At 37.6% G+C, this 452,287-nt stretch overlaps 3 protein-coding genes and 2 pseudogenes across 6 annotated transcripts in view; 3 read left to right on the top strand and 2 right to left on the bottom strand.

The window, feature by feature from the left end:
* The first annotated feature begins 41,622 nt into the window (after positions 1 to 41,622).
* On the top strand, positions 41,623 to 309,307 carry LOC131439103 (roundabout homolog 1-like). 2 transcript variants are annotated; one of them, XR_009231063.1, is made up of 14 exons: positions 41,623 to 42,736; positions 123,206 to 123,505; positions 256,217 to 256,510; positions 258,625 to 258,743; positions 258,829 to 259,012; positions 259,550 to 259,819; positions 260,044 to 260,321; positions 264,915 to 265,134; positions 303,293 to 303,408; positions 305,289 to 305,714; positions 306,986 to 308,002; positions 308,074 to 308,236; positions 308,347 to 308,855; positions 308,923 to 309,307. XR_009231063.1 is itself a non-coding variant. In XM_058609716.1 (13 exons), the coding sequence occupies exons 2-13, from the start codon at positions 123,442 to 123,444 to the stop codon at positions 308,520 to 308,522; spliced, it is 3,327 nt and encodes a 1,108-aa protein (XP_058465699.1). In that variant the 5' UTR covers positions 41,623 to 42,736; positions 123,206 to 123,441; the 3' UTR covers positions 308,523 to 309,307. The 2 variants fall into 2 exon arrangements, 1 of the variants encoding a protein (XP_058465699.1); XM_058609716.1 differs by having other exon boundaries at positions 308,347 to 309,307.
* On the bottom strand, positions 103,356 to 105,171 carry LOC131439104 (uncharacterized). Its single transcript, XM_058609717.1, has 2 exons — positions 103,618 to 105,171; positions 103,356 to 103,565 (listed from the first exon to the last, which is right to left on the bottom strand). The coding sequence occupies exons 1-2, from the start codon at positions 104,441 to 104,443 to the stop codon at positions 103,414 to 103,416; spliced, it is 978 nt and encodes a 325-aa protein (XP_058465700.1). The 5' UTR covers positions 104,444 to 105,171; the 3' UTR covers positions 103,356 to 103,413.
* LOC131439719 (U4 spliceosomal RNA) lies at positions 211,361 to 211,475 on the bottom strand (annotated as a pseudogene).
* A 38,611-nt stretch (positions 309,308 to 347,918) lies between the features above and the next one.
* The window catches only part of LOC131438794 (roundabout homolog 2-like), a 513,725-nt gene continuing 409,356 nt past the window's right edge, over positions 347,919 to 452,287 (top strand). For all 3 annotated transcript variants that reach the window (XM_058609072.1, XM_058609073.1, XM_058609074.1), the window contains exon 1: positions 347,919 to 349,476. The gene's annotated coding sequence lies outside the window, so the exon portion shown is untranslated. The remainder of the gene's footprint in view (positions 349,477 to 452,287) is intronic.
* Positions 387,841 to 387,998, top strand: LOC131439697 (U4 spliceosomal RNA; annotated as a pseudogene).

The following is a 452,287-nucleotide window of genomic DNA, read 5'->3' on the forward strand; positions in this document are numbered from 1 at the left end:
GTTCGTTCGTCGGTACATGAAATATGCAAGTTTGGGATAAAAATTCGAAGCATATTTCAAAGCCGGATGAGTAATTGAAACCAAAGCAATTAAAAATAGGGTCGAAATCGAATCCCGATTACTGACTGCATCATTTATTATTCTACCGGAACTGACACAAGCTCAAAATTATAGTTCCTGTTTTCAGATGTACTTGCTTGAAGTTCGCATTACCGAATGGAAGCTCGAATGAATAAGTGGTAAACATTAATTATTTATACTCGAGTAAAATTAATATATGATTGCATAGTAGATAATTACTTACGTACTCGTACGCGTTGTTTGAACATATTTTTAATTAACACATACAAATTGAACTCCACAAATATTTAAAAATGCAAAACAAGTTTTGCTTTGCATTTTCCGATTCCAACAATGAGATGATTGTCATTCGAGTGTCGTTTTGAAATGATTGGTGGATGAATTTACTTGCCAAAGTGAAAACGATTGTGCTATTTATTACACTTTAAATTATTACGAAGCAATAACAAGAAACCGATGGTTTTCGGCATACCGATTTAGCACAATTTTGTAGTTTATTTCTAAACAGTACTTATTTTTCGTACGTCTAACTTTTCAATATTCAGTGACTCACCACTGGGTGGAACAAACCATAGTATAAAAACCGTCAGCACAGTTCGTTAGTCTTTCTGCCTCATGTTTGTTTTAATACATATTTTATTTTAAACGGTCTCATAAATATTCAAGATTTGCTTTAGAACCTACTCCCGCTTTAATCCGAATCGAAACCAGATATCCTCCCCCTTCGCCTCTAAGAAATCGACTTTTGGACTGTTTTACCATCAAACAGCTTTCTTTTTCTTCTAGTAGGAAAGTTTTCTTTCAGTTCGAAAGTTGACAGCCGGTCGGTTTGGAAAAGTGTTTTTGGGAAAAAGGGGCGAACGTGGGAAGCAAAAGCCATCTGATGTGACTATAAATTGGAAATTGCTTCAAACGGGTTGAGAAAGCCATATGTACGCAATTTTGGATGTCCTTTTTGCAGTTCGCCAGCAGCGAATTCTCACCATCTTGATGGACCAAGACCGGGTACGATGAATAGAGAAAGGGATACGAAGCAGTTAGCCATAAAGTATTTCCTGTTGGCTGTGTTTCTTTGATGACCGAATGTAGCGAGGCGTGAAAGTTTTAGAATTATGTTTTAAATTTCATGAAGTCAAAACTGGTTCTGATCGGGATATTATGGTGAGCCATCTATGTTTTCTTCATAGCAAAAGGTATGTTTAGGACATAAATCATTTTAAAACGTCAAGAGATAGTGGAAACTTTAAGAAAAGGTGATTCGTTTAGATTTTGGAGAAGAACATTATTTGTTGTACTGAATTTTTACTAGAATATGTTATTAAAAATACCTTTCGATTTACAGGTAAAATTTTACGAAATTGTTTGCTTCGAGGGTGTAGTAAATAGTTATACATAAGTAATTGTATACTTGAATATCGTTTATCATCGCATCTGATTCTCTGATTCTTCCGATTCCGACTTCTAGGAAAACAATTTGTTACCGCATTATCTATTGGATTCAATCGGCGAAAAATGGAGGGATATTTATCGATTAGGATTTCCCGGGTTGGCAATTCAATACATAGGGCGCTTGTCTTACAAGTCAGTTATCGTATGTTCGAGCCCCGATCAGCCATGCATTGATTCTGTACGATATGAATCGGCTGCGAAGTCTGTTCAAATAGAAAGGCAAAATTCCACAAAACCAATACAATACGAAGTCTATGCTTTTTTTGTAGATTATGGGAAGTTTAAAAAAAATTAAAATATTTATCCGTAAGTGGAATTTTCACAAATTTTTATTGGAGTATAAAGTTGCTTGATCAGCATCATAGCTGCAATTATTAATGACGACAATAATATTCCTTTAAGATCTGTAAACTTGATTCTTTCGTAGAAGCGTGTTTCGTTCGTAGAAGCGGTATTGTGTTTCCTTCTTCTGTACCACCGCAAGTATCAGGTGTACAATTTTGCTTCCACCGTTTTCCGATAGGTGGCTGTACCGGCTGAGGCAGGTCAAAATATATAGATGATAATGCCTTTAAAGTGAGTGTGTACAGTGCCTAACGAATTGTCATCGCCGTTTCTGTGACGGTTGTTCTTGTTTTCGTATTATTCACGCTCGAAATGTGCCCAATTCTCCCATTTGCGGGAAGTTTTACTTTTCTGTTACAATTCGAAAAAAACTGCAGCTAAAGCGCATCGAATGCTCTCAGAAACTTACGGTGATGCTGCTCTGAGTAGAAGAACGTGTCGGCAGTGGTTTCAACGTTTTAAAAGTGGTGATTTCGATGTCGAAGACAAACATGGTGGTGGAAGAGAAGAAACTTTCAAATATGAACAACTAGAAGCATTGCTTGATGAAGATTCGTGCCAAACTCAAGAAGAGCTTGCCGAATCGTTGGGAGTAAGTCAGCAAGCCATTTCAAAACGTCTCAAGGCCCTGGAAACTGGGTGCCGTACGAGTTGAATCCTAGGGACATCTCGGCCTCACGTCTCAAAAGTGGTCAAACAGTACCTGGAAACGCTGAAATGGGAAATCTTGCCACCCGCCGTATTCCCCAGATGTTGCCCCTTCTGACTTCCACATATTCCGTTCGATCCGAAAATTACCGGAAAGATGGGAGAAAGTTGTCGCTAGCGACGGACAATACTTTGAATAATATATCTGTAAGCACTTGTTCCAAATAAAGCTTTTAATTTTGGAAAAAAACGGCGGAAGCGAAGTTGTACACCTGATACATACCGGTGCGTTTTATAAGACGGTTTGAAATTTTTGGCATTTATCACATTGTGATTCCGGAACCAGGAGTCAGATCTGGATGAAATTCAGAAGTTATTTATGGAATCATAAGACCTTTCATTGAAACCTAAGTTTCTAAAATTCGGCCAAATCATTACAGAGAAAAGTGAGTCCGTTTCATTTTAGAGTACGTAACCACTATACCGGGGACTGGTATAGCCGGAATGGATACCGTTTGGCCATCGACTGACAAAACTTATCGATTGGAACTGATTTGAGCCCACAGCAATCCCAATTGCTTGAAATACTCAACAATCTTTATACTGTAATTCCGAAACCGGAGGTCGGATTCAGATGAAATTCAGAAGTTTTGTATAGGACCATACCCAAGTAACAATTCGAATTCCTTATAATTCTGATAATAATTCATGAGTTTTGATTTTTTAGAATCGACACCGGGCTGCGTGGTGTTCGAGTATAGCAAAACATGTTCAGTTCAATTTGTTTGTCTCTTGGGTGTTTAACATGGCAGAATGATTTCCTCGGACAGCAAAAGTACCGGGTTCGGGTATTGATAGAAATCTAAAAAATAATGGATTGAGTTTAAGAATGAGAACTTTTGCCTTTCTCATATAGAAAGGCTATGCAATCACTGTGAAAACCGACTTTTTAAACCGAGGCCCGGAGGGCCGAATGACATATACCATTCGACTCAGCTCGACGAACTGAGCAAATGCCTGTGTGTGTGTGTGTGTAACAAAAAATGTGCACTCGATTTTATCGGAGATGGCTGGACCGATTTTCACAAACTTAGAATCGAATGAAAGGTCGATTGATCCCAAAGGGTGCTTTTGAATTTTACCCGGATCGGACTTACGGTTCAGGAGTAACGGGGTAAAATGTAAAATGGTAGAAAATTTAAGAATAAGTGCACTCGATTTCCTCAGAGACCACTCAACCGATTTAGTTCAACTTGGCTTGGACTTGTAGTCTCATAGGTTTCTATTGAATTTTATCTGGATCCGACTTCCGATTCAGGAGTTATGGGATAAAACGTGCAAAATGAACTAAAAACGTGCAATCGATGTTCTCAGAGACAGCTAATCCGATTTTTATAAACTTAGATTCAAATGAAAGGTCTCACGGTGCCATACGGAATTGATGAATTTCATCCGGATCCGACCTCCGGTTCCGGATTTATAAGGTAAAATGTATTAAATATTGTACTCCGTTCGCTTAACCGGCGAAACAAAAACCGTCAAAATGTTTCTAAACTGGACTCAAAATTGCACAAAACGATAGCCATTATCAGTAGGCAACAGAACCAGTCGATTCCGGATATCCTGGTTCCCGGTTTCCGGTTTCGGAAGCACCGAAAATAGTTGTCATTGCTGAGAAAAGTGAGTGAGATTCACTTTGGAATATATGACCACTATTTCCGCTACTTCCGGAACCGAAGACCGAAAACCAGGATAGTTGTAAACGGTTTTTTTAGTTGCCTACTGATAACGGCTATCGATTTGTGGAGTTTTGAGTTCTATTTAGGAAATTTTTTGCGAATTTGAATCCGACAGAATCCGAAATAACTCTGTATAGCACTGTTGGACCTTCCACTTGAATCTAAGTGTGTTGAAATCAGTCAAATCATCGTTGAGAAAAGTGAGTGAATTCTGTCGGATTCATCCGGATCCGACTTTCCAATCTTAGGGTTAAATGAATGGTTAGGTCTTATGGTCCTACCAAAAATTACTGCATATTTTCGGATTCAACAAAAATTTAAAGTGTCGCTTAGAGTACGATGACAAAATCGTATAGAAACTTCAAAATTTGAATAAAAACTAGTAGAATTTCAATGTCACGTTAGTTGGTGGCCGTAAGAACCGACTTAGATTATGCCGGTTCTCGGGCTCTGGTGCTGGAAATACACACTTCGCTTTCTTAAGGATGACCAACGCGAACAAAGCACTATTTCATTTCTGAAAAGGTTTTACTAGTTAATACACAAATAATCTCTTGGTTTCTTTCAAAAATCGAAGAGAAACATTTTGAAAAGAACACCACAGTATTATATATATGAGAAAGGCATCATTATACCACTAGGTGGATTAAATCGGGTTTTTCAAATAATATAGCTTATGGTATATCAAAACGAAAATTGGCAGATGATTTCAAAGATAATAATAATCCATTAAATATCAAGTCAACGTCAAACCATTTCATTTCGAATAGATTTCAAAAATATAATAAAACTGTTTTTAAAAAGAGCTGAAAAAGTTCAAAGATATGTCGGCAGATGTAATGAATTTCGACGAATTCGAAATATGGGAAATTAACAATAAAATAGGAAAAACCCACAATGACTATAGCGACGCCGAATCAATGAACTAAGACGAAAATAGAGAACCACAACCACCTCCTACTTCGCTGAATTACTCCCACGGAAAAGGTAACAACGAGATACAGTAACAAAAACAAAGAAAGGAAAAAAATCTATAATGTTAAATACCCTTTGATTCAGCTCGACGAGATTGGAAAATGTCTGTTTTTGCATGTGTGTTAGAGATGGTCGGGTATGAAATTTCCGATCCGAGAATGATTTTGTTTCAAACCCGAACCCGATGTCGAGTTTATCTTTCAGGTCGGGTATCGGGTTCGGATATCCGAATTCCGACCAAATTGTTAAACCCGAACCCGATCCGTATCCGTTTAAGAAGAAAAAATCCTAACCCGTACCCGTCCCGAACAAATATTTTTTTAGAGTCCGAACCCGAGCCGTACTCGGCATGTTCGGGTTCGGATCGGGTTTCGGATAAAAATACCCAAAACCTTACCCTATCTCTAATGTATGTGTGTGTACTTTTCAAAGATTTTACTATACGCACAATGTTTTCGGAGATGGCCAAACCTATTTCAACAAGCTTTTAGGTTTATTTAAAGCTTCTATTGCTTTAATGATCAAGTTCGAAGATCAAATGGCCTTCATTCTGATCACTCAGTTTCCTCGGATATGGCTTTCTGCAACTTTATGCTCGTTGGAAAGCTACTATTGGTTCATTGTTCAAAACTAAAGATCAAACGGCAGCCATTTCCAGTTCCAGAAATATAATGGTATAAATGATGTAGTCGACAAAACACACTTTTTTCTATGCTCAATTGTAAAACTGGTTTCAATGAACTGAGACTCGTTTTAAGTTACTATTGAGCTGTGGATCTAGTTTGGTGATCCAATGGTACACTCTTTCTTCTTTTGTAGATTTGGTGGAAAAAAAAAACGAAAACAAGCTACATCGAAAGAAATTATGAATTTTACAGGTGACACTAGCAAGTGAGACTGTATGAATTTACATGCACGATTTACCAGCCAAGCAGATATGTGCTTCTGTGGCTCAGTCGACTAACTGGTGTGTTTTGTGATCTAATGTTTTTCGGTTGAAGTCGCGTTGTTGCTGTCGATCTTTTGATTTTTATTCCATTCGTTTGAAAGCCGTGCAATTTTCAAATCACACAATTTTTCATGTTCTTGAATATAAATTTGTGTAAAATGTGACGCTCCAGTTATGTGCATCTGATAAGATGTGAAATCAAAAGAATTTTTCGAACTGTGTACTTTGAGGACCTTGATCTAGGTCGACTGGATATGAAAACCATATTCGATCTGCGAAATGTAATTTTAAACATATCGTAACCGACTAATTGCAGTTTGTTTTGTCTGACCCTATTCTGAAAAGCTTAGATGCTTTTGGGCACTACTATCAGATTATTTCGCTGTAAACAATTTCACATAGGCCCAATTGATAGTTTTTCTTTGTTTACTTTCTCTCTTGACTATATCTGCGTTATTATACAAATGTTCGTATAATATCTAGTACTGATAGAAAAAGTTCAGTATTAGCTTTCATTCTACATGAATACTTCGTAAACAAACGTAAAAATTGAGAAGTTCTTGACAAAAGAGAACGTAAATAAAGAGAAAAACTCATTGGTTTATGTGACCTTATGACATGTTCACGTCGATTTGATGGGTTCAAAATGCTCATAGCAAATACTTTCATTGTTTCGTTTTATTAGCGACTTTAACCGTTTATGGTCATTTGCCGGCGAATACTTCTTTCCAAAAACAAAACAGTATAAGTGACGTAATCGACAAGTCGCGTTCTGTTTTCTCAGAAAGGGTTCAATGATCGAATTCAAATGTTTTAATCATGAGACTTTTGGTTTCTGCAAAAGCTTCCTAATAGGCGACGTAAGCGTTGCAGTACGCTTTTGAAAATCACATGAACAGTTCTGAATGAATGAATCTACTACGCTACAGAAAACTACAGAAAAAGTCGTATAAATCTACGTTTTCTCAGACCGACATGTTCGGAAATCGAATGCCAATATTATTGGCATGATATCCGTTGCGTTTGTAACTTTAGATGAACTGAATCAGGGCAAAGCGCTCTCTAACCTATTGGTCAATATTGCGTTCAAATATGGATGATGCGAAGATCCGCCGTTTAGAGAAACGCTTCTGGGTTTGGCGGACCACATTAGTATTACTTGTGTTGATCGTAGAGCTGTGGAAGAGGTCTTTGTGCTTTTTGAAACTGGGAGAATCGGATTGATCATAATCTCCCTAAGCAGATAAAATTTAATTCTTATTCATCCATATGGTGCATTGTACGAAAATGAAAATCCATCTTGTGTCAAATAGTCCTTGCAGCTTATAAGAAAGAAGGGAGAAAGAAAACAGAGCCAACGCAAGAAAAACAGCCGCAATGAAATTCACTTGTTTGGAAATAATTGCAGCTCACCGTGTGCTGCTCCATCTCTTCGGATTCCAATGATGCAATCCCATTAAGTTAATTATTTCCATCAACGAGCACACCATTGCAGTCGTTACATCCGGACGCGTTGATGCCCGTCTCCTTTCGGGGTGGCAGCGGAACTGTTCCGGCAGCCTCTCTAATGGCATGTGTCTGATTAACTTCCTTCAATCGATTTTTACCCTACGGAACGAAGTGGCGTCTTGTTCGGTGAAGAATGGGGATTGAGGAAGAGTATTGCAAAGGGTCTAATGGGGCGTAACCCGGAAGTTTTATTTTTCGCATCAGTAAAATTGAGATTGAGCGAGGGAAAAAAATCTAGATCGCGAAAATCGCAATCCTATTAAGGGAAGTTGAACATTTTTCCTTCGAATTGTAAATCGCCTAAAAACGAACAGCTACGAAATCATTGCGAAAGCCTAGACAGTCGACATATTTTTAGATTGCATGTGAAAATTAATGAAACAGAATTCACAGTCGATTTTTTCCAAAGGCATAATTATGATCGATGAGCAGTTGTTAGCCTCTCCTAGCTAGAGTGTACCTCGTTGACGGTCGGCCTCCATTTGTCGGTTCAACTGACAAACGGAGGTCATTGGATTAAATTATCACTCATGTACAGGGCACACATTGAATTCCTGAGTGGGAAAAATGAATTCCACTTTGTGACCAATTTGAGGGATGGAATATCCCCCATGATGTCTGTCTGATAATTTAATCCTGATTCCCAGTGCTCGTTGCTCGGGGTTTCATTGTTGACAGGAGTCAGTCATCAACTAAGCTATCGTTAATTGAAATAACACCGATGGAATGTTTTGAAATTAAATCTTTGTCAGAATGAAACGTGTTTTTCTGGATCGATATGATGCACGGTACATGGAAATATCCTTTTTCCACCTTGTACATTTAGGGTTTTCGTAATACAGTCTTGATCAAAGTCTAAACCCTTCTATTGGAAAATATTGTGTTTTTTTTTCTAGGAACCGATTTCCTCTGAGAAGCTGCACTAATTCTTCATTTGATCAAGTTCTCGAGTGCGCTGGGTGACGTTGGCAGCCGTCTAGGATGCGATAAAAACTCATCATCTTATTCCGAAGTGGCACAAACCGAGAGCAAGTTTTGCTGCAATAGAAACTAATTTAGCATTCATTGTGCACAATGGAAAACTTACCCATTTCCAGGCGGGAGTGGATAAACTTTTTCCCATCCGTTTTGCTTTTGCTTAGTTAATGTACCATCGTTGTCATAGTCTAGCAGATGGCTTGGCGTACTTCCTAGTCGAAAGCAGTGTTTGCGTGAGTTGCTAAGATTCCGCTTGGATTATGAAATCTTTCGTGCTCTCGCTGCTAACTCGAAATGTAAATACCTTTTAGTTTTTAGCTTTGTGCTTTTCTTTGTGTCATCCTTTCTGAGTCTAATGATGCTTTCCTGCCACGAGTTGATTCTCATCGTTCCGTGATCCTGGGCCAAAACAGCACAATCATTCAGTGGCTTGTGGAAGCATCGGAGTGAATACACTGCTCGAAATTCGGGATTTTTTTTCGGTCAGGAAATCTGTCAGAAGAATGGAGCGTTTTTCATGCAAGCTGCTGGCTTAACAGTCAAGCGGAAATGGAAAAAAAGAAAACGGGATTCTGCTTCTGCGAAAAGTTGATGTCGTTCTAGAACAGAAATTATTATGTAAATGTTCGCATGAAATCATTGTTCTTGATATTGTTTCCGTTCAATTCCAATACTGTGAAGACCTGTCGATTTCATAACAAGAGTCTGTAAATAGGTTGGAAGTCCACACCACCTTGAACGTATTCCACGCCCTCCAAACGAACTTAACATCGGAAACTAAAAGGAACTCTTTCATAAATACCCAAGTAACAATTTTGGTTACGGTAGCTTATGTGTAACTAGTTAGCAACAAGTGAGTGATTGTTAAAAACATATCTAACCACTTGTGTGACTCAAAAGGCGTGGTTTTGACTAGTGACTAACGACATATTGCAGATCGGTTAAAAATAGGTAGCTGTAACGTTGCAATGTCATGCTGAAATAACTTATCTTTCCATAACAAGAAAATAAAACTTATTTACCAACGAATTTGTAAACATTGAATTGATCCTGAAACCTTTGCTATCAGCAATAACAAAGCAGCATAGTATTTAAGATGAAAAACTTGATACGATGTAAAAATTTTACAATGAATTTTAATCTGTGTAATGGGATGGAATTTTTAATAACAGGTTTTAGATGCGCCTTCAATCAAAATCTGTTAATAAAGATATGGAAAATAAATTATTATTATTATTATTATTATTATTATTATTATTATTATTATTATTATTATTATTATTATTATTATTATTATTATTATTATTATTATTATTATTATTATTATTATTATTATATCGTTTTTTATACTCCGGATAATAACAAATATACTATACCTTATGATAAAAAAAGAACCGGAATTTTATTAAATAACGCAAAATTTCAATTTTTTAATAAATTTTTTTTATTATCGCCTTCAAAGTACTCTCCTCCTGCGGTAATACATGCATGCCAACGCTTGATCCAATTTTCCATACAAGTTTTATAGGCCACCGAAAGTTATGGTCTCTATGGTCTCAAAACGCGTTCCCCGCAATGGCAATTTGAGTCTGGGGAAGAGTAAAAAGTCACACGGGCCATATCTAGAGAGTACGGTACTTGGTTGATGATATTGGTTGAGTTTTTGGCCAAAAACTGCGACACAACCAACGCTGTGTGAGCCGGCGCATTATCGTGGTGAAAAATCCATGAGTTTTCCTTCCATAAGTTTGGCTTTTTTTGCGAATGGCCTCACGCAAACGACGCATAACGGCCAAATAATATTCCTTATTAACCGTTTGACCGTCCGGAAGGAATTCATAGTGCACCACACCACGAATATCGAAAAAACAGTCAGCAGAACTTTGATTTTGGGCGGCCAGGGATCTCATCATGATCCAAGCTTGTACGACCACCTTTGAAGCGTTTATACCACTGTATGCCTGCGTTTTTCCTAGACACGATTCTCCAAACATTTTCAACGTTTCGGAACACTTAAATCCATTTGCAACACAAAATTTGATGCACGCACGTTGTTCTAAGTTTTCATCCATTATAAAAATCGCCACACGAAAATTTTTCAACTTCTTTGTATAGACGTACGATATGCGTCAAAATTTGACAGAATGTGTATAAAAGTGTTGCCAACGTTGAGAAAAAAAAAGTTTACCGATTGGACAAGCGCGGGAATTTTAAAATAAAAATTTCGGTTCTTTTTTGATCGTAAGGTACATGTCTCATGTAGTCCACTAAAACCCTCAAGTTGTTTGTTTCCGGTATTTTCTTCAAATCATACGGCTTCCAAATTTTGCCGGAGATACTTCGGAGACTTTTTGTGATATTATCAGATACCAATTGTGGTGAATTTATCGATTATCTCTTAATTACTGAGAGAATTACAATATTGGTTTAATTAGTTCTTGCCGAAAATTTCAAAAAGATATGAAAAAGACGGGTGAGTAATGTCAGAGTCATAACTAAAAGCATAGCCTTGGTATTACATTCCTGTAGTGAAATTTGACCTTCTCTTTCAACAGATTTCGCAGCCGATTCAGAGTGTACAGAACCATTGCATAGCTGATGATACGATTCTACTGACACTACGAATCCTTCCAGGTCGGGGCTCGAACAAACGACAACTGGTTTGTAAGGCCAGTGCCCTATGCATTGAACCGCCAACCCGGGAGTCATAACTGGAGGACGTGAATATAAATAAAAAAGACATGCTTCTTTCTCACTACCGAACAACAATAATAGTTCATATTAGTTGATTGATTTCGTGAACTTTGCAAGTTTTGTTGCTTGAAATGGCACCGAATTCAGTAGCAAAATTTAGGATCGGAATCTAGATCAAGAATTCATTGTATGATTTTAGTTTTGGAGCTCTGGAACTGAACTTATTCAAGAAATTTCGGTAGCGAATTTAATTTTAGAACTGAATTCAGTTCTTAAATCTGGTTCCAGAACCTAAGTTCAGATTTCAATTCCAGCAATCAGAATCCAGATCTAGAATTCATATCTTGAATTTTGTTCAAGATATGAATTCTAGAATCGTTTAATCCGCAATGAGAATTCTGAACCTAAATTATAACACTTATTTCAGTTCACCAATCTAGTCAAGAAACCAGTTTCAAAAATCAAATTAAACAATCTAGAATTAGGATTCCGTTCCAGAGTCTTAGTGTCAATCTTTTGCATATGTATTCTTGAAATAAATTCTGAATCCGAGTTCTGAAAGTGAAGTAAAGCTTCACTTCAGATAGAATTGAAACAAAGATAATTGCCTTTATTACAGTTATTTATTATTGAATTCAACATCTTTTTTATACAAATATAGCGTTTTCTAAATACTTTTAAGAAAAAATACGGATAAAATTATTCGTTACGGTTTCGAAGGAATTCTCGAATTTTTCCTGTAACACGGCTCATTAGACGGCGCACACCTTCTTCGTCCATCGTTTTAGCTATCTTATTCCACCAGGTCGTCATCTGATTGATGTCTTTGACAACCTTTCCCTTTGCCTTGAGTCTCCTCTTCATGATAGCGCAGTATTTCTCAATAGGGCGAAACTGGGGGCAGTTGGGTGGGTTAAGGTTTTGCGGAGCAAACTGGACCCTTTTCTCTGCATACCATTTTTGGACGACTTTGCTGTAATGACAGCTTGCCAAATCTGGCCAAAACCATACGGGATGGTCGTGGGATCGAATGAACGGCAAAATTCGTTTTTGGAGACACTCTTTTTGGTATAGTTCCGATGTCGTTGTCTTATTTGTAACGAAAACTTTAGTTTTTTTGCCACAGCTGCAAATGGCTCTGCCAAATTTTCTTGCAAATTTTTCGGCAAAATCAAATTTAAATTTGGCTGGAACATCCCCCGAGTCATTGCCAAGTAAAATTTTTGACCTGGGATTTGCCCGAAGTCAGCCTTGACATAGGTTTCATCGTCCATCAGAAGACACCCGTCGAACTTGGTCAGCACATGGTTATATAGTTTCCGAGCACGAATTTTGACCACACTATTCTGTTTTATGGTCCGATTTGGCTGTTTGCTAGCTCGATACGACTTGATTCCTTCTCGGAATCGAGTTCTTCTCATAGCACTATGGGCAGCACCGAATTGGTTTGAGGCATCCGAATCGTCGTCAATATTTCCTTATACCGTTAAATAATGCGCCATGCGGTATTTCTGGGAAATTTCAGCTGTTTAGCTAGCCTAGATGCAGACCACAATGGATTTTCCAAATAACTGTGCACAATTTTTTCCTTTCTTTCGGCTTCCATGTTGATTGTTTACAAAGTACAGTCGATTTGCGGAATGTTAAGAATCATACGTGAAGCTGACAAAATTCCAGACACGTGGGCGTCAAGAACTTCCAAATCCGTGCACCAGGAGCGCTACAATATGAGCAAAAGTTTGTTCCAATTCTAAATGAAGCAAGCTTCAAGACGTCAAAAGAGCTTAAAAATGCGAAAATTCCATGATTATAATCTATCAGACTGTAAACCTTCACTAAACTAATTATAATTCTAACAGTTTTTTAGATAACGTGTGGAGCCATTAGAAGGGCTGATTTTGCATAATGTTCTCCATCGTTGTCCATATTTCGTTGTATTTCACTCCAATGCAAACGACCAGCAGCAGGATGACGCAATGATCTTCTTTGAAGAAAAAATGGCTCTGCAAACGTCCCGCAATTGATTCAATACTGAACTGAGTTCTTGATACAGGAACTGGAACTGAGCTCTGGTCCTGAACCAACCGGAATGATGCACTTGCTTTACTTCCTTCTCAGTCAACTGCGCAGGCTAGAATGAACGAAATATATCAAGTGTTAACCTTCCATACCTACTCAGGTACGAGAAAGGCCTACTCATGAGTTTCCTTTGATACTCGTTGGTACCAAACATTTCACAACTTTAATTTTGAATTATTTGAGATTATGTTATACAACTGAAAATGTTATCATACATTGATGATCGTGTAGCAAAAATTTTGTTGAAACGTTAGATATGACAAGAGATATTCACGATCAAAAACTTATCAGTTCCTCAGAGGGTACATTTTGAAAAGGTGCCCCATAGTAAGGTAAGTCGTATTCACGCCAAAAAATGTAATTCAACTATTTTCAGCTAGAAACGATCATGCGATTTTTTAACTTTTACTACTGGAATAGATGCCAAAGATCTTCTGGGATTGATTTACTTTAAGTCTATTATAATCCATCGAAATTTTCAGTTTTTTTAAACCAACTTTATTTTGTTCTCAAGGAAGTAACTTGGCGAGTCTGCTGCGAAGCCCTTCCTTAACTTTTCCAGAGCAGATTCTAAAGTCTGGCATCGCTGACTGTGGCCCATTCGTTTCACCTCGCTTGAAACGTCAATAAATCAGATATGAATGGCTGCGCCTCTGCACCTCATTCATGGACGAAACATCTAAAAGAAACGTGTGATGATTCAATAAATCGTAAGTTTATTGATTTTTTTCGTGCCAACAGAAAAAGAAATACACACACCAACCACTGCCGGTCGAAACAGACATCATTAAAAATGTCGTACTATTTTTTGGCGTGGGATTATTTCGCACTTGCACTGACCTTCCTCCTCACCATGGGATGATTCGAAAAGCACCCGTTTTCTTCGTTCCGAAACCCGCCACAGTTCGATTGAGATATGCGATGATTCAAACGACCACGGATGCTTCGAGTTGTGGGTACTTAAAATAATTGCAATTTTTCGGTGAGTCTGGTGTTTTCGCCAACGACAGCATATCAGGCGGTACGAAAAAGTGTGAAGGCGCTAAAAATGTCTTACCACATGTCGTGGCCCTGGTTGTAATCCTGCAGTGTGGCGTTCGATCCATGTGGTTTTATGCAGTGCTTCAAGCGTTACTTTCGCACTATGAGGTTCTTCTCTGTGTAGGTATCGAAGATCTGATCGTATTTTTGGATTCTGCTGGATTCGATATGTTTTTAGGTGGTTCGGCATAAAAATCGAGCTAGCTAATTAGTGGTAACAAAATACCTACGTTCTTCGACTGAATCGTTAAATTTTTCCCACATCAGATTATGAATTACTCCAATACAACAGTTCAGTAGGCACATGAATTCAGTCCTTTGCCTTTAGTTTGTCCGGGAGGGCCCTCCAATGGCAGGAACTCTTACATCACAATGCCATTTCTTATCCTACGTCTGCTTGTTGTAATCCGCTTATATTGAGCATTTGTGATAAAACCGCTGTAATCCTTTATCGTGTGCACGCGCAATAAGCAAGAAATATACGACCGAGAAAAAAGTCGCCTTCGCCTCGGGTTGACACGCGAAAACAATGTGGGCACGATACTACAACATGTGCAGAACGAGAAGCGAGCATTTCGAGGAAAATTGAGTGCCAACAGAAATGTTGATTGTGCATGGAGGTGAGGACGGAAATCCGCGAATGTTTAGAAGCTTTGTAGAAAATCGCTAAAAGATCTTTCGTTTGAAAAGGGGTCTTCAGTTAATAGCGTATGAGGAAATAATTTGATATTTTTGACGTGGAGCTATTTTTGGAGAAATGAGGTCTTATATTTAAATACATATATGCAATGCAGAATTTAAATAACGTTTTCGTTCGGATCAATTTATCAATGCATCGCACACATTTATTTGAATTTGCAGATTTCAATTGATTTCAACACGCTGATTAGAATTTTTCGCTTCATAGATTATTATTCAAAATTTGTGTCTAGTAGATATCTTCTATCCTGAATAAAACAAAAAAAAACTATAATTATGTTAGCGAAATTTACATATCTTGAACTTTTTTCAACCAATCGAGTTTTCCGGCTCTCACTACGATCGGAAATAGTTTGGAGTTTTGTTTGCCTGATGAATGGTGATGCATCGTTCGAACCTTATGAGTAATACTCGATGATCGATGGTTAATTCTAGAATGTTCCGCGCATAGATTCAAAAATGAAATCTGTGTAAGAGCTGTTACAAAAATGAACCTCAAAAAGGTGGTAAAATATCGATCTTAATTTACCACCTTTTCTGATGTTCTGATCTGATTCTGATGTTGCTTTGAATGGGATGAGCTCTTGCACACGATTTGACTATGGAAACCATTTTGACACGGCTCAAACTCCTAAAAGCTAAACAAAGCCGGTTTACTTTATATATTTTAGATATAAATAACATCACTGCAAATTTCGTCGTGCTGGGCAAGGCTTGGGGGACTTTTGGATCAGCTATCGCGCCTTCGTCCATGGATTCGTCGCTGTTGTTGAAATCATCGTTCAAAGTTTTTTTTAATCATTTTCATTTGATGCACGCACGTTGTTCTAAATTTTCATCCATTATAAAAATCGCCACACGAAAATTTTCCAACTTCTTTGTATAGACGCCAAAACAAAAACTAATCGTACGATATGCGTCAAAATTTGACAGAATGTGTATAAAACTGTTGCCAATGTTGAGAGAATAAAAATTTACCGATTGGACAAGCGCGGGAATTTTAAAATGAAAATTTCGGTTCTTTTTTGATCATAGGGTAAATACATAAAACTTTATTGTGATCAAAGTAGAGGGCTCTGTTATTTCTGCCGCTACTTCTACTTCGTATTCGGCAAAGCTCCATTTTTATCGCGTTATTAGTAGACTAGTTCAGCTGCAGTTTCATCAGTAAGGGTTTCGTAATTTCGCTTCCTGAAGGTCAAATATTGCTTTTTCTGAAGTCAACAATAATTTATCTTAGTCGTGCAACCGACAATGCTGGTGCATTTTGTTTTTGCTCATCATACAATTGTCTCTTGTTTTCATAAAATTTGCAGTTTTCGAATAGAGCTACGACTACAACAATGATAACGACAACGACAACGACAACGACAACGACAACGACAACGACAACGACAACGACAACGACAACGACAACGACAACGACAACGACAACGACAACGACAACGACAACGACAACGACAACGACAACGACAACGACAACGACAACGACAACGACAACGACAACGACAACGACAACGACAACGACAACGACAACGACAACGACAACGACAACGACAACGACAACGACAACGACAACGACAACGACAACGACAACGACAACGACAACGACAACGACAACGATCGATTTGAGACCAGTTTACACACTTTACTCTATAATTCCGGAAACGAACGTCGGATCCGAATGAAATTCTGGAATTCAGTATTATTTGACATATTCACATACATACACACACATACACATATAAACTTACGTCTTCTGAGACTGTTATATTCGTGTGTCAAAAATGACATTTATTTATAGTTCATTTGGCACATGATGTCTGTATTCTGCTAAATTTTTAAGTGTTGATTTAATTTAACATGGCTGCGTGAAAGGCTGGATTAGTTTATTACATATATAAGTAATTCTTGGGTAAAAAAAGTTACTTTTTAAAAATTTTAACAGGTACAATTTGTACAGAAGGAACAAGTACAAATCAAAATATGTCGAATTACAAATTTTTTCTATGTACATAATTTTTTAATTCTGTTCACTTACTCGAATGAATTTTATTGAAAAGATTTCCCACGAATTTCGAGTGGGGTATTTCCACATGCGGAATCATTCGAGTAGGGAAAACTCCTCAGTCATAACACGTCTTTTTGTGTACGTCATCTTTTTAAGTTATTGTTTTCTTCTCGGCACTGTAGTCGAACTTTTGCGGCATTACTTTCCAGTTTAACTTCAACAATTATTGACGTGTGTCTAAAGAGTCGAGCGTTGTCATGATGGAGTGTGACACCTTTGTTAGTTACTCGTCCTGGGTGTTTCTCCTTGAATTTTTTTGTCTAATTTAGTAATCGGATGAAAGTATATCTTTGCTGTGAGGGTTTGTTTCATTGATTGTAGCTCAAAATGAATGTTTCTTTCTTATTTCTATCACACCGGCAAGAAATCCGACGTTTGATCACCAGGTAGAGAATCTGATACCGTGAAAATCATACTTCTTTTTGCTGCCTTGTTTCGCGTTTTTCGCTTAGAGTAAGATAGCAAAATATGACGAAAATTCTCAATTCTGCTGCTAATTTTCAGCTTGCCAGCAATGTCACGAATTCAGTTGTCTAATATCGCTTAAATAGCTGCTGATAGTAGCTCAAGCTCATAGCTGTTTAACGTTATCGCCTTCATGGAGTTTTCGCTTTCATTCCATGCCAATAGATTCATTACCAACGAATAATAGAAATCTAACCTGAAGTATAGCTAGCTTTTTAATTTAAAGTATAATCACCGAAAATAAGAATAGTTTTTTTACATACTCTAGAATTTATTGTCGTTCTAAGTTTGGCAGTTTGTTTTTGGTGTTGTTTGTAATAATCGGAAATCAAAAGATAGACAAAACATCATTACAATCGCTAGGTTGTTCAACAAGGGTTTGGGTTCTCGATTGATCTGGGTTTCTACAGGTCAGGCATCTTTATCTCTGATTCTCCTCATGTGCTACAACGGTGTGAATCTTTGCTTGTAAAGTTCACACTTATCTTTATTTGATTATTTCAAGCTATTCCGAAAAGCTATTCAACATGGTTTGTCCTGAGCAGAGTTGATCACGAAAGCATTACATTGACTGTCCTGCACTCTTCAAAGAAATGGCAGTATGCAGAAGAGTACTTCGGAATACACTGAAACCTCCATTTACGAACTAAACGGGGGATCGTAAAAAAAGTTTACGTTATTTGGAATTTGGTTCGCGAAAAAAGTCGCGTTTTGTGTAATTAATGTGCAAACCTCGTATCATATGGTTATTTTCGGAACGGATGTGAAGAGTAAGTGCAAGAAAATAATGTTTGGCCTCGTTTCAAAATCCAAGTTGGCGGCTCCCGGTTTATTGAGATTGCTTAAAACCCCTAACAATATGGGTATCTTCGGAACGGAATTGATGAACAGATGTCGGAAAACGATGTTTGAGGTAGTTTTGAAATTCAAGATGGCGACTTCTTGTTTCTTGATATTCCTTGAAAACCCTTACAATATGGGTATTTTCGGAATGGGATTTATGAGTAGATGTCAAAAAAACTATGTTTGAGGTGGTTCTGAAATCCAATATGGCGACTTCCGGTTTCTTGATATTCCTTGAAAACCCTTACAAAATGGGTATTTTAGAAACGGGATTGATGAGTAGATGTCAGAAAACAATGTTTGAGGTGGTTCTTAAATCCAAGATGGCGACCTCCGGTTTGTTGATATTCCTTGAAGCCCCTTACAATATGGGTACTTTCGGAAAGAGATTGAAAAGTAGACGTCGGATAATGATATTTGAGGTGGTTTTGAAATGCAAAACAGTGACTTCCGGTTCATTAGTATTTTTGAAAGTTTTTGCCATTTTTCTTGAACTTGGTATTCCTTTAAAACATTATACCGGAAGTCACCTCATTGAATTTTGAAACGAGCTCAAACATCGTTTATTGGTATCCAAAATGTTTCGGAAATTTCTTTGTTTTAAGGGTTTATAAGGCATATCGATAAACCGGAGGATGTTATATTGGAATTCGAGACGATACCAAACATAGTTTTGCGGCATCTGTTTATTAAATACTTTCCAAAAATACCCATATTGTAAAGGTTTTCAAAGAATATCGATAAGCCGGAAGTCGCCATATTGTGTTTTAGAACCACCTCAAATATCGTTTTCCGACATCTTGTCAACAATTCCGTTCCGAAAATACCCATATTGTAAGGGTTTTCAAGGAATATCAATCAACCGGAAGTCGCCATCTTGGATTTCAGAACCACCTCAAACATCATTTTCCGATATTTACTCATCAATTCTGTTCCGAAAATACCCATATTGTAAGGGTTTCCGAGGAATATCAATCAACCGGTAGTCGCCATCTTGGATTTCAGAACCACCTCAAACATCATTTTCCGATATATACTCATAGATTCCGTTCCGAAAATAACTATATTGTAGTAGTTTCCATGCAGTCGGAAATCGTTTTCGGTGTATGCCAAAACCTCTTTTTACGAAGTAGGTTTGTAAAAAAGGTTTACGTTATTTGGGATTTGGTTCGTAAAAAAAGTTACGTAAAAAGAGGTAACGTATAAAAAGTGTTCGTAAACGGAGGTTTGGGTGTAATGATTTTTCTCGATAATCTCTAATTCAAAATGGCACTATTATCGGGTCATATCAAACTTTCAATAAAATAACTCTTGGATTCGATTTTCACATTCCTCGTAATAGAATTCAAGTGAATTTTCAAGCATACTTAGAAATAATTGTCAATCACTATCGTCAAAAAGTGAGGTAATTGAGTGCTCACAAGTTCCTATTCAATGTTTCCCCGTTTGTCTATGATGACTTTTAGTCAATAGGACGAATGTAATAATTCATTTGAAGTGTATTTAAATCGCTTCAATGTATTTTGGAATATGCTTTCATTTACCTAGACGTTTTACCTCATATTGAATTTTATTTTGTTAAACGGTTCAAATCCGTGAGTTGAATAACATTATTTCTCGGGTTTTGATTTATTTACAGCATCGATATAGACAAGTAAATGATTTCTATCAATTCGTTTCTCTTTAGCTGATAAAGCAAAAACAATAATCATTTGGGAAGTGAAGCATTCCATTTCCACATAAAACAAACCGGAATATCGATTCATTACGTTTGCTTTGTAGAAACAACATAAAAACAACCAATCCTGATAAATTACAATCATCGACCCTTGACCTCTCGAACGGTTCCAATATCAGGCAAGGAGCTTTGCAGATGAAAAAAAAAATAGATGCCCTTGATCAAACATAAATCACCTTTAGGTAGCTAGAAAACGGTTCACGGTAGGATGGGGACTCAGACTTTCGACACCCATTGCCTCGATTCGGGCTCTTCTATAATTTTTCGTTCGAATGAAAACATGGGAATGGCTCGTTTCCAAGTTTAAATTTTTGCATGCGAAATAAGTCAGTCAATTTGCATTACAATTTCAGACACTTTACCGCACCATTTTTCTCCCCCACTACCACAACAGGTTAGGGTTTTTGGTCGTTGCTGATTTGTTGTTGCCACGTTCAAAGTTGTAGATTGGAAGTGGCACTATTTTTCCAAACCCGAAAAAATAGTTGAGAGTTTTCCCGGGAAGTCAACCGGAAGTCTTAGGGTATGAGAGACATGAAAAAAATAAAAATAAACCGAAACACGACGAGAGCAAAACACATGATTTATTGCTAATGGAAAAAGTTACCATCCGGAAACCCCTTTCGACCGGATGGTGTGTAGGGCGTAATGTTTCCCGGTTTCAATTCGGGGTCCATCATGGTGTTGACTGGCTACACACAGCCAGTCCGGGTTCGTTCATGGGAGAATGTATGCGGAATTGGCTGCTGTCAAGCTGAGGGAAAGAACCAACTTTGTTCGGATGAAACTTTGATGTGATGAGAAATTTTTTGATCGAGGTGATCGCTGATATTCTTTATAGGTAGTAAAACTAATGTTGTCGAATTTGCAGTTGGAGGTCGCCTGTTGTCAGGTTACATTATTTGCCGCAATTCCAAGAAATTTTCACTAATGAATAATAAAAAAGGATTAGATTAGAACTACTTCAAGCAAAATAATGACTTGTAACGAGTATTTGGATAGCCAGCTTAAGTCACTTGAATGAGACGTGTATGTTTTAGAACCTTCGATACGAGTCTGATGTGATTATCCTAAAATAAACCGTATACTGATAGGTACTTTATTTTTGAACTGTATATTTAATTTGGAAGAAAAAATTTTTGCCGATAGAAATATTTTTACAGGTCAACCATACATTGGACACATCACTTGAAAATTCGACTAGTAAAGGTACGATTACATTAGCCAGTTTATCTGCACAAAATTGTGCTGTTTGACTGTATCATAGTGTAATCGGTTCGCAGTTGTCTGCAAGCAGTCAAATTCGGCTTGACTGTCCATCTGTATGCAGTCAAAGTGTGCAGATTATCTGTGACAATGTAATCACAGTGTGATCATAGTCGACAGACAAACAGTTGATGACTGTACAGACAAATTTGACTGTTTCTGAAACTGTTGTGCAGAAGTTGTTTGCCACAGATTCTATGACAACCAAATACTTGTTTATTTCATCCAAACACAAAGCAAAACGTTCCAACACCAGTGTGAGAAGTGAGTACACGTGGTTTTCCCCAAGAGGGTTAGTTTCGTGATCATTTTTTTCTGATGTGTAGAAACCAGATAGTATTACTCATATTACTCATATTCTCACATTCTCATATATGTGGTATTCTTCGAAATAATTTTTATTGCTTCTTGAAAGAAAACAAAACAAAAATCAATTAGCAAAACCAACAACCAACAAAATGAAACAGTTTTGCTATTGCAGGTACTTCTGCAACCGGTGTAAATAAAATCGGTTCGAATGACCAGCTGTTAACATGACTTACAAACTGTATTGATTTTAGTCAATTTTATAAGATTTCATATGATTCGGCCATCGTACTTTAAACGACGGTTTAAATTTTAAATACTTATAATTTTAGAAATGGCAAAAATGAAATTTTAAACACTTGCATCCGCGCAAAGTTCAGAAGTTCAGGAGTTTTGGCCTTTTATTTGAACCTAAATTTGTGAATATCGGTCAAGCGACCTCTACGAAAAGTGAGTGAGTTCCATTTTTGCTTCCAAACACAACACACCAAGTAGCAACGCAACGAACTTCCGTTTGTGAGACCAGATCGATATTTTATCATAATGCGATATTCCGTGAAAAGTTCTCTGTCCCACAAACTTTCTTCCAATGTGATCGCTTTGTGCAGAAAAACTGCAATAAATAGCCCACTCCCTATATTTAAGTCTGTAACCAGTTTTATTTGTCTGATCAATGTAATCACAATACAGACATGATCAAAAAGTCTGTCACAGTCAAACATAACAACTGTCAAAGTATTGACTGTCGACAGTCAAACTTGACTGTTGCAGTCATTGAACTTTGAAATAGTGTGATCACAATGCCAGACCAAATTTAAACTGCCGAAAAATTACTTGTCTGTGGCAGATAAACTGTGACAGATAAACTGGCTAGTCTGATCGTAGCTTAAGGAAGACCAGGGGCTAGTACCAGGCCCGTACCCAGGATTTCGTTTCGGGAGGGGCCCAAAGATAAAAAACATTAAGGTTACTGAAGATTGTTTATGTACCCAATTTTCGGAGTGCCTTTTACGGGTGTTTTTAACAAACACTTTAAACTTTTCCACTGGAACTGTTATTGTATTACATTTCTTTACGTTAACTGTCTTGTTATTTCTGTAACAAATGTTTGAGATCTTCTAAATAATTATATTTCGTTTTTGATTTCGGGAGGGGCCAGGGCCCCTCGGGCCCCCCCTCTGGGTACGTGACTGGCTAGTACGGACACGAGGTCGAACTGACCAGCTTAAAAATTTTATAAACCAGCAATTATATTGATTGGATCCATGGATTGACATTGTAAACACGGTTTCATGTGACAGACGGACATCAGTTAGCTGGATGACGCTGAGTTGATTCAGTTTGACGTCAATCGTGCTCATATCAAAATGCGGACGATGTTCACAGATTTTTTTTTTTGAAATTATCTGTTTTTTTGTGGGTATATTTGATTTTGTGCATCGTAACGACGATCTGGTTAGTGCTTTGAAGAGTGCTTTCAGCATCACAAAACATTTGTTTTGCACGGATGGCGTGGTCATTTCGGCTCACGACTGATTTTAAAAAGGTCGTATGTTTTTTGCATGCACTTTCTATAAATCGTAGTAATTCAGAAACTGTGAGTTCTAATTACCACTAAAATTTTCTTGAATGTTTCAAGAATTACAAAATTACTGAAAAACTAATATTAAAAGAAGTCTCTTTTATATTGTTTTGAAATAAATTTGATTAAAGTGAATTGAAAAATGAAGAAGTTACAACTTTACCCGGGTTGACGGTTCACTGTATAGGGCACTGGTCTTACATACCAGCTGTCGTATGTTTGAGTCCCGACTTGGAAGGGTTCTTAGTATCCGTAGGATCATAGTACCCAGCCATGCAATGATTCTGTACGCTATGAATCGGTTGCGAAGTCTGTAAAAACAGAAAGGCCAAATTCGTCAAAAGGAGTGTAATGCCAGGACTTGGTTTTGCTTTTGAACAGCTGAAACAATTTATAATTATTTGCAGAGCTGCATGTTTTTGATAGAAAATAGTCATTAAAACAGTAGAACATTATTCTGGAAATTGAAAGAAATATATTTACTCATAGCGACCTTTTGCCTAGAAGCAGCCGTTCTCGTTTCAGTTTAGAGTATCCAATTACGAATTACCACGATTTGTGGAAAGTGCATGCAAACATGCATACGGCATTTTTAGAAATCATTCTTGAGTCGAATTGATATCTCAACCGTTTGCCATTATGAAAACATGTGCAAAGTTCTGCTGTTAATTTCTGGTTTTTGCTGTTAATTTCTGGAATTATTCAATAGGAGCTTATTCGACCGTATGATCTTTCTTTTGAAGTTTAAGAAAATCGTTTTAAGCGGTTTAAGGTTCATCCATTTTAGAGTTTTTGACTACGTCAAGTGTCTCACCAAAATATTCATTAGTGTTTAGTATACGTCTGTCTTTCTGAAGTATTAACAGTGCAATCGGTGATTTTTACAATGAGTGAAATTATTCAACAAAGAAGTTCCATTAAATTTTGCGTGCGGAATCAAATTTCTGGTGCCAAAACGATCAGAATATTGCACAAGGCCTTCGGTGATAGTTGAAAGTCGCGAGCAACGCGTTGACGACGAACCACGTCGAGGTGTGGTGCACTCCGAATTCCTTCCGACCGGCCAAACTGTCAACAAGGAATACTATTTGAGTGTTCTACGTCATTTGCGCGAAGCTATTCGTAAAAAGAGGCCGGAAATTATGGAACGACAACTCTTGGTTTTTGCACAACGATAATGCACCGCCGCATACTGCATAGATTCTTCGTGATTTTTTCGCCAAAATCTCAGCCAATATCGTTCCGCAACCACCGTATTAACGTGATTTAGTTCCGTGTGACTTCTGGCTATTCAGCAAACTCAAACTATCGCTCCGGGGAAACCGTTTTGAGTTAATGGAAGACATCCAATGTGAATCGCTACGCGCATTGAAGGCTATTCTGGAAATTGACTTTTACAACTGTTTCGAGGATTGGAAAAAAACGTTGGCATAAGTGTATTCCCGAGCACGATATAGTAACAAACGGGATGCAGAGAAATGTCATATATTGTTACATGAAACAGAATAAGGATTAGTGGCAAATTAAAGATTTTGTTATGAAATACTTTGTTGTTGCTGAGTATCTGTATAAAGCTTCTCATGAAAGATCTCGGGATATGTGGATTTCACGGTAGATCTGTAACTGACAGAGCATATAATAGTTCTTCCGGTCGAACAATAAAGAAAAAGACTTCTGAGTAGAATGGATCAAACGACCGCTGCAAAGAATCAGCCTGATAATGTGGAAGGCGTATGGTATAAGTTTCTACAAACTGCGCCAAAATGTAAAATTTTTAAAATGGAATTTTCATAAATAATATGCATTGAACTATTCCTTCAATGAATGGATTAAAATACAAACATCATATGTAGCTAAAAACGATTACAACTTGAAAAACTCTTTTTCAATTTACCTAGTGATGTAATGATGCCGTTCTCATATTATGTATATTTTCAAAAACATCACTAGAAGATTCTGTCATGATTTTTTTTCAAACTTGAACAAAATCAAAAACTTTCATTGATATAAACTACCACTACCTTTTCAATTTGTAAACAGTTATGTCAAGTTAATATGAATTTAAATGTGACAACTCTGCACGCTATACGAAATTGAACAAAGCACGCTGTGTGATAGGCAGTGTAGTTTTCTTCTTCCATACCAGCACGTAACGTGCGTACCGACTAAGCAGCATTTTGTATGACAGTTTGAAAGTTTTGATACTCATTGCCATATAATTTCGGGACCGGAAATAGGATCTGGATGAAATTGCACACTTTTATTTAGGAAACTTGGAGCTTTAATTTGAACCTGATTTGTGAAAATTGTCGTCGGAAGTCGGAGACTAGTAGTCGCAAAGTAGATTTTTCTATCCACTAACTAACAAGGTCTGCCAACAAGATGAATTTACCAGAAGATTTTATAAAAATTTGCACCTCGTTCCACCATCACTTTTGGAAAAGTTCTCATGAAACTGAAAACTTTTAACTTATCGCGCTGTAATACCGGAACAAAAAGTCAGATCTGGATACACAACTCGATTAACAAATTTCCGAGAAAACTGAGTGCGCATTTTTAATAGATTTGCACATATTGCCTTGTAATTCCGGAACCGGAAGTCGGATGAAGTTAAAAGTCAAAAGCGAGCTATGGGATCATAAGACCTTTCGTTTGAATTTAATTTTGTGAAAATCGGCCGCGCCATCCCTGAGAAAAGGGAGTGATTTTTTTTATTTTTTTGGTGCATATCATCGTGTAATTTCGGAACCGGAAGTTGGATCAGAATAAAATTCAATAGCGATCTATGGGACCATAAGATCTTTTATTTGAATCTGAGTTAGTGAAAATCGATTCAGCCGTCTCTGAGAAAATCCAGTGACATTATTTTTCACATACACACATACATACATACATACACACATACAAACATACATACATACATACATTCATAACACACATACACACAAACATTTAGTCAGCTCGTCGAGCTGGGTCGAATGGTATATGACATTCGACCCTCCGGTTCAAAAGTCGCGAATCTGAAACTGTTCGTTTTTTTGTTACGGACTTGATAAGATTTATTGTTTATGTTATTTTCCTAATAAGATATATTCGATTTCTGTTGCCAACATTGTTATTTAAGCATTAACGGATCCTCAATCATAACAAACTGTATTACTGAAACAAAGTATTGAAACATGTTATTTTCTTGCTACCTCATTTTGCTCGGGTTGGGATTACTTTGAGACGGACAAAATAGATTTGAAGGTATAAATAAATAATTTGGAAATTATGAATAAAGTCTTACTATTTTTTGCCCACATTAGTATCTCCTTATAATTCCGAAACCAGCCGTCGGATTCAGATAAGATTCAATAGCGTTCTATGGAAAAGTAAAACCTTTTAATGCTTGTTTGTTTACAAAAATCGGCTTAGCCATCTTCGAAAAAATGAAGTGCATAGCATTTGCATTTTCACACAAAAACTCACAGACATTTTGCGAACTCGATGAACTGATTCGAATGATATATGAATATCGGTTCTCCAAGCCTCGGTACAAAAGTCGATTTTCACAGTGATTGCACTTCCTTTCTATATGAGAAAGGCAAAAAGTCGCTTAAAAACCGTATTACAAAAAATGTTAAGTGCATTGATTTCCAAATGTTTATTCACATGCCTTTCAATAACAGTTCGGCTGAAAAGTTCGTATCGTTTAATAGAAACACACATTTTTTTGCCAAAATTCGTTTTTATTATTCAACATAATTGCCATCAGAGGCGATACAGCGATTATAGCGATCTTCCAACTTTTCGATACCATTTTTGTAGTACGATTTGTCCTTTGCCTCAAAATAGGCCTCAGTTTCAGCGATTACCTCTTCATTGCTTTTAAATTTTTTACCAGTGAGCGTTCTCTTGAGGTCTGAGAACAGGAAAAAGTCACTGGGGGCCAAATCTGGAGAATACGGTGTATGAGGGAGCAATTCGAAGCCCAATTCGTTCAATTTCAGCATGGTTTTCATCGACTTGTGACACGGTGCATTGTCTTGATGAAACAAAACTTTTTTCTTCTTCAAATGAGACCGTTTTTTTGAAATTTCTTCCTTCAAACGCTCTAATAACGCTATATAATAGTCACTGTTGATGGTTTTTCCCTTTTCAAGGTAGTCGATGAAAATTATACCATGCGAATCCCAAAATACAGACGCCATAACCTTACCGGCCGATTGTTGAGTCTTTCCACGCTTTGGGTTCGGTTCATCGCGTACAGTCCACTCAGCTGACTGTCGATTGGACTCCGGAGTGAAGTGATGGAGCCATGTTTCGTCCATTGTTATATATCGACGAAAAAATCGGTTTTATTTCGATATAATCATCAATTCGTTGTTGTTTTTGATCGATTGTGAGCTCACGCGGCACTCATTTTGCACAAAGCTTTCTCATATCCAAATATTCGTGAATAATATGTCCAACACGTTCCTTTGATATCTTTAGGGTGTCAGCTATCTCGATCAACTTCACTTTACGTTTTTTTTTTCACGTTTTCATCGGTAACAGCCTCTTTTGGACGTCCACTGCGTTCATCGTCTTCGGTGCTCATATGACCAGTACGAAATTTTGCAAACCACTTACGAATTGTTGCTTCGTCCGGTACAGAGTCTGGATAACACTCATCAAGCCATTTTTTGGTATCGGCGGCACTTTTTTTCATCAAAAAGTAGTGTTTCATCAACACACGAAATTCCTTTTTTTCCATTTTTTTCACAATAACAAAAGTAGCTTCACTCAAAATGCAATATCTCACAAACTAATAATCAGACAGCTGTCAAATTTATACACGTATCTTTTGAAGGTTGGTACTAACTGAAAATGGTATGGATTTAATTCTAGTGGCGCCCTCTCATAGAAACGATACGAACTTTTCAGCCGATCTGTTATTATGTTGGTGTTCTGTTAATTTTCCATGCAACCCTAATTTCGAAATAAAATAAACGTATTTTGATTTCACCAACTGTATTTTACGTTATGACTGATTGAGTTTTACATATTTCTGACATAATTGTCACTTACACTGTTAAAAATGTTTTAATCCACCTAGTGGTGTAATGATGCCTTTCTCATATATATAATACTGTGGTATTCTATTCAAAATGTTTCTCTTCGATTTTTGAAAGAAACCAAGTGATTGTTTGTGCATTAACTAGTATATTTAACGTGAAGAATGCAACAGTTATCTGATCGGTTAGGCCATCCATTAGAAAACGAAGTGGGTTTACTATTATATGTACTTCCAGCACCGGAACCTGAGAACCGGTATAATCGAAGTCGGTTCTTACGACCACCAACTAATATGACGTACAAACTCTGTGCTAGTTTTTATTCAAATTTTGAGGATTTTATTTAATTTTGCCATCGCACTCTAAATGACGATTTAATTTTTTTTGTATCCGCAGTAATTTTTGGTAGGACCATAAAACCTTTCATTTGACCCTAAGGAATAACGTCCGTTGAGTCCATTTTACAACATTCCTTACGGTTTTTGTTCCGCCAGTTTAAGTGACGGTGTATAATATTGAACACACTTTACCTTATAACTTCTGAACCGGAAGTTGGATCCAGATAAAATTCAGGAACTCTGTATGGGACCGTGAGACCTTTCATTTGAATCTAAGTTTGTGGAAAACTGTCAAACCATCGCTGAGAAAAGTGAGTGAGATCCATTTTGGTATATATGACCACTATTTCCAGTGCTTCCGGAACCGGATACCGGGAACCAGGATAGCCGGAAGCGGTTTATTTAGTTGCCTACTGATAATGGCTATCGATTTGTGTAGTTTTGAGACCAGTTTAAATAATTTTTTACGTTTTGCCTTTCTCATATAGAAAGGTGCAATCACTGTGAAAACTGACTTTTGAACCGAGGCCTGAAGGGCCGAGTGTCAGTTCGTCAGAGTGTCAGTTCGTCGAGTACGCCAAATGGCTGTGTGTGTGTGTGTGTGTGTGTGTGTGTGTATGTGTGTGTGTATGTGTGTGCACACTAAGATTTAATTCGTTTGTTCGGTAATATATTTGACGAGAAATTTCGGTAATCTATAGAAATGACCGATATTTCGGTACATGAGTTTTATTTTACAATAATTATGCAAATTTTTACCGGACGATCAGTTTTACGTAAATTTTCATCACAGAATTTTGTAAAAAAATATACAATTCATACCGTAAATCTGAAGAGTCACCGAGTACGGTAAAAACCATACTGTCCGTATGGTAAAATTATCTTCCAATAACCGAACTTCTGTGAAAACTGATTGTCATGAAACTAACTGTCAAACAGTTTTTAGTCAGTGTCTTTTTATAACCCAAAGGTTCATCATTCAGTGTCTTTTTATAACCCAAAGAGTTCATCGAATCGATTGAGGGTGCAAAAGTTTTTAAAACAATAGAACCACTAAAAGCTTTTTGTTTACTTATAGGCAGAAAACAATTTTGTATCACTTGTCCACTTGCTGCCTACACAAATCGTTCGAGGGTAATTTCTGGTGGAGTCGACGGATTGTGCAGTGTTTTGGAAGGCGGTAATAATTCCGGTCAGGCGGAACATTTGATTTGATTTTTTGTGGAATAAAACCATAGCCACAACAGGTTGGAATTTCATTGATTCGTTTTTGTGAATTTGTGTTGTTTTTTGAAATCCGAAAATCAAGAATTTTAACCAAAGGAAAACGAACAAATAAAAAATTACCGAGCAATCATAGCTTAGATCCAATTGGTTTACAGTGTACGGTAGTTGTTGGACAGTTCAGCAATTACTGAACGATTGGTAATCAATTTAATTACCGAAAGTTCAGCTTTTGAAAATTCGGTAAAAAAATGCCGAATTCTACGAAATTTTCTAAGTGTGTATGTAACGTATTTTTTCACTAACTTTTCTCGGAGATGGCTGAACCAATTTTCACAACCTTAGATTCAAATGATAGGTCTTGTGGTCCTATACAAAAGTCCTGAATATTATTTCTATCCGATTTCCGGTTCCGGAGTTATGGGGTAAAATGTGCAAAAAATGAAAATATATTTTCTAACTTTTCTCATAGATGGCGCGACTGATTTTCACAAACTTAGGTTGAAATGACAGCTCCTGTGGTCTCATACGTAATTCCTGAATTTCATGTCGCACGTACAATTTTGATATTTATGATGGATGTCTTTTGTTACAGCTGACTCAATGTAATTTTACTGGTTTATTATATTGTGAAGTTTACTGCTTGGCAAGTGAAAATTACTTGAGAATCATTGCATAGAAAATTTATTGGAAAGGAAATTTTGAAATTTTAATGAAATGAAATTTAATGATGAGAAATGATGTCTAATTAGATTTTCGTTTTCACTAATTAAACTTAGAAATGCAACAATAGTTAAAATATTTTCACTGTGCGTGTAAAAGCTTTCTTCTTAATCGATCGAAATACCGAAAGGACATGGTCATCTATTAGTGCTCTAATCCGTAAGCCACTAGCCCATCTGTAGGCAGCGATAAAAAGAGACCGTTTTTTCTATCTCCGGGTGCAAGCGGTACCTTAGATTGCCACCAGGTGCTGGCCGAACAATAAATTTTGTCCCACAAAATATACATTTCTGGAGAAACTATGCGAGCGGTTCTCGCTGTGCCGACTTGGTCCTATTACCATCACAATGAACTCCCGGGTAAGACAGACAAACGGAAACATTCGGTTTTACACCAACAGTGGTCATGAACCGCATCCAGTGGGAGCAGACGTACATGTAACATATGCACCTTTGGAACCAAGCCGCCTGGACTCGAAAGACACTTCAGTTTGTTTATGATTATCGTGAGCAGTAGCAGTTCATTTGAGCAGGCTGCCGTTTGTAACGAACAACCCTTGCCTGGCCTGCCATGTCCGACTAGGCTTCTATCTTCCTTGCCGGTGGCGGCAGCGTTGGCGCGCCTGGATCATGCTAGCATCGATCGACTACAACTAAACTGCCAATGTTCATTTGCATTAGGCTGCGGTGAGCCATGTTTCCACAAATACTCAACGGCTAGAGAAACACAGGTAGCCCTTAATGCGGTCGGAATTTATTGATGATTTTAATGGTCATGACGCCTCTGCAACGGCTGCTATTGCAAGGCATCTTTCCTGGTGTGGGCGTCCGGCTGCCACTCGCGCTGTATTCAATTAGAGTTGGAACAAGTTTCACTCGGAGTTTAATAATGGAGGTTCAAGTTCGAGCTCAACGCCATCCAAACGTCCTTCATTCCAACTCAATTAAGTAATTTCGTTGTCAGGAACTAGTGCTGAATTGCGGAGAAATTGCCTTCCGGACCAAGGAGAAACATTCTTTGAATGCTTTCCGCTGCAATTGCGTGGAAAGTTTTAATTTTAATGGGCGTTTCAAAGCATGTAACTTTCCACCTTCCGCTGCCCCGTGCGCTTGCAACGAAAATTATATTTTTTAATTAACCACGACAATTATTTGACTTGTTTAACTTTTTGACTTGCGAGAGCAATGAGCTCGGAACCGGACGAGGGCGAGCTACGGACGGAACTCAACGATTCGTCGCTCCTCGAGACGAATGGTGACAGTTCGGATGAGTTTACTGAGTAGGAAAATTTCTGAGCAAAGCATAAGTTCTGTGCGGCATTGAACAGATGATAAATTATGACGGCTTGTGCGCAGCATTTTGTAAAATGTGATTGATCACAGTTGATATTTCCTAAAAAAAACATGATATAGGAGATGCTGATTTTGATTATGGTATTATTTGTTGACATTTGGTTATTTGCTTGCAGTTTTTTTCTCCATAAATACGTTTATTTCATAAACAATACACATAAGTTTTTCTTCGCCGAGCATCCACAATACATAGTACTTTAAACCTAATACATTTCGAATGTCATATTAGTATGTTGGTATTCATTAGTTAATCTGAACACTGTTTTTATCAAGCGATTTGCTATTATAAATTACATTAAATAAAATACATTTATTTTGTACATGATCTTATAACTATTCAGGTTTGTTTGTATCAGTTCATCACTTTTTCTCATTTATTATAGCTGGCTATTGGTTGAACTCATGGAAGAGAAAGGGGTCTGACATAAAATAAAATTTAAATTGGAACTCCATTGAACTTAATGAAATGATAAAGAAGTTTCATGTAAGAAAGGTCATGACAAATAAGAATGTCGTGAGCTGGGACATTGGATAGTCTACCTTGAGTGCGCAGAGAATTTGCTAGAAGTTGTTTAGTATTTATTTTACCGACCCAAATAAAACCGACATACATTGCGCATCGATCATGTGAAAAAGAAATCCACCACCTTCATCACCCACGGTGATGGTGTTACAGCTGCAAAACATTCAACGTAAAATAGTTAAATTTATTTGTCAAACTCGAACATGGGCGGCTTCTTTTACACGATATGCTAATATGTGTGGCCGCTCAAACCAATCGCGAGCACCTTCGACGTTCGCTGACGCAGCACAATCCTCTGGGTCTGTTCCCAAACAGGCCGGGCCGTTTTCGGGGTCGAAATAGTTAATCCGCGTAACGAATCCTTTGCGGCAAAGTGTCGCTCGCTACATTGAAAGGTACACCGTCCCATGACCGGACAAGTGCTAATGAGGCGCATAATCCCTGGTCGAATTTGAAATTGCCAATACCCGGAAGCAGCCGATTGCCACTGACGAAAGCACGCAGGCAAAACAAGTGAAAACGTGTGACAAAATTATGGTAAACCAGTTTTGAAGTGTCACTGTCAAAAGTAAAAGTTACACGCCTGGGAGCTAGTGTAATTCGCGATATGTTTTTGACAACTTTTCTGTACATTAGCTTGATTCGTATAACTAATTTACCTGTTTCGGGGCATGTTTGCAATACAATGAGCTGATTTGAACAGGATTTGATTGTTGGGCTAGAGATGGAAATGGAAAAAAGATTATAACGAAAACTTCTTAGTTCATCTGGTAGTGTGATAATCTCCATATAGGCTCGGATAATTAACAAAAGTGGACTTTGTCGCATTTTCGGCAACATTGTAAAGTGAACTAGTATAAACGAAATTGTCATCTTAGTTAGGGGGTGCCATGCTGATGACTCGAAAAATAGGAGAAATTAGACATTGTTTGTTTATAATTAACTTTTCCAAAAATTAGTTTTCTTGTATATAAAATTTTGGAACGAATCAACGTATCTATAAAGAAAACAAAGACGTAGTCCTACGTCAAAAATCTTTTTTTCCTGTGAAGTAAATAGTGTTGCGCAGTTTTGCAGGATGCAAAACATGATAGTCGGACGGGGTGAGGTCAGCAGAGTATGGCACGTGCTATAATATATAGTAAAAAAAATTGTTCAGTATATTTTTTCCCGATTTATTCATTTTAGTTGGTTTGACATACAGTCGCTATAACTAAGTTCAGTTTTTGCTCCGACAAAAATCGATGCAATCTTCAATTGAATCGATTCGCTCTCTGTATTAGTTAGTAAGTTAGTATATAAGTTCATTTTCCCCATTACACAATACAAGTAGGTTTAGAATTTTCCCTACACAAAAATCTCAGAATTGCGGAAGCAAATGATGTCTTCATGGTAATAACCAAATCATATATATATATATATAACAGGGCTGAAAAGTCACCACTTGTGGCTGAACACCCAATTTAAATCTTAATAATTTAATTTTTACCTCATATTCCAATAAATAGTTATTTAAAAAAAAAAAAAAAAAGTTCAGTTTTTGCAATGACTGAGTGTAAACATACATTGAAGAAGCCAAATAAATGAGAAACTCGTGAGAAAAGTTTTTTTTTGAAAGAGATACGTTCAGAGACAGGACTCGAACCTCCGTTGTTATGCATTCCGTGCATACGCGCTACCATTTCGCCACCCTAATTTTTGTGATAGACATAGCTCTAACTCACGACTGGGTATGGGTAAAGTGTACATCGAACATGGTCTAAATCTATCTTCTCTGTTAATCTAACAACAAACACTAGTCTTATCGCTCTATATACTTATAATCACTTACTGCCTTCCTATTGTGCCACTCGCTAGCCGGTTACCAAAAAGAATCTGAAAATGTAACTAAAAATTATAAAACTTTAGCCAAAACAACCGAAATTAGAAAAAGTATACATAAACTTTTCCGCTTAATTTTATTGCTTGCGCATTGCTGTTTCGTATTGAGATGGTGTGAGAAATGCACGGTGAGCACGGTGGCATTATATCGTGAGCAAAAATTACATATCAAATAATGACACCAATATATGCAGTATTGGGTTTTGTGCTGCAATAAGAACGAGTTAAATACAACGCAATTGGGTACTGTGAGAAATCGTTTATTTTCTAAGTAACTGTCATTTATAATACTAGTAATGTCCAAGTCTGTTGAGTTCAATGCATTGGCGTTGCTGAAGCAATAATACACGGCTGTGTAATGTCACGTAATAGGTATTACTTCAGATTGTAACCCTTCGTAGTAGCAAAAATAAAAATTCAGTAGCCTGTCAAACTGAATGAAATGATTATAACCCAAGTATTTTCGTTCATGTAGAACATTTAAATATAATAAATATATAACATATATAAACTTGGTAACAGAACCAGAATTCAAAAATATATATTCATGGAAAATGTATCATTATACTAAATAGAGGATCAGAACATAATTGATTTGGCACATTCTCCATATAACTGTATAAGATAATAAAAAAAACTCGAAAAAACATCGTCAAGCAAAACAAAGTCGTGGTATTACGTTTATTGTGAAATTTGGCCTTTCTGTTTCAACAGACTTCGCAGCCGATTCATAGTATAGCTAGTGCTACGATCCTATTGATACAAAGAAAACTAATAATATAACCACTTCTACTTATTCTAAGATGACAATGAAAGTCAATTAGAATAGAATATATTGGCAGTAATTCATTTTAACAGGGTTTTATTCGATAAAGAAATTCGACCGCGCTCGATCATGCGTGCCAAGTAAATACTTGTACATAAATTTTATCTCATCGGCGTGAAGAATCTGGTGAACTACTGTCAAAGATACCGAAAATATTTGATTGTTTTCTTGTCTTGAATCGTTCTTTTGAAGGAGAATCTATGCTTGCTTCTAAAATCAGGCATATACATAATTATATGTTCATAATTACTAACAATAACGATTGAATTGGGATATATTCAAAGTGTGAAAGATTCAAAAATCCATTACGAATCAATGAGCTATTTCTACAAGCCAACAAAACGAATGGTAAGCGCACTGCGTTCAATAACTGGTAATATTCCTGGTTTCTATGAGTCGGTTTTTCTTGTTATGCTTTGTGCGACGATTCGGTCAACTCAAGCGTTTGAATTTTGCGCGTCTTTTTTGAGACTACATTTCACCTTAAACTGCCATCTCCACCTAGCAGTTCAATTTAAACCGCTAAGAAGACGCAATGTCTACGCTATGTTTGTAACACTTCTAAAATATTGCACCGAGGAGCATTCATATATGCATTCATATATGCCCGTACATATATGAATACACAGAGCTTTTTTTGTCATTTCTCTCTAAAGGGTACGGCAGCGCACAAATTTTTGTAACCCCTCCACTTTGTTTCAAGGAAAAAAATATTGGAGTCCCTTCATTTTTCATTATTTAAAAACATTTAGTAAAAAAATACCTTTTTTTAGTTTCGAATGAGTGAACCTGATAAGAAAATAATCGATGATTGAGTTGATTTGTATGTTGTTGATTATATTCAATATCATTTATGACACAGTAGGTCAAAATGAGAATAGGATGGACATTTTTTTATTTCAAACCTTTCAACCAATTGGTTATTCGGATTCGTGGATAACATTATGATTAGCTCTATTAAACTAAAAAATAATGAACTATTTCACAATCAATTGAGATTCGTTGCATACACGAAAAGTTGACGTCGTAAGTAAGAATATTTAAGGGCCAAGATAGCTACTCTACGAATTTCCTTATGAATAGGATTGCTAAATTCCACTACTAAACGACGATTTCCGAGGTGTGATTGAAGTCATCGAAGGAAGTTCAACCGGAATCCAAGTCTGTTAATTTAAGCTATCGTGATATCGTGGTTAATTATATCAAATGGTGATAAATGATCAGTAAAAGTAACAAACCATTAGTCAGGTAGGGCGTAAACGATAATTCCCCACTTTTAGTAGCGAAAATCATCCAATTGGTAATCATTTGGTAAAACTATTCTCTTTCGAATAGTTTTAGATCTGTTTTTTTTTCTATTTTGCCATTAGGGTGACTAAAGACTGTCCCACAAAGTATAGACGCACTTTGATTTCGCTGTAAATAATTCACAAGTGAAGATATTCAAATTTTATTCGATATACTGATAATATTAGACTACAACAACAGAATATTATTCTCAACATTTGCTACTTAGCCATTGTAGACTAGCTGGCGTACCTTCTTGGGAACGCTCCTCATTATTTCCGTACAGACTTCTTGGCGACAAGTTTTTTTTAATCTTTTTCGAACTGTTGAATGGTTTCGGCTGCCGAGACATGTTTCCTAAGATGTGCCTTCGTTAATGCCCAAAATTCCTCAATTGGTCGAAGTTGTGGGCAATTTGGTGGATTCATGTTTTTTGGTAGTATACCATTCTACCGTTGAACATTCCTTGATGTATATTTCGCTGTTTATTGAAGCAGTGGTGATGAAGGGTCTCGAAATCTAACCGCAGCTACAAATTGCTTGCCAGACCATAGCTTTCTTCGATGTCTCGGACTGGTTTAACACTTGCCCTTCTCGCACCGTATAATATTGTGATCCCGGCAAGGATTTGTAATCGAGTTTCACGTCGGTTTCGTCGTCCATGATTATGCAGTTCAAATTTCCAGCAAAAATCGTATTGTACAGCTTTAGAACCCTCGGCCTGATCGATGCTTCTTGTTTCGGACTACGTTTTGGTTGTTTCTGCTTCTTATAGGTTTGCAGATTCAAACGTTCTTTAGCACGAAGAACATTTGACTTCGAAGTACCCACTTTTTTGGCCACATCCCGAACTGACACCTCTTTCTCTTGCTCGAACGCCTTCAGTATACGTTTATCCAACTGAGGGTTAGCAGGACTTTTTTTCGACCCGTTCTCGGTTTATCCTCAAAGGTGTTATCCTCACCGAACTTCCTGATTGCATTTCGCACGGCTTTTTCACTTACTCCTTCCATTTTTGCTATCTTTCTCAGTGACAGTCCGCGTTCTGTGCACCATTTGTACACAATTTTTCGACGTTGTTCTGCTGAAAGTCCACGCATTTCGAAACAAACTAATGAAAACGAATAAACAACTGCACAAGTGGTTAGAGAGTGTAAACAGCAGGACGCAGCCATAAAATTGACAGATTCTGAACCATTGCGAAATGGCAGCGGTTTTTGGTTGCGTTCATACTTTCTGCGACAGTCTTTATTTTTATGTTAGAGTGGATCAAAACACAGTTTTTTTTTATTTTCTTCAAAACAGACTTTCTATAAAATTAGTAACTGTGATTCGATTTTACTAACTTTATGATTGGTTATCAAGAAATGTATAAAGTTTTTAGGAAAAATATATGAAATGTATGAATATGAAGTTTCGTTTCTGAAAACGTCAATTAAACATCTTTTCAGCGGTTTTCATGGTTTGTAGACAAAGAGCACAATGCGATTTTAAATAATTTCCTGAAAACTGAAATATTTTTACATACCATATCAAGAAATTAGCGATACGTTGTCTGTCGTATTCGAGTTGTAATTTTATTTATCGACCATGTCCATTTGAAAAAGAAACCTTGTTGATCCACCTAGTGGTTTGATAATGCTTTTATCTTGTCATTTAAATAGACTCATTAAAACATTTGTAAGTTTCTATTTTTGGCCATTTGTATTGTGAGTTTATCAAATAACCTAATAGTAGCTTTCAAACGAGTCTTTCGAAATCGATTCTTTCATCCGAGAAATCTTGTTGCATTGAAAACACTGGGATTCATCAGTAACGTCACATATAATCCTATATACAAATTTTACTTAAAAACTACAGGCACATTTTAATAACATATCCAAAAAATAGCAATAACGGCCCTATGGTTCAAATGTTTTTAAATATAAAATAAATCTTTTTTACAGAAAATAATAAAAACGAAATTTCGATCCACCCTAATATGGAAATGGTAGCCTTAATTATAAAATAAAACCACTTCCTTATCTACCTAGTAGTGAGATAATGCCTTTCTCTTGTCATTCCAACAGTCAACATATAACATATTCTTTTCATTATGATAATTCCGGACACGACTGATTTCGATAGATTCGGATTGTTTCGATTAGTTCGGAAAAGCGTATCTTAACGCTTACGTCGTATATTCGACAACATTCTTGAAACCAATAGTATCCGTAATAATACATTGGACTTGACAATTGGTTAATTTCTGAAAAAATGAGCGGATAGAAAAAAGCGCGTTTTGTCTGTTACCTCACTTATATTATTATAACTCCGGAGCCGATTGAGCGAAAAAGAAATAAATGCGTGTCGTTGGGTACGTCACAAATATTTGCAAATATTTCACCGGAACCGGAAGTACCAGCCAATTGTTCTTCGAATTAGTTGATTGATTAGTTTTGCTGCTTCGCTTACAGAATTGTAACGGTGCATCTATAGTAAATTATGACTGGAACTGAATTAAAAAACAAAACTCGGATCCTGGAAATGGCACCGAATTCAGTAGCAAAATTTTGGTTCGGAATGCAGATCAGGAATTCAGTTTATGATATTAGTTTTGAAACTCTGGAGCTGAACTCATTTTCAGAATCCAAGGAATTCCGGTAGCGAATTTAATTTTAGAAATGAATTTAATTCTGTAAAAAAATTTCTGAAACTGAATCCGATCAACACATCGTATCTAAACTATTTCTCTTTTTGATAATTATTAGAAAATTTTGATATTTGAACTATATTTTAAGACCAAAATTATATCAGAACTTGCTACGTAAAAAGCGTTTTGTTATAAACTTGTTAGGGCTTGTTGATCGGGAAGTAAGACCTATTCACGTCACAAGAGTCGAAAAAAATGCGAAAATTTGATACCTCTTTAGAACTCGTTGGTACCAAACATTTCAGAAAACTTTAATTTTGATTTATTTGTGATTATGTTATACAACTTATCAAAAATTGATCATCATATTGTCGACGGCATATAGCAAAAAATATGTTGAAACGTTAGATGTAAAAGATGTAAAGTTAGATGTAAAGTCTTTGCATTACATTCCTTTTGTGGAATTTGGTCTTTCTGTTTCAACAGATTTTGCAAGCGATTTATAGCGTACAGGATCATTAAATGGCTAGGTACTACGATCCTACTGACACTAAGAATCCTTCCAGATTCCTTCGTTATAGGTAACAAGAGATATTCACGATCAAAAACTTATCTCTTCTTCGAAGGGTACATTTTGAAAAGGCGCCCCATGGTAAAGTAAGTCGTATACACAACAAAAATAGTTGACATGTATCTTATTGATATCTATCAATTTTCACCATGTAGATCTACGAAATGAATCGTCTTTAATTTTGTACCTGAGCAATTCCAGGAATGAGTAAACGAAAAAGTAACAAAATCAGAATTGACATTCTCCGATTTGGATGAAACTTTGCACATGGCTTCAGTAGGGCAAACCATAAGTTTTGGACCGATTGAGAGGTCAACCCGACTCACTACTGATTTGTAAAAAGGGCGTATTTATTTGTGCATTTCACAAAAATTGCCTATTTTCAAATCGTTGTAACTCGGAAACAGTTAATTGTACAAAAATGGCGTTCAGAAAGAAGTTGTAGAGAATCGATTGGGCACTCTAAAAATATATACACTAAAAAATTTTTTTATTTTTTTCTCAATAATTACAAAACAATCTGAAAAAGTTAAATAAAAAAAAGCATGGTTTTCATTTTTGTTTGATAATTTTTATTTTAAAGCTGTTATTAAAACCTACAGATTGATGGCTATCCCATTCGTGCCTTTTGAAAAATGAAGAAGTTACAGTTAAAACGGTTTACGGGTCTCGTTGTAATTCGGAAACCGTTCATCGTACAAAAATGGCGTCCAGGAAGAAGTTGTAGGGAATCAATAGGGCACTTCAATTCTCAATAATTTAAAAATGAACCAAAAAAATTAAATTAAAAAAAAATCAGGGTTTCGATTTTTTTTGATTATGTTTATTTTAAAGCTCTTATTGAAACCTACAGATTGATGGCTATCCCACCCGTGCCTATTGAAAAATGAAGAAGTTACAGCTAAAACAATTTATAGATATATTCGAAATTTCAAGTTCTCGTTGAAAGATAATCATTTAAACACTAGAATATTGTTCTACAGGTTAAAGGCAATAAATTTGTTCATCTTATGCTTTCTTCTAAAAGTAGCTGTTCTTGAGCTACTTGGATATTTAATTATAGCACAATTTTTTATATTCCCATGAATTGTTTATTTGCTTGCTATATCTACAATTATTACATGTACATGAATAATTCGGATTTTTTTCAGTGTATATTTTTTCTAGAGTGCCCAATCGATTCCCTACAATTTCTTCCTGAACGCCATTTTTGTACAATGAACGGTTTCCGAGTAACAACGATTTGAAAATAGGCAATTTTTGAGAAATGCAAAAATACATACGCCCTTTTTAAAAATCAGTCGTGAGTCGGATTGACCTCTCTATCGGTTCAAAACTTATGGTTTGCCATACTGAAGCCATGTGCAAAGTTTCATCCAAATCGGAGAAGGTCGAGTCTGATGATCTGCTTAGCATTTCTGGAATTGCTCTGCGACAACTATGGCGTTGCGTGGCTGTGCAACTTAGCTAAAACAAACGCATAAACATGCAACATAAAATGGCATATCACGAAAAGGCCACGTTTCGAGAGAGTTTCGTTAAGTTCTGCGAACGGGAGGCGTCCAACGCTCTGTTTATCATTTTACAGCCTTTCGCACACTCTCTCTCTCTATCTCTTGATAAACTCCAGTAGACTCATCGAATGGAAGACACAACAGAGGTTTCTCTCACCCAGCATCCTCTCGCGGTGAGGAACAGCGACTTCGCTCGTTTGACACGATGCAGCAGGCTCAATCCATTCGACCACGGCCGGTGCGTTACGACGTCGCTCCGCCATTCAGTCAGTCAGTCAGTACCGTGCGTGACGGCGGTCAGCTTGCTTGCTTGTTAGTGGTTGGTGTTCTCGGTCGGTTGAATTTTTCTACGATTTCCGTGGAACGACCGTGCGTCGAGCTACGTCTCTGGGGTTTGTGACGAGGCGGTTGCCGTCTGAAGTGAAGTGCACTACATATTAGCGTGGCAAATCGAAAACAGCTGAGAGGGAGCCCAGTTATTCCAATGATTGCGATTGAGTCAACCGAAGGCGTCACCCACAGGAAGTGCTGTTTTTGATAAATTCGAATGTTCGCCCTGCGGTGCTGGTAGTGGTGGTGATTGTGTACGTTTTCCGGACAGTCGTCTTCCGCAGTGGTGCAAAGGCAACGTGCGCGGAGCGGATGCAGTTTTTCGGAGTGCATTTCAGTGTAGGGCACTCATGTTGGTATCGAGAACAGTGTGGTTAAATGTGCGGTTCTGACCGAAAATAGACGGCGACGACGAGCTGGGTCCAAAACGAAGTTGGGTACATAATTATTAATAGATTTATTGATGATACGCGGTTAATAATTTAATTACCGTGTACTTCTTCAGTGCACAAGCCGGTCGTGCGCAGGAAGGTGAGCTCCGGCCGAAGCGAGCGATTCACCAGTTTCTAGAAGTGCACAGGCAGTGTAAGTACGAATACGAGTACGCGTAAGTGTAAGAGGGAAACATAAAGGCGAAAAGGGAAAACGAAGAAAGCTCAGCATACGCCGTAGTCGGTGAAGATCTCGAACGATCCCAAGAAGCCGATGAATGTGTGAATATGAGTGAGAGGGAATGAAGGTATTTTTAAGTGAATGAAAAATTAGAGCTAATTACGCACCCTCGGTTGCTGCGTCCGAAGTGAAAACGATTGAATTGTCAAAACACAAATCGAGTGGAAGTTAGTTGATATTTTAAAAAAAACTGAAATAAATCTAGGTGCCCGTGAATCCGGCCGTTCGCTTGGTCGGGATAGAGAATCGTTAGGTGCAAAACAACGGGCCTCCTGCTTCGAGCTAGGATTTGTTTGTCTCGTTCGAGTGCTTTATTACTTGAAGGCGCAGGCTGTGCGGTCTTTGATTCGGCAGTCTATCGAAATCGGTGAGTGCTCTAATGATAGCAACTTTCCGATCCGTTATTATCACGTCATTAGTTATAGCGATCGGGCTTTTGGGTGGTGGTTGTAAGTGCGATCTTTCGCTCAAGGCGTTGACCGAAAAATTGTTGTTTTCCGATCAGCTGCTACGACGATTGCATGTTCGAGGCGAAACCTGAACCAACATTAATGGGAAATGTGGATCCGATTTAATATTACTGATGTTTTAAATCACATTCCAAAATATGTATGCGACTTGTGAGACTTGTTTTGATGGGAAGAGGAAATTTTTTTATATGATTGAAATATTTTTTTATAATCACATAGCATAGGTTTCTTATTTCAAGGAGGTGAGTTTTTCGAGTCGTGGAACAATGTCTTTGCTGATTTACCATACGACCAATTAAATAACTTCACATACTCCGATCTAGATGAATCTTTGTACACGTTTCCAGTATGACAAACTATTTATTTTTCGACTCAAAATAGGTTTTTTAAAAGTATTATTGGACCACTTTCCCTCGCATTGTTGTAACTCGAAAACAGTAAATTGTTTGCGAATGATGTTCAAAAGAAGTAGTAGGAATTCAATTAAGTACACTTAAATATATAGGTACACAGTGAAAAATAGTTTAATACTAGTTTAGAATTAGAATACAAACCGTAAGAAACGCATCTTCAAAATATTTTTACATTAAACCTGTTATGAAAAAAAAACATTTGACTTTAATTTATTTTAGAATCTTTTTTGAAATAAACTTAATAAATCTGAAACAACACAATAATCTGGTATTTACAAAGAAAAAACTAGTCAGTTGAATAATAGAATATGTCATCGTTTGAGCACACATTTTTCCACTATTTTGTACGAATGCTCTGATCAGCAGTTTATGTTTAACAGTGAAGTCAACGCTTCACACACCTTGAAAATATCATGAAACCTCTCGTCTTCTGAGACAGACATATTCGAGCATCAGAAATAACTTATTTTTACAGTTGATTTAACACATGTTTAAAACATTTTGACATATTTTCAAATATTCGCTTGAAATGCGGGATGATTTTATCACACATTTAAATCGTTCTGCTAAAACTAAGTCATTTTACGAATTACGTTCTTATGAATTGCGTCATATGTGGATTTGCGTCATTTTCATTTTTTTTTGTAAAATCTAGTTATTTGATGAATTGAGTCGTATGTCGAATTATGTCTCCTGTAAAATCCTGATCCTGATGAGTCGAAGACAAAACTTGAAAGCTAATGAGACTAGAATATGATTTCAAAACTGAAAAGTAAAACAAAATGTTTCCAGTGTCTTTTCGCATAGAAGTATCTGAAGTAATATGTAGAAATGAAATTCTATGAACTGAGGTTTTCTTTAACTTAACAATAAGGTAATAACTGGTTTTAAATCAAGGGGTGGGTAGGGTCCAACACTTTTGAAAACTAATTTATTTTTGCCCTTTTCATATAGAAAGGTTATGTAATCACTGTGAAAATCGACTTTTGAACCGATTTTCATAAACTTAGAGATGAAATCTCTCATGGTCCCATTGGTCACGCACCTTACACAACAAACACAAGTCCACTGTTCGAATTCCAAACTAAACCGGGTACTTCATCTAAGCATAGAGGTGAAAAATATTTTCTTCGCTTTTACAACTAAGATGCTCCCCTCAATAGAAATAATACAATTTTTTGTTTGTAAGGGAAAGTATTATTTTTTTTCTTCAGATCGTTTATTTGATATGGCACATAGCTTTAGCTCAGAGGTGCCAAAGTCTGTATTGTATTTTTTCGTACAATATAATTACAATTATTATTTAACATATATACATACACATACAAGGTTGGTGGGAGAGATAAAGAGTGGGGAATACATTTATGGTTAAACTATAGAAAATTTAAGGTTAGTGTTGAAAAAGGGAGCCGAATTACTGGCGGTTACTCCTGGTTAGTATGGAAAAAACAAATAGTTACATACACACTCAAACAATATACAACAACAAAAAACAGATAATAATAATGTAATAACTTCAAAGTCTTCGTGTAATCTTCGTTTCATTTTGGCTCAAAATTTCCGATGTGTGATTACCAAAAACCAATCAGTACGTCACCATATGGCATTTTGGGGAAAGGTGAACTGTAAAGGATGTAAATAAAGAAAAGCAGTAACTAGATTGATAAACCAATATTTTTCAGAAAGATGTAAATCGAGTACATATAAGTGCAATCGCGACTTGCTAGTACATCTCGCACCGGCACATTTGGTGGCCTACCTCGGGCCCAAAGGGAGTCTCTTAACTGTAATCTTGCGAAACGATTCAGGGCACATGACCACACAATATGCTCGATGTCGTGGTAACCATTGCCACAAGCGCAGATACCATTTTCAGCGAGGCCAATTCGCCAGAGATGCGTACCCAACTCGGAGTGATTAGACATAAGTCGGGACATCACACGAATGAAATCGCGACCCACTTTCATCCCCTCAAACCAAGGCTTCGTCGATACCTTTGGAATTATAGAGTATAGCCAACGTCCTAGGTCTCCATTGCTCCATGAAGCTTGCCAACTTTCGAGTGTCTTCTGACGAGAAATGCTGAAAAATTCGTTGAAGCAGATTGGTCTTTCGTAAATATCACCTTCCAATGCGCCCACTTTAGCCAATGAGTCTGCCTTTTCATTGCCCGGAATAGAGCAATGCGAAGGGACCCAGACTAACGATATTAAATAAGACCGCTCAGATAAAGCTCTTAAATGTTCCCTTATTTTCCCCAGGAAATATGGGGGATACTTTCCTGGTTTCATCGCCCGGAGAGCTTCTATTGAGCTTAGACTGTCCGTGACGATGAAGTAATGGTCTTTGGGCAAGGTTTCAATGATCTCGAGGGTGTACTGAATAGCAGCTAATTCTGCGACGTAAACTGAAGCCGGATCACTGAGTTTGTAAGAAGCGGTGATGTTCTGATTGAAGATTCCAAAGCCAGTGGACCTGTTGATGTTTGATCCGTCAGTGTAAAACATCTTTTCACAGTTGACTGTTCTGAATTTGTTATTAAAAATATTTGGGGCCACTTGAGGGCGTACGTGATCCGGGATTCCACGAATTTCTTCTTTCATGGATGTATCGAAAAACACAGTAGAATTAGAAGTATCCAAGAAATGAGCACGGTTTGGAATATATGAAGAAGGATTGATATTTTGAGCCATGAAATTAAAGTACAAGGACATGAAACGGGTCTGAGAATTGAGCTCGATAAGCCTTTCGAAGTTTTCAATCACCATCGGATTCAAGATGTCGCATCGGATTAGCAATCGATATGAGAGATCCCAGAATCGATTTTTCAACGGTAAGACGCCCGCGAGCACTTCGAGACTCATCGTGTGAGTCGACTGCATGCAACCTAAGGCAATACGCAAACAACGATACTGAATTCTTTCCAGTTTAATGAAATGGGTGTTCGCGGCGGATCGGAAGCAGAAGCATCCATATTCCATTACAGACAGTACCGTTGTTTTGTACAGCCTTATTAAGTCTCCTGGGTGAGCTCCCCACCAAGTTCCAGTTATTGTACGAAGAAAATTTATTCTCTGCTGGCATTTTTGTTTCAGATACCTAATGTGACATCCCCAGGTTCCCTTGGAGTCGAACCAGACCCCGAGATATTTAAATGTGAAGACCTGAGCTATGGTTTCACCCCTTAGTTGAAGCTGTAATTGTGCTGGTTCTCGCTTCCTTGAAAATACAACCAACTCAGTTTTCTCCGTAGAGAACTCGATACCCATCTGAAGAGCCCATGATGACAAGTTGTCGAGAGTATCTTGTAATGGTCCTTGAAGATCGGCAGCTTTGGGTCCTATAATAGACACAACGCTGTCGTCGGCAAGTTGTCTTAGCGTGCAAGATGTATTGATACATTCATCAATGTTGTTCACGTAAAAATTGTATAAAAGGGGGCTTAAGCATGAGCCCTGAGGAAGACCCATGTAACTGAATCGTATTGTCGACAAATCACCATGCGCGAAATACATGTGTTTCTCGGACAATAGATTATACAAAAAGTTATTCAAAACTGGCGAAAGACCATGCTGATGCAACTTCTCAGACAGGATATTTATAGAAACTGAGTCGAAAGCCCCCTTGATATCTAGGAAAACTGATGCCATTTGTTCTTTACGAGTAAATGCCATTTGAATTTCTGTTGAGAGCAACGCAAGACAATCGTTCGTTCCTTTCCCCTTGCGGAAGCCAAATTGTGTATCTGAAAGCAAACCATTAGTCTCGGCCCAATTGTCTAGGCGAAATAGAATCATTTTTTCGAACAATTTTCGGATACAGGAAAGCATAGCAATCGGCCTATACGAATTGTGATCGGAGGCTGGTTTCCCTGGTTTTTGAATGGCGATCACTCTCACTTGTCTCCAGTCGTGTGGTACAATATTACCCTCTATGAACTCGTTGAATAAATTCAGCAAGCGTCTTTTGGCGGTGTCAGGCAGATTCTTCAACAAGTTGAATTTGATTCTGTCTAGCCCCGGTGCTTTATTGTTACATGACAGGAGCGCAAGTGAGAACTCTACCATTGAAAACGATGTGTCGTTCCTGTTTGATGAAGTGACGTGGGTGATCTTCAGCTCCGGAACAGAGTCAGGACATACTTTTTTAGCGAAATCGAATATCCAGCGGTGAGAATATTCCTCATTTTCGTTCGTGGTATTATGGTTGCGCATTCGTCGGGCCGTATTCCAAAGAGTGCTCATTGATGTTTCTCTCGACAATCCCTCTACGAACCGACGCCAATAACCGCGTTTCTTAGCTTTAATTATGCTTTTCATTTTAAAATCTAACGACGCGTATTTTCGATAGTTATCTGGTGTTCCATTTTTTCTAAACGCGATGAAAGCTGAAGTTTTTTCTACTTTCAGCTCTGAGCACTCTTTGTCCCACCACGGGTTGGGAGGATGGATGTAAGTTTTCGCGCCGGGTACACGTTTGGTCTGAGATTGAATCGCGGTATCGAGAATCAAGTCAGCCAGAAATGTGTACTCTTCCTCCGGAGGAAGTTCTTGTGTTGTAGCTAGTTTCTCAGATATCGAATTTGCGTAGTATTTCCAATCAATATTTCGTGTGAGGTCATACGAAACATTGATTGTCTCCAATGATCTCAATCCGCTAGTGATTGAAATTACGATCGGCAAATGATCGCTACCGTGGGGATCAGGGATTACCTTCCACTTGCAATCCAACCTTAGCGATGTCGAACAAATGGAAAGATCCAGTGCACTTGGTCTCGCTGGTGGTGCAGGAATCCGTGTCATTTCTCCCGTATTCAAAATGGTCATATTGAAGTTATCGCAAAGATCATAGATCAAAGTTGATCTGTTATCATCATGAAGACAGCCCCATCCCGTACCATGAGAGTTAAAGTCTCCTAAAACTAACGTTGGTGCAGGAAGGAGAGTTATGAGATCGCAAAACCGTCGGTGCCCAATCGAGGCTCTTGGGGGAATGTAGACGGAAGCAATGCAAAGGTCTTTGCCTTTCATTGTGACTTGACATGCGACAACTTCAATATCTGGTATCGAGGGGAGGTTAATACGATGGAAGGAATAGCACTTTTTGATCCCTAAAAGTACTCCTCCGTACGGGGTTTCTCGATCCCAGCGAATAATGTTAAAATCGTGGAAGTTGAGGGGTATTTCAGAAGTTAACCATGATTCACATAAAGCAAATGCGTCACATTGTAAGTTGTTTATTAAGAATTTAAAAGAATCTATTTTAGGAATGATACTTCTGCAATTCCACTGTAGAACAGTGATCAAATCCTTAATCTCTTTCAATGATTTAGCCATTGAAGGATATGATCGCTGAAAAGAGGGGCCATTTTGCAGTCAACTGCTTCAAAAATGATTCAACTGTGGGTATAATAGCTATCACAAAGCTTTTAAAAGGATCAGGCATGTTGAAAGTAGATAGGATCCACTCCACGATGTCGGAAAATTTTATAAACCCAGCACTGGTCTGATTCTCTGACTGATCTCGTGGAACACTGAGGGGTTTTGATGTTCCAGGAAGTGCTGGATACTCCTTGTCGGATCTAAGATTTCCTAGACCTGGAGCAATTTGCTTTGATTTTTTTGGAGCACTAAGTTTAGATGTTGTATTTGATGGTCCCTGAGAAGATATCTTCGGGCCTTTACAAGGAAGTTTGTTGGACGAAATATTTTTTCGCTTCCTAAAACTTCTAGGCACAGTAGAAGATGTACCTTCTTGGGGATCGTCAGACTCACATTCGTCAGCTGACAAGCAAGTAAAGAGATTAGTATTGGTCGGTGGTGTAGCTTTCTCTAGCATTTCAGCATATGAACGCTTGGAACGCTCTTTAAGAGACTTTTTCAGTTTATCTGCGCGTGATTTATATGTTGGACATGAAGAGATATCATGAGGAGTATTCCCACAGTAGACACATTTTTCAGAATTTCTACTGCACGATTCGTCCTCATGATTTTCTCCACATTTACCACACCTATCTTTATTACCACAGTGAGAAGCGGTGTGACCTAATTGTTTGCATTTTATGCAGTTCATAACACGTGGCACAAATAGACGAACAGGAAGACGAACCCTGTCCAAGAGGACGAAGTTAGGTAAAGCGGACCCGGCGAAAGTTACTCGAAACGACGCTGACGGGAGATAAGACTTGGTTCCGTCTTCAGTGATTGATACTGAGCTCAATTGCTTGCAATCGAGTATCTTCACTTTCTGAAGTAAAGAATCTCTGAAGCCACCAGTTCCATAATTCAACAAATCCTCGCATGTCAGCGTCGAATCCGTAACCACCCCGTCTATTTCCACTTCATGAGCGGGCACGTATACGCGGTACAGTGGAACAAACAGCTCGCATCTAACAATATCGTTTGCCTGTTGTACATTGGAAACAACGACTTTCAATTTATCTGGTCTGATTTTTTCAATTTTGGTCACGGCCGAAAATCGTTTCGTAAGATCTTGTGAAATTTTCAAAATGTTCAATGGTTTTCCTTTGGTCCGGAAATACACCACCCATGGTCCGGTTGATATAGAGGGATAAATTTTAAGTCTAGGTTTTTTGATAGTATCCATCGGTTCCATTGAATCTAAATCCATTATAATGATTTCAGCATGGATTTAGATGGATTCACGTAAAAAAAAAAAATGAAAGTAATTCACGTGAAATTAATAAAATGAAAGTAAAGAACAAATACTAAACTTAAAGATAACACAAAAATAAGGAAACAAAGAATACTTAATTAAAGATACACTAAATTGAATTTGATACGTCTTCCAGTCACGGTGAGTTAGCTTTGTTAACTCTCATCCAAATGATCAGGAACGATAACAGCAATGTTCCGAAGAGGTAACGATCCAATCGAATCCGGAAAAATCAACGCTAGACGTCTCTGCTCTGCTTGCTGCTTCAGCAACACGTCCAAGTTGATACTGTGCCGATATCCAAACACAGGCTGTTCCACGGTTCTTGATTTTTTTTTCTGTCGTGAAATTTCACAGAAAAACTTGACAGAACAATTTTTATCGCGTCCAGTTTTGGCGAGGCCTACTGAGAATGGAAAGTATTATGAAGCGGCCCTACTGGCTAAAACGTCCCTCTTCCTTTTCTAAGCATTCAAGATTTTTCTAAACAAAAATTTCATCACTAACACTATCTATTCGTAGGACCTTTCTGCTATGCAAGTTTGGCAATTGTAGTTTTCTGGAAAATATGAGAAAACTGAAAATTTCGATGAATGATTCAGCACTTACTTACTTACTTATTAATTTTCTCATAACAGTCACTCTACGGACATTATGCTCCACCCATGTTTCAACAGCATGTTATGGTTTAAAATATTGTTTTATAGATTTATAACGATTATTAAAACAAAATCTAGCGTTTTTTTCATAAATACGTTCATTTCGTATGGCAATATACAATAGTTTTTCTTCACCGTAGCATCTACAATAACGTACGTACTTTAACCATAATACATTTCGAATACAGTTGAAACGGTTAGTATTTAATAAAATATATTACTACTAGTTTCCTTAAGTATATTAGTATGTCGGTATTCATTAGTTAATCTAAACACTGTTTTTATCAAGCGATCAAGCGAATTACATAAAAAATCAGCTTTTTTATATTTTGACATGTCATGAGGCATAATGCAGAATACATTTTCATGCATTTCACTGATTATATTGAAGAAAATTCTAGTTTCTGTGAAACGCTCGCACTTTGGACTTGACATTCTTCATTAAATTCTGCACAGTTATTTTTGTGACTTTCCTGGTGGCCGCTGTCCAGTTTTTTTTTAACTCCTGCATGTTTTGGGACTCTGTACCTTCCTTCCGAAAGTGCCGCTTGACAATTGCCCAATACCTTTCAATTGGCCGAAGATCCGGGCAGTTCGGTGGGTTGATGTCCTTTTCCAAGCCAAATCCGGCCAGAAGAGAGGAGGAGCCTTATGCTTTCTGTATAGTGGCAGCATTCTCTTCTTCAAACATTCTTCCTCGTACACCTTGGCGTTAATTGTGCCCTTCGTGAAGAAAATCGACCGCAAACCACAGGTACAAATTGCTTGCCAGACCAACACCTTCTGCCCAATCTTTTCCATCGCCACCGTGGTGTCAGCGTCGTCCAGGTCCTGGTACACCGAGTCGAGAGTCTTCCTTGGCGTAGGTTTCGTCGTCGATCAGGATGCATCCGTCTTTATTCTGTAGAATCCGGTTATACAGTTTTCGCGCTCTTGTTTTGGCCTGAATTTGCTGTACCAGGGACTTTTTCGGCACCTTCTGTTTCTTGTATGTTTTCAGGGAGTTTCGAACTTTAATCCGTTGAAGCATCCCGATGCTGGTGTTGAACTGCTTGGCCAAATCCCGCGTCGACGCCGATGGGTTTTTCCTGATGTACTCAACCACTTTTAAGTCCCGGCCGGGCTGGCTGGGACCCGTTTTCCTATCGGATCGGGGCATGGAAAGGGTCTTACCGAACTTCTCGATAATATTGTTGACACTGGTGTTGTGCACTTTCACCCGTTTTGCATTTTTGTTGTACGTGACACCACTTTCTGAGCACCAAGTGTGCAGAATTTTCTTTCGCGTTTCCGGATCAATTTGATTCATCATTGAAACGATCAACCGTACCGAAACCTGTTATTGACATGTAAACAAACATGTCACCGCAAAACACGCTGCAAAAAATTAAGCCATTTCAGGTTAATAACTGTTTGAATGTTGCTAACTACTTATCGATACACTCCTTATTATACGACTGCTGGAGCATTATCTCTAAGACAAACGTAAAAAAACTGAGAATGAGTTCGTTCTGGAAAATGTGTTTATATCAATCAATTTTCACTTCTACCAGAATCATTGAACATTATGTTTCTCTGCCGTATTGCAATGAAATACCCACACTGTGATAGAAAGTACATCAATACATTTAAAAATATCTCTATGTTTTCTTGAGTGGAGCATATTATAACACTTTACCTTACAGCGAAGTGAGAGCTTCTCAAGCATATCATTTTGTGCAGTTTATAAACTTTCTCGAAACGAATTTCAACATGGATCATCAATTTTTTTCGTCTCTCGCAAGCTATAATGATTCGTCTTTTGATTCTATAGAGAATCACATATTGTGTGATATTCTCCAAAATAATTTGTTTGATTTTTGAAAAACAAAAAGGGTTGTCTATAAACTAGTATAACCTACAGAGTGAATCAGTACTCAGTACTCGGTTAGGCCATCTCTGAGAAAACGAAGTTAGTCCCACTATTTCAGGCAGAGATGTCTATCTCCTCTGTGTGACGAAGAGCAAGCAAAATTTCTCCCCTCGCACTGACAACTTCAACGAGAGCTCTTCTCTTTCACATTTATACACCATTGTTGTGTAAAGTGTACACGCATCATGAGTGCGTTTGTTTATTTCCTTTTACCTCTTCCACTGAATCGCACCAAAGTGCTAGAGCATTAGCTAATAAATTCTCAGAGGTGGATGCAGATACTTTCACAGAGGTGTACACGCCGGTGAGCACTCTGCTGTATGGTTTGCGTAGAAGAAGCGTGGACACGCAAAATCAGCAAAATAAAACAATTTATCGTGAAATTTTCGGTTTTCCTTGCAAATTTTTCATAGCAAGGCCAGCTCTACTCTCTATTAATTGAAGTTCACAGAAGTGTTCGGTCACCATCACGCGCCAGTGGTCACTTGGGTGTATTTAGACGAGAGCGCGTGTGAGCGATTCATGCGAAGAGAATGTGTTTCACTCGCGCCAGCTGCTTTAACCACAAGCACACACTCAAATGCTGTCTATTCGACACTGAGAAGAAGTGCGCTTTCCGCTTTGTGCGGTGCTTCGTTTTTTTCATCCTCGGTGTGGCAAAAATCTGACTTTAGCGTGTATCTCTCTGGTGAAATGCCATCTCTGATTTCAGGTACTTCCGAAACCGGGAACCGGTATAAACGAAGTCGGGCCGAGAAATGGAACTGAGATCCATTTTTGACTCTACGGCTACAATCTTCGGTCGTTAATCGAAAACCAGTAAAGCCGAAATTAAACCTGAGTTTGTGCAAATCGGTCAAGCCATCGCTGAGAAAAGTGAGTGAGATCCATTTTGTTGTATATAACCACTATTTTCGGTGCTTCCGGAATCGGAAACCTGGGACCAGAACAGCCGAAATCGACGTGTTTAGTTGTCTACTGATAATAGCTTCGGATTGGAGTAGTTTAGAGTCCAGATTAGAAATTGTTTTACGTGTCTTGTGTCACCACTTTAAGTGACGGTATCAAATTTTTAACACACTTTGAATTGAATAAAGCAATGTTAACAGCAATATTGGTGTGTTGTTTTCAATTCATTGACATGTCTCTCCAAACATACCGAGTTTTGGTTTGGTACAATTTCGATTTCCACCAATTTGATTGGAATGGGCTTGACTGCCTCCCAATCAGTACGCTTTCAAAGACCAGTTTGAAAAACTATTGTTTTCAAATTCGATCGCATCTGTCGAAATAATATAAATTGGAATTATGGATTGTAACTCAAATCGCGTTTCGCGGAGCCAGGAATTTTTTTTACAAGCTGTCAAGGAACGGCTTTGAAATCATCACTTTTTGGAATTAACATTAATTAGATTTGTTTGTTACTACACATAGTTTCATACTATTTTTGGATTCATGGGAAATGTGTTAGTTATCGTACTTGGTGAAATATTGCAATGGAATTAAAAGCTTTTCTAATTAATAATGGATTGTTTATTATAGTTCAGTTATTCATTTAAAAAAAAATGGTTTTTATGGAACAATCGGTTGTATTTCTTTAAAACAACATTTGACAAATGATGCCCATTACTTCATACGCAATTCACAAATCGGTTTAAGAAATTATTGAACAATTTTTACAACGTATCGGTAATCTTTTTCTGCAATTTTCGTTCGGTATCTCCTTCCCTTGTTTGGTTCCAGTGTAAACGGGAGCAATGTGTGTCAGGTTCATTTTCGTAACCCTGTATTTAAAAATCTCCTAATTCGATGATATTCCCATGCCCATAAATTTTCAAGAAACTTTTGATGTACAATCCATAATATTGCAATCCTCTCGGGCCCGAATTTTCGCTAGACGGCCCTATCCATGGGTATTATGCTAGTGGTGGGGCACCCTCAAGCGAATGGTATGAAAAGCAAGTCTTGCTCGCGAATATGGAAATGCCATAACAACCCCACGAAATCTATACACCTAACTGAACAAACATATAAAAGTACTACGAAATTTTCAACTGAACAGTATGGCAACATGTGAGGTTTATAAAGGTTTTAACCTTAAAGTTATTCGCCTCTGCGGGCCAGAAAAACTTTCTCACCCTATGGCGGTTTGCGCGAAAGGCATCAACTTACCCATCACGCTATACCATTCCCTTCATTCATTCTTGATGATCGAATATGTTGGTCTAAAAAGACGTAAAATCACAAGATTTTTTTTCTAACAGACTGAATACGAAATATTTTCCAATAAAATTCTCGATTAAGTCATTAAACCAAAACTTTAGTTTCATTGGTTTAGTTTTCGATAAAAAGACACTAAAACAAATCAGTTTTAATAAGAACATGTTTTTAGTAGAAAAACTTGTTTATTGAACGTGTCCATCTTTGCCTATTACTCGACATCCAGTCAACGAATTGTGATAAAATTGGATACAATATCTTTGCTTCGGCTCTAAGAAGCAATACCACAGAAGAAATAGTTGATTTGATTGATTATATCGTTTATCTTTTCCCGGTTTTAACCTATTTATGGTCTTCCACCGGGTTAGAAAAAATAGTTCTAAAATCGCGCAATACTGCTATTATAAAGACTGTCCCAGAAAGTATGGACGCACTTTGATTTCGCTGTAAATAATTCACAAGTGTTAGATATTCAAATTTTATTCGATATACTGATAATATTAGACTACAACAACAGAATATTATTCTACCTTATGGCGCACCTTCTTGCGAACGTTCCTCATTAAATTCCGTTCCAATATTTTTCGAGCTGTTGAATGGTTTCGGCTGCCAAGACATGTTTCCTAAGATGTGCCTTCGTTAATGCCCAAAATTCCTCAATTGGTTGAAGTTGTGGGCAATTTGGTGGACTCATGTCTTTTGGGACGAAAGTGACATTTTTGGTAGTATACGATTCTACCGTTGATTTCGAGTAGTGGCAAGAAGCAAGATCTGGCCAGAATACAACAGGATCCTTGTGGCTTCAAACCATGGGCAGAGGTCGTTTTTGTAAACATTCCTTGATGTATATTTGGCTGTTCATTGAAGCAGTGGTGATCAAGGGTTTCGAAATCTTACCGCAGCTACAAATTGCTTGCCAGACCATAGCATTCTTACCAAATTTTTCGACTTCAATCGATGTCTCGGACTGGTTTAACACTTGCTCTTCTCGCACCGTATAATATTGTGGTCCCGGCAAGGATTTGTAATCGAGTTTCACGTAGATTTCGTCGTCCATGATTATGCAATTCAAATTTCCATCAAGAATCGTATTGTACAGCTTTCGAACCCTCGGCCTGATCGATGCTTCTTGTTTCGGACTACGTTTTGGTTGTTTCTGCTTCTTATAGGTTCGAAGATTTAACGTTCTTTAGCACGAAGAACATTTGACTTCGAAGTGTCCACTTTTTTGGCCACATCCCGAACTGAAACCTCCTTCTTTTACTCGAACGCCTTCAGTATACGTTTATCCAACTGAGGGTTAGCAGGACCTTTTTTTCGACCCGTTTTCGGTTTATCCCCAAAGGTGTTATCCTCACCGAAATTCCTGATTGCATTTCACATGGCTTTTTCACTTACTCCTTCCATTTGCTATCTTTCTCAGTGACAGTACGCGTTCTGTGCACCATTTGTACACAATTTTTCGACGTTGTTCTGCTGAAAGTCCACGCATTTCAAAACAAACTAATGAAAACGGATAAACAACTGCACAAGCGGTTACAGAAGAGTGTAAACAACAGGACGCAGCCATAAAATTGACAGATTCTGAACCATTGCAAAATGGCAGCGGTTTTTGGTTGTGTCCATACTTTCTGGGACAGTCTTAAGCGATGTCAAAACTCTATGCGAATGCACCTAATTTCAAAATGCACTTGCTCAAAAATCGTTTTTTTATATTCTATCTGCTACGAAAATACTCTTACGAGGTTTTCAAGGAATTTACCTTTTGTTTATGAATAATTTTCCCCTAAAGTAACGCTTCTCGGATAAGCAATATGTAACAATTGTGGCAAGTGTAGTAATTTTGTTATATGGTACAATATTACTTATTTGAAATAGGTGTAAAACATTTTTTTTGCAAAACTAACGATGGCTAGAACAAATGGCCATTGTTGTATACTTTATTGTACAGAAACGGCAGTATTACTCCGGTTGAGATATCTATACATATGAATATATAAAAAAAATATCTGAATGGCGGACATATTCAGTATCCCCCCGAGGTTGACTGTAGAACAATCGTGTCTTTATTTGAAACTCAATTCTTTACAAAGGCAATTGTATGAATCGGCGAAATGACTGCTTTGATGAAATGACATTCGACTAACCGACTCTGACCGGACTAAAATGTGCAGTGTAATAGTTATTCGATGTTCACTATCAATATCAAACGATAATCGTAGTGTTTCCTAATATTTCCTCAAATGAAAACAAAACACGACTGGTGTGGCAAATCTCCGATCACTAGCCGTCGAAATTCGAACTTCATTTATTAGCTGATGCATCTCATCGAAACTTCAATTAATTTAGAAGCCTGGTATCTTCTTTGTGATATCACTGTCGATCAGCCAGAGAGTATCGGATCTCGACAAATTAAGGAAGGAAAAACTGAACGATCCGAGGTTGCCACGATTAACCGATTTAGATTTGTATCGATCCCCTGGCATGAGATGCCCGATGCAACATGTAGGAACGAAACGAAGAAGGAACGAAGCTTTTGTGTACATTCTTCTTTGGTCTTGGGGTCGGCACCAAGGACTCGATCGTGCCGGAGGAGTAGAGGAAGACGATACCGAAAACAAACTGTTGAACGGGGTGTCAAAAATGGTTGCATTGGATTTGACGCGATAACAGCTGGTAACAGATGGTGCATGTCACACTTGGAAGAATGCCAAGACGCTTAGGCTTGGGTTGAGTTCGATGGAATGTTCGGTCATTTCGATAAACAAAAGTGCCTTTAACCGGGCGAGGCAAAACAACTTTACGCCCGAGAGCGGATACTGTGCTTCAGTACGGGGTATTTTTTGGGGTTTCTGTTAGGGTAATGCTCTGAAATGACATGCAAATTGCTTTCTAATTTGATTGCCGTACTGGCTGCGAAAGCCTTTTCTATTGGATTCTCTAGGTTTCCAGCAGAACTGCGACGCCTTATGCTAGCGAACCGAAAACTCTCCGCTGCACTCCAGGGACTCGTGCTGGTTGCATGTGCGAGTGTGGTATAAAAAATGCATTCAGCCAGCGCGTACCAGTTTCCTCGTGTTTTGAGATAATCGCGTGAGTAAACAGAAAGATAGTTAGGGCTTTGTTGTTTTTTGCTCTCCTTCCAAAGGAAATTGATCGATTTTTATTTTCTGCTTGTTGTTTTTCTCCAGCTCCGCTCTGCGTCGATCGTGCGGCTGTGACTGTTGCCTTCTGCGTCGGGGGAATCTGCGTGAAATTAATATTTTTAAAACGTTTCTTTGATAAACACGACGTGCGTATTTTTTCCTCGTATGTTAGTCCTTATGCAGTGTTTTACACACCCGCCGCGCATCCATGGTGCGGCAAAACTTCCATCGACTAAATAGACCGCAGGGTATTTGATGTGTGCTGTCGAATGTAATCAGCAACGGATGGAAAGAATTGTGTGTACATTTTTTTGTTGCAGAGTGGAGGTGCTTTTGTTGGCATTTTATCTGATCAGAAGTAGGGGTTTTGCTCCATATTCTGCCAACGATGTCACACTTTTTTTGTTCATCATACGACGTACTGTCGACGATGTACTCTCAAACAGTTACGTTGCACAGCATCACTCTAAAAACAAGATTAGCTGTGATAAAAAAATGTTCCTATTTCCAATCTGAGGGAATTATTCATCATACCTTTTATTATACTGTACTGTTAAAAGACATATTGTAACTACACTCTTAGAAAAAATGAAATTTACGCCTGACGTAAATTCAAGCATGCCGTAATTTTTTTCGGTGATCACGCAATACTCGATCTTCTAACATGTAAACATAAATTTTGCGTCTGTATCGATGTAAGCTTCAGTTAAATTAACTGTGAAGTTAATGATGTTACTTATCTTTACATGCTTTCAATTGTGAATGTAAGTGAATCACGACGTTTTTTTTATGTGCATCTATAGAGATGTAAATTTTTCTAAGTGTGTAACTAATGACATAAATCAACAGCAGAGCAATAATATGGACGACAACCCTGTAAAGCAAACTCGTCGTTTCGATGTTGCATGTGAAATAATACAATAACAGCACAGGCGACAACTCCAAAAGGGGGTACCATATGTGTCGGTAAATAATGATTGAATTCAAGGCAAACAAAACGCTTGCACAGGCAGGAATAAAAGATGTCGACAATAAGGATTACAGTAGGGACATATTTTTTTACGTTTCGTCTTCGCTTCGTCAGTGCATAACAGTTCTCGCTAAACTGCTATACTATTTAGCGCCGAACAGCAAATATATATATATATATATATATATATATATATATATATATATATATATATATATATATATATATATATATATATATATATATATATATATATATATATATATATATAAACTTTAATCATGTTCTAATTCCTAAATTTCCGGATTTCACAAGAATGCTCCAATGGAAATGATTTGACGTACCATTTGAAAGAATTTGGCTGATTTCAACTCCAATTTGTACCAAACTAAAGCCTGCCATTTTAAGTTTCAGACACCAAAATAATAGCAGCAAAAGAATACATTAGAAACAGTTGTCAGGGTGTTCATCATAGTTTTGATGAGTTTCCGCTAAACTAAAAACCAGTCCATCTCTATTGTGCGAAATTCTGGGCAACTTGGTGGATTGGCTGTTCTTGGTACGTATTTACGCTGTTCTTGTACCTTATACCATTCCAGGACGGATTTCGCATAGTGACAAGAAGCTAAATTGGGCCAGAAGCTAAATGAGTTGGAGAGTCGTGGCTTCTGATAAATGGTTGTAGCCGTTTCCACTTTTTTTGTCGTAAACATATTTATTTGCAGTGCTGGTAGAAACTAAACTTTTAGATTTTCGATCACAATTACATATGGCCTGTCAAACCAAATACTTCTTCGGGAATTCGAACATCGTTTTGTAAAGAAATTCTCGGCAACGACGTTTCTTAGCATTGCGGTACTCAAGACCTGCAAGCTGTTTACAGTTTTCGATATGATATGTTTTGTTTTTGCAAAAAAATGTATGTAAAACTCCTTGACTTTTTGCATTGAAATTTTGCTTGTCATCACGGTTGGGCTCCGTTTTCACTTTGTGTACGATCACTTTTTGTACCTATTATTTTAATTTCCCAACTTTGTGAACCACATTTCGGACAGAAGGGTTGAAGTTTTTCTCACCCTTCTTCAAGTTTACAAATCCTACTTTTCGATGACATCAGTTTTTACTGGCACTCCTGAAGCGATTAAAATGATTGTATGTATGATCCAATATACCTATGAAACAACTCGAAAAATTACCACCGAACATGGCACAAGCTCTTGTTACTGTTTTTTTTTTATAAAGTTTTTTTTTATTCGGCTCTTTTGCACTTAAGCTTAACGCGGCCGTTTAACAATAAAAATATATTAATTTTTTTTTGCTGGATCTTGTAATTTTTTTCCTTGGAGGAGAGGCGCTTTCGCTGTTATCTAGCGAATGAAGGGGTAGCAGTGGTTCACTATTCAGGCTCCCACCCATTGGTTCGGCATCACTGTTATTGGCGGAACAATCGTTACTTATTTCACAGGCGTTGGGTAAGTTGTTCACTGCAGCGGGTGTACTTTGTTCTATAGGGGATACTGATGGTACCGTTGAGGGGGATTCTTCATTGTTGTTGGTGGCTGTCACAGGTGTACTGGGGTTGCTTGGGGTTGATGTGAAGGAAGCACCGTTTTTCTTTGGCATAGTTGTCTCCTTGTCCAGTTTATCACATAGCTTACCGTAGTGAACAGCTTTATGGCAATATTGACATGTGGCCATCTGATTGTCATAGGTAACAAATGATTTTCACGGGATTCTTGTATCCTGTCCGAATGTCACAAAAGAAGGTATAGCCCTCTTCACGCGCATGCGTAACAAACGTACGCCATTTAGAATACCGGGAGAGAGAATCTCTCCGTATTGGGACATAGTTTTGCGAATATGATGATGGTGGTCCCACCTCATACCCTTACAAAGGTGTGAACAGAACGAGTTATCTAAATGATAATTAATATTTTTGCACATATCTTAGCCAGTAAACAAAAGAAAACGATCTGATTAATCTAGCAGGTATAGATTCTTCTTCAAAAGAACGACTGACTACCAAATAACATTCAAATATTTCGGATTTACTATGCAGGGTTAATCAAGAAAACTTCCAGCCCGGGAAGATTCTTGATCACACCAGGAATCGAACCCGATATCGTTACCAGTATCAGACAGTAATTTACCTGACCCTTCCCGCCGGACCAGTTCATCGCTACACACATCAGCTACGATGGAGTAACGAGACTGCGGACTAGCAGAGCCAAGCCCAATTCCATCAAGAACTGTCGATCCCAATTATTTTACCGAATCTATTCCTTCAATTATTAATCAAACCTTGCGATCAAGGTCAAGAGCAAACTTAACAGACTACAATCTTCGTAATACGAAAAAAAATAAAATTCTTAAAATTTGAACTAACTAACTAAATATTTGCTTACAAAGCGGACTTTATGTGTGAAATACATTACTTTTTGAACTCCACCAATGTCGTCGTGCGTTTGATTTCTCTTGGCATCGAATAGAAAAAACTCGAGAAAAAAAAAGGATCGATGACGCTTGAGTGAAGATCATGCACACGCACTTCTATAGCACTATCTTCCATATATTCTGGAATGTTATACTTAATGTTTTCGTGCTCCACATAGTGCACATTGTTATTGTCTTTTGCGAATTGAAATGCATCCAACTTTTTATTAAATTGGATGTAAACAACAATATTTTTTATATTGCATTGCATACGTTTAATGTCAAGATGCATTTGCTCCTTAAGCAAACCTTCAAGTTCTCGTATAGAAGGTCGAATTTTGCACCACCTGAAGTCAACAATAGTTTAATGCTTTCGTAATCGTAGCGGCGGTAGCTTTTGTTCGTTTGGTTCACTCATTTCGAGGTCGTTCTATTGTTCACTACACAATACTGTACTTGGTTTCTTCCGTCCCGAACGTAAGCGGTTTTGTTTTATCGACTGACTTGGATGAAATGTTTGAAAGCGAACTGACTTGTTTCTGTTCATAGATTTTCAAGCGAGTATTTTTTAGGTGAAGGCTCTGGCGTACTTTTTCTACGATGGTCTTGTTTGCATCATAAATTCAGCGGTTATGTGTTTAAATATGACAAGGCGTCTCATATGAACGTATTTGTGTAAGGGGAGTCGAGCGGGATTTGCTTGATATATCTTCTGGATTGAGGTGCCAGCTATCGAAAAAAATGGAATTTCGTTTTGAAACACCCTCGAACTTTACCATGCACTTTTGTCGGTTTTCTTACACAATTATTTTCTATGACACGATAATCGATATTCGATATTTTCAATCAATTCAATTTTCAATCGTGAGTGAGTTATCTAAATCCACATTAAAAAAAAATAGTATTTCATAGTACTCTCTTTTGCACTTCTATAACGCATTATGGTTTTCGTTTCCGAGCATTATTGTGTTTCCGGAGAGTTGAAAAGATAATTGTATTTGAATTGTTCTAACCGTTACGAATATACGCAATAAATATTTCATTTAAAAAGTGAAAACAATCATTAAGCCGAAATGTCCTCGCTTGACTCTCCCTTTTTCTACGTAGGATCCCTTGGTTTTTGTTTTTTGACTTCAACTAATATTTCAAATGTTATTTCTTTGAATAACAAAAATAGTGAACAGCAAATGCTGAATTTTTATTTATAATTAAAATGTTTTTGATGAACGACGCCAAAAATAACGTGTTCTTTGATCAGTTCTGAGTTCATTACTCCGGATTTATTTTAATATTTGAAAATGCACTCGAAAGAACAGCGTGAAAGAAAGTATGAGTCTAACTTCTTTACCTCATATTACATGCTCAAATTTTGTAAATATATTTGTTATTCGCGGCATGATTTATGAATTTATCCAAATCATCATGTGCAAAATCGTCTTATTTAAACCAAAATGCCTAGATTGATAAAGAAAAATGTTTATTTGGATTAATAAGGAGTGTATCAAAAGTAAGCTATCCACAAATTTGTCTTTCAAATTATGATAAAAAACGATATTTTATTCAAACTAAAAATTGATCCTTTATTGAACGAGGTTAAACTTGAACATAATGAAAACCGGATAAAATTTAAGTAATTCCTTCACGAATTTTCGAACTTTTGATCGAACGCTCTTCATCAAGTTCCGGACAAGTGTTGCATCCATTTTTTTTGGACGCTTGAGCCCAAATTTTTTTGAACTCCTGCATGTTCCCTGCTGCTTTACAAGTCTACTTGAAGACCCTCTTCACGATTGCCCAGTAACGTTCGATGAGTCGAGACTGAGGGCAATTTGGTGGATTGATATTTGCTCAACTAAATTTATACCCTTTTCCTCAAGCCAATTGCGAGTGGTTTTGGCATAGTGAACCGACGCCAAAATCCGACCAAAACAGTGGAGGTGTACTATGCTACTTATATAAAGGCAGCAATCTCTTCTGGAGACACTCAGATCGATAGATTTCTGCATTTACAGTTCCGGTAGTGTAAACAATGGTTGACTTCAAACCACAGGAACATATTGCTTGCCATACAACTACCTCCCCAACTTACGACAGTAAAGTATTGTGGACCTGGAAGAGTTTTTGAGTCCTCCTTTACGTAAGTCTCATCGTCCATCAAAACGCATGCATCCGGACACCGCAAATGACGCGAATACAATTCCCGGGCCCTTGTTGCTGCTCGCTTCTTTTGTTCTACAGGTCTTCAGGTGGTTTCGCCTTTTGATACGCTGGATCATTCCGACACTCGTACCTGATTTTTTGGCCAAATCACGTATTGACATTGATTTGTTCGGGTTGGAAGAACCGGGGTTTCTGCCTCTTCCTGGTAGCGCATCCAAAGAATAGTGTTCCCTAAACTTATTAATGATGGTTTTAACACTGGCATGATGAATTCCAAAGCGCTTCGCCAATTTTCGCATAGTAATACTCTTCTTACTTAGCCATGTGGCCAGAACCTTAATTTTCACTTCCTTTTCAATACGCGACATTTTGAAAACGCAGAATTTCAACCGCACAAACAAGTAAACAAACGAAAGCTGACAGCCAAACGCACAGCATGCTGTGATTTGCGCATAAAAAACCATCACAAATACATGCGTATAACACAAATGTATGTGGATAGCTTATTTTCGATGCACTCCTTACCACCTGCGCTGTCAAAAATATGAACAAAAAATTGAACAAAGTGATCCGTATCTAACGAGGAAAACTGATTGGGAAATGACATGCGAATACAACTATGTAATAAAAAACGGGAGAAAGCTTCCGCATAGACGGGACTCGAACCCGTAGCTAGCTACTATCCGATGAAATCGTTTTGCCAATCAAACTACTCTGCATGTGAAATACACGAAGAAACAGCCCGTGTATTTAAAATGCATGGTAGTTCAATGTGCAAAACAATTTCCCCGGATGGGAAGAAATCAGGAAATCGAGAAAAAAATTTAGTAGTGCTTTTATTCCAATGTCTCCTTTTTGCTTTTCTGTTGATCTATCACACAATGCATCATATAATCCCTTGATATCCGGTAACAAAACTGAAGTTACGAGTTTCAAATGAATTAGTTACTGCTCATGCTTTGGATCATTTTGTTCATAAATTCACGCATAATTGACATGACTACAATCATGATCACGGTAATGGATTTCATTCCGTGTGATATCAAGATGATGGAAATAAATTCATAACGACATATGCTTTAATTAAATTCGTATTCATTAGATCGAATGTAAGATAAGCTGCCTTCCTTTATCAGGTGAAAGTAATCTGAAAGAAAATTGAGTAAAAATTATGCTTCTTGATAAACACAGACACTTTTTGCATCTCAGAGGGCAGTTACAGTCTGAACACACACGGAATATTGTTCAATCGGGTTACCTTCTAAGGTGTGTTTTATCACCATATTTAGAGTAGTTGAATTGGTAGTACTATTTCTTGAATCCCTTTTCAGTCTTATCTTAACGAAACATTTCCAAGCAACACCAGCTATTGCTGCTAGTTACAAATATTTCCGTTAAAAATCAATGACGCGATGATGGTTATCAGGTGTACAACTTTGCTTCCTCCGTTTTCCGATAGGTGGCTGTACCGGCTGAGGCTGGTCTAAATACATACATGGTAATGCCTTTAAAGTGAGTGTGTACAGTGCCTAACGAATTGTCATCGCCGTTTCAGTGAAAGTTGTTCTTGTTTTCGTATTATTCACGCTCTAAAATGTCTGTTTATATGCCCAATTCTCGCCATTTGCGGGAAGTTTTACTTTTCTGTTACAATTTGAAAAAAAAATGCAGCTGAAGCGCATCGAATGCTCTCAGAAACTCACGGTGATGCTGCTCTAAGTATAAAACCCTTCTTAATCCACCTAGTGGTGTGATAATGCCTTTCTCTTCTTTCATAACAGTCTCATGAAAATATATTTCATACTTTTATTATATAATTCCAGATACTAATTTTGACACCAATTGATTCAGATTGATTCGAGTAGTTCACAAAAGCATACTTCAGTGTTTATGTAACACAGTCAGCTTCATTTTTCCAAACTAGTGCTTGACATTTGCGTTGCCTATTTGTATGAGAACAGTGATGCTAATCTAAAAAAAGCCTTCTTAGTCCACTTAGTGGAATTTTCATATATCTTGAAAAATCACCAAATGAAATTTTCGAAATCGAAAAAAAAATTTTGATGCCAAAAGGCTTAGAATTGCATGAAACGTCGAGATTTAGTGTCATCTCGAAAAAAAATTTTTTTTTTAAATCGACTTTTTGGGACTAAGAAAAATTATGAAAAGTCCCAGAAAGTTGATTTTTTCAAAAAATTTTTTTTTTGAGATGACGCTAAATTTCGATGTTTTATGCAGTTTTAAGAGTTTTGGCATCAGAAAAAATGTTCGATTTTGGAAATTTCATGTACTCCCTCTATGGTGCTTTTTCAAGATCGAAAATTGTCAAACCTTTACCACCGGGCAGCACCCCTTACGCATGTCCGAGTTAGCTCAAATTTTGCATGAGGACATTTTTCGATGTGCTTAAACTTTTGAGCACTAGCGCTTTACGAAATTAGAGGTGATCCCAAAATTTTGGCACCCTTATATATATATAAGAGCGGTAAAAATCAACGTGTTTTGTCGGTTACGTCACATATACCATCATATATCTGGAACCAAAAGTCACAGCCATTTGATCTTCGAACTTGATCAATGGCCCGACAGTAGCTTTCAAACGAGCCCAAGTTTGGTAAAATCGGTTCAGCCATCTCTGAGAAAAAATAACGCGTTCAAATACAACGCTTTTTGTCGGTTACGTCACTTATACAATCATATCTCCGGAACCAAAAGTCACAGCCATTTGATCTTCGAACTTGATCAATGGCCTGATAGTAGCTTGCAAACGAGCCCAAGTTTGTTAAAATCGGTTCAGCCATCTCTGAGAAAATTGAGCGCGTTCCAAAAAACAACGCTTTTTGTCGGTTACGTCACTTATACAATCATATCTCCGGAACCAAAAGTCACAGCCATTTGATCTTCGAACTTGATCAATGGCCCGACAGTAGCTTTCAAACGAGCCCAAGTTTGTTAAAATCGGTTCAGCCATCTCTGAGAAAATTGAGCGCGTTCCAAAAAACAACGCTTTTTGTCAGTTACGTCACTTATACAATCATATCTCCGGAACCAAAAGTCACAGCCATTTGATCTTCAAACTTGATCAATGGCCTGACAGTAGCTTTCAAACGAGCCCAAGTTTGTTAAAATCGGTTCAGCCATCTCTGAGAAAATTGAGCGCGTTCCAAAAAACAACGCTTTTTGTCGGTTACGTCACTTATACAATCATATCTCCGGAACCAAAAGTCACAGCCATTTGATCTTCGAACTTGATCAATGGCCCGACAGTAGCTTTCAAACGAGCCCAAGTTTGTTAAAATCGGTTAACACACACACACACACATACACACACAGACATTTTCCGATCTCGTCGAACTGAGTCGAATGGTATATAACACTATGGGTCTCCGAGGCTCCGTTCGAAAGTCGGTTTTTCCAGCAATTTTAATACCTTTTTATAAAGAAAGGCAAAACGTGTCGGGAGTGGTTTCAACGGCTTAAAAATAATGATTTCGATGTAGAAGACAAACATGGTGGTGAAAGAGAAAAAACCTTCAAAGATGAACAACTAGAAGCATTGCTTGATGAAGAATCGTTCCAAACCCAAGAAGAACTTGCCGAATCGTTGGGAGTGAGTCAGCAGGCCATTTCAAAATGACCTGGGCATGATTCAGAAAGAAGGAAACTGGGTGCCGTACGAGTTGAAACTGAGGGACATCGAGCGCCGTCTATTTGTATGTGAGCAACTGCTTCAAAGACAAAATCGTAAGGAGTTTTTAAATCGAATCGTAACCGATGATGAAAAATCATGGGGAAAGCCCGGGCATGCTACTTCGTCAAAGGCAAAACCGAATATTTACGGCGCCAATGTTATGATTTGTATTTGATGGTATCAGCTCGGTGTGATTTACTACGAGCTCTTCAAACCGGGTGAAACCATCACAGGAAATCGCTACCAAACGCAACTGATGCGCTTTAGTCGCGCGCTAAAAGAAAAGCGGCCACAATATTAAGAGCGACATGTCAAAATCATCCTCCAACACGACAATGCTCGGCCTCACGTCGCAAAAGTGGTCAAAAAGTACCTGGAAACGCAGAAATGGGAAGTCTTGCCCCACCCGCCATATTCCCCAGATTTCGCCCCTTCTGACTTCCACCTATTCCGTTCGATAACACACGGCCTGGCAGATTAACATTTTCAATTCTTCGAAGAGTTGGAAAAATGGATTGCTTCATGGATAGCGTCATAGTTGGATGTTCAACCTGATAGTAACCCAGGAGAAGTCGGGCAACTGCAAACGAGGAAAATTGAAATATCGTAACTTTTACTCACGTCGTTCCTAAATGTTAGTTTAATTTTTAAATTCCGCAACCGGAAATCGTATTTAGATAAACTTCGCTTATAAGACTATAATACGTTTGAAGTAATTTAAAGTTTGTGACAATCTGTCGTGCCAACTCCGCAGAAATTAAATCTACGTTTCTTTCTTATACATATACACTCTAAGCCATGTTGCGATATCGACGAACGGATCCGTGTGGTGACACTAGATTTACCGGTTCTCGATTCAATTGTCGGTTTTCAGCGTTACTGCATACCCTTTCTATATGGGAAGGGCAAAAGGCTAAGGTACTAACGATTATGCTGAGTATTTCTCGTTGTTTGCCTAAAATACGCTTCCAGTATGTTTTAAACCAGCAATAACGAACAATTATTCGGGAATAAAAAAAAATCACTTCCTTTTCAATACGCGACATTTTGAAAACGCAGAATTTCAACCGCACAAACAAGTAAACAAACGAAAGCTGACAGCCAAACGCACAGCATGCTGTGATTTGCGCATAAAAAACCATCACAAATACATGCGTATAACACAAATGTATGTGGATAGCTTATTTTCGATGCACTCCTTACCACCTGCGCTGTCAAAAATATGAACAAAAAATTGAACAAAGTGATCCGTATCTAACGAGGAAAACTGATTGGGAAATGACATGCGAATACAACTATGTAATAAAAAACGGGAGAAAGCTTCCGCATAGACGGGACTCGAACCCGTAGCTAGCTACTATCCGATGAAATCGTTTTGCCAATCAAACTACTCTGCATGTGAAATACACGAAGAAACAGCCCGTGTATTTAAAATGCATGGTAGTTCAATGTGCAAAACAATTTCCCCGGATGGGAAGAAATCAGGAAATCGAGAAAAAAATTTAGTAGTGCTTTTATTCCAATGTCTCCTTTTTGCTTTTCTGTTGATCTATCACACAATGCATCATATAATCCCTTGATATCCGGTAACAAAACTGAAGTTACGAGTTTCAAATGAATTAGTTACTGCTCATGCTTTGGATCATTTTGTTCATAAATTCACGCATAATTGACATGACTACAATCATGATCACGGTAATGGATTTCATTCCGTGTGATATCAAGATGATGGAAATAAATTCATAACGACATATGCTTTAATTAAATTCGTATTCATTAGATCGAATGTAAGATAAGCTGCCTTCCTTTATCAGGTGAAAGTAATCTGAAAGAAAATTGAGTAAAAATTATGCTTCTTGATAAACACAGACACTTTTTGCATCTCAGAGGGCAGTTACAGTCTGAACACACACGGAATATTGTTCAATCGGGTTACCTTCTAAGGTGTGTTTTATCACCATATTTAGAGTAGTTGAATTGGTAGTACTATTTCTTGAATCCCTTTTCAGTCTTATCTTAACGAAACATTTCCAAGCAACACCAGCTATTGCTGCTAGTTACAAATATTTCCGTTAAAAATCAATGACGCGATGATGGTTATCAGGTGTACAACTTTGCTTCCTCCGTTTTCCGATAGGTGGCTGTACCGGCTGAGGCTGGTCTAAATACATACATGGTAATGCCTTTAAAGTGAGTGTGTACAGTGCCTAACGAATTGTCATCGCCGTTTCAGTGAAAGTTGTTCTTGTTTTCGTATTATTCACGCTCTAAAATGTCTGTTTATATGCCCAATTCTCGCCATTTGCGGGAAGTTTTACTTTTCTGTTACAATTTGAAAAAAAAATGCAGCTGAAGCGCATCGAATGCTCTCAGAAACTCACGGTGATGCTGCTCTAAGTATAAAACCCTTCTTAATCCACCTAGTGGTGTGATAATGCCTTTCTCTTCTTTCATAACAGTCTCATGAAAATATATTTCATACTTTTATTATATAATTCCAGATACTAATTTTGACACCAATTGATTCAGATTGATTCGAGTAGTTCACAAAAGCATACTTCAGTGTTTATGTAACACAGTCAGCTTCATTTTTCCAAACTAGTGCTTGACATTTGCGTTGCCTATTTGTATGAGAACAGTGATGCTAATCTAAAAAAAGCCTTCTTAGTCCACTTAGTGGAATTTTCATATATCTTGAAAAATCACCAAATGAAATTTTCGAAATCGAAAAAAAAATTTTGATGCCAAAAGGCTTAGAATTGCATGAAACGTCGAGATTTAGTGTCATCTCGAAAAAAAATTTTTTTTTAAATCGACTTTTTGGGACTAAGAAAAATTATGAAAAGTCCCAGAAAGTTGATTTTTTCAAAAAATTTTTTTTTTGAGATGACGCTAAATTTCGATGTTTTATGCAGTTTTAAGAGTTTTGGCATCAGAAAAAATGTTCGATTTTGGAAATTTCATGTACTCCCTCTATGGTGCTTTTTCAAGATCGAAAATTGTCAAACCTTTACCACCGGGCAGCACCCCTTACGCATGTCCGAGTTAGCTCAAATTTTGCATGAGGACATTTTTCGATGTGCTTAAACTTTTGAGCACTAGCGCTTTACGAAATTAGAGGTGATCCCAAAATTTTGGCACCCTTATATATATATAAGAGCGGTAAAAATCAACGTGTTTTGTCGGTTACGTCACATATACCATCATATATCTGGAACCAAAAGTCAACTCTGAGAAAAATTAACGCGTTCAAATACAACGCTTTTTGTCGGTTACGTCACTTATACAATCATATCTCCGGAACCAAAAGTCACAGCCATTTGATCTTCGAACTTGATCAATGGCCTGATAGTAGCTTGCAAACGAGCCCAAGTTTGTTAAAATCGGTTCAGCCATCTCTGAGAAAATTGAGCGCGTTCCAAAAAACAACGCTTTTTGTCGGTTACGTCACTTATACAATCATATCTCCGGAACCAAAAGTCACAGCCATTTGATCTTCGAACTTGATCAATGGCCCGACAGTAGCTTTCAAACGAGCCCAAGTTTGTTAAAATCGGTTCAGCCATCTCTGAGAAAATTGAGCGCGTTCCAAAAAACAACGCTTTTTGTCAGTTACGTCACTTATACAATCATATCTCCGGAACCAAAAGTCACAGCCATTTGATCTTCAAACTTGATCAATGGCCTGACAGTAGCTTTCAAACGAGCCCAAGTTTGTTAAAATCGGTTCAGCCATCTCTGAGAAAATTGAGCGCGTTCCAAAAAACAACGCTTTTTGTCGGTTACGTCACTTATACAATCATATCTCCGGAACCAAAAGTCACAGCCATTTGATCTTCGAACTTGATCAATGGCCCGACAGTAGCTTTCAAACGAGCCCAAGTTTGTTAAAATCGGTTAACACACACACACACACATACACACACAGACATTTTCCGATCTCGTCGAACTGAGTCGAATGGTATATAACACTATGGGTCTCCGAGGCTCCGTTCGAAAGTCGGTTTTTCCAGCAATTTTAATACCTTTTTATAAAGAAAGGCAAAACGTGTCGGGAGTGGTTTCAACGGCTTAAAAATAATGATTTCGATGTAGAAGACAAACATGGTGGTGAAAGAGAAAAAACCTTCAAAGATGAACAACTAGAAGCATTGCTTGATGAAGAATCGTTCCAAACCCAAGAAGAACTTGCCGAATCGTTGGGAGTGAGTCAGCAGGCCATTTCAAAATGACCTGGGCATGATTCAGAAAGAAGGAAACTGGGTGCCGTACGAGTTGAAACTGAGGGACATCGAGCGCCGTCTATTTGTATGTGAGCAACTGCTTCAAAGACAAAATCGTAAGGAGTTTTTAAATCGAATCGTAACCGATGATGAAAAATCATGGGGAAAGCCCGGGCATGCTACTTCGTCAAAGGCAAAACCGAATATTTACGGCGCCAATGTTATGATTTGTATTTGATGGTATCAGCTCGGTGTGATTTACTACGAGCTCTTCAAACCGGGTGAAACCATCACAGGAAATCGCTACCAAACGCAACTGATGCGCTTTAGTCGCGCGCTAAAAGAAAAGCGGCCACAATATTAAGAGCGACATGTCAAAATCATCCTCCAACACGACAATGCTCGGCCTCACGTCGCAAAAGTGGTCAAAAAGTACCTGGAAACGCAGAAATGGGAAGTCTTGCCCCACCCGCCATATTCCCCAGATTTCGCCCCTTCTGACTTCCACCTATTCCGTTCGATAACACACGGCCTGGCAGATTAACATTTTCAATTCTTCGAAGAGTTGGAAAAATGGATTGCTTCATGGATAGCGTCATAGTTGGATGTTCAACCTGATAGTAACCCAGGAGAAGTCGGGCAACTGCAAACGAGGAAAATTGAAATATCGTAAGTTTTACTCACGTCGTTCCTAAATGTTAGTTTAATTTTTAAATTCCGCAACCGGAAATCGTATTTAGATAAACTTCGCTTATAAGACTATAATACGTTTGAAGTAATTTAAAGTTTGTGACAATCTGTCGTGCCAACTCCGCAGAAATTAAATCTACGTTTCTTTCTTATACATATACACTCTAAGCCATGTTGCGATATCGACGAACGGATCCGTGTGGTGACACTAGATTTACCGGTTCTCGATTCAATTGTCGGTTTTCAGCGTTACTGCATACCCTTTCTATATGGGAAGGGCAAAAGGCTAAGGTACTAACGATTATGCTGAGTATTTCTCGTTGTTTGCCTAAAATACGCTTCCAGTATGTTTTAAACCAGCAATAACGAACAATTATTCGGGAATAAAAAAAAATAGTTGGCTATAAGCAATCAAGATTGACGTTAAATGAGGTCGATATCTAATATCTCTAGCAGTAATGCTGTTCTGCTCAGCAATCAGCCATATTTTCCATTCATTGGTTCAAACTGAGGTAAGAGTCAATGGGAGAGCCCATTCTGCAGCACACCGAACAATCCTAATCAAGCTTAAGGGGCCATTTCCAGTTGAAACGAGCGCTCGGGAAATTATTTGCCTGCTAGCAAAGCACTAGATAGAAGGGAAAACTCAATTGAAAAGCAATCAAATCCCGATCGTCGAGCACCCGCCGTTGCCACTAGGTACTCGCAGGATGTGAACGCAGTACACAGGCAAAACAAAATCCGAGCAAATCAGAGCGAACTCTTGCGTGAATATTTCTTCCAACCATTTCTCACGGGTCCTGGTCCGCATAAAAGGATGATTGTTCCTACGTTTCGCCATGCTTCTGTTATCCTGACCCGGCTATCGTCACGTATTAGATATCGGAATCCCGTTCAAGAGGCCAAAGAAAAATTCCCCGATAAAATCGAAATGTCAAATACAATCGGTGAAATTGAGAGGAAGTCCCATCAAAAGAAAATCTTCCCCGGCCAGCACACCCAGCAGTATCAGTAGGATTCTCATGTTCTTTACTGTGGCCACCGTGGGTCTTTGGTATGCCGAACTTAAGTTTTTGTTCATTTTGTCACACGTATAAACACACAAACACAACTGCGATCGCAGAGTCACTAATCGCCGAATCGGGTTGACGATGTGTGCGTGCCGAATGTAAAGTAAATGAAATGACAGAGATTCTGATATGTATGTATATCTATACCTATATATGCTGGCTCCGTTCAAGGAACGGAACATTGTTAGTGAAATCGAAAAGGAAATGGGCAACTCTTTGGACTGATGGGCCTTTTTACCGAAAAATATGTGGAACGGTTTAACCTTTCAAATGGCTTGTGGATTGACGTTTCATTGTTCGGACGATTAGCAGTGGAGTAGATTTGTTCGTTTTTACATAAGGAAAAACCGTACGGTCATTTCGGGACGGGTGGTTCAGGAAGAGATGCCTTAATGGGTCGTTGTTTATTGACTGAAAGCCTCCTGCCTAATGGGATGAAACTGTCCGGAGCTTCCAAAGGCTGTGATTTTATGGGTGTCAGCCTACCAGTCGAAGCTCAGCAGATAAAAAATGCTGTAATAAAAATGAAGAGCTTTTCTATGTTCAGTAAGCTATCGTGGCTATATTCTGAACGAGCTAGGGTGGAACAGAACGGAATTACAATAGTCATATGTTTTCAATTGGCTCCTAGAAATTATTCTCAGATTAACAACGACGTTGCTTGCCAACATTCGGGAATGTTTAATGTGTAATGTGCTGTGAATCATTTCAACGTGTAATGAAAAAAAAAACTATTGAATGAAATTGGATACTTCCCAAAAATCGATTTTGATAAATTTCGATACAAGTATGCATACTAACATACTCTAACAAACAACTAGTAGGAGAATAATGAAAGGTCTTCCGGTCCCATACGGAATTCCTGAATTTCATCCGGATCCGACTTCCGGTTCCGGAATTATAGGGTAAAGTATGTTCAATATTGTACACCGTCATTTAAACCGGCGAAGCAAAAACCGTGAAAATTTTTCTAAACTGGTCTCAAAACTACACAAATCGATAGTCATTATCAGTAGGCAACTAAACGAACCGATTCCGGCTAACCTGGTTCCCAGTATCCGGTTCCGGAACTACCGGAAATAGTGGTCATATATACCAAAATGGATCTCACTCACTTTTCTCAGCGATGGTTTGACCGATTTCCACAAACTTAGATTCAAATGAAAGGTCTCCCGGTCCCATACGGAATTCCTGAATTTCATCCGGATCCGACTTCCGAATCCGGAGTTATAGGGTGCGTACTAGAAGAGTTTGTGTGTCATGTTAGTTGGTGGCCGTACGAACCGACTTCGATTATACCGGTTCTCGGGTTCCGGTGCCGGAAGTGCATATAATAGTGAACCCATTTCGTTCTCTTAAGGATGGCTTACGCAATCAAAGCACTTGGTTTTTTTCATCACTTGGTTTTTTTCAAAAATCGAAGAGAAATTTTATGAATAGAATACCACAATATTATATGTACATGAGAAAGGCATCATTACACCACTAGGTGGATTAAAACAGGTTTTTATAATCAATTTCAGTCCTGTCCATCATCTGTCAATCTTTTTATTATTAATTCGCAATCCCCGAAATCCGATACCGTTTATCATTTGGCCTGTTTTCCGCCAGTTTTTCTTGTCATTCGATGAAAAACCGTCGCTCAAAAATTGATTGATAAGCACCGTCGGACAGACTTGATACGAAAGCGATAGCTTCACCACGGGATATCACTTCCAAAGGAATAGAATTATGCTAATGATGAAGCTTGACGAATAGCTTGAAAGAAAATGGGTCACCACCCGGGGAAGGGGAGAGGAAAACTTCGACAGATAGATTACTAAGAACCGCTCGTACGCGACGAACGCTTTGTAAACGATTGTCACTCCGAGCAAAGTTTTCACCTTGGCTTCTAAGGTTATTATCTAGTTGGCTTCGGCTTTGTGGGTCCAAGAATGATGAAAAGTCACATTCTTCAAGGAAAAAACTTTGGTCCTACCTGGGAAGCCACCCTCCGGGCGTTGCGTTTAACTACGGAGTATGTTTGTGCAGTGCACCGAACAAGGTGAACAAACTTCCCTCCGGCAACGAAGGTATGACGAAAATTAAAATTTCACTTCCTCCTTGTTAGTCGACGGAACACCACAACCCCCTTCTTTGTTAATGTAGATTCCGTGCATACTGGTGATGACATGCGATGAAAAGTTGGTGGTTGTGGTGGTAAAAAAAGAAGATTTTTCCCCATTTTCATCACTAACGATGCGCAAACAATAGACCGGCTGAGCGAATTCGCTTTTTGAAGCTGGCAGGGCGGAAAAGCCCTCGGCTCGGCGGTTCCCGGATCCGACCCTGGCCGGTGCTGCTGCTCTCCGTAAAACCAAACTGCGACAGTTGTGGCACTATGGCACTACAAAGGACCTGGCAAGAAATGGTGCAGTTGTTACCAAGTTGGGGGAGTATGCAAATTGCACCAAAGGAAAAAGTTTGAATAGCCACCATTCTTCGGCTGGTTCGTTCGACGTCGAGACCACACGGTCCAAGGGCTGATGGGGGATGGTCGCCAGGATTTACTATGATCCTTGCAACAGATATACTAAGGATGGCGAAAGGTGTTTAATTCGTTCTCTTGATTCCAGCGGGGGGTGGCTGCGAACAAAGTTTAAAATGAGTTCTGTTCTTAACAAAGGCACTTACTTTCCGTGGAACTTTCCACCTAAAACTTCTAACAAAGTAATGTAACGGGACTGCAATGTGAGTTCAGAAGTATCATCCGTGGCTGTTGAAAGTGGTGAACTTGATCTAATAGAGCGATCACGGTGCGGTCTAGACAAGAATTGCTAGAATTTTGCGGAGGTTGATAACGTCGCAACTACGTCGAAGGGAGGGTCGGATTAATTTGTGTGCTCTTAGAAAGATATGTGCAAAAATTGGTATTGATTGACCATTTCATTTCGCTAACTATGAGTGATTTTATGTTCGATTGTTAGTAAACAGAAAGCCCTTCAGACGCCTTTGAACCGTACTATTTCACAGATAATTTTCATCACTCAGTTTTGAAAATGACCCTGAAAGTGGTAACTCTGACTGGGAAAGCAGCGATGTCAGATCTACGAAAACCTGCTTAGATCTACGGGCTTTAAGGCTGCTGATTGACCTCATTTTGTAATCTCTCGTTTATCCATAGCTCGCCAGCAGAACGCTTCGGGAGCAGCTAGGGCAGATTGAATCTCACTCGGCTTATGACCAGCATCACGCACAAGTTCAGCACTATTTCATTTACTGAGTTCTGGAGCATGTTCTACACATGTATCTGAAGGGCGTAATTGGTAGAGCGTCTCCTCGGTAAGGAGATGCGTGAAGATTCGAGTCGTTCCTCTGTTCCCCTTTCATTTTTCGCTGTTTCATGCATTCTCAACTTTTCTCTTTGTTTGTTACTCATAACATAATATAATATAATATAACTAGCGGACCCCTGCACACTTCGTAGCGCAACAATATTAGATTAGATGCAGTAAATCAAAACTACTTTTCAATTTCAATGACTATTGAAGAAAAAAATCATTATAATGCTCTATGATAGTGACCCCAACCTTTTTATATCGCGGACAACAGGACAAAATATATAAAACCGATGGTTTGTACAGGCAATATACAATTTTCCATCTGAAAAAACTTTGAATTCACGCTACAGACTCATAACGATTATTGACGGTAACGGAAAAGTTAAACAGATGAGAAAATGACGTTCAAATTGAAATGACATACCAATGGGCATCATTGGAATGCGAGGAATGATTGCTGCATCGACAACATTTGCGATTACCTTTTGAACTTTAAACTTTTTTTCTGTACTTGTTCTTCGATTTTCTGTACTTAATTTTGTAGTTTGTGTGCTTGTTTCTGTCATGTATGTGTTTGTTCCTGTACTTTCTGTGCTTGTTTCAAAATTAGTTCCTGTACTTTCTGTACCTGCTCCAGTATTTTCTGTAATTTTTGTACTTATATCTGTACCATCTGCACATTCTGTACACTTTCCTGCACTCTCTGCACTTGTGCCAGTCCTTCTTGTACTTCTTTCTCTCATTTCTGTACTCGGTTTTGTACTTTCTGCACTTATTCCTGTACCTTCTTTTTTTTTCCTGAACTTCTGTACTTGTTCCTTTTATTTCTGTACCTGTGAATTTCTCACAGCTCAAAAATTACCTTTGGATGGAAATTATTTCGAATACTCTTAAATTAGAATAATCGAACGACCCTCATGATTGCTCGAGATTAGTGAAGTAGAATGGTAGAGTGTTCTGTAAAAATGAATCATCTGACAATTGTTTTGGATTCGATCTCAACATTTTTCCCCAATCCAGGTACACGTACACAGCAGTTTTTACCTGCTCTTAAAAGTCCCAAATGATTCAAGCAAAATGCAACCAAAATCAGTTTGACGGTTTATGAGCAAGAGAGTGAATCATTCGAATAGGTAAAACATGTCGATGGGTTCCCAAATCTCGGTTCAATCGATGTAATTTAAAAACAGAAGGCAAACGGGATGGTTCGAGTACATTGGACGAAACTGTTTATAGGTACTCAAATGCAAATAATTTGAAATTTCGAAATACTCTGCGTTGATATAATTCGAATCGCGTTTGGGCCAATTGAAGACGTTTGGGCTCAAATAAATAACCGAACTTGCAATTTGAAGCCATTGACGAAATTTGGAGGTCGTTTCGGGAAAAATTTACACAAAATCCCGTCGAAAAAAACTTTCAAAGGTATAGCACGGGAAATGCTTATGAGAAATTTAAGCCGAAAACAAAACAGAAAACATCCTTCTAATTCGAATGGAATCGTTCCAAAAAGTAGAGAGCCGAACAGTTTTGGTGTTTGAGTTAACGGTCTTGATTTGAAGTGGCAGCTGAGGTGTGCCGATCCTGTTGTCTCAGTGCATTGTGAAAGCAATAATTATATCTATCAAGAAGATACAATTCACATTTCTGGAATTTTAGGAAAACAACGAATCATAAAAAACGTTAATCACTCTCTTTTCTTATAGTCGTTTTATAATTTGACTTCACGGTGGTCCTTATTACCGGTATCACTACACGGTGAAAACTAAGTGAAGTGATTGTGACCCTTATCACTTCACGGTGAAAATCGAGTGAACTGAATTTTGGTCCTTAGTACGGAAGTCGCTTCAAAGACAAAAGTAATTATTTGGATGAACTTGATGTCATTTTGAACATTACGCCACCAACATTTCGTTGAAAAAATGAATTTTTTCCACTACAGTGATCACTTCACTATGCGTGATACTGGTAATAGGGAAAATCAAGTGAAGTGACATGTAAGTGAAATGAATGTGAAAGCTGTTCATTTGGCAACCTTACTTAACTGAACATGTGATTCGAAATAATGAAACACGCGAATCAAAGAGGGTCTGTGACATTTTTTCACAAATCAGCTAGTATTTGCTCTCCATATTTTGCTCTCCAGCGGGCAGCAGCATTGCATAACTCGATACGCGCCAAACAATGACTGGAGCCCGCAAATGCATGGCTGCCAGACGGCTGACTAAACGCTGCCAGCGGTCAAAATATGGCTGGCAGCCATTCTGGTGACCGACTGACTGCCTCACCGCTGCCAGACATACACCTCAAACGATACAACCGTTTCCATCAGGATTTTTCCAAATCGGTTCTAAAGGGGACATGGTTGCCAGCTGTTTGCCATACCGCTGGCAGCCAGAGTGAACAGAACCGCAAGAAACCCGGTAATGATTCTTCTTTGCTTGTTTTGATTGCTTTATTTCTATTTCGGATGCCAATGATAGGAAATGAAAGAAACTTTTCATGTTTATATTCTGGTATAATTTTGAATAAGTATCAAATTAGTGGTAACATGAATTCAAATGTGAACGAATTCACGAAAATTGAGAGTTTCGATGTTGAAAGTTTCGAATCATTTACGAGTCTAGTGGCATCGGTGGTCCAACGATAAAGTACTCCAGCACCGTCATATTACCCTAGAAGAGACGTTGAACAAACATTAAAACCTTAAACTAAAATTCGTGAAGCTTTAGCTTTACCTAACCGGCTCCTGGGCTCGATACATATCTCGAATAAGTGATGACCGCTTCGAGTATCCTTAGCTTCAGAAACATATCGGTTCTGCGATAAACTGATTAGCTTCAATATCTCGTACCAGAGCTTATACATTCACCACCAACTCGTAGCACTCCGTTTCCATCGGATTGCTAGAATTGCTTGCAGCAAAGATGATTTACCAGCTCCCACCGATCCGATGACACGAATAACTATTCCTTTCCGGAAATTGGGAATGAGATTGGCATCATAACCAAAAACTTTGAAACCAATCCAGATTGCTCTTTCAGTGCATCAAATTGATCTGTAACATTTCGCATTGAGATAACAACATTCAGGGGTAGTTGCGTTTCAGATACAACAAGTTTTACCTTCTTCGAACTGTCTCCGCTTAGGCCGGACTCCTCGTGATAGTTATTGTATTATTATTTTGTAACTGTGCCTGCATAATATAACAAATTTTCGTAATACTATGTTCACACTATGAGTTAAAACGAGTTTTAACTCTGATTTCATGTTTTAAGCGAAATAACATGTTTTGCTTTTGCGTTATTTCATATTCAGAAACTTCAAATTAAAACATGTGTTCCCGAAATAACATGATATAATTGTCGGATTCCTGTCACGACGCCATCTTGATAAGATCAAAATCGGAACTTCAAAATCAGCTGATTGCAACGTAAACAAACAAACAGTAATACTTTTGTTTTACGCGTTTACCTTGTTTAGTGCACGAAAATTAGTAAATTTTGGGTCGACTCTCTCACAATAACTGGTCGGTGTACCTAAAATACAGCAGTGTTTTGGGACATCAAGTGGAGATAATTTTCACAATTTGAGAGTCGCGATGAGTATCAAAACATCGCAATGTTTGGGGCTCGAAACGCGAGGGGCTCGACGTAATCGGTATACTTTCAAATGGCTGGTGCTCACATACCGGTGTCAGATGGGTGATAATTGTCAGTAAAGCACAATCCTGCTAGCATTTTCCTTCACTTTTCGACTATGTCAATTGACAAGCTGTTCAACAACGGCAGTTTTCCATCAAAGTAGCCATGTAATCATAATAAAACAAAACTGAAAACTGGTACCAACGTTGCCAGGTATACCGATTTCTCGGTATTTATACAGATTTTTGACCTCTATATCACAATACAGATATGCACTCCCAAAATACCGATAATTCACGGATCACACAGATAAGTACTGATTTTGGTTTTTAGCTTGAATAGACATGAGAAAAGGTTGTCGTGGGAACTTTTTTTTTTGCTGACCTCTTGGTAACATTTTCTACTACTTATGTAGAAGAGATTCTGATACCGATATAATACAGAAAGATTTTTGCGCCGAATACAGATTTTTGGAAAAATGACCTGGCAACAGGCGCGTACCCAGAAAAAAATTTCGGGGGGTGTTTCAGAACATGTTGATCAATTTCCATACAAATGGAACTTTTCATATAATTATTTGAAATTTTTTTATTGTGGAGTCGTTTGTTGAAAATTATTCATTTTATTTTTTACTTATTTGAAAAAAAGAGTTTACATAATATCATACTTTTTTGAGTTTCGGAGGGGGTTTGAACCCCTAAAACACCCCCCTGTATACGCGCCGGCCTGGCAACGAAGATAAGTACAACCATTTTTCTTAGTGTGAACAGTGCGGTCTTAACTTTATATTACTATCGTTAAAACATGTTATTTTCGGCCGGTGTGAACATGGTATAAGTCACATCACTGTGGAAATAATATAGAATATAGTGAAAAATTGTATCGTTTTTTTCTTTTCATTTAACGACATACCTAAAATATTTCAGAAGTATTTCAAGGAAAACTGGTTGCGACAGCTGGGCTACAATGTCATTATAGAAACAATGAATCCTAGAAAACTTTACTCGCACGAGAACGTATGAAAATGGCTTCTCCATCATGTGCAACGAAAAAACGAAAGTGAAAATTCGCGGGTTACTAGACGACGGCCGATTTTTTTGTCATTTTTATTTTGACAGCCTTGACCGAATCGGTCCTGGTAGTCTTTTTTTGCCCGTGGCTACATAGGTAGCCAAAACGCCATGCGGGAGATCTAGCATGCATTGAATGGAAAATTTCCATTTCTAAAACAATCAATTTTCTAGTTTTTCTCTACTTTCCCGAAGGATTTTCCTTATGTACTATAGCCTAAAACCTCCGCATAAACGTAACCTTTCGAACAAAAAAAATCATTTGAAGATCGGCCCACGCATACCAGAGAACATTAGCAAAACACACACTTTTTTCGCTTTTATATATATATATATATATATATATATATATATATATATATATATATATATATATATATATATATATATATATATATATATATATATATATATATATATATATATATATATATATATAATATAATATAATATAATATAATAAAATATGATGAGTATTGAACAGTTTAATATGCTGTAACTTATAAGCCATTTCGCACCCTTTCATTCTGATACTAACGCATAAGGCTCTAGCACCCAGTTGAAGCCGTTTTATTGACCTATTGACCTGGGATCAGAAGCGGCCCTTACCAGTGCTGTAGTTGCGGTTAGTCACAGTTAGTCAATGACTAACCAGTTCATGGAACTGAAACTTCTCAGAAAATGAGACAATTGGTTTTCGGAAATTCAAATAAAGACTGATTCAAGTAAACACGAAAGGTGAAAAAGTAATTTAAAATTAAAAAAAAAAACGTGTTCATGGAAGTAGAATTCAATAGGGCGCTTATATACTTGATTCCAGGGCGCAGAGTGAAAGTATGCCTTAAGAATGATTCCAGGGCACAGAATCATGGCGAGGCCGTGGGACGCAGGGTGGTAGTATTTTTAAATACATTCAATACTCCTACTGAGGGCGCCAATCATTATTTATTTTCAAACTAGATGAATAACTTCATTGTAACGAAAATTTTTAAGGGCGCTTAAAGAATGATTTCAGGGCGCAGGGTGGTAATATTTTTTAATATATTCAATACTCCTACTGAGGGCGCAAATCATTATTTATTTTCAAACTAGATTAAAAAAATTCTTGTAAAGAAAATTTGAAAGGGCGCCTAAAGAACGATTCCAGGGTACAGAATCATGGTGAGGCCGTGTGACGCAGGGTGGTAGTATTTTTAAATACATTCAATATTCCTACTGAGGGCGCAAATCATAATTAATTTTCAAACTAGATGAATAACTTCATTGTAACGAAAATTTTTAAGGGCGCTTAAAGAATGATTTCAGGGCGCAGGGTGGTAATATTTTTTAATACATTCAATACTCCTACTGAGGGCGCAAATCATTATTTATTTTCAAACTAGATTAAAAAAAATCTTGTAAAGAAAATTTGAAAGGGCGCCTAAAGAATGATTCCAGAGCGCAGGGTGGTAATATTTTGAATACATTAAATACTTAAATATTTTGGAATACATTAAATACTGAGGGCGCAAATCATTATTTAATTTCGAACTAGATAAAAAAAATCTTGAAAAGAAAATTTGAAAGGGCGCCTAAAGAATGATTCCAGAATGATGGTGATATTTTTGAATACATTAAATACTGCTACTGAGGGCGCAAATCATTATTTATTTTCAAACTAGATAAAAAAAATCTTGAAAAGAAAATTTGAAAGGGCGCCTTAAGAATGATTCCATGGCGAAGGGTGGTAATATTTTTGAATACATTAAATACTAGTACTGAGGGCGCAAATCATTATTTATTTTCAAACCAGATAACTAACTTCTTGTAAAGAAAATTTTTAAGGACGCCTAAAGAATGATTCCAGGGCACAGAATCATGGTGAGGCCGTAGGACGCAGGGACGCAGGGTGGTAGTATTTTTAAATACCTGCATTCAATATTCCTACTGAGGACGCAAATCATTATTTATTTTCAAATCAGATAACTAACTTCTTGTAAAGAAAATTTTTAAGGGCGCCTAAAGAATGATTCCAGGGCACAGAATCATGGTGAGGCCGTAGGACGCAGGGACGCAGGGTGGTAGTATTTTTAAATACCTACATTCAATATTCCTACTGAGGGCGCAAATCATTATTTATTTTCAAACATATACATTGACGAAGAATACAAAATTAGATCGGGACTGGTATCTGTATTTTAATTATTACACCTTCGTGAAATGGTAATGAGGTGACAGTGGACAGTAGAATTCAATGAAAGAAAGTGAAATTGGTTCTTAATGATAATTCAAAATAGATAAATGTGATGAATGCGCTCAAGCTGATGCATAGCTTTGCGAGCATGTTTCACTAATTTGTTCAGCATGAACTCAGGATGGAATAAAAAAAATAACAGTAAATAATAAGTGCTAGTGCGAGCGCATAAATGTTGTTCGGCACCACAAAGATGTTAAATTCTCACCGTTGACTTAACTGACCAAACCAAAAGTTTGTTTATCCCTTAAATAACAACACTAGAATTTGAACATGTACTATAAAAATGGCACAAAATAAAATATTAATTTCAAAACATTGTTATTAGATTCAAATATATTAGGAGAGCTTACAAGTTAATTATTAATTAACTTATAAAAATTATTAATTATTAATTCGACATATAAAAAAACATATCACTGTTTTTCTGCATATAATTTGATGATTCATATATTAGTCTTTTGGATTCGCTTTATTCGATTAATTAAACAAAGTCCTGAATTTATTCAATAAATGTATTAAATTCATAGTGAAATGCGAATAACTTAGAATCTATGACAGTTTTTCAGTCGAAAGTCGAAAGTCGAAATGCAGTTTAAATTCGAATAAATTCATAATTTCAAAAAACAATTTTGAACCAAATATGAATTTAAGGGGGGAGGAAGTTCTCCGAGACACGATGCCAACCATCTGCATCTCAAATCAAGTTTAACAATTCCAGCTGAGTGCATTTCACTAAACACTGTAATAGAAACGCTTCGTGCAGAAAAATCTAAAAAAATGCAAAATTCGTCAAAGACAAGTTCAAAAAAAATAAATTTAATCTTCAACCAATTGCATTGCGCCCCTGCGCCAAAGAAATTATGGCGCCCCATTAAAGAAGCTAGCGACTAACCAAAGCAAACAGAACAACAACAGCACTGCCTTACACGTGACAATATTATTGTCAATACAAGGAGTATTGACAATACTTTTGATCGTGTAATGGAAACTTCATTGGATTGACGAAAATATTGTCAAAAAATCAAAACTGCTCATCAATCCAACAATACTTTCTCTCCAAAGAGAAACTGTTAAATATATGCAATAATCTCTTCTCTCTATATTTTAATATTCATTTGCAATATTTAAAGTGCCAAACGCTTGAATTTTTTGAAAAACTCGGACTCAAGTTATCAGGCCAATTGGATTGATGGTATTGACAATACTTTGGATTGACAATAATATTGTCACGTGTAAGGGCCGCTAAACAGAAAATATATACTTTTATGTTAAATGATATCATATCTAGTCATCACTCCAAAAAATATGGCATGCTTTGATCATAGTATCTAATGGCGTTTTCGTTTTTAATTTGCACTACACCGGTGCAGTGCTACACTGAGGCATGAATAAACGAACAAAAATGACGAAAACATAAACAGTAACCATTGACTACAATAAACGATTCCATTGCACAGAGCTACACCAAACTTTTGATGAGTGCTACACCAGTGGTATCGGTGCAGAAAAAGTGTAGCACTGGTGTAGTGCAATTGGTAAAAACGAACGGTTTCAGTGCAGCTTTCGCTACACCAGTGTAGTGCAATTTAAAAACGAAAACGACATAAGAGTGCATATGGAAATTTTTATCTTCAGTCAGGTGCGCTTTTGTTTCAGTTTTGAGGACGTTCGTCGCATCGATTCTTCGAATAATTGACAATGTTCCGTTTGGATAAGTTCCTGCAAATAATGTCTAAGCATCGGAGGAATATTTGGACTTCATATCTTCATTATGTTTCGCCTGCTTCATGCATTCATTGCGGAACTAAATCTTTACACCTCATTTAGCACTGAATTGTATTGTACATCCCCTAGCTGTCACTTGTTTCCCTCCTAGGAGAAGAGAATTTATTAGAAATAAATCACGTTACGAATTTTGTAATTGAGATTGAGCACCGTATTCGTAGTTGTAAGAATTTTAGATTTTGACCGCCTCTCTTTTTGTTACCAAAATTAATTTTGACAGCGCTCGTAAACGCTGGAAGGGTTGAATCTCTTCAACTTAATTTTCGGAGGATAAACTTTGGGGGCTCCCTAAGTGACAGAGTCTGGGATACCCTAACTCCCCAGGTCCCCTTTAGTTGCGCCACTGGTGGTTGGGACGTTCGGTATTTTTCGTTCAATTTTATTTTCTATTAGTAAAGATTTCATGATGCAATCGTCAGCAGATGTTATTTGCTCACTCCCGGGATGCAACAGATTGAACAATGGTTGCGTTGTGCCACTCAACCGAACCGTCATTTTTTTCCAAATCAATTCAGATCGAATGAAAACCGATACTTTCTCGGGCCAGCTGAAAGAATCCCTTTCAGATCCAGATCCAAATCCCAACGTAGCATTACCATCTGACACACGCGGTCAGCTCAGTATTCGAGCACTAACCTCAAACTGATATATCAATCCCCGTTCGAAATCATATTCCCGTCTGTCATTAGTCTGCCGACCGGAACTGCGACGAGAGTCAGACTTGGGCAGCCGTGAACTGTGCCAATGTGCTCGAATTCGATTCCAGGAAAGAACATCACAAAGTTCGTTTTCTTCTCGTGTCTGCTCGGAGAGGCCGGCCACGTTGGGAGATGTAAAATCATTGAAAAGGGTTGACAGCGTGCGACCGACGGTTTCCTTCGTTTTCATAATCGCTCAACCCGAAATAGGTAGTAACAGCTGTCCCCGGAAATGGCAGATTCGCACAATTTGGCACAAAAAGGATCCGGTGGGCCATTTTTGCCGCACCCATCTCTAACGGGAGCCCGATTATGGAAATCGGGTTCGTCCGATTCCGGACCGTTCTAGCGATATTGAATTTTTTTCTTGGTTCTGCTGTTAAAAGTCTCTGCGGGGAGGTGACCTTTTTACTAAATTGGCTAAAGACTTTGCCTTTTGCTGCTTTATAAACGTTCTTTACGATCAGTCAATTAACAAATTGGAACTAATTAAACAGTGGGAAAAAAGGTAAGGTCAATAGGCTTACTGTCAATGCGTTAAAATTTTTCATAAAATGCAACAACGCTGCACAATAAAACTGTCGACATGATGTCCAAAGCCGCAGCCCCGATTCGGTGGAAAACGCAAATGATTCGTCGTCGGGAGGGGAATTATGTTCGGTCGTAAAGGGCTTAACGAGTCCGGAAATTAAAAATGATCCGAGATTTGGTTTTGTCATTGTTTTAGGCAGTCTCAAATGGGCGGACAGGTATCATTAAAAATAGAAACAGACCGACATTTCGGTTGGTTGGCCTGACATAAAACGTGGCTATTAATTTACACTTTCGCACAAATACCCGCGGTCGTTGTTTACTTTTGTTTATGATCGTTTATCCGAAAGTGTACCAAAATATCTCCGCGGGTCTGAATTTAATGCTGCTCGTTTCGGAATCCGCTCTTGTACAGATAATAACATTGCGAACAATGGTTGTTCTCTTTCGCCGTATCAGACCGCTAGGAATCAAAGTGTGACAATAAACAAAACAAAATACCATCGGTAGGCGACAGTGGGAATAGAGCTGAGAAATGTATTAAACATAATTTAGTACAATTAATTCGAAATGAGTTGTTTGGACTGGTTGAATGTCTAAGTTTATGAGTGTACTTCAATCCACTTGTGAGAATTCTCAGTGTTTGTGGGTGCCAAATTACAAGAATGGGATTGATAAACAACTATTCTTTAACCAGAACAAATGTTGACTTTAACTATTTTAACTCCCACGATAAACCATTCTGGAAATTTGATTAGTCGAATTTTTTTGAGCGCAAGTTTGTGAGTTTCGCCAATAGCTAGCTGGTCTGGATACAGCACAAGAGCGAATCCTGAAATTTATCCAACTGGTTGAAAGTAGTAAAACAAACCAGTTATCGTAAACCCCGAACTGGAAGGATTCAAGGTGTCAATAGGATCGCAGCACTAGCCATGCAATGGTTTTGTTCCAAGATATTTTTTCTTGTTTTAGGAACAGGTAGTGGTTTTATGTACAGGAGTGTTTCCAGAGCAGCAGTAGAGGTTGTCGCAAATGCCATTAGAACTATCTTTTGGAGATGATCTAGCTTTGATTGAACTGCAATTTTTCCTTGTTGCTACTACAAGGACTCTTTGTGCTGAAATTGGCCTATGAATAGTTTTATACATGGTGTCCCACAAAAAATTTCGAATTTGCAATAATAAGAAAACGGTTTACTAGATTTCAATGATTATACACAGTTCGAAAAAATCTTGTGTGTCGCATTTCATACAAATTTATATTCAAGGACACGTAAAATTGTGTGATTTGAAAATTACATGTCTTGAATTCGAATGAAGTAAAAAACAAAAGATCGATAGCAGCAGCGCGCGACTTGAACCGCGAAACATTAGATCACAAGTTACTCGACTGAACCGCAGAGCCCATATCTGGTCTTTGAATAATTGATAAATATACATCCATACAGCGGCACTTGGTAGCCGAGTGCAAATTACACTCGGAACATGTAAAATTCTGTGCGAGTGGAATATTTCGTCATTTAAAAAATTGTAGTAGTTGTGAATTGTATCGTTTGTAGAATTCTGTCACCTGCAAAAATTCATTATTTTTTTCTGTGTACTTTTATTTGAAAGATTGATCCATGGAATTTATTTATGAGAAATGTTTGGTTTCAACAGGACAGTGCCACACAGCTAACGAAACAATCGATGTTCTGCGAACAATCTTTATGAAAATAGAATAATCAGCAGAAATGGTGATGTGAGTTGCAGGGTGGCATGCGACCGGGAAACCTGGGAAAAAGTCTGTAATTTGGTTTCACCGGGAAAAAGTTAAATTCCTAACTCTGAAAAACCGGGAAAGATATTGCTAGTACAAATATGAGTAACAATTGTTAGTATCATGATTATTTTATTCAACAAGTGAAAAGTAGAAGACAATACTCAATTTTGCGTTTGAGCGAAATCTTTAGTCAAAGTGTTGAAACAACTTATTGTCCCATGTTGGGCCAACATCCTATGTCTTAACGATTTTTAAGGACGATGCTAAAATTAGATCACTTGTAGAAGCATTTCTCGTAGAAGGTAAATTAGTTGGGCTATTGGAAATAAAACTGGCTAAAAACCAGCAAAGAGTTCATTATGAAGAACTCGTACTTTCTGCTTATTTTCACGAGAGATGCCTAGCATTTAGAATCCTATTAGGAAAAAATAGATCGATATCTTGTGCGCTTTTACAGCTATCATTTGATTTATTTGCTTATCAATGCATTGAAATAGTAAGCAAGCTGCATTTCAAAAATGGGATGACATGACGGATGTACCGATGTACTAACAGATACGTTTTGAAAAAATTGGTGTTTATGAAGAGCAATTCGTGGCAGCCGAACGATTTTGCTAAATCTGAGATATATGTAATGATTTTAAATTGAATTTTATTACACACGAATTTAAATTTTTTGCCTGGTATAATTGGTTTTATGCACAGTTCGAAAAATTCTTGTGATCTTACATCTTGTTAGATGCACTTAAATGTAGCGTCATATTTTACACAAATTTATGTTCAAGAAGATGAAAAACTGTGTGATTTGAAAATTACACGGCTTTAAAATGAATGGAATAAAAATCAAAAGATCGACAGCAACAACGCGACCTGAACCGAAAAACATTAGATCACAAAGCACACCAGTTAGTCGACTGAGCCACAGAAGCACATATCTGCTTGGCTGGTAAATCGTGCATATAAATTCATACACTCACTTGCTAGCCGAGTGCCCATTACACTCGGAACCAGTAAATTTCTGTACGAATGGAATATTTGCGTCGTTAAGTAATTATGAATTGTATCGTTTGTAGAGTTATGTTACCTGTAAAATTCATAATTTCTTTCTGTGTGGTTTCCATCACACTCAGAGTATGACAATTCATCTGAGGGTATCGTTCATTAACAGATGTGCTTGCAAGCGAATTACAACAATTTAAGTTTCCTCCTTCACTTCCAGAAGAACATGAAACCATACCTTCTAGGTGACTAGAAAAAGGCTGATTTTCTTATAAGGAGCGTATCGATAAGTAGTTAGCAACAATCAAACAGTTATTACTCTGAAATGGCTTAATTTTTTGCAGCGTGTTTTGCGGTGACATGTTTGTTTCCATGTCAATAACAGCTGCGCAATCGATTGGTTTCGATACGGTTTATCGTTTCAATGATGAGTCGAATTGATCCGGAAACGCGAAAGAAAATTCTGCACACTTGGTACTCAGAAAGTGGTGTCACGTACAACGAAATTGCAAAACGGGTGAAAGTGCACCACACCAGTGTCAAAAATATTATCGAGAAGTTCGGTAAAATTCTTTCCATGAAGGATTTGCCCCGATCCGGTAGAAAAACGGCTCTCAGCCAGCCCGGCCGGGACTTAAAAGTGGTTGAGTAAATCAGGAAAAACCCATCGGCGTCGACGCGGGATTTTTTCCAAGCAGTTCAACACCAGCATCGGGATGATTCAACGGATCAAAGTTCGGAACTCCCTGAAAACGTACAAGAAACAGAAGGTGCCGAAAAAGGCCCTGGTACAGCAAGTTCAGGCCAAAACAAGAGCGCGGAAACTGTATAACCGGATTCTACAGAATAAAAACGGATGAATCCTGATCGACGACGAAACCTACGCCAAGGAAGACTCTCGAGCGCTGCCCGGACCGCAATATTATACGAAATCGGTGTACCAGGACCTGGACGACGCTTACACCACGGTGGCGATGGAAAAGTTTGAGCAGAAGGTGTTGGTCTGGCAAGCAATTTGTACTTGTGGTTTGCGGTCGTCGATTTTCTTCACGAAGGTCACAATTAACGCCAAGGTGTACGAGGAAGAATGTTTGAAAAAGAGAATGCTGCCACTGTACAGAAGGCATAAGGCTCCTCCTCTCGTCTAGCCGGAATTGGCTTCAGCCCACTACGCCAACTCCGTTCTAAAGTGGTTATCAAAACATAATGTACAATTCGTGGAAAAGGACATCAACCCACCGAACTGCCCGGATCTTCGCCAATTGAAAGGTATTGGGCAATTGTCAAGCGGCACTTTCGGAAGGAAGGTACAGTGTCCCAAAACATGCAGGAGCTCAAAAAAAAAAAACTGGACAGCTGCCACCAGGAAAGTTACAAAAGTAACTGTGCAGAATTTAATGAAGAATGTCAAGTCCAAATTGCGAGCGTTTCACAGAAACTAGGATTTTCTACAACATAATCAGTGAAATGCATAAAAATGTAATTTTTCTACAATGTATCAAAAACTGATGTCAAAATATGTTTTTTTTTTTGTTTTTTATTCAATAATCAATGTTGCTAACTACTTTTCAATACACTCCTTATGCACTAGTAATAATCAAAAAAAATTTTAGATTCTTAAAAGAATAACCGAAATCGGTTTGTTTGGCCGTTCCTGATAAAAACTATGGATTGGAGAAGATTTGAGGTCGATTTAGAAAACTTTTTACGGGTTTTCGCCCTTTTCAGTGATGGTATAAAATTTTTAACACACTTTACCCTACATTTTCGGGTCCAGAAGTCGGATCCGGATGGAATTCAAGAATTACGTATGGGATTACAGGATTTGTGAAAATCGATCACGCCATCTATGAAAAAAACGTTACGCGCATACACACACATACACACACAGGCATTTTGCGTACTCGACAAACTGAGTCGAATGGTATATGACACTCGGTCATCCGGGCCTCGGTTCAAAAGTCGGTTTTCACAGTGATGGCATAACTTTTCTATATGAGAAAGGCAAAAACTAACCAGAGGCGATTTGTGCCTATTCCAACAACCTGTAATTTTCATCTCGCAAACCGAGAAAAACCGGGAAATTGAAATCGTCAATTTGCTTGCCACCCTGATTCAATGAAGTGTCCCGCTATGCCCGCCGCAATTTTTTTTATTGCTCTGAACGTTACTTACGTAACGAAGATTTAAGATAAAAATAGTTTTTAGTAGGGCTATTAAACACTTAAGATAGAGCGAATTTTTATACACTATAAATATCTCATTAAAATAGTGAAAACAATCATTTACCCGATTCATTTATCTGCAGATTAGAGATGGTTGGGTAAGAAAAATCTTTAACCCGAAGCCGACCCGTACCCGATCGGAAGTAAAAAACTTGTACCCGTACCCAATCCGAACACGAGAATACATTTTTCTTCTAAACCCGAACCCGACTCGTGCCCGATAAAAAATAAAAATCTCTAACCGTATCCGACCCGGTTCAGATACCCGAAACCCAACAAAATGTTTGAACCCGTCCTCGTTGAAAATGAAAAAAAGCATCACCCGTATCCGATAAACATATTTTTTCTAAACCCGATCCGACACGTCGGGTACGGGTTTGGGCTAGATTTCGGGTACAAATACCTGAAACTCGACCATCTCTACTGCAGATCACAGAGGAAAAATTGAACCACCACTATGAGTTATATTCCAACGTTAATATGTATGTTCCAACGTTTCTGAAGCCAAATCCTTGTTCACACCTTTCGCAGTTTGAAGTTGACCGTCAGTATCAAATGGTAGGAAACTTGTCATCCGCACCAAAACTCGTCGTTCCTTGAGTTGAGTTGGAGCGAATCTGAACAACACCTTCAGAGATAGTGGCACCTGCCGATAAGGTCACCATGCTAATTTACATAACCACACCATGAAAATTAAATGATCGCTCTTACTCTGTCGATAGCCATTTTTGGGTGGCAGCCTAACCGACTCCCCTTGTTTTCAAACACATTCAGCCTTAAAATGGTTCAATCGGGCAACCTCCTCTTTCTATCGATTTTAACCTGCGACGACCGACCCGGTTTTCGGCTGATTGCCGGCTCGAACAAAGGAGTTCGATGCAAATAATCCAATTACCGCAGATACTAACTATGGGTGTTTCGGTTCACCATCCGGAATGTACTCGGCTTTGTCAGTCAGTCAGTCAGTCATTCACCGTTCGAACTGCCAAATAGTGGGCGTGAGCTCCAACCCCGATTAGGAGCCCCCAAACCGTTCGCGAGAGTCTGACACACTAAAGTGAATGATAGGGAATCTAAACGTGCAATTAACGCTTCGAAAGTTTAATTCAAGCTGAAGTTCGGCCAGAGCTGACTCATAGCATCGGCAGAGCAAGAGACAGCTCGCCAAGGCACAGACGTATCACGCGTACAGGAAAACTATGTAGGCTGCCCTGTCAAATGGTTCACGCCCGTCTAATGGGCGCACTCCCAGTCACGGAGGTCTGCTGTCATTTGCTGTGGACTTTGATTATTGAAACAATTAGGTAATACGGTGTGAGCTAGAGCTCGAGTTCAATCTATTTGGGGTGTGCTAAAAGGATTCTGGACTTGGATCCTTGAGGCAAAAGCTAGGCGGCTGGTTTGCCTTTTTTTCTGCCCAGTCGATCGGAATCGATACATATCTCTGTTTATGACACTGTTTGGTGTGAAAATGCATCCAATCTAGCGATCTGCGTGTTTGGACTTTTTTTGCCACGGGCCGATAGCTGACTGATGCAATTTAATAAGAGTACCGTAAAGTGGTGTTGTTATGCTTTCTTGGAACAATCGTACATTCAAACTTCAATGAAATGGCTGGATCGGCTTTCCGAGTTGGGTACGGTTTGAAAAGGGCTTTCAAACACAATCTTGAGATATGTCACTACAGATTACAGTCCTGATGGAACATGCGCAAAAACCCACCGAACTGAGAAAAAAAACATTCGAATTGTGGCCGATTTCGCCGACCGTAGCTATCGGTTTGGTCGATGGATCAATCCGTTGGCAGGCTGCCTGGCGCGTGTTTCTGTTTGCTCTTCGGCCAACGGAAGACCACAAACAGATGTGAACCTCACCGGGTGTGTTTGCGTGGATCGGCCGAGGACACGAAAAAGGGTGGCACGGTGACAAGGTGGGACTTTTAATGGGCCCTATTTAAAACCGCTGTTGGGTTAAAAGTGAAGCATTTATGACGTGACACTTGTCCGATTGCTATCTATTCAATGGAACGTTTTTTTTTCTCTCCAAAAGCCAACGGGTACCATTGTTTTTGGTGAATCAGTAAATCGAGTTCGAAACGGAAAATCAATACCCGGTGTGGTAAGCGGGTCACCCCTTCTATTGCATCAAATCTGCGCGGACCGGAGTTCGGTACCTCTATGAATGTATGGCAAATATGGCAGTTGTGGGTCTGCAATTAACATGTCGTCCGCGGTGCAGTTTCGAAACCGAGGCCAGCCCGGACATCTACGACAGGACATCAATTTAATTTGTTGTGAAGTGGCGCACTTTTGGGGGACGTATACCGCTGTCCGGTCCGCTTGCCTGAAGCGCCGGTTGGCTGGTTCCAAGGTTTCAACGTTTTTGTTTCTACTCGACCGAAGTCGAAGTAAACTGGAGCTCCACTATGCGCTTGGTTGGTTGGTTCAATTCGATACACGAATAAAGAGCGAATAGCATAAAAAACACTTCTTAAGAACCGCTTGCCTACTGCGAAGTGTAAGAATTGGAGGACCATCGACGGCTTTTGTTTAAAGCGAATTGTTTGACATGTGTTTGGTGCGGAAGATTGACTTCTGCAGACTCAGCGGGGAATGTAGTGAGTGTACTTGGTACGTTTTTATACTCAGTAGTATGGGAAGTTACTGCCTTGCTGTTCAGCCTAAAACTAAAATTATCTGTACCTAAAATTTCAAAGTGTTTGAATACCCAGCTTTTCACGGAGTAATGTAAAATTACATGTTTCAACGTGTAAAAACAAAATCAAAATGCATGAATATCACATAAAATGAATTGTAAAAATGTGTCATTTGTTTTATGCTCGAATATATCGGCCTCAGAAGACGTAATTTAGGTGTGTAGCAAACATAATGTCAAATATGTTTGGAAAACACATAAGTGATTGAGTTATTTTTACCTTTCGTCTTCGACTCATCAGTACATTAGTAGTTTACGCTAACGTTATCCAACGACTCAACATATGTAGACCACTAAGAATTAACTATAAGTCTGCTTGGAGGTTTAGGTGTCATAAACAGTTTCATCTAAACTGCTAATGTGCTGATGAGTCGAAGGCGAAAAAAAAATTAAATAAAAAATTGGTTATGTGCACTTAGCAGTAACCGGCACATATGCGGTACTAAAATCCCTCTGTTGGCTAATACCGTAAGTAGCATGATTTCCGTAATTAGCATGATTACAAATAACTATTATGTCCAAAGAGTTTTCGATTGAGTATGTTATTAAAGAAATACGCCATTCATAAATTTTTCGAGATTTTTTGAGGGGCCATAAGTTTTGTAACGGATGACGTCAATCGATCCCACACATTTTCATTTTCATTTTACAGGCTGTTTTGATGATCGATCTAGTGTTTATATGATCAATTGGCCGAATCATACAATTGTCTCAGTCTCGTATTGAAAATGGTTTTTAATGATGAAAGATGAAAGATGTTACTGTTTGTGCTGAAAATCGTCTGAACAGATCATTTTACCGATACTTTTCTGTTAACTGAGTGCAAATGAGAAATTACTGAAACTGAAGCGGCTTCGTTTTTGCTCGTGTGCAGTCCGACTTCGCTGCCGCTAGTTCGGACGTAACTAAGGTAAAGGAACCTAGCTCTAGGTAGATCGGGCAAACGATTGTGCGGGTCGATGACCAACCAAACTAGCGTCGCTTAGGAAACTTTGTATCGTTAAGTCAAAGGTAATAAGGCTGCGCCATATCAATTTTTTATGGAGCCATAAAAATAAACCAACAAATTCGATGCTAAATGCCAGAATTTTAAATATTTATGATATAGTGGATTTGTCTCTAGAGGTCTTTTTGCCTTTCTCATATAGAAAGGCTATGCAATCACTGTGAAAACCGACTTTTTAACTTTTTTTAATGTCATATACCATTCGACTCAGCTCGACGAACTGAGCAAATGTCTGTGTGTGTATATGTGTGTGTGTGTGTGTATGTATGTGTATGTGTATGTGTGTGTATGTGTGTATGTGTGTATGTGTGTATGTGTGTGTATGTGTGTGTGTGTGTGTAAAAAAATATGCACTCACTTTTCTCGGAGATGGCTGAACCGATTTTCACAAACGTAGATTCAAATAAAAGGACTAATAATCCCATAGCCTGCTACTGAATTTTATTTGGATCCGACTTCCGGTTCCGGAGTTACATTGTAATATGTGAAAATTAGTGAAAAAGTGTGCACTCATTTTTCTCTGAAACGGCTCAACCGATTTTTACAAACTAAAATTCAAATGAAAGGTCTTATAGTTTCCTAAAGTTTTCTAGAACATTTCATTCGGATCCGACTTCCGGTTCCGGAACTAAAGCGTGATAAGTGGAAAACTACCAATTTTATTAGTAGTTTTTCACAAACGATGGTCAAAAACAGGTACAAATCCCATAAAAATGTCTGATAAATTCTTCTAGTTTGCAGAGCTTGTTAGTTTGTGGGCATAAAAACTTAATTCGACACTACCAATTTCCCCTTTTCCTGTTCCGGAAGGACCGAAAGTGGTGAAGAAAAACTCCAAAAATAGAACTCATTTCGTTTTCCCTGCGATGCTTGAACCGATTTTCACATATCTTGATTTGAATTAGAGTTCATATTATCTTTAAAAATACAGTGAAATTTCATCCGGATCCGACGTCCAGTTCCGCAGTTACAGGGCGATAAGTGTCAAAGTTTTCAAATCGTCATATAGAAGGACAATGGGCCGTATGAATAAAATGTAGTAAAGTCTGTTGTTTGTAGTATCTTCTCAAAAATAAAGTCCACAGAGTAAAACGCGTTTAATATGAATAAAAAACTACACGGATCAGCCCCATGGGGTTGTTCGAGCCGTTGATGTGGAACAAGGCAACCAAAATTTCTAATGATCTACAATCAAAAAGTTCAATCAATCCGAACCAACACCGAACATCATTTGTCTTGATTTGCATTTTGCTTTATGACCGACGAAATTACACCATTATCTCAAATATATGCAATTATATATTTGTACATACTTGCGATTTCGATAATTAAGCTTCTCTTCGCCAAGCTTGTGTTCAAGTTTTTTATGCAAGCAGTTTTTTAGCGTTAAGTTTCTCTACCATTCTGCGATTTCGGTTGAAGCGATAAACTATTTCTCATTATCAATCGAGTTCATCTAATATAAATTAGAAATTAATCTTAAGCACTCAAAATTTATCCATAGGTAGTTGTCAATTTCTCATGGGGAAACGACATAACATGGAATTCCGAGCTTGCATGACACAAGATCAGAGTATACCAATTAAGGGCTGAGGCCAGTGTGTTTTAGGGCGTTTTAAAGGGCTATTTTCACGCTTCAAATCTGATTTTCTCAGAAACAGTGACGAATATCAAAAAACCCAACAGACAATCTCTTAGAAATTTAATTTAGATTATTCTGTGAAAATTTCAGAATGATTGTTTGACTCTAGCGGTCGGGAAAGTCTTTTTTCTGAAGGAAGAGTTGCATAGCTGAAAACGGCAACTTTCAACTTGTTCATTGAATATCTCGCCTTCAAAAGCATGGATCAAAAATCTATCCTGACAATGTCTAGATAATTTAGTTTAGATGCGATTAGTGCATAAAAACATATATGTTGTCGCGAAAAAAATTAAGTGAATGTTATTTTTTTAATGGTAAGTACGTTTCTATGGCGGCACCATTTCTGCCTGGTAACGTAACGAAACATGAGAGAGAAATAAAATCGGCTCATCAAGGCTGCCAAACAAGCGGTAGCTTTATTGGATTTCATGTGATGTAGTCAAACTTGTAACCGAAAATATCAAAACTTTCTTGGCCACCCGGCCACATCGAGAGTCATTTTACACATTTACGAGAGAGCATGAAGAGAAATGTCATACGCACAGCGAGCGACACGGTTTTACGCTAACAACTGGCATCAGCTCTTAAATCTTCAAATCGTTTTATGGTTCGTTTCTGTCTTGCTGTCTAGCAACAACCAACTTCTAGCATGCTAGGAATAGGACTGAAACGTTAGCTTTAATTTCGCTTCTATTTATAGATTCGCGTGCTTCCAACAGCTTCGCTTTTGCATCGATTGACCAATCAGAGCGATGCTCTCTCTTTGATACATCGCTTACTCCTTCAAAACCGTCGACTATGGCAGGGAAATCCGGTATGCTGGAGATTTTTTGCAGACAAAATAGGACACTGCTAGCTATTAATCAACATTTCAATGATATACAATTCAAAATACATGGCTATGAACATTCAAATCAATACGTAGAAATATTTCCTATCAAATGATGAAATAATATTAATAATTGATACAAAACAGACTGAGCTGTAAGTGTTTAAAACCTGACCACATTTCTACGTGTAGTTTTTCTTGAGTTTCTGATTTGCACCTCTAATAAAGATGTGTTCCACATCAAGAACAAGCTCGAACATGTAGTTAATGCTATCTTCGACGTTTTGATAATTTATTGCATGCCGAATCGACTCGGAGCCGGAAAAGTTAGAATAAGTATGCACAAAGCTAGAAACGTACTTACGGCGGCAAAAATGTCACTTTATTTAATTTTTTTACTTCACTTTTTTAGCAAACACACGAGTAGCAACCTCTGGAGCTACCTACCGAAAAATTGTTGTAATTACCACATGTTCGAAAGTTGTTGTACTATAGTAAATACTAATTTTATTTACTACAATTTTTCGATAGGTAGCTCCAGAGGATGCTACTCGTGTGTTTGCTGATAAAGTGAAGTAGAAAATTTAAACCAAACCAAACGTGTTTTACTCTGTGGACTATGTTTTTGAGAAGATACTACAAACAAGAGACTTTACTACATTTTATTCATACGGCCCAATATGTACATCACCGAAAGAAGAAGAAAACATAACACAAATGATGCGTGCTTTGTTCTATTTCGTACACGCTACGGATTTCTGCTAATGGTTTGTGATATTGGTAAAAGACGGTCGATAAAAGTTTTAGCTATTCTATGATAAGTGCGATTGAAAGAATAAACGAATGTCATTGAATTCAAATTTATTTGAAAAAATTTGCAATTTTCACAGCCAATAATGCAGTAATACCGTGCCGGTGGTGTAATGATGTCAATAATAATAATAATAATAATAATAATAATAATAATAATAATAATAATAATAATTAAAGTAATAATCCTACTACATGTTTTATGCTGCTGATTCATGCTGTTTAGCTTGACTTACATACGCATAAGTAACAGAAACGCAGGTCCGCTTCGTTTGATAGTTTTTGTCTGATTAATTTAATCGAAATAAAGTATGAGATAGTAAGTTTAGATTTAACTAGGTTCAAAACTGTTCTAATTTGTAGGTCATATTTGTTGCTCGGAAACAAACCAACTTCGGCTTCGGTTTTGAAGAATTGAAAATGGTGATTAAAAACTGTAAAAGGGTCTCACTCACTTTCCTTCAAGATGGCCACATCGATTATCACAAACTTATAGGTTCAAAGGAAAAGTCTTCGTTAGATTAAGTCCGAACAAACTTTCCTATTTCAATCCAATGAACAGTTGTTTTTGCGAATTCCACAGTAATATTTATGATGTTACGAGTAATATGAGAAAGGCATCATTACACCACTAGGTGGATTAAAACAGGTTTTAATGAGAGCAGCTGTTTTATATTACCCGACGTTTCAATTAATGGTTTTAGACTTTATCAAGAGAAACGTCTTAATGGGTGGATAGTGAGGCAATTTGAGCTCTCTTTGTGTGAGAACGTTTCACAACGATTTCGGTATTGAATTGCTCCAATCATCCGTAGTAATGCCTACTGTTGATAATTGATTTTTTTGTCTAACACAAAAAGAAGGCTGAAGATTTTCAACAAGCAGAAAAACCTAAAAAGAAGTGAGCGGCATCTGTGCAAACAAGGGCCTGTAATTTCTACGAAAAACTACTGTGCGGGAAATGATGAATCCTAAGTGAAATTTGATTCTAAGACAGTTCAGTTCTACACGGTCCGTGTTAAACAATGTGTTGAGGATTCCGATAAGTCGATTTTCACAGAAAAATTCGATAACAAGGCAATGGTTTGGCAAGCAATTTGTGAGTGTGGAATGCTTTCGAGACCATATGTGACAACAGATACAATGACAGCGGATGTTTACGTTCGCTGCCTACTTTCCATGGTTGGAAAATATTTAATCCAGTAATGCTTTGGTAGGATTTGCCATCAGTGCATTACGCGAAGGGCACGGTATACCAGACTACCGCTAACGGCTGCTGATTGCATTACAGCTTTTGAAAAAGACTGGAAAATGTATCCAAAATCTTTGGCAAACAATCTGTGCTGAAGTCAAATAAATATAGTGTATTATAGAGAACAGCACAATGAAATAAAAATTTGATTATACAGGGTCCGCCGGTCTAACATTTTTTTTGAACTAGTGGTTATTTCGACATTGGTTACCCTAATGTCACTTCTGATTTGACAGAAACTTAGTTTTATCCTTCCGCTGAACGAAAATGGTTGTGTATACGCTTGAGGAACGCGTAAAAATAGTGCAGTTTTACTTTGAAAATCATGGTAATGTTGCGGAATGTGTGCGAAAAATCAAATCAAAAAATCATTTTCTCGGATGAGGCACATTTTCATCTCGGCGGGTATGTTAATAAGCAAAATTGTCGCATCTGGGGGACGGAAAACCCGCACGTTATCATGGAGAAGCCGATGCATCCTCAGAGAGTGATGGTTTGGTGCGGATTTTGGTCTGGCGGCATCATAGGGCCATTTTTCTTCGAAAATGAGGCAGGAGCCGCTGCCACGGTCAATGGCGAGCGCTATCGCGCCATGATTAGCGGTTGGTTCTTTCCGTTACTTGAAGAGGAAGACTTGGACACCATTTGGTTCCAACAAGACGGCGCTCCATGCCACACAGCCAAAGCTACGATCGATCTTCTGCGCACAGTCCTCGAAGATCGAATTATCAGTCGAAATTCGGATGTCGTTTGGCCGCCTAGGAGCTGTGATTTGACGCCGTTAGACTATTATCTTTGGGGGGCTGTCAAAGATAAGTGTTATGTGGACAAGCCAGAGACAATTCAAGGCTTGAAGGACAACATTTGTGCAGCCATAGCTGAAATAAAGCTGCATACAATCGAAAATGTACTAAAAGATTTGACGGACCGTATGGCGTACTGCAAGGCCATCCGAGTTTTAATGCATGTTTAAAAAAAAAGTTACATGGCGGACCCTGTATAAAACACTAAGCTTGTTCATTTAGTTGAGCTAAAACACATGGTTTAATACGGTATTCGTAGAGTTTGATTTGCACATTCAACGTTGCGAAATTCAAAGAAGCATACATTGAAATAATTATTCATCAGGATAGCACATTGTCGCATTGACACAATTTTGAAGAATAAATAAATAACAGTAACTTGTCAATAGACGCCCTTTTCAAAAGTCTGCTTAGGCATTACAACCGATCCAATTGCTTTTCTACTGAACTGCTCCAATTTCATGGTGAGCACATGGAGTGATGAAGTTACGATCCAGATCACTGTCACTGCAGTGAAAAAAAAACAGAGCGACTAACAATCCATATCGCTATCAACTGAATTCTTTGAAACCGACCGCTCTGGCTAGTAGCGTCCATTTCATCGCAAAGCCCGCCAAACGACGACGACGCACTTGACACAATTCGTGGAAACCTATGCTGAATCTGGAGTTCGGTCATCGTCGAGACAAGCAACTTTGACTTAGGTCCGGTATCACATCAGTCAACGGATTAGAGGATCAGATGGCGCAGTGTGGAACAATAAAAATTGGAGCTTGTTTTTTTTTGTTCTGCTTCATTTTCGTTTTTGTTTAATTCGGGAGGGCCGTTAGTCGGCTGTTTAATCGAGGCCATATGTTCACCGACGCAGACCAGTACTTTTTCAATATGGTGAAAGATACCAGTTTACATTTAGGTGCTACAAAACAAAACGGTTAGCCATGTAAGTCTTGTTCATTTTTATCCGACTTTTGAAACGGTCAGTAGCGAAAGATATTAGGCTTTTCAAAAGGTGACGCATTTATTTTTTCAAAATATCAGATGATGAAATTATGGAAACGGTTTGGACGATCTCGTTACTGGAAACTTTGCTGTGCTCTTCGGTAACATTAGTTTGTTTTATTGTTCCCAGATGGGTTGTTAATTGTGTTGTTTCATGGAAGTGTGATAAATGAGAATTGAAGTTCTTTAGACTACACAAAAACATTTGAAACAGGCCCGTGCGCAGTTGGGAGTTTGATTTTAACTGTTTTAAACCCCTCCCTTTGTAGAGTTTTTCAACGTAAGTTCCATAAACAATAGAGTACTTGTAGTTCTCGGAACTGGTTTCACAATGTAAACGCATTGCCGGGTAAAAAGTTAACAATTCACTTGAAGCACTTGATATTTCTAATGAAGACGCGTTTCCAAATGTCTACCAAATGCATCACGTTTTGGCAGTTTTGCCGGTATCAACGACGACAAATGAACGATTTTCTTACGCAAAGAAACCCGCTAATATGTCCGCACCATGGTTTTCAAACTGATCTGGGTTGTTTGGATTTCACGACTATATAAGTAAGAAATGAAATTATATCGTGGATAGCCAATGAGCAAACCCAAATATTTATTTTGGTAATAAATATTCATTCTATGTGAAAATGATGGGGATGGCAGTTTTGCCCCACCTTACCCTTATTTAATTAGGAGAAAAAAGATCCTGCAATTGAAGATAGTTGCTTTCTCAACATTCCTTGCTATTCCGCAAATATCTTAAAATCATAAAATGAAATTTGAGTGCCATATTATTATTAACCAATTATGTTTTATATTTCGATACTATGACTCAAAAACAATAATTTATTTCAACATGTTTAAGACAATCATATTATCTTTATCAACATTAAATTATGTCAAAACTATACAGACAAAGACATTTTCAAAATAAATCTGTTTAAAAGTAGCTATAAACTCTGTACAAAGTGCTGAAACTTTCTTGTATATACGTTGTAATTCTAAATTTTTCTGTTTTCACTTATTAACTTCCAAAATGTAGTCACCATTCAATCACATTTTACACTCGTTACAATTTCAACACTGGAACCCCAAGAAAGCCTTGGTATTACATTCCTGTAGTGGAATTTGACCTTCTGTTTCATTCAACAGACTTCGCAGCCGATTCAGAGTGTTCAGTACCATTGCATGGCTGGTGCTACGATCCTACTGACACTACGAATCCTTCCAGGTCGGGGCTCGAACATACGACAACTGGTTTGTAAGACCAATGCCCTATGTATTGAACCGCCAACCCGGGCAAAATACTGAAACCTTATGTGACTTATATTTGTCACTTAGGACTTAACTACAATAGCAATAACAGATTAAGTCAGTTTAATGCCATTCAGAAGCGTTTTAATTTACACTTGTTTAATCTTAAGTTTGGCTATCGTTTAAAACCAGACGAGAGCTATTAGAATTATCATTTAAGGAAACCATTTTAGACAACCTTCCCGGGTAGATGACAATTACAAATCAATAACAAATTTTATCATTAAAAACAAATATCTCAATGGTAAAACTTGACGTTACTTTGTTTGAAATAAGAGTTAAAATATCAAAAATAATAACTAGTTTTGTTGGAGATAATAACAAAATTATGTCAAGTTTTGTCATTGTAATATCAAACCAAGGAGAGAAAATTTATAAAAGAAGAATGACTCGAATAGTTATTATTTTAATGTTAAGAACAGAGTAACATCATAATCAGTTATCTAAATTCAATGATAGAATAAAGGTAAAATCAGATATTTTAATTAAATAACAAAATACTAGTTTTTTTTGTTTGTTATTTTATTGAATTCACAAAAGTATTTCAGAACGGACTATTTGTCATTCTAGTTTTGTTTACATTTCACGAAATGATCAAATTATAATTGGATCGATATTGTTGCATTTTAATTATAAAAATTCACTGTTTCTTCACATATATAAAACAAATAACATCAATACATTATTCGAATGGTTTACCCAATGGCTTCGGTTCATTGCGCAGTGATGGATTGTTCGCAATAACATTTGCAATGTGTTTATTAATCATCTTCGCCTTCGTCATTGCAATTCCAACGGGATCTTGAAGAATATGTCGCCTTTCGTAAACGCGATCTGCAGAAGTAAAATTATTAAACGAATGCTTTCGATTGATTAGTATATTTACCCTTCATGTATTTTACTTTTTCCGGATCCAACTTATTGATTCGCTGAACGTTGGAATCCTTATTTATCGGTTCCTTTTTACATCCGTGTGGGTTGTTAGAGGGCCTACCAGTAACCGTTGCATTTCCAATTCCTTGCAGGAACAATTGAAGCATAAGCTCTTTTATAAACAAATAATCACTGTCTCCAGAATTTTGAGATACACTTAACAGCCATTCAGTGCTTGGATATCCTGGAATATCAGTAAAGGATCCTTCATTTCCCTTTTGTAATAGAGATTCCTGTAGGAGCATGTTTAACGTACGTAACTTTGAGTTTTCAACATGAAGTGATTTGATTTCAACGGACTGTTTATCAATAGTATCTGGTAGCTCCTCAACCAACTTTTCAGAATCTCTGCTTGGCTTATTCTCACAATATTCTTCTGGTAATGCTTCAACGGAGATGGGAGCAATTATATCACACTGTTTCGAACTTTCTACAACTGTTGCCGAAACATTTGATCCATTGTCAGATGAGAGAACAATGTGAGAATTTTCCGAAAATTGGTCTGCAAAATTGATCGATTTGTTAGAAATAATCGGATCATAGAATTGATGCTGTCCTGAGTTTGCATCAAGATCCCTGTTGTTGGATGGAACGTCAATTGTAGACGGAATATTGCAAACATTCGAACATGATTTAGCATAATTATCTTTGTTCCGCTTTAACGGAAGGATTCTGGGTATCTTATTTTGAACGCCACGTTTCTTTTCAGGAACTGTGGTTTTGTTTGACTGTTCCGAATGTATCTGTAATGAAATTGAGGTTAGAATGGTGAATAACATATCCTTTTCTCGGTATTACCATATTTTGCATATTTTCCATATTTTCAGCATTTGCTTTTCGGAATGAAAGCTTTTGACGTACAGATTTGCCGGGCCGACCCATTTTGTTTAAGAAATTGGAATTTGAACTGGAATCAAACTCAACCACACTTTTTCAGTTACACTAATGAAGCAGAAGTGCCAGATTTCTTTATGAAACATTTGTCAATATCTGCCTTGTACAATGAGAGATATGTTCAAATATTACTCTACTCAGGAACATAGTTATTTATGACCGTTCGATAGGTGTTTTGTGATTCTGATGATGAAATACAGTGAAATATAAAGGATATATCGACGTGAACATTTCAAAAGGGCCTTAAAAAAATTGACAGATTCTCTTTGTTTACTTTCTCTTTCGATTATATCTGCGTTATTACGCAATTGTTCTTTACATGTATGATACTATTACAAAGCTGGAGATATTTTCTTTCATTCTATATGCAAATTTGGTAAGTGAACGTGAAAACTCAGGTGTTATTAACAGAAGAAAAAGTAAACAAAGAGAATCTCTCATTGGTTTATGTGCCCTTATAAAATGTTCACGTCGATATTATCTTTCGAAACCAGTCCTCTTTGTGATTTCTGTACTACTAGTAATGATCTTTTTATAATACAAAACATAACCAAATTCTTAGTTATCCATCTTTCAGATGGATTGCATATCCAGTAAAATTTTAGCACAACTAAATATGTCAAACATTTTGAATATTCAAACGTAAAACATTTCTACTAATCTGTCATCACTGCTACGAACTGTTTTTACGATGGTTGATTCATAAACAAATGTTGTCGTGAGATCATCATACTATTAATAGACTATCAACTGAGTTTAATTTGTAACGGAACATCAGTAACATTTCCTGGTTTAGAGTGAGTATTATTAGTTGAAAAACTGTTATCGATTTTACTGGTTGCTCCGTATACAACGAAACTTTTTAGACGTCGTCAATTTTATAGCTAATACATCACAAGGGATCTGATTCTCGGAGTAAACGCACATTATACGATTCGTGTGATACAAACTTAGACAGTCTTTTTGAACAGGCTATGGCCGTAATAAAAAATTGTTGGCTACATAAATCGATCGAAATTTATTTCGTATGTGGACATACTGCATTTAGATAACTAAACGCTTTCAAACGTTGAAAGCCCCTTCAAAATTCAGTGATGATTTTATAAAACGTATTGTTTTTACATATATGATTTATACAATAATAAAGTTACCATTTTTGCCTTTTCAAAACATATTCCTTTTATATTAATTCGTGTACATTCTAGACAACATACAAGAAACTATAGTCCTAAATGTGGCAAATGCCAAATGGCGCAAATGAAGTTCACGATGTATAAATATATTATGGTGATCACATTTTTTTATATGTATTGTTATTTTTCCTTACAGAACAGGAAGAAAATAAAAACGTAGACATCTGGACCAAATGTCGAATGAATTTCAATTATTGTTCATAAAGCTTAATTGCATTTAAGTCACGTTGAAAACACTCGAACAGTTATAAATAGAACTGCGATTGCGAAAGTTGTACGTTATACCTCAGAAATAAAATTCCCAGCCATGTTTTTTTTCTAATGATTACTTTACATTACCACTATACCGGGTGCCATGATAAATTGCGTGAAAAAATTATGAACTCAATCAGAAGAGTTTTTTGTGGTCACCAGTACATTCTACATCGTGAAATAGTTGCTTTGTACAGCTCTAGTGCAAAGATGCCAGTTTATCGTTATATTCGCAGATTCAACTGAGAAGCGGTGTACATTTTTTCGTCAGAAGACTTTTTGTTCCGTAAATTCGTGTTTTTGCATATATTTGTCAAAATTTACAGACTTTATCACCATGAATTGTTTTTAGCTCACTGCAATTCATCATATCTCATATAGCACTTAAAGCCCGCAGACTTTTTTTAACCGTATCCACAAAATTACGCAAATGTTATCTGGCATCTCTGCTCTAGAGAATGGATTTATTTGAATGAAGTTTTATTTTCTTCTGTTTTGTCTTTCCACTTTTGAAGTTTACGTAATCTTAGTGAATTTTTACCCGTAAAATACCATGAATTCACGGCGACGACGACAATTTTTCTTGTCGTCGAATTACTTTGGTCAGAAATACATCAAAAAGGTAGGCATTTTAACGTATTCGAGCGAGCATCATAATTAACTAAATCCATTTTCAGCCAAAGCGAAAAAGTACAATAACCTCTTGCATATTAACATCAACGAACAGCTATTGTGAGTCCGAAAACGGAGACAAACTCAGTCATGTTGGTTCAGAGTTAAACATAATAGAAACGTCAAATATATCAAACTTTCAAAACATTAACTCTAACGTCGCGAATATACCAGACATCGAGTCCTTGGAGTTCGAGGAACCTGAAATCATCGAATTTAGTCAGGAAACATTGGATGATTCAGCTTGTTTTCTAGAGGTTTGACCATTTGCGATTTATGCGTCGTATTATCATTTTCTTTCTGCAATAACGTATTTTGTTTCAGCCTAACACAGAAAACCCTACTCTTTGTTCAGATACAACAACGGACGATATTCTATTCATGGTTTTGAACTATTACGTACGACATAATCTTACCCAAACTGCAGTGGAGGATATGTTGAAAATGTTGAACACGATTTACGGGATAAAGATATTTCCTGAAAGTTTTTCCGCGTTTATTGCTCGTTTTCAATCGAACCCTTATAACTCTTCCCGAATATTCTACTGCAACAATTGCCAATTTGATTACGGTTCAACTGCACCCGAAACGAATGCTGCTTGTACAATCTGTGAATCTACGGAAAAGGATTTTTTTTATATCTATTCCTGTTGAGCTTCAAATACGAGAACTTGTTATCAAATACAGAACCAATATTGAGGAATACGAGCGTTATATAGAAAAATATAAAATCGCTGATGTGATGCGTGGAAGATATGCTCAGAAAATAACTAAGAAGGGATCTCGAAGATGCCTTACATTAAGCGCTAATACTGATGGAGCTGCCACTTTCAGATGTACGACCCAAAAACCCTTGTATCCAGTATTTGTTACGCTAAATAATATTCCTCCGCATTTACGTTTTTCAAAACGTAATCTGATAGTAGCTGGTATATGGCTGTCCAAAGGCGAGCCAAATACCAATCTATTGTTCAAGTACATGTGCGTTGAGTTACAAAGATTAAAGCAAGATGGACTCACTGTTGGTGCTTCACTATATACTGTTTCTTTACTTCAAGTTAATCTTGATTCAGTGGCAAGATGCAAAGTTCAAAATATGAAACAATACAATGGGTCTTTTGGTTGCACCTATTGTTTGCATCCAGGCGAAATAAAAATTACGAATAATTCAAGGTGTTATCCATGTTTGAAAAATGTTCCGGAAAGGAAAGATACTCAAACTAGAGAGTTAATGGAGGAAGTATCGACGACTGGTGTAGAAAAACTGGGCGTTATGGGGAAAACAGTATTCGCTTATCTTGCTGACTTCGACATCATCACGTGTTTCCCGCCTGACTACATGCATTCAGTTTTATTGGGCGTAATGAGGCAGCTATGGTGTTTATGGACAGAAAGTGAGAATCATAAGCAGCCATTTTATATTGGAAATCGTGGGGATGAAATTGAACGAAGGTTGTTAGCCATTCGTCCACCAACAGCCTTTCCAAGGTACCCACGACAACTCAAAGAGTACAAGAAATTCAAAGCGAATGAGTGGGAACCAATACTTCTCAACTATATATGAATCATGTAATGCTATTATCAACAACAATCTATCAACTGTTAGATCCAACATTGAACGAAAAAATAACTTCTTCTTGTGAAAGGAGCTTGACAATATTTCTACATCAGTTCGAAGAACTATACGGTAAACACACCATGTCGTACAATGTTCATTTGTTAAATCATTTAGTCGAAGCAGTTCGCAATTTTGGAGCACTGTACAATTTCTCGCTGTTTCCGTATGAAGCAGGTAGATTAAAAATATGTTCTCCAAGATTTTTAAAATGACATTTTGTTTTCCAGGAAATGGAATGCTTCAGGACTTTCGTACGGGAAATAAAAAACCTCTTCTACAAATCGAACGTAAATACTACATGCACAAGTTATGTCATCGCCACCATGATGCCACCTCAAATGTCGGAAAGTGGATTCAGTTAATATGGTCGAAACCAAAAATCGTTGTACAATTTGATTCTACCAAGTTATACATATTCCAAGACACCCTGATATTCAACGCTGATGTATCTGAGAGGTTATTCAGTACCCATAGTAAAGCTTATGTTCGAGGTTTAAATCTGTGTACCAAAAAAGCGTGTCAAGATTACCAATATGATGATTCATGGATTCACATGGATGACAATTTTTATAATATTGTTGACATTTTATGTGATCAAAATAATTCTATTTACATTGTTGGTCAACAGTTACGCACCGAGCAATTGTTCATAAATTTTTATTCCTGTGTTACGACTGATCTGTTGAAATTGATGAAAATTAACGACTCTACCCAAGTAACAATTTTTGTTACGCTAGCTTGTTTGTGACTAGTTTGCAACCAGATATTTGAGTGATTGTTACTAACATCTAACAACTTGCATGACTCAAAAAGCGCAGTTTCTACTAGTTGTTAATTCAGCTAAAAATAAGTTGTCGTTACGTTGTAATGCCATACTAGAATAACTTATCTTTTCATAACTTGAAAATAACTTGTTTCCAAGTAAACTAGTTGAAACTTAGTCACCATCGACATTATAAACATTGAATGAATCCAGAATACTTTTCTATCTTCAATAAAAAAGCAGGAGAGTGCTTTAAATCACAAACTTGATACAAGGTACAAATTTCACAACGATTTTAAAACTGTCGAGCGGAATTCAATTTTACTTAACTGTTTTTCATGCGCCTTCAATCAGAATCTGTTTATAAAGATATGAAAAATAAACAACAAAATAACGCTATGTTCAGAATGCTCAAATTAGAGTGATTTCTTATCATTTTAAATTCATATATCATGAGAGTTATAATATTATCACAATCGATGCTCAATCCCTATATTATTTTCTTCGTATTTATGACAGTGCATAGAACAAAAATGATTATTCTGCCTTTCACTATTTTCGGCAAAAAGTAGTTTGGAAAAAAGTAATCTCCTGGTTTTATTTACGTTTCATACACTTCTTGAGACTCCATATTGTATTCGCCATATTCAAGCCAACAAAGGTTGTTTTGTTTGCATTTTCGTTATCATAACGTTGGGAAAACCTACCGATAACTATCTGAATCAATGAAGAATTTTATGTTATAATCTCATAATATCTAAGTTATTACTACATCAATTCACATAGTAACGATTTACATATACGCTTACGTATTTATAATGGTTTCGCAACCTTTTTTCAACTTGTAGCTAAAACTAAAACTGTGATTAAAGATATGTTAGAATCAAGTAACGATAACTTACTAATGATAGCTAGTTCAATGTTTATGTTATAAAGAAACACTGCCGTCACCTTGTTTTAACCATAACATAAAAAAACATGTTCGTGTTCTTGTTGCAACATAGTTGGGCTAAGTGGTATCAGAACTAGTTACGGGTTGCCAATATTGGAGTCTAATAAACTTATTTTCAACTAGTAGCTAGTAATAAAGTTGCGATTAAAGATATGTTTGGATTAAGTTACGATAGCTTATAATTTATTATTAATTCAATATGACAAAAAGATGTGGTGATTTGAAACCTAAATAACTGTTTCGTAACTGGTTAGGTTATGAAGAAACATTGCTGTCACCTTGTTTTAGCCAGTATAACATAAAAAACATATTCGTGCTCTTGTTGCAACATAGTTTGGACTTAGTCGCATCAGAACTAGTTGCGGATTGCTACTTGGGTATTCAACAGTGCATACAAATGTCTATAGAATTACACGATAAAACATTGCATTTTATATCAAAATGTAAAATTCGTACTCAAATTGATTGAGTGCTCCTTCTAACGACAAATAAAACTTTGAAACAATGCAATAGGAGGGCTGAATCACTTGATGCTATGTTTTAATTCATCTTTTATTCGGACTTAGGCAAGACTATTTTCACTAAATAAAAAGGTTTTGCAAAGCCTTGGTATTGCTTTCCATTTGTGGAGTTTGATCTTCCGTTTCAACAGACTTCGCTGCCGATTCCTAGGGTACAGAACCATTGTATGGCTGTTGATACGATCCTATTGACACTCAAATTCAGCCAGATCAGTTCTTTAACATTCAAAAACTGACTTGTAAGACCAGCACCGCCAACCCGGGCAATATGAAACATAATATATTTGATATTTATTATACCAATTTAAAACTAAATGAATGAAATATCAAAAAAACATCAAATATTGATATGACAGTAAATTTTGCTATTGAAATGTTATTGTGTTCTGTTAATGCAATTAAAGCGAAACTTGAAAATATCAAAACGAGATATGATGGTAAAAGATGTTGTTACATTGACCTTTATTTGTTATTCACACCTACCCGGGTTTATTGTGAGCAATATTACCTTCTTGAAACACTGTAAGAAGAGCTACGGCGTAAGAACGCACAATATTGACGAAGTTTCATAGATAGAATCATATGCTTATGCTTATAGGCAAGAAGTATTTTATATTCAGGAAATTTGAATTGGAATGGGATTTTGGTTTTCTTGTGTACTTATTCCAGTGTTGGTGATTGCCGAAAATTTGACGGAAGCTGCTATATTGCTATCTATATTGTATACAACATTTTCAATCCGGTAGAAGATGCTACAAGAACTCGAGTCTCTCAATGCATGAACTGTGAGAGAATTTTTCTACATTTCTTCGCTCCACTTCATACTCTGAGTATTTCACGCCCTTAAAAAAATTTACAGTCTGATAATGATCGTTGCTGTGTGGAATTTCCCAAGAGAGAATCGCGATTATCGCAGATAATCGAATCGATGATTCAACTTGATGATTCTCATACTAGGTTGCAATATTTCAAAACCCTTGTGTGGAGCATTCACAGACATTTTCATAGACACAACTTATACAAAGGTTATATGCACATAGTTAGAATAAGCGGTAATAGTAAAATGATTCTATCGCAATTATCAACTGCCTGTATAGAATCGACCGCTAACTTAGCGGTTTAAGTTGAACTGCTAGGCACGAGATGGCAGTTCAATTTGAACTGCTTTAAGCACTGACGAGCCGAAGGCGAAACGCAAAGAAAGTTGAAACTAAATATGTGCTTTTTTGCACAAAACAAAAAACCCCTAAATGTTCAAACTCTGCGGCGACCAGTAGCCAGTCGTCATTCGTTTACGCCCGAGACGTCAGATAGGATATGGCACCTAGTGTTATATCCTTAAAGGGTCACATAAGTAGTGTGGACTTTGCGTCTGCTTAGCGGTTTAAGTTGAACTGCTAGGCACGAGATGGCAGTTCAATTTGAACTGCTTTAAGCACTGACGAGCCGAAGGCGAAACGCAAAGAAAGTTGAAACTAAATATGTGCTTTTTTGCACAAAACAAAAAACCCCTAAATGTTACTAAATAGCCAATCACAAAGCAAGTTATGCAGTTGATTAAAAATATTACCCAATTTAGCTTGAATATCATACGTAAAAGTAACAGGAGCGCAGGTTATCGCAACGCCAATATAACCGCTGCGTGGAAAAAATATTGATTTTCTCATTGTGCACCCTACGTGCATTTAAAAGATTACAGTAATTATTTCTCTGTTGCAAATTTATTCAACGGAGATAAAAATTAATGAAAATATAATAATTAAATTTTGCACGAATCACTTCAATCAAAGCTCGCCCTACGTGCATTTAAAAGATTACAGTAATTATTTCTCTTTTTCAAATTTATTCAACGGAGATAAAAATTAATGAAAATATAATAATTAAATTTTGCACGAATCACTTCAATCAAAGCTCGCTTGTGAACTTCGAGGCTTAGAGTTTTGTGTATGCTTGTTTCATGAATTAAATTCTCGGAAGTGATTTTCTAAGTTACTGAGTTTTTTTTAGAAAATCTCTTGAACTGATTTTTTTACGAGTGATAATCAGTTGAACTTTTTCTAATCGTGATTTCTCCAACACTGGTAGTCGGTCATCAGGAATCAGGAATTAGAACTAATTGGCTCAAGTTGCATGTTCCTCTAGTTATTTGGAGATTTGTGCTTTGCCGTAGCTTTTCATCAATTTCCTGATGGGAAGGGAGGGATAAAAGAAACATGGAAGGGAATTGTGAAGTGGGTGAGGTGGGAAAACAGCATAAAACGTAAAGAAACAAATCTTTCTGCATCCCCGGAAGGATGCTGAACGATCTGCAGGTGTCAAAATGCACAGGTAATAAAACCTCCAACCCTCGAGAGAATTTAGAGATTTTACATACTGCAGCCTGCCAGATTTTTTGTAAGTTCTCATAGCAAAAGTTGCAAAAAAAAAAATGCAGAGAAAGATATTCAAGTGTAATAAATTTCAAAACTTCACCCGAAATCGGTAGTGATTTTGAACTAAAGTTATTCTTGATGCTAGTAAGATCAATCATTGATTGTTTTGATCTGCTTTTAGCATTATGGTAAAAATCAGTCGTGATTTGACATGATTGCCGAGTGATTCGTTTTTGAGAACATTGATATTATTTTTGAAACGGCGAGGGGTGTTGAAATTAGTAACAACAGACAAGTTATACATCCAACAAGAACCTAATGAATGGTGATAGAGCATGTCAATGTGATCATGATCACAACAAACTGGCTCGAATGGTCTCGTTCCTCACATTGTTCATGTCTCTTATCACTTCCTGGTGGGAAACGACAGGGAAAAGAGTAGCAGTAGGTGAAAATATATGAGATTACAGCACAAACACACTTGGAAACAAATCCATCTCCGTTGTAATGATTGAAAAATCATGGAACCAAACTTTTTTTCGTGACATCATGACTGTTATTCAAGATATTATGCTCGAAACGGTCCAGATCATAAGCAATAACTCTTACCCTGTACAAAGTCATCATGATCGGAATATGCCTGACATACGGACTGCATTCCATTCGAAACTCGTAACTCTAATTTTCTTCTCGGATATTATTTTAAATTTTCTGAATCAAGTGATAAAGTGTGGTTGTATTATAAACCTATGGAAACGCAAAAACTTACATTCGAAAATTTCGTGGAGCTATGAATTTGTTTCATAAAGTGGTGTTTTTTTTACAATCTATTATACTTTTAGGTACAATGTGTGCAGTTCTTCCGTCACTGCTTATCAAATGAAACGCTGCAATTCTAGGAAATTATTTCCATTTTTAATTGTTTTTTCATGTTATGTTTTCGTCTGGCAGTCTGAAAGCATTCTACAAGAAATAAATTCAAGGTAATATGACGTGCCAACGGACTTGTAAATCAATAAGTTTTGAGTATTTATACGTAGGCTACGTTTGTCTATGGCAAGCAAAACGAGTTTTGACTCAAAGTCTTTGTAGTTTCCTATTTTTTTAATTCAACCAACCAACAAAAGCACATTTCGAATTTTTGTTTGTGAGTCGTCATCATGAATATTCAACGAAAGACAGATTCAAAAAAGGTAGAAGACTGAAATTTGTTGCTAGAATATACCTCAGTAGTAGAACTCGAACGTTCAAAGTGTCTCCATCCCGATTAGATTCTTCATATGAACTACTCTACGAGGAAACACATTTTCTTGTCTATTGTTCAAACAGCGTTGGTTTCAAGTATTCAATGAAAATGTTTGAGTTTTGGGGCGGTTGAGAAGAGGGATTGAAACATCAAATGGCGGACTATGTGGTCTCTTTAGTGTATCCACCAGGCGGTACTGTTAACTGCATGCAATGTAATTATGAAATAATGCGGTTACATCGCATTGCTCTTGGTTGTGTGCTGTCCGACCTTGCTGCCACTAATGTAAAGTAAAGAAGTTTACTTGAATCGCTCAAATGAAGCGATAACAAATATTTATTAAAGGAACCGCTACTCACGAAGGCGGATCTATGAAGATCCATAATCTGATTTGCTTTTTCTATAGAAAGGATTTAGAGTATGCGAAAGCTGCACTTCACAGCTGTTTCTTTTCAAAAAAATTCATCGGAAATAGCTGAAAAGATTTCAATAATCTCAATTAACCGTAGGTATAACGGTCTAAATGAGGTAACGGACTAATCACACTAATCACTTTTCTATTGAATTGATCGAGTTCGCAATTAATAAAATTGACATCTCAAGTTACGTAGATATAATGGTATCAATGTCGTAACCAAAAATAACACGATTTTCTTAAAGAAACTCAACAAATTAGGACAAACTTGGACTCGTTCGAAAAACTTGGGCTGCAAGTCTGTTTTGTTCTCTCAGGACAACGTTAGGTCAAACACGCCTATAGTGATTCGTTAGAAATTCGTCCGAACCTTTTTTATTTCGATTATAGAGGTTTTAACCTTATAGTCATTCGTCTATCGGGTCAGCTAAACTTACTAACACTATGTGCGGGGTTGTCAATTTAACACAGGTAGGTTGCGTGAAAAACGATGAACTTATCTCTCACTCTGTGCCCGTCTTCTTAGTTCGGACCAAGTACCAAGAAATTACTATCTTTTTCTCATCGACAATCCCTAATAAGTGAAATGAAGTCTTGAAGTCGCAACCCAATGTAATTAAATATCAGTTGTTTGGTTGTTTGATTATTCATCGTTAAAACTAATGATCGTGTTCCACATCGACATTGTCGCTTTGCATCGTAGTGATGTGAGAACTCTTCTTGCATTTAACGTTGATTACAGCGTATTTCGTAACATCGAACTAATCTTCGTAACATCTGGCTCTACATTCACCGCCGCCGCCGTGACAATTACCAACCGAACATCACTGCAATTAACAAACCGTCCAGTGTTCGAAGAAGCAAAAAATCAATGACCCATTTGACCAAAATGTTATAGCAACGATGAAGTCATGACCAGGAAAGTCACCACACGCGCTCACTGACCTCAACCCGTCACATGTGTGCTCCGGAGCCATAATTTATAGACACCTTTTTTTCACCATCGCAGCACAGTTGATCATCTATCACTAGTTCGAAGTGTAAAAAACAACTTGTCCCGCATTATCTAACAACAAAAGCAAAAGTACACTAATTTTCTTTTATTCACGATTACCTCAATTGGCTCACCAGCGAACATACACACACACAGACAGCAAACGTGAGGAATGGAGTGGCAGCAAGCACTGCCGACAGCTTCGCGGGATCGAGCTGCTTGAAATAAAACATAATTAGAATATGAATAATGAACACGTTAATTTTATATTCACTCAAATCTCGAAGACACCGACAACGGAGTGGAGGGCTTCTCGCAGTACCACAAAAACAGTCACTACTATCAGCACTGGTTGTTGTTGCGTGCCGCGTTTCTCGCCGTTCATGAGTCGGCATGTTTTTGTTGGTCCCTCAGTGGCGTTGCAAGGTGGTAAAACTTCGACCCGAGAGCGAATTTTTGGCACCTATTTAGTGAAGCAGAAATAAAATTTTAGTTTTGAAAATATAGACAGTAGTCTTTTGCCGAAGCTTTTGGGTTGTTTTATTTTTACAAATAATCGATAAGTTGTTCGGTAACATAACAATTAACATCGATTATTTGAGTCTAATCGCATGGCCGAACCAATCAATTAGTTCTAGAAATAATTGGTAGAAAATCCGAAACCTAATAGTAGCGAGAAGCTTAGAGCTTATTATATAATCTACTACAGCTACTAATTTATTGTTTAGAACTGCGTGTTTCTAATATTAACTTATATAAATTTGATAAACAAAAACTATTATCAGAGTCATCGAAAGGAGTCGGTTCGGGCTAAATTACTTAACTGCTCTGCACAATTGATTCACTCTGTAGATGTGGGCGTTGCACGGAACGGATCTTTAGGAAATGTGATTCTAAATTACAATCAACTTGTAAAAATAGCAACATTGATTTGCAACAACTCTTAGTAATGGTTAAATTTACATTTGTATACCTTACGTTAACTATTTTTACAGTGAAAAGTTATGAACAAATTGATAATATGTTGGCTATTTAATTTAGAATAAATCAGATCGAAAAACAAGTTCTTTTTTATTTAATGCCCAAACATCTCGAGAACGGCTATTTCTAGTAGAAAGGTCACTACGAATCAGTTCGGTTTCACATCTCATCCATGTCAGTCGATAAAAAAAACGCTTACGTTCGGGACAGAAGAAACCAAGTACAGTATTGTGTAGTGAACAATAGAACGACCTCGAAATGAGTGAACCAAACGAACAAAAGCTGCCGCCGACACGAAAGAATACAATTGTTGTTAAATTCAGGCAGTGCAAAATTCGACCTTCGATACGAGAGCTTGAAGGTTTGCTTAAGGAGCAAATGCATCTTGACAATAAACGTGTGCATTTACTTCAATGCAATAAGACAAATAATGTTGTTTACATCCAGTTTTGTAAAGAGTTGGATGCAATTCAATTCGTAAAAGACAATAATAATGTGCACTATGTGGAGCATGAAAATATCAAGTGCAACATTCCAGTATATTTTTCCCCGGTATTCTAAATGGCGTACGTTTATTACGCATACACTTGAAGAAGGCTATGCCTTCTTATGTGATTTTCGGTCAAGATACAAGAATTCCGTGCAAATCACTTGTTACCTATGACAATCAGATGGCCACAGGTCAATATTGCCAAAAAGCTGTTCACTACGGTAAGCCATGTGATAAACTGGACAAGGAGACAGCAACACCAAAGGACAACGGTGATTCCTTCACACCAACCCCAAGCAACCCCAGTACACCTGTGACAGTCATCAATAACAGTGAAGCATCCCTTTCAACGAAACCATCCAACGTATCCCCTATAGAACAAAGTACATTAGCTGCTGTTAACAACTTACCATCCAACCAACCAGCAACTGCAAACAATGTACAACAAGGTGCATCTACAACAACTAGCAACGAAAAGAAGACGGAAATATGCAACAATACCATCGATGCGGCAATGGATGACGAGACGAACCACGAACGAAGTGCCCCACAATCCTCGCAGGAGTGAAATGGAAGCTGCTCTCCCCCTAGAAAAAGGGTGACAACGAGATCCAACTTAAAAAAAATATTTAAAAAATCGGCTCAATCGGCCACGTAAAGCTTGTACGCAAATAGGCCTGAATAAAAAAAATATCTTTTAAATATTGCTTCCGAACTGTAGATTCTTTTCAAGTGTTCTAATGACTTTTTCATCAAGTACTTGATATTTTTCATATGGATAGTGTAAGTTCTGAAAATTGCTCCAATATTAAATATCATATGTTGATTTATAATAGAATAGAAGTTAAAAATAAAATTATTGAAAATAAGTTAGGGTTACCAATTTTTCAGTTTAGTTTTCTCAGTTAGTTTTATGTTTCTTGAACAAGAACCGGTCGATTGATTTCATTTCACTTCCTCAAGAACACCTTTTTAGAGCAATGAATGTTTTTGTTTTGTATGACCGATTTGAAGGAAGCGCATGCAAAAACCAGTGCAGTAAAACTTCATTCAATTCAATTGAAACTGAATGTGGAACACATTAACGATCTCTCAACTGCAGTAAACTTCACTCTCTGACACACACAATGTTTGCTGACGGCCCGAACGGGCAGCATTCAGTCATCATTCGTTTCTCTTCAATCGAGGCTTAGTTTAACCACCGTCAGTTGATCTCTTGAAGTAACAAAATATCGCTTTCAATAGTGTGAGAGCGGCCTTTAAATGAGGTTCATGTAAACATTCGAATTGGTTCAAGATAATAGATGAAAGACTAATCAGATAGCTGAAATATCAATCACAGAATACACATAAATTAATTGTTTCCTCCTTGAGTTTTCATTTTTAATACTTTACTCCATTTATAATTCTATTCGTTCGAATCTGCTTACTACCAAGAGCGAAGACAATGAAGCAGCTATACTACTTGGCACTTGAAACTGAGCAAGCAAAACTTCAAATGACTAGGTACGACTATTCAACTGACGATGAAGCTTCACTTGAAAATGGCAGCAAAAGTCAAATGAATTAGAAAGGATATGCTGACGGTCAGTGGCCATAAATTTCATTTTCATCTTATATTATTCGATTGAAAATGAAATTTTACCGCACTGGCAAAAACACATTCATGTGGTCAGGTGTAAGTTTTACAAAATCTACCTTTTTATGGAAGACTAACAATTTTTGGTCCAGTGTTTCTCCGTTTCGATTAAGTGCAATGAACATACACTGATAAAAATGGGTACGATCGATTCAAATAGCACTTCAATTTAATGAGCTTTTTCTTTTGAATCCAAAAGCAAAGCGATTTGTTTTAAGATTTTATGAGCAAGTTCATTAAGATGCAAGTTAGTTTCTTCTTCATTAAACCTAGATGGGTTTTGTTATTGAACCAAACTACATGAGTTGAACACTTCATTTCATAGTAGAGCATGTCCAGCATGAACGTATAAGAAAAACATTGAAACGATCTTAAAAGAAATCTTCATGAATTTCATGTGTTTTACATGTTATGTTAGTAAAAAGGCTTCGCACAAGATGCTAACGTGAAAATTTTTATCAGTGTTTTTATAGTTGTTAGTTGTGAGCTACAACCAAGTAAAAATAAAATAACTGTTTTCGAGAGAATTGATTTTCAAATGTTATTTTCGAAATAATGTAAAAAAACATATAAATACCCTGTTGATGAATGGGATCGCTTTCGTGAGCATAAAAATGTTCCGGCAAGTAGTTTGTAAAAATTCAAAGTGTAGAATAATAGTCCAGATACGCTAACTGAAAAATCCAGTATTTAAACTTTTGAGAAATCTGTTTATGTCTGTGTACACTTACAGAAATCTGCAAAAAGTTTTTGTAATCTAGGGAACACAGATTAAACTGCTCTCTTGGCATCTGTAGAACTAATAATGCAAATTATCGTTTGTGGTCGGAAAAATGCTAATGCAAAATTTTAGTCAAATAAAAAATATCAAAAGATAGACCTTTGAATTCAAATGGAATCGTTCATCTATTACTGAATTGATGATCCAATCTAAATGGATGGAACCACACCGGGACGCACTGAAGTTGATATTTTGGAAGCTCTCGAACCCCCCGCCACAGTCGTGCCACAGCAGCCAGCGTTCTCCAGTCGTCCTGGTCCTGTGCGTGGGTGTGGTGAAAGAGTCTTCCAAATGTCTCATCTCGGCAAGTATTTGCATATTCCGTCCTTTCCAAGTGCTGATCTCTCTCGCACTTATAGATGTCCTCCTCTCGCTTTGAATCGGATACCGGGATGCACAGATGTTCGCACCATGGAAGCCCCTGATACGTTCCCCACAGTCGAGCTATTGCAGCCAGCGGTCATCAGTCGTCCCGGCCCTGTGAGTGGGAACGCGGAAGGGGTCTTCCAAACCATCTCAGACGGCAAGTACAATTCAGTCTCAAACGATTCAGGCGTTGATTCACTTCCCGTCGTTTGCAGTTATCCATCGCACGATCAATCTAGTCAACCGCTGCACTTGTACTACCAGAACGTTGGAGGCATGAACATGCACATCACCGACTATTTGCTGGCTTGTTCGGATGATTGCTTCGACATCATCGCTCTTTCGGAGACCTGGCTCAGTGATTGTACGCTCTCCGTTCAAGGTTTTGGATCCAACTACGAAGTCTTCCGTACCGATCGCAGCCCCTTAAATAACTCAAAAACTATTGGAGGCGGGGTGCTTATCGCAGTGCATCGTCGTTTGAAGGCGCAACTGATCGAAACCGCATCTGGTAAATGCGTGGAGCAGGTTTGGGTGCGTTTGAAACTGGTCAATTTTTCCCTCTACCTTTGTGTGATATATCTTCCTCCGGACCGATGCCGCGATCTACCGCTAATCGATGCACACATACAGTCGTTGCAAGAAATTACTTCCACTCATGTACTACCCGTAGATGAAATCTTGATTGTGGGAGACTTCAACTTTTCCAGCATAAAATGGCAAACAAGTTCCGGTGGTTTCTTCTTTCCTGATCCGGCGCTCTCCACTTTCCACATTGGCATTACAACCATGCTCGACGGCTACAACCTCAACCTTCTTCGACAGTCGAATCCTGTCGTTAATGAAAATAACCGGATGTTGGATCTTTGCTTTTCAAGTAGAGAAGATGTTGCACCAAAGATTAGTGCTTCACCGTTCCCTCTGGTCAATTCCGTTCGTCATCATCCTCCACTACATATTGTGCTCGATTCAAATCGCTTACAGAACGCCTGCATTCCAACGGACATCATCTGCTATAATTTTAGTAGAACCGACTACACCAATATGACCGACTTCTTGACGCAAATCGACTGGGATGAAGTTCTCGACAACGATGATGTCAATGCTGCTGTGCAGACGTTTTCTAATGTTATGAGCTACGCAATCGACTACTATGTACCGAAACGATCGAGACGGCAGACCCGGCATCCACCATGGCTGACTGCGGAAGCGAGACATCTGAAAACGACCAAAAGAGCCGCTCTAAAGAGGTATTCTAAACATGGAGGATTTTCCCTGCGTAATCACTACGTGCAGATAAATCAGTTGTACAAGAAAACCGTTAAGTGCTGCCATGCCAACTACTTGAACAACGTACAACGAAAACTGAAATCAAATCCAAGGTATTTCTGGAAACATGTGAATGAGCAAAGGAAAGAATTTGGGTTGCCCTCGTCAATGAGCTTTGGAGATCGTACTGGTTCGTGCACACAGGAAATCTGCCAGATGTTTGCGGAAAAGTTTTCTAGGGTTTTTTCAAATGAAATCCTGACTCAGCAGCAAATTGCTGCCGCAGCACTTAACGTTCCCCTGTCTAATAACTCATTGAACTGCATCAATATTGACGAAGACTCAATACGGACGGCAATTGTAGGAATGAAAGCCTCAAATTCTCCAGGCCCCGATGGAATACCGGCAGTTATTCTTAAAAAGTGCTCGCGTGGAGTAATCGCTCCCCTCTGCAAACTGTTTCGAATGTCTCTCGCTACAGAAGTTTTCCCCAATTTATGGAAAGCTTCCTTTATGTTCCCAGTCCACAAGAAAGGCGATAAAAAGGATATAAACAACTACCGCGGTATCACTTCCCTTAGCGCTATACCAAAGCTGTTCGAAAAGGTTATACTGACACCAATTTTCAATCACTGCAAGCAATATATCGTCGATACTCAACACGGTTTCATGCCTAACCGCTCAACAACCACAAACTTACTATCGTTTTTGTCTTATGTGTTTGATGCAATGTCTAACGGTTTACAAACGGACGTTATCTACACAGATCTTTCCTCCGCTTTCGATATAATCAACCACGACATCACGGTTGCTAAGTTGGACAGACTTGGATTCAGTTCGAACATTCTTCGTTGGTTGCAGTCGTATCTTAGGAATCGTCGTTTAGCAGTTAAAATTGACGATCATACTTCCGGAGAGTTCCTCGCATCATCCGGAATACCACAGGGTAGTCATCTAGGACCGTTAATATTTTTACTGTACTTCAATGATGTCAATTTTGCCTTGGAAGGTCCTCGCTTATCGTTTGCTGATGATGTCAAGATCTATCACATCATCCGCAACTTAGAAGACGTAGCCTTTCTCCAGCGGCAATTGGTAATCTTCGCAGATTGGTGTAAAGTTAACCGTATGATTGTAAATCCAGACAAATGCTCGGCCATTACGTTCACGAGGAGAAAATTGCCATTGCATGTCGAATACTTTCTGGATGGATCCTCGATTGGAAGATCTACTAGCGTTAAGGATCTTGGCGTCCATCTCGATGAGCAACTTACATTCAAGCATCACATCAGTTACATTGTAGCTAAAGCTTCCCGTAGCTTAGGATTCTTAATGAGAATAACTAAGCACTTCACAGACATACACTGTCTAAAATCGCTTTACTGCTCGCTTGTTCGTTCAACTCTCGAATATTGCTCGGCAGTTTGGAACCCATGCTACCTGAACGGTGCTCATAGAATTGAGGGAATACAGCGTAGATTCGTTCGCTTCGCTCTTCGTCGATTGCCGTGGACCGATCCTCATCAACTACCTAGTTATGAAAGTCGCGGGTTATTAATGGGTCTCGACACATTACAAGTGCGACGAGAATTATCACGCGCTTTGATAATAGCAGATATATTCAACGGTAGGATCGACTGTCCCGTTTTGCTCAACGAAATTAATATTAATGTGCGACCCAGAGCTCTCCGCAACAGTGCTTTTCTTCGACTTCCTATACGACGTACCAACTATGACGCAAACGGTTCTATTATTGGTTTACAGAGATCGTTCAACCGCGTTTCATCTGGGTATGATTTTAATGTGTCACGAAGCAGAATACGTACAAATTTTCTGAATATTATTAGGAATTATCATTAGGACCAAATTGTGTCTGTTGATTGTAAATAAATAAATAAATAAATAAATATTCAATGTCTGTTGACGAACATCTGAAAACGCCACTGCGAAATTCTTGCCTCTTGCTTCGCTGGATGCCCCTGGGCATCTTGTGGACCTGGCCTGAAGAGGAAGGCAAAAAATATACTAATGAAACAGTTTATTGCAGCCACTAATATTAATGTATTCCTTTTCTTCGTTGATTTGACTGTTCCTAACCGGCTATCTTTCTTTTTCATTGACAGAAGTGCTTCCGACACGTTGCAGAATCCGACAACGAGGTTTTGTTCGAAGTTGAAGATCGAAAAACTTTTCTACGAATCGAGCCAATAACGGAAAGAAAAAAAAAGATGGATTGAGTGTTGAATGACCGTTAGGAAAGTAGAGATCGAAAGTGTTTTTACTGTCGTTGAGGTCTGAACCGGTCATTAAAGAACGGTGATTTAGACAATCCTAAATCAGTTTCAAAAAAAGAAAAAAAATGCCTCCAGTGATGCTGTTCTGCTGCCTGGCGTTGGTGATATTCCAGTTCCAGCTGACAAATGGTAAGTTGAATGCGTTTTTTTCCTCTACTTTGAACAGGGATTAGTTGGAATCAGATGAGTAACTACTATCGCATGAAACTGTCATTCGAACAGTATCGCTTCGATGACAAAGATGACCACGATGATAATCTGGACATACGAGCCAACGGCTATTGAAAAACGATAATCTGGGTATGACGTTTTGGTGCTCGTTTCGATGTTGGCTTGATTTCGATTGTGGCATTCTGCCGGCCGGCAGAGTCGTTTTGTTTTGATATTTCACTGTCGGTGTTTATTTTATCTCGTTACGAAGCCGGAGTCAGTTGGTACACAGAAATGAATGCAAAACAAACATGCGGTGCTATCTGTGTTTGTGTGTTAAATGGACAAAGGGTTCACCGATGATGGGATTATTGTTTTTTTACTTTAAAGTATTGTGCCTCACTACAAGATGCTTTCATATTTTTATTTGAGTTGAAAAGCAATAATTATTTAACGAATTTATAGTGAGAACTGTTTATTGCATTTCGGTGGGAAAGTTCACCTACTATTTCAGACAACTGCGCAACAGAGTCAAACAGCAGCAAAGTCATAAAGCAAACATTTCCGAAATTCTCCAGAAATCATAACATTTGAATTTTCATATCCTTAGTTAAAATACCATCATATACACATCGTACGACCCCTTCCTCTGATTCCAGAGCAATTTGGCCAGGCATTGCTGTTCGACTTGTGAATTCCACCTACTAATCGCTGCAGGCTGCTACATTTCTTCTTTCCATATAGTTCACATACGTTTTGCTTCGGCCGGTCCTGTCAGTTGGGTGCATGGAAACGAACTGCAAAACAGCAGCAGACATGCTATAGGCAAGTTCCTCGTTCTCGTCATCTCGGAGCGCATTTGTAATCTGAGTCAGATCTTTCAAGGATTTGCCCGGTTTTGGATCGCCACCCCCCCCCCCCCCCCGTTTTCCACAAGTAATCACTTCATCCAACCAGATCTGCACGTGATTTTTGTTTTCTGACTTTATGCAAGTCCGTGCATGTGATATCATGTTCGACCGTCCCTTTCACTCTGCTGCCGGCTGTCTGTTTGTCTGTCTGTCTGTCAGTAAATATGATACATTTTAGCAGATACAGCTGAAATAGTCTCGGTTCTCATATGAACGATCGGAGCAGCAATAATATAAAAAAGAAACAATGATAGATGTCGAGATAATGTCAGAGTACACCGTCGGATTTGCAAGAAATTGATCATCTCGACATGCTGCAGGCCTGCGACAACGAGCAGCCTCAGTAACGGTGAATCAATTCGGCTGTTTGAAGGTATATCCCACGTCGTCGCTCCCACCACTGCCTGCTTCCTACATGGAATAATTTGTACTATTTGTACCGAAGAGACCCCGATTTATGACCTTTTTATGCAGGTTGAAAAAAAAAATTAAATCACGTATCGACAACGGTGAAATATTTGCCAACCTACATGGGAACGAAATCAGTTTTTCATTTGATTAAAAGCTGTCCCCATTTTAAAACCTCTGCACTCGAATAAGTGTTATTTTTTATCCTGTTTCCTTTGAATTGTGGAAACATGCCGTCATACGTTGTAGGGAAAGTACAACAATGGGAAAATTTTGCACCGCAGCAGGTGCGAGGAATAAGAGAAAAACACTAGCGAAATTAAATTGCGCTGTTTTAATCAAACAAACGGAAATGGTACTAGTCAGCACTGGAAAAATCCCGCAGACAGGATACGGTACTCTAAATTTATAGTACTTCCGCTGGTGCTCATGAGTTTCACTGACTTTACAAAATACGTGGATGGAGTGTTTTCATGGGATGGAGTGGTGCTTCGGATAGTGGTTACTGTTGGATTCGGGTTGTTTTACCAGTGGTGGCACTCGATGAACTAGTTTAGCTGTGAGGTTTCCGCTAGTTCAAAGGGAGTGGTAATTATACAGTTAGTTTAATTTTCGTTTTATTAGGAGTTTTGGCATTATATGAACTTGTTCTGTACCTTGCCAATAGAAGCATAGTACTTAAACAAGAGAATAAAATGGTCAATAAAAGTAAGTTTTGGAAAATTCTAAAGGAATTTTTTGAATATTTATAAGATTTAGAACATTTAAAAAATTTAGAAAATTTAGAAATTAATGGAAAGATCAGGAAGACTCAGACGACATATAATATGTACAATACCTACAAAACTTAGAAGCCCCAGAAGTTTTAGAAGACGTAATAGACCTAGAAGAATTAGCTGACTCAGAAGACTTCACTGACTTAGCAGACTTAGCTGTCTCAGAAGACTTAACTGACTTAGGAGACTTAGAAGACTTAGAAGATTTAAAAGACTTAGAAGACTTAGAAGACTTAGAAGACTTAGAAGACTTAGAAGACTTAGAAGACTTAGAAGACTTAGAAGACTTAGAAGACTTAGAAGACTTAGAAGACTTAGAAGACTTAGAAGACTTAGAAGACTCAGAAGACTTAGAAGACTTAGAAGACTTAGAAGACTTAGAAGACTTAGAAAACTTAGAAGACTTAGAAGACTTAGAAGACTTAGAAGACTTAGAAGACTTAGAAGACTTAGAAGACTTAGAAGACTTAGAAGACTTAGAAGACTTAGAAGACTTAGAAGACTTAGAAGACTTAGAAGACTTAGAAGACTTAGAAGACTTAGAAGACTTAGAAGACTTAGAAGACTTAGAAGACTTAGAAGACTTAGAAGACTTAGAAGACTTAGAAGACTTAGAAGACTTAGAAGACTTAGAAGACTTAGAAGACTTAGAAGACTTAGAAGACTTAGAAGACTTAGAAGACTTAGAAGACTTAGAAGACTTAGAAGACTTAGAAGACTTAGAAGACTTAGAAGACTTAGAAGACTTAGAAGACTTAGAAGACTTAGTAGACTTAGAAAACTTAGAGGACTTAGAAGACTTAGAAGACTTAGAAGACTTAGAAGACTTAGAAGACTTAGAAGACTTAGAAGACTTAGAAGACTTAGAAGACTTAGAAGACTTAGAAGACTTAGAAGACTTAGAAGACTTAGAAGACTTAGAAGACTTAGAAGACTTAGAAGACTTAGAAAACTTAGAAGACTTAGAAGACTTAGAAGACTTAGAAGACTTAGAAGACTTAGGAGACTTAGAAGATTTAGAAGACTTGGAAGATTTAGAAGACTTAGAGGACTTAGAAGATTTGGAAAAAGACCTGGCAGACGTAGAAAACTTGATTATGGCCCATTGCTTCTCGATTGGGTGGAATTATAGTATGTGCACTAAAACCTTAGTTTACGCGAACTTAATTCACGCGATTTTCTATTTAATTCACGTGATGATCGAGTAAAACAAGTTTTTGCATGCTCGGTGAAAGTCGGAACTTGGTTAAAGCCGGGTATAAATAAACTAATATTAATAATTGATAAGTTGGAATTTTTTATTTATACGTATACACGTATACGTTCAACATGCTTCAGTGAATTGACTTTTATGAATTGTACATTACGGAATTGTTTGGTTTCATAGAATCTAGTTAAGATCTGGAGACTTTTGCGAAACTTTCGAAAGCGGTCTGTGATCGTAGTACTATATTCAGCAAATTGACATTCTGTGGTAATGTCTGTGGAAATTCTTGTCCATCCAAAAACTCCTTGGAATATAGGCCTTGAGATCCACCAAATAAGCCAATAACATTAGTGAGTTTCTTTTTTGTGGTGTTACCAGAATTACAAAGTGCATTAAGAATCTTAATCTTTATCTGCCATACTCGCGATTCACTGAAGTCCTTGGATTGGATGATATTTCTGAATAAGCAGCATTTGAAAGTTATACACAAGCTACTGATTGCTCGTGTAGATATTAAGATCTGTTTTCACTGAAGTTCTTGGACGACTGTGAACGTAACTGGATCAGATGAAAATAGACAAATAAGCAGTATGTAACTCAAAGACTATGGAAAGCATTGAAAAGTTTTTTCATAAACTGCTGATTGCTCATGAAGATCTTAAGACCTGTTTTCACTGAAGTTCTTGGACTACTGAGAATATACCTGGAACAACTAACTGATCGGCTGAAAAGTTCGTATCGTTTCTATGAGAGGGCGCCACTAGAATTAAATCCATACCATTTTCAGTTAGTACCAACCTTCAAAAGATACGTGTATAAATTTGACAGCTGTCTGATTATTAGTTTGTGAGATAATGCATTTTGAGTGAAGCTACTTTTGTTATTGTGAAAAAAATGGAAAGAAAAGGAATTTCGTGTGTTAATGAAACACTACTTTTTGATGAAAAAAAAACCATGCTGAAATTGAACGAATTGGGCTTCGAATTGCTCCCTCATCCACCGTATTCTCCAGATTTGGTCCCCAGTGGCTTTTTCCTGTTCTCAGACCTCAAGAGAATGCTCGCTGGTAAAAAATTTAGAAGCAATGAAGAGGTAATCGCTAATACTGAGGTCTATTTTGAGGCAAAGGACAAATCGTACTACAAAAATGGTATCGAAAAGTTAGAAGATCGCTATAATCGCTGTATCGCCTCTGATGGCAATTATGTTGAATAATAAAAACGAATTTTGGCAAAAAAATGTGTGTTTCTATTAAACGATACGAACTTTTCAGCCGAACTGTTATAAATAGACAAGTAAGCAATGTGTAGCTTTAAAAATATGAACAACAAACAAAATATAGATATTGGCTGTTGTAGTTCTTTCCGTGGCAGAGTGTAGTATCTAAGGACAATGTAGTTCTTGGATCTGTAGTTAGAATATACTCAGATGCAGAGATGGCATTTCACCAGAGTGATAAACGCTAGAGTCAGATTTCTGCCACACCGAGGATGAAAAAAACGAAGCACCGCACAAAGAGGAAAGCGCACTTCTTCTCTGTGTCGAATAGACAGCATTTGAGTGTGTGCTTGTGGTTAAAGCAGCTGGCGCGAGTGAAACACATTCTCTTCGCATGAATCGCTCACACGCGCTCTTGTCTAAATACACCCAAGTGACCACTGGCGCGTGATTGTGAGCGAACACTTCTGTGAACTTCAATTAATAGAGAGTAGATCTGGCCTTGCTATGAAAAATTTGCAAGGAAAACCGAAAATTTTACGATAAATTGTTTTATTTTGCTGATTTTGCGTGTCCACGCTTCATCTACGAAAACCATACAGCAGAGTGCTCACCGGCGTGTACACCTCTGTGAAAGTATCTGCATCCACCTCAGAGAATTTATTAGCTAATGCTCTAGCACTTTGGTGCGATTCAGTGGAAGAGGTAAAAGGAAATAAACAAACGCACTCATGATGCGTGCACACTACCGCTGACAGACATGTGATTTCCGTACAATGATTTCTGTACAACGTTGTACGCGTACAACGATGAGGTGACAGACATGTTTTGCGCACAGAATGAATGTAGTGTGAAACGAAAAAACTCAAAATTTAGCTTAATTTCCCAGCTCCGATGATCCATAATATTGAAACCAAAAATTTTTGTGGTTTGAAGATTATTACTAGCAACTAATTTATGACAGATATAATCTTGTCGCTCTGTCTTAGCTATTAAACTATTTGTGTGTAAGTGTTCATTGGATGACAGTATCACTCATATCATTGTTTAAATGTAATTAGTATTAGAGAAAATTAGATGTTCATAATTTTGATGTTCTACCGTAACATTCACTGATAAAAATAAAAAACAAATATAAATATAGAATGGAGGAAATATGAAAGGCTTTTAGAACTAATTTTCGGTACACGAGCACTATTTTTTTGCAACGACGCTGATTTCTACCAAAATGGTGATGAATCACTAAATTTTGTTTGTAAATCTTACCGACTTTTGCCAAATCCGAATGAATTTCAAGGTGTTCAGTAAGGCGCGTATACAGGGGGGTGTTTTAGGGGTTCAAACCCCCTCCGAAACTCAAAAAAGTATGATATTATGTAAACTCTTTTTTTTCAAATAAGTAAAAAATAAAATGAATAATTTTCAACAAACGACTCCACAATAAAAAAATTTCAAATAATTATATAAAAAGTTCCATTTGTATGGAAATTGATCAACATGTTCTGAAACACCCCCCGAATTTTTTTTCTGGGTACGCGCCTGTGTTCAGTCATAATTCCTTTTTCACCCGCATATTCAGGATAAAAATAAGAGCGCATAAACTATTAAGATTGAGTCTCAAAATAGTAAATAAATCTAAGATATTATGTAACCATCAGAAACGGCATGGCACACACATATTTCAGAAAAATTCTGTCAACGTAACAGTTTATTCATCACGAAATTTTCATAAAAAGGATTATGTTCATCATAAAACTGAATTTAAAACCTTCTCGAATTTTAAATCATTCCGAAATAGATTTGACATAGGTTTGATGCTATTATATAACAGCAAAGTGCTACAGAAATCTTATGAAAAACGGTCTACTACACTGGAATATAATCTGATAATGGTTTTATTAGGATTTTGAGAAGTTTAAAGTTGTTATGCTATATTTATGAAGTAACACTGAAAACTATTACAAGTATTTCTTAAATTGAATATGTAACTTGGTATGTTTTCTGCTTCAAATTACTCACACTGAAAAACATGATTCGATGTTCTCTCTATTCATACCCCAAAATAAGACTCTTTCTAAACAATTTAAAAACAAGTTTTCTTTCCATCGAACGGCATTCAACCCGATGACACAAGACGAAGTAATAAGAAGATTTAGAGTTTCCAGAAGTGAATATAGGGGACCAATGTTATAAATGGAATTTCGATAGGTCATCAAGAAACAGGATGATTACACAATTGGTTTATTCATGTATTGGATATTTATCGTTTATTATTACCACATGTGCATTCAACATATGAATCATTATGTTTTTAAGCCCATTTCAACAATAATCTTACTTGTTATTGAATAGAAAACAATTACTCAATAGTGCTGATTTTTTGTACAAATATGAATAAATTGTTTTCTCTATTTGTATTTCAAAACTTCACCTAATTAATGAATATTTCTTGGCTTGACTGATTTTTGAAAATATGCTACAAAGTATATAAGTTTTATGCTGCTTTTTAGCATTTTACCGAGATTTTTATTTTCAAAATATGACGATGATGGTTTATTATTTGATGCTCAGAAGAAGGAAATACTGTTTCATGAGTTCACCATCGCTCGCCAATGGCGCTGGTAGCAGTAAACAGTGATGTGATTTTGCGCTGTACAACGATGAATGACCGTAGTACGGAAATCACCGTTGTATCATGATGCTCGCGTGATACCACCGTGATTCAGGGTGACAGACATGTGATTTCATGGTGTACAGTGATACCGATATCACATGTCTGTCATAAGCATTACACAACAGTGGTGTATAAATGTGAAAGAAAAGAGCTCTCGTTGAAGTTGTCAGTGCGAGGGGAGAAATTTTGCTTGCTCTTCGTCACACAGAGGAGATAGACATCTCTGCTCAGATGGTCCTAGATGCTTTTACGTCTGAACGTAGTTAGTTTTTTTTGTGTTTTTACACTAAAATCGAAAGGAATTGAAAAACATTTTTTTAACGAAAAATCCCGAACCCGTATTCGAATTTTTTCTGAGCCTAAACCAGGTTTGTTTTCTGTGCGGGATTTAGGTTTATTCACTCGAAACCTGACCATATTTAGTTTCAGCATTGTGGTAACTTGTTTCTTGAGTAAGACCAAGCATCCAGTTCTATGTGTGGGGTTTAGAATTTAATTCTGGTATACTTCGTGACAAGTGAAGGCTATACTCATCTTGTTATTCCGCCCATACAATCTCTTTTTCTATGAGAAGACTTGAAATAAGTTTTATGCCTGGAAAGTGAAAGACTGCATTGTTGAGTTTGGAATTGCAAATTCAAATTCACGACGATTTATTTCAATAGAAATTCATGACGATTTATTAAAAATCGTCCAAATATTCGTTCTGACTTATTATAATTTATGATAATTTTCACGCAACCATTAAAACTTAAAACTAGTGACTAGAAATTACATATTTCGTGACATTTGACGTGCATTTTTGCGACATTAGAGAAGTGTCCGGATTCTGAATTTTTGCCGCATTATCCAGTGTCCTTTGTCAGAGGACGATTCAGGAAAAGCTCACATTTTTTTATGCAAGGCGTTCTGTCTGCCGGACAGTGATGCATAAATTAAAGCAAACGTTTCACTCGCACATGCTGAAAATTATTTGCATCGTTCTGCTGATTTACAATTACTTTGTTCCGTTTTGATGGATATGTTCAAAACCAAATGTTTTCTTCGAAAATGTTTTATCCCCGTATTTTTTCTTTGGAATGAAAACAGACATCAATAAAGGAACAAATACTGAATATACCCTAAACCAAAGAGCTAGGAACTTGAACATCCCTCTTTGTCCTTAGCATCACGCCTGTTGGGACGAATAGATTTCGTAACTATTAACTAAATGCTTGTGTTGTCTCACTACAAGCTACAGTATGTACGGTTCAATACATGCCAATAGAGAATTACCATTCGAATAAAATAGAACTATTTAGACGGGTTCAGAAAATGTAAGAAGTTATTTTCTGAATCGACATTTTATAGCACACCATTCCTGACACCTTACTTTTCCTTGGAGGAATCGCAAAAAAAGTTCGTTACCTGAGTTGTTTTGTGATGTAAATTTACTCAAGAAATCTAGAAACACATAACTTATAACCGTTGAGTTTTGAATGTGCCGAAGGGTCGTGTCCCAGTTGAGATGTAGCACCCAGAACCGGAATGCGGAAAGTTTCCAATCGATGCATACCGGATTACGATTCCTAGTCTCATCTCAGTCAACTTTGCCTGCAAGCATGACAGGCAGTGTCAAACCTTCTACCTTCTAGCCCTGGTCCGTTACATCATCGGAGCTATCAAGAGAGGGCAAGGGAAAATGCTAAAGTTAGCCACATTGCCGAACAAGTTTAGTAGCCATTTTCCCAGTTGGATGTTTTCTGCTTTTGCTGCTGCTGCTGCTGCTACTGTCCTGTCTAATGGAAGTTTTCGGTTCCGCCTACAAATTGCGGTCACAGCAAATACGCAGAGTGATTTATATCCCGTGGGAAATTTGCAGAAATTGCAATCTTTCAGAGCAACTAGCTAAGCTCTAGATGCTCTGTGCTGGTGTGATGTTTTTGCCAAGTAGTTGGCCCCGGTTGGGGGGGTTTCGACAATGTGGCGAACGGAAGACAGTTGAATGATAAATACTTTGCAACGAGTTTTCCATGATTGCTCACACTGGAGCGCCGACGATGGTACGGAATTGATTCCAAGCACTATGTCATTGCTCGGAACGATCGGAAAGCTGGAAGCGGGAGAAGAAATGCTGGTTTGTGGTTAAATTAGCTACGGTTGTCGAATTCTAAATTCAATTCACTGCTCTACAATTCGCGACGTCAAGGGGTTCTATGCAGTACAACGTACTTCATTTTCTTATGAATTGTTGAAGTGTAACAGGTGAAGTACTGTTTTAATTTAGTTTGTGTTGTAGTATCAATTTTTCGAGTTTTTTTTGTTTCGATTATAGAGGTTTTAACCTTAAGGTCATTCGTCTCTTCGGGCCAGAAAAACTTTCTGACCCTATGTGCGGGGTTGGGAATCGAACCCAGGCGGGCTGCGTGAAAGGCATCGACTTACCCATCACACTATACCCGTCCCCCAATTTTTCGAGTTCAATAAAACAGTAGAATAATAAAACTGTAAAATAGTGAAACATAAAGACAGTTAAAATAGTAAAAACGGTTTAAGCAGTAAAAACAGTAAAAACAGGAAAAACAGTAAAAACAGTAAAAACAGTAAAAACAGTAAAAACAGTAAAAACAGTAAAAACAGTAAAAACAGTAAAAACAGTAAAAACAGTAAAAACAGTAAAAACAGTAAAAACAGTAAAAACAGTAAAAACAGTAAAAACAGTAAAAACAGTAAAAACAGTAAAAACAGTAAAAACAGTAAAAACAGTAAAAACAGTAAAAACAGTAAAAACAGTAAAAACAGTAAAAACAGTAAAAACAGTAAAAACAGTAAAAACAGTAAAAACAGTAAAAACAGTAAAAACAGTAAAAACAGTAAAAACAGTAAAAACAGTAAAAACAGTAAAAACAGTAAAAACAGTAAAAACAGTAAAAACAGTAAAAACAGTAAAAACAGTAAAAACAGTAAAAACAGTAAAAACAGTAAAAACAGTAAAAACAGTAAAAACAGTAAAAACAGTAAAAACAGTAAAAACAGTAAAAACAGTAAAAACAGTAAAAACAGTAAAAACAGTAAAAACAGTAAAAACAGTAAAAACAGTAAAAACAGTAAAAACAGTAAAAACAGTAAAAACAGTAAAAACAGTAAAAACAGTAAAAACAGTAAAAACAGTAAAAACAGTAAAAACAGTAAAAACAGTAAAAACAGTAAAAACAGTAAAAACAGTAAAAACAGTAAGAACAGTAAAAACAGTAAAAACAGTAAAAACAGTAAAAACAGTAAAAACAGTAAAAACAGTAAAAACAGTAAAAACAGTAAAAACAGTAAAAACAGTAAAATCAGTAAAAACAGTCAAAACAGTCAAAACAGTCAAAACAGTCAAAACATTAAAAACAGTAAAAAACAGTAAAAACAGTATGAAATCAAACTGTAAAAAACCCCTTCTTAATCCACCTAGTGGTGTGATATTGCCTTTCCCTTGCTTCAAAACGGTCTAATGAAAACATTTTTTTTCTAAATAATTCGTGACACTAATTTGGGCCCCTTTTTGTCACCAATTGACTCAGATAGAATCGAGTAGTTTACAAAAGCATTCTTCAGTGGTTATATCACATAGTAGGCAACTCGTTGTTTTTTTATCGCTCTAATGTATAATGAAATATTTTGGGATCACCTTTTATTTCGTAATACGCTATTGTTCGAAAGTTTAAGCACCTCGAAAAAAGTCCTCATGCAAAATTTGAGCTAAATCGGATATGGGTCAGGGTGCTGCCCAGCGGTTAAAGTTTGGAAATTTTCGATCTTGAAAAATCACCACATTACATTAAATTTCCGATAGGGAAAATTTTGTTGATGCCGAAAATCTCAAAATTGCATGAAACGCCGAGATTTAGTGTTATCTCAAAAACTTTTTTTTTCAAATCGACTTTCTGGGACTTGGATTTTTTTCTTAGTCCCAGAAAGTCGATCTTAAAAATTTTTTCTAGATGACACTAAATATCGACGTTTCATGCAATTCTAAAACTTTTGGTATCAAAAATTTTCGGAAATTTCATGTACTTTCCCCTATGGTGCTTTTTCAAGATCGAAAATTTTCAAACTTTAACCGCTGGGCAGCACCCTTATCCATATCCGATTTAGCTCAAATTTTGCATGAGGACTTTTTTCGAGGTGCTTAAACTTTCGAACAATAGCGTTTTACGAAATAAAAGGTGATCCCAAAATATTTCACCCTTATATACATTAGAGCGATAAAAAACAACGTGTTTTGTCGGTTACGTCACTTATACCATTATATCTCCGGAACCAAAAGTCACAGCCACTTGATCTCTGAACCTGATCAATGGCCCGACAGTATCTTTCAAACGAGCATAAGTTTGTTAAAATCGGTTCAGCCATCACTGATAAAATTGAGCGCGTAAAAATATTTGCGAAAAGTGCACATACACACACACACAGATATTTTCCGATCTCGTCGAACTGAGTCGAATGGTATATAACACTATGAGTCTCCGAGGCTCCGTTCAAAAGTCGGTTTTCCAGAAATTCTAATACCTTTCTATAGAGAAAAGCAAAACGGTAAAATATAGACAATAGACAATAGACAATAGACAATAGACAATAGACAATAGACAATAGACAATAGACAATAGACAATAGACAATAGACAATAGACAATAGACAATAGACAATAGACAATAGACAATAGACAATAGACAATAGACAATAGACAATAGACAATAGACAATAGACAATAGACAATAGACAATAGACAATAGACAATAGACAATAGACAATAGACAATAGACAATAGACAATAGTCAATAGACAATAGACAATAGACAATAGACAATAGACAATAGACAATAGACAATAGACAATAGACAATAGACAATAGACAATAGACAATAGACAATAGACAATAGACAATAGACAATAGACAATAGACAATAGACAATAGACAATAGACAATAGACAATAGACAATAGACAATAGACAATAGACAATAGACAATAGACAATAGACAATAGACAATAGACAATAGACAATAGACAATAGACAATAGACAATAGACAATAGACAATAGACAATAGACAATAGACAATAGACAATAGACAATAGACAATAGACAATAGACAATAGACAATAGACAATAGACAATAGACAATAGACAATAGACAATAGACAATAGACAATAGACAATAGACAATAGACAATAGACAATAGACAATAGACAATAGACAATAGACAATAGACAATAGACAATAGACAATAGACAATAGACAATAGACAATAGACAATAGACAATAGACAATAGACAATAGACAATAGACAATAGACAATAGACAATAGACAATAGACAATGGACAATAGACAATAGACAATAGACAATAGACAATAGACAATAGACAATAGACAATAGACAATAGACAATAGACAATAGACAATAGACAATAGACAATAGACAATAGACAATAGACAATTTATTTTTTATTTTTTATTTTTTTTATTTTTTATTTTTTTTATTTTTCTAACGGGGCTTTGACTGGTCTTGGGTTTCATGGCAATTATTGATTGATGGATTCAGTGCATAATATGTTAAATTGAGCTACTAGAGTAACTTAACATTAACCACTATAAGTTTACTGTCGTTTATCAATAACCTGTCAGTGAACACGTTGTTACCACTTTGTTTCGTCCTAGATATGATTCAATATATTTTGTAGGATCAATTGCACGACAGCCATTAGGTGATCATTTTAATAATGTTAAAATTTTCGTTCTTCTAAATACGATTCCCAAGTTCCCAAGCCTTTCAAATACCACTTCAAGCTGTAATAACGAGCCAACCGGTTGGGCTACCGTGAATGAATGAAACCGCACTCAGGAGCAATGAATTTTATATAGTTCTCAACTAAAAGAAATGTTTGTATAAACAAAATAAATTAAATCGCGTGTCAATTGCTAGTGCCAACAATGCACCCGCTCCACCGGTCAGTGGAATGATGGAAATGTAATGGAAAAAATATTTTAATTTTATGGTTAATGTTTTTTTTTTCTCTTTTTAGTTCCCGCTTGGACCTCCCAAACTAACATCTCAAAAGCGCAACAAAGCGAACCCAAAACTACCACTACTACCAATACCACTAGAAACTCGCGGTGTTAAATACAGCGAAGGAAAAAAAACAATGCCATGCGATTTTTTTCGGTGTGTTGTTACTGTGTTTTTTCCGCTGGGACGGTTTATACAGCACCAATAAAAACGGGCAAATAAATAAATATCGAAATAAATGAGACATAAAATTCCGAAACGAATTTTGCCGCGTTGTTTCACGCCAGAGTTGACCGCTCGTCGGGGTAATTGATGACGATCACAGCGAGCAACGCGGGCCCGCACCCACACTTCAGAATGCGAGGCGGGCTGAGCTAGTGGAGGACAGGTCCACGGTCTGCCCCAGTCCAGCCGTATCCCCAGACCGTGATATGAAATCAGCACGGCTTGTTAAACGGAATCGAATCGCATGCCACTGATCTGACGAACCGAAACAATTGATTGCTCCGAGTTTTTTATCCGATGCATCAGAGCTGCAAGCGTGTTTTTATTTTCGGTAAACTCGGAGAAAATCTCCGGCCACCGGAAGGATACTTTCGGTCGGGTTTTTTAATTCCGTAATTAATCACTGAAATTACCTGTAATATGTAGTATGAGTCAGCGATGATCTGAACTCGTTGCTTCAAAATGCTACTTTATGAACATTTGAAAAAAAAAATGCATTTTGTGGAAGTAGAGATTTCAATTTTTCGCCAACAATAAACGTTCGTGTCGTGGGAACACGGAAAAACGGGAGCCGAGGCTGAGTTTTTGCGTGTGAAACAGATACTCTCGTTCAAAACGAGTCAATAAATCTTAATTTTGCAATGGTTTAATTAAACTGGCCAACCGACCAAGTTTGGCTGGGTCGGCCGAGGCGTGAATAATTGACACGGGAAATTATGGGATTCTACGAGGACGGGTGTCCGCTTTCAGTGGCTTAATTATGGAATCATTGTCGATGATTTAATGGGTTCCGTTAATTGGCTTGTTAGTCATATTTCGGTGATTATGATTTGCGCTTCACTTGCTGGCAATTTTACTTGGGAGTTTGAAAAAAGGATGTTAGGTAAAGTCGAGCGATTATTACGTGTAACTAAGACTTTTACGAGGACTAATTAAGTGTTCTTGAAGAAGGATAGGTTGATATGATATTAGAACAGAGAATGTAGTAGTAAGAACTGTATTCGAAAAAGCATTCAACAGACAAAAATGTTAAAAATAAGCAAAACCTTGGTTTTATATTCCTTTTGTGGAATTTGGTCTTCAGTTTTAAGAGATTTCGCAGCCGATTTATAGCGTTCAGAACCATTGCATGGCTAGGGCTACGATCCTATTGACACTAAAAAACCTTTCAAGTCGGGACTCGAACATACGACAACTGGCTAGTTAGACCAGTGCCCTACGCATTGAACCGCCAGTCCAAAGACAAAAATTTTCAAAACTTTCACAATATAATAATTTTTTTTTGTTTCAATTATAGAGGCTTTAACATCTTAGGTCATTCGCCTCTTCGGACCAGAAAATCTTTCTGACCCTATATGCGGGGTTGAGAATCGAACCCAGGCGGGCTGCGTGAAAGGCATCGACTATCCCATCATCCCATCATCCCCATAATAAAATTTATATTCGCTATGTTTTTGCAAAGCTGATTTATTCAATCTCCTCTCCTAGGGTGAATGCCCGCACCTTGGACTTGACACTACCTATCAAATGCGGTACAACACTTGCGCCATATTTTTTACAAATTTCATTTATTTTTTCTTCAAACTTTTGGCGTTTTTTAAGACATTCTTAAGTCGCCCTGAATTCTTATTCTTATTCATTATGACATCTACTATCAGATGGATCATACAGAAACAAATGAACAAATACAGAATTGTCTACTGGGCGAAGTGCTGCCCCTGGAAGACATGAAATTCGGCCCACTTTATTGTCTCTTGGGCGAATCAGACGGAAGAAATATTCAGATTATGGTTTGAAATAATTCCACAAGTTTCTAGCGTTCACGAGGTAACATTTCACCCGTTACCGCCTCGCCGTTGGGTCCTCTGGGTCTCCTTGAACAATTTGATCACACGTGACATGGCCGAATTGTTGATTCCCAACTGTTTCACGATCCACCAGTGGAATTAGCCTGGATTTTCCATGACTGCACCCGACAGCATACGTTTTTGTCGAAACACTTCTTGCTTGGAAGTCATTACGATAACCACTTAACAGATGGTGACGAAATTTTTCAGATTGTAACATTACACTCTAAACTAGTTTTACTTAAAAATTAATAAATTTCTGCCTATGTTGTTGAAACTTGTTGCATTTTTTTTACGAGTACAGTCTATCGAAAAGCGTTTGACTTCGAAGCCTTGTTCTTGCGGAATTAAAGTGTCATATACCATTCGACTCAGTTATTCGAGTACGCAAAATGTGTGTATGTATGTATGTAACATTGTTTTGCACTCACTTTTCTCGGAGATGGCTGAACCGATTTTCATGAACTTAGATTCAAATGAAAGGTCTTGTAACCCCACATAAAGTTCCGGTTCCGGAATTACAGGGTGATATGTGCAAAAAAAATTAAGAAAAGTGCACTTACTTTTCTGAGACGGCTGAACCGATGTTCACAAACTTAGATTGAAATGAAAGGTACAGTTGTCATATACAAAGTTTCTGAATTTTATTTTCACCCGACTTCCGGTTTCGGAGCTACAGGGTGATTAGTGTAAAAATTCTTACTTCAAATTACTTCTTTACTTTGCTCAGAGGTGGCGTAACTGATTTCAACAAACTTAGATTCAAATGGAAGGTCTCATAGTCCCATACAAAACTTCAAAATCTTATCTGGATCCAATTTCCGGTTCCGGAATTATATGGTGAACTGTGTTCAAAATAGATTACTGTTACTTGAAGCGGCGAAACAAAACGCGTAAAATAAATTCTTAACTTACTTCGAAACTATTCCAATCGGTAGCCATTGTCAATAGACAACCAAACAACTCGATTTTGGCTATGCTGGTTCTCGTTTTCTGATTCCGGAAGCACCGGAAATAAAAAGTGAAATAATTTCTAAACTTGTCTCAAGATTATTCCAATCGGTAGTCATTGTCAGTAAACGGCCAAACATTAATTTGGTTTTCCTTGTTCTTAGGTTTATGAGATTGCAGCCATAGACTCCAAAATGGAAGTAACTTTTCTCGAACCAACTTCCGAACTACCGATTCCCAGATTCCGGTTTCCGAAGTACCTCTTTTCGTTTCCTCAAAGATGGCCCAACTGACCTGAGTACTGTTTCACTCTGTAGGTTATACTAGTTTATGGACAAACCTTTTTGTTTTTTAAGAATCAAAGAAAATTATTTTGAAGGATATCACACATTTGTATAGAATATGTGAGATATGAGAAAGGCATCATTACACCACTAGGTGGATTAAAACAGGTTTATATTATCATAATACTTATTTTGGGTGAAATTCTACATTTGAGAAAATATTCCAACTCTGGGTTCCGAACAAGCTTAATTAGAGCCGAAAAGAGGAACGCGAGCGCACTATGGAAGCAAGCTTGGCTATGCTTAGACAGATTCAGTTGGACTTTTGGTGTCGGTCGGTTATACGTTAGAGAACAGAATGGTTACATAATGGAATCACAAGCTTCGAAATTGCCTAGGGAGGCTGAATGTGTCTGGAAGCTTTAGTTTTGTAGGATTATGATGGTGTATTCTTCGAAGTAGACTACCGCGGAGCAATTGAAGCAAACTGTATGTGTATGTATGTGTGAATGCATGTAACAAAAATATGCATTTTCTCGGAAATGGCTCAACCGATTTTCACAAACTTAGATTCAAATGAAGGTATTGTGGTCCCATAGTCTGCTATTGAATTTCATCGCGATCCGACTTCCGGTTCCGGAGATACAGGGTGATATGCACGAACAAAATGGAAACCTATGCACTTACCTTTTTCAGAGATGAGAACTTAGATTCAAAACAAAGGTCTTATGGTCCTATAGCATGCTCTTGAATTCCATATGGAACCGTCTTCCGGTTCAGCAGATACAGGGTAATATGTGAAAATTAGAGAAAAAATGTGCAGTCAATTCTCTCGAAAACGGATTAACCAATAGATTGATAAATTGATAAATTCTCTTGGTTCTAAGAGCTTGTTAGGGGCATATAAACATAATTCGGCACCGAAAATAGTGAAGAAAAACTCCGAAAATAGAACTCACTTCGATTTCTCAGCGATGCTTCAACCGATTTTTACAAATCTAGGTTTAAATTAAAGCTCACATTGTCTTAAAAGCTACAGTTCCGCAGTTGCAGGGCGATGAGTGTCAAAGTTTTCAAACCACCATATAGAATGAAAATATGTACAACACCGGTACGTGCAAAGTGGAAGAAAACAACACAAAACGAACGATGCGTGCTTTGCTCTATTTTGTACACGCTATAAAGAAAACGAAACGGTTACGGAATATAGCATGGGCTAGTAAGTCTAGGCTTAACTAGGTTCAAAACTGTTTCAATTTGTAGGTCATATTTGTTGCTGACAAACGAACCAACTTCGGCTATTTCGGCCATCGGAATCCGGTTTCGGAAATATTGGAAATAGTGATTGAAAACTGCAAAAACGATCTCACTCACTTTGATTCAAGATGGCCGATTCGTTTATCACCAACTTATAGGTTTAAAGAAAAAGTTATTATCGCCCACCGGTTGGGCGATCTTACGACGTTCGACCAAGGTTCTAGTTAGAGATGTCCTGCAGTACAAGCCACCTCTAAGTCTAGATTGAATTCTATAGTTTGTAGCACCTGCGTAACAAATACTACACGCTATAGACTTTGGAATGGGGCCCTTCGTCCAAGGGGTGCAAGGTGGAAAGCAACGAAGAGCTCCGGAGTTTCGGAAACGAATGTTGGCTGAGTGAGGTTTGGATTTTGACTGTGTCTTTATTGATAATTTTTGGGTTTTTATATCTAAATTTCTTAAAGCCAATTATTTACAAATATATATAAGTACATTGAATATTTAAATGATTCATTATGTTCCTACGTTGCGCCGCTTATGTTATTGAATATATATCAATATATCGCGGTGCGACAATGGCATCGACATCGAGAATGTTGACTTAGCATAATTTGTCTGTTTTACGATGTGACCGACCGGACTCAACGCCGAGTGCAGTTGATGTAATTTGATTCTTCCTCGCGGTGTGCAGTAAGTACTAGTTGTATGAATTATTGCGGTCAAAGTTTCTTTAATCGTGAATGAACGAGTGTTACGGCAATAACAGCTGATTTTTGTTTTGGATTTAAGGTTTGCGTCGGCGACAGTTATTGTTTCATATGGAAATCCTAAATTTATTGTGGATACATTTTTCGGTTCCATAACTGCAGGCTAAACAGGATTTGTAGATTTTGTTAGATTAAGTTCGAACAAACTTTCCTATTTCTATTCAATGAACAGTTATTTTTGCGAGGTGTTACGAGTAATATGAGAAAGGCATCATTAAGGAGTGTATCGAAAATAAGGTATCCACAAATTTTTCTTTCAAATTATGATAAAAAACGATATTCTATTCAAACTAAAAATTGATCCTTTATTGTACGAGGTTAAACTTGAGCATAAAGAAAGCCGGATGAAATTTAAGTCATTCCTTCACGAGTTTTCGAACTTCTGATCGAACGCTCTTCATCAAGTTCCGGACAAGTGTTGCATCGCATTTTTTTGACGCTTGGCCCTAATTTTTTTAACTCCTGCATGTTTCCAGCTGCCTTACCAGTCTTCTTGGAGACCTTCTTCACGATTGCCGAGTAATGTTCGATGAGTCGAAGCTGAGGCCAATTTGGTGGATTGATATTTTTCTCAACGAAATTTATACCCTTTTCCGCAAGCCAATTGAGAGTGGTTTTGGCATAGTGAGCCGACGCCAAATCCAGCCAAAACAGTGGAGGTGTACTATGCTTCTTATATAAACGCAGCAATCTGTTCTAAAGACACTCAGAGCGATAGATTTCTGCATTTATAGTTCCGGTAGTGTAAAAAATGGTTGACTTCAAACCACAGGAACATATTGCTTGCCATGCCAGTACCTTTCGACCGAATTTCTCCTCTTGAATCGACCTGTACGCATCGCTCACATCCTCCCCAACGACGACAGTAAAGTATTGTGGATCTGGAAGGGTTTTTGAGTCCTCTTTTACATAAGTCTCATCGTCCATCAAAACGCATACATTCGGACACTGCAAAAGTCGCGAATACAATTTCCGGGCGCTTGTTGCTGCTCGCTTCTTCTGTTCTACACTTTGTATCGAGATTTTCTGCTTCTTGTAGGTCTTCAGGTGATTTCGCCTCTTGATACGCTGGATCATTCCGACACTCGTTCCTCCTTTTTTGGCCAAATCACGTATTGACATTGATTTGTTCTTCATGATTAGAGATACAACTTTCTGGTCTAGTTTCGGGTTGGAAGAACCGGATTTTCTGCCTTTTCCTGGTAACTCATCCTGAGAATAATGTTCTCCAAACTTATTAATTATGTTTTTAACACTGGCATGATGAATTCCAAACCGCTTCGCAAATTTTCGCATAGTAGTACCCTTCCCGCTTAACCATGTATCCAGAACTTTAATTTCCACTTTCTTTTCAATACGCGATATTTTGAAAACGCAAAATTTCAACCGCACAAACAAGTAAAGAATCGAAAGCTGACAGCCAAACGCACAGCATGCTGCGATCTGAGCATAAAAAACCATCACAAATACATGCGTACAACACAAATGTATGTGGATAGCTTATTTTCGATACAATCCCTACACCAGGTTTATAATTTAGTTTCAGACTTCAGTTACAGAATTTAGTTCCATATTGGCCGGTTGGAAATTAAAAACCATGACCCTCGAACTAAATCCTAATTCTGAAACATGTTTCTTGATAAGATTTTAGAACTGAATTTAGTTCCTTAGTTCATGTATGGGAATAGAATTCTGATTTAGGATTTGAACATTAGAATTCACTAGCAAATTCAGGATATGAATTTAAGATCTTAATTCTAGAACTAAATGTTAGATCTGAACTCCGCACCTGAGTTTTAGAATTGAAAAAATTCCGGATTCAATTTCTAAGTTCAATTTATGGATTCATTTCCAGGATTCAGCACCTGTATTTTGGAACTAAATTCGGAACATGGATTCTGGAGCTAGATTTTGGAATTGATTTCAGTTCTTTTTTTCAAGATCTGGATTCAAGTCTAGAATTCACTTCTAAAATTAAATTTGGAACCTGGATTCTGAAGATTAGTACAGTTCCATAATTCTTGAACTAAATGTATGACCTGAATTCTTGGTCTGGATCCCGAGTCTGAATTTTGCAACTGAGTTCTGAACCTCTCCCGGATTTTGAATTTTGTTCTGGAATCCTGTTCCAGAATTCAAAACTTGAATTAGATGATGACAAAAAAGACTAAACAGTTGTAAACATCGAAGAAATTCTGCAAATCGGTTAGTTTTAGAACCATTAAAATATTTCCAAAGGATTATGCGAAATTTACCTCTACGAACTGAGACTACAAAAAAACTATTTGTTTCGTATAAATAACACTCTATGGTAGAATATGTTTGTCGTCAAAAAGTAATTCATTAGTATGAATGTACCGTTACAATTCTGGAAACGAAGCAAAAAAAGTTGCAAAAATCACATAATCTACTAATGCGAACGATATTCTGAAATGCGAAAGAAGCATGTCAATTTTATTCGTATTCACGTCCTTCAGTTACGTCTGTGGCATTACCCACCAGGGGTTATTGTCGTCCCGACAATATTTTCATGAGATAGAATATCACCTTTCACGGAAAAATTCCTTGCCGCCTCCCAGGCGCCAACTGTGACGGAAGCCGAATTGGAAATTGAATCCAGCCGCAACCATTAGATCACCTGCGCCGGCCAGTAGATGCGACTTCTCGTTACGAAATCGAGGCAAACCACTCCTGCGTTCGAAGACACACACAAAAAATCGCTTTACATACAAAAATGATTATCTTAATCGCCATTCATACCCAGCGGTCTTCGAGTCTCTCCTCCGTTGGATTCGGTTTCATCGGTCGGTTCGAGCCGAGCAAATTGACTAAACGACTGACAATATTTCAGTGATATTACCTTTTTTTAATCGAATCACCGAGTCAGACGACGTGATTTTTCCGCCACTTGGTTGCGACCAATTGGTCATAAATTTGGGATTAGAAACTTGTTTTCTAGCACTCCGAATAAGTTTGCACTTTTGAGAGCACCTCGTCGGTTGCGGTCGTGATCCTACGTGTAATCCCGGCACGGAGACTTCACTGAATACGCCAACGCGAACTGGATGAGTAAAGAGATTAGTGCGCTGCGGTCGCATGAAGAATAGTGAAAAATTGCGTCGGCTAATGGTGTTATTTACTGCCGCAACGATAAAGGCTAAAGCTTACCCAAACAAATACCCGCGGCTCATTATTTCGAGGCCGACCAGCGGTTTGAAAATTTTTGAGTTAATTTATTTTTTCCCAGCGTCGGTGTGATTAGCGTGACGGGCGCATCGTCCAATCCTGGCCGCAATGACTGCGGGTGTGATATTTGCTTTCATTGTAGCAGAACTCGGCAGGCATGGCTTGTTGGATTGCTTTGATACGGTGACGCGAGGTGTACCTGAAAGCAACGGTGGCGACGATGATGATGTTTGCTTTTCCCATCGTTTAGTTTGTGTTGAATGAGGCGCTCCCCGAGGGTCCAACATTAAAATGCAACGGATTTCAGTGAGACCATGAAGCCGTTTGAGTATAACGATTAGTGACATAAACAATAAACTGTGACGTTCGAATAAATGTCTCTTTGTGAGGATACACAGCAAATGATGACTTTCGCTTGTGATTTCAACTAATGGGATAATCAATAAATATTCTCTAATTAGCTGAATTAAACGGTGGATCACGACTCTTAGTCGAATGTTCGGTTTCTGATAAGGTTTTATAATCTCTCTATGTGATACAAGAAAAGTTGTTTGGAAAACTTTGCCTTACATCTTTAGTTCTAATAATACAGAAAAACAATTTGTTCTCGAAATTTGTGGAAACTACACGTACAAAACCTGTTCAAATCCACATAGTGGTGGTATGATGCCCTACCCATATCACTCTCATTTTCATATATAAAACTCCAAAACACTTCATCTCCTCAAATCTTGAAAGAAAACAAAAAAAGCGTGTTTGAGCATTGGCTAATATAATCAACACATCCATAGAGCTCTCAGAACGGTTAAGCAATATCTGAAGAAAACGAACTTAGCTCCACCATTTCAACTTACAAATTGAACCAGTTTTGAGCCCTATTCTGAAATTACCTTTTTGAAATTTTTTTCTTCGTCGCTCTGAACGATGGTTTTTAAAATTTAAGCCCCTATCAATCTACAACCGGACTTCGGTTTGGCCATCTCTGAAAAAAGTTTGTGCGGTCCATTTTTAAGTAATCAGCAGTGACATAAATGCTCACCATATCATTTGGGGCAAAAGCAAAGTCCTGGCATTACATTCCTTTTGTGGAATTTGGCCTTTCTGTTTCAACAGACTTCGCAGCCGATTCTTAGTGTACAGAATCATTGCATGGCTAATACTATGGATCCTACTAACACTATGAATCCTTCCAGATCGAGGCTCGAACATACGACAACTGGCTTGTAAGACCAGCGCTCTACGCATTGAACCGTCAACATGGGACCAGAAGGTTTTGGACGTAACTTTCTGCTCTGATAGAATTGCGCATGAGTTGGTGAATTGGCTCGTCTCCGATGAGCTCGAATCTTCGTTGTCTGATCATAAGTACATCTTCTTTGATCATTCAAACGTTAAATTTGATATTATCACATATCGTAGTCCCAAATCTACAAACCTCTATGAAGAGGGCTTGGCGACTAGATTTGAAGGGAACCAACCAACAATTGAAACCTCAATTGATTTGGAAAATGTTGTCGACGAGACAAACTCACTCATCGTTGCAGCATATGAATGCTGAACTTGCTAGACTAAGAAAACTATGCAGAAGAGCTTGAAACCACCGACGCAGAGATGGGTCGGGGGAGTTCGTATCGGCTCGAAGGGCTTACAAAAAAGCTTACAAAAGCCTTTGCACAAATGTCTCTAGTCTCAACGAAACTAGCAGATTCAATAAGTTACTTTCAAAGTCTAAGGACTTCAATGTCAGTTTCTTAAGAACTTCAGATGTTGAACACTTGTCTGATGAAGGTGATGTAGTTCACTATCTTTTTAACACTCACTTTCCAGGATGTATGGATCCATCACCGACAGCTCTTCCCGAGATTTTTTCAGGTAGTTACGATTCTTGGGTATTTGCTCGAAGCGTCGTGATGATTTAATCGGTCAAATGGGCAGTTGAGCGTTTTGCTCCGTACAAATCTCCTGGAAAGGATGGAGTTTTCCCAGTATTACTGCAGAAAGGGTATGAACATTTCAAACATGTTTTGAAGTAAATACTTACTTTTAGTCTTGCGACAGGATATATTCCAAGAGCCTGGCAGGAAATAATTGTCAAATTTATTCCAAAAGGCGGTCGCGACACTTATGAGGAAGCGAAGAGTTTCAGGCCTATCAGTCTTAGCTCATTTCTTCTTAAAACAGTGGAACGCATAGTCGATCACTATATCAGGAATGTTAGTCTGGGCGTGCATCCGCTACATGGAATGCAACATGCTTACCAGCGTGGAAAGTCCACTACAACCCTGTTACATGATGTTGTGTACAACATTGAAAAAGCTTTCTCACAAAAGCAATCTTGCTTGGGAGTTTTCCTAGATATTAAAGGTGCCTTTGATAACGTGTCTTTCAATTCAATTCTGGAAGCAGCCCGTGGTCATGGCATACCTTCAAGTATCACAAATTGGATACACGCAATGCCTAGCAATCGACTTCTTTGCTCATCGCTTCGGCAAGCAGAGATTAGAAAGCTGAGTGTCTGTGGGTGTCCTCAAGGTGCCGGTTGCTGACCGGTATAAGCCTTAGCACTCTCTTTGATTTAATGCAGCAAGCCATGCGATCTGTTGAGAAATGGTGTTGTCAGGTTGGATTATCTGTAAATACGGCCAAACATCAATGGTCCTTTCACTCATCGTAGGATAATCACAGGAGCTCGTCCGTTACAGTTCTTCGGTTCAGAGGTTACTGTGGTCGATCAAGTTGAATACGTTGGGGTTATTCTTGATTCAAAACTGAATTGGTCTGCTCACATTGATTTCAGGATTAAAAGAGCTTGCATGGCTTTCGGCCAATGCAGACGAGTTTTTGGAAAATCATGGGGACTCAAACCCAGATATATTCATTGGATCTACCCAACTATTGTTAGACCAATTTTAGCATATGGATGTCTTGTATGGTGGCAGAAAGGAGAAGTTGCGACAGTTCAGTCAAAGCTAAATTATCTCCAAAGGATGGTCCTAATCAGAGATGTCTATCTCCTCTGTGTGACGAAGAGCAAGCAAAATTTCTCCCCTCGCACTGACAACTTCAACGAGAGCTCTTTTCTTTCACATTTATACACCACTGTTGTGTAAGTGTGCACGCATCATGAGTGCGTTTGTTTATTTCCTTTTACCTCTTCCACTGAATCGCACCAAAGTGCTAGAGCATTAGCTAATAAATTCTCTGAGGTGGATGCAGATACTTTCACAGAGGTGCACACGCCGGTGAGCACTCTGCTGTATGGTTTTCGTAGATGAAGCGTGGACACGCAAAATCAGCAAAATAAAACAATTTATCGTAAAATTTTCGGTTTTCCTTGCAAATTTTTCATAGCAAGGCCAGATCTACTCTCTATTAATTGAAGTTCACAGAAGTGTTCGCTCACAATCACGCGTCAGTGGTCACTTGGGTGTATTTAGACAAGAGCGCGTGTGAGCGATTCATGCGAAGAGAATGTGTTTCACTCGCGCCAGCTGCTTTAACCACAAGCACACACTCAAATGCTGTCTATTCGACACAGAGAAGAAGTGCGCTTTCCTCTTTGTGCGGTGCTTCGTTTTTTTCATCCTCGGTGTGGCAGAAATCTGACTCTAGCGTTTATCACTGTGGTGAAATGCCATCTCTGGTCCTAATAGCGATGACAGGAGCATTCACGACAATTCCTACTGCTGCTCTAGAGGCGCTACTGTGCATTAAACCACTACATGTGTTCCTAAAACAAGAAGCATCGTCTTGTGCATATCGTCTTAAGGTTAACACTTAAAGCAGACCCTTTAGACTGTGCTACTAGCCACACTCACTTGTGGTCTCAAATGTTTACCTGAGATGAGTATTTATTCGCTCCTAGTGACCTCTCACTCTCACATGCAGTTTTCCTTTCACAACATTCAATCTGAACTATCCTCTTCGTGAGGAACGTTGGTTGTTTGGAGCCACAACTTGATGAACACATAGTTTGCTATACGGACGGTTCTCTGTTGAATGGTCGTGCTGGTGTCTACTGTCGTGAAATGAGGCTGGAGCAGTCTCATTCACTTGGTAGATACTGTACTGTGTTCCAAGCAGAAATCTACGTGATTCTGTGTGGAGTACAATCGGCACTTCAGCAGAGGATCTGTGGTAAACGAATTTATTTTTGTTCCGACAGTCAGGCAGCCTTAAAAGCACTCAGTTCGAATGACTCACGGTCGAATCTAGGGATCGCATGTCGAACTCAAATTAAAGACCTCAGCACTTCAAATGCTGTTTACTTCTTATGGGTTCTGGTATTACTGGAAATGAATGGGCTGATGAGTTGGCTAGAGCTGGTGCAACGAATGATTTCGTTGGTCCTGAACCAGCTTTACCACTTTCAACTAGTTGGATAAAGCACAAGATTCGTTCTTGGGCTGCATCCAAACATGCCAGCTACTGGCGCAGCTTGCAAACTTGCGCTCAGACAAAAGTATTTCTACCAGATTTAAATCTGAAAATGTCAAAGTGTCTACTGCATTTTTCCAAGAGTATTATTCGTGTGATTTGTGTGAATGCGATTACGGTACTTCATATCATCTGATATGTAACTGTCCCGCATGGACGCAACTACGTATCCGGGTTTTTGGTTCTCCATACATGATTGAGTCTGTGTATGCGGAGCTAAAATTAAAGGGTATTCTCTCGTTTCTCACCCAATGTGGTAAGGAGCTATAGTCAGAAGGGTTTATGGTTCTTCCTGGAGTGAATGAATCCTTTCTGTATTCACTTAAATAGGGTTTAGCAGATTGTTTGGCATCCTTTGTGGGGTACCGAATTTACTTCTGCTCGTACATACTGCGAATCGTTCTGCATTCTTCCGGGAGTGCAGGATTGTGTCGCTTTTGCAAGATCTCTAAATCCTCTCGGGGTTGGAGGTTTTATTAACAGCAGACTGTTCGGGACCTCTTTGAGGTTCTGAATTTACTTCTGCTTCCACTAAATGTGATCCCCAGCAGATTGTTCAGCATCCCTTAGGGGTGCAGAATTTACTTCGGCTTTTATGTGTTTTTGTGTCGTCAATTTTTCCCATCCTCCTAGTCCAACCCTTACCATTTCCTTTCAATCCTTCCCTCTTATATATCGGGAAAATGATGCTAAAAAAATTGATGGCAAGGCACAAATCTTCAAATATCAAGGGGAACGTGCCATTTGAGCCAATTTGTTCTGATTAACGATTTCTGAACTAACATGATTCCTGAATTAATTTAGTTTTGAGCTCTACTAGTTATAAGTTGAATTCTGATCTATAAACCTGAAGCAGGTCAAATACCAAAATTCATCCATATTACGTAAAAAGTTCCAACGATCCTAATGTATGCAATGAGAATGTCTTCACTGGACCATTTAACCCGTTTTACTCCAACTCTTTTCTTAGTCCATAAAACTTTCTTTCGCACTACCAAAAGTAGGCTGATTGCGGTTAAACAAAATCGATTTAATCAACGTACGAGTAGAAAACGTTAAAAAGTAGATTAAAAACAAATTTAGAATCTCGATCCTTTCTGTTATACTGTTTAATCCCGATACTTTTCAGAAGTCGTATCTTGAGTTAAACTTTTTCCGAACCCAAATTCTGAAATGAATTAGGGTAAAATAGTATAAAATTATTCGTGCGGCCATTGAATCTGTTTGCAACCTTTTTTTGCCTTTCTCATAAAGAAAGGTTATCCAGTAGGTACGGTGGAAACCGCAGCCCGGAGGGCCGAGTGTAATATGACATTCGAATCAGTTCGTCGAGTACGCAAAATGTCTTTGTGTGCATGTGTGTACGCAACGTTTTTTGCACTAACTTTTCTCGGAAACGGCTGAACCGATTTTCACAAACTTAGATTCAAATGAAAGGTCTAGGGGTCTCATACAAAATTATTGAATATTGTTGGGATCCAACTTCCGGTTCCGAAATTAAGGGGTAAAATGTACAAAACATTGTTGAAATAAGTGCACCAACCTTTCTCGGAGATGGCTAGTCCGATTTCCACGAACTAGATTCGAATGAAAATTTTGTTTGGGTCTAATTTCCGATTCCGGAGTTGCAGGGTAAAATGTGCAATAACATAAAAATATGCGTAGTAATTTTTCTCAAAGAGGGCGTGACCGAATATTAAAAACTTGAATTGAAAAAAATGGCCTTATGGTCCTTTAAAAAACATCAGAATTTCATTTTAATACGATTTCCGGCTCCGTAGTTATAGGTTTATAAGTGTAAAATTTCAATTGCAAATACCTTACTCGCTTTTCTAAGAGATGGCGTGATCGATTTTTATAATCTTAGATTTAAACGAATGGTCTTATAGTTTTACACAAAACTTCTGAATTTCATCTGGATCTGACTTCCGGTTCCTGAATAATAGGGTAACGTGCGTTGAAAATTTTATACCATCACTTAAAGGAGCAAAACAAAAAACCTAAATAAGTTTCTAAACTGGTCTCAAAACTATTATGTTCGACAGTAACCACCAGTAGAAGGCCAAATAAACTGATTTCGGCTATCCTGGTTTCCAATTCCGGAGCCACAGGAAATTGTGCTCATAGTTTCCAAATGGATCCCACTTATTGTTGTTAGCGATGGTTTGAGCGGTTTTCACAAAATTGAATTCAAATGAAGGTCCTGTGGTCCCATACGGAATCCCTGAATTTCATTCGATTTCCGGTTCAGGAATTATAGAGTAGAGTGTGTTAAAAATTTCATATCATCACTTAAATGGGGGAAAAAAATGTAAATAAAATTCTAAATCGACATCAAAACTATTCCAATCGATAGCCATTATCAGTAGACTGCCAAGCAAAGCGATTCCAGTTATTCTTTCAAGAATAGAAGAGAATTATTTTGAAGAATACTACAGTATCATATATGCTAGTATGAAAACTATGAGAGAGACATTATTCACCACTAGAAGGATTAAAACAGTTTTTTTTAAAATACTGCCATTTTTCTAGGTTCACCGGTTCTAGACTAGGAGTTTATTCAATTTCAACAATTTCAGAGGAAATTTGACGATAAAGAAATATTTTTGTCGCTTACGTAATTTATACTACTATACACACTTGAAAAACCCTGTGATTTTACATTTTATTAGATGCACATAAATGGAGCGTCGCAGTTCACGCAAATTTACGTCGAAGAATATTTAATATTGTGTCTAAGACTCCATGACATGAATTGAATTAAAAAGTAAAAGAATACTGATAGCAATCGGCGCGACTTGAACCGAGAATCATTGGATCGCAAAGTACGTCTTTTAATCGACTGAGCCACAGGAGCATGCATCTGCTTGGCTGGTAGAAGGTGCATTTAAATTTATACAGTCGCACCAGCTAGCAGAACGCAAGTTACAGTCGAATCCAGTAAAATTCAAGCTCATCTAACATTAAGTCATTACAAATAAAATCTTCAGTTATTTGACAAATTATTTCTTTATGAATTACATCGTATGTGAGATTAAGTCACCCGTAAAATTCAAATTTTTTTGGAGTGTATCTTCGGAACCGGAAGTGACACCCATTTAATCTTCGAAATTGATCAATCCAATTTTAGCTTTCAAACGAGCCTAAGCATGTTGGAATCGGTTCAAGCAACTTTGAGATACTTGAGCGGTAGAAAAACAACGCTCTTTGTCGGTTACGTTACTTATACTATTATATCTGCGGAAACAGAAGGGACAGCTATTTGATCTTCGAACTTGATCAATAACCCGAGAATAGCTTTTAAACGACCCTAAGTTTGTTGAAACCGATTCAGCCATCTGCGAGATAATTGAGCGATGAAAAAATTCGTCGAAAGTGGCACGTACATTCACACACACAGACATTTTGCAATAACGTCGAGTTGAGTCAAATGGTATAAAACACTGTGGGTCTCCGAGACTCTGTTCGAAAGTCAGTTTTTTCAGCAATTTCCTTTCTAAAGAGAAATTTCCTTTCTATGGAAAAAAGTAAAAAGATGAACATTCCTGGCTGGGTTGATAGAATTTCAAGCTAAATATCTTCAACAATTTTAGAAATAACTTTGAGACTGCGCAGGCTTTGGACAGTACTCTACCATTTTCCCTCGTAGACGAACGTAGATTCTTAGTAACGACCAAACCAAATTCGACTGTATCGAACGAGACACAAAGGCGAACTGATGTAAATCAGGGCTTCAAAATATTTTAGTTCATTTTAGGTAATTTGTTTAAAACAATGATTTGAAATAAGGTGGTAGTTAGATGAAAAAAGTACGTCAAAAGATTTGTTTCGCGACCGATTGTTTATCCTCTTGGTTTTTATTTTGACGAATAGGGTAAAGTGTTATAATATGCCCCCCTTAAGAAAACATTGAGATATTTCCAAGTGTATTGATATGTTTTCCTCGAGAATGTAAGTATTTCATTGCAATACGGATGAGCAACATAATTTTCAATGACTCCAATAGAAAAGATGAGAATTGATTGATATAAACACATTTTCCAAAGCGGCCACATTCTTAGTTTTTTTCGCTCGCCTCAGACATAATGCCCCAGCAGCCGTAAAATATATCTCACAACAAATCAGTGGCATGGCACACAACAAAAGACATTTTATCCCACAACAATGATGCATTATGCTTCTTGAAATGTCCATAAAGTTACTGTTTTGAGATAATCAGTATGTCAAAGAAATGGCGGATAAAACATCTATTTAGTCGAAGCAAAACCTTACATCGAAAAGCAGCCAAATGAAATTTTTAGTTTTTTCATACTTTCCTGCAAACGACAACCACCAAACTTGCATAGCAGAAAGATCCTACGAAAAGATAGTGTTAGTGATAAAACTTTGGTTCAGAAAAGTCTTCAAAGCTTAAGAAAGGGAAGGGGGCGTTTTGGCTAGTAGGGGCGCTTTATAAGACTTTCCCCTATATATCGTTGTGAATTATGTCACTTTTAGTGGCCTAATCTTGAATGCAATGCTCTGCCTTCTTGAACCATTTGAAGTGTTGGAAAGCGGTAAGAATTCAGTTTCCTTTCCTCTAGAAGTTTACTATTATGTTTTTATGAATACATGCGCGTGCCTCGTTTACCGCATGGCACTCACTCCATCACGCGTGGCGTTAACTTTGCACTTATGTAGTTTCGGACTATTGAGTAGCTAATTTTAATTCAATTTCCATCTCGATGGTGTGTCTACGATACTGACTTGCACGACTGGCGGGGACTCTTGCACTCTTGCAAACGGTCACTAAAGGGAAGGAAGTTGGTCATTTATTTTCATATCTCCATTCAATGCTGACATTGCTTGCCTAGCTCGGAAACGTTTCTTCATAAATCGATATTCTGACTGGCTGCGATGGACAGCGCGGACGAACCAAAAGTCCCCGGTCAGAAATCAATGAAGACATTAGTTGTTCCGGGCCCGGCGGTGGCTTCGCGTTTCTAAAGTGAATTTAAATAATTGAAAGTGATGCAAGTTGACGCCTAACTCGGGCTGATGGGAAAAGTTTGCTGGGAGCGCTTCCGTTGTTATGAGATTCGCGTTATAATTTCAGACGAGTAATATTGGCTGCGACTTAATTATGTCGAGTGGTTTTTGTCTTTATAGTGGAAACACTGTTTGGCGGTTGGATATTAGAGACTGGAATCAAAACGTTTGAAGAAATTCTTTTTTTCTGCTTTACATTCAAATATGATTCATTTGCTCGATCCACACAAAATTTTCAACCAGTTCCGGAGTGAACCCACAACGAAAATCGCTAAGACAACAGTTTTATCGCCTTTTAGCATGTTTCTAATGAGCCGAACTAACCACGAGTCGGTCTAGTAACAAAGGCAAAAAGTTGACTGAGAAAAGAAAAGTGGCGACAGAAATTTAATTGGCGGAAGTTAGCAAAATTTGACACATACACACTGGAAAGCAACGCTAAAACCGGTGACCAGGCGACCTGGAAAACATAAAAACTGAATGTGCCTTCCAGCTTGGGTACCGGCTGTTAGAAGGTGACGCGGTTTGGTGCTCCGATCCAGCTCTGAAATCGCACTTTTGCGGAAATAGGGTCAGAACACAACTTGCCCAAGTGCCATACTGTCAAAGGTAGGTTCTTGTTGAGGTCACCGATTCGACTGCGACGGTTCCCTCCTTTCCGAGTGTGCGTGCTTGACGGTCCTTGCGGCTTACCACCACATTTCGTGCGAAATTCGAATGAATACCAATTATGAAATAAATTAAATTGGTTGCTAGCAAATGTACCATGAACACTGCACAGCTCAAACGCCCAACTGTTGTCGAAGTGGATGACCGCTAGTAAGCGTAATGCTTTTGATGAATACAGAAATGAGCAAATTTTGGAGAGTCAATCGTTCTAATCAAAGAACAACGGTAACGCCCTATAAAAAATAAATATACTTGAAGTTGGCGCCCGTCAAACCACAAATACTGTAATTTTAGGAACAATACCTTGCAACTAAAAGTCGTTAACTTTACTATCAAAATGCAAATATATTTTTTTCAGGCGAAGTAACATTCGCAGCCATCGGACCGAAATATCTTTTTTAGCGTTTTCCCCACTGCTTCCGACACAACGGCGATCCGGGTCGTAGCGAAATGCCAGGAAGTGCATAGCCCTGAAGCGATTCCGTTCAACAGGATTCCCGGTTAACGAGGGTAGAAAAATATGCATTATGACAAAATAATATCGTGCACCAAACGGGCGATGGTGAAGTCGGAGTCCTTCAGAACGGATGAAATGTGATGAGCGGGAGGATGCTTCAATGCAAACCTACGTAAAAATAAAAATATTTATGTTTCATGTATCAACATGAGGGAGTCGACGCTATTTTTTTATTTTTTGGTTGATGCAAAGCAAATTCCTGATGTCTGGAAAATGGGTGTAATTTTAATTTTCCTGATGCTCGGGTGCTATTTTGAACCTATCATGGCTTTTTTTTCTATTTTAGGCAATGCATTCTTATGACTCACCTAGGGAAGCAATTTTTTGATCGAAAATAATTTCACTTTGTACTGAAAACTAAACATTCAACGGAAGTGGGTTTAAGAAAATTTCAGTTCAAATTAAACAGCTTACCATGCGCAAAACTATGGTATAAATCTCACATATTTTAAACCTAGTTTAACATGTGGATCAATAAGTCCCGGGACTAACTTAGAAAAATTCACTTTTTAGCAATGATCGTAGAAGTGACAACTTTTTTTTATCTATACGCTCATTTTTCTCGGAGATGGCTGAACCGATTTCTACAAGTTTGGAAGCTACTGTTATAATGTTGATCAAATTCGATAATCATATGACTGACTGTTCCGGTTCTGTAGATATAATCGTATAAGTGACGCAACCGAAAAATAGCACTACTTTCTATTTTAACAATTTTGAAGTTCAAATGTATTATTTTCAACACATTTGGTTTGAGAAATATTGCCGAATATGTGACGTAAACGCAGAACTTTCGCTATCTACCCGAATCAGTCTGAATGAATTTTTATCAAAAATGAGACCAAATTCGCGTTAGAATTTATTTTATTAAACAACCAAAAATCTTTTAATGAAGCTGTGTAAATGGCAAGAGAAAGGCATTATCACATCACCAGATGGGTTAAGAGTAGGTTTTTCTTTTCCATTTGGAGTTGTTTCTATCCGATTTCGATTTTCAAATGCATCAATTAGTCAATGTATTGTCCGCTGTTGATAGTCCCATCTATTTCAAGGTAGTTGATTAATTTCATGAGCATCCCAAAAAACTGAGGTCGCAATCTTACCCCATATTAGTGTTTTTGGTTGCTTTGGGTTCTGGAGTGGATCCAGGGTACGTCGAGAACAAATATGACATCCAAATTGGATCAGCTTTGAGCCTAGTTAAATCTAGACTTACTATCTCATGCTCTATTTCGATTAAACCAATTAAACGAAATCTAACGGACGAAGCCAGCCTACGTTTCTGTTTCTTCTGCATATGTAAGTCAAGCTAAACAGCATGAATCAGCAGCTTAAAACATGTAGTCGAATTATGATTATTATTATTGCGATTGACATCACTACACCACCGTCACGGTATTACTGCACTACCAGCTGTGTAAATTGCACATTTAAAAAAAACTTCAGTTTATTGACATTCGTTTATTTTATTTTTCATATCATTAATTTTCCTTCGATTTTACATTCTTTTTATTCTTTCGGTCGCACTTATCATAAAATAGCTAAAAATTTTATCAACCGTGGCTCTGTCTTTTACCAATATCACACACTAACAGCAGACATCCGTAACCTTTCGTTTTCTTTATACCGTGTACGAAATAGAACAAAGCACGCATCGTTCGGATTGTGTCTTCTTCTTCCACCGTACCACCACGTATCGGTGTTATACTTATTTTCATTCTATATGGCGATTGGAAAACTTTGACACTCATCGCCTCATGTAACTACGGAACTGGAAGTCGGATCTTGATGAAATTTCACAGTAGCTTTAAAAATAAATAATTCAAATTGAGATATGTGAAAATCGGTTCAAGCATCGCAGAGAAATCGAAGTGAATTCTATTTTTGGACCTTTTCTTCACCAATTTCGGTGCTTTCGGAAAATAAAACGGGAGGTAGTTGTGTCGAATTAAGTTTTTATGATCACAAACTAACAAGTTCTGCAAACTAGAAGAATTTATCAGACAGTTATATGGGATTTGCACCTGTTTTAGACCATCGTTCGTGAAAAAATACGAATGAAATTGAAAATTTTCCACTTATCACGCTTTAGTTCCGGAAGTCGGATCATAATAAAATGTTGTACAAATTTTTAGAAAACTGAGACCTTTCATTTGAATCTTAGTTTGTGAAAATCGGTTGATCCGATTCAGAGAAAATTGAGTGCACACTATTTTTCTAATTTTCACATTTTTCCATATAACTCCAGAACCGGAAGTCGGATCCAAATGAAATTCAATAGAAAGCTATGGGACCATAAGACCTTTCATTTGAATTTTAGTTTTTGAAAATCGGTTGAGCCATTTCTAAAAAAAGTGAGTGCATCACACACACAGACATTTGCTCAGTTCGTCGATCTTAGTCGAATGGTATATAACATTCGGCCCCCCGGGCCTCGGTTAAAAAGTAGAGCTGTGCGCCGCCGCGCCACGCCGCCGCGCCACGCCGCCGCCGCCGATAATTTCGACACGCCGCCAATTTAAGAAAAAGATGATCAGCGCGCCGGTTATCACATTTCAATCGTGCCGCCGATAATATTACATCAGCCGAAAAAATGATTCTATCAATGTGGAAAATTGTTTACAGTTTTCATGAAAATTCATTGAAAATTACAGTACAGTTACTTTCCTCCGATGTCAACCGAAGCCAATGTCATTTGATTAAAAGTCTATTTTCTGTCTTTATTTAAAAGGTTTTGAGCTATTGGCACATTATCGGTCGCGATATCTGAAAATGAAAAATGGAACCAAGAAAAGGAGGGTTCTTCCGAAAAAAAAAAATAATGTTAGGTTTTTTCCGATTAACATTTTTTTTAGAAACTAGTGTAGTGTTGATTTCGCAGGTACTAGAATGTTTAGTGATCGAGTACCATTTATTTTGGATACTTTATTTGTTATTTCCGGCCATTTGAAAAATAGTATTGAACAAAATTTCATGATCCATTCTAAATAAACGTTAGTTTTCGCACAATAGATTAAGATCAACGTTACCAACTCAAAGTAAAAACATTTTCTTCTACTTCTATTATGACTTTTCAAATGAATTTACCCGTTTTCATAAGAAATCGTTACAAATGTGAAGTAATTAAAATTTGAATTTGTTAATTTGATATTATTTTTGATATCTGAATGAATTTGAGCGCCAAATCGATTTTATGTTAATTACATACGTACGAAAAAGATATACTTATTTTTTGAGTTGATAAAACGATTTTTATACAGGGTGATTTTTTAAGAGCTTGAGAACTTTTTTAAACAATAAAACGCATAAAATTTGCAAAATCTCATCGGTTCTTTATTTTAAACGTTAGATTGGTACATGACATTTACTTTTTGAAGATAATTTCATTTAAATGTTGACCGCGGCTGCGTCTTAGGTTGTCCATTCGGAAAATCCGCTTTTTTATCGACAAATTTTGTTCAGCGATGAGGCTCATTTCTGGTTGAATGGCTACGTAAATAAGCAAAATTGCCGCATTTGGAGTGAAGAGCAACCAGAAGCCGTTCAAGAACTGCCCATGCATCCCGAAAAATGCACTGTTTGGTGTGGTTTGTACGCTGGTGGAATCATTGGACCGTATTTTTTCAAAGATGCTGTTGGACGCAACGTTACAGTGAATGGCGATCGCTATCGTTCGATGCTAACAAACTTTTTGTTGCCAAAAATGGAAGAACTGAACTTGGTTGACATGTGGTTTCAACAAGATGGCGCTACATGCCACACAGCTCGCGATTCTATGGCCATTTTGAGGGAAAACTTCGGAGAACAATTCATCTCAAGAAATGGACCGGTAAGTTGGCCACCAAGATCATGCGATTTGACGCCTTTAGACTATTTTTTGTGGGGCTACGTCAAGTCTAAAGTCTACAGAAATAAGCCAGTAACTATTCCAGCTTTGGAAGACAACATTTCCGAAGAAATTCGGGCTATTCCGGCCGAAATGCTCGAAAAAGTTGCCCAAAATTGGACTTTCCGAATGGACCACCTAAGACGCAGCCGCGGTCAACATTTAAATGAAATTATCTTCAAAAAGTAAATGTCATGTACCAATCTAACGTTTAAAATAAAGAACCGATGAGATTTTGCAAATTTTATGCGTTTTATTGTTTAAAAAAGTTCTCAAGCTCTTAAAAAATCACCCTATACATGATAATTATCAACTATGTAAAAAGCGATTTGGAAAATAGTTCCGAATAAAACTTCATATTGCTTGCTCATAATAAAAAAAAAACCCTTTGTATGTGAATGAAATATTTATTTAAACAATAGTCAACCATCTCCAAATATCGCACTTATATTCATCTCAATTTCTCCTCTCATTCGATACATTCGAAAACATTTACCATCTCCATTCACTACGTTGGCTTTAATGGATCACATAAACATTAGGATCGTTGATTGTAGGTCGACAAACCAATAAGATAGAGAAATTGTCCTGTGTGAATCAATATTAAAATTTTTAATATGTTTATAATTGATTACGCCGAATCGCGCCGCCTCTGCCGCCGATGTTTTCGGGAAATAGCGTCACGCCGATTCGCCGCCGCCGCTGGTCAAAAAGACGTTTCAGCCGCCGATGTTGACAAATTTGATCGGCGCACAGCTCTATTAAAAAGATGTTTTTCACAGTGATTGCATAGGCTTTCTACATATATGAGAAAAACAAAATATTTTGGCAACGGCATTTATGTATCAGTTCCGGGACTCATTGCTCCACGTGTAATGTAGACTTCATGCTTTAATTTACTAGTTCTAAAGTAAGGCGAAGTTTGGAAGCTTAACCATCTGTTTCAACTGACTTCGTTGCGATGCATTCCCATTTAGTTTTACATCGATTATAGTTTTCAATCGAATTTTCCAGTTCCAGTCCGTGTTGCAGATACAACTCTTGAAGCTCTACAATGCATCCCGGTTACCTCTGCGAAAATAGAATATCTTGCCACTTACCACTCGTCTATCAAAACTAGATCACCTCTCAGTAACTTGTGATATTCACATAAATTTGTAAGAAAAATGTTTGAAACTGACAGCTCAAAATAGTTTACATAGCCGCCTCATATAAGATGAGTAAAATGGTAAACATGCTCAAATACTATCGAGAGTTCCTTCGCAACTCTAATTTGCTCGGGAAGATATAGAAAACCCGCATATGCAATATGGATTGAATTTTGAGCTTTCAGTACCCGGATAAATGTAAATAGCAAACAACGGTCAGAGCCATAACACATTTTACCATCACATCTTGTTTTGACGTTTATGTGCTGTCATCGAAATACTCATTCAATCGAAAGAATCAATAAATAGTGCAATATCTGTCTAGAATCTATATTAGATATTATACCTATTTAGTTATTGATGAGGAATTTAAATTTCATTAAATATAATTGATCCAGTAACTGTATTGTCGAACAAAAATCAATTAAATAAACTGCATCAGAATCAGATAATGCTAGAATATAATAACTGAAAAATTCGTCTTCTATAAATATTTTGTTCTTCCTTTGATATTACAATGACATTTTATATTTTGTTGCTATTTTCTCATGTAGGCTTTTATATCATATTTGTTATTTTAACTCTTATTTCAATGAAAATAATGTTGATTTCAATCATTGAGATATTTTATTTTAATAATAAAATTTGCTATTGGTTTACAGATCATTTCTACCCGGGTAGTACAAGATTCTACACAAAAAGTTATAAGTCTACACTTAGTTACTCCTAGAATTAGTCGTTTTCGAGATATTTAAGCATGAATTACAAAGAACTCAAATTTTCAATGAGTTACGCCGATTTATCGAGCTACAAGTAGTTGGATATTGCGTTTCGAATTACCGTTCTTGATTTTTTCGATCAATCTTTAAAATAACAGTTTCCGATGAAAAAAAGTGCAGACAAAACATCGTTCGCCCTTTTCAAAATAAATGGTTTGTCGCTGCTACACAATTATGATATTACTGTATATTTTCGCTGCTACACAATTATGATATTACTCAGTTTCTAAAATGAGATTCGGTTAGGTCGTTCATGGCGAAGATTGTTAATGTCGATAGATTATATTGACAATAAGTCTCTGTTTTAACTCAATTTTCATAACATTCAATTCGCCTTATTGACACGTTGCTTATAAAATGCATTCATTCAGTTCATTAGAGTGCTGTTTCTTGTGCTTTTAGTGACCTAACTTTTGCAAAATTGTAAACGATGGAGAATTAGTGTGTTTATGAAACACAATGATATTTTTTAATGATAATGCCTACATCGAGGCATATGAGGCTGCTTTTCTGAAAATCGCCTCAAAAGTTCGTTTCGGAAAATCGAAGAGTACAGTTGCAAGAGATAACTGACATCGTGAAGATGTCAAAATAAGTACAATTTCACATGAGCACTTGAATATGGAAAAATCGTTTTTAAAGTTTTCTCACAGCTGATCGAAAACGACTTCTATAATTTGAAATTCGAAGTGCTACCGCATCCACCATATTCACCTGATTCAGTCCCTTAGCGATTATTCTTTGTTTCCAGATTTAAATAGAAGTTTGCTGGAAAGAGATTTGCATCGAATGATTCGGTCATTGCTCAAACTGGAGTGTTTTTTTGACGTGATAACGTCTAACTTCACTATGATGTGCCTTTTCAAAATGTACCCTCTGGAAGAGTGATAAGCTTTCAATTGTGAATATCTCTTGTTGTATATCAATAACGTATCAACTTCTGAAATATGATCATCAATTTATGATAAAATTCCCTGTTGCACGACATACTCGCAAATAATTAAAAAATAATGTTTGGTATCATCAAACAGTAAAACTCATGACGGGTGTTTGCCTTTCTCAACGCTGCGACGACGGTTTTGATGTCGTAAGCGACATTCCATTTCAGAGTTACCTACTGGGTAGGTATAAAAGGTAGACACATCATATATTTCGTTCTCTCTAGCCTGCGTAGTTCATTGGAAGGAAGTAAAGCATCTTTATCTTAAGCACTCCATTTCGGTTGGTTCAGGTTCAGAGTTTCATTATCAAGCATTCAGTTCCTATATATAGTTGCAGGTTCAGAATTCAGTTTCAGATACAGAATCAAGCATTCAAATCCAGATTTCAATTTCGAATGGAGAAGTCAAAGTGACTGATATTTTCCTTCTTTTGGTATAAAAAAATCGGTATTTTGCATATTGCCTTTATACTCCGTGCTTTCTCTAATGTGGGAAAAAATTACGGCGAGATTCATTTTGTGCACCGTTCGCAATTTAAGTTTCGCTTCAAGTAAGAACAATTACATCAGCATTTAGCTGCTGGTCGTTTGCATTGGAGCGAAATACAGCGAAAAGGGCACAACGGCGAAGAAAATTTTACAAATCGACTAATTTAAAGGCTGTAAATATTTTATAAGTACTATTCAACTATTGAATTATGCACATCGCAAGTGAAAATATTCATTTTAGTGAGTGCAAACTTCGTACCAAACGAGCTCAAATAAAAGTTTCGTCGTCACTAACACATTCGATGACATGCAACGCTCACACGCCATTCATAAATAAAAGTATGTATGTGAAACACCTTAAAACGGTACCGTATGTAACGCCTATAACTCACAAAAAAGTAACGCATTTAACGTTTCTATAATTTACATAAAAGTTACGCATGTAACGATTCGTAACACTTTGTAAAGCTTACACCTTACGAAAAAGTAACGAATATAACGGTTTGTAACGCTCACAAAAATTTACGCTTATAATTTACAAAAAAGTAACCTTTACCTTAAAAATGTAATACATGTAATACCTATAACTTACTAAAAAGTAACGCATGTAACGTTTCTTAGTTGTGGAGAAGCAGTGCATGTGATGCTTCAAAAAGTAACGCATAAACGTATAAAATTGTAACACGTCAAACGTCTCAACACTTTAATCTTCAAACAGTGACGCCTATAGTTTTCAAAAATGTAATGGACATAACGGTTCGTTATACCTATAACAAAAAAAAAAGTAATGTGGGCGTCGTTCCGAAATTCGAAATGTTTGAAAATGTTTTTATGTGGGACCGGAACAGCAAGGCGAATTATTAAAAATATAATTCTGTATATTTCGAAAATTAAGACTGATGATACCTGGTTCCCTATACAGAGATGAAATTTAACTTCACTAAAGTAAGTTCCATGAAATATTGAGAGGGTACAAAAAAATTATTACTACAGATCATTAAACTTTGCAATCTATAAAACATTTTTATAAAGGGAACGGAGAGGATAGAGCAAATAAAAAGCAACCAAGTAAGCAGTCTACCGATTGTTTTGACACGATCACAAACATTTTCCTTACTATTCTAGTAATAACCGATATTCGAAAGTGGTAAAGTATAGAACACTTCACATTGTAGTAATTTAGTTTAAAAATTTTAGTAACTTCGTTAATAAGTATAAACGATTACGGAGACGAACTACGGGGATAACAGAAAAAAGTGTCATATAATAAGATATTTAGAGCAAATTTTCAAACATTCATTCCAGTAGGCCAAAATATTGGGAGGTCATGTTTACTCAAATATATCTTTTGGAGGGGCAAAAAGTGCTTTGCCCCTCCTGAGTCAAAGTTAGCATGTGTAATCGGTTCACTACAAATGTGACTTTGATCTGTTAGAACCTAAGACAAGACCTGACAACTGGCTTCTTATTCTTCCTTTCGAATCATCCTTCTCGTCATTTTCGCCCTGTGGAATAAATACCAACGTATCGGCTACAGTGTAGCCATATTTACAGATTTTTTTTAATAACTATGCTAGGAAAAAATGTTACATTTAAATTTTTAGACTTTAGGTTTTTGATTTGAAATAAACATAAAACATGTTTTGGTGAATGCATTTCTTTATTATATATTAATGCTTAAAACAATTAATTGAGCTTTGATGACAAAACACGAAATATCTTATGTTGAAAAAAATTGAATCCATTGTTGACGTATTACCGGATCTTTTGCAAACCGGAAAAAATTAGGTTTGAATAGAAATGCTTAATGCGACCACAGTGTGGAACACAACAGTTCATTCTTCTCGTAAAACTAAACGCACTTTCGAGTTTACACTAATTTAACAAATCTTTTTTGGTTACACTTTAATTCACTAAACAGAAAAACGGCTTGATGTCTATTTTAAATACACAGTCTTGCCACTATAAACATTTATTACCAATGAGATTGAAAAAAAGTGAAACATTTTCCGAAAATTCTCATTTTCATTGGTGAGCTAAAATTATTCATTTTAATAAATTTATTTTCTGATTATCTTTATACTTCGCATCATTGCTCGCGTACCCTGCAAAAGTTTTTTCTTTTCACAATGTGCAGGTGGCAACATCAAAATCAGCCAATCAGAAACTGGTCCATTTTGGAACGAAAGCAGCCCCCCAGATGTCAGGTCTTGTCTTAGGTTAGAACCAGATCAATTGTAGACGGGTGTTTCACGGAAGAGAAACAAGTTGGATTACTGGGATGAAGAACTGTGAAGTAACCAGCTGAGAGTTGATTATGAAGTATTTTACCATTACTGTTATTTTGCCTACAATTCCACTGGACATGCTTAGCATTTAAGTCCCGTATTATGAAAAATTTCGGTCGATATCTTGTGAGTTTTTGCAAATCGCCTTTAAAGAAATGTAATTGTTCGCCGGTGCATTGGAATGGCAAATATGCTCCAGCGATGAAATAAATTCCATGAATTCGATTCCCAAGCTTTCAATAACTTTAGTATTGAAAGGAGGTAAAATTCGATGTTTAATTTTCCGTTGGACAAAAATGGCAACTCCACCACCCATTCCAGTAAACCTGTCAAATCGATCGAGCATTCCAATTTAAAATATTCAAATAATTATTTAACATCATTGTTAAATTTTAAATTCATTATAATATTATTTGCAAATTGCCATCCGATTTGAAATGCTTCAAAAAGTGATGAAGTCGAATTCATTCGGATGATCATTTGAAAAAGTTGATCTTGTAGGAAGATCATTTTATTTTCAGTTATATCGCCTAAATCAACTTCATTTAAAGAAGCGAATGGCATTGAAGGAATATTTGTAGGTAGACTGTCATTAGAAGAAGATGATTTGGCCTATCTACCTATTAATAAATTGTTTTCGTTAGAAGATGAACTGCAAGGCAGTCCTGTGTTTTGACTATTTACATTAGAAGAATTAAGTGGTAGATTTCTACCTGTTATACTAGCATAACTGACATTAGAAGAAGATGATGACGAGGTCGATCTACCTGTCAATAAATTGTTTTCATTAGAAGACGAATGGGAAGGCGTACCTGTTTTTCGTTTTAAATTCGAAGAAATAAGTGATTTAGAAGAATTAGGCGTGGCATTTGTGACGGTTTTTTGATTTTCAGGTATGTTCTGTAAATTTTAGGTCGTCGATTTGACTTGTTGTCTAAGTGAACGAGCGTTTAAAAATTTTTCCGTGACAGAACATTTCAAATAATTGGATTTATGATTTCCATCGCAATTTGAACATGAAAATTTATCAGTGGTTTCATTCATTGGACAAACGTCTTTCGAATGCGATTTACAACAATTCAAACACCGTATATCCATATGACAATTTTTGGTTCCATGGCCGAAGCCTTGGCAACGACGACATTGCGTTAAGTTTGCAATACGATTATGCTGTTTATAATGTTCCCAATGAATTTTAATGTGGGAAATGAAACGTACTTTTTCTAAAGTTTTCAAATTGTTTACATCACTTCGATTGAAGTGTATTAGGTAAAGTTCATGGGAAATTCCAGAGCGTGGTTTAGAAGTACCATTCGCTCTTTTTTTCATAAGTATTACTTGGGAAGGCAAAACCAAGCAATTCTTTTAGTTCATTTTTAATTTCATCAGTACTTTGATCATTTGATAAGCCTTTCAAGACAGCCTTGAAGGGTCTGTCTGATTTTATATCATATGAATGAAATTTATGAAGTTTCTCGGACAAATATCGAATAAGACGTTCGTAATCTTCCAATCCATCAACCAAGACTCGACATTCTCCTCTTCGTCCGATTTGAAATGAGACTTCTACTTCCGGGAGAAAAGTAGAAAGCTCAGTACGAAATGCTTTGAAGTCGGAAATCATCACCGTCACTGGTGGCATAGATTGATGTTTCTTCCCAGAACGACAAGCGTCCATTTTGGGAATTTTTGAAGAATTTTCTTCTATGTCGCTACAATCGGATTCAGGAAGATTCTCGTAAATATTGTTAGACGGCATAGAATCAACGGAAGGGAAATCCGTCCGTTGTCTTTTATTTTTACATTCAGATTCTATAAGATCGTGGATGTTATTCGAAAAATGTTGAATAACGGATTGTGATTTATTCCGTATTGAATTATTTTTAGCCTTAGGCTTGTTGCTTTTCCGGTTGGACGCAGGCATTTTTGAAATGAATGAAATTTTAAATTAAATTAACTAGGCTAAATTAGTCTTCGATTAGACTCCTAGTTTGAAAAAGTCTTGATAAAGACTGATTTTGTGGTAGTCCTAATAAAAACTGATTAGTTCGAAGAATAGTTCTTTGAATAGCTAGCCTTGAAAAAGGCTGATTAATTTCTTAGTCACTCTAACATCACTTTTTGTATCACTTAGTCACTCTAATATCACTCTTTTTATAGCCTTGTGAAAGGCTGACTAATTGTTAGTCTTTCAAAAGACTGTTAGCGATTCAGGTAATCTTGAAAAGACTGAAGCCTTGAATCAATGAAACTCTAGGTAGCCAGAAAAAATTTCCAGGAGCCAAGAGCTATATGCGTGCGTTGCGAACGACTGTTCAACACCGACTGATAAAAAAATGTGTTGTTTTCTCTTTCAGACCGGGTACTTTTTGACCGCTGTGTTATTACGGAAACAATTTTTACTAATCGAGACGGTTGTAGTTGAGATGACTGAAATGCTGATTGGTACGGAAGCAGCTCAGACTCAGTTTCAAAAGTGGACTGGAATGGTCTCATTCTAGGAATAAAATATGTCTGTTTTTTCAAACCAGCTGTAAACATTGAGAACTACTACATGCGATCGAATGTTGCGTTGTGTCCTGCTAGCAACGTAGCCAGTGATGACCCGAAATGTTACCTGTGCTATGCATGTCAGGCACGTTCGGAGCCTGATCAACGTTGGAAATAAAATATTCCACGTTCACAATTCCACCATCCAAACCATGGCGCTAAACGCGGACCACCATAGGCGCGACAAAGTAAATCAGAGAATGGGAAGCTTACATGTTGTGTGGCTTCTATTTCGTATGTTTTTTTGGGAAAAAATATAATTTATGAATATTCCAAGCCGGCACATCTCACGCCGCTGGTCGTTCGATCCGGCTGACGCCCGAAGCCTACGGAGTAGCCTTTTTATGATCTAATCAAATGTTCGAATAACTCTCAACTACCCGCTAGCTATTATAGGAAGCACCAAATGTTATCGAAATAGAAAATGAAACTTTCACTTTCGCGGCTTTATAGGTTTTTGATAGCCGGTTGGATCGAAATCGATAAATTTTATAGAGACGAAAAAATTGATGATGTTTGTGATTTTACGAGTCAAAACATCCTAACTTAAGTAGGTTTCTACGACTGCGGGTTGTCAATTGAAAAATTCCCCCGTTCATGTATAACTATAAACGGTACGGCGGGAGACAACTCATTGGACGGTAGTAAAGTCTTCTGTTTATCGCTGGCAATTGAAAATTGTGAACTATAAATTCATAAAATTTGCGATAAACAGAATTATGAATGGGTTGGGATTGTGTTTTGGTTCAGTCGCTGATAGCATCGGTATAATTTCCTTTTTAATAATTTTTCCACCTTGCCTTCAAATTGGCCCTAATGAGGAAACACTTTTAAACTAGTGAAACTTTAAGATGAGATTTATGAGTGTTGCCGTGCTCCCCAATTTCAATAAAATCTATAACATTTTTATTCTCCATTTCTTTTCCTTTTTCAGGTAAGTCCTTTTGCCATTTCATTTCGGTGCATGGTTGTTCCCCATCCGCATGTCAGTTGTAAGTATCCACTCGGATGAAACAAGCCTAATCCCGCGTTGTAATCAATCCTTCGCTTCGAACGATACCAACTCATGGGAAAGGTGTAATATAATCGCTGTGACCCAAAGACGACTGGCCAAAACCAGATCAAACCCAGAGTGATGACAGCGGTGTAATCCGTGACCCTCAAGACCTAGTCAGCACACTCAGACTTGCGGGCTTACATTCGTTTTCTAAACGGTAGAAATGCTGCAGCTTACCGATGTTTATCGCTTTATTCTATGTCGGTCAATTCGGGTCTGAACCCTAAGACGGTCTTATTCCCGGGGTAATGGCGAGCGTTGTCATCTTGGGCAGCAACAGTTGTCGGTTGGAATTGATACCGTGACCGGGGGTGACTTACACTGTTCGTTGTTTAAAGTTTTTTTTTCGTTCGAGAAATCTCGTTTCAATATTGAAGAGATTGTACTAAAAAAAATATAACACAAAAGTTATTACCAAAATTTCATTTCACGTCGGATATTTGTTAATTCTCAAGGGATGAATTACTTCTATACAAATTACAAAAATATATCATAGAACATAGCCTTCTGAAGTGGCATGAATCGTGCTTAACGAATCATGTACAAGTAGTTCGCTTCCAAAACATAATCTCTAAACGAATTATTGTTTTTCATTTTGCATATAAACGACATTTTCTTCATACTCAAAGATCTAAAACTGCTTATATATGCAGACGACACGAAACTCTTCATTGAAATTAAAAATATCAACTACGCTGTTATAGTCCAGAACGAAATCAATCTATTCCACATTTGATGCTGCAAAACTCCAACTCAATGTAAAAAATGTAACTTAATAACTTTCTTTAGGAAAAACGAAACCCATTCTGTAGACATATTTTTAGAAAATCAAATAGCAGAAAAAATTAAAATTGTGCGAGATTTAAGTGTAATCTTGGACTCAAACCTAACATTTGTGGAACGTTACAATACAATAATCAATAAAGCATATAGTATGCTTTATCGAACGCTTCAGACATAATTTTCAAGACCCATATACTATAAAATTGCTATATAGTACATATGTCTGACCCATTTTGGAATATTGCAGCTTAATATGAAATCCATATAATATTATTCACGAAGAACGCGTTGAATCGATACAAAAACAATTGCTTTTATATGCACTTCGTAAATTAAACTGGACAGCATTCCCTCTACCATCATATGGAGCACGCTGCATGCTCATCAATATAGAAACACGTAAAGAACGCCGCGACTTCGTAATGCTTTGTTTTATCAGCTCCATTATTATCGCAATTAAATTTAAATATTCCTAGCCAGTGTTGGTGATTGCCGAAAGTTTGACAGAAGCTGGTATATTGCTATCTATATTGTATACAACATTTTCAATCCGGTAGAACATGCTACAAGAACTCGAGTCTCTCAATGCATGAATCGCGAGAGAATTTTTCTACATTTCTTCGCTCCACTTCATTTTCTGAGTATTTCACGCCCTTAAAAAAAATTACAGTCTGATAATTATCGTTGCTGTGTGAAATTTCCCAAGAGAGAATCGCAAGTTGACAATTATCGCAGAAAATCGAATCGATGATTCAACTTGATGATTCTCGTACTAGGTTGCAATATTTCAAAATTCTTGTGTGGAGCATTCACAGACATTTTCATAGACACAACTTATACAAAGGTTATATGCATATAGTTAGAATAAGCGGCAATAGTAAAATGATTCTATAGCAATTATCAACTGCCTGTATAGAATCGGATCGCGAAACGAGAATAAACGACCGTTTGTTGCTTCAGAGAGGATCCCCACAGCAGCGTGCTAACCATTGATTCTATGAAATGTCATCGAGAGAAATTCGCTCTCGCACTGGTGTCTATTCTATGTTAAATGAGCCATGCCGGGTTTTTGTTGTTGCGATGATATCCGTCTCTCTTATTGATGGTACTGATTCAATTGTGTGAAGAGTTGCTGGTGAGCGTTCTTTGATACGATAAAAGCCATCTTTGTTCCTAGCCGTCAACTACTTTCTAGGAAATTAATTTTAGAAAGACGTACTAGAACAAATTATGCCAAATACAGTCCAGTCAATCGAATAATGCGCCATTATAATCAATACTTAGAACATCTTGATCTTACTATGTCAAAAAATCAAACAAAATCTCAGATTTGTCGTAGAAATAATGCGTAGTATGTGAGAAATAAATAAAAAAATAAATAAATGAAATTCTTACACACCTAGAAATTATGCCAGTGTCAGAAAAGATTAATTTGATCTATTTAATGCATTCTGACATATTTTCAATTGTTAAAATATGTAAGTTTACACACCTGCTCTAAAGACTGTCTATGTTTTACACAGATTTACATCGTGCTTGTAAAATTCAGTCGCTTCACGAAATACGTTCTTTTGAATTGGATAGATTTGAGTCATATGTAAATTTCATACTTTTTTACTGTGAAGGTTAAATCGAACGAAATGAATTAAAACTACCATCATAGCGTACACAACAGACTACAATTGTTGTTGACTATAGGCAGTGCAAATTTGGGCCTTCAATACGATAACTTGACAGTTTGTTTGAGGAGCAAATGCATCTTTATCTTAAACGAGTGCATTTGCTTCAATGCAAAAAGACAAATAATGTTGTTTATAATCCAGTTCTGGAGAGAGGTGGAAGCAATTTTAAAACAATGTTCATTTTGTGAAGGATGAAAACATCACCAATATATATGGAGAATAATGCGATAGAAGTTTGCAGGCGCTCGCGATCAATTTGTTCAAAATGCTATGCCCCAGTACGGAGAGAATCTCTTTATCGAAAAGGAAGTGTGGAAAAACTTTTTCCCCGGTATTCCGAATGGCATACGTTTGTCACATATGCCCTAATGAAAAGCTTTTCCTTCTTATGTGACTTTTGGTTAGGACACAAGGATTCCAAGTAAATCATTTGTTACATACGACAATCAGATGGCTACATGTCAATTTATCCAAAACGCTATTCATTACGGTAAACCTTGTGATAAACAGGACAATGAGACATCTACACCGAAGGATACCGGGCTCTTTTTTGTTCGTGATCTTTCGTTTATTTTGTCCTATATATAACACAGAATGTACTATGATTGATTCACCGATAAAAAAGCTTTTTTTGCATTCAATGATATAGATTTGTTTTTACGTTACGAAAGGTATTCCGATCAACATAATCAAACAAATATCTAAACTATAGCTCTTTTTGTTACTGTTTGACAATTATGTTATTTTAACTGCCTATTAGGTCAGACTTATACTTGGCACTAGTATTTGTTATAAACTTATTTCTGTTGGCTAATCGGAGTAACAATTCCTTAAATATTACGGCGCTTTATTCGTATTACTGTTCTTGAATTTGTTGATTTTAACAACAAAACTTCCAAAATAACTATCAAATTAGTTCAAATTCAGAATTTACTTGCTGCTGAAAAAACTATTGTTTTTAGTAAATGTGTTTAGTTGGTGAATGTCCTGGATACAAACCAGCAGAATTTTAACCAAACACGTCTGTCACCATTACTGCAGAAAGACAGCATAAAAAAAGATAAAATTGGTTTTGCCAAAATCTCATAAGAAGTGTCAAAGCAAAGCAATTTGACAAAAAGTTAAAAAGGATAGTCTGGTTGAAACTGAGGTGCAAATTGTTTTGATGTTTTTCGCATGTGTTATGATGTATGCATATTCAAATTTCTAAACCGATATGTAAAAATGCCGTAAACTCTTAGTGGAAAGTGTTTATATTGAGAATTTGTGCGCATTTGATGCGATTGTGCGTAATAATGTGTATTCATGGAACAGTGAAGTGAGTTTCGAATGTTGCACTCTAAATGTATATGTCAAATGAAATTCGTTGTATCTTACAACCTAAATTTCAGCTGGTTGTACTTTTTGTCAACTGAAGGCTATATCGAAACAAAAAGAAAGATAAGTTTATATTTAATCAAAACATAGTTTTGGATGAAGAAAACAAGATACTTCAAAGTGTGTGTAGAATACTCGTCGGTGCGTATAATATCCTTTTCAGAAAATCCATTCGGCCAACCAACCACGGTATCCCCTATATGTTTCCAGAACTAATAAAATCATTTTCATTAGCTCAAAATTAAAAAGAAATGACGAAAAATAAATGTCACTCCATATCTTGTCAACGACAGAAGCAGAACCGTAATTTTAATTTTGAGTTCTTTCTTCCATTTACCTTTTCAATCATTTTCGGTGCAGTATCTATATTCAACTAAAGTTTCAAGAGTCGATAATGACACAAACGATTGAATTGGATTCTTTCATTGAAAATGGGTGACAATTTTCGGCTCTGCATGTTTCAATTCAATATGTTTAAATCCTTAGTAGTTGAGTATTTTAAATCCATCCCCACCTCACAGAGCTGGTGCAGGTGTTCTAAACTATGACAGAAAAATCTTACATGAGTAAGAGTAAGACTCAGCTGTGACATCATTGTGAAGAGTTTGGCCCTATGACCGTTAGCAGATTAATAGGACTAATAGAACATGTTACTAAATATAATATTTGGTTGATTAATGATAAAAATTCATTCACAAATAACTGACTTATAAACACTAAAATCTAATGCCGCGAGTTTTGAATTTTTAACTGAACAACTCTTCCATATAGTGCAGGGTACTCATACAAACCTTCAGTACATATCATGAGCACTAAACCAAACGTAAATACCGATCTGTTTTTTTATTAGAATTTACAACTTTGCTGTACTACTTTGAGCGCATACTTTTTTTCGTAAACTGAAAATGAGGTTCAGAATCAGTCTTTCAAGGATTGAATCCTTTCCATATCCAATATGGTTATAACACGAGAGCTGTTTGAATTGGTGTCAATTCTTGACTAATATTCGGCTTAAACGCATCAGTTGAAGTTTCTGTTGTCGTTAGAAGTATGCCATCGTTATGAATTTGTTGATGGCTAATCAGGAATACTGTGTAAATATGTGATAAAAAGTGTTGCATCTTTGTCTCCACGTTATGTCGTATTTCATCGTTATTCAAGTCTCTGCTCAAATTCGATTCGCTTTACGGTATCCGGTGGGTGGGACAGGGCTCTTGTTGTTAGCATATGTGACTCTTTTTTTGCCCATTCCGACTGGATCAAGCACGCGGGTCTTCACGTAATCCCCCACATTATCCGCCATTGCTCCGCACCGGGTAACCTGAGCAGTACCGAATGGGGACGGGGAAAATAAGAGCGTTCGAGATGCACATATAGGAGTTCATATAAGTGAGATTAGTACTAATTTATAGCTTCGTCGGTTGGTCCGGGGACTGGACCTTTTTCTTCGTATCTTGGAATAACCGAACCAGTTGTTGCTGCGAGTCGCATCATCGACCGAAAATTTGTGAAAGCGCCAGTTTTCCTTACACTTGCTCCCATAATGCCACATTAACGAGTGATGATCCTACGTCATTAGTGTCGCATGCTGTCTTTTCTTTTTTTTTCGTTTTTTTTCTAAATGCGGATAGTAGCTATGATGAGGTGGGATTTTTTGTTAGGACTTTTGCTAGCATGAGGTTTATTGAATTTTGAAAGCGATTTTGTTTGTAAACAGACCGATTGATTGTCGTACGTGTTCAGCTTAAGCTGTTCGGAATCTGGGACACGCCGACTCATTAGTCAGCATAATTCTTTAAAGATGATCATTTAGATGTTAATAGAATAGTCGAACAAAATGCTAGCTTGATTGACTAGCCGAAACTTGGGAACCCCCACGTAAGCGACTGGCATCGAAACTATCGTTGGTGACTACGAATGGGCCCAAAACGTTCGTGGGCGTGGCGAAGCCAATATCAACATCACTCTCATCACCAATGTTATGACTATTCGTTGCAACAATAGACTTTAATTGAATAATTCCAGTGACAAGCGTTCAGGTCGTCCGATCGTTGTTGTCCGGTTGTCCACCGGTAGGCGGTCAACGGTTTCGGTTTATCAAAATGTATTTATGACGAACCCGAGCTGTGGCCGATTGTGAATATGCGTTGATGAGCTTTATGGATTAATTCGTTCGGGCTGGATTCCTCTTTCTCCCGCCCACAACACAGCTGTCTGTGCCTGGATGATGGAGAAGGTATGTTGGTGGCCGGTAACCGGTAACCGAAGCTGCACCAGCGGTAGAAAACCACTACATTTCCCACCCAAATGAGTCCCGGGCGGATCGTTTCTATGATATATGGCACAGGAGAATACGGCTCGGACGGGGTGTGATTTATTCTATAACTTTAATGGTATATGGGTAAGAATAAACATCTATCATATTTCGTTGTAGGAGAACGTGAACGGTGAACGAAATTATTTTCGCTAAACAGTAAATTGTGAATATATTTGAACAATCATAATAAAAGGTGATTTTTTAAGAAGTATAGGATTTGTTTTTGAAAAAGAACACAAAATTGCGAAAATTAATGAAGACTTTATTGGAATCGATAGAACGATCAATATAATTTAATGTTTGAAGATAACTCCATGCAAATGTTGGCCGCGGATTCGCTTTAGATGGCCAATGCGCAAGGTCCAATTTCGGCACACTCTCTCCAACATATCGGCCGGTATTTCACGAATAATGCCACCGGCCCATAATCCACACCAAACAGTGATTTTTTTTGGGATGCATTGCTACCTCTTGCAATGCTTCTGGCTGGTCTTCACTCCAGATGCGTCAATTTTTTCTTGTTGGCGTACCCATTCAACCAGAAATGAGCTTCGTCGCTGAACACAATTTTTCGATAAAAAAGTTGATTTTCCTCCAACTTTACCAGCGCCCATTGATGATTAAATTATAAACCAAACGACGATCCATGATCAAATTATAGACCAAACTGAGCAAGTTTGAAGATGACACAAGACTCGTTTCGCGCGTAATCTGTCTAAAACAGTGTTGCCAAAAATATACCAGCAGAAAGCAGAAAATATGACGAATTTCGCACCAATTCGAACAAATGTTGGCAGCTCCCTTCGATTTCAATAACTATTTCTGGACATGCTAAATTTATCACAAAATGGAACTAACCATGATTTGTCTTTTTTTCAGATTTTTCCAGATTTAACTAGACTATCTTTTGAAATGGGTCAAACTTTTCAAAGTGATTTCATTAAAATGGTTATAACCGAATAATGATAAATTCTACTACAAAGTATTCTATGGGTGACTTGCGTAGAGATGTATGTGTATGTATGTATGTGTGAAGCCACCATCAGTTCAAGGCATCATCAGTGTATGCGGGTAGACTTACAGTAGATCCGAATTTGATTATCAGATAGCTTTTATATAACTGCTGTTAAGAAGGCCAAACTGGGTTTTGAGGACCCGGCGCCTTCCAACAAGAACTTCCGGCCATATAATAAACAATTTCGCTGTACCAGCTTAAATCCGCCTGATGGTTTGTTTGTTTGAAGGGTGCGTCTTACTCATTTCAGACCTTCAGGGACAAACACAAAGCTTCCCCCGCGTCACTCAGGTTGGTAATCCACTCCATCATCCAGTCATTCACTTGTAAGATACCCTGATGCACTCCCTGCCCCTCTCCCTTGTCGATATACTTGAGCATAATACAATATAATATAATATAATATTATATAATATAATATAATGTAATATAATATAATATAATATAATATAATATAATATAATATAATATAATATAATATAATATAATATAATATAATATAATATAATATAATATAATATAATATAATATAATATAATATAATATATCAGGTGTACAACTTTGCTTTCACCGTTTTCCGATAGGTGGCTGTGCTGGCTGAGGCTGGTCATAATACATAGATGATAATGCCTTTAAAGTGAGTGTGTACAGTGCCTAACGAATTGTCATCGCCGTTTCAGTGATATTTGTTCTTATTTTCGTATTATTCACGCTCGAAAATGTCTGTTTATGTGCCCAATTCTCGCCATTTGCGGGAAGTTTTACTTTTCTGTTACAATTCGAAAAAAATGCAGCTGAAGCGCATCGAATGCTCTCAGAAACTTTCGGTGATGCTGCTCTGAGTAAAAGATCGTGTCGGGAGTGGTTTCAACGTTTTTAAAAATGGTGATTTCGATGTCGAAGACAAACATGGTGGTGGAAGAGAAAAAACCTTCAAAGATGAACAACTAGAAGCATTGCTTGATGAAGATTCGTGCCAAACCCAAGAAGAGCTTGCCGAATCGTTTGGAGTGAGTCAGCAAGCCATTTCAAAACGTCTCAAGGCCCTGGGTATGATTCAGAAAGAAGGAAACTGGGTGCCGTACGAGTTGAAACCGAGGGACATCGAGCGCCGTCTATTTGTATGTGAGCAACTGCTTCAAAGACAAATTCGTAATGGGTTTTTACATCGAATCGTATTGAAAAATGTTATCCGGACTCTTGTCCATCAAAAGCAACGATTTGTCGGTGGTTCGCCGAGTTTAAACGTGGTCGTACCGACACAAAAGACGCGGAACGCTCGGGTAGACCTGTGGAAGCCGTTACACCGGAAAATGTGAGTGAAGTGACAAAAATTATAATGAAAGATCGTAAAGTGAAGCTCCGTGAGATTGCTGAGATGACACAGATATCATATGGAAGTGTATTTACTATTCTTCATGAAAAATTGAGCATGAAAAAGGTTTTTTTTTCAAGTGGGTGCCGCGATTGCTTTCGATGGAACAAAAACAGCAACGAGTCGATGATTTAGAAATTGAACGAATTGGGCTTTGATCTGCTTCCCCACCTCCCATACTCGCCAGATTTAGCCCCCAGTGACTACTGGCTCTTTGCTGATCTTAAAAAAATGCTCCAGGGAAAAAGATTTGGCTCAAATGAGGAGGTCATCGCTGAAACTGAAGCTTATTTTGAAGCGAAAGATAGATTTTTTTGAAAACATGGTATTGAAAAATTGGAAAAACGTTGGAACCATTGTATCACCTTAAAAGGTGTTTATGTTGATGAATAAAAAAAAATTTTGCAAAAAGAATGTTGTTTCCATTGTTAGTCTCGGGACTTATTGATCCATGTGTTATATGGTAAAGGTGGAAATGGTTTTTCACATGTTCAGTTATATCATATCGAGAAGTATATAAAATCAAATGCTCGGTTTTTTTGTTACGGCGAAGAAAAGCTTATGTATATTGCCCATGAAATTAACGTGTACATGGAAAAATGCACCAGGCTTTGTAGTTTCAAAGGTTGCTATTCAATTTCATCTGGATCCGAGTACCGGTTCCGGAGTTATAGGGTAAAGTAAAGTTAAATATTGTACACCGTCACTTAAACCGGTGCAGCAAAATACGCAAAAAAATCTAAACGGTTCTCAAAATTACACAAATCGATAACCATTGCCAGTAATAAGCTAAACAAATCGATTCTGGCTATCCTGGCTCCTGGTTTTCGATTAACCGACTTAGATTATACTGGTTCTCAGGTCCCGGTGCTGAAATTACATATAATAGTGAACCCAGGTCGCTTTCTTAAGGATGACCTTCGCGAACAAAGCACTGTTTCATTCTGTAGGTTATACTACTTACCTTACCTAACAGCTATAGGCCTGGGGTGTGCTTTGCTGTATCAAGCATACGTCTTCACATAACTCCGTCCATGGCTGCTCGTCGCCAGCCGCTCAAGGCACGGATGCTTTTGAGATCACCCTCCACTTGATCGATCCACCTTGCTCGCTGTGCTCCTTTTCTTCTTGTACCAGTCGGATTAGATTCAAGAACCATTTTCACTGGCCTGTCGTCCGACATCCTTATGACATGCCCAGCCCATCGTAGACGTCCGATTTTAGCTGTCCGTACGATAGGTGGTTCTCCTAGCAACTGTTGCAATTCGTGATTCATTCCATCTGCACTCCGCCATAGATGGTCCTCTGTACCTTTCTTTCGAAAACACTGAGGGCGCGGAGGACCAGCATAGTCCAGGTCTCGTGGCTATAGAGAACATCCGGTCTAATGAGCGTTTTGTAGATGATCAATTTCGTGCGGTGCGGAGCACAGTGGTCCTGGTTCAGTCTTTTTGCCGCTGGTTATTTGTGAAGTAGCCCTCTCATTTTTCGCGTGGTGACCGATTTTGTTGTAACTAATTTTATTTCCTAGTTTATGTATCCACAAACAAGTTAGCAAATTATTTCGTCGATAATCGTAATTTTTATAAATTACGTGTAGGGTTTTTATAATATTTTCAATTACATAAGCAATTAGACAACTTTTTATTGTGATGTATCCTGACATAAGAGTTTTTTTTCGAATTGAATAAAACTTTGCAAAAAGGTGAAGAACTGTTTTGTTCAGAAAATCAATCAAAATTTTTGAAGGAATGTAAAATTCTACTAAACCTTTTACCAATATTGTCCGAACAACGGTACGATTCTTGTTGCACTCAGGTAGTAAAATGTTATCAATATTATGAACTTTCATAATCAGCAAAAACAATTTTGAGCAAACAAAGGGTTTAGGAAATATTTCATGTTTTGTGTAGGAGAAAGTATCATGAAGCGCCCCTGGTGGCCAAAGCATCCCCTTCCTTTTTTAAGCGTTCAAGACTTTTCTGAACAAAAGATTTATCACTAACACTATCTCTTCGTAGGATCTCTCTGCTATGCAAGATTGGCAGTTATCGTTTGAATATGAATATGAATATGAAACGAAAACTGAAAATATCACTAGGCAGCTTTTCGATGTAAGGTTTTGCTTATTTTTACTTCTACTGCTTAATCGTTCATCGCATAGCAAGCCGATGGTGGAAATTTAGACTTTTTGCGGAGAAGAATGCTTATCCACAATTGAAGTTAAATCATAAAATACAATAATCAGATTTAAGAAATCGCCATTTCCGGTAATATCACTCTTGAAATAACAAGATCCGCGCAGACAGTTAAGTACGATTTCCTGTTTTGAATATTGAAAACTGAAAATTTTCCAAAGAGCCATTCTCGGTTCCGTACCTCGTAGGTACTGGTAATTTTGCTTCTCACAAATTGAAAGTTAACAACATTGTATAAAACCTCTTGTTTATTTCAACGAGCCTGTTTATTTTAGAAAATAAAATGTCAGTCACGTAGTACCGTTCTAGTACCAGTGTAGGGTGTTTTATTACAACACATAGTATATTGCGATGTTTGAAGATATTCATATCCTCCCGAATGCTCTACTCAAATAGGCTAATATTCCCTGTTCCTAATCTAATCACAAAACTCGTTACAAAATCTGCGTCACTCGTGTTAACGGCATGTCGCAGCATCGCATCCTGTTTCCTTCTGCCAAATTAAATTATTCCACGCCAATAACTCCACGCACAGTTGAGTCCCCGCTCGCGAAATTGAATCCCACGCACTGCAGGCCTCATCTCTTATCGCAACCGAAGCAAGTCTATTACCCGGCACCTATCCGAAGCGACGGGCAACGAGCCAGAAAGAGTTATTTTCACCGTTGCCGAAAAGTATGCTCTATGTTTCCTGCTCACTCAAAGTCAAAGCGTAAATTTTCTATTAGGTAACCGTCATCTGTACTCGCACGCCTGGTACTCGGCCCCACTCCGCCGGAGGAGTTAATTTCAATTTAATTTCTTTTCCACTCCACCTCCGCACCAGCTCCGCGATGTTTGTCATAATCTTACCTCCGAGATGAAGAGATTTTTGGTCCGAAATCATGAAATCCCAATCTAGCGCGGAATGTGCTGTGCACCGATGCGGGTCTTCCTGGTTCTGCCTAGGCTGCGATGCCGGTGACGAACCTAGCGGCGACGGCGGCGGCGGCAGTAGTTCGCAAATAACGCGTCGAAAGTAGTCTTAAAGATTTGAACAGGAAGAAGCAGGAGGGAATCGCCGCCAAGCGAAATCGTTCGACGACGGTACGATGATTGTTTTTCCTCCGACGATTTCAAGCTGCTACATGCGCGTTAATTAAGGCTCAAGTGGAGTTCACAGCGTGGTGGGATGAAATTCTAGGATGAAGTTAGACGAGATGGTTGCTGATGTGGATTCTGCAACAGAGAATTGTTTGGAGAGTAGTAGTCCGGATTACTGTTCAAATTGGTTCAGTTGGGAAATTAAAGTGGGATTTGTAGCAAAAGTTTTACTATGGAGAGCACGGAAAGTTGAACAACTTTCGGAACTTGTTCAGTGGTAATAATGTTTACTATTTCGTATCTGAGTTTCGAATACATCGCAAATGTAGTTTTTGTGTTCTCGTGACTGAATTTTCACTAGTGTCATTGAACAAATTTATTTCTAACCAAAATTCATTAAATCATTCCTTTCTGAACTAAATCAATCTGACATATGACATCTCTTTTCCATCTGGAGTTCCGATTCGGTTTGACAATTTCACGAGTCAGCGATCAGACAGTACACATGTATTCAATTTTCCACTTGCTTCCGCAATTTTTTCACTCCGGTCAGTCTCTCCCGGGACCGGCGGGAATAGTCACTACAAGGATATGTACGGCAACAAAACACGACGATGTTTTCTCCAGCAGCGGCTAAATGCATTCCGGTTCGTTACGGACCAGTCTCACTTACTGCGTTTTGTGATGTTGCACTACGGTGCCATGGAATTTATAAATTCAATTACCCGTTCCTAGAGCCCGCAACCGCTCTTGGCCCCCGGTTCAGATATGAAGTTATGGATGCACTATTCTATTTACCCCCGGTGGCACCCACATCAAAATGTCTCCGTTGGCTGGACGCACGCCTGTGTATTTTATGTTTTTGGTATGGTTATACACATTTTATGGTCGAGCCCCGGTACCGCATCATACTCCTTAGGCTCCGGCAGATTCCAAAGGGAGTTTGTCGATTGCATCCGTTGCTGGCTGCGGTGTTTTGTTCTACATGTGCTCGGTTGTGGGTTTAATAAATCAATTTAATAATTTGTTGAACCAATTACCGGGCTATGCGATAGCAGACTCTACGACCACGCTGACCAAGGTCTATGTCATACGCATCGGAAATGGCAAACCTATTGAATTGGTTTGCGGGATGGACACGAAGAAGACCGAATGTCTATGTCGAGTTTATCGCACCACACACCGAGATGAGATTTTCTTTCGGATTAGAAATTTAGTTGCAATCTACAATGAGTATGAGAATATTTTATCTTTAGTTGGTTAAAATCGGAAAATAAGCAATCTAAATGACATGAGCTGACACATATGTGAAACTTTCAAGTGGAACTTGATTTTCTGCATCGACAGACGTTGCCGTTTATTCGTGGCGTGCGGGGAAATTGAACGGTTAGAGTTTCGATACATCTGAAACTGAGCAATTTCACGCCAAATCGTCCAGAAATGGCAAAATTCTGGCACGACTCCCATGGATATACGTGAGACTTTACATGTGCTATACCGATTGCAAATAAAGTATTTTTCACAGGTCTAGAGATTTTTTTTCACTCAAGACTAATTTTTGAAAAGGCCGTGTTTTTACCCACATTGTTTTCAAACAATTATGACTAGAAACCTATAGGTTTTACAAAAAATATGTCTAAGATTAAGTTGTAGGTAATCAATTGCACTTTCTAAAAAATATATTCACTGAAAACAACTCTTCCGATTTTTCGTGAAATCGAAAATAAAATAAATTTTTCAAAATTCTCAGTTATTTTACCGTACGATTTTTTATATCACAAAAACGTCAAGTTACAAGGAACTAATTAATGTTTTAGAAAGTTGGTGAGATGATAAATAAAAAAGTTTCCCGAGAAAAAACTTTTTAACATTTTTCGAAAAACGATGGTTTTTTATAAGAGTAAATGTATCTGAGCAATGAAATATTATACTTCAAGCTATGTTCAATGAAAAAGTCCATAGGAAGCTACTTCCTAAATGCAGTCATTTGAGAGATATATGAGGAACTATATCGAGAAAATGGATATTTAATGAGAATACGTCCTTTTTTACAATTAGTATGGGTTCTCCATCGCCAAATATATTATATTTCTAATCCTCATGAAACTTTGAATAAATTATTCTTTGTCACGATGCGAGTAGCTGTTTTCGAGATATTTTGAAAACGAAATCGAAAAAAATCGCTGGTTTATAAAAATACAAATTTTTTATAGGGTAACGGCTCCCTATTTCTTCTGAGCACCTATTTCGATCTCATCCCTTTACCTCATTACTTTGAACATGAACAATATTTTACAACGTACCTAAACCAAACTATGAAATGTTTAAAAATGATTATTTAAACTATCGTAACACTTTCCCATTGAAAGAAATGGTTTTAAATTCTTCGGTGATCGTTTTTACCTTTTTTATATATAAATATAGGTATAGAATTCGTTCAAACTTTAGCAAAATTTTCCGAGGCCCGGAAGGGCCGAATGTCATATACCAATCGATTCAGCTCGACGAACTGAGCAAATGTCCGTGTGTGGGTCTGTATGTGTGTTGTCAACAAAGAGTTCGAGATATCAGAGATGACTGGACCGATTTTGATCAAACTAGTCGCAAATGAAAGAACTTCCCGTCACCCTAAACGCTATTGAATATTTTTGAGATCGGATGTTTACTTTTTGAATTATACGAAGTTTTATGTCAAGAAAAATTTTTTTTTTACAATACCTGTCACAATTGACCTTGAAAACAGAACATTATTTTAGACTTAGATTCCGCACGGTAATAGCTATCCAACAAACCATAGATTGTCAAAATCTGTCCATTTTTAACGGAGATATCAATCGAGATATCGATATTATTGTGTAAGTGACTTTTCGCCTTGTTCCAGTAGTAAGAGTTTTGAGCGCTGAATGACGAAGTAATGTTTATGAACAACGTGAAACACGATTTTTTATACAATTGTTTCTAAGTACCAAAAAGACTGTGTACAGCATACTTTTTCATGACCATTTGCCTCGGACCGATTTTAGCACGGTTCGTTTTTGGCAACATAATTGTTCGAATATGACATTTGTAAACCAGATGATGGCAGAATTTTCGAGTTGAAAGCAATTCCATAATTATATTGTTTTTAACTACTTACAGCAATAAATGCTGGAAGAACATAACACCCATATACCATTCGAATCAGTTCGTCGAGATCAGAAAATGCGTGTGTGATAAATAATTTCACTCAATTTTTTTAGGAGATGGCTCAACCGTTTTCTACAAACTCAGATTCATATGAAAAGTCGTATGCTCCCAAACAAAGTTCCTGAATTATGTTTGGTTCCGATCTCTGGTTCTGAAACTACAGGATGATATGTGAAACAAAATTAAAATAATGTTACTCATTTTTCTCTTAGATGGATAAACCGATCTAAGATTCAAATGAAATCTAGGGACCATAAAAGATTAAAATGAAAGGTCATAAGATCCTATAAAACATCTCGCTTTTTAGTCAGATCTAACTCCGGTTTAGGTGATACAGGGTGATTAGTATAAAAATGTCTATTTCACATAAATTTTTCAGGTTTATCGGGTTTGTAGATTTGGATAGTCGATAACCGAATAAACATATTTCAGTTTAGTGGTATTCAGTTTTCGATTCGGAAGGTATTTATAAATTTAATTCGCGCTACGATTTTTTCGAATTCCGGTTCCAGTATCGTATTGTTTCTCAAAGTTTAATCGCTTTATCAAAAAAGGCCAAATCGAATTTTAAAAAGAAAAGTTCAAATTGAAGGACTTATGGTCCCATAAAAAATTAATTAATTTTATCCGCTTCTGGAATTACAGGGTGATGAGTTTTTAAAATTCATGCCGATACGGAAGATAATAATCCAAAAAAGCTTCAAAGTTTGACTCAAAACTATTACAATTTTTTCGTCATATGTGGAACATATGTGGAATTATGCAGAAATATGAAAAAATCATAGTGATTTTGGTGGCTAAATCCGGTTTTTAAGGTAACGTCTTTACAAATTAGATGAAATAGGGAGCCTTTGCAATAAATTAGGTGCGATTTTCCATAAGCAATACCAAGGTGGACTGTACTCAAGTTGCAAAGTACAATATTGAAGCTATAATTTGCGAAAAATAATAAGATAATTGTCGTTTTGCATACCAACTTTATTATTTCCCTTCGGCACCAATACTCATCAGAGATGTCCATCTCCCCTGTGTGACGAAGAGCGAGCAAAATTTCTCGCCTCGCACTGACAACTTCAACGAGAGCTCTTCTCTTTCACATTTATACACCACTGTTGTATAAAGTGTGCACGCATCATGAGTGCGTTTGTTTTTTTTTGTTTCAATTATAGAGGCTTTAACATCTTAGGTCATTCGCCTCTTCGGACCAGAAAATCTTTCTGACCCTATGTGCGGGGTTGGGAATCGAACCCAGGCGGGCTGCGTGAAAGGCATCGACTATCCCATCACGCTACACCCGTCCCCTGTGTGCGTTTGTTTATTTCCGTTTACCTCCTCCACTGAATCGCACCAAAGTGCTAGAGCATTAGCTAATAAATTCTCTGAGGTGGATGCAGATACTTTCACAGAGGTGTACACGCACTCTGGTGTATGGTTTGTGTAGAAGAAGCGCGGGGAACGCAAAATCAGCAAAATAAAACAAATTATCGTTCAATTTTCGGTTTTCATTGCAAAGTTTTCATAGCAAGGCCAGATCTACTCTCTATTAATTGAAGTTCACAGAAGTGTTCGTTCACCATCACGCGCCAGTGATCACTTGGGTGTATTTAGGCGAGAGCACGTGAGAGCGATTCGTGCGAAGAGAATGTTATTCTCTCGCACCAGCTTCTTTCAACACTAGCACGCTCTCAAAGTCTGTCTGTCTGGACACTGAGAAGAAGTACGCTTTCCTCTTTGTGTGGAGCGGAGCATATATATCCGCAGTGTATAATTGAAACCTACGCCCTGACGTATCACTTTAGTGAAATGCCATCTCTGATACTAATTACAGTTTTCATGTTGTGAATATCTTATTAATAATAGACTTTAAATAATCATTAAGCTTTATTTTATTGCAGATTTATATATGATATGATAGCTCATTTCTGGGCCTGTTTAAAATAATTTCGCAGCAACCTTATTTTCTGTTACTGGAATGAAGCAATGATAATTTTGTGTGCCTTGAATCATTTTTGTTTGTTGATAAATATCTTTCCATTCTATAGCACCATCGTCATATTCCTTTTGTAACATATAACAAAACGAGATTGCTGTGAAATTATCTTGATTCCTTTTAGAAGCCCATTCGTATAAAACTATCGCATTTGTTATTGAATTTTAATGTTCTCTTGTTGCCATTCGTTTCAATGTTCCACCGATTACATCACATGGTCCCTTACCGTGCGAGGTTGCGAAGAAATGCCACTCCGAATCAATGTTGTATTTTGTTTTAAATTTACAGAAGCAAATGTTTTTCTATTTTTATATTGGGAAGCTGCCCCGTCCGATTCAAAAATTGCCTTTTCTATATTCATTCGTTGTTTTAGAAACTTTATTAATTTAGAAATGAAAACTTGCACAGCAATTGTGTCATGTTTCAAGCTTCTAATAATATTATAACGAATCTAAAAATTTTAATCGGCTCTGATTCTTTATAATATATCACAATTGGATGAATTGTTCCTTGATCATTGTTCCAATGACGACTTTGAACAGCAGCTTGAAGAAGGAATGAATAATTCTCTGAAAAATCACAAATTACAACTACTTCTCCTTCAGTTAACGAAGATATTGTGTCTTTCAAAAATTAAGATTGTTTTTTTATATAGTCATATTTTGTTATATTGTCATATAGAGTTTTTCTAGTTTTTCTGTTGTATATGCTACGAAATCATCAACTGGTTTTGTTAAGATTTCTAGATTGCATCAAACTAAAAAACTTTCCTCAAGAATTGAAAAGGTGGGACATTTCTTGCATTCGCGTTGATTACAATCCTTTGTTCTTACCTGTGAATTATACAGTCCAAAGACGCTTTATAATCAATTTGAAAGGAGTATTTTTTGAGGCTGTGAAGTATTAAGTCAACATTTTCATGAATTGTACAAACACCTACATTATGACAACGTTTTCTTTGTTAAAATTCTAGTTTTTCGGTAGATTTTCGGATTCTTGAAAAAGTATTCAACTTTTTTCTACTGCATATATTTTCGATTATTATCGATTTCCTTCAAATTCTTCTTGAACACCATTTTTGTACAATTTACATTTCGTCATCGACTTGTGAATCGGTGCATTATCTTTGTGAGTGAGTAATTTTTTCTTCGACATATTTTGCTTTCTCAAGATAGTCGATGGACATCATGTGCATCCCAAAACACTGAAGCTATAACCTTCCCAGCTGACTGTTGTGCCTTTGAACGCTTTGGACGTGGTTCACCGGTTGCAGTTCACTCATATGATGATCGGTTTGATTACGGGGTGAAGTGATGGATCCATTTTTCGTCTATTGTGTTATATCGATGCAGAAAATTTGATTTATTACTTGAAAACATGGTAAAACACTTCTATGAATCATCAACACGTTGCTATTTTCGATTGACTGTGTGCAAACGCGGCACCTACTTTGAAAAGAGCTTTTACATGGTCAAATGTTCGTGTATAATTATAAACACACTGCCTTATGAAATCTTAACGGCCTCAGCTATCTCATGTATTTTTTAATTACCATTAGATATAACCAATTTATGAACTTTTTTATGTTTTCTTGAGTAACTATCTCATTTTACGTCCATCATCATTGGTGTCTGTACGACCACATTTGAATTCAGCAAACAACTGGTTTTTTTCGACGGAGCAGAGTCCGGATAATATTTTTGTAGCCATTGGTGAGCTAGTACAGTATTTTCATCAAGAAGCATTGATAAATTAACATATGAAATTGTTTTGAACCAATTGTTTTGAAAATTACAAAAGTAGCTTAATTTAAGTAGCTTTATTGTACTTGTTGAAAACGTTCGCGCCACCGATATGTTGGGTTTTAGAACATCGACATACAATTATTATTCATATTTTTATTCCCATCATATTTTTATTCCCATGCAATTCGAGGCTTATAAATCGAAATATATTTAGATAGAATTTTCATTGGTGGTCATTATTGGTGTTTCATAGATCAAAGCTAAAACAGTTTACCAAACGCAATGAATAAAAATGCATTTTTTTGAAATGATACGAATATTGTATTCATTGAATCAAATGGCTGCCATTTGCATAGGTTTTTCCAAACACCATTCAAATATTCTCTGGTAGAGAGAAGACACTTTCCAAAAACCTGTTTTAATCCATCTAGTGGTGTAATGATCTCATATATAATATTGTGGTATTCTATTCAAAATTTTTCTCTTCGATTTTTGAAGGAACCAAGAGATTGTTCGTGCATTAACTAGTATAATCTACAGAATGAAACAATGCTTTGCTCGCGTAGGTCATGCTTAAGGAAACGAAGTGTCCACTATTATATGCACTTCCGGCACCGGAACCCGAGAACCGGTATATTCGAAGTTGAATCGTACAACCACCAACTAACATGACGTTCAAACTCTACTAGTTTTTATTCAAATTTTGAAAATTTTATACAATTTTGCCATCGTACTCTAAACGACGATTTAAATTTTTGTTGTATCCAAAAATATGCAGCAATTTTTGGTAGGACCATGAGATCTTTCATTTGACCCTAAGATTGGGAATAACGGTTTTGAGTCCAGTTTACAACATTTTTTACGGTTTTTGTTCCGCCAGTTTAAGTGTGTAATATTGAACACACTTTACCCTATAACTTCTGAAGCGGAAGTCGGATCCAGATGATATTCAGGAATTCCGTATGGGACCGTGAGACCTTTCATTTGAATCTAAGTTTGTCCAAATTACAGACATGACTCAGCTCGATGAACTGAGTCGAAAGGGGCCACTTTTTGCTAGTCGGTTTTCAAGTGATTGCATAAACTTTCTATGAGAAAGGCAAAAACAAAAACAAAGTTTGTTTCGCACAAATAATAGCAAAAATTCGTCAGAGTTCCAGTCGCTCTTCGTGTTAGCACAGGTACAACTATTCCCAATTTTTTAAAAATATTTCTGTGCTTATTGATTTAATATTATTGTCCGGGAAAATGCACGGCAACTTTCAATCGACACTGTATTTGTTTTTCTTTGTTAAATCACTACGAATACGGTAACCGATATGAAATCATTACTTAACTTTGGCTTGTAGTGTGTCACATTTTCATTGTCAAATTTTGTTGCGTTGACCATTTGACGACCAAAAACAGTCAATGCGTAGATGCCGTAATAGTTAAAGCTTGCTTCAGATAGAATTGGAACAAAGACAATTGCCTGTATTTCAGTTATTTATTATTGAATTCAAGATCTTTTTTATACAAATGTAGCGTTTTCTTCATACTTTTAAGAAAAAATACGGATAAAATTATTCGTCACGGTTTCGAAGGAATTCTCGAATTTTTCCTGTAACACGGTTCATTAGGCGGCGCACACCTTCTTCGTCCATCGTTTTAGCTATCTTATTCCACCAGGTCGCCATTTGATTTTCTCAATAGGGCGGAACTGGGAACGGTTGGGTGGGTTAAGGTTTTTCGGAACAAACTGGACCCCTTTCTCTGCATACCATTCTTGAACGACTTTGCTGTAATGACAGCTTACCAAATCTGGCCAAAACATTACGGGATGGTAGTGGGATCGAATGAACGGCAAACTTCGTTTTTGGAGACACTCTTTTTGGTATAGTTCCGATGTCATTGTCTTATTTGTAGCGAAAACTTTCGTTTTTTGCCACAGCTGCAAATGCCCTGCCAAATCATAAATTTTCTTCCAAATTTGTCGGCAAAAACAAATGTAAATTTGACTGGAACATCCCCCCCAGCCGTTGCCAAGTAAAATTTTTGACCTAGGATTTGCCCGAAGTTAGCCTTGACATAGGTTTCATCGTCCATCAGAAGACACCCGTCGTACTTGGTCAGCACCTGGTCATATAGTTTCCGAGCACGAATTTTGAGCACACTATTCTGTTTTATGGTCCCATTTGGCTGTTTGCTAGCTCGATACGACTTGATTCTTTTCCGGATTCGAGTTCTCCCCACAGTACTATGGATTAGGATTCCTCTTAATCGTCTTAAAAATCTTACCACGCAGTTTCCGGTCGACAGTTCCACTCCAATGATTGGCTTGAGGCTTCCGAATCGTCGTCAATGTTTCCTTATAACGTTTAATAATGCGCTACACGGTATTTTTGGACAATGTTTAGTTTAGCTGTTTAACTAGCCTAGATGCAGACCACAATGGATTTTCCAAATAACTGTGCACAATTTTTTCCCTTCTTTCGGCTTCCATGTTGATTGTTTACAAAGTACAGTCGATTTTCGGAATGTCAAAAATCATACGTGAAGCTGACAAAATTCCCGACACGTGGGCGCCAAGAACTTCCAAAGGAGCGCCACAATATGAGCAAAAGTTTGTTCAAATTCTAAATGAAGCAAGCTTTAGGACACCGAAAAATAACGAGTCATAACTTACCCTGGATTGAAACGACTGGCAGGGCGCTCCGAAGGTGAAGTTCATTGCACACACCAAGTTCCCCAAGAAGGTGCTACTGTGGCTGACATCAGCGAGAAAAGGATGTTAAAGCCGCTCTTTTTTCGATCCAGACTTGCCGTGAACCGGGAAATTTAAAGTACGAAATGCCTGCCGGAAGTTGAGTCGTTCATCATGAAATACCATAATTCTGGCCGGACCTGGCGTCGGCCCACTATTTGAAGCGATCGTTGGAGGAGATGGAGTGGCAGAATATCGATGTTATACCCAAGTCGGCGAAATGGCCCAACATCCCTTACCTACGTCTGATCGAGTATTTCGAGCGTAAGATCTACTTCAACAATTTTGACATGAAAACTGTGGAGGAATTGATAAATAAAATGAAGAAAGAACTCAAAACATGCCCACACGCATGTTTTCGTCCGACATGGCGAATGTTTCGGTTGACTGCCAGAAGGCCGCTCGCAAAGGAGTAGATTTTTTTTGCAAGTTATCTTCCATGGGAAATGTATCAAAAGCAATTATTTGTCTAAGCTTTTTTTTCACTATCCGAAAAAAGTTATTTTTTTTAAATGCAAACGTTACACACTAAACATGTATTGGGAGATTGGTATATTTGCAAATGAGTAAAATTTTGTTATTCTAAGAAGTAACTTTTCTAATATAGGTTAGAAAAAGTACGTTTCCGTTTCAAATAAAATGGAGAAAAGTGTTTTTTTTTTCATTTTGTTGCCAGTAATCGATTTGTTCAAATAATCGATTAGTAGACTTGATTAATAGGTGCTAAGAATTTAGTTTCCGAACAATTACTCGAGTACAAGATAATCGATCACTTGAAAAAAAACGTGTTTAATCCACCTAGCAGTGAGATGATACCTATTTTTATCAATCCGCATGTGTTTCTTGCATGAATATTCTTCGGTGTTTAAGTTTTCATGACATTATTTTAATGACCCTCGTTTTAAGCGACAATTTGAGATTTTAATCACACATTACTCTGTAATGTCGAAACTGCAAATCGGATCGAATTTGAATCTAGAAGTGTGATAATCGATTAAACATGCCATGATATGTAAGTTCCACTCTAGAGTTTACGGTAATTTAAGGTACTTCCAGAGCCGGTATTCAGGAACCAGCATAACCCAAACCGATTCGTATGGCCATATGACGAATAAATTACAACAGTTTTGAGTTCAACTTTGAAGCTTTTCGGGATTGTCATCTTCTATATCGGTTTGAATTTTAAAAATTCATCATCATGTAATTCGAGAACCGGAAGTCATAATTGGATAAAATAATTAATTTTTGTATATAAGTTTGTTTTAATTAAAATTTTTGTTTCTGAAATTTGATTAGGCTTTTTTTGAGAAAACGATTGAGCTTTGAGAAACGATTTTATACTGGAACCGGAATTCTAAAAGCGGTATGGCCGAAGTCAGATAAATTCACCTGAGTAGCTGTACACTTTACATTTGTTTCAAAACATTTGAAAATCAGTTAAGACATCTTTGAGAGATCATAGCACGAATTAAATTTTTAGGTGCCTTCTGATCGACAACTGAATACCACTAAAACTGAAAAAAGTTAATTTTTTTATCGACTATCCAAATCTGCTAACCCGATAAACCTGATTAAATTATGTGGAATAGACATTTTTATACAATCCCCGAAACCGGAAGTTGGATCTGACTGAAAAGCAAGATGTTTTATAGAACTTTGAAACTTTTCATTTGAATCTTAGATGATTCTTAGATTTCATTTGCATCTTAGATCGGTTCAGCCATCTTCAAGAAAAATGAGTTACACAATTTTGATTTCGTTTCACATATCATCCTGTAGTTCCGAAACCAGAGGTCGGAACCAAACATAATGCAGGAACTTTGTTTGGGAGCATACGACTTTTCGTATGAATCTGAATTTGTAGAAAAGAAATTTTCCGAGAAAATTAATTGAAGTTATTTGTCACACACGCATTTGCTGATCTCGACGAACTGATTCGAATGGTATATGGATGTTATGTTGTTCCAGCATTTATTGCTGTAAGTAGTTTAAAACAAAATAATTAAAAAAAATTCTGCCATCATCTGGTTTACATATGTCATATTCGAACGATTATGTTGCCAAAAACGAGCCGTGCCAAAATCGGTCCGAGGCTAAATGTCATGAAAAAGAATGCTGTACACAATCCTTTTGGTTCTTAGAAACAATTGTATGTAACAGTATAAAAAATCGTGTTTTCCGTTGCTCCCAAGCATTTCTTTGTCATACAGCGCTCAAAACTCCTACTGCTGGAATAGGGGGAAAAGTCGCTTACAGAAAAATTTCGATATCTCCGTTAAAAATGGACGGATTTTAACAATCTATGGCTTGTTGGATAGGTATTACCGTGCGGAATCTAAGTCTGAAAACATATTCTGTTTTCAAGGTCAATTGTGACAGATACTGTCAAAAAACTGAAAATTTTGACATAAAACTTTGTATAACTCAAAAAGTAAACATCCGATCTCAAAACCATTCAATAGCGTTTTGGGTGACGGGGAGACCTTTCATTTGCGACTAGTTTGATGAAAATCGGTCCAGCCATCTCTGAGATCTCGACCTCTTAGTTGACAACACACATACGGACACACACACACATACACACACACACACACACACACACACACACACACACACACACAGACATTTGCTCAGTTCGTCGAGCTGAATCGATTGGTATATGTCATTCGGCCCTCCGGGCCTCGGAAAAATTTTCGAAAGTTTGAGCGAATTCTATACCTATTTTTTATATATATAAAAATAGGTAAAACAGCTCTTCAAATCTTTCTCAACCTTTGGAAATGCGTATGCATCATCCTTCAACCATATTCCAATCATACACAAAATCCGTAGCCATTTAATTCCTTTGTATATTCGAATCTTGTATGCATAAGCTTTAAGCTTCTGTACAACATTTCACGAATCACCTGCACTGTAGCGTAAATTTTCATCTGATACCGGTTATATTATATTCCGTGCTCCAGTAACCGAGTACAATAATGCGGTGCCACATCAAATATTAAAAGCTCATTTCAATGCGCCCACAACTGTCGCCAAGTTCTATATCATCTCGCAGCCTCGTCCTCCCCCTCCCTCCCTGTCCATGACGGGTTGGTTGGTGAATTCCATCGCGTTTGGCCAAACAATAATGTTCGGCGCACATAACCTCCTACTAACGCTGCCCACTGCTAGCAACAATGCCGTCCAAAAGCTCTGAAATATGAATGGAAATCATATTCAGGCAGCAACAAAGTAATACAACAACCTACATAAACGATGGTTGGGGTGGCAGAGGGAGAAAGCCCAGCTGTCCTAAATAGGAATTGAGTGCCGTTGGAAAGCTGGCTGCTCTCAGACTACAGGCAGAATTGGATCATCTTCTCATTTTTTCATCTTCTTGCTACATCGCACATTTCTATAAACTTTACAATTTTATGGCAGTTACTTTTTGTCGGCCTACCGAGTTTCTGTTGTTTCGTTAATTCTTTTTCCTTTTGTCCACCAGCAGCGATCCAGATTTGAGCGAAAACCAAGAAACTCCGACAAGAATAATGTGCTTTGTGACTGCACCGCGCCTATGCCCGGTTGAAACGGTGGAAAATCTTTTGAGGATGATGGAAATCCGAGTGCGATAGATGAAATATTGCGTTTTTGTGTGCGGATTTCCGTCCGTTCCCCGTTCGCAGTGGAGCGCAGGAACTGGTACTGATAAGGCGAAAACTTATTCCATTTTTCATTCGAGTATGCCAATTTTTCGTTTCCCGAGACAGCTGCTGGGTGGAAAAAGTTTCGCCCGATTTCTTGTTCGGAAATAGCATCTCTTAATAGGCGGTAAGACTTATTGCCGTTCTGTCTTTGGATCAAATGTAATTCTTGGGTTACTGAAGCTCAAGCGAGTCCTCCCACCCCATGTCCGGTAAACCATACAATCCTGTTCGATAACTAACCATTAGGTTCAATTATTTTTAGACGTTTCAGTATTCATCAACAGTAATCCAGTCAGCGAAACAGGAATTAGCTCTTCGTTCTCACCGACTTTATCCGGGATGGTTCAGTTTGTTTTGCAATGGGGAAACTAGAGTAAAATGGGCGGGAAAGATCGAAAATAATTTCAACCTTCACGTTTATTCTAGTAGGGCAGAAGCCGTTTCGTATTATGTGCAAAAATATAGTTTTATTTCATTCCGAATCTCCTCAGCAATTCGTATGGAAAGTTTATGTTTCTCTCTGCATTGAGAACTTCATTTTCCACTTATCTTCCTGTCCGGGTTGTGGTTCAATACGTATTTGTCTGATTGTACATGTCAGGCATGCATCCTCATCACCTCCTCCTGCCATTACACACATATTTATCCACTTTCGATCAAGCCTTGGTTAGTCGAAGCACGTCCTTCGGGATCGGAAAATTGAATGTCGTTACGATTGTTATCACCACTTTTTGTGCACACGATTGTTACCTCTGAAGAGTAACATCGGAAAATTGTTAAATGATATAGCAGTTTCATTGGATATAATAATAACTTCTTGTATGTTAACATTACCTTGTATGCAGAGTGGATCAGCAGAAATTTGTTCTCTAGAAAAACAACTGCCTAATAGAATAAACCTGTATAGGCATCATTTTCAGTCGAACAAATCATTACTTTCATGTGTCATTCGATTTAGTTAGTTCAAATCCAAATAAGCGTAATTTGCGCCCGGAACGACCGAAATTAGCCCTGTGCCTAAATTACTGTTTTTTTGAATTAGTTGATTTTAACAACAAAATTTCCAAAATAACTATGAAATTAGTATAAATTGAGAATTTACTATGCTGAAAACACTCTTATTTTTAGAGAATGTGTTTAGTTGGCGAATATCCTGGACTCAAACCAGCAACAACTAATTTTGTTATTAAAATCAGAAATTTTTTTACGATATATCCATATATAAATTTCTAAACTGACATGTAAAAATGACGTAAACTCTTAGTGGAAAGTATATTTATTCAGAATTTGTGCGCATATGAAGCGATTATGCGTAATAATGTTTTTTACGCGGAACAGTGAAGTGAGTTTCGAATGTTGCACTGTAATTGTATATGTCAAATGATGTTTTTTGTATCTTCCAAGCTTCCGGGCTACGCCGTCCGGTGTACTACTTGTATTCGGTTTTTGTTTTCCGAGTGCTCAAAGTTTTCAGTGAGAGAGTCGATTTCGCGAAGTCGAATGAAGAAAACAGCGATTTAGTTGAAAAAATTTTCAAAAAGAAGTTTATGTTTCGTTTATGTCTTTTTCTACAATACAACATCGTATTTATACCTGCCAATATAGAAAAGACAACCGCGACCAAGGGAGTCGCTTAACACAAACTATATTGTGCCTCTAAAAAAACACGGGATTTACTGTGAACCTAAGTATACCACTCTGTGCCCCATGAAACAACTACTTGTCAAAACTGAGCCCTTTGTGTGCCGCAACTGTGCTACTGTATGAAAACGAAAGTGCCAATATTGATAAATGCACCAACGCATTGTGTTAATGTGTGATTGGCACATTGTTCTAAGCGTCCTCCCCTTGACCGCGACTAATTTTTTTTCGGTGATAGTGTGCCATCTAGTGGCTAGTAGTTATTACCGTGTTAACGTTTTTTTTTGGTGACAGTGCGCCATATAGCTGCAAATTGCAGAAGCCAATTCAACCATTTATGTTGGTTGAAAACAACGTTTTATTTCTCTAATTCAACTAAAAAATTAGTTGAATGGAAATGACAGCACGTTTAATTGGTGAATTCAACTAAAAAAACGTGCTTAATCCACCTAGCAGTGGGATGAAACCTTTTTTTTCATCAATCCGCATGTGTTTTTTTCATGAATATATTTTTAAGCGGCAATTTGAGATTTTAAACACTCATTACTCTGTAATGCCGAAACTGCAAATTGGATCGAATTTGAATCTAAAAGTGTGACAATCGATTGAACATTCCATGATATGTCGAAGTAGGTTCCACTTTAGAGTTTACGGTTTTTTAAGGATTTTTTAATTTTTTCTAGAGCCGGTATTCAGGAACCAGCATAACCCAAACCGATTCGTATGAAAAAAAATATGACGAATAAATTGTAATAGTTTCGAGAAAAATTTTGAAGCTTTTTGGAATTATCATCTTCTCTATCGATTTGAATTTTAAAAACACATCACTCTGTAATTCCAGAATCGGATAAAATTCATTAATTATGTATGGGACCATAAATTCATTAATTTGAATTTTTGTTTTTGAAATTCGATTTGGCCTTCTTTAAAAAAAACGATCGAGCTTTGCGGAACGATTCGATACTGGAACCGGAATTCGAAAGTCGGTTTAACCGAAATCAGTTAAATTCACCTGAGGAGCTGTATAGTTCACATTCGGTTCAAAATGTTTGAAAATCGGTGTAGTGCGAGTTGAATTTTTGGGTGCCTTCCGGATCGAAAATTGAATACCGCTAAAACTGAAATAAGTTTATTTGGTTGTCGACTATTCAAATCAGCAGACCCGATAAACCTCATTAATTTATGTGGAATGGACATTTTTATACTAATCACCATGTATCCCCTAAACCGGAAGTTGGATCTGACTGAAAAGCAAGATGTTTTATAGGATCTAAAAACTTTTCATTTGAATCTTAGATCGGTTCAGTCATCTACGATAAAAATGAGTTACATAATTTTAATTTCGTTCCACATATCATCCTGTAGTTCCGGAACCAGAAGTCGGATCCAAACGTAATTCAGGAGCATTGTTTGGGAGCATACGACTTTTCATATGAACCTGAGTTTGTAAAAACGGTTGAGTAATCTCCGAGAAAATTGAATGGGTGTTATTTTTCACGCCCGCATTTGCTGATCTCGACGAACTGATTCGAATGGTATATGGGTGTTATGATCTTCCAGCATTTATTGCTGTAAGTACTTTAAATCAATATAATTATGGAATTGCTTCCAACTCGAAAATGCTGCCATCATCTGGTTTACATATGTCATATTCGAACAATTATGTTGCCAAAAACGAACCGTGATAAAATCGGTCCGAGGCAAATGGTCATGAAAACGTATGCTGTACACAGTCTTTTTGGTACTTAGAAACGATTGTATGTAACAGTATAAAAAATCATGTTTCACAGTGCTCCCAAGCATCGCTTTGTCATACAATGCTCAAAACTCCTACTGCTGGAATAGGGGAAAAAGCGGCTTACACAAAAATGTGAATATCTCGGTTAAAAATGGACGGATTGTTAGAATCTATGACTTGTTGGATAGCTATTACTGTGCGGAATCTATGTTTGGAAACATATTCAGTTTTCAAGGTCAAGTGTGACAGATACTGTAAAAAAACTGAAAATTTTGACATAAAACTTCGTATAACTCACAAAAATTAAACATCCTATCTCAAAACAATTCAATAGTGTTCAGGGTGATGGGGAGACCTTTCATTTGCGACTAGTTTGATCAAAATCGGTCCAGCCATTTCTGAGATCTCGACCTCTTAATTGACAACACACATACAAACAAACACACACACACACACACACACACACACACACACACACACACACACACACACACACACACACACACACACACACACACACACACACACACACACACACACACACACACACACACACACACACGGACATTTACTCAGTTCGACGAGCTGAATCGATTGGTATATAACATTCAGCCCTTCAGCCCAGTTTGAGCGAATTCTATACCTATTTTTTATATATACAAAAAGGTAAAAATAGCCATTTCAACAAATATTTTATTTTTATTAGGGGAATGAGAATTAAAAAATCTAAATTAGCAAAAGTTAAAATTTTTTATTTGTCTCAAAAAATAACTAACTAAAATCAGAAAATCAACTGGGTGATGGGTACCTGCGGGGCCTTCCACGAATCCCACCTGGGTCCGATTCCAAACCCCGCACATAGGGTCAGAAAACTTTTCAGGTTCTAAGAACAAAAAAAAAACAAAAATAAGAAAATCAACTAATATTTTCGCCAAAATGCTGATTTCGGTCTTTCCGTGCGGAATGCGTTGATAAAATATATACGGGATTCGACGTGTCGTGAGCGGTTCAATCGATGGGAGTATTGACGGTTAAAATATCTTTTTTAATCCACCTAGTGGAGTAATGATGCCTTGGATCTTTTAAAATATATTTTTACGTATTGCACTCCGTCGGTGACGGTGTGACGGCCGACTACTCGCCGCCGCAGAATTTGAACATTTAGTTTAAATTGCTACTTGGAAAGCTGCCATACCATTCTACAGAAATTTTTGCTTTATGTAACTCATTTGAAAAATACCTGATTTGAAAACAGAAACGATTTTATCGTAACTTTTTTGACATGGATCCGAGTGCAGCGTACTTGGTTGGGAAGCAATAATGATTTCGATCAGTGTACTGTAGAACTTACGGTAAACAGTAAACGTTTAATGGTGCTTCTCACAGAAGGGTTTTGGCTGCAGGATGATGATTTGAGTCTCCAAATCCACATATATCGTGCCTGGAAGAAGGAAAATTTCATGACCACCTTGGACTGTGTCTCCAATTTCTGGACCGTCATGAAGAGCAAACTTACGGTTAAGGTTTTTGGGAAACAAGAGGCTTTAATACTTGAGAATCTGATCGACCCACAAGAGAAACTTAATCAAACTGACTCAAAATACCAAATACCATAGACCCAAACGAATTCATTCCATGCGGGAATCGACTCAGAATCGGTCGAATGTAAAACAATGAGTTCGTGGTTCTTCATCACGACAAAGTTCGGTCATATGTGGCGGTTTCGGTTACAACTATTTAAAAAAACAGTGTATAGTGGCACTGTTTGTTTCTGTGTTACGCAGGTTCTAACTTTGTGGTAATCCACTTCACAGCGCAGAAATACTCCTTGTGCAGAATCAAGCCCAACTAGGCGTCACCAACGTAAAAAAGTGTTTTAAGTATGTTTGTAAATAGTAAGAAAGATTGGATTGGAAACAAATCGAATACCGAAGGCCGTTAAGATGTAATAAAAGTGGTCAGAAAATTGAAAACATAAATCGTCTGGAAGTGTCGTTTGCAACCGTGCATCGAATTTAAAAACGAATCGAAATGTTTGTGACTTACTAGAAGGTAGTGAGTCCAAATCGTGACGATAAGTAACGCTACGATTGCGAAAGCTGAACATGGAGATGCAGACGAAGCCTGATTGTGAGGTACAGTCTAACAAGACAACGTCGATACAGATTTTAAGCAGCTTCCTGAACAGAAATAGAGTACAGAGCTTAGAAGAGGAAAGGTGGTAGAGATTTTCAAATAAATTAAGCTTTCGATGTTGACAAGGAAATATTTCGTGCGGCATGCTATCTGTTGATATAGCATGAAAAGCAACATTTACATCGCAACCGCAATTATCAACCGGAAAATTTATATGCAGGAGAACCTGAAGAAACGTTTGTTACTTATCCCCACGCTACTGCATTGTTACGTTGTATTTTGGCTGGGCTTTGCATCTTGTAATTATGGGAAAAATGCCACGGATTGATACCCAACGATTTGAACTCTCCCAATACGCCAGATATTTTATTTCATTTTGGTTGAAGAGTATGTTTTGATTGTATACAATATTTCGACAGATAAAAGATTGTATAAAAAAATATGAATTTTACATGCTACTGAACTGTTTATCCCAGTGGCAAACGTAACCAGCATATGATGTAAGGATGAAAAATTACATTGGTTTACATTTCATAAATACCAAACTGCATAATGAATGCAGCTATTCAGTTATTGAAATACTCCATTTCTGACACTTGTATAAGTTGGATTCAGGTGGTATAAATTTACATGATTTTTACTTTGCGCCAAAACTTTTCTCTAATTTACATAATTCTTCTTCCTCAGATCATGTTGTAACGGTGTCTGTCGATGTCATCTGAAACTTCCATTCGATACCGGAAATTCAAATCCTAGTTAAAACTTTACGACGTACAAATGAACATTCTTACTGCAATACACCGTAATAACAAACTCAACCTAGTTATCTACTGTTGGTATCGTTAATGTCATTATCTGCAGAATTTCCCGGTGTCGATGAAGCCGTACCGTCGCGTTTGAAACGATGCTGTGTGTTGAATAACGTTAGAACGAGCGCCTAGTAATGGGATGAAAATAATATCCTTACGCACTAATGGCAATATGATCAACAGCGGCTAGTTGCTGCACACGCAATTTTGCTACAGATAAATATAGATGAGTCCGGCATTTCTCCGTTGTCGTATTCCACGTAGCACTTGTAGTGGTGAATCGGTCTACTTCGGAATGTTATTCGACGGATCCAAGCACCACGGTTTCGATACAGAATTCGAAATTATTTTGTTTCGAGCTTTAAGTATCACATGCCAGTTTGGGCGAAAAAAGCCGGATTCACCGTAACTACCACATCCTCAGTAAAATAGAGCAAGAGACCATAGCACGGGCTTCGGCAGATTCAGATAATAACAGTACATCAGCACACAACGTTTATGATTTATGGACCAACAATTCAATAATAAGGGATCCAGCATAGAATCCTAACACCTACTGAAGGAACACTATTCGATATAAGTAAATAGCCCTCCGACTGTTTGTGAAAATTCCATCATCAGTGCCGGTGAATGTAGGAGTTTCCCCAGCTCGAACCGAAATGACTTTATCTCCTGCTGGGGGTATTGCTTTCGGGATTTGTCTCCAATTGGAAAACTGTGCTCGATTGAGAGCAAATTCAAGGACGGGTAGAAAATGAAGCCCTACCGGGGTGAGAATATTTATCTATCAATGCGAAACGATTCTCCAAACCGACTAGTTTATGACTTGATTTATAGAAGGACGGTCTGCTCAATCGTATCAATCAATCAATCGTATAATAAATTTACTGTAATGTGACAAGTAATTGAACTTCTATATCACTATCGCTATGCTGAGTTCTAATTTTTGATTCCGTAGGTCACCTTGAGATAAGGCTGCCATCTTGGCTATAGCTAGCAAAGCTCCGCTTTTTTTAGGTGTCAACTAATGGTAGAACACTGTTTTGAGGTTTAATCGATTTACAAAATTTTTTACTATTTTTGGTATTTTTTCTATTTGTGCTATTTTTGCTATTTTTGCTATTTTTGCTATTTTTGCTATTTTTGCTATTTTTGCTATTTTTGCTATTTTTGCTATTTTTGCTATTTTTGCTATTTTTGCTATTTCTGCTACGCCCTCACAAGCTGTCTCTGCAATTTCTTAAAACATATTAATTCACACTTTTCAAATCGAAGTTCAAATTAAACCATTATTGCACTATTTAGTTTAGGAAGTTAATCAATCAATTTAAATATCCGTGGAATTTAACGATCTATTTTTTTTAATTTCAGGTAAGCATCATATCTCTGTTACCAATCATGCCGTGGTATCACGAACACAGGTACGTGGATTACCAAAATTGAAATGCATAGTGTTCAAATGAATATAAAACATCAAAGAAATTGAGTATTTCCATCTTTCATGGTTTTGGTTGTGAAAAGAAACCGACCTTTTATCTGTGGGATATCTTCAAAACAAAGCACCAAAGTAGTCGTCAGATTACTGTCAGTAACTCTATCGCATTAAGAGATAATACATAAATTTGGTGAGTGAAGAAATGAATAAAAAAATATGAAGGATTCATGTATAAAATGACTGAGTAATTAAGTAGAGAGGAAGCAACAGTAGCAGCAGCCGGTGCGCGTTGTTCTTCTCTAGCAGGATTCAGTATGCTGGAAAGTTACCTTTTCCCGAGGTCGACTGAGGGCTGAGGTCTAACGGAACGCGGCTGAATTAGCGGGTACATGATTATGAGGAAGAAAAGAAAAGAGAAAAAAAAAAGATTCCTGCCAGCTGATGTAATTAAAAATATGTAAATGAGATTTTATCTTCTATGAAATTGAAAATATGGCAAGGAGCTTCCTTCGCACCAGACTTTGCAGAATGCGACGCTCAACGTTTCCTGGTTGAAGGAGGACTAGGGCTTAGATAAGGCAAGAAACTTCCTTCGTACTTGTTACTGCTGCTGTTTTCAACAAATCAAAACCAGCCTGGGAAAGGTAATTAATTTATGGCTGGGCTGCTTTGTTTTTCAGGAGCAGTGTAATTTTTTTTTCTTCCACCGCGTGGAACGGTGTAACTGCCAGCGGCTGATTCTCAAGAACAAAGTTATAAAATTAAAAATTATAATCTAATGAGTATTCAGGTAAATGTTTCCTCAATTAACGACTGTCTGCCGGACAACAATGACAGTAATTTACTATCACATTATCGGGAACTCGAATCGACTGTCTGAGGTGATCACGTGCGACGGTAAAACAATACCGGCTCGAAGTAGTCGAATAACGAGTGGCAATAAAACAAAATTAAATGAATGTGTATGATGGACGACGGCTACGGGGTCGATTGTTGAAACCATGGTTGAGGAATCGTGTTCCAACAGAGAGGAACACGCAATACATTTTGTTTATCTGCGAACGTGACTGGAATGGGAGGAGCTAAAAAAAATCACACATTTGTTTTTTACTGATGACTAAGTGTGTTGATGTTGAGTACTCAAAATGAAGGTCATTTATTTCACTTTAAAGAAAAAAAACGCAAAAAAAATTGAAATTCCAATTTTTTTTTCGAATACCACTATTTTGAATACTCTTTTGGATAATCTGTGCGGCCATTTTTCTACACCATCTCTCTTCAAGTTTTCGCTCTTTTCCAACTTCTATTGAACAATGACCCATTATTCTTCATTTGGGCTAAATTAAGGGCAGTTGGATGAATTAATGCTCTTTTTGAAGAAATTCATCCCCTTGTATTGATACCACTGTTACACTTCATCGTCTGCTAGATTTCACCAAAACTATAATTAGGTCATTGTGAGCTTTAATGTATGGAACAATATGCTTTTCAAGGCTCGTTTGGGAATCATAATCTTTTTTGTGGAACATATGGGCTGAAACTGAGAATTCCTTACCAGCTCAAAAATTTTCTTGTGAATTTATAGGTAAAATGAATTTGAATTTTCTAGAGACACCACCTCGACCAATGGCTTTCTAAAACTTTTGTCCGAAAAGCTGTCCATTAGGGTGGGACAGAATGTTGATTACAGCTCCTCTAAACTTTTAGTGTTTCTTTTGGGTCCCATAAGCACCATGAAAATTTTTAGCTCGATCGGAGAAACTATATTTTCGCGCCCGGGGTTTAAAGTTTGTATGGGATTTAGTATGGAGAAATTCACTTTTTACAAAAAAAATCGGCTAGAGATCAACCTGTTAACTCTAAAAATCAGTGCGTATGTCATTTTCGTAGGAAATTTACCGAAGATCGGTCTGGCCGTTTCTGAGAAATTGGAGTGATATCCGATTTGGAGCACACGAACAGTTTCCCGGTCCTTCCGAAATCAGGAACGGTATATTCAAAACCAACGTATTTGATTATGGACTAACCATACCTGTCTAACTGAAAAATAATACGACTATTTGAATGTATTTGGTTTTATTTTTCCATGTCATGTATGAAAACATGCTTCTGAAAATTAAATTTTAATATTTATTAGCCTACAATTCCGGAACGGGAAGTCGCATCCAGATGAAATTCGGTGAAGTTATATGGAATTGTGAGACCTTACATTCGAACCTAAGTTTGTGAAAATTGGATGAGCGGTCTCTGAGAAAATCGAGTGCACTTTTTTTAGTTTTAGTTGAATTCGAAATATTTTGTGGGACACCCTGTATACGAGAAAAGTAAAAAGAAAGATTGCAGTCCTATTCTCCCATACAAAGTTTCTGAATTTCATTTGGAGATACAGGGTGATTAGTGTAAAAATATAAATTTCAGAGGGTTTTTCAGATTTTGATATTCGATTTCAGTTTTACCGGTATCGATCCCGGAGGGTACTCAAAAATAATATTTGGAACGCACTCCGATTTCCCAAAGACGGCTACACTGATTTAAGAAAATTTCGAATCATATGAAATTCGTGAATTTAACTGACTTCGGCAACGAATTCCGGTACCGAAAGTATGGGAATAAATGAGCTCAAACATTGAAATTGAAGGACAAAATTGGTGAATTTTATCTGATTTCGACTTGCGATTCTGAAATAACAGGGTGATGAGTTTTTAAAATTCAAAACGTGATAGAATATGACAATAATAGAAAAACTTCAAAATTGAGCTCAAAACTATTACCATTTATTCGTCATGTTAATTCATGGCCATAGAACCCCGAAGTACCGTAAATAATAACCAAAAACAACTCTAAGGTGGAACTCACTTCGAAATCTTATGGAAGGCTTAATCGATCGACACACGTTTTTTTTTTTCCATAAATACGTTTATTTCTTCAGGCAGTTGACATAAGTTTTTCTTCGCCGTAGCATCACTTTTACATAACATTCTTATCCTAATTTAATTCTAACATAGTCACAACGTTTTGAATTTATTAAAACATATTCTCTTATAGCTTAAATATCATCTTAGGTAACTCGTCATTAATTATGAAATCTACTCGGAAATATTATTTGAACCAAACGATTAACTTCTATAAATTATAAAATAAGCTGTTATTTTCAGACATTTTGTTGATAATTTCATAAACTGTTTCGAGTTTGTTTGTATCATTACATAATTTTTATTCTAATTTAGCTATTGGTTGAACTCATGGACGCAGCTGGGATCAGAACTAAGTCTTAAAAGGGGCCTTTATTAAATTGAAACTCCAATTTTCTTTATGAAATGATAAATAAGTTTCATGTATGAAAGGTCACGACAAGCAAGAATGTCTCGAACTGGGATATTGGATAGTTTACCTTGGGTACGCAAAGAATTTATTAGTTGAGATCTGACATCACGATACTCCACGCATGTCCAAACGACATGATCAATATCCCGATAACCTTCTCCGCAAGCACAATGATTATTCTCGGAGAGCCCAATTCGAAGGAGATGTGCATCTAACGTGTAGTGATTGGACATGAGTCTGGACATCACACGAATGAAATCCCTACTCACATCCAGTCCCCTGAACCATGCCTTTGTCGATATTTTCGGAATAATTGAGTGCATCCACCGACCCAGATCATCTCTATCCCAAGATGCTTGCCAGCTGGCAAGTGTTCTTTGGCGAGACGAACTATAAAATTCGTTGAAAGCAATCGGTCGCTCATAAATTTCACCCTCAATAGCACCACGTTTGGCTAAATTATCGGCTCTTTCATTGCCTGGAATGGAGCAATGAGCCGGGACCCAGACTATAGTGATTAGATAATTATTATTCAATATGTCGTTCAGACACTGTTTTATTTTACCCAAGAAAAACGGTTCATTTTTGCCAGCAGCGATTCAGCGAATGGCTTCAATTGCACTCAGACTATCTGTGAAGAGGAAATAATGGTTTGGAGATAATGTGACGATTACACTCAAACTATAATGAACTGCTGCTAGCTCTGCTATATAAACAGATGCAGGTTCTTGAAGCCTAAATGAGGCCGAAACATTATTGTTGAACATACCAAACCCTGTCGCTTCTTCAATTCGCGATCCGTCCGTGTAAAACATTTTCTCAGAGTCAATATGCCTGAACTTACTTAAAAATATTTTTGGGATTTCCGTCGAGCGTAGATGATCCGGGGTTCCGCGCACTTCACGCTGCATGGATGTATCGAAAAATAAAGTTGAGTCAGGGGCATTTAGGATGCTGACACGGATAGGAATATATCTTGAAGGGTTGATTTCCTGTGACATATGGTTAAAATATACTGTCATGAATTTTGTTTGAGATCGAAGCTCGACTAGTCGTTCGAAATTATTAATTACCATGGGATTCAGCACCTCACATCTTATTAGCAGGCGTGATGAAAGCTCCCAAAATCGATCTTTTAATGGAAGAACTCCCGCCAGAACTTCAAGACTCATTGTATGTGTCGAGTGCATGCAGCCTAAGGCAATTCGCAAACAACGGTACTGAATTCGCTCAAGTTTGATAAAATGAGAGTTTGCAGCGGAACGAAAACAAACGCATCCGTATTCCATCACTGAAAGTATCGTTGTTTGATACAATTTTATTAGATCTTGCGGATGAGAACCCCACCAAGATCCTGTTATTGTTCGAAGAAAATTTACTCTTTGTTGGCATTTCGTTATCAGATACCTAATGTGTCCTCCCCACGTGCATTTGGAATCGAACCACACCCCGAGGTATTTAAAAGTTAAAACCTGTTGGATCATTCTTCCCATCATATGGAGCTGAAGCTGCGCGGGATCATGCTTTCTTGAGAAGACGACTAACTCTGTTTTCTCCGCAGAGAATTCGATACCAAGATGAACAGCCCAAACGGACAAGTTATCTAAGGTATCTTGCAATGGTTTATGCAGATCAATAGCTTTGGGCCCAGTAACTGAAACCACGCCATCATCTGCCAATTGCCTTAGTGTACATGGGGTTACTAGACAGCTGTCAATGTCATTCACGTAAAAATTATAGAGGAGCGGACTGAGGCATGAGCCTTGCGGGAGACCCATGTAGCTAATTCTGAATGTTGCCAAATCGCCATGTGAAAAATACATGCACTTCTCTGACAAAAGGTTGTGCAAATAATTATTTATAACCGCTGGAAGTCCATGTTGGTGGAGCTTGTCTGAAAGAACATCAAAGGAAACTGAATCAAATGCTCCTTTAATGTCTAAAAATACAGATGCCATTTGTTGCTTTTGAGCGAAGGCAATTTGGATGTCAGACGAAAGTAATGCAAGGCAATCATTCGTCCCTTTATTTCTACGGAAGCCAAACTGAGTATCTGACAACAAACCGTTCGTCTCGACCCAAGTGTCGAGACGTCGTAGAATAATTTTTTCGAACAATTTTCTGATGCAGGACAACATCGCAATGGGTCTATATGAGTTGTGATTGGAAGCTGGTTTCCCCGGCTTTTGAATGGCGATAACTTTCACTTGTCTCCAGTCAGGCGGAACAATATTTTGCTCAAGAAACTTGTTGAACAATTCCAACAAACGTCTTTTTGCGAGGTCGGGCAGATTCTTCACCAAGTTGAATTTAATTCTGTCCAACCCAGGGGCGTTATTGTTACAAGACAAGAGTGCTATAGAAAATTCTATCATTGAAAATGGGTTATTAATAAAACCATTATTTGGAGGAGATTCCCGTATAATGCTTTGCGTAGGAACAGAATCTGGGCAAACTTTCCTAGCAAAGTCAAATATCCATCGGTTCGAGTATTCATCACTCTCATTGCCCACGTTACGATTCCTCATTCGTCTGGCCGTATTCCAAAGAGTGCTCATTGAGGTTTCTCTTGACAAACCTTCGACAAAATGTCTCCAATAGCTACATTTCTTGGCCCGAAGTATGCTCTTGTACTTGGTTTCTAAAGTCAAGAAATTTTCAAAATTCTGAGGAGTTCCTCCTCCTCGTTTTAAAAACGTCTTGAAAGCATTTTGTTTCGCGTGCTTAGATGATGATTGGTAAATGATCGCTACCGTGTAAATCAGGAAATACTTTCCAGGTGCAATCTAGTCGAATTGAAGTCGAACAAAGAGATAAATCTAATGCACTTGGACGTGCCGGAGGTCTTGGGATCCGTGTCATGCTACCCATATTTAGTACCGTCATGCTAAAATTGTCGCAAATATTATATATTAGAGATGATCTGCTATCATTGTAAACGGAACCCCACATCATTCCGTGCGAATTGAAATCTCCTAAAATCAAACGTGGAGCAGGAAGGGCTTCGACAATTTCATTAAGCTGTCGTTGTCCAACTTGAGCTCTTGGAGGAATATATACCGAAGCAATGCAAATGTCCTTTCCTTTAATGTTTATTTGACAAGCAACAACTTCTATACTAGAAGTCGAAGGAATGTTTAATCTATAAAAGGAATAACATTTCTTAATTCCTAAAAGCACTCCACCATACGGAGAGTCTCTATCGAGACGTATAATGTTAAAATCATTAAAATTTAAAGCTATGTTTGAAGTAAGCCATGTTTCGCATAAAGCAAATACATCACATTTTTGACTATGCAATAAAATTTTAAATGAATCAAGTTTTGGCATGATGCTTCGACAATTCCACTGCAGGACAGTGATTGTATCATTTGCGGCGGGTGATAAATTATCCATCAAAAGATACAAAACCTGAGACAATTGGCCATTGAGCTGATAACTGCTTCAAAAAATTTCTAGCTATTGGAAGGAATGCCATTATGAGGGTCTTTAAGGGTTCAGATATATTGAATGCTGAGAAAATCCATTCAACAATTTCCGAAAACTTCAGTAATCCTGTTGGTGGCTGTGAAATGGAGCCCACAGGATTATTACCTTTTTCTGTGCTAGATCCTGGATTGGTTTGTGAATTTGACAAACCAGGAGGCACAGTCTTTGGTTTTGACTTTTTTTGTTTAACACGGGGATCTTTTTTTGAAGATGAAACTTTAGGTGTCTTTTTTGGTAATTTGGAAGAAGACTTCTTTCTCTTAACTGACCCTTGGGTAGTGATAAACGAATTACCTTCACTATTTTCGTCAGAGTCAGAGTCCTCTGTTTCCTCTAGATTTGAAAACCCGTTTTCGGTTTCCAAAGGGGGGACATCAATGACCGTTTTAAGCATTTCTGCATATGTGCGCTTAGACCGTGCTTTCAAAGAAAGCTTAATTTTGTCTTTGTGCACTTTAAATGCAGTGCATACTGAAATATCCTCATGAGGACTTTCCCCACAATAAATACATTTTTCAATTTCCTTGTTGCAATCATTATCTTTATGAGGTCCTTCACACTTAATACATTTTGGTTTATTGCTACAGTAAGTAGCTGTGTGTCCGAATTTTTTGCAGTTCGTACAATTCATTACATTTGGAACAAAAAGCCGAACAGGGAGGCGAATTTTATCGACATAGACATGGGACGGCAACGCAGATCCGGCAAATGTCACTCGAAACGAGTCTGATGGGCGATAAACTTTTTTTCCCTCTTCATAAACTACTGAGTACAGTTGTTTGCACTCCAGTATTTTCACACCCTCAAGCATAGAGTTCTTGAAACGACCAACACCATGCTTGAGTAAATCATCTACCGAAAGACTCGCTTCGGTAACAACACCGTCAATTTCGACATCTTTGGAGGGTATGTAAACTTCATACTCTTTAATGAAATGTTCCGAAGAGACAATATCATTCGCGTGTTTCAAATTATTTACCACAACACGAATTTTATCGTTATTTACTTTTATGATCTCTTTGATTGAAGAGTATCGTGATGTCAAACCTTTAAAAATTTGGTACATGTTTAATGGCTTTGATATACGTCTAAAAAAGACTATCCAAGGCCCAGAAGAGCTCTCCTGATATTTTTTCGTTCGTGGGGGTATAGGATTCATGCTAGGATTTACGTCCATGGATTCATCCATCACATTAAAATTTTTAATCAAACTTTAAAATAAAAAATGAAACCAACACTACACAGTACTCAATCAAAAGGAAAAGAAAAAACTTCTACCTTGAAATTGTTGTCTATCTCCGTTGCACTGCCGTGTAGATCCTCGTTGCTCTAGATGTTCTTGTTGGATGCTGATTGTTGGATGTGATGCTACTGCTACCTGACATCAAAGACATCATATTAACAAGATATCCAGCTCTCACATTTCCCGAACAAATCATTGGCAACATGCGAGCATGTCGCCCGCAGGTGAGTCCGCATCGAATCTCATACATAGAAGTAGGAGAGAGAAATGTCAAATTCGTGCGCGCCAAAATAGCAGGGCTGCGCACCCATACAATTGACATGATATGTTGAATGTGACGCCGTGCGATGGCGTTGCTGAACTGAAGATTGATTTCGCTCCAAGCTGACAGGGTCTGCTGACATCCAGCACCACTCGATTTCCGATTTACTTTTGTCTTCGCCAGCTGCAACCAGCGCAGGTCACCGGTGTATACCTGCGTGTTGTATGGCAGTGGAAAGACCGAGTTGTCTTGTCTCCTTCTTCCTTGTGCTCCGCACCGATATGCTTCTGCACCGAAGTGCCTTCGCACCGGTGTGCCTTTGCACTCTCCTGCTTCTATGTGCCTTTGCCCTCTTCCTCTTCGATGTGCCTTTGCACTCTCCTGCTCAGCACTTGTGGCTGTATATTGTGGCCTGGGTAGAGCTTGGGAAACGCCCTTTGTTGTTTCCTTCACCAGCTTGGCCCAGCACTAGGGCTCTCTTATGCAGCACGATTTTACGTTTTAACGGCTGCTGCCAACAGGTCTCTACCTGTAGTTCAACCGTTGTCGTATTTAACGCGTGTAAACTAACCAGCGTTATTAAACTGTACGCTTCTATACACAACCTTCTCGGTTGAACGGCTATTACTGAATGATTGACACACGTTTAGATTCTATGGAATAATTTTATGGTTTTAATTTTTCTTTTCGATCCGACTGTTCCGAAATTACAGGATAATGAGCGATTGAAATTCCAAACTGTCACTTTGAACGACGGTTCTTTAAATAATTTCTTGCAAACTAAAAACACTGAAGAATATTCATGCAGAAAACATATAAGGATTGATAAAAAAAACGGTACCATCTCATTGCACAGTGGAAAAAAAACCCAGGAGACCCGCAAAGAAATCGGAAACCATGGAAAAAGGCAACAAACAAGAGTTTTTTTTCTTATGTAACAAAATCCAAGAAATTCAATGGAATGGTTTTAAATGGCCGCACGAATCGCCATCCTGCTCGTTTTACCCCAAAATGCCCAGCAGTTTTAGGGTTTTCTGTAGTATTTGTTCTGTAACTTGAAAAGAAATCGAATGCGGTCTACTGTAATAGCTTTTTTTCAACTAACAATAATCGCACTTCGGTTGTACCTCATGGGTTACGATAACCACTGCGCAAAGCTGCTGAAATAGCTTGATTTATGTAAAAATGTCTGGAGAATCGAATGGAAGAGTGTGCACTGGCCGCAAGAAATGTTTTGGTGGCTATTTACCCCCTTTCCTCCATTTCATGATATCTTATTGTAAATCGTCCTAAAATCTCAGCAAAACTTATCGGAAGTTTACTAAATATAGCTTATCTTATATAAAAAAGTCTGTAGAATCGAATGCCAGAACTTATACTGGCCGCACGAAACGTTTTGATGACTGTTTTACCCCATTTCCTCCATTTTATGGTATTTTATTGGAAATCGGTCTTAAATCATGGTAAAACTTATTGGAAGTTGACTAAATTTAGCTTATTTTATGTAAAAAAGTCTGTTGAATCGAATGCCAGAATTTATACTGGTCGTTCGGGTGATTATTTTACCCCAATTCCTCTATTCCATGATATCTTATTGTAAATCGTCCTTAAATCTCGGTGAAATTGTCATCAAAACGTTTCGTGCGGCCAGTGTAGGTTCTTCCTTTCGATTCTCCAGACTTTTTTACATGAGATGAGCTGGATTTAGCAAACTTGCAAGAAGTTTTACCAAGATTTAAGGACGATTTACAGTAATGATCTCATGAAATGGAGGAATCAGGGTAAAATAGTCACCAAAACGTTTCGTGTGGCCAGTGTGGGTTCTTCTAATCGATTCTTCAGACATTTTTACATGAAAGTAGGCTATTCCAGAATACCGCACTCGATTTATATTCAAGTTACATAGCGAATGTGTAAGGAAACCCCAAAACTGCTGTACATTTGGGGTGAAACGTGCGGCCATTGTAAACCATTCCATTGAATTCTTTGGACATTTTTACATAAGAAACGCTCTAGTTTGTTGACCTATCTCAATTAGTTCACGAGTTACAGAATTCTTTGCGGGTTTTCATAGATTTTTTCCCACTGTGCATTGCTTGGAGAATTAAATATGTTTTTTGAATTGCTTCTTTGGTAAATTTTTTAATTTTTTGAATTCATAGAACTTTTGTCAGAGTGCGTATTTTTAAAAGTGGATGATTTGAAGAAAGTGAATACCGCCTACCACCTAGGCCCTTTCACGCGCAAATGACAGTCATGAAGTTAGGCTGTAGTCATCATGCTGTCGAGAATACACTTTGTACAACAAGAAGAAAAAAATAATTTTCCCTTCGAAAGCTATAGTGACAGTTTAATTAGGTTATCTTTGGAAATGCTGCCTTGACTCAATGAAGCGAATGCATTATATTGAAAATATCAAGTTGAAAAAGCAGCAAATCATAATTGAAGAGAAGTAAAAGGAAAATAAATCGAAAATATGATAATGCAACTCAAGTTCTGCCTAATCAAATTAAATCAATTTGCTGCAAAATGTTGGCATTCTTATCGAGCAATGAGCGTGTAAAAGTTTAGTGAAACCAGCAGACTAGCAGCTTCAGCGGTGCAATTAATAACATTAACGAAAAGTTATCAGCACTCATTACGGTGCGAAAAGACGGTCTGGTGGGGAGGGCGCGACTAATACAAATCTTACCAGAAGGCGGCGGAAAGCTGTTCATATGCGTAGGTGCTCGTGAGCTGCTAAATCCTGTATGCTTAATCAGCTTATCAGCGTTAGTAAGTTTGTGAATGATGAATGACTTTCCAGAGACTGGCTGCATTCACCGAACAAGCAATGGGCTCTTTTAGCCCCGAACTAGTGGTGATCAATTCACCAGTCGATTGTTGAATTCGTTGAAGTGAATTTCGGGCCTAGTTTTTCGACGATTGGTACTTCGCGTAGACTCCTCGTGTTCCCGGAGTTGAATAATATTCCATAGAGCATCCCTACAGTAATGGCAGTAACATCTTAGACACGCACCAAAACAGCACAAGCGTGAAGAAGGAGTTTCGACGGAGCAAACTGGATTTTTATTACCGAAGGCAAGTTAGCTTAATGAAATTTGTATGAGCAATGGAATGCCTGAATGATTTCTTTAATTTATCATAGAGAAAGCATATTACTCTGAGTTGTCATATCAAGTTCATAAAAAGGAATTTCTCTGGTATAACTGAGAAAATTTGAATGTGTGAAAACGTTCTTGGAATTCTGCTAGCTTCATGAGTTTTTTATGAATACAATTTACATATTTGCTTAAGGAGGCCGATTCCGCAAATCAAACACAGCGTATGCCATTTATTAGGTTGTACCATGTTTGATGAATACGATAATTGCATTGGTAATGCAATTTCCTTACATGTATTCATAACGACTTACCAAGAGTATTAGGTTCAGTTTGCCTGTTTGGCCGTTTTATATTGCTAGTAATATGAATGTTTTCCTGTGATTTTACACATTTTTTTTGTGTCATTTTTTCTGTCACATGCCGTCAAAATAATAGCGACACAGTTTCTTGCACCAGTGCAAGTTTCAAGTTTTATTCCATGGAAATCGTATTCGCGACACATTATTTCATCAGAAGAGCAAAGCCGCTGAATCTCATCGGTTGCTGATAACAATTTTTTGGTGAGCAGTGCTCTAGTGATTAGAACATGTGAGAAATGGTTTCGGCATTGTTCTAATCAGTGTTGGTGATTGCCGAAAATTTGACAAAAGCTGCTCGATTTTTATCTGTATTGTATACAACATTTTCAATCCGGTAGAAGATGCTACAAGAACTCGAGTCTCTCAATGCATGAACCGCATTTCTTCGCTCCACTTTATACTCTGAGCATTTCACGGCCCTTAGAAAAATTACAGTCTGACAATGATTGGTGCTGTGTGGAATTTCCCAAGAGAGAATCGCAAGTTGACAATTATCGCAGAAAATCGAAACATGATTCAACTTGATGATTCTCATACTAGGTTGCAATGTTTCAAAACACGTGTGTGGAGCATTCACATACATTTCCATAGACACAACTTATATAAAGGTTATATGCACATAGTTAGAATAAGCGGCAATAGTAAAATGATTCTATCGCAATTATCCACTGCCCATACACAATCGGATCACGAAACGAGAATAAGCGACCGTTTGTTGCATCAGAGAGAATCCCCACAGCAGCGAGCTAACCTTTGATTCTCAGACAGGTCATCGAGAGAAATTCGCTCTCGCACTGGTGTCTATTCTATGTTAAATGAACCATGCCGGTTTTTTGTTGCTGCGATGATAACCGTCTCTCTTTGATGGCACTTATTGAATCGTGTGAAGAGTTGCGAGTGAGCGTTCTTTGATACTATAAAAGCCATCCTTGGATCTAATTCTTCTTCGCTGCCCGCTGCAAGCACGGCACTGTTTGATGGTATGGTTTTTTTTTCAATAATATAATATAATTTTAAGGCACACTGCTTAAGCTTGCCAAGATGCCAAGGGTATTTTCTAATCTTAATTAATCACTAACTTAAAACTAGAATAATATCATTAGGTAATGGCGTTTCGGGGTCGAGCTTTCGGCTGTGGCCGGTGAATTGAATATAGCAAGTCAGTCAGATAACGCTGGAGAATATCTATGTTGGTCGCATCCATCAGTCCGTGTGGGTCCGCGGGAAACACCCCCAGACTATGAAAACTCGGCTGGTGGCTCGAATGCTGGTCATCAAATATGGACTTTTTGAATCTTCACCAGTAGAACCAGAAAAAAAATCATCTCTTAGAGCTTACGTCATGGGAGTTCAAACGAACCTACGTAGGAAACCCATGAATTTTTGGTACTTGGTGAATTCGAAACGAAAATGTTCAATCATTTCTCAGAACGTTTGCCTAGACGGAGTGACGTCCACATCAACTTAAGACTCTTGTGAGTTGTTTGACAAGTTCTTCGCTACCGAGTTTACTGAAAATACGGCCTCCAACATCGAAGCTGCCGATCACTGCATCGGATGTTCCTGAAAACTTGGTGGATTTGAGTACATTTGTAATCACTCCCGAAATGATCGAAACTGAAGAGCTCGTACTCGGCTGGGCCTAACGGAATTCCATCTGTCGTTTATATTCGCTGTGCAACTGCTCTGATCGAACCATTATGTTATGTTTTTAACAAATCGTTCGAGCATGGTATATTTCCAACGATATGGAAGCAGTCGTTCATGTTTCCAATCTATAAAAATGGTGATCGAAAGTACGTGAGAAATTATCGTGCTGCTTCCAAACTGTTCCAAATAGTTGTCAGCTCTGTTGTTCTCTCTCATACAAAAAAGTTATATATCAATCGATCCGTTAGTACAAATTTGTTCGATTTTACCTCGACCTGCTTTTCGCGGATGGAGGAAAGGGTACTAATTGATGCAGTGTACACCGATCTAAAAGCGGCATTTGATCGTATAGACCACCGAATTCTATTACCTAAACTGATGTGACTTGGGGCTTCACACAAGTTCGTTGAATGACTGAGTTCTTAATTGTGTGGTAGAGTTCTACGTGTACAGTTGGGAACCTCCGTTTCATCTCCGTTTATAAATAAATCAGGAGTTCTACAAGGTAGTAATATGGGTCCCCTTCTGTTCGCACTGGTTTTTAACGATGCCGCTTTGCTGCTTGGTTATGGATGCAAGCTGTCCTACGCCGATGATTTGAAACTGTACTCAGTAATTCGTAATTATGAGAACTGCGTTCATCTTCAAGAATGGTTAGATGAATTTGTCGCATGGTGTCGACGAAACCATCTTGTGATCAGCATTGCCAAATGTCAAGTAATACCATTTCACCGAATACTTCATCCATTAATCTTCGACTACAAAATTGATGGACAAAAACTTACTAGAGTTGATCATGTTAACGACCTTGGTGTTGTATTGGATGCAAAACTTACCTTTAATCAGCATCGCTCTGCTTTAATATCTAAGGCAACGAAACAACTCGGATTCATAGCTAAAATCGGCAGAGATTTCAAGATCCGCATTGTTTGAAGGCGTTATACTGTTCCTTAGTGCGGCCATTGCTGGAAAATGCCAGTCCATATCAACTTGTTTGGAACTTGCGAATTAAGCGTGTTCAAAACATATTTATACGACAGTTTCACTTTTTCTGTACCATTTAATTCCACTGTTTCACTGTCACGTTATTACACTTTCACAGAGTCACTATACATTAATGAAGCATAACAAACGTTACAATACAGATAGGCGTATTTCGGAATGTTACTTACATCCTTCTTCAGTGTATCGGTTTTATCGGTAAAAAATAGTGATATTTATTCGGCTTGCGCTAAGAGATCTCCCCTGACGAAATCCCTGGGATCTACTACCGTACCCTGATCTATGTCGCCTGTTAGCTCTTGACACCCTGGAACGACGAAGGAAAATTCAACAAGCTGCGTTTGTGGCGAAGATTATCAACGGCGAAAACGACTCTCCAAAAATCCTGTCCCTCATCGACTTTCCCACTTCACAACGAACTCTACGATCAACAGGCTTGCTTCAACGAAGATTCCATCCGACGTCGTTTGGAGCCAACGAACCTATTGCAGTATGTGTTCGAACTTCCTCCTTAGCAGAGAAGTCTATCTCCTCTGTGTGACGAAGAGCAAGCAAAATTTCTCCCCTCGCACTGACAACTTAAACGAGAGCTCTTCTCTTTCACATTTATACACCACTGTTGTATAAAGTGTGCACGCATCATGAGTGCGTTTGTTTATTTCCGTTTACCTCTTCCACTGAATCGCACCAAAGTGCTAGAGCATTAGCTAATAAATTCTCTGAGGTGGATGCAGATACTTTCACAGAAGTGTACACGCCGGTGAGCACTCTGGTGTATGGTTTGCGTAGAAGAAGCGTGGACACGCAAAATCAGCAAAATAAAACAATTCAAAAAAAAAAAAATTTCGGTTTTCCTTGCAAATTTTTCATAGCAAGGCCAGATCTACTCTCTATTAATTGAAGTTCACAGAAGTGTTCGCTCACCATCACGCGCCAGTGGTCACTTGGGTGTATTTAGACGAGAGCGCGTGTGAGCGATTCATAGGAAGAGAATGTGTTTCACTCGCGCCAGCTGCTTTAACCACAAGCACACACTCAAATGCTGTCTATTCGACACTGAGAAGAAGTGCGCTTGCCTCTTTGTGCGGTGCTTCGTTTTTTGCATCCTCGGTGTGGACAAGAATCTGACTCCAGCGTGTATCACTCTGGTGAAATGCCATCTCTGAGTCCGTAGTAGAAAATTTATTTGATTTTGGTGAGTCATCATATAACTTTGTTCAGAAAAAGTCGCAATCCTCGATTTTAGAAACTTGATCTTATATTCATTTAAACTTTTAATGTTTGATGAAAGCAAAAAAAAGTCTTGGCATTACATTCCTTTTGTGGAATTTGGCCTTTCTGTTGTAACAGACTTCGCAGCCGATTCTTAGTGTACAGAATCATTGCATGGCTAGTACTATGGATCCTACTGACACTAAGAATCCTTCCAGGTCGGGGCTCGAACATACGACAACTGGCTTGTAAGACCAGCGTCCTATGCATTAAACCGCCAACCCGGGATTCTGATGTTTGATGAAACAACAAACAAATAAACAAATTAGATCGAGTACGAGGTATTGCTAACGTTGTTGGTATTCTTAACGTTAACGTTGGATGATGTCATTTACCAACGTCTTAGATGCCATGGAAATGATACTGAATAATGGAAAATAGGTGCCACACCAGATGAATGGTAGTGAAAAGAGCATTTCTGAATTGCTGCTACTACTGTTAAAAAAAAAATCGTTTCCGCATCTTAGTGTAACTAGAAGATTTGAAACCTATAGAAACAATTAACGGTTGAGGACAGTATGTTTTAGAGTTATGATTTCCCGTTTCAAAAAAAAATCGGAATAGGTGACGAATATCGAGCGACCTGATAGTATTTTTAGGGTTAGTTCGAAATATTCGGTGACCTTTTCATAGTGATTCATTGACCGTAGCGTTCGTGTAGCTTTTTTTTTTTACCAAAGAGCGGCCACAGACTGTAATGATCAGAATTGTGCGCCTTAACTTGTTTATCAAATATATCTACTTTCAAAACTTGCATAAAAAATCTACCGTCAGAAAGTTTTTCATAGTTTTTGTGAAAGTAAATCTGGCACAATGCATTTGCCAGTTATGATTTCATAGTCGGATTTGTCAGTATGATAACGTTTTCGGCTTAAAACTGTCTGACTCAATTTGCAACTAACTAGATGGAATTTCAAACTCATGCACAAATGCATAGTTTCAACACAAATTTTTATGAGGTAGCATGTTTTCGAACATATATAATTTTAATGTTAATCTAGACATTGTTGTTGCCAAAAACATAAATTTTAAAAGAAAAGTATTTGTTTTGAGTTGCTTTATCGAAATAAAGTACAACATACAATGTTTATTTTTTGCAATGACTGAGTGGAAACATATATTGGGGCAGCCAAATGAATGAGAAACTCACAGAAAAGATGATTTTTTGGAAAAAGATACACTCAGAGACAGGATTCGAAACTGCGTTTTTACGCATTCCGTGCATACGCGCTACCCTAAGCCTTGTGATAAACACGACTGAGTTTGATAAAGCGTACATCGAGCATGGTCTAAATCCTAGCCGCCTCACAACTGGTATCATATATCCAGTCATCCTTTCTGTTCATCATACCTGTCCTACACAGTGCTTGAGCGAAATAATAGGTATAGAGCAAGAAGACTAGTGCTTGGTGTCTGATGAACAGAAAGGATAACCATATAAAACTGACGAAAATCGTTTGTAGGCAACAGGTCTCGAACCTACGTTATTATGCAATCCGTGCATACGCGTTAGCCATTTCCGCCACCCTGAGTTGTGATAGAGTCTTTAAATGCTTTCTTTCTCGTTAAATTGCATACAAAAATAGCACAAGCGATGATTTCAAAGGCTTATACGGTGACCTTCAGACGATTGTTTTTTGTAAAAAGTTAGTTTCCCCTTACTGAATCCCATCCAAACTTTGAGCCTCAAGCGCGTAAACAGTCACGTACCCAGAGATGGAGCCCGAGGGGCCCGGGCCCCTCTCGAAATCAAAAACAGATATATAATTATTTAGAAGGTCTAAGACATGGTTTGCAGAAACAGCAAGGCAGTAAACGTAAAGGAAAGTAATACAATAACAGTTCCAATGGAAAAGTTCAAAGTGTCTGCTAAAAACACCCGTGAAAGGCACACCGAGAATTAGGTATATAAGCAATCTTCAGTAACATTATTATTTTTATCTTTGGGCCCCTCCCGAAACGAAATCCTGGGTACGGGCCTGCGGGCAAATATAGTTTTACCGATCGAACTAACAATTTGCATAGTTCCTGTGGAACCCAAAAGGAACACGAACAGTTTGGCGGAGCTAAAATCTAAATTTTGCCCCACCATAATGTCCAATCAATGACAAAAGCGGTAGTTTCAATATTGTGTTGATTCTTTCATGTACTCATTCAGTCATTTTCTGTTTTGAGTGAAATTCGTATGCTGTGAAATATCGATGAATTCGAATTGGAAGCTTCGAGAATGGATAATGATAGAAAACAATACAACATGATTTTTTTTCTGTTGGTGTTTGTTTTTAAAGTAATTTTGAAATTCTAAGATATTTTATTCATTTATTTTATTGAAATAGTGACAAAAGAAAATCCCCGAGGCATTATGCACCTTTTGCTTTTCACAAAAGATACCATTTTTTTTCACTGAAATTTTAATGAAACTGAAAGTCCGCCAGATTACTTTAAAATTTTGGTAGCGATGGTTCAATCATATCTGGAAAAATTAAAAAAAAAACAATCATGTGACTGTTATAAGTAATCTTAGATGTTCGTTCCATAGTAATTTTCTAGGGCGAGGAATTAATTATGTAACCAGTGAACTTCTTTGCCAATCATTCGGGTTTCTAAAATTAGTTCTAATACAGACGATGTATTTGCAATTTTATAGAAAAATCGTCAAATTTATCGTCTCATATTTTTGAGGCAAAACTACTCGAATTGTGTGAGGCAAAATGCACAAGAATTCGCTTACAAAAATTATCCAAATTGTGTTTATTTGACCATACGCAAAAATTGGTAAGTATTTTACATCAATATTAAAAACCTGTTTTAATCCACCAAAAAAGTGGGCACTTTGAAGTCAAATGTTCTTCGTGCTAAAGAACGTTAGAATCTTCGAACCTATTAGAAGCAGAAACAACAAAAACGTAATCCGAAACCAGAAGCATCGATCAGGCCGAGTGTGCGAAACCTGTACAATACGATTCTTGCTGGAAATTTGAACTGCATAATCATGGACGATGAAACCTACGTGAAACTCGATTACAAATCCTTGCCGGGCCACAATATTATACGGTGCGAGAAGGGCAAGTGTTAAACCAGTCCGAGACATCGATTGAAGTCAACAAATTTGGTAAGAAAGCTATGGTCTGGCAAGCAATTTGTAACTGCGGTAAGGTTTCGAAACTCTTCATCACCACTGCTTCAATGAACAGCGAAATATGCACGACTTCTACCCATGATTCGAAGCCACAAGGATCCTGTTGTCTTCTGGCAAGATCTTGCTTCTTGCCACTACTCGAAATCAACGGAGAATAATATTCTGTTGTTGTAGTCTAATATTAAATTTTTAATTGAATAAGTATTAACGTGTTATGTTTATCTATGCTGGTTTTAATAATTATCAATTGAATTGCTTGAATTGTTGAATGAAAGAACCATGTATAATTTTACTTATAAAACACTTACACACTTTATCCGCGTGAGAAAACATTGATCTGGTTTCTTCGCGGGCGAAAAATTGCTCTGGTTTATAAGAAATGAAATTAATCTGTAAATTTAGTTGTATCATTATTCAAAGTATAGCAAGATAAAAGTCATAAAAGTATAGCAAGATTGAATTAACAAAATGACATCAACATCAACTCGTTTATTTTAATTCAACAATAAATTCAGCATGAACAAATATATTTTTCGTTTGACTCAAATTTTTATTCCAATCAAACAGAGACCATTGTAAATGTTGAAGGAAGAAATCGGTTCAAAACAATTGAACTCTTGCTTGAAATCAACATAAATCAAATTCTATAATCTACTAACTGTTTTGTAATTTTAAACCTACTCTATTTCTCTGCGTGATTAAAAAAGAGTGACGTTGGCTTCGATACTCTCTTTTGCCGCAGTGAGAGACGAAAATGTTTCGCTTGTATTGAATTCGATCATTTACTAATTAGACAGTAAATAAACGATGATGAGGCTGTGGGATTGTATTCTTTCATTGAAAGTACATAAAAATTTTGAGCTCTGATTGAAATATTTGTTGAATTAGAATACCGTGTATAAATGAGTAATTGTTCACGCATGCTGAGGATGATTAGTTTGTTACTCTTAATGCACAGTCGTATAATGCTATTTAACACGAGTCATGTCATAATCCATACCCCTAGTGGGAATTTAAAAAATGTATGAAAATGAGCTGAAACCTATGTTCGACCGCAATCAAACTATTTTAATCTGAAACATCAATGTAATGCAACATGTTCAATCCCTTGGATTCCGTTCCTCCGTTGCTACTTTCATCGGTGCATGTTCTAAAAATATCATTTCGACTTGTTCACTGTCAATTATTCGCCAACATTCTCATTCACTCACACATACACAGACAAATGCAGCCGTCACTTCTAATAACTTTCCAACATATTCGGCCGTTCCAAGACGGAATCGTTATTCAAAAAGTGCATGCTCAGTACACCGGTAGCGTTGTTGTGATCGACAGTCAAGCCACTGGATTCGGTTGGCGTTGGGACGTGTCCTAGTAAAGTGTTCGACTTGCCTTCTTCTCGTTCTTTATCAAAAAGCCACAGAACACCCAGAAATCGAACATTTTTCGTTGATTCTGCAGCAGCAGTTCAGCTTGTGCATTTTTCATCGCTTCGAAAACCTCCTGAAACTCAACTGTGAATTAAATTTGAATGGGAAATTTATTTCGCATACCCAGCTGCACACCAGCAGGAAAATTCTTCGGAGTCCCATCCATCCATCCGAGCACTATTACAGATTATTCTGATTGCAATACCTGACGACTAGGTGGGAGTGTGTTTGTGGAGTCGAGGTTTTGGGCTGGGTATGCGAGCGATCACATCTGTATGTTCTGGTTTCCCACCCGGTTTAATTCCGGAGGACCAGGTGAGCAAAACTTCAACTCGTCAGATTCGAATCTCCGCTCAGCTCTAACGAGACTGGGTGGAAGGCAAACGGAAGACCGGAATAGAGTTGTTGAACTTCTCTTTTCTGGTTTAGTTCTTTTTTTTGTTAGCTGTTGTAAAATACAACTCCACCGCCACTACCCGTCCTTCTTCTCTTCTCTAACAAGACGCGGTCTGCAAGGGTAAGTGGGGTAGTTGATCTGTGTACCGATGTCGTACCGAATGGATTCTAAAGTGTCGAATTGAGACTGAAATACAGGCAACAGTATATCCCGACCGAGGAAACAGCACGAAAGAATAAAGGATAAATATTCATTATTCCTCCAGGTTCGCATAATGCGATGCTCGTTGATTTCAGGGGATTATGCTCGAAACCGGGAACTCAGGGAGCGTACGGGAAGTATGGAAATTTGTCCTATCCACGAAACCGAACGCGACAAACGACGGAGACGACGACGATGGATCGGTTGATTCCATATTCAGCAATACTATTAGGAATCACTACCGGGCTCCGGTAGGGAATCGACCGAAGAAAGCACAGAAGTCATGAGACAAAGCGGTTCACCACAGCCGGATGAATCAGCCAACCGTGGATTTGGACGGTGTCTGCGTCTGCATCGGCCTCGTCGGAACGTTTGCAGCGCACGACCGGGAAGGAATCCGCTTTGCATGCTGTGAATGCGGGAAAATCAATTTGCTCGGTAAGCGAGAAAAAATCGCGTTTTCTACGAGTTTTTAATCAGCTTCCCGGCGGGCTGCTCGATAGTTCAAAGTGTGCGCTGATGGGCTGGACGATTTGGAACCCTGCCAGTGTCGGCGGTTGCCATTTTCCGCTCAGCTGCCGGATGATAATGATTTCAGGGTAGTTTAGATGATGTACAGGTTAGATTAAGCTGATTTTTATGGCTTAGATAAAAGAAATCGAAATCATTTTTAGTTTGGATTTTAAAATGATTTTCTGTGCTTTTCCATCTGTGACATATTGAAATCTTCCATTTTATGCTTATTTGATTCTTTTCTGAACTGGGCTAATCTAAAAATCAAATCGCACAACGTTTGCCGGTTTAGCTGGTGATCGGCTTTTGACCAACAATTTCTCCATGCACTAGCTTCCCGCGGTTTTGAGGACTTGGACATTTGGTAGTTAAACAATATATATCGAACGAAAAAAATAGTCAGTAACGTAAAAAGTGTAATTTGCGTTACTTACCAATTGATAATGAAATTAATACCTTCATTATATAATACTGGCTCCGAACATCTAGGCTCTAAAGCTTGCTTCAGATAGAATTGGAACAAAGACAATTGCCTGTATTTCAGATATTTATTATTGAATTCAAAATCTTTTTTACACAAATGTAGTGTTTTCTTCATACTTTCAAGAAAAAATACGGATAAAATTATTCGTCACGGTTTCGAAGGAATTCTCGAATTTTTCCTGTAACACGGCTCATTAGGCAGCGCACACATTCTTCGTCCATCGTTTTAGCTATCTTATTCCACCAGGTCGTCATCTGATTGATGTGTTTGACAACCTTTCCCTTTGCCTTGAGTCGCTTCTTCATGATTGCCCAGTATTCCTCAATAGGGCGGAATTGGGGGCAGTTGGGTGGGTTAAGGTTTTTCAGAACAAACTGGACTCCTTTCTCTGCATACCGTTTGGACCCCTTTCATGCACTCTTGAACGACTTTGCTGTAATGACAGCTTGCCAAATCTGGCCAAAACATACGGGATGGTCGTGAGATGGAATGAACGGCAAAATTCGTTTTTGGAGACACTCTTTTTGGCATAGTTCCGATGTCATTGTCTTATTTGTGACGAAAACTTTCGTTTTTTTGCCACAGCTGCATATGTTCAGCCAAATCATAAATTTTCTTGCAAAAACAAATTTAAATTTGGTTGGAACATCCCCCGAGCCGTTGCCAAGTAAAATTTTTGATCTGGGATTTGCCCGAAGTCCGCCTTGACATAGGATTTCTCGTCCATCAGAAGACACCCGTCGAACTTGGTCAGCACCTGGTCATATAGTTTCCTAGCACGAATTTTGACCACACTATTCTGTTTTATGGTCTGATTTGACTGTTTGCCAGCTCGATACGACTTGATTCCTTCCCGGAGTCGAGGTCTCCTCACGGTACTATGGACAGCACCGAATTTTCTGACCAAATCACGGTCCGACAGAATAGGATTCCTCTTAATCGCCTTCAAAATCTTATTACGCAGTTTCCGGTCGACAGTTCCACTCCGACGATTGTCTTGAGGCTTCCGAATCGTCGTCAATGTTTCTTTATACCGTTTGATAACGCGCCTTACGGTATTTCTGGGCAATTTCAGCTGTTTAGTTAGCCTAGATACAGACCACAATGGATTTTCCAAATAACTGTGCACACTTTTTTTCCTTTCTTTCGGCTTCCATGATGATTGTTTACAAAGTACAGTCGATGTCAAAAATCATACGTGAAGCTGACAAATATTAAAAATAAATCGACAGTTCGAGCTCAACCAAAAGGTTCAAATGATTTCTGATCAATGGCAATGTTTCGTTATTCTACATTGATATTATTGAAGATTCAGAAAAAGCTCTTGAACGTTAAAATTTGACAATGGAGTTTAGCTCCCGTTCGTTTCGAAATCAAATACCCTCTAAATAAAACCCGTGTTCTAGTACAAAAAATATATTTTATCAAATATATTTATCATCAAATTTTCATTTTTGGGAGAATATTTGTGATACTCTCAGGGAATAAATAAACACATGTATGCTATGTGAATGCATTTTCTCCTCGCCTAAGCTAAATGTACGTTCATCAGACTCAACGCTACCTATCTAATTCTGTGAAACACTTGCATTTTCGTTTTGTTTCGATTATGGAGGTTTTAACCTTAAGGTCATTCGCCTCTTCGGACCAGAAAAACTTACTGACCCTATGTGCGGGGTTGGGAATTTTGGCTGCGTGAAGGTCGAAACACTTATTGCTTGGGAGCTATCTTGAAAACCACTTGACAGATTAAAACGTATTTTAACACACTATTGACTAGTTTTGCTAAGATTTCATCGACGCTTACTTATGCAATAGAGGACAATACACAATAGAATGTGTAAATTTCGAGTAAAGTCTTTAAATGAACTGAAGAAAGCTCTGATGAAAGCGTGAGACCACAAAACCATATTATTTATATATTATAATGATCCTATGATTTATCTGTTATGCTGATATGTGTCAATATTTTATGTCAAATTTAAAGTAGGGTGTCGTAACATCAATCGATTTTCATCAACCGCAATCAGCATACTTTCGGAATGCGAGAGTAAATGTAATCAATGATACGATTTATGAAATAAATTGGGGTAAAACGGGTTAAACAAGCTACTACTGTTACTCACCATTGTATTTTATTGGATCATAGATTTTATTTATTTAAAAGGTATTTTTATTCAGGCCTATTTGTGGTCGAATTAGCCGATTTTTTAAATGATGCATTTTTGTGATTTTTTTCCAGGAGGAGAGGAGCTTCCATTTCCCTCCTGCGAGGGTTGAGAGGCACTTTGTTCGTGACTCGTCTCGTCATCCATCGTCCGCACCGGTGGTTTTGTTGTTGATTTCCGTCTTCTTTTCGTTTTCCTTGATGTTCGCAGTCTTGAGCTCGATGCTAGTTGCTGTAGATGCGCCTTGTTGTACATTGGTTGCAGTTGCTGGTTGGTTTGATGGTGAGACAGGAGTACAGCGCTCACTAGCTTCCATTGTTGAACAGTTGACCATGTCTTTGGTTGAAGATGTTCTTTTCGCACTTTCGGTGCAAGGTTTACCGTAGTGTGCAGGTTGTTCACAATACTGGCATGTAACCAGCTAATTTTCATAGGTAATCAGCGTTTTACACGGATGCGTCCCACCTTGACCACAAATGATGTAAGATGGAATTGCCTTACGTAGTTGCATACGTACCACTTGCACGCCATTCCAGATGCCGGGGAAAAAATTCCGCCATACTTCCCTTTCGATGGAAAGGATTTCACCATACTGCGACATATTATCCCGAACGAACTTATCGCTGGCCTGCGGAGGAAGGTCATGCACGCGTACTTTTATGGCATTGTCCACCATGTGCACAGGGATTTTGTATTTAATATTATCACACTCAACGCTGTGCACCTCATTGTTAACCAAAGCGAATGCAATTGCATCTCTTTCACGTTTAAACATAATGTACACACAGTTAGACGCTTTGTTAAATTGAATCTCACTTACATTATTAGCGTCTAGATGGATTCGTTCTTTAAGTAAGATTTCAATTTCATTTGCTGCTGGTCTAACTTTGCAACGCTTGAAATCAATGCGAATTGAATTTGGCGTTGTAGACCAAGATTCAGGCTTTGTTAAATCGTATTTGACCATTCCGTACACTCTATTGTTCACTGTACTGTATTGTCTTTGTTTCTGTTGTTTTCGACCGTAAATGATTTTCGAATGTGTCGTGTGAGATGCGAGCACGAACTGATTGGATCATCGATGTTTTGTACAGAAAATGAACCAATATTGATAAACCGTATTGGATCTGCATTTGGATTGTAGATCATATTTCAACTGAATGTTACAACTAGAACAGAAATTGGGTAAAACGGTACAACAAATTTTCTGCTGTCGTTGAAACTGTATGCAATCGAATTGCTAGACTTTTTTACACCAGAAACACTTTATTCGCTCTTCTGCAAGTGATTTGGTTTTATATTATACAGTTGAGCTTGAATACAATACAGTATAAAAACGGAATCTTGGGGTAAAATGAACATGATAACATTTCGTGCGGTCCTTCTAAATGCGTGGAATCGATTTCACTGACCATTTTACACCAAAAATATGCTTGTAGTCAGCTGTATCGTACCTCCAACAAAAATCGTCGCGTTTTTGGTCAATTTTTCTTCACTGCACACTGAGTCGATTTTTTTAGTTTTTAGATATCTACGGAAAATGTGTAGATATGATAAAATTGGAATTTTCTGATTGAAAACGCAAATTATATAAGTGCTACATTTTCTTAAAAAAAATTCAGAAAATTTTGAATTTTTGGCATAATATTTCAAAACCTAATCGAAGTGAAATTTTTGGAAAACTTTATGCTGCATTTATTCATCATATTTTGATTTGAAATCTGAAAGCCAGTGTTGGTGATTGCCGATAATTTGACAGAAGCTACTAGATGTTTCTCTACATTGTACACAATATGTTCAATCCAGTAGAACATGCTACAAGAACTCGTGTCTCTCAATGAATTAACCTTGAAAAAAATTTTCTACATTTTTTCTTCATACTCTGAGTATTTCACGGCCCTTTAGAAAAGTCTTATAGTCTGGTAATGATTGGTGCTGTGTGGAATTTACCAAGAGAAAATCGCAACCAATTATCGCAGAAAATCGATTCGATGATTCTCATACTAGGTTGCAATATTTCAAAACCCTTGTGTGGAGTATTCACATGCATTTTCATAGACACAACTTATACAAAGGTTATATGCACATAGTTAGAATAAGCGGCAATAGTAAAATGATTCTATCACAATTATCAACTGCCCATATAGAATCGGATCGCGAAATGAGAATAAGTGACCGTTTATTGCTTCAGAGAGAATACCCACAGCAGCGTGCTGACTCGTGATGCTCAGACAGGTCTTCGAGAGAAATTCGCTCTCGCACTGGTGTCCGTTCTATGTTAAATGAACCATGCCGATTTTTTGTTGCTGAGATGATATCCGTCCCTCTTTGATGGCACTGATTGAATCGTAATCTAATAATGGTAACAATTATCCAATAAAACAGGTAAGAAAAGTTCATAATGAAGACCATTCACCACTTCTATTGAAGAACAGAACATAAAACTATAGCCAATTTAAAAACAGTACATAAAACTATAGCCAATTTAAAGAAAGACCGAAATAGGCATTTTGGAGATAAAATTAGTTGATTTTCTGCTTTTAGTTAGTTTTTTTTAGACAACTTTAAAAATCTTACTTTTGCTAATTTAGATTTTTTAATTCTCATTCCCTGAATAATAATAAAATATTTGTTGAAATGGCATTTTTTAAGGTTGAATTCACCAATTAAACCTGCTGTCAACAAAAATTTAATGCAAGTAGTACACCAGACGGTGTAGCCCCGAAAGGTTGGAAGATACAAAAAACATCATTCAACATTCGAAACTCACTTCACTGTTCCTCGTAAAAACATTATTACGCACAATCGCTTCAAATGCGCACAAATTCTGAATAAATACTCTTCCTACTAAGAGTTTACGTCATTTTTACATGTCGGTTTAGAAATTTATATATGGATATATCGTAACACATGCGAAAAACATCAAAACAATTTGCAAGCTGTTTCAACAAGACTGTCTTTTTTAGCTTTTAAGTGGATTGTTTTGCTTTGACACTTCTCATGAATTTTTGGCTAATAAACTTGTAATTAAACCAATTTAATTTTTGTTTTCTCTGTGCTGTCCTTCATTAATGATGGTGATAGATAAATAGAGTCAAATTTTCGTATTTTAATCACAAAATTAGTTGTCAATGAGGATTTCGTGTTGGATTGAAATATTGCCAACTAAACCCATTTTCTAAAAAACATTGGCGGTAAACTCGCTCTGTTCCGATCGCCAGCGGCGATTATTGCCAACTCAGTAAGCAGTGGGTGGATTCTGATTGCAGTGGCATTGAAATTCAATACTAGTATGACTCAATGACTGCTCTTGTGCAAGATTAGTTGAATACAGCACAATTGTTCAGGTTCTCAGCGCCACTCAAGAATGCATCGAAATCTGAAAGCAACCTTTTCAAACCGCAAATTATTACTTAGCACGTCACCTCAACGTACCAAACGAATCGAATCATAAACCACGCGAACCGTTTTTGTACAATGTAGCAACAGATTGGTCATGATCCAAACTGTGTACAAATTATTGTCATTAAAAGGTTCTTCAGTTCGAGTGTAGCAATTTATGAACGTGAACGAAAATCCAACGGGTAGGAGTACAATAAAAGAAGAAAGTCCAGTCAGCTTCTGGACGGCAACCAGTCCAGTTGATGCATCGAAAACGAACCGACCGGCGCTGGGTTGACTTATGACTGACGATGGTTCCGGTGACGCTGAACAAAACACGACCGATCGCTATCCATGCCGATCGTGAGATGCTTCCGTGTAATCCACCAAACAGTGATTCATTTCGTATCGTAGTGAAAGCTTGTGGCTCCGGCATCTGAGAGATGCGACAGCCAAGATAGACCTAAGTCAAAGATTTATCTCACCAGCCGGCTTCCTTTCTGCTGAACAGTTAACGCCAAAAATAAAACAAGTCTCAGAATTAGGCAGATAGGTTCCTTGATAGAGAAGCGCAAGTTTCGGTACGACTCCAGGGGATCGCCAGCGGATTAAAAAATTTCTGAGAAATTCCCAACGGAAGCACATGTTTCTGAAACACGAAGCAATCCCATCGGTTCACATTTTCATTTGGTGAGATTTGCCAGACACAGTCGAAAGGAAGATGAGAAAATGCTTGACTTTGATAAACACAGCATTTGTTTGCCTTTGGGTTTGTTCCGCTGCTACTGCTGCAGGCCGACTGAGACGTCGTATTGTCTAGCTCCGACGGACGGATCTTTCGGCAATGAAGTCTCGAAGTCACTTCACAAACGAACAACTGTTCAAACAGAGCAAGATTTTTCGCCGTCAATCTGATTCTATGTTGGTGGTCTTGCGGTGGTGGATTGAGGAGAATTTACGGGAAGAAAGAGTTGCTGAATCATTCTGATTTTTGTCTAATAATCCGTCACGCAAAATTGTTAAACAACTTCTTCCAGTTCCAGTTAGTAGCATATTTTAAGGCCCCGCTTTTAAAATTAGTATTAGTAAGATTCCTTTTTTGATACCCAAAAAACTGTGATATTTGGCAACAATCTTTAAAAATAAATCTATTCGTTTATTTCAGTGAATCTTTCATGAATACGTTTATTTCATAAGTCAATACACATAAATTTTTCTTCGCCGTAGCATCCACTATACATAGTACTTTAAACCTAATACATTTCGAATATAATATTAGTATGTAAAGTAAAGTAATTCATTAGTTAATCTAAACACTGTTATCAAGCAATTTGCAGTTTTAAATTACAATAAAAAAAACATTTATTTTTTGCATGATCTTATAACTTTTTCAGGTTTGTTTGTATCAGTTCATCACTTCTATTCCTTGAAAGATAGCTGTCTATTGGTTGAACTCATGGAAGAGAAAGAAGTCTAAAATAAAATAAACATTTAATTGGAACTCCAATCGACTTAATTAAAAAAATACAGAAGTTTCATGTATGTAAAGTCACGGCAAGCAAGAATGTCGCTAACTGGGACATTGGATCGTTTACCTTGAGTACGCAACGAATTTATTAGTTGAGATCTGACATTCACGCATGTCCAAACGATGTGATCAATCACGCGGTAACCTTCGCCACAAGCACAATGATTAGTCTCGGAAAGTCCAATTCGAAGAAGATGTGCATCTAACGTGTAGTGATTGGACATGAGTCTGGACATCACACGAATGAAATCCCTACTCACATTCAGTCCCGTGAACTTTTCGATATTTTAGGAATAATTAACGCCCTTGTTCTGAATAACGACGTATTGATTTTCGATCGAATATGGTTCGATCGAATCCTAGCTACCATCGATTTAGCTAGCGTTATTAGGAATACAAATGAAATACGATCGTAAAATCGATACGACGTTATTCAGAATAAGGGCGAAGTGCATCCACTAACCTAGATCATCTCTATCCCAGAATGTTGGCAAGTGTTCTTTGGCGACACGCTTTATGAAATTCGTTGAAAGCAATCGGTCTCCCATAAATTTTACCCTCAATTGCACCACGTTTGGCTAAAATATCGGCTATTTCATGTCCTGGAATGGAGCAATGAGCAATGTTTTTGATTGGTTGTGAGGCTTAAATTGGACTATTTTAATTGACTTTAGAATCTCCGTTTCTCAAAACTACGATTCAGTAACAGTAACAAAGAAATAAAAAACGGAAAGGAAAACGTTGGGGCCTGGTATTTTACATGTAAATAGTGCGTGGAAAACTTTAAAAAAATTGGTGAAGTAGTTTTCGAATGACGATGAACACGGACCTGATTTCGAGAAAATCGAGTTTGTTGTCTATAAAATCGAAGGAAACAGTTTTTTTCTAGGGGGCGCGTAGAGTCTAACATTTCAGATATTTTTTTTGAATTTTGTCATAATAAAACATTCCAAGAATGTTTTGTCAAATTTTCAAGTCAATCGAAGCAGAACTCTTCGGCCTGTGTGCCGAGCTCTTCCCTCCATGAGATGAGCAAAATGGGCCTTTGTCTTCCAGAGTTTTGTTCCAATAGGCTTGAAAATTTGACAAAATTTTCTTGAAATATTTTTCTATGACAAAATATAAAAAAAAAGAAAAGATTTTTCAAGAATGTTAGACCCTACCTGCCCTTAAACAAAAATTTAAATTAAGGCAATTATAGTTCCGCACGAAAAAAACTCAATTCTGTCCGGGTCCGACTTTCGACTCAGGAATTACAGGGTGACGAGTTTTTGAAACTCCAAACTGCCGCGGAAAATAAAGATAACAAACCTATTCTCAATCCACCTAGTCGTGTGATAATGCCTTTCTCTTGTCATTGGCACAGCTTCATTGAAACATGTCTTACCTTTTTTTATTAGGGAAATTTATACAAATTCCGTTAGATTTATTCGCGTAGTTCACAAAAACAGGCTTCAGCACTTACGTCAAATATTATTGCACTTACGTCAAATAATATTGCCCCACACCAAATTATCAACTAAAACTCATTTGAACTTGATTATTAGTCACTTTGTGGAACAACTGTTAGGAGAGCAAAAACTACAAGGATCAGCCACATGGAGTTGTTCGAGCCATTGATGTGGAACAAGGCAATCAAAATTTCTAATGATCTACAACCAAACAGTTCAATCCAATCCAATATCCCAAATGTATGCAATTATATCTTTGTACATACCTGCGATACTATTTTGATATTAAAACTTCTCTTCGCCAAGCTTGTGTTTAAGTTTTGTATGCAAGCAGTTATTTTTATAGCGTTAAGTTTCTCTACCATTCTGCGATTTCGGTTGAAGCGATAAACTTTTTCTCATTATCAATCGAGTTCATCTTATATAAATTAGAAATTAATCTTAAGCACTCAAAATTTACCCTAGGGTAGATGTCAATTTATCAGGCGAAACGACATTACATGGAATTTCATCCGAGCTTGCATGACACAAGATCAGAGCATACCAATTAAAGCTTCAAATCGTTTTATGGCACTTTTTGTCTTGCTATCTAGCTACAACCAACCTCTAGCATGCTACGCGTAAGACTGAAACGTTAGCTATAATTTCGCTTCTACATATTTATAGATTCGCGTACTTCCAACAGCTTCGCTTTTGCATCGATTCACCAATCAGAGCGATGCTTTCCCTTTGATATATCGCTTACTCCTTCAAAACCGTCGTCTATGGCAGGGAAATCCGATATGCCGGAGATTTTTAGCAGGCAAAATAGGACACTCCTCGCTAGTAATCAAAATTTCAATCATTTATAATTTAAAATACGTGGCTTGATACATTCAAATCGAATCGTAGAAATATTTCCAATCAAATAATGAAATAATATTAATAATTGATACAAAATATACTGAGCTGTGAGTGTTTGAAACCTGACCACATTTCTACGTGTATTTTTCCTTGAGTTTCTAATTTGCACCCCTATATAGAAAATAAATATGTGTTCCACATCAAAAATACTTTTTGGTACAGGCCAAAAAAAAAAACCCAATATCAGTATCGAGCTAGCTTGAAATGATAGATACCGGCTCATCTATATACGTGAAAAGTGAGTTTTGTCGTTTCCAACTACAACCACTAGCCAAACACATTTTCATTTTTAATCAGAAATATTCAGTAAAATACGTTTATTCACTGAAATTGCCATTCTACCTAATCAAAATTTTTGAGGGTCGACTTTTTCATATATTGAAAAACTTTCAAAAAAATAATGAAAAAAAACTTAATAGTTAAATAATTAACATTAAGGTTCGGATAGTAAATGGCAAACGACCTTTGCCTTTACTTTCTGACATATCAGAGACTCGGATGACTCGTATCGCTAAGATACCTAAGTTCGACTCCTATGGTAGTAGGTGAAAGTTTAGATGCGAGAAGCCTTCTGCTTACTTAAATGACCCTTGTCACGTCTCACTTTTCCGCACTTTATTCTTCACATCCTTGCTCTTCCTTGAGTACTGTGGCTCATATTCTTTCTCTTCTTATAATTTCTAGTTAGTTTGATATCGTTAAAAACCGAAAAAAAATTAACAAGGAAACTAAATGCTTTTCGAAATCATTAAAATAAAAACACCGAAGAGTATTCATGTCCCGGGTTGGCGGTTCAATGCATAGGACGCTGGTCGTACAAGCCAGTTGTCGTATGTTCGAGCCCCGACCTGGAAGGGTTCTTAGTGTCAGTAGGATCCATAGTACTAGCCATGCAATGATTTTGTATACCAAGTACAAAAGGAATGTAATGCCAAGGCTTTGCTAGAGTATTCATGTAAAAAACATTTGTCCGCAGTTGCAAATTTTTTTCTCAATCAGAAATGTAAAACGGAATTAATCTGCAGATAAAATTTATATCTTAAGCCCCGAGCCATGATCGCATGAAAGTTTTGGCCGAAAAACTGCCCAAATATAGTCTTGAACATGCGACCGGGATATCAATTGCTTCAGTCATACCAAGAATGAATTATTATCAAAGAAACAATTTGTAATTTTCTCAATCTCAAATAATTTGATAGCGTCTAAGTTAACAACTGATTTAAACTCTGTAAGCCCACCATCATAATGACGGTACCTTATGATCAAAAAAGAACCGGAATTTTCATTTTGAAATTCCCCCGCTTGTCCAATCGGTAAACTTTTATTCTCTCAACGTTGGCAACACTTTTATGCACATTCTGTCAAATTTTGACGCATATCGTACGATTAGTTTTTGTTTGGCGTCTATAAAAAGAAGTAGAAAAATTTTCGTGTGGCGATTTTTATAATGGATGAAAATTTAGAATAACGTGCGTGCATCAAATTTTGTGTTGCAAATGGATGGAAGTGTTCCGAAACGTTGATAATTTTAGAAAAGGCCTTTGGTGAATCGTGTCTAGGAAAAACACGGGCATACGAGTGGTATAAACGTTTCAAAGGTGGTCGTACAAGCTTGGATCATAATGAGATCCCAGGCCGCCCAACAACATATGTTACTGAAGAAAACATTGAATCGGCGAAGCAAATCGTGTTGCAAAATCGTTCTGTACCGGTTATAGAGATTGCTGTGTTGTTGGGCATCTCTTATGGATCAGCCGAACACATTTTAACTGATGTTTTGGATTTGAAACGCGTCGCTTCTCGGCTGGTGCCAAAAAAAACTGAATTTCATTCAAAAACAGCGTTGGTTGTGTCGCAGTTTTTGGCCAAAAACTCAACCAATATCATCAACCAAGCACCGTACTCTCCAGATATGTGACGTGTGACTTTTTCCTCTTCTCCAGACTCAAATTGCTATTGCGGGGAACGCGTTTTGAGACCACAGAGACCATAAAAGAGAATTCGCTGCGTGAACTAAAGGCCATACCTTCGGCGGCCTATAAAACTTGTATGGAAAATTGGATCAAGCGTTGGCATGCATGTATTGTCGCAGGAGGAGAGTGCTTTGAAGGCGATAATAAAGAAATTTATTAAAAATTGAAATTTTGCGTTTTACCTTTTATATATATATATATATATATATATATATATATATATATATATATATATATATATATATATATATATATATATATATATATATATATATATATATATATATATATATATATATATATATATATATATAAAACGTGTTTAATCCACCTAGCAGTGAGATGATACCTTTTTTTATCAATCTGCATGTGTTTTTTGCATGAATATTCTTCGGTGTTTAAGTTTTCATGACATTATTTTAATGACCGTCGTTTTAAGCGACAATTTGAGATTTTAATCACTCATTACTCTGTAATGTCGAAACTGCCAATCGGATCGAATTTAAATCTAGAAGTGTGATAATCGATTAAAGATGCCATGATATGTAAGTTCCACTTTAGAGTTTACGGTAATTTAAGGTACTTCCAGAGCCGGTATTCAGGAACCAGCATAACCCAAACCGATTCGTATGGCCATAAAACGAATAAATTACAACAGTTTTGAGTCCAACTTTGAAGCTCAATCCCATCTTCTATATCGGTTTGAATTTTAAAAATTTATCATCATGTAATTCGAGAACCGGAAGTCATAATTGGATAAAATTAATTAATTTTTGTATGTATGTATAAAATTAATTAATTTTGTATATAAGTTTATTTTAATTTTTATTTTTGTTTCTGATATTTGATAAGACTTTTTTTGAGAAAACGATTGAGAAATCGTTTCTCAAAGATTTTATACTGGAACCGGAATTCTAAAATCGGTATGGCCGAAGTCAGATAAATTCACCTGAATAGCTGTATAGTTTACATTTGTTTCAAAATATTTGAAAATCAGTGAAGACATCTTTGAGAAATCATAGCACGAATTAAATTTTTAGGTGCCTTCTGAATCGACAAAAAGTTAATTTTTTTTATCGGCTATCCAAATACCCGATAAACCTGATTAATTTATGTGGAATAGACATTTTTATACCAATCACCCTGTATCCCCGAAACCGGATGTTGGATCTGGCTGAAGAGCAAAATGTTTTATAAAATCTTGAAACTTTTCATTTGAATCTTAGATGATTCTTAGAATTCATTTGAATCTTAGATCGGTTCAGCCATCTACGAGTAGAATGAGTTACACAATTTTGATTTCGTTTCATATATCATCCTGTAGTTCCGGAACCAGAGGTCGGAACCAAACATAATTCAGGAACTTTGTTTGGGAGCATACGACTTTTCGTATGAATCTGAATTTGTAGAAAAGAAATTTTCCGAGAAAATTGAGTGAAATTATTTGTCACACACGCATTTGCTGATCTCGACGAACTGATTCGAATGGTATATGGATGTTATGTTCTTCCAGCATTTATTGCTGTAAGTAGTTTAAAACAATATAATAAAAAAAAATCTGCCATCATCTGGTTTATATATGTCATATTCGAACGATTATGTTGCCAAAAACGAGCCGTGCTAAAATCGGTCCAAGGCTAAATGTCATGGAAAAGGATGCTGTACACAGTCTTTTTGGTACTTAGAAACAATTGTATGTAACAGAATAAAAAATCGTGTTTTCCGTTGCTCCCAAGCATTACTTTGTCATACAGCGCTCAAAACTCCTACTGCTGGAATAAGGGGAAAAGTCGTTTACACAAAAATTTCGATATCTTCGTTAAAAATGAACGGATTTTAACAATCTATGGCTTGTTGGATAGGTATTAACGTGCGGAATCTAAGTCTGAAAACATATTCTGTTTTCAAGGTCAATTGTGACAGATACTGTCAAAAAACTGAAAATTTTGACATAAAACTTCGTATAATTAAAAAAGTAAACATCCGATCTCAAAACCATTCAATAGCGTTTTGGGTGACGGGGAGACCTTTCATTTGCAACTAGTTTGATCAAAATCGGCCCAGCCATCTCTGAGATCTCGACCTCTTAGTTGACAACTCACATACAGACACACACACATACACACACACACAGACATTTGCTCAGTTCGTCGAGCTGAATCGATTGGTATATGTCATTCGGCCCTCCGGGCCTCGTAAAATTTTTCGAAAGTTTGAGCGAATTCTATACCTATTTTTTACCTTTTTACCTATTTTTATTATATATATAATAAAAAATAGGTATAGAATTCGCTCAAACTTTCGAAAATTTTTCCGAGGCCCGGAGGGCCGAATGACATATACCAATCGATTCAGCTCGACGAACTGAGCAAATGTCTGTGTGTGTGTGTGTGTATGTGTTTGTGTCTGTATGTGTGTTGTCAACTAAGAGGTCGAGATCTCAGAGATGGCTGGGCCGATTTTGATCAAACTAGTTGCAAATGAAAGGTCTCCCCGTCACCCAAAACGCTATTGAATGGTTTTGAGATCGGATGTTTACTTTTTGAATTATTCGAAGTTTTATGTCAAAATTTTCAGTTTTTTGACAGTATCTGTCACAATTGACCTTGAAAACAGAATATGTTTTCAGACTTAGATTCCGCACGATAATACCTATTCAACAAGCCATAGATTGTTAAAATCCGTCCATTTTTAACGGAGATATCGAAATTTTTGTGTAAACGACTTTTCCCCCTATTCCAGCAGTAGGAGTTTTGAGCGCTGTATGACAAAGCAATGCTTGGGAACAACGGAAAACACGATTTTTTATTCTGTTACATACAATTGTTTCTAAGTACCAAAAAGACTGTGTACAGCATCCTTTTTCATGACAATTTGCCTCGGACCGATTTTAGCACGGCTCGTTTTTGGCAACATAATCGTTCGAATATGACATATATAAACCAGATGAAGGCAGATTTTTTTTTAATTATATTGTTTTAAACTACTCACAGCAATAAATGCTGGAAGAATATAACATCCATATACCATTCGAATCAGTTCGTCGAGACCAGCAAATGCGTGTGCCTAAATAATTCCACTCAATTTTCTCGGAAAATTTCTTTTCTACAAATTCAGATTCATACGAAAATTCGTATGCTCCCAAACAAAGTTCCTGAATTATGTTTGGTTCCGACCTCTGGTTCCGGAACTACAGGATGATATATGAAACGAAATCAAAATTGTGTAACTCATTCTTCTCGTAGATGGCTGAACCGATCTAAGATTCAAATGAAATCTAAGAATCATCTAAGATGCAAATGAAAAGGTTCAAGATTCTTTAAAACATCTTGATTTTCAGTCAGATCCAACTTCCGGTTTCGGAGATACAGGGTGATTGGTATAAAAATGTCTATTCCACATAAATTAATCAGGTTTATCGGATTAGCAGATTTGGATAGCCGATAAAAAAATTAACTTTTTTCAGTTTTAGTGGTATTCAGTTGTCGATTCAGAAGGCACCTAAAAATTTAATTCGTGCTATGATTTCTCAAAGATGTCTTCACTGATTTTCAAATATTTTGAAACAAATGTAAACTACAGCTATTCAGGTGAATTTATCTGACTTCGGCCATACCGATTTTAGAATTCCGGTTCCAGTATAAAATCGTTTCTCAAAGCTCAATCGTTTTCTCAAAAAAGCCTAATCAAATTACAGAAACAAAAATTCAAATTGAATTAAACTCAAATTAAATACAAAATTAATTAGTTTTATACATACATACAAAAATTAATGAATTTTATCCAATTAAGCCTCCAAGTTGTACTCAAAACTGTAATTAATTCGTCATATGGCCATACGAATCGGTTTGGGTTGAATGGTTTTGAGATCGGATGTTTACTTTTTGAGTTATACGAAGTTTTATGTCAAAATTTTCGGTTTTTTGACAGTATCTGTCACAATTGACCTTGAAAACAGAATATGTTTTCAGACTTAGATTCCGCACGGTAATACCTATCCAACAAGCCTTACATTGTTCAAATCCGTCCATTTTTAACGGAGATATCGAAATTTTTGTGTAAACGACTTTTCCCCCTATTTCAGCAGTAGGAGTTTTGAGCGCTGTATGACAAAGCAATGCTTGGGAACAACGGAAAACACGATTTTTTATTCTGTTACATACAATTGTTTCTAAGTACCAAAAAGACTGTGTACAGCATCCTTTTTCATGACAATTTGCCTCGGACCGATTTTAGCACGGCTCGTTTTTGGCAACATAATCGTTCGAATATGACATATATAAACCAGATGATGGCAGATTTTTTTTTAATTATATTGTTTTAAACTACTCACAGCAATAAATGCTGGAAGAACATAACATCCATATACCATTCGAATCAGTTCGTCGAGACCAGCAAATGCGTGTGCCTAAATAATTCCACTCAATTTTCTCGGAAAATTTCTTTTCTACAAATTCAGATTCATACGAAAAGTCGTATGCTCCAAAACAAAGTTTCTGAATTATGTTTGGTTCCGACCTCTGGTTCCGGAACTACAGGATGATACTTGAAACGAAATCAAAATTGTGTAACTCATTCTTCTCGTAGATGGCTGTACCGATCTAAGATTCAAATGAAATCTAAGAATCATCTAAGATTCAAATGAAAAGTTTCAAGATTCTATGAAACATCTTGCTCTTCAGTCAGATCCAACTTCCGGTTTCGGAGATACAGGGTGATTGGTATAAAAATGTTTATTCCACATAAATTAATCAGGTTTATCGGGTTATCAGATTTGGATAGTCGATCAAAACATTTAACTTTTTTCAGTTATAGTGGTATTCAGTTGTCGATTCAGAAGGCACCTAAAAATTTAATTCGTGCTATGATTTCTCAAAGATGTCTTCACTGATTTTCAAATATTTTGAAACAAATGTAAACTACAGCTACTCAGGTGAATTTATCTGACTTCGGCCATACCGATTTTAGAATTTTGGTTCCAGTATAAAATCGTTTCTCAAAGCTCAATCGTTTTCTCAAAAAAAGCCTAATCAAATTTCAGAAACAAAAATTCAAATTAAAATAAGCTTATATACAACATTAATTAATTTTATCCAATTATGACTTCCGGATCTCGAATTACATGATGGTGAATTTTTAAAATTTGAACCGATATAGAAGATGACAATCCCGAAAAGCTTCAAAGTTGGACTCAAAACTGTTGTAATTTATTCGTCATATGGCCATACGAATCGGTTTGGGTTATGCTGGTTCCTGAATACCGGCTCTGGAAGTACCTTAAATTACCGTAAACTCTAAAGTGGAACTTACATATCATGGCATGTTTAATCAATTATCACACTTCTAGATTCAAATTCGATCCGATTTGCAGTTTCGAGTAATGAGTTACAGAGTAATGAGTGAATAAAATCTCAAATTGCCGCTTAATTCGACGGTCATTAAAATATTGTCATGAAAACTTAAACACCGTAGAATATTCATACAAAAACCCGGGCCCCTCCCGAAATCAAAAACAGATATATAATTATTCAGAAGGTCTCAGACAATAATGTAATACAATAACAGTTCCAGTGGAAAAGTTTAAAGTGTCTGTTAAAAACACCCGTAAAAAGCACACTGAGAATTTGTTCCATATGCAATCTTCAGTAACATTATTTTTTTATCTTTGGGCCCCTCCCGAAACGGAATCCTGGGTACGGACCTGTTGCGGATTGATAAAAAAGGTATCATCTCACTGCTAGGTGGATTAAACACGTTTTTTAATAAAATTCCGGTTCTTTTTTGATCATAAGGTATAAAAGAAACAATAGTGGTCCAATATTACTTCCTTGTGGAACACCAATGTTTTTTGGAGCTAGGTTGCTGCTGTCACTTTCGATGGATACAAATTGTTTTCTATTAGTCAAGTAGCTACGGATAATTGAATTAGCAATGCCCCTGATCCCATAGCAATCGAGTTTGTCCAAAAGTATACTATGATCTAATGTGTCAAAAGCTTTTTAAAGGGCTAAAAATAATGTACCAACTATATTTTTACTATCGATCACGCTTATAATTTCGTCAACTAATTCAATTATAGCGGTATGTGTGCTAGAACCTTGTCTGAAGGCATATTAGAATTTAATGAGGATATTATGCTTACTTAGGAATCCGATAAATCTAGTGACTAGAAGTTTTTCAAATATTCTGTTAAATACGGACAATGTAGCTATAGGACGGTAATTATTACAATCACAACGGTCACCCGATTTGAACACAGGAATGATTTTAGTCAATTTTGTCGTCTCGTACACCATTCTGTAATATCTTCAATCATATTCCAGTGCTATCCTTCCAAAAAAGAAAAAATGTCCTCACTTTGGATACTGATATATGATTTTTTTCTGTTTTGAATATTTTCAGTATATTGGACGATTTCGTCTGATTCGCCTGAATGACTCCTTCGGTGAATTCAATCTATCAAATGTAGTTTTGGTCCAGTCCCTTCCAAAGCAGACGAAAAGCTTCGAACTGATCACAGACGACGAATCTTCGGAATATAGATGGGCAAAGGCTGTACACTTTTGATGCGAATCATTGATTATTCAAGAAACAACACAATATTGTTATTTTATCCCAATGGAAAAAAAAATATTAACGAAATCTGTAAAATAGCTCCTTTCTAGCACTGTGTATAAAAATGGAACATCTCAATCCAAGCAGAAATAACTTCAATCCCAGACGTAGCTCACTGCTCATAAGACCATCATAACTGGTTGGAAGCAGCGGTTGTAAACAAAAATTATGATTGACATTGTCAAGTCACGGCTGTGTGCCTCCCAGAATGAAACAACAACTGTCCAACATGGCAGTTGCAGTCGGACCGGTTGAAACACACATCTTTGGCCGTCTAGTGCAGATGCAACCTCGTCGGCGGCGGCTTATTTGTCCAGGTCCTCGCGCTCGAGCTGCAATTTACGGTTCTCTGTGTCAGCAGTGATGCACTCAGTGAACACAGTAGCTGGCATCCATTACCACCGGCTGGATTACCGCGAATCGTACATCAGCTTACAGCATCTGACTGTCGGTTCTTATTTTCGCTCCTGTCGGGTCGAATCTCACCGCAGATTTACTGCCCTTTCTTCTACTCGGCTTTAGCTCAGCTGGACACAGTGTGAGTGCGAGGAAGGTCGCTACACCAACGCCACCAAGCAGTGGTAATTTTTCGCGATACGATTTGTTTTTTTTCTTCTTCAATCGTTTCCCGCGACTGAACTTTCTCACAGCCCTCAGAGATCAAATCGGAACAACGCTTTGGGTCTTAATGCCAAGTGATCCATTTTGGGGAGACTGCGCGTTAGGCCAGTCAGTATTCCACACCTGAATTCAATACCATCAAGATTGGACCGAGCTAGCATTTTACGCCAGAAAAAAAAATTAAAAAAATCGTGCCCTCGTGCGCACCTAGATTTAGCGCTGAAATAAACTAGCCAAAGCGTGCTCCTCTATTGTGCAGTACAAACTAGCCACCGGTTGATAACTGCGCGGTATTCCCCCCGAACTTGTACTGAAGAATGGACAAACCCTTGCGATGCTGATAAGAGACAATATGTTCGCGTGTGGGTGGTTCATGACCGGAAGCTACTCGCAGCAGCCAGAAAAGAGGCAGTAACAAAAGTACAAAGACCTTTCTTCTGACTGTCAGCACTGTAGGAGTCTGCAAAATGAGATTAAATAGTACGGCGGGCCAGCCAGAAAGCTTCAAATTGTACAAACGAGCCCCGTGGGTGAAAGATTGCATTTCTATTTTTCAACGATAGTAGAACAGTTTATGTGCGGTTTCTTCTACCTATTCAAGACTTTGCTGTTTGTCTTTTTTTCCCGGTGGCCTGTATGTGGTTTCGTATTGAGAAGAATCGCTTACACTCATCGCTTCTGCTCTCACTCACGGTGTGTGTGTGTGTGTGTGGCCGTTTCCTCCTTTTTGCTCGAAACCAGATGAGGTTCTCAATTGCCGTTATTTCGTTCTTGGATTTGTTTGGAAATTCCCTAGTTGCAACAAAGTGTATCTACACTGAGAGTGTTGTTAAAGTCCAACAGTGGAATCCATAATTGCTGCATTTCATCGGACAATGTCCTAGCAAGTGAATTATCCAAAATACACGGAGAACTTAAAATTAGTTTGGTTACGAAAAAAATCAGTCTTGGCAGTTTTCTTCGCTACTGCTAAATAAATCTTCGAGAAAAAACGTCAGTAGATTTATAAAAATGTGCCGAAAAATCTGATATTTCTCGTTTAAATTTCAATTTAACGACAGCGAATAAAACTTTTTTTTTCGTTTCGCAGCATTGGCTGTTTTCCTAAGATTGCAAATTGTCGGTAAGTATCCTGAATTTTGTTAGTTAAGACAAGTAAAAAAATAAGCCCAGGTTGGCGGTTCAATGCATAGGGCGCTGGTCTTACAAGCCAGTGGCATTTTCGAGCCTCAACCTGGAAGGATTCTTAGTGTCAGAAGGATCGTAGTACTAGCCATACAACGATCCTGTACGCTATGAATTGACTGTCGAAACAGAAAGGCCAAATTTCACAAAAGGAAGGTAATGCCAAGATTCTCAAAAAAAATATTCAAAATTGCTAAACTCGATTTGTTGTTTAAAATTTTATAAATCTAACCAAAACATTGGGGGATTCAAGTAAGTTTGCAGATGATTGTGGAGCGTATAATGAGCAGTCACTTTGAACTCAGACACGCTTCTCCTACGTTTAGCCATACTTCAGGTTGGTTTCAGCAATATTTTTTATGAATTTCAATTGATTCCTATCAACTAATTCTTTTGATGTATTACTATCAACAAAAACTACAACTGGATTGGGAATAAAGTTGAAAGATCAAATTGCCGGCACTTCCGGCTCCGAAGATATAACCGCACTTTTTCTTTACGCTTGATCTTCTCGGAGCTGAGTGAAGCGGCTTGAGCAAGATTGGGCTGATTTGAAAGTTATTATCGGTGATGGTTAATGAAATTCTAAGCACAAATGGCTGTTACTTCCGGTTCCGGACATGTGATCTTACTTATACGATGACCGACAAATCTTAGTTTAAATGTATAGGGTAAGGGCTCCCTATTTCATCTCATTTGTAAGAGCGTCGCCTCAAAACCCCGATTTAGCCACTAAAATCACTATAACTTTTTCATATTACTGCTTCATTCGCTTTGCTCCACGTTGAGAATTAATTATGAAGTCATCTAGCATTCAATGGTAGTGTAATTGTGGGAAATAGTGATCATGTTTTGAGACGAATCGATTAGTAGATAATCAGAAACATGATGAACTGTAAATCTTGAGACGAAAATGTGTCCTAAAATGAAAAGTGAGTTTATTTTATATGAAAAAAACGATCACCGAAGAATTTAAAACCATTTCTTTCAATGGGAAAGTAAAACAATAGCTTTTATCATCATTTTAAAACATTTCACAGTTTGGTTCAGGTAGGTTGTAAAATATTATTCATGTTCAAAGTAATGAGATTACGGGATGAGATGGAAATAGGAGCTCAGATGAAATAGGAAGCCGTTACCCTAATTGTTGATGCTTTTGGTTTCGAAAACGTCGTCGAATATGCGACGTAAGTACTGAAGTACGTTTTTTTAACTTTCCGAATCAATGTGAATGAATTTGTGTCAAGAATCAGCCATTTGAGCTGAGATTATCTTAATAAAAAAAATATTTTCTATGAGACTGTTTGAATGACAAGAGAAAAGAATTATCATACCATTGAAGGAATTAGGAAGAGATTCTTTGTATTCGGTTCTCCAAAAAATTGCATATCATAAATAAACCTTGTTTGTTGAAATTTTTTCAGGTACGTAAAAACTTTCCGAAATACGTATTTGTATTGTGAAGTTTATTATACATGTTCAAAGTGTTCTGGAATACATAGTGAATGTGTGACGTGATATATAGTGGAATTCAATGATAGTAAAATATTATTCTAGTGAATTTGTTCTACTAAACGCTCAAGTGACGAATAAGTGACACGGGTGGAGGTTTCCAGGGTGGGCTTTACCAGGCCATCAGTCAATTGAATTAGTAATTTTTCATCCGTATTATGGTAAACTAATCGGTTTTTGTCCTGCCTTGTTGTATAGTCTCTCATGTCTGAAGGGGTACAAACGATTATTACTTTAGTGTTCCTTAATTAGTATCGAAAAATTTTGTCTATTTTGGGTTTTTTTTCTATTTTTTCTTATATGAGTCAATGTTACACATTATAATATATCAGAAATGATATAAAAAATTGAATCAAAATTATAAAAAAGGATTACTGATTTTTAAAACGTTTCCTCAGTTGAAGTTCGTTTTCTCTATTCATTGCTTCATGTCCATATGAAAAACAGAAATGAAAATGAATTTTGAAATTATTAAATGTTCATGGTTTGCATACAACTTACACAATACAAATTCTGAAGAAAGAACATTACATGTACAAAGCGCACTGTCTAATGAGAAAATACTAATTTCTATACACAGATTAAAAAGAAAACATTCAATACAAACTTTCTGCCGTATGTATACCCAGCCCTGTGCCAAGGTTTGCTGTAACAACCAATTTCGAGATAGATTGGAACGCTCCGTAAATAACGCTACTACTTTTCTCGAACGCCTCGATAATTTACAACTGGATTTAACCAACCTCTTCGAGTCAATATTTGAAGACAACAACAAACGACCCCGCACCAGTAGTACTAGCCACCCTTCTATTGTACAACCAGAAAAAATCGCCAAAATTGACGCAGCAGTAAACAATCGTCCCACCAATGACATCCCTGCGTCATGTACCACAAATTTGGAAAGTATTGCTTCTCATTCAAATTTCACTGTGATGTATCTAAGCTTTTTGAAATAATCGTTTTGGACTTCATTACCCACAACTGCTCTAGTTACATATCTTCAACTCAACACGGTTTTATGCCAAAACGATCCACATCTACAAACCTGGTATGTTATACATCCTACGTAATTCAGTCGCTACAGGCGCGACAGCAGGTTGACGCCATATATACAGAGTTCTCCGCTGCTTTTGATAAAATAAATCACCAAATAGCTATTGCTAAACTTGACAGACTTGGATTCAATGGATCATTTTTGAATTGGTTGCATTCGTACCTGATTGGTCGTAGTATGATAACGAAAATCGGAGACTGCACAGCTGCACCTTTTCGAGCTAACTCGGGTGTACCTCAAGGCAGTCATCTTGGACCCTTTTTATTCTTACTTTATCTGAACGATTTGAACCATTCGATGCAGTGCTTGAAATTATCTTTCACCGACGATTTTAAATTGTTCCATCTTATTAAAGATCACGAAGATGCCAGATTCCTACATAAACAGTTGGATATTTTCTCCAACTGGTGCGACCTCAATAGAATGGTATTAAACCCATCTAAATGTTCCGTGATCTCTTTTACTCGCAAACGCACAACCGTAGTATTTAACTATACTATTTCCGGAACTATCCTCAAGCGAGAATCGACTGTAAAGGACCTGGGAGTCCTTTTGGATTCTAAACTTAGTTTCAAACATCACGTCGAGTATATTACCTCTAAGGCTTCCAAAGTCGAGTCACAAAGAACTTTAAAAGCATATATTGCTTAAAAGCATTATATTGCACACTGGTTCGTTCTGTTCTAGAATACGCTTCTGTCGTCTGGGCCCCCTATTATCAACTGGACATTAATCGCATCGAAGCTATTCAGCGTAAATTTTTTCGCTTTGCTTTTCGTAGTCTTCCCAACAACCTCCCAAGCTATCAGGAACGCTGTAAACTGATCGATCTACACCTGTTATCTGTTCGCCGGTATCTCTCCAGGGCAATATTCTTGACAGATATGTTGCAATCTCAAATTGATTGCCCCGAATTGTTAGGCAAACTAAATTTAAATATTCATTCTCGAAATCTTCGATCTCATCAATTCCTAAGAATTCAAACCGCTCGCACTAACTATGGCAATAATGAACCTTTCTCCAGTATGTGTCGTCTATTCAATCGATGTTCTCATGTATTTGATTTTACCCTGTCTCGCAATACCATTAAAAAATAATCCTTCCAACTCCAATACCTAAATTCTAGGTTTAGCTTTAGGGTTAATTCAGTATCTAATCCACAAGTTTAGTTTAATGCTCACTTAGTAAGTCTGCTTCCATTCTCTATCGATTATGCAACCAAGAATAATATTCACCATTAGGTTTGTTTCTAACATCCGCTCGACTAACATGAATATTCACCAACGCCATATGGAAGACTCTCATGAAATATTCAGATCACCGGCCGATCACCACATGAAGGCTGGATCTGCCAAAGTCAACCACTGCGACCCAAATATGACATTACTTAATGATACAACCCTAGTTTTAAGTTAGTCGTAAATTTTAAATTAGTAAAAGCCCTTGGCATCTTAGAGCTTAAACAGTATGCCTTAAACATTATATTCTTGAATAAAAAAAAAAAAAAAAATCCGCTCGACTCTCTCAATCCCCCGGCTGTCCGCCATCTTCTTCGGAACTAACTAGATCTTTATGATGTTACTAATACTTTTTGCATCCCCCCATCTTTAGAGACAATTAACTTGATCTTTTGCCGCTTTCAACTTGTTTCGAAACGCCCCCCCCCCCTCTCTTTCCACCCCGTCGAACCCCATTTTTCGTAGTAAATTCCATTTACTACAATGTTAACTTCTCTCTTTTTATCTCCTTTTTTCCTGCATTGCTATTATTCACCGCTCTCCGAGGGCCACTCTCTTTGATGTCCAGCATGCCGGACACCCGCCGAGTGTTTGTGACTTGGGGGTTTTCCCGCGGACCCTCACGGACAGCAAGATGCGGCCTTCAACGTCACCGTTCAGTCACTCTTGACCCTCGCCGGGAGTAATTTTACTTTGAGCCCTTAGTATTAAGCAGTATATCTGTTGGATCTTTGTAATCTGTTGATTTAAAAAGATGAGGAGGTTTTATGCCTGCTGGAGAGAAAGATAGTAAATTTCAGCTCCAGCGGGTTTTTCCCTGCTCCCAAATAAAATAAAATAAATAAAATACATTTATCATGCGAACAATCTACTAGGTGTGCGAGTATTGATAAGTAGATCGCTTTTATTCCATAGATCAAAGCGTAGTATACCTTTTGGCAATGGCAATGTCTGTCAAATTCGGCATATTCAGATTGAGGAGGATATCCGTGTCATTGTTTTTCATCTGTGTAGTTTGCCACTTTTTGTTAGATATTATCTAAAGCATCACCGATGTGCACACTTCTGCATGTAAGGACACATTCAAGCTATTGATTCGTGACAGCATAACTCAATCTGTCTCAAGTTTGTTCGAATGCCCAGGGATTTCGAGCAAATTAAATTCTAAATACTAACTTTAATATTGGTCTTTTTTTGAAATTTTGTTGTTAAATTCAACAAACTCAAAATCGTTAATGTGAATTAGGTGCAGAGCTAATTTCTTGTTTTCCGTGTAGTGTGGTGCCTAATAGCATCAGCAACTAGAGTAACCATCATTCCGCGCCCGGTCAAGCATCACTGACTTCCCGACGGCACGAGGTTGCGCTTGGTTAATAAAATAATAGCGAAACATTAGCATTCCTTTTCGCGAAACTGGTCGGTGGCTCCGCCAAGCTTCCTTTCTTTATTTTTTTTTGTTTTGTTCGTGGACTTGAACCTGACCGTCGCCGTCTGATGCAGGATAATCCACTGAAAGCGCATGCAACTGCAAAGATTTGCCGTTTTTTTTCCTCTGAGCTCAGATAAGACCAGCGCGCTTCAAGGCGAATAAGGAAGCTTCGAAGAACCAGTCTTGCTTATATTTACGTATGCAAAGTCAGCGAAAGCAACCGGCAGTTGCTGGGGGGAAAATAAAATGGCACTGAGTCGAAGCCAGGCCACGCGAGAAAGGAAAACAATCAATTGGCCATAAATTTTAATCTTTTGCCAATAATCTGGTGTGCAGAGCCGGTACACAACTGATGTCGGTCCGGCCCGAGAACTGGAGCACACAGCACAAACGCTGCACAAAAAGTGACTTCATAAAAATGCCTCCGCTAATTCCGAGCCGATATTTACTGGTTTTGAGATTTGAACAGAGCCCTCGGTAGCGCTCTAAATAGCTAAGGCCGGAGATTCATCTTTACCTCCGGAAGTGTGCCGTCCGGGTAACAATACTTTACCGATCGGTGGAATTCAAGAAATGTTACGATGGAGAAGAGCTTTTGCCGGAGATCTATGCGGATTGTTCCAGGTGCAGCGTACGTCGCTCGAGGGAACTGTTCGTTTCGAATCCAGGAACGAATCGGTGTTTACGAGGAGTGTTTGTACAGAAGGCTCATTCCGACTTGAAACTAACGTTTATGGCAACCGATTCTAATTCTTTTCCCTGATGAATTCCAGGGGCTGACTGAGTTAACTGCATTCGAACATCACTAGTAATTCGATTATCGATAACAATGATAGTCGGGAAAACAGAATAAACATTCCACCTCAATAAGTCCCTCGTACAGCATTCTTCCTTTGGTTCATTCCACCGCAGCAGCAGACAATGCCGAGATAGATACATCTGGTAAAATGGGGGCCCGGCGGGCTTTGTCATTACAACCATTTTGCGTTATCACAACGATAACTTGCCGTGCCGAGAAATCAAAACCCAGTCCTAGCCTACCAATCGAGTCAGCAACAACAGCAGTCGGGCGCTTGTTTGCTGCATAGGCATAAGGAATATCGAATAGGATACCGAAAAGCAGGAGTTGAATCCCCAAAGGCGATCAACAACCTTGCAGTCGGTCTGTCGGTGTCTGTAGGAGGACTGTCTGAAATCTTCCTGCGTCGGCAGTGTAATGATTCGCACAGCGCCCCATTCCAGTTGAAATTCTTATCGTTTCTCTCATATCGGTATTCCGCCGAGAGGCCGACTAAATACTCCATCTAACTGTCAGTTTGCTTTTTTTTGTTGTTTTCGGGAAAGATCATTCCGGATAGCGGTTGCTGTTGTATACTTGGCCAACTGTTGGGCGGAACCTGGTTTTGCCACGCGTCCATTTCGGGTGACTGTACCTTAAATCTGGCTACACTTCGATAGTGTTGTGTATGATGTTTTTTTAGGGTGAGAATTCACAATTTCTTAAACCCGAATCGAAAATAAACAACCTTTTTGATCGAAAAAATATGATCATGAAAAAAATCGTATCCGACATTTTCGATTGAATGTTTTTATTTTAAACTTATTTTGAAAAGCAGCACAATGACGTTAATAAGATTCATGTTTTCTTAAAAATTAAGTGGTTATGTTACAGATGAAACAGTTTTAGATATTGTGAAGATTTCCAGTTCCTATTACATTCCTTTACATTGAATATTGAATAAACACGGAACCACCCGCGATCCCATTTCAATCAGAATATTAGTAGATTTTCTGAATTCGATTGGTTAAAATTTGGTACAACTAATCGATTGTTGTTTTAACTAAACTGTCATTTTTGTTTTTCGATTAGCAGAAACGATGGTTGAAACAACTAATTTAACTGTTTGAAAAAAAAAAATGCTGTCTATTAGTGAGGACACATACATTTTAGTTGAAATAACTAGTGTTGTTATTGAAACAAAATTCTGTTAGTTAAAAAATAAATCGGTTTTATTTGTTTTAGACATTCCATTTAGTTGAATCAACTCGAACAATGTTATTGATTTGCGAAAATAATCAAAATATACTTACTGATATGCGTCAAGATGTTGAGATACATGAAATAAATAACGTTGTTAATATATAAACAGTAGTTTATATTGACACATAATATCATTAGTTATTAACAGGACTGGGAAAACCACCGATCACTGCTGATTTCAAGTGATCTTAACCAAGGAATAAATTATCATTACGAAACCAGAACTGATCTGATCTCTAAGTTCGTTTGATTTTTGTATGATCATGATGAGATCAGTAAAGATCTAAATTCTAAAAAAAATATTTCTAATTCGATCGGATATGATTGATGTAGAAAAACGTGTTAAATCAGCAAAAGTGCTCGGAGGGGCGAGTAAATTAGCTAAAATAATAAATTTACCTAAAATGAGTATTGAAAGATGATGCCTTCAAACGGATGAACTAAAGTTATGCACTGATAATTTTAGTCAATTTATATGAGCTAGGGTGCATTAACCGCTGGGAATTGAAATTTTGCTACGGCAATTCAAACGCAGCGCGATCTGTGTGTTTGAAACCCTTCGCTCCTGTTACTATTATAAATTAAATTCATGTCAAAAAGCGTTTTATTTTTTTCTTATAAAAGATAATTTTATTCAGGCCTATTTGCGTACAAGCTTTACGTGGCCGATTGAGCTGAGTTTTGAGCTAAAAATTTGTTTGTATTGGATCTCGTTGTCACCCTTTTTCTAGGAGGAGAGGAGCTTCCATTTCGCGGTATTGTTGTTGATTTCGTTGCTAGTTGCTGTGTATGCGCCTTGTTGTACATTGTTTGCAGTTGCTGGTTGATTGGATGGTAAGCTGTTAACTGCAGCTGGTGTACTTTGTTCTATAGGGGATACGTTGGATGGTTTCATTGGAGGGGATGCTTCATTGTTGTTGGTGATTGTCACAGATGTACTGGGATTGGTTGGTGTGAAGGAGGCACCGTTGTCCTTTGGTGTGGTTGTCTCCTTGTCCAGTTTATCACATGGCTTACCGTAGTGAACAGCGTTTTGGCAATATTGACATGTGGCCATCTGATTGTCATAGGTAACAAGTGATTTGCACGGAATTCTTGTATCTTGACCGAAAATCACATAGGAAGGTATAGGCCTCTTCAAGTGTATGCGTAATAAACGTACGCCATTTAGAATATCGGGGGAAAAAAATCTTTCACTTTTCTGTTTCGATAGAAAGAATCTCTCCGTATTGGGACGCTTGAGGGAAGATCATGCACACGCACTTCTATAGCACTATCTTCCATATATACTGGCATGTTGTACTTAATGTTCTCGTGCTCTACATAGTGCACATTGTTATTGTCTTTTACGAATTGAATTGCATCCAACTCCATATAAAACTGGATGTAAACAACATTATTGGTCTTATTGCATTGAAGTAAATGCACACGTTTAATGTCAAGATGAATTTGCTCCTTAACCAAACCTTCAAGTTTCGTATCGAAGGTCGAATTTTGCACTGCCTGAAGTCAACAATAATGGTATTCTTTCGTGTCGGCGACAGCTTTTGTTCGTTTGGTTCACTCATTTTCGAGGTCGTTCTATTATTCACTACAAAATACTGTACTTGGTTTCTTTCGTCCCGAACGTAAGAGGTTTTGTTTTATCGACTGACTTGGATGAGATGTGAAGGCGAACTGAAAAAGCGTTTCATTGCTAATGCATGAACATCATCATCGGCATCAAACAGTTGGAAGTAAAACAGTCTTTTGTCGCTCTACTCACTGTATGTGGTGTGAAATATTGTTTTACTAATTTCGCATTGGGTATTGGCACGCGTTACGCTTAGTTATTAATTCCTGTAGGATTACTGTTATCACTGATTCTCACACCCCTCAGCGGATATCAACGATTTCAGACGTAGATAAATCAAAGCTGATCAAATCATCCAATGCTTGATCTTTCATGAATCATTAATCATTTTAGCTCAAAATCACTACCGATTTTGTATAATGAAAGATCAGTACCGATGTTTATCGATGTGATTTGAAGATCACTGATCAAATGATCTTAAAAAGATCAGATCAGTAGTGATGTTTATTGGGAAAAATCACAAGTGATCTTCTTTGGCAGCGATCTCGATTGGACGATTTTTAAATCTTGCTTTTCCAGCCCAGGTTATTAACAAATGTATTCTTAACTGTTATCAACTATATGTCAACGTGCGCTTATGTCTAATGCTGCGCGTAGAGCTTCTACGCATTAGAATCTTTGATTTTTTTTTTCATTTTTTGGGCCAAAGCACCGTTTTTTATAAACCATGAAAGAAGATGGACATTTTTCTTTAAACATTGAATCAATTGTTTGAAGCATAAAATTTTTGCGCATACCTGAAAGATAACGAGATGATAATTCATTAACATGGATTTAACGAAAATGATTAGGTATAGAAGAACGCATATACATTTGATTGATGATATTTGGTTATTAGCAATCTTTATAATTTCAATATCTCTCAGGAGTACAAATGTGTGTGAATTGTTTGATTTTTGTAACACCAAATCAGTAAACATTTTCTAATTTGTCACCAAATCTTTTTCATATTAAACAAGGTTAACTTTATCGCAACACCGCTGTTAGATAAACACTTGTTATGGAATCATAAATTTCTCAAATCGAATGAACACAATTTCACCAAACGCTTTCAACTAAAAAAGTTGTTGATTTTGCATTGCGATTATTGTTTCGCTTTAAACTGTCTCCGGCATTTGACAGCATTCAAAACAACATATTTTTCAACTACTAGAATATATGCAAATCAAAAACCATATTGGTTGAATCAAAAAGAAATTAGTTGAATCAACTTTCGCAAAAATAAAAACTGCGATATTGCAATTTTATGATCGGAAGGTTATCCGTGAAAACAAGAAAATTTTATTTGGACATACATACGATAACTGGTGTCAAACCGTTTGTTTGCTAAGTGCGAACCCAACACAGTTTCGTGAAAAGTGTTTGTTTGTTTGTTTGAAACTACTCTGGATCAAATGCATTTTTCTCAAGCGAAAACGACATCAATATCACTCTAAATGTCAACGAGCCGGAAATCGGATCCGGATAAAATCTAATAATAATTTGCGGGACTAGAAAACCTTTCGTTTGAGGTTAAGGTTGTAAAAATCGGTTCAGCCGTCTCTGAGATAAGTGAGTAAGTTTCATTTTTGTGACCCTTATTTCTAGTGCTTCAGGGACTAGAATACAGGGACCAGTGTAACCGAAGTCAGTCCTAAAACAAAAAACTACAACGAATCGTAAATTATTAAGAATTATTACATTTTATCAATATTAAATGAGGGTACATTAATTGGAAACAAAGCTTCCCTAGATAGGAGCTAGTTACGGGTTAGAGGCCCGTCCCTGCGGTAGCTTTCTTGCGGTTTTCATTAAATAGTTGTCATTTTTTTCAATTTGTTTTCCTCGTTAGATACTGATAAAATTCAAAAATAGCTCAAGGCGGCTCTACGTCTTAACAAGACTAAAACAAATCCTAGAATTTTTACGTTTTTGAGAAATCGGAATGAGTTCCGTTTGGGAATATTGGACCACTACTTCCGGAACCAGAAACTTGGGACCGATAAAGTCAAAGTCACTTATTTTGGTTATAAACTAACAAGGTCTGCGAATTGGAATAGTTTTGGAACTATACCGAAGAGTTTCCACGTTATCTGTATCGTCACTTTGAATTACGATTTTTAATTTTTAACATTCATCACCTTATGATACCGCTACGGGCAGTCGGATTCGAATAAAATTAAGAACAAAGTTTTGTATGAGACCACAATAGACTAGTGAGATTGTTTGACACATGCACACAGACATTGCTCAAATCGACGATCTGAACCGAATGGAAAATGAAATTCGGTCCTCTGTGCTTCGGTTGAAAAGTCGGTTTTCACAGTGTTTGCATAACCTTTTTATATCAGAAAGACAAAACTTGATCATAAAAGCTTTAATCAAACAAATTGTCAAATATGAAACAAAAACATGAAATCAATAATAAAAGTACTTTTTCTCCCTTAGCGGCAATCTTCAAAAGAAAATTTTCCCAAAATACAGCAAGTTATTAATCGCACACAATCTGATATAGTCGGGGTATAGAATCTAGTTTGCACTTTCCGTTCATTCACCGAGAAGCGTCCGGAAAACTTCTCACATTCCATTAAAGAACATTAATTAGTTTCGCAATGTTGTTGGGCTTATTAATTCCCCGGGGTTTGTGACAGGAGCGCTAAAAGTCGCACCAATGTCATAAATTTGCTAGCCATGGCACATCATCAACTCGCCGGGAATTTATCTAACTGACATTCATTTTAATTCTGCTTGGTTTTGTCGGCGTAGAAAACCTTGCTGCTGCCATTTAGATTCTCATTTGATTTAGATAAATTACTTGCCATCTCATGTATCAACTATTTTGCCATAATCTACTTACTTCAGCAGTTTAGTGATCGCAGCATCTGAATAGCATTTGTTTTGCTAATTATATTTTCTCGTTTAGAACCAGGCAGCTTGAGTTACCCATGAGGATCAATCAACCAAGAAACGTTAAAGCAATGATTTCAAAATTTCAATCAAAATTTCCTAATAAACCGAAGACTGCCTGCACTAGTAGTCGAGTAACAACCACTGCCGTAAATGCCTTCCCAAGCATTTCCCACGGGCAGACAACACAAATGATGGTAGAGCATCATGTTTCCGGGGTTGAAAGTTGTCTATGTCAGCATCCACTCTCACTGATAACCTTCACTACCACTAGCATCGGATTCAGTTGGTTCAAAACTAAACGAACGTTTCACAAAATGAAAAAAAAAATAATCCATCCGCCTTGCTGGATCCAGGCAGGCCCCGCAAGCACTTTCCACATTCAGGAAATCTCCCATAAAGTGGAAAATCCATCAGACGACTTGTAGATTGAGACAACCCGCGATGAAGCTGTCAGTCGGTCATGGAGTGAATGAAATTTGCAAAATCAACAGAATCGGTCCTGATACCGTCGGCATGAAGAACGGCAGTGTTTCCGGCAGCAGTCAGTGCTGTCAGATTTTGCTAGATTTATTTCCTCAATCTAATCGTTCCTGCTAGCAGCACTTTGCATGCCATCGATCGATTTGGGTCTATCAATGGCACTTGCAATTCCGTGTTCCGATTTTCCGTTGCAAATCCCACAGAGGAAGTTCTCTAATTCTTTGTTTATTTTATCGTTTCATCCACAGCCCAGTACCGGTCGCCCCGCATCACCGAACATCCGAGCGATGCCATCGTGCCGAAGAATGACCCGGTGACGTTGAACTGCAAGGCCGAAGGGAAACCGCAACCGGTGGTCCAGTGGTACAAGGATGGTGAGCTTGTCGTGCTAGACTCAAACCACGTGCTGCTACCGTCCGGTTCGCTGTTCTTCCTGCGCACGGTGCACAGCAAAAAGGACCAGGACGACGGAGTGTACTGGTGTGTAGCCAGCAACAAAGCCGGCACGGTGCACAGCCGAAACGCGACACTTCAGGTTGCCGGTAAGTAGTGAAGTTCGATTCAAGCGGTAGAATCGAGGTTGAAGAGGACCAGAACCGGGACGGACAGCGCTGGCAATGATCGGTAATAACACCGAGTCATGATATTCCCCACCTCCGACTTCGGATGGCGTACTGAAAATACGAGTACAAGACTGATTGGGATTATTTCAAGCGAAGCTTCAAATTTTTTTGTGTCGCCAATATTTGGCACTCTGCTCCCGGCTTTTGGTTACTATTGTGGTAGTTACCGAAGTTACCGCAATTGTTGTTAAGCGGGATTATACAATTCAATACGCTTTTTCAAATGTAGTTTGGTTTATTTAGTGCAGAGGCTGAACGACTGGAACTTTTTTGCTGTTGTTTCATTACGCATCGTGAATAGAAATAGATATGAAATTTGAACAACATGTGCTTTAAATTTTTATGCGCGTTATTTAATTGTAAATTGGGGAGCTCATCAGCTTCGAGCAAGTTTATTTCGACTTTACTCCCTTTGCTTTGTATTGATTTTTCAGAAATTCCCAAAAAATTGTTAGGCGGTGTAAGCTTTTAAAGTTTTAGAGGCTACCCACAAAGCAGTTAGACTTAAGCCTTTGTAAGCCTTGTTGAAGCTACCCACACTTGCACTAGAGTAAGGATTGAGAGCAAGGATGGCTTTTATCGTATCAAAGAACGCTCACTGGCAACTCTTCAACGATTGAATCAGTGCCATCAAAGAGATGCGGATATCATCGCAACAACAAAAACCGGGCATGGCTCATTTAACATAGAATCGACACCAGTGCGAGAGCGAATTTCTCTCGATGATATTTCTGAGAATCAAAGGTTAGCACGCTGCTGTGGGGATCCTCTCTGAAGCAACAAACGGTCGCTTATTCTCGTTTCGCGATCCGATTCTATACCGTCAGTTGATAATTGCGATAGAATCATTTTACTATTGCCGCTTATTCTAACTATGTGCATATAACCTTTGTATAAGTTGTGTCTATGAAAAAATGTCTGTGAATGCTCCACATTAAGGGTTTTGAAATATTGCAACCTAGTACGAGAATCATCAAGCTGAATCATCGACTCGATTTTCTGCGATAATTGTCAACTTGTGATTCTCTCTTGGTAAACTCCACACAGCACCAATCATTATCAGACTGTAATTTTTTTTAAGTGCCATGAAATACTCAGAGTATGAAGTGGAGCGAAGAAATGTAGCAAAATTCTCTCACGGTTCATGCATTGAGAGACTCGAGTTCTTGTAGCATCTTCTACCGGATTGAAAATTTGTTGTTTACAATATAGATAGCAATATATCAAATTTGCGGCAATCACCAACACTGATTGAGAGAATTCCTTAAAGTTATGATTCATGAATGATTGCTTTGTCTTAGTTACAGTACTTTTTTCGGGATGAGTTTTTCTCATTGTTTCGAATAGTTTAAGAAAACTCTATTTTGATTCATTCATCATAAATTGCTGGACATATGTCTGATGGCAAGAAGAAAGAATTATGTTGATACGCTAAGTACAACAAGAGATATTCACGATTAAGTTCCCCCCATTCTTCCACAGAGCGAATTTTGAAGAGGCCCCCACCTTTTTTCGATTTATCGCTTTTGCACTTTGAATAAAATGTGTAAAAAGTCTCTTTTCAAAAGACAGTCTAGATCAATTTTATAAAAAGAAAGATTTGCGAAGTGGCTTTTTGTGACAAAATCTGCATGTCCAAAAAGTTTCATTCTGAGGGGAACTTTTGTTTTTTTTTGGAGTGGGCGCAAAATTCGTTCTTTATAACTTTCGCCCGGAAAGCTACTCAAAGTTCATGTTTATATTCGCTTAACCGTTCCTTAAAAATGCTTCCTGAATACCGTTCGAGAGCTCGTGTTTTGGTCAAGCTTAAGCTCAGTGTACAGTTTGGCTGCTTCAAAAGAATCTACATCGACTGATTCTACGCTCGGTAGTTTTGTCAAAATTGTGTTATGTGACACTGTCGCTATTCAGCAAATTTTGCAAATTTCATAATGTCTGTTGAATCGTGAAATGATATACAGTCTCATTAAGCCGTTACAATGCATCTGCTCTTATTTTAGAATCAAATATTAAGATATTTCTCTTTATTCCAGTCCTCCGTGAAGATTTTCGAGTGGAACCCAAAAACACCCGAGTCGCAGCCGGTGAAACGGCACTACTGGAATGTGGTGCTCCGAAAGGCAATCCGGAACCGACGATTCACTGGAAGAAGGTACAGCATGGGTGATTCTGGTTGCAAACTCGAACGACACCGTAGCCAGGCGTAATCTCTCTCTTTCTTGTATCTCCCACAACAGGACGACATCCCGATAGGTTTGGACGATTACCGAATCAGCAAAGAGTTGTCCCGCGTTCGAGTCGTCGATGGTGGGAATCTTCTAATTAGTGACGTCCGTTCCGAAGATGCCGGCCGCTATCAGTGCATAGCGCAGAACATGGTCGGCTCGCGGGAAAGTATTCCCGCCAGACTCACCGTTCAAGGTAGGAAATAACGCTTTGTTCAATATTGTCATAAAGCTGAGCTTCGTTTATGGTAACTTGCTAATGAGACGCCAATAAATTACTTCATTCAGGCGTGGCTTATCGATTGCTTTCGTGTTTGATTAAATTTATGATGTTAATACTATTGAAATGCGAGATACGTCGATTTTGGGAAGGAAAACACTTCTCCCTAATTCTTCCTCTTCTCGGCCCATAATTAGCGGTGATATAAAGTTATTTTGCGGTACCGCTAGAACGACACCAGTTTCAAGTCTGTCGTTGTTTCTTTGATCGAGGCGGTGATATATTCTTGTCTCGCCTCTGCATGACTAATTAGCATATCAAATTGAATTATCATCTACTTTGATTTCCAAATCAGTAATATTTTACGATTAGGCACCCAAAGTGTGGCAGTTCTCAGCTCCATTGGGGCGCAATAATTTACGATGTTTTCAAATCAGTGTGGTCACACAATTATCAGCCTAGTTATACTAATGCGACCAATGATTAATGACGGATATTTGCGGAACTTTTCAGTCAAACCGTACTTCTTGGCGAAACCCATTGATGTTACCGTCCTGGAGGGTCACCGGGTTCAGTTCCAGTGTGCCGTCAGCGGGGACCCGTTCCCCCAGGTGCTGTGGAGCAAGGAAAACGGACACATCCCGGTGGGCCGAGCCGACATTCTGGAGGAGGACCGAAGTTTGATTATTCGCAATGCGACCTTGGATGACCGGGGCCAGTACATCTGCGAGGCACATAACAGTGTGGGACAGATTAGTGCCCGTGCCAACCTGTTCGTTAACAGTAAGTATACTCTTTTTTTGAGAAGTGTCATTTTGGAATATTAATTTGGAATTTGGAAGTCATAAACCTCGTCGATAGATTTTTATTGTGTGTTCGTTTGACTTTAGGTGCTATTCGGGGCTATAGCCCATGAGGATTGATATTTTGTTTATGACTTTCCACCGAATGTAACCACTAGTAACAGTCGGTTAAGCTTTTCTTTTTATTATCATATTATTTCACAGCTCCACCATACTTCACCGTTCGACCCCAGGATCAAAAGGTCGTGCCGAATGGGGTTGCCACGTTTCGTTGTTCGGCCACTGGCAGTCCAGTTCCGTCGGTTTTCTGGACCAAGGAGGGCTCCCAAATGCTGATGTTTCCGAACAATACCTACGGCAGCATTCAGATTGCCGGACAGGGATCGCTGCAGATTCGCGGTGTCCAGCGGGAAGACGAGGGTTACTACGTCTGTTCGGCACTCAGCGTGGCCGGCTCGATGACGAGTCGAGTGTATTTGCAGGTAAGATACTGTTGGGTGGAGATGGATTTTTCTCTGTTCTAGCACGTCGGTCAACAAGTCCCCGGTATGGCATACAGATGGCGTCGCTAATTAAAAATCCCTCTGACATTCAATGGAGAAATCCTTCAGAGGTCATCTGTCAAAATTTCATGGTAAAACTAACACAAATAGGTTAGTTATTGCGCTTTCATTGACGGTAGTTTTGAAAATTAGAAACAATGGAAATAAACGTGAGTTGATAAAATACTGTTTTTAACGATATATTATGCAAGTAAAGATATGGCTTTTCTAAGCATTAGCCGAGCTTTGCTTCAATCAAATAAACCATTCATGACTGGTATGCTGAATTTAATGTGGTCGTGCAAGCACCGCGCTTTGCTTGTGCAAATGAGTTGTTCCACAAATCGTTCCAAAACATCATTTGATCTTTATGGAAAATCGAGGGAAGGGATTGCATTTACAATTTTGCATGAGCACTTGAATATGAAAAAAAATTGCAAAGTGGGTGCCGCGTTTTCTCTCAGTTGATCAAAAACAACTTAAATAATTAGAATTCGCGTTGCCACTGAACCCACCACATTCACCAGATTTAGCCCTCGATGACTGCTTTCGGTTCAAAGATTTAAAAAATATGCTCCGGGGAAAAAGATTTGCATCGAAAATATAGGCCACCGCTGAATAGGACTGAAGCGTTTTCGAGGCTAAGGCTGTGGACCATTTCGCGGTTAATTTTAGCTTTTGGTTGAAATCTGACACTTGAGTGGTTCTTTTGTGTCGAGTAGTTAAATTTAACTTAAACTGCGGCCCATTTCAAAATTTGACGGACGGAAAGTGATTTGGGTTTATTTTCCACTGGAAATAATTTCAACTAAAGAATTAATGTTAGAATTTGCATTGCAAAATTTTTTTCAGTGTGGGAAAATAACCATCGATCTGTCAAAAATAACCATGCTCTCGAGTAGGGTTTTTTTTTGACAACATCAAATTAACCGCTTGAGTGTTAGATTTTAACCGAAAGTTAAAATTAACCGCGAAATGGTTCATAGTCTAAGAAGAAATTGTGGTGTAAAGTGGTGCAGAAATTTTGGAACGTTAAAACAATTTTATTGCTTTCCAACGAGGAAACGTAGATGAATGAAATCGAAATTTGAAAAAAAAATGCTTTCTTTGTCAGACAAGGGATTTTTTGACCAACGTGTTAAATTTGTATAAAAACTGTTGTTCTTTCTAACAAATTTTTTAAAATTGTTTCTTAATTCGTTTCTTGATTCTGTCAGAATTTACTGAAAATTGTCGAACAAAATTTTCTTTCGCAAAACTGTTTCAAACATCTCTCTACATTATCTAAGATTTGTGTCTACAGGAATCTTAAATTCGTTCCAAAGTTATCTCCAAAGCGTTCACTTTTTTTTCAAATATATTCTATGTTTCTTTTGGAAAATTATTTCGATGATCAAATGGGCAAAATTTCATAATATTCCTTTCATTAGTTTGTGAGTTATTGTGCTAAGAGTGACGCAACTTTTGTTATTTTCCGTACAATGGATCAAAAACAATTTCGTGTTTTAATTTTACATTCCTTCTTGATGATAAAAATACAGTTTGAGCAAAGTAATGGCTTGAAAAGTGTTATGGAGATTCCGCTCCATCATAAACGTTGGTTTGCAGACTTCAAACGTGGTCGTAGAGACACCGATGATGCAGAACGCAGTGGACGTCCAAATGAGGCGTAACACCAGGAATGATAAAAAAAATCACAACACCGTTTTGAATGATCGAAAAGTGACGTTGCGTGAGTTGGCTGACATCGTGAAGATATCAAAAGAACGTGTTGGGTTTATATTGCATGAGCATATGACTATGAAAAACCTCTGTTCAAAGTGGGCGCCGCGTTTGCTCACTGTTGACCAAAAACGAGAACTTGTTTATGATTCTGAACGGTGTTCGGCCATGTTTAAATATAACAAGCCGGAATTTTTGCGTCGATATATGACAATGGATGAAACATAGATTTATCATTCAAAATATTCTCCAAATTTGGCTCCTAGCGACTACTGGCTGTTCGCAGACCTGGAAAAAAAATTCTCGGAGGTAAGAAATTTCGCACGAATGAAGAGGTTATCGCTGAAACTGAGATCTTTTTTGAGGCTAAAGATAAATCGGCCTGCCAAAAAATGTATTAAAATGTTAGAGCGACGCTGGAATGATTGCGTTGCTCTTGATGGAGGTTACGTTGACGAAAAAAGTTAATTTTGAACCAAAAAAAAAAATCGTGTTCGCTTTGTTAGGCCCGGGACTTTCAGCCCATGTGTTAGAATCAAGTTATCGACATTTGAACAGAAAATAAAAATGGTCATTTTTGTCTGGGCGATTTTATGTATTCTGGCCCAGCGGTGACGGAGAAATTATTGTTTCAAATACCAAAACCATCATCCTTCTCAAATCTTTACCCGTCAGAAAATTTTTCCCAGATTCAGCAATCCAGAGTCCATAGTGACAATATTTTTGGCATCTCTATTGAGCATTGGTGTTCGCGGATTCCAGGAATTTTTTCTAAAGTTGAGTCACACTAATTTGGAACTGAGGTTGATCGAATCCTCTTAATTCTCATTGAATCTTTTCAATTCTCGCGAAGAGCCTTTTAAATCGATCTTTCAGGAGAAGTAGTTTCCGCAGCACTTCCAAACACAAAACATGTGTCGTATGCAATCCGTAAGCAATGATATTGGATTTGGGTCAAATTGACAGCATGGATATTTGCAGCTAAGCGGAAGTTGTCTCATCCTAATTCACCACGGCGAAAGACCGGATGGTAAAAAACGGCGATTAAAAAAAAAGGATATAATAAAAATTCAGCCTTATTCAATGACTGCAAGTATCGTTGATTATCACATATTTCCCGTGTGAGCACCTCATCAAAATCCTGTTATTATACGGAAAAAATTATTCTTTGTTAACTTTTCGTTAGCAGATACCCTTGTGCATTTGGAATCGAACTATCTGTTTCGCCAAATTAACATCTATGGAGACTGAGTCATAGGTTCCTTTCATGGCGGAAAGCGATTTTGCTCTTTACTTTACTTTACTTTACTAACAAGCCGTTCAACTCGACCCAAGTGACGCTTCAAAGGCAAAAGTAATTATTTGGATGAACTTGATGTCATTATGAACATCAAGCCACCAATATCCAGTCCAGTGTCCAGTAATAAACAAATAAAATCAAAGTAGACGAGCTATTTAGTGATCATTCTTGCGCTGAAACAGACAAAATTCATTTGAAGCTAGCTGTGATTTATTTGATTTTTATTAGGGCATATTCAGTAGAGTTCTAGTTCTAGATACATAATTTATGTCAGTTGCGAAATTTAAATCTGAATTTTATAACAAGAAAAACTGGCAGCCCCAGTAGTGTTTTACTCGTGTTTCAAATATACAAAAAATAGAACGGCATCGTAGGCCAGTTTTAAATTTGACAGAAGAACTGGTCGAATAAATAAAACTAGAGCGGCTTGCTGGAGATACGTTTGTTTCAGTTTCAGTTATATTATAGACCACCTATATGAATCTTGCAGCTGCTGAATTTGCTCTTGCGTTTTAAAATTGAAATCAGGATTGTTTTTTCCAAGAACCAGATTGTCGAATAACTTCAGTAGTACGTGCTGATTTTCGATTCAGCTAATTTTCGTAATGGAAACATTTAGGAAATTCACAATATTTTTAGACTTGAGAAAACAGTTTCTAGGCCAGAAAAACGTAGTGTCGCTCAGAAGAAAATAATTCCGACAATTTGTAACTACTCTGCCCGTTACGGAAACGGTCAATCTTGTCGAGACAACGCGTTGGTCCAACGGTTCCGAGCAACTTCCCTCGAACGGGGTGAAACCAAAGATAAATAATAAAGATATGTACGTGCATATGATTTTTTTTTGAAAAATGTGGTTCGTTTTCGGTACCTTCTGAAATGACCGCACTCACCGGTTGGTGGAGCGCGAGATTAATTGCATTGTTATCATTTCAACCAAAGTGTGCCATAAAATCTCAATATATACAAATGAGCTATTGAATCGAAAGGGTTCTCACGGTTTGACATTTGCATTAGGAATGTATGATGGGAACTCAGCAGTGCAACCAATTTATCACCATTGGTGCCAGTTTCACGGAGGACCGTAGATGTGCGCCAAAAAAAGATCGTGACTGTCATGTCTGAAAATTCGTTTGTGGTGAAACGCCATTGGGGCCGACCGAGCCAGTCACCTGGCAGCATCAGTTATCCGATTTGTTTTGAACCGATATGCGTGAATTTCACGCCGTGAAAGATCCCGTATCAACCATTTGGGGTCACTTGTTCTGTCGAGCGTGCATTCTTCAAGAGTTGCACAACCGAGCGAAATGCCCCATCTGCAAGTGGATATTGAAGCCGGAAAATTTGCATTCCATTTATTTTCTGTGATATGTGAAGTCAGCTGTTGTGGAGTCTCCATTTGTTAATAAATGATTAAAATATATGTGTTTCATGATTTCGTTGTATTAATTTCACTGGTGACCGTTCACGATTTTTTGAATCAATCTTGCTTGTTTGATTTTACCATACAGGTTACCTCCTCGTTGGACTCCATCACACCACCATTGCTGCAGTTTGTTCCCACGAACCAGTCCCTCCCGAGTGGATCCAGTACCGTTCTTCCGTGCCGATTGGCTGACGCTTCCATCGAGGCACGGATCTTCTGGGAACGAGATGGTATCGAGTTGAGCACCGCATCCTCCTCCTCCTCGAAGTTAGCTCAGCTTCCGGAAGGTTCTTTAAAGCTGGACGGTAAGTTTTGTTTGCTTCTTTCAATCAGATTATTTGCTAGCTGAAAATTATGATCCGAAAACAAAAAGCGTGCTGTGCCTGTTGGTAATTTTCGATCCAGCTGGCCTAGCCCAGCCGTTGCAGAAGTGGATCTTTCTCAAGTGCCCGACTCACCGTCGTCGTCGTCGTCGTCATGCTCTGTGTTGATGTTCTAATGAGATTGCTCGCACTTATGCGCCAAACAATAGACTTACGTTCCGTTCCGACATTCTGAAACAAGATATTCCCCTCTCCGAAGCGGGGATGAGTTGGGGCTTCTCGACCACTACAAAACATGTTCGTATCCATGGCGTTTTGAAGAGGCTGCAATCAATCCATCATCTGACGGCTCCGAACGGCACCCCTCCGGATGAGCAGGACGAGATTCGGAATTTCGTCGCATCTTGCTGCTGCTATTCGATGAAAGTGTGCTCTGGCGGAGATTTTCGTTTCAATGGTTTAATTGATGCATTAACACATGTTGCATCACGGGACTGACGGCCCGAGGATGGGGTTGTGGACTTCCCGGCACGAGTCATTATGTTTATTGTTGCTAGCTGCTGCCATTGCCAACGAAAAGGGGATCTCGGCAAACAATAGTCCCGGATTTTCAATCAGCTCCTGAGAAGTTAATGCCCAAGTGGTGCGACGAACCCTTTTTGCCGTTGGCCAAACATCACGCACAAAAGGCGAACTTTGAAAGCTGAAATGAGGGAATGTGCATAATTACACAGTGCTCACGTCGTCGGGACGATGTAAAACTCCGGCGTCGTTCCGTCAATCCGGTACAACAGGAAGGCAGCTGGGGAAATGATGATTGATTAGGAATGTCTTGAGTAATGCACTGTTTAATGAAACCGATTGATGTTATGATTTCAGACAAATGCTGACTGGAAAGTTTTAAATTGCTGCAATATGGCAAGGATTTGTTTACATTCTTTGTTTTCTGTAATTTGCGATTTTAGAGGGATTACTATTCGTAGATCAACACATACGGAATAATGTCTGTGGGTTTACGGGTATATTTGGTTTTCGAATCAAGGGTAGAATGGTAATGGAAATACCAACTCAAAGATAAACTGAAATTAAAAATAATGCCACCGCATTCTGCTAGCAGGTGTGACTGTATGCATTTAAATGCTCCTTTTACCAGCCATGCAGATGTGTGCTTCTGTGGCTCTGTCGATTAACAGGCGTACTTGCGATCCAATGATTCTCGGTTCAAGTCGCGGCGGTTGTTGCTATCAGTGTTTTTTTTATTTCAACGAATTTCATGTCATGGAGTTTTAGACACAATATTAAATGTTCTTCCACGTGAATTTGCGTGAACTGCGACTTTCCATTTATGTGCATCTAATAAGATGTAAAATCACAGGGATTTTTTTAAGTATGTACGATTCTGCCTTTATTTTTCAACAAATTGATGTGATGATGAATGTAAGCAACAGTTCAAACTATGCGCATCAAGAAGCGCTCTCAACATTTATTATAACTAGAAACAGGAGACTTCTGCTACGATGGCCAGTGATAGATGCAAGAAAACTCATTTTCATCACTATGCGTGATACACAAACCTACAAGCATTTGGATCCATCCAAAAGGTTGGAAATCGAGTACCGTACGCAGGATCTCCGAGAGAAAATTCGGGTCGGGGGACTGCAATATTACAAACAGAAAAAAAAATCGATCCTGATCGGTCGATTGCGGATAGGCCTTTATTTCAGAGGTGGAAATAAGCCCATTTTGTGCACGAGAATGTGAATCAAGATTTCTGATTGTAAATCAAAAAACCGAACACCGTGAATTGAAAAACTGGGTAACAAAACTAAAATTGAGATTATTTTTTTAAATCGTGGGAATTGTATCTTACGCATAGTAGCAGCAGACCTTATGCGCTCTTTTTATTGCACTGAGACAAATTTGTTCTCATTCTTAGAAGACAACCATGCGCAGACGAAGAGCTGCTCTCACAAAAACTCGTTCGCGCATTTGTGTACCACGGCAGAAATTAATGTACAACGCTTCGTTCGCTCTCGGCGCATTTAGCCAAGAACAAGGTACGAGGTGCTCCAGTTTAATAACATTTATACCATTTGTAACAATATTAAACCCTACCCTGTTTTCTGAAAATTGTTTAATTACTTTCCTTGACGAACGACACAATTGTTAATAATTAGGTTTCCAAAAGCGGGAAAAAGTATCTGTGACTATTCAATCATTCTGAAGCTTTTTTTTTTATCTCAACATCATCTCAAGATTCATTTAAAATTGTTTGCGTGGTCATACATAAAAAACTATTCAAAAACTATCTAGAATTAAATATAGTTAACTCGTTAGTAATTTTAATTATATTAAACTACTTTTCGAGCCTGATAATATCGATATTAGGTGTAATTTTTTACACTTGAATGAGTTTTGATTCCGAAAAATATTTTAATATCGAACTTAATTCGTCAAGATAAAAATATTTAATTTTTATACAATTAGATTAAAATGAAAGGTTCGTCATCAATATCCAGTATTCAAAAATCTTTTAGATCTCAAACAACTTGTAGGGTAAATAGTGGGTTGAAATCTGTTAGATAAAATACATAACATTCAAAATGTGGAATGAATCCCGCAGCCGAGGGAAACACGTAGAAAGTTTCCATGCAAAAATCAACACATTTGCTCTGAAAGTACCGGCTAAGATTTTATCCGGTTATCCCATTCAAAGTTTTTTCCCGGTTGTTGCATTAAAAATGACTTTAAACGTTTTCTGAAAAGTTCTAGTCCGGTTTTGGCACACATAATATAAATTAGGTTTTCGTATTCAAAACTACTTAATGGGGCCGATCCGGCGAACGACCAAAATTAGGTTAAAGTCGGGTATAAATACACGATATAAAAAAAACTTGAAGAGTTTTAACGATAAGTTGCACTTATTAGCTATTCATATAACGCTCTGCTATGTTTCAAACAGTATCACACACAGGGTTTTTTTGAAAAAGCTTTAAAAATAAATGTTTCATTTATGTCTATTCATGTTAACTTGAATATGTTATGTGTATTAGGCCGAAGAAAACTTTTTTGTTGTTGTCCCTAATTTGAATCAAGATTAAAAAAAAATAAAATTATAGTGAGCTATACTTCCAAAATGGAACTGGTATCGATCGAGTTTGAATGGTGCGTTTGAATTGGTGTAGCGAAATCCTGCACTCCTGTTATTTCTGTGTATGATATTTAAGCTAAATAGGGTAATATTAATCAGCTGCATAGCACGCACAAAGATTAGACATGTTTTTCTTATTATTATAATTATTATTCATCGCAGCATGTATTAGCTGTTCGATTGATGATATTACCCCACTACGACGGTATTGCTGAATAAATTTCAAATACATCACAACGCATGGAATTTCGATGAGACTGACGAAATGAACTTACCCAACGAGCCCAAAATTATTGATATCGGATAATCCATATCCGATAAAATTGAGTGATATTCAGCTTTGACGTTTACGTCACTTATACCATTATACCATCGGAGTGACAGACATTTTAACTTCAAACTTGTTTAATGAACACAGAGTAGCATTAAAACGAGCCTAACTTTGTTGAAATGTTGATTCCGAACCAGACAGTAATACTGATAACGATGAAGACATTTTTAAATTCTAAATAAAACCAAAATTTATCTTATTAAAAATAATTTGTTTCAAAATTTATTATTAAATCTACAATAAATATGTGATATGAAAAGATTTTTATTTACTGTTTTTTTTCGTTTTTCGGTTTTTAACGATATCAAACTAACTAGAGATTATAAGAAGAGAAAGAATATGAAATTATAGAGCCATAGTACTCAAGGAAGAGCAAGGATGTGAAGAATAAAGTGCGGAAAAGTGAGACGTGACAAGGGCCATTTAAGTAAGCAGTAGGCTTCTTGCATCTAAACTTTTACCTTCTACCAGAGCTTAGGCATCTTAGCGATACGAGTCATCCGATTCTCTGATATGTCAGAAAGTAAAGGCAAAGGTCGGTTTGTCCGAACCGGCAAAAGTAAAGTTACGAGAAGTTGTCACATTCTGCCCACGACGGTTTCTCACACAATGTGTTTCATTGTGTTGATATTTTCTTATCTCTATATAGTTAGTTATAACACCGGAATGGAAGATTTGTCCGAAACTATTGCTTGAGTGCCTGGAGTTGTAGCGTATGGCTATGCGTCCCAGGGTGCAAGCGGCGCACGGACAGCGCTCCATTCATCGCTGTGTGTGATGGAATCCCATCATATTTTTACTTTTTACTTTTACGTGATGGAATCCCATCAAATTTTTACTTTTTATTTACTGTGAATCAAAAACTTTGCTCATTTCCACCCTTGCTTTATTTTTGTATATATTTTCGAACCCTGTTCTGTGAGTCGCAGCTCTGACAATTTCTCTCTCAATGTGGCCGCCTGCCTCTAGAAAAACCCGCAAAATTCTACTTTCTTCGAATGGAACATTGAAGTTTTTTTTTGATTTTTGAACATGAGAATGTCATTAAATTAAGAGATTTTCAAATACATAAACCTAACAAAATAATTTACATACCAAATGAGTTTTTTTCATATTTTATGAAGAATGAAAATCAATTTTAAATCTGGCCCCCTTTTCCCACCCCCTCTTGGTGGTCCTGACCGTTCGAACCGAATCCGATAACTATCGAACAACGATGTCGCATTTCAGAAATGCTGCTGAGTCGTTTTGGTTTCGCTTACAATGAACCCTTGGAATTGACGCTAAACCAAAATATTTACACACTCATGCTCTGAATATGGTGGAATCTCGACATGTTTTAAGGTGGTCGAACCACCAAAAGATTATTGTTTCGAACCCAACGAATTCACTACTATCAAATATTTCAGAAATAACGGCCAGATCATGAGACCAGGTATAAATCTGTAATTTTTCGTCACGACAACGCTTGGTCAATTGTTCTTCTACTCGTCCAGACTTGTTTGGATCGATGCAAAACATTCCTAACATACTTCAATTACACTGATAAAATCAAACAATGGCTCAACTTGTTCTTGGATTAAAGGAACAAGAAGCTGGTGTTCGTTTCGAAAATCAAAAAATGACCAAGGGATAACACCCTAACGTACTGTTTTAACGAACAAAAAGCACTTCAAACTGTCAAACTGTCTCACGTAAGGTTGAAACCAACTGACAACTCATTCGAACACGGTTTCATTTTTTTTTGTGCTAATTAAGTTATTCATTTTTGTGTGAAACTTTCTAGTTCGGTATTGAATTTTGGGTTGGTAACTTTATGGTGACTTGGTACAAAAAACTAATGCTTGCTTTTCCAAGTCACAAATTTTTCTATTTCCAAGAAGTGTGTGGCTGGCCCAGTTTGGCTGTTCAATGCATAGGGCACTGGTCTTACAAGCCATGTTCGAGCCCCGACTTGGAAGGAATCTTAGTGCCAGTAGGATCAGTAGTACTTGCCATGCAATGATTCTGTACGCTATGAATCAGCTGCGGTATCTGTGCCACAGTTCGAAAAAATCTTGTGTTGTATGTAAAAACTGCGTGATTTGAAAATAACATGGCTTCAATTCGAATGAAATAAAAGAACAAAAGATCGATAATAGCAGCGCGACTTGAACAGAGAAACATTAGATCATAAGCTCACCGGTTACTTGACTGAACCACAGAAGCACTTATCTGTTTGTTGAATAATTGGTACATATAAATCTAAAATTCTATGCGACTGGAATATTGCGTCATTTGAAAAATTAGGTAGTTATGAATTGTATCGTTTGTGGAATTATGTCACCTGTAAAATTAAAAAATTTTTTCTCTGTTGATACTAATAAATCCATACAGCGGCACTTGGTAGCCGAATGCAAATTACATTCGGAGCCTATAAAATTCGGTGTGAGTGGAAATTTGCGTCAAAGCTGAGTAGAAATAAGTCACCTGTAAAATTCACAGTTTTTTTCTGTGTTGAGACAGAAAGGGCAATCACCACAAATAGAATGTAAGGCCAAAACTTTGCTTTGCTTTTTGAAAATTTTCGCTTGAATGTTTGTAACCTCATCATTTAATGACATTCTGAAACTAGTCGAAAGAAAATTGAATGAAACGGGTTTTGAATTTGCACTATTGTTATAATTTCTGTTTATTCATTTCGATTCTCGGTTTCTCATTACCGGTCCACGCTTGGGAACTGGCGCAGAATATTTCCTGATGGTTCACATTTTATATCAATTATTCACCCACATCAAAAACGGTAGTCTATTTTTGCTCATAAACCTTTCTAAAGTGGCCGCTCCATTATAGACAATCACTTCACACCATTCTAACATCGAGCGTCCGACGCTGCCCCCGACTCCAAACGCCATCCGACTTCAATGGCTCTCCGGCTGAAGGTCCTTCGATAATAACCATAAACAGCAGTAAACAGCACCAGCGCTCACCGCCGGCTCGTGACAGTAAAGGTGTCTCATCCACTTCAACAATCGTAGCTACACGTAGGAGAGGCCATCATCGGCCGGAGTCGCACTTAATTCTAGGGGAACAACTTAAGAAAATGCTTACAAATAATGGTTTTTCGGCGAGGATGACGCCGGTAGAAGCGACCGTAAAAGACTGTCTCGCTGACGGTACGAATCTAGTACAGAAGAAAAAAATCGTGAACCGTAGTGGACGGAAGCGGCGCTCGATGTGGCGTTACAGCCATGAGGGACAGACTAGCCGGTGAAAATTTCCTTCATTCTTGCTCGGTCAACAAAAACTGTCAGATGCGAAATCGAAAACTGTAAAGGTAGAATGACAACGAATGTAATTCTGCTGATAACCGTAGTGATCGGACATTATTGCAAGCTGGTTCCGATGAGTCGCGGGGGTAACAGAACGGTGATTTGGGACTGACGTTTTGTTTTACTTACATGATAAAGAAACTTAAACGCAGTAGTCGGTTCATTGGCTCCGTTTGAAGTGCAAGCTACTGTAGATAATTTGAAAAGGCTAATTTTTACTGAATAATCATTGTTTTCTATATACGGGTGCAAATTAAAAACTCATAGAAAAAAACACATAGAAATGTGGCCAGATTTTGATCACTTACAGCTCAGTCAATTTTGTCTAAATTATTAATATTATTTCGCCATTTGATTGAAAATATTTCAATGTTTCGATTTAAATGTATCAAGTCACGTATTTTCAATTACATATTACAATTGAAATTTTGAATAATAGCGAGTAGTGTACTTCTCAGCTAAAAATCTAAAACACTATGCTTGCTTACTAGATATCCCTAAAGGAGACGATGGATTTGAAGAAGTAAGCGATCTATCAGCTGGGATCCATCGCTCTGATTGGTCAATTGATGCTGAATTTATATAATTTAACTGCCAATTTATGCGGTAACGTGATTCAAGTATTTCAATTGCATACCATTGACAGATTGGATTGAATTGACCTATGTTTTCACGAGCCAATGACAGTCTCAGTGAATGATGTCAAACTCTCGTCCAATTTGCGCAGTGAACTAAAAGGTGATTTTTTTGAGGTTAGGATTTTCATGCATTAGTATTTGCTCAGATTTTTTGAGGTTATGATTTTCATGCATTATTATTTGCTCAGTATGCTCTGACATTTCATCATGAATAGACTTACTAACGAGCAACGCTTGCAAATCAGTGAATGGGCCCTAGAAAAGTTGGCAGAAAATCCGCTTTTTTATCGACAAATTTTGTTCAGCGATGAGGCTCATTTCTGGTTGAATGGCTACGTAAATAAGCAAAATTGCCGCATTTGGAGTGAAGAGCAACCAGAAGCCGTTCAAGAACTGCCCATGCATCCCGAAAAATGCACTGTTTGGTGTGGTTTGTACGCTGGTGGAATCATTGGACCGTATTTTTTCAAAGATGCTGTTGGACGCAACGTTACAGTGAATGGCGATCGCTATCGTTCGATGCTAACAAACTTTTTGTTGCCAAAAATGGAAGAACTGAACTTGGTTGACATGTGGTTTCAACAAGATGGCGCTACATGCCACACAGCTCGCGATTCTATGGCCATTTTGAGGGAAAACTTCGGAGAACAATTCATCTCAAGAAATGGACCGGTAAGTTGGCCACCAAGATCATGCGATTTGACGCCTTTAGACTATTTTTTGTGGGGCTACGTCAAGTCTAAAGTCTACAGAAATAAGCCAGTAACTATTCCAGCTTTGGAAGACAACATTTCCGAAGAAATTCGGGCTATTCCGGCCGAAATGCTCGAAAAAGTTGCCCAAAATTGGACTTTCCGAATGGACCACCTAAGACGCAGCCGCGGTCAACATTTAAATGAAATTATCTTCAAAAAGTAAATGTCATGTACCAATCTAACGTTTAAAATAAAGAACCGATGAGATTTTGCAAATTTTATGCGTTTTATTGTTTAAAAAAGTTCTCAAGCTCTTAAAAAATCACCCTGTATATCACAGCAGGAAATCTATAAATATATGCCCGAATACATTTTTGCTTCAGTTTACCAATGGCTTATCTTGATTCTCCGGTAACTAGCAGGCCAATTTAGAATTATCGGCGATAGATTTTTCGAACCTATTTTGAAGCGCTTGTATCTCTGTGATTTATTGATAAATTTTCCTCATTTAACATGATTCGAAACAGTTGAAAAAGGATTTCATTTGTCAACGGGTAGTTTGCATACTGAAATCTCCATTTACATACGAACAAAACGGTGGCGCGCCAATAAATCTATATATATAAAAATGCAGAGATCATTCTTTGTAATCGCATCACGTAAGAACGGATGGAGGGATTGAGATGATTTTTTTTTGTTTGGTCCGTTTTTACCCCCACCGGGTTCGTACATCAAAAAAATTAGGAAAACTTACCGGAAAAGTGGGAAAAACCAGTAAAGTTATTTTGTATGGACAATGGAATTTGCTAGATTTACGATTGATGTTTGGTGCGCAAGGAGATGCTCAGTATTTCGCCGTTGAACAAATGAATACTAGATCTTTGGAAAATCGTTTGGCGCGCAACGAGTAGATTTGGGTGGAGATTTTACATGCATGATTGATTCGTCATTTGGAAACACGTGCTTAATAGGGTATCAAAATCATTACTTGCTAAATGACTGTTTTAGCTATAGCGTAAACAGAAGCACAAGTTCTAATGTCATTTACCAGTAGATGTAGTTAGATGAATTATGTTTGCCATCGTGGGCGTGAGTTGAACAAATCAAATTATGTAACGATTTTTTTACGTATCAATGATAGGATTCTGCTGTTGAAATAATGAGTTCAGATGAAAATATTTTCAGATGAAAGTTTTTTCAGCCGATTCGGGTGAGTTTTCAAGAGTGGTTTACTTCAAAACGGATGGTATTCATGACATTTGTAAGCTGCTTAAGCCAAATAATTTCATTTTCCGAACTTTGGATTACTTGACGAATTACCATATGCGAATCGTGAATATCATATCTGAAGGAGAAATCGTGGCATGTAAGAACCATTAGTTGTGAGATCTGCTGTTTTATACATTGGCTTTAACGATAAGAATAATCACTCCTCATGTTCACTCCGCTAGAACAGAATATTGATTCTCAGGACTGAATACTAAGCAAAACGATGTGGTGACTCGACGAATGGGAGGCCTTTTGACACAATTCTTGAACGAATATAGCGTTCATGTCAAAGTTAATGGACACAATATTTAATAAAAGGGTAATTTGAACTTTCGAATGTCCAAGTATTTTTCATTTTATCGCTAATTCGTTAATCGAAAATTGATCCTGTCATTATCCTGCTACGAACATTCATCAAACACGACAAAGTAATATCACTAGCGTGAAGCAGGTTATGGACAACCGTTCAAAAATAGTTTATTACTTTCGATATTCCCTAAGGATTTGCTATTAAATTTTTAAACGTCTTCAGTACAAATAAGTCTTAACATTCAATGACAAACAACAATCCCCGAGGGCTGCTTTTGGAAATTTGTGGGGTCAATTTAAAGTATTTATCTTGGTCATCTCTTTTTCATCCATCTGTTAATTTGTTTATTTGTTGATTTAGGAGCAAGGGAAAAGCCTGCTGGAGCTGAGTATTTCGTTCTCCTTCTACAGCAGGCATAAAACCTTCTCATCTTTTGTATCAACAGATTACATTTGACCAAATGATACATAACGAAATCTTTAATTACCCTTATTTAAACTACAAAGCTAACTAACAACTATTCATATTGACTAATTATCCTAATAAAACTAGCGGGAAAAGATTTGGAGAAAACGGGTTTTAATGGCGTTACGAGATAAATTGAAATTAAATCCATCAGAACAAGTATTGAATACGCGACATTTTCTCGAAAATGGTTCAATGAAGCCATAGTTAGTTCTAGCATGAGGAATTCTGAGAAAGGGATTAAACTACAAATTACGCCGAAGAATGTCAAAACTTAGCTGTTGTAGGAGATCTGCACTATCAATTCGAGATTCGATGAGGTCCGCGACAAAAACAGCTTTTTGTGTATCACGGCGAACAGATAGCAAAACGATTTTCGTAGCGCGGAAGATTCAATGGATCTCTCCAGGCGGCGCAAAGCAAAACGAATGAACTTGCACTGAACAGTTTCAATGCGTAGCTTATCTGTTTGATAATATGGTGCCCAAACAACAACAGCATACTCGCGAACGAGAGCGCAATATAACGATTTCAGGCAGTATATGTTATTGAAATTTTTTGAGATGCGAAAGATGAAACCTAGCATCTTTAATGCCTTAGAGAGGGTATATTCTATGTGATCTTTGAGACTAAGTTTTGAATCCAAAAATACTCCTAGATCCTTAATTGATGTCTCCTTTTTTAGTACAGCTTGCGAAATAGTGTAATCACACATGGTCGTGGTTCGTTTACGATAGAATGAGATAACGGAGCATTTAGAGACGTTCATAACCATTCTGTTGACGTTGCACCAGTTAGAAAATACATCCAACTGTGACTGCAAGAAGTTTGAGTCTTTCAGATATTTGATGAGATGAAACAGCTTGAAATCGTCGGCGAATGATAGCTTTATGCATTGCAATGCGAAATTCAGATCATTTAGATATAGCAGAAATATGAATGGTCCTAGATGGCTTCCCTGAGGAACGCCAGAGCTCACGATGAATGATGGCGTAACGCAGTCGCCAATTCTTACGGTCATACTACGACCAGTCAGATATGATTCAATCCAATCCATCATCCCACATGTCAAATCTTTAGTTTGAGAGAGATCTACAATCTCTGTTCAATACACTGACTCGAAGGATGAGATGGCAATCGGTGCATTTGTTTAGTTTTTGCGTAACAAAAGCATTGAACATATCCACAATAATTCTTGATGATAATTCTTCTTCGGGACGAAGTTAATGTGTTGGATATGAATTCGTAATTCGTTTATTGTAAGCCAAGTAATCAGTAAAATAATGGAAAGAAACATTAACGTTTGACAACTCTCAGGCGAGACGAAGTTCGACGGGTCAGCTAGTCTATATATATATAAAAATGCAGAGATCATTCTTTGTAATCGCATCACGTAAGAACGGATGGACGGATTGAGATGCTTTTTTTTTTGTTTGATCAGTTTTTACCCCCACCGGGTTCGTACATCAAAAAAATTAGGAAAACTTACCGGAAAAGTGGGGAAAACCTATAAAGTTATTTTGTATGGACAATGGAATTTTCCACTGAAAAAGTCGCCAATGATTGCTAGATCATCGATAGGTGTTTGGCGCATAACGAGTTGCATAAGTGTTTGGCCGTCGAAGAAAGGAATACTAGATCATTGAAAGAATCACGGGTCAGCTAGTTATGTATAAAGTTGTATTATGATGATAATCATAGATAATTATTTTTCATTAAATGTGGTTAAATAAAAAGAACTATCTCTCAGCATAATCCCTCAGACTCTATTATTAAACCAAACAATAATCGTCTAACCTAATTGAAGTATAAAGCATAATATTTTGGTCGATTCTTGCTTCCAAGAATCTTATAGAAATAATGCAATGAAAATCGTTATTCAGTATCGATTTGCTGTTGTCCCATCAGGAATAAAACGCTTCAAAAGGTTCGGAACTTAGTGCAAATAAGTTGCACAGACTCACAGTACCGCCAGTTTCAGTTAAATTATCATTTACATAAAAACAACAAGTGTTTTATCACTACATGCGTTGTAACAATGACAATGTTCGTTCATGTAATAATAAAATCAAGTTACAATATGAACAAAATAAGGTAATTTGGTTGCGTATGCATTGGTTACTTAATATGCAAAAGTGAAAATCAATTAAAGTAACAAAATATGTTCTGCGGACTGTGTCACATATTTTCTTTCTTGTATTGCTGCCTTTCTATTTTCAGACACTTTCCGAAGACTATCGCCGCTTTTTAACGAAGGATCATTAAAATTACGGTTATTCAAATTTTTCACATCCACATTTTTCCATCAAAATATTTAAAATCTTCTCTAATCGCTGTTTATAACATGATTAAGTTAGTACGTTCTCTGTTTTGAACATTATTATGATAGTTTTTGCAATGACTGAGCGGAAATATATATTGGAGAAGCCAAGTGAAAGAAAAACTAACAGAAAAGATTTTTTTGGAAAAAGATACGCTCAGAGACAGGACTCGAACCTGCGTTCTTATGCATTCCGTGCATACGCGCTACCATTTCGCCACTCTGATCTTGTTTTAGCCACTCCAAAACTCGAAACAGACATAGTAGCAACGTACATCGAACATGGTCTACATCCTGGCCGTCACCCGACCGATACCTTACATCCAAACATCTTCTCTGTCCATCAAACACTAGTCCTCTCGCTTTATACCTATTTCTCCGATCAAGCATTGAGTAGGAGAGTGTATTTATAATCGCTTGTCACCTTCTTAATGGTGCCAGTCGCTGGCTGGACATTGATGTTGTTCGTATCCTAAATTGATCTTTTAAGTAACTTTGAAATCATCATAATTGACTTTTATTTAAAGGATATTTTCCAAAAATTTTTTAAATGTAAAAATTTGTTGATTCATAAAATAGAGTAGAATCAATTGTTCTAAAAGAATCTAGCCAAAGCCAAAAATGTAAACACTAAAAGTAGAGCAAGTTTGTAATTTGTGACTTCTAGTACATTCATCATCATCTTTATTTTTGTATTTATTATGGGTACCTTAGAATTATTTCATTTTTTAATGTAATCGTGATCGGTCGTGTCTTGCATACAACCCTCTAATTTTTTAACGCGTAAAACACGGAGATTTCTGTAGATCCGAAATCGCTGCTGACATGTTGCAGATTGAAACGTTGGCTATAATGTCGCTCAAATTTATAGATTCACGTGCTTTCCTACAGATTCGCTTTTGCATCAATTTACCGATCAGAGCGATGGTTCCCAGCTTACTTGCTTACTCCTTCAGATCCATCGTCTTCGTAAGGGAAATTCAGTAAGCCAGTATAGCGTCTTAGATTTTTAGTTGACAAAATAGGACACTGCTCACTATAAATCAAAATTTCAATCATATATAATTGAGAATAAGTAGCTTGATACATTTAAATTGAAATATTTCCAATCAAATTGTGAATTGATATAAATAATTTATACAATATTGACTGAGCTGTAAGTGTTCAAGAGCTGACCACATTTCTACGTGTATTTTGCTTGAGTTTCCAATTTGCACCCTTATGCAGATGTGTTCCACATAAAAAAAAATTTAGAAAATCGATGAAATCTTTATTCGATTCGATGAAACTGTCAATATAATTCATTGTTCGAAGATGATTTCATGCAAATTTTGGCTACGGCTTCGCTTTAAGGAGTGTATCGAAAATAAGCTATCCAAATACATTTGTGTTGTATGTTACGCATGTATTTGTGATGGGTTTTATACTCAGATCACAGCATGCTGTGCGTTTGGCTGTCAGCTTTCGTTTGTTTACTTGTTTTTGCGTTTGAAATTCTGCGTTTTAAATATGTCGCGTGAAAAGTGAAAATTTAGGTTCTGGACACATGGCTAAGTGGGAAGGGTATTACTATGCGAAAATTGGCGGTTTGGAATTCATCATGCCAGTGTTAAAACCATCATTAATAAGTTTGGGGAACACTATTCTTTGAATGAGCTAACAGGAAGAGGCAGAAAACCCGGCTCTTCCAACCCGAAACTGGACAAGAAAGTGGTATCATGAAGAACAAATCAATGTCAATACGTGATTTGGCCAAAAAAGCAGGAACAAGTGTTTGAATGGTCCAGCGAATTAAGAGGCGAAATCACCTGAAGACCTACAAGAAGTAGAAAATCTCGAAACCAAGTGTAGAACAGAAGGAGCGAGCAGCAACAAGGGCCCGGAAATTGTATTCGCATCTTTTGCAGTGTCCGGATGCATGCGTTTTAATGGACGATGAGACTTATGTAAAAGAGGACTCAAAAACCCTTCCAGGTCCACAATACTTTACTGTCGTCGTTGGGGAGGATGTGAGCGATGCGGCCAGGTCGATTAAAGTGGAGAAATTCGATCGAAAGGTACTGGTACGGCAAGCAATATGTTCCTGTGGTTTGAAGTTAACCATTTTTTACATTACCGGAACTATAAATGCAGAAATCTATCGATCTGAGTGTCTCTAAAAGAGATTGCTGCCTTTATATAAAAATCATAGTACACCTCCACTGTTTTGGACGGATTTATCGTTGGCTCACTATGCCAAAACCACTGTCAATTGGCTTGCGGAAAAAGGTATAAATTTCGTTGGGAAAAATATTAATCCATCAAATTGCCCTCAGCTTCGACCAATCGAACGTTACTGGGCAATCATTAAGAGGGTTTTAAGAAGACTGGTAAGGCAGCTGGGAACATGCAGGAGTTCAAAAAATTTGGGCTCAAGCGTCCAAAAAATGCGCTGCAACACTTGTCCGGATCTTGATGAAGAGCGTTCGATCAAAAGTTCGAAAATTCGTTAAGGAATAACTTAAATTTCATCCAGTTTTCATTATGCTCATGTTTAACCTCGTACAATAGAGGATCAGTTTTTAGTTCAAAAAAATATCATTTTTATTATAATTTTAAAGAAAAATGTTTGGATAACTTATTTTCGATACACTCCTTAGATGGCCCATGCGCAAGGCACACGCTCTCCAACATATCGGCCGGTATTTCACGGTTAAATCCTTTAATATTGGCTTTCAGTGCGTCTATCGTTGCTGGTTTATACTTGTAGACATGAGTCCCAACATTGCCCCACAAAAATAGTCCAAAAGCGTTAAATCGCATGATCTAAAACTTAAAAGTGACATAAACTCTCCACACCAAACAGTGACTTTTTAGGGATACAATGGGTAGCTCTAGCAATGCTTCTGGCTGGTCTTCACTCCAGATGCGGCAGTTTTGCTTGTTGACGTATCCATTCAATCAGAAATGAGTTTCGTCGCTGAACACAATTTTTAGCTGAGCATGGATTTTGGGAGTAAAATTCAACAATATTCTAGTGTTGCTCGTTCGTAAGTCGATTCGTGATTGAATTATAGACCAAACTGAACAAGTTTGACAATGACACAAGACAAGACGCATGATCTGTCAGAAACAGTTTTACCAAAAAGAATTCCAGCAAAAAAATCACCCTTTCTTTCCTCTGTGGTATTGTTTCTTAGAACCGAAGCGAAGATATTGTATGCGATTGTATCACAATTCGTTGAATGAAAGTTGAGTAATCGGCGAAATAATATTGCGACACTACTAATGAGATGACTATTGGTACAATAGCCCTAGTTGCGAATGTACTGCGAAAACTTTTCAAAACAGTATGGCAAGTTCCACACTAGAATGTAGCACCCTGGCTTTGCTTCCAAGGTTGGTATTTCATAAAATGGTTTCATATTGGCATTGTTAAACTTTATATGATGGCCGAGGCTAATAAAATTCGCAACTGAGATACCATTGTTCGTCAATTTAAATCGTCAACTGTCGATCATTGGGATGGGACATACGAAGCGGAGAACCGCTGAAGCTGGTAATTATCGTCCCGCTGAAATCATGACCAATCATCGAACAAACCGCAATTGTACCGCTAACATATTTCAATCACAGTTTACCTGACCCAGGTGACAGACCGCAAAACCGTCTCCCGCAAGAATGTTGCCAATCGTAATGACAGATGATTTTCTCTGATTTGTGTCGGCCTATTGCGAATAATACTAATACAGGGAAGAGAAGAAGAAACGATTCCTGTTTGATAAAGGCACGTTAGTAGATACCATCTGTGATGTTTTGGTATCGAATGAAGTCTCCTGCTGATAGCGATAGCATCTTTTCTCCAAGCAAGATTTGTTGGAACTTCAATTGCAACTGAGAACCTGCTCATGTTGTCACGGTTGAAACGCGGACACCACCCGGGAATGTGTGCATAATTATAAATGCACTTCTCGTTTTCTATCACCCAAGTCACAACCATCGGAGATGCAACAGATCATTCGCTTCTTCTACCTCACTTACTCAGTTTTTCTTCCTCCCAAAGTGACTGTTGAAGGCGGCACCGGCGGCCGTCGGTAGATTCATTGACAGTACAAAAGCTCAATCAACTCTTAAGCATCATTAGGTTATCTCTTCATCGGATCTTGATTCTTTTCTCCGTCGCATCTCTTCCCTTTCGGTTGTGGTTGGGGCCGACGGTTTAGCGTCAATAGGATCTATTCGTTGGAGATCTGTTTTGCTTGTGCGGAAACTTTCATCTCGCATTTCATCATCTTGCTCTCGACATTCAGAACTTGGCTTGGATGGACGGACGGACGAAGGGGTGGCCGATTGGACGGACATCATCTTCGTTCTCCACAAATACCCAAAGTAATAACAACAACATCAACGACGACGACGATGACGACGAGGACGCCGACGATGATGACAACAACCAACGAACACAAGTGACGGTGAGGACCCAATGCGCGAAACGAGAGACCGTCGGTGGAAAGATAATTTACATAATGACATTTAATTGAAAAGACTGTTTTCATCTGCATCCCCACACCTTCCAGCTTGGCGTTTGATAGTTGCGAGGAGAACTCAAGTGCCGTTAGCTATTGGGTATTTCCAGTGAATAAAAAAAAAATATATAAAAATAGCAATTCAATTGTCCGCAATCTCGTTCGTTGAATTATAAGCGGTTACCCTTCTGGGCATTGGTACCTGGAATCCGATTATTTTTCAATTAGTTCCGACGAATGATTCGTAGAATATTTTTATAAGAGTGCAACCGATTGGGGTTTCCACCAACCAAACAAAGGAACGTAGTGTTATTTTGTAAATGTTCAACTTTTCCAGCTTGATAACCAGCCCTCCTCTTCTCGGTGGTTCCATTAAAGTGATCCTGGATGTCAATCGTCCTTCTTTGGCAGTTAAACGATCGCACACAATGGCAAGGATTAAGCGAAACAGGAGATAGAGTGAACCGACGGGGTGGAAAACTGTTCACCGCATCAGGGCTTGATTGATTACAGTTTAATTTGTTTTACTTTGCGGAAAACCGGAGCTCGCTTCGAGATACTCGTGACTGCTCAAACTGTTGGTGGACGGAAAACTCAGGGCTTGGGAAGAAAGAAGCACTTAATGACGATGATATAATGCCATTTAAGTGATAGCATTGTTGAAGGGATTGTGAATTCATTATGAGCTCTTGGGAAAAAGCCTTGTATTGTCATCAGTACTGTGGTCCCCCCAGTTGGTTGTTCACTTCGGATCGAAGGCTCAGAGACTTTGTCGAAGATGTTGATGGCTTGTAATCATTTTGGTATCAATTCTTCGAAAATAAGATCGATTGGTTGGTGTAATACTCCGCTAACTGGATATACCTAGAAAATTTAGCGATACATCAATCGCAATCGTACTCACTTCATTTCGATGTTCTTTTATTCGTTTTTATTTATTGCTTTCTGGTGTTTCTTTTGCGCGTCGACCAGTCAGTGCAAAGCCGTTTCAAACAGATCTGCTAATGCACTTTAGTGTTTTCTGTATGAATATCCTTCGGAGTTTGGAGATTTCATAAAATTATTTTAATGACCGTCGCTTTAAATGGCAGTTTAAAGATTCAATCACTCATTACCCTACAATTTTGGAACTGCAAGTCATTATTCATTTGAATCTAAACCTGTGACAATCGATTAAGCATTCCATGAGATGTCGGAGTGAGTTCCCTCTCAGAGATTTTCGTCATCATTTACGGTACTTTCAGAACCGGTATTAAGGGATCAGCAAAAAATAAAAATAAGGAATGAGTTGGAATAATTCTGAGCCCAACTGTGAAGATTTTTTGGTATCGTCATCTTCTATGGAGCACAGTGGCTCGAATCAATAAAAATGTGGACATAAATCAGTAGCTGCCAAACCGTTCTTTTAATGCATATAGTTGCTGAAATGATTCTATTCCTAATTGTTCATGGTCTACTTTGACAAAAAATATAACCGTAACTTTTTTTTTCTGAAGCGATAGAATTTTTTTTCTTCTACAAAGTTTTAGAACTATTGAAAATAATTTACTTTGTCAAATATATCAAAAGTCTAGGTCGCACCGTTTCGGATATACAAAGCGTTTTTATGGCAACCCCCTTAAAATCAGTTTTTTATTCATAACTTGTTTCGAGTTATTTTTTATGCATACTTTGTTTGCAATAATTGAAGAAAATAAAAAATCCCATGTTTTTGTTGAATTGATAGCGCATAGGTTTGTTGTTTCCTGGCAAAGTTATACAACATTTTACCTTTTTTTTACCTATGATAAAACCTTACACCGAAGCGAAATATGCAACTTTATGCAGCTGATTTTTACAAAATTTATAGGAAAAGATAATCTAAGTGGAACTCGATGGAACTTTTTTTAGGCCTTTTCAAAGTTAGTTTTAGTTATTAAATTATGGCAACCCCCTTAAAAAACTAGTTTTTTAATCAAAGCTTGTTTCAAGTTATTTTTTTATACATACTTTGTTTGGAATAATTGTAGAAAATATTAAATCCCATAATTTTTTAGAAGGTAATTCATAGGTTTATTCTTTTCTGGAAAAGTTATACATCATTTTACCTATTTTTACCTAGGAAACCTTGTACTGAAGCGAAATATGCAACTTAATTCAGCAAACTTTTACAATACTTATAGAAAAATAGATCCCTAATCCAATTTATTTTCCAATGAGAATATCCTGAGTACTATTCGTGTGACTCATTTTCACTATGGTCACGCTGAAACCATGAATGGTTAAGAAACGGAGGGCGTCACGCGTCTGCTATTTCTGTAACTCACTTTTGCAGTGAGCGTAGAGATGGGCAATTCGCTCCTGAGCTATTCCAGTGAATCGAATCTTTAAAGTGAGCTGATAGCTCACAGCTCTTTTTAAAAGAACCGCAGCTCACCAGTTCACCGCACTGGTAAGCAGGGATGCCAGGTTTACAGATTAATCTGTGTCTCACAGATTTTCAACCTTTTGCACAGATTTAAAAAATGACACAGATTTTCACAGATTTCTGAAAATGGTCACAGATTCTGAAATCGATCACAGTTTTTTTTAAATTGATCACAGTTTAGCACCAAAAATTACAGAGCGGTAGGAAATAGTGAGACTTTTTTTTTGCTTACCAAAATGATTCCGATCAGCTATTATGGAAACGGGGAAACGTGCACAGATTTTGAACCTGTATTTTGGCTTGATCACAGATTTTTGAAAAAATGACCTGGGATCCCTGCTGGTAAGGTGGAAACAAGCAACGAGCTCAACGGATCATCGGCTCTTGAAGAGCGTGTTATAATTGATAAAATATATGTGCATGAGCTTTTGTTCGTTCTCACAAATGTGTATCTTTCCTTCTTTAACAGATTGCATGAGCCATTGTCAATAAGAAATATTACCTCTCACTCAGTAGGCTAAGGTACATTCAGGGATGCCACTTTTGCAGATATCATCAAATATGCCATAATAATAATTCGCAGACAAATTAGTTCGCCTAGCATTGTTATTTGTGCATCAATGCTTCGATCATGCATATGAAAGAAAAACGGAGCAAGAAAAACGGCGCAAAAAAACGGCGCTCAAAACAAACATTCAATTAAATCTGAATGAGCTGATGAGCTTGAATCTATTCCCTTTTGCACATGTTGCTTCGCGATAACTCAATTTATTTACACGATTGAAAATGGAATCTCTGTAAAGGTTTGTACTTTTACAATACTTTTTCATATTTTGTTTGGAAAACATTTCTCCATTTTTTCGGATTTTCAATATTTAAAACTAACTTTGAAAATGCATAAAAAATTACATCGAGTTCCACTTGGTTTTGTCAAAAAGTAAAGAAAATAAAAATCACAACAATTTGCTTAAGTTGCGCGTGCAAGTATGAGCTTGTTTATGTGTGTTTACGCGCACTTTGTAGTAGATATTTAGGTAATAAAGGTAGATTATACGTAGATAAATAAAAAAAAAAAATTTAAAATAAAGTGAATACATCTCAAAAAAATATTTTTTTTGCCTTATTTATATGTTCAGCAAAAATATTTCAAATCTTTTTTTCTTCAAAATAAAATAGAAAAATAAAATTTTTTTGTGCAAAAAAAAATTTTATTTGAAATTGGTACTACCCCCTTAACAAAAATTAAGGTACTACTTTCAAAAGAAACGTAATATAATCTTGTAAAACTTCTTCGAAGACACGTTAGCTCTTAAAAATCAGTGAAAGTCAGTACAGACTTTTAACCGTCTTTTCTCAGTTTTGGACCACTGTGTGGCGGTTTGAATTTTAAAAACTAATAAACTTGTAATTTTTGAATCGGATTATTATTATTATTTATTATGAAATTTGTTTAGGCCTTTTTTGTGCAAACGTCCTAGTACTTTCGGAACCGGAACTCGGAAATTGGTGTAGCCGAAGTCAGTCAATTTCACCTGAGGGACTGCAGCCATCTTTGAGAAATCGTAGTGCGTTCCAAATAAATTTTTTGGGTACCTTCTGAAATCAGTTTGTTTGGTCATCGACAATCAAACTTTGCAAGTCCGATAAACCCTATTAATTTATGCAATATTGACATTTTCAACTAATCACCCTGTATCTCTTGAACCGGAAGTCGGATCTGATTTAAATACAAGTTTTATGGGATTTTAAGACTTTTCATTTGAATCTCAGATGGCGGAAATCGGTTCAGCCATCAACGAGGGAATAATGGAATAATGGAGGGAACAATAAGTGTCATTATTTTAAATTCGTTACAGATACCATCCTGTGGCTCCGGAACCAGAAGTCAGATACAAATGAAATCCCGGAACGTTGTTCTTTTGATAATATACATCGCTCATGGGCATATCACAACTCAATATCCACAAGTACAAATACTTTTACTGCCATCCGATGCTACATAGTTAATTCAATCACTTGATCAAGGCATTATTTCAACCTTTTAAAAACTATATGTTAAACAGACGTTTATTTATAAATTATGTGACAGTTGGATAAGGATCCATCTATGGCAGTGATTTTCGCATGGAATGCGTTTTCGATGCGGGAATGCATGCATTTCATTGGTATAGCGTTAAAAGCTGAGCAATTCCAGAAATGCTCAGCAGATCATCAGACTCGACCTTCTCCGATTTGGATGAAACTTTGCACATGGCTTCAGTATGGCAAACCATAAGTTTTGAACCGATGGAGAGGTCAATCCGACTCACGACTGATTTTTAAAAAGGGCGTATGTATTTTTGCATATCACGAGAATTCTTTTTTTCAAATCGTTGTAACTCGGAAACCGTTAATTGTACAAAAATGACATTCAGGAAGAAGTTGTCTCTAAAAAAAATATAAATTGAAACAAATTTTTGATTATTTTCTCAATAATTACAAAATAATCCGAAAAAGTTAAATAAAAAAAAGCATGGTTTTAATTTTTTTTGATAATTCTTATTTTAAAGCTGTTATTAAAACCTACAGATTGATGGCTACCTACAGAAGTTACAGCTAAAACAGTTTACGGGTCTCGTTGTAATTCGGAAACCGTTCATCGTACAAAAATGGCGTCCAGGAAGAAGTTGTAGGGAATCAATAGGGCACTCTATAAAAAAATATGCACTGGAAAAAAAACTTGTTTTTTTGTCTATAATTTCAAAATGAACCAAAAAAATGAATTAAAAAAATCAGGGTCTGGATTTTGTTTTTGATAATTGTTATTTTAAAGCTCTTAAAGTTTCCATGGAATACCGAAGTAGCCATCTTGGATTTCGAAACATCTTCAAACATCGTTTTATGACAAAAAAAATCGAATAATAGTAACCCGATCAGATGCACATAACAAAATCATAACACAAGTATATCAACAGTTTATATGTATAACAATTTGTGTTATTTTGAGATACTTAACAAATGAAAACAGTTGAAAATTAAAACTTATGATAACAATATAATAACAAAATCAGTTATGATGTTTTATTTTCGTTTGCAAGACTTATGATAACGTTCATTAATTGAAAAAAATGAGTTCTTCTGTTGCTTCATATCGAAATATAATCATCAGAATTTCAAAAAACTAAAGCAAGAAATCAGATTACTAAATAAATTATTCAATTAACAAAAAAATCATTCAACAATTTTGGATTGAAACGATGCTTAAAGTTGGCTGTGATATAGTTTTTCTGTGTTAAATTTGCTATCTAATTTATTAAAACTATTGTTATAAATTTCGGACTTCTGTAGTTATATCAAATTCAATAATAATTGAACGTAACGATACAAACGTTTCAAATTCTGTTACGATTTTGTTCCCGCTAGAGTCTTTTTTGTTATGATTTTTGTTATTTTAACAGCTTACCAGCCAAAAATATTTCAAAATTTGTTACAAAATATTTCTGAAATGAATTACTCCAGTTGTTATAATTCTGTTATGACCATCTGATCGGGAATGGTATAGTATCAGCAATTTCGTACCCGAAATTATTCGTGGTGTTATCAAAATCGTAGATTAGCTTCGAAATTCTCCGCACAGTAAACAATCGATTGTCAAAGTCTGTTGAAACAAAAAGCTTACCGATACAAACTGTTACAGCGAAATCGTAATCGAAAAAGGCTTATGAAAATTTATCGCTCCCCCTTTATTCGACAGTCTTCCCGGAAGCACTTCAATCAAATCTGTAGCCACTCGAAATCAGCTTGAGAAATAATGATCCATGACGTATTCCGTCACCTGTGTGCGCCCCGCGTCGTGCCACGCACACAAACATCGGCACGCAGTTGTTGCTTCGAATCCCTAGGACAGGTAGAAAAATCTCACCTTTGCATTATTCCGGGTCGGAGAAGCATTGAACCATCATAAAAACAATTCTCGGAAGTTTATTCGAAACGATCATTCAACTGCTCCCCTCGAAGATGCTGATAGAAAAAAAAGGAACGGTTTTTCTTCCTTGCACTCAACACCGGCCGATAGAGGCTTTATTTGCATATTTTTTCCCGAGAAAAACATCGTCTGAAGACGAGCAAAAAAAAAGTGAATCATTTGATGAGCCTCGCCCACTCCATCCGCTTCAGCGCGAAAATTTGATGAAACCGACAAGATAAAACGAGACAGGACGAGGGGTTTAATTCTGATAAAATTTATTCACCGCTTCTGAAAGCGCTATCATGAAGAAAGCGAAAACAGATCCTTTACTTTCGTGAAGAGGTAAAGACCGTTATACCACCCCATTCGCCGTGAAGCGGCGAAGGAGGTGGAGTTCAATTTTCCGATTTCAGCTACATTCGACGGAGGTAGCAAGGCACAGCACATTCTATTCAAGCAACCGACTGGCAAGGTTTTGATAGATACCCATTCACAGAATCGTTTCGAACCTGGAAAAGGTTTGGAAAATACACTTGAGCTGCTTCTGAAACGTGGTCTGAATAGCAATGCACTCGTCGTCGTACCACCAGATGGAAGTCATGGCGAAGTCGAAAAACGGAAATTTATACGGGCAAATTTTATGAGCTCCGCGACGGCTCGCGAGTTGGTCCATTCGAATGGGGCGAACGGGGTAAAATTGACGTAAGGATCGGTTTGAGACATTTTATTCTGCGAATTGAATATTTTCTTTAAAACTAGAATTGAGCCGATAAGTAGAATGAAAATTCTACTATTAAGCAAGAGGAACGAACCACACTGCCTATTGGTCCGGATTTCCCTCTCGCCAACATAATAGCAGATCCTAACAGGTACTACCTCAGTAGACTAAGGAAGAGTAACTCTACCGAAGATGAGATAGAACGATGGCTGTTTGTGTTTCCCATCCGCCATCCGGAGAAACTTCATTCTACTGTTATAACAAGGATTCAAGTGCCCCATAGCAGTTCGGTGTGATGCTTTGGAGTGTGCATGTGTGTACCGAAATACTTACGGGGCGCAGGTAATTGATGTGGTAGCAAGGAAGTAAGTTGAACTCGACGATTCGACGATGAGGTTTCACTTGATTTTGCACAATAAAGCCATCTGTTTGAATGGTATCGCAATTTGTTGACGGCTTCAAGGGCTCTCGAAGGCCAATCATCACAATCGAGTTGGTTTAGACATTCGCAAAATTTTCCGATTCCCTCGAAATATATCGTACCTCAACCAGCAGCATTGAGATAGTATTGATTCGTTCACAAACAAACAAAAATCAGTATTATTTTGAAAAAAAAAACCTCGTACAGTCACCCACTTTCTGGCATCATTATTCTGCACTACACCAAGGCAATTTTTGGCTGAAACTCACCAGATGACGACAACAAAAAAAGCCGTTCAACTTCATTAAAAACTTTTCCAATTTCACGCCTATTCAAACACGGAATGGGCTTCTCTGCGCTCTATTGTTACTTCAAGTATTAATTCATTGTTATTCCGCTCACCTTGCGTAAGCAGCCGACCGTCATTATCGAAGGTATCACCCCCCATCGAACTGTTTGTCAAAATCGAATCGACTATTAGGCATCCCGGTCCGGTCAGGGTCCACATTCACTCAGCTCTAGTAAAAACAAAAGTTGGTAGCTCAGCTATTTTTATTACCTTTTTTATAGGACCATTTTTGGGTACTTTCATCACTGCTTAGCTCTAGGTATATGGCTTGGAAAAAAATAAATGATATCGAAGCCGATAAGCGAAGGAAGAGAGGCTTCCGCGATGTACGTGCGAATGGTTTTGTTTTTGGGACCACCACCACCACCACCACGTTCCATCGGCCATTATCAGCGGCTAAAACGCTGATGACGGCTTAGCTACTAGGTCAAACGGTAACCGTAAATTAGCAAGACATAAACAAAATCTATTATCTGTCATGAGCACTGAATCAATGCTTTAGGATGATGATGATGATGATGATGCGTCCAAAGGTCGAGAATAAATTAATTGACTTCGTTTCCTTGAACTTGTCATTCTACACACGTTCCAGGTTTTCGAGAAGTAAACAGCACATTCATTTTTTTGCCTTTCTCTTTAGAAAGGTATTAGAATTGCTGGAAAACCGACTTTCGACCGGAGCCTCAGAGACCCATAGTGTTATATACCATTCGACTCAGTTCGACGAGATCTATGTGTGTGTGTTGATCAAGCTCGAAGATCAAATGGCTGTGACTTTTGGTTCCGGAGATATGATGGTATAAATGACGTAACCGACAAAACGTGTTGTTTTTTTACCGAGCATGTTTCTCGGAGATGGTTGAACCGATTTTAATAAGTCTAGGCCCGTTTGAAAGCTATTGTTAGGCCATCGATCAAGTTCGAAGATTTAATATCTGTGACTTTTGTTTCCGGAGATATGGTAGTATAAGTGACGTAACCGACAAAACGCGTTCATTTTTTACCGCGCAAGTTTGTCGAAGATGGCTTAACCGATTTTAACAAGGTTAGACTCGTTTGAAAGCTACTATTAGGCCATTGATCAAGTTTGAATATCAAATTGCTGTGACATTTGGTTCCGGAGATATAATGGTATAAGTGACGTTTCCGACAAAACACGTTGTTTTTTATCGCTCTAATTTATATAAGGGTGCCAATATTTCGGGATCACCTCTAATTTCTTTAAGCGCTATTGTTTAAAAGTTTCATCAACTCGAAAAAAGTTCTCATGCAAAATTTGAGCTAAATCGGACATAGGTAAGGGGTAATATCCAGCGGTAAAGATTTGAAAATTTTCGATCTTGAAAAATTACCATGAGATTTCCGAAATTTAAATTTTTTTCATGTCAAACGACTTGAAATTGCATGAAACGTCGAGATTTAGTGTCATCTAAAAAAAAATTAATTTTTCGAAAAAAGCGACTTTCTGGGACTTAGAAGAATATGGGGATTTTTTTCTAAGTCCCAGAAAGTCAATTTTCCGAATTTTTTTTTCAAGATGACACTTTCACGCAATTCTAAGACTTTTCACATCAAAAATTTTTTTCGATTTCGGAGATTTCATGTGACCACCCTAGGTATAGAATTCGCTCAAACGTTAGAAAAATTGTCCGAGGCCCGTTGGCCTTTAACGAAAAATAAATGTTTTGACGAGAAACCAATTGACCGAAAAGCCATCTCTTTATTTAAAATAATTTCACTCAATTTTTTCGAAATGACTCAATCGTTTTCTACAAACTCAGACTCATATGAAAAGTTGTATGCAAGGTTCCTGAATTATGTTTGGTTCCGGCCTCTGGTTCCGGAACTACAGGATGATATGTGAAACAAAATTGAAATAGTGCAACTTATTTTTCTCGTAGATGACTGAATCGATCTGAGATTCAAATAAAATCTAAGAATCATCTAAGATTCAAATGAAACGATTTAAGATTCTATAAAACATCTTGCTTTTCAGTCCGATCCAACTTCCGGTTTCAGGGATACAGGGTGAATAGTATAAAAATGTCTATTTCACATAAATTAAACAGGTTTATCGGGTTTGCAGATTTTGATGGTCGATAACCAAATAAACTTATTTCAGTTGTAGTGGTATTCAGTTTTCGATTCGGATTTATCAAATATGTCTACACTGATTTTCAAACATTTTGAAACAAATGTAAACAATACAGCTACTCAGGTGAATTTATCTGACTTCGGCTACACCGATTCTCGAATACCGGTTCCAGTATCGAATCGTTTCTCAAAGCTCAATCGTTTTCTCAAAAAAAGCCAAATCGAATTTCAGAAACAAAAGTTTAAATTAAAATAAATCCAATTTTATCCAATTCTGACTTCCGATTCTGGAATTGTAGGATGATGAATTTTTAAAATTCAAATCGACAAAGACAAAATTAATTAACTGTAGCTTGATACGCTCGACTCTAGAGTATGCATATGTCGTTTTGTCACCTTTTTACCTTCGAGATATTCAACACCTTGAATCAATCCAACGCAAATTCGTCCGTTTTGCAGTTTCGTCATTACAGAGTGATTAAAATCTCAAATTGCCGCTTAAAAAGACAATCATTAAAATAATGTCATGGGAACTAAAATACCGAAGAATATTCATGCAAAAATCACATGCGGATTGATAAAAAAAGGTATCATCTCACTGCTAGGTGGATTAAACACGTTTTTTAGATTAGCATCCCTCTTCTCATATAAATGGGCAACGTAAATGCCAAGCGCTTGATTGGAAAAACGATACCGAGTATGTGACATATACACTGAAGCATGTTTTTAGGAACCACTCGAATCAATCTGAATTAATTGATGTCAAAAATGAGCCAAAATTAGTGTCAGAAATTATTCCATAAAATGATAAAAAAATTCATGAGACTGGTTTAAAGAAAGAGAAATGCATTATCATACCACTATGTGGATTACGATGGTTTTTTTTTTGTCATAATTTTGAACGCTTATAACTCAATTTGCGCAGTATGAACTATAGCACAAAAGGGAATCTATAAATATATGCCCGAATACATTTTTGCTTTAGTTAACCCCTGGCTGCCAGCGAGGAAGGTGTTTGAGTAATGAAACTGAGACTTACATCCATTCCCTCGCTGGATAGTTACTTGTGTATGTGTGCGGTGTGTTAATACCATATTCCCTTGAGTATATTGAATACTAGTAGCTGTTTATTTTGCTTCTCCGGCAACTAGCAGGCCAATATAGAACTATCGGCGATAGATTTTTTGGACCTAATTTGAACCGCTTGTATCTCGGTGTCTTAGACGTCACTCAACCGCCTTTTACTTTTTCAGCAATTGAGGATCCGCGAAGAATTATTATGAGTACGAAGGGGTCCACAAAATGTAATGTTTGGTAATCACAGATTTATAAAACTTCTTCAGTTGACAAATTAATAAGGAAAGAGAGAGTTTTATCGAAAATCTATTTGTTTGATCTTTCTCAAAGAAAACAACGTCAGATCGTTGCTACCAAGTTGAATAATAATATTTATGCAGAAATTCAAGCTTGCAGATGTAAAAGGTTATTTTGTTTGAGTAGCACAATTTTAACAATTGAATCGAAGTGATAAGTCTTTGCTGATGTTTCGGGAGCTGCAATTGAAAAAAAAATACTTATTAGTAGCAAGTGACTGCAGCATTGGTTATCGTTAGAGCATTTTTGGTTTAAAATAACCAGACAGTAATTTTTTGTGTTTCGATTATAGAGGTTTTAAGTTTGAAGTCATTCACCTCTTCAGGCCAGAAACACCTTCTGACCCTATGTGCGGGATTGGGAATTGAGCCCCGGTGAGCTGCGTGAAAGGCTACTACGGTAAACCTTGCACCGAAACTGCGAAAAGGACATCTTCAACCAAAGACAAGGTCAACCGTTCAACAATGGAAACTAGTGAGCGCAGTACTCCCGTTTCACCATCAAACCAACCAGCAACTGCAACCAATGTACAACAAGGCGCATCTACAGCAACTAGCAACGTGCTCAAGACTGCGAACATCAAGGAAAACGAAAAGAAGACGGAAATCAACAACAAAACCACCGATGCGGCGATGGATGACGAGACGAGTCACGAACAAAGTGCCCCAAAACCCTCGCAGGAGGGAAATGGAAGCTCCTCTCCTCCTAGAAAAAGAGTGACAACGAGATCCACTTCAAAAAATGCATTATTTATAAAATCGGCTAATTCGGCCACGTAAAGCTTGTACGCAAATAGGCCTGAATAAAAAAAAAATCAACATCGTTTCCACATCAACCAACTTTAAACTTTTCACTATAGTTTTCTTCTGTACTCTGATTCGAATTCAAATATTAACTTTGATTGGTTCCGAAAGTAACGAACAATGGTAAGGATGAGAAGTCCGTAAAAGTTAGCCATATTAGAAATGCTAAATAGCGGCTCAGCTCCCTTTCCGGTCATGCTGTCTGACTTCCATACGTACTGGAATCACAGATTTTCCAGAAGAATGAACCAGCTTAAGCACTGTTGGGGCGGCGGAGAGTCTATTGGACAGGTTCGGTAAAGTTTAGAAAACAAATACAAATACTGACTTTATATTTTCCTTTGCCGGGAACAGAATGACGATCATCTTGGCCGGTGGTTTGCCAGGATAGCATTATTGTGGGAGAAATTAGTGGGTGCGGGTGAGACTCGATACTTTGGCTCAGACAGGGTGGATTTGTGTTGGATTTTCTTAAAATCCTTAAAATATTGTGCTGAAAAGGAGACAGTAGACATTCCTGCACTCAAAACCGGATGGCACATAAATATGGAAGCTTTATTGTGGAAATACAGTGACGGAGGATATGTGCAAGCGTACGAGTCGGCTACGAAGCTTCGCCTCGGGTTTCCAACTTCAAGTGAGCAAGATAAAGGTACGAACGAACGTAGATACCGTATCTCGATGCGCTGCTGGCTGTGTGAAAGATGCCATAAAATGTAATTCATTGTTTCCGCAGCTGAATCCAACCTTTCTCATGTTTTTCGGGTTTAGCAATCCGCTTCAAAGGGGTAGACAGACAGCTTTATGGGCCTCCGATGCGGCTTTGTGAGGATGGTGAAAGTGAGGGTTAACGGAAGCTCGGATCTGTAGCTTCGCACTATACTGCATGGCCGCCCTTGCAGGGAATCAAAGCCGATGATACGAAACTCAACATATACGGATCATTATATCTTTAATTCATAGCTCTCGGTGGCATTCGAATGGGCTGTGAATGCGAATTATAAAAGAGACCACCACAAAGTGATCATCTGAGTATGAAATATGCAAAACAATGGATTTTATGCCGATTTGCTTAAATCTACAAAAGGCACGTTTGCCTTCGGAGCTTGAAGGTTTACTGACATATCGTTTGATAGTATCGTAGATTATCATTTGGGAAAAAAACATTCCAAAACGTGTTAGAAGTAGCCCTTTGCCACACTGTAAGACATAACATCCTGGTGAAATATTGAAATTTATTAGTTTAAACCATAATGTTCACCCTTTTCCCACACGGAAAACCCTCCAATCAAAAAATTACGATCTCGCAATTTTTGATTTTTGCAGTTGTTGTTTTAACTAATAATTAGTTGATTCAACCAATTTGCTATTTGATATACACATATTGAAGTAGTTGCAAATATGTTGTTTTTAATGCTGTCTAATGTCAAAAGCAGCATAAAGCAAAACAAAAATCACCATTGCTTTAGTTGAAATTCAAACGTGTTTCTTAAACATTTTCATGCAAACGAAATTAGCTTATTATACGTTTGTAAAACTCGTGAAAAGTAACTTTTGAATGATAATAAATTAATGTATCAGTATAGTATCATAACACTAGTTGTCAGAATATTAATGTGATGATAAATTATCTACACTGCTTACTGCTCTGGTGTTACAAGAAGAAACGATTGATATAAAGTAGTGCTATGCACAGAGCTGATAGCCGTTAGAGATGATACAATTAACAAAACGTGTTTAACCAAAACTAGAACCTAGCGAATTGTATGCGTTTGAATTTTGGTCTTAAAATCAACTTGATTCTTCATCGTGAAATGTATGTTAATGAATGAGCATCATGTTATCTTCAAGTCATGTACAAAAATTGTATGAACAAAGTGATTAAATTGAAAATGTTTAATATTCATTCAAACAATCTGTTGAAACTGTAAGTTGCAATGGCTCAAAAAATAAAAATCAGTGTATTTGGTTCGACTTTTTTTCGTAAGTAATACAGTGGTCAAAATAAGAAAGTTTAGTTGACACCAGCACTACTAAAAGACAGTATATTAAAAACAAAAATAAAAATGAATAATTCATTTAATATGAAGCAAGGGCTGAGAAAGTTTGTATCATACCGATAGATGGAAGGTAATATCTTAACATACCGAATTTTCAATTAAAAAATCAGAACGTATATCGATAAGGAATATTTTATTATCATTCAAAATCAATAATTTTGCTTAAGTTGAAATAACTAATCGTAATATCTAAAACATTCAAAACCAATTTGTTTTTCATCTCACATAACTGTTAAATCAAAAACAAGGTCGGTTGTTGTAACTAAAATCTTTATTGAAATTGAAAGGTGTGTGTCTTGGCTAACTGACAGTATCTCTTTTTCAACCAAAAATTTTGTTATTTCAACCATCGTTTCTGTTGATCGAAAAACCAAAATTACAGTTTAGAAAAAACAACAATCGATTAGTTGTACCAAATTTTAACCAATCAAATTCAGAAAAACAACTAATATTTTGGATGTTTCACGATCGCGAGGGGTTCCGTGCAGTTAGGGGCTGTCCATAAAAGACGTCACGCTTTTTTGACGATTTTTGACTCCCCATCCCTCCTTTGTCACAAATTGTCACAAAAGCCAAAAAAACCAAACCCCCCCCCCCCCCCCCCCCCCCCCTTATGTCACATGTCACGAATTCAAAATAAATTAAATTCGGCTCAATACATTCTCAATATGTATGACAAACCATACAAATATGAGGGAAAAATCGATTTATTACATGCTGTCATTACATTAAAATATATCCCTAAAACTACAAAATCATCGGAATTATTTTATTAATATCAATTATATAAATTAACAAAAGTATTTGGTTGGAATTGATGAAACATTTAAATCATCTGTTTTATTCCTCCTAGGGGTACACAGATATATTATTGATTTAGGTAACGAATAATATTTCCTTAGTGTAGCATACAAGGCTGTGAAAATAAAGACCAAAACCTCATCAAAACGAGATCACTGCCGAAGAATCTTTTCAAGATCAGTTGATCAGTGAATTTTAAATCCCATCGATCAATATCGGTACTGATCTTCTGTCACACAATGGGTAGTGATTTTGAGCTAATTTTGATAACGTCTGAAATCGTTGATCTCCCGCCCTTTTTCAAATGGAGTGCAATTGAATAACCTGCATCAGAATCAGATAAGAGAAATACTATTATCCATGCTAGAAAATCAAATTGCTGAAAAAAATGTCAGTGCATAACTTAAGTTAAACCGTTTGAAGGCATCTTTTTCTTTTTTACTCATATTAGGCAAAATTTATTAATTTCGTTAATTTACTCGCTCCTCCGTGCACTTTTGGTGATTACAACAGAAATGATTTCCTGCATCATTCATTTCCGAATTTACAAGAAGAAGCTTTTACATCAACAAATACACGTTTTCCTATAGAATGTAAACGTTTATTGTGGAGATTTTTTCAGGAAATAGGGCAAAGCAGTAATATAATGAGGTATTTCAAAAATGCGCTCATTGAAAATATTGGACGTCACATTCCAAAAACATCCCCCCCTTCCCCATGTCACAAAAGGTCACGTTTTATGAAACACCCCCCTCCCCCTTGCGGCGTGACGTCTTTTATGGACAGCCCCTTAGTTATGTAGTAGATTCGTTTGTTTGTATGTTTTTTTTTTTATTGTCCACTAGTGTAAGATAAAACATCTTTTAATAATTACTATCTCCGATTTCACCGTTCGCATCTACATTCTTATATCTAATTATAATTTCTTATTCTAGCAATTTGAATAATACTAGGTACTAGTTACGATTGAAAAAATCGATGCAGCCAACTTTTTTATATCAACAAACAATGGTCAATCACGTAAAAATTAGGAAAACATTATGTTATAACGTGTGATTTATCTGCAGTATTTCTTGAAAACATAAAATTATTGCATTTGATTGCAGTACGTTTAGTTTTTTCTCACGAAAAAAACGAGAAATGTTCCTTTGGGGACGGGTATAGCGTTATGCCTTTCACGCAGCCCACCTGGGTTTGACTCCCAACCCCGCACATAGGGCTAAAAAGTTTTTCTGGCCCGATGAGGTGAACGACCTAGAGATTAAAGCCTCTATAATTGAAAAAAAAATGTTCCGTCGTAATGAGAATCGATTTCAATCTGTTGCGATACTGTAAGTATCGAGACCAAAAGTATCGATATTAAAAAAATACCCGATTCTTCAAAGAAAGTATCGATGCCTCAAAGTACGACTATTCGTCATAGGGTTTGAATTATTTGTAGGCCCACAAATTTTTCAACGGATTTAGATTCAACGATGTATAATGATATATTTTTTTGATTTTTAAAATGTCCAGATCATAGAAAAAAATCAATTATTTTCATAAATTTGTTCAGAAAAATATGAAAAAATCTTTTTTGAATAAGTTCAAGCTTAGACGAATCTCGCACTAAATCGTATTCAGAGTTGGAAGCACCCTCTCAGATTTTAATCAAACTTACTGTTAATGAAGACTTTATCACTTAAAACCACTTTGTATGCTTTATTTGTCCAAAAATGATCTAGACTGTCTTTTGAAAAGGCAAAACTATTTTTACCAAAAGACTAATCCTACAAAAAAGTGTTGTATGTATCTCGAAGTAATTCAATGAACGATGGACTGAAATGTGGAAACGTCCGGACAGTGACATTCTAGCTTCAGAGATCGTTAGGCACGAACGCAATACTTCATTGCATTTACGGTCGTTTTACCATACATACAAATTAAGAAATGTTTATGCTCTATACAATATTTTCGGTGAAACGGTTTCCGGCAAAACGGCATTCGGAGAAATGACCCGCTCCCATTTTAAGTATATTGACAGTGGGAATCCGCCTTATTGGGTTTCAAGCTAATTGCACTAGTCCATTTTCGGAATTTATACATCAAACCCGATCCAAAACATTGCGGTACATTTTTCAAACGTAAACTATCAATATTACAATTGATTTCGATGGTATTTTTTGGTTTCAATTATATCAATTGAGATTTTCAACAAAAATATTCGAAATCGTTAAATTTTTGGTCCGAACAGGACACCTATTGTTTTGAAATTGCAGCATATCTTTCATCAGGCACGTACCCCTGGCTCCTCCCGAAATGGAATATAAATATATATATATATATATATATATATATATATATATATATATATATATATATATATATATATATATATATATATATATATATATATATATATATATATATATATATATATATATACCTTATGATAAAATAAGAATTTTCATTTTAAAATTCCCGCGCTTGTCCAATCGGTGAATTTTTATTCTCTCAACGTTGGCAACACCTTTATACACATTCTGTCAAATTTTGACGCATATCGTACCATTAGTTTTTGTTTGGGGTCTATACAAAGAAGTTGAAAAATTTTCATGTGGCGATTTTTATAATGGATGAAAATTTAGAACACCGTGCGTGCATCAAATTTTGTGTTGCAAATGGATTTAAGTGTTCCGAAACGTTGAAAATATTAGAAAAAGCCTTTGGTGAATCGTGTCTAGGAAAAACACAGGCTTACGAGTGGTATAAACACTTCAAAGGTGGCCGCCCAACAACATCTGTTACTGAAGAAAACATTGAATCGGCGAAGCGAATCGTGTTTCAAAATCGTTCTGTACCGATTAGAGAGATTGCTGTGTTGTTGGGCATCTCTTATGGATCAGCCGAACACATTTTAACTGATGTTTTGGGTTTGAAACGCGTCGCTTCTCGGCTGGTGCCAAAAAAGCTGAATTTCATTCAAAAACAGCGTCATGTTGATGTGGCCAAAGAGATGATTTCCAACGCAGATAGTGACCCCACATTCATCGAATGCATCATAACTGGTGATGAGGTGTGGATCTATGAATATGACGTCGAAACCGCACAACAATCGACCGAATGGCGCTTCGAAGGCGAGCCGTTGTTCTAAATTTTCATCCATTATTAAAATCGCCACACGAAAATTTTTCAACTTCTTTGTATAGACGCCAAACAAAAACTAATCGTACGATATGCGTCAAAATTTGACGGAATGTGTATAAAAGTGTTGCCAACGTTGAGAGAATAAAAGTTTACCGATTGGACAGGCGCGGGAATTTCAAAATGAGAATTCCGGTTCTTTTTTATCATAAGGTATAATATACGATTTGAACATTCAGTTTTCACACATATTAGAAAGCTTTATTAAAAACTGTCTTTCTGACTACTGATAATATAAGCAATTTATGCATGTTGTATTTCAGAAACAAACTAACAAGACCCATCTTTTGGAGCAATCTATAGCACAGTTCCACATCATCACAGTTTTCACATCGTCACCACAAATGATAGTTTAAAATTCATATGATACAAAGTCCTCCTAACTATGGTTCTAAAGTCGGTTTTCGCAGTAATTGCATTGTAGAGCGAACTTTTCATCGAAGCTCAATTTATCGTATAGCATGCAGCCATGACAATCTCATGGATCTGTTCCGGAACTGGAAGTCGGATTCTGTTGAAACAGCATAGAATTCAATGAAACCTAGAGACTTTCCTTCGAATTTATTCTTTCATTTATGAAAATCGTCGTAGTCATCTCTATGTAAGCTCACTTTTGGAGTATTAGGCCGTTACTAAGAAGACTTTTCTGTTGATCATCGTAAATTCAAATTTTCAATACTCGTCTCCCTGTATTTCCAGACCCGGAAGTTGAATCTCGATGAAATTAAATATGATCATATGGGGTTAGGACTAGGATTCTTTATTAGAATAAAAGCTTATCCAAATTGATTCAGCCAACTCTGAGAAATCGATGTGAATTATATTTTGAAATTTTTGAACGCTTTTTCTGGTGCCTCCGAAACTGCTATAATCAACCAAATTGGTAAACTAGAAGAGTTTACTAAATAGATTAAAAGTATTTTATATCAATTATATGATAAGAGAAATGTAAAAATCTCTTCCCCTCAACACATAGAACTTGCTGATCCAATCCCCCATATTTCGTCATCGTCATAATGTTTATACGTAGATCTTCGATGTACTGAAAATTTATAGAAAATATCTAAAACTGAGTTCTTTCTAATCAGACCTAGGACTGCGTAGGACTGAGTCATTGTTTTCTAGAAAGGAGTGCGAATTCAAAATAACACCGTACTAATAGTGGTCATGTTTTGAACATCTACAGCTTAACCAATTTTCTACAAATTTTCGATATAATTACACCTACTGCTTAGAAAAATTAATTTGCACCGATTCGAGTAAATGAAACTGTATATTTTAGATAATTAGTGGTAGAAACTAAAAAAAACAATTTCTTATGTTCCCTGTTTTTCAAGTCATTACCATGGTCTCCCCTAACAGAGACGACAGTTTTGTATACATATGGTTCTCATAAGTTTTCCGCTCTTGAATGTTTTTCTCATTTAAGAAAATTGCTCCCACATAACAAGAATCTGTATCGAACCGACCCGCACTCTATGCGGCTCAATAATGCCTTAAAGAAGGTGGATGTACACATCAGCAATTGAATCGTTTATGAGTTTGATTTGTGCGCCATTCGCTTCGCACAAGAGATATTTTCAACGATATTTCTTCGCATTCGATGAAAACGCTTGATGACCTTGATCATGGAGTGCTGAATGAACGTGATCATCACCTTTCGTCATTAAAACCAACACGATCCTCACCAAGGCATTAAAAATCCGCAAAAAATTATTTTCGAAAAAATGTTTCGCATAGATACAAATAACTTTATATGGAACACAACACGCACTGCTATTCAAATAGTACTCAGAACAAATGTACGCTATTTATAGTCTCCGTTACCAGTTTGGACAACCTCGTAGGCCAGTCCCTTTTAGTTTTGTTTTTGTTAACCTTCATTAGCTACTATTTTATGGACTTCCGAGAAACATACAATACAGACAAACTTGAAAACAGGCACGAGGCGATAATCGAGTTGATTGTGAGCTAAGCTTTTTTAAATTTATTCCAAAAGCTTCCACTTTTCAGCGTCTGTTTAGTAAGTTACGCTTGTTCCTTTTTCTCTACAACATTGAAGGCTAAGAAACGAAATTTTTACGGTCATTAAAGAGGAATGGGCCCTCTTTACACCGAAAAGGATTTCAGTTATATAAGATCTGGATTATTTTTTTAAGATTTCAGAGAAAATTAAGAGTTATTAGAAGATTTAAAAATTCAGACTTCTTTGAAAGGATTTGGACGACTTCCATAATCTCCCCGACTCAGCTATAATCGTGTAAAGAAATCAAAAGCAACGGAAACGTGGGCCACCCGCAGGGGTTTGGAATCACTGGAGCTGTCCTAGGATACCGCGATCCCAACGATATAAACCAAGCAAAACATGAAAAATTTAATTGAAATTAAAATAACATGTAAAAAGCAAAGCCTTGGTATTACAATTATTTTGTGGAATTTGACCTTCTGTTTCAACACAGACTTCGCAGCCAATTCATAGCTTACAGAACCATTGCATGGCTGGTGCTACGGTCCTACTGACACTAGAAATCTCCTTCCAAGTCATGCCTCGAACATACACCAACTGTCTTGTAAAAGACCAACGCCCAATCCATTGAATCGCCAACCCGGCACAAAATCACAACAATCGATGAACGACCATAAGGTTTAAGCTGTGGTATAAAAAAACAACCTGCGGAGATTTCCAAGGATCTGGCTAAACTGAGCAAACAAAATAAAACCTGAATTCAAAATGGAATAGAGCCATAGAAGATGCAATGACACCTCCAGCCTTTTTTTTGGAACCGGAGTAGATTGAAAAATATCAGACACAGTTTTGTTTGGCATTCTTTTATATATCTTTCATCAACGTAGTTGAATACCAACAATCACAAACATTTGCAATTGCCTTCGTAGACGTTTGTACTGCATTTTGAACAATTACGAGAATAGTTCAGATTGGTTTGCAACTTCAATTAATGTAATTCTATTATTTCTCTTTTGCTTTCAGATTTACGACAACAGGACAGTGGCTGGTATCGTTGTGTGGCCAGACTAGGAAATGCTGTCCCTCGGTCGGAATCATCGTCGACAACGTTGATCTCATCATGGAGCGCCTATCTTCTGGTAAGAAAATTTAATTTTCCATATCTGTATTGATATTCTGCCCCCGCTTTGCAATTTGAACCCATTAGTTAAGCAAACGAGAGCCAACATCCATGCGAAAACAAACTGCTTAGAAAAAAAAACTTGATAAAGTATACGAGTGAACATTCGATACAAATCATTTTTGTGTACGATTTTGCATGTAAAAATTACATTATATGCAAGTTTGTTCGCAAATGTTAAGGTACCAATTCAGTCCAGAAATGCCAGATATTTTCATATAAAATCTGTATTAACCAGAATGGAAAATCTGTATTTGTCTGTATTCACTATTAAACCGAGATTTTTAAAATGAAAATTTGTTGAGGTAATGTTATTCCAAAAATTTATGATTTCATAATGCAAAATAATATGAATAAGCGTTCAATATTCATATCTTAGTCTACAACGACGAAATTAAATGTTTTCCAACTTTCATCAACGATCGGAATCAACAAAACATAATTTCAATTTGAAATACTGTCGCTGGTAATTTGATGTGGGATCTCAGCGCTCAACTTAAACTACCAACACCGTTTAAAGATTTTTAGATCAATTTGTAATTCATCCCATGATCTCAAAACTTTTATTTTGTCACTAAGAGCTCGAACGAAAAAAAAAAATTTTTCTTTCCATTTTTTTATTGTTGAGAAATCTGTTTAAATCTGAATGTGCATGTATAAATCTGTATGAATGGCATCCCTGATTCAGTCAAATCAGTTAAAATTCTTACGCTTGTTGCAAATTTAATTACGGTTACTGTTACTTAAAGACGCCATTTATACAGATTTATCTATATTATACAGATTTTTACATACGCATACAGATTTAATACAGAGTACAGATTTTATACAGATATTCTAAATTTTATACAGATTTATACAGATGTCACAAAAAGTAAGAAAGAAAAAGTTAAACTATTTCGCCTGAGCTATCTATTAGTTTCTCTTTTCGCGTTTCGTCTTCGGCTTGTCAGTGCTTAAAGCAGTTCAAACTTAACTGCCATCTCGCGCCTAGCAGTTCAAATTATACCGCTAAGCATACGCAAAGTTTGCACTATTTATGCAATCCTCAAATAATATTGCACAAGTGCCATATTATTCCTGATGTCTCAGGCGTAAACGAGTGACGGCTTATTACTGGCCGTCGCAAAACGTAAACATTTAAGGGTTTTGTTGGTTTGCGCATATTTTGTTTCTATTTCTTCGCGTTTCGCCTTCGATGAGTCAGTGCTTAAAGCATTTCACAGTTTTTGCAGAAACCAACAAAACCTCTAAATGTATCTTTTAGTATTTGATTGCAGTGACGAGATAAAAAATTATTAATCAACGGACAAATAACACATTGAAATGGAGATCTTTCTTGCAGATGATGAAAACTAAAATACATTTATAATTTGGAACCAATTTGAACTGATATTCAAGTCATGGCATCATGAAACTTTGTCAGTCCGAGAGTTGTATGACTTGACTTGACGTTGAATATTGGGCGTTGGGTTCCAAGTCAACTTTTGAAGTCAAAATTTTCAAACTATTTAATTTCGTCGTTGAATTCTGAGCGCGGCAATGACTTACGAAAATGTGAAGAATGAATGCTTATTATATCTGTTATTTTAGCATTATTTTATTGAAGAAATTTCATTTTATTAGTGAATACAGATAAATACAGATTTTTTATGCAAAGCAATACAGATTTTCTATGAAAATATCTGGCATCTCTGCTGTTACTTCTAATTTCTAATCAAATAGGTATGACTACTTAATTCCGGAAAATTTTCGCTTGCGAAAGCTCCAAAATAGATACCACGTCGCGCCCGCCAGAAATTTGAATCTCAATCAATCGTTTTTCTTTCGTTTCCCCAGATCGAGGACAACCTCGCCGTTTCGCAGCAACGCTTGTTTAATGCCGAACTGGTTCCATCGGCGCCCGGTTCACCGAAACCACTGAACATTACCAACAACAACGTCACGCTGGCCTGGCTGAGCCGCGGTCATAATCGATCCCGTCCGGTCGTTACTCCTTCCCTCACCTACACCATCGAACAGTTCAGCCCGGACGACGACAGTAACGATGGATGGCGGATTGCACTTCGCCAGATCGCTGGAAATACGGCCACCGTCACGGGACTGTCGCCGGATGCCACTTACCTGTTTGCCGTTCGAGCGGAGAATGCATACGGGTTCTCCTCTCCTTCGGCCCTGTCGGCACCGGTTCGAACCTTATCCTCGGATGACCGTGTCAGCGTGCCCGAGGAACTGGACAGCGCCCGAAATGTGCTCAATGGAAAGGTAAGTCGATCCCGGGGCCACTGACCTTTCATCATTATCATCATCATTTTCGGCACGTTACTTGTTTCGTCCTTTGACTTGATGCGAAACGGGGGGTGGCAGATGGGATAAGCCTCACTCGCTGTGATTTATGAGTTGACCTACTTTTAAGGCGTCGCATAAGCGGCATATGGGACACACTCGACTGATGACACCGACTGACTGACTGAACAATCTCGCCGTGCCCTGAGAATTGGGCTTCCTCTTTCATGATAATAAATGTGATTGCTCCTGTTATAACATACTGTGTTTTATAGGCTTCCTGTAGGTGCAGGGTAGAGCTCGTTTCACGCTAGGATTAGCCCTCAGTACAATTTCTGACAAATGACTGCCAATTTGGAGGGACTTTTGATAAGTTCTTTTGATGATGGAAATAATGGGAATGGGTTTTTACGTTAAATAATCATTTTCCTGAGCAGATTTTCTCTGAGTTTGCCTTGGTGATGTTTTTATGTGCCCGTGGTAATTCATAAATAGTCCAGCAGTTAAAATAAAGAATTCATTTTGTACTTTCAGAAAAGAAAAATCTGTCATCATTCGTTTAAAGAAAAGTAGTGGAATCACAATAAATATCGACTTTGCCACCAAGAGTTCTATATACCATTCGATTCTGTTCGTCGAGATCGGTAATTGTCTTTGTGTATGTAGCGCAAAGCCTGTCATTGCACAGTGGTCTTGATCCACATTTTAGGAGGACAAAGCAATTTAAGGCCTCGGCTTATACTTTAGAGTAGCGATGTCTTCAGGACAAATGATCAGTTTCTTTTGATATAAACAGTATTGGGGTAAAGAACAACTTATATCAAACAGCTTTGCTGAAGACGCCGTTGTGGTATCTCTAACGGTTTTAGTTTTAGTTTTTATCAAGAAACTTGAGGTAATATCGGTCTTATTGCTATAATATTTTAATTTTTCCCTTCTCATGTTTGCTGTCTTTGAATATTTTTTTGAGCTAATAGCATTGAGTAAAACACGAATTTCGAAATGTCCGATAGTGCCATAGCCTGACATGAAACTTTATTCAAAGCCGACTTCCGGTTCCGGAGTAACGGGTTACAATGTGTGATAAAACGAAAAAATTCACTCCATTTGCTCGGAAGCTACTGGAATACATGGTCCCACAGCATGCTATTGAATTTTATCCAGAGGAGTTCGCTAGAATATTCGTCTCTATCGCAGTACACGCGATGATGTGCCATTAAATAGACTTTATACCATTGATTTGCTTTCAGATCCTGGAACTTATCGACATCATTCCCCTGTCGTCCACATCGGTCCGATTGGAGTGGCTGCTGCACGTCAGTAGTTCCGAGCAGTACGTGGAAGGATTTTACGTACGCTACCGGGAGCTGGATTCCTCCAGTCAACGCTACAGTATGCTGTCCATTCCGAACAACGAAGTCGAGAGCCACATCATTTCGAATTTGGGTAAATTTACCAAATACGAGTTCTTCCTGACTCCATTCTATAAAAACTTGGAAGGTCAACCGAGCAATGCACGCATCGTGCAAACGATGGAAGATGTTCCGTCGACAGCGCCGGGTAATGTTCAAACAGGCATGTTCAACCTTACAGCGGGATGGGTCCGCTGGAGTCCACCGCCCAAGGATTCGTTGAATGGAGTATTGCAAGGGTACAAGATTCAGGTGAAGGCCGGTAACATTTCGAAACTGTTGGCGCAGATGACCCTGAACTCGAGTACGACTTCGGTTATGCTGAACAACTTGACGACTGGATCCAGTTACGGTATTCGAGTCGTCGCCTACAATCGAGTGGGCTTGGGACCGTACTCAAAGCCTGTTCATCTGGTGATGGACCCCTCGTTCGTGATCGTTCCACAGGGTGTTCACAATAGTTATAATGATTATGATGATCACCGGCATCATAACTTTTTACACGAGACTTGGTTCATGATATTTGTAGTTCTTTCGTTGTTCATAATTCTGCTGTTTACGATCGTCGGAGGAGTGATCTTCTTCAAGCGACGCCAGGGACTGGGCAAACCTGTGGTTACGGTTCCCATCGGGGCTCGGAGAGATATTCCCAATTTGAATGTGATGCGTAAAGATAACGGAATCTGGATCGATCGGGGTTGGCGGACTTGCGATACGGACAAGGATTCGGGCCTAAGCTCGATTAAATTACTGGAAGGAAACCAAATCTACCCGAATCAGGCACTGTCAGATGGGGGCACTGACTACGCGGAGGTCGATCCCAGGGGGGTGACATCATTCTACAACTGCAGGAAGGTGAGTTATACTCTTATATTTATATTATTCATTCCCCGAATCGTCGTTTTGACGCACTTTTGTTTCGACAGTCGCCTGAAAGTCCAACTCCCTATGCCACAACGATGATAATCAATGGGATCCCTCGTAGTGAAAACGGTGACATAAGTTTCCAAGGTCACGACACTTTCTCATCTACAGCATCAAGTTTCCGGTCATTCTATGGTTATCCGAGACCGCTCAACAGTAATCAAGGTAAACAGTAATCGTCTCTCAACTCGTTTCGCAAACCAAACCATGTTTAATGATTGACAAAACTAAATCTGTTAACATTTCGATATCTACATGATTTTTATTTTCAACAGTTCCCCCAAACTGGGTTGATTACCTGCCACCGCCACCGGAACATCCGCCGCCGGCTCCCCAACCGCTGGACATCGGCCACCTGAATCACGTGTACCCCTCGGAGCGTATCGGATCGATCTCCAGCTCGCAAGGTTCCAGCTCGTACTGTTCCCGGCACACCGGTGGGTACAAGTGAGATTCGGCCAAATGCAGCATCTTCAACAACCAATACCTGATCAGTCCAACGGTTGCCCTCCGCGATTGCTACTAGCACTAGTAGACAGTCGGACGGGGGGCTTCCGGTGACGACGAAAAACCGTTAACATCAAACTTTCGTGGTAGTCTACGACGTCCGAGGGGTGTGCGGCTCTTCGAAAACTAGCAAAACCGTAACAATCAAGAAAAGAAAGAGAAAAATATAACTATCGCCGAAATGTGCCAACCCCTTTTCCGTTACCCGCCTCGCGCCGCGAAAGCAATTGTTAACCCTTGACAAACAATTTACGGCTGGAAGCATTGAGCCCTCATGGTTGGTGTCACTGTCTTTGCTCCCGAAATCGGCACTCTGACAGTAACCTTTTCCTTTCGTCACACAGGTCACCGCAAACACATTCTCCGAATTGGATATTCCTCTCCGAGAAGGAACGATTCCTGTGATGAATCCGGGCATTAAACTATCGAGTCAGCATTAGTATGGAGAAAAGTTACTGTCAAAAATGGCTACGTGTAATCTTCGCTGTCACTTCAATGATGCTTGAAAACTAACTGGAAATGTAGTGTCATGTACTAGACTTTATCGTATTTACAACTGTAGGTAGATCTCACAAACTCCTATTCAATGTGAATGGTAGAACTAATGACGAAAAAAAAACAGAAATGAAAGATAAAACATTTATTTTTGTGATTCCCGAACGATTTTTTTAACCATTTAATATGATGTTGATTGTGAAAAAAAACGAGAATAAAGATTACAACGAGTAATATGTTTCTATTGTTTCATTGTTGTCGATGACAATTGCTACAGAAACTCTGTTATGATGACAGTTCAAGCTTTGGCTTTACCGTTAAATTTTTGAGGTTTATATTCGAGAAACTTGCATAAGATACGAGCAGTGCTGGAAACAGTTCTATTCCTAAGTTGCTTTCCCGTTGCCTACCGTTCGGGCGGTCAATGTTAAAATTTCATGAAATGGTGCTGAATAACTAGAGAGGGAGCGCGAGCTATAAATGCCACAACGATTAGCACTGAGCAAGTTTACCATAGTTTGAGTAAGATTCTGCAGCTGAAAAAGATATCTGGTGGATGCCATGGATACTCAAGACTAAAAAAACGAACACGAGCGCACTGTAGACGAAACCTGGATCCATTATCACACGCCAGAGAACAGAATGGTTATCCAACAAAGTGTTGAAGCTAATGTCCAAAGGGTCGAACAGGTCACGACGTCGGTTTTCTGGGATTGTCTGAAATTAAACCATCGGCAGTAAGTATTAGTGTGCATTATTGGAGCGGTTGAATACTGAAAAGATTGACAACACGGTGGCACATAAGAGCATCGTTTTAGAATTCCAATTGCTTCCCCATCCGCCTTATTCACCCAATTTGGCTTCCTCAAACTGTCACGATATCCTTGCGCTTGTTTGTTCCCAAATGTTTAGAAATAGATGTAAAACCGGGAAACGTCGAAGTAAGTTTGCATGGCTTTCAACTAATATGACTTACCTAATGGAGTAGTTTTGAGGAACGTCAAGAAGACTTATTCTGTTCCTCATGAGTGAAAACAAGGAAACAATCTCGGACCACTCATTTTAATGCTATTCATGAATGATCTTTGCAGTAAATTCTAAAAAAATATCGCTTCATTGCAAGCCTTGTGGATTGTGGTGGCCTACCAATGATCATTGAGGGGGTCTAATACATATGTACCCAAAACGGCATCCAGATTGTTTTTGTTGCTGAGAAAGTTTTTGCAGTTTTGCCACTCCTCAAGACTTTAGTTGTGTGTATATTCTCTAGAATTTTTCCATTGCACTAATACATAATATTCTGGAATATTTCATATCTCAATATTCACATCAATCGGATCGAAAGGCTACGAAAATCAAAAGTGTTTCGGAACCAGAAGTCGGATTTGGCTGAAATTTGATAGAAATCTATGAAACCATATGAAACCAAAACTTGTGAAAATTGTCCTTGTTTTCTCAGAGAAATTTTAGCGAGCTCTATGTTGACAGCTCATGTACTAAGGACGCACCAAGAATTAGATACATAAAGGTAATGGATGTTTTAGTTTTGATGGGGCTCAATCCGAAACGAAAATACGGGCCTGACTTTGTCACAAAATGTCACTTTGCATACTTTGTTTTTTCCAAAATTGATCTGGGCTGTCTTTAAAGAAGAGCCAATTTTTTTCAAATAACTGAACACTGAAGTCTTTCTTTTTACCTTCGAAAATCCGCTTAAAAAAATCGCCAAACTTCAGAAATTCACGAAACTTTGGAAATCCGCGTAAAAAATAGATGTGGTGTTATCTCGACAAAGATTTGTTTGAAAAAAGTCGACATTACGACTTGAAAAAAATTTGAGATCTCCGAAATCGACTGAACACAATTTTTGCGATAACACCAGATCTCGATGCTTCGTGTATTTCTAAAACTAGCCAAGAAAACCGCCTAACTTTGAAAACTCGCATTGAAACAAAACATGTAACTTCGGAATTCCGCGTGAAAAAAACTCGTACCTTCGGAAATCTGCTTAGCTTTGAAAATCCGTGTGAAAAAATTCTGCGTGAATTCGAAAATACGCGTAAAAAACGCATTAAACTACGTAAAAATAGACTTCAATGTAGTGGAATAATGACAAATCCTACAAAAAAGTGCTGTATTAGTGATCATCACAGAATCAGGATAATTTTCGAATAAAAATACTAAAAAAATTCGTATACGAGTACAAACACCATTTTTGATTTAGGTGGAATTTAGTCTAATTATCTAATTATCTATGTCGGGAAAAAATTTCAGGTATTTTTTGTAATTTTAAAATTTTTAGGGTTGTTTTTTCAGTGTAGGATTATATTAATACTTTTTTTTGTATTTTTGTTTTAAATAACTGTTTATTGGAATATGAGTTAAAATTAAATTATTAAGATTTAAATTGGGTGTCCAGCCACAAGTGATGACTTTTCAGCACTATTATACACATGATTTGGTTATTACCATGAAGACATAATTCCGCTTCCGCAATTCTGTGATTTTTGTGTAGGGAAAATTGTAAACCTACTTGTATTGTGTAATGGGGAAAAAGGAATGTGTACTGGGAACTTATATAATAACTTACTAACTAATGCAGAGAGCGAATCGATTCAATTGAAGATTGCTTCGATTTTTGTTAGAATTTGCTCATAATATTATGAAGAATTTTTTTTTGTATCTATTTTTTTGAAAGTTAGGCGCAAAAATTTTTGGAAGGATTTGTCATTTTTCGACTAAAATTAAAATTTTTAAAAGAAATCTAGCCCGTTTTCAAAAGATAGTTTAGATCAATTTTGGAATATCAGGGTGGGCTGTATTTTCATAGTTGGTAGTGAACTATCATAATAAAATTTACAATTGCGTTATTAGTGATTCCTTTCACCTCGATACTGTCTTATGAATTGGTCAAATATCATACAATAATTGCAGTAAAAAGAAATGTCAATGTCAATATAAAATCACAGGTTTCAAAATTTTTAGGGTTTGCACTTGTTGCCAACGAGTGAAAACTGGGAGTTTTTCAAAAAATACTAGTTCTTTTGCTAGTGTTCTGTTCAGTGATGAAATTTAAATATCTTTGAACTCCTCTCTTTACTACATATTCGAGTTCCTCCGAGACTATTTTACTTGAGTCACATTTTCATCACACTACTTTTGGATGTTTTCAACCAATAACTGCAATGATTTGAACCTTCAAGATCGTCGAGTAGTTTCAAGAGTTCGGAAAACCATTATCCCGATTCATTTCACGAATCAAGTTGCGTATTTAGTTTACTTTTTAGGATACATTAAAGTCTCTTTTTACGCAGCAATATGAACGACGTAAATAAAAACCGCGCAAAAAAAACACGTAATTTCGGAAAAAAATTTTGATGCCAAATATCTTAGAAATGCATGAAACGTCTAGATCTAGATCTGGTGTAATCTAAATAAAACCTGTTTTAATCCACCTAGTGGTGTAATGATGCCTTTCTCATGTACATATAATATTGTGGTGTTCTATTCAAAATTTTTCTCTTCGATTTTTGAAAGAAACCAAGAGATTGTTTATGCATAACATACAGAATAAAACAGTGCTTTGATTGCGTAGGTTATCCTTAAGAAAACGAAGTGGGTTCACTATTATATGCACTTCCGGCACCGGAACCCGAGAACCGGTATAATCAATGTCGGTTCGTACGGCCACCAACTAACATGACAAACAAACTCTTCTCGTACGCACTCTGAATTACGATTTAAATGTTTGTTGTATCCGGAAATATTTTAAGTGACGGTGTACAATATTGAACACACTTTACCCTATAACTCCGGAACCGGAAGTCGGATTCGGATGAAATTCAGGAATTCCGTAGGGGACCACGAGACATTTCATTTGAATCTAAGGAACATTTCATTTGGAAATCGGTTGAACCATCGCTGAGAAAAGTGAGTGAGATCTATTTTGGTATATATGACCACTATTTCCGGTACTTCCGGAACCGGATACCGGGAATCAGGATAGCCGGAATCGGTTTGTTTAGTTGTCTACTGATAATGACTATCGATTTGTGTAGTTTTGAGACCAGTTTAGAATTTTTTTTCATGTTTTTTGTTTCGCCGGTTTAAGTGACGGTGTACAATATTGAACACACTTTACCCTATAATTCCGGAACCGGAAGTCGGATCCGGATGAAATTCAGGAATTCCGTATGGGACCACGAGACCTTTCATTTGAACCTAAGTTGAATATTTGACACATACACACACAGACATTGCTCAGCTCGATGAACTGAGTCGAATGGTATATGACACTTGGTCCTCCGGGCCAATTTTCACTAGTCGGTTTTTCAAGTGATTGCATAACCTTTCTATATGAGAAAGGCAAAAAGTATTTTTTGAAAAAACTCAACTGGGAAAAATTTGGAGAGTTCCGAAAACGAATTGTTTTTTATGCTAAATGTCTTAGAAATATATGGAACGTTGAGATATGGTGTAATCTCGAAAAAAATTATAATAAACGACTTTGTGCCTTGGAGAATTTTAGACCGCGTAAGTTCGAAAAAAAGCCGCGTAAAAAAGACCTCAGTGTATAGCGTTAAGTCTTATTTTATGTAGACAACAGTTTGATGGAATAGAAAAAAATCTGTTTTTGGTTCAATTATAAAGGTTTTAACTTTAATGTAATTCATCTCTTCGGGCCAGGAAAGCTTTCTGGGCCTATGTGCGGGGTTGGGAATCGATCCCAGGTTGGCTGCGTGAAAGGCATCGACTAACCCATCACGCCATACCCATCCCAAAACCTATTTTAAGCCACGTAGTGATTTAATGATGCCTTGCTCATATCAATCATACACTCATATATAATACTGGGGTATTCCTCAAAATAACTTTCATCGATTCTTGAAAGAAACTAAAATGTTTGTCTGTGCATAATCTAGTATAACCTGCAGAACGAAATAGTTCTCAGTACGGCCATCCATGAGAAAACGAAGTCAGTTTCACTATTGCAGGTACTGCCGAAACCGGAATCCTTCTAATTCCGATTTGAAAGATTTGATACGATTTTTACATCGAATTTTAAACAACGTTGTTAAAACCGAAAAAATCAGTAAGTTTTTGTAAGACCGTAATACTTTTCGTTTGAACCAAATATTGGGACTATCGGTTTTGTCATCTCTGAGAAAAGTGAGTGAGATCCATTTCTGAGTACAGTACCAGAATAAATTGCACAATCGTCGTTTTCAGTTACCTTCATGAATTCCGACTGTTTCATCACAGATACAACATCAGTTGCTTCGGACAAAATGAAGGTCTTTAAGTGAAAAATAGAATAGCGAAAAATATGGGATATTAGAGGTCATAGTTTTCCAGAAATGCTCAAAACTAATATATTTCGTTATTTAAACCTGGCCAAAAAAACGTCACACATTTAATACCAATCTGTATGTTTATAAAGACAACATCAAATTGAATAACCTATCGGTTTTTCGTATCTATCTGATGTAGACAATGCAAACATCATGCATTTTGAAAACGGCATTGCATTAACGGAAAATGTTGGCCGGGTTCGTTCATATTTGTCGAAGTCATGAAGTGCGAAATCTCATTGTATGAGCCTGAGGAAAACGAATTCCATATAATAAATAAAGCCGATAAAGTCGGTCGTGGAAGGGAACGCTTGACAGCACTCAGAAAGGACGATCGCATCGTAAAAGAAGCTCGAAAAAATCCGAGAATAACAAGCCGTGTCATCAAAGAAAACTTTTTTTCTAAACGTATCTACAAGAACAATACGACAACGATTGCAGGAACAAGAGTTCAAAAACAAACAAATTTGCAGTGCGACGATCTTTAAAGTCTGTTTGCACCATTCCGGCACGGGACCATCCAGGACGATCCGGGACGTTTTTTTCTTAAGGAGCGGGTAGGGTCTAACACGATTTAAAATTATTTTCTTTCTATTTTCTTTTAGTAAAACGTTTCAAGAATTTTCTGTGAAATTTACAACCCTATTGGAACGAAACTCTGGAAGTTATGGACTTTTATCTATTGCTATCTCATTCTACGAAGAAGCAAGAGCTCGGCGCACAGGCCCAAGATTTCTACTTCAATTGACTTCAAAACTTGACAAAAAATTCTCAAAATGTTTCGTTATAATAAATTATAAAAGAAAAAATATGATTTTTTTGGAAATGGTAGACCCTACGGGCTCCCTGGAGTAATTAATTGTTTCCATTGATTTTATAGACAAAAAACTTCAAACGCTCCCGAAAGCAGGTTTTGAAAGTCATGTCAAAACTACTGCACCAATTTTTTTTTCAAATTTTGCACACACTTTCTACAAATAAAAACCAGGTTCCAACGTTTTCCTTTTCGTTGTTTGTTACTTTGGGGAAGTTTAATAGCTACAAAATGGCGGATTTTTTCTTTTTCACTTTGAACAACCATCAAAAATTTTAAAAAAAATTAGAAAAAAACAAAAAGAAACGTTGGGGTCTAGAAAAACTTCTACTCTAACTATGCTGCATTAATTTGTTCACTTCTGATTAGTCTGCGCTGAAATATCGTGGACAACGCAAATCGTGATTTTTTAGAAGCGTCCTCAAAAATACCTCTTCACCGACCTATTTCTCAATATTTTTTCACGAAAACATTACAAAATGTTGTTCGAATGATGCTTTTTATCATGCAAAACATTTGAATTTATTTTGTTGAACGATAATTCTGGAAAAAAATCGTGAATATGATGATATTTTTCATCGTTTAGACCATAACCCCATGGATTCGATCACTTTAAATGATACATTTGTTGCCTTTGTCATATAGAAAATTTATGAATCACTTGAAAACGCGACTAGTAAAAATTCGCCCAGAGGGAGTGTCATATACCAATTCAGACTCAATTCATCGAGCTAAGCAATGTCTCTCAGTGTGTGTGTGTGTGTGTGTGTGTGTGTGTGTGTGTGTGTGTGTGTGTGTGTGTGTGTGTGTGTGTGTGTGTGTGTGTGTGTGTGGGGGGGGGGGGGGGGGGGGGTGTTGCTTTCAAATACTCACTATTTTTCACGGAGATGGCTGAACCGATTTTGACAAACTTTGGAAGCTCTCATGGCCGACTTCGATTATACCGGTTCTCGGGTTCCGGTGCCGGAAGTGCATGTAATAGTGAACCCACTTCGTTTTCTTAAGAATAACCTACGCGAGCAGAGCATTGTTTCATTCTGTATGTTACACTAGTTCATGCACAAGCAATTCCTTGGTTTCTTTCAAAAAACGAAGAGAAAAATTTTGAATAGAATACCACAATAGTATACATGAGAAAGGCATCATTACACCGATAGGTGGATTAAAACAGGTTTTTATCTTACATCATCACTCTATAGTTCCGGAACGGGTAGTCAGATCTGGATAATATTTTGGGCTTTTGGGCCCAAATTCGTAAATAACAGTATCATTATTATGGAGAAATCGAAGTGAGTAACATTTTTTTTTGAGTTTTTGGTCATCATTTTCGGTCATCGACTTTCGGGGACTAATATTGCCAAACAATTGAATTGTTTGACCATCAACTGACAAGAGCTATACAGTTTCTAGCACAGTTTTCGAATGCAAGGTTGATCGCAAGTGAATTTAAAGACAAAATTTGATTATTGGTTTTGCCGCCCCAGTGTATTTTGTTCAATAGGGTTTCGCATCTGAAGATTGTTAGGGCTTACTGCCCATTCCACTATTTTGTTCTTAGTTTGTTTTTGTCATTGTGCATCATTTGATGCAAGTGTTACCTCACACTTTTCATTGTGATTAAGACTTTACTCAGACGCATTCCTGGTAATTTTGAATAGCTTTGCTGAATTATTGTAAATCAATTTTTATAAATTTTCAACTGTATGATATTTCTAAAAAAAATTGTCATGTGTTTATAAAATTCAATGATTTTCTTCAACGAATCTTGTTGATTCATACCTTATGACCAAAAAAGAACCAGAATTTTCATTTTAAAATTCCCGCGCTTGTCCAATCGGTAAACTTTTATTCTCTCAACGTTGGCAACACTTTTATACACATTCTGTCAAATTTTGACGCATATCGTACGATTAGTTTTTGTTTGGCGTCTATACAAAGAAGTTGAAAAATTTTCGTGTGACGATTTTTATAATAAATGAAAATTTAGAACAACGTGCGTGCATCAAATTATGTGTTGCAAATGGATTTAAGTGTTCCGAAACGTAGAAAATGTTAGAAAAGGCCTTTGGTGAATCGTGTCTAGGAAGAACACAAGCATACGAGTGGTATAAACGCTTCATAGGTGGTCGTACAAGCTTGGATCATGATGAGATCCCTGGCCGCCCAACAACATCTGTTACTGAAGAAAACATTGAATCGGCGAAGCAAATCGTGTTGCAAAATCGTTCTGTACCGATTAGAGAGATTGCTGTGTTGTTGGGCATCTCTTATGGATCAGCCGAACACATTTTAACTGATGTTTTGGATTTGAAACGCGTCGCTTCTCGGCTGGTGCCAAAAAAACTGAATTTCATTCAAAAACAGCGTTGGTTGTGTCGCAGTTTTTGGCCAAAAACTCAACCAATATCATCAACCAAGCACCGTACTCTCCAGATATGTGACGTGTGACTTTTTCCTCTTCTCCAGACTCAAATTGCTATTGCGGGGAACGCGTTTTGAGACCACAGAGACCATAAAAGAGAACTCGCTGCGTGAACTGAAGGCCATACCTTCGGCGGCCTATAAAACTTGTATGGAAAATTGGATCAAGCGTTGGCATGCATGTATTGCCGCAGGAGGAGAGTACTTTGAAGGCGATAATAATATAATTTATTAAAAATTGAAATTTTGCGTTTTATTTTTTTTTTATAAATATAAAAAATAGGTATAGAATTCGCTCAAACTTTAGAAAAATGTTCCGAGGCCCGGAGGGCCGAATGTCATATACCAATCGATTCAGCTCGACGAACTGAGCAAATGTCCGTGTGTGTGTGTGTGTGTGTGTGTGTGTGTGTGTGTGTGTGTGTGTGTGTGTGTGTGTGTGTGTGTGTGTGTGTGTGTGTGTGTGTGTGTGTGTGTGTGTGTGTGTGTGTGTGTCTGTATGTGTGTTGTCAACTAAGAGGTCGAGATCTCAGAGATGGCTGGTCCGATTTTGATCAAACTAGTCGCAAATGAAACGTCTCCCCGTCACCCAGAACGCTATTGAATGGTTTTGAGATCGGATGTTTACTTTTTGAGTTATACGAAATTTTATGTCAAAATTTTCAGTTTTTTGAGAGTATCTGTCACAATTGACCTTGAAAACAGAATATATTTTCAGACTTTGATTCCGCACGGTAATACCTATCCAACAAGCCATACATTGATAAAATCCGTCCATTTTTAACGGAGATATCGAAATTTTTGTGTAAGCGACTTTTTCCCCTATTCCAACAGTAGAAGTTTTGAGTGCTGTCTGGCAAAGAAATGCTTTGGAGCAACCTAAAACACGATTTTTTATACTGTTACATACAATTGTTTCTAAGTACCCTAAAGACTGTGTACAGCATGTTATTTTGCCTCGGACCGATTTTAGCACGGTTCGGTTTTGGCAACATAATCATTCGAATATGCCATATGTAAACCAGATGATGGCAGAATTTTCGAGATGAAAGCAATTCCATAATTATATTGATTTAAACTATTTAGAGCAATAAATGCTGGAAGAACATAACAGCCATATACCATTCGAATCAGTTCGTCGAGATCAGCAAATGCATCTGTGACAAATAATTTCACTCATTTTTTTCGGTTTTCTCCCAAACAAGGTTCCTGAATTATGTTTGGTTCCGATCTCTTAATCCGGAACTACAGGATGATATGTGAAACGAAATTAAAACTGTGTAACTCATTTTTCTCGTAGATGGCTGAACCGATCTAAGATTCAAATGAAATCTAAGAATCATCTAAGATTCAAATGATAAGTTTTAAGATTCTATAAAACATCTTGTTTTTCAGTCAGATCCAACTTCCGGTTCCGGAGATACAGGGGGATTAGTATAAAAATGTCTATTTCACATAAATTAATCAGGTTTATCGGGTTAGCAGATTTGGATAATCGATAACCAAATAAACTTATTTCATTTTTGGTTGTATTCATTTTTCGTTTAGGAAGGCACCCAAAAATTTAATTCACACTACGATTTCTCAAAGATGTCTACATTGATTTTACAACATTTTGAAACAAATGTATACTATACAGCTACTCAGGTGAATTTGTCTGACTTCGGCTACACCGATTTTCGAATTCCGGTTCCAGTATCGAATCGGTTCTCAAAGCTCAATCGTTTTCTCAAAAAAGCCAAATCGAATTTCTGAAACAAAGGTTCAAATCAAAATAAATCCAATTTTATCAAATTCTGACTTCCGATTCTGGAATTGTAGAATGATGAATTTTTAAAATTCAAATGATATAGAAGATGACAATCCCGGAAAGCTTTAACGTTGGACTTAAAAATATTGCAATTTATTCGTCATATGGCCCCACGAATCGGTTTGGGTTATGCTGGTTCCTGAATACCGACTCTGGAAGTACCTTAAATTACCCTAAACTCTGAAGTGGAAATTACTTCGACATATCATGGAATGTTTAATCGATTGTTACACTTCTAGATTCAAATTCGATGCGATTTGCAGTTTTGATATTACAGAGTAACGAGTGATTAAAATCTCAAATTGCCACTTAAAACGACGGACATTAGAAAACTGAAACACCGAAGAATATTCATGCAAAAAACACATGCGGATTGATACAAAAAAGGTATCATCTCACTGCTAGGTGGATTAAGCACGTTTTTGTAATATCTTTCATACCCAATGAACTTACAGTTTCCCTTGAAAAAGACCATAACCAGTGGTCGAAACGTCGGGCAGTATATAACAGCCGTTCTTATTTAACAGACCGATAAATCCAAAACCATAATTATTGCAAATTAAAATAAACTAGTTTATGGATGGAAATAGTTGGTTGGTTCGATTTCAACCTCTAGGATGTATTTTTAGGCAAATGTTTACTTTCGCAATTTCACTCATTTTGATTTTTCAAATCCGTTTTTGGTTGGAAGAAACCACACTGACAACTACTTCACGTCAGAACATAAATATGAATAACTTTTTAGATTTCCTCGCTATTTCATAATTAATTTCTTTTTCTTATTCGTGATCGGTTATAGATGAGTGATAAATTTTGATCATTTTGTCACCCTACTAACATCGGTCCTTTACCGATTTCTAAAATTCTCTGTAGATTTCAGTCATCAGAACGCTCATGGATTGCAGAAGATATTGACACTATCTTCATTTATCCTTTCACTGCTTGATGACGATGTGACTAAATAATAATCGGAATGCATAAAAATTGAAATTTATTCGTTTACTACAATAAAATTAAAGTCCGATGACTTTTTGCAAGGAATAATGAGCTTTTTCAATTTATGTTTATGTTAGTACTTTCATTTTTTTTCACTTCGATAGGGAATAGAAGAATGAAAGAAAAAACAATAGAGTCGCCTGTCTTTGAGTATACTTCTACTTGGTCGTAGAACTACGGAGTATTTCATTTTATAATCACTTTCACAGTACAGATTACAGTCGACGTCGTTTTTAGTCAGTCTGTCAAGGTTATTCGACGTTACAAATTGCAATTCTTCTCTTAAGCATCATGCATTTGGTTGAATACGCAATTTCAACTGTCTTTTTGATCAATCGAAGGAAAAGCGAGGCCGGCTAATTAAACTAAGTAAATTGCTTGAAAAATCAAAAAAAAAATTATGAGACTACGTAGACTTTAGGCAAAACCCCCCCTCCCCCATGTGAGTCTACGTTGTTTATGAACGGTCCCAAAGCGATTCAAGGTTCTATCACAATAAATCCATCGATTTCTATCCCGTTTTCACCTCCAAAACGTCTTTCAAATAAAAAGATTTTCGTTTGTCAGCCCGATATTTTGAACAGAACTTAACTAAACTAGAGAGATGTAAATTTATCGCCAAAATTGGTCCCCCCCCCCTCCCCCCTTCTAAGTCCTCTGGTTAGTAAGTGCAATGAAACGTTCTAACTAGATATTACTGACCAGCGACAACGATTCGCACCGAAGTCGGGAGCGTCTCAGTTTCGAGGGTAACCACGATCCTAGGTGCAATTCGGTTGGACGGAAAAGTCTTGAAGGCCGCACAGCTCGACCGATATAACTTTAGCCTACACACCGTGGGATGCGTTCACGACTTTCGCTGCCGGAGATAGTTCCCTGCATCAGTTTGGTGGCGCACCAGCTGCTTGCCTTCAAGACATGCCCGGTAGTGCTGAAGTTTCGATTTCTCACCAAACAACAACAACGACACGTCTCAGCGCAAATCGTATCAGTTGATCGGAATATGGCGTTTAAATTGCATTCCTGATTTTCAACCGTTCCGGTTCTACGGCAAACAAATTTTTTCTGTCTGGCCAGTGACTTCAACTACGCATTTTCTGTTTCACAAGTCGTCCCATGTATGGTGCCATTTTCGAGATATGCACTTTTATCAGTTCTCCACGCGTCTCCAGATCATTTATTGACTGTCGCTGACTGTACAGTCGATCGCAATCTGGTTGTGCGAGTTCGCAGATCGCAGGCAGCAGCACGAGGCGCCATACTCGGACGGTTGAAAAATGTGATCTCGCGGAATTGGAAAGCGTCGAAGCAGTGAGGTGATCATAAGATTTTCTCTTAGCCACCGTCTTACTGTCATTTGTCCGTAGCTCGCATAATGTCTAATTTTTTATTAATTCGAATAGTTGCAGTTCATGGCGCTAATATGAGACGCGATGATAAAACTAAGTACAGAGACAAGTTGATCGCACAAACATCATCGCCGTAACGAGCGTCTCGTCTGCCATTCGACGACGCAAATCCCACACAGTCTGGCAACTTCGCTGCTCAGACGAAGACCCGAAGAGCAGGACAATTTCACCAAGCCCAATTGCAAAAAGCACTTGCAACGGAGTGACACAAGTCTGCGCCGTTGGTAACGTTGTTGATGTTTTATCGAGTCCTCTTTAGCTGCGATATCGCTAGGGAAATTATTATGCTTATTAATTTCGAATTTAAATACAGGTTTTCATGTGTCGATAATTTCCATGGCAGCCAGCAGTCGCGCGTTGCGTCTAGCATAACGTCCCACCGTTACTGGATTTGACAGTCACTTTTTATGCGTCCCACGATGATTACTTTAACGTCGCGAGGAAGATCGCTGCTGCACCGGAATGAGACGACAGGACGGTTTATGCTATACTTGAAACAACACCTATTCGTTTTCAATAATATCAAGGTGATTGCTAACATGCACCATTCGCCTCTGCATCGATTTTGTCTTCAGCGTAGGATGTAAATTGGCGAGCTGTGAATGCGTTTCCTTGTTGCGATGTAGCGTAGCATTAGAATGAGATCAATCCAGCCGGGATAGGGTTTTGTCGTAACATTGTGGATAGTGAATCACTAGTCAAAGTAAAACCCTATTAACCCAATACAATGTTTCAATGATCTTTCGGGAGTATAAGGTTGAATTTCACATGAGTTGGTGCATTGGCTCATGTCTAACGAGCTTAGTGGTACATTGCAGCGTCCATCCTTTCCAGGCTGCAGGATATTCTCTGTTCTTATAAACCTTCTGCATCTTCCTCAGAGTTCTAAAATTTGATGAAAATCGAATAAGAAATGGACCCGGAAAGATAACATCGAGCGCTCGAGCTGGGGGAGACAAGATGCAATTTTCATCGAGCTCCTGTCAGGTAAGGTGCGGGTAGCTTTTCGGTTGATGTGTTCTAAGAACTTTATCGAAACTCTCAGGCTTTATTCCGCTTGACAATTTTATACTCAGTATTAAAGAACACTGTCTCAGGTGTGACATTGCTTGCACAACAAGCGAAGGAGAATTTTCAGTACATCATTGTGCTACACAACATAATGTGTACTTTTGCATTCCACAATCGAATTCAGTGTCTCGTCAAGAAGTGTTAAAAATTGAACTAGTAAATTGATACACTTCATAGTCCATTTGTATTGAAACCCGTTTTTTGTTTACGTGTTTGGCATAAAGTTGAATATGAAAAAAAAAACAATTCCAGCTCTCTCATATTTTAAAAAAGATAACCGAAGAAAATTTGAATTATTTGAAATAATGGTTCTGAAAGTCTCGCGATAACCGGAAAGAAAAGGCATTGATGAACCCGCGAATGCTGACTACAGACCGGAAACACTAACGCTAGCGCATTTCGGAAACCACGCTGATGCTGAATCGGATAAACTTAAGGCTGTATGAACTCTGCATGAAATAGAAGAACTGGAAAGGCAGTAGAGAATCATCAAATTAAATAAAACGTCAATCGTGAAGCAAACTTGGTCACAAATAGGGCTATTGTACCAATAGTCATCTCATTAGTAGATTCGCTATGCTATTTTGCCGATTACTTAGCTTTCAATTAACGAGTTTCGATCAACTCAAATACAATATCTCTGTTTCGACTCTAAAAAGCAATAACGCATAAAAAAGTATAAAAATTTTGCAATAATGCTCTTCTAGGGACACGAAATCTCGAAGCGAATGCTTCTAATTTAATTTTACTCTTAAATTCAACCTTAAGGTCTGAGGACAGAGGGCCCCGTGTTGTGTTTTAAATCGACCACGTGGCGCGATCAATTCTCTTTGCGCATCGTATTTCTCTTGTACTCTCTCGTATATGAGCAAACTGTACCGGGTTGCCAGCATACATTTTATTATTTTGATGAAAAGTTTTATCACATTAATCTATGGTATGGGTTGGACATTACATGAATTCCAATGAACAATGAAAAAATATTCAACTTTCACAAAGATTGACTGTCTGTGTGTTTGGCAGCCTTGTCGAGCCAATTTTATTTCTCTCTCCTTTTTCAGGATGTTATCAGGAAATCAAAGCGAAAAAAATGGCGGATGCATTGAAACTGACTTTGTTTCACAGAAAAATACAAGACTTTATTTTTATCGCGATAACATATATGCTTTTATGTACTAATCGCATCTAAACTAAATTATCTAGACTTTGTCACGGTAAATTTATGATACAAGCCTTCAAAGCCGAGATATTCGATGAACAAGTAGAGGTATGCATTTCCGAGCGTTCCAATTTTCAGCAGTTCTTCAGTCAGAAAAAAATACAACACGACCGCTAAACTCAATGAATCATTCTAAAAATTTCACAGAATATTCTCAACTAAATTTCGAAGACATTGTCAGGTTGGTTCTTGTATATTCTGCACCGTTTCCATGAAAATTTAAAAAAATTACTGACCTCACCCCTTAAAAGCAAAAGCAAAAGCTAAAGAACAATTCCAGGAATGAGTAGATGAAAAAGTGACAAAATCAGAATCGACCTTTTCCGATTTGGATGAAACTTTGCACATGGCTTCAGGTGTCAAACCATAAGTTTCGAACTGATGGAGAGGTCAATCCGACTCACGACTGATTTTTAAAAAGGGCGTATGTATTTTTGCATTTCACAAAAATTGCCTTTTTCAAATCGTTGTAACTCGGAAACCGTTAATTGTACAAAAATGGTGTTCAGGAAGATGTTGTAGGGAATCGATTGGGCACTCTGAAAAAAAAAATACACTGAATAAAATTTTTGATTTTTTTCTCAATAATTACAAAATAATCCGAAAAAGTTAAATAAAAAAAATCAGGGTTTTAATTTTTTTTAATAATTTTTATTTTAAAGCTGTTATTAAAACCTACAGATTGATGGCTATCCCATCCGTGCCTTTTGAAAAAAATTTTTCAGCGTGAAAAATTTTTCAGAGTGCCCAATCGATTCCCTACAACTTCTCTTTGAACGCCATTTTTGTACAATTAACGGTTTCCGAGTTACAACGATTTGAAAAAGGCAATTTTTGTGAAATGCAAAAATACATACGCCCTTTTTAAAAATCAGTCGTGAGTCGGATTGACCCCTCCATCAGTTCAAAAACTTATGGTTTGCCATACTGAAGTCATGTGCAAAGTTTCATCCAAATCGGAGAAGGTCGAGTCTGATGATCTGCTAAGCATTTCTGGAATTGCTCAAAAGCAAAAGCAAAAGCAAAAGCAAAAGCAAAAGCAAAAGCAAAAGCAAAAACAAAAGCAAAAGCAAAAGCAAAAGCAAAAGCAAAAGCAAAAGCAAAAGCAAAAGCAAAAGCAAAAGCAAAAGCAAAAGCAAAAGCAAAAGCAAAAGCAAAAGCAAAAGCAAAAGCAAAAGCAAAAGCAAAAGCAAAAGCAAAAGCAAAAGCAAAAGCAAAAGCAAAAGCAAAAGCAAAAGCAAAAGCAAAAGCAAAAGCAAAAGCAAAAGCAAAAGCAAAAGCAAAAGCAAAAGCAAAAGCAAAAGCAAAAGCAAAAGCAAAAGCAAAAGCAAAAGCAAAAGCAAAAGCAAAAGCAAAAGCAAAAGCAAAAGCAAAAGCAAAAGCAAAAGCAAAAGCAAAAGCAAAAGCAAAAGCAAAAGCAAAAGCAAAAGCAAAAGCAAAAGCAAAAGCAAAAGCAAAAGCAAAAGCAAAAGCAAAAGCAAAAGCAAAAGCAAAAGCAAAAGCAAAAGCAAAAGCAAAAGCAAAAGCAAAAGCAAAAGCAAAAGCAAAAGCAAAAGCAAAAGCAAAAGCAAAAGCAAAAGCAAAAGCAAAAGCAAAAGCAAAAGCAAAAGCAAAAGCAAAAGCAAAAGCAAAAGCAAAAGCAAAAGCAAAAGCAAAAGCAAAAGCAAAAGCAAAAGCAAAAGCAAAAGCAAAAGCAAAAGCAAAAGCAAAAGCAAAAGCAAAAGCAAAAGCAGAAGCAAAAGCAAAAGCAAAAGCAAAAGCAAAAGCAAAAGCAAAAGCAATCTCAATGAGGTGGATTCTGTTGAACTAAATTAAAGGCGGATATAATCTAACACTTTTGAAAAATCATTTATTATTTTCTTTGTATTTTCTCATAGTAAAACATTATGTGAAATTTTCAAGACCATCGGAGAAAAACTCGGCAAGTTATAAGCCGTTATCTATGCTTATCTCATATTGCGAAGAAGTAAGAGCTCGGCACACAGGTCCAAGATTTCTGCTTCGATCGACTCAAAAACTTGACAAAACATTTTTGAAATGTTAGATTATAAAAGAATACAAAAGAAAAAATATGATTTTGTGAAAATGTTAGACCCTACGAGCTCCCTTGAGTAATAAATTTTTTCCATTGATTTTATAGACAAAAAACTTTGAACGCGCTTTTCTCAAAAGTAGGTTTTGAAAGTCCGTATCCATCGTCATTCAAAAACTACTGAACCAATTTTTTTCAAATTTTGCACACGCTTTCTACATATAAAAAACCAGACCCCAATGTTTTCCTTTTCTTTATTTTTTACTTTAGAGAGGTTTTACAGCTACAAAATGGTGATTTTTTTCGTGAAAAATCTTAGTTTTCACTTTGAACAACCACCAAAAATAAAAAAAAATAAAAAAAAACAGAAACGGTGGGGTCTAGAAAAACATCAACTCTATCTACGCTGCTCTGATTTGTTGACTTCTTATCAGTGTGCGCTGAGATACAGTGGACACCGCAAGTCATGATTTTTAAGAAGCGTTCCCAAAAATACCTCTTCATCGACTTATTTCTGAATATTTTACCACAAAAAAATTACAAAATGTTGTTCGAATGGTGCTTTTTATCATGCAAAAATTTTAAATTTATTTCGTTGCCCGATAACTCTGAAAAAAATTCTCAAAAATGATGATAGTTTATTTTACCCAGACTTTAACCTCTTTGGCCGTTCACTGAAGTTTTTGAGGTGGTGAAATAAGCTGCTTTCGCCTTAAAACGCTTAATTCGTTTGTGAAAACAAGCATAAACCAATGTAATAATGTAGAAAAACTGGTATTCGATTGTAAAACTGTTTTTGGATGTGCTCGGATAATCGAGTTCGAGCTGCGGTTGTATTATTTCGAGTTCAGACATGAAACTGCGCTCTGAGAAGCATATTTCAGCGGATAACTAATTAAATTAATTCACTTCAAAGCACGCCAAACACAAATGCTGCTCATTGTTACACAAAATAAACTCCCACTCAACATTTATGCAAACAGGCATTCAGTAGAACAATCACCACGGTTGATCGACTCCCACAATATGTGGATTTCAGCATCCAGAAACAAAGGATCAAATACCTCGCCCATAAGCGTAGAATGTGTGGTTTTCAGCACCACATCAAATACTGTCACGTGATGGACCGGAACATCTTTGCTTTGGCTTTTGTCAGACGATCGGATGCGCGGTGGGTGTCGACAGGAATTAGCTGTTTGCTTAATTTTATACCGACACGACCCGTCGGTCGTCGGTGCTGCTTCCGTCAAGTTAAGAAAAGAATAAACACATCCAGACAGAAAACCGTGCTGTCCCTGGTTGGTAGCTAATGACAGGCGACATCAGTGCTGCAGTGGTTTGTTTTCTGCTATCAGAGCACAGATGCCAGAACAAATGAAGCTGATGGAAGTGACGCAAACACGTTTCACATGGCAACGCGCCTCAGATGGGCGTTTAACTTTGTCATCACCGGTGGTTGGTCCTTCATACTAGGAATAAAAGCGACTGGAAAGCTACTGCTGAACAAACAGAGCTAAAAACAACGAAGCCCTTGTGTGGCAGCAGGTGAGCCGCGTTCGGCACAGGAGTGAAATTAATTGTCATGGGATTTGTCTATCCAATCGTGGCTTGGGAGGTTGGACGGGATTAAAGTGAATTACGCCATATATTCGCAGAGTATCAAGCTGAAATATACCGATCCTGAGAACAAAGCGACACGTGAGACTACCGGCTGATTAATAGACGTTATTTCGGTTGTCACTGCTGCTATTCCACAGCTAAGCAGCAAAAATTAGCACTGACTTTGCCGGAGAGAAACTGTCAGTAGTAACCTGGGGGGATTACACGGCATCTTCTGGGAAAACGGTTGCCAACGGAATGAAAGACCCGAAAGACAAAGTGTAAATCGACGTAGCAATAAATATAAATTTATTGGACATTGCTTTTCGATTTACGCTTCCGAGCCGCCGAGCCTCCGAGTATCCGCATGTCCCGTTTGTAGAGGTTCTCATTCACACCTTTTTTTGTTCGACGTCCATCGAGACAAGCTCTGTACGAGCGAACAGCCAACTTTCCGTCCGAAGCGTGGGATATCATCCTTTGCGCGTGGTCTTGATTGAAGGAATTTCGCTCGACAATCGACACTTTTCGAAGCACGATGCAGCTCGGGGGAATTGCAGGCCTTTGCAGACCGGTGGGGATCGTACCAGTTGGTGGACACAATTCTTTTGAGTAATTGCAATTGTTGTATTTGTTCAGCACTCGCTGCGTTGGTACCGATTCCGCATGCCAGTAGCCACTCGGCCAGAACACGCGGTACACTCACCGGACAACGTGGTAACTGGTGAGCATTAGTAGAAACCTTGCTTGTCGCCAATTGCAACTGAAAGAAACACCTTGTTTCACAAATGCTGAACGCTTGTCGCTGGCTTCGGCTGATGGCTGGTGCCGTTTCCCGGGAGGCCTAAAGACACTCGTGAATCAGAGGTTGGCGTGCATTCGCTACAAGTAAATCGAGAGAAAAAAAAATAACAAAGTGCGAAGGCGAGAAATGTCGCGCCGATGCCGCCCTTGCAAATGAGCGCGACGATGATTTGCTGCATTGCAATTTTTCTGCCTATTGAGATTGTGGGTTTTATCAAGGTTTGAATCGGTTGCCGCTGGAATAAAGCGAGGATTTTTATTGGCAAATAAATTGAGCGGTATGACAGGTAACTTGATATTCTATCTGTCAGTTTTCTTCTCAAGAGTGTTATTATCACTTGCTCATGCGTTTGATTTTTGCTAGAAATGTGTAGTTTACACATAGTTAGTGTTCACCTTAAGAGATTATGTATAAAGTTGGCGCTTAAAAAATCAATCGATTCCCCACAACTTCTTCCTTAACGCCATTTTTTGTACAATTTACGGTTTCCGATTTGAAAAAGGCAATTTTTGTGAAATGCAAAAATACATACGCCCTTTTTAAAAAATCAGTCGTGAGTCAGATTGACCTCTCCACCGGTTCGAAACTTATGGTTTGCCATACTGAAATCATGTGCAAAGTTTCATCCAAATCGGAGAAGGTCGATTCTGATTTTGTCCCTTTTTCGACTACTCATTCCTGGAATTGCTCGTACAAAAACGATTCCTTTTCATCTGAAAATTTTCGATTTTTTTCAATGAAAATTTTTCATAATTTTGAACACCTAAGAATTCGATTTTCTGGTCAACCTGGAAAATCGAATCGTTCAATCACATCAAAATACATTTTTCTTATTGCATTTGTTTTTGACTTTTTACCTTTTTTATAAATATAAAAAAAAAAGTTATAGCATTGGCTCAAACTTTGGAATACTTTTCCGAGGCCCTGAGGGCTGAGTGTCATATACTTATCGATTCAGATCGATGAAAAGTGAAAATGTCTGTGTGTGTACATACACAAAAAAGTGTGCAAAATTAAGAGGCGTGTTTCTCACTTTATACTGGACCGATTTTGACCAAACTGGTTGCAAATAAAAAATGTTCCAAGAAGTGTTTACGTCATTGTTAATGTATTTAGATTTTATGATTGCTTTCCAAGTTATCCAAACTTTTATGTAGAAAATTGCAGTTTTTCGACAATATCTGTCACAATTGGCCTTGTGATGTTTAGGGACTCAAATTCTGAACAACAGTAAATATTAAACAAGCTTTTAAAAGCCGTCAATTATTAAAAGCCGTCCATTTTTAACATTTTTAACAGAGCTATCTATATTTTAGTGTAAGAGTATTTTCTTCATATTTAATTGCACAGTGCACAGTGGTCCAAAACTGCAATGTCATGCCTTTAATTATTTGGCGGCCCTATCGTAAGCTTTACCTTATTGGTGTCTTCTGCAAAGTTGTAAGGATTATTGACGTGGTTTCACGGAAATAAACGACCATGTTCCAGCCCGTGTGCAAAGACAAAAAGAAAAATTAACTTTTTACTATAGGCAGATAGAGAGTTTTCGTCTTCGACAACATTGCAGCTGTTCGCAACAGCGAAGCGTCAACCTATCATTCGTAACAAGCAAAGCGTCAACCTTTCATTTGCAACAGCGAAGCGTCAACCTTTCATTCAGTTCACTCACACATCAACGCATCAATAAGGAACGTTCGGAAATGGTCCATTCAGTGGAGAGAAATGCCGCGTCTCGCGCCCGTTAACTACGCAAAGCAACAAATAGCAATACCATCACTCCCGCTCATTCTCCCACTGCAACCAATGGGAAGCCAGGATACATAAGACAATGCAACCGATTCAGCTATAAATACACATTTTCAATAGATGTAAAATCAGTATTTTTTTAACCTTCGAATAGAAAACATTAAAGGCAAAAGCAAGTGAACTAATCATTCATCCGAACAATTCTTCTGGTGCTTTCGAACGGTCTACAGCCAGGACACAAGTGACTGCCTGTGGAAACGCTCTTGGCCAGAGCGGTTTTGTCTTCCGCTTGCTTTCGATTTCTTCCAGTTCCAGTTCCTTTCTTCGATCGATATTGTTTTAATGCTTCAGTACAGTCGTTGCAACCCCTGCAAAGAGTTCTTCGATATAATTCAGATGCACCTTACTGAAAGTTATTAAACAAATCGTTCGCCGTCCTCCCTGTGGTGCTCCAAGAGATGCAAGTATTCCAGTAAGTATCAGTTGAGTACTTGCTTTCATCAAACGTTGGCGCAAGCCAACAGCAGCCATCGCAATTTCTGGTAATTATGCTGAAAAAAACATTGAGCCAACTATAACCGTTAGCTCATTATTCGATAGTATTACTGAAAGGCTTCGAAAAATCAGTTTTCTTGTTCTAACTTTTTTCACATTAATTCTAGAGAAATGGTATGTTCAACAAAGTATTAGATTCTGCAAGAATACGTAAAATTATAGGGAACTTTGAAGCTCCATGACAAGTTTTGAAATATCATTGCCGTTTCAACCTTCCGAGCGAACGGACGTGATTTGGATTTACTGCGAAAGCATTGAAAACCAGTTGTGTGTGTGTGATAAAGTGGTCGGACGATATTGTGTGATAGACAATAGTGCTTTTTCCTCTGATAGGTTTTTTTTTCGTATTATATAATAGAACAGTGCCTTATTGCGAGCGGTCGATCGAAACGGTACCGTTAGCCGATTATTGTTTCGCCGATCAAGGCCAAGTGTGAGGATTATAAACAAGCGGCCATTGTGTGAGGATTATAAATAAGTGTGCCTTTTCCTCTCGGAGGTTTTTTGCACATCATCAAAGCGGCGATACGCCGATCGACGAAGTCCAGCTTGGTGTCCCCCGTTGGATCTTTGTTAAGTACCTTTACTTCGTTTATTTTTATTTCTTTATTTGACCATTATATTTCCCCCCGAATCATTTGTTTTTGCGCGGAAGTAGTTCCGCTATGTCTAATTTAAAACCTGCCCCCCCCCCGCTCCCGATGTTCAAATGGAGACTTCCCTTGTCAGTAAAAAGTCCCGCATAAAGAGCTATCCTGATGGGCTCGCACTACCGGCCGGGCCTTACGCGGTCTATTTCCGGACCAAATCAAAGGAAAAAAAACTGAATATTTTAAAAATATCGCGGGACCTGAATTCGCGATATAATACCATAAAAAGTATAGATAGAATACGGCCAGACAAGCTCAGGGTCCTGTTTACCAGCTCAAAACAGGCTAATGAGCTTGTTCAAAATGATCCTTTTACGCTGGAGTACCGCGTCTACGTGCCAGCTCGTGAAGTCGAAATCGACGGTGTGGTCACCGATTCGAGTTTGACTTGCGAGGATATTCTTAAGTACGGGGCGGGTTGTTTTAAAGACCCCTCACTTAGGAATGTCAAGATACTGGATTGCAAGCGATTGCATTCAGTATCGATCGCCGGGGATGGAACAAAGTCTTATCCCCAATCAGACTCTTATCGTGTGACCTTCGCCGGCTCGGCATTGCCCAACTACATCCTCTTGGACCGGGTTCGTTTGCCTGTTCGTTTATTTGTACCCCGGATAATGAATTGTACCAATTGCAAACAACTGGGGCATACAGCTACTCATTGCAGCAATAAGCCACGTTGTGCTAACTGTGGGGAAGCTCATGCGGACGGCTCTTGCGGTAAGGATGCTGAAAAGTGTCTCTACTGTAAGGAGGGTCCGCATGACCTCTCTGACTGTCCCGCTTACAAACTGCGAGGAGATCGGATGAAGCGTTCCCTGAAGGAACACTCCAAGCGTTCCTTTGCCGAGATGGTTAAGAGTGCCACCCCTCCTAGACAGGCAACGAATCCATATGCCTGCTTGTCAACTGACGAGAGCGATTCTGACGACCCTTTGGAAGGTCCATCTTCAGCGGTCCCTCGTAGCTGTAGGAAAAGAATGAATAAATCTTCTCATAAGCTACCTAGTAAGGGTTCGAAGGTGTCTTCCGAAGGGCTTCGAAAAGTTACAGCTAACGGGAATCGGGAAAAATCACCGAAGCAAAAAGCTCCTGGTCTCGGAAAACTCAATTCCGAGATGGAATTCCCACCGCTTCCAGGGACTAAAAAATCCCCAAGCGTCCCTGAAAATCCACCAGAGAACCAACTAGGTGCTGGACTTATAAAGTTCTCTGATGTTGTGGACTGGATTTTTACAACTTTCAATATTTCAGACCCTCTTAGAAGCATTTTAATTGCTTTCATGCCAACAGTAAAAACATATTTGAAGCAGTTGACTGCAAATTGGCCCCTTCTTTCAGCGATTGTATCTTTCGATGGCTAAATCATCCACCGAGGTCACGGATCTAATCACTGTTTTACAGTGGAATTGCAGAAGTATTATCCCAAAAATAGATTCATTTAAATTTCTAGTAAACATTCTGAAATGTGACGCATTTGCATTGTGCGAAACTTGGCTAACTTCTGAAATATTCTTAAACTTTCACGATTTTAACATTATTCGTCTGGATCGAGATAATCCCTATGGAGGAGTACTTTTGGGGATCAAAAAGTGCTATTCTTTCTATCGCATTAACCTCCCCTCGATACCAGGTATTGAAGTTGTCGCATGTCATGTTACAATCAAAGGTAAGGACCTTTGCATTGCTTCCATCTACATTCCCCCAAGAGCCTCGGTTGGGCATCGGTGGCTCAGTGATATCGTAGAGCTCCTTCCTGTACCGACGTTGGTTTTAGGAGACTTTAACTCACACGGTACGGGATGGGGCTGTCTTCACGATGATAACAGATCAACTATGATCCATGATATCTGCGACAACTTCAATATGGCAATCTTGAATACGGGAGAAATGACACGGATTCCTGCACCACCAGCAAGACCAAGTGCGCTGGATTTATCCCTTTGCTCGACATCGCTACGGTTGGATTGCACGTGGGAGGTAATTCCTGATCCCCACGGTAGCGATCATCTACCGATCGTAATATCAATCACCAGCGGCTCAAAACCATCGAAGACAATCAATGTTTCGTATGATCTCACACGAAATATTGATTGGAATAGCTATGCGACCTCGATATCTGAGAAACTTGAAAGAACTCAACAACTTCCTCCGGAGGAAGAGTACACGTTTTTGGCTGGCTTGATTCTCGACACCGCGACTCAAGCTCAGACGAAACGTGTACCCGGCGCGAAAACTAACATCCGTCCTCCCAACCCGTGGTGGGACAAAGAGTGCACAAATTTAAACGCGGAGAGAGCCTCCGCGTATAAAATATTCAGAAAAAATGGAACACCTGATAATTACCGGAATTACGCGGCGTTAGACGTTAAAACTAAGAACTTGATTAGAGCCAAGAAACGCGGTTACTGGCGTCGGTTTATAGACGGCTTAACGAAAGAAACATCTATGAGTACTCTTTGGAACACAGCCCGACGAATGCGCAATCATAACACCACGAATGAAAGCGAGGAATATTCCAACCGCTGGATATTCGATTTCGCTAAAAAAGTATGCCCAGACTCTGTTCCGGAACAGAAGATCACCCGCGCCGCGACACCAAATACAAACGAAACACCGTTTTCGATGGTAGAGCTCTCACTTGCACTCTTGTCATGTAACAATAAAGCCCCGGGATTAGACAGAATAAAATTCAACTTGTTGAAAAATCTGCCAGACCCCGCCAAAAGGCGCTTGTTGAGTTTATTCAATAAGTTCCTTGAGGACAACATTGTTCCACATGACTGGAGACAAGTGAAAGTGATCGCCATTCAAAAACCAGGAAAATCAGCCTCCGATCACAATTCGTATCGGCCGATTGCTATGCTTTCCTGTATCCGGAAATTGTTCGAAAAAATGATTCTCTTCCGTCTAGACAATTGGGTCGAAACTAATGGCTTACTTTCAGATACACAATTTGGTTTCCGCAGGGGTAAAGGAACGAACGATTGTCTTGCGTTGCTCTCAACAGAAATTCAAATGGCATTTGCTCGTAAAGAACAAATGGCGTCAGTTTTCCTAGACATTAAGGGGGCTTTTGACTCAGTTTCTATAAATATCTTATCTGAGAAGCTGCATCAGCATGGTCTTTCGCCAGTTTTGAACAACTTTTTACATAATCTATTGTCTGAGAAACACATGTATTTCGCGCATGGTGATTTGTCGACAATACGATTCAGTTACATGGGTCTTCCTCAGGGCTCATGCTTAAGCCCCCTTCTATACAATTTTTACGTAAACGACATCGATAAATGTATCAACACATCTTGCACGCTAAGACAACTTGCCGATGACAGCGTTGTGTCTATTATAGGACCCAAAGCTGGCGATCTGCAAGGGCCGTTACAAGATACTCTTGCCAACTTATCCACATGGGCTCTTCAAATGGGTATCGAGTTCTCTACGGAGAAAACTGAGCTGGTTGTATTTTCGAGAAAGCGAGAACCAGCACAATTACAGCTTCAACTAGGGGGTGAAACCATAGCTCAGGTCTTCACATTTAAATATCTCGGGGTCTGGTTCGACTCCAAAGGCACCTGGGGATGTCACATTAGGTATCTGAAAAGAAAATGCCAACAAAGAATCAACTTTCTTCGTACAATAACCGGGTCGTGGTGGGGTGCCCATCCAGGAGACCTGATCAGGCTGTACCAAACAACGATATTGTCCGTGATGGAATACGGATGCTTTTGCTTCCGATCCGCGGCGAACACTCATTTCATCATGCTGGAAAGAATTCAGTATCGTTGTTTGCGTATTGCCTTGGGTTGCATGCAATCGACTCATACGATGAGCCTCGAAGTGCTGGCGGGTGTTCTCCCATTGAAAAACCGGTTCTGGGATCTCTCATATCGTTTGCTCATTCGATGCGACATTTTGAATCCTCTGGTGATTGAAAATTTCGAAAGGTTAGTTGAGCTTAATTCTCAAACCCGTTCTATGTCCTTGTATTTTGATTACATGGCTCAGAATATTAATCCTTCTTCGTTTGTTTCCAACCGTGCTCATTTCTTGGATACTTCTGATTCTACTGTGTTTTTCGACACATCCATGAGAGAAGAAATTCGTGGAATTCCGGCTCACGTGCGCCCTCAAGTGGCCCCAAATATTTTTTATAATAAATTTAGAACAGTCAACTGTGAAAAGGTGTTTTACACTGACGGATCAAACATTAACAAGTCCACAGGCTTCGGCATCTTCAATCAAAACATCACCGCTTCTTACAAACTCAGTGATCCGGTTTCAGTTTACGTCGCAGAATTAGCTGCTATTCAGTACACCCTCGAGATCATTGAAACCTTGCCCAAAGACCATTACTTCATTGTCACGGACAGTCTAAGCTCAATAGAAGCTCTCCGGGCAATGAAGCCAGGAAAGTGTCCCCCATATTTCCTGGGGAAAATACGGGAACATTTGAGTACTTTATCTGAACGGTCTTATTTAATATCGTTAGTCTGGGTCCCTTCGCATTGTTCCATTCCGGGCAATGAAAAGGCAGACTCATTGGCTAAAGTGGGCGCATTAGAAGGTGATATTTATGAAAGACCAATCTGCTTCAATGAATTTTTCAGTATCTCTCGTCAGAAAACTCTCGAAAGTTGGCAAACTTCATGGAGCAATGACGAACTGGGACGATGGCTACACTCCATTATCCCTAAGGTATCGACGAAACCTTGGTTCAAGGGGATGAACGTGAGTCGTGATTTCATTCGCGTTATGCCACGACTCATGTCAAATCACTATACATTCAACGCACATCTCCGGCGTATCGGGATCGTGGAGAACGGGCTCTGCACCTGTGGCGGCGGTTATCAGGACATCGAGCATGTCGTGTGGTCGTGCGTAGAGTATCGCGACGCCAGGTCGAAGCTACTGGAATCCCTCAGGGCCCGAGGTAGACCGCCTGAGGTTCCGGTTCGGGATGTGTTGGCGAGTCGGGATAGTTCATATATGCTTCTCATATACCAGTTTCTCAAACACATTAATATACAAGTGTAATCTGTTACATCTGGCTTAGAAAGTTCCTCCTATTTATCGACGTTGTTTCAACTGTGGCTAAGAATTATTTCTCAACTGCAGGTTCGACACTAACTTCCGCCGATTATCCCGATTCCTCATCTGTCCACCATCTTCATCGGAACTAACAAGATCTTTTTGCTGTCACTAACCTTCGCTTCCCCCCTCCCCGTCTTTTCACCATCTCGATGTCAACTAATTAGATCTCTGTCGTTTTAGTCATTTCATTCCCATATCCCCATTTTACTTCGTTTTCCGCAATATTTACTTCGCTATCTTTTTTTTTCATTTTCTTCTGTAACAACACCATCATCGCCCACGGAAACTTATCAACAGCATGCGGGCCACCCGCCGGGTATTCGTAACCTGGGGGTGTTTCCCGCGGACCCACACGGACCGAAGAATGCGGCCAACATGAATATTCACCAACGCCATATGGAAGACTCTCATGAAATATTCAGATCACCGGCCGATCACCACATGAAGGCTGGATCTGCCAAAGTCAACCACTGCGACCCAAATATGACATTACTTAATGATACAACCCTAGTTTTAAGTTAGTCGTAAATTTTAAATTAGTAAAAGCCCTTGGCATCTTAGAGCTTAAGCAGTGTGCCTTAAACATTATATTCTTGAATAAAAAAAAAAAAAAAAAAGTTTTGAAATAGTTTTAAAGTGAAAGTACACCTAATTTACAGCAAATCCTTGAAGAAATGGTTTGTATCCGATATTATCCTAGGATTCTATGAGCTAGTCCATAGATACATCAGATATACGATGTATCTATGGACTTTACTTATTTAAATATTTTCCTCAACATAAATAAAATTACCATAATAAAAGATATATAAGTTCAAAAAACTCTATTTCATCTTCTGAATCGTTTAAACTAACAGTATATTATGAACTTGTTATTGTAGCTCAACAACTTTCCCGCCTCCGGTGAAAAACTACCCATAGTTACTAGTGGTAGCATTAATTAATATTTATATTCGTTTTATTTATGTTCAAGAAAATATTTGAATACGTAAACTCTATAGAATCCTAGGATACTATCGTATAGAAATCATTTCTTCAAGGTTTTGATGTAAATTAAAATTTCTTTTGAGCTAGAGTGGTTTGATCTGCAACTTTTTGCAACCTTCTGAAATAATTAAGTACGAAATATGACCATTTTTTATATAAAACTATCCATAACTATTTCAAAAATTATCATAGAACTTCGAAGCTCTCTACAATTTAACGTATTCTTGAAAAATCTAATACTTTGTTGAACATACCATTTCCCTAGAATTAATATGCAAAAAGTTAGAACAAGAAACTGATTTTTTTTTAAACCTTTCAGTAAGTTAGTTAGTTAGCGCAATGTTTTGTTCAGCAAAGTTACCAGAAATTGCAATGGTTACAATGTTGTCGAAAACTCTCTATCTGCCTCCAGTAAATTCACTAAAACGTTTGTTTTGTTTGCGCTTCAAAGGTTGATTTTGGAACAAAAATACTTTAAGAAGAATTTTTGATTGGAATCCAAGGCACAAATCTTAAAATAACTAGGGGAACGCGCCACTGAAAGTGTTTCAATTTCATACACCACACTACGCTGTATTTCTGGAACCGGAAGCCGAATCTGCATAAAAATCTACACCAATTTATAGAAACAATACTCTTCGTTTGCGAAAATCGGTTTAACCGTTTCAGAAAAATTTGAATAATTTCCGGTTTGGAGCACACGAGCACTTTTCCGATATTTCCAGAACCAAGAACGATAATCCGGTATACTTAAAGTCAATGTATTTGGTGATAAACTAACCATACCTGCCTAATTGAAGAATTATACGGTTATTTAAATGTATTTGGCTTGATTTTTCCGTATCATGTATAAAAACACGCTTCTGAAAATGAAATTTTTATACTTGCCGGAGAGAAACTGCGTGTTATATGGGATTGTAAGACCTTTTATTTGAAAATTAGATGAACGGTCTCTGTAATACACTTTTTTAGTTCATGTTACACATTTTTTTACAGGTGGGTTCAAGCACGTATAGCAAAGTTGTTCATCGTTGAGTTGGATGTTATTGTTGAAAGGGTTTCTTGCATTCCTGAGGCATACGCGTAAGCTTATTTGCTTACGCCATTTGAGTCAATTTGTTCTGATTCCTGATTCCAGTTGGCCAACACAATTTCATGCTTATTGTGTAATTGCACCAGAGCTACATTGATTCTGTGAAGCAGAAAAAATTTAGGACTATTTTTGTAATGGCACGGGTACGAGAAATGAATTTGACAAATATGAAGAGAAACCCAAATTTTATTTAGAAGCTGTCAGCCTATACGTTTGACTGAAAGTGTTGCCTCAATTTATACCACACAAGAACAAAAGCATGACGAAGAGAAAAGAAACACACATAAAATATATTTCATTCACAGCAATGATATGGAGTTCCTAAAAAGTTGATCGGTATGTATTTTCATGGAAAGTTTTGGTAATTAATCATTTTATTCAAATACCATAGCTTAGACTAAATGCAATATGATTAACAATTATGTTTTCATCTTGGTGATATTTTATTTATTGGTCAGAATGGTAGCCTTTCGTATAGGTGTTGTAAAACAGAGATAATTTCCCTTATTACTTCTTTACATAACACATGGATCAATAAGTCCCGAGACTAACATTTTTTTTGCAAATTTTTTTTTATTCATCAACATAATCACCTTTTAGGGTGATACAATGGTTCCAACGTTTTTGCAATTTTTCAATACCATGTTTATAAAAAAAATTATCTTTCGCTTCAATATAAGCTTCAGTTTCAGCGATGACCTCCTCATTTGAGCCAAATCTTTTTCCCTGGAGCATTTTTTTTAAGATCAGCAAAGAGCCAGTAGTCACTGGGGGCTAAATCTGGCGAATATGGGGGGTGAGGAAGCAGATCGAAGCCCAATTCGTTCAATTTCGCCATTGTTTTCATCGACTTGTCTTGATGAAAAAGCATTTTTTTCTCTGTATGTGCGGTCGTTTTTTTGCGTTTTATCCTTCAAATGCACCAGTAAGTCAATATAATAATCACTGTTGATCGATTTACCTTTTTCGAGGTAGTCAATGAAAATCACGCCATGCGTATCCCCAAAAACTGACGCCATGACTTTGCCAGCTGACTGCTGCGTTTTCGGACGCTTCGGACGGCTTTCGCCAGCTGTGTGCCACTCAGATGACTCCATGGTCCGCGTCATTTGTGTCGGTACGACCACGTTTAAACTCGGCGAACCACCGACAAATCGTTGCTTTTGATGGACAAGAGTCCGGATAACATTTTTCAATCCCTTGTTTCGCTTGCACGGTGTTTTTACCCATTAAAAAATAATGTTTTATCAAAACACGAAACTCGGGTTTTTTTCCATTTTTTAAACAAACTACAAAACGACTTTACTCCAACCTCGATAACTCAGCTGTTTCTGGTCCGATCGACTTAAAATTTTGACCCGTTTCAAACAAAAGTTAGTACTCTAGAAAGACGTGGTTACTGGTTTACCACGAGCGCCATCTCTGCTTTAGTCTCGGGAATTATTGATCCATGTGTTATTACTTCTTAATACGTATCATATAAATTTTGTTGTGGGACTTCCTATTTTGATTGCCTTGTTACCATCATAAACAGACTTGTGTGATGTGATATATGTTCTATTTTTATATAGCAGTTATTGGTCTCCTTAGAAATATTTGACAATTGTTAGGCAAAACAAACGCATTAATTGCGAGAAACCAGTGGTCTCACACTACCATACAATCGGTAACACGCACTAGGGAATGACAGACACATTTGTCAACACACACAAAATTGAGCACTTGATATTTTTAGTTGAACTGAAATTTCGTTTCGGGATATAAATAACATAAAACAATTTAAATAATTTCAGAAAACGATGTTTGAGTTCAATTGCGTCAATGTGACTATTCTCTTCAAAGGTTATTCAAAAACTTTCCAGAAATTAACAGTAGAAAACTGATCAAAATCATTACCGACTTTTTTCAATTTGGTGGAAACATGGCACTTATTTAAAAAAAGAGCGTAAGCATTTTTGCATGCACTTTCTTCAAATCGTGATAACTCAACAAAAAGTAAATTGTACAAAAATGGTGTCTAGAAAGTAGTGTTAGGAAATCGGTTTGGCACTATGAAAAAAATATCAACTGTGGAAAAAAAGCTAAATACTTTTTAAAAATTAGAAAACAAACCGAAAAGCTAAAAGTAAGAATAAACGTCCTTATTTATATAATTTATTCTTTATACAAAAGTATTAGAATTGTTGGAAAACCGACTTTCTAATGAAGCCTCGGAAACCCATAGTGTTATATACCATTCGATTCAGCTCGATGAGATCAAAAAATGTCTGTGTGTGTGTGTACTTTTTAAATATTTTTTTTACCGTTCAATTTTCTCTGAAATGGCTGAATTAATTTGAACAAGCTTAGGCTCGTTTGAAAGCCACTATTACACCATTGACCAAGTTCAAAGATCAAACGGCTGTTACTTTCGGCTCCGGAGATATAATCGTATAAGTGACGTAACCGACAGAACGCGTTGTTTCTCATATAGAAAGGCTATACAATCACTGTGAAAACTGACTTTTGAACCAAGACCTGGATGGCCGAATATCATATAGCATTCGACTCAGCTCGATGAACTGAGCAAATGTCTGTGTGTGTATGTATGAATGGATGTATGTATGTGTGCAAGTGACAAATAATTCCACTCAATTTTATCAGAGATTGCTGAACCGATTTCCACAGTTTCCAATTCAAATAAAAGGTCTTATTCTCCCATAGATCGCTTTTGAATTTTATCCGGATCCGACTTTCGGTTTCGGAATTACGAGGCAATATGTACAAATCTATCAAAAATGTGCACCCAATTTTTTTGGAAAATTTTTACAAACTAAGATGCAAATGAAAGGTTTTGAAATTCTTTGAATGGCTGTCGAAAAACTGATTGGTCCGGTATTACAGCGCGATAAGTGAAAAAATTTCAATTTCTTGAGGAGTTGTTCAAAAGTGGTGGCGAAACGACGTTTGACGTCACCGCCTTTCACATAACGTGCTTCGATCAATTTTGTATAGCGTGCAGGGTTGCCAAATCTTTATTATTTTGACATAACTGCTTACAGATTGAAAGGTAATTTTTAGATTATATCAAAGAAAGTTTTTGATTTTATTCAAGTTTGCAAAAAGGCGGGTGGGTAATGTCAGAGACATAACTGGTTGTCGTGAATATAAAAAAAACTAATGACATGTTCCTTTACACTTCCGCATATCATTTAGTTGATCAATTGTATGAATTATGCAAGCATTCCACTTTTTCACATTTTTCGCAAAAGCAAAGAAGGCTTCACTATTGAAATACTTCAATGCTGTGCCTTTAGACGTTTAAGATGAAAAATTTCGATTCTATTGGTAGTTAGATTATATAAATCCTTCTACAGATCACTGAGCTATGAGCTTTCAAAATACGAGAAAGGCAAACGCGCCTTATGAATTATCCTCTTTGATACTCGTTTATACCAAACATTTCAGAAAAGTTTAATTTTGAATTATTTGAGATTATGTCACACAACTGAAAATTTTATCATAAAATTGTGATCATATTTCCGATGGCATGTAGCAAAAGTTATGTTGATTCGTTAGATACAACAAGAGATATTCACGATCAAAAATTTATCACTCTCTCAGAGGGTAAATTTTGAAAAGGCGCCCCATAGTAAAGTAGGTCGTATTCACGACAAAACAATCTTGACAGAATCTTCTAGTGATGTGTTTGAAAATATAAGAAATATTAGAAAGGTATCATTACACCCACTAGGTGGAATAAAAAAAGGTTTTTACTTTACCTGTTTTTTACTTCTTCTTAAGCTAAAGTTTCGAAACGACTTCAAAAATCTTTAACCTGCGTTTTTTCCTGAAAACTGTTTCAAAATTGTAAGGTACATGATATCAAAATTGTAAGGTACATGATATCATCTATTTTTCTCTCGTACTCTAGAAGAATTCATCGGCCACAGAATGAATGGTTTTTGCTTCATCCGATCCCCTCTGTCAAAAGCAAACTGATTTGTATGAATATCATCGACATCACATTTGTTTGGAAACACATAACAGCCACATAGAATATACTACTCATTTTGTTATGTGTATGATGCTCATACATATACCCGAAGGTCAGAAACCGAATGAATTTAATTTACACCGATCGTCGGATGATATTAGGAAGATTTTCATTGAGTTTTTGTATCATGTAGTCCTTAAAATGCGCATGCTACTAAGATGAATTAGTATTGAAATTATACAGCTAGAAATGAAAATCAATTGATATGCAAATAACATACATTCCAAAACTCTGATTTTGCTCCAGGTCAATTGGAATCTTTTGGAAATTGTATTCAATGAGTATGAATTAGCAATTTTTAAAATGCCCATAAAGGTTTCACATTTTTCAAAATCTATGAATTAAAATGTAAGTTTCCTAACAAAGGTCGAAATGATCAGATTTGATGAAACAATTTTGACAATTAATGTCCCACACATTTTTGTCAACCAAACAAATTGGGACAATATGTTAAGAGTATTTGCCAGAGTCTTTTTGGATTAGAATCGCAGGATGTTTTAAGGACTTTAAGGATAATCACAATTTGTTCTAGAGCACACTATATACCTGCACGCAAATATTTGTACATAGTTTTTTTTCTACACATAACGTAAAATATTGTGCGAATAATTAGGTTCAGGCAGTTTTAATTTATTTCATTGAAATAGTTACAAAATAACTGGTTAGCTTTAAGATGGTAGAGAGGAGAAGGGGGGGGGGGGGTTGTTGCATGGTCAAATGATGAAAAAAATCATCATTTTTGCCAATTTTTTTTTCAAAATTATCGTTTAACAGAATATATTCAAATATTTTGTATAATAAAAAGCATCATTCGAACAATATTTTGTAATTTTTTCGTGGAAAAATATTGAGAAATAAGTCTGTGAAGAGGCAATTTTTAAGGACGCTTCTCAAAAATCATGATTTGCGGTGTCCACTGTATCTCAGCGCAGACTAATCGGAAGTTAACAAATCAAAGCAGCATAGTTAGAGCAACAGTTTTTCTAGACCTAAACGTTTTTGTTTGATTTTTTTTAAATTTGTTTAATTTTTGGTGGTTGTGTAAATTCAAAAGTACAATTTTTACCGAAAAATCGGCCATTTTGTAGCTGTAAAACTTCCCCAACGTAACAAATAACAAAAAGGAAAACGTTCGGGTCTGGGTTTTTATATGTAGAAAGTGTGTGCGAAATTTGAAAAAAATTGGTTCAGTAGTTTTTGAATGACGATGGACACAGACTCAAAATCTGCTTTCGAGAAAAACGCATTTAAAGTTTATTGTCTATAAAATCGAAGAAAACAATTTATTACTCAAGGACGTAGGCTCTAACATTCTCAAAAAGCCATATTTTTTCTTCTGTATTTTGTTATAATGAAATATTTCGAGAATGTTTTGTCAAGTTTTTAAGTCAATCGAAGCCGAAATCTTGGGCCTGTGTGCGCAGCTCTTATTTCTTCGTAGTATGACATTCGCGCCTAGGACCAGACCTGACAACTGGCATCTTTTTCCAGAAAAAAAACATTTCTCAACGATCAATCAACGTTACGTGAAAAGTTATGTGAATATTTCCCGCCCTACTTTGTTTATAACATATTTAATAAGACACACTGCCTTAGCTCTAAGATGTTGCGGTCGGAATCTACTTTTCACGTAGGTTTTAATGAACTTCCATTTTAAACTTTTCTTTACGTTTCGTCTTAGACTCGTCAGTGCAGAGCAGTTCAAATTGAACTGCTTAGTGCAAACTTAAACAGTTCAATTTGAACCGCTAAGCAGACGTAAAGTTAATGCTACTTGCAAAACACTTTTTCAATTGGCACCGAAGTGCCATGTCTTTTCTGATGTGCCGAACGAAAACGTCTTTTTCGACTAATACTGGCCGATTCAGGTATGGTCATTTAGGGGTTATCCTATATTTGTGCTTTGGACTCCAAGTTCCATTTTAAAGCTGTTTAATGCACAATCCAGTAAAAATTATTTGATTCATATATAAAATGTAGTGTAGTACTCATATCACATTCAGATACCAGAAAACTGTTATTTTAAATATTGGTTGGAGATTTTCAAAATTTTCATATAAATCATTGGGATTCTAACCATAAAAACATTAACATTTATTTCAGAAAATCTGCATAGAAGTTCTTCTTATTCTTCACTTCTGGGCGGTGTCACCTCACTTGAAATGACACCGATTGATGGCACAGCAAGTTGGGCTATATTGCCACCTAATTTTCGTTTATTTTCACTGGACTACAAGTGAAAATCTCGATGCGTGACAACGCGGATTCACAAAAGTACGGGTGAAAATCTTTTCTCGCGAAATACTCAAATTTTCACCGTGTTCACTCGTTGAAGGTTCCACCGGAGGTGGCACAGAAGTTCAATGGCTGTAAAAACCACTAGCTTTTATTTATTCATTTTAGGGGATATTCGCATAACATTCATTTTCGTCACGTATAATATTCAATTTGACATTTGGAACCATTTTGCGTGATTTTTCAAGTGATTCGAATGTGAATTTTTATTCGTGTGTCAAGATAATGAGCACGCTTACTTGTGGTTCTAAAGAATTGGATCAAAAGTCGCACTGTTTCGTAAAAATCATACCTTTCCAAAATTGAATTCAACGGGTATTACGACATATTGGGTAAATATGCTTCTCGAAAAATTTGAGTAGATATTATTCCCTTTTGTTGACATTTGTAAATGAGTATAAAGTACCAAAGACATTGGAAATCTACAGGGTCCGCCATCTAACATTTTTTTTTTGAACTAGTGATTATTTCGACATTGGTAACCTCAATGTCACTTCTGATTTGACAGAAACTTAGTTGTATCCTTCCGCTGAACGAAAATGGTTGTGTATACGCTTGAGGAACGCGTGAAAATAGTGCAGTTTTACTTTGAAAATCATGGTAATGTTGCGGAATGTGTGCAAAAAAATCATCTTCTCGGATGAGGCACATTTTCATCTCGGCGGGTATGTTAATAAGCAAAATATTCACATCTGGGGACGGAAAACCCGCACGTTATCATGGAGAAGCCGATGCATCCTCAGAGAGTGACGGTTTGGTGCGGATTTTGGTCTGGCAGCATCATTGGGCCATTTTTCTTCGAAAATGAGGCAGGAGCCGCCGCCATGGTCAATGGCGAGCGCTACCGCGCCATGATTAGCGATTGGTTCTTCCCGTTACTGGAAGAGGAAGACTTGGACACCATTTGGTTCAAACAAGACGGCGCCACACAGCCAACGCTACGATCGATCTTCTGCGCACAGTCTTCGAAGAACGAATTTTTAGTCGAAATTTGGATGTTGTTTTGGCCGCCTCGGAGCTGTGATTTGACGCCGTTAGAATATTATCTTTGGAGGGCTGTCAAAGATAAGTGTTATGTGGACAAGCCAGAGACAATTCAAGCCTTGAAGGCAGGCGCGTACCCAGAAAAAAAAAATTCGGGGGGTGTTTCAGAACATGTTGATCAATTTCCATACAAATGGAACTTTTTATATAATTATTTGAAATTTTTTTATTTTGGAGTCGTTTGTTGAAAATTATTCATTTTATTTTTTACTTTTTTGAAAAAAAAGAGTTTACATAATATCATACTTTTTTGAGTTTCGGAGGGGGTTTGAACCCCTAAAACACCCCCCTGTATACGCGCCTGCTTGGAGGACAACATTCGTGCAGCCATAGCTGAAATAAAGCTGCATACAATCGATAATGTACTTAAAAACTGGACCGACCGTATGGCGTACTGCAAGGCCAGCCGAGGCAGCCATTTGAATGTAATTATATTCCACAATTAACCGGAAGGATTGTGCTTTAATATGAGAAAAAAATTGAATTCGGATGAACCGTTTGTGTTTTATTGCATATTTAAAAAAAAAGTTACATGGCGGACCCTGTATTCATGCTTCATAATGTATTTATATGTTTAAATGAAAACAAGCATTTTAATGTATTTTACTTACCAACTAGAGCCTGATACGGCTCGATATCTAAAACACTTTATTTTTTCCATACTGAATTTTGGTAAAATTTTTACTACTCATTCGGGTCGGGTACGGGTACAGGTAATTTTTAATCGGGTGCGGGTCGCGTACGGGTCGGGTACGGGTAAAATTTTTTATTTTTTTCGGGTACGGGTCGGGTTCGGGTACAAGAATTTCTATACCCGACCATCTCTAAAGAGCATCCGAAGAAATGTGTATAAAACTCCTTCATTATTAAACATAAAATTATTCGAACTGTTCATAATTTATTTTTAGGAATAAATTCTTCTCAAGGATTAAAATGACAATTGGTAATATACATTCAGTCTTATTCATGACGATAAACACACAGTTCACTAACATTTCAAAAATAACTAACAACTATATAACATATGGATGGAAACCACACATAAAAGAAGTGAAAACTCACTGAATATTGATTATATAATCATGCAAATTGTTTTATCATACAATCGGAATCCTCAGTTATATATCGTTTTGAATGAAGTTTCATCCAAAATGCGACTGGCGTTTTCTTTCAGTGTAGTCTGGACTGATACGTATCTCTTTTATTACTTGTAAGCTTCTTCAGTGCTTGAATCAATCCAAAGATTTTTTATTTTGAATTTTTGATTTTATTTTATTTTTATTTGGTGAAAACAGTTATGGATATGCAATTTTTTTGTGAATGTCTAACTGTAGATTTGGGTGTATTCATTTACAGAACAATCCTTTCTAAAGTCCTAAAGACAGCAGCATTGTTTCACACAACATATAACGCAACATCCACCATTGCAACATGAAAACAAACGCTTCAGCAAAGAGCTGCACCGACCGCTACAGCATCGAAAAAATGTAAACAAATTGCATAAAAACAACTTCGTCCTTCGAATGAGAGGAGAGAATGTTTCTTTCTCAAATCGTGACTAAAACCCGTGTAGAGACATGTGTCGTGCTCGTTTCCACTCTTCCGGGTTGGTTTTATGTTGAAACAGCGTCTCGGCGGTAGCCGGCCGTTCGAGCTCTACTGTTCCAGAGAAAAACTTAACGAATCTGCATTCTCTCTCGCAAAATGTTGCACACAGCTCGCTCTTTTTTTTCTCCACCAGCCGGATCTCTCTCACGGCGTCGTACCGGCGTCTTCGTTATCCATAGCGGCTTTGTGCTTTAGTTCGGTGCTCGCCGTCGTAGCATAAACAGTTTGTGAAGACGCGTCGTGGCGTAGAAATTTTTGTGTGTCGCACATCTCGTTTACGCCGCCGGAAAGGGGAATACGCGATAAGGACCTTTTGCCTTTTACTGTTCCAATGCTCAGGAGGGGGTGTGTTAGAGACGCATTGCGTTCGATTAGAGTGTGCGTGAAGTGTCCTTTTTTCATTGCCGGATAGGGTGACCAGAAGAGTTCCGTGTAACCTGCCGACAGGAAGTCTGGTGATGTAGACGAAAATAGAGCAGGCCAAGTCAGGCGGTATGGTTGTGGTCGCTACCGGCTCGGTTAAACCGATGAACTGAAGATCCGAAGAAGTGCATTTGGCAAAGTTCGGGATATTTATAGCAGCCGGATCGAGTTTGCATGCCGCTAATGATTTAATTACGGGAAGAGATTAGTGCAATGTGCTGAATCAAAGCGTGCGGGGCGCGGTTGCCGCCGTCGTCGTCGTAGTCGTCGTTGGTGACGAAAAAACGGGAAGCCAGTGAGTCACTTGACGGGTCGAACTGGATCGTTGGTTGATTATTCTGAGAAGAACGCGCGGTTCCGAAAGTGATTCGAGCATAAATTTATACCGTCTTGGCGTGCGATAGTGCGGCTTGGGTTTAGACGAAGCTAGCCGCAAAAGAGAATCTCAACCCCTCAACAGTCGTGATTGCCTCAAAAAGCGTTGGAAAAAGATCTTCCGAAATAAGAGCAAACCCGAGTCTACAGACTCCGCCACAGAGTTGTTTCGAGGCAGAGTGGCAAGTGAATCTTCGAGAGCCAAAAATTGATGGTGTTCAAATAAAACACACCCGATTTGTTGTGTTTTTTCTCTCCTCTGTATGGTGGAAGGTGTAATCTCCGGTGTTCGTGTGTGGAGCTCCTGTGGAGTTTGCCCTGGTGGAAGCACAGTAATAGAGTCCCATAAATCATCGGATTTATTCGATGTTGTTGGCGAACCATAAAAAAAATATTACCATTTATGCTGTCCAGATAGCGATTTATGAATGCCGCAAGTGAACAGTGTAACGCATTGATGTTGCTGCTTTGAGAGCAGACGGTCAAAAAAAAACCCGAAGAATTCGCGAGATGTCGGTCAAATTTCTCCACAGGTGAATATGATTTCGTCACCATTCCGGTAATCGTGTAAAATGGCATCGAATTGAATGAATTTCTTATTGTTCGAAGCCAACCCGTGTCGGCGAAGTTTGAATATTGTGTGAAGTACGTAAGCCTTTTTAGTTTTTTAAAACCACTTGAGAGCCGGTGGCGGTAATCGGCCTGCAAAGGGAAGGCCAACCAGGGGAAGCTAATGAAGAAATTGCTCGTGAGTCAACCGAATCGATGTTCACCGGAGAAGGTGTTAATGAAGAAATTATATATATGATCGTGTGCCTATCGGCTTCTTCGGCTAATGAAAGCAATAGGTTTCACTTTCGGTTGAAAGTGCTTTCGGTTTCGGTGGGATGTGGGTCATCAGAGTACGCAAATTGTGATGCCACAACCTGAACGCTGCTGCGTAGAAGCAATTGCTGAACGACATTCGAAGGTAAGCACATTTTCTTGAAATGCCATTAAAATGCTTTTCTCATTGCTACTGCACGACGCACCAACTGCCAAGACGAATCATATTCGGTTTGTATGGGCGGTTGTTTGGGGAAGAGGGGGCCATGCAAAGCGCTAAGTGGCTAGTGCTTTTATGATTGATGTCTTCGATAAGAGGTCGCAAGCTTGCGCCCGCGCTCTGCTGCTATTGGCGACCAGAAATTCCCCCCTCAGGGTTGGTCGTCGATGGGAGAGCCGTCGGTGTAAGTTTGAATGTGGAAAAAGGCACGAATTTTCGACACCTTCAAATTGTGCGTCGCACGCGGCCGTTTATATAGTGTCCAACCGAAGGTTGCTAGCGTAGGTTAAATTTTTTTTTCTTCAAACGATTAGCCGGTTTGCTGTGTCAAACAGCAAATGGCACTTAATGCTGCAAATGTTTGGCGGCTAATTACTTCGGTGGTTTTTAGCAACTGCCCGAATAGCACTGATGTGTGAAGTGTTGTATTTCTTTTCACGTACGGGAACCTGTTTCTGAGAAAAGGATTTTTCTCGAATCAAAACGTTTTGAATTGTCACCGTTTTCGGGAATTTTTCGGTGTGACACACTAGCAATAAATGTAGAAGTTTTGTTTGTGCTTTTTTTTGCAATCCACACTCACAGTCAACTTCTTATATGGAGTTTTGAATGTTTAATTACCTTTATCGATTCTACAGATAACGGGGCCAACTGTTACGAACGATTATATGGTGCCGTTATGGTCTAGTGGTTAGTACCCTGCATTTATTCGTCAAATAACGCCTTACCTTGGGAATCCTTAATCACTGGAAATATTACTTGTGTGGAATTTGGTCTCTCTGATCCAACAGACTTCGCAGCCGATTCTTAGTGTACAGAATCATTGCATGGCTAGTACTATGGATCATGCTGACACTAAGAATCCTTCCAGATCGTGGCTCGAACATACTGGCTTGTAAGACCAGCGTCCTATGCATTGAACCGTCAACCCGGCAAAATGCGAATTTCTTGAGGAATGTATTTCGTAACTATAGTTTTCTACCCGTATATCACTTTGAACCCTAGCCTCATGTAATGTGATGGATTGCTAAATAGATTCATGGTAAGGCAAAAAGCAGACATTCAACTACTGAAAATGTTTACTTGATCCTGAGGCATATTCATTTTAAAATTCTTTTGTATTACCCACCGGTTGACGACATAAAGGTAATGAACCGAAAATTGACATCATAAAAGACTAAGCACGGTTACGCTTTTAATTTGGCACTTACATTTTGTATGAATATATCTGAATGTATTCTTACATATTTGATGTGACTGTTTTTTCCCGAAAAAATATTTCGACTGTGAATTTGAAACACCATCTAACGAAAATCAGAACGATTTTTACCTTTTTTTATAAATATAAAAAATATGTACAGAATTCGCTCAAACTTTAGAAAAATTTTCCGAGGCCGAATGTTGTATAGCAATCGATTCAGCTGTGTGTGTGTGTGTGTGTGTGTGTGTATGTGTTGTCAACTAAGAGGTCGAGATCTCAGAGGTGACTGGACTGATTTTGATCAAACTAGTCGCGAATGAAAGGTCTCCCCGTCATCCTGAACGCTATTGAATGGTTTTGAGATCGGTTGTTTAGTTTTTGATTTATACGAAGTTTTATGTCAAGTTTTTTGATAGTATCTGTCACAATTAACCTTGAAAACAGAACATATTTTCAGAATTAGATTCCGCACGGTAATACCTATCCAACAAGCCATAGATTGTTAAAATCCGTCTATTTGTAACGGAGGTATCGAAATTTTTGTGTAAGCGGCTTTTTTCCCTATTCCAGCAGTAGAAGTTTTGAGCGCTGTCTGGCAAAGAAATGCTTGGGAGCAACCTAAAACACGATTTTTTATACTGTTACATACAATTGTTTCTAAGTACCCTAAAGACTGTGTACAGCATGTTATTTTGCCTCGGACCGATTTTAGCACGGTTCGGTTTTGGCAACATAATCATTCGAATATGCCATAAATAAACTAGATGATGACAGCATTTTCGAGTTGATAATAATTCCATAAATATATTGATTTAAACTACTATTTACATGCTGGAAGAACATAACTCCCATATACCATTCGAATCAGTTCGTCGAGATCAGCAAATGCGTGTGTGACAAATAATTTCACTCACTTTTCTCGGAGATGACTCAACCGTTTTCTACAAACTCCGATTTATATGAAAAGTCGTATGCTCCCAAACAAGGTTCCTGAATTACGTTTGGTTCCGACCTCTGGTTCCGGAGCTACATAAGGACGTATGAAATGAAATTAAAATTGTGTAACTCATTTTTCTCGTAAATGGCTGAACTATTTTAAGATTCAAATGAAGTCTAAGAATTATCTAAGATTCAAATGAAAAGTCTTTAGATTCCTTAAGACATCTTGCTTTTCAGTCAGGTCCAACTTCCGGTTTAGGAGATACAGGGTGATTTGTATAAAAATGTCTATTTCACATAAATTAATCAAGTTTATCGGGTTAGCAGATTTGGATAATCGATAACTAAATAAACTTGTTTCATTTTTGGTTGTATTCAGTTTTCGTTTCGGAAGGCAACCAAAAATTTAATTCGCACTACGATTCCTCAAAGATGTCTTCATTGATTTTCAAACATTTTGAAATAAATGTAAACTATACAGCTACTCACGTGAATTTGTTTGACTTTGGCTACACCGAATTTCGAATTCCGGTTCCAGTATCGAATCGTTTCTCAAAGCTCAATCGTTTTATAAAAAAAAGCCAAATCGAATTTCAAACACAAAAATTCAAATTAAAATAAATCCAATTTTATCCAATTCTGACTTCCGATTCTGGAATTGTAGGATGATGAATTTTTAAAATTCAAAGCGATATAGAAGATGACAATCCCGAAAAGCTTTAAAGTTGGACTCAAAAATATTGCAATTTATTCGTCATATGGCCATACGAATCGGTTTGGATTATGCTGGTTCCTGAATACCGGCTCTGAAAGTACCTTAAATTACCGTAAACTCTAAAGTGGAAATTACTTCGACATATCATGGAATGTTTAATCGATTGTTACACTATTAGATTCAAATTCGATCCGATTTGCAGTTTCGACATTACGGAGTAATGAGTGAATAAAATCGCAAATTGCCACTTAAAACGCCGGACATTAAAATAATGTCATGAAAACTGAAACACCGAAGAATAAATATACTTATATATACAAAAAAACGTCATTAATCCACCTAGCAGTGAGATGATACCTTTTTTTATCAATACGCATGTGTTTTTGCATGGATATTCTTGGGTGTTTTAGTTCTCATGACATTATTTTAATTATCGTCGTTTTAAACGGCAAATTGAGATTTTAATCACTCATTACCCTGTAATGCCGAAACTGCAAATCGGATCGAATTTGAATCTAATAGTGTAACAATCGATTGAACATTCCATGAGATGTCGACGTAAGTTCCACTTTAGAGTTTTTCGTCATTATTTATGGTACTTCCAGAGCCGGTATTCAGGAATTAGCATAGCCCAAAATGATGCGAATGGCCATAAATTATTACGCCAAACAATTTACATGAAATTTATAAACTCATCATCTGTAATTCCAGAATCGGATAAAATTCACCAACTTTGTATGGGACCTGAAATATTTGTTTTTGAAATTCGATTTGGTCTTTTTTGAGAAAATGATTGAGCTTTGAGAATCGATTCGATACTGGAACCGGAATTCTAAAATCGGTGTAGCCGAAATCAGTTAAATTCACCTGAGCAGTGTGTAGACATCTTTGAGAAATTGTAGTGCGAATTAAAATTTGGGGGTACATTCCGAATCCAAAAACGAATACCGCTCAAACTGAAATAAATTTATTTGGTAATCGACTATCCAAATCTGCAAACACGATAAACCTGATTAATTTATGTGAAATGGACATTTTTATACTAATCACCCTGCATTTTCTAAACCAGAAGTCGGATCTGACTAAAAAGTAAGAGGTTCTATAGGATTTTAAAACCTCTCATTTGAATCTTAGCCATCTACGAGAAAAATTAATTGCATTATTTTAATTTCGTTTCACATATCATCCTGTGGGAGTATACGACTTTTCATATGAATCTGAGTTTGTAGAAAACGGTTTAACCATCTCCGAGAAAATTGAGTGAAATTATTTGTCACACACGCATTTGTTGATCTCGACGAACTGAGTCGTATGGTATATGGAAGTAATGTTCTTCCAGCATTTATTGCTGTAAATAGTTGAAATCAATATAATTTGGAATTACTTTCAACTCTAAAATGCTGATATCATCTGGTTTACATATACCATATTCGAAAGATTATGTTGCCAAAAATGAACCGTGCTAAAATTGGTCCGAGGCAAATTGTCATAAAAAAGAATGCTGTACACAGTCTTTTTGGTACTTAGAAACAATTATATGTAACAGTATAAAAAATCGTGTTGCATGTAGCTCCCAAGCATTGCTTTTTCATACAGCGCTCAAAATTCCTTCTACTGGAATAAGGCTTACACAAAAATATCGATATCTCTATTAAAAATGAACGGATTTTAACAATCTATGGCTTGTTGGATAGGTATTACCGAGCGAAATCTGAGTCTGTAAACATATTCTGTTTTCAAGGTCAAATATGACAGATACTGTCAAAAAACTGAAAATTTTGACATAAAACTTCGTATAACTCAAAAAGTAAACATCCGATTTCAAAACCATTCAATAGCGTTCTGGGTGACGGGGAGACCTTTCATTTGCGACTAGTTTGATCAAAATCGGCCCAGCCATCTCTGAGATCTCGACCTCTTAGTTGACAACACACATACAGACACACACACATACACACACACAGACATTTGCTCAGTTCGGCGAGCTGAATCGATTGGTATATGACATTCGGCCCTCCGGGCCTCGGAAAATTTTTCGAAAGTTTGAGCGAATTCTATACCTATTTTTTATATATACAAAAAAAGGTAAAAGATAAAAAAATTGATAAAAAAGGTGTCATCTCACTGTTAGGTGGATTAAGCAAGTTTTTTTTTGTTCAAACACTTTGATTGATTTGTTCCATAGATATAACAACACAAGTTGTATTGATTCACCTAAATATATTAAGGTAGACGATTTTGCAAATGATTATTTGAAAAAAAGGAAAGAAAAATCGTTCTGCGGTATTTGCAAGAATTCGGCATAGAGTTTGGTTTTTATGCGATTAATTCTGAAACACAAAATAAAAACTGGAGCAATAAACGCAAGCAAACACGTTATTTCAAGCGTCGTCGTCGTTAGATTAAAAGAAATTCGCGGTTTCGACGGTTTAGATTAAAAGAAATTCGCCGTGCTTTTCATTGTTTTGTGTGTGTTTATCATTTGAGACATTAGATGAAATCGCGTAAAAAATACGTTCATCACACCATTCCATTTAATTGATATTTGAAATCTTCATATTTTAAAACATAACGCCTGAATTTATGGTGGAAAGATTATCATCGTAGCAGAAACGCCTGAAGTTATACCCATCAACGTTAAGTGCATTACGCGTAAATTTCAGCGAAATCATTCCAAATGGATCATGATCCGAGAACTTTTAATCATGGTGTATTATCATGACATGAAAATATACTATTTCCCCCAAATCAGGACTCGTTTTGTACAATTCAAGAATCGGGATTTTGCCCGTGAATCATTTTGATTTGTTTTATGAGTGAGCAAACACTAAATAAAAACAGAAACCCTTTGATTATGGAAATTTACTTATCGGTGATTCGATGGAATTGGAGTCAATGTAGACGAAATCACTGCTATAGTTTCAAGTATAATTTAATTTCATTCCCTCGTTTTTTTTCCGAAAAAATCGATTTTTGTGCTGCACAAAAAATTAAGTTCACGTATCCGCGTAGCATATGTGTACAAATGAATTTTTTGATCAGATACAGATATCTCGAATACACATTCCCAGTAACACTGAAATGAGTAAAACGAGATTCCTTCACAATTCCGAAAATCGATAATCGTTGTTTGTGTGAATGTAGCGACATTTACTACTTCGCTTCCAGCAATGTAATCGTACTAAAGTTTGACTTATTGACTACTACCATATTCTACTACGCGGAAAAAATGAGTTAAAAATACTTCAATGTTTTATACAGCTTTTACAGGAAAACTTCGCATGGTTTTGAAAAGAACCGATTTGTTGAGTGTAACCGATGATTGCAACTGTTGCGTACTTTTTGTCATCATTTATTTATCTACTTCAGAAACTGAACTCAGGACCTGGATTTACCCAAGTAGCACATGTAACTTGTTCATAAAAAAATAAAATGAAACAGATGCTGCATAAAGGTCGCATGACAAACACGACGAAACAAGTCGTATTATGATGGTGACAATGTAGTCAAAATAATGTTACAAATTGACATCTCATCATACTAAGTTACAATAAGCCCCAACATAATTTTTCGGTAACCTAATTCATACGACATATTCGCATTGACTATTTTTGGTTGCCAACTGGTCACTGTAATAAAATGTGACAATGAAAAAGTAACAGTAAGTTAAGTAACGATTTCATATCGGTTACCGTATTCTTTGTGATTCAACAAGGAAATACAAATACAGTGTCGGTTGAAAGCTTCCATACATTTTCCCGGACAATAATATCAAATCAATAATTAGAATAAGTAGAAAATTCCTTCAGTTTAAATAATGGACTATAGTTAAACCTGCGCTTATAGGCAAATATTGTAGATGCGAACTAAGCTTGTTTTGTTTTGGGAAGCTCATTCTTTCTACCAGAGAGAATATATGTACACTTTGTCACGGCAGTCTATGCATGATAAAACTTATGCAAATGGCTACCATTATGACCAGGGAATGAAATATTCATTAAATATAAAAAAATGCATTTTTATTCATTGCGTTTGGTCAACTGTTTTAACTTTGGTATATGAAAAACTAATATTAATCAATTGCACAATTCTGGTTAGGAATCCAAATCAAAAATTCAGTTCATGAATTTAGTTCTAGTAATCTGGAATTGTACTCATTTTCCGAATACAGGTCCCTAATTTAATTCTAGAACTTGAATTCCAATCCTAAAGAACTGAACTCAGTTCTAAATTCTGAAAATGAAATTCTGAACATTCTAAATTCTGAAACTGAAACAGAAATCAGGAATTGAATTCAGGTTCAGAAATCAGTTAAAAAATTCAGGTTCAGAATTCGGATTTAAAATTTAAAACCAGAATCCAGATCTAGAAGGCATATTTTGAATTTGTTGAATTCTGGATTCCAATTTCGAACATAAATTAAGAAACTAAATTTAGTTTCAAAATCTAATCAAGAAGTCAGTTGGAAGTCAAAAATCTAGTTCCAAAATCCAGAATTAGGAAAAAGTTCCAGAGACTTAGTTTCAAATTCTAAGCTTGTGTTCTGGAACTAAGTACTGAAATTGAATTCTTGAAAAAAATTTTAAGTCTGAAATTAAGTTTAGAATTTTAGGATTAGAATTCAGTTAAAGAATCTAATTAAGCTCTCAAATCCAGATCTAGTTTTTACATTTTATTCAAAAACAAGATTCTCGTTTTCATTTCTAATGAACTTAGTTGTACATTATTAGTCATCTTAAAACTACGAACTTTTGTGTTTACTCTAGCCAACCGATTTAACTGATTTTCAATAGTTGAACTTTGTTATTTGTAGGTGGATTCGTTTCTTTCGGTACAACATTGACTTTATTCGCTTTATACTATTCTAAAACATCTTTGATGAAGTGACAAGATGCCAATTTCAACCACGGTATATATCCTGGTTTACCGTTCCGGTAGTGATGAAGTTTTGGCTTGCTCGAATTATTACTTCATATTGCCTACCAAAACTTGGCCTTATTTTTCGTCCTAAAATGCTCCTCTACGCCGTTCCATTGCATTCTGGGAAGCTTCTTGAAATCTTCCAGCACATAGTTTCAACGTCCAATATCGCGCATGTGAACTTCGTCAAATATTCGCGATACAACTTACGAATCCGGGTTTCAGCCGTCATAAGTTATGACATTCGTTACATTTACTCAGTTCCATACTAATGCCCCACTCATTCACCAATCATCATTTATACTCTACTATGCGGAAGCAAAAAAATAAAATATATTTATTTCCACTTTCAAGATCGTACATTGAGTGCATTTTTCAATGTGGTTTATACTTTTTCTGATATATTCTCATGCGTAACATCGAGAAAGATAGAAACAATTAGAGCAGATTAGAAAAGTTAGTATTAGTAGATCAAACATTTCGATATCATTACAGACATAGAAAACTATACCCAAGGAACAATTCATGTTTTGCTAGCTTATTCATGACTAGTTTGCAACCAGAAATTTGAGTTATTGTTACTAAAATCTAACCACTTGCGTGACTCAAAATGCGCAGTTTCTACTAGCTTCTAAAAAAAAAAAAGTTTCTATGTCTGGTAAAAAAGTTGTCGTTACGTTGTAATGCCATACTGAAATAACTTATTTTCCATAACTTGAAAATAACTTATTTACAAGGAAACTAGTTGAAACTTTGTTGCCATCGACATTATAAACATTGAATGAATCCATAGGGCTTTTCTATCAACAATAAAAAGATAGTATAGTATTTGAAATTACAAATTTTATACAAGGTACAAATTTCACAACGATTTTAAAACTGTCGAGCGGAATTAAATTTTAATTAACTGTTTTTTTATGCGCATTCAATCAAAATCTGTTTTTGAAGATATGAACAATAGATGACGAAAAAACCTTAAGTTCAGAATGCTCAAAATTAATCCAAGTAGAGTGATTTTTCATTATCTTAAATACATATATCATGATAATTATAATATTATCACAATCGATGTTCAATTCCTATATTATTTTCTTCGTGTTTATGACTATTCTGCACTTCCCTATTTTCGACAAAAAATAGTTTTGAAAAAAGTAATATCCTGGTTTTAAATACATACACTTCTTGAGACTCCATATTGTGTTCGCCATATTCAAGCTAATAAAAGTTTTTTGGTTGCATTTTTGTTATCGTTTGGTTTGGCAAACCTATCGATAGCTATCTGAATCAACGCAGAAATTGTATGTTATAATCTTATAATACCTAAATTATTGATACATCAATTCACAGAAACGATTCACATATACGCTAACGTATTTATAATGGTTTCGCAACGGAAAATGAACCTTTTTTCAACTAGTAAAAAACATGTTCATGCTCTTGTTGCAACACAGTTGGGTTAAGTGGTATCAAAACTAGTTACGGATTGCTACTATTGAAGTCAAATAAGCTTATTTTCAACTAGTAACTAGAAGCATTTTTGTGATTAAAGATATGTTTTGATTAAGTAACGATAGCTTATAAATTATATTTAATTCAATATCACACAAAGATGTTATGATTGGAAACCTAAATAACTATTTCGTAACTAGTTATGTTATGATGAAACATTGCCGTCACCATGTTTTAACCAGTATAACATAAAAAACATATTCGTGCTCTTGTTGCAACATAGTTTGGATTTTGTCGTATCAGAACTAGTTGCGGATTGTTACTTGGGATAGAGGAGATCAGGGCCAAGACCGAAACGGATAAAAATCTATATCCTCCGAAGTTTTAATAACGAAGACATTAAAAACAAAGAAGCAGTTGGTAGGATGACAAATTACCGATACAATACAGCCGCACGACCTAATGTTTGACAATTTGTTTACCGCAACGGAACCTGTCGCTAGGTTACAAGCTAATTCCTTTTGTTAAGTTTTTTTTTCTGGTGTGTAGTTAAAACCTGAAATGCCATCAAACAATTATTTGTTCGAAAATACACATTTTGAACATATCTTGTGATATTACATTTTATAAGTGGCACATAAATGGAGCGTCGTATTTCACACAAATTTATATTCAAGAATATGTAAAATTGTGTTACTTGAAAATTACATGGCTTGAAATCGAATAAAATAAAAGGCAAAAGTTCGATAGCAAGAGCGCGACTTGAACCGAGAAACATTAGATCATAAAGCACGCCAGTTAATCGACTGAGCCACAGAAGTTCATATCTGCTTGAAAAATAATTGATACATATAAATCCATACAGCGGCAATTGGCAGCTGAATGCTGAAAAACTCTGTGCGAATGGCAAATTGCGTCATTGGATAAGTTGTAGTAGTAGTAGTAGTAGTAGTAGTAGTAGTAGTAGTAGTAGTAGTAGTAGTAGTAGTAGTAGTAGTAGTAGTAATAGTAGCTTTGAATTGTATCCTTTTGCAGAATTAAGTCATCTGTAAAATTCAAATAATTTTCTGTGAAGACTTCACGCGCGCGTCATCAATGTTTCAACTTTGCGAGTAACCAGGAAAGAAAAAGAAATGAAAATAAAATCATCAGCAGAAATGGAAAAAGGCAGAAAAAATAATTATTATGCATCTCTAGATATAATAAAGAGAGGGTAAGATAAAAATAATCAAAATGGCGTACGTACAGCAACGATTTAAGCTGCAAAGAATTGTCGTATAAATGCAATGTAACTGCTCGAACGAACACTCAATTCCTTCAGTGCAGAATAAATATTGTCGCTAATTGATTGCACAAGTCGCACAAGAACAAACATCGCATTTTAATGAATGCATTTACTTTCCATCTTCCCTCAATCGGAACAAATTGCTCGCTCCCTCGGCACGTCTTTCCGTTTATCTTACTCCGTTGTCAAGCGGTCTGATCCTCTGTTTTGGGATATTTCTCGATACCGAGGAGTGCCAACCCGATTACGAATTGATTGCGCCCGTGTGCCGCTTTGCAACCCAATTAACTACACGGTCACGTGTTTCTGTCCCGAGCTATAAATCGTTCTTTCCGCTAGCTGTCGAGGAACGTTCGGTGTTTAAATTATCCCTAGCCCAACCTCTAATTCCGGCAGACAAACACACATACTACTGGTACTGGCGTAGGTTAAGTTCATGAACTTCCACATCCCACGCACATTCGCACGAGATCCTGCCGGAAGAAAGATTTGCTTCCCTCTTTTTTTCCGGCATCGAGCCCTCGGTACCGACAGGGATCAGATCAATGAAACGCATAGAAACCGACCCTATTTCGTTCGGTCGAATTATACGTCTGCGTCGTAATTTGTTATTGGAATGAATCCCATTTTACATGCGGTGCTGCGATATTGTAAACAAACTGCCTCCTGCACCGGCACCAGTCCCAATACTTCGATACCAGCAAAGCGCCCCCTGGCTAGTAAGCATCGGAATCAAACGATTCTAATATGGGCATAATTGCCGCGAGGTAATCCCTATTAAAATATTTGACAATTGATAACATCTTGGTCAATGTGCGACGGTCTAGGCACGGCAGGGAGCGCCACGTGCTCCGCATGGTCTCGGAATAGGACAATGTCACGAACTTGGCGCCTTCATGGCCCATTCCACGTTGAAGAGCTCACTCGCAAACGCGTGCGTGTCTTGCCGCAGTTAGGGAATCGAGCGGCACAGGGCAACGAATCGTTGGCAACCGGCTATGTAGGAAGGGATTAGACTGTTGTGGCGATAAAATGTGGACTACGACAAACATGGATTAATGATTTGTCTGCTGGGGAACTCCCATCTGGATTTTAGAAGTTTTTGACGGGTTGACAAATAGACAGTGTATTTACATACTACCCGGAAAAAGCCCATCGTGGACGATAGAAACATAATCACTTTCACTAATTGTTGTTTTGAATTGTGACGAGTCATGTTTTGGTGCTTTCCCAAAAATTACCTTACTGCTACAGTTCAGACAGTCGTAAGCTGCAACTTGTCATGGGAAGGTCCACAGGCGAACAATGACTCAGCGCTCGGAGTCAATCCCGATTGCGTTACCGCTACGAGGTCCATCAAATCTGCATAAAAATGCTAACCGTCTCAAGAAGCCACACGAAAGTGGCAATTGTGGTGACAGACATCAGTAACCGTGTAGTGCTCACGTCGTCCGTTTGAATCTTTTCAGACTTCCAAACAAACCAGAAAAAAATGACTGCACTTGAAGAATGGCCAGTCGGTCGCATCGTCAATGCGTCCGTTCGGGCCAATTCGGATAACAAAGAGTTCAAGATCGCTGTTCATTTCCTTCCAGCAGTCTCACCGAAAAGAAAACCGGTTTGCATTTTTAAAATGCACGTACTTTTTGTTGTTGTTGTTGTTGTTGTGATCATTTGCTCCGTCTATGTTGGACACACACAGAAAGGGTTCGAGACCAGCAAACACCGGTCGGTCGGTCGATTGGTAAGCCCGGTGCAGGGCGGCACCGAAGAGGCCGAAGCCATGGACTTGAAGCGAGTGTTTATGTGCAATCTACATACTGTAATGATACGGCTAATGTATGCAACCAATGGCACCATACCGTGTCTGAGGCGTGTAATGTTGTGCGGAACAGAGCCCGTCATCCGGAGACCCGGTGGAGTTAGGCTGCTGCAGGGTCAGGACAGAATAGAGAGTGGTTTTTTTTCCAAGTGTCGATTGGAAAATCGGCCAGTTTGAACAGATGGTGGTTAGCTTACGCTAGGAATTTAAAAAAGAAAGAAAGATTCAGTTCCGATAAGGCTTCAACGAAGGCAATTATTTGTCATCTTTCGGTGTTTCCGGGAACGAAACCCTGTGACAAGTGCTTCCGAGCATTACTCACAAGATGTGCAAAGTAAAAGATGATTAAATGATCAGTTTTAAAGAATTATCTTCTTATTATATCATCTCGTATAGAAACACAAGCATAAAATTGAGAATTATCCTCTCATTTCGAAATTTAATATCGTTCCTGGTTCCGAAAGTTCTGGGAAATTACTCGTGTGCTCCAAACCGGAAATCACACCCAATTCTCAGGGACCGGTAGACCGATTTTCGCAAACTCAGAATCAAACGAAAAGTATTATGTTTTCATAAGTTAATCTGGATTTCTATCCAGATCTGGCTTCCGGTTCCGGAAATACAGGGTAGTGTTTATGAAACAGAAACCTGTCATGTTGAGCGATAATGCAAAATACGAAAAATTCTTCTAAATTTCATTCAAAACTGTTTCAATTGCTGACCAAACAAGCCGAGTTCAGCTATACCGGTTCTCACCCTCCGGTTTCGGAAGTAACGGAAGTAGTGGTTGAAAACTCTGAAACGGAACTATCTTTATATTCACAGAAACAGCTGGGTCGATTTTCATAAACTTAGACCTAAATAAAAGGGTCAATGCTATAAAAATAGACTGCTTGACATCTTCTGCAAATCAGAAATCAGAACTAATTGGCTCAAGTGGCACGTTCCCCTAATTATCTGGAGATTTGTGCCTTGCAGTAGCTTCTCATCAATTTCCTAATGGGAAGGGAAGGATAAAAGAAACCGTTCTGCATCCCAGAAAGGATGCTGAACGATCTGCAGGTGCCAAAATGCACAGTTCATAAAACCTCCAACCCCCGAGAGGATATAGAGATTTTACAAAAGCGACACCATTCTGCATTCCCGGAAGAATGCAGAACGATTCGCAGTAGGTACAAGTAGAAGTAAATTCGGCACCCCATACAGGATGCCAAACAATCTGCTAAAACCTATTCAAGGTCAATACAGAAAGGATTCATTCATTCCAGGAAGAACGATGAACCCTTCTGACTATAGCTCCTTACCATATTGGATGAGACACGATAGAATATCATTTAATTTTAGCTTCGCATACACCGACTCAATCATGTATGGAGAACCAAAAATACTCAGCACGCTGAGTATTAGCCATGTGATAATTGAGCTTGCAATTTCCAGTCAGAGCTCTGACCAGAATAGTGCAATGATGCTTGGAAAATTGCAGTAGACACTTTGACATTTTTAGATTCAAATCTGGTAAAAATGTTTCGGTGTGAGCCCAAGGTGCTGCCCCAAATGATATGGTGAGCATTGATGCCACTGCCGATTATAAACGGTAAATCACTTTTGCAGCAGTATGCTACAACCTTTTTGAAGTCATCACTTGGCGAAGGTTGGTTATGCGTTAAATATGCCAAACAATAGACATATTTCCTGTCTATGCCATCAATAGTCATACCAACTGTGAGAGCACAAATATCCAGAGTTGTGATCTCCGATATGAGAGAAACATCGAGAGCACTATTTGCAAGTATGCATGCTCGAGGCATTTCACGTGAATTAGTCATACCGTTCTTGTTGAAGACAACGAAGACTGGATTTAACAATTTTCCAACGTAGAAGTTTTCCTTTTGGAAATATGGTTCTTGAACCAAAGCTATAGAAGCTTTACTTTCTTGCAGAAGTCTTGGTAGATTCATAGTTGCTGTACGTTTATGTTGGAGATTGATTTGTGCTACTCTAACCATTATCAATTAAAGTAATGAGCACTCCATCTCCAGCACTCATCGCACGACAACTAGAAGAAACCAAATATATTGGCTTATAATCGCCTATAGCGAACAATGGAAGGATTTTTTTAAACGTTTTAATCATTTAAATCCCACGACTTGCGAAGAATGAAATCGTTCACTGTGCCAGAGCTTCGCTTAACACAGTAAGGGAAAACCCCAAAATATTCCGTTCACGACTGCATTTTTTAACCACCTGCAGCCATTCAGTCATCGTCACGGAAATACACCTTGGCTTGGGAGTTCCTATTTTGTGGCCTTTTACGACATGGAACAGGAAACCATTGGATCAATTCTTGGTAGAAAATAATTCCGCCGGATGCCACACGGCTTACCTGTTTGATGGAGGACTTATACCACCGGAACAGGTGGACCGTAGCGTTATTCTTAGCCAGTTGGGAAACCGCTACCGACACTACACGGCTATCTAGGCTGCTCAGAAAGAAACTTCCATGGGTGGCCGAGCAGCCATACACACAACCATAGTTTCTACAAAAGATAATCGCTTCGGGAAGAAAATAATGCTGTGCATTTGATGGAATTAAAAAGGTGTCTTGAACTACGAGCTATTCAAACCATGGGAAGCTGTAAATACTGTAACAGAATGCTCCCTAAGACATGACATCAGTTTGCACCCTTGCACACTCCTCTAAAGCGGTTGAAAACATAATTTCTTAACTTTTTCGACATGCGTCATACTTAACGCTCGTATGTTTTTTTTTACAAAAAACAGTACATTTGGCGTATAAATCAAGAAAATACAGTACATTGACTTTGAAAAAACAGTACATTTTACAGTACGCATTTTTCTAAAAATACTTAATAAAAATAAAAAAAAAATTGATCAGCATCTTACGAAGATATTGAAAACCGCGAAAAAGCCACCACAGAGACGGGACTCGAAACCGTAGTTAGCTCCTATCCGGGTAAATCGTTTTGCCAACTAAACTATTCTGCATGTGAAACAGAAGAAGAAACAGTCTAATTGAACAAAAGAACCTAGCATGTTCAGCTGTACTCGGGCGCCACGGCGTTCATTTGTAGTCGTTTCTCTATAGCAACCCTGCCACCAGTTGTTTCAGCCCTTGATTAGTCGGTTTTTTTTCGTGTGTTTCACATGCAGGGTAGCTTAATTGGCAGAACGATTTCCCCGGATATGAGCTAGCTACGGGTTTGAGTCCCGTCTCTGTGGTAGCCTTTTTGCATATCATTTTTTAAATCTGTTTTCCTCGTTAGATACTGATCAAATGTAAAACTAGCTCAATACGGCTCTACGCCTTAACAAGAGTAAACAAATCTTTAAAAGCAAATAATTATTAAATGATTTATTTTCATTGTTTTATTTTTTTCTCTTTTAGGGCATTTGTAAGATTGACAAAACTAAAAAATTCACGAATTATTCATCAAACATTTTTTGAGAAGCGTATGATTGTTCTTGTTTGAGGCACTTTTGTTTTTTTTACCATAAAATTGTTTACCCGCTAAATTGTTGTGATGCGCTCTGAACAATTATGATTAATGAATAAATTGTTATTTGCATGTACTTACATTCACATTCACATTCACATTCGCTACTCGTTGTCACTGTCCTTTCTGACGTTTTGTACCAACACAAATCGAAATTCGTTGCGTTAAATATTTAAAATTCTGTATAATTTTTAGTGTGAATAATACAGTACATTTCAGTGTAAAAATACAGTACAAATTAAAATACAGTACATTTAAGGGTATAAAACAGTACGCAGTATTTGGGTCAAAAATACAGTACAATACTGCAAAATACAGTACGAATACGAGCGTTAGTCATACTGCCCATACTTTGCCCGTTCCGACTATTGTCTAAATTTTTTTTCTTGGCCAACATTTTGTAAAATTGAGCTACTGCTTAGCTTTCGAAGACAATTACTTGAAATGTAGTATCTTGTACCTAATGCTTACATTTAACCTAATACTTGCCATTAACGATATTTCCATTCAAGAAATTTTTTCTACACGCCTGACACTGTATTCCGGCCACCAAGTTTTTATGATAGAAAAGAAAACTGCAAAGAGATTACGCATATTTCCTTACAACACTGTAAAATTTTCAAAAAATCGGATTTTTTTTTCATTGAAAAAGGTCATGTATGAACTTAAAAATAATATTCCAAAAGATGAAAAGCGGGGAATAATTCTAGACGTCTTAATTTCGAGTTTTACCGCGAGACTTCGACTATTATACTCCGAGCGCCGTTTATCTCAGAACCACGTTTTTTGAGCTGGTCGGAAACATAAATCAAGTAAATCTTGACCAATCGATTCAAAAATTTTACAGGATATTCTCAGAATATTTTGTGATAAAAAAATGCGTTTTTTTCAAAGGGTTGTCATTTTACAGAAAATCAATTAATTAAAAAAACCCTACGTATCTCTATGTTATATGAAATTAGAAAATGTTTTGTATTTTGTTCTAGATCGAAAATCGCGGGAGCTGAATTTCCGACCGTCAAAATGCAACACTTTCGCGAAAATGCCGCCAAGCCGCCATTTTGTTTTTCAATTTTTAAAACTGATCATTTTTTTTTGTAGTTATTTATGGGGCATTCCACGCAAAATCAGCCACCCAAAATTGTTTTTTTTTATCAAACTATTTTTTTTCGGTAAAGAAATCGAAAATATTCGACACGTATTTTTTTATTTCAATATGGTACGTGGAATGATATGATTTTTTGAAATTTCGCGTTTTCAAAAAGGAGCCTTTTTCAACAGTCTATACTGTAAAATCTAATAAAGATACAAAAATTCGTCCAAGACATGAAATGGGCGTCTTTTCCTTAGGTTTCAAATAAGCGATTCCATAAAACAACCTTTAAAGTTAATATAATGAAAAAAGTTAATAATTAATAAAGAAATAAAAAAAAATTCAAACTTGGGCCTATTTTTTTTTCTTTTTTTATATTGAAAAAAGAAGCCTTAGGGGTTTAACTCAATCTTGGCAAAGTTTCAGAGTGGAAAGATCAATACTTTCGAAGCAGTGAATTTTTCAATTACGACCCGCACGTACGGAGCGTACCGCAGCGTAATTCGCTCGAAAACGGTCTTGAAAGGCTATCCGCATTATGCAGATCCGACTGATCCGAACTCTCCGGCGTTGACTTTTTTCTGCTTCGGTTATGGCTGAGCTGCACATGTATTCTTTCATTGCTCGAAAACAAACTTCATATTTTTTAAATGTGAAAAAAACTTTGAAGAGTGACAAAAGTTTAATAATTTGCGATTTTGCGGAAAATTTCGCCTTTGTTATTCAAAACGCCATAATTGGCTTTCATTGGAACAACGACCAAGCGACTATATTCCCCATTGTTTTCTATTATAAAATAGTTAGATGTAATTTCCGCGTATTTCAAAAAGTAATTTTTAAAACTTGAAAATGAAAACGAAATCATTTTCTCATCAACATTTTTGTGGCATAAGTACAGGAAGACAATTCTTTTAGTGATAAAATTCAGAAAAAAAAACTATTCATAAGTTGCGTTGAAACAATGGAAAAGCACCTCTGGCAAGAGAAATTAAGCTGCATCACCAACGTCGATTTTTGAAGGATATTTGCAATCCTTCCTGAATACCGGATGAAAACTTTGATAAGCTATTTCCACTGCCAAGATGTTTGGCTTGAAGTTTATTAAATTGTTAGATACTCTTCGTTAACAGTTGATTATTCAAAAATATTTTCTGAGCTAAGGTTTCTCAACGTTGTAACGATCGCCCAACTAACATCACTCTTCTGTGGCACTTGGAATGTAGCGGAGAAATCTTCTCAGTAGCAATATGAGCTGAACTAACATTTCTTGCCATTCTACAGTGACCTGTATGGATGTCACATATACAAAATTTCATCCCAATCGAAGCAAGATAATCCTAATTTTATCACCTTTTCTGATGTTAAGTTCCAAAATTGTTTTCGATATACTTTCGTTTTTCAATTTTGCAATTTAAGTCGAGCAATTTCGTACTTTGAAGGCACGTAGCAATTTTCCGTAAAGATTTGTGACTTTTACTGTTAGTATGTTCACTCCCACGTGGGAACAAGCTCATTTCCAAATGTCTAAATGTTCCAATAGAACGACACAACTAAACTCGGTACTACCTTAGCAAATCCCGCACAGGTGGAATATGTGCAAACGTGACTCACGGGTAGTCACATGAAAGGTACCGACAGGTTGACATTTTTACTAAAAAATGCACATAAACCTCTCCGTAGATGTTCATGTTGTTGTTGTTGTAATTGTACTTGTGAATCAGACATTCCGATCGACCTAAATCCTTGCTTCGAATCGAAACCTCTACTCGACTTCATTAATTCCGGCTCGATTTACGGCTGATGGCTTAACTAAATAAATAATCGAGAAGCCGTTATGGGTCGCGTTCCAAAACGGAGGTAGCAGCCCTGCCTGGTGTAAGGTGAAGCCAACTCAATTCGCCTTTATTCAGATCTATATATAGGAGTACCTACCTACCAACTCAACCAACTGTACCTGGCTGGCTGCCGGTGAGTGCATAATCCCTCCTCACTCCCGCCATTGGCCAATGCACACGAATGACCCACTAGCTACGGCACAGCTCTCCAATTATTTAGAAGATTTATTGATTTATGGCTTAATTAATACTCTGCCAAAGGTCTGTCCGTCCGTCTGGTCGGGCAACTAAACTCTCATCGAGTGCCGTGACAGTCGGATAGGATGGAGAATGGTTCCGATTTAATTGGTTATTTGATATGTGCATTGAACTTGATCGGTCGCGGCTTTGGGAATGGCAACTCCGCCACCGGTAGGCAGTATGTTTGGTTTCTTTCTAAATTTGAACGCAGGTACTTTCCGGCAAAGGGGGCTGCCAAACGATCGCCGATAATTGATCGCTGCTGGATGAACATCTACTGATTGGTTTGGGACCGAAACTAAACGCGTGAGCCGTGGCATGCCGACAGGGACGGAATGTGTGACGATGGTGGCCTACGCAGTGCTGTCTCCGTTCGAACGGCAGGAACTGTATTCCATGTGAGTTTTTTTTTCAGAAAGGGTCACCAGCTGATCTAAGGGCGGCTCGGCAGGCCGTCCATTCTGTCAGTCAGTCAGTTTTACTTTTTTTTAGAGTAGAAATGAACTTCTTTTGCACCGATCTCAAGTTGAGCAGCGAAGCACTGAACTGGGAGGTGGTTTTCGTTAATCGACGTTAATTGAAACGTTTTTCGTTTCCCCAAGAAAAAAACGGGAAAGGGAATTCGTGGCAGTCGTGTCCATGATGATATGAGTCAGTAGCTGTTTTGTCTGAGACATGATCCAGTCGTACCTTACTCGCTGCTTCCCGTAAAGGGGAGACTGTCGTATTTCGAAAAAGATTTGTAGACAGCTAGACATTTGTTGGACCCAACCGACTGGATATTTTGAACGTCATCACTGAAATGTAGTTTGGGGAAAAGAAAAACATTCGAACATTCGATGAGATCATCCGACCGATAGGTAACGTAGTTTGGGCGTTTGCAACTACAGCTCACTCGGTCGGGGAGTTCAGGTAGAAGTCAACCTAATTTGAAAGTCGTGATGAAGTAGTAAAACAATTTGTTCAAATTTTCGCCAATATGTTTAACCCCGTAGGTTCAAGTGCCCGTGCTGGTTCGTCGGAATAGATTTATCGTCAATGCCGATCTACCACCTCCGGCATACCAACTATCAAGCAACGGTCGCTGCTTTTGGAAGCCAAAACATTTATTGCATTATTCGAGTCGGTTTGGAATTGACAGTTTTAGTTAGATTCGTATCTCGTGCTTACAGGCAATCAATGAGTAATAGTTCGATAGAAAAATGTGCGACTGAGATGAGGATGAGAATTGAATGTTACATTACAATTTGCATATAAACACTGACCCCAAACAGAAAAAAATTGATATACGTTGTTTGAAAAGGTTTATATTAGAGATGATTTTCCCAAAATTTTAACCCTTTAACTGACATATTGGTAGAGTTTGGGTGGTTCTTCTGATTTTCATTTTGTTTATTTATTTCAAAAACCTCTTTAACAAAATAATTGAAAAAATCAAGAATATTTCAGGAATTATGGGAAACCTTTCTGATTTTTTTCAGAATTTTTCAAAATGTATTTCATGTGAAAATCAATGTTCAAATTTTCGATTTTTATCCATTCACTCTAGATACTACAAAAAAATTGTCATCATCCGATGGAAACGCATGGTATTTAGTTATGAAATCATATATCACATGCACTTAGAACTAAATTCTATGCGTTTCCATCTACAACTTGAGTTCAGGGCTTAAGAAAGAATTTTATTCCTAAAATCTCAACTAACTAAATTTCGGATGATCTCAACTGTTCGTCGACGTTCTGTACCATATGATATGAATAGCCAAGTTGCCTGAAATTGCTCAGCAAGACAGCTACAATTGAAGGGTTTAAGCTCAACATTTGAAAATGGTTCTTGAATGTGATTCGGCAGACTCAAGCAAAAAAGAAGCATTGCGAGCAAGGTGGATCGATCAAAAGGAGGGTGACGCACGCAGTATCCGAGTCTTGAATGGCTGGCATAGAGTGGTCATAGTCTGAGCTGTATGGAGACGACTTCTAGATACAGAATGGACGGGCTTGAGCTGATACATGAGAAAAGTACTCCTTGAAACACCAGAAAAAGACCACTAATTGTAAGCAAATGCGATGGACTATATTTGCGAAAGCCTATGAAGTTCGATATTCATACATAGCTTAGTTTCTCACTCATTCTTAGTTAATAAATATTTCGATTCAAGCAATAAAACAATACGATTTTCTGAAACTGGTTAATAAAGGGGTCCTCTTCAGGCAATAGCAAAAAACTGAAAATATTAAGTTTAAAAGAACATGTTGTTTGTATAGAAAATCGACGATGCGAATTAATACGTTTTTTTGGGTCTTCGGAACTTGCGCCAAGCGCTTTAACATGAATTCTATCTGGTTTATAGTATTTTTTACGGTTGCTAATAGCTAACCTCGAAACCTCCAGACTATCGCGCAAGATGTTGAAGTTAGAAACGAATTACAACAGTCCGCTGGTACACATGTTCACTAACGCATTCCTAACATCATTGCTTGGTACATCGAGCCAGGCGAGCGGGCGAGTGTAAATAACATAAGGAATAAAATTCTTTTATCATTATTAATTACGTCAATACTCAAGTTGTAGATGGAAACGCATGGTATTTAGTTCTAAGGCAATGATGTGATATACGATTTTAGAACTAAATACCATGAGTCTTCATCGGATGATGACAATTTTATGGAGACGCATGGTTTTTAGAACGATTTATTTTTTTTTAAAGTCTGATATTATACCCGACGCGTAATTCAGTATATTCAGTGTTTTCTCATTGAACAAATAATAATGGGTGTATCCGATAAAAATATCACAACGAAGATGTGAAGAATTTATCCATTCTATCTCAACAGAACACTCAAACCATTCATAATGTACAGAACCACCGCATGGGTAGGTCTCCGATCTTGTTGATACTGCGTCCTTCCTTCGAATTCTTCCAGGTCGGTGCTCGAACATGCGACAACTGGCTTCGTGAACCAAATTAATTTTCTTAGAACTACCGTTCAGAAAAATAATTTCAAATGTTTTGCATAATACAAAGCATCATTGGAACGACAAATTTATAATTGTTCATGGACATATTGAGAAATGAGTCGGTGAAGAAGTATTTTCAAGGACGAGCATTAGAAATCATGATTTGCGACTTCCACTGTATCTCAGCGCAAAATTAACAGAAGTCGAAAAATACAACTAACATAGTTGTAGTAGATGTTTTTCTAGATCCCTACGTTTTTATTTTATATTTTTTTAAAATTTTGCTGATAGTTTATAGTCAAAACAATGATTTTTTCGAAAAATTCGCCATTTTGTAGTTTTAAAATCTCCCCAAAGTAACAAAAAAAAAACGAAAATAAAACGTTGGGATCGAGTACTTTATGTGTAAAAAGTGTGTGCAAAATTTGAAAACAAATCGGTGAAGTATGGACTTTTAAAACGTGCTTTCGAGAAAAACGCGTTTAAAGTTTATTTTCTATAAAATCGAATGAAACTACTTATTTTTCTAAGGGCGTGTAGGGTCTTACACATATTTTATTATTGTATTTAGTTATAATAAAACATTTCAAGAATGTTTTGTCAAATTTTCAAGTTGAAGAAAAACTCTAGGGACTTGCGCCGAGGTCTTCCCTTTTAGTGTTATCAAGTAAGGAAAGATAAAGGCCTATAACTTCTAGAGTTTTGTTCCGATATGCTTAAAAATTTGACAAAATATTCTTGAAATGTTTTACTATAAGACAAATACAAATAAAAAATAAAATATTTTTGAAAAGTATTGGACCCTACCCGCCCCTTAAGAAGCATGATGGTGATAAAAGGGGTCAAAAGGACAGTAAAATTACGAAGAAGGTGGTACAGCAGTTCAAGAACCGTCCAAACATGTCAATTCAAAATGTCGTTAAAAAGTCCAAGATACCAGCCAGTTTGGTTCAGAAATCCATGGGGCGAGCTGGGTTACATGTTTACAAGGCACAGAATGCTCCAAATCGAAATGAAATTTGAAAATCATTTTGAAAATCTGCGACCGGAAGCTTTATACGAGGGTTATTACTTATGTATTTGGTCTAAAAATGAAAACAGTATTATATATGATCAGAAAAGGTTTCATTATTTTTCAAAACATTCCCCTAAACTTTTGCATACGCTTTAACTAATTTTCATAACATATTTTTCCACTCTGCTTGTGGTACCCCCAAAACATGGTTTTGAACGCTTCAACAGCTTCTTCAAGAGTATTTCATCGCTCTCCATGCAGTTTATTCTTCACGGCAGGGAACAAATAGAAGTCGTTAGGTGACAATTCAGGACTATACGGCGGGTGGTCCATCAATTCAACGTTTTGGGTGCTCAAATATTCGGTTGTTCGAGCCGATGTGTGAGAGCTTGCATTATCGTGATGAAGAATGGTTTTGCGTCTTGCGTGTGTTTTCCTCATTTCACGAAAAACTTCTGGCAAATGGTGGTATACCAATCAGAATTGACGGGCTTACGATCCTCTAAAGCAACGGTAGCAATATGTCCGTCAACACCGAAAAATTAAGCCACCATTTTCTTTGAAGTGCTTCGAGCGCGAACAATTTTTCGTTGGATTTAGTTCTTCTTGGAACACCCATACAGTCGATTGCTGTTTAGTTTTGCGCTCATATGAGTAAACCCATGTTTTGTCACCTGTGTAGATGTTATACACCAAATTTTACACACCACGATTGATTTTTTTCAGTATGTTTTGCACCAATCGGAAAGAGTCTTTATGTCGTGAATATGACTTACTTTACTTTTCAAAATTAGCCATATGGAAGAATGGGCAGAACTTAATCGTGAATATCTCGACTTGTATTAATGGCAGCAACATAATTCTTTCACTATTTCATCAAAAATATGTACAGGAATTTAGGATAATATTTTGAACAGTGTGAGATAACCACAAAGAACTAAAAAATTAAGTTTTCTGAAAATTTTAAAACAACGCGGAGAACTCTTTGCTTGGGTTTTTCGCGCAAGGACGACGATTTTGAGGTAGTCAGGTACATATCTTCAACTGAACGTTATAAAAGGGTAACCGTGGTCGAAAATCGATAATTTCTTCTCGTGCGTTGGATGAAAGCAGACTTCGGGGCGAGAACAGCGGCATCGGAGAGCGCACTTTCTGCGTCGTTAAAAACCTCAAACGCTCAGGTCGTAGTTCCTCCCATTTTGCCTTCCGGTCGTCAAAGCGAGAAGACGCATTAAACCAGTTTGGCAATGCGAGCGGATGTGTCGGTTTGTTCGCAAAGCTAGTTTCAATTCAAGCAAGAACGATTGCATCAGCTGCTGATGGTTTGCATTGGAGAGAAAGAAAACAAGAAACGAAAAGTGGACAACATTATATAAAATCAGCCGTTCTAATGGCTCTAAATGTTATCTAAAGAACTATTAAGATTACTTGTTTGCAAATCGAAGGTAGAAATCATCAGTTTAGTGAAAATCCAAAATAATTCGATTTGCTTCGTGCACTTTTCGCTGTGCGAAAATCGTTCGAGAAAAATGTTCCGAACTGTGCTAAATATCGTAGAGAATTCCACAATTCGGTCCTTCTAAAAGGCAGAAATGATTCCTGTACTGTACCTTGAAAATTTCTTTCAATGAAATATACCAATCCGAAATGAGATAATCGACGTCAAAAATCGTTGAAAATTTTAGTAGTAAAAAGGGGGAAAGTTTCGCAAATCACACAATCGACCAACTATCAATTCGAATTCGAAAGTGTTAAGAAATCGTGTCAGTTTTATTCGTATTCACGACATCCAGTTATGTCTCTGTCATTACACACCCGTACTTTTTCGAGTGATTGTCAAATTACGTAGCATCCAACGTGAACAAAGTTTTGATGTGGAAGACATCTTTGCTTCCTATATAGGGGTCCAAATAAATTCAGTAAGTAAGTGATATATCAATGGGAAAGCATAGCTCTGTTCGTTCAATCGATGCAAAAGCGAAGCTGTTAGAAGCACACGAATCTATAAATATGAGTGTAATTATAGCTAACGTTTTAGTCCTACGTGTAGCATGCCAGAGGTAGATTGTTGTTAGAGAGCAAGGCAGAAAGCGTTATAAAACGATTTGAAGCCTTAATTTTGGATGAAACTTTATGTTATGTCGTTTTCGCCTGAGAAATTTGCAACTACCCCATTTTGAGTGCTCAAGATTGATTTCTAATTTATATAAGATGAACTCGATTAATAATGAGAAAAAATGGTAGTAGCTTGGCGAAGAGAAGTTTAAATATCGAAATCCGTATCTCAAGAATGCACAAAGATATAATTGCATACATATGAGCTATTGATGTAATTTAGTCAGCTATAGAAGAAATACAAATCAAGACAAACAGATTCTACATTCTGGGTTCGCGTGTTCGGTGTTGGTTCCTAATAAAGATCAGATCGACTCTCGTGCAATTGCGGATTCGAAGATGTGACGATTGATTGAGCTGTTTGATTGAAAATGTCGATCATTAGAAATTTTGGTTGACTTATTCCACATCAATGACTCGAACAACCCCATTGGGCTGATCTTTGTAGTTTTTTCTCGACTATTTGTGCATGCAAAATAACATATAAGCTTTTCACACTAATGCCCAAGGCTGCCTCCATTTCACGGTACGTCACATGGCGATCTTTCATTATCAGATTTTGCACAGCATCGATGTTTTCAGGCAAAACAACTGATTTTAGACGACCTACTTTGAATTCATCGGCAAGCGAACGTTTTTTACAGTCGCATATAATTTTTCTGTCACACTGCTTCAACTCTAAGATGCCGAGGGCTTTTTCTAATTTTTATTAATGAATTACCTAAAACTAGAAAAATTTCATTAGGCAATGTCGCATTGATCGACTTTGGCAGATCCAGTCCTTAAACTATTGAAATAGAGGTGAAAATGAAGAAAATACTGGCAAAATTGGTTGTACGAAATTTGATGGATGAAATGAAAAGAATGGTACGGGGACTTTGGAAGGAAAAACTTTCTTGAAAAAAAATTTGTATGTTGAGCATTGATAGTTTCCCTGAAAATTTCAAGTAAATCCGCTAATCGCGAAGTTGATTTTTTGTGAGTAAAACTTGTGTGCGCCATTTTTATCAAATACACCCTTTATAGAACCTATCATCTATTAGCTATTAGACACGGATAAAAATATATCGCCGGTACCATAATTTTTTCATCATGAACCATGTCTTCTCATGGAATTTCATGAACAAAATGATTGATACCATGAACATTTTCATGGAACATGTTTATGATATTAATAATTTGGCTCATGAAATCATGATAGACATTATTCATGATTTCATGTTTTTTTTATCATGGTACCGACAATGGATTTTTATCCGTGCAGTATTGTATGTTCTCAACGAACCAACTCATTTGGAGTTGAGGTTGTCGTCTGCATGGCTAATATTTTCGACCGATTGAAGCTCTGAGCAGTTTGAAGGAAAAATGTCACGAGGTACCACAATGACAATATTTTTCTCGTCCCCCAGATGGTTTGCCAAATGAAATACTTTCTCGCTAATTCTATTAACAGGGATATGTGAAAAATTAGCCTTTGCTTGTATTTCATCGCTTTGTATGATTGGTCAACAAAGATTCATATAACTTCCTGACCCGACTTTGCACTTTTTCAAACCCTTCATCATCTCGGCAAAGTTTCTTCCTTGCATCGAAGTTCCATACTCCTTTTCTTATTTTAGTGCCCTGCACAGTTGACTTAGTATCATACAACTTTGGTATAGGACTACGTCGAACAATTATAAAAATTATTTTTACGTTTCATCTTTGACTCATCAGCGCAGAGCAGTTCAAATTGAACTGCTTAGTGCTAAACTCGGCAGTTCAATTTGAACCGCTAAGCAGACGTAAAGTTTCTACTACGTACAGAACACTTTTTGTTTTGCAACGAAGCGCAATGTCTTTTCTGACGTGCCGAACGAAAACGTATAACTAAACCTGCATCGCCCAGAAAATAGTCGAAAACCCGTTTTCGTTCGGCACGTCAGAAAAGAAATTGCACTCCGTTGCAAAACAAAAAGCGTTCTGTAAGTAGCAGAAACTTAACGTCTGCTTAGCGGTTCAAATTGAACTGCCGAGTTTAGCACTAAGCAGTTAAATTTGAACTGCTCTGCACTGATGAGTCAAAGACGAAACGTTAAAATAATAGAACCGGTTATGTGCCCTAGCACAAAATTTGGTTAACCCCTAAATGAATTATAAACAGATTTTATCATAATCGTTTAAACATATAATTGTTTGAGCTAAGGCTTTTAATTTTCGAAGCACACTGTCAGTTGGATTAGGTTTTACAGTTATTGGCTTCATAGTTGTCTCATACTGCCGAGAAACGAGATTAATCATTTGTAGTTCGAAGAAGGCTGTTTTGTGTAAAAATTTTGTGTAAATTATCCAGAAACGCTATGACACTCTACTTTCCATACGAACTGATTTTATCAACATCTAATCCTGATCGATGCTCGACATACTGACAGCCGGGACTGATACCTTGGCATGGTCATCTGTGGAGAATAATACACTAACTAATGAGAATTCCCAAACAATGGGGTCTTGCACTAACCTGTGCATTACCCATTGACTGAAAAATAATCAATTTTGCATGATCGGGTAATCCCTCACAGGCAAAGTAAAGCGCATCTCCCAAGCAGTCTCTCACCAAACTAACATTGATTCATATTTCTAGTTGGCAAATTATGCGAGTGCGCTGTCAGTACCAGGTGTCACCTCACATTCATCTGTATACTAGCTGAATTACCCGGCGTTGCTCGGAAATGTTTCGTGAAGGGAAGGCCGAAAAAAATTCTCGAAGTTGTCCTGCTTAGTGAAATACTCTTGTAGTGAAACATAACTTAAACGACAACTCGATTGAACAATACTCCGTTCATGTTCAGATTGCGAATGATCAGTGTCCCATCTCAGATCTCACAATAATCATAATTTTCATGGTATTCTCGACAAACTGAATCAGTTTTATATTTGAACCCTTTTGTTAGAAACATTTAAAACACCTTTCTCTCTATTAATACCATCTTAGTAACCTCCAAGTTTCATATGTATATGTGCTTGTAACGTACTTCAGTACTTCCTCGTCACAATCGATCTACAATGCCTTTGGCTTCCATGGATATAATCACTTGCTACTTCCTCCTCTTTATAAAAATGTTATGACATCATGAATTGTTCAAAATTTTCCATCTGCTAATGATTATAATATAACGAAAAGTTGTTTAACATAATAAATACATTCGTACTATAGAATAACTTTTTATAATTTATTTTATCAAGGCTTTAACCATTTTGGCCGTTCATCGGGGAGGAAAACTTAACGATTCGGTTAATACAAATGTTGTTGTAAACTCTGTATAAAATGTTCAAAACGACGTATGTAACAATGAGAGATTCTCTTTGTTTACTTTCTCTTTTGATTATTACGGCACTCTTAGCAATCCTTCTCTCCAATCATTTACCGATAGTAATAACTAAAGCTATCATCTTTTAATCTGCTCTGGAGAAATTACCGAAAAAAGCAGGAATATTTCGCAATAATCTAAAGAGAAGTAAACAAAGAGAATCTCTCATTGTTACATACGTCGTTTTGAACATTTAATACGGAAATTATTTCCATTACCTTGAGTCGATAGTTTTTTCAATTTACATAGCAAAATGCACATTGGTTGTATGATTCCGTCAATTCAGATCAATGTTGAGATTACTTATTCTGTACCAATTTTTCGTAAAACCCGATCAATTTTCCCTTTCACTTTCCATGTTCGGGGCACTTACTCCACTCTCTCACCCTCTAAATAACCTTATAATCTATTTTTATTTATCTTACTTTTTGTCAGTGAACTTACTACAGATCTCCTTCATGATTACCCTGAGTAGTGTAGAAAGTAACTTTGCTTTAAAAAAATATCGATTTCCACCTTTGGTACATGTGCCAAACTTGGTGGCGATTCGTTTAGTTGTTTCGTAGTTATGCTGAGGCTTGAATACACTCACGTTCATAGGCAGACAAAGATTATTTTCCCTTAGTTCTTTGAATTCCCCGGAAAAAGGATCCAGATCTTTTGTAATTATTTGAAGAAAAATTCGACCTTGAAATTCTTGCCACTCTCTTGTTTTATTAAAAATGGGAGATTAAAATTTATTTTCAAAAACCCCTCCTTTTAGTCTAAATGTCGATTCTCTTCAAATTTCGTCATTGACCCTCTCCCCCCATGTTAAGGACACTTCCTACACAATTTCCCCCCTGAAAATGTCCTAATGATCATTTCTGAAGATTTGAATATGATAGAAATCCGTTCAGTAGTTCCGGAGTTGCACCGTTACAAACTTTACATCTCCTTTTTAGAGGGATGTACTACATCCACCCAACACAAATTCCCTAAGTTGCACAAAAAGTATCTATGGTCTTCAAAAAGTATCGATTCTCGTCAAATTAAATAATTTTTTTCATGACCCCTGTTAAGGATAGTTGCTACGCTCTCTCCCCCATAAAAATACCCTTACAACTATCTCTGAAGAGCAAAAAGCAGCTATGAAAAGTGTGATAGCAATCCGTTCAGTAGTGTCGGAGCTATGCCGTTACATTCCCCTTTTTAAATTCACTTGCTACATCCACTCCCTATATCTATCATATCTAAGATATGGAAAATGTTGATCTTCAAAAATAATCGATTCTTGTTAAATTTTATAATTTTTTTTCATGGCCCCTTCTGTTAATGATACTTGCTACGCTTCCTCCCCTATAAAAACACTTTCATGGCCATTTCTGAAGAGCAAGAAATAACTGTACCAAATTTTATAACAATTCGTGCAATAGTTCCGGAGTTATGCCGTTACAAACATTACACTCCTTTTTTAGAGGCACTTACTACACCCTCTCCCCACATAATATCCTTATAATCTTATCTGAGTTGTGCAAAAAATGTCTTCAAAAAGTATCGATTCTCGTCAAATTAGATATTATTTTTAATGACCACCTTTGTTAAGGACACTTGCTACGCTCCCTCCCCCCATGGAAATATTCTTATAACCATCTCTGAAGAGCAAGAATCCGTTAGGTAGTTTTGAAGTTATGCCATTACAAACATTTTACCCCCTTTTTAAAGGCATCTGCTGCATCCATCCCCCATTAAATTATATCTACGGTATGCAAAATGTTTCTAAGATCTTCAACAAATATTGGTTTTCATCAAGTTCCATGAATTTTTTCATGACCCCTCATTGGTTATGACACTTGCTACGCTCTCTCCTCCCATAAAAATACGCTTATGACCATCTCTGAAGAGCAAGAAGTACATGTGCCAAGTTTGATAGCAATCCGTTCAGTGATTCCGGAGTTATGCCATTACAAACATTACACCCCCCCTTTTTAAAGGCACTTGCTACATCCAGCCCCCATATAATCATATCTAATATATGCAAAAATTTTCTATGGTCCTAATGAAGTATCGATTCTCGTCAAATTAGACAACTTTTTTCATGAGCTCCCCCTGTTAAGAACACTTACTACGCTCCCTCCCCCCATAGCAATACATTTATGATCATCTCAGAAGAGCAAGAAGTATCTGTGCCAAGTTTGGTGGCAATCCGTTCAGTAGTTTCGGAATTATGCCGTTTTAAACATTACACCCCCCTATTTAAAGGCACTTGCTACATCCACCCCCCATATAGTCATATCTAAGGTATGCAAAATGGTTCTACGGTCTTCAAAACGTATCGATTCTTGTCAAGTTATATGAATTTTTCCATGACCCCCCCTTGTTTATGACACTTGCTACGCTCCCTCCCATATAAATATACTCTCTAAACCATCTCTGAAATACAAGAAGTACCTGTGCCAAGTTTGGTGGCAATCCGTTCAGTAGTTCCGAAGTTATCGCGTTACAAACATACAAACTTACATCCATTTTTATATATATAGATTGCATGATGTGATAATTTCCTTCTAATAATTTTATTCATACCAGGCGAGAGATGCGTCTATGATGGTAACCCTATTTAGAATAAAATATCGCACAGCATTTTATTGTAGCGGCTAACGATCAGATGAAATGAACAAAACAATTTCGTTCTATTGAGCCAATCGTGATACCATTTCCAGTAATTGTTATGAGTATTACATGAGCTTGACACCTGCTTGCCCTGCTACGTCTATAAAATCCCATTAGTTCCAATTCTGACCCTACCCGACAAAACAAACTAAAGAATCTCGACGAGAGCATGTATTTTGTCCTTTCGGTTTCGTACCTGCAGCCAAGTCTGAAAAAAAAAACGAATGAAAGGAAGAGCTGCATGGTGAACACCTTTATTCACCCCTGACTTAAACCCACAGAAAAAATTACCGCAAAAGAATTTTCTCGTATTCCCAGCCCAACAGTCTGCAGTTTTCACCAGGTACCGTCTTCTGGATGCCCGACAGGCCAACAGTGACTTTTCCTCCGGACTATACACAGACGAACAACAGCACACATTATACCAAATATGTGTTGCTACTATTTCTCGAATTCTGAAAGCAAAAGTTTCGTAATGGCTTCTCCCCTATGCCATCTTGTATGAGCGTTTTATTCTGTAGACACAGCAGCAGGACCTCCCCATGGAAGTGTTCTGGGCAAAGTATTCATCCTCCAACGCAGTAATACGTAGCACTGATCAATGTAGGGACAGCCTGCATCTAAAAATGTTTTCTCCCTTTTTAGAGTCCAACCGAAATAACAACGCCAACCAGGAAAATATCATCGTTCGTACCCTGCCACAATTTACTCAGGCATACTGGGTTAGGCTTGATCATGAAGAGTAGTCCACGTTGAACTGATCCTTTGTTAAGAGCACCATCGGATAAATTGAAATATAGGGTTGGATTACGAATCGAACAACATTTTTTGTTGCCAGCTTGACAATTGCACATCCCTAGCGTCCCGTACAGAAACGCAACAAACCCAAGCAGGATGCAACACAGTCCGTCGCTTTAGCTAATGGAATCCAGGACGACCGGAGTACACGTACGGAAATTCCCTGGTGGCCATCCGGCAGCCGCATATGGTGATAACTGCGCACGGGTATCAGAAAACTTTTCCTTTCATTCCAGGGAGGCTGCCTGGAAAAAAAATTGTTCTTCCTCACTTGCACTTTCAAACTTCCAGACGGCATCCTTAACTCGAAACTCTCGTCCTCGGGCAAATGAAATGTATCCAGTCAACCGAAGGCTGGCCTGCAATTCATGGCCCGTATCTAATCAGCGTAGGGACCGACCAGGAAGCTGGCTTTTATTTGAAACTAACCACAATTTTTGGGGGTTTGGTAATGCGTGTAAAACACTCTGTCCCATGCATTCTCGTATTCTGATGGATCTAGCACTGTCCCGGTCGGAAAGGTACGGTTCCTGGTTTATTTGGGGTGAGAACCGTCCGAGACGGTCCCGGGCACGAACGTTGTCAGTCAGAACTTCGGGTTGGATTTATTTTTAATGAACTTGAAATTGTGTTAGTTGCTTTAATGCAGGGATCTTCTCAGCAGCAGTAGAAACCGACAACCGGCAAGTGGAAGAATTTTTCGGTGGGTAATCTTATTTATTACGAGAGATACTTTTCTCCGGCAGAATAATTGCTGTCTTGATGGTATGCGTTGCACTGAGCTGAGAACGTACGGAGATTTTCCGACTGCTATAGGGCTTGGGAAAGAAAGGGGGGTTTGTGGAAGGGCAACGACTGGCTGGGTGCACGGAGAATTGCTTCCGTTGGATGGTGGTGAAAAGTTTTCATTAGGAAAACGATATGACTGGAATGCCTAATTGGAGTGAATTGTTATGGTATGATGGTGAGTGTTGAAGTTGTGTCTATCTAGTTTTAGTTGGAAAATTGAAACAAAAAAAAAGTTTACAGATAAATTTTGAAACACGAAATTCATGTTGATTGCATCAAATTTAGTTTTGCACCCGATCTGAATTATTAAATATGCTTATTCCAGTGCATTTCGAGATTTTGCTTTTCTCAGTCATTTTTAGAATATGTTCCACGATGCATTGGAGTTCTGAAATGCATTACAGCAAATGCATGCTTCACATAAGCGTATGAGCTACAGCATTGCATTCATGGCGTTTCTGGAACTAAACTAAAATTGTTTGTTGCTTATTAGATACACAATTTATTTAAACATAACTTAAACATATGAAACAACGTCGTTTAAGTATCTCAATAGTACATCGCGTAGGTTTGGATTAACCTATGTTTTCACGAGCCAATAAGATTTTGCATAATGATGTCATCCTCTTGACCGTACGAACTATCGCACAAAAAGGAATCAATAAATATATGACCCGACCATTTTTTCCACAGTCAGCTTCGGACTGTGAGCGAGGCAAGTTGTTTGATTAGTGAGCGGATGACAAAACTGAAAGTTACATTCATTCGCTCGTAGGATAATGCATTGAGTGTGGCGTGCAGATGTCATTTTCGGTCTGCTCCACACCGTGTTCGCTTGAAATATTGAGTCTTAATTAGCTGTTGATGTTGATTCTCCGGTAACTAGCAGACTATAGACTGAACAAGTGAGCAAACCACTTATTAGCAGTGTAAAGTGAAAATTAAGTGAAATGAACGTATTCCAATTGGGTTTCACACGATGACAGCAAATGAACGGTAAATCAAGTTCATCTTTGACGTTGAGTGAGCAAACCACTGCACTATAGTCCGAAACGGGAAATTAGCGTGACAAAAATATTTTTACTAATAAATATTAGTTTTTTTTTATAGTTGGTATCTTCACAAAAGTTGTTTGTAATCGAATGGCGCTCCTTTTGATGAAAAAAGTTACTAGGGTGGTTCTCATTTAGATTGAAATCTGAAATCTAACTTTCTTAATTGAACTCAAAAATGATTTTGTTGTACAATAAAGTTGTAGGAAATTTTATTCTGAGAAACTTTTCTGAAAAAACACTTCTCTAACTTTACATTTAATCGAGTTACATCAATTTTCCCGAGTAAAAGTAGGGTGGCTCCTGAAAAATCACTTTTTTTATTCTAACTTTTTTGTGAAACGTTCCACCGAAAAGTTGTCTTTAAAAAGTTATTGAACTAATCATTACGCACAATTTTGTAGAACGAAGCTTTTTCATATGAACTACCAGTAAAAAGTTATGATTGTTTTTTCATCAAAAACTAGTCAAGCTTCAAATATCGATATTCAATAGATGTCAGATCGATAAAAATGTATCCTATGCGGTAACTGAAAGGTCATAATATAATTAAAAATTTAAGAGAAAATTGGAAGGGTGTTATTTTTTTAGATTATTTAAATTAGTTTTAAAAATACCTTCAAAAAACTCAAAAACATTGCATAACTCTTAAACGCGTTAACGTATCAACATACTTTCTTCAGCAAAATAATAGTATCAAATTAGTTCTACAAATGTTCCATACATTATTCTTTCGAGAAATGAGACACACAAAAACTACAGCCGAAAATAGATTTTTTGTAAGTCAGAGCACTTCCTGAATCCCCCCGGTGAATGACCGATAGGTTAAAACCGGGCTAAAATAAACAACTAACTAACTAACACTTCCTGAATCCAAGAAAATCATTAGTTTGTTAAAATGAGTAGAATGTATTTATTCGAACCAAAACTCATTGTGCGTTGTTTTCCGGCTTTTATAGGCTATTCGGTACCCAAGTGGATGAGAAAGAAGAGCCAGTGTCATAGGCGTCTTGGCACGAAGTGGATAAAAATATTTGCATTTTACTAACTTGCACCAGCTTGTTGGAATGGTTGTCGAGATCATGAAAATTTCTGTTCATAAATTAATCATGGCCAACTAGTTCGAAAAAAAAACGTATTACAAAATATCTCTAATCCTCAGTTGCTCAAACTCAATTGAAGTAGTTATTTTGGTAATAAATCGATTAAAATTGTTCTGCAATCTATTTTCGGCTGAAGTTTTTGTGTGTCTCATTTCTCGAAAGGACAATGTATGGAACATTTGTAGAAATAATTTGATACTATTATTTTGCTCAAGAAAGTATGTTTATACGTTAAGGCGTTTAAGAGTTATGCAATGTTTTTGAGTTTTTTTTAAGTATTTTCAAAACCAATTTAAATAAGTTAAAAAATAACACCCTTTCAATTTTCTCTTAATTTTTACTTATATTATGACCTTTCAGGAACCGCATAGGATACATTTTTATCGTTCTGGCATCTAATGAATATTGATATTTGAAGGTGGACTAGTTTTTGACAAAAAAACAATCATAACTTTCCACTGGTAGCTCATATGAAAAAGTTTAGTTCAGCAAAATTGTGCGAAATAATTAGTTCAACAACTCTTCTAAAAAAACAACTTTTCCATAGAACGTTTCACAAAAAAGTTAGAACAAAAAAAGTGATGTTTCAGGAGCCAACCTACTTTTACTGGGGAAAATTTATGTAACTCGATCAAATAAAAAGCTAGAGAGGTGCTTTTTTAAGCAAAGCTGCTCAAAATAAAATTTTCTACAACTTGATTGTACCACGAAATCATTTTTGAGTTCATTTAAAAAAGTTAGATTTCAGATTTCAATCTAAATAAGGACCACCCTAGTAACTTTTTTCATTAAAAGGAGCACCATTTGATAACAAACAACTTTCGTGAAGACAACTACAAAGAACTAATATTTAATAGTGAAAATATTTTTGTCACGCTAATTTTCCGTTTCGGACCACTGTGAACTGATAGCTGTCAAACGATGTTCATCCAGTTTATTTTGTAAGGATGTCTGATGGGTGAATTGATGTGTGAGTGAAATGTAAGAGGAAGTGCATGCAAGAACGGTAATAAAGGCCACCGATGCGGTTATGCCAAATATGTCAAGCATGTTCTCGTTTGTGTGGGTCTGCAATTCGTTTTTAATTTTTGGAGAACGATGGAGTGATTTCAGAATTGCCGATCATTTTAAGTGCGTCTAATTTTAGGTGATTTGAAGATTTTTTTTCAATAAAATTTTTTCTTCAGGCCTTTTCGCGTACAAGCTTTACGTGGCCGAATGACTTACATTTTTGTTACTTTTTTTTTAAAATAACTATTTATTGGAATATGAGTTAAAATTAAATTATTAAGATTTAAATTGGGTGTTCAGCCACAAGTGGTGATTTTTCAGCCCTATTATATATATGATTTGGTTATTACCATGAGGACATTATTTGCTTCCGCAATTCTGAGATTTTTGTGTAGGGAAAATTCTAAACCTACTTCGATTGTGTAATGGGGAAAAGGAACTTATAAACTAACTTACTAACTAATACAGAGAGCGAATCGATTCAATTGAAGATTGCATCGATTTTTGTCTGAATTTTTGTTACTTAAGAATTCTTTTTGTTTTGCTATTGGATTGGGTGACATTTTTTCTAGGGGGAGCTTACCATCTAACGAGGATCGAGGGTCACTTTGTCCGTCGTTTATCTTATCATCCATTGCTTCATCGTCGGTGTTGTGTGTGATTTCCGTTTTCTTTTCGTTTTCCTTGTTGATCGTAGTCTTGGGCTCGTTGAGAGTTGCTGTAGATGCGCCTTGTTGTACATTGGTTGCAGTTGCAGCTGGTGTACTTTGTTCTTTAGGGGATACTGATGGTTTCGTTGAAGGGGATGCTTCATTGTTGTTGGTGGCTGTCACAAGTGTGTTGGGGTTGCTTGGAGTTGGTGTGAAGGAAGCACCATTGTCCTTTGGTGTAGGTGTCTCCTTGCCCACTTTATCACATGCCTTACCGTAGTGAACAGCTTTTTGGCAATATTGGCATGTGGCCATCTGATTGTCATGGGTAACAAGTGTTTTGCACGGGATTCTTATATCCTGACCGAAAGTCACATAAGAAGGTATAGGCCTCTTCAAGCGCATGCGTAACAAACGTATGTCATTTAGAATACCGGGGAAAAAGTTCTTCCACTTTTCTTTTTCGATAAAGAGAATTTCTCCGTATTGGGACATAGTTTTGCGAATATAAGGATCGATGACGCTTGAGGGAAAATCATGCACACGCACTTCTATAGCACTATTTTCCATATATACTGGAATGTTGTACTTAATGTTTTGGTGCTTCATATAGTGCACATTGTTATTGTCTTTTGCGAATCATTTGCATCCATCTCTTTATAAAACTGTATTCTTTCGTAGCGGCGGTAGCTTTTGTTCGTTTGGTTCACTCATTTCGAGATCGTTCTTTTGTTCACTATACAATACTGTAGTTGGTTTTGTTTTATCGACTGACTTGGATGAGATGTGAAAGCGAACTGGGTGATTTGAAGATGGATTTATATTATGAGAGTGAACAAAGAGAAGAACTTAATTATCATCCAGATTTAACAACCAGTAGTTTTGAAAACAATCAACTCAAGTAAATCAAAAGTATGTACTTTTTTAATATGTACTTAGGAGCTGTCCATAAAATACGTCACGCCGCAAAGGGGAGGGGGGTGTTTCATAAAGCGTGACCTTTTGTGATAAGGGGAAGGGGGGAGGTTTTTGGAATGTGACGTCCAATATTTTCAATGAGCGCATTTTTGAAATACCTAATTATATTACTGCTCTGCCCTATTTCCTGACAAAATCTCCACAATAAACGTTTACATTCTATAGGAAAACGTGTATTTGTTGCTGTAAAAGCTTCTTCTTGTAAATTCGGAAATGAGTGATGAAGGACATCATTTCTGTTGTTATCAGCAAAAGTGCACGGAGAAGCGAGTAAATTAGCGAAATTAATAAATTTTACCTAATATGAGTAAAAAAGAAAAATATGCTTTTAAACGGTTTAACTTCAGTTATGCACTGACATTTTTTTCAGTAATTTGATTTTCTAGCATTGATAATAGTATATCATAAGAATTTCTCTTATCTGATTCTGATGCAGTTTATCCAATTATACTCCATTTGAAAAAGGGCGGGAATATCAACGATTTCAGACGTAGATCATGTCATGTCTTATCTAGATCATATGTGATTTTCCTCCACCAACATCAAAGCTTATCGAATCATTCAATGATTGAACTTACATAAATCAAGAATCATTTTAAATCAAAATCACTACCCATTGTGTGACGGAAGATTAGTACCGATATTGATCGATATAATTTAAAATTCACTGATCAACTGATCTTGAAAACATTCTTCGGCAGTGATCTCGAGGAGGCCCTCTGCTTCTGTGACAATTTGTGACAAAGGGGGGATGGGGAGTCAAAAATCGTAAAAAAAGCGTGACGTGACAGCCCCTTATGTACTTATAATAAATTGCGCAGTGGCGATATCGTGACCAATGAGGTACAACCGAGGTGCGATTATTGCTAGTTGAAAACTAAGTCATGCTTCTAGTTATTATTAAATGCAAATTGGTGACTCAAACTTTATCGAGGTTAAAGCAAATTCTTACAAATTATTATTATGACGAATTGATGTCAAAAAGTGATGTTTTGAGCAATTTTCAAATCTAGATTGCCGACTGTATTGTTAAGAAGGATTTTAAAATTGATGTTTAAGGTGAAATGTAACGCCATAAAATGCGCGCAAAATTTCATCCGCTTCAGTTGAACGAACCGTCGCTCAAAGCATAACAAGAAAAACCGACACATGGAAACCAGAACTTTTTTTCGGTGATTGATCGCAGTGGGCTTACCTCTCGTTATGCGGGCTTGTAAAAAAGACTGGACGTAATGGATTTTTGAATCCTTCACACTTTGAATATATGCTAATTCAATCGTTATTGTTAGTGATTACTCTTACACTAGAACTATGATTGACTAACATGAAGTTATATGTATATGTATTGACTAACTTGCTAATCATGTATATGTCTGAGCTTAGTAGCAAGCATGGATTCTTCTTCAAAAGAACGTTTGAAGACAAGAAAACATTCAAGTATTTTCGTTATCTTTGCCAGTAGTTCACCAGGCCACATTGTTTGTATCACAGGTTATATAAAAGTTATATTTTCAAATATTCTACATGAACGATAATACTGGGCTTGTATTCATTTCATTCAGTAACCTGTCAAGGTTGAAGTTATAGTTTCGCTATAAAAATTGCTGCAGTCAAAAATTATACCTATAACATGATTATTAGCATTATTGCTTCAGCAACATCAATGCATTGAGCTCAACAGAGTTGGACATTTTTGGCATTATAAACGACAGTTACTTAGAAAATAAACGATTTTTTACAATACCCATTTTATTGTATTCAACTCGTTTTCATTTCAACACAAAACCCTGCATAAATTCACGTCATTATTTGATATGTAATTTTTGCTCACGATATAATGCCACTGAGTCCACCGGGCATTGCTCACACCACCTCAATACGAAACAGCAGCGCACAGGCAACAAAAAATATGGAACAATTTATGTTAACTTTTACAAATTTCGGTTGTTTTATCTAAAATTTTATAATTTTGAGTGGCATTTTCTGATTCTTCGTGAAATTTTCCACAAACACTATTGTTCAGTTCTGCAATCATCCCCGTGGAACACAACAGTAACCGTTTATACATTTTAAAAACCAATTACGGCTCGGCAAAGCAAAATTTCAATATTCTAGGAATACTTAGTTGTGATACACACTAAGATTCCATTCCGTTGTTCGGTAATTTTTTTGACGAAAACTTTCGGTAATCAATAGAAATTACCGATATTTTGGCACATGAGCGTCATTTTACAAAAATTATGCAAATTTTTACCGGACGATCAGTGTTACGCAAGTTTTCATTACCGTATTCTGTAAATAGATATACAACTCATACGGTAAATCTGAATAGTCGCCGAGTACGGTAAAACCCTACCGTCCGTATAGTAAAATAATCTTCCAATAACCGAACTTCTGTAAATACTGATTGTCGTGAAAACTAACTGTCAAACAATTGATAAAATGTTCAGTAAGAGTCTTTTTATAAACGAAACGAAAAAAAAACTTGAAGAGTTCATCGAATGGATTGAGGTACAGATGCTAAAATTTTTGAAACATTAGAATCACTAAAAGCTTTTTATTTACTTATAAGCAGAAAATAATTTTGTATCTCTTGTCCACTTGCTGCCTACACAAATCGTTCGAGGATAATTTCTGGTGGACTCGACGGATTGTGCAGTGTTTTGGAAGGTGGAATAAAACCATAGCCACAACAGGTTGGAATTAAATTAAAAATTCATTCATTTTGTGAACATGTGTTGTTTTTTGAAATCCGAAAATAAAAGAATTTTAACCAAAGGAAAACAAACAAACAACAAATTACCGAACAATCAGTTAGATCCATTTTGTTTACAGTTTACGGTAGTTGTTTGATAGTTCAGCAATTACCGAACGATCGGTAATCGATTGTATTACCGAACTGATTACCGAACGTTCAGCTGTTGAAAATTCGGTAAAAAATTACCGAATTCTGCGAAATTTTCTAAGTGTGTAAGCTTGATTTCGAAAACTTAAGTGTTTTTGATTTTTCGAAAATCGCTCAAGTTTTTGAATGATTGATCAAAAACGCGATTCGCGCATTCTGCTACATTTCACCTTGAGGTACTTCGAAAATGAAGATGGCGATATCCGACTTGTCAATAATAAAAAATTTGACAATTGGTTTGGTCCCAATATTGGTAGTGAATTAAATACCAGTGATTACAATTTTTCTGAGGTCAATCTGTATTGAAACGAAATAAACCTGAAAAACTACAGTATAAGAAAATGGTTCGTCAAGTATTATTTCTAAGGGATAAATGCAGTTTATCAAAAAGGTGACATTGGTGTCAATTAGATTGTAGATTCATGATAAGGAACACCGGGGAGGAATAGGTTTCTTTATTATTGAATTTAAAAATTATATAATTATTATTGAACAATGTCCAACTCCAATTTTGAAAGAAATTATTGAAATATATAAAGATTATTTGTTTATCTACGAACAGTTCACGAGGTTATAGCTACCTGATTTTCCATTCCCAATCCATTATCGACGTATTCAATTTAGACAAGTTCGGCTCCAATATCTACCGCAGATATTTACTGAATCTCACGAAGAATAAATTTACCATCATACGTTTTACAACACAAGTGAAAAGCAAGCTTCCTATCAAAGCCCTAATCGAAACCAATCGACCCCGAGGCGCTGGAAGCAGCTTGCTTTCTAAAATAAACAGCTCATCTATTTTCACTGGTTCCATCATCTGACAAAGCATTTTAGCGTGCTGAACCTCTGCGCGACGCCAATAATATCCAATTTCGGGTGTATTGAAAATAAAAAAAAATGCGAAGAGAAGGGAATGGCAAATGGAAAGCCCAATACAAAACCCGAAACATAAGGTCCCTTTCGCTGCAGTCTCCATTAGCACTGTTAGCCGTTTGCGAAGAATTTACGACGGCGGACGCGAGGGGAGTGTAGTGTGTAAAAATAATAATTTCACGCAAATTTTCGTTTTGACGAGCGAGACGATTAGTTTTGGACTGGCGACAGATAATCACTTGCGGAAATTGTGGGATTTTTTTCTATCGAATCCAGCAGACGTGAGTTTTACCAGACAATGCCTTTTGTGCTTCTGGGTTTTGAATAAGCAAAGACTTAGAAAGACTCTAATATTACAATTTGTTTTTACGATTATCTACAACCCTCATTGTAGTTAGGTTTTCCGCTTCTTCTTTTGCCGAAACTTCCCCCTAAAATTGTTAGGGAAAAATGAAGAAAACGTCGTAATTAACCGATTCCAAGTTCATTGACACGATTTATCGTTGTTGCTCGAATGTACGAATATCCCGAGCAGCGAAACAGAGCGGGCAGGATAACTCGGCTTCGAGAGTGCGGGCATCATGTTTGTAATGTGAGAACTTGGCGCGTGCCTCATTCCTCGTTTTTCGCGTCCTACAGGTCTGGAACCGAAGGAACCCGTGTCGAACCACACCGGTCAGGCCAGTGGCGTACGATAGTGTACCGAATTAAATTTTACAACTCGAAGAGGGGAGGGGGCATGTGTAATTTGAGCCTCGCGTGGCTCCCTGGAATCTCACTGGGAGTTCTCAGCCGCATACCTGACTGGTGATGTCTCAGTATCTCATTTCAATTGATCGCCGGTCGTTGATTTTACACCGGGAGGGCTCTCTGTGTTCATTGAAGTCGATAGCTTCGTCTCCGATTTCCGATTGTGTGTTTGCCGAGTCCCGGCAAGTTTATCTGCGTTAAAGATCTAAATTAATTCTTCGATAGTTGCTTCATTTCATTTTCCGTGAGGACCCACTCAACTGTTTGATTAACGTAGGTTGGACGAAAAAGCGAATGCTCGCAATTCAATTCAATAATCACCATCTGTCGGTCACGGGAACATCGTGCCTCCTACCGGGGTGTGTTGAAGCGTCTATTGTGAAAGTGAAATTGCATTGCCGCAACCACTTCCGCCGATAACGATCTGGGCCAAACTTGTGCGATATATCACCAGATCTTCTCTTCTCGGATCAAACAGTTCAGATTCTTGGCAGACATCCAAACAAACCGGGAGAGTCCTTCGTTCCGAACGAGCTGATGCAATCTCGATTCTACCGTAGAGAGCAAGCGAAACAGAGGGAGGTGAAAATCATTAATTTGACGCATGAAACAGCTGCTGCCGCCGATACGTTTTTATGTATGACGGCGCTGACTCGCCGAGATTTTTTCACCCTCCGTCACCCTCGTTGTTGTCGTTTGCTAGTGCAAGGAACATTTCATGAACGACGAATTCTCAACAAGAATTTATGTACACACAGATCCGACAAATAAGCGATGCATAATACTTCGCTACGGGTGTGGTACGAGCTCATACAGCACATATCCCACTTTTTATTATTCTTCGGGATCAGGGATATAGTTTTTTTTTCTCTCTCGTTTTCCTTGCTCATTCCTTCCGATCCGATCCGTTCCATTTCGTTCTGGCATCCCAGCGACCCTAGGCAGTTGGAAATTCAATATCGCTTCCCGCTGTTACTCAGGCCATTTGTTCCAAAAATCAATGTCGAAGGACCCCATCAGCATCACGCGACGAATGGTGCCGGCGGTGATAGCATGCCATCGTCACCGGGAAAAGCGAAGTGAAATTAGCTGTTCGTCTTAGGCTTCCTGCCTTCATCCATCACGGTTGTTACAGTGATCTGTTTGTTGTTGGTTCTCGGCGTTAGGATTTGAATTTTTCATCTTGGTAATGATCCGTTATTTGCCGGCACTTGATGGGATGTTAAGTAGTCGTATGAAAATGTATGTTGGAATCGGTTCAGGATTGATTGTGACGGCAATCTCCGTCGAATCCGAGCGTGTTGGACTGCGGCGACCAGAAGATCATCATCTCACCAATGCCGAATATAAACACAACAATTTTGTAATTGTCTAAAAAAAATTCCATTACAATTAGGTCGAAATGACGATACTCCCAAAAACAATCCAGTTGTTTGGAGTAGTATAAAAGCGGGCATTGTATTATAATTTCTGTCGATTTGTTTCTGTAGAAATATTGAGTGAAATATTCAAAAACACCCTTTTAGCTGTTATTGAAAACTTGAGATTATAATACATACACGGGGAGACCACAAATTATTTTGTTTCAACTAAAATTTATAATGATTTAACTAACATATCTGTTGAATTTGCCAAAACCACTCAGGTGAACAAAATTGCTGTTTTCGAATGCTGTCAGTTGACTGAAAACGGAGACATCTAAAACACAAAACGCGAAAAACCTTCATTACACCAGAAGCGTTTCATGTTGGAAATGTTAAATTGCTATTATACGTCATTTGTATCAGTTACGTAATTTCCGTTTCAAATAGGTGAAAATAATAAATTAATTGTTAAACAAGTATTCCATGCGCTGAATAGATATTCCTACACAGTGGCGTACCGAGGAAATTTGGCGCCCAGGCCAAAATAAAAGATTTGCCGCCCCCATCGTTGGTTTAGTGAGTAAAATAAAAACAAAGCTGAAGTTCATCTGCTGACTTGGGTGAGCAAAAAAAAAGGTCCCAAGGATTACTTTGCCGCCCCCTAACATTGTTGCGCCCGGGGTAAATGCCCCCTTCGTCCCCCTCAAACTTGGATTCAAATGAAAGGTCTTGAGGTTCCATACAAAGTTCCTGAGTTTCATATAGATCCGACTTCCGGTTCCGGAATTACAGGGTGATATGCACCAAATAGAGAAAAAAATAGTCACACACGTTTCTCAAAGATGGCTGAACCGATTTTCACAAACTTAGATGTAAATGGAAGGTCTTATAGCCTTATACAATTTTCCTGAGTTTAATTTGGATCCCACTTCCGGTTCCGGAATTACAAAGAAATATGTGAAAATTTATGAAAAAATATGCAATCATTTTTCTCGGAAATTTCTTAACCAATTTTCACAAACCAAGAAACAAATAAAAGGTCTTGAAATTCTTTAAAAAGTTCCCGAAAAGTTGATCTTGATTCGACTTCCGGTTCCGGTATTACAGTGCGATTGGTGAAAATTTTCAATTTCATGAGTAGTTTTCACAAGCGATGGCGAATTGAGGTGCACATTATTATAAAACTTACTGCTGAATAGATCTAGTTGACGGATCATATTAGTTAGTGATTATATAAAACTACTTTGGGAATACAAGTCCGCTTTCCCGGTTTCCGCTTCCGAAAGCACCGGTAATAGTGAAGAAAATCTCCAAACATGGAACTCCCGTCGATTTCTCAGCAACGGTTAAGCCGTTTTTCACGATTTTTTATTCAAATTAAAGCTCTCATTATCTTTAAATATACTGTGCAATTTCATCCTGATCCGACTTCCGGTTCCGAAATTATAGGGCGATGAGTGTCAAAACATTCAAATTCAAATTGATGATTCAGGGGAACGGGTATAGCGTGATGGGTAAGTCAATGCCTTTCACGCTGCCCACCTGGGTTCGATTCCCAACCCCGCACATAGGGTCAGAAAAGTTTTCTGGCCTGAAGAGGTGAATGACAACAATGTTAAAACCTCTATAATCGAAAAAAAATGACGATGCAAAACTGGTACGCGAAAGTACGTGCGGCTTTGCTTCATTGAAAGCGTGCTTTGTTCAATTTCGAATAGCGTGCAGAGTTGCCACATTAAAATTTATATTTTTCAGGTGAAAAATATGTAAATTTCTATTCCTTTTATTCAATTTGTACCTACTTGTTAGTGTTATTACAAGATCATGATAAAGATGCTTTTCAATAAAAGTGCACTTATTGCCTTTCTCATAAAGAAAGTTTATACAATCACTTGAAACATTGACCAGTGGAAATTGACCCGAAGGGCTAAGTGTTCTATATAATTCGACACAGCTCATCGAGCTGAGCAATTTATGTGGGTGTGTGTCAAATAGTGTCACTCATAAAAAAAAAATCTCGTAATCCTGTAGGTTGCTATTGAATTTTACACCGTCATTTAGAGCGACGAAGGGTAAAATTCTTCTAGATTTGACTTAAAACTGATTCAATTTGTAGGCTATATTAGTTACTTACTAAACAAACCGACTTCGGCTATACTGGTTCCAGAAGTACCAGAAGTAGTAGTCAAAAAGTTTAAAACGAGACTCACTCAATTTTCACAGAGATGATTTGATCGATTTCCACAAACAGGCTCAAATAAAAGTTCCTACAGTCTTATAGGTTGCTGTTTAATTTCATCCGGGTCCGATTTCCAGTTTCAGAACTATAGGCTAAATTGTGTTTAATCATTTAGTGCGACGATGCAAAATAAAGAAAAATTTCTTATCAACTTGACATAACTGTTTGCAATTTGAAAAGGTTATGTTAGTTTATACCCAAAGAAAGTTTCTTATTTTCTTCGCAAAATCTCCTGGTGATATTTCTGAAAATATTAGTAATATGAGAAAGGCATCATTACACCACTAGGTGAATTAAAACAGGTTTTAATTTGTTTTATGAAAAATTTTCTTTATTTTGCATCGTTGCACTAAATCATTAAACTAAAGCATTTTACCCTATAGATCTGGAACCGGAACTCTCTCGGACACTCATTGCCCTATAATTTCAGAATTGGAAGTCGGGGCTGGATAAAATTGCACAGTATCCTTTAAGACAAGGAGAGCTTTAATTTGAATCATGATTTGTGAAAATCGGCTTAACCGTTACTGAAAACTCGAAGTGAGTTCTGTTGTTGAAGCTTTTCTTTACTATTATCGGTGCGTTCGGAAGCGGAAACCGGGGACTAATAGTCCCGAAGTAGTTCTATACTTACACTAACTAACAAAATCGGTCAATTAGATGATTTTGGCAGCAAGATTTACAAAAATGTGCACCTAGTTTCGCCATTGCTTGTGCAAAATTAATTTCGGAACCGGAAGTAGGATCTGGATCAACTTTTCGGGAACTTTTTGAAGATTTTTAGGACATTTTATTTGCTATTTAGTTAGTGAAAATCGGTTCAGAAATTTTCGAGAAAATTGATTGCGCATTTTTTTCATAAATTTGAACATACTTCCTTGTAATTCCGAAACCGGAAATCAGATCCAAATGAAATTCAGGAAAATTATATGAAACAATAAGACCATTGATTTGAATCTAATTTTGTAAAAATCGGTTCAGCCATATCCGAGAAAATTGTGTGATATTATTTGAGCAATTCCAGAAATGCTTAGCAGATCATCAGACTCGACCTTCTCCGATTTGGATGAAATTTTGCACATGGCTTCAGTATGGCAAACCATAAGTTTTGAACCGATTGAGAGGTCAATCCGACTCACGACTGATTTTTAAAAAGGGCGTAAGTATTTTTGCATTTCACAAAAATTGCCTTTTTCAAATCGTTGTAACTCGGAAACCGTTAATTGTACAAAAATGGTGTTCAGGAAGAAGTTGTAGGGAATCGATTGGGCACTCTAAAAAAATATACACTGAAAAAAATGTTTGATTTTTTTTTCAATAATTACAAAATAATCCGAAAAAGGTAATTAAAAAAGCATCGTTTTAATTTTTTTTTATAAGTTTTATTTTAAAGCTGCTATTAAAACCTACAGATTGATGGCTATCCCATCCGTGCCTTTTCAAAAATGAAGAAGTTACAGCTAAAACAATTTACAGATTTATTCGAAATTTCAAGTTCTCGTTGAAAGATAATCATTTAAACAGTAGAATTATAATCTACAGGTTAAAGGGAATAAATTTGTTCATGACATTTTTCTTCTAAAAGTAGCTGTTCTTGAGATACTTGGATATTGAATTATAACACCATTTTTTATATTTCCATCAATTGTTTATTTGCTTGCTATATCTACAATTATTACATGTACATGAATAATTCTTAATTATATTTAAGGTTTTATTTATGTCTGACGGAGCTACCTCGCAGTACAAAAACAGAAAAAAAATTGCAAGTCTCTGTAAATTTAAATCAATTTATAACATTGATACTGAGTGGCATTTTTTTGCAACTTCCCATAGTAAAGGACCATGTGATGGGGGTAATTTAAAGAGAACGGCACGACGTGAAAGCTTGGCTAAACAATTATATGAATGGGCAGAGCAGAGACGTCGAGATGCATTCACGGCCATGTCTTTTTGTTACGTATTCCAAGAAGAATATGAACGGGGTGTGACCGAGTGGAGTAGTGTTTATAAAGATACCAAAATGGTTCCAGGCACACAAAAATACCATTTTTTCGTTCCGATTTCAGAAACCACAATCGTCACAAGACTGTATTCAAATGAAGATGCACGTAGTACTCATACAATTTTCAAAAATTTAAAACCTTGAATGTAATTAAGAATGTACATGTAATAATTGTAGATATAGCATGCAAATAAACAATTCATGGAAATATAAAAAATAGTGTTATAATTAAATATCCAAGTATCTCAAGAACAGCTACTTTTAGAAGAAAGGATATCATGAACAAATTTATTGCCTTTAACCTGTTGAATAATATTCTACTGTTTAAATGATTATATTTCAACGAGAATTTGAAATTTCGAATATATCTTTAATTTTTTTTAGCTGTAACTTCTTCATTTTTCAAAAGGCACGGATGGGATAGCCATCAATCTGTAGGTTTCAATAAGAGCTTTAAATTATACAAACATTAATTGTTTTGGTTAATTTTGAAATTATTGAGAAAAATACCAAATATTTTTCAGTGTATATTTTTTTTAGAGTACCCTATTGATTCCCTACAACTTCTTCCTGGATGCCATTTTTGTACGATGAACGGTTTCCGAATTACAACGAGACCCGTAAACTGTTTTAGCTGTAACTTCTTCATTTTTCAAAAGGCACAGATGGAATAGCCATCAATCTGTAGGTTTTAATAACAGCTTTAAAATAAAAATTATAAAAAAAATTAAAATCATGCTGTTTTTTATTTAACTTTTTCGGATTATTTTGTAATTGTTGAAAAAAAAACAAAATTTTTTCCAGTGTATATTTTTTATAGAGTGCCCAATCGATTCCCTACAACTTCTTCCTGAACGCCATTTTTGTACAATTAACGGTTTCCGAATTACAACGATTTGAAAAAGGCAATTTTTGTGAAATGCAAAAATACATACGCCCTTTTTAAAAATCAGTCGTGAGTTGGATTGACCTCTCAATCGGTTCAAAACTTATGGTTTGCCATACTGAAGCCATGTGCAAAGTTTCATCCAAATCGGAGAAAGTCTATTCGGATTTTGTCACTCTTTCGTCTAGTCATTCCTGGAATTGCTCATTTGTCAAATACATACATACATACCTACATACATACATACATACATACATACATACATACATACATACACACACACACACACATACACATTGTGTGATCTCGACGAACTGAGTCGAATGATATATGACACTTGGCCCTTCCGACCTCGGTTGTAAAGTCGGTTTTCACAGCGATTCCAGACTCTTTCTATATGAGAAAGGCAAAAACATTTTTTTTGTATTTTTTCACGGAGAAACAACTTAAGCAAATTATTGAAACTTTTTTTGCATTATAAAGCATCATTTAAAGAATATTTAGTTAAATTTCCGTATATTGAAAAATAAGGCAGCAACAGAGCATTCCCCAAATCCTCTTTTGAGAATCACTTTGCGCGATGAACACGATAACTCGGCGTAGAATTATCTGAAATCAAAAATGTTCCTAATTTTACTTAAAGTCCGGGTTATTTCTCCTCCCTCCGTCGTTCTCATGTTAATATTTTGATTTTTTTAACAGTTCGTGGCATATTTAAGCAAAAATCGCTATCTTACTGTAAATTTTCCGCCAACTTTGAGGAGAAAAACTATCATGATATGAAAATGGAAAGAATTCAAAAACGTAGAAAATTAATCGCATTCGAATCCATTCGAGTGAAAACAAGAATGGCTTGTTCGTCTTCATTCGAAAGTATGTATCCGTCGAATGGTTGATACGGACGTTGGCAAGTATGAGTATGACAAGCTTTCAAAATTATGACAGAAAATCTAATGCAGAAATGATATGTCGCTTGCTACCTCGAAACCTTCCCCGCAAGTACGAGAAAAACAAACACGCATCATGCGTTTTCCTCTTTTAGACTCATTGATACCATACTTACCTTACCTACCAGTTATGGTCCTGAGGTGTCCTTTGCTGTATCAAGCGTACGTATCGATCCACCTTGCTCGCTGCGCTCCTCTTTTTCTTGTACCAGTCGGATTAGATTTAACAACCATTTTCACTGAGCTGTCGTCCAACATCCTTATGACATGCCCAGCCCATAGCGTAGACGTCCGCCATTGATACCATACAATCCAGAAAACTTTATTTTGAATTAATGGTAATTATGTCATACAATTGAATTTTTTTTCATAAATTACTGATCATATCTCCATATCTCATATCTATCAGATACAACAAAAGATATGCTCGATCGAAAACTTGTCACTCTCCCAAAGGGTAAATTTTGAAAAGGTACTACGACCTGGAAGGATTCCTAGTATCAGTAGGATCGTAGCACCAGTCTGTTGAAACAGAAGGTCAAATTCCACAAAAGGATTGCAACATGGATTTGCTTTGCCCCATAGTATCCGCGTCAAAATTCATTTGGAAAATTTCAGTTTTGTAATTAAAACCACAATTCCATATCCATAAAAAATGACTGCCACATTTGCGCACATGGCATTACAAAAGCCAAATGATGGCTATCATCGCCATTTCATCAACGATGCAAAAATTTCTCCAACGCACTATCACTCAAACTGCCGTTGGTTGTTCGTTTCCCAACACTGACCCGCGCTGCTGACTGGGCCGTGAGTCAACAGAAATCGATAGAAATAATCCAATTATTAGATCCAGCTGAAGTCGGCGACGGGAGCGAATGTACCTCCCAACGCATTAGGCCATTCGGTTGATGACGGTTGACCTCGCGGGGTAGCATATGGGCAGCAAACTGCTGGCACCTCGAGATGATACCGCTATCGAGCCAACCGAAGGCTGCTGAGAACCACCGGACGGAGCCGTTTTTCGGTGCTGATGGAGAATCAACCCTGTAATTAGAGTGTTTTAGTAGGTGCACAACATCGCACGCACTGCTGTCTACGGGCAGAGGGCGCGATGATGATGGAACGCATCTTCGCTGAGTCATGCTGGGAACCGGGCCGAACGCGATGGCACTTCATTCGCCAGACCAGAAACTAACGGCGTCCCGGGCTTGGATGAACTGTTTACGTTTCATACTCGATCATGGATGGATCGAAGCGGTGAAAACGTAAATGGCGATTAAGTACTTTCCTTCTGTCCATCTAAACAGCGAAGGGTGGGGAAAGGCGGCGGTAAATGTTTTCACTATTTGTGTCAGCAGGTCTGGTCTTCGGGTAGCGGTGGGCTGTACGACGTGTGACGTGTGGGTGGCGTCCAACATTTGCTGAATGTGTGCCGCTAATGGCTTTTTCCCTACATCAATCCATTTTATCCACTAGAGGTCATCTAACAAACGTCAGCCTTCTTCACTCGCCGCGGACGTGTGAGAATCATATCGCATCATCTGTGCGAAAAATTTTGATCATATTTCTGCACAGTTTGGCATGTGCTTGACGTACGCATCAGTCACGAAGATTCCATGCTTCCCGTTTCATGGTTGTAACTCACTCGATGTCATGCTTCGTCATCGGATTTTGGTGCTGCAGCAAATGGATAAAATCGAAATACGGGTGAATTGCGAACCAGACAAGCTACGATACTGGAAAGCACAGCAGGATGTTAATTCAATTTATTTCAGTATGAACACATTGCGGGGAGATTAATTACAGTGCGATTAAACGGTGATCATTGGGCAATCAGCATCATTAAGGAACGGACGAAGGTGCCACCGACTGCCCCAAAACTGCTGTCAAAAAGAGAGGTTGATTTTGTTTGTTGTTACCGTCGGTAGTCGCAGTCGAATGAGCCGAAAGTTGAAGTCATGTTTATTTAATCGGATTAAGTCAATGGTGGTACAAATAATGTTCCATTACTGGTTGAACGGGTGATATTTCAAGATCAGTTATGACTCCAAGATGACGTTGATTATTTTCATATTCATCCGACATTCTTTGACGCCATTTCAAAAGTTTTTTTCTGGGTTTAATGCCATATATAAAAGAAGAAATATGCAAAACCGAACTCATAAATTTAAATGCGTTTTAGTCGATTTTTTTTGTACGAACTTTACTGCCCATACTTGCATGTCAGTCCCATATGGAAAATCGGCATGTCGAGAAAAAGACAATTAAAATTTTATTTCTGAATTTTTTGATTTATTTTGCTACCTAATGCTAAATCATGGTATTATTACTTGAAATATCGGTAATACACCTTTGCTATTCCAATATTGCAATGAATGAAATTATTGAAATTTGCACTGAATGGGACTGATATGCGGGTACTTTGCATATGGGACAGACATGAGTTGATATTTTTTTCACATTTTACTGAACAAACCCTCAACTTTTATTGCAATTTCTGAGAATATATTGAGGATAGATTTCATTCCGCAAGCTAACTCCATATTGGCAACAATCGATATGGGACTGATATGCGAGTATGGGCAGTTTAAGTAATATAGAAATTTCAGCATATTTAGTAGCCAAAAGCAATATTTTTCAAACTAAATTTAAAGAGCAACGACACAGCCCCCGTGAATACGACTTACCTTACCATAGGGCACCTGTTCAAATACTTTCCTCTGGAAGAGTGAAAAGTTTTTTATCGTGAATATCTCTTGTTGTATCTAACGTATCAACATAATTTTTGCCTCATGCCTTTGAAAATATGATCATTAATTGTTGTAATAATCTCAGCTGACATAATCACAAATAATAAAGCTTTCTGAAATATTTGGTATCAATTAGTATCAAAGAAGAAAACTCATAGGTAGGTATAAATGGATAACACATAATATATTTCGTTCATTCTAGCCTGTGCAGTTGATTGAGCATTAGCTAAAGCAAGTGCACCAATCCGGTTGGTTCAGATTCAGAGCTTAGTACCAGTCCCAGTATCAAGAATTCAGTTCAGTACTGAACCAGTTACGGGATGCTCGCAAAGCCAATTTTCCTTCAAAGAAAATCGATTGCGTCACGGTACGGTCGTTTAAATAGCTGGTAATGTAAATTTTCGATTATTAATTTACATATCAATATAATGTTTGTTTACAATTAATTTGTAATGCTGTTTAAATTGGAAAAACGAACGAAACGCACTTTTCTCATTACCAACTGTATTTTACGTCAAAACTGTTTCAGTTGAACATGTTTTTCACTTAATTTTCACTTGGCTAACACTCCGCTTACTGGAGCAGCTGCACAAACTTTCATGTGACGTAAAACCTGAGAAGTAAATATGTGCTTTTGCGTTTCTGTGGCTGAGTCGATAAATGGACGGACGATGTGATCTAATGATTATTGTTTCCTTATTCTAAAAGTACGGGTGTGTAATGTCAGAGATATAACTGGATTTCGTGAATACGAATAAAACTGACACTTTTACTTTATACTTCCGAATATAAATCAGTTGATCAATAGTGTGAATTGTGCAAGTTTTGCCCTTTTACACTACTAGAATTTGAAACGATACACCTAAACTACAGTACAAATTAGTTACATTAAACATTCTGACACACAAATATTACGAAATCACCAGTATAGTTCCTTATCATAAAATAATGGTGGTTCTGAAAAGAACCTTTTATGAAGGCGTTCGTGATGGAGAGTGATGAGTTGAGTTCCGATGGATACCGCTGACTTCCGTCTTCTATTTCCAGGATGGCCTGTTGTCCATGAATGCGAAACAGATATGTGTTCTGTTGAAGTTTCCTGCTTCTTCCGCTTGCTGTAACAAGCTTAGTATTTCGCTTGGAGAATCCTCAATCGCACCATAATGAACACGATGACAACGACAGCCAAATTCGAAATGAATGGCTTCTGAACCGGTGCTATATTTTATATAGCAAATCTGCAGAAAGTTTACTACAAACTACAACTGGTTGAAAGATGGGTTGTATACAGTATAGTGAAGTAAAATTTCGCATAATTCTTTGGGTATAAAATTATGGTTCTAAATGGCACATTAGAGAATTTTGATGTCGATTATTTCATTTCGGATTTCAATATTTTAGTAAAAGATACTATCAAAATGCTGTACGGGATTAATTTCTGGCATTTTAGAAGAGCCAAATTGTATAATTTTCTATGATATCAAACACTGATTGGATATAAACGATTTTAAACACTGTTGCGAATTTAGAACTGAATTTAGAATTTAGAAAATTGCAAAAACTGAACAAAATTATCTTAGATTTGCACTACACTAATAATTTTAATTTTCGATTTACAAAGAAGCAATCTTTACAGTTCTTTAGGTAACATTTAGAGCCATTAGAAGGGCTGATTTTGCATAATGTTCCACATTGTTATCCATTTTTCGTTGTCTTTTGCTCCAATGCAAACGGCCACCAATAGGATGATGTAATCGATCTTCTTCGAAAGAAAAACTGGCTCTGCGACCGGAGCGTATGAGGTTTTGTACAACGCTAAAGGTCTGCTCTTATTACTAGCGACTGCTCCACCTGACGACCGAAGTCCAAATGAAAGCATTGACGACTTCTGCTCCCGACGATTGAAGTCCAAATGAAAGCTCGACCTAAGCGCTTGAGGCTTAATACCACGCGAAAGATCTGCTCTCATTATTGACGACTGCTCCACCTGTCGACCGAAGTCCAAATGAAAGCATTGACGACTGCTCCACCTGACGATTGAAGTCCAAATGAAAGCACGACCTAAGCGTTTGAGGCTTTATACCACGCAAAAGGCCTGCTTTCATTGCCATCTGCTCCACCGGACGACTGATGTCCAAATGAGAGTTGTGAACTGAGCGCGTTTGAGGTTATTAACCACGCAGAAGGCGCACTCTCCGAAGCTGTTGGTTGAATTAATCATTCCCACGACGTCCGCTTCCATCCAATGCACAAGAAGAAATGATCGATTTTCGACCACGGTTCCCCTTTTATACGCAGTCAGTTGAAGATGTGTGCCTGACTACCTCAAAATCGTCGTCCTTGCGCGAAAACCCCAAACGAAAGTAAAGAGTTTTCCGCGTTGTTTTCAAATTTTGAGAAAATTTAATTTTTGAGTTGTTTGTAGTTATCTCACACTGTTCAAAATATTATCGTAAATTCCTGATCATATTTTTGATGAAATAGTGAAAGAATTATGTTGCTGCCATTAATACAAGTCAAGATATTCACGATTAAGTTCTGTCCATTCTTCCATATGGCTAATTTTGAAAAGTCGCCCCATACTAAAGTAAGTCGTATTCACGACAAAAGAAATTTACTCACCAGCGCCGAAAAAAGAAAAATCGTGTTCTTGCTCAAATGACAACACCAAACCACCTGAAATTACGTCGGTACGTGGGTCACCTACTACTCCACCAAAATCACTCTAGAAGTCGCCACTGCGCATAGTAGCTTTTTCAGAAAAGCCATTGGCCAACTTGCCCCTTCGGTACCAGTCCCGGTCTCTCCTAATCGTTTTTTCAACAGTTGAAAGACAGATTGAAAAACAAAACAGAATTTATTGGAAGATGTGCTCTCTCATTTTAAGCTTCTTAAAATTTAAAAAGACGGATGGGTAACTGAATGACGTGAATACGAATAAAACTGATATGCTTTTGAACGGATCTTAGTACCTGATTCCGAAAGTACCGGAACATTCATTTCATTTTCTCAGATATATGGCACCGATTTTTACAAACTTACGCTCGAATGGAAGATTATATGTTTTCGCACGTTACTATTGAATTTTATCCTGATTTGACTTTGGGTTCCGAAATTACAGGGAGTAGTACGTTTGAATTTTTAAACCGTCATTTAGAGCGACGCCTCAAAAAATGCATTTCTGTTTCTAAATTTGGTTCAAAACAGTTTCAATTTGCAGGTTATATTAGTGGTGGCCGAACGAACCGATTTAAAAACCAGTATTGGACCGATTTTTATAAACTTTGACTCGAATGAAAGGGCTTATGGTTTTATAAACTAGTATTGAAGTTTATTCGGATAAAATTTCTGGTCCGGGTGAAATGTGTCGAAACTCTTCCTAAAGACTGTTCCAGAAAGTATAAACGCAACCAAAAACCGCTGCCATTTCGCAATGGTTCAGAATCTGTCAATTTTTATGGCTTCGTACTGTTGTTTACACTCTTCTCTAGCCACTTGTGCGGTTGCTTATTCGTTTTCATTAGTTTGTTTCGAAATGGGTGGACTTTCAGCGGAACAACGTCGAAAAATTGTGCACAGAACGCGGACTGTCATTGAGAAAGATAGAAAAAATGGAAGGCGTAAGTGAAAAAGCCGTGCCTTTGAGGATAAACCGAAATCGGGTCGAAAAAAAGGTCCTGCTAACCCTCAGTTGGATAAACGTGTACTGAAGGCGTTCGAGCAAAAGAAGGAGGTTTCAGTTCGGGGTGTGGCCAAAAAAGTGGGCACTTCGAAGTCAAACGTTCTTCGTGCTAAAGAACGTTTGAATAATCGAGCCTATAAGAAACAGAAACAACCAAAACGTAGTCCGAAACAAGAAGCATCGATCAGGCCGAGGGTTCGAAAGCTGTACAATACGATTCTATACATCAAGGAATGTTTACAAAAACGACTTCTACCCATTATTTGAAGCCACAAGGATCCTGTTGTCTTCTGGCAAGATCTTGCTTCTTGCCACTACTCGAAATCAACGGTTGAATGGAATGCCACCAAAAATGTCACTTTCATCCAAAAGAGATGAATCCACCAAATTGCCCACAACTTCGACCAATTGAGGAATTTGCGCATTAACGAAGGGACATCTTAGAAAACATGTCTCGGCAGCCGAAACCATTCAACAGTTCGAAAAAGATTTGAAAAAAGTTTCAAAACTTGTCGCCAAGAAGTCTGTACGGAATTTAATAAGTGAGTCAGCTAGTCTACAATGGCTAAGTAGCAAATGTTGAGAATAATATTCTGTTGTTGTAGTCTAATATTATCAGTATATGGAATTTATTGAAAGATGGCTTTTTGGTCAATGTTTCTTTACAAAATATTTATTTTGCGTCAAAAGCTTTTGACGCAAAATAAATATTTTGTAAAGAAACATTGACCAAAAAGCCATCTTTCAATAAATTACAACAAAGTGGTCGTACCGTCTTCACAGTATATGGAATAAAATTTGAATATCTAACACTTGTGAATTATTTACAGCGAAATCAAAGCGCGTCCATACTTTCTGGGACAGTCTTTAAAATCAGGAAAAGAAGCGCAGGAATTTGTTTTACGCACACACATTACTCAAACGCTTGCAAAGTGTCTTGCCTCTTAATAAGAGTACATCTTATTTTGTTGGACAAAAAACTTCTATAAAGTGTTCTCATATATACAACAACTTGAGGAGGATCTCCACAATAAGGTTGCAAGTTCAATTAGGTTGAGGATAAGGTTGCAAGTTCAAGTCCTTTCTCTGGCGATTATTCTTCGCAAGTTTTATTATATTATCTCGGTATCTTTCTCGTTGACAGTGATGAAAAAAAAATGCATTCGGCTTTGAGAGTGTTCTCTTTTAATGCTACAAAAAACACGTTTTGGTCGTGAAAAAACTGAATGATCGAATCGTCGGGATGGGATAGGAAAAACTCATCGAATGTCACTGATTCTGTCACTGATATTCGTTGTGACTTGCGTTAAAAATAGAACATCAAGACTCTACGAAGTCGTTTAGCTTCCAGTAAATCTCACATGCATGAAAAAACAGAAAACTAGAGTCGAACAAAATTGATAGTAATGAATTCCCCACTCATTTAAATGGCAATATTTTCGAAACCTTACACAGTTCGCTATTGCAAGCAGCAAAGGTCAACGCCAATCGAATGCCATTTTACGCCGGACCTCTCCAGGCAACAATAAAATTAAGCAAATCCCGCACCAAAACGCAACCACATAATGCTCTCACCCTGGAGGCGCAATCATGTGTTGTAGATCTTGCACGGTTTTAAAAACTAATTTACAATTCGTTCAACAATCCGAGAGACCATCGGCATCAATAATACCTACACAGAGGGAAACGAAAGATAGGAAGAGAGAGAGAGAGATATACACACACACAAACAGAGATGAAGAGCACTGGCGGAGTGCACTTTTACGCGAAACCAAATCAAAGCTGCTGGATGTTCGCCGGGGTCCCGATGGGACGGCAACCGGGGCGAGGTCCCAAAACCAATCTTATTTATTATGCCAATACACAGCACTGGGCACCGCCAACCACCGTAATCATCAGTTCAGGCCGGCTGTACCAGCCTCCCGACGACGATCGTACTTGGATTGGGCTAAGTAAATAATCTTGTTTGCATAAAATTACAGTGATTGCCTCTTAGACGTATTTTGGTTTGTTCGCCCGTTTCTCGTTTGCCAGAGGTTTGTTGCTTTATCGGCTTTGAAGGACTCGCGAGAAGTGGATCCTCTTCTTGTGTCTGCTGAAGCTTCTTTACTGCGGTCTGGGAGTTTAGTTGTATGAAAGGGAAGGCAAAGGGTTTCCGATGTGGCCCAAGATGGTCATTGTTCGTTTTTTTTTTGTTGGCTTATCATTCTTAGGAAAGTCCAGGAAAACCATTGTAATCCAAGTGATAAAATCCGTTTATTTAAAACAACATTCCATTTCGGAGTTTTTCCTTCAAAAAAACTTGATTTACGAAGATAAAAAAAACGATTATAAGATTCGACCATTTAGGTACATGGGTCAGACTTATCCATGAAGTAAAACAAACAGCAAACCCACGAAGAAGGCAAGTCGACTCCAAACAGCTTTCCGAAGCATCCCATTTGAATAGCGCTGCTGATCCGGCAGAAGGGGTTTTCGTTTTCGCGCGCGCAACCAAGCGAAATTATGCTCGGCTTCATGGACAGAACTAACCACAACTTCATCGTGCATGTCGTTAAAAGAGGAAGAGAGGTGGGGGGAACTAAAGGCACCCCGCAAGTTTTCTGCGAAGAAAGACGCAGCAGACACACGGAAGCCGACAACAAAACTACGGTCAAGAACCACTCCACAATCATTTGATTATTATATTAATTATGGAACCCGCACCGATTCAATGTTTATCAACAACATTCCTGTTTGGCCTTCGGCGGTGAGATTCTCCGAAGATTCTTCCCCGTGTTGCCGAGGTTTTTGCTTTCCGCTGAAAAACCTGCCGCTCGTCTTGACCGAGAAGCTGAACACTGGTAAATTAGTGGTTTATTATGGTTCAGCCGTGCGTGAGGACGACTCGAAACACATCATCACCACGGTCCGGCGGTGTTGGATTGTGATGCTGCTCGGTCAATAATAAGATAAGACAGCGACACAGAAACTGGAACGAATCTTCGGCGGCTGTTTGTTTTGATCTGTCCCCATTGTGATGGGGAAGGATCAATCGAGACAAACGAAGGCGCCTGTCAGCTGGATTGGATGTCGTTCCGAGAAATTGGTGCCTTTTCAAGAGATTGTTGCCTAGTGGGTTCGTGGAAGGTTTCGGTCGTTGAAGTTGCGGTATATTGCATTAAAATGTATTAAGCAGGTTGGCATAAACAACCGATGATGATGATGATGATGATGATGATGATGATGTTAGGGATTTTAAGCTAACTTATTTTAACGTTTGTTTAGAATGCCTTCCTTGAAAACCAACATCTGCAAAACTGAAGTCTTATTAACTAATCGTTAAATATTTGAAGATTAGCGAATTTACCCGGCTTTGCTCGAAAATGTTTCGTAAAGGCAAAACTGCAAAAAGATCCTGGAAATAATCCTGCCAATTAATGTGACGAGATACAACTTTGAAAGTAACCCGATTTAAAAATACTCCGTACATGCTCTGACTACACACGGACAGTATGCCATCTTAGATCTCATGATAGTTCTCGTCGAATCGGGTTAGTTTCTTCCTATAGATACCTTCCTAGTAGCCTCTGGGATGCAGAAAGTATATGTGCTTGTAAAAAAGTGACCATTTGTGATGAACAATTTCTCAGACTCCAGAGGTTCTATACACTCCCTTTTCGCTATAAACGTGCTTATGACCAGTATTAAAAAAAAAAAAAAACTACGAAAATCGTTGGGAAAAAAATCAAAATCGAAATTTTTTTCAAGTGATTTTTAGACAAAAAATGCGATTGGGTAATGTCAGATACATAACTGGATGATGTGAATATGGACACACTTCGGAATTTTTTTTGTTCGAGCGAATTCCATGCCTGTTTTTTTTAAGTTATTTACATAATAGAAAACATTTATGTCGAATCTTACCGAAAATTTGGAATGATTTTGCATTGCATCTGTCATAAAATTGTAAATAAAATGACCACGACTACCGAAGTATGACATGAACAAAAATCAAATGAAACTGAATGTTTTCAATTTAAAACGCAAAATATTCCTATTTTTAGGGGTACCTTGGGCAGTGCAATGCATATTTGGTAAATTGTTGTATCTGAAATATATAGCAATGTATAAGTCATAAATTTTAAAATAATTTTAAAATTTTCGTCAACTCATAAAGCTGTATCGTATTTTTATTAATAGTCAAATTTTTGTTACTTGTATTATCTATAGGAACCGAATGAGCAGTATACAGCTCATGCCAAAGATTTCGACTTGTTACAAAGAATAAACAATTTCTGTATAGGCGAGAAATTCAATTATAAGGGCATTTGGGTTATAAATTGTATGACTAAATTGACCGTTTTAAACAACATGCACAAATATGTTTCCCTCATATTAGTCAATTAAAAATACTCATGGTTTATAACCATTCATAGTCAGTATCTGTTTTACTATTAATCCGGTTTGGCGGTTCAATGCATACGGCGCTGCCTTTACAAGCCAGTTGTCATATGTTCGAGCCCCGATCTGGAAGGATTCATAGTGTCAGTAGGATCCGTAATACTAGCCATGCAATGATTCCTGTACGCTAAGAATCGGCTGCGATGTCTGTTGAAACAGAAATGCCAAATTTCACAAAAGGAATGTGTAATGCCAAAAGGATGTGTAAAAAAACACAAAATCTGTTTTACTAGCGAACAAGGCGTGTCGTAAGTCCACAGCACTCAACCCTAGAACGCTCTCGTGTGGGTACACAGTTCGAAAAATTCTTGTGATTTTACATCTAATCAGATGCACATAAATGAAGCGTCATATTTCACACAAATATAAAGGGTGATTTTTTAAGAGCTTGAGAACTTTTTTAAACAATAAAACGCATAAAATTTGCAAAATCTCATCGGTTCTTTATTTTAAACGTTAGATTGGTACATGACATTTACTTTTTGAAGATAATTTCATTTAAATGTTGACCGCGGCTGCGTCTTAGGTGGTCCATTCGGAAAGTCCAATTTTGGGCAACTTTTTCGAGCATTTCGGCCGGAATAGCCCGAATTTCTTCGGAAATGTTGTCTTCCAAAGCTGGAATAGTTACTGGCTTATTTCTGTAGACTTTAGACTTGACGTAGCCCCACAAAAAATAGTCTAAAGGCGTCAAATCGCATGATCTTGGTGGCCAACTTACCGGTCCATTTCTTGAGATGAATTGTTCTCCGAAGTTTTCCCTCAAAATGGCCATAGAATCGCGAGCTGTGTGGCATGTAGCGCCATCTTGTTGAAACCACATGTCAACCAAGTTCAGTTCTTCCATTTTTGGCAACAAAAAGTTTGTTAGCATCGAACGATAGCGATCGCCATTCACTGTAACGTTGCGTCCAACAGCATCTTTGAAAAAATACGGTCCAATGATTCCACCAGCGTACAAACCACACCAAACAGTGCATTTTTCGGGATGCATGGGCAGTTCTTGAACGGCTTCTGGTTGCTCTTCACTCCAAATGCGGCAATTTTGCTTATTTACGTAGCCATTCAACCAGAAATGAGCCTCATCGCTGAACAAAATTTGTCGATAAAAAAGCGGATTTTCCGAATGGACCACCTAAGACGCAGCCGCGGTCAACATTTAAATGAAATTATCTTCAAAAAGTAAATGTCATGTACCAATCTAACGTTTAAAATAAAGAACCGATGAGATTTTGCAAATTTTATGCGTTTTATTGTTTAAAAAAGTTCTCAAGCTCTTAAAAAATCACCCTGTATATTCAAGAACATGTAAAATTGTGTTATTTGAAAATTACATGGCTTTAAAACGACAGGATTAAAAATCAAAAGATCGACATCAACATCGCAACTTGAACCGAAAAACATTCGAACACAAAGCACACCAGTTAGTCGACTGAGCCACAGAAGCACATATCTGCTTGGCTGGTAAACCGTGCATATAAATTCATACAGTCTCACTTGCTACCCGATTGCAAATTACACTCGGAGCCAGTAAATTTCTGTTCGATTGGAATATTGTGTCATTTGAGAAGTTAAGTAGTTATGAATTGTATCGTTTGAAGAATTATGTCACCTGTAAAATTTATAATTTCTTTCTGTGTAGGTTTCTACCCCAGCGCTAATTCAAACCTCCGTTATTTGGGTCTTTCATTTATACTGATACATTATTTTTGTTTCACTTGACCGGCTGAGTTATAACCATTTAAAGTTATTCTGGGGTAGAAATGTACCCCACGAGAGCGCCTACGTTAGTATTTTGTTGGAAGCGAAAAATATGGAAATTTGATTATAACTTTTTGGTGAGCAAAATATCTAAACACATTATGCGAGAAAAATGTAAAGGATACTGTTATTCAAAACATTGCTGAACAATAGCAATGTCTATTTTGTGGTAGCGAATGTTTGATTTAAAAAAAAACAATTAAGAGGTGGTCTGTACGAGGGAAGTGATGCCGGAATTTTTCGCTTCACGAATAAAAGATACAAAACACTTTCGTTATACTGGAATATGTTATAATTTTTATTTCATGCAAAATCATTTTTGAATAACCTGCAACACATGATTCATCATCTTCTGTAACCCACCTTTCTATCTGTTGCATAAAGAATAGCTATAGAATACAGAATACAATAGCTTAATCTACATATGGCGATAATGATTACTTGCATGTTGCTGGAGTTATAACAAAATGAAGGTAGAAGGAAAATTTCGCACGATGTTTTTGGAATGCTGCGCGACATATTTTGGTACTGAATTTCACCTTAATGCTCGTTCATACTAAAAATTTTCGAAAACTTCTACTGTGAGTTATTTTTAGATTTCTCATACAACTGAAAACTTTATCATAAATTTCTGAACATAGTTTCGATGGTATGAAGAAGAAATTATGTTGCTGCCTTAAATACAACAAGTGATGTTCACGATTAAGTCGAACCCATCCTTAAACAGGGTACATTTTGAAAAGGTGTCCCAGAGTAAAGTAAGTCGTATTCACGACAAAAAACATCGATTTGAAAACGTACTCTAGATTTTTTTACAAACGCGATCCTCACTGAAATTGATCTCATATGACAATAACACATGGATCAATAAGTCCCGAGACTAACAATGGAAACAACATTTTTTTTGCAAAATTTTTTTTATTCATCGACATAATCACCTTTTAGGGTGATACAATGGTTCCAACGTTTTTCCAATTTTTCAATACCATGTTTATAAAAAAATTTATCTTTCGCTTCAAAATAAGCTTCAGTTTCAGCGATGACCTCCTCATTTGAGCCAAATCTTTTTCCCTGGAGCATTTTTTTAAGATCAGCAAAGAGCCAGTAGTCACTGGGGGCTAAATCTGGCGAGTATGGGGGTGGGGAAGCAGATCAAAGCCCAATTCGTTCAATTTCGCCATTGTTTTTATCGACTTGTGGCAGGGTCCATTGTCTTGATGAAAAAGGATTTTTTTTCTCTGCATGTGCGGTCGTTTTTTTGCGATTTCCTCCTTCAAACGCACCAGTAAGTCAATATAATAATCACTGTTGATCGATTTACCTTTTTCGAGGTAGTCAATGAAAATCACGCCATGCGTATCCCAAAAACCTGACGCCATGACTTTGCCAGCTGACTGCTGCGTTTTCGGACGCTTCGGACGGCTTTCGCCAACTGTGCGCCACACAGATGACTGCCGCTTCGACTCTGGAGTGTAGTGATGTATCCATGTTTCGTCCATGGTCACGTAACGACGCAAGAAATCTTTTTTGTTGCGAGTAAATAGCGATAAACTGCTTTCTGAATCATCGACTCGTTGCTGTTTTTGTTCCATCGAAAGCAATCGCGGCACCCACTTGGAAAAAACCTTTTTCATGCTCAATTATTCATGAAGGATAGTAAATACACTTCCATATGATATCTGTGTCATCTCAGCAATCTCACGGAGCTTCACTTTACGATCTATCATTATAATTTTTGTCACTTCACTCACATTTTCCGGTGTAACGGCTTCCACAGGTCTACCCGAGCGTTCCGCGTCATTTGTGTCGGTACGACCACGTTTAAACTCGGCGAACCACCGACAAATCCACCGACATTTTCCAATCTATTGTTTCGCTTGCACGGTGTTTTTACCCATTAAAAAATAATGTTTTATCAAAACACGAAACTCGGTTTTTTCCATTTTTTCAACAAACTACAAAACGACTTTACTCCAACCTCGATAACTCAGCTGTTTCTGGTCGGATCGACTTAAAATTTTGACCCGTTTCAAGCAAAGGTTTGTACTCTAGAAGACGTGGTTACTGGTTTACTACGAGCGCCATCTCTGCTTTAGTCTCGGGACTTATTGATCCATGTGTTAAATCAGTTGTGAAAAGTTCACTAGCGGACATTTTCTTCGATGATATTCAACAGAAAAGTTCGCATATTGATGCCTTTTAAAAATAAAAGATTTCTCAAGGCCTTCAAAACAAACTTCCGTTTCTGCCTTAGCATTCAACGAAAATATCTTTCCCTGGAGAAACAGATTCGGAATTATATAATAGTCGCCGGGGGCCAGGTTTGGAGAGTACGGGGGATGGTTTGCAAATCCGTACAGCAAATCATTCAATTTCACCATTCCGTTTTATCCATGAATGCGCTGATGCGTTCATTTTCATAGCTTTATGAATACTAGAACTCGTCTGACAAGATCTGTTATTCAAACACTAGTGTATAGATTGTCATGAAATTTGGTATTGGGCCATCTAGATGCTTGTTCTCAACAAAAATATTCACGGTTCGAAACTATTCATGTATTTTCTGTGAGACGGCCGGGACTTTTCATTCCATGTAGTATCTGATATGACTATCGAAAAGAAGATATATATGATATATTCTAAATTCATTCAGCAATATCGTGGTGGTAGAGTAATATCCGCAATTAGAGTAGCAAGAGCTGAGAAAAATAATAGTTCTAATGATAATTAAAACATTTATAATAATCCAATCACAAAGCGTATTATTCAGCTGACGAAAAAATATTATCCAATTTAACTTGAATATCACACGCAGAAGTAACAGGAACGCAGGCTATCGCTGTGTCAATTCAAACCCTGTGCCTGTTGTGTGTTTGAGACATTCAGAATGCTGCGCTCCTGTTACAAATATAAGTCAAATTCGTCTTAAATAGCGTTTTTTGGATTTAATCTAAATAGTGCAGTGTAATCAACCAAACTGAAAAGAATTCTGGAAATCGCAGAGAATAAATAAACACGTATTAGCTAAGTTTTGCAAAGTTGGTTTATTTAACCTTCTCTTCTAGGGTAAATGCCCTCTCCTTGGACTTAACACTACCCACCAAATTCTGTGCAACACTTGTGTTATCTTTTTTACACACTTTCATCCATTTTTTCTTCAAATCCTTGTCGTTTTTTGAAAATCGTCCTTGTTTTCCGAAGCTTTACCTTCATGATTGCCTAGAATTATCCGATTGGGCAAAGTTCTGGCGAGTTCAGCGGATACGCTTCTTTGGTACAAAAATAACAAACGTTTGCTTAATACCACCGGTTTTATGTAACGGGACAAAACAGAATGTCACCTTCATGGGACAGGAGGAAGCGTAATAAGCGCTTCGAGAGGCATTATGTATTTGACAATTGATAGTGACGGTTATTATACACGGCTTGCTGAATTTGAACACACAGCCGCAGATCGTCTGCTATACAAATGCTTCTTGTAAAATTTTCAGACCTTATTCTTCCGAAGCTTTTCCGGAACATCCAGGTGGGACTTGCCGACGCAAAAATCTAGGCCAGGGATCTGCTTGGTATTCGTTTTAATGTTCATCTCGTCATCAATTACGATGCATTTCGGCTACAGCCAACAACCTGCGGTACAGTATCCTTGGGCGTGATTTGATAATCCTTCAAGGCCCACCTAAATACGTGTTGTAAGAACCAGATGGGCGAATCAAAAGGTTCGGATTGTGCTCATCTTCTACTGCCTTCACAGAGTTGCATTTCTTCGCTATTTATTCGCAGCCTGCTCGCCGCGGGATTGTCAGAGTCTCCTTGAATGATTGTAACGAAATATCACACATGTAAACGTAAATTTAATCAATTTTTACAAAACCAGTAAAAAGTTGTACACAAAAGAAAATGTTGCATTTCTTTTCGATTATAGTCTTTACTGCAAATTGTCGTGTAAGCCTGGTTCTAGATCCTTAAGAAATCATTACGATTTCCGTTTTCAAGAGGTTTGACCGACACTCCCGGAACAGTTACTTCAGAACAGGATGTCGGACACCAATATGACCAATGGGACTTTTATCGGTCATGCAACGTAAGGACACGGAAATACAAATGATTCAATGTCAGCTTTGCTAGATTTCACCCTTTTTTGGGTAGGATTCAAATGAGCGTTTTTAGTATAGCACACTTAACAACCCGTAATTCCGGAATCGGAAGTCGGATAAGGATAAAAATCGAAAGCTGGACATGGTATACATATTTATGTAAATATTAAAAAAAAACTTAAAGACCGTCAGAACAATGTACTAATATCATCCGATTCATGATCAAATTTCACTAAAATGATTTATTAAATATTTCACCGACAGAATATTTTAAGATAATGTTTCTGAGAAATCTTCGATTATGAACTAAAATTTGACGAAGAGCACATTGGGTTTGGGAGGTCGTTGAACTGAAATTCGAATCTGTTTCGAATCGGATTAGAACCAGATTTGATCGCAACCCATGTGATATTGCTGTCACAACTGGATTTTTTATTAAACTTGCCGAAACAGAAGTGAACAAATCTTACTTATTTTCAAGCAGTACTTCGTTTTCCGTTCCGCTATCGCATCCACAAAACATTCCATTCTGTCGTGTCCGGGAACGATCCGCAGCCTGCCAAACAACCGCTCAATTTGCCCAGCAATGAGCTCGTTTGTCAGTCCTTTCAAACGATGCAGTGCTTGTTCACTACATCAGCATGTAGCAAGGAAGTATGTACAAACAACTTTTAACAAGCTTTTATCTCCCCAATCACCAGTTTGCTTATATGTGGTGCTTCTTTTTTTTCGGCAGCTAGCTGCATTTCAACAAAACTGGAGACCCTTTGTACCGTACTAAACTGGTTCCGAATGGCGTGAATCGCCTCCTGGTTTGGGGGCGATCGCCAGGCACTGGGTAAACAGTTCATGTCATAACTATCTTTCTCCCTGAGCTATGAACGGAGCAGACGGCTCACCTTCTCCTCCTCTGATCACCGCCATTCGGTGGCATCGGCCCACACAAACAAATTGGGTAGGAAAAGTTTTCCCTGAATTCTTTTCTCATGCTGAGCCGCCTGCACCCTTTTGCTACTGTGCGGATGCGGATGAATATAGTGTTCAAGTTTCTTTTGTTACAGTTAAACGTAAAATGAGATGCTGCCAACCGGGCTGCGAGCGAATGTTACACCCACAGCCTGTGTCGGGACGAGTGCACGACGAAGAAATGTACGATTGATGTTCGTTTCATTGCTGTGTACGAGAAAGACGGAGAAGAGCCTTTAATAGTGCAACCATATGTGCTACTGGCGATGGCAACCACAATCCGGGTGTAAGACGGTTTCGGGCGCGGGATCCGTGACAAAGTTCAAACTTGGTGCAATGTTAATTGTAATGTTAATGCTTGGTAATCGTTTTGCTACAAGGTTTTCCATTAAGGTTGATGGGACTAGCTGGCGAGGAATTCGCGGTAGTTCGAAACGATTTAAAGGTTAGTCGTCGGGTGACGGAGGTGGAGGTGGAATGGAATAAAAGTGACACTTCTGCCACTGGTTATTCATATCAGATCTCTGAACACTTTTAGTTATAAACCGTTGATCTATCAGTAAACGTCTTCAATTTAAAACATAAATATAGATGAACAATCATTTTAGACGTAAAGCTTACATTACGCGTAGAGTTTAAACTGTAGTGGCAGCATGCTAAATCTAGCAAGTTTTTATAAGATCCAACTGCGTGACGCCTTCTCAATCCCAGTTATGAGGTTCGGGAATGAATGACTTTCGACAACAGCACAATTATTAATTGTCATACGACTTGCGAAACAGCTTGCTATAGAAGATTAGCGAAAAGACAGGGCCATTGAATGTGCAGACTCACCTTATTCTTTGTCTCGGGTTCCTGATATCAATGCGCTAATGACGATGATCCTAGCGTTGCTGATGGTGGTCCGGGGGGATGAGCCCAAGACCGTGCTTTGCGATCTGCTTGTACAACTGGCGACAACGTTGCGACCGAGTCCGACAAACAGTTACTTTCACGAATAGGCCCGACGGGCAGCGTAACTTTTTTACTACGTAAGACCGAAAACCACCCTTAACATTATCGTCCGACATTTACTCATGGAATCCGTTCCGAAAATACCCGTATTGTAACTGTTTTTCAAGAATATCGATAAATCGGAAGTCACCATCTTGGATTTCAGAACCACCTCAAACCTCCAAATATAATATTCTTGCACCCATTCTTCACATTCGTTCCGAAAATAGTCATATGATTGGGGTTTTCCACATTTATGAAACAAAACTGATATTTTTCGAAGTAAGTCCTAAATAACTGAAACCAATTTCACGAAATAAATCCCAAATAACGTAGAATTTTGCAGGGTGGCAAGTGACCGGAAAAATCAGGAAAACCGGAAAAAAGTCGGGAATTTTAATGAAAAACCGGGAAAAATATTACTAACTCACCTATGAGTAACAGTTGTTAGTATAATGATTTTTTTTCAACAATTGAAAAGTAGGAGAAAATACCCAATTTTGCGTTTGAGCGAAATGTTCAGTACATGTGTTAAAATAACTTATTGTTCATTGGAAATATGCCAAATATGCCAATACCCCATGTCTCGTCTAACGATTTTTAGAGGCTTGCAGGCAGTTTTAAATCATACAGGAAGCATCAGAGTTTTTTTAGTTGCTATCAATAACAGCATAATGAAAGCTCATTTTGAAAAATAAGGATAATTTGGATGCTTCTGTTAGATTTTTGTTAAATTTTTAAATATGAATTCAACACATCTGCAAAGTTTATGGCAAAATCTCGAAGTAACATAGGGAAAACTTTTTAACAACATTATTTAACATTTTTAAGAGCCTTCATGTTTTTAAGTTTGCCAATGATTGCCCTTGTTTCATCATAATTTGTCTCAGTAATGTCATTTTGAGACAATACTTGTGTTATGCTTATATTTCTGTTGGATGTCAAAAAAAAACTCGCAAAATTGGAAGATTTGTCGACTTTGATCTTATTCACCGATTACAGGAAGTATTTGAGTTCCTTTTTTGAGAGTTGAAAATGGTTTCTGAGGACCAGGATAGAATCTAGGAAAAATTTAGAATATGGATTGATTTATTCAGTGCATCTATGTTTAATTTTCTTTTGGAGGTCCTCAACTATTCCATAGTAGGATCACAAGAACGTTGATATTGATGTAGATAAAGGGGAATTGAATTTAGTTTGAGCTTTTGGAACTTCAATAAAGTAATGATTTGAATTATGCACGGCTATAACTATATTTCCCAAAACAATTTTAGAGTTTACATTCGATATAACTAATTGAACTAATCATTGCATAATTTGAAACTCTGAATGTTATTGATTGATATGCTAGAATCAGATCAATTGCAGGAAGATTTCTCATAGAAGATAAATTAGTTAAGCTATTGGAAATAAAACTGGTTTAAAACCAGCGGAGAGTTCATCATGAAGAAATCGTACTTCCAGATTATTTTTCTGATTCCTCTACGAGCATTTAGAATCCTATTAGAAAAAAAATCAGATCGATATATTGTGCATTTTAACAGTTTCATTTGATTTATTTGCCCATCAACGCATTGAAATCGTAAACATTGTTTATTGACTAACAGATGCATTAGAAAAAATTGGTGTTTTAAAAGAGCAAGTCGTGGCAGCCGAACGGTTTCGCGAAATCTTAGGTGTACGTACATCTAATGATTTTAAATTCAATTCTATTGCATGAAAATTTAAAATTTTTGGTCTGTAGTGTTTGTCACGACTCATAATTGGTTTTATGATTTTCATCACAATCACAGCATGATAATTCATCTGAGGGTATCGTTCATTGTCCCGGGTTGGCGGTTCGATGCATAGGGCGCTGGTCTTACAAACCAATTTTCGTATGTTCGAGCCCCGCTCTGGAAGGATACTTAGTGTCAGTGGAATTGTATCACTAGCCATGCAATGGTTCTGTACACTCTGAATCGGCTGCGAAGTCTGTTGAAACAGAAGGTCAAATTCCACTACAGGAATTTAATACCAAGGCTTTGCTTTGGTATCGATCATTGAACAGATGTGCTTGTAAGCGACATAATTTAAGCAGTATATGTCCATAGAAGCCTTGGCAATGACAATATTATGTTAGATTCGCTGTGCTATCATCAGTGTTGGTCATTGCCGATAATTTGGTAGAAAGCGGCTCGATATTTCTCTACATTGTACACAACATTTTCAATCTGGTAGAAGATGCTACAAGAACTCAAGAAGATGCTACAAGAATTTTTCTACATTTCTTCGCTCCACTTCTTACTCTGAGTATTTCACAGCCCTTAACAAAATATATACAGTCCGGCAATGATCGGCGCTGTGAGGAATTTACCAAAAGAGAATCGCAAGTTGATAATTATCGCAGATAATTCGACTTGATGATTTTCTTACTAGGTTACAATATACAATATTTCAAAACCCTGGTCAGTAGCATTCAGAGTTATTTTCATAGATACAACTTATACAAATGTTATATGCACATAGTTAGAATAAGCGGCAATAGTAAAATGATTCTATCGCCATTATCCACTGCCCGTATAGAATCGGATCGTAAAACGAAAATAAGCGACCGTTTGTTGCTTCAGAGTGAATCCCCACAGCGGCGTGCTAATCCGTGACGCTCAGACAGGTCATCGAGGGAAATTCGCTTTCGCACTGGTGTCCATTCTATGTTGAATGAACCATGACGGTGTTTTGTTGCTGAGATGATATCCGTCTCTCTTTGAAGGTAATGGTTGAATATTGTGAAGAGTTGGTAGAGAGCTTTCTTTGATACGAAAAAAGCCATCCTTGGCCATCGTGCCGTTTATAATTTTCCTGTCGAACTATGATTTCAACTTTTACGTCCGGAAGGAGCGAAGAAAGCTCAGTGCAAAATGATTTGAAGTTGCAAGCATAGATTGTTGTTGTTTTTCTCGATCGGCAAGCGTCCGTTTTTGGGATCGTTGTTCCTTATTGATTTATTTCCAATCATATGTATACCAAAAAAATAATAAAAACAGTCATGTGCACTCGGAAGAAATCAGTTACGTGTAACCAAAACCCCTAAATGACTTGAAAAAGGCTTTATACTTTTCTTATATGCACATGTTATAATGAATATTTTTTATTTGTACATCGAAATGCCTAGAAAGTAATTGAATCCTCGATTAGCGGGCCTATTATAATGATTCTTTTTGGACATGGAATATCTGTTTAAAATTAAAATTAGAAAATATTTACAAAAAAAAAACTAAACAGGAGCGATTTGAGCCTATTCCAAAAACCGGGAATTTTTATCTCGAAAAAACCGAGAAAATCGGGAAAAAACCGGAAAAAAAAACCGGGAAATTGAAATCGGCGATTCACCTGCCACCCTGATTTTGTGAACTAACTCTATTTACGAACCCTCGCTCAGTTCGCAAGTAGAGGTTCCGGGTTATATGCTTTCAAACGATCCTAGGATCTTTGAAATCGTTTCTGTTGAACGACTAAATCGCGCTAAGTCAACACAAGTTGCTAACGTACTGATAGAAGTCGTCGAAGTCGAAATGGAAAAAAAGAAAACTACACGGAGAACCCTTCGATCATAAAATTGCGATATCGCAGTTTTTGATTTTTGCGATAGTTGATTTAACTAATTTCTTTTTGATTCAACCAAAATGGTTTTTGATTTGCATATATTCAAGTAGTTGAAAAATATGTTGTTTTGAATGCTGTCAAATGCCAGAGACAGTTGAAAGCAAAACAATAATCACAATGCAAAATCAACAACTTTTTTAGTTGAAATCTGTTCGCGTCGCTTCAAAGTGTCAATGAAAACAACATCGATGGTTAAAGGGTTTGGTGAAATTGTGTTCATTCGATTTGAGAATTTTATGATAACAAGTGTTTATCTAACAGCGGTGTTGTGATAAAGTTAACCTCGTTTGAGATGAAAAAGATTTGGTGACAAATTAGAAAATGTTAATGAATGATCATCTCGCAATCTTTCAGGTATGCGCAAAAATTTTATGCTTCAAATTCGATCATTATTTACTTCCAGCAGACTGTTTTACTTCCAGCTGTTTATTACCGATGATGATGTTCATGCATTAGCAATAAAACGCTTTTTGACATGAATTTAATTTATAAAAGTAACAGGAGCGAAGGGTTTCAAACGCACAGAACGCGTTGCGATTGAATGGCGCGTTTGAATTGCCGTCGCAAAATTCCAATTCCCAGGGGTTGATGCACCCAAGCTCATATAAATTGACTAAAATTATCAGTGCATAACTTCAGTTCAACCGTTTGAAGGCATCATTTTAGGTAAATTTAATAATTTCGCTAATTTACTCGCCCCTCCGGGCACTTTTGCTGATTAAAAACGTTTTTCTACATCAATCATTTCCGATCGAATCAGAAGTATTTTTTTAGAATTTAGATCTTTACTGATCTCAAAACAAACAAACAAATGAAACCGATTTTTTTTTCAACTAACAGAATTTTGTTTCAATAACAACACCAGTTATTTCAACTAAAATATTTGTTGAAATTGAAAGGTATGTGTCCTCACTAATTGACAGCATTTTTTTTTTCAAACAGTTGAATTAGTTGTTTCAACTATCGTTTCTGCTAATCGAAAAACAAAAATGACAGTTTAGTTAAAACGACAATCGATTAGTTGTACCAAATTTTAACCAATCGAATTCAGAAAATCAACTAATATTCTGGTTGAAATGGGATCGCGGGTGGTTCCGTGTATTATAGTGTTTTCATTTTGTTCTAAAGTTGTAGATGTAATAAGGATTTTGTAAATCCGTTCTACCGATTCCTAAATGAATTGCAAATATCGGTGGGTGGGGGTTGGGGGTATAAAGCGGCTCTTCCTCCTAAGGAAATGTTTCTTTATCTTTGCTGAAGTGAAATAAACGTTAAAGTTTCATGCATGCCTACCTTCCATCACTATTATTTCTCCTAGATACAAACATAAACTCGAAAAATTTTCCTATGTAATATATGCGAGTCAAAACGACCGGTTGTACAAAACATTTGAACTATGCATTTTAAATTACGCGAAGTTACAGGGACTGGTCAGAATCATAAAAAAACGGGGGAAACGGGGCGAAATTGACCCCTAAAAAGTATTCTTTTTACATTTAAATACATTTTTACTCCTTCCGTGTTAAGAATACTTTTCTGATGAAAGGTTGTTCAATATGTATCATTAACTCAGTAACGTACACATATTTTTAAGAGAATTTTGATGCATTTTGTCCCACGACATATGACACGACAACTTTGAAAATTACTCAATTCAATTGCAAATCCATCATCCATTTTAGAGCAGAAATTGAAAGTCGAAAGATTGTCATATATCCTCAGGGGTTATATAGCTGAAATCGATTTCATAAACCAAGAATGTTGTATTGCCATCCTGCGCTAGAAATTCAATATAAACTGTTGATGTACTGTAGAGTCGAAGACGAAACTTCAAAAAGTTCTCTTGATATTAACATATCTTCTCGAGTTTTGATTATATTCCTCAAGAATACTCGAGCAAAATCCCGGTTCTTGAAATAAGCAAAACGAGTAATGATTTGGGAAAAATAATATATTTTCATGTTATGATAATACACCATGATTAAAATTTCTCGGATCATGATCCATTCGGACTGATAACTTCAGGCGTGTTTTTCTGCTACGATCAGGGCCGGTGAAACATGTTAATCCTAGGTGGATAATTTTTCATACTGCAGAGAACGACCCACTATTTCGAAGTATTTCTCTATTCTGATGGAAATGATATTAATCCCTAAGAAGTGCAGTCATTTTTTTTAAATAAAATATCGATTCTATAAAACTTTCCATGAAACGCGTAAATTAGAAGTTTGAAGAGTTTTCGTTACTAAGTTTTAAAACACAATTTCGCATCTAAGGTTTTACCTGGTTTCAAAATCACTGCCAATATTTGTTTACGATTCAAAGAACCAACCTTCAAAGAACATTTCACATCAATAGCACCACGAACACTGAATCTATCGACATATAAGTGACGTTACTAATTCATTTATGAAAAATGGAAATAACGTATTCCGTGTGTTGCTAAAACATTGTGAGATTAGATGTGCTGAGATGGTTAGCACATGAAGTGGAAGTTTATGTTTATGTTTATGTTTATTTGTTGAATCTTCGGAAAGTACCGTACAGATTCAACAGTGCCGTTTCTTAACGTAATGTATAAATGTTTGTCTAAACTGATCAAAAGTGTCTTATCGCTAACTTATAACTAGATTTAGTTAAATTGAAATCAAAAAGATGGAAAGTCTCATTAAATTATCTACAGCATCTATCCACCGGATTGTTTTGTCCATATACTGTACGATGTCTAGGTATCATAAAAAAATGGCGGGATCTCATAACACGAGCAGGAAGTTCTTTCACAATCATGTACGAAAATCTGAGCATAAAAAAATCTTCACCAAACGGATCTCGAACACCGTCGCTCATAATTAACAAAAGTCTGCCGCAATAAAATGGAATGCGTTGATATGAAACAGTGGACGAAACATGGATACACTATTTTTATCCGGTGTCATACCAACATTCAGATTGGGAAAGCCATCTGAAAACGTAACAGGTAGCTGGAACAAACATGGCATCAGTTGTTTAGATGTTCGAGGTATTAATCGATTATCTTGAACGGGAAAGTACCATCAAAAGTGATTCACCGTTAACCAAGACAATGCACCGTGCCAAAAGTCAATGAAAACAATGAAAAAATAAACGAATTGGGCTGCGATCTGTTTCCTCATTAACCTTGTTCACAATTACCTAGCCACAGCGATTGCTTGTCCTTTGCGGATCAGAAAAAGACACGCCAGCGAAAATTTTTTGGCTCGAATCAGACAGTCATCGCCGCAAAGGAAGTCGATGTTTAGACCAGTGACAAATCATTCTATAAGGATGGTATTGAAAAATAAGGAAAATTGCTAGAACGATTGTATGTCATTTGAAGATGATAATGTTGATGAATAAAAAATATGCCTGCATACGAAATTATGTTTTTCTGGTTAGTTCCTGTACTGTTTGAACGACGTGTTAGCAACTTTTACTTCTTTTCTAAACCACACAGAGTTCAAGTTTATTCGATACAGAATCTTGGTTTGTATGAGTAATTTTTTTTAAAAGCGAACACACTCATTGAAACGCAGAAATTTAATGGAAACCGTGAACTTGTGTGTATTTGTTAGAAGAAACCATGACCAAGATTTTCGTTACTAACTGAAGTTTCGATCACCAATTATCTGAAATATGATTTTATTCATCTACTCCAATCGAAGTATAGAAATAATGTTAATGCAGTTTATGTAATGATATGGAAAATTAATTAAAAATGATTGAGATATAGATGTTCAAAACCTGAGCACTGTTTGTACTGTTCTCAGTATTTTGAATTTGCACACCGGTATAGAAAGCAAAAACGTAGTCATCCGCCCGATTCTCTCGATCCCCGTCTCTGTCTACCATCTTTATTTGAAATAACAAGATCTTTTTTTTGTCACTAACTTTTTCGTTCTCCTTTCCCCCGTCTCTTCACCATCTCGATGGCAACTAATTAGATCTCTGTCGTATTTAGACATGCTGTTCCCACATCCCCTTTTTACCTCGTTTTCCACAATATTTACTTCTCTTTCATTCTCTTCAGTAGCATCACCATCACCGACAACGGAGAACCGCTCCAGTCGATGACCAGGCTGCGGGCCACCCGTCGAGTCTTCGTAGCCTGATGATTTTTCCCGCGGACCCACACGGACTGAATGATGCGGCCAACATAGATCACGCCATCTGGAAGACTCTCATGCTATATCCAATCCACCGGCCACTGCTGATCGCCACCAGAAAGTTGAATTTTTGAGAATCCGCGACCCCGATACGACATTACCTAATGATACTATTCTAGTTTTAAGTTAGTCGTTAATTAAGATTAGAAAATACCCTTAGCATCTTAGAGCTTAAGCAGTGTGCCTTAAAATTATATTTTATTATTGAATAAAAAACGTAGTCCTACGTCAAAAGATTTTGAGTGATTTTCTTCATGTGAAGATATAGAAGGTGAGATGTGACAAGGTTCATTTCATCATGCAGAAATCTTTTAGTAACTTAACTTTCACTTTTTACAAGAGGAGTCGACCTTAAACATCTGCCGAAAAATTCCGATAAAGGTCTTCTACTAGTTACTATTCCGGCAAAGCTAACAAAAATTGTTACTTTCTACTTGTTACTGCATTCTCCTTTTGCCGGTTCGGAATGTAAAGAGTAAAAGACCTTTATCGGTATTTTCCGGTATCTAAGAGACCCGAGTGAATCGCATTGATGAGATGCTCCTTTGCTGGAAGGGAAAAGTTAAGTTACTGAAAGAGTTCTGCCTGCTCAAATGACCCTTGTCACGTATCACCTTTCTGCGGTATATCTTCACATCCTTGCTCTACCTTGAGAACTAGCATTCCATAATTTTGATTTTATTTATTATTCCGAATTACAATAAAAATATTCTTTTTTTTTATATTTAAAAGATATTTTATTCAGGCCTATTTGCGTACAAGCTATACGTGGCCGATTTAGTTGAGTTTGTAGATAATTTTTTTTTGTATTGGATCTCGTTGTCGCCCTTTTTCTAGGGGGAGAGGAACTTTCATTTTCCTCCTGCGAGGATTGAGGGGCAGTTTGTTCGTGGTTCGTCTCGTCATCCATTGCCGTGGTATTGTTGTTGATTTCGTTGCTAGTTGCTGTAGATGCGCCTTGTTGTACATTGTTTGCAGTTGCTGGTTGGTTAGATGGTAAGCTGTTAATTGCAGCTGGTGTACTTTGTTCTATAGGATATACGTTGAATGGTTTCGTTGAAGGGGATGCTTCACTGTTGTTGGTGACTGTCACAGGTGTACTGGGGTTGCTTGGGGTTGGTGTGAAGGAAGCACCGTTGTCCTTTGGTATAGTTGTCTCCTTGTCCGGTTTATCACATTACCGTAGTGAACAGCTTTTTGGCAATATTGACATGTGGCCATCTAATTGTCATAGGTAACAAGTGATTTGCACGGAATTCTTGTATCTTGACCGAAAATCACATAAGAAGGTATAGCCTTCTTCAAGTGTATGCGTAATAAACGTACGCCATTTAGAATACCGGGGAAAAAATTCTTAAACTTTTCTTTTTGGATAAATTTTCTCCGTATTGGAACATAGTTTTGCGAATATAAGGATCGATGACGCTTGAGGGAAGATCATGCACACGAACTTCTATAGCACTATCTTCCATATATACTGGAATGTTGTACTTGATATTTTCATGCTCCACATAGTGCTCATTATTATTGTCTTTAACGAATTGAATGTCAAGATGCATTTGCTCCTTAAGCAACCCTTTCTCGAAGGTCGAATTTTGCACTGTCTGAAGTCAACAATAATTGTATTCTTTCGTAACGGCGGTAGCTTTTGTTCGTTTGGTTCACTCATTTCGAGATCGTTCTATTGTTTACTACACAATACTGTACTTGGTTTCTTCTGTCCCGAACGTAAGCGGTTTTGGTTTATCGACTGACTTGGATGAGATGTGAAATATTCTTACTATTATGAATAATGCTAATATTTCCATTGTTTTTTGTTCGAAATTTCAGATGGGTAATTATCCACCTTTGGAATTTTTGGGTGGGTAGTGCTACCCACCGTACCCACCTCTTTCACCGGCCCTGGCTACGATGGTAATTTTGCAACATAAATTCAGGCGTTATGTGTGATTTTTGCAACGATGGTCATTTTTGCAATATAAATTCAAAGAAAAGCACGACGAACTTCTTTTAAAATGAAAATATTCTGTTTTTGAAAAACGACGACGCTAGAGATAACGTGTTTACGCGTTCATTACTTCAGTTTTGATTTTGTGTTTCAGAATTTAAACACTTAAACGAACTGCATGAAAAAAACACGAATCAAACCTCTTAAAAACGAAACTCTTTGTCGAATTCTAGAAAAAAAAATCGTTTCATTCATGATATTTAGGTGCATCAATACAACTTGTGTTGTTATATCTATGAAACAAATTAATCAAAGTGGTTGAACAAAATATTTTTCAGATTTTCGTTAGATGGTGTTCCAAATTCACAACCGAATTAAACGCTTGCTCTCGGAATATTCTTCTAGCAACAACGATCACATCAAATATGTAATAATACATTCGAACAAAATGTAACATTGATGTTTGTCAAATGAAAAGTGTCTCTTATGATGTCAATATTCGGTTTATTATCTTTATGTTGGTAAAACAATCAAGTAATCAAGTAAACATGTTCAGTAGGTCTGGCTTTTCAATGTCTGATTTTTGCTTTACCGTTAATCTATTAATCTATCACATCACTTGAGGCAGAAGGTTCAAATCAGGTTCCGGGTAGAAAATTAGAGTTACGAGCTTTGAAAGAAATGCATTCTTCAAGTAACGCATTTTCGAACCATGATTAATTTTCATGGAAGAAGAGTTATTGCTCATGATTTCATGATAAGTTAAAATGATTGGTTTCATGATTTTCTAATCATAACAGCAGTAAAAGATTTCTTTCCGTGTATTACATTCAATCAAACTTGTTATCAAATAAAAAGCCTTGGTATTACAACATTCCTGCAGTGGAATTTCATCTTCTATTTAAACAGACTTCGATTCTACTGACACTACGAATCCTTCCAGGTCGGGGCTCGAACATACGACAACTGGTTTGTAAGACCAGTACCCTATGCATTGAACCGCCAACCCGGGACAAATCAAGTCAAATAAACAACCATTTATTCTCAAACTCAAATCAATCCGCCTCCCAGCATGTATTTTGCTAATTCATTTGTTTCGGTAAATTGATAAACGTCCCCAGCATTATTGTACCGTCATCATCAATCGTCATCGTCATTATCAACGGCATCGGCAAGAGACGCCAGTAAATTGGATGAATCGGCCGTCAGCACCACAATCAAACTGGGCGACCAGCAGTTGTAGTTGATTTCATAAATGAAATTTATACTTCAAAAGAAAGTGATAGCCCCGACCCCTGTCTACTATGCGCGACGGATCAATGCTACAAGAACTCGGGAGTTTCGGGGGGTGCTGGTTTCAGAAACTGACCCGATATTAAAAACGATATATCAAAACAAACGGGGCCGGGACAGGCAGTAAAACAGACTCTGACTGGACCAGACAATGCAGCATATTGCACTTTGGGCGAACGTTTTAATTATGATATTCAATAAACTCAATTTCATTCTCTCGACTGGGAATTCGTGCAAGGGGATTCAAAGAAAAGAAATGAGGGCACTGCTGTTCTGTGTGCCAGTCCCAGTGAAGGGCGGGATGTGCCAATTTTCGACCCGCTTCTGTCTTCTCATTTTTTCTTTCTGCATGGAAATACCATGCGAAAGCGACACATTATTAATGGTGATGGTTGACATTCATTCGCATAAACATATCTTCGTCTTCGCGTGGAGCACGGCCCGCGACCCTCGCACATATTATGCTACACTTATTCCGGTTCGGGTTCGGCTCATATCCGCGCGCGTAGCAGTCCACAGATGCACGCCTGATTTCCGAGAAGTCATTTAGATCAATTACGCTCGGGATGCTGCTACTGCTGTTGCTACTGTGTCCTAGTGCCACTGACTAAACCATGCTGCTCGGTTCTGCTGCCGACACTTGTTCCCTGCTGTGTTCTAGCCGTCATTTTTCGCTTTGCCGATGACATTACTGCTACCGGCTGACTGGTTGCCTGCTTGCTTCAACTGATGACGATGCGACCCAGTGAATTATGCTCGCCATGAAATATGTGCCGTTCGCAGTACGGGTGGTGATCGGAGGGACCACCAACCACCAGTGGCACTTTGGTTGATTCTGTCTGTTGTTGTTGTTGTTGTTGTTGTTGTTATTGCTGTCGCGTTATGACAAGCGTGGTAGGCTAGCTAGCAGATGGGACCTTCTTGTACTACTCTTAATGTTGTTTTGCCTGCAAAAAACCAGGCTGATTTAGGTTAGGGGAGGCTCCATTACGGGAACGCAGACAGTATTTGATGTAATTTACTGGAAAATAATGGTTTGCTGCGATTGAAGACAGATCGACGTCATTATATTTTAATTTCTTCTATTGTATTTTAACACAATATATCGCTAATGATTGTCTTTTTCTATTTTTTTTCTGCAGGTGTATAATTGATTTCAACTTTAACTGATGAGTTACTTAAGTTAATCTAATGTAGTTGGCACATGGTTGAAAAAATACAATCACTTACTATCAGGTACAATTTAAAATTCTAATTTTAAGGTACATAAGAACGCTGTCGTATGTCTGTTCCAGAAAAGCGAAAAGCGTTTTCTACTTTTTGTTCCAGAAAAGCGAAAAGCGTTTTTTTCTGACTTTTGGTTCCGGTGTTATAGCGCGATATGTGAAAATTTTTCAATTTCTCGAGTATTTTTTTCAAAAGTGATGGCGAAACGAGGTGCAATTTTTTATAAAATTGACTGGTAAATTCATCTAGTTGGCAGACCTTGTTAGTTAGTGGATATATAAATCTACTTTGGGAGTACTAGTCCCCGGTTTCCGCTTCCGAACGCGTTGGTAATAGTGAAGAAAAGCTCCAAAACTGGAACTCACTTCGATTTCTTAGAAACCGTTAAACCGATTTTCACAAATCATGATTCAAATTAATGCTCTCATAATCTGAATCTTTCTTAGATACTGTGCAATTTCATCCAGATTCGACCTCCGGTTCCGAAATTATAGGGCGATGAGTATCAAAACTTTCAAACTTTTCTACAAAGTGATACAAAACCAGTACGCATCGGTACGTGCAGGTACGGAAGAATAAAACACCACTGCCTAGCACAATGCGTGCCTTGTTCAATTTTGTATAGCGAGCAGGCTTGCCACATTTAAATCTATATTAACTTGAGATGATGGTAGTTTATACGAGAGAAAGTTTTTGATTTCATTCAAGTTTGAAAAAAAATCTTAACAGAATCTTCTAGTAATGTTTTTGAAAATATAAGTAATAGGAGAAAGGCATCATTACACCACTAGGTGGATTCAAAAAGGTTTTTTAACCAGCAAAACCTAGTTTAATTCACCTAGTGGTGTAATGATGCCTTTCTCATATTACTCATTACATCGAAAATATTACTGTGGAATTCGTAAAAACAACTGTTCATTGAATAGGGATAGGAAAGTTCGGACTTAATCTAACAAACTCTACAAGTCTTGTTTACCTGTAGTTCCGGAACCGGAAGTAGTATCCACAACATACTTTTCCTTTGAACATATAAGTTTGTGAAAATCGATTTGGCCATCTTGAAGAAAAGTGAATGAGATCCTTTTTGCAGTTTTTAATCACCATTCCTCTTCTTCCGAAACCGGAGTAAGATGACCGGAATAGCCGAAGTTGGTTCGTTTGCCAGTAACAAATATGACCTCCAAATTGGATCAGTTTTGAGCCTAGTTTAACCTAGACCTCTTGCTCTATTTCGATTGAACCAATTAAACGAAATCTAACAAACGAAGCCAGCCTGTGTTTCTGTTACTTCTGCATATGTATGTCAAGCTAAACAGCATGAATCAGCAACATAAAACATGTAGTAGAATTATTGTTTTTATTATTATTATTGACATCACTACACCATCGGTACAGTATTACTGCACTACCGGATGTGAAAATTTCATATTTCTTCAAATAAATTTGAATTCATTGACATTCGTTTATCCTTTCGGTCGTACTGATCATAAAATAGCTATAATTTTTATCCACCGCAGCACCGTCTTTTACCAATATTACACACTAGCAGCAGACATCCGTAACCGTTTCATTTTCTTCATAGGCGTGTATGAAATAGAACAAAGCACGCATCGTTTGTTTTTGTTTGTGTCGTTCTATATGGCGATTTGAAAACTTTGGCACTCATCGCCTTGTAACTGCGGAACCGGAAATCGGATCCGGATGAAATTTCATAGCTTTGAAGATAATATGAGCTTTAATTCAAATCAAGATATGTGAAAATCGGTTCAAGCATCGAAGAAAAATCGAAGTGAGTTCTATTTTTTAAGTTTTTCTGCACCACTTTCGGTGCTTCCGGAACAGGAAAAGGGGGGAGTACCAGTAGTACCGAATTATTCTTTTATACCCACAAACTAACAAGCTCTACAAACTAGAAGAATTTATCAGACAGCTTTATGGGATTTGTACCTGTTTTTGACAATCGTTCGTGAAAATTGGTAATTTTCCACTTATCACGTTTTAATTCCGGAACCGGAAGTCGGATCTGAATAAAACATTTTTAGGAAACTATAAGACCTTTCAATTGATTCCTAGTTTGCGAAAATAGGTTTAGCCGTTTCAGAGAAAATTGAATGCACACTTTTTCTCTAATTTTTACATATTACTCAGTTACTCCGGAACCAGAAGTCAGATCCAAATGAAATTCAATAGCATAAGACCTTTTATTTGAATCTTAGTTTGCGTATCTCCGGAACCGGAAGTCGGATCGGGATGAAATTCAATAGCAGGCTGTGGGACCATGAGACCTATCATTTGAATCTTGGTTTGTGAAAATCGGTTCAGCCATCTCCGATAAAAGTGAGTGCATATTTTTGTCACACACACACACGCGCGCACACACACACACGCACACATTTGCTCAGTTTGCTCAGTTCGTCGAGCTGAGTCGAATGGTATATGACATTCGGCCCTCCGGGCCTCGGTTATAAAGTCGGTTTTCACAGTGATTGCATAACCTTTCTATATGAGAAAGGCAAAAACGAGTTTTTTTTATTTCAGAGAATTTGTAATCAATCGGTTGCCTTCAACATTTTCTGTAGAAATCTGTAATATGAAGATAATTATACATTCTCTTGAGGTCTGAGAACAGGAAAAAGTCACTGGGGGCCAAATCTGGAGAATACGGTGGATGAGGGAGCAATTCGAAGTCCAATTCGTTCAATTTCAGCATGATTTTCGTCGACTTGTGACACGGTGCATTGTCTTGATGAAACAAAACTTTTTTCTTCTTCAAATGAGGCCGTTTTTTTAAATTTCGTCCTTCAAACGCTCTAATAACGCTATATAATAGTTACTGTTGATAGTTTTTCCCTTTTCAAGGTAGTCGATGAAATTTATACCATGCGAATCCCAAAATACAGACGCCATAACCTTACCGGCCGATTGTTGAGTCTTTCCACGCTTTGGGTTCGGTTCATCGCGTGCAGTCCACTCAGCTGACTGTCGATTGGACTCCGGAGTGAAGTGATGGAGCCATGTTTCGTCCATTGTTATATATCGACGAAAAAAATCGGTTTTATTTCGATATAACAGCTCCAAACACTGCTCAGAATCATCAATTCGTTGTTGTTTTTGATCGATTGTGAGCTCACGCGGAACCCATTTTGCTCAAAGCTTTCTCATATCCAAATATTCGTGAATAATATGTCCAACACGTTCCTTTGATATCTTTAGGGTGTCAGCTATCTCGATCAACTTCACTTTACGGTCATTGAAAATCATTTTGTGGATTTTTTTTCACGTTTTCATCGATAACAGCCTCTTTTGGACGTCCACTGCGTTCATCGTCTTCGGTGCTCATATGACCAGTACGAAATTTTGCAAACCACTTACAAATTGTTGCTTCGCCCGGTGCAGAGTCTGGATAACACTCATCAAGCCATTTTTTGGTATCGGCGGCACTTTTTTGCATCAAAAAGTAGTGTTTCATCAACACACGAAATTCCTTTTTTCCATTTTTTTCACAATAACAAAAGTAGCTTCACTCAAAATGCAATATCTCACAAACTAATAATCAGACAGCTGTCAAATTCATACATGTATCTTTTGAAGGTTGGTACTAACTGAAAATGGTATGGATTTAATTCTAGTGGTGCCCTCTCATAGAAACGATACGAACTTTTCAGCCGATCTGTTAGACATAGAAAACAATTGCGAAAAACAGTTTTGTACAAAAATTGATTTTAAAGTGTTTCAAACTTGTTTCAAATATCCGAAAACTTTTATGTTAGACCTACAGTTCCTTCATCAAAGTTTTTTCTTTAGAAGTTCTGAAACTTCGTAGAAGACATTGTTTTTCCTATCTCCTTAGGGAAAAAAGTTGTTGAAATAAACTTTTATCTTGTATCATTTCACTGTAATCAAATCAGATATATTTTTATGAATGAGTTCTCCAAAGGAATTATTTGTATCAATTCACTGGTCTAGTAACTAGTTATGTTCACGTTTTTATCGATTCAAACTGCTGTGACGTGAATTATGCAAGTCACATGGTGCTACTGGAGTTTACATTTTCAAAATGGTGCCGATATAATCATAACACAACAAAAAATTGTCTTTCTCGTCAGGTGGGTAAAAGTTGCTTATCATCAGAGGAAAACGTGCTTAAATCTTTTCAGTATTGATTTTGCCAGATTGTTCAATTTACTTTGTGAGTCGTTCGAACCGAGCAAGGGGCAATTGTTTTCATCGATATGCACCTGCAGAAACATTACATTCGAAGAAAGGACATTTAGGATTGTAAAAATTCGTTCATTTGATCTTTTTCCGGACCAACAAATCGACACTGAAAACTGGTTTTGGTATTCTCTTTTATTCAAATAAACAAATCTAAAATTAATCATTTGTCATTTGAGTGTTTTGTAAACAAAATGTGAATTTTTTTGAAATCAGAGTGTGATCCAGAGAGTTTCACTTTCTCTTTATGATTAAATCGCTTACTTAACATGTTATGCTAATTTTCGACGCAAACAATACACTTTAACGAATGGTCATCACGTTTCCCTTGATCTCAAATTTCCTAGACGGAACTCAGTATTGATATGTATGAGCAAAACCGCAATGTTTTGCGAGTTCCAGCGCCCTAATCTTACTCTTCGGAGGAGAACACTTTTTTGTCACTAAACACCCAGCGATAGCTGGGGCTCCTCGTGAAACTGAATAGCACAAACGGAACGTCATAGAACCACATTAGATTTCCATGATAGAGTAATAAAATTAAATTAGAATCCGAACCAGAAGCAGAACTTGAAACAGAGACGAACTCGTCCCGTTCACTCGATGGGGTTGATCAGGAGGTTATTGAATGAGGGGATAAAAGTGCGTGATTCGAGTTTCTTCTTTTCGCTTCGTTTCTTCTGCATGATTGCCATAAGCACGTACGGCGATTAGAATTTCGATCAGAACAACTTGCTTGGTAGCGAAGAAACGTTCTACCATCGAGTAGCGGAAAATATAATTCTGGGCGAGCCCGAATACCAATCTTATGCTCCATGCTCCAACGGTGGAGGGTTGCTTTTTTGTCGACTGAGACCACCCTTGGAGACTCGGGTCGGTTGTCTGATGGTGGTTATGCTGCGGCTACCGCAACACTTTGCTCTACTAATTAATGCCAGCTACGGCCGCTGTCCGGGACCGAGTCTTGGAACCGAATGACGAAACGAGGTTGACGAGGAATGGGAATCAGCTAGAATCCGCTGAACAGAGCCGCTCTGCTTTGATTACTCTAGCGCGGATTTAATTCAATTCACAGTTTGTGGCTCAGAGGCCCCGCGGTTAATGATCTGCTGTGATACCAGCCGAACCGTTTGTCCTCTTCGGAATGATCCCCACTCTGAAACTGTCGACGGCGCGACTGCTCGTAAAACTGCCATGCCGGGATGGGAAATAAATTGGTTCAAGATGAGATTGCAGGATTATTAATATAGGTTTTAATTTTTGGGTGGGGGTAATTAATATTGATGGATTAAATTTTATGGACGGATTTGTTTTGGATTTGTAAATGATGTAAATGTAAATGATTTTCATAATTTCAGACTTGAGGTTTGCATTGAGTGAGCCCCGATAAACTTTAATCAGATGGAACCAGCGATAGCTGCCACGTATTTGTTCGAAGAATCTACAGAGCTTTTATCATTGTTGTTTTGAAATCATCTTCATCGAATTTCTACATGGCAAGGCAAACCATGATACCTTTTCGATTTGTTTGTTATGCCATACCGGGATGATCAGCACAGAATGTTATCAATATTGTATCTTGATCTTGATATTTATATTTCATTATCAGAACAAATCCCGATTATATTGTAGTTAGTCTGGATAACACTGAATTGACAATTAGTTTATCAATATACACAATATTGAATGTGACATCAAATTATATGCACAGGTTTGAATAATACTTAGTTCAATTAAAAACTACTCTAGATAATATTCGATCGTTTTTCTCTTACTGTGGCATCTCTAGTTATTACAGTAAGATGCTATTTTTAGCGTTTTGGTGTGGCAAGTTTGTTTGTATAATATCAAGATAAATTATTTTATCAAACATAGCTTTGAAAAGTGTCCTATTTTGATACCTACGGAATTAGTCCTGTTATAAAACACAGCCATAATCGTAGAACCGCTTGTTCAGATTTCATTGCCGGCAGTTGTTAACCCTACTGCGATAACATTTCCATTCGTACGTCTCAATCTTCCCAATTGAATTAAACAAATCGTCCTTATTGCCTTTCCGCTTAAAATTCCTGCTGCTGCTGCTGCTTCTGCTACCGAAACAGCGGAGAGATTACGCCTAATCTCGCCAGTCAGCCAGCCTAGCCAGTCAGAATAAATCATGCACCAACTCCGCACGTATTCATAAAGCGGCAGTAAGACTCGGTGTCCCCGGAAATTCACTTGTTTGTTCGTGAGCTTATATCCTTTCCGTATCGTCTTCGCCGTAAGTCATGTGAGATGGCATTTTCCAACACTGAAGGGGAAGTCTTTGCTACATACAGTCGAGTTTACTCGCTGCGGACGAAGGATATTTTCATTTAATTTCACATTCCTGGCCGGGCCGGGAGAGTGGAGATCGTAAACGGATTATAAAGTTAGGACAGCAAACGCTGCTCCGGTCCGGTCCGGTTCGGTTGGTTATGGCTTGGTCTTGTCCGGTCCGGTACCACCGAGTCGTGTATAGCAAAATAACATAACCAAAATTATGCTATTCCAGTAGTAACCGGCATTATGAATGTCGCAAGGACGTGGCTATCGAGGATCAGTACGGGATTACGACGAACCCTTTATTTACGCAAGTAATCAGTATGAATAAAAACAGCATATTGCAGTCAACACAAAAACTCTGGCTCGTTTAGTGTCTGCGGGAAAGAGTGAAAAAAGATGCGGGTTTCCTACCCTTATCGAACAGTCCAAATGAAGACATTCACTCGGAAAAGGATTACAGTTCCCTTTTTCGCGTGAAAGCTAATGTGAAAGTCATGTAGTCGCCACCGCTAACGAAAAAAAAAATCCTCCTGCTAAAAGAACACAATCAATTTAACCTAGCAATCTTTCGTAGTTTGAGTCTTCCCCTCTTTACACTTCTTCGAAGATGTGCGTGGTTTTTCTATGTGCAGAACATAAATCAATTACGGTTTTCGATTCACCACCCTTCTTCGGTTGGTTGTGGGTTTGTCGATAAGCCCGGGGCCAATCAGTTCTTTCGCATTCCTGTTCCGTTTCGAACACATCCTTTGACTTCCACCCGGCGCAACTCAACACAAGAACGCTATCTTGACTTGCTGGTGATGTGATGGTGATGCTCTCGTGAGCCTTCTTGTTGCTTCCCCGACTCGATATCAAGTGACAACCTTTGCTGTCGAGTTGGGGAACTGGTTGTCCGATAACATCGGACCGGTCAGTTCTCCTCTGGCAGCAGTGCTAAAAGCTGTGCTTGTGAAGTCTCGGTAATTAATACGTATTATTTTAATGTGCAATCGAGTTTATCGTGCTTGATGAACCTCATTCTTGGGTAGTTATTAAGTTCGACTTGATTTTACGTAGATTTACCCCGACCTGTGTGGTGGGCATTAGTTTTTATCCAATGTTTTGTTAGAGTAACATAAATTTTAATCTCCTGATTATTAGTCTCGTTTGGATTTAGATGTTAAGAATTTACTTTCCTTGTTCAAACCGATTGAAATCAACAAACAAAAATAACAAAGAACACTAAATAGATAGATGAGGAGATGCTTACATGATTCTCTCTTAGGTAGAGTCCAAGTATAACCTCATAACGACTACTCATAATTGTTGAAATAAACACATCAACGACAGATGAGCTGTAACCTGCACGCATATTTCAGAAACATCAAACTGTATTGATCATTTGAATAGGTTCTACAATCAAGCTTTATCCTATACATTTCGTCTTCGTGTCATCAGTGCAAAGCAGTTCATGTTGTACTGCCATGCTACTCGATAATTCAACACAAACCGCTTAACATGGACCGAAGCACTGTGTCAAGAAGTCACGAACGTCAATGTGTTGAGTAGTTTCTTTTTTCAGTAATCCTTGAGGAATGGTAAGCAATGCTGGTTCAGCATTGGTTTCGAACATGCAAAACGTGTTCCTTTTGAACCCGAAAGCGAACAACTATCACGCGTAAAAATTTGCCAGTGCACAGTGGTTCAAAAGCGCAATTTCACGCTCTTAATTGATAATTGATAGGAACGTGGTTTATTAGGTACAGTATCTTCAGCAAAGTTGCTCAGAATGAGAGACGCCATCTTAATCACATTTATTTATGTGATTAATCCCCTTAAAAGTGAGATAGTAATATTATTTTAGTTCAGAGCCAACATAGGGGCTAAGTTACTTCGACAAAGTTATTCAGAAATTTATTTCAAACAAATTTGCTGAAGGTACTATTCCCGTAACTTGAGTGTAATTCATGATATAATGTATTTTCTGGAAAAGGGTGTTCTAAAACAAGTTTTTGTATGAAAACACATATATTTTCAATTTATATGAGTTTTTCATGTTATACAAAGTTTTTTGTCATTAAAAACTACACAACTTTCTCAAACATACTATGCTGCTATCATTTCAGTTTAATGAAATAGAACCATTTTTTATGTTTTTTTTACAAAATTTCAACTTGTCTATCATCAAAAGGCGCAGAAAGGTGCAGATAAGACTACTTACATATTAAACTACTTCAAAAGAGCTTGCATACCAAGATTGAATTACTCGTCTGCGATCGTCTGCAGACGAGATATGTTCTTTTCAAATATCCTTGTCCTTGGCATTTTCAATGATGACAAGTTTTTTTTTTGTTTCGATTATAGAGGTTTTAACCTTAAGATCATTCGCCTCTTCGGGCCAGAACAATTTTCTGACCCTATGTGCGGGGTTGGGAATCGAACCCAGGTGGGCTGCGTGAAAGGGCATCGACTTACCCATCACGCTATACCCGTCCCCTAATGATGACAAGTTTAAATTTTGTAAAAAAAAACATGAAAAATGGTTCTATTTTATTAAAATGAATTGATAGCAGCATAGTATGTTTGAGAAAGTTGTGTAGTTTTTAATGATGAAAAACTTTGTATAACATGAAAAATTCATATAAATTGAAAATATATGTGTTTTCTAACAAAAACTGGTTTTAGAACACCCTTTTCCAGAAAATACATTATATCATGAATTACACTCAAGTTACGGGAATAGTATCTTCAGAAAATTTGTTTTTAATAACTTTTTGAACAACTTTGTCCAAGTTACTTAGCCCCTATGTTGGCTCTGAACTAAAATAATATTCTTAACTCACTTTTAGGGGGATTGATTACATAAATAAAATTAACCAAAAGATGGCGTCTATCATTCTGAGCAACTTTGCTGAAGATACTGTACCTCAAAAACCACGTTCCTGTGAGTTATCAAAAATGAGCCTAAAATTGCGCTTTTGAGCCACTGTGCAGTGGCGTCGTTTGAACAAACATCACCGAACATAGAACCGATTCTGATGGGAAGTGAACCGATACTTTACTTTGTGAGACTATCGTTACTATTACAATAATGAAAATCCGAATCGAGTATAGTGGATTGTATGTACGGATGTATCGAGCTTTGTCTGCTGCGGCTGGCCGTTACAGTATTTGGAAAACTTCGCAGCTTGTTAGTAGTAGGGTAGTTTTGGACATTTTCGCTCAATATGGAAAATAGTATGTTTTTTTTTGCTTTGAAATTTTAATTGCTATTGTTTTCCTGAATATAAAAAGCATCGAATTTACAATCGTTAAAAATGCGATTTGTGAAGCGTTTTGATGCGATACACTGTTATCGGAACGCGTTTACTGTGACATGCTTATATGCATGCTTTGATTGAATGAAACAAGCTCGCACGCACGTGTGGACGCTTCGCAAATCGCGTTCCCTCTGACAGCACCCTTACTCAAAACATACTGGCTAGGGAAAAGTGAGGTATTTCGAATCGCCTTTTGATTCTAACTAATAAATCATTCGAAAGTCGTAGAAAAATGCCACGTTTTAGGAGTTGCCGAGTTAAAACTCGAACTTATTATGATGACTAGTTATGATTTATTTAACAAAATCAATTATGTCATTTTGAAAAATCGTAGGAAATTTCGAACCACTTTGTAAATTGAGCCACTTTGAATGAACATTTATGTAAAACGTTTATTTATGACTACGGAATGAAAACATATCAGATAATAATGAAAAACCTGTATTAATCTACCTAGTGGCACAATGAAGCCTTTCTCGTATTTTTATGTTCCCGAACTGGAATGTTTTAGCTATCAACTTACTATACCTGAGGACACATTAGGTATCTGATAACAAAATGCCAACAAAGAGTAAATTTTCTTCAAACAATAACAATTGCATGCATTCGACACATACAATGAGTCTCGAAATTCTGGCTGAAGTTCTTCTTGCTTTCATCGCGACTGCTAATAAGATGTGACGTACTGAATCCCCTGGTTAATAGTAACTTCGAAAAACTAGTCGAGCTTCAATCTCAAACAAGATTTATGACAGTATATTTTAACCATATATCACAGGAAATCAACCCTTCAAGATATATTCTTATCCGTGTCAGCCTCCTAAATGTTTCTTACTCAACGATATTTTTCGACACATCCATGCAGCGCGAAGTGCGTGGAATCCCGGAATACCTACGCTCGTTGGAAATCCCAAAAATATTTGCAATTAAGTTCAGGCATATTGATTCTGAAAAAATGTTTTTCACGGACGGATCACGAATTGATGAGGCTACTGGGTTTGGGATATTCAACAATAATGTTTCGGCTTCATTTAGGCTTCAAGAACCTTCATCTGTTTTTATAGCAGAGTTAGCAGCAGTTCATTATAGTTTGAGCGTAATCGTCACATTATCTCCAAACCATTACGTTCTCTTCACAGATAGTCTGAGTGCAATTCAAGCCATTCGCTCAAACGCTGCTGGCAAAAATGAACCGTTTTTCTTGGACAAAATCAAGCAATGCCTGAACATATTGAATAATAATTATCAAAGCACAATAGTTTGGGTCCCGGCTCATTGCTCCATTCCAGTCAATGAAAGAGCCGATTGTTTAGCCAAACGTGATGCTTTTGAGGGTGAAATTTATGAGCGACCGATTGCTTTCAACGAATTCTATAGCGCGACTCGCCAAAAAACATTTGCCAGCTGGAAAGCTTCTTGGGATAAAGATGATCTGGGTCGGTGGATGCACTCAATTATACCTAAAATATAGACAAAGGCACGGTTCAGGGGGCTGAATGTGAGTAGGGATTTCATTCGTGTGATGTCCAGACTCATGTCCAATCACTACACGTTAGATGCACATCTCCTTCGAATTGGGTTTTCGGAGACTAATCATTATGCTTGTGGCGAAGGCTATCACGATGATCATGTCGTTTGGACATGCGTGGAGTAGCGTGATGTCAGATCTCAACTAATAAATTCTTTGCGTACCCAAGGTAGACCATCCAATGTCCCAGTTCGAGACATTCTTGCTTGTCGTGACCTTACATACATGAAACTGCTTTATCATTTCATAAAGACTATTGAAGTTTCAATTTAATAATTGACCCTTTTGAGACTTAGCTTTGACTCCTACTGCGTCCATTAGTTCATCCAATAGCAAAATTTTAATAAAAATGATGTGCTGATAGAAACAAACTCGAAATAGTTTATGAAATCAACAACAAAATGTATATAAATTTTAGCTTATTTTATAATTTATAACAGTTAATCGTTTGGTTCAAATAATACGGTATTTAAAAAATAAGAGGAATATGTTTTATTAAACTCAAATCGTTGTGACTTTATTAGTATTATATTGGGATAAGAATTCTATGTAAAAGTGATGCTACGGCGAAGAAAAACTTATGTAAGTTGCCTTAAGAAATAAACATATTTATGGAAAAAAACTCAGAATACCTGCACAAAAGAAGAATTATATGTCTTATTTAAAAAAAATTCGTCCATTTTTATATCGTCTGGTATGAAAACACGGTTTTTAAAATAAAATTTCTACACATATCCACTTAAATTAAAATCAGATCTTGATCAAGATCAACAGCGTTCTGAATTCGGAAGACCTTTCATTCAAGATTTGTGAAAATCGGTTCAACCGTTGCTGAGGAATCGAAGTGACTTCCGTGTTTGGCATTGCCCTTCACTATTATCGGTGCTTTCGGAACCGGAAACCGGAGACAAGTACACAGTTCCAAAGTAACCTGTAAAATTCTATTGAAACAACTTTATATATAAAAGCATCCATTATATATAACAGAACTTTACACGCGATTTGAAATTTACACGACACATACTGCGGACAGTAGTAAATTTACACGTTTAAAAAAACAGAGCATGTAATTAATTATTTTCACGAAATATTCCTGTTATTTTCAATAAATATTCCTGAATAAGTTCTAAATACTGTTGCATTGTTTTTTTTTATCCGTGTCTTCAAAACATTGTATGAATTCCGCAATAAATTTTCAAATATTCCAGATTTCAAAAATTTAAAAAGATTTCCTAGCATGTAAAATACAATCGGTCAAGACGTAAAATACAGTTGATAGACAGAAAAACACATATTGTTCATTTTAAAGTTTATGCTATGCGAAAATTTTATAGTAAGCAAACTTAATATTGATACACAAATTAATATTCAGAAATTTATATCACATTGAATGAAAAATTATATCAGATACAGGATTCCATCTTCAATGTTCAATAGATTTTGAAATTCCGTTTTAATCAATTTTCAAAACTTTTTGCTGTGTAGCCTCAAAGTAAGCTTGTATATCCACCAACCAACTAGATGAAATTTCCAGTAAGTTGTATAAAAATTTTGCGCTTATCGCGCTGTAATATCGGAACCAAAAGTTAGATCCAGATCGACTTTTCAAGATTTTTTGATTAATTTCAAGACCTTTCGGTAGCATTTTGGTTTGTGAAAATCGGTTAAGGCATTTCCGAGAAAATTGAATTGAACACAGACATTTTGTGATCTCGACGAATTGGGTCGAATGGTATATAGCACGCGGGTGCAAAGTCGGTTTTCACAGCGATTTCATAATCTTTCTGTATGAGAGAGGCAAATATATGTTTTGCAACGTATCGCGGGGTATTGGTATGAACTATCCAACAAAGCATTTTAAAACCTTGTTCTAATCCACCTAGTGGTGTGATAATACCATTCTCTTGTCATTCAAGCATATATGTGATAATGATTTTTTTTCATTAGGATAATTTATGACACGAATTTGGGCAGATTTGTAGGCACAAAGTCATTCAGATTGATCCGATTAGTCCACAAAAGCGTCATTCAGCGCTTATGTCGCATATTAGACAACATTCCCGAAACCAGAGGTATCAGCAATAATACATTTGATCTAGACCATTAGTAAGTTTCTAAAAAAAAGTGCAAGTAGAAAAAATGCAACCGAACCGGAAATGTCAGCCATATGATCTTCCAACTTGATCCACAATCCGACATTAGTTTCGAACGAACCTAAGCTTTTTTTTTGGAATTTAGCCATCTTCGAGAAAATTAAACGGAGAGAAAAAAATGCTTTTCGTCGGCTACGCTACGGCTTACCATTGTATCTCCGGAACCAGAAGTGACAGTCATTTGATTTTCGAACTAGATTCACAACCCAAATGTAACTTTTAAACAAGCATAAATTCGTTAAAATCGGTTTATCAATCTTCGAGAAAATTGAGCGGAGAGAAAAAAACGCGGTTATAAAATTAGATCTCCGGAAATTTAAATGACAGCCATTAGATCCTCGAACTTGATCCACATCCATAAAATAGCTTTCAAATTAATCTGAATTTGTTAAAATTGGTTAATCCATGTTCGCGAAAATTTAACGATGCTCACTGATATTTTTCTGATCTAAGAACCCCCGGAGCTTCGTTCAAAAGTCGGTTTCTCTAACATTTCTATTTCCTTTTTATAAATAAAGGCCAAAAGCTTGAAACTTATCATCTGACTATTTTGGTCGATAGTTTATTGTTATTTCGCATGCCAAGTTATTTAGGAGCATAAAAAATACTAACACCAAAGCCGAATATTCATGGTTCGCAGGTCATGCTGTTCACCTGGGTGTAGTATGAGCTGCTACAACTAGGCGATACTATAATGGGCGATTGGTACATGCTGCAATCGATGCATTTGAGCCGTGCATTACAAGAAGAACGGTCGGCATATAAGCAAAGATACGATAGAGTTATTCTCATGCATGACAACGCTCGGCCTCATATCGTGGAAAAATATTTGGAAACGCTCAAGTGGGACATTTTGCCGCACTCGCCGTATTCTCCTGACATTGATCCTTCTGATTACTGGTTATTCCGATGGATGCAGCACAATAGTAGGTCAAGGTAAGGACAGCTGAGAAAGAGTAGTGACTAGCGATGGACGATACTTTGATTAATCTTTTAATTCTTTTTCATTTTGAAATAAATGCATTTTTGACTCAAAAAAACGGACCGGATAAATTTGTACATACTCCCAATAAGTTCATGGCGACTTACGTCTTAACAAACAAATGAACAAGTTGAAATGATTTTTTTTCAGCAATTCGAAACTCGTCGTAGTTTAAGTAGACATTTTTTACAGTCATTCAATATCATTTCCTCATATTTTTCGTTCTTCATATAAGACAGAAGAACGTATTCCGGAATTCTTTTAATGTTATAAGTTTTGGGAACTGCACCTGTTTATTTGAAAAATCATCATAGTTAATCACATTCATCCAGAATGGCATCTCAGCTGTGATCCTTCCCGCAGCCTGAAAATTGCCGAGCAGCTTGTTTTGTGAGACAATCACTTTACCTTCAGCACGATTGGTGCACCTTTTCAACAAAAACACATGTCATGCGCTGTTGTTTTATCGCTTGTTTTTTTTTATTGTTTAAATTTGTACACTTTCCGCATAATTTGTATTCACGGCGGACAAATTCGATCTATCAGAGCAATAAAACGCTCGTTAAATAGTACCATCTGATGCACTGATGGTGGCAGCAGCAGTAGCAGCCACTTCCGGTTGTTAACTCAGTCGAGTCATGGTTGAATAAAACATTTAAATGAAAAACGTAATCCCCAGTCAACTAACCAAACGAACGACCATAGTTTCGAGGCCGGATTGGGGCTGGTTTTGTCCATAAAAACTCGTCCACCATTCGACATGATAATGTCTCATAATTTCTAATCTAGATCTGGAATTATAATTATCATTACACACAGAAGCCGACGAACGGCCGGGGTGAAATGAAGTTGTACCCCGAAGCGACCCCTGCTGGTTCAAGTTTTAATGCGCTTGCTCCGGCCGTGCGCTATTTCAGCTTTGCAATCGAACCGCACCGTAGCTATAAAACTGGCTAGACGATATGGACCAAGGAAAAGGCAAACTTTTTTATTTGCCACGATTCCCGGTGTGCCGTCCCCGTGACGGTTTTACTGCAGTTACATCGAATCCACAAGAAACTGCTTGTTGGAAAATTGATACTACTGCTGGTAGTAACCGTACCGGTGCTTCAATCCGAATCCGGTTTGGAGGGAAAGTCAGCTTTTCTGCACACATTAATCTACCCTACAGGTGACCGTAGGGAAGGTTCTGGAAACACAGTGTAACTATCGGAACAGAAAATGGACTCACGTACTGAGCCGGTATAGAAATGTAGCATTTTATTACTTTCTATTGAATTCGCCATCCCCATCACCAGTGTCACCAATGCTGGTCGAATGCAGACGCGCTTTGACAGCAAAACGCGAATGCTGTACGGAGACACTTGATCCGGGTCAGGTGCAACTTTATTGTCATTCCCTCGAGTGCGGCACTAGAAGGTGTTTGAACTAATGGAAAAAAAATCCCGAGAGAATATAGAGGCAAAAGTTGTTCTTAATAGCTGTTAGGGTGTAATCAAAAACATTGAGAAGTAGATTAGCATACCTAAAAGTGACTGAAGCTTAGAAAAACCACGTTCATATGAACATCATGTGTAGATTAAAGTTCAAACAGTATTTTTGTGGAACTAGCGGGTGCCATAACAGTTCAACATAAACTGTACCGACGAGTCTAAGATGAAACGTCAATAAAATTAAAACGATTTGCATAATTGAAAATTGAGTCTTGAAATTATCAACACACTATTGAACACAGAATCTGGGATTCTGGACATGGATTCAGTACCTGGATGCATGATTCTGGACATGAAATAACAACCTTGATATTGAATCAAGATACATTTCTGGTCTTGGTTTCCGGATCTAGAATCTAGAATCTAGAATAATTAACCTGAATTTGGTTTTTCAATTCGGAAACTAGACAGAATTGTGGGGATAAGATTCAGGAGTAGAATTTTGAACTTGAACTGAGACTAAGCACCACAATTCTAAATCTGGAACTTTTACCTAGATTCAAAACCTGGACCTGGACCTGAATTCTTCATTCTGACCAGGATACTTGCTTTACCTAACAGCTATAGTCCTCGGGTGTCGATATCTGACTAGGGATGTCAGATTTTTCGAATTACTCTATTGTTCTGCAATCGAGTATAGTTTCAAAACAAATCGGTTTTATTTTAATAAATAGCAAGGTTATCAATCGATTTTTCGATTTATTGTTCGATTATTATTATTGAATTTTTCGAATCATCGAATTGATTTCAAATGCTAAACAATTGGTTTGCCATTCTAAAGGTGGATGCAAAGTTTCATCCATAACGGAACAAGTTGATCCTGATTTAGTCATTTTTTATGTTGCTAATTTCTGCAATGGCTCTAGAATCCTAAAATGGCTGAATATCTGAACGTTTGTTCAAATCAATTTGTTGTACTGAAATCTTTTTTTTATCTAGTATTCTTTAAACTTTGGGGATTTCGGTGATACCAAATATATTTTCGAGAATGGTTTTTAATTTGGATTTAGTCAACACCGCCTACCAAAAACAAATCAATTCACAGAAATCAGAAGCCTTCCGTCATCACCGAAAATTGCGTAAACTGCGAATGCTCATAGAGATAAACTTTCACTGGAAATGACTTTTCATCCAAGTCCTGTGCGACATGATTAAAACAAACAAAAAGAGACATAATTTCGCCGGAACGTCCAGCTCATTAAAATGTCGTTACCGCATGACTGACTTGGCAACTAGCGCAATCACAATTTTCCTTCCGATGTCATCATTGCGTTTCGACTGTTCGCACAAAGCTTCTGCCAACCCCCAGCCGGGCTACGGTGACCATTGAAACGGAAGTAGGATCGTCCTATCGATCTGTCAACGAAATGTAGCTAGGAAAAAAAATCATTCCGATTATTTTTTGGTACATCACTTGCAGAATTTCATAACCACCGTCAAACCATCGGTAAAGTGTATTTGTTCGTTAATTTAATAGAAAAAATCGCATAAAGTGTATAAATTTTCCGAGGGTGGCAGTTCGCTCTCCGTTTCATCGTCCTATATGCCGTAGATTGCGGCAGTGTATTGCTGCGTAAATGTTGATTTTACTCGTTGCCAAATCAACGAACGAACGAACGAATGAAGGTTTCCAAGAAACGACAACGTCAGACTTTATTACGGTGACGTCGTAATATCCTGCCGAGCTCTGTCGGGAATAGGCCCCGACGAATATTGCACATGAAGTTTACCAGTGAGGAGTAGTGGGCGGTAAAATTGTGCTAGTGTTCGGATTCATTTTCATTCATAACATTAAGTGAGCTTATTTCCTGGCTCCATTCGACGGAGGAAGAGAAAAGGAAATTTTTACGACAACAGTCCGCTTCTCGGGGACCCAACAGTAGTAGCAAACGTCGGAAAGAGTCAGAGGGCTTTTTCCACGTGCATGCTTATGTTCCCGTTTCGCTTTTGATTCCGTAGGGGATGACTTTCCTTGATGAGCGAATGGCAGCCAGGCCACAGAGGCAATCTTCCGAATCAGGACAAGAGCATTATTGGGTGGGGAATAGGAGGCCAAGCCGAGGGGATTTTTTTCCTGTTTAGGTTGGTTCCCCGGCGGAAGGGGATGATCATTTATTTAGCTTTGTTTGCTTGTAGTTGTCGGCTGATGAGGAAGTGTTTTTCGAATGGGCGGAGAAGGTCATAGAAAATTTATGGTGAAACCGGGGTTTCTGCCAAAAAATCGATTGATTTTCTTAAAGTTTCAATCCTCTAGCAATGAGGGTGATTCTTTTATTTTTGTTTCCGCTTGAAGATCCAAGGAAACCAGCAACCGAACGTTGTCGTCGTAGCTGTGTCTGAGGAGATACCGTTTTATCTAATTTTCCCTTCTACTTCAGAAAATGCGAGGACGTGTTTTCCACTGAATGTAAATAGACTAAATTCCTAATTTGGCTCGACACCAGCCCAATCTTTTTACTGTCGAGGAGGTACAAACGACGAAATGCGGCATCAATGGCAAGGGAAGTCTAAGGGAAATCGACTTTTAAGTTGGTAGCAATTTCGGAGCTAAGTGGTTGGACTTTGGACTTTAATAGGTAATCGTTTGGATCCAAAATTCCATGATTGGATTATAAAAAATTTAAATCGGGACTAAGTTTCAAGATGTGAAGGAATTTTTTCATTACAAAGGAACGACGAATTTTAGAACCATTCAAGCATTAGGAAACATTTAAAGTTACTGTACTCAACCATTTTATTAAGTGAACCGTTTTCGGATAGATTGCCTAAATTTTATGGAACTTTTATTTTCTGCCTAACTTCAGGTACTATATCTTCGAAGTAACATAACACTCAAGTTTCCCATCATCACTGAGTCCACGACGGTAGTCCGGTAGTCTTTTCTTTATGACGGCGATGCCTACACATTTGTTAACGGTAATGAATTCAAATTTAGTACGCCCCATAAACGGTTGGCGGTGCAGCAGTTTGCCACGAAAAACGATCCGCGCGGCCATAAAGCAATTATTGGTCATTTCGGGAGGGAGCAGTGAAAACTTCTGACGGGATCATTCCAAGTTTAAAGTTTTACTACCAAATATCAATTTCATTCTCTGCTGGTCGAACACAACAAAAAAAAAAAAAGAACGAACTACATTACCGAGTGTCTTCGGTTATCTTTCATCATAGGTTACGGGAAAAGGCGACACAGCCGTTGCCGCTGTCCCGTTGCCAAGGCTGTCCATCAACTTCCATCATCTATCAAAGGTCAACAACTGGCGTCAATAGATCACATGCACTCCGAAACCGCTCATCGACTGTTCGAACATCTACTCGTCGTCTTTTGAAGATTGTGTGAACCCATAAAACATTTAACATATGCCCCCTCCATTCGCTCTAGCAGACGAAACACGGCGACAGGAAGAGGACCGAACCGACCGAGCTATTTCCAGAGAGAGTGCATTTTGTTAGCTGCAAGAAAAAACATGCAACAGAGTTCCGTTTCGAAACGAGACATTTAAATATGCATTATGGAGTGTCTCCTACTCGAACTACATCTACACCTAAGCACGGTTGGTTTGGCTTGTTGTGTGACGAACGAGATGTTCCATGATAAATGGGATTCGGCAGTCGACATCACCACGAAGAAGATGAGAGCGGAACTAGGCGAGGACGGCGGGCGGCGGCGAGGTCGTGAGCCAGGGTATCGAAAAACATAAATAAATTTTTTAAAAACCCATGTCAGGAAAACGGTCACGGAGTGTCTGTCGGTTGTCGGCTTTCGGTCCGATCGGCAACCCTTGCCCAGCATTCCTGGGCACCACGGCAAACGGAGTCTTTCAACGACTACTAATCGACCACGTGTTGGTTGTCTCTCCGGTTTCAGAAACTGGTTCCGAGACGTGAGACTACAATCTGTACGATGCTCCGGATAGATGTTATTGGCAGACCGATTGAGTGCAGCTGGGTAGCTTTTATTTTGATAAATTAAACTTTTCCGTTGACAGATTCGGAGTTGACAAATATTCTTGTCTAGCAGAAGAGGTACACTTTTCATGTTCTGCTAGTGGCACTTTTGTTTCTGTTAGCGGGACTATTTTTTACTTGATACAACATCAAGAAGCGTGAAGTTCGTTGTCGATAGATTAAAAACGTTACGTGCAGGAACATTATATAACATTCTTTGGCTGTTTCCTTACAGTCTTCATTGGTTAATGATCGATAACATAAAAACCTTTTTTAATCCACCTAGTGGTGTAATGATGCCTTTCTCATGTTACTTATATTTTCAAAAATATCACTAGAAGATTCTGGGAAGAAATTACAATAAAATAAGTAGTTTTCTTTGGGTATAAATTAACATAACAACATAACCTTTTCAATTTGTTATGTCAAGTTAATAAGAATTTTTCTTTATTTTGCATAGTCGTATTAAATGATTAAGCACACTTTACCCTATAGTTCTGGAACCGGAAGTTGGATTCGGATGAAATTGAACTGCAACCTATGAGACTGAAGCTTGCTTCATTTAGAATTTTCAACAAACTTTTGCTCATATTGTGGCGCTCCTGGTGAACGGATTTGGATGTTCTTGGCGCCCACGTGTCGGGAATTTTGTCACCTTCACGTATTATTTTGACATTCCGCAAATCGACTGTACTTTGTGAACAATCAACATGGAAGCCGAAAGAAGGGAAAAAATTGTGCACAGTCATTTGAAAAATCCATTGTGGTCTGCATCTAGGCTAACTAAACAGCTGAAATTGCCCAGAAATACCGTATGGCGCGTTATCAAACGGTATAAGGAAATATTGACGACGATTCGGATGCCTCAAACCAATTCGGTGCTGCCCATAGTACTATGAGAAGAACTCGATTCCGAGAAGGAATCAAGTCGTATCGAGCTAGCAAACAGCCAAATCGGACCATAAAACAGAATAGTGTGGTCAAAATTCGTGCTCGGAAACTATATAACCATGTGCTGACCAAGTTCGACGGGTGTCTTCTGATGGACGATGAAACCTATGTCAAGGCTGACTTCGGGCAAATCCCAGGTCAAAAACTTTACTTGGCAACGGCTCGGAGGAATGTTCCAGCCAAATTTAAATTTTGCCGACAAATTGGCAAGAAAATTTATGATTTGGCAGGCATTTGCAGCTGTGGCAAAAAAACGAAAGTTTTCGTTACAAATAAGACAATGACATCGGAACTATACCAAAAAGAGTGTCTCCAAAAACGAATTTTGCCGTTCATTCGATCCCACGACCATCCCGTAATGTTTTGGCCAGATTTGGCAAGCTGTCATTACAGCAAAATCCTTCAAGAATGGTATGCAGAGAAAGGGGTCCAGTTTGTTCCGAAAAAACCCTAACCCACCCAACTGCCCCCAGTTCCGCCCTATTGAGAAATACTGGGCAATCATGAAGAGGAGACTCAAGGCAAAGGGAAAGGTTGTCGAAGACATCAATCAAATGACGACCTGGTGGTATAAGATAGCTAAAACGATGGACGAAGAAGGTGTGCGCCGCCTAATGAGCCGTGTTACAGGAAAAATGCGAGAAACCGTGACGAATAATTTTATCCTTATTTTTTCATAAAAGTATGAAGAAAACGCTACATTTGTATAAAAAAGATCTTGTATTCAATAATAAATAACGAAAATACAGGCAATTGTCTTTGTTCCAATTCTATCTGAAGCAAGCTTTACAGGAACTTTTATTTGAGGCATTTTGTGTAAATCGATCAAATCAATTCTGAGAAAATTGAGAAAGTCTCGTTTTAAACTTTCTGACTTCCTGTACTTCTGGAACCAGAAACTAGGAACCAGTCTAGCCGAAGTCGGTTCGTTTAGTAAATAACTAATATAGCCTACAAATTGAATCAGTTTTAAGCCAAATCTAGAAGAATTTTAGCCTTTTTTGCATCGTCGCTCTCAATGACTGTGTGAAATTCAATAGCATTCTATGGGACTACAAGATTTTTTATTTCATGAGTGACATTATTTGACACATACTCACACGCATACACGCACAGACACATACATTGCTCAGCTTGATGAACTGTACCGAATGATATAGAACACTTAGCCTGCTGGGCCAATTTTCACTAGTAAATTTTTCAAGTGGTTGCATAAATTTTCTGAATGAGAAAGACAATAAGTGTACTTATACAGAAAAGCATCGTTATCATAATTTTTTAATAACATCAAATGATAATGATCAAAGCACGCTGCGAACGGAGCAAAGCCGCACGTACCGTCGTGTACTAGTTTTGCATCGTCATTTTGAAAGACGATTTGAATGTTTTGACACCCATCGCCCTATAATATTGGAACCA

The sequence above is a fragment of the Malaya genurostris genome, chromosome 3 (assembly GCF_030247185.1).
Source record: "Malaya genurostris strain Urasoe2022 chromosome 3, Malgen_1.1, whole genome shotgun sequence".
Lineage (NCBI taxonomy): Eukaryota > Metazoa > Arthropoda > Insecta > Diptera > Culicidae > Malaya > Malaya genurostris.

Bases quoted from the DNA above. Each gene is read 5' to 3' on its own strand.
- LOC131439103 (XM_058609716.1), top strand. From the start codon at position 123,442: ATGCCTCCAGTGATGCTGTTCTGCTGCCTGGCGTTGGTGATATTCCAG. The intron at 256,511-258,624 runs GTAAGTAGTGAA...TCTTTATTCCAG, and splicing joins CGCGACACTTCAGGTTGCCG to TCCTCCGTGAAGATTTTCGA. The intron at 259,013-259,549 runs GTAGGAAATAAC...GGAACTTTTCAG, and splicing joins CGCCAGACTCACCGTTCAAG to TCAAACCGTACTTCTTGGCG.
- LOC131439104 (XM_058609717.1), bottom strand. From the start codon at position 104,443: ATGTTATTCACCATTCTAACCTCAATTTCATTACAGATACATTCGGAA. The intron at 103,566-103,617 runs GTAAATATACTA...TTACTTCTGCAG, and splicing joins AAAAGTAAAATACATGAAGG to ATCGCGTTTACGAAAGGCGA.